Source organism: Delphinapterus leucas, chromosome 2 (assembly GCF_059928025.1).
Source record: "Delphinapterus leucas isolate spDelLeu-1000000601 "Yukka" chromosome 2, BTC_Dleu_Yukka2, whole genome shotgun sequence".
Taxonomy (NCBI): domain Eukaryota; kingdom Metazoa; phylum Chordata; class Mammalia; order Artiodactyla; family Monodontidae; genus Delphinapterus; species Delphinapterus leucas.
Window position 1 is genome coordinate 72,174,782 of NC_143130.1, and position 518,621 is coordinate 72,693,402.

A 518,621-nucleotide genomic window follows, 5' to 3' on the forward strand; every position below is an offset into this window, starting at 1 on the left:
GATGTTTATTTCCCCAATGATGAAATAAATATGACTAGCTCTGATGGGCAATCCAAACTCAAGAAGTCTAACTTTCCTGCAGAACCCTCTGGCAGAAGACACCAACTAGCACCCCTTCTTAGAATTACAATTTAGCATACTCAGTGCAATGGCTAAAGAAACTTACCCTTACAGAGTAACAACTACTATTAGAGAGAAATCATAAACAGCATTTTAGAACAATGACATACAAGTTAAAATCAAGATGGCTAAGTGACTTTTCAGGACAATACAATAGGTTTTTTAAAAATTCAAAGTTAAAATAACTGAAAAGCAAGGTCAAAAAGCAAAATACTTCTAAACTACCTTGAGCCCTAAATTGTCATAATATTTAAAAACTTAGTGTTTCTTACTTGAGACAGTCTGTCTCCTGAGATAGTCTGTCTCCTGAGATACTATTCAGAATGAAGACACTTGTTGAAATGCAATCAGATTCATTTTCTACTACTACTTAAGGTTTCTTGGAATTCTCCCAAGATCCAACCATGCCCAAGGCAACATTAAGTCTACATTTGGTAAAATTTCAAAGTTACTTTATTCATTTTCAATTCACTACCTAGTTTCTCCTTCTCTTAAATGATTTTGTAAAAAATTTACTACCAATTTTGAGTAAAATAGTGATGGAGCCTCTTCTTGGGTCTGGTGACACTGTTACGTACCAAAGTACAGAGATTACTTTCCTAATGTTTTTGGTAATATTCAATACTTTTTCCAAGGACAGCATAATTGAACTATATGTCTAAAATTAAAGCTGAATTCACACAATGATGCCTCCAATTCAATTGCTTACTCTGTAATCCAAGGACCTATGCTCTTACTCATCAGAAGCAAATATTCCATGGCTACATCCAAAGCACTCAAAGGAAAAATATAATCTGACAACATAAAGAATAGTCCCCCTATAACAGTTTATTAGAATGTGAATATATTCCAAATCAATAACTAAAAAAAAAAAAAATCAAGTTACAAAGCATGCATAAAATACAAAGTAGCAATTTACAAATAGATAGTAGTATCTTCATAACCAATACACCAAAATAATAAAACGGCTACAGAGAAAAACTAAATTGACTAATCACAGCAATGCCTTCCGTGCGCCCCACACGTCATGAGCACCGCAAAAGACAGAAGATTAACTATGAAACATAGTAATCTATGCAAGCCCACACACGTATATTTTGGGGATATTCCACCATCCTGAATAGTATCACTTTAGTTGACACAACTTGTAGAACACTTCAGAGTTAAGTGCTCAATACTATCCACAAGAAAACAAAACTAAATATTAGTGTGCACATTTCTGAATGAGAAATGAGTTGCTCCATTGATTTCAATAATGTAGTGGAAGAAAACTTTCAGGTTTGTACAATGCCTAAATGCATTCTATTTAACTCAAGATACTATTTCATCTTGCGTACTAAAAGAATACATGCCTTTAAGTGGTACCACTTGAGCAGAAATTAACCTCTCACTGTATTCTTTAGACATACTGAAACCAGATATTTAACTGGACTATATTCCATAATATACTGCAAAACTCAAAAATCAGCATTGTTAAAATAATTTTCCATGCCTGCTGGTGGATATGGTGATAAAACTAGGTTGCATTTCATTTACTGGAAGGTTTTAAGACAAAATTAACACTTCACCACTGGATACTAAGAGCATTAAACCAGTTATTGCCTGAGCAATAAAATGCCACACAATCTACTGCTGGGAAATCGGAGAACTTAAATGACTTGGGCTGCCTGATTACTGTAACAGAGGCAACCCATATGGAATTCCACCAGTCTCTCCAGTACCCAGCCTGCCAGGCAGCACTGTTTAACATATGGCCCCATAACCATACTGCTACTGAAATCATCACTGTCTTTTGTGTTTATTAAGATAATTCTTATCCAGAAAAAAGTGCCCCCCTCTCTAATCAATTTTGATGTTTACAAAAATTAAAAAACAAAATTTACTAAACTATATAACCCTATTAAGGCATGTTAGAAATTGACTTCCAGAATAATGGAAAATTTTCAAGCTCTCAAAATTCTGCTATGTTTATAGGGCAATTCTTAGATTTATGGAAATATACACTGCACTGAGAGAAGAGTGTATTAATTATAAGCTGCTCTGTGGCAAAATGATAGCTTATTTCTACAGTCTTCTTAATTTGATTTAATCAAGACCAACAGATGAGCTTCAAGGGATCAAGTTAGATTATGTCCTACAGTGACAGCTTCCATGATGAAAAGTAAACAATAATTGAGGAATCCAAACATTCAGTTTATTAAACTAAGGCTAGTGAAGCCATAGCATGAAAAAAAAGCTGCAGTCATTCGGGACAAGTGGGTGATTTTATAAAGCTAAAATCAAAAGACTTAAGACATGGAAAAATTCGTAAGTATGAGGAAGTAATAAAACACAAAAATGACCACAAGAATTACAAATATATTTAAATCTCAGACCTGGGAATTGGACTATACACAGCCTTCTAGGGGAGAAGAGAAACGCCTTATATGTTCTGACAGCACTGCACCTTTGGCTTGTTTTCAGTGGTTGGTGGAACATGAATAGGAACCACATTGTTGCTTGGAGACATGTCATTTTCACGTCTGTCTGACATTTGCTTCTGGGAAACAATGCGGTATATCTCTGAGTAAAAAAAAAAGAAACAGCAACACCCAGTGTGAACAGACCCATAAATCGTTGATAAAAAAGATACACAGAGGCATAAGTTATATTCATAAGAGAAAAAAATGCAAATAAACTGAACAGAGACTGCATATACTCAAAGTTTTATTTTCAAACAGCCACTGATTCGAGTCAACCCATTATTTCACAACAATTTCCCTTAGGGTAAGAAGAGAAATAAAGGTTTTCCATTTCAGAGGGAAAGGTTTACCAATCAGTTAAATAAATCTTGGTCTAAAGAGATTACACAGTTTATGGGCTTAGATCTAAATTTCTACCCTTACCAAAAAAACCTACATACATTGACACTGTACCACAGAAAAATATTTAAATCTGCATTATCAGACACAGTAGGTATTTCTGTTGGCTACACGGGGAAGCATACAACTTCATAAACAAGTCAAAATCCCAAAGGACTCTTGGAAAAGAAGAACGGAAAGATAATGTTTATCAGTGCCTCCTGAACTAAAGTTAAACTGTAATGAAATAATTATTCAAATCAAGCAACTTAAGATTTTCTATGACACTTATCAAAACTAATTGTTTAGCATCTACCTCTTCCACTAAACAAACTAGTGGATGAGGAACGTTGCCTGCCATATCAGTAAACAAAGGATGATGGGCCATCAAGCCATCAGCCACTGCACCCACCCCCCTCTCCCACGGTGCACCCCGAGGGAATTCAGGATGGAGAAAAGTAGAATACTGGCACTAGATAGTTAAGGTGCATATCAAAGGAGTAATTTCAATGAGCCCAGACTCTTGCAGCTTCCCATACAAAGAAAAGCCCTAAATTCATTAACTTGAGATGTCTGGTTTTCTTTAATTAACAGTAATCTTTTGATGTTCCAGACTACCTAGTTTTTGTTCAAGAAACTCCTATATATCCTGGCTCCTCCCTTAACTCTTCGGAACAGTCTCTCAGAGCCATCTGAGAGGCTGCCTCCTGGGCTTAAGTCCTCAGCAAGTCCGCCAAATAAGACATAATTCTCAATTTTTAGGTTGTGCATTTTTTTCAGTCAACAAACTATAAGGACCAAAACTGTATCTACTTTATTCACTGCTGTATCTCCAGCATATAGTAGGGGTTTGATAACTAAGTACACGAATAAATGTTATTAAATTCCTCTACAGCAAGTATCCTTATTTAATACATTGTATTTGGTCTCACAGTGCACTGCCTAAACGTAGCTCCCTCTGACTATATAAACTCCTTACAAACAAAGAATGTATCTTACCTTTGTTCTCAAAGTGCTCCCTCCAAAAAAAAAAAAAAACCCTCAAAAGATAAGGGAACTCTAAAAATGGGACAAACTGACATGATATGCCTATTATGATGGACTATGAAGTATAATATATTCCTATGAATGACACCTATGTATTCCTACCAAAAATGTTGAAAATGAATTTATCATGAGGAAACAATTAGATAAATCCAGACTGAGGGACATTCTATAAGACAACTGGCCAAGACTCTTCAAAAAGTTACTGCCACAAAATACATTTAAAAGATGAGAATAAATGCTTTAGATGTGGGCTACAGCCCACCTATTTATATTAAATATATGTTAACCACCTATTTAAATTAAATAAATACAATTCAAAATCCAATTCCTCAGTCCAATAGCCATATTTCAAGTGCTCAATAACAACCCGTAGCAAGTGGCTACTCTATTCAGTACCCAGATATATAACAATTCCATCAATGCAATGTGTTTTCCTTGACTGGATCCTAGGTTTAAACTGTAAAACCCAAATCTATAAAAGACATTATTAGTACACCTGGAGAAATCTGAATATGAACTTGCACATTAGATAATACTACGTAAACAAAGTTCTTGGATATGATATATGGTATTGTGATTATGTAGGAGAATGCCTTTTTCTGAGGAGATAAAATGCTCAAGTGTTTAGTAGTAAAGTGCCATAATGTCTACAGTTTGCTTTCCAAAGATTGAGCAAAGGGGAAGAAAAGTATATTTACACATATAGAAATAAGCCAAATGTGGCAAAATGTTAATAACTGAGGATTTTAGATGAAGGATATATGGGTGTTCACTGTATTACTTCTGTAATATTTGGAAATTTTTAAAATATAAAGTTATGGGGAAAAAAGAAAGTGGAATCATTATTTTCAAATGTACGAACATCATTTGGATTCTAGGTTGAACTGTTAAAATTTGAGACAGGAAATTTTAATATTGCTTGGATAATAGAGGACAATAAAGAATTACTGCCAGTTTTTAAATGGTTTTGTTGTTACGGGTTTAAGTCCTACCTTTTAAATATACATCATGAAATGTTTACAAATGAAATGATGTAATATCTCGGATTTGTTTCAAAATAATGGGGGAGGGAGTAGGTGGAGGAAAGATTGGCTCTGAACTGACGGTTGTTGATGGCTACATTGGCTCATGATAATATCTTACTTTTGGTATGCTGAAAATTTTCCATAACAAAAAGTTAAAGAAAAGGAAATGTACTAACTAAATTAATACATTTTTTCCAAGTTAAAAACTAATTTCCCTAAAGTTGAATAACAGCAAACTGTAATCAACTGAATATGTAAACTAACAAAAACACTGACAGCTCGTGTGCCTTCTCGTATGCTTTTTTGGGGGAAGCAGGTGGCTAAAATTTGTTTCAGAAGGGTGACAGTGGTTCAAAGGTGAAGAAGCACCAAGGGAAAAGATTAGATTCCAATAAAGAAAGGCAGACTAGAGTTTAAAAAAAAAAAAAAAAAAAAGGATATGCAGGACGTGGAGTCTTCATTTGGATTCTTTTCATTAAAAAGGGATGGGACCGGGGCTTCCCTGGTGGCGCAGTGGTTAAGAATCTGCCTGCCGGGCTTCCCTGGTGGCGCAGTGCTTGAGAGTCTGCCTGCCGATGCCGGGGACACGGGTTCGCGCCCCGGTCCAGAAAGATTCCACATGCCGTGGAGCGGCTGGGCCCGTGAGCCATGGCCACTGAGCCTGCGCGTCCGAAGCCTGTGCTCCGCAACAGGAGAGGCCACAACAGTGAGAGGTCCGCGTACCGCAAAAAATAAAAAAATTTTAAAAAATTAAAAAAAAAAAGAATCTGCCTGCCAATGCAGGGGACACGGGTTCGAGCCCTGTTCTGGGAAGATCCCCATGCCGCGGAGCAACTAAGCCCGTGCACCACAACTACTGAGCCTGCGTTCTAGAGCCCGCGAGCCACAACTACTGAGCCTGCGTGCTCCAACTACTGAAGCCTGCACGCCTAGAGCCCGTACTCCACAAGGGAAGCCACCGCAATGAGAGGCCTGTGCACCGCCACGAAAAGTAGACTAAGAAAGCCCGTGTGCAGCAACGAAGACCCAATGTAGCCAAGAATAAATTAATTAATTTAAAAAGAAATTTTAAAAAGGGATGGGACCAGAGTGTCTAGGGTAAAGAGAAAGACAGTCATTCAATCAGGCTAGTGACTAAGAAGTAAAGATAATCATCAACTTACTGAAAAACTATACCATTCATTCTTTATTCTTTATGTTTTCTCCCTAATCCCCAACTGGAAGGCTCTTCTTTCTCAAGTGCAAATGATTAAATGTGACCCTCTACAAATTTAACTTCTTTACAAGTGGTTTTAAATATTACGTTAGGGGAACCAAAACAAAAATTATTTTGCAGGTTCTTAAATAAAAAGCAAATACTGGAAGAAAGGAAAAAGCAGAGTTCTCAGAGAACACAGAAAGGTAAATAATTAAAGAGATCTCATTACAAGGAAAGAAATTTGAGCAGTGTTATAAAACTGCCTGCAAGTACTGCATACTGTTTTGTAGAAGTAGATTATTACTACATTGCTACAGTCACCAAAAAGATGTCTGCTAATAAAAATGCCACCCAAGGCAACAAAGAAAAAGGAAAGTGCTGATCAGAAAATTAGGAGAAATTTTTTCTTTCAGTTAGAATGGGCACTAAGAAGCTACACAAGTAATTTAACATCTCTGTGGCTGGGTGTGTCACTTAAAAAAAACTTTGATAAGAAAATATAAATCAGGTACCTTCTAGCCGGTATCTGATTAGAGAAGGTTATTTAAGTGGGGGGAGGGGAACAGGACTAATAACTTGCTAAACCAGATGCAAATATTTTCCTCTTTCAAGGGCATGTTCTCCTTTAGAACCAAATGTATGTGATATACCAATTCCTGTGCAGATCCTTTTCAAGAAGTCCAAAGGACAGGTAAGGTTAGAAAGAAAAGGAATTCTGCTTTATCATTCTTATATCAGGATCTCCTGTATGAGATCTAAATATAAAGTAAAATATTAATATAAAATAGCTTTAAATATAACCGAGTAAAGTTAAATAAAAGACATATGCCTATTTCTACTCTAACGGAAATATGGATCAAGTTTCAAAGTAAATTCTAAGGAAGTTAAATGCAATAGCTCCAAATTGGGGAACAAAAAAACCTAAAATTCCTCAGTCCCTCCAAAAATTGTGAAAATAGCAGAGACCTGAGTTATCCTACTACAGCCTACATCAGAATTTGTTAGACCTTCTTCAAACCTACTGCTCAGGATGTAAGTTTCTTGAAGGTCAAAAAATGCTCTGATTTGACTGACACAAGGTTGCCACATGCAAAGAATCAAAGCTACTATGTCTGATTAAAAGATCCTCACTACTCCAATAAAATTAATGCCTGAAAAACCCTAGCCTCACTTTTAAGAGACAATATGCTAAGTGAACTAAAATTCTTTCAACCAGGAATTCCCTGGCGGTCCAGTGGTTAGGACTCCATGCTTCCACTGCAGGGGGCACAGGTTCAATCCCTGGTCGGGGAAATAAGATCCCACAAGCCACACAGCACGGCCAAAAAAAAATTCTTTCAACCATAGAATTAAGAATTTAGTCTCCATACTACAAAGATGGCTTGGACTTATTAATTACATGGAGAAACCTGGAGGACATCATCATAACCAACATCACCAGTAATTAATAAGACAAACCAATATCATGAGCCTTCTGATATGATGCACTGAGAACACTTTTGTGGTATTCCTGCTGAAAATACATAACCAGAACTGAATCACAAGGAAACATAAGACAAACCCAAATTGAGGGACACTACAAAATAACTGACCCATACCCTTCAAGAAATGTCAATAAACAAAAGACAAAATGAGGAACTATTCCAGATTAGAGAAAACTAAAAAGAATTATGACAACTGAATGCAATGTATGATCTGATTACAGACTGTCTTTTGCTAATAAGGACATAATTGGAACAGTTGGCAAAATCTGAATAAGATCTGTAGCTTAACACTGATGTGGTACTATTACCTAACTCTCTAATTTTGATCAATGTACTATGGCTATGAAAAGACTATATCCTTGATTTTAGGAAATACACGCTGAAAAGCACTTAGGGATAATGGGCAACATGTCTGTCACTCTCAAATGGTACAGGAAAAAAACAGTATTATTTATATATTTAGAGAGGAAGAAAAAGAAGCAAGCAAGTGTGGTAAAATATCAACATCTGGGGAATATGGGTTAAAGATATTTGCAAATACTTTGTACTATTATTGCAACCGTTAAGTCTGAATTTGTCAAAATTCAAAGTTAAAAGAAAAAAATAATACAGTATGGAAAATATGGATTAATAACATCCCTCAGTGAACTTGAGGATGAAAGAAAACAAAGCTGCACTGAAATTTAGAGGCTAAGCAATGTATCAGGCTCACTCATGCACTAACCAACCACCTCCTAAAAATACCATCAGCAAAATTATGTCATGAAATTACTGTCAAAGTCATGGATGTCAAGAATGGCATGGGTCGATTCCAAAAAAAGCAACACAGTTAACTTTGAAGTAACAATGGAGATACATTTTCTAATACATAATTTTGCATCTTAAAAAGTAAAAAGCTATTTTTTTCTTCCAGCAACATCAAAATACAACATAAATGCTCCCTTAATACTGTTAACACGTAAGGCAAAATTAAGCCTAATGAGAATACTGTTCTATTTCCTGTTTCTCCTATGCATTAATACTCCCACTATTATATAGAAAAGTTTAGAACAAACATCCTAACACTTGCAAAACACAGATGTCTGCTGCCATATGCAGTGATCTCTGATCCCACAGATCAACACTGAGACATTACAGGAAGCTGAGGAAATAGTGGCTATATAGAGAGAAAAAGTGGTAGTAGTAAGTGAAGCTCAAGCCTTATTTGCTTTCAAGCAATATTAATTAAGCAGTAACAAAAGCTTAATCAAGAGTGAATTTTAAGAGAAACAGCCAGATGTTCATCATTCAGGACAAAACAGATCAATTTTAAGTATATATCACTGCTTATTGATTACTTCATGTTTGAACAGATCATACGTTCAACGTTACAAAATGATACATAAAATAGTTAACTGCAGATGGAAGAAAACACTTGGCCTCATTTTCACTCAATATGAGAATAAACGGGCTATAAACTGAAATCAGAATGGGCTAGAATTATAGCAGAGATTTGATAGGACATAAAAAATAACCCAACAAGGACTAACTAAAGTTTTTTCAAATGAGGTTTTTCAGAGGCCTTAAAGAGACTCACAGACTTTGAAGATGATTTAATTCACTCATGTTAAGACACTGAATCTTAGGACTAGAGAGGTTCACTGGCTTTAGTTACACAGGGAATGAGAGCAAAGTGATAAAAAGTAAAACCTACAGCTCCTGGGTCTCAATTGAGTATTCAACACATTGATCCAAGAGAAACCACACAAGTGCTTAAAAAGGAAAAAAAGGATTTGCAGACATAGTGCATATTCAATCAGATCTTGCTTGCTTGAAACAATCTGCAATGAAAGGTGACACAAAGATTCTAAAACAAAGCTACTGTGTTCCAAAGACTGTTTGTCCAACTCTAGCACCGGTCCTTTATTTACTATTTTTCTGATAACAGAAAAGAATTCTAATAAACCAGGTATGTAAATCATCAATATAGTTTATTTTTAATGAGTTTTTTTTTCATACCTTCACTGCTATTTAGCTACCAATATCAAATATTTACAATGTACCAGGGACAGCTAAGTATTTTACATGTACAAACTCATGTACTCATTTTTGGAGTCTAGCGTAGATGTCCCAATGACAGACAATTCTTTTCTGTGAGTTAGGTTATAGGGACAAAAACCTTTAAGTCACAACATTAACAGTCAAGTCAAATCATATCACAAGGTATTTATAAATACAAGCCCTTACTTGAAAGAAAATAACAGAACTCCCAAAACATATTTCAACTTCACATACGAAGAAATTAAGGGCTAGAAAGGTTAAGTAACTTGCCGAAGATTACAGGAGCTAATTAATAAGTGGAGCAGCCAGGACTAGAAACTAAGTCAGGCTTCTAAACCCATGTTCCTAAACCCTAAGTTTTATTCCCTACATTTTTACAGTAAGATAACATTTAAAAGCTAAAATCTGTTGGTCTCCAATACAAGTGCTGCATACGAAGAATAAAAATCTTCTTACATTATAATTGGAAGCTCATTTACTTAACCATTTCTCCATATATATTTTTTAGACCACATAAGATCACTATATATTAAGACTATACTCTAAATTATGAGTTCTTAAAAGTAATATACAGGGACCTCCCTGGTGGTCCAGCGGTTAAGACTCCACGCTCCCAATGCAGGGGGTCTGGGTTCGATCCCTGGTCAGGGAACTAGATCCCTCATGCCGCAACTAAGACCCAGCGTAGCCAAATAAATAAATAATTTTTTTTAAGTAATATACATTTTTAAAGTACTTAAAAACAACTCACTGAAGTGCCTATTAGAGGATTAAGATTAAACTTTCAGATGAATTGTTCATTCTATTAAAGTCAGGGTAAATATGAGTCAACATAAATAAAATGTCCTCTTATTCCTGAGGTTGACCTGGTCTACACATCCACATTCCAAAACAGCATGAATTTTGTTTCTTTCCCACGACTTATTTAAACTTTTCAGTATGTAATCACTGGCTGATTTTCTCCACAGGTGACACGTTGCTTCTTATCCAATAATAGATCATGGCAGAATTTTACTTTTTGTTTTCTCATTTAAGTTTTTAAGAATATATTTTTCCCTGGGTGCTTCTATAACAAATCAGAACCAAGAATGCCTTTTCTTTACTGAATTTCAAGAAGACATTCATATCTTTCCATAAATGGGATTTCAATATTTATTTTCTAAAAAGTACCATTAAGCATTGCTTTGTGCTTATGACCATGAAATATGGAATTCATGGACCAAAGTAATAAGAGAAGTGAACAAATTATTTTCAAAGTATTTTTCCCACTATAAACCAGATGAATTAGGATGATTAACGCTCAGCAAGAAGGGTTGTTAACTAATTTTGTACTCTAAACAGGTCTTGCGATAGTAGCTCTCAAATGATAGTCATTCTCAGTGTGATTTTATAGTTTAGTTTCCTGATTAATTTGCTTAAATTTCCTTCCTAATACTTCAAATTCCCACTGGTATAATCTAAAAATGCAAGTCTTACCTGTCAAGATTGTCTGAAAAGCAGCTTCTACATTCGTAGAGTCTAGAGCAGATGTCTCAATGAATGACAAACCATTCTTTTCTGTGAGGAGACACAAAAACTTCAGTCTTGTCAAATTTTAATACAAGGGATGTATTAAAGCTTTCAAAAGGAAAGTAAAAGAACTTTTTTAAAGCCGAAGACCTCCCCAACTTCTTGAGGAATAAGAGCACATGTTACTTCCACTTTAGTAGATTAAAAATGGCAGCGAGAAATTTTCACTGACTTCTTAATTAAAATAAATACTCGTTGCATCTAAATACTACCACTAGCAATGAACAACACTAGGCATAATGTAGTAAACTTATCAAATACTCAGCTAATTTCATCCCTTACTGGGCTTCTCCCCATCAACAACATAGCTATGGTATAAACGTGGGTGGGTATATGTGATTCACTCAGAATTCTGTGACTGTATTATCTGAAATAAAGCTTCTCTCCCAGAACTGAAAAACTGTGATAGAAAATTTTATTCACAGCATAATCAATAGTGGAAGGTCACAATTTTCACTTGTCAAGAATGTACAATGTTGCCTTCTAGTAGGCTGCCCCTACCAATACGGAGTCAATAGATAGGCAGATCCTCTATAAAGCCAAAAAAGTTACAACTCCTAAGCAGCTACACCCCTGTTGGTCCTTGACCACTCCCTGGGCCACTACTTTTCGGACACACATAGAACAAGCCTTAGTAAAACACAGACATAATGGAAAAACGCAGGAAGCACAGAATAAACATAGATTTCATCTACCCGTTCCAGGGAGAGAAAAGAAGACAGTATTCATATTCAAGTTTTGGCAGCAAAAACTCAAAATACTACAGTTTTAATAACTCAAAGTTAAGCAAAAGAGTCGTACAGTCATCACACACTTTCAAAACAACAATACTTGTTAAGCATTCATGTTTACCTTTCCAAAACTACTGTAACCGATTACCCTCATGGGAGGGTTATCAAAACTGCAAGAAATACAGAATCACTGTAATATCACAGAATTCATACCACTAACCTGCAAAAGCTCTTGCTTCATCTGTAGGAACCGCCCTGAGATGGCGCAAATCACTCTTATTGCCCACAAGCATGATAACAATGTTACTATCAGCATGATCTCTCAGTTCTTTCAGCCATCGCTCTACATTTTCATATGTGAGATGTTTAGCAATGTCATAAACCAATAAGGCACCTACAGCTCCACGATAGTATCTGAAAACAGAAACATGTATTTAACTATTAGAAAACAACCACAAGATGGAAGAGAACACCAGAAAAGACTAAGTATATGGTATATATATGTGTGTGTGTATATATATATATATATATATATATATATATATATACATACACACATATATATAGTTTTAAACACACTTATAAATTTTAGAATCCTAATACCGGAATTCTTTAAAGGAAACAAAACAGTACCTTTTTCCAATACCAAAAGTCAGCTAATTCACTTTGGTAGCCTATTTCACAGAACTTAAAAAACTATGAGACTTACGCTGATGTTATAGCTCGGTATCGCTCTTGCCCTGCCGTGTCCCATATCTGTGCTTTTATTGTTTTCCCATCAACCTGGATGCTTCTTGTTGCAAACTCTACTCCAATGGTGCTCTTGCTTTCAAGATTAAACTCATTTCGAGTAAATCGAGACAGGAGATTACTCTTTCCAACACCAGAATCTCCGATAAGGACAACTAAAAAGACAAAGAACTTAATGTCAGATGAATGAGGCACACACATTCACAATGCCATCATGTTTTAAAGCAAAAAAAGACAGGGCATCTGATTTTTAAAAAGGGATGAGGGTGGGGGTGGAGCTGAGTGCCCATGTTATCAATCGATAAAACCAATTTATTCTTTTTCACGTGTTTCTACCTGCATAGTGACTTCCACACATCATCTGCTTAGCACAGATCAAGTATCCTGTCTCACACATGCAAATTTTCATCATAGGTCTACTAGGCACTGATGACAGGCTAATGCATTAATTTAACAATCAACGTTATACCAACCTTACTACCTTAGAAGGTAATAACTTGAAAGATAAATCCTAAACCAAATGAACAATTTGTGATATGAAAATGTGTTAGACATGAAAGCAACAAAGGATGTTAGTGCCCTAAGTATGTTCTACTTAGTCTCATCAAAGCCTGGAAGACCTCAGGACTCATACCTAGGCAAAATGAAACACACGTAACACAGAAGGCATCATGTTTATAAACGCTGCCACCCAGATCACAGAAACTACAATGGCCCTTTCATAGTTCCATTTACCAGACTGGCAGGAGACTAGAGACCCCTCCAAAAAGAAACACCCCACTAAGTTTAACAGGGGCCCTAGAAAGCTAATAACTCTGACTTACTCTGAGTCAAAGTCAAAGCAAGGAGGGCCTACACTTTTACTTACGACTTAATGACTTAAAAAAAAAAAGGTTTGATTAGATGAATTTATTTCCTATGATTACTAAAGGAGGTAGCTTATTTACTAGCGAAATACAGTGGATTCTTTTTCACCTAAGGTGATATTACACTTCAAAAACAATGGGGAAATAGGCAGTCAACTTGTTTTAAAGCATTTCTATCTGAATTTAAAGAACAAATGAGTTCACAGGTTTACAGAATCTGAGCTTGATAACATTTTTTTCCTTGGTAAAAAATTTTATCAAGATTTCAGAAAATATTATACTTATTCCTACCGTTGACTACTAATGCTGCTTCTTAGTTCTTATTAGCTAATTGACTTAGATACCAGGACTAGATAATCAAACATGCAAGAATAACACCAGGAATAAGACTATGCCTTACTAAAGAGACTGGTATCTGGTAGACGGTGGCAAGGGCAGTGAAAACTGTGAGAGCTCACTGCACTCAGGTCAGAGGGCAGAGTCCATTACGCATTCCTTCCTTGCCACAAGAGCGGATATAAGCTGGCCTCTGGACAGTCTTGGAGAGAGTACAATTATTAGCAAGTGCATATCTTTCTGGCCTCCTCTATCAGCTGATTCAGCAAGAAATCATCCCAGCAGCAGTGACCCCATGCAGCAAAATGCATAGTTATTTCTAGTTATATAGTCAATTAGAGGTGTCAGAGGTACTGCAGCAAACACAGATAATACAGTAAATGCTTTAATTTGGATACCAGGGAAGAAGATGCTAAGGTCATGAAAGTAACGTACAAAAACAATGCACTTCCAATTTTACAGGATAGTTGGTTGATCTGTTAGTTCTCAAGGTCCCCCATTCTAGATGTGAAATGAAATCCCAGCTTCAGTAATCAAGTCCACCCTATTAGCAGGGTGTACTCACTGCTGCCTCTTAGCATAAGAGGCTGGATGTTCTGCTGAGGAAAACTCCTTTGAATCTTTTCTGGCCCCATGCTAGCACTGAGGTATAAAAGCCTCACTTGAAGTGGGAATAGCAAAGAAGGGAAAAACCAAAAAGCTGAACTTTTCTACTGCATAGGCACTCAGATACATCAGATGTATCGATTTAGAAGCCAGTCATTTAGTTTAAAGCCAAAGAGCAAGACATCTAGAATGATAATGCCTTTGGAAAATAAATAAATAACTCAAAGAACACTTTCCCCATCCCACAAAAACTCTAGTACTTTCAAATTTTGGTCTCTTGCCTTTCAACCTCCACTTTAATGATTATGTTCATTATCTCCCCATCCTCAAATCTTTGCGCCATCATAAAAATATTTAGTGAGGGCATGTTTTCCCCTTGATATAATCAATTAATTTTAACATAAAATTAGTACCCTTATCTGAAAATAATTCAAGATTCATGAATACTTTATATAGTATAAAATAGTTATCTCAACTAGACATGGAAAAGGCTGACAGAATTATGACTAGCAACTTCTTAAAGGACTGTATTTTAAATGACAACAGAAAGTATTGGTTTTTTAAGAATAGCGCTGCCAAGATGATGCTGAGAAATGACACACTAAGGAAAGCTGCTTCTATTCAGTTGCCAAAAGAGAAACCACACCAAGAAAGGTTATATTCAGGCTCACTAAAAAATAAACAAACTAGAATGGATTAAATTACCTAAACAACAGAAGAGAATTTACTGGTTATAATTTTAAAAAAAACAAACCAAAAACCCGAAAGTTCATGGACTCAGACTTAATTTCTAATCAAAACAGTTTCTCTCATTAAGATGACAATACTTAATTGATTTTTTTTAATGAGACAAACTATATGATCACATCCTATAGTTCAAGAAAGGAATTTGAAGTTTTTCCTATACTTTCCATAACTAGTAATCTTAGGTTAAAAGTACTTCCACTTTAAACATTTTATAACTATAGCCATCTACATAACATATATATACGTGTGTGTAAGCATAAATTAAATAACAGCAACTGTATATGAAACATGTATCACATTTCTAAAATAACCTGATAATATTCATTACTACTTGGTTAACCTCATCTGCTGAATTTTACATATCATCTCTAATCTCTGATGCTAAATTTGGTTCATTATATATCAAATACTAGGCTGCTAAATGCCATAAAAACAGAATATACATATTAACTGACCATTATTTAACAAAAATTTCCAACTCTTCAACCACATTTAGTTTTACACACTCTCTTGCAAACTAACATACTGGGCTAAAATTTAATTCAACAAATCAACCATAGTATCTCAGACCTAAAAGTTATCACCTGAAGGAGTAACTGATAATTTTCATACTGGCTTTTATAAATAAACTTGGAGATCTTTCTACTCTTTCAACTATTCATAGTCCAACCTCACCAAGAGTCTTTAAAATTCAATAAGGCTGAACTAGACAAGTTTTTCTAGATTCAGCAGAACCCAAATTGCTCAACCAAAAGTTGTGAAAGAAAACCTATCAAGATGCAAGACAGCAAAGTTCCTATGATCGGTCCCACTGGCAATCAGCTGATGGTTAACTACTACTGACCTTCAATGAGACTGAAAAGAAAATGGTGTAGACTATGTATCCAGGTATTTTCAGAAAATGTGACTCTGACTGAATTGGTGTCTACCACAATATTTGTAAATAGGAACTATGATTGATTCATACTTCATTTATGTGTCCCAAAGGGCCTTAACCACATTGTGTGTAAATATTTGTGGAATTAAAGTTTTTAAAATAAAAAGTCAAGTTTTAAAAAATAAAATTAATTCCCCACCTCCACCAAAAGTCTCACTGTTGAACTTAACTAAAGATTAATGTTCAAGAACAAATACATAGTTTAGAATAATGTTCCTGCTCTCCCCACATTACATTCCCACTTGGACCACTCCATCCTACACCAACCAAAATATTCCTTCATTTTCAACTGGTTAGAGTTACAAACTAATTTACAATTCCCTCAACTCTTAAGTTTGCTAGGTAAGCATTCTTCCAGCTGGACAGCTGCAGCTCATCTCAGGGAATAAATCTATGTAAGAATGAAACCATTTAAAATGAAATTATTGTTGCTTCACTTTAAATTATAATTGTATAAACAAGAAATTGGCTATATAATCATCACAGAAGTTAAAAAGTGACTCATATCCTGTAAGAGCTTTAAAAAAAAGTGGAAATCTTTCTCAGCAGAATTTTTAAGACACCTTATCAAACAGCAAAATGTACAACACATGAAACCATAACCCATGGAAATATAAAACACTTTAGGAGGTCCTAGTTTTAAGTTTCTTTACTAATACTTAAATGCTCTTACAGTTACAGATTCAGGTTTAAAAAAAAACCCAGTGAGAACCATAGTAACTTCTTTCACATTATTACTATTTATTGAGTCCTCACAGAAGCTAAAATTTTACAATCAGTCTCATTTAATTCTCACAACAGCCCTGAGAGGTGTTTTTTTTTTAATAGATGAGGGAACTGAGGCTCAAAAAAGTCATCTTTCCAAAGGTCACAAAGCAAATGTAAAACCTGAGTCACTATTTGAACCCAGGCCTGTGTGATTCCAAAGCCCTGTGCTCTCTCAATCATTGTTAGTAGGATGGTCTAAACCCAAGGCTAAGTTAAAATTTCTTAAGCCAATCCAGGATACTGAGTATTCTTCGTGAGAAAATAACTGGCTTCTACAACCAACATTCAAGTTCTAATACAAACAGGAGAAATACTCTGATAGTCTATCTCATCCTAAATTACTTACTTCAGAAGTACCTAGCTGCCCACTGCCCTTGCACCTTGTTTAAAAAAACAAATCTCTCTTTAATGACTAAACCCCAGTCTCCAGGGTCTCACTTAAGTAACTGCACCAGACCTCAGATGCCTTCAGTCAAGAGTGTGCAAACTAATCCATGTTTCTTTTTTCTATTTGTAAAATGCATTAAGTACCCTCTTCTCCATAAATGCCTTTCCACTATCAGGGTAGTGGGAGTGGATACTGAAGGTACTCACCCTATATAAAAATTTCTGACCCAGAAGAATAAGTGGTGATAAGGGCATATCATCTGCTAGTGTGCCAAGATTTGCAAAGTATTGGTAAAGCAATGTTTCCTGCTTGTTTAGTCAACCATTCTTAGCACCCAGTGGCAAAGTCAGAAACAGTCGCCAAGCTTAACATTCTTTTTAAACTCCACCCTCCACTGTAAAGCTTTAATAGCAATGGCTTCTTCCTCCTTGGTAATGATCTTTGTTCAGCATACTACTGATGGCTGCCCTCCTAATTCAGGAGCAGAGAAAGACCATCAGAGAGAGTGCATTCATCCAACAAAAAAAGCATTTAGTGTACTCTTCTCTCAATGAAAGCTGTATCCGTTATTTTTGTTGATTAAAAAAAAACTATTTGGATTCTTTCTGGACTAACCAATAATTTTTTTTCACTCCCCACCCTCCAATATGTTTTGTCCAAGTGCACTACATGTTTCCCTACCTTATGAAAAATACTTAATTTGACCAAAGAGCACGCAACTTCCCCATGCCGCTCCCCCCTCCACCTCTGGGAAAAGGTATGCGGCCAACTAGGACTCTTCCCTTCCTGTTCTAAAAACACCAAAAGGTTGGATCCTCCCAGTGTTGCAGCAGGAAGCAACCAGTCCACAGCGATAAAGAAATCTAGTATTTGTGCAGCGCACAACCTTTCCTGCTCAGGAACTGGGCCTTCAGGTCTGGCAAGGATAACAGCCACCACCCATCCGCAACCCCTTCTCTCGAGCAGAGTCAAGAGCTATCCCAGGCTGTCTGCCGCTGGGAAGGGAGGATAGAAGAAAAAAGGCTAGGTGGCAAGTCACATCGGTCTGCCGGGTCACTGCGACAAGTGCGCGCGTGGGTGCTGGGACGATCCCTCCTGCCCTACCCCCCCCCCCAGCGTCGGGGTCGCACACGAGACATGGGAGAGCTCTTCAACTATCTGGGGACGGAAGGCAGAGAAAGAGCTACCAATGCTGGGGGCAGTGCGAGAAGGTTACTGACCGAGAGAACTGTGGGGCGGGTGGGGGTGGGGCCGCCGGCCCGTGCGGCTTTTAACTAGGGCCTGGCCCCGGTGATGGAAGAAGAATGCTAGGAGAGGCGTCTGTCCGAGGGGAGGGGAAGGGGCCCTCCCGAGAGGAAAGGGCGGCGGATAAGAAAAAGACCTGTACTGGGAGCGTGCGTCGAGGGAAAGGTGAAGAGCGGAGGGAAGGGCCTGTCAGAGGGGCTCAGGGAGGGTGTATACTGAGGGGGAGGGGGCGCTCAACCCGAAAAGATGGACGGTGGGAGGGGCGCCCCTTTGAAGGGGCCCTGGAACCCGGGGAGGAAGGAAGGCGATTTGGGAGACAGCAGCCGGCCGCGAGAAGGGCGCAGGGTAGGGGCTCTGAGGCGTCCTCAAGCCTCTGGGGAGGTCGCTAAGAGACCGCTGTGTGGTGAGGACCCCCTCTGTGACGGGAGGGAAAGGAGCTGAGCTGGGAGACCGGAGGACGAACCGCACACAGAGGAAGGGCTGAGGAAGGCCAATCTCAGGGCAGGGGCAGCCCGGGGGCGGGTCCCCCGGGAATGTCCCGGGCCCCCGAACCGGGACTCGGCGGAGAGTTCGAGAGCCCGTGGCCTCACCTTTGAAGAGGTAGTCGTACTCGTCGTCGCGGGTGCCCATTGCGCGGCCGAGAAGCGAAGGGGCGGGAGCAACAGTGGTACCGGTGGGACCAGGGGGCGTCGCTGCAGGGATAAACCGAACGCCGAGCTTCAGCGGCCGGACCCGGTAAAGAACCCCTCCCTGCCGCTACGCCACTTCCGGCAGGCCCCCGCCCCTAAGGGGAAGTACTTCCGGGGAGGCGGTTCCCCGCCCCTGAGCCTAAGAAGGGCGGCGCTCTCGGGTTTCGCTTACGTTTTCAAATTCTCGTCCCCCCCCCCCCACTCCCCCGCACCTCGGGAGGCTCTGAGCTGATACTGAGCCCTGGACTCCCGGCTGACCTTCCTAGCGGCTGCTCTCCGCACTTAATGGTCTCTCCCTCATTCCACGCGCCGCCATGCCGCGAAGCGGGGCGCTGGGGAGCGCTTCAGCACTGCCTCTGGTGGTTGGTTTGTGGATGGGGGCAGGATTCTTTAAGGATTAGAGAACCGAAGGCGACGTTGGAAGCGTCGTGGTTCCATGGTGTAATGGTTAGCACTCTGGACTCTGAATCCAGCGATCCGAGTTCAAATCTCGGTGGAACCTACACCGATGGGTTTTTATGTTCTTTTTATCCTGGCCACGCTTTTATAATTCATTTACTTATTCACTAGGTGACTGTACACCTACGGTATATGTGTCCTTGAACTAAGTAGGGAGAGAATGTCACAAAATATTATCTTTGCCCAGGAAAACCACATACCTTTCCCTCTTGGATTCTGTACTCTCTGTCACCTAGGTATCTCCTAAGTAGCCTCTGCTCTTCGCCTTTTTTTTTTTTTTTTAACCTGGGCCCTCTTCAAAAGCTTCCATGAAAATTGATTCCTTTTGCTAGAATTTTCAACCTCCAACTTCATTCAAGGGCAGGCACTTCTCACTCCTTTTCTCCCGAAATCTCTCAAACCTTCTCCAGACGTCATTCAGAGAACCTCGCCCACCCTCCTCATCAAGATTCATCAAGAACTTCTTGAACCCTATTTGTCATCCTCTAAGCTAAACCTGGTTACATAATTATTTCATTTAACATGCAGAGCAAAGGATGGCAATTTCCATTTTAGCAGAGATGTGGATGGGGAGACTCAAGTGATTTGCCAAAGATCATGCAGCAGGGCCTCCCTGTATTTGAAGAGAGTTTTTGTAATGCCAAAAAGCTTTTCCCATTTATTGTCAAACCCCACTACCACCTATATGCAATTTAGACTTTTGGGCAGGAGTGCCCGTAGTAAGCAGAGTAATGGCTCCCCAAAGATGTCCACTTCCCAATCCTTGGGCACTGTGAATATGCTACGTTACATGGCAAAGGGGAATTAGGTTGCAGGTGGAATTAAGGTTGCAAATCAACTGACTTTAAAATAGGATGATTATCCTGGATTTTCCAGGTGGGCCTAATGTCCTCTCAAGTGTCCTTAAAAGTGGCAAAGGGAGACAGGAGGTCAGAGTGATGTTGTGTGAGAAGGCCTCAACCAGCCCTTGTGGCTTTGAACATGGAGAAAGGGGGCCAGAAGCCTAGGAATGCAAAGGCTTGTAGAAGGTGGAAAAGGCACAAAAAAAAAAAAAAAAAAGAAGAAGAAGATGGAAAAAGCAAGGAAATGGAGTCTTCCCTAAGGCTCCCGGAAAGAACACAGCCCTGCTGACACCCTGATTTTAGTCCAGTGAGACCCATGTCAGACTTCTGACCTATAGAGCTATAAAATAATAAATTTCTGTTGTTTTAAGTCACCAAGTTTGTGGTAATTTGCTACAGCAGCAATAGAAAACTAATACAGTGCCATTTTCAGTGCTTTCCATGACAGTATAAACCAACAGAAGGTTTACCTAAGGCCTAGATACTGCCTTGTGCAGGAGTGGTCATTATCCACACTGGGGGAGATGCACAATATTAGTCAAGCAGCTAAATATTATGTTTACTACAGAGTATTTATAAGACACAGTCCCAGCACTATTCAGGTGGGTAGACAAGGTAGACCCAAGAAAGGTGGAATATCAATAACAGTTCTGAAGGAGTAACTAACGAGAGTTCTGGCAACAAATGCCAGAGTTCAGAGGGACTGAGATGACTAGGAAGAACTCCCCAGAAGAGGAGGAGCCAGCATTGACTCAGGAAGGAAGAAGCAAATAAGGAAACTCATTTTGGGAAGTGGAGGAAATTAGATGATAAGAGCATGTTAAGCAAGGCCATTAATGCCAGAGGAATAATTATGAACTTTTTCCCTTAAGTCGTTGTTTCTCAAAGTGTGTCCTTAGAAGGTCAATAAATAGCATTCCTCAAAAGAAAGATTGCATGCTCAAATAAATTGAGAAGCACTATACACTGTCTCCCCGCCTTTGAAGTTCCCCTAGCACTGGTGTTTTAAAGTCTAAATATTCCACTCTGAAGAAAAAAGTTTTAACTGTATTGAACACAGCATTTCCCAGATTCACCTGTGAACAAAAAAAGAACAGAGTATCATTCATTGTCCAGTTATACAAGGGTTAAGTCACAACCCATTGCAGCCACCCACAGTGCAACAGTGCACCCTGAGGAGAATTCAGGATGAAAAAAACTGGATGAGGCATTCTGTGCTTTGGCTAAACAGCCCCTAGATAATTAAGATGCTTATCTCAGGAAGAATTTTAATGACCTCAGATTCTTGCATCTTCACATGCATAGAAAAACACTAAAATCACTAACTTGAGATCTGTTCTTTGTGATTAGCAGTAATCCTTAGCCAAGATCTGTGCTTTGCTATATGTATTTCCTAGCCAAAAAATTCATATGTATACTGGCTCCTCCCCTACCTCTTTTTTGTGTGGTAGGCGGGCCTCTCACTGTTGTGACCTCTTTCGTTGCGAAGCACAGGCTCCGGACGCGCAGGCTCAGTGGCCATGGTTCACGGGCCTAGCCGCTCCGTGGCATGGGGGATCTTCCCAGAGCGGGGCATGAACGCCTGAACCCATGTCTCCTGCATCAGCCGGACAGACTCTCAACCACTAGCGCCACCAGGGAAGCTCTCTCTTACCTCTTAAGTGCAGTTTCTCAAAGCTACTGAGAGTCTGTCTCCCTGGCTATAGTCCTCAATAAGACCCTGAATAAAACTTAACCTCACAACTCTCACGTTGTGCATTTTTCTTTAAGTTGACACACCAAACCACAGAACTCTTTTCCCATGGAACACCTGTTAGCATCCCTCTGAACACTTTGGGAGAGCCATAAAAGATTTGTGGACAGAGGGGTGATTGAAGTAAACTTAGTCTTAGAAAAAGTAAGCTGTCTGTGGACTGCAGGACTGGGGTGAAGAAAGACTGGAGGTGTGAGTATCAGTTAGAAGGCTATTGAGGTTAACCGGACACAAACTGGTGTAGAAATAGAAATGAGGTGTAGCTATAGGAATAGAGAAGAAAGAAAAATCAAAGGCTGTTGTGGAAAAATTGGTGAATGGATTCCATGGACATAGAAGAGAATTAGGACTTTACTTGCTTGTTTTGGGGAAGAGGGCTAGTAATTGCTTGATGTATCTTTTTTTAATCTCTCAAAAAATATAGGAACCTAAAGTAAATGACTTAACCTATACAGAAATGTAGATTAAATCCTTAAAGTCCTCCTCTACTTCAATTCCTCCTTCAAACCCAGAGGTAACTGCTACATTTTCTTTTAATATATATAAAATCAGGCTATGTGATAAATTCCTCATCTTAAAAAATCTTTCCACACTAGTCCATATAGATTTAACTCATTTGGTGCATAGATTTCCTTAGCAAGGATATACCATAGTTTGTACAACCATTCCCATTCCCTAACCCATGGATATGGCAGATACTGAGGATTCACTAAATTAAAAAACCTATTCCTAAACTGTTTCTTCCTTGCCCACTTCCTCCTTAGAGGCTAGAAAAGCAAATATTCATTTTCCCAGCTACCCTACAATATTTTATATACTAGTATAAAAATATACTAGCAATATCTTGTATTTCCCTGGTGGAGGAGTGGTTAGGATATGCAATGCAGGGCACACAGGAAGATCCCACATGCCACGGAGCAACTAAGTCCATGCCCTGCAACTACTGAGCCTGCGCTCTAGAGCCCACAAGCCACAACTACTGAGCCAGCATACTGCAACTACTGAAGAGCCCACGCAGCAACAAAGACCCAACACAGCCAAAACATATATATATATATATATATATATATATATATATACTAGCAATATTTTAAATTTTTGCCCATCTGGTTTGCCCAATAATTTCCACTTCTCCGATAACCAGTGAGTTGTAAACATTTTCTCCTATGTTTAATAGCCATTTATATTTCTTCTGTGAATTGCCTGTCAATATCCTTGGCCATTTTCTTTTTGGGTTGTTTATCTTTTCTTATTGATGTGAAGGATCTCTTTATATAGTCTACCTTTTAATCCTTTGCCTGTTATATATATATGGCACAAATACTTTCTCCAAATCTATCACCTGATTTTTAATTTTATTAATGATGCTTTTTTCCCATACAGAAGTTTTAAATTTTTATTTAATCAAATCTCTCTCAGTCATTTCTCTTATGGTTTCTGAGTATTGCATTTTACGTAGGAAGGCTTCCTCTCCCTTTGAAAAACAGCAAGGTTTTTCAAAAAATTTTTTTCTTCAAATATTATTTATAAATTTTTTCTCCATCTGAATTTTATGTATATTGAGGATCTAAATTAGTAGATCTAAATTAATTACTAGTAGGGATCTAAATTAATTCTTTCCAAATGGATAGCCAATTGTTTCAACATCATTTATTTTAAAAGTCTATCTTTTTTCCCCACTGTTTGAAATGTCTAACTTCTTATAAATAAGTTTCATACAAATAAATGTCTATTCTTCAATCTTCACACAATACCTCTGACAGCCAGAGAGGAACACCGCTCAGATGTCCCTTCAAGAAAGAGTCTGGGGCTTCCCTGTTGGCGCAGTGGTTGAGAGTCTGCCTGCCGATGCAGGAGACACGGGTTTGTGCCCCGGTCTGGGAAGATCCCACATGCCGCGGAGCGGCTAGGCCCGTGAGCCATGGCCGCTGAGCCTGCGTGTCCGGAGCCTGTGCTCTGCAACAGGAGTAGGCCACAACAGTGAGAGGCCCCAGTACCAAAAACAAAAAAAAAAAAAGAAAGAAAGAGTCTGTTGTGAGAAGTGTAGTTGGCTGACAGTCTCCAGTTGCCACACCTCCAAGACCCACTACAACATTCACCCTGAAGCCACACTCCCTCTGGACTTTTCTCAAACAAGAATTGAGCACAGTGGGGATCCTACAGCTGGACCAGTTCTGTCCAAAATGGGGCTCTTCTAATGAGCAATCTTTCTCTGGAGCTCTCCATTGGCCTGGCTGAGATTTTTCTCAGAATTGCATTATAGTCCGAGGATCTTCCTATCCAATCCTCCTTCCTTCCATCTCTCCTTGCATAGGTATTGGACCTAAATTGTGGTCTGAAGGCCCTACTTCTCCCTTTTGTCCTTCACATGTATTTTCCCCTAGTGAATCCCTTACGCTTCTAATTCATCTGGTATCAGCTTCCAGAGGACCTGACCCCGATACAGTCCCATTGGTCAAGTTTTCTATTCCTATGCCAATATCATACTGCTTTAGTATGGCTTTGTAGTCTATTTTGATGTCTCAATGTGGTATTAAACGAGTAAATATTTGTATAGGGCTTAGAATAGTGCCTGATGCATAGAAGGAACCATACGTATTTGATAAACAAAAATAAATATGGCAACTTCCTCTCACTGTTTTTTCTTTCTAAACTTTGACTGTTTTTAGAGACTTTCTTTTTCAGATGAAACTCAGAGTAAACTTCTTAAGTTCCAAAAAGATTCATATTGGGGTTTTGATTAGGATTTCACTACTCATCATTAAAAATACCTTTTTCAGGGACATCCCCGGTGGCGCAGTGGTTAAGAATCTGCCTGACAATGCAGGGCACACAGGTTCAAGCCCTGGTCTGGGAAGATCCCACATGTTCCGCAGCAACTAAGCCCACGTGCCACAGCTACTGAGCCTGCGTGCCACAACTACTGAAGCCTGCGTGCCTAGAGCCCAAGCTCCGCAACAAGAGAAGCCACCGCAATGAGAAGCCCACGCACTGCAGCAAAGAGTAGCCCCTGCTCTCCACAACTAGAGAAAGCCCGTGCGCAGCAACGAAGACTCAACACGGCCAAAAATAAATAAATTAATTTAAAAAATAAAAAAATACCTTTTTCAGAAATGAAAGATAGAATTTGGACAGGAGGTACAAAAATATGAGATTCTGCCTATGAAGATACAAAAAGAGAGAGATCTGAGGTTTAATAGCTATTTGGAGGAATGATCAATAGAAAAGGGGAAGGATAAAACACAGAAAAAGAGCAAAAATGTTGACATTAGTTTCAGGCATGTCTAATTTTAACAGTTGGTAGGAAAACCAAGAGGAAGTACCCAGTTAGAAGCCTGGAAGTACAGATTTAGAAATGTCTTAGGCCTAGAATATGTGGAAGAAGCAAGATCTGGAATATATCTCATCTTCTACAGCCTGGGAGGCAACTCTAAATGGTTGTTGAAAACAAAGTGGGGACTGATAGGTCTATGTTTAAACTCCAGCTCAGCCATTCACGGGGTGCTGTATCACTTTTAATAATTTACCTAATCCTGCTAAAGCTTGGTTCCTTAGCAACAAAATGTGGACAAATGTGACTGAAATAATATATGTATAGCTCGCACCATGCCTGGCACATAGCAAATGTTCATTAATGCACTGGGTCTCAACAGGGGTCAGTTTTGACCCCAGGAAATTAGATAATATCTGGAGACCTTTTTAGTGTACCACTGGGAGGCACCACTGGCATCTCGTGGGCAGAAACATCCTACAATACACAGGACAGCTCCCACACAACAAAGAATTATCTGAGCCAGAATATCAATAGTGCCAAGGTTGAGAACCATGAGTTAATTGTAAGGATTATCTGGAGGCCAGGCCAAGACCTATGATGGGATAAGGGCAGGATGCAGTGAACATCACCTCTCCATTCTAGCTCATTTTCCAAAGGTTGAACTTATTACCCAGACCTCAGGAAGGATGTCCAGGAGAGACATACCTCTCTTCAGAATCCCATAAACAGAGCCCAGGGACCCTCCAGCCTGACACAAAATACTTCCATATGTGGTTCTTATTTGTTAAGTAAACAGACCTCAGTTTTCTATTTCTTGACCCAGAAGGATTTTTATAGTGTCATTCACTTTATAACTATTTGTTAAACTCTACATATCAGTTTCATGCACTTTTTTGTAGTAACATTAGGTTTATTTCACAATAAAAAGAATTCTTTTGAGAGAGAGAAGTAAATAGACCTAATGAAGTGGTGATATTTGTCTTCTGTGCTTTTTATCTTTTCTATGCGTATACTATAAGGTAATAAATTGTGCACAAGATCAGGAAATTCTCAATTTTGATTACCTGATTATAGTCGCTAGAGCACCAACTAGTCTTAAAGAAAGAAATGGTTAAAAAATATTTATAGGGCTTCCCTGGTGGCGCAGTGGTTGAGAGTCCGCCTGCCGATGCAGGGGACATGGGTTCGTGCCCCGGTCCGGGAGGATCCCACATGCCGCGGAGCAGCTGGGCCCATGAGCCATGGCCGCTTAACCTGCGCGTCCGGAGCCTGTGCTCCGCAGTGGGAGAGGCTGCAACAGTGAGAGGCCCGCGTACCGCAAAAAAAAAAAAAAAATTTATATATAAATATATTTAAGTTATATATTCATATATAAATGTACAAAAATACATGTATATTACAAACAGCTTATTATTTCTAACCAAATGCTATGTAGCTCAATCATAGATTTTTTTTTCCACATCATGAAATCTGAATCAGAATAACATCTAACTTTTATTTTAACAGTTTACTTTCCACATGTTCTTGCGTTTTAGGTTTGGTACTCATAGATCATAAGTCACATGGCACAGTCATCTTTCAAAAATTAAAAGAAGGACATCAAGAGAGTGAAAAGATAGAAAACAAACTTGTGGTTACCAAGGGGGAAAGGGGGGAGGTATAAATTGGGAAATTGGGATTGACATATACCCACTACTGTATATATAATAGATAACTAATAAGAACCTACTGTATAGCACAGGGAGCTCTACTCAATACTCTGTAATGACCTATACGAGAATAGAATCTAAAAAAGAGTAGATATATGTATATGTACAACTGATTCACTTTGCTGTACAGCAGAAACTAACACAACATTGTAAATCAACTACACTCCAATAAAAATTATTACTCCAATAAAAAAAAAGAGTGAGAAGATAACCCACAGAATGGAGACAATACTTACAAATCACATATATGATAAATGATTAATATCCAGAATTTATAAAGAACTCTTACAACTCAACAATAACAAAGAAACAACCAAATTCAAAAATGGGCAAAGGACTTGGATAGACATTTTTCCAAAGAACATTTGCAAATGGCCAATAGCACATGAGAAGATGCTGAACATCATTAGTCATTAGGGAAATGCAAATCAAAACCACATGAGATACCACTTCACACTCATTAGGACGGCTTTTACTAAAAAAACAAAACAAAACAAAACAGAAAATAAGAAGTGTTGGAGAGGATGTGAAGCAGTTTGAAACCTGTACATTGCTGGTGAGAATGTAAAATGGTATAGTTGCTGTGTTAAACAGTTTAGTGGTTCTTTTAAAAGTTACATTTACAATTACTATATGATACAGCAATTCTACTCTAAAGAAGAAAAGCAGAGACTTAGATAAATGTACACCAACCTTCATAGCAGCACTATTCACAACACAAGGCAGAAGGTAGAAACAACACAAGTTCTATCACAGATGAATGAATAAACAGAATGTGTTATATACTAACAATTGAATATTATTCAGCCTTAATAAGGAATGAAATTCTGATACATGCTACAACAGGAATGAATCTTGAAAACATTACGCTAAGTGAAATAAGGCAGGAACAAAAGGACAAATACTGTATGATTCCACTTACATGAGATACCTAAAATGTGTAAATTCTTACAGAGAGTAGAGTAGAAAGGGAATAGGAAGCTATTGTTTACTAGGTACAGAGTTTCCATTTGGGATGATGAAAAAGTCCTGGAAATGGATAGTGGTGAGGGCTGCACAACATCATAAATGTATTTAATGCCACTGAACCACTTTAAATTGTTAAAATGGTAAGTTCTATGTTATGTATATTTTAACACACACATAAAATTAAAAGGAGCCAGATCTCAGTTTTTAAAAAATGGACAGAAACAGGAAACAGAAGGTCAGGATAAAAGCACAGATAGTTGCGGAAGACTGGGGTGGGCTACTATGAGTTCCTCAGTGTTCCCAGGATTCCTGTCATTCTGGGGCTGTTTGCCTTTTTCCTGACAGCCTCCCAGAATTCCTGTGAGCTAGCTGGCTTTCTAGACCAAAGTTAGCTTGTTCATCCTCATCTACACCCAGCCCAGAAATGACAGCCCCTATGGCCTCTGAAATTCCACCATTACAGAGTAAGTTCTTTGGATGAGTACCAATTACCAGCCCCCTTCCATCCCCACACTCCTACCCTGTGCTTGTTGTGTCTACTACTGCCTCCCAGAAGAGTGAACTGGCTTTGGCATTGTGGGACTCCACCAAGCCCAGGCAATCTCCCATGTGAATAAGAGCTATGCTCACTCAAAAGAAAAGAAAAACCTAGCTGACCACCAGAGTCTCATTTTTGTTTCTCAATCATTTACCTGGGGGAAAAAAAAACTAGACCTTTTAGTAATTTAAAAATAAAAATACTACAACACTAAATTGGGTCAGGGTGAGCAAAAAAGAAGATAAAGGTGACCCTAGAACAGAGGAATAATTACCATATGACCTAGTCAATCCACTCCTAGGTTTTTATCTAAAAGATGTGAAAACATGTACACATATAAAAAGCTGTACATGAATGTCTATAGCAGACTTATTTGTAATAGCAAAAACTGGAAAGAGCCCAAATTTCCATCAACAGCTGAATGGATAAGCAAATTTTGGTATATCCACATAATGGAATATTACTCAGCAATAGAAAAGGAACAAACTACTGATACACACAACAAAGTGGATGAATCTCAAAATGATCGTGCTGAGCGAAAGGAGCCAGAGAAAAGGAGAGTACATAATATATGATTCCATTTATATAAAATTCTATAAATTGCAAACCAACCAAAGAGTAGAGAAGGGAGAGAGAGATTAAAAGGTAAGAGGACATTTGAGGGGATGCTGAATAAGTTTGTCATCTTGATTGTGGTGATGGTTTCACAGGTGTACACATATATCAAAATTCATCAGATTTCACACTTTAAACATGCAGTTTATTGTATTGTAAAAAGAAATAGCAGGAGAGAAAACACAAAAGCAGACAAAAGGTTCTCCCTCATCTCCAATATTCTTGAATGCAAGGTTGGAATACACAGATGCCACACACACACACACACACACACACACACACACACACACACAATCATTGCTGCTCTCACAAACACACTAATCACTAGTCACCAGCATGTTTCCCTTTCAATATCTCGGAGGTGTGTCCATTTCTATTCTTAGCCACTGGCCCAGTCTGAGCCCTCCATCCCATTGTTAGGTTACAACCTAGCCTTACCCTCCATCCAACATGCAGGTGGCTGCCAGAATAATCTTGACAAAGGACACCTCCAGCCACGTGACTCCTATTATTCAGAGCCATCATAGAAAAGCTATAGACGTACACCCATGCCTGAAAACAAGAGTATAAAATAAAATGTTAGCAGTATTTATCCCTGGGAAGAAGGTGATTTTTATTCTTCTGCTCTTTTTCTATATTTTACAGTAGTTTTTAAAGTAAAAATATCCTTATTGGTTTTGCCTGTTACAAAAAGAATGAATACTCACTGTAAAATATTCAAATAACACGAACAATATGAGAGTATAGCAAAATTGGAAAATGAAATTTGTTTCCTCCTGATCATCAACACTGCGGTTGCCTCTCCAATATCCACTCCGCCCCTCCCATCCAGGAAGCAGCCACGCAGTTTGGGTGGGATTATCTCTACCCGCAGCTCCAGGAGTAGCTTCTGGAATGGTCTAAACCAGCAGTTCCCAACCCTAACATCCAAACTCTGATATTGTAGCAAACACTTCATAACACTGCCGTACCATCCTGACTTGTAAAATCAATAGATCATATATTATGATATACCTTGTATTATGACATAATGCCATGACTATAATATAAAGCAGAAATAGGAAAATAACTCACTATGAAATGATATGTATTTCAATATGGAAATACTTGGGTACAACTATAATAGAAGAGACAATGAAGTTAGACGCTTGCACCTAATGGCAGAATCACCATTCATTCAACAGTTTTTTGAGTACTATGTGCCAGGCACTGTCCTAAGTTTACTGGGCATACAGATAGAAATCGCTTTTCGTGGAACTTACATTCTAAAAGGGTAATGGGATACAGACAACAAATAATCAGCATAATACAACAGAATACATAAGTAAATTATATATTACATCGGAAGGTGGTAAGTATTATTGGGGTAAAAAGTAGAACAGGATAAGGAAAAACCAGCATTCAGAGCAGTAGGGAAGTAGGTAGTGAGTTGCAGTTTAAACTATTGGTCAAGGCAGGCCTCATCAGATGCAGGCCTCACCAGACGGTAACATTCAATTTGAAGGAGTTAAGGGAATGAATCATGCAGCTTATCTAGGGGGAAGTATCTGGGCAGAGGGAATAGCCATGTAAATGACCTAAGGCGGAAGCCTGCATGGTGAGTATATGGGCTGTAAGTGGCCAGTGAGATGGTCTGGAGTGAGGAGTATGAGAAAAAGCAGAACTAGGAGATGGGTCAGAGAGGAAACAGAACCAGATCTCACAGGGCCTCAAAGGACATTGTAAGGCTTGTACTCTGAGTAAAAAGGTGCAATATTAGAAGGTTTTGAGGCGAGGAGTGACATGATCTGACCCACATTTTAAAAGGAAAAATCTGGCTACTCTGTTGAGAATAGATTGGGAGACCAGCTTGGGAGGTTGTCATAAGAATCCAGGTGAGAAGTGAATGCAACAGCTACAAACGCAGACTAATATTCAGTACCATATTTCATCTAAGATGTCATTGACTGTAGGATTCATCCTGGTTTCAGATATAAAATATGCAATGTGAATTGCATTATGCAGTGTGAATTGCAATATTCAGAAGCAGTGTTGGTTGTTGAAAACATGATTTTCTGAAGTAGTGAACAACTCTTGGTAAAGTTCCAAGTGAAACAAAGTACTATTTTCTCTCAATTTACCCATAATTCTCGCATTTTTTAAAATTAATTAATTTATTTTTGGCTGCATTGGGTTTTCCTTGCTGTGCCTGGGCTTTCTCCAGTTGCCGCGAGCGGGGTCTACTCTTTTCGTTGCGGTGCGCCTACTTCTCATTGCGGTGGCTTCTCTTGTGGCAGAGCACGGGCTGTAGGCACGCTGCCTTCAGTAGTTGTGGTTGGCAGGCTGCAGAGTGCAGGCTCAGTAGTTGTGGTGCACGGGCTTAGTTGCTCCGCGGCATGTGGGATCTTCCCGGACCAGGGCTCGAACCTGTGTTCCCTGCATTGGCAGGCAGATTCTCAACCACTGTGCCACCAGGGAAGTCCAATTCTTACATCTTGAGGTTCAGTTTATATTAAGACCATGCAAAAACAGTTCATGTTTATGTATAGAATGGAGTTAGGGTCTAGGTTCAGGTTATTATAAACAGGTTTTTAAAATCTACATTAATGTCAAATGGGACATTAAAAGTCATGCAAGATGTGGGGACAAGCTGTAATGTATCGGGCTATCCTGTACATTATGAGAAATCTATCTCTGGCCCATACTCTAAAGGCTCGATCACTGTGACAACCAAAATTACTTACAAAGAGGTCCTTAGAATGTGATGCTAGCATAGTGCATGATTCAGTAACAGACACATGACCACACTATCATGGTCCAGTCAGAGGGAAGCCCAGGGCTGCTGTCTGACAAAGTAGAGAGCTACCGGGTAGCGCCGGCTGGGCCTGAACTAAGAAGCCACAGGCCTGAATGTGCCATCAACCCTTCCACCACCAGGGGGAGCCAGGCTTGCGATGAGGCTTTTATTTTTTTTAAGTAATTTTTTTAAATTGTGGTAAAATATACATAAAATGTAACATATTAACCATTTTAAAGTCTACATTCACATTATTGTGCAACAAATCTCCAGGACTCTTTTCATCTCGCAAAAAAACCCAAAAACAAACTATACTCATTAAACCACAACTCCCATTTCCCCTCCTCCCCCCAGTCCCTGCCAACCACCATTCTACTCTCTGTCTTCAAAAGAGTTTGACAGTTCTAGGTACCTTTTATAAGTGGAATCATACAGTATTTGTCCTTTTCTGCCTGGCTTATTTCACTTAGCATAATGTCCTCAAGAAGCTTTTACCTTTGAAGGCAAAGCGCAAGACAGAGAAAAGCTGGCAGCTGAATGACACTGTTGAACTTCTGCATCAACCCTTCACCAAAGCCCACTTCACCTCTGAGCATTTTGGTTACTTGGTCAATATATTCCATTTATTATTTAAGCATATTTGTGTCTATATTTTCTATTATTTGCAAGTGAAAACACAGTAACTGATACCCTCCCTTTTTTTCCTCAAATAGAATTAACAGTTTGGTATAGATTCTTTCAGACCCTCTAATATACAAATAAAGATGTGCATTTTATTTTTATATACGTGAAATCCTATAATACGATTAAGCAACCCGATATTTTCGCTGACTTCTTTCAACATTAATAAATATAGATCTAGTTTAAATTCTTTTTTAGGTCCATTGTGTGAATGAACCATAGTTTATTTAACCAACTGGTAAACATTTAGGATCTTCCTAGTGTTTTGATACTATAAACATGTTGTAGTGAACATCCTTCTGCAGATTTATTTCCTTTGAATACATTTCTAGAAGAAATGCCTTCCCAATGCTCATACCAATTTCTATTCCTAATATTTCATGAGACTTCCTGACTATCTATATTCTTTAACATATGGACTATTGCCCATCATTTTCATCTTTCCTAATATAATACATAAAAATAATATCTAACTTTTAGTGCAATTAGGAGTTCTCTTTTGCAAGTGAAGTTAAGAATTTTTTTAATGTTTACTGGCCATTTCAATTTCCTTTATTGTGAATTGCTAGTTCAAATCCTTTGTACATTTGTCTACTAGGGTATTTATCATTTGCCTAATAATTCATAAAAGCTCTTTACAGAATTAATGATATTAAATCCTTGTCAATCAAATGTGCTGCATATATTTCCTCCAGTTTATTACTTGTATTTTAACTTTTTTTTTAATGGAAACTTTTCCAAATAGAAGTTTTACTTTTTAGCATTTTTCCTTATATAAATATGCAGTTGTCGCAACATCATTTATTGAATAATCCATCTTTCCCCACTGCTTTGAAATGCCATCTTTATATTTTAAATCCCCACACTAAAACTCCATAGCTCACTAATCTGCTTTGGGGCTTTCTATTTTGTTCTATTGATTTTTTTTCTGCCCATGTGCCAGCTGCTTCTTGTATTTCTTTTCTTTCTTTCAAAATTGTCTCAGCTTATCTCAAAATTATGTTTTCCAGATGAACTTTAGAAACAATTTGAAAAATTCCAAAGAATCTATTGTGATCCTGTTTGGAATTGCATTGTAATTATAGATTAATTTGTAGTCTCCAAAGTGCCTAGCACAGCTTTTTGCCCATAATAGGACCTCATTAAATATGTGTAGAATAAATTAATAAGTACCTACCCATTAATTTCAGGATCTTTAGATAAGTCTGGGCAGGAAAGTATACAACATAGTCCTTACCGGTTGTGTGCTAGTAAATTTTTAACAACTGGTTCTTGGGAGTACTGATTTCTAGTGATTGCTGATTTCCAAGGTATAAATATTCCCACCATGGTTGATTTCCCACCATGGTTGATTTCAATGGTTGGTTTCGATGTTAACCAGAATGCAAAATTCTTAAAAATTTAGCAACCAGCCCTCTCAATCTTTTTTTTTTTTTTGATGTGGACCATTTTTAAAGTCGTTATTGAATTTGTTACAATATTGCTTCTGTTTCATGTTTTATCTTTCTGGCTGTGAGGCATGTGGGATCTTAGCTCCCCGACCAGGGATTGAACCCGCACTGCCTGCATTGGAAGGTGAAATCTTAACCACTGGATCGTGAGGGAAGTCCCAGCCTTCTCAATCTCACACAAGCCATTTCCAGTACACCACCGTTTTTACCTTCAGAGAGGTTTTTTGTATGTGTGTTTATTCTTTCTGTTGGACATTTACTTATTGAAAGATAAAATTGGAAAAATATTAAATGAAAATTTAAAAAATAATTCTCCCATAATTAACTACCCTAACATAACAGCTAACATAACTCTTCATTTTTTTGTGTTCTCTCCCAGTCTTTTCTTTATGCATACATACTTTAACTAATAGTTGTAATCATTCAATTTTTAAAAATTTTTTTAGTGTAGCAAATTTTAAACATATACAAAGTAGGCAGAATAAAATAGTGAACCCAAGCACCATAACCAAGCCCCCCAAAACATTAACCTGAGGCCAACCCTGTTCCATCTACTTCGCCACCTATTTGCCCTCATCCACATTTTTTTGAACAAATCCCAGACATCATATCCTTACATCGGTAAATATTTCAGTAGTAACCATTCAATTTTTCATTCAACTTTTTTCACTTGTAGTCTAAGGAAGACAAAGGCATAAATAATTCAACTAAAAGAAATTTAAGTATTCTGATGTTGGCAGTAACAATTGATTTGAGGTACAAGGGAGCAGTGTCTAAAAGCTACTGCATCTGAAGAACTTTATTAATGAATCTTTTCATTTTTTCCCCATCCTTCTCTTTGTGGTAAAGTACAATACAACCCAATTTAAATTCCACATGTTGTCATCTACACAACAAATCACATACAACATGGGCCAAATTACAGTATCTCTACACATGAAAAATACCCATCAAAACAGAGTTTATTTAATACAACTAAATCCCAAAGCAGTTATTAGTTATCTTCTCCAATATTAGCAATTTTTAAGGATTTCACTATAAACCCAGAGTAATTCACAGTGTAAACTTGGGGGGAGGAGGGTTGAGACTGTCTTTATTAGTTTTATAACCCTTTTAGACTACTAGTTACAATTTTGAGTCAAGACACTATCCCTTACCCTGGCTCTACCCTGCAGGGTAGATTCTATTGTACTCAAACTGCAGATGAGAAAACCAAGACTCAAGAGACATCCTCAAGATCAAACACTGGTATGTGGTGAAGTCAGGATCTGAACCCTAGCACATCAGTTGGGATTATTTGGTTGCAAGCAAAAGAAATTGGCTAAGTTCAACCCAAAAGGGGGGCATTAATTAGAGGGATATTGAATGAATGAATGGGAATTGAAAGAATGAATGGGAAGCTGAAGGAGACAGGCTGGAACCAGGGCAACAGGGATGACCCCATACTCTAGTCTGGAAAGTGTGAACGTCAACCTTTTTTTCATCCTCTGTCATTTTGTACAAGATTCAAAGTTCATGAAAAGAGACGTCAATTGATTTTTAACTTCAGAAGGAGGGCAGGACATAAAATTTACTATCCCATGAAGAAGCCCATGCTGTAGAAGAAGTAATTCTTCTAAAGGAATTCAGGGTGCACTTTTGAAGGGGTGAAATAGATGCTGGGTAGCAAAAAATAAATAAATAAATAATTCTGTGGTGACATCTTGAGTGTATTGTACAGATCTCCCTTCAAGGAAGGACTTGTTGCCCTTGTTTGTAGACCGCCTTTCAGGAATTGCCTTTGCCATAGAGAGCCACCTCATCCATGGTTACACCCTTCCAGGGACAGCTCACTTTACTGAAGTTGGGGTAGAAAGGCCTGGCCATTTCACCTTAGTGCTGGGACAACTCTGTAGGGCCATTTTTGCTCCAGAGCTCCCCAAAGGGCTGATTGAGGCTGGTGTAGAGCCTGCAGAACAGCCCTGCTTTTCCCTGTACCCACTGCTGCTTCCTTCCTCTCCCTTCCATAGGTATTGATTCCAAGAGAATTTTAAAAAATAAATATCCTGTATGCTAAAGTCAGTCTCAGAGTTTGCTGTTGAAGAACCCAACCTGTGACATTTCTATTCACCAGTTCTATCTGACTCCAAAAGTCCCACATTTTTACCCCACCAAATGTTTCATTATGACTTTTTTGAGATTGTTGTAAAATACATATAACATAAAATTTACCATCTTAATTGTACTGTTCAGTGGCATTAAATATATTTACAGTATTGTGCAACCTCATCATAGCTTTCTATGAACGTTTAGAGTCACAGATCCACAGAATATTAGAACTGGAGAGATCTTTATGTACTAAAGTATGCAAATTCACCTATCAAAACTCGGCAAACATAAAGAGAAAGAAGCTGAGAAAGATTGATGGGAGATGAGAGAGAGAAATAAAGCAGGTATTTATCGCATGCAAGCAAGAATTGTAAATCTGCTGCTCCCACATGGACCCCAGTTCCCTCCGACTTCTCCTAGGCAGGCATCTCTCCATGCTGAGGGTGAGTGTGGATTTAAGATTCATATTTCACTATAAATGGCACCAAACACAAACCAACTACTTCATCTGGTTTCAGTAAAAAAAACAGTGATCTGCCCTCATACTAGACAAAAAAATTATCTAGCTGGGACTTAATAAAAGATAGTGTGTCAGGGACAGCTTGAGGCCTTCCTAAGGGATTTTCAAGGGTAAGTTTGACTATATCCAATTTTTACCTTATATGCTGACCTTATAACCTCACCTAGGTGAGATGCAACCCCCTTTACGTTAACCTGCATTGTGGTAGTAGAGCATTAACTCATACCCAAAATCATGATATTGCAAAACAAAAAAAATTTTTTCAAGGTGAATGGAAGTACAAGGTGAAAATAAACTGAAATAAGTTCTTATTAGATTATTTATGGGTTATGGGTTTCCCTATTTGTAAGACTCTACAGCAGCTAGCAGTGCTGTCTGATAGAAATACAGTGCTAGCCACCTAAGTCACCTAAGTAATTAAATTTTCAACTTAACCAAATATTTTTCTTCTTTTTTTTTTTTTGCCACACTGTGCGGCTTAGTTCCCTGACCAGGGATCGAACCCATGCCCCCTGCAGTGGAAGCGTGGAGTCCTAACCACTGGCCCACCAGGGAATTCCCAGCCACATATTTTAAAAAGTAAAAGAACAGGTAAAATGAATGACATAATTCATTTAACCCAATACTCATCCAAAATACTGTCATTTCAACAGGTAATCAATATAACAATTATTAATGACATATTTCACTTTCTCATACTGTGTATTTTGCACTTACAATGCATCTCAACTTGAACTGACCACATTTCAAGTGTTCAGGGGTTACATGTGGCTAGTAATTTCCTTATAGGACAATGCAGGTCTCAAACATATTCTCTGATAACAGAGAAATCTCTTATTTCTCTGTTTGGTCTAACTGGGTAACATTTGAGGGAAAGATGTGGAAATATATGTGGCTCTGTATCAAAACATTACCTGCGTGCATCGTAGATTTAAAAGTGGGCAACAGTCTGACTGTTGGCAGAGTGAAAACCCAAACCCAACTCTATAATACACACTTAACAGAAAGAAGAAACATCTCCCGGGGCAGAACATGAATCAATAGTTTCCAATTCCCCAACTAGCAGTGAATCATTAAAGTTTCACAAGGATAATTCACGGTGCATTCCAATCAATTCTGTAAATTATAGACAAGAAGTCTGTTCTTCAAGCCTCACTGCCTTCCATCCCAGAGGAGAAAACAGCAATAGCTAATAGAGAAGGCATGAAAAAACCACCCAAGTATTGAACTATGATTTAGTTTAAAACAACAAACTTTCTCTTTACAACAACATAAACGAATGAAAGTAAAAGCTCAATTTTTACTGCCTTGAAACAAAATTGAAATATGGAACTGAAAATAGCTTTAAGAAAAATGAGATGGATTTTATAACCTTTTACTCCATTCTGCTAATTCTGTGCCTACAGAATACTAAACTAAAAAAAGGACTAATTTATTCATATACCCTTAGGCAGGCAACACACATATACACACACACACATACAATTTGGCATCTGATGCAGAAATCTTGAACTAAAAATTCAACATAAAAACTCTTCTATAATTAGTGAAACCTGCAGGGTCTTGGCAGCAGCAAACTGTGAAGCTGACCTGTTAGAAACACCTTCAAATCCATGGCACAGAGAACCCCATGGGAAACCCTGCTGCAGATAAACTCAAAGTCAAAAAATTACAAATCACATAAATCACTAAGAGGAAGATTAAAAGAGAGAGAGGCAGAAACAGCAAACAAGAAAAAGTGTACCCCCAAAACTCAAGATAATCGAGCAATCTAAAGAGATTTTTAAATGTTTCTTTAAAAAAGTTTGTTTACAGAAGTTATTTTTTGTTAATGAAGTATAGTTGATTTACAATGTTGTGCCATCTTTAAACATTTTAAGGAATAGATACCTCATAGATACCTCAGGGCACTATACAAAAATAACAATATGATAAAAGAACCAATTAGAAATTTCAGAGACAAAATATATAATCATTGGGACGCCCCTGCCGGTCCAGCAGTTAAGACTCTGCACTTCCACAGCAGGGGGCGCAGGTTTGATCTCTGGTGGGGGAACTAAGAACCTGCAGGTCATGTGGTACAGCCAAAAAAAAAATAGAAAAAAAAATATAATCATTGTGAAAAACACTTAATGGACAGATTACACAGACTATTAGACATAGCTGAAAATAAATTAATAAATTGGAAGCTAGATATAAAGAAATCATGCAAAATGTAGCACAAACAGATATTTTTTTAAAAACACTTAAAAGTAAATCAGAGACATGGAGGATAAAATGAGAAGATCTTACATAAATTCAATCGGAGTAACAAATAAAGAAAATTGGAGGAGGGATAGTATTTGGAGAAATACGGGTGTTTTCAGGATTTTTTTTTAACATCTTTATTGGAGTATAATTGCTTCACAATGGTGTTAGTTTCTGCTTTATAACAAAGTGAATCAGGTATATATATACATATATCCCCATATCTCCTCCCTCTTGCGTCTCCCTCCCACCCTCCCTATCCCACCCCTCTAGGTGGTCAAAAAGCACCGAGCTGATCTCCCTGTGCTATGCGGCTGCTTTCCACTAGCTATCTATTTTACAATTGGTAGTATATATAAGTCCATGCTACTCTCTCACTTCATCCCAGCTTACCCTTCCCCCTCCCCATGTCCTCAAGTCCATTCTCTATGTCTGCATCTTTATTCCTGTCCTGCCCCTAGGTTCTTCAGAACGATTTTTTTTTAATATCATATATATGTGTGAGCATACAGTATTTGTTTTTCTCTTTCTGACTTACTACACTCAGTATGACAGTCTCTAGGTCCATCCACCTCACCACAAATAACTCAATTTCGTTTCTTTTTATGGCTGGGTAATATTCCATTGTATATATGTGCCACATCTTCTTTATCCATTCATCTGTCAATGGACACTTAGGTTGCTTCCATGTCCTGGCTATTGCACATAGAGCTGCAATGAACATTATGGTACATGACTCTTTTTGAATTATGGTTTTCTCAGGGTATATGCCCAGTAGTGGGATTGCTGGGTCGTATGGGAGCTCTATTTTTAGTTTTTTAAGGAACCTCCATACTGTTCTCCATAGTGGCTGTATCAATTTACATTCCCACCAACAGTATGAGAGGGTTCCCTTTTCTCCACACCCTCTCCAGCATTTATTGTTTGTAGATTTTTTGATGATGGCCATTCTGACAGGTGTGAGGTGATACCTCATTGTAGTTTTGATTTGCATTCCTCTAATGATTAGTGATGTTGAGCATTTTTTCATGTGTTTGCTGGCAATCTGTATATCTTCTTTGGAGAAATGTCTATTTAGGTCTTCTGCCGTTTTTGGATTGGGTTGTTCGTTTCTTTGATATTGAGCTGCATGCGCTGCTTGTAAATTTGGGGGATTAATCCTTTGTCAGCTGCTGCATTTGCAAATATTTTCTCCCATTCTGAAGGTTATCTTTTCATTTTGTTTATGGTTTCCTTTGCTGTGCAAAAGATGTAAGTTTCATTAGGTCCCATTTGTTTATTTTTGTTTTTATTTCCATTTCTCTAGGAGGTGGGTTAAAAAGGAACTTGCTGTGATTTATGTCATAGAGTGTTCTGCCTATGTTTTCCATTAAGAGTTTTATAGTGTTTGGCCTTACATTTAGGTCTTTAATCCATTTTGAGTTTATTTTTGTGTATGGTGTTAGGGAGTGTTCTAATTTCATTCTTTTACATGTAGCTGTCTAGTTTCCCCAGCACCACTTATTGAAGAGGCTGTCTTTTCTCCATTGTATATTCTTGCCTCCTTTATCAAAAATAAGATGACCATATTGCGTGGGTTTATCTCTGGGCTTTCTATCCTGTTCCATTGATCTATCTTTCTGTTTTTGTGCCAGTACCATACCATCTTGATTACTGTAGCTTTGTAGTATAGTCTGAAGTCACGGAGCCTGATTCTTCCAGCTTCGTTTTTCTTTCTCAAGAGTGCTTTGGTTATTTGGGATCTTTTGTGTTTCCATACAAATTGTGAAATTTTTTGTTCTAGTTCTGTGGAAAATGCCATTGGTAGTTTGATAGGGATTGCATTGAACATGTAGGTTGCTTTGGGTAGTATAGTCATTTTCACAATATTGATTCTTCCAATCCAAGAACATGGTATATCTCTCCATCTGTTTGTATCATCTTTAATTTCTTTCATCAGTGTCTTATAGCTTTCTGCATACAGGTCTCTTGTCTCCTAGGTAGGTTTATTCCTAGGTATTTTACTCTTTTTGTTGCAGTGGTAAATGGGAGTGTTTCCTTGATTTCTCTTTCAGATTATTCATGATTAGTGTATAGGAATACAAGAGATTTCTGTGCATTAATTTTGTATACTGCTACTTTACCAGATTCATTGATTAACACTAGTAGTTTTCTGGTAGAGTCTTTAGGATTCTCTATGTATAGTATCATGGCATCTGCAAACAGTGACAGCTTTACTTCTTCTTTTCCGATTTGGATTCCTTTTATTTCCTTTTCTTCTCTGATTGCTGTGGCTAAAACTTCCAAAACTATGTTGAATAACAGTGGTGAGAGTGGGCAACCTTGTCTTGTTCCTGATCTTAGTGAAAATGGTTTCACTTTTTCCCCATTGAGAACAAGGTTGGGTGTGGGTTTGTCATATATGGACTTTATTATGTTGAGGTAAGTTCCCTCTAGGCCTACTTTCTGCAGGGTTTTTATCATAAATGGGTGTTGAATTTTGTTGCAAGCTTTTTCTGCATCTATTGAGATGACCATATGGTTTTTCTCCTTCAATTTGTTAATATGTTGTATCACATTGATTGATTTGCATATATTAAAGTATCCTTGCATTCCTGGGATAAACCCCACTTGATCATGGTGTATGATCCTTTTAATGTGGTGTTGGATTCTGTTTGCTAGCATTTTGTTGAGGATTTTTGCAGCTATGTTCATCAGTGATGTTGGCCTGTAGTTTTCTTTCTTTGTGACATCTTTGTCTGGTTTTGGTATCAGGGTGATGGTGGCCTAGTAGAGTTTGGGAGTGTTCCTCCCTCTGCTATATTTTGGAAGAGTTTGAGAAGGATAGCTGTTAGCTATTCTCTAAATGTTTCATAGAATTCACCTGTAAAGCCATCTGGTCCTGGGCTTTTGTTTGTTGGAAGATTTTTAATCACAGTCTCAATTTCAGTGCTTGTGATTGGTTGTTTATATTTTCTATTTCTTCCTGGTTCAGTCTTGGAAGGTTGTGCATTTCTAAGAATTTGTCCATTTCATCATGGTTGTCTATTTTATTGGCATATAGTCGCTTGTAGTAATCTCTCATGATCCTTTGTATTTCTGCAGTGTCAGTTGTTACTTCTCCTTTTTCATTGCTAATTCTGTAGATCTGAGTCTTCTCCCTTTTTTTCTTGATGAGTCTGGCTAATGGTTTATCAATTTTGTTTATCTTCTCAAAGAACCAGCTTTTAGTTTTATTGATCTTTGCTACTGTTTCCTTCATTTCTTTTTCATTTATTTCTGACCTGATCTTTATGATTTCTTTCCTTCTGCTAACTTTGGGGTTCTTTTGCTCTTCCTTCTCTAATTGCTTTAGGTGTAAGGTTAGGTTGTTTATTTGAGATGCTTCTTGTTTCCTGAGGTAGGATTGTATTGCCATAAACTTCCCTCTTAGAACTGCTTTTGCTGCATCCCATAGGTATTGGGTCATCGTGTTTTCATTGTCATTTGTTTCTAGGTATTTTTTGATTTCCTCTTTGATTTATTCAGTGACCTCTTGGTTATTAAGTAGTGTATTGTTTAGCCTCCATGTGTTTGTATTTTTTACAGATTTTTTCCTGTAATTGATATCTAGTCTCATAGTGTTGTGGTCAGAAAAGATGCTTGATACAATTTCAATTTTCTTAAATTTACCAAGGCTTGATTTGTGACCCAAGATATGATCTATCCTGGAGAGTGTTCCATGAGCACTTGAGAAGAAAGTGTATTCTGTTGTTTTTGGATGGAATGTCCTATAAATATCAATTAAGTCCATCTTGTTTAATGTATCACTTAAAGCTTGTGTTTCCTTATGGATGATCTGTCCATTGGTAAAAGTGGGGTGTTAAAGTTCCCTACTATGATTGTGTTACTGTCGATTTCCCCTTTTATGGCTGTTAGCATTTGCCTTATATATTGAGGTGCTCCTATGTTGGGTGCATAAATATTTACAATTGTTATATCTACTTCTTGGATTGATCCCTTGATCATTATGTAGTGTCCTTCTTTGTCTCTTGTAATAGTCTTTGTTTTAAAGTTTATTTTGTCTGATATGAGAATTGCTACACCAGCTCTCTTTTGATTTCCTTTTGCATGGAATATCTTTTTCCATCCCCTCACTTTCAGTCTGTATGTGTCCCTAGGTCTGAAGTGAGTCTCTTGTAGACAGCATATATACGGGTCTTGCTTTTGTATCCATTCAGCCAGTCTATGTCTTTTGGTTGGAGTATTTAATCCATTTACATTTAAAGTAATTATCGATATGTATGTTCCTATTACCACTTTCTTAATTGTTCTGGGTTTGTGCTTGTATGTCTTTTCCTTCTCTTGTGCTTCCTGCCTAGCGAAGTTCCTTTAGCATTTGTTGTAAAGATGGTTTGGTGGTGCTCAATTCTCTTAGCTTTTGCTTGTCTGTAAAGGTTTTAATTTGTCCGTCGAATCTGCATGAGATCCTTGCAGGGTAGAGTAATCTTGGTTGTAGGTTTTTCCCTTTCATCACTTTAAATATGTCCTGCCAGTCCCTTCTGGCTTGCAGAGTTTCTGCTGAAAGGTCAGCTGTTAACCCTATGGGGATTCCCTTGTATGTTATTTGTTGTTTTTCCCTTGCTGCTTTTAATATTTGTTCTTTGTATTTAATTTTTGATAGTTTGATTAATACATGTCTTGGAGTGTTTCTCCTTGGATTTATCCTGTATGGGACTCTCTGCACTTCCTGGACTTGATTAATTATTTCCTTTCCCATATTAGGGAAGTTTTCAACGATAAACTCTTCAAATATTTTCTCAGTCCCTTTCTTTTTCTCTTCTTCTTCTGGGACCCCTATAATTCGAATGTTGGTGCGTTTAATGCTGTCGCAGAGGTCTCTGAGACTTTCCTCAATCTTTTCATTCTTTTTTCTTTATTCTGCTCTGCAGTAGTTATTTCCACTATTCTATCTTCCAGATCACTTATCCGTTCTTCTGCCTCAGTTGTTCTGCTATTGATCCCTTCTAGAGAATTTTTAATTTCATTTATTGTGTTGTTCATCACTGTTTGTTTGCTCTTTAGTTCTTCTAGGTCCTTGCTAAACGTTTCTTGTGTTTTCTTCATTCTATTTCCAAGATTTTGGATCATCTTTACTATCATTACTCTGAATTCTTTTTCAGAAAGACTGCCTATTTCCTCTTCATTTGTTTGGTCTGGTGGGTTTTTACCTTGCTCTTTCATCTGCTGTGTGTTTCTCTGTCTTCTCATTTTGCTTAACTCACTGTGTTTGGGGTTTCCTTTTCCCAGGCTGCAGGTTTGTAGCTCCCATTGTTTTTGGTGTCTGCCCCCAGTGGCTAAGGTTTGTTCAGTGGGTTGTGTAGGCTTCCTGGTGCAGGGGACTCTTGCCTGTGTTCTGGTGGATGAGGCTGGATCTTGTCTTTCTGGTGGGCAGGACCGCATCCGGTTGTGTGTTTTGGGGTGTCTGTGACCTTATTATGATCTTAGGCAGCCTCTCTGCTAATGGATGGGGTTGTGTTCCTGTCTTGCTAGTTGTTTGGCATAGGGTGTCCAGCACTGTAGCTTGCTGGTCATTGAGTGGAGCTGGGTCTTAGCGTTGAGATGGAGATCTCTGGGAGAGCTTTCACCGTTTGATATTACGTGGAGCCAGGAGGTCTCTGGTGGACCAATGACCTGAACTTGGCTCTCCCGCCTCAGAGGCACAGGCCTGACACCCGGCCGGAGCACCAAGACCCTGTCAGCCGCACAGCTCAGAAGAAAAGGGAGAAAAAAAGAAAGAAAGAAAAATAAAATAAAATAAAGTTTTTAAAATAAAAAATAATTAATTTTTTTTAATTTAAGTAATTAAAAAAGAAAAAAAAAAGAAAGACAGAAAGGGCTTCCCTGGTGGCGCAGTGGTTGAGAGTCCGCCTGCCCATGCTGGGGACGCGGGTTTGTGCCCCGGTCTGGGAAGATCCCACATGCTGCGGAGCGGCTGGGCCCATGAGCCATGGCCGCTGAGCCTGCGCGTCCGGAGCCTGTGCTTCGCAACGGGAGAGGCCACAACAGTGAGAGGCCCGCGTACTGCAAAAAAAAAAAAAGAAAGAAAGAAAGAAAGAAGAGAGCAACCAAACCAAAAAACAAATCCACCAGTGATAACACGCACTAAAAACTATACTAAAAAAAAAAAAAAAAAACAATGGACAGATAGAACCCTAGGGCAAATGGTAAAAGCAAAGCTATACAGACAAAATCACACACAGAAGCATACACATACACACTCACAAAAAGAGAAAAAGAAAAACAATATATATATATATCATTGCTCCTAAAGTCCACCGCCTCAATTTGGGATGATTTGTTGTCTATTCAGGTATTCCACAGATGCAGGGTACATCAAGTTGATTGTGGAGATTTAATCCGCTGCTCCTGAGGCTGCTGGGAAAGATTTCCCTTTCTCTTCTTTGTTCGCACAGTTCCTGCGGTTCAGCTTTGGATTTGGCCCCGCCTCTGCATGTAGGTCGCCTACGGGCGTCCGTTCCCCGCCCAGACAGGACGGGGTTAAAAGAGCAGCTGATTAGGGGGCTCTGGCTCACTCAGGCCGGGGAGAGGGAGGGGTACAGAGTGCGGGGCGAGCCTGCGGCGGCAGAGGATGACATGACGTTGCAACAGCCTGAGGCACACTGTGTGTTCTCCCGGGGAAGTTGTCCCTGGATCACGGGACCCTGGCAGTGGCGGGCTGCACAGCCTCCCGGGAGGGGAGGTGTGGACAGTGACCTGTGCTTGCACACAGGTTTCTTGGTGGCTGCAGTAGCAGCCTTAGCATTTCATGCCTGTCTCTGGTGTCCGCGCTGGTAGCCGCGGCTCGCACCCGTCTCTGGAGCTCGTTTAGGCGGTGTTCTAAATCCTCTCTCCTCGCGCACCACAAAACAATGGTCTCTTGCCTCTTCCGCAGCTCCAGGCTTTTTCCCGTACTCCCTCCAGGCTAGCTGTGGTGCACTAGCCCCTTCAGGCTGTGTTCACGCAGCCAACTCCAGTCCTCTCCCTGGGATCTGACCTCTGAAGCCCGAGCCTCAGCTCCCATCCCCACCCGCCCCGGTGGGTGAGCAGACAAGCTTCTCGGGCTGGTGAATGCTGGTCAGCACCAATCCTCTGTGCGGGAATCTCTCCACTTTGCCCTCTGCACCCCTGTTGCTGCGCTCTCCTCCTTAGCTCCAAAGCTCCCCCTCTGCCACCCCCGTCTCTGCCAGTGAAGGGGCTTCCTAGTGTGTGGAAACTTTTCCTCCTTCACAGCTCCCTCCCAGAGGTGCAGGTCCTGTCCCTATTCTTTTATCTCTGTTTTTACTTTTTTCTTTTGCCCTACCCAGGTACATGGGGAATTTCTTGCCTTTTGGGAAGTCTGAGGTCTTCTTCCAGCATTCAGTAGGTGTTCTGTAGGAGTTGTTCTACATGTAGATGTATTTCTGATGTATTTGTGGGGAGGAAGGAGATCACCACGTCTTACTCTTCCACCATCTTGAAAGTCTCCCTAAGGATTTTTTTTTAATTGAAGAAGCCCACTAGCCAAGCAGGAAAAATAACACACCCTTACCTAGACACATTGCAGTGAAACTATAGAACATCAAAGTCAAAGAGAAAAATCTTAAAACTACCACAGAGACGATAAAGCTTATCTTCAAAGTCATGACTATTTATTAGACTTACAGCAGACTTCTCATGAGCAAAAATAGGTGTCCAAATATTGGAATATCATTTCCAAAGTGCTGAGGGGCAATATCAGACTTCTATATCCTCACTCAAGACATTTCCAGACATACAAATACTGGGAGTTTACTTTTTCATAGGTTCTTGCTGAAAAAGCTATTAAAGGATATACTCAGGAAGAAAGAAACTGAACTATGAGGGAAGGAATGGGTGCCAGAAGCAATTGTGAGCAAAGAAACTGGTAAACATATTGGTAAAACTGCAAAGAGCTTAAAGAAATTAAAAATAACTAGCTGATCACATAGGATGAATTAAAATGAAAAGAAGCAAATATTCTGACAGATGCACACAGTTATAAAAATCACCCCATGGTACAAAGAGTTACAAAGACATAAACAAATGAGAAGATATAATTTTCATTAATTCCTCATTTTAACAAAATTATTTCCTACCAAATTGGCTTTTAGCATGTCTTTAGCCAAACCACTAGGTATTCCCTATCTCCATCCCTATCTCCAAAGATCTTTAGTTATAAAGGAACAAAAGAAATCAACAGTCTCATTTCAAAAGCCTAAATTTTAAACATCATGCTAGGTATTGCATAAAGCACATTATCTAGCTACAATCCCAACATTTTAGGAAAGGGAAGAAGAATTCCTTTCCATTCTCATGCCAGATTTGGCTCTTATCTTAATTCCATCTAACAGACAGCACAAATATCAGACCAGATATCCTGACTAAAAAGCTTAATAATAGCATCTGTTTTGAAAGTTTTTATTAGCGATATTCTAAGGGCCCTCAAGACAGGAATGATTTTCTGGGACCATTTTCTCCTACGACATGTGGCATTCTCTATTTTCCAAGGACAGTAGAGATTTTTCTAACCAAAATTCATGAAGATATGATTTCAAAAACATCTGTACTTCCCAACTTGACATAGAAATAAAAATATTTTAACTGATGATTTTAGTTATGTTTATCTTTGGGATTACTAACTCAAAGGTCTGCATTTTTTGTTCATTGCAGCTCTATTTACAATAGCCAGGACATGGAAGCAACCTAAGTATCCATCAACAGATGAATGGATAAAGAAGATGTGGCACATATATACAATGGAATATTACTCAGCCATAAAAAGGAACAAAACTGAGTTATTTGTAGTGAGGTGGATGGACCTAGAGTCTGTCATACAGAGTGAAGTAAGTCAGAAGGAGGAAAACAAATACTATATGCTAACACATATATATGGAATCTAAAAAAAAAAGAAAGAAAATGGTCAGAAGAACCTTGGGACAAGACGGGAATAAAGATGCAGACCTACTAGAGAATGGACTTGAGGATACGGGGAGGGGGAAGGGTAAGCTGGGACAAAGTGAGAGAGTGGCGTGGACATATATACACTACCAAACGTAAAATAGATAGCTAGTGGGAAGCAGCCGCATAGCACAGGGAGATCAGCTCCGTGCTTTGTGACCACCTAGAGGGGTGGGATAGGGAGGGTGGGAGGGAGGGAGATGCAAGAGGGAAGAGATATGGGGACATATGTATATGTATAACTGATTCACTTTGTTATAAAGCAGAAACTGACACACCATTGTAAAGCAATTATACTCTAATAAAGATGTTTTTTAAAAAAAAGGTCTGCATTTTAAAATGAGGGATATGTTTGTGCAAACATCAGTCAGCTTCTGTGTATCTGTCTCTGTGTGCAAAACTCTAGGAATTGTGTTTGACTTTTTAAAAAATACATATCTATCTCTATGCCTTTCTTTCTTTGTACAGCTCCGTGTCACTATCTTAAAACAAACCAACCCAGGCTTTCTCTCTTGGTTCTTCTGTTTGCCTTTCCCTTTCTTGCTCTATTTCTGTCTCTTTCTTCTCTCATTTTCTTTCCTTATCTTATTTTCCCTCTATTTCTTTCCCTTAGCTTTCCAATATGGAAAAACATTTTAAAATAATTTGAGAAGTAATATAGAGGATAGAGCACAGGCTTCAGATCAGATAGACAGGGATTCAAATCCTAGTTCCTCAATTCCAAGGACTGTGGATCTTAAGCAAATTATTATCCCCTCTAAACTTTACTTTCCTTAACTGTGAAGTGGGGAAATGATGTCTACCCCAGAGTTGTTGTCAGGATTACTGGAGATAAAGTATGTGAAAGAGCCAACACAGAGCAAATATCCAAGAAATACTGGTTCACCTTCTCACTCAAATTGAGTTTTATGATCTTTGTCCTTAATTCTGAAAGCAAATAAATGAAATGTTTTATATTTCTCTCCAAAAATTGCTTTATGCTTAGCAGACCTGGTCTTACTTACTTCCATTAATAGTTAGTGGGTGATTTGATGGGAAACTATTGCCCACCCAGCAGCGTTTCTCAAATTGTGTTCCACAGAACACTAGTATCCTATTAGACATTAATAGAGGTCAAATCAGTTTGCATATGATATCTTCATCTTGTAGATTCCTTGTTCACACTAGCCTATTAAAAGCAACTCTCCAAGCAGTTTCCATGAACAACTGTAACTCAGTGTTTCCCATCATTAGTTGACCATATTCATTTTTTTGTGTAACACCGAAGTAACATCCTCCACAACATCCAATCAACCCCTTCTAGAAAATGCTTATTTAGAGAGACGGATGGACTTTTTACACACTTCAAGCAATTTTTCACAAATATAACTTCTTTCAACAGAGAGATAAGAGCTAAATAGCATCCAATTAAAATTATATTCTTTGGCAAGGACCTAAAATAATTTTAATTTGGTGTTCTGGATTATCTTGGTTTTGATTGTTTTATTCTTTTATTTTTTTAATGTGGCTATCAAGGCACATTACCTGAGCGCATCCACAGAGTACCAATCACAAAGACAAATCACACATGCTTTCTTTAAACCTCAGTTTTCTTGTCACTAATGTGGGAGATTAGAGGCTTTTCTACAGGCTTGCTGTGAGGACCCAATGAGATTACCCACGTGAAAATACAGTCTATACCAGCACAGCTTGGATTGGTTAAAAAATAATGCTTTGGGGATACTATCGACTGTCAGGGTGGGAGGAGGGAGGGACACTTAATGGTTCTAAACAGAAATAATCATCGCTGCCCAACTAGGCAGGAGGAGCTATTTGAGCTCAGGCCCAACCAGCGTGTGATTTTTCTTTCCAAGGGAATTTTAAGAGTATACAAACCTCGCAGATTAGATGACCCAGGCCTGGAGATATAGGCAAGTTGGAGGAAGGAAAGAACACACACCATCACCTACCTCATAGGTTTGTTATGTGGGCACAGTAAACACACAATAAATGTTAGCTATTTTTAGAGAGCAGTAAATACCGTACTGTTTGAGAAATGTGTATCTAGGTATATAATGAAAGGCACAAATGTCCATTTACAGAATTAAAAGCAAGCAAAATTACCCTCAAAATTACCAGAAAGGGCTTCCCTGGTGGCGTAGTGGTTAACAATCCGCCTGCCAGTGCAGGGGACATGGGTTCGAGCCCTGGTCCGGGAAGATCCCACATGCCGTGGAGCAACTAAGCCCATGTGCCACAACTACTGAAGCCCGCACTCCTAGAGCCAGTGGTCTGCAACAAGAGAAGCCACCACAATGAGAAGCCCAAGCACCGCAACAAAGAGTAACCCCCGCTCGCCACAACTAGAGAAAGCCAGTGTGCAGCAATGAAGACCCAACGTAGCCAAAAATAAATAAATAAATAAAATAAATTAAAAAGAAAAAACTTACCAGAAAGACAACAGAGAATCTACTGAAAAGTAGAAAAATAAAGATATGCCAAAGAAGCATAAAAACAGAAAACAAAATAAGATTACAGAACTAAAACGATATATAATAATTACAATAATAAATGTGAATGAGATTAACTTATTGAAAGAAAATACTCAAATCGATCAAACAAACGGAATCAGTCTACAAAAGCCACATTTAACACCAGAAATGGATAAAACCCAATGTTGGTGACAGTGGGGCAAAGATGTTTTAAATTCAGTATCTGTGGGAAAATAAATTGGTATAACATTTCTGGTAGAAAGTTAGCCTAATTGTATCAAAATGTAAAATGTACACGCCTTTGTATTAAGCTAGTCCACTTCTAGAAATTAGCCTGAGGGGAAAATTGAACAAAAACCAAAAGCTGAACACAAGATGATGATCACTGTGTATGTAATATATGGTATCAGAAAATGCAAACAACCTAACGGCCCAACAATAGGACACTGGGTGAGTAAATCATGGTTTATAAATATCCTGAATGGTTGGCGAGCGTTAACAATCACGGTATTAGTCTATAGTTATTGATTTGGAAATCTACCCATTGCATATTCTGACTGAAAATAGCAACAACAAAATAACATGTAAATTATGATCCCATGTATGTGAAACTGTATATACACTTCTTTGTGTATATACAGTATAGAGATGTGTAAAGGATACTCACCAAAATTGCTATGGCTATTGCTCTGGGTGGTGAGATTTGGGGGGTGATTTTTATTTCCTGCTTTGTACTTTGTCTTGGGTAAAAACACTGGTCATGAAAACCCCATCTTTTTTATGTGTCTCCAAACCTATAGGCCTTAATAGCTGCTAAATCAGCTTCACAAGATTCCAGATGCCTATATTCTTCATTCCTAACATTTTCCTAATGATAAGCTTTAGAAAGAGGAAAACAACAGGTGGTTATTAGGAAAGCCAGGCACAGAAGGGCTTCTTACCTGGAGAGACCAACGGGGACTAGTCATGCAGACCCAGTCACCATGTCACCTCTAAGGCAGTATTGAAAGCAACTCTTAAGACCAAAGTTCAAGAGTCACTAAATGCACTCCCTTCTCTTTTTGTTTATTTGTTTGTGTGCTTGTTTATAAACATTTCTTAGCTTCTCTGGTGTCTATAATAGAGCAAGTAAGGGACTTTCCCCAAGTTAGAAGTCTACAGTGGCTAATTTCTGGGACTTCCTGAGGCTACTCTGTGCACTGAGCAGCTGAACAGGGATTCTTGCAGCTCTGGCTGCGGCAGTGAGACAGGGCAAGCCTAGGAGGAGCCTCCTAATGCTTTTATTCATTGTTTGACTGTTTTTTAAAAAGGAGCATCAGTTACTTTTTAAAAGCAACCAAACAAAGGACAGAGTGGTCAGTGGTGTCAGAGTATGACAAGGACTGAGACGGGTTCACAGGATGTAGCAACAGGGAGGTTAGTGAGTGACCTGGCCAAGAACAGTGTCTGTGTGGTCATGGGGAGGGGTGGCTTTGAGAGAGAGGAGGGAGTGAGGAAGTGGAGGGAGTGAATTTGGACAACTACTTCTGGAAGTCTGGCCACGAACAAGAAAGCAGGAGAGAGAGCAATGAGTGACTGAAAGAAGGAATGGGGAGGAGTTAGGAAGAGGTGTTTAATTTTTTGTTTTTGTTTGTTTTTAAGATTGAAAAGGAGCCTATTGATAAGAAGTGGATGATTCAGCAGAGAAAGGGGCCTTAAACAGCATGAGGAATGTTGTAACTGTGGGGAAGGAGGAAAAGCCACAGAGAGGTCAGATGGAGAGCTGCCTCTCCAATGATAACAGAGAGTGAAATGAAGATGGCCCTTCAGGGCCAGCGCCACTATTTTGAAGAGGAAGGTCTTGCTTTTACCAGTTAGTTCTGAGCTGGGAGCACTCACCCTGTTTGACCCTAAAATGGAAAAGCTAGGATGTAACTGTTCATTATCTTGACTGTGGTGGTTTCACAGGCATGTACACATGTTAAAACTCATTGAAGTGTGCAGTTTAAATAGTGCAATTTATGGTATATCAATTTTCCCTCAATCAAGCTGCAGAGAAATTTTTTTGTAGTTTTAAAGTGGCATGCCTCGGTCAACAGGGGGCGTGGTTGTGCACAACAAGATGGGAAGAGGTTTTCTGAGTTTTAGTTCTATGGTTCTGTTTTTCCTGATCTTTTCTTAGATGACAGAGCTCCTATTTATAGGCATTAAAAGAAAACAATTAAATAATTATAGGCATGAAGATATAGGCAAATGTTTGTGCAAAGGTTAGATTAAAACCTGGAGTTGCTCTTGAGTGCCTGAGTAGCAGGTATTTACAGACTCAGCCAGAGAAAGGATGAGATAACAGGACAAAACATTTCTTCTCAGTCATGTGGAAGCCGTGTATGGGATTCTCAGGTGGCAGAGATTACAGTTGTTGCCTTCCAGAGAACAGAATTTTGTTACCTGTTTTTGTGAATAGGTCAACGCCAGCACAAATATCACACTATTGGCTCACTGGAGAGGTGATGGGAACAGAACTCAGAATAAAAGTGTAAGACTCCAGTGAAAACACTGAAAAAGTAAAAGGAGCTGTGAATGTGAGATCTTAATGCAACTGCAACAATTTGGCAACACAGGTGTTAATCCACACCCTGGTTTGTGAAAAGGGTACACATCCCCTGGGCCTCCTCTGCCTCTCCCAGATAACTTGTGGCCAGTTTTGTTGATTGAGTACACTGGTAAATGACTCTTTCCTCCCACCCAAGGCCCCATCCATCTTACCTATCACAACACCATAAAGTGGACATTATTAGCCCCACCTTACAGCTGTGTAAAAAGAGGTACAGAGAGGATAAATAACAAGGTCGTACTGTATAGCACAGGGAACTATATTCAATATCTTGTGATAAACCATAATGGAAAAGAATACAAAAAAGATGTATATATACACAGCAGAAATTAACACAACATGGTAAATCAACTATACCTTAACTGAAAAAAATAAAAAATAAAAGAGGTACAGAGAGGTTAAGTGTCTTTCCTTGGGTTACAAAGCTAATGACATAGGAGAGCTGGGTTTTGAACCCAGGACTCAAACACCAATGTCTGGCCTCCTACTTTTTCTCTGCTATCTTTTTTTTTTTTTTTTTTCGGTACGCGGGTCTCTCACTGTTGTGGCCTCTCCCGTCGTGGAGCACAGGCTCCGGACGCGCAGGCTCAGCGGCCATGGCTCACTGGCCCAGCCGCTCCACGGCATATGGGATCTTCCCGGACCCGGGGCACGAACCCATATCCCCTGCATCGGCAGGCGGACTCTCAAACACTGCGCCACCAAGGAAGCCCTCTCTGCTATCTTTTAAAACACAGTATCTCTAGGTCAATAGTCATTAGTTATATATGACTATTTAAATTAATTAAAATTAAACTCAATAAAAACTTCAATTCCTCACTAGCCATACGTCAAGTGCTCAATAGCCATGTGTCGTTGCCATATTGGACAGCACAGATGTAGAAGGTTTCCATTATCACAGAAAGTTCTAATGGACAGTGCTGTTAGCACATTACTGTCATGCATCAGGAAGATACGGTTAGACACATGAAATGCTTACCTTTACCTGATTCCGCCCCTCTTTTATCTTTATTGTCTAATTCTGAATAGTCTCTCTAGGCCCCCTTCAGTCTTCTGCCTAAGCACACAGAGGGCATACCTGGGGCTGGCCTGCTGGCTCTGCAAGGCACTTAGCAGACAGGGCAGACGCCAGGATTGTGAAGACAAAGAAGGATGCCCGACACTTTGTCCAAGCACAGGAGACAGCAGTTCTGAAGCAATCTGCAGTGACAGCACCAGGGTGGGAAGTGAACAGCCTGTTTCTGCAAATCTTCTGTATTTTTGCCAGATCTGTCAGAAGTAGACAGAAGCAGAAAGGATAAAGGGAGAAAGTCAGAAGTGAAGTGAGGGGAAAGACAATAGTGGGGCTGAAGATACCAAAAACTTGGTAATCAAATGGTCTTCTTCTAGTTCTTCCAGGCACAGAAGTTGATCCTCCAAAACCATGAAGGAGAGAGACTTCATGTGCCATTCCTATAGTGGGAGGAATTTAATAGTCACTCTCTTAAAACACCCACCAAACATGAATTTATACAATTATACAATCCTGGATCGACTTATGTGTTAAAACTATATCCTCCTGATGATTAAGACTCTAGAATAAGTCTTGAAATAAGGTGTTACTTTAAAAAAAAAAGAAAAGAAAAAAAAGAAACAGATAAAGGCCATGAGTGACCTTTCTCCACACCTGTTCCTATCAACCCCTACTCTTTGGTCCTCAGGCTGTACTAGATCTTCAGAAGCCCCCACTTTGGTACTCACCCTTCCCCAGCAGTTCTATATACCCATGGGAGAGTTATTTGAGGACCAGTAAAGCTTTTGGCACTTTCTGACATCATACCATCTAAGCTATAAATTGTCCACCCCATCTAAATGTAACAAGTTTTACCCTCATTGCTTTTCTGGCTATGTTTCTCCAGCTCTTTGTGTAATTTAGGAAGTAGCATCTTCAGAACATTATAAAACACCCCTTAAGTAATCTGGAGGTACTCTTTTGCAAGACCCTGCCTCACTCGTGTGACTATTATTTTAAAATACTGCCTCTGGATTCTTGGTCTTTAATTTGAAACTTTTATAGCTGCTTCAGCACTTCCTTCCCAGAGAGAGCCTGTGGCCTTGCTCCAAACAATACTACATGTCTTCCTCTAAGTATCTGGGTTTGTTTTGGTTTCCTGCAACCGAGCTGTCACTCTGAACAGCTAGAGTCAAAGCCCGTTGTGGAGGAAAACAGGAATAGGCCTATGCAGCAGCATACACAGAGCCAAGGAGCTTGGAAACCACCTGGAGGAGCAGCTGGGTGAAAAGAGGCAGGCTTCCCTGGGATTCCAGGTCCCACCCTACTGGGACACAAATGACACTGGAGGCCTGTGCTTAAAGTTTCTCAAGGGCCTGGCACTTAGCTCTGCTGTCCCAGTGACTCACATGATAATTTTCCAGGCCTTCAAACTGGGCCAACAAGCTTTGTTTGTCCAAAAAGCTCCCCTGGGAGGACACTAGAAGAAAAGCAGGCTGAATGGGGATGTTTGGCCAGGTGATTCTTTTTGCTGGCTTTTAGCCTGAGGAAATATTACCAGTATTCAGGCCAAGAGTTTGGAGAATTAAAAGCTGCCAAGCATCTGGGCTGGATCAACATACACCAGAGTTATTGGTTAAGGGTTAACCATACTGCTAGTGGTGGCTCTTGCCATTCAAGAACAAAACAGATAACTTGGGAAGGCCCTAAATCAAGATGTCCACTTCTCATAGATAAGAAAGACAGCAAGGTTGTGCTATGAATCATAGAAGCTTCCATTAACTCTGTGTGACCTGATCAATTTCTTTATTTATTAAGCAATGGAGTCATCCTGCAGCAGTATTTCTCAAATTTGAGAAATCACAGACCCCAAGAACATATCTGAAGATGTACAGACCCAAATTTTTATAACTTAGAATTAAAAGTTTCTCATAGTGAAACAGGAGGGAAGGGGGCAGGGCACAAACTTTAAAAGAATGACATAGACATGGGGCATGACAAAAACTGGTTAGAACAAACTAGATCCAAGATGGCAGAAGATTTGACTTCCAGTGGACCTTGAGCCTCATTACACCCTCATTGTAATATATTAGCATAAGCTAAGTGACACACCCACCAGTGCCATGACAGTTCTGAGGCCAACCATCAAAGATCAAAAAGTGGGTGGTGGCCCAATTCCTGGAAATCTCCACCCCTTTCCCAAAATACTTAGAATAATCCTCCCCCTCATTAGCCTATGAAATTACCCACCCCTATAAAAACTGACAACTTCATACCCTGGTACTGTTTGGCCTTCTGAGATGGCCCAAACTCTGTCTAGGGAATGTGTTGTCTCTAAATAAATCCACTACTTACTTATCACTGTCTCTCACTGAATTCTTTCTGCGATGAGACATCAAGAACCTGAGCTTCATTAAGCCCTAAGACCAGGTGTGTGATCTCAGTTAAAAGACTGTGGGTTCAAGTCCCAATCTGGGTTTTGGCTGGGTTCGAGTCCCAGCGCATGGGTTCAAGTCCCAATCAGAGTTACATAGTTTCAGCAGCAGCATTACTCACAGTGGCCAGAAAGTGGAAACAAACAGAAAGCGAGCAGGACCCTGTGGGGCCATCCCATGTACAAATCCTTTCCATATCCCCTGTTTTTTGTTTGTAGGAAATAGGCTTCTTTCAGCCTCCTAGACCTTGCATGAGTTCCAAAGGGCAGATTCAAACAGTTGTTAATCAGGAAAGGGAGGGAATGCAGAAACAGGGGAGGAGCAGTCAATAAACAATAGTGCAGGGACCAGGCCCTGGTTCCTTCTGAAGGAATATACCTAACAAAATCTTTGAGTTCTTCTGCAGGAACCCAAGCAGAGGATGGTAACTTAAGGTTGAGCACAAGATTCCTGAAACACCACCCTGTTAACTCACCACCAATCAACGGGAAGAAAGCCACACACCCTGTAGCCCTCATCCCAAATTTTGCCCATGGAGGAGTTCAGGTTTTTTTGAGCACAAGCCATGCATTCTCTCGCTTGGCCCTGCAATAAATCTTTCCGTGCTCTAAACTCCGAAGTTTTGGTTTGTTTGGCCTCACTGTGTGTCAGGCACATGACCTTGCATTCCGTAACAAAATGGGATACGATGGGAAAATATTCAGCCGTTAAAAAAGAAATAAAGTGCTGATACATGCTACAACATGGATGAACCTTGGAAACATCCTAAATGAAAGAAGCCAGACTCAAAAGCCACATATTGTATGATTTCATTTATATAAAATGTCCAGAATAGGCAAATCCAAAGAGAGAGAAAGTAGATTAGTGGTTGTCAGGGGTTGGGGAGGAGAGGGAGCAGGGATGGAGAAATTTTCCTCTACCCTTCCAGGTTCTTCTGGCTGGTCTAAGAATTAAATTGACATGAGACAGATTAACAGGAGAAAATCAAACAAAGTTTAATTACATGCATATGTGGGAGAGACCCAGGAAAACTGAGTAACTCACCAAAATGGCCTCACCTTAAATACCATCGTCAGCTAAAGACAAAAGGTGTTTAGAGTGGGGAGAGTCAGTTTGGGGAGGTTACCTGGAAAAGTACAGTAAACAAAGGGGATGGTGATGCAGATTTAAGTTGCCTTCCCACTGATGTTTATAGAGATTTATTTGGTCATCTTCTTCCAGGTAGAAGGGGGAGATTTCCCTTACAAATGTAAACGTTTCTTATGAAAAGGCAACTCCTACTTGGTTTTCAGAGCCCTTCCCTGTCTGCTGTTTACCAGAAAATAACCAGCTTAAAACAATCAATATGCCAAAGAGACATAGCTCAGGGTGGCAAATTCTGCTCCCCTAAAAGAAGAATAGGTAATGACTGCCAATGGGCATAGGGATTTTTTTAGGAGTAATGAAAACGGTCTGGAATTATATAGTAGTAATAGTTGTGAATCATTAACCTTGTGAACATACTAAAAACCACTGAATTGTACACTTTAAAAGGATGGATTTTATGGTATGTGAATTATATCTACACTTTTTTAAAGTTACGTGATATTATTTTAGTTGATAACTGGGTGCCAAGATAAGTACTTTGTGTGGAACAGTAAATCCTTGTTTCCAGACTCACTTATAAGGTGGCTAGCCAGGTGATCTGGAAGGCATTTATGTTAACTTTGGAATGTGATAGAAGGATATCTAAAATTTTAAATATTCATAGATAACTTCTAGACTCCAAGAACTCATCAGTGGAACTCCCAAGGGTCCATGAACCCAGGTTTGAGAAACATTGGCCCAGATAACCTTCCAGGACTTTTTACCCTTTTACATGCTATGTGATCAGAATTTTCAGTAAGTTGCTTTCCAAAGACAAAGTCTGGTCAGGGACACTTTAGAATTTACAAGTCCCTTGGCTAAGTCTTGGTAACATAAGCAAATTACTCTAGCTACACTCCAGGTAATTGATTAAACATGTGATCTACGAAGTTGGAAATGCATAAACCCCATAAGATGAAGAAGGAATTTGATACTGAAACCAAGCAGGACCCTGTAGGGCTCCTGGGCACAGAAGCCTTTCTGTGTCCCCCATTTCTTGTTTGTAGGGAATAGATTCCAGCCTCCTTGATCTTCCCTAAGTTGCAAAGGGCAGATTCAAACAGCTGCTAATCAGGGAAGAAAGAGGATGCAGAGACAAGGGAGGAGCAGTCAAGAAACAATAGTACAGACTTGGGGCAGGGTCCTGGTTCCACCTCAAGGGATACACATAACAATATCTTTGAGCTCTTCTACAGAACTAAAACCCTCAACAAATGGAAGATGTTAACTACCTGATGAAGCATTTTTTTTTGGCTGTGCTGCACAGCATGTGGGCTCTTAGTTCCCCAACCAGGGATTGAACCTGTGCCCCCTGCAGTGGAAGCATGGAGTCTTAACCACTGGACCACCAGGGAAGTCCTGATGGAGCACTCTTAATTCCAGAGAAGGTCACAGTTTGATAACCTTGAGAACCAGAGAAGCTCATCAGGAGACCACCTGAGGCCAGATTAAGTGAACCAAAGGGGAGTTCCCTGGTGGTCTAGTGGTTAGGATTCTGAGCTTTCACTAGCATGGTCCAGGTTCAATCCCTGGTTGGGGAACTGAGATCTCGCAAGCTGTGTGGTGAGGGAGGGTGGGGGGAGAAGGAACCAGAGAAGCTCATCAGGAGACTACCTGAGGTCACATTAAAGGAGTGCAGGCCCTGCACATACTCTGATCCTTAACAACCCCGCCCTTGAACCATTGCTATAAAACTCCTCACCAAATCCCCACAGGTTGGGACACACAGTTTTTGAGGCACGAGCCCACTGTGTCCCCCTTTGTCTGGCAAAGGAATAAAGCTATTCTTCTCTACTTCACCCAAAACTTTGTCTCCAAGATTCAATTTGCCACTGGTGCACAGAGGCTGAGTTTTCGGCATAAGAGTTTTCGGCATAAATACCAGTTAATCTAACATGGAAAATCCTCTGAGAAGGTATCCCACTGAGGCCTCACTTGGGTCATGGATTGTTTAAACCCGATTTAAACACTATGACCTTCCAAAAGTGTCCGCAGCAATGGAATAAAATGGATGTTGTTAACTCAAGTCAGAGGGGAAGGGCAACGGGAGTTTATGTAAGCAAGGGGGCTTTCCCACATGCTCAGTTTGGGCAGGGGCAAAAGTCGAGGAGTACAGGATGTGGTTCACAGATGGCTCTTCTATTTACTTAACTGGAGGGCAACTGTCTTTACTCTCTGATCTTTTGTTTTCCTCACCTAGCAAAATAATCAGAAACTATCCCACCTCTTGGGGTGGTTGTTCAGATGAGTTCAGTTTGTCAAACTTTTACTGAGCATCTGATTTTTATTTATTAGACACTGAGCTAGTGCTTGGAGGAAACCAGAGTGGCCCCTACCTTCAGGGAGCCCACAGCCTGGTGGGGGAGACTACTGTCCTGAGTGTTATGGAAAGAAACTTTATGTTTAAAGGACTCAAACTACTAAAGTGCTATAAAATATATGGTAATAATATATTTTTATTATCCAATATGAGTCAATAGTTTGTCTGATTCCTGGCTCTGGTTAGTTCTCTAATAAAAATACTTTTGTAGGAACTTCCCCAGTGGTCCAGTGGTTAAGAATCCTCGCTTCCACTGCAGGGGGCATGGGTTTGATTCCTGGTTGGCAAACTAAGATCCCACTCGTTGCTCAGTGCAGCCAAAAAAAAACAAGAATACTTTTGTAGAATTAAGTTTTGAGGCACTTATTGAATATTATTTACCTGGGTATTGACTGAACTCACCATTTTCCATAAAGACATTTTCATGTTGTGCCCACTGGGTGTCTCAATATTTTGCAAGAAAATAGAAAAGCACAATGTTTCTTTTTTTTTAATATTCATTTTATTTATTTATTTGGTTGCGCTGGGTCTTGGTTGTGGCAGGTGTGCTCCTTAGTTGTGGCACATGTGCTCCTTAGTTGCGGCACGTGTGCTTCTTAGTTGCAGCTAACCAGCTCCTTAGTTGTGGCAGGTGGGCTCCTTAGCTGCAGCACGCAAACTCTTAGAAGTCCTGAAAAGCACAATGTTTCCACCTGTGCCTTGAGTCAGCTGTAATATAAACATCACTTGGGGGAACTTCCCTGGTTGTCCAGTGGCTAAGACGCCATGCTCCCAATACAGGGGGCCCGGGTTCAATCCCTGGTCAAGGAACTAGATCCCATGTGTTGCAAGTAAAGATCCCCCATGCCACAACAAAGATCCCAAGTGCCACAACTAAGAGCCGGTGCAGCCAAACAAACAAACACCACTTGACTAAAATCTCAACTACTTTCTAGCAACCATTGTGTAAAATGCCAATAAGTGTAGTTGCCTCTGTTTAAGAAGGGAAGAAGATTTCTTTGTGGATTCTTTCTTCTTCTCATAATCCATGTACCTGCAAACTGCTCTTCTAAGAAAGCCAGGACTAGGAAGACCAGAAGAAATTCTTCCACCAAGTGAATACTAAGACCCTACAGGCAAGAACAAGATAACGAAAATAAATTTTTTAACAAGACCCTATAGGCAGCAGCACTGCATCCCCACTGGTTTCCTGGGCTAATGTTTAGTTGTCATCTGCATATGAGCCGACATCCCAAACTACACCGTAGTATCCGTGTGCCCAGGCAGAATGTGTTCTTCCCTATTTACAGGTGTCAGTCAAAAGAGTCATTTTCACAATACAATCCAGGGTCCCTTGCATTGTGAATTTCAGGGTTGTAAATGACACACAACTGCTTATCCCAATATTTTTACCTTTGTCGTGCATGACTTTTCTTTAGATAGCCTTTGGCAGAACTCTTTGCCTATGAGTGACATCAGTGAGGAAGATACCAGATAACAAACAGGAGACTGAATGCCTTGAAAAATCTCCTGCAACTTTAAAAGCTCATCTCATCAGGCTTTCACATGCTACTAATGGAAGTATAAATGGATATAAACTTTCTGCAATGCAATTTGGCAATATCTAGTCAAGAATATATTTTAAAAGTGTTTGTCTGTCAGGATCCTAGAAGGAAAGGGATTTCATCCAGGATGGTTCAAATGAAGACTTTAATAAAAGGACTACTTACAGATGGGTAGACCACGTTAAGGGAGTAAACAAGGGATGTTGGGGTCCCCAAAGAAGAGCAACATCCCTAGAGATAAAGGGACAAAGAGAGGAAATAATCTTATGGAACTCAGTAAGAACAGGAACGGTGGAGGAGGAACCACAAAGAAAGAGGGGCAGGGCTGGAGGTGGGAAGAGGCATGCAGCCACTGCCTCACAGCAGGAAGGAGTGAGAAACCTCGACTTCCTTCTCTTCTTGCTTCTTGACCTCCTCCTGGAGCCACCCACTGAATGAATCTCAAGGAAGCCAAAGGGCAAGAGATCCTGGACATGAGATCTGTAAAGACACAGAGCAGAATGAAGAAAGGCAGAAAAGAGGTGGGAGTAGGAATGGAAAATAACCAGCACAAACCTATAATTCCATTTCCAAGAATACATCCTAGGGACGTAATCAAAGATGGAAGCAAGGAAGAATCATATGATAGTATGTTCTTCCATAGTTAAGTATAATAGTGAAAAAATTGAAAACAAGGTAAATCTCCTATAATGGGAGAATAGATAGATATATGACAGTATATCCACACTTCAGAATAGATGGTGCCATTATAAATATTTTTGAAGAATCTGTGATGATATGCAGAAATGCTTACAATAAAATGTTTATTTAAAAAAAGGGGACAGAACTGTATGCACAGTATTAACCCAGTCCCATGAACACCTATATGCAAAGGGAAAAACTCTTAACAATGTTTTTGTTTTTTGGGGATTTTAAACATATAAATTTTAATACAAAAAATAAATGCTATTTTTTAAAAATTTTTATTTAATTATTTATTTGGCTGCACCAGGTCTTAGTTGTGGCACTTGGGATCTTCATTGCTGTATGAGGGCTCTTTTTAGTTGCGGCATGCGGCCTCTTAGTTGCAGAATGCAGGATCTTAGTTACAGCATGCAGGATCTAGTTCCCTGACCAGGGATCAAACCCAGGCCCCCTGCATTGGGAGTTCGGAGTCTTAGCCACTGGACCACCAGGGAAGTCCCAATAAATGCTATTTTTAAAATATAAAATTAAATTTTAAATATGATTTTAATAAATTAACTGCTACAATAAAATTTAAAATTATACTTGAAGATGTGTAAAAAAATATATTACTCCCCTCTTCTCCTCCCTGCCCAGAACTCCTGACAATGTTAATAATTTTCTTTTTGATAATGGGAATTTTAATTCTTTCTTCACAACTTCCAATATTTTTCCTTTTTCCTTTTCACAATAAGCATATGATACTTTTGTGATCAGAGAAAAAAAGTCAATGCCAGAAAAAGAGAGTCGATCTCACTGAAATGTACTCTACTCAGTTTAAAATATTGATAAGGGACACAGCAAGTTTAAGTAAATTAAAACCAGTGACATGAAGGGTGAATCTCAATCTGTGACTACTTGATATCTGGACAAAAGTGAAAGAAAAATAATCAATTTCTACATGATATCAAATATCCAGATATATTAGATGATTTTGATTTTTGACTACATTTTTAACTCTTCACTTGAATGACAGGCATCATATTAATTCAGCTTTAGTTGGACTCATTCTTATCTTGCAACTCTGGAAAATCCAAGAAATTTCTATAACCTGAAAGTTGTTCCTCATATTGAAATAATAATGTTCTGTCTTTTAATTTTTTCTCTTTTTGGCCATGGCATGCAGGGATTGAACCTGTGCCCCCTGCATTGAGAACGTGGAGTCTTAACCACTGGACTGCCAGTGAAGTCCCTCTCTTTTAAATTTTATCATTTACTCTTCAGTATCATTTTTAACTATATTTTATTTTTTATCAATTATTAAGTAACACAAAAATACATTCTTGTTTTAAAGTTCCAAACAATACAAAGAATACAAGTGTGCTTTGGCCACCTGCCCACACTTGGTCTCCTTCCCCCACGCAACCTGTTTTCAGTTTGTCATGTAACTCTAAAGACACTTGCTTATTATTTACATTCATATATATGCATATAGAATATATAGTTTTATTTTCATTTTCTAAGTAAATGATGTTTTATTGTACACATTATTCTGCAACTCACTTTTTTCTCCTGTTGAAGCTCCACTTCATTTTTTTACACTGGTTACACAGTTTCCCACGGTTTGATTATTCCAATTTATCTGACTACTACTGGTTGATGGCTATTTGGGTTGTTTTTAGTTATCTGCTATTTCAGACAATGCTGTAGTGAAAAACCTTGTGCGTGTCTCTATGTGTCTATATGCGTGCACTATTTCTCTAAGGGAGCTAATGAAAAATGGAATTTCTGGTTTGAAAGGTACGTGCCCTTAAATTTTTACTTGGTACTATCGAGCAGCCTTCCATACAGGTTTACCGATTTACACTTCCAATAAGAAGATGAAAAGATGCCAAGCCTCACTAATAACCAGGAAAATGCAAATTCAAATAAAATAAGATACCATTTTTACCATTTGGGGTTCACAAATTTAAAAGGATTGATAATGCCAAGTGTGGAGGAGGAAAGAGTCATGTATCCCCACATAAAGTTGTTTTTACAGCCAGCATCCACATATCAGGGAAGGTTCCGTGGAGACTTACTATTAAAAGTGATTATGCTAAACTGTTGTGATAAGTAAACAAAGGACATTTCTGTTACAGGATCATTGGTTTTTATATGCGCTAATAGCAGCCCTGCTGTTAACATATATTCACTCAGAGCATTTTTATTAGGTATTCTTGTTTTTTTTTTTTTTTTGGCTGCACCATGGAGCTTGCAGTATCTTAATTCCTCGACCAGGGACTGAACCTCCCACTGGATGGCCAGGGAATTCCCTGAAATACAAATTCCTTAATTTACCAAGTAGATAAAAATTTCTCCACTTTAATAACCACATTTGGTTTTAAATTTATAAAGTACTTTCACATTCTCATAGGTTCCTTAAATTGATTTCTGCCTCAGTGACAGTGTGAGGTGCTATTTCAGATGAGAAAACTGAGGCTCAGCGAAGTTAAATGATTTTCCAAGGTCACAGTTATAAGTGGAAGGGCTCAGGTCTTCTGACTCCCAGTTCCATTAGCTTCTCACTTTCTTAACTGCTTCTAAAACAAAGGACAGTTGAAGTCCCTTCTGCCTCTTCCGTGGAGCTCAAGGCATCCAAAAGGAACCACAGGGGGCAGCCTGGTGCAGCAGAAGATAGAATAGGCTGAAAGCCTGCGAACTGGCTTTTTGTTTCTATTCTGTGCTTCCCCCAGCTGTGTGACCTTAAATAAGTCATTTAGCCTCACTGGGCCTCAGCTGCCCCTTTCAAAAAATAGACATGATGCTCACTTAGTAGTATTGAAAGAAGAGGTGATGCCATGCAGTTCCTTCTAGTTGTGAGATTTTATTTAAGCCAGACGTAAACTAGCGTTCTTTCTTTGCTCATACATTTTATGAAATACCATTTTCTGCAATGGATTTATTTGAAAATATGAACCCACAATGGAAAAATTTACCATACAATGCTTTCTTTGATTGAAGTCTAAAAATATTCCCTTATCTTTTTTCTTTCTTTCTTTATAAAAAAATCATTATTTGGTAAACCCCTTGCCAAGGCTAGGGAAATCCCCAAGGAACAGCAGCAAACGGTTTCAGGTAGCTGGCTGTGTCTGAAAAGATGTTTTCTGCCTGTATCTCTTACTAGTTGGCGTGATTCTAGTTCCACTTACATTTTTTGTTACCTATTATTACAGATTTTTAAAGTGATTTATTTTCCCATCCTACTTCCAATAGCGTGAAAGCTTTAACCCGAGTTGTTCTTTATAGTTCCAACTTCCATAAGCCAAAGATTTTAAGAGCTGGAAGGAGTCTTAAGAGATCACTTGATCCTGTCCCTTATCTTTGAACAGAAAACATATTTTTTTCCGTTTAACAGAGGAAGCATCCAATGTCCAGAAAACCTGTGACTTACTCAAGGTTTCACAGGTAGCAAGTCTCCTCGTGCGGTACTTATTCCATTCTTAGTGTGTGACAATTTATTGGTGATCCTGGCTCTTCCAGAAAAACCACAATGAAAGTCAAAATGAGTAAACCATATAATCATTGATTTCTTTCATTTTATCACACATCACAAATTCTTCTATTTCTAACCATATTTTGATGCATTATTTATGAGGACCATCTGGTCACAGGTTTGCCAAGAAAACTCTAGAATTTTAAAAGTGTGCTTCATTTTTCCAGGAAACACACTGCATAGCTTGGATTTATCCTTAACCTGATCATTGGTGACTAATGGGGCAAACAGATTTGTTAACTGCAATCTGTTTTTTTAAAAAATTGACCTATAACTAACATATAATAAAGTGCACAAATCTTACATATAAACTAAAAACATTCTTACATGTGCATACACTGTATAGAGAATTATCAGCACCTCTGAACACCCCCTGTGCCCCGTACTAGTCACCACCCTCCAAGGGCAACCACTATTTTAACTTCTATCATCAGAAATTAGTTTTGAAGTTTGGAAAATTCTGGATTTGAACTTCATGGAATCATACAGTATGGACTGTTTTTGTGTTTGCTTTCTCTCATTCAACATTATGTCTGTGAGATTGTTAACTACATTCTAAAAATGCAATCTACTTTCTGGCTCAGTTCCTCAGTGAATCTCTCAAAATTAGGTACATAATATACCAGCTGTACACAGGTGTACATATAAAAAATTCAGTTGAGAAAAGAACTTTTAAAATGACTAGACTAGAATAATCTATACTGCTCATGTCACTTTCTACTCTTGCATCATCAATTTCCCTCTTCTTTTAAATGGGCTCTCTCTGCTTTTAAATGGGCTCTGATCTATCCAAGTATTCTCTTTTCTTCTCCCATTAATGGATAAATAACATACACAATTTTCTTTTTCTTTTTTTTTTTTTTTTTTTGCGGTACGCGGGCCTCTCACTGTTGTGGCCTCTCCCGTTGCGGAGCACAGGCTCTGGACACACAGGCTCAGTGGCCATGGCTCACGGGCCCAGCCGCTCCGCGGCATGTGGGATCTTCCCAGACCGGAGCACGAACCCGTGTCTCCTGCACCGGCAGGCGGACTCTCAACCACCGTGCCCCCAGGGAAGCCCCACAATTTTCTTTACTTATTCATATCCAGCATTCCCCATCAGTGCTCCACAATCATTGGTCTAAAAGTTGTAAATGGCCTCAAGCTATCATCTGACACAGACGTCCCTCATTAGCAAGAAAAGCATTATCATTCTCTAGTTTCAGATTTAGCAGACAGTAACTGAGTACATATAAACTTCAACGTAGTTTTCTAGGTTTTATGGGGGGGACTACAAAAAAATAGCAGGAATGAGCCCTACCCTCATGAACTTCCAGCCTACCAGAAGCAGTATAGTATAGATATCTACATAAAAGATCACAATATAAGCTATAAAGTGTTAAATGACACCATTGAGTTAAAAGAGAAAAAAATGTTGTGTGAGATCAGAGAGAAAGGTAACTTCCACCTGGGGTGGTGTCAGGGAAGCTTGGTAGGGGAGTATTTGTAGTAAGAAGTAGGATGACATAGCTAGGTAGGTTTAGTCATGCAGTGATGGAGGAAGGTATTTGAGATGGATGACTGTAAGGACAAGGACACTGAACTGGGAAATCATGCAGCATATGTACAGGGAGCTGCAATGCAGTTTGACCCAAGAGTATGGCAAGTGATGAAGAAATAGAATTACCCAAGGCTATAGCGCTATGGGGCCCTAGAATGAGGACTGAATCCCAGGAATCTTCCTTCTTAGTGTTCTTCCCATATGTTGATCAAATCAACATTTTAGCCACTGCATGCTTTCTTTACAATTGCCCATTATATACTGTCCATTAATTAATTGATTCAACAAACATTTATTGAATAGCCACTACAAGCCAGACACAAATGGACTCTGTGGTCTCCAAGGCTGACTTGGTATGTTATAAAATAATTTTTTCCAAATGGGGAGTCAGGCTAATATAATATTTGGCTAAGATAGATTTCCTTTCCCTTTAATTGCTAGAATTTTATTGAGTTATGCTTCAGAGCAAATACTATAAATAACAGAGAGAATTAAATAAACCACAAAAAAGGATCTCTGCATCACGTTTTTCTACATGACGTCAATACACTGAGTCTTAGCATTGACTACACACGTGTTTTTTTTCCATAACTACTTTTACTTAGGTTTGAGCAAGGGGTAACACAGGAGGACCTGAAACCTTCTATTCTTGAGCAAAAGCTTAAAAACATTCCATATAATCTAGGACAAGACTCACTTCCTTTTAGCTTATCAACACCAGAAGACATTTCCCCTTTGTACTCGTTGTGTTTAATGTAACTATGGAGACACCACACTTTCTATGCAACTGACACACATGATTCCAGTTTAATGTGCTCAATTTCTGAGAAACATTAAAAAAAAAATTGTGGTCACTCTTAAACCTTGGAACTACTTTTGTATTTCAATGTAAATCCAATACATTTATTAGTAATATTCATGAGGGAATAGTTAAGTACCAGGGACTACAGATTCTTTATAATTCCAATGAACTGTTCCTAATTAAAGCTTTGGTGCCAGAAAAAAAAGGGGGGGGAGTAATTATTGTTTGAACAAATTAGGCTACCAGATATTTCTATAAATTGTAGAGTATATAAAGTTGAGTTTTGAGAGTCATATTTCCAGGCATATGGCAGACTAGACATTCAGACTGCCCTTCATAGTGGAAACAATTTTTTTTGGCCATGCCACACAGCTTGCAGGATCTTAGTTCCCAGACCAGGGATTGAACCCGGGCCCCAGCAGTGAAAGAGTCAAGTCCTAACCATTGGACCACCAGTGAATTCCCTGGAAACAACTTAAAAAGCTGAATTAAAAAAAAAAAAATCCTAAACCTCTTTACCTGCTTTTTTTTTTTTTTTTGCGGTACACGGGCCCCTAACTGTTGTGGCCTCTCCCATTGCGGAGCACAGGCTCCGGACGCGCAGGCTCAGCAGCCATGGCTCATGGGCCTAGCCGCTCCACGGCATGTGGGATCTTCCCAGACCAGGGCACGAACCCGAGTCCCCTGCATCAGCAGGCAGGCTCTCACCCACTGCGCCACCAAGGAAGCCCCCTAAACCTCTTAAAAGCACTGAAACATGGACTAGAAAGCTAGGAATTATAAACTCAAAGAGAAGTGAAGTAGGAAACCAGACAGGTATATGGACAACACTGTCCAGGTGTAGAACACCAGAAGGCACCATTTGCATCCTGTTCACCAAAATGATACCCCTGGAGCTGCTCAATCCTGTCCTGAGATCACTTTTGCCCTAAAGGCATTTGCTCAAGCTGGTGAACTTCAGCTTTGGCTTTAGTGGGGTGTGGAGTGGGGGGTGGGACAGAAGGTAAAGCCTAGGCCTTGGAGAATCCTATAGGATACCTCTCTCCCAATAAATCTTGGATCCTTTAGGTAGGGATGAGAAAAAAACCTACATACCCAATCATCCTCAGAGGACTGCAAGGAAAATTCCTGTGGTGCTAAGCAAAGCCAAAGACCAAAAAATTCTGTCCCTGAAAGATTGTAACCTCATGATATAGCCAAAATAGGTCCAAGAAAACCCATCACTATAATTTGAGTAGGCCCCGGTGTATGAAAAAAACAAATGCAAATCTTCTCTGGAGGAAAGTACTTCAATAATACACAAATGATTTTCTAAGGAAAATGAGCAGCTTACAGTAACAAACACTAAGCACCCCAAGACTTAAGTTACTATTTTTCTTTTTTTTTTTTTTTTTTTGCGGTACACGGGCCTCTCACTGTTGTGGCCTCTCCCGTTGCGGAGCACAGGCTCTGGACGCGCAGGCTCAGCGGCCATGGCTCACTGGCTTAGCCGTTCTGCGGCACGTGGGATCTTCCCGGATCGGGGCACGAACCCGTGTCCCCTGCATCGGCAGGCAGACTCTCAACCACTGCGCCACCAGGGAAGCCCTTAAGTTACTATTGAGTGAGGGCCAGCAGAAACAATATCCAAGAGCAACAAAAGAAAACTCTCACAAAGAATTCAGATATTTAAATTATGAAACAGAGAAGGTAAAATAACTGTTTTATTTTTTGAAGAAATAAAAAAGTGGAAAACACCAATTCAAAATAAGAAACTATAGAATATAGCCTAGTAGATTTTTCAAAAATAGAATTTCTAGAAATGAAAAACACAGTAACAGAAATCAATAACACAATGGACAGGTTTAACAGCAAATTAGACACAAGTGAAGAGAAAATTAATAAACCAAAGGATATGACTATGATGATAGAAATTGTCCAGCATACGCCAAAGAGAAACAGAAGAAAGGAAACTTGAGAGAGTAGTTAATAGATATGGAGGATAAATAAGACATTCTGACATACATCCGTTTAATTGTGGAGTTCTGGAAAGAAAGGAAAGAGAAAATGGTGCAAGAGGCAATATTTGAAGTGACAATAGCTAAGAATTTTCTAGGACCAATCTGTTTCCAAACACAGATTTAAGAAGCCAACTAAATTCCAAGCAGAATTAAAAACAAAACAAAAAATAATTTTCACTTTAACACAACATAGTGAAACAGCAGAATACCAAAGACAAAGAGACCATCTTAGAAGCAGACTTCTAAATCCCTTCAGGAGAAAAAATTAACTGCTAACTTAGAAATCTTCCCCCCAAAAGAATATCTTTCAAAAAAGAAGGTGAAAAAAAAAAGACATTTTTAGACAAGCTAAGAGAGTTTGCTTCCATGATGTTCATAAAAGGAAATTCTAAAGAATGTACTTAATTAAGAGAGAAAATGATCTCAGGTGAAAGGTTTAAAAAATAAGAATGAATGAACAGCAAAGAAAGTGGTAAAAATGGGTAAGGCTAAACAAATCTTGATTGTATAGAACAAGAATAATGTTTTCTGGGGTTAAAATGATTTAAAATATAACAGTAACATAAAACTTGGAGGGGAGTATATGGAATTAAAGTATGTAAAAGTGCTTGCTGCCTGGGAGAAGGGTAAACCTTGGTAAGTATGTATGTTTTAGTTTCAGTGCACCTGAAATTTTAGCATGCATCAGAATAATCTGAAGGGCTTGTTAAAACACAAGTCTGATTCAGGTTGAGGTGGGCCCAAGAATTTACATTTCTAACAAGCCCCCAGCTTGATACTGATGGTCACACTTTAAATAGCACTGTTGACTAGTCATGAAAAACAAACAAACAAGCAAAACAAACTGAACATAAAATCCAAACTAGCAGAGGGGGAAAATTTGAAATGAGAAAAAATAATTCAAAAAGGTGAAAAACCAAATAAAAATAGAAGCAGAAGAACAAGTGGAAAGCACAAAACAAGGTACCAATTCAAATATATTAGTAATTACATTAAATATAAAAGGATTAAATGCTCCAATTAAAAGATAAAGATTGATACAAAAAATGAACTCAAAATGGATCATAGACCTAAATAAAACTTTAAGAAGAAAATAATAGGAAAAAATATTTGTGACCTTGGGTTAGGCAAAGAGTAATTAGATACAACGTCAAAAACATGATCCATAGAAGAAAAATTGATCATTTGGACTTCATCAAAATGAAAATTTTTTGTTAAGAGAATGAAAAGACACAATTGAGAGAATGAAAAGATGAGTCATATACAGGAAGAAAATATTTGCAAATCACATATCTGACAAATGGCGTGTGTCTAGAATATATAAAGAACTATCAACATTCAATAATAAGAAAAAATAAACAAGCCCAATAAAAATATTTACTTCACCAAAGAAGAGGCATGGATGGCAAATAAGCAATGAAAAGCTGTTCAAAATCATTTGTCACTAGGGAAATATAAATTAAAACCCTAATGAGATACTTCCAAACACCTGTTAGAATAATTAAAATGAAACAATCTGATAATACCAAGAGCTGGTGAGAACAGGGAGCAACTGAATTCTTTCATGCATTCTCAGACATTGTTGCAGGCCAATGCACAATGGCACAGCCACTCTAGAAAACAATTTGGCAGTTTTTTATAAAGCTAAATATAGAATTACCACAAAGGCAGCAATATCACTCCCTGGTATTTACCAGAGTGAAATTGAAGCTTATGTTCATTCAAAAACCTAAACACAGATGTTTACAGTAGCTTCACATGTAGTAACCAAAAATTAGAAACAGTCCAGATATCCATCAACTGGGGAATGGATAAACTGAAGTACTTCCATAAAATGGAACACTCTTCAGCAATAAAAAAGGAATAAACTCTTGACACACACAAGAACATGGATGAATCTCAAAAGCATTTTGCTTAGCGAAAGAAGTCAGACTCAAAAGAGTACATATTATATGATTCCATTTATATGACATTCTTGAAAAGGTAAAACTATAGGGACAGAGAACAGATTAGTGGTTGCCTAGGGTTAAGGGTGGGGTGAGGCTCTGATCACATCAGGGTAGCACAAGGGAATTTTGGGGGGTTACATTCCATATCTTGATTGTAGTGGTAGTTCTAACACTATGCATTTGCCAAAACTTATTTTTACTGTATGTTAAATAACTTTTTTTTTTTTAAGACAAAGATTGTCAAATTGAGTAAAACTTTAACAGGGTCTCTGACAGCCTCTGTTGGCCAAGGGCAAACTTTGCTCATGAAAAAGCAAGTTTAGTTCTCATTCCGAAAACCCTTGTAAGATTATGTACAAAACCTTATTAAAAAGTGAACAGTATTTCTATTTTTAGATTGCTAACATATAGCAGGAAATAAACACCAATACACACCAGACTTAAATAAATATAATGTACCATAGTTTTGTGTATTTTATACAACTGCAAAACATATGGAAGTTAAGATCAAACCGGTGGTTGAAATTGTATGTCTGAAACTGCAAGATGAGTCCTTGAATTTTTCACTTTGCATCCAGCTGTTTTGCCATCATCAGAGGGCTAATTTTAGAACGAGTAATCTTCTTATAAAATACAGTATAATTAAGAAGGTAGGAATTTTTTTTTGAGATTTCTAATTCAGAGTTGTACAGGGTGCTTGGTTTTCTGAACCAAGCCAGCAGCCCAAGAATAATCTGAACCACAAATCTAAGGCCAAGCCAAGAAACTTTTAGCTAAAGAATCATAGTTAACTTCTAAAAGAGTTGAATTCCAGCTCCTTTATATCAATGGACTTTGAAATGAAGATAAAGTTACAAATAAAATTTTCCCTCAATCCATGAGAAGCAATATGGAAATCATAGTGATGGTTTATTCTTCCGTGCAAATTAAATGACTACATTTGCTTTGTAATGCATGTAAGAGAAATATGCTTGCTTACTCTTGCTGAAGACTATAATAGCTGCTTCCCTTGCTTTCTTTTTCTGACAGGAATCATCAGCAACATGGAACATGTTGCCACATGCTTTGAGCAATGATATATATATATATATTTTTTTTTAATGTAAGGAGTCAAACCCAAAGAGTCTAACCCAAACTAAATAATTTATACCATGCTGTCCCAACTAGTTTTCCCCATTTCTCAAAATAACTGGAACTGAGTGCATACCAAATCTCCACTTTTTGTTGTGCCATGTAGACACTGCCACAAATCTAAGAAATTCTTCATTTTTCAGGTCAAAATTAAGCCATCGTTTTCGTTCTGCTACACAGGTGAACAATGACTTTTCACTAATTAATTACGAAACAGATTAAGAGAAGACAATTTCATGCAACATCTCACAGGTTCAAGTGCTACATAAGGAGGGATTTAAGTGTGCTGATAACAGCTTATATAGTGTATGAGTTTCTATTAAACTACTTAATAAAAATCCTGATTCCTAGAGCAATTCAACCAACCCCAAGGTCAACTAAAGTAAGTTATTCGAACCAGTTATTAACCCAAGAAACTTCTACAGGAAAATAAATAAATAAAAGGACCAAAGGAAACTGGCATCTTAATATTGCCCTGGAATCATGCTTTTTCTGAGACTTTGCTATCACCTAATTATCATAACATAGTGCTCCCAGTCATACAATTAAAGCTGTTAGGTAGATCATGATACCATTAACTGGCTGAACATACTTTTGTGTGGTTAGGAAAACCATATTACTGAACTGTTTGCCACTGGCTTGTGACATTTATAAGAACCCTGGCAATTTACCCACAGCTACTGAAAAAAAGTTTTTTTTAACTTTCTTCAAGTTTCCACATGAAAAATGATCTTATATGTTAGAAGTGGAGAAAAATGTGGAAGAATTACTCTCATTAGGCTGGCTTTGAATGGATACCCCATGTTTACAAAACGTTTTGAGAGAGTCAGATCAGCAGTTCTAATGACAGCATGACAGCATATTATACGGTTATCATGAGCCACGTGCAGCCTAAGGAGAATTTTCAGTCTATCAGAGTGGCCCATATGTTGCTTATTTATCATTTCAATTTCATATCAGAATCAAAATTGAAAAAAACAAAACTCTGAAACTCAAGCAAGTCATCTGTGGCCAGAGTAATGAGGTCTCTTGCAAAAAAACCCCAAAACAAAACAAAACAAAAAAACAAAAAGAGATTAACACATTTTTGAGAAACAAGCTTTGGTTTCAGAGTACTACTGCAGCTGTTTAATTCACTTGCTGATGCAGCTCAAGTATGTAGACATTTACAGTAAATTTTTTAAAGGGTTTATGTGCCCTCAGTAATTTTTACCATTTTAAAGACAAATGAGAAACACTATGGTAGTGATCAAGTAGTAGCACTTACTTATTTTCAGAAGCTGTATTTTACTGACTAAAGCAGCACTTGTAGATAATAGGGTTATTTCTTGGTTACAGCACTATGACTGTATGTTACAGCAACTGAGAACTCTTTGATACAGACAAGGCACAAGGTCAGTTAAAGAATAACATTCTCCCAGAAAGGTGATAGCTTTCCTTATAAGAAGAAACACATGAAGCCTAGCACTCACCGATTTGTTTCGTTTATTCCATTACGATTGCCTAAGTTTTCAACTGGGCAGCATTCTATTTAAAGGCCATTCTGTTGCAAAACTTTGCCCGTGTGGTTGTAACATAGCTGTGTCTGTTGTAAACCAAAGAGGACAGGAAAAAAAAAAGAGAGATCATGGGAAAGAATACTCCATGTAACTTTTCATGTGAAGGTCTTAAAGTAGGTAACTGATTTCACCCCCCCCATTCCCCCACCGCCACACCGCGCAGCAATGTGGGGATCTTAGCTCCCTGACCAGGGATCGAACCTGTGCCCCCTGCCGTGGAAGTGCAGAGTCTTAACCACTGGACCACCAGGGAAGCCCCTGTTAACTGATTTTTAAAGCAAAAAATTCTAAATTCTCTGAGCTTCTACCCTGAATGAGCCCTGTTTTCACTAAAGATTAAGGCGGCTTCTGCAGAGACTCTAAAGTTTAGCACAAAACTGGATTAAGGACAAATGATGGTCTAAATAAATGACTGTCATCTTTATGAGAATTACGAAGACCAATGCAATAACAACAGTTGATCATCATTTATTAAGTACCCATAAGGTATGTAGTCTTATGTGATTCCTTTTGAGGTTTCAGGGTGTGAGATGGGGTTTAGCAATAAAAGTGGAAGACCAAAAATTTATCATATAAAATAACTGTCTGGGACTTCCTGGGCGGTCCAGTAGTTAAGACTCTGCGCTTCCACTGCAGGGGGCGTGGGTTGCATCTCTGGTCGGGGAACTAAGATCCTGCATGCCGTGCCGCTCGGCTGAAAAAATAAAAAATAAAAATAAATAAATAAAATAATTGTGTTGAGGTTATTTTTGGTTGATGGAAGAAAGAAAATATGTCTGTGGAATTTCTTTTGTAAATCCCTACCTGTGTAGATATGTAGAGACGTCTGAATGTTTTTAATAATGATGATAAATAACAATTATTCTGCCCAAATACATAGGTTGTTATAAGCCATGTAATGAAGAACTGGGACAACATATATTCACAACATGAATGATGAAAGATCTGAGAAGTCCTTCAAATAATTATAGCCTTGCTCATAACATGCTCAGAAGGAGAGAATGACTAAGCTGTAGTTTGGGTTGTACTTGGAATGGAAGGGAGATGGTTAATTGAAAATAAAAGGTCAGGGGTTTCCCGCTCTGTCCCCAAATCTGGACTAGGATTTGCTAATATTTTATTAAATTTATTTATTTATTTATTTTTGGCTAATATTTTAATAGCTTCTCAGTTGTGAATAAGACCAAACAAATAGACAGTCCTTCCAGGTCTTCTACTCTAGTCTTCATCCTGCACAAGAATTCCTTTCCCTGTTCCCTTAAAATTGACAAATTTTTTTAATTAAAAAAGTTTTGTATTGAGATATAGTTGATTTACAGTACTATATTAGTTTCAGGTATCAATATGGTGTTTCAAAATTTTTATAGATTATACTAAAGTTACAGTTTTTGAAGGACTTTACAAAAGTTTCTCGGAGGCATCTGCACAGTTCTGAAAAAATTAGCATCATAACTTCCTATTCCAAGAAATTTAACTAGGTCAAAAAGAAAAACATTGAGTGAGGTTTCTAAGGCCCTGAATATGAAGCTTCCCTGGAGCTATAAGCTAATAACCATGGTCCAAAGGCACAGTTTTTTCACAAAGAAAACATACATTGCAAGTTTCTTTCCTATTCTAGTTCCAGATCTAGTAGACAGATCTCACTCTACACTTGTTTAACATCTGGAACAAACCTTGTTTCATAAACAGTGCACTTACTCAAGCTATAAATCTTTTTCTCACAATTCAAAGCAGTAATAGTGACAAGAACAAATTATTTTGGAAGATATTTTCTGACCCACTTTAGTTAGCAGCATAGATGTGTCCAGTCTAGGTGATATTCTTATGTATCCAAATTGGCTTCAGGTCCAGTTACTCAAATTCTTTGGAATTCTCAGTTCTGAGGACTGAGGTGGGCATTAGTAATTTTTCCCCAAACTTTCAACAGCAACTATTTCTAATAGACTCTAACCCCCAGATGTGCTTGTTTCAACTTCCTTGTTGCTTTGGAAACCCCTACGTATCATCACTTAGAGTTATTTTGCATTACTGTAGTTCCTTATCAATAGACTCACTGTGTTCTCATATCAAGGTATGAAGATTGCTTTAAACTGATTGCTTTTATACATAGGACTTACTAATACTCTAAAATTTTGCTTTTCCTTAAATATGTGCATTAGTTGAGTACTAATAAAGCTTCTGCATTAGATTTTGTAAATCATATTAAATCTCCATAGGCAAAGTGTTGAATTTTGCACATGTTCTATGGAAAAAGAAAAACAAACCTAAGTAAGTAAAATGAAGGGTCAAGTAAACAATCCAGCAGAGACTCTCCCAAAGCCACAACCCCTTGTTACCCTAATTTATAGTTTCACTACTGACCACAATTTTATTCTGCTTACTTTTTTTTGTTTCTTCCTTAGATCTGTTATATATGCTTTTGGATAGTAACACTAACCTTTACTGAATTCCTCCTTCTAATGCAACTTGGCCAGTTTCATTTGCCCTCTAGGTGCCCTATATGATACAAAAGGTGATGCTGTGAAGACACAGGAATGTAATGGTAATAATATTACTATTGTCCTTTCTCATCCTCTCTCCTTTAAACATATCACCACTAATGTGAAGCTACTGTTAAACCAGAATGATCTTATTTATATAGTCAACTAAATATCCCTGCTTATTTTTTTTAATACCCTCTTTTGGCTTCACAGAGTACAACACATATATTGATGAACTGCTAAAAGATTCCAGTATTGTTTTATTACATGGAACTTAGTAGTCATGAAAATAGGGGAAAAACATAAATGATGTACAATAAACCAGCCAAACAGTTATAACTGGAATATCTGGACTCCATGAGCCATTAAATTTTGACCAAATTTCTTGTGTAAGAGGAAGTGACCTTGTTAGCTGTCCTTTTGTTACTTCCTGATAATAAAAGTTAAAATGTTTTTTTATAAATGTAGATTTTCTGCAGTATTAATTCATTGAACAAAATTCAATTTTAAAATATTTTAAACATTCAGAAAACTGAAAAAAACCCAAGTACTCACATAAATTTAATAAATACTATCATTTTACATATTTGTTTAGACGCTTCTTTAAAAAACAATACAATGCCCCAGTTGAAGTCCCAATTTCATCTCATTTCCCACACTCCTTCTCCAGAGGTAGGCACTATCATAAAGTTGGTAAGTATCCCTTTATTTTAGAGATTTGTCCTTGTTGATAGATGTCAGTAGATTTCACTAATTTTTTTTCTTAGATTGACTATTTTAAAAAAAATTTTTATTGTAGTATAGTTGATTTACAACATTGTGTTAGTTTCTGCCGTACAGCAAAATGAATCAGTTATACTCTTTTTTTAGACTCTTTTTCCATATACGTCATTACAGAGTATTGAGTAGAGCTTCCTGTGCTATACAGTGGGTCTTTATTAGTTATCTATTTTATATATAGTAGTGTGTATATGTCAATCCCAATCTCCCAATTTATCCCTTCCTCCCTGGTAACCATAGGTTTGTTTTCCACATCTGAGATTTCACTAATTTTAATTATTGTACAATATTCCATTGCATGACTATGGACATTTAGTTTTTGTCATCATTAATATGAATAATACCCCAACGAACATCCTCATAGTGTCTCCTGGTGCATATGTACAAGAATTTCCCTAGGTGCAGGAGTTTTTAAGCTTTTACGGCCAATATGCATGGTGAGAAATAATTTTACATTAAGATCCTGTACATGCATATATGCATATATCATCACAAGCTGAGTTACTTGGGAAGTAGATCTGAGACAGAAATTTGTGTACAAGACGTTTATGAGGGAGTGTCCCGGTATCAGCACCTGTTGGGGGAGTAAAGAAGCAGGAATGTGGGCAGAGGTAGTTTTGTGCTCTAATGAAGTGACAACAAAGGCCTCAGCTGATCCTGCACTGGCTACAGTGATTATTCAGAGTAATTTTGAATTAGGGCAAGGGGATCAGGCCTTTATACACCTGCATAGATCAGTTAGTGAATACAGCTGCACCCAGGAAGAAGGTGTGACCTTGGGCAAGTAGTTCTCCTCCTGGAGAGAGTCCTGGAGAGGGACTCAGCTACAAGCTGTTGGCTGCCAACACTCCTAGCAGCTGAAATTAATGTTTCAGTCCTGGAGAGGGAGAATCTAGGTGGTGCACAAAAATTCACAAAACAATCCTTACCCTGATATTTCTGTTCTATTTCATCTGTAAAAAAAATGTTCATTGTAACCCTTAAATTGATTTCACAATCCACTAATGGATCATGAATCACAGTTTGAAAAAAACTGCTTTAGAGTATATACCCAGAAAAGGAAGCTGGATTGTAGGGTATGTGCATTTTAAATTTTACTAAATATTGTCAAACTGCTTTCCAAAGGGGTTAGGCCATTTGACATTCCCACCAGCAGAGCATGAGAGCTGCACTTTTCCTACAGCCTTGATAACCCTTGGTATTGTCAGATTTTTTTTTTTTTTTAATATATTTATTTATTTATTTTTGGCTGCACCGGGTCTTCGTTGCTGCGCGCGGGCTTTATCTAGTTTCAGCGAGCGGGGGCTACTCTTCGTTGTGGTGCGCGGGCTTCTCACTGTGGTGGTTTCTCTTTGTTTTGGAGCACGGGCTCCAGGCGTGCGGCCTTCAGTAGTTGTGGCACGTGGGCTCAGTAGTTGTGGCTCGCAGGCTCTAGAGCACAGGCTCAGTAGTTGTGGCACACGGGCTTAGTTGCTCCGCGGCATGTGGGATCTTCCCGGACCAGGGCTCTAACCGTGTCCCCTGCACTGGCAGGCGGATTCTTAACCACTGTGCCACCAGGGAAGTCCTTGTCAGATTTTTTAATACAAAAATACAGTACAGAGTAACACAGTAGAGACTTTGAAACCAATCCTTTGGTGAAAGTGAAAACATTTCTAATGCTGTAGAATATTAAGACTTACTTCCTGCTAGCTTATCAACCACCAAAAAGCATGTGCACTTCCCTGATAATTAGGTAACGTTCAATTTTTAGTCTTGCAAAATAGAAATCTAGTCTTGCAAAATAAATCTTTTAGTCTTGTAATCTTTTTTATGGCACCTAGCAGGGTGCCTAGCAGGTAACAGCACAAAGTAAAATACCTGTAGGTTGAAAGAGTGAATTCTATGCCTAGGTCCATGGCATTCAAGATTTCACTTTTTTTAAACTCTGAAGCAATATGGTTTAGTAGAAGCCTATTGGCCCAGGGATTGTGAGGCCTGGGCTTTGGTCTAGTCCAGCCATGGGATTTGGTAAATTTACTCCACCTTTCTGAGCCTCAGTTTCTTTATCGCCAATAATTTTCCTAAGCATACTGCTTACTTTATGGGGAGTTTGGAACACTGAGCTCTTAGAACTGATTTAATATTTATGTAATAGAAAAAGCAAAGTACTTGGAATCTGGGGATATGGATTCTAGTCCTCGCTCTCCTCCCACTATTGGATGTATATGACCTTGGACAAATCACAAGTAGGCAAATGTTCACTTTTTGGAAAATGAAATGGTCACTAGATGACCTCTAAGGTTCCTGCTCAAAAATCCTATGTTCTGGGGCTTCCCTGGTGGTGCAGTGGTTGAGAGTCCGCCTGCCGATGCAGGGGACACGGGTTCGTGCCCCGGTCCGGGAAGATCCCACATGCCGCGGAGCGGCTGGGCCCGTAAGCCATGGCCGCTGAGCCTGCGCGTCCGGAGCCTGTGCTCCGCAACGGGAGAGGCCACAACAGTGAGAGGCCCTCGTACCGCAAAAAACAAAAACAAAAACAAAACAAACAAACAAAAATCCTATGTTCTGGGTTATAGAAACATGAAGTTAATTTATGAAAACATCATTCTCATAAAGCCATCACGACATGGGTCAGATGATATATTTTAAATCCACTTCTAATTGCCTGAGCCACCTCAATCACTCTATAATCCAACCCATTTAGTCCTACCCTTATCCAGCTGCCCTACACTGTTACCTGAACTCCACCCTTGAGATTCTCCTTTGCAACTGACAACCATCTTTATTACCTCTAGTATTACAATACTTGTGGCAAACAGAGCCTCGTGCTGTGTGATCACCAGGAAAATCTGAAATGGAAGAATATGTCTTAACTTTTTTTATAACTCCATTAATTCCCCATTCCCTTTTAGAACAGAATTGGTTAAAGATGAGCGGTACTGTTACATATTCTCCTCAGCCTGACATCGAGGATTCTATGGCTCTGCTTTCTCCACTACGATTCACTACCTTCCAGACAGCATTGCACATGCTGGCAGGAGTTTGCCAGTACTATTGTGCCTTCTCTAAAAGCCTTTCTTCCACTTCAGTTCTAATGCATTCAAATAAAAGAGAGCCTCATCTCAATTTCTTTCTGCTTCCCTTTCAGCATAATTTAAAACACTGCAAGTTACTATTACAACATCTAAATTCTATTAAATCAATAAGCTGATGTTTATTAAATTTCAAATGTGGTTAAGATAGTTACAATCAAATACGAAAACTTGCAGGCTTATTAGCCAAGAATGTAGAGGAAGGATATCTGTTTCTAGGAGATAGTTAAGTGATATTGACATTAAAGGGCCTAGGAGTGGTTCTGGAGATCTTAGGAGTGGTTCTGGAGATCTTTGTTTCTAATTTAAATCTTTATTACTAAAAGTCTATTATTCTCCAAATCCTGAATAAACTAGTTGCGAGAGTTTTTCCCTTCTGGATTAACTTTGCCCTTAATACAACTATCTTGATATAACTAACCAATCCATCTCTTTGTCTGTATGCACACGTGTGCTTATGGACAGTAGAGGCTTAAATGCTTTCTCTCCATTAAGAGCCTCCTGTCATGAGTCTGAAAGTGTTCCATATGAGAGGCTGTCTTCAACATACTGGAGAGGGGACAGGGAGAACCAGGAATGGGCCCTAATGCCCTGTTTCTCTTAGGTAACATCAAGACTGGACACTGATGAACTTTTCCACCAAGAATAGAAAGAAAGGAAAAGAGGAAGCTAGCAACCTCAAACTACCTCTGGAACAAATGATATTTCTTCTTTAGAAAAATCAGCCTGGCAACAAAGGGAGGGATGGATAAAGAAGAAAAGACAGGAGATTGGGAATCCAATCTCCTAGATGTGGGTTTGAACTGGGTCAGTAGGAATGGAGATAGAGAGGTGAGGAGGGATATGCTTGATGTTAAGGAGGTGGTTATCAACTGGTTTTGATGATTAAGGAATAAGCAGAAAAAAGATGAGTTGATTACTCACAGGTTTTGACTTCTGTGACTACTGCATAGTGAATACTATTCAAGAAATTAGAGAATATAGGAGAAACAGGTTTGGGGTCAAATAGTGAGTTTACCTTTGAAAATGTTGAGTTTCAGGCGCACTTGGGAGTGAGATGTCTGGAGGCAATTGAATATACAATCCTGAAGCGTAGAAGAGACGTGCAGACTAAAGATGTGTTTGTCTCCTAGTCCGAGGGATTATAAAGAAAACAGAAATACAATTGCAGGGTCTCCCCTTGCTGGCAGGGTTCCTTAAGCCTTGACAATAAGAAGGGCATGGGGATATGTGTATATGTATAGCTGATTCACTTTGTTATAAAGCAGAAACTAACACACCATTGTAAAGCAATTATACTCCAATAAAAACGTTAGAAAAAAAAAAAAAGGGCATCCCTGTTGTCTACCCTTGCAGGATACATGCCTGGGCCAATCAATAAAAAGAAAAGACTTACAGTGTCTGATTTGTTCAGCTTCGTGTTTCCCAAATATCCTAGCTGTAACAACAGTGCTGAGTACGTGAGAAGAGCTGACTCATATTTCCTGTAAGTCAGCACAGATATCCAACCATCCTTCCAAATTATTTGAACCTTTGGCCACTCCCAAAGAGAGTCAAAGTGCTGGAACAATTTTTGAGCATTTCCTTCATTTGTTGAGAACAATTCTAATACATCTGTTATAAAGATTCAGAGAAAAAACAAAAGCTTTTCCTATTTTGTATCACTCCCACCCTCACATCCCAAACAATGATGCCCTCACATAGGCATCAAAGTCTAAGGCATAGAAAGTCTAAGTTCTCTCTGGATTGGTTCAAATGTCATCTATTCATCACCTTCAATCCCCATACTCAGAATTAATCACTCAACTTCCCTAAGCTCCAAGAGCAATGAGTTTAAACATTTAGTGCAGAACTTCTCACAGTTTGATTTTTATTAAAGTTACATGGCCTGGGAACATACTTTGTGCCTCTAATATGCGCTTATCTACCTTCGTTTCCTTCTGTGTCCTGCATAGTGCTTTGTGTATAAATGCTGACAGAAGTGAATTTGTTAAACGTTCTGAAAATACTTGACTGTGGACAATGATAGCTAAGATACTCTATAGAAAAATAACTTTCTTTTGAAGATCATTTAAAAACTAAAAGTTGAATTTAGAAGGAATTGTTGAGAGAGGTAAAAGCATTAACTTGAGGAAGATGGTGAGAAGTGATAATTTTCCAATTTGTGAAAAAGTGCTGACTCAAAGATATGACTCCTCAGCCACCAAGAGGGTAGAGAGAACAGTGGCTCAGACTGCTGCAGCCCTCCTGTCCCTGGACACTCCTCTCAAGTGTCAGGTTTTGAATTTGTTATTTGCAACATGACATTTCTCACTATTATTTTTGCAAGTTGTTCAGATAATTTCTCTTCGAAAAGTATGTCATCAGGTTTGTGTTTATAAGAAATAAAATGATAATCTGACAACATTGCCAATAAATTTTAGTTTGTAGATTAAATATACTGGAATGTCATTCTAACACTTTCTCACAATGAATAGAATTTGGTACTGTGTGTTCTGCTTTGGGACACATCCAAAGATTTTCTAAAAGACCATAAATTCCTAGTGGAAGGCTTTCTTACCCATAAGGAAGCCACAAGGGATAGATATCAAGAACAGCTTTATAGAATACTCTTCCCAAGACATGGGTAACTTTAAAGACATAAAAAACTTCTGGTCTAGCAATTAAGCTGAACAGATTTAACAGGTGGAGAGGATTAGGTGGTACAACAGCTTGAGCTCCCAGTGCTTTAAACTGTTACTGGTTTCATAGTTTTCCTCCATGCATTGTTCAAACCACAGCATTTAAAACTAATTTCTAAGAAATAGCCAGATAGAGTTCCAGGTGTAAGAGATGACATAATTTCAGAAATGGCATGGGGCCCAAATTTCTAAGCCACACTTTTCCATCTGGCCATGACTGCATTGTTAGACTCCCTTGACCAAATCACATTTAGCGTTCAAGTTTGTTTAACTGTGACTATTGTGACATATGCTGAAAGGACTCCTTATATGACTGTTAAGGGCGGTGAGGTACTTAGAAGCATTTCCTGAATATGCAGTCAAATACTGCTTATTGTTTTTCTACTGCTTTTTAGTATGTTCTTTCAGAAAGTATTATCTTTGATTAAGAAAAAAAACACTTCAAAACTTTTCAACTTTTGAAACTTTTTAGAATTCCATTCTGTAAACTATGCTTGCAATTATATGTCTATAGTATTTTAATTGGTATTCTGTCATGTACATGAAAATATGTGAGTTCATTTGCCAGTTAAAAAAGTGCTTTTTGTTGCTAGTCAAATGTTTGATACACCAAGCTACTCCTCGAAGAGGAACTGACCCGATAGATCTCACAACAATTAAAACCAATAAAAGGCTAAATCTGTGTCCAATGGGGAAAGAATGGGAGGTTCCCAATTGGACTTCTAATTTTTTTTTACAGCTTTATTGCGAAATAATTGACATACACTGGACTACACGTTTAAAGTGTGCAACTTGATAAGTTTGATGTATGTACACATCTGTGAAACCATCACTACAATCTGGATAGTAATCTTGATATCCATCATCCCCAAAAGTTCCCTCTTGAGCATTTATGCTATAACCTCTCGCTTGTAATCACTGATTGGCCTACAGCCATATCCTCACTTTGGGGATAAGAACACTGTGAATGACAATGGGCAGCAGGGAGGAAGGGTCTGGCCTGGAAAAGAGATTTAACTTTTTGTTTAGTGGAGTTAAAATGCTGCATGTAGGATGTGCTTAAAAATACAAAAGAAGTGGTCGACTCAGTATTTTCAGGCCAAGATCTTGATCTTTTGAACTTTATAACTTTATGGAATGCTGGGTTATCTGAAATGTGGCAAAAATAGGCTTCCTTCTCTCTTGCTCTTTTCTAATCCATTCTTCACAGAAGAGTACTTCTTAAAATTAAATTTACCCAGAGCTGGAATCACTTATTTTTTAATGAAAATTAACAGCATTAAAAATATACGCATTTAGAGTAGTTATACATAGAGGGGCAGGTTGTTTGGGTCATCTTGGAGCACACATTTACAAGACTACAGAGCACATTTTACGGTCACGGAACAGTTTTTCAGTGCTAAAAATTAACTGATCCTATATTAGTATTCCTCATTAGTAGTATGACGTGTTAGCCATCTGAGCTAAAAACTTACACTTATTTCTTCCTCTTGTTTATTGGGTGGTGGTTTCTAAACTTACATGGGGGAATTCCCCCGTGGTCCAGTGTTTAAGACTTGGCACTTTCACTGCCATGGGCCAGGGTTCAATCCCTGGTTGGGAAACTAAGATCCCACAAGTCGTGGGGCGAGGCCAAAGAAAAATAATCATCATAATAAACTTATATGGTCCATTAAACCCTTCAATGGGAGCAAACAATCCTACTGATCACCAAGGCCACTGCCATTTTGTGGTTTTTTTGGGTGTTGGGGGGAACTCACCAGATACCTTTCAAAGATACATGTCTTAGATATGGGGATATATGTATACGTATAGCTGATTCACTTTGTTATACGGCAGAAACTAACACACCATTGTAAAGCAAGTATACTCCAATAAAGATGTTAAGAAAAAAAAGATCCATGTCTTAGAAAGTAGAATAGGAGCTATAATTTACTGGGTCCAGAGTTTCAGTTTGGGATGATGAAAAAGTTCTGGAAATGGGCAGTAGTGATGGTTACACAACAATGTACTTAATGCCACTGAACTGTACACTTGAAAATAGTTAAAATGGTAAATATTATGTTTTGTATATTTTACCACAATGAAAATGTTTTTTAAAAATTCATGGCTTGATATCAAACTTCATGAGAAAGTGCAGAGCTAAGCAGTTAACACATTTGGAACTACAGCATCAGTAAACTACACATTTATAACAGTTCATATTCTTTTCTTTAGTAGCACTCTGTGCAAAAATGAGTAAGAATCACCGATTTGGATTACTACTTGTAATCAGTTAAATAAACCAGTAAATGTACTTATCAAATAGCACTGATTAGGCAACTGTACATGACATACAAAACATTTAGTGAGAAATTACATTATTTAATAATTTTCAGTGAAAGTAGCATTTTTCTGTATACAGTCTTATGTGATGCTCACTTTTTTTATCAATAAGGAAATTGAAGATCAGAACATATAATTTGAACAATTTAGTGTTGAAGAGGCTCAACCCCAGGTTTTTTTGTTTTGTTTTGTTTTACCGTTAATCCAGTTCTTTGGCCCATATATTGCCTGAAATAAAGATATGATGTCATAACCCAAACATCACTGTTCCCAATTCCCTGCTCTAACAGGCATCCCTTACTCTTCAATAGCTTTCAGCAGCAATTACAATAAAACCCAATCTTGTTTTTATGTCTTCTTAGGGCCTGGGGGAATGGGCCCTCACTTGCTTACACACTCACCTCTCCATTCTCAGGGTAGGCTCCTCCTTGCACCATGGATTCTCCAGCACTTAGTTCCAACAGCCAAGTTCCCTCTTACCACAGGTCCTTTGCACAGCTGTTTCCTCTGCCTTAAACAATTCCCCAGGGCATTTCTCTACTGGCTGGTTCCTTTCTCTACTGGCTCCTTCTCATCCCTCAGATGGGCCTTTCTTGACCACTCTGGTTTTTTTTAAGCTATCCTGGTATTTGCTCTCCCAGATTTCTGTTCATAACATTTACAGCATGTTTCCTTCAAAATGTGATGAAGTACTTTTGTCCCTCTTTTTCCCACTAGACTGTCAGCTCCATGAAGGCAGACCTTTTCTGTTTCCCTCACCAGTGTGTCCCCTCAGTGTCTGTTTGAGTTTTGGTGAATGTTTGTTGACTGACTGACTGAATACAATGAAAGAAGTGGAGATAGGAAATAGAGCTGTAAACCTGGTTAGTACAAGGGATTAAAGCCTATTCTGCACAATTTAGGAGAGTTGACTTGAAACCTTTTAGGGTCCTATTTCTTCCTTCATTTGTCCATGTAATAATATCTAACATTCACTGAGTACTTTCAGGTACTATGCTAAGCACTTCACATATATTACAGCATTTAACCTTCAAAGCAACCCTGTAGCAGTAATCAGCCTTTATTATCCTCATTTTTCAGAGGCAACTTGCCAACAGCCACTGATGGTGGAACCACAGCCAGGTGTAAGTAGGCCATATCCCATTAATCCAATGTAATCTACACCCCTTCAGTCAACAATAGGTGTTTTATCAACGTACTTTTCAGAGAACCCTCCTGAATTCCCCATTTTACCTGACCTTCAGTATCTTGGGACCGAAACCTACTAGAGGTGGTTGCTAACCCCTCAGGGGGTTTCTTGGGGAATCTGAGCGCTCTTGGTAGAGGAGCGGCCTTTCAGGCAGACGCGACGAGCTCTGGCTAGCCAATGTCAGGACTCCTGGGACGGCTGGGGAGGAACGAGGAAACAAGTCAGTTGGCCCATGACGGATCCCTGACCCTCGGGATGGTGAAAGGGGAAGGGAAGGTGTATGCCGCCCACTTTCGCCTAGGGGTCCGGATCTCCCAACGCGAAGGGGAACCACGGCGCACTTCCCCAACTCTACCGCGCGACAAGAGAGAACGCCCCTCAGCTCCGCCCACCTTCTACGCCCATAGCAGTATCGGGCGCTAGGACCCTGCGACCCTCAACCTGTCCCTGTCCTGCCCCCTCGGGCAAGGGACTGGCCCTCTATTGGCGCTCACAGGCCGCGATCCCCGCCTCCGCCCACTCCGTCACTGTCAAGATGGCGCCGGTCGCAGCGGCGGAGGCCGCGGCGGCTGGAACCAGAGAAGGAGGCGGAGGCAGCGGCGGCCGCGAGGGGAGGGGGAGTCCCGTCTGACTGAGACGGCAGGCCTGGGCGGGCGGGGGTGCCGCGCAGGGCGGAGCGCCGGGCTGGGAATGAGCTAAGCGGGTTCTGAGCCCCGCGGCATTCAGCCTCTCGTGTCCCGACGCCGCTGGTGAGTGGACGCGGCACCGCTCTCCAAGCTCGACCAGCTGCTCGCGAGGGAGCCAGCGGTGAGGTGAGTGTGGGGGCGGCAGCGCGGACAGCGGTGGCATGTGGAGCTGTCACTGCCCGGAGCGGTGTCAGCCGCGGGCACGGGAGTGGGGCCGGCTGGACTCGGAGATGTGGCGTGGATGGCCGCGACCTCCGCCCGGGGATTTCTCGGAGCCTGGCCGTCCTCCGAGAGCTGGGTCTGCTCCGGATGGCGCGGCGGTGCTGAGTGTAGCACCCGCGCCTCTGCGTCGGATGCTGGGGGGACTCCTGTGTTTTCATTCCGGATTTTCTATTCCGGGCTGGCCTGGGGCTCTTGTTGGGAGCTGGGGGTGGGGGCGGGGGCGGTGAAAGGGGAGGTCCTGGAGCTGGGATTTTGACAAGCCCGTTACGTAAGACGGAGGTGGCCTCCCGGAATCCCACCTGCTCGCTGTTTTAAACAGGCGGCAGCTGGATCCTGGCTGGCCCCCAGAGGCCCGATTTTCCTCCCAGAGGTCTGCCTAGCCTACTCCGACCAGCGTGAACCTGCTAAACGTCCAACTTGTCCAGTTTGGGTTTTTTTCCCAGTCTTTTTTGGGGGGCGGGGGCGGGAGAGGGTAAACAATTACTGGTAGCCACTGTTCCCTTTGAAGTTTACCGCTTTCTTGGAAGGGGGGGAAGCTTGTGACCTAAAGCTGGGTCGCAGCGACAGCGTTTCGTTATCGTACTTTTAATTGACAGATGTGCTGGAAGATTTTTGTTATTGTTCCAGTGTGCTTTTAATTCAAACGTATGGTTACGCCTGGAGCCTTAGAGAAGGGTTTTTGTCTTATAGGACAGTTATTTTTTGTTTGCAACAGCAGGATAGGCATCAGTCAACAGGCATGTATTTATCTGAGGAGAAAACGCGTGTCAGCTAGCTAGAGACCCGTGAGGGCAGAAATTGTATTACTACGTGAATATGTTATTCTTTAAAATATTATCCGTTAATGAAAATAATAGTCCAAGTTTAAAAGAAGCAATTTTACAAGATTACAAGCTGTTGTTTGGTGTATATGGTCTCTTTCTATTTTCTGCTTGCCCTAGTCTACCTCTTCTCTCCTCTTGGGGGAAGGAGGCGGAGACACCTGTAAACAGCGTAACCCAGGTTACACTAATCTATTGTAGTACATTTGAGATTATTGTAAAAAGTAGTCTCCGGGGGACCTAAGATTGGGTAATAAGTAAGGACTCTTGGGGCAAGTTATACAATTTTATGTCTAGAGTAGATACTGGGATTTCAGCCTTTGAAAACCTAAGTATACATAATTTCTGAGCTATTTGAACCCCGTTTGAATTTATAATGAAACAAAAGATTGTATTTGGCCGCTTTTACGGGAACTTTGTTTTGTTTTGGCCAAAATTAAACATTTTTGGTAACTTCTACCTCATTTTCACATTCTCCCTTTGAACTGCAGCTCTCGGTAGGAGTCCAGAATAGTATATATTATCATCATCGTCATTATTGTACATACTATATGTTACATAATTTTCTTTTTCTGAATGATTAAACATAGACTTAACTTCATTGTGGGTTTTATAAGAATGTAATTGATCTTGACAGCAGCCCAGTACTGGGAATAAATGTAAGTAAAATTTGGCCTGAGTTTTAAATTTATGTACACAAATTTACACTTTTGAAAATTGGTGAAGCGATATAAATTTTCTGATTGTGCAAGAGAGCCAGGAAGCTGATGCTGATTTGTTCTGAACTTTTCCACATGAATTACCACTGGCTTAAATAGTTATTGATTCTTAAGCTCCTGGAGCTGTTGACCTATTTGTGGCAGCTTGAATAAAATTTGGAATAATTGGGAGGCTATAAGAAGGAAGAAATAGAGTACATGACATTTTCTAATTCATTCAAAAAATAATAAAAATCATGGAGGAATTGTAAAAGAAAACTGTGTTCTCACTGAGTGATATATTAATTACATTATCTTTTCTGTTTGCAGAATTTTTCTAAGCAGTCTACTTACTATGAAAACCTAGATTTAAGCACCAATACAAACAGAGATGTTTGATATATTATAAATCTTGTTTATTCCTATTTAAATTGATGGCTCCTTATTCTAAGTGGAAAACAGAAGTGGCTGTAGCAGGAAGATTGGCTTGCTGTTCTTGTCCTCTCTGATATCAGAGACTTACCTTTCAGGACTTTTTCCTCCTTCCTACAAGGTGTAGAAGAAGAGAATGAAGAAAACTTGATAAAATTTCTTCCTTTCTTGTTTGTTTGTTCAGTGTCCTACTGATTATTGCTCAGTAGAATTTGTGGGTTGGGGGAAGTCAAGCACTCCATGCTTTATTACTTATTATTACTTATTACTTTATTACTTATTACTGTGTATCATAATTACCACTTTGAATTCTACAATAGCAGTGTAGAACTTTATACATAAGAAAGGATTAATTTATATAGTTGTTACTATAATAGTGAAAAATTTGTAATAGTTAAAATGCCATATGATAGAGGATTAGTGAAATTAATGATGGTTAATCTATGTGGTAAATGCAGTTATTAAAAGTCATTTAAAAAAATATTTACTAACATGAGAAAGCACAATATAATCTTGAGATAAAAATCAGAATATAAGGAATTACTATGTTATTACTTATAATATATCACATATATGGCAAAATGATTGGCAGGAAGTACATAAAATATTAAAAGACATTATCTCTGGATGATAGGATTATAGGTAACTTCTATTTTAGTGTTTGTACTTTGTTCTGTCTTCTGAATAGTATTACTCTAATAATCACTAAAATGACATTAAAATATTTTCAAGAGTCAGAGGAGAAAATCCTGAAAATCCCACATAACCACCGCCCCAACAGAGAAACTACCTTATGATTCATTATTAGCCAAACTAACTGAAAATACGGTGATTATGCAATATACACAATAATGGAAACAGCCAATAATACAGGTGAAGGCATTCTCCTAGCTACCAGCACCAGCCTGGTAATAGTTTTCCATATGTGGATGCTCCGATTAATGCACATCGTTACTCTCCAACTTCTTTTCTGTTTGTGTCTTACACCCTAACTGTTCTGTGTTGCCAGTGCCACCTATTGATGGACTGCTTGACTTAAGTCTTTTCCTCATTACCTCATCAGTCAGCAGTTTGTGAATGTTTATGAGGTGCCAGGTACTTTGCTAGTCACTGAGTATACAAAGGTGAATGAATGAAATGTAGTTTCTAACCTCAAACTCTGGTAGAGAACCTTTCTTTTCTTCTTGGTTCATCAGTGCATATTGTATACTCTGTTTTTTCTGTCCCACTGCTCATGCCCTGGCACCTCAGGCAGTATCTTTTTCCTGGTGCTCACATCCTCTTTTAACTTTCTTTATGGGAAAGTATGTTCTGAGTTCCAGACAACCAATTTACAAATAAATTTTTGGAACATTACTTGATTGTATGTGGGGGAATCTTAAGTTCAGAAGGGCTGCATATATGTTCATCTATGGCTGTTGTTATTTTTTAAAGTATGTGAAAATTTCTTGGTACTTTCTTCTTGCTTCCTTCTTTTAAAAACCACCAACAAGTAGAAAGCAGCAGAAAAAAGAGGTAGAAAGGTATCAAGGGAGTTTTCTTGCTAGTGCTATATATACTTCATTTTCCCTGAGAAGAGTGAGTCATCAAAATGTAAAGTAAGAGATACTGTTTCTGATATACTTCTAGTATATCTCTTTTGAGGCCTGTAAAAATGCATTTTCCATATGTATGTTAAAGTATATATACATATATAAACTCACAGTTTAGCTGTTTGCATTTCCAAATAAAACCAGAAATATGGAGATTGGAAATTTCTTAAATTTCTTTTTATTTTTTAAAAAATTATTTATTTATTTATTTTTGGCTGTGTTGGGTCTTCATTGCTTTGTGTGGGCTTTCTCTAGTTGGCGGCAAGCGGGGGCTACTCTTCGTTGTGGTGCGCGGGCTTCTCATTGCAGTGGCACACGGGCTTCAGTAGTTGTGGCACATGGGCTCAGTAGTTGTGGCTTGCGGGCTCTAGAGCGCAGGAGCAGTAGTTGTGGCGCAGGGGCTTAACTGCTCCGCAGCATGTGGGATCTTCCCAGACCAGGGCTCAAACTAGTGTCGCCTGCATTGGCAGGCAGATTCTTAACCACTGCGCCATCAGGGATGTCACTCTTTTTATTTTTGTTATAATATTGTTTTATAGAGGAGGCATTTTGTTTTTGAAAAGTTTAAAAAATACAGAAAATTACAAAAAGTAGTGAACAATGCACATACCATACAAAACGTTGACATTTTTTTCATTTTTGCTTGAGATGTGCATTTAATATAAAAGAACCACATATGTCATCGGTATCACACTGAATTCTAAAAGAGCAGCGTAGAACTTTATATTTTACTTGAACATTGCTGATAAAGTTAAAGCCCCTTTTGTTCTCCCCAATTTCATCCTCTTTCCTTCTCTCCTTACATCCCCTCCCTGGCAATTGTTGTGATAAATTTGATGTGTATCCTTCCAGTTTACCTTTTAATAAATTGTATGTATTTGAGTAGCACATGACATTGCTTTGGATGCTTTTGAAGAGTGTGGACTTTGGAGACATAACTCCCTAGATTTGAATCTTGACTCTGTTACTTAATAGTTTTGTGACCTCAGGCATGTTTTAAAATTTTTCTGTGCCTCATTGTCCTCATCTATCAAATCTGGATAATAGAAATGTCTGCCACATAAGGTTGTTGTAAAAAGTAAATGAGTTTATTTATATAAGCTGCTTAAAACTGTGCCTGGCACTTTTTTTTTTTTAAGTGTGCTGGTAAATTTAACCAGCTATTAATATGATTATGTCATGGTATACACATTTTGAAACTTGTTTTCTTTATTTTACTTTTTTTCCCCTCAATTCTTGTTGGCACTATAGGTCTAGTTCATTCATTTTTTACTGATTTGTAGTGTTCCATTGAATAAATATATTGCAATTTGTCATTTCTTCTATTGATAAGCATTTAGATTGCTTTCATTTTTTATCTGTTATAAATAGTGCCTCATGAAATCCTTGCATCTCCTCAAGCAACATGCCAGAGTTTCTCCAGGTCATATACCTGATTGTCAAATTGTTGGGTCTTAGGGTATATGCTTTTTCCCCTTTACAGGGTGTTTATAGGATACTGACAAACAATTTCTATTTCTCCGTATCTTTACCAGCAGTTGGTGTTGTCAGACTCTTGGATTTTTCCAATCTCATTGCCATCTGAAATGGCATTTCATTTGTGTTCTATTTTGATTTCCCTTCATATTTTCTTATGTATGGGCTTTTTTTTTTTTGGCTGCTTTTGGGTCTTTGTTGCTGCACGCGGGCTTTCTCTAGTTGCAGTGAGCGGGGGCTACTCTTCGTTGCGGTGCGTGGTCTTCTTATCGAGGTGGCCTCTCTTGTTGCGGAGCACGGTCTCTAGGCCCGCGGGCTTAGTATTTGTGGCTTGGGGACTCTTGAGCACAGGCTCAGTAGTTGGGGCGCACGGGCTTAGTTGCTCCACGGCATTATATGGGCATTTTTGGTTAACTCTTCAGTGATTTGCCTATATCCTTTACACATTTTCTGTTAGACTTTTTTGTAATAGGTTTTTTGGTTTTTAAATATGTTCAAGATAGTTACAAACGTTAGTGAAGTGTTCTTTTTATTTTTGGAGTTTAGAAATCTCTTTAACAGTGACCATTATGGACCCAAGTTATTGTGAATTTTACATTATAGTATATTGTTATTAGTGAACTTCCCAATGTATTTTCTTAAAATATGTATAGTTATATTTCTCTCCCTCTGAAACTATGAGAAAATGTTTCAGTAATGTACTGTGGATATATTTTAACTAAAACTATTTCAATTTTGTGGACTTCAAAAACCAGGTGGAATTTTTATTAATAATAATTAGTACCACAGTTTTGTTTTAGTCTAAAATTTGAGTGGCTTCCTGCTTAGAGGAGAGTTTTCTGCTCCTAAAGTTCTTATCAACTAAGGAATAAAAATATGCACATATGAAATGACTTTAGGCACTTACATATACAGTATTATAAATTGTTCATCAGTGTTGAGATTGTTTTGCATAGTACTAACTGTTTCTGTTTTTGTCCAACCCTCTATACATGACTTAAAGGACTAAAGTCAGTCTGGTTAAGGCAATAACTTCCCTGCTATTGTTATTATTATTATTAATTTATTTAAATGAACTTTTAATTTTAGGATAGTTTTACATTTACAGAAAAGTTTCAGGGAGTTACCACATCCCCTGCACCCAGTTTCCCCTATTGCTAATATCCGACACTTCTGTTTTACATTTGTCACAACTAAGGAACCAACACTGGAACATTACTATTAACTAAAGTCCATACTTTATTCAGATTTCATTAGTTTTCACCTAATGTCCTTTTTCAGTTCCAGGATTCCATCCAGAATACCACACTACATTTAGTCATTATGCTTCCTTTGGCTCCTCTGGTCTGTGACAGCTTTTCAGATTTTCCTTGCTTTTGATGACCTTGACAGTTTTGAGGAGTATGGGTCAGAGATTTTGTAGCATGTCCTTCAATTTGGGTTTGTCTGATGTTCTTCTCATAGTTAGACTAGGGTTATGGGTTTTGGGGAGGATGCAGAGATAAAATGCTGTTCTCATTATATCGTATCAAGGGTACATACCATCAATATGACTTATCACTGATATTTTTAACCTTGATCACCTGGCTGAGGTAGTGTTTGCCAGGTTTCTCTACTGTAAAGTTTTCCTATATGCTGCGTTTTGGAAATAAGTTACTAAGTGCAGACCATATTCAGTGGGTAGGAAGTTAAGCTCTAACTCCTCGACGGGTGAGTATCTACAAAATTACTTGGGATTCTTCTTTAAGGGAGATTTTCCTTTTCTCCCCCATTTATTTATTTAATCATTTATATCAATATGGACTTACATATATTTATTTCTAAATTTGGGTTATACTCCTATACTACCTTATTTTGTTGCTCAAGTTGTTCCACCTCTTTCAGGTTGGTTCCTGTGACCAACAGGACATAAACCATTGTTCTGTTTTTTTGAGCACTTCCATACTTTCTGGCACTACAAGATGCTCCAGGCTAATCTTTTATATTCCCTGCCCCAGCCCTATAATCAACCATTTCTTCAAGGATCCCTGGTTACTTTTATTAGAGAAGGATATTAGAAACCAAGATTTGGGCACTGAGTATGCTCATTGCTGTTGGGATATCATTGCTTTTAGACCTCAGTGTACAGACCTAGGAAATATATGTATGTATACTAACACATGTATACAGATATATAACTTTTTTTTTACCTATATGTCCATCTGAATCTAAATGAAGCTAAACATGAGTTCATACTGATATCTTTGACTCTGCTTCAGTACCACATGGTTCATTCTATCCTTGCCCCCATGCTTATCTGTAACCTTACTCTCCAGAAATGAGAAACCCGGTTCTCATCATCCACAGTCCACTTACTTGTTTGTTCAGTCTCATTATACATGCACAGTTTCATAATTGTTAACCATATCCTGGTGAGAAATGACTTTAACAACTAGAGAAGTTTTATCTTTTTTTAAAATCCTTTTGTCCTTTAGAGTTCCCAGTCAAAACACTATTTTCCAAAGTTACTTAGGTCAGGACCTTTCAGAACCTTTTTTTCTCTGTCCTCCATATTTTAATTTTACTTCTTATAGGCTGGTCTAAATTACAAGTAATTATATACATAAAACTTATCAAAAAAATTTCCCTTACTAATTACAGAGCCTTAGCTCTGTATGGTTTTCTTTCTCTCTGACTTCCGTGGCCAAAAAAAAAAAATCCCTTTTCTGAAAGTAAAACTTCCTGAGGTTTAGTCAGAATAGTACTCTGTCATTTGGTTATTGGTTGATATATTTATGATTTGGACTTAGAGTTATTCCAGCTTCAGATATTTTTCATAGTACATTTTGAGAAATGCTGTTCAGTGGAGCATTAAGATCCTTGCAAGTAAACAAATATATAATAATATTTGAGTGCTCAGAATTAACCTGTATTCTTATAGTAATTTTATATGGATTAACTCATTTAATTCCCTCAAGAAGTCTGTGAGGTAAGTACTTTATTATTTTGCCCCTTTTAAAGATGAGGAAATTAAGACACTGAGAGATTTAGCAACTTGACCACAGTCACGTAGCTAGTAAATGGCAGAGCTGGAATTCGTATGTAGCCAGTCTGATTGTGGAGCCTACACTCTCAATCACTTTGCTATATTACCTCTAAATAAGAAATGTTCAAAGTGTTGTAAGAGTTACAGAGGAAGTAAAACACAATGATGTGAGAGAATGACTGAGAGGGTCCTTAGGGTACTTCTTAGGGAAGTCCTCTCTTAGGAGATGATATTTGACAGATGAGAAAGAGCCAGTTATGTGAAGAGTTGAGGAAAGAGTGATTCTTATGGGAGAATATCAAATGCAAAGCCTTCCCATGAAAAGGAGTTTGAGATAAGAACAGAAAGACACCCAGTGTGGCTACGTGCAGTGAGCATGAGGGCCTGTAGCGTTACTTACAGGTGAGGTTACATGTAGTAAGTCATTTAGTGCTCAAAATAACCCATTACCTCAATTTTATAGACGAGAAAATTGATATGGTAATCTGCATTGGCTGAAATTACGTCTTTTCTGTCCCATTTACTCTTTATCCCACTGCAGTCTAATTTCTACTTCTTTTTTGTTTGTTTGTTTGTTTGCGTTACGCGGGCCTCTCACTGTTGTGGCCTCTCCCATTGCGGAGCACAGGCTCCGGACGCGCAGGGTCAGCAGCCATGGCTCACGGGCCTAGTCGCTCCGCGGCATGTGGGATCTTACCAGACTGGGGCACGAACCCGTGTCCCCTGCATTGGCAGGCGGACTCTCAACCACTGTGCCACCAGGGAAGCCCTAATTTCTACTTCTTATGTCACTAAACTTGCTCTTGCTAAAGTAACCAATGACAATAATACCATTGGCCATTTTCTCAAGAAACTCAACCCCTTGACTTCCACCCTGCTGCCCTCTTCTGTTTATCCTGGAGCTTCTCATTGTGTTGATCATTCCCTTTGAGGGCTTGCCTTCCTCTGCCTGTCCCAAAAGAAGTGGTGGTCCCAGGGTTAGCCAGTTGCCCCTCTCAGCCTTTACAGTAAGCAAGTCGTAGTTATCCCTGTGGTTTCAGTTACTGTGTATCTACCAATCACCCACCAGGCTGTTTTTCCAGCATTAGTATTCAAAGCATCAGAGATTGTCTTATCTAACTGCTTATGTATCTTCACTTTAAACTCCGTTTGTCCAAGTTGAACTTATTTACCTATCTAAAGGTTTTCTTTGATTTACTGTTTTTCAAAGACATCTGGACTATTGACTTCATCATTCAAGGAACTTTGGAGTCTTTCATGTTTCCTCCCTCTTTCTCTCTCCTCACATACATTCATTTGCTATTCATTCTGCTGATTTTGCCACCTGAATATTTTTTGAATCGATCATTTCCCTAGTATCCCTGTTTCAGCCACTGCCTTATTAGGAACTACTTCCTTACCTTCTCACTGGTTTTCCTGTCTTCATTTTTATCTCTGTAATATTCACATCAGAATTGCTGGACTGGTAAGTCTAAAACACAGTTAGAAAATTCTTCTTTAACACCCCATTGTCAACTGAATAAAGTCTGAACTCTTTACCAGGTCATTAAGCCTCATCATGATTTGGGACTGGTTCTCTATCTTAACTCATAATTTCTGCTTTCCATTTTCCACTTTAGCCATAAAAAACTACTTTTTGAAGATTCCTTGAATGTACATGCTAGTTCTGAACTGTTGACCATTGCTTATGTAGTCCATCTTCTTGGAATGACTTCATTTTCTTCTTCCCTTTTCTTTTTGCCTAACTCCTTTGCATCTTTTAAGACTCAGCATAGGCTTTATCTCCTCCAGAAAGCCTTTTCAGACCCATACTTTTTTTTTTTAATTTTTATTGGAGTATAGTTGATTTACAATGTTGTATTCGTTTCTGCTGTACAGCAAAGTGAATCAGTTATACATATACATATATCCACTCTTCTTTAGATTCTTTTCCCACATAGATCATCGCAGAATATCGAGTGTAGAGTTCCCTGTGCTATACAGTAGTCCTTATTAGTTATCTATTTTATTTTTATTAAAAATATATTTTTTAATTTATTTTTGGCTGCGTTGGGTCTTCATTGCTGTGCGTGGCATTCTCTAGTTGTGGCAAGTGAGGGCTACTCTTCATTGCGGTGCATGGGCTTCTCATTGCGGTGGCTTCTCTTGTTGCGGAGCTCGGGCTCTAGGCACACGGGCTTCAGTAGTTGCGGCATGCGGGCCCTAGAGCGCAGGCTCAGTAGTCATGGCTCATGGGCTTAGCTGCTCCGCAGCATGTGGGATCTTCTTGGACCAGGGATGGAACCTGTGTCCCCTGCATTGGCAGGTGGATTCTTAACCACTGTGCCACCAGGGAAGTCCAAGTTATGTATTTTATATATAGTAGTGTGTATATGTCAATCCCAATCTCCCAATTTATCCCTTCCCCCCCCCTTTCCCCCTGGTAACCATAAGTTTATTTTCTATATCTGTGACTCTGTTTCTCTTTTGTAAATAAGTTCATTTGTATCATTTGTTTTAGATTCTACATATAAGTGATATCATATGATATTTGTCTTTCTCTGTCTGACTTCACTTAGTATGATAATCTCTAGGTCCATCCACGTTGCTGCAAATGGCATTATTTCAATTCTTTTTATATGGCTGAGTAGTATTCCATTGTATATAAGTAGTACATATTCTTTATCCTATTCATCTGTCAATGGACATTTAGGTTGCTTCCATATCTTAGCTATTGTAAATAGTGCTGCTATGAACATTGGGGTGCATGTATCTTTTTGAATTAGAGGTTTCTCCAGATATATGCCCAGGAATGGGATTGCTGGATCATATGGTAGTTCTATTTTTGGTTTTTTAAGGAATCTCCATACTGTTCTCCATAATGGTCGTACCAATTTACATTCCCACCAACAGTGTGGGAGGGATCCCTTTTCTGTACACCCTCTCCAGCATTTATTGCTTGTAGACTTTTTGATGATGGCTACTCTGACCGGTGTGAGGTGATACCTCATTGTAGTTTTGATTTGCATTTCTCTGATAATTAGCAATGTGAGCATCTTTTCACGTGCTTTTTGGCCATCTGTGTGTTGTCTTTGGAGAAATGTCTATTTAGATCTTCTGCCCATTTTTTGATTGGGTTGTTTGGTTTTTTGACATAGAGCTGCATGAGCTGTTTGTATATTTTGCAGATTAATCCCTTGTCGGTTGCTTCGTTTGCAAATTTTTTCTCCCATTTTGTGGGTTGTCAGACCCATACTCTTGTCTGGATTGTCAAGTTCCTTCTGAAATAATCTGTTAGTAACTATGTTATGTCTCAAGCAACTAGAACAGTGTCTGGCACAAGAGAAGATACTCAGTTAAGAATTTGTTGAATGAATTATTTTAGTATTGGAGAGGCAGTATAAAGTAGTTGCTCTGGACCCAAACTGTCTGGGATTAGCAAACCTGACTTTGCTCTTTGACTATCTGTGCTCTCTCCCTGTACCTCAGTTTCTTCCCTTGTAAAATGAAGATAATGATGTCTTCATAAGATTGTTGTGAAGCTTAAATTTACTTAGTGTTCAGTAAATAATGTGTTATAGCCATTGCTGCCCTTAGAATGTTTTAATTTATGTATTCGAGTCCCCCCACTGTCCTAGAATTAGGGAATGAATAAACAAACCAACTAATCCTGGGTTTTAAAATGAAAGACAAATTCCTAGCTTTTGAGAATGTCTTGGCGAGCTAACCATTAGTCTTTCTTGCAGCTCCAGCATTTGGTGTTCTGTCACAAATTTGAAATTGGCATTAGTGATGATTAGCATTTCTTAATTGTTTTACTTAATTAGTTTTTTAAATTCCTGCACACTTTTCTTATTAATAACACTGTTTAAACTCTAGGAATGCCCTTTATTTATGCTTAGTCTTCATATAGCCTATCCTGTAGCATTAACCAGCCTTTCCTATTATGGATTAAGGTGTGAGCGTGATAGCTCTGCTGATATTGTGCTTTTTATTAATTTGGGAGATAAACTGAAGTATGTTGCAGAGAAAGATTGAACAATGGGGTAGAATGGGGAAACTGGAAATATTCCCACTTCAGAGTCAGACCTGCACATTATCCCTTCACTCCTTGGCTTAAAATAAATTCTGAGAATATTGGACACTCATAATCAAATGTAATTTCAGTAAACACAGTCTGGAGGCAATATAAGTCATTAAAAATGATCGATGCCTCTGCCTTCTTCCATTATTGTAAACAATTGGGACTTGTTTACTTAAAATCTTTTTTATGGCAATCACTGTTCAATTTTTCATAAGCCTTTCCTTTTACTTTAACGTCTCATTGTTTTCTGAACACCAGAACTGTCTATATAATCTTGGCAAATTTGATAGAAATACTGTTTGTTTTAGTTTGTTTGTTTTTATCTCTGAACTTGCTGTTACATTTGTAGATTTTCCCAGTCTTGCTAAATATTGATTATGTGAAACTAGTCAGTTTTTCTTATAAATGTTTATTTTGAACAGAAGCTATCAATATTCATTCTTCTTCACTATCCCTTTGAAAATACTAAAGAAACTAGTTTTTTTTTTAAAGTCTGAGTTGCCAAAGGAAACTTCTTACTAATAAACTAATTTCAAAGAAAAATGGAAAACCTAATATATCAGTCTTTTTTTAGAAACTAATGCCATAGAATGACTGTGCTGTTGGAAAACGCTTCCTTTTTTTTAAAGGTCACTGTCTTCTGCCACTGAGCATTTTAGTTGAGGACTCTGAAGTGCCATGTTTGTATGAGAAAAGCGTATAGATGGATGCGGAAAACGGTATAATGATACTTAGGCTTGTTAGATAGGACTGGCTGTTATCACGAGAAAAGACATATTCCCACCCCCTTTTTGGTCAAAATTGTAGTAAGTGGTATTATTTCTCTTTATAAAATAATTTGTTCTAATAAGCTCTGAGATACTCCCTATTCTTTAATCTCTCTTTTTTCCCCTGAACTTTGAAATATAATTTTATTCATACTGACTCACAACTATGCTGAAGTTGGATTTATAGGTTGTTGTTTGAACCTGTTATGGTTGGTGAATATTTTTCATTTTCTTACGCTGAGAAATGCCTGAAGATACCAATGTAACAAGGGTTTTTTTCCTCCTCTGGTTAACTGACATTTTTATATTCCTACTTGACATTTTCTTTTTTGAGGTTTTTAAAATCAAATTTCTTTTGTTTGTGAGTATTAGAAACGAAATTCAAACTAATTTACTCAAAAAAGGGAATTAGTGTTGATGGCAAGGGTACTGGGGATTTCACAGTACTGTACTTTGAAGGTAGAAGTACAACCAGGCTTCATGAGGGGGAGGGGAACCAGGAACTGGAAACTCATCAGTAACTCAGGCAACTTTTTCTCCCCACCCTGGGGCAGCATTATCTCTTCTGCCTCTCCCTACTTGTCTGCATCGTTTTTCTCTCTCTGCATGTTGTCTTTTACCACTGCGCATGGCCAAACAAGTCCTCTAACTCTTAAATTCTTAAAGTCACTCATGGTTCTGTGATCCCATGCTAAACCCTGGGAAAAAATCCAGTTTGAAGCGAATGTCTATGTCTGGTCCAATCAGCTATGGCAGATGAAACCAAGGTTTTAGAGAACTTTTCAGGCCCCATTTCTATGATAGGGGAGTGCATACAGGGCATACAACTCTCAGGGGAGAGGTATGTCGGTAGGCTACATAGATACCATAAAAGGTGGTGATTGCAAAGGAATACTAAATAACATGAAATAAAATTAAGGTTTTTTTGAAATAAAAAGGAGACCACTCATTAGCTTTATGTAGTAGTAAAGAACTTAATTTCATCCCCAGTCCATAGGTGGTTATTCTGAAAGCTATAAAAATATCTCCCTTTTTCAGATAAGAGCTGATTTTTTAGCTTCTGCATATAGAATTTGAAGTTTGAATCATGCTATTTCATAAACACAAATAATCTTATATTAATATTATTATTAATACATCATGTCATTTTCTATTTAACAAGCGTTTACTGACTGCCTTCCTTTTTTAGGGACTGTGCTAAAACATATTTACAGAGCTAGAGATGTAACATTGCCTACTCTCAAAGAATTCCTAATCTAGTTGAGAAGAGTAGATGTTCAAAGAAATGATTACAGTGTTAATGTGATAATTGTAATAGAGATACGTACAGGATGGTCTTAAAGTGTAAGGAAAGAGAATGACAATCTCTTCTAGGGAAGGGGATCAGGAAGGGCTTCAAAGAGCATGTCTCAAATATTACACAGGAGCTGGCCATTTGAACGGGCATTCTGGCAGAAAGAACTGAATTTACAAAGGTGGTGTGGAGTTTGGTATGACTGAAGTGAATTTTACATCATTCAATTTACTGAAGCTAAAATGAAAACTTACTTTTTCATATCTGTCCTTCACATGATAGTGCATACTTCTTTTTTCAAAGGAGGATTATAGATTTTAGAATACTCATCATTTTGTTTGTAACTGTGATGTCACTTTTGAAAATGAGTCTTCACTGATCATTTGCTTTCAGGCTCCTTTATCAAATTTTTCTAATAGTGGTTGGTTGGTTAGTTTATTTTTATGGTTATTTTTTTCCTGTTCAAGCATAGAACTCCATACAGTGGATGACTGAAAATGCAAGGGCTTATAAAACTTATGACTATCACAGTTTTTATAAAAGTAAACAGTGAAAACAATACATAGCATAAGCCTAGTATAATTTTAAAAGATAAGTCTCTAAAAATGATCTATGTCAGTACTGAAATTACACACACAATTATTTTGTAAAATACTTTATGTCAGTTTTTTTCTCCTGTAGAGTCATACCTACCTTTAAGCAAAAGGAGTGTGAGCAGTTGGCAGAATGCTTTTTGCTTCACTACTCTGATCAGTTGATTAATGTCTTTACTTCTCTTTTCAATTGCTTTATCCACCCATTCATGACTCCTGTTCCACAGCTGTCGCAGATAACCAACCACCCAAAAAACAAAAAACCCCAAAAACCCCAAATCCAGAGGTCCATAGTTGACTGTTCTGAGAAGTGACTGAGATAGGTGAGAAGGAGAGAAAAGATAGTTGTGGCCAGCTTTGCGGTGGTGGGAGTGGTGATGGTGAGTGTGTGTGTTTCGAGTATGAGGTTGTTTTCCTGTAGCAAGCTCAAAAATGCCACTATTGTCACGCAGGTCACAAATTGTAACTGTTTCTCATCCCTTTCCACAAATCTATCAGTCTGCTTTTGTCACTTTTATCCTTCAACTATGCTTTTGATACTGTGTAGGAAGGAAGTGATGAGCAAAGAAAAGGCCATATGCCTCTTATTTGTTGCTCCTTTTGTTTGGAATGCCCTTTCATCTCTCCTCTATTACCCTACTCATATTTCAAGATTTAGATGATAACTCTTTCTTTTCTGACTCCTGAAGCCCAAACTGTGTGTCCTTCTTGTGCTTTCTGTAATTACTTCTGTTATAGTCTTATCACTTACAGTGATTGTTTGTTTACTTGTCTGCCTTCTCTATTAAACTCTGGTAAGGCAAGGCCATACATAAATTATTTCTCTTTGTGTTCCCAGTGCCTGGTACAGAGCCTGGCATATGGTAAGGTTGCCATTTTGGGATTCTTGTTTGCAAACTACAGAGATCAACTTTGGTTTAAAAGAATTTATTGGAGAGATAGTAGTTAGCTTACAGAAATGACTGAAAGACTGGAGAACCAGACTCTGAGAACAAATAGGAAACCAACTAATCAACCTCAGGGCTAGTCCATAGCCAAAGTAATGCCACAGAAAAGTCCTTTATGTTTAAGATACCTTTGACTCCACAGGATGCTGGATGCCATTGCTGGAACACTGCCTCTGGGTACTGTATGTCACTGCCGTAAGAATGAATTTTAAACTGTCTCTGCAGCTTTAGCTCTAGAGTCAAATTCTTCATGAAAGCATCTAATTGACCAATCTATGTGCCTGGTTCCTAAATAGCAAAGCAAGTATCTGGTCTTTTTGGCTTCCATGGTTGACTCTAGGGCTTACCTTCCTTCCAAGACACACACAGTGGCAGATTTTTTAAATATAGTAAAGGAGTTCAGATGCTGGACGGTCAAAAATAAAACGCTGACGCATGTCCTTTTCAATAAACATTTGGTAAATGTTTATTAGATGAATGATTGAGAGAATCAGAGTCATAATTTCCTGTCTCTAAACCTTTACATCATCAAGTCTCGAAGTGATTATGATGCTACTTCTATAATTCAGAACAAAATCATTTCCAAACCATCAAATAAAGATAAGCAAAATCAGCAAAGTTCTGATTTCTTAAAATGATGATCCCTCATTGTTAAATTATTTAAATAAAATTATTTGAATTAAACTTTTCTTGGTGCACTTTTTTACCATAACCTAAGCACATGTTTATTTGCTTGTATGATAATCTTAACACTAACTGGAGCTAGGATTTGAGCTTGGCCTAACTGATTGCCGAGCACTTAACTTATCTTTTTATAGTGTTCATATAGTTGTATTCAGCAATGACTTAATTGAAACAAAACAACAACAGACTGATATTTTAGAGAGGTCCGTCAGAGAAATGTTTCTGCTTGCAAAATGCAAGTTTTTATTTCCTAAGCCACCTTACCCATCCAATATAAGGTCTTTTTTTTTTTTTTTTTTTTTTTTTTTTGCGATACGCAGGCCTCTCACTGTTGTGGCCTCTCCCGTTGCGGAGCACAGGCTCCGGACGCGCAGGCTCAGCGGCCATGGCTCACGGGCCCAGCCGATCTGCGGCATGTGGGATCTTCCCAGACTGGGGCACGAACCCGTGTCCCCTGCATCAGCAGGCGGGCTCTCAACCACTGCGCCACCAGGGAAGCCCCAATATAAGGTCTTATTACAACTACTTTGGAACACTGTTTAGCATTATGTACCAAAGTTGGGTATACATTGACCCTGTATCCTAGCACTTATATTTGTAGGTATTTTTGGCAAATGCATGCATTTGTGCATCAAAAAACATGTACAATAATTTACACATGACTTTGTAATTATTTATAATACCCTAACATTGGAAACAAGCCAAATGCCTATTAACAATGGAATGGATACATAAGATTATGATATTCTCAAAATGAAAAACTATACAGAAATGAAAATGAACAAACTGCTACACATACAAGTATGACTGAATCTCAAAAACATATTGTAGAGTGAAAAAAACTGGACCATACACATACTGTAAGAATCCTTCCACGTTCCATTTCTATATATAAAGTTCAGAAACAGACAAAACTAGTTCAAGATAGTGGTTCTTTTGGGGAAGGTTGAAGGGGGATTGGGGACTTCCAGTTACTGATACTGTTCTATTTCTTGACCTGAGAGGTATTTGTAATGGTGGTATTGTGTTTACTTTCCTAGAGTTGTACTTATCTATATGTATATGTTAATTAAAAAGTAAAAACAAACAAAAAACCCCCAAACAGACTTGTGTATGGATTAGCTTGGGGAGCATGGCTCAGTGACCCCCCTAAAGTTGTATGTAAAGTTCTATCTGAATATCTGTATGTGTATTTTAAGGGAGAGAAGACCCATAGCATTAATCAGATTCTCAATGAGGTTCATTACCCCAGAAAAGTTAGAACCCACATCACCAAAGCCTGCATATTCAGAAAAATCATTGTTAAACATATTATTATGGAAAGGTTAATAAGAGATAAATCCTTGTGTCTGTCATCTGGTCCTCTATGTTTTGGATCCCATCCTCTCATACTTTCTCAAGGCTTTTACAGTTATCTTTCTTTTCTTCATCCTCATTTTCCATCTCTGCTGGATGATTGCCCTTGGCATACCCCCCCTTTAATTTTGTTTATTTATTTTAAAAAGTCCTCTGTTGATTCCATGTCTTCTCAAGTTACCACTCCATCTCCCTGCTCCCCTCTACATCGAAACTTCTGCAAAGGGTTATGTATACTTCCTCACCCCCCATTCTCTCCTCAGCTCATTCCAGTTGGGCTTTATTCTTACTAACACTTCACTGAAATGGGTCTTCTCTAGGTCACAGTGATTTGAGTTTTGCTGAAACCAGTGGCTAAATAGCTCTTTTTGGGAGCAAGTGGGATGAGGGCTCCTCAAGTATAGAGAATTGATTTAATCATATTTCTGATTTCATGGTTTACTTTCATCATTGGCCTGTGTGGGGGCCTGCTTTAATTTTATTTTATCTTCTTTTACCCTCCATCTTCACTCCCATTCCCTTTCCCCCATAGATATCTACTTTAATATGTTTACTTAGCATGTCATCCTGGATATATTTTTCAAAACTATAGTGCTGTTTTAGGTATGTATTTTTAATTTATATAAATGATATTTTGCTTTAGATTCCTTTTTGTTTTATACTATTTTAATTCAACACTACATTTAAAAAAATTATCTATGTTGCTATGTTTACATCTATTATCGTTGCTTCTGACTGTTACATGATATTCAAATCACGGCATCTGCCACATTTTAAAATGATTCCTTTACTTATGGACACCTTGATTTGTCTATTCATTCATTCAACAAATTGACCACATACTATTCTTCAGGCACTGTTCTAGGTGCTGGTTATATAGCAGTGACTAAAATGGAAAAATTCCTACCCTTTTTGAACTTCCTAATCTTGAGGAAAGAGAGAGAGATAATAAATGAAATGAATATGTATACTATGTAGCATGTTGGATAGTGAAAAGTAATAAGGTGGGAAAATTAAAACAAGGAAAGAGCAAATATGAAGTATTGGGTGTGAGAAATTGTTGAAATTTTAAAATAGGGTGGTCATGGAAAGCCTCACGGAGAAGGTGACTTTTTAGAAGGAAGGACCTGAAGATGCAGCTGCCTCAGCTGGCATCCGAGAAGGCTATTCCAGGCAGAGAGAGCAGCAAGGATAAAAAGGCCCTGAGGCTGGAACATGCCTGGTTCGTTCAAGGATCAGTAAGAAGACTGGCATGTTACCTCCAAGAGTGCTTTCTAAGAGTTTTTTAAGTATGTCTCTTACTATTATATTAAGACTTATTCCTGCCATCTTATTCTGTGTTTTCTATTTACACTAATTTTTTTTTCCTTTCTTTCTCTTTTCCAATTTCTGAGGATAAATAATTTTTTGTGCCAGTTTGAAAATTATGTATTCTGTTTTTATTCTTCTACTGGTTACCCTTTACTTAGATTCTTATTTATATTTATAAATTTTTAAGCTTATTGATTATATATATCTTCCTCCTGAATAAAGCATGTATCTTAGTAGGCTCTCCCTCCTCTCTGCCCTTACAATGTTAGCATTCTCTAGTCTTTTAATACTCAGGATTATTATAGGTATACTATAGTTTTTTTTTCCTCTTCTTTTTCCTTCTTCATTCCCTCCCCCCACTTCCATTGTTTAATTAGCAATAGTGAACCTTTAAGTTATTTACGTACCCTTTCTTGCCATATCTTATCGAGTCCCCTAGATTTATAACCTTTAGACCAATAGTTTGAGTTTTTATTTGTTTGTTTAGCTGCTTTCTTGGCAAGCCATCTGAGTACTTATATTCCTAAGAATATCTTTATTTCATCCTTGTATTTAAATAATAGTTTAACCATGTATTAAACTTCATTTTTTACAACATTTGAAAATATTACTCCATTATCTTACTAATTGGAAGTCTGGAGTCAGATTTTTTTTTTGGTAGGTGAACTACTTTTTCTTTCTGGGAATTTTTAGAATTTTTTCTTTGAGATGTTCTAAGACTTCCTTATAAGGTGTCTAGGTATTTTTTTCTTATCTGTTATACCAAACTGACATCTTATATCTTTAATTCTTGGAAATTATTGGTCATTATTTCTCAAGTATTTCCTCATCTCTGTTTTTTTTGTCACATTCTGAAAGCCCTATTATTTAGATATTGGCTCTGTTTTTCCTAGCCTCCATATGTGTTCAGAACTAATTCTTTTAGTTTTTTTCCTTTTAAATACACTTTATTTTTTAGAGCAGTTTTAGATTCACAGCAAAATTGAGCAGAAACTACAGAGAGTTTCCATATACTGCTGCCACCACACAAACGCAGTTTCCTCCACTGTCAACATCCCACACCAGAGTGGTACATTTGTTATAATCCATGAACCTACACTGACACATCATTATCACCAAAGTCCATAGTTTATATTAGGGTTCCTTCTTTGTGTTGTACATTCTGTGGTTTTTGACAAATGTATAACATATTGTAGTATAACATATTGTAGTATTGTAGCCATTGTAGTATCAGAATAGTTTCACTGCCTTAAAAATCCTCTGTGCTTATTAGGCTATTTATCCCTTCTTCCTAACTTGCTGGCAGCTGCTGATCTTTTTACTGTTTTCATAGTTTTGTCTTTTCCAGGATGTCATATAGTTGAAATTATATAGTATAAAGCCTTTTTAGATTGGCTTTTTTCACTTGGTAATATGCATGTAAAGTTCTTCCATGTCTTTTCATGGCTTGATAGCTCATTTCATCATAGAACTGAATAATATTCCATTGTCTGGATGTACCACAGTTAATTTATCCATTCACCTACTGAAGAACATTTTAGTTCCTTTCAAGTGTGGCAGTTATGAATAAAGCTGTTGTAAACATCGTGTGCAGGTTTTTGTGTGGACGTGTTTCCAACTCATTTGGGTAAATACTGGGAAGCGTGATTGATGGGTCATATGGTAAGAGTATGCTTAGTTTTGCAAGAAACTGCCAAACTGTCTCCCACAGTGACTATATGATTCATCTTGCATTCCCACCAGCAATGAGTGAGAGTTCCTGCCACCCCAGATTCTTGCCATTATTTGGTGTTGTCAGTGTCCTGGATTTGGGCCATTCTAATAGGAGTGTGATGATTTCTCATTGTTATTTTACTTTGCATTTCCCTAATGATATATGATGTGGAGCATCTTTTCATATGTTTACTTGCCATCTTCTTTAGTGAGGTATCTGTTCAGGTCTTTTGCCCATTTTTTAATTGGGTGGTTAATTTTCTTATTGTCAATTTTCAAGTGTTCTTTATATATTTTGGATAACAGTCCTATATCGGATACATCTTTTGCAAATATTTCCTTTGTCTGTGGGTTGTCTTATTCTTTTAAGCCTCCATATTTTTTTTTTTTTTTTTTTTTTTTTGCGGTACGCGGGCCTCTCTCACCGTTGTGGCCTCTCCCGTTGCGGAGCACAGGCTCCGGACGCGCAGGCTCAGCGGCCATGGCTCACGGGTCCAGCTGCTCCGCGGCATATGGGATCCTCCCGGACCAGGGCACGAACCCGTGTCCCCTGCATCGGCAGGCGGACTCTCAACCACTGCGCCACCAGGGAAGCCCAAGCCTCCATATTTTTAAACTTTTATAATATATATTTTCAATTGCTTTATACCTTCTTAATATCTCATTCTGATCATCTACGCATTGATTTTATTTTCAACTATACTCATTTTTTCCCTCATATCAAATATAATATTCAACTGTATTTATATTCATTTTGTTATTTAACCTATCTGATTTAGAATTTCAATTATTTTATTTTTAATACCCAGTATCTGTAGTTGGTTCTTCATTGTTCCTTATTATTTTCCTAATATCCTACTTTAGTTTCCTGAAGATGTTTGTCCTGCTTATTTAAGAAATATGTTTGGTCTGGACCAAAAATTCTGTTTCCTCTGCGATAGGTTGTTCTGTTCTTGGCCTTTTTTTTTCTTTAACCCCTCTTTTGTATTCATGCAGTGTTTATTTTTTTCTTTTCTGGAGCCCATATTCACTTGAGACTGTCAACTACCTTGACTGATAATATGTACAGGCAAAGTCCCAGGTTCAAATTTATGCCTTTCCTGCTGAATTTATAATAGAGTATAAGTATGTGTGTGGGCAGAGAAGTAGGTTTAGGTCTAAAGGTGGAGATATGCCAGAGAAGTAGTTCTGGTTTGACTATTAGATGTGCAGGTAGAGATATCATGCAGGCATTTTTTTTTTTTTTTTTGCGGTACGCGGGCCTCTTACTGTTGTGGCCTCTCCCGTTGCGGAGCACAGGCTCCGGATGCGCAGGCTCGGCGGCCATGGCTCACGGGCCCAGCCGCTCCGCGGCATGTGGGATCTTCCCAGACTGGGGCACGAACCCATGTCCCCTGCATCGGCAGGCGGACTCTCAACCACTGCGCCACCAGGGAAGCCCTATGCAGGCATTTTGGATCTCAGTAGAGAGTCATGGTTGGTGATATAAATTTGAAAGTGAGCAGCAGTTAGTGGAACTAAAAATTTTCCTGGGAATAAGAAGAAAGAGAAGGTCCTGAAGTTTGGTTTGATTGCTGAAAGAAGGTTAAGGGAGTTTAAAGAATAGAAGTGTATCTAGGGCTGGTCCTGGCCATCAGAATGTTTAGAAGGAGCAATGTGTCATCTAGCCTCACCAACCTGATCTGCTTTATCTTTGTCAAATCTGGGTCATTGATTCAGCCTTCTGTGGAATAGTCTACATGGTATGTAGTAGCAAGAGACCTGGAATAAGGAGTTTTAGGCCCTGCTCTGCTAGTGATGAACTGTGCTATTTTGGGCAAGTCCTATTTACCTTTCTACCTTTTTTACTCTAAAACTTCTATGAATCTTTAAGGAGGTATGGTTATAAATAATCTAGACCAACAGTTTGACTAAAAAATATATGTATGTTCTTGAGATGTTTCACCAAAATAGAATTAGTTAATAAGAGTACAATTAGGGCTTCCCTGGTGGCGCAGTGGTTGAGAGTCCACCTGCCGATGCAGGGGACACGGGTTCGTGCCCCGGTCCGGGAAGATCCCACATGCCGCGGAGCGGCTAGGCCTGTGAGCCATGGCCGCTGAGCCTGCGCGTCCGGAGCCTGTGCTCTGCAACGGGAGAGGCCACAACAGTGAGAGGCCCGCGTACCGAAGAAAAAAAAAAGAGTACAATTAGTTTTAAGTACTGATGGATTACTTTTCAGAAAAATTGTTCTAATTCATGGTGCCATTAGCAATTTTTTTGTCAAGTATTTATTTATTTATTTGGGCTGCACCAGGTCTTAGTTGCGGCATGTGGGATCTTCATTGCGGCATGCGGAATTCTTAGTTGCAGCATGCAGACTCTCAGTTGTGGCATGCATGTGGGCTCTAGTTCCCTGACCAGGGGTCAAATTCGGGCCCCCTGCACTGGAAGCATAGAGTCTTACCCACTGCACCACCAGGGAGGTCCCAACAATTTTTTAAAATGTTTTATTTATTTATTTGGCTGTGCCAGGTCTTAGTTGCAGCACGTGAGATCTTTAGTTGGGGCACACGGGATCTTTTAGTTACAGCATGCGGGATCTTTTAGTTGCAGCATGAAGGCTCTTAGTTGCAGCATGCGGGATCTAGTTCCCTGACTACCCGGGCCCCCTGCTTTGGGAGCAAGGAGTCTTAATCACTGGACCACCAGGAAAGTCCCCCACTGACAGTTTTTAAGTGTGCTTATTTCTTGACAGCACTACAGCATTGGGTTTAATGTTTTTTTTCATATTCGTTAATTTACTGGACATGATGTAAAACCTTGAAGTTTAATTTCTGTAATTATTTGCAAGCCTATCAATTTTTCCAAGTATTTGGGTTTTCTTGTGTATGAACTATTTGTTTGTAGTCTTTGATCATCTAGTAAATCCTACAGATTAAAAAATTGTATCAGTCATTATTAAGTGGGAGAATAACAGATGTCTCAAAGTTGTTTTCAAGTATTAATTCTCAAAGTTCTTTTCAGGTGCTTATTAACAAATAAATATGTTACTTGTTACAGTTTGTGGGGAAAAGTGGATTTTAAGCCTTTAAAAGGCTTAAAGTACTATATTTAAATAGGTGGTGAAATGAAATAGTTAAGAAAGTGATGTTCAACATTAACCAAATGAGAGAACTATAAATCTTGATATCTACTTTTCAAGAAAGGTGATATTTTTAATCAATGAATCTCATTTGTATTATATGTTAATATAACTGAATTTTAGATTACTTGTCTTCTGAAAATGTATTTTTAATCACCCCAGTGAGTATTATTTCAAGTAACCATGAAATGGAGAAGAAAAAACAGATATTTTATGTTTAAGAGAAGCTTTTGGGAACATCCCATTGGTGGCAGCAATTCATTTTAGATACCAGCTAACAAATGTTTATGATGATTCAGGGGACTTCCCTGGTGGTCCATTGGTTAAGAATCCACCTTCCAATGAAGGGGACGTGGGTTCAATCCCTGGTCAGGGAACTAGGATCCCACATGCCATGGGGCAACTGAGCCCACACACTCTGGAGCCTGAGTGCCACAACTAGAGGGCCTGCGCACCGCAACTGCTGAGCCTGTGCACTCTGGAGCCCGTGCGCCACAACTAGAGAGAAACCTGCATGCTGCAACAAAGGTCCTACATGCCACAACTAAGACCCAACGCAGCCAAATAAATAAATAAATAAAAATAAATACTAAAAGAAAAGTTAACTCCTATCAACACATTAAAAAATGTTTATGATAATTCAAAGAGGAGGCAAGAACTTTGCGATGTGGGAGTGGTATTCATATGAGAAATTAAGTTAAAAAAAAAAAAAGATGGTGCAAGAGACAAAATTTAAAACCAGACTTCCCTCTCATTCTAGACTGGTAAGCATCATATATTTGCATTTCATATATAGTATTGAATATGAACAGATTTTCAGTATGAGACTGGTAGTTGTTTATAGGGAATTGTTTATAGGAATGATAAATCTAATAGTTTCTTTATTTAAAAAGAACATAAATAGCATTAAAAATTCTCCAGGGCTTCCCTGGTGACACAGTGGTTAAGAATCTGCCTGCCAATGCAGGGGACACAGGTTCGAGCCCTGGTTTGGGAAGATCCCACATGCCGTGGAGCAACTAAGCCAGTGTGCCACAACTACTAAGCCTGCGTTCTAGAGCCTGTGAGCCACAACTGCTGAGCCCGCAAGCCACAACTGCTGAAGCCTGCATGCCTAGAGCCCATGCTCCACAACAAGAGAAGCCACCGCAAAGAGAAGCCCACACACCGCAACGAAGAGTAGCCCCCATCCGCCACAGCTAGAGAAAACCCTCGTGCAGCAATGAAGACCTAACGCAGCCTAAAATAAATAAATTAATTAATTAAAAAAAATTCTCTGGATACAATTTCCCCATACCTCTCTAACCATTTCTCACTTTTCTCCATCCCATTTCTGCACTATTTTTTTACTCATCTTTTTTTATTACTTTTCTTGCCATATCTCTTTGTTCAACTTCTTTCATTTTCTGTTTTACTCTTTTCTCTGATTTTTAGTCATTCATTCTTTTTCTTACCTGCCAATTGCCCCACTCTCTTCAGCCAGTTTAACTTCTCCCACTTACCTGTTAACTTTTTTTGTCCATCAAAGCCCACATTCACGAATTAACACACAGGGCTCCCTAAGGACTTACTTTCTTCTCTTTCATTCTTGAATTGAAGTATGGTATAGAAGAACTCCAAATTAAAAGCTATGAGAGTTGAGTCATAAATTGATGTATTTGGTCTTAGGCAAGCTGTTTAATGTTTATGCCTCAATTTCTTCATTTATAAAAAGGATTGAAACTAAATCTCCAAGGAGCCTCCTAGCTCTACAATCCTATGATTCTGTGGTGTCTTAACTTTCACATGTTTTTCCTACTGTGCTGACCTCATTTATTTAATAAATATTTATACACCTACCATGTATTTATAACGCCTATAATTTATGTGAGGAATCAAAAGAAATAAAAGACAGGGTTCCTGCCTTTGAATTGTTTATAGTCTGTCTGGAGAGACAAGAGGTATCTGCATATTAACCTTCAGTTATTTCTAGTCTGTTCCTGTTCTTTCTACACCAGATCCATTTCTCAAGGGAATACCAGCTATTTTATTTTCTTTATTTTTTAAAATATCAGTTTTACAGGTTTTGTTTTGTTTTGTTTTGTTTTTCCGGTGGCCACGCCTCACAGCATGTGGGCTCTTAGTTCCCTGACCAGGGATCAAACCTGCTCCCTCTGCATTGGAAGCTCAGAGTCTTAACCACTGGACCACTGGGGAAGTCCCTGCTACCTTAGTTCAAACCTAATTTCTGGAGGAGGGGCAGGTTTACCTCTGAACACAGTTAAAGACTCATTTTTATTTTCTTATACATGTAGGAATCCCCACTGTAGTTGTTCTGTAGCATTATTTTATGTTGTCCTCTTGATTCCAGTCTGGAATTTATTCATGATAGGAAAATTTATCTCAGAACCAGGGGGATTGATTTTTATTGTGATTTAGTAGACGATCACTCTCTGTCCCTATCTTTGCGTGCATACGTATGTCTGTGCATTTATGTTTGTATAATCATATTCAAATGTAGTGTTCCAGATGGCTGAGTGAATGTGACCAACAAGTCTTTCCAAACGTATATGCTTTTTTCTCTGGTTTGTTTCTGCACCTGTGTTGTAAGGGGGTATTGCTTTTAGAGAGTTGTCTTTTCCTTTCATTGGCCCTATGTGCTCTCTGGTAAAAATATACCACTCCACAGAGATTAGGGACAGTGGGGGGTGGACAGGAGGGAAGTGGGCGTACTTATAAAAGGTCTACACTGGGACTTCCCTGGTGGTCCAGTGGTTAAGACTCTGCACTCCCAATACAGGGGGCCCCGGCTCGATTCCTGGTCAGGGAACTAGATCCTGCGTGCCACAACTAAAAAAGATCCCGCATGCCGCAGTGAAGATCCTGCATGCGGCAGCAAAGATCCCGCATGCCACAACTAAGACCCGGCACAGCCAAATAAATAAATATTTTAAATAAATAATTAAATAAAAAATAAAAGGTCAGCACTAAGGATCCTTGTGATGGAACTGTTCTGTATCCTGACTTTGGTGATAAGTACATGTAGCAACATGTAATAAAATTGTATAGAACTAAGTACACACACACACAAACACATATACACAAATGAATACAAGTAAAATTGGGGAAAACAGAATAAGATAGGGGAATTGCATCAATGTCAATATCCCTACTGTGATTGTACTATAATTTTGCAAGATGTTACAATTGGGAGAAACTGGGTAAAAAGTATACCAGATCTCTTATTTTTTTTAACTGAATATGAATCTACAATTATTTCAAAATAAAAAGTTCAATTAAAAATAATAGCAATTTAAAGGGGTCTGTGCTGAAAGATAATTTAACATATATAGCTGCAGGAAGCACATTGACATATCACTTTGAGGAGCATGACTTTCCATTTACATCAAAGGATGCTCTCTGCTAAATAGATTTTATGCATTTTTTATTGCAAGTTTTCTTATGCATGTATGGAAAGTGAAGCAGTAGCTGTGATGTGTTGTCTCCATTAACAGAAGAACTTTGTAAACACTTAAGTGATGCCAGTTTTATATCAGTCTCATCTTCTGTGTACTGGGAAATCAGTTAATTCTAATAATGGGTCAATTTTTTCATACAATTCATGGAATCAAAGTAGAGGTTTTGGAAGTTCATACTGTCAAAGAGGAAACATTGCATATTGTGAATGCTGCTGTAAATCTAAAACTTTCAACATTGAACAAAATACTTTTTTTTAAAATAAATTTATTTTATTTATTTATTTTTGGCTGTGTTGAGTCTTTGTTGCTGCACACGGGCTTTCTCTAGTTGCGGTGGGCAGGAGCTACTCTTCATTGCAGTGCTCGGGCTTCTCACTGCGGTGGCTTTTCTTGTTGCGGAGCACGGGCTGTAGGCGCGCGGGCTTCAGTAGTTGTGGCTCGCGGGCTCAGTAGTTGTGGCTCGCAGGCTCTAGAGTGTAGGCTCAGCAGTTGTGGTGCATGGGCTTAGTTGCTCTGTGGCATGTGGGATCTTCCTGGACCGGGGCTCGAACCTGTGTCTCCTGCATTGGCAGGCAGATTCTTAACCACTGTGCCACCAGGGAAGCCCCATTGCTTTGTTTATTGAGTAACAAACAAATATTAAGTTTAGTGGAGCACAGAGTCATGGTCAAAAACAAAATGTTTGTACTATATTAAGAAACTCAATGTAGCAGAAAATTTATTTGGAATTGGTTATATACTACATTCACAATTCATGATTGCATCAAAACAAGCCTGATACTCTATCAATAAAATAGGAGCTGTAGTTTTCAAATTTTGCAAGTGTTTTTACATACATAGAGTATTTCAGCTAGAACATTTTTGTGATAATCTAATGGTGAATTTAAAAAATGTTTCAGCAGGTCAATATTTACATAGTTTCTTTGCTGCCTGTCAGCAATAAGATTTTAGAAATATTTGAAAAATATATGTACCACTCCATATTTACTGACTGAAAATAGTGAATCTGAGGTGGAGTGGTATCCTAGTTTTTTGAACATATATATCTATTTTAACCATTTTTAGCAATCTAAAATGTAATAAGATTGTACTTACGTTACTTCTCATTCATTCTTTTCACCCTCCATTCCATTCTAAGACACTTTAATCAAATCTTGACTCAAATGATTTTGGCCTTTTCCCCACTCCTCTCCTACTTCCCAGACACACACTAAGCACCAACCAAGTTAGGTAAATCTGGTGTCTGCTGTTGTTGCTATTTCCCCATTATTAGTGGATATTCAGTATTGGATAAAGCTATGGTTTCTTCCTCTTGTGCTCGTGCTTATATTTTTCTTCTAGGAATGAGATACTATACATAATGCCTAAGAAATAGGCACGTTTTTCTTTCTCCTTGTTCTTGTACACATTTAGTCTTTTGTGCCCTTACTTATTTTTTTGTTTTCTCTCTTTGTCCCCCTTATTTGCTTTTTTTTTTTTTAAAGTATGTATCTATTCTGGACTGAAATGTGTTTTCTGGAGGAGCTGGTATATGAAAATTACTTGTTGACTCTTTAACCATATGAAAACAATATATGCAACCATTTTGTTTGAAAATTATCATTGTTAACAGGACTTTTAAGTATCCACAGGCATCTTAGGGGGAAATATTTGATTGGAATTAATTTAAGCTTAATTCTTATTCTTTTTAATACAGTATTTCTCAAACTCCAAGGCTTGCAGAATTCACAAATTGAGATCTGGCATCATTTTCAAAGAGAGACTTTCAGTAATGTGTAAGTAGTTTTTTTTTTTTTCATTTCGATTTGTTTTTATTAGCTGTTTTCTGTATAAACATAGTGAAATGTTAATTTACTAGATCTCTTAATAAGAATTTGGCATATATTCACCAAGTAACGATTATGAGTAACAAGTGACACAAAATAACTTACTGAAAGGAGATGCTTTAAGTGTGCCCTGGATCAGTATTAACTGAACACCATTTATTAGAAACAGCATCTCCAAATATAAAGAATACTGGTTTAAGGGACTTGAGTTCTTGTCCAGGCTCTACCACTAACTAGCTGGGTCTCCTTAAGTAAGCCATCTTCTGTGCTTTAGTTTCTTTGGCTATAAAATAAAGGATAAGACTATCACTAAGGAAAAGATCCTTCCCCTTTAAAGGTCTATTATTCCTATCTTAATTTTTTTTAATATAAATTGTCAATCTTTCAAAAAGGAACCTTCAAATTACACAGCTGTGTTTTGATTTTTTTGTTGTTGGCTTTTGCTCGGGAATACATATTGAGAGAGGAAGTGGTTCCAGAGTAGACTAGAAGACAAATAAGTGCCCCCTTGCTTAAGAAATTTGCCCCACATAGTCCATCAATTTGGGTTACTAAAAACTTACTTTTAAAAAGTCAAGTTGGGAGATTTCCCTGGTGGTCCAGTAGTAAAGAATCCACCTTCCAATGCTGGGGATGCGGGTTCGATCCCTGGTCAGCGAACTAAGATCCCACATGCTGCGGGGCAATTAAGTCCATGTGCCACAACTACTGAGCTCACGTGTCTCAGCTAGAGAGCCCGCATGCCACAAACTACAGAACCCACACACTCTGAAACCCACGCACCACAACTACAGAGCCCACGCACCCTGGAGCCTGCGTGCCACAACTAGAGAAGAGAAAACCCACGCGCCACAACTAGAGAGAAGCCCGTACACTGCAACGAAGAGCCTGCACACCACAACGAAAGATCCTGCACGCCTCAGTGAAGATCCCGCGTGTTGCAACTAAGACCCGATGCAGCCAAATAAATAAATAAGTAAATAAACCTTAAAAAAAAAAAAACAGTTCACAATTCAAGTGAAAAAAAAAGCAAGGAGCATATTGTAGTAGATACAATATACAAAAAGAAAAAAAAAGTCAAGTTGGCTTGGGTGGGTTAAACCTTTTTTAAAAGAAAGCAAGCCTACTGTTAAATATGATATACAAATAAGATTTCTTTCCTTTCAAAATCTGCATAGAATACTGATGCTGAAGTAGTGCCAATTTTCAAGGAGATGGGGAAAGGAACAACAAAGTAGGAGTCACTTCTCTGCATGGGGCTTTCAGGAGAAAGTGGTAGAAAAACTTTGGGGGCTTCCCTGGTGGCACAGTGGTTAAGAATCTGCCTGTCAATGCAGGGGACATGGGTTCGAGCCCTGGCCTGGGAAGATCCCACATGCTGCGGAGCAACTAAGTCCGTGCGCCACAGCTACTGAGCCTTCTCTCTAGAGCCCATGAGCCACAACTATTGAGCCCACATGCCACAACTGCTGAAGCCTGTGCGCCTAGAGCCCGTGCTCTGCAACAAGAGAAACCACCTCAATAAGAAGCCACACACCGCAACGAAGAGTAGCCCCCGCTCTCTGCAACTAGAGAAAGCCTGCATGCAGCAACGAAGACCCAATGCAGCCAAAAATAAATAAATAAAATATGAATAAATTTATTTTTTTAAAAAAGAAAAACTTTGTGCAGGGTGAAGGCAGGCACTTGGGATCTGGAAGGGTGGTAGGAGAAAAGATGGCTAGAGGTGGAATAAAGGAATAGAAAGAGATGTGGAAAAATAAAACTAAACAAGAAACTCTGAAGGCAGAGGCTAGCTTTCATCAGTATCGTCACTGGCTCTTAGAATAGTGTCACATCTTAAAAAGTATTTATGAAAAATTCATGGAATGAATGAATCAATTACTTATTCAGTAAATTTCTAATTTCGCCCAAGGCCCTGATGGTTAGTTAGACTCAAATCATCTAGTTTTATCTGTGTTTACCCTACATTCAAAAACTATAGTATTTAAGGTAGTTGGGGTTCAGAAAATGGACTGAATTATAGAAAAAAGACATTACATTTAGTATAATATACTTGAGGAAGGTTATAAAGTGAACTATTTATTCACTTAAATTTTTTTTAAGCACCTACCTACCATACTTTGGGTACTAGCTGGGAAAGGAAAAATGGGGTACTGATTATAGTGTATATTTCTATTTGATGGAATATTATGCAGTCATTTAGTATAATTATGAAGATTATAACAGTTTAGACTAATGCTTTTTAAATAAAATAAAAATATTTATATTCTATATTGTAACTGCATATAGAAGAAGAAGACTAGGAAACTTTGTTAAATATAAACCAGATTTATTATTGTGAATGGGATTATAGAATTCCTTTTTCTTTCTACTGTTCTGTACAATTCATAAAGTTTAAATGAAAATCCACATACATTTAAATTGTTTTGAAAAATAAGATGAACATATATTGACTAGAAAAAGGTAATAGTGTATCATCAAATGGAAGGAGCAAAACTGTATTTGAAGGACAGTGGATAGATTACCTTGGTTGGAAGAAAAATGAGAGGTGAAGTTTAGAAAAAGATGGGAATGAAGGTCTCTAGCTTAGTTTTGATAATGTAAGAAAAGATGAGCTAGGTTAGGTTTTTAACTGTGGAATTACATTGTTTTTAAAAAAGAAAGAAAATTTCTTCTAGCTTATTTATTGAAGTGAACTGGAGTGAGGGGGAGTTGAACTGGTCCATTGTGTTATCAACCGTTTTCATGTATAATCTTGAGTTTATGACTATACTTTGCTCCTTTTACCATTTCAGTAATAGTATATAATTTTGCAAAATTTATGTTCAGATTCGTTTTTCATATATCTTTAAAATGTTATCCCTGATTTCCACTCTTGCCTTTTCTTGTCCTTAGAGTTAGCCTAGGTAGCAAATGCTTTACTACTTGACCTAATGGAGTGATAGAAGAAATAAAAAAGAATCTGAATTGATGGGGCAGAGATAGAAAGGGAGAAAAACAGGTCAGTCTCCCTTAGTTGCTGATTAGGTAAGAGCTTTCTTGTAATGATTTCTCAATTTCGCTCCCATGAACCTTTTAAGAATAGAGAGCACATCCTTTTTGTTTTCTAATCTCAAAGAAAACAGATGTAATTTGAAATGAAATACTAGCCAAGTAGGTATCTGAAATTTTAAGAAGATGTCTGTAAACATCTTATGAGCTAACTCCTTAAGTTATCTGTATCATGTTGAACAAAGAGGAATTAAAAAAACAATAACTGCTTAATGATGCAGTATTATTACTTGAACTTTAGTAAAGTTGTTTCAGGGTTTTATACTATTGTGATTATTTCGAGAACTGTTGGCTCAAATATTTGTTTTGTGTGGCCCCCCCATTTCCAAAACGAATTTAAGGAAATTTACCTTCTAAAAGAAAGAAAAGAAAAGAAATTTACCTCCTAATTGTTAAGGGTTTTTGCTGTGATGTACTACGCTAAAAGTCCAAGTTTTGTACATGACTATGAATGCTTTCCTCAGATGCTCTTTCCAAGTAATTTTTGTTGGCTCTTACCAACATAAGGCATTTTGTCTTAATATATGTTTAGTATTTTCCATGAGGATTGTAAATTTTACACTCCAATGGAAGTCTCTTGGTTTCTTGAAATTGTTAGGAAATACTATTCATTATTTATTTCTGTGTTAAAGATTTTCAGTATTATCTCTGCCTTGTAATTTGTAACAATGTCTTCCCCCTAGTTTCTAAACCTCAAACTTACTTTAAAAACAGTTGATTTAAAATAAAAAGTAGAGGTGCATTTTCAGTATTATAGACTCTTTCTGAGAGAATTAAAGAGCATTTAGATCTAGAAGTCACCTGGGATGTTGCCAGCTGTGCTCTTGACATTATATGCTTTGTCACCAGTGAGTGCCTTCAGATATTTTTGCCTACCTTCTTTACCACTCTCCACACCCGAATGAATAAATGGAAAACAACAATAACAACAACAAGTTAAGGGAACTGGAGTAATACATAATTTACTATTCTGTCAATAAAAGTAAGAATATTTTATCACCACTTTAGAATTGATTGCTCTTATATGTATTGATGAAGAACTTTAACTTGTTCCCTTTTAGTAGTTATTTACTGTATTCAACTGCAAATCAGATCAAATGATAAAAATTTGTAAACCAGGAAGATGTAATAAAAACAATTTTCATACAGTTTTTTCCCAAATATCTGCTTATTCATATAATAGCTGTTTATTTCCAAAGGCTAAGGTAGTAGCTTTCAAAAGAACCTATTAAACATATATATGTTTTCATCATAGTACTATTTCCATTCTCTTTCCCTTCTTTCTGCATAGCAAGACATAAAACTTTATTGTATGTAATAGTAACTATACGCTTTAGTTTAAATAACACGAAGTTAGAGTCTAAGAAAAAGGAGAATATTTAAATCTCTTCATTATGATGAAAGGAAAGTGCTCTACTAAGGTAATTTTTAAGACTCGTGTCTATCAAGAGCTTATAATTTAAAATTTATGCACACATAAAAGCAAATAAACACTTATAGAAGCTGTAAGTGTATGTGTTGCTTTGACCCAATAATTCTACTTCAGTAAATTTATCCTGAAAAAAATAGGAGTTGTAACCAGAGGTTTATGTTCAAGGTTATTCATCTTAGCATTTAAAAACTATTAGCAAAATAAGTAGGTGTAATAAATGACCAACAATAAGGAAGTAGGTGAATAATGTTATGTCCGTTAAAATACTGTGCAGCCATTGAAGAGTTATTTTCAAACACTATTTAATGAAGAAAATAAGTTAAATACAGAAGTGCTTTGTTTTCCTACTTTAAAAGAATGGACAGATGGTCAGCTGTTTTTTTGTGAAACACCTGTAATAGACCGTCAGCTGAGAGTGACTATCAGTGTTTAACAGTTTTGCAGGAGAACAGGTTATTACTTTCCTTTACTGTCAGTCTGGGACAGTAGGGATTTCTGAAAAGTTTAAGCCGTTCGTTTTGTGCAGAAATCTTATGTGTAAGGGAATTGCTACATAGGAGCCATATATACCTAAATAAAACAAGGAGGAACATTCGATCCTTTTTTAGGTGTGTTTTCTAAGCAAAGAGTGAGAATGTAGAGTATATTTAAGCAATGGATACAAATTCCAAAAAATGTGGCATGAATTCTGAAAACTCATGACATTAGCCATATAGAAAATTAAATGAATTTTGGGATTATGATGAAAGCGGTGATAATTATATTATAAACAAGTATATTACGTAAGAATTTCTTTGCCTCTAGGTATTTTATAGTCTACAAAAGAAGGCTGTTTACTTTAAATAGCATTTTATAAAGCATGTTCTGAGGGCTTTTTCTAGTTTTTAAGTGGGAAAATAGGGTTTGTTGTTCAAATAGACTGGGGAAATCCTGGATTAAGGGAAGTTAATCAGGTACCTTTATCAAAAGATTTCCAAGGCTTTAATTTTTTTAATATATATTATAAATATACAGTACAATATTTGTCCATAAAATCCTTTCTTTGAATTTTTTGGAACTAAGTCTAACATGAGACACATGTTTGGAAATTTCTGTTTTAGGTTAAACTTTTTTTCCTATAATTCTTATATAAGTAATGACAGTACTGTGGCAGGGGCTGGGGGTGGGAATGTCTTCTCCTAGTTCAAGAAACAAATAAGGTTTAAGTGATACTAGACAACTGAAGGAGATTTTGCTATTAAAGTGTTTGCAAATACACGATGAATTCCACTTTGTGTATTTTTTCTTTGTATTTGTTATAAGCATGCATTACCATTATAATCGTTGCCCTACTTTTATTATTTGTTTTGAAATAAAAGTTTTGTAAGATACAAAACTTCTGTTTTTTGTATCTTTTGAAACTCATTCAGGGTGGATTTTTCTTTGTGTGTTTTATAATTTTAGAATAGGAGGTCATCTTCAACAGGGCTTTATCTGTGGAAAACCTGTGTTGAGGGTACCCTCTAGAACTTTTGCATTTGCTTCCCCAGGGCTATCACTAGCCTGGGAACACAGTTATCATTAATGTCTCAGTTTGGAGCATCCTGGGACCATGCAGATGGCTTAAGATCAAACCTCAGATCCAAGTGTGAGTAGGCCTATTGTTATACATTCTCAGAAGAGACTTTTTACTCCCCCCAAAGTAGGACTCAGATTGAGGCAAACTTTATTATCTCCCCGTACCAGTGGATGGATTTTTGAAATCCACTCCTTAACTGGGGATGTAGTTCTTTGAGGCTCTTGGTTTTATACAGATGTCTCAGTTCTAATCCCCTATCTTATGTTGTCCCAAAGCATTGTCTCCTTTCCCTGTAATACCTTTTAAAAATACACGCCCCTTGATTACTGAGGAGATCAGCCAAATTCTCCCACCCAGTATGAGCTTATACACTGCATTCTGGCATTTTGGTTTCCTCAGTGTTTTGGGGCCCTGGGAATTTCCCCTTACATTTTTACAAGTTAGTCTATGCATTTAAAAGAATGTGTGTTTTTTTGTTGTCTACTTAGGTAATCTAGGCTTCCATATTGCCAAAAATGGAAATTTATGCATTAATTTTATAATTAAAAAAAATGCTAAATATAGTCCTGTTTTTTAAAAAAAGCATACTTTTAACATATGAAAGTGAAATGTGTAATACTAGCGTGTTTAATCAGGGAGGTAGTGCACTTTTTTTAGTTTTTTGTTCTTATTTGTACACAAACCACTTATATTTATTTGACTTATTATTGGAGAATATTTATTTGACTTATTACAGGAGAATACTATCTTTTACTTTTCTTTCAGATGTAACCTTCTGTAATGGAAGATGATTGAAGATAAGGGGCCTCGTGTTGCTGACTACTTTGTTGTAGCGGGATTAACTGATGTTTCAAAGCCTCTTGAAGAAGAAATTCACTTCAATGATGCTTGTCATAAAGTAGCTAAACCAAAAGAACCTATCACAGATGTTTCAGTTATTATTAAATCTCTTGGGGAGGAAGTGCCATGGGATTACACGTGTATTGATGTTACCCCAACTGGACTGTCAGCTGATCTCAATAATGGAAGTCTTGTGGGGCCGCAGATTTTCCTTTGCTATAGAAGAGGAAGAGATAAGCCTCCACTTACAGATCTGGGGTAAGTAATTTTTAAAAAGAATTATTGATCCAAATAATACACCTTATAGATTTTGAAGTTAACTGTTCAATTTGTTTATTAATAGATACATGGCTGCTTTAGAAAAATAGACACAAGAATCCTGTATTCTTTTCCTGTGTTCCTTATATCTTTTCAGTGTCTCTTCATTCTACAGGTTCTAGCATTTTTGTCTGAGTTTCTTTCTATTAAAGATAGGAGATGGACTTCCCTGGCGGTCCAGTGGTTAAGACTTCGCCTTCTAATGCAGGGGGTGCGGGTTCGATCCCTGGTCAGGGAGCCAAGATCCCACATGCTTCGCGGCCAAAAAAACAAAATATAAAACAGAAGCAATATTGTAACAAATTCAATAAAGACTTTAAAAATGGTCCACATCAAAAAAATCTTTAAAAAAAAAAGGGCTTCCCTGGTGGTGCAGTGGTTGAGAGTCCGCCTGCTGATGCAGGGGGCACGGGTTCGTGCCCCGGTCCGGGAAGATCCCACATGCCGCGGAGCGGCTGGGCCCGGGAGCCATGGCCGCTGAGCCTGTGCGTCCGGAGCCTGTGCTCTGCAACAGGAGAGGTCACAACGGTGAGAGGCCCGCGTACCGCAAAAAAAAAAAAAGGGGGGGGGGATAATTTGAAAAACATTTATAGGAAAGTATCAGAAATTAATGTATTATCCTGCTCATAACATTTTTTATTATTTTTAAAGTATGAGGAAAAGGTGGCTTTTAAGGATCGGTTATAATGATCATTATAGTTGGGTGCTTAAGTCTGTATGCATCAAACAAGGATCTTGGGTAAATTAGTGCCTTATTTAGGATATTGTGTGGAACTTGGGGCTCCCTTTTTTATATAATAGCTTTACTGAGTTATAATTCATACCATCCAACTCACCCATTTAAATTATACAATTCAGTTGTTTTTAGTATATTTATAGAGTTGTGAAACCATCACCACAATAAATTTTATAACATTTTATCATGCCCCCAAAATAAACAACCCTGTATTCATTATAGTTTCTGTCTAATTCTCCCTAACCCCCTCAGCTGTAGACAATCACCAGTCTACTTTCTGTCTCTGTGGATGTGCCTAATTCTGGACATTTTATATCAGTAGAATCATACTGTATATGGTTACCTTGTGGCTGGCTTCTTTCACTTAGCATAATGTTTTCAACGTTTATCCATGTTGTAGTATGTGTCTGTACTTTATTCCTTTATATGGGTGAATGATACTCCATCTTATGGGTCTACCACAATTTATTTATCCATTCATCAGATGATGGACATGTGAGTTGTTTCTACTTTTTGGCTCTTGTGAGTAATGCTACTGGAAATGTTAATGTACAAGTTTTCATACAGACATGTTTTCATTTCTCTTGTATATGTACTTAGGAGTGGAATTGCTGGGTCATATGGTAATTCTGTGTTTAACCTTTTGAGGAACTGCCAGTCTGTCTTCCAAAGTAGCTGTACCACTCTGCATTCCCATCAGCAGTGTATGAAGGTTCTGATTTCTGCCAGTCCTAGCCAACATTTTATATTATTATTTTGATTATAGCTCTCCTAGTGGGTATGAGATGGTATCTAACTGTAGTCTTGATTTGCATTCACCTGATGGCTAATGATGTTGAGCATCTTTTCATGTGCTTATTAGCCATCTATATATCTTTGGAGAAATGTCTATTCAGAATCCTTTACCCATTTTTAAATTGGGTTGTCTTTTTATTGTTCAGCTGTGGGAGTTCTTTATATATTCTACATGTAAGTTCCTTATCATATAAATGGTTTACAAATATTTTTTCTTATTCTGTGGGTTGTCTTTTCACTTTCTTTATGGTATCCTTTGGAGCAGAAAAGTTTTTATTTTGATGAAATCTGATTTATGTATTTTTTTCTTTTGTTGCTTGTGTTTTGGTGTTGTATCTAAGAAGGCTTTAACTAATCCAGAGTTATGAAGATTTACATTTAAGTTTTTGTCTAAGAGTTTTATAGTTTCAGCCTTTACATTTAGATCTTTGATCCATTTTGAGTTAATTTTTGTATATGTTGAGGAAAGAGTCCAGCCTTACTCTTTGGCATATGGATATCCACTTCCAGCACCATCTGTTGATGAGAATATTCTTTTCCCATTTTCAAAAATTGGTGATAAATGTATGGCTTTATTTCTGGACTCTCAATTCTATTCCATTTGTCTGTATGTCTCTCCTATCCAGTACTACACAGTTTTAGTTACTGTGGCTTTGTAGTAAGTTTTTACATTAGGAAGTGTGAGTCTTCCAAGTTTGTTCTTTTTCAAAATTGTTTTGGTTATTCTGGGTCCCTTGAATTTTCCTATGAATTTTAGGATCACCTTGTCAATTTCTGCAACGATTGGGTTTTTTAAAAAAAAGAGGAATATATATGTAAAAGAGGAATATATAAATGTAAATATATATATACATATGTATTTATTTATGTAGAAGATTCTCCCTGAAAAACTGAAAGAAAAAGGCCAAAGGTAGGCTAAGAGTAGCTCTAATAATGTCTTCACGATAGATGAAGGGTTTATAGGGAATGAAGATTAACTTCCTTGTTTCCATGGCTCTGTTGCAAAAGGGGATATGCTTAACTTAAAATATTCTGGTTAAAAATAAGGACGATAGCAATGTCCCTACTAACATCAGTAGAAGGGCTATAAAAGTTCCATCTCCCAATATATTAAGTCTGAAAGTGAATAGCCATGTTTACTCATACCTAAGGGGAGATAGGATGAATTGGAAGAGCTCCTGAACATTCTTCTACTTTTAAAATTCTATTACTTAATGTTTGATAAAAGTTATATTAAACTCAGTCTTTATTGTGTTAATTCATGAATTAATTACAGTAACTTCAAGTGGGTTTCAGAACAGGTATAATATTGCTTCATATGAAGTTTACATATTTGGGAAAATAAGCCAGCTATTAGATCTTATATTTAAAAGATTACGTTAAGTTGCTCCTATGATCACTGATCACTGTCAGAATTCTAGTTTGCAAATAAAATGAAGGGAATGTTGCAGATTCTTGTTAGACAAGGTGTTGGAGCTGCCTAAATTAGAGGTGAGGAATTTTCCAGGCATAGGAAGGATTCTCCAACAGGAAAGGACTTGGACTGGAATGAATAAATTAACCACTCTTATGGCTATTTTCATATATTTGTCATTGTGGAGGATATAACATCATTATTGCCTTTAAACTAAGCTTATAGTTTAAATAGATAAGAAAAGTTACCCAACAATATAAAAATCAAAAATAGTGATACAAGTAATATATGCAACAGCACAATACCTGATTAAAGAAAATAGGTAGCTTATATATAAAATGTACTTATATTCCATATCTTTTAAGAATTTGAGGTAGTAAATAGTGGTTTGTTGTTCTGTGTGTTGTATTTTTCTTTTCTTGTTTTCAGTTGAACATCTGTATGCCAGACATTATTTGGGAGACCCTACTTGTATTCTCATCTGATTCTGCCAAGATCCTATGAGTTAGATTTTTAAATTTTATAATTGAATAGTATAAGGATCAGAGAAGTTAAGTAACTGCCTAAGATAATACAGCTGGTACCAGGTGGTAGGGGTTCGAATTCAGATATGTCTAACTTCTCTGTTATAATGCCTTTAAAATTTTTTTTACTTATTTTTTAAATTGAAGTATAGTTGATTTACAATGTTGTGTTAATTTCTGCTTTACAGCAAGGTGATTAGTTATACATATATATATATTTTTTTAATATTCTTTTCCATTATAGTTTACCTCAATATTGAATATAGTTTCCTGTGCTATACAGTAGGACCTTGTTGTTTATCCATTCTATATGTAATAGTTTGACAATGCCATTTTTTAGGATTAAGAAAAAACAAGACAGAAAAGCAAGATCAAGAGGAGGAGGAGTAAGCAATTAGGCTAACATTGGGATATACATAGCTGCTATGATTAAGCATCAAATTTCACTCTAAATTTTCAAAATAGAATGTTTAAAGAAAAAAATTTTTAAGTTTGCTGACAGCTGAGACAAAAGGGAAATTAAAAATTATATTAGAAAGAAATAATTTGACCAATTTTTTACACTAAATTTTATTTGTATAATGGGATTTTATAAAAGGGAATACTGATTGATGTTGGGGACATTACCTTCTATAATAATTTTTATAACAAATGAAGAAACATTTAATATAATAGGGCTTTAATTTTTTTTTGCTAATGCCAAACACTTAGCATTAAAGTACAAATTAGTGAATTCTGTGAGGGAATAAACTAATATTATTCAAGCATGATGTTTTCTTTGTTTTCCAGAGTACTTTAAATAATAGTATTTAGAAAACTTAAGGAATGGGTGCCTGGCCTGTCCTTTATTTAAAACGTATGATTTTACCATAAAGGAGAAGGGGGAAACTTTCACTTGTACTTTTGATGAAAGATAGACTTAAGGTCATTTACTCTTTTGAAAGCCTTAAAACTCTCTCTTAAAGCTGAAGGAAGTATTGGAGGTAAAAGTGTGCAAGCAAGTTCTCTACTGTATGGCAAGGAGCCTTTTGTAAAATTTTAACTTTGGTCAAAATACAAGGTTGCTTTTTCTAAAGATGATGCTTGGTTTTAGAGACATACGTACATACATACACCCATCTGTCCATCTGTCTATCTAGCTATCTATCTCTTAAATGGAATGCTAAAATAAGTGCCTTTGCACAAAATTGCTATTCTGTGGTTTATGTCAATAAACATAGGTTAATATAAATTTTCCTTACATTATTAATTTTTGGTAGGGAAAACAGTTACTCTTTAATTTTTAATTTAATTTATTTTTATTTTTAAAAATATTTATTTATTTATTTGGTTGCGCTGGGTCTTAGTTGTGGCAGGCAGGCTCCTTAGTTGCGGCACTTGGGCTCCTTAGTTGCAGCTTGAGGACTCCTTTAGTTGCGGCTCGCTGGCTCTGTAGTTGTGGCATGCAAACTCTTAGTTGAGGCATGCATGTGGGATCTAGTTCCCAGACCAGGGATTGAACCCGGGGTCCCCTGAATTGGGGGCACGGAGTCTTAACCTCTGTGCCACAAGAGAAGTTCCCAGTTATTCTTTAATTTTATATGGGACGGTGCATTCAAACTTGCAGTACAATTGGAATATCTGCTACATTTAAGGATCAGTTTATGATTCCTGACAATATTACCTTTCATATTTGCAGGTGCTTTGTAATTGTGTACTAATTTATTTTATTTATTTTTTAGGGTTTTATATGACTGGAAAGAAAGATTGAAACAGGGGTGTGAAGTTATCCAGAGTACTCCTTACGGACGCCCTGCAAATATTAGTGGCAGTACCTCATCACAAAGAATTTATATCACTTACCGAAGAGCCTCTGAAAACATGACTCAGAATACGTTGGCTGTTACAGACATATGTATTATTATACCCAGTAAAGGAGAAAGTCCACCACACACATTCTGCAAAGTTGACAAGAATCTCAATAACAGTATGGTAAGTGACTCTTTTGCACTGATAAAATTAGCCACGGATGAAAAGAGCATAATTTAAAATAAATCTTTGGAAAACAGCCTAGCACAATTACTGAATTAAAAAATAGATTTTTTAAAGATGTCAGATATCTTATTTTTAGGAAAGTAATTTAGTTGTACTTTCAAAAAGAGCTGTGCAAAAAGCTTTCTTTTTTTTTGTAATTAAATAATTTTTCCCCCTTACTGCAAAAGTGATGCACTCACCAAGGGTAACCCCTCCACTTGTGCACTAGATCCTGTATACTCACCTATTTGAGACATAGATTCAGCAATCCTCCCTACTTTTTTTTGAATCATCAGTTTTTCATTCTCTAGTGGGTTATTTCCTCCAGCATGCAAAAGCATGTTACAATACCTCCCATCTTTACAAAGCTTCTTGATCTTTATATCCCACTCCATCTGTTCCCCCATTTGATTGTTCTTTATAATAAAACATCTCAAGAGTTGACTGTATTCTGTCTCCTTCCTCACTTTGACTCTTTCCAGTTAGGCTTTTGTCTCCATCATTCCACCAAGATTGCACTTGTTGAATCCAGTGATCAACTCTTCATCTTAATTTTTTAGTACATTTAGACATAGATGATCACTTCTCCCTTCTTGAAACAGTGGCAGGAAGAGAAGATTCAGTCTCTATCCTCTGTGCTCTCTGGCTTTTTTCCTCCTACCTCACCAGTTATTCCCCTTCTGCCTTTGCTAATTTCTTCCCAATTCCCTAACTGCAACACAACAGAGTGCCCCAGGGTTCAGTCCTCAGACCATTTATCTTTAAATCTAAACTCACTTCGTTGATGATCTAATCATTTAAATACAGGCTATGTGTGGATGACTTCTAAATTTCTGTGTCCCCCCTGGATCTTTCTAATTCATTATCTCTTCTTGGATATCTTATCAAATAGGTTATCTCAAATTTAACATGTCCAAAACTGAACTCCTAGTGTCCCTCTCCAAATCTACTTATCCCCATAATTTTCCTCCTCTAGTAAAAGGAAATTCCACTCTTCTAGTTACTCAGACTAAAAATCCTTGGAGTAATCCTTAACCTTTATCTTCTACCTCTCATTCACTTCTTCTGTAAATTCTGTTGACTTTCATTTCAAAACATATTTTGAACTTGAACACTTCTCAGCTTCTCCACGTGCTGCAGCCCTGATCCAAGCCATAATCATCTCTTAACTGGATTATTGCAGTGGTCTCCTAATTCAGGAGTTAGGCAAACTTTTGAATAAAGGGCTAAATGATAAGTTAGCTTTTGCAGGTCATATACAGGCTCTGTCGCAAATTCATCGTTTGTTTTAAAAACAACCTTTTTACCAGTCTTAGCTCAGTTGTACAAAAACAGGCCTTGGGTCAAACACAAGCCGTAGTTTGCCAGACCCCTGGTTTAGCTGATCACTGCTTCTACTTCTTCCTACAACCTATTCTTCACATAGCAAAACAAATTAGATCATATCTCTCTTTGGTTTACAACCCTTAATGGCTTCCCATCTCACTCTTAGTAAAAGCCAGAGTCCTTCCAGTAGCCTTAAGGCCATGCATGATCTGTAATTGTAATTATCTTTTTTTTTTAATTGCTGTTTTAAATTTTAAAAAGAAATATATACTCAAAAGAAAAATTGAGAGGGAGAGGGGAGCAAATCATACATCTAGGAAGTAAAGAGCGAAAGTTCTTGTTCCTGCTTCCATCTTTTGTGATCCTTTGCCAGGATTAACAATTAACAATTTGGCTTGTATCCTTCCAGACCCTTTTGTGTGCACATATGTGGAGTATATGTAATATGGATAAATTCATCCTTTATTTTTCAAAAATTGGAAATTTCAATATATTCTGATATAAGCTTTTTTAAAACTATCCATCTTTATCAGTTAATATAACTCTCTACTTAATTCTTTCAATGATTGTGTAGTATTCCAGAAAATACAAATGAATGATGAATACAAGTTATTTCCAGTTTTTCCCATTACTCATAATGCTGCTTTGATCAGTTTTGTGCCTTTTTCTTTGTATATTTATTGGAGTGTTTCTGGAAGAGTAAATAATTGTAACTAGAATTGATGGGTATGGTGTACATTTTGAGAAGTGTTAACAGATTGCTCTGAAAAAGTTGTGACAGTTTATATTCCCAGCAACTGTACTGTATAAGAATGCCCTTTCCCAGGTCCTGTACCTCACCAACACTGGTTGTTATCAATCCCTTTTTAATTATTGACTATCTAATAAGAAGAAATCATTCTAATTTTAATTTGCATTTCTTTGATTATTGTGGAGGTTTAACATCTTTTCATATATAACAGCTTTGAATGGCTAAATATTACTACATTAAGTGGATGTGCCACAATTTATTCCATCTTCTATTGTAAGACATTTAGATTCTAAGTTTTTTATATTACAAGCAAAGCTGTTATGACCATAGTTAGAACTACATACTTCCTAAAATAATTTACATTTATTGAGCTCTTATGTGCTCTCTTCTTTTAAGCTAGCAAGAAGAGAAATACTGAAGCTTTAAGTAAAGCTACAAGAAAAAGAAATGGAGTGTATTGATATGTGACTGATTACAACACAAATTTTAGGAGTCTGAAAATGTTTTTAACCCCCTCAATAAGATAGTAAAATAGATCTGTATTGTGTAGTGGTTAAGATCAGTATAGCCAAGTGGTTCAAAGCACAGACTCTGGAGCCGGAGTGTCTGGATATGAATCCTATCTCTGACACTTATTGGCTTTGTGACCTTGAGAAAGTAACATAACTTCTCTGTGCCTCAGTTTCACAATTGTAAAATGAGAGTGATAGTAGCATCTACCTTATAAGTAATTGTGATGGTTAAATGAATTTAGAATCATGTTCCAGTACATATAAGAAAACACTACATATGTGTTAGTTTATTATCTATAAATATCTTTCAATTCCAAATTTTCTTTTAAAAAAATCTGCAGTTTTAAGGTAGTAGCAGTATTTGTTTAAAATGTTTAAATAGGTAATTTGAAAACTGGATGCTGACGGTATCTCAGTTGTATCCTAAAAGAGTTATTTGCAGCTATGTGACCCCTACTTGTCAACAGCCATTCATATACAAAATACCCTATTCTTTCATGCTATCCTTGCATTTTGATTTGATGATTACATGTGACAGTGGAGAGATTATGATGGAGGAAGAAGATCATGGTAGCAAGTAAGTTTTACAGGCCTCATGTGGTATTGATAGTGATGGCAAGAAGGGTTTTTGAACTCTTCCATAATCTGATGTCCAGCTTAACCTTGTTTCAAGATTTGGTTTGGTGTTTTAGCAAGACTGTTCAGGCTCACAGATACTTGCCCTTTGCCCATTGGTGAATTTTCCTTTATTTTATAGATTTGTTAGTTTTGTGTTCAAAGGAAATCGACAATGTCATTAGAACCATTTCTAGGTCTTATTAATTAATCAAAGTGTTCAAGGTAGACTTGTTGCACTGAAACCAAAACCAGACACGAGTTCCTATTTTTCCTTACTCTGAAGTATTGGTCCCAGTGTTGTCAGAGAGCATTAATTCTCTGCTGAAAGAATAAAGAGGCAGTGTAACATAGCGTGAACAGAATGGACTCCAGCTAACCTGCTGGATTTGCATTCCAGATGCATGTCTTGGACAAGTTCTTTGACTCTTTGTGCCTCAGTTTCCTCATGCATGAAACAAGGATAAAGTAGTATTTTATTTCACAGGCTTTTTGTGAAGATTAAATGTTTCATATCTGTAAAGAACTTAGGATAGTACCTAGTAAGTGCTATGTAAACGTTAGCTGTTATTAATTATTCCTTAGTTAACTCTGCTTATTCAGTCCCTTTTATGTGCATTTAACAACTGAGGATGAGATTTTCTTTTTTTTCAGTTTTATTGAGATATAATTGACATACAGCAAGGAAGAGTTGTTTTATTTTATTTTTGCCCAGTGTTTAAGGTCCTCTCAGCTCTCTTAAGAAACATTATAGGAATAAAAACCTCTTAAATGTTTATTTTCTTAACTCTTTTTTTTCTTAATTTTTGAATTTTATTTTATTTTTTTATACAGCAAGCTCCTATTAGTTGTCAATTTTATACACATCGGTGTATACATGTCAATCCCAATCGCCCAATTCAGCACATCACCATCCCCACCCCCCTGCGTCTTTCCCCCCTTGGTGTCCATGTTTGTTCTCTACATCTGTGTCTCAACTTCTGGCCTGCAAACCGGTTCATCTGTACCAATTTTCTAGGTTCCACATACATGCGTTAATATACGATATTTGTTTTTCTCTTTCTGACTTACTTCACTCTGTATGACAGTCTCTAGATCCATCCACGTCTTAACAAATGACCCAATTTCTTTCCTTTTTATGGCCGAGTAATATTCCATTGTATATATATACCACATCTTCTTTATCCATTTGTCTGTTGATGGGGATTTAGGTTGCTTCCATGACCTGACTATTGTAAATAGTACCGCAATGAACATTGCAGTGCATGTGTCTTTTTGAATTATGGTTTTCTCTGGGTATATGCCCAGTAGGGGGATTGCTGGATCATATGGTAATTCTATTTTTAGTTTTTTAGGGAACCTCCATACTGTTCTCCATAGTGGCTGTATCATTTTACATTCCCACCAACAGTGCAAGGGTTCCCTTTTCTCTACACCCTCTCCAGCATTTGTTGTTTGTAGATTTTCTGATGATGCCCATTCTAACTGGTGTGAGGTGATACCTCACTGTAGTTTTGATTTGCATTTCTCTAATAATTAGTGATGTTGAGCAGCTTTTGATGTGCTTCTTGGCCATCTGTATGTCTTCTTTGGAGAAATGTCTGTTTAGTCTTCTGCCCATTTTTGGATTGGGTTGTTTGTTTCTTTGTTATTGAGCTGCATGAGCTGTTTATATATTTTGGAGATTAATCCTTTGTCAGTTGCTTCATTTGCAAATATTTTCTCCCATTCTGAGGGTTGTCTTTTGGTCTTGTTTATGCTTTCCTTTGCTGTGCAAAAGCTTTTAAGTTTCATTAGGTCCCATTTGTTTATTTTTGTTTTTATTTCCATTACTCTAGGAGGTGGATCAAAAAAGATCTTGCTGTGATTTATGTCAAAGAGTGTTCTTCCTATGTTTTCCTCTAAGAGTTTTATAGTGTCCTGTCTTACATTTAGGTCTCTAATCCATTTTGAGTTTATTTTTGTGTATGGTATTAGGGAGTGTTCTAATTTCATTCTTTTAAATGTACCTGTCCAGTTTTCCCAACACCACTTACTGAAGAGACTGTCTTTTCTCCATTGTATATTCTTGCCTCCTTTGTCATAGATTAGTTGACCATAGGTGCGTGGGGTTTATCTCTGGGCTTTCTATCTTGTTCCATTGATCTATGTTTCTGTTTTTGTGCCAGTACCATATTGTCTTGATTACTGTAGCTTTGTAGTATAATCTGAAGTCAGGGAGTCTGATTCCTCCAGCTCTGTTTTTCTTTCTCCCGACTGCCTTGGCTATTTGGGGTCTTTTGTGTCTCCATACAAATTTTAAGATTTTTTGTTCTAGTTCTGTAAAAAATGCCATTGGTAATTTGATAGGGATTGCATTGAATCTGTAGATTGCTTTGGGTAGTAGAGTCATTTTCACAGTATTGATTCTTCCAATCCAAGAACATGGTATATCTCTCCATCTGTTGGTATCATCTTTAATTCCTTTCATCAGTGTCTTATAATTTTATGCATACAGGTCTTTTGTCTCCTTAGGTAGGTTTATTCCTAGGTATTTTATTCTTTTTGTTGCAATGGTAAATGGGAGTGTTTCCTTAATTTCTCTTTCAGATTTTTCAACATTAGTGAATAGGAATGCCAGAGATTTCTGTGCATTAATTTTGTATCCTGCAACTTTACCAAATTCATTGATTAGCTCTAGTAGTTTTCTGGTGGCATTTTTAGGCTTCTCTATGTATAGTATCATGTCATCTGCAAACAGTGACAGTTTTACTTCTTCTTTTCCAATTTGTGTTCCTTTTATTTCTTTTTCTTCTCTGACTAGGACTTCCAAAACTATGTTGAATAATAGTGGTGAGAGTGGACCTCCTTGTCTTGTTACTGATCTTAGTGGAAATGCTTTCAGTTTTTCACCATTGAGAATGATGTTTGCTGTGGGTTTGTCGTATATGGCCTTTATTATGTTGAGGTAGGTTTCCTCTGTGCCCACTTTCTGGAGAGTTCTTTTCATAAATGGGTGTTGAATTTTGTCAAAAGCTTTTCCTGCATCTATTGAGATGATCATGTGGTTTTTATTCAATCTGTTAATATGGTGTATCACATTGATTTCCGTATATTGAAGAATACTTGCATCCCTGGGATAAATCCCACTTGATCATGGTGTATGATCCTTTTAATGTGTTGTTGGATTCTGTTTGCTACTATTTTGTTGAGGATTTTTACATCTATATTCATCAGTGATATTGTTCTGTAATTTTCTGTTTTTGTAGTATCTTTGTCTGGTTTTGGTATCAGGGTGATGGTGGCCTCATAGAGTGAGTTTGGGAGTGTTCCTTCCTCTGTAATTTTTTGGAAGAGTTTGAGAAGGATGGGTGTTAGCTCTTCTGTTAATGTTTCATAGAGTTCACCTTTGAAGCCATCTGGTCCTGGACTTTTGTTTGTTGGAAGATTTTTAATACAGTTTCAATTTCATTACTTGTGATTGGTCTGTTCATATTCTCTATTTCTTCCTGGTTCAGTCGTGGAAGGTTATACCTTTCTAAGAATTTGTCCATTTCTTCCAGGTTGTGCATATTATTGGCATAGAGTTGCTTGAAGTAGTCTCTTAGGATGCTTTGTATTTCTGCAGTGTCCATTGTAACTTCTCCTTTTTCATTTCTAATTTTATTGATTTGAGTCCTCTCCCTCTTTTTCTTGATGAGTCTGGCTAATGGTTTATCAATTTTGTTTATCTTCTCAAAGAACCAGCTTTTAGTTTTATTGATCTTTGTTATTGTTTTCTTTGTTTCTATTTCATTTATTTCTGCTCTGATCTTTATGATTTCTTTCCTTCTGCTAACTTTGAGTTTTCTTTGTTCTTCTTTCTCTGGTTCCTTTAGGTGTAAGGTTAGATTGTTTATTTGAGATTTTTCTCGCTTCTTGAGGTAAGCTTGTATAGCTATAAACTTCCCTCTTAGAACTGCTTTTGCTGCATCCCGTAGGTTTTGGATCATCATGTTTTCATTGTCATTTGTCTTAGGTATTTTTTGATTTCCTCTTTGATTTCTTCAATGATCTCTTGGTTATTTAGTAACATATTGTTTAGCCTGCATGTGTTTGTGTTTTTTAAGGTTTTTTCCCTGTAATTCATTTCTAATCTCATAGCGTTGTAGTCAGAAAAGATGCTTGATATGATTTCAATTTTCTTAAATTTACTGAGACTTGATTTGTGACCCAAGATGTGATCTATCCTGGAGAATGTTCCGTGTGCACTTGAGAAGCAAGTGTAGTCTGGTGTTTTGTGATGGAATGTCCTATAAATATCAATTAAATCTGTCTGGTCTATTGTGCCATTTAAAGCTTATGTTTCCTTGTTTATTTTCCTTTTGGATAATCTGTCCATTGGTGTAAGTGAGGTGTTAAAGCCCCCACTATTATTGTGTTACTGTTGATTTCCTCTTTATACCTGTTAGCAGTTGCCTTATGTATTGAGGTGCTCCTATGTTGTGTGCATATATATTTATAATTGTTACATCTACTTCTTGGATTGATCCCTTGATCATTATGTAGTGTCCTTCCTTGTCTCTTGTAACATTCTTTATTTTAAAGTCTATTTTATCTGATATGAGTATAGCTACTCCAACTTTCTTTTGATTTCCATTTACATGGAATATCTTTTTTCATCCCCTCACTTTCAGTTTATGTGTCCCTAGGGCTGAAGTGGGTCTCTTGTAGACAGCATATATATGGGTCTTATTTTTGTATCCATTCAGCAAGCCTGTGTCTTTTGGTTGGAGCATTTAATCCATTCACGTTTAAGGTAATTATCGATATGTATGTTCCTATGACCATTTTCTTAATTGTTTTGGGTTTGTTTTTGTAGGTCCTTTTCTTCTCTTGTGTTTCCCACTTAGAGAAGTTCCTTTAGCATTTGTTGTAGAGCTGGTTTGGTGGTGCTGAATTCTCTTAGCTTTTGCTTGTCTGTAAAGCTTTTGATTAGGGTTTCTCCATGGAATCTGAATGAGATCCTTGCTGGGTAGAGTAATCTTGGTTGTAGGTTCTTCCCTTTCATCACTTTAAGTATATCATGCCACTCCCTTCTGGCTTGTAGAGTTTCTGCTGAGAAACCAGCTGTTTACCTTATGGGAGTTCCTTTGTATGTTATTTGTCATTTTTCCCTTGCTGCTTTCAATAATTTTTCTTTGTCTTTAATTTTTGCCAATTTGAGTACTATGTGTCTCAGTGTGTTTCTCCTTGGGTTTATCCTGTATGGGACTCTCTGAGCTTCCTGGACTTGGGTGGCTATTTCCTTTCCCATGTTAGGGAAGTTTTCGACTATAATGTCTTCAAATATTTTCTTGGGTCCTTTCTCTCTCTCTTCTCCTTCTGGGACCCCTATAATGAATGTTGTTGTGAATGTGAATGTTGTTGCGTTTAATGTTGTCCCAGAGTTCTCTTAGGCTGTCTTCATTTCTTTTCATTCTTTTTTCTTTATTCTGTTCCACAGCAGTGAATTCCACCATTCTGTCTTCCAGGTCACTTATCCGTTCTTCTGCCTCAGTTTTTCTGCTGTTGGTTCCTTCCAGTGTAGGTTTCGTTTCAGTTATTGTATTGTTAATCTCTGTTTGTTATTTAATTCTTCTAAGTCTTTGTTAAACATTTCTCACATCTTCTCGATCTTTGCCTCCATTCTTTTTCCAAGGTCCTGTATCATTTTCACTATCATTATTCTGAATTCTTTTTCTGGAAGGTTGCCTATCTCCAGTTCATTTAGTTGTTTTTATGAGGTTTTATCTTGTTCCTTCATCTGGTACATAGCCCTCTGCCTTTTCATCTTGTCTATCTTTCTGCAAATGTGGTTTTTGTTCCACAGGCTGCAGGATTGTAGTTCTTCTTGCTTCTGCTGTCTGCCCTCTGGTGGATGAGGCTATCTAAGAGGCTTGTGTAAGTTTCCTGATGGGAGGGACTGGTGGTGGGTAGAGCTGACTGTTGCTCTGGTGGGCAGAGCTCAGTAAAACTTTAATCTGCTTGACTGTTGATGGGCGAGGCTGGGTTCTCTCCCTGTTGGTTGTTTTGCCTGAGGCAACCGAACAGTGGAGCCTACCTGGGGTCTTTGGTGGGGCTAATGACAGACTCTGGGAGGGCTCACACCAAGGAGTACTTCCCAGAACTTCTGCTGCCAGTGTCCTTGTCCCCATGGTGAGCCACAGCCACCTCCCGCCTCTGCAGGAGAGGCTCCAACACTAGCAGGTAGGTCTGGTTCAGTCTCCTATAGGGCCACTGCTCCTTCCCCTGTGTCCCATTGTGCACACTACTTTGTGTGTGCCCTCCAAGAGTGGAGTCTCTGTTTCCCCCAGTCCTGTCGAAGTCCTGCAGTCAATTCCCACTAGACTTCAAAGTCTGATTCTGTAGGAATTCCTCCTTCCGTTGCCAGACCCCCAGGTTAGGAAGCCTGACGTGGGGCTCAGAACCTTCACTCCAGTGGGTTGACTTCTGTGGTATAAGTGTTCTGCAGTCTGTAAGTCACCCACCCAGCAGTTATGGGATTTGATTTTACTGTGATTGCGCCCCTCCTGCCGTCTCATTGTGGCTTCTCCTTTGTCTTTGGATGTGGGGTATCTTTTTTGGTGAGTTCCAGTGTCTTCCTTTCGATGATTGTCCAGCAGCTAGTTATGATTCTGTTGTTCTTGCAAGAGGGAGTGAGAGCCCGTCCTTCTACTCCGCCATCCTATTTTCTTACTCTTAAATCTAGTATCAGTCCTGAATATAGAGAAAGTTCCCTAATCTTAGTGGTAGGGTCTTATTTTAAGCAATGGGTTGTGGTTTATATCTTTTAACAATCTTTGTTTCCATTGACTGTAAGGTAGTAAAAGCAAATTTAGATCTCTGTAGTAGAAGTACAATGACTTCTAACTCGTTCAGAAAAACTAAAATAAACATGCAATGCAGGAAACTTGTTTTCATATCTGCCAAATGTGTATATAGAGAATCAGACAAAGGTTAGATTTAAATTATTGATGTGTTGATAATACTCAAGAGTATAGTTATTATAGCTTATTTTTGATTTGGGGAGATTAGGTGGCTTGATTGAAAGCATCTACTAGTTTTCAAAACCAGGAGGAAAAAAACCCAAAAAACCAAAACCCCAAAAACAGTCTAATGGACATGAGGAAATGCATGTTGAGTCTTTCCTCAAGTTCATACATGATTTTTGTACCAGGTTTACAGCTTTGGCCTCAAAAAATGTTTCCCCCACTTCTCCACCTCCCATTCAAAGCTTATGGCGGGCTTCCCTCTTGGTGCAGTGGTTGAGAGTCCGCCTGCCGATGCAGGGTACATGGGTTCGTGCCCTGGTCTGGGAAGATCCCACATGCCACAGAGCGCCTAGGCCCGTGAGCCATGGCCGCTGAGCCTGCGCGTTCGGAGCCTGTGCTCCGCAACAGGTGAGGCCACAACAGTGAGAAGGCCACGTACTGCAAAAAATAAATAAATAAATAAATAAAAGCTTATAGCATGGAATATCTTTTTCCATCCCCTCACTTTCAGTCTGTATGTGTCCCTAGGTCTGAAGTGGGTCTCTTGTAGACAGCATATATACGGGTCTTGTTTTTGTATCCATTCAGCCAGTCTATGTCCTTTGGTTGGAGCATTTAAACCATTTACATTTAAGGTAAGTATTGATATGTATGTTCCTATTACCATTTTCTTAATTGTTTTGGGTTTGTTTTTGTAGGTATTTTCCTTCTCTTGTGTTTGCTGCCTAGAGAATTTCCTTCAGCATTTGTTGTAAAGCTGGTTTGGTAGTGCTGAATTCTCTTAGTTTTTGCTTGTCTGTAAAGGTTTTAGTTTCTCCGTCAAATCTGAATGAGATCCTTGCTGGGTAGAGTAATCTTGGTTGTAGGTTTTCCCCCTTCATCACTTTAAATATGTCCTGCCACTCTCTTCTGGCTTGCAGAGTTTCTCCTGAAAGATCAGCTGTTAACCCTATGGGGATTCCCTTGTATATTATTTGTTGTTTTTCCCTTGCTGCCTTTAATATTTTTTCTTTGTGTTTAATTTTTGATAGTTTGATTAATATATGTCTTGGTGTGTCTCTCCTTGGATTTATCCTGTATGGGACTCTCTGTGCTTCCTGGACTTGATTAGCAATTCTCATATCAGACAAAATAGACTTTAAAACAAAGACTATCACAAGAGACAAAGAAGGATACTACAGGGCTTCCCTGGTGGCGCAGTGGTTGAGAGTCTGCCTGCCGATGCAGGGGATACAGGTTCGTCTGGGAAGATCCCACATGCCACAGAGTGGCTGGGCCTGTGAGCCATGGCCGCTGAGCCTGCGTGTCTGGAGCCTGTGCTCTGCAACAGGAGAGGCCACAACAGTGAGAGGCCCACATACTGCAAATAAAAACAAAAACAAAAGAAAAAAAAAAAAAGGACACTACATAATGATCAACATATCATTCCAAGAAGAAGATATAACAATTGTAAATATTTATGCACCCAACATAGGAGCACCTCAATACATAAGGCAAATACTAACAGCCATAAAAGGGGAAATCGACAGTAACACATTCATAGTAGGGGACTTTAACACCCCACTTTCACCAGTGGACAGATCATCCAAAATGAAAATAAATAAGGAAACACAAGCTTTAAATGATACATTAAACAAGATGGACTTAATTGATATTTATAGGACATTCCATCCAGAAACAACAGAATACACTTTCTTCTCAAGTGCTCATGGAACATTCTCCAGGATAGATCATATCTTGGGTCACAAATCAAGCCTTGGTAAATTTAAGAAAATTGAAATCGTATCAAGTATCTTTTCCGACCACATCACTATGAGACTAGATATCAATTACAGGAAAAAAATCTGTAAAAAATACAAATGCATGGAGGCTGAACAATACACTAGTTAATAACCAAGAGATCACTGAAGAAATCAAAGAGGAAATCAAAAAATACCTAGAAACAAATGACAATGGAAACATGATGACCCAAAACCTATAGGATGCAGCAAAAGCAGTTCTAAGAGGGAAGTTTATAGCAATGCAATCCTACCTTAAGAGACAAGAAACATCTCAAATAAACAACCTAACCTTACACCTAAAACACTTAGAGAAAGAAGAACAAAAAACCCCCAAACTTAGCAGAAGGAAAGAACTCATAAAGGTCAGATCAGAAATAAATGAAAAAGAAATGAAGGTAACGATAGCGAAGATCAGTAAAACTAAAAGCTGGTTCTTTGAGAAGATAAACAAAGTTGATAAACCATTAGCCAGACTCATCAAGAAAAAAAGGGAGAAGACTCAAATCAATAGAACTAGAAATGAAAAAGGAGAAGTAACAACTGACACTGCAGAAATACAAAGGATAATGAGAGATTACTAAAAGCAACTATATGCCAATAAAATGGACAACCTGGGGACCTCCCTGGTGGCGCAGTGATTAAGGATCTGCCTGCCAATGCAGTGGACACAGGTTCGATCCCTGGTCTGGGAAGAGCCCACATGCCACGGAGTAACTAAGCCCGTGCGCCACAACTACTGAGCCTGCACTCTAGAGCCCGCAAGCCACAACTACTGAGCCCATGTGCCACAACTACTGAGCCTGTACTCTAGAGCCCGCAAGCCACAACTACTGAGCCTGTGTGCCACAACTACTGAAGCCCGCACACCTAGAGCCCATGCTCCCCAACAAGAGAAGCCACCGCAATGAGAAGCCCATGCACTGCAATGAAGAGTAGCCCCCACTTGCCGCAACTACAGAAAGCCCACGTGGGGCAATGAAGACCCAATGCAGCCAAAGATAAATAAAATAAAATAAATAAATTTATTTAAAAAAATGGACAACCTGGAAAAAATGGACAAATTCTTAGAAATGCATAACCTTCCAAGACTGAACCAGGAAGAAATAGAAAATATGAACAGAGCAATCACAAGCACTGAAATTGAAACTGTGATTAAAAATCTTCCAACAAACAAAAGCCCAGGACCAGATGGCTTCACAGGCGAATTCTATCAAACATTTAGAGAAGAGCTAACACCTATCCTTCTCAAACTCTTCCAAAATGTAGCAGAGGGAGGAACACTCCCAAACTCTACTAGGCCACCATCACCCTGATACCAAAACCAGACAAGGATGTCAGAAAGAAAGACATCTACAGGCCAATATCACTGATGAATATAGATGCAAAAATCCTCAAAATACTAGCAAACAGAATCCAACAGCACATTAAAAGGATCATACACCATGATCAAGTGGGTTTATCCCAGGAATGCAAGGATTCTTCAATATACGCAAATCAGTGTGATACACCATATTAACAAATCAAAGGAGAAAAACCGTGTGATCATCTCAATAGGTGCAGAGAAAGGTTTTGACAAAATTCAACACCCATTTATGATAAAAACCCTCCAGAAAGTAGGCATAGAGGGAACTTACCTCAACATAATAAAGGCCATATATGACAAATCCACAGCCAACATCGTCCTCAGTGGTGAAAAACTGACACCATTTCCACTACGATCAGGAACAAGACAAGGTTGCCCACTCTCACCACTGTTATTCAGCATAGTTTTGGAAGTTTTAGCCACCGCAATCAGAGAAGAAAAAGAAATAAAAGGAATCCAAATCGGAAAAGAAGAAGTAAAGCTGTCACTTTGCAGATGACATGTTACTATACATAGAGAATCCTAAAGATGCCACCAGACAACTACTAGAGCTAATCAATGAATTTGGTGAAGTAGCTGAGTCAAAATTAATGCACAGAAATTTCTGGCATTCCTATACACTAATGCTAAAAATCTGAAAGAGAAATTAAGGAAACACTCCCATTTACCATTGCAGCAAAAAGAATAAAATATCTAGGAATAAAGCTTCCTAAGGAGACAAAAGACCTGTATGCAGAAAATTATAAGACACTGATGAAAGAAATTAAAGATGATACCAACAGATGGAGAGATATACCATGTTCTTGGATTGGAAGAATCAACATAGTGAAAACGACTCTACTGCCCAAAGGAATCTACAGTTACAATGCAATCCCTATCAAACTACCACTGACATTTTTCACAGAACTAGAACAAAAAATTTCACAATTTGTTTGAGACACAAAAGACCCCGAATAGCCAAAGCAATCTTGAGAACGAAAAACGGAGCTGGAGGAATCAGGCTCCCTTACTTCAGACTATACTACAAAGCTACAGTAATCAAGACAGTATGTTACTGGCACAAAAACAAATATAGATCGGTGGAACAGGTTAGAAATCCCAGAGATAAACCCACACACATATGGTCACCTTATCTTTGATAAAGGAGGCAAGAATATACAGTGGAGAAAAGACAGCCTCTTCAGTAAGTGGTGCTGGGATAACTAGACAGCTACATGTAAAAGAATGAAATTAGAACACTCCCTTACACCATACACAAAAATAAACTCAAAATGGATTAAAGACCTAAATGTAAGGGCAGACACTATCAAACTCTTAGAGGAAAACATAGGAACAACACTCCGTGACATAAATCACAGCAAGATCTTTTTTGATGCACCTCCTAGAGTAATGGAAATAAAAACAAAAATAAACAAATGGGACCTAATGAAACTTAAAAACTTTTGTACAGCAAAGGAAAGCATAAACAAGACGAAAGGACAACCCTCAGAATGGGAGAAAATATTTGCAATTGAAGCACCTGACAAAGGATTAATCTCCAAAACTTATAAGCAGCCCATGCAGCTCGATATCAAGAAAACAAACAACCCAATCCAAAAATGGGCAGAAGACCTAAATAGACATTTCGCCAAAGAAGATAAACAGACTGCCAAGAAACACATGAAAGAATGCTCAAAATCATTAATCATTAGAGAAATGCAAATCAGAACTACAATGTGATATCATCTCACACCAGTCAGAATGGCCATCATCAAAAAATCTACAAACAATAAATGCTGCAGTGGGTGTGGAGAAAGGGAACCCTCTTGCACTGTTGGTGGGAATGTAAATTGATACAGCCACTATGGAGAACAGTATGGAGGTTCCTTAAAAAACTAAAAATAGAACTACCATACGACCCAGCAATCCCACTACTGGGTGTATACCCTGAGAAAACCATAATTCAAAAAGAGTCATGTACCACAATGTTCATTGCAGCTCTATTTACAATAGCCAGGACATGGAAGCAACCTAAGTGTCCATCAACAGATGAATGGATAAAGAAGATGTGGCACATATATACAATGGAATATTACTCAGCCATAAAAAGAAATTAAATTGAGTTATCTTTAGTAAGGTGGGTGGTCCTAGAGTCTGTCATACAGAATGAAGTAAGTCAGAAAGATAAAAACAAATACCATATGCCAGCACATATATATGGAATCTTAAAAAAAAAAAATCATCATGAAGAACCTTGGGGCAAGACAGGATTAAAGACACAGACCTACTAGGGAATGGATTTGAGGATACGGGGAGTGGGGAAGGTTAAGCTGGGGCAAAGTGAGAGAGTGGCATGGACCTACATACACTACCAAAAGTAAAATAGATAGCTAGTGGGAAGCAGCCGCATAGCACAGGGAGATCAGCTCCTCCATGCTTTGTGACCACCTAGAGGGGTGAGAGGGAGGGAGACGCAAGAGGGAAGAGATATGGGGATATATGTATATGTATAACTGATTCACTTTGTTATAAAGCAGAAACTAACACACCATTGTAAAGCAATTATACTCCAATAAAGATGTTAAAAAAAAAAAAGGCAAGGGGCCTTCCCTGGTGGTGCAGTGGTCAAGAATCCACCTGCCAACTCATGGGACGTGGGTTCGAGCCCTGGTCTGGAAGATCCCACAGGCTGCAGAGCAACTAAGCCCGTGGGCCACAACTACTGCGCCTGCGCTGTAGAGCACGCAAGCCACAGCTGCTGAGCCCATGCACCTAGAACTTGTGCTCCGCAACAAGATTAGCCAACACAATGAGAAGCCCGAGCACCACAACAAAGAGTAGCCCCTGCTCGCAGCAACTAGAGAAAGCCCGCGCGCAGCAACCAAGACCCGATACAGACAAAATTAAAAAATAATAAATATATTTTTAAAAATAAAAGCTTGTGGCAAAAGTTTTCAAGAATTACTAGTGTTTTAACCTTTGAACCATAAGCCTTAAGTGATTTGGACTTTGATTTATTTAGAATAGAATAGGAATATTTTAGAGCTGGAAGAGAACTTAAGAGTGTCATATGGTCCAAAACTGCAAAAATGTGTAGTTAAGGATATTTAGTCCAGGTGCTTTGATTCGCACAGCAAATTTTTGGCTAATTTGGGACTTTCTCCTCAGTTTTTAACTCATTGAGAGTATTTTTTTAAATATTCTCTACAAATGGCTCTTGTTTTACAACTTTTCAGGAATGTCAGTGTTTGATTTAGCAAGTTGATTTAGGAAAGTGGAGTTATTAACAAACCAAGTAGTTAAATCATGCACGTAATTCCAGAAGAAAGGTTTTTGCCATGGCAAACCACAGGGCGGATATTTTATGGGTTAAATGTTTAAAGTATTTTAAGAACAATGGCTCTTCCTACTTTCTTTTTTGCTGAACCTTTGTATAAGAAGAAATTTCGAAGAAGCTTCTTGTATCCTTGGCTCTTTTCTTCAAGAGCCCTTCTAACTTTTACTTTAAGTCTTTGTTTTTTATTTTAGGATATTCCTTTCGGTTTCTACCGTATCCACATGGTCATATATAGTTCCTTTTTTATAATCACAAAAGTTATTGAAAGTTATTTTGTTATCTTTACAAATTTGGCTTATTGGGAACTGGAGTTGAGATTGCAATACAGGATCCTTTATAAATTTTTTACCCACCAGATAAACTAAAAGTCCAGTTTGCCTACATTCATAATATCCACTTGAATTTTATACATCCATTCTTTTGATGCAAAAATATTGAAATGTTTATTAAAAAATAAAATCCCAACAGAGCAATGAGCATAACTTAATGTCCTAAATAAGTAGGATTTAACATACTAATCTGCTGGGAACATATTAAAAATGTTTAAGAAAGTGGAAAATTTCTAGATGATGAGCCAACTTATTGTATCATTGTTCATAATAGTTCCCCCAAAAGGAAACAACCTAAATGTCCCTCAGTAGGGGAATGGATAAAAGAAACTGTTTCTTTCATTAATGGAATACTATCCAGCGGTTCACATGAAGCAAGTAGATCTGTATCAACGTAACTAATTCTCAAAATCATTTTGATGAGCGAGAAAGCAAGCCATAAAGGAGTATATTCAGGGCATCACCATTTATTAAAGTCATAAAGCATACAAAACATCTTTACGTACTTAAAGATGTGTATATTTACGTAGTAGAAATTTTTAAAATGCATGTGAATGAAATGCGCTAGCTTCAGGCTAGTAGTTAGAGGACAGAAAGGGATGGAAGGTGATGCCTCAATCTCTAGAGGACAGAAAGGGATGGAAGATGAGGTTTTAGTTAAATCTGTAATTTTTTTGTTTCTTTATAAATTAAAATATCAGAAGCAAATAAGGTCATTGTTAACATTTGTTAAAACTAGGGGGTGAGTAAATGGGTGTTTGTTATGGTAATCTCTTAATATTTAAAAAATGTATTTCTTAAAATAAGTGTATTTTCTTTATATATTTGTTCTGAGTGCTAAGTATGTGTCCTCATTACTGGTCCATGCAGGCGCTCTCCATCATGTATGCACAAACACATCCCCTCACATTCATTCCTTTAACAAGTATTTATTAAGTATTTCTACATAATAGGCACTGTTTTGGGTGCTAGATACAGCAGTGGACAAAACAAAGCCCTTACCATCATGGAGCTTATGTTCTAGTGGTGGGAGGCAGATAATAAATTAGAGAATATACAATATGCCCAGTGGTGGTAAGTGCTATCTATGCATGGAAAAAAGAAAAAAAAAAAAAAACAGATAGGGGCAGTAGGGAGGACTGGGGAGGGTAGAGGGAGACTTGTTATTGTATGTAAGGTGATGAAAGGAAGGCTGTCTAATAAAGTGACATTTGAGTTGAGGCCTGAAGGAGGTGAGGAAATGTGCTCTGTGAATGTATCTGTCACCACCTCATGTCAAGTGGTGACATCTCCTAAGTTACATATCCGTTTCAGACTTCTCACCTTACCTCCATTTGACTCTATGCTTGGATGTCTAATAGATGTTTCAAACTTAAGATGTCTAAAACTCCTTTCCTTTGCCCCCAGATCTGCTTTACCCATAGTCTTCTTCATCTCATTTGTAGCTGGGACTAGGAATTTGAGACTCTTTGAAGAGTAGCTGTTATTTAAAGGTGTGGTACTAAATAGATGAGATCATTTAGAGAAAGTAAAGAAAAGATCACATTTAATGATCAGGAAAAGAGAGGGGATGCTACAGGGGAGATTGAGGACTGGCCAGAGATTTGGTGGCGAGGGACCCAGGAGAGTGTGATGCCTCAAAAGCCAAGAAAGGAAAATGTTTCAGGAAGGGAGTCGTTAGTGGTATCAAAATCTGCTGAGAGGTTGAAAAAGATGAAGACTAGGAATCAACTGTTACATTTGGCATCATTAAAGTCGTTAAAGTGTTCTTTTAAAAAAATGATGGGATTAAAACCTGGTTTGGAATGGATTCATGAAAGAATAGGAAATAAGGAAATGGATATGGCAAATTACAACTCTTGAGTTTTGTTATAAAGAACTGGAGAAAAATCTGGCAATATCTGAAAGGTGTTGTGGAATCAAAAGAAAGGTCTACATACACGAGTAGGTATTTCTTTTTATCATTTCTGCCCAGAGTTTGGACTTAGAATAAAATCTAAATTTTTGTGGTTTAGTTTTGTTTTAAAGGGTCGTTATCCTCATGTTATTGCTATCGCAAGGGGAAAATATGTTACATTTTACTTCTGAAAGGAAATTAGGCAATAACTCCAATAAAATGCTGACAAAATAACCAAGTGAAAATAGAAAGAAATCTGTCACTACATCTTAGGAAATACATACCGGAGAGATCAAAGAGATTCCATTTTATTAAGTTACTACCTTTTACAATTTAATGATATTTCCTTTTTTTTTTTATTTCAGTGGGGATCAGCAGTGTACTTATGTTATAAAAAATCGGTGGCAAAGACTAACACTGTATCTTACAAAGCTGGTAAGTATAATTTTTCATGGAATACTTTATAAATGTATTATGGGGCCAATAAGATTAAAGAAAAAAAACAAAATCTGTCTTACGATGTGTTAGTGTCAGGACTGGGACTATAACCCATGTCTTTTGATTGTTTTGTCTTCATCCATACTTTATTGGATGCTTAATGGAATATTAATTTTAAAAGAAGGCAAGGTTTTTAAAATATTAGGTTTAAGTAAATAACTAATAAGTAGATATCGTTCTCCTTAAGTTTTTAAATCAGTAGAAAATGTGGAAAAGTATTTATTGTCCTTTTAAATTAATGTTTCCTTAATATTTATATTAAATTTAATCAAGTCTATAGTTCATATGTAATTATATTTCAAAATAATCTGAAATATTGTAAACTAACTTGTAATTTTATAATGCATAGTTGAATTGCCAGAAACCTCAAAATATCAAATTATGTACAAGAGTGCAGATTCAACCTTTTAAAAAATAAATTTTTAAAGTTAGTGTCCTAGACTCCTAACTTCTTCTACCTGTGATTTTCTGGGGTCCATAGTTCATTGCTATTTCTATAGTTACTTAAAGGCTATACTGTTACTTCATGACTTGAGAAGGTAATGGAGAGTTAACTGTAAATCCTCATGGGATTAACTGGCTGGCTAGCATATAATTAGAGAATTTTAGAACTGCCTTGGACCTCTATATCTAGTTCATCTCACTTTATAGACGAGAAAACCAGAGACCTATAGGTACATGATTTGTCCAAAGTCAAACAGATATCAGTGTAGCAGACAAACCACTCATATTCTTAGTTTATCATTTTGTATTTAACATCATGTCTGGTGATGGTTTCCACTTGACTTTAAGGGTTCAAGGTCAGGGAACCTATTTTCTGTTTCTAGTCCCACAAAATCCAGGGCAAGAGTCTTCTCCGAGGGTTTGTTAGGTAGAAGATACCTGGACTACTCTCTAGACTAGTCTATTTAACATGAAATAATATGGCACTTGAAACTCTATTTTCATATAATCTGGGATTATTCAGAAGCTGGGGTTAAGCTGATACTATTTTAAAGACATTGAAAATATGTGACTTCTATTTTTTTGTGTATTTTTCTTGTATTTGTCCTAGAAGTTATATATATAGTCCTATAGAATATCTATTTTAATGTGTCCAAAAAACCTTAAGGGAAAGTTACTGAAAACTAGTGAAGTGGATATATGCATTTGAACATTTCAAAAAAAAAATAGTATGTTCATATGCTTTAAGGCAGTGTGACCACAAAATGAATTTTTAGGAGTGTGTTTATATTTGTGTATGTTGCTTTAGAATAATCTTTTCTTGTTTACCTTACTAGCCTTTGTGGATGAAACTTGATAAATATTACGTAGTTAATATGAATAGTTTGAGGATTAAAATCTATATGAATCCTACTAAAGTATTCAGAGTTACTTGGTGAACATATCTGTAATGTTTTGGTCTTCAAAAAGTGTTAAATAATAAAGCATTTTAGCATCATTCAAATTATGAGCGCCTAAATTCAAGACATGATGAGCTAATATTTATTATTGTTTTTATAGGTCTAATTTGTAGATACCCTCAAGAAGATTATGAGTCATTCTCACTCCCAGAATCTGTTCCCCTATTTTGTTTACCAATGGGTGCAACTATTGAATGTTGGCCATCAAATAGCAAATACCCTCTCCCTGTATTTTCTACATTTGTGTTAACTGGAGCCTCAGCTGAAAAGGTACTATATGTTTAACAAATGATATCTGCAAATTTCTTGTACATTTTCAAGTCTTAAGTTTTATATGCAGGAACAATAGAAAAAAAACTGGTTAAATTGAATCTATTACACGCACCTTTTCCACTTTGTTAAAATAACTATATCCAGAGACATAGGAAAAGAGAATTTCATTCTGTCCCATATACCCAAGTGCTTTTTTTGTGAATATAGTGAAAGATTTTTTTCATCATCAAATGATGATCCTTCATTGCTCTGTTTTCTGTGTTATAAAAACTTTAAAGTAATACTAAAAACATTATTAAATATGCAGTGTTATTTAGAATCATAAACTGTTATATTGTTGGAATGGACTTTGGAAATCATCTAGTCTAACATCTTCATTTTATATATTGGGAAATTGAGGTCTAGAGAAATTCAGTGAATTGTCTGAAGTTGGAATTTGTATTTCCTTATCTAAAATTCTGTCCCATTCTCTATTAAATAATTATTTTCAATAACTTCCTTATAGAGAATATTGATACAGTTGCTTTTACTCTTTATAAAACAAATGCAATTTAATTAAAACACCTTTTTTTCCCCAATAATGAGACATGAGAGTTGTGCTGTGTAGTTTTGTTGTTGTTGTTGTCAATGTAGTACTTCAAGAAAGCAAGAGTGTTATCTCTTCACCACTGGGTTTCTGGTACCTGGCACCTTGCTTGGCTCATAGGCACATAATGGCTCCTAATAGCTCATCCATTAAATATTTAACTAATGATGTGATTGGAATAAATTATATAAGGCATATTTATCAAATATATTACTTGTTTTCCAGGTCTATGGTGCTGCTATTCAGTTTTATGAACCATACTCCGAAGAGAATCTCACAGAAAAACAGAGATTTCTTTTGGGTTTAGCATCATCAGCAGATGAGAAGTCTGATAGTTCCAAGACAATTCACACTAGTAAATGCATCTGTCTTCTCTCTCACTGGCCTTTTTTTGATGCATTCAGGAAGTTTCTGACTTTTCTATATCGTTATTCCATCTCTGGGCCTCATGTCCTTCCAATTGAGAAGTAAGTTAGAAGCCTTTTTGGTTCAAAATTTGGCAGCTCTTTCCATTATGTGTGGTGTATTTGTACTGGTAATTGAGTAAATTTTATTTGGAAGCTAGATTTTTCAAGAGAAAAAAAGTTTGGTTGATTCAGTTCTCTATTATACCTACAGTTTTGTTATTTTAGATAATTTTATCTCTAACAAAATGAAATAAATGTTTCATCTTTTTGATACTCTTGTGAAGTTTGGAGATCCTAATTAGCGGTTTTTTTTTAACAGGTTTTGTTAATTCTTATTTTACATGTAATTTGGGTTTATATGAACCTTTAAAATATTCCTTACTATTTTTAGATATGAATTTAAAGGAAACATTAGATAAACGTATTTTTTATTCTTTTGAAAATTTTTGTGATTTACTTTAAGATCACTAAAACTGAATAATCTTTAATGTAGTAAGGTTTGACACAAATGAGATCTAAACCTCACCACTGTCTATTTGACTATTGTTTATTTTATATCATCTATCACTTAAGCTCTTTTGTGTTCTTAGGCAGAATTCTGTGATTCTAATGACAGTTGAAAGTGATAGAATTATTATAAGAACATTCAATGTAAAATATTACTTTATAATTTTTCCTTGCAGTTTTCTGCCTGCATCTCAGTATTCTAATCCACCAGTTCTCAAATTTTTTGGTCTCAGGACCACTTTATACTCTTAAAAATGAAGACTCTCCCCCAAAGAGCTTTTTTTAATGTGTTATATCTATTAATATTTACTACATTAGAAATTAAAACAGAGAACTTCAAAAATATTTATTAATTTATTTAAAAAAATGATAAACCCATTACATGTTATCATAAATATCTTTTTTTTAATAACCATTTCCTAAAACAAAAAAATTAGGAAGAAGAGACATTGTTTTACATTTTTTGCAAATCTCTAATGTCTGGCTTAATTGAACATAACTAGGTTCTCATTTTATCTTATTTTAATTTTTTTTTGGCCATGCGGCATGCGGGATCTTAGTTCCCCAACCAGGCATGGAACCCATGCCCCCTGTATTGGGAGCACGGAGTCTTAACCACTGGACTGCCAGGGAAGTCCCATAGCTAGGTTCTCATACATGCTTGTGCTTTCAGTCTGTTGCAATATGTTGTTTTGGTTGACGTAATGAAAAAAACATGGCCTCACACAAATATGTATGTGGAAAAGGGAGGGCATTTGAATAGTCTTTTCAGAAAATTGTGGATTTTCTTTTTTGACAGTGCACCAAAACTTGACAAGTATAGTTTGTTATAGGCTACTGTCAATGTGGAATCTGAAACTTTAGTGATGAACTTTCTCTGTTACAGTAAAATCTATTGGTTTATCTCTTTGAGTGGAACTTTTATACATGTGTGATTTTGTAGCATCATACATTCGTCATTTGGAAAATGACGAATGTATGATGCTACAAAATGGTTCACTGAGTTAACATAGATACATCTCGCTATCAAAATTTAAAAATCAGATTTGTGAATATAACCACCTACATCAGAAAACTTTTTGAGTGTTGAGAAATTGTCAAGTTTATGGTAGCAAGATTCTGATTTTCACTTGAAAGCTTGAATTTATTTACTTATTTGTTTGTTTGTTCCTCCTTTGGGGTTAATTGAGAAAAAGGTTTTAGTATTCCATTTTGATTTCTCCCTTGGCTTTTTAAAAACAGTTTTATTGAAATATAATTCACATATCACACAGTTCACCCATTTAAATTAGTATACAATTCAATGTTTTTTTAAAACATGCATTCACAGGGTGTACAACCATTACCAAAATCTAATTTTAGAACATTTTCATCCCCTAAAAGAAACCCCATACCCATTAGGTGTCCTGCCCCATTCCCCGCTCATCCACTCAGCTCTAAGCAACTTACGTGGTCTTCTTTGACTGGATCCTTTCATCTTTTCGTAATGTTTCCAAGGTTCATCCATATTGTAGAATGTGACAGTACTACATTTCTTTTTATTGGAAAGCTTGAATTTAATTATTGGCAACAAGTACTGTAAGTTATTTTTCTTGAAGCAGTAGCCTCACTTTGTTCATTTTAATGTAGAAAATATCTACTGAATACCCACATTGGATAACGTTAATATGTCTTTTGTTCTTTCAAGGAAAAATGGCATTCTGTGGAAACACAGCAAAACAAAAACAGCTAATTCACTCACAACTCAGTCACACAAGTGCTCTTCCTCAAGACAAACATCATATTCCTGTATGCAGCAGAAGTGCTTTATGCATTCTTCCCCTTTCATCACACAGATTATTTATAAGTATACACTGCAGAGTCAAAATTTAATAAAATTAATAGTATTTACTGCTTCATCCGAGACATTCTTAAGTGAAACTGAATACAACAGCTACAGTTCAGTGCCACTCCCTTGATTCATAGTAAGGGGCAGCAGTTTTATCCACAATGCTTTTGCACCATCAGTGCAAATATCAACACAGTGGAAATGGCAAATGGTGTCTTTAAAAAGTAGCTTTGACCTTGCAGATTCTCCCTGAATGGGTCTTGGGGATCTTTAGGTATTCATGGATCACACTTTGTTTTCTGCTATTCTAACTACTTCACATAATGCAAGCAGATATGTGTCCTCTGGAACTCATTCCCCTTATCTTTTTGTTCTTAGATTGTGAGTATCTTAATAGTAGAAAGTATATGGCTTTTTAAAAAATAATTCCCAACATGTCTGGCAGTATCTTATATATAGCAGGCAGTCAAAACATGTTTGTAAAAAATTAATAATTTTCTCTTCTGATGTTTTGTATCCAGTTGAAATTATCTCAGTTCTGAAACCAAGATGATTTCGAAATAGTTTAAAAGTAATAGAGAAATAAAATAACTCATTCCTTAAAAAAGGATTGGTCACTATTGTTGCCTTTTTTCTTTTCCATGATGTTCAAAACAAAACCCATCAATCTAGCTTTTTATCTGTTCTCTTCTGGGGAAAAAACCCCATAAAATCAGTAATAGAATTTTTAACCTATTTTTAATAGAAAGTATATTGTTAATGTTTTAGAAACAGTTAAACTCTTTCATTTTTCTGTAGTACTCAGTGGTTGCTTCATTTTTAAAATATGAGCAATTGACTAAAAAGTATATGCAAGAATTAGCTTGTTTGGTAATGTCCACAGCTCTGATACGTTGTTTGTTATCTTCTTAGGGAGAGGGAGAAGTTACAGTGGCTTTTCAGACATTAATAGCACAAACGTTATTGAATGTGAGAAAGTATTAATATGAAAAGTTTGTGGGTGGGTTTAGATAGAAGCAACTTTCCTGGGACAAATGATTTTTGGTTGTTGTTTGTTCACTTGCTTTTGTAGTAGCAGGGATTTTGAAATTATAGGTACACAGAGCTTTTGACTCAACCTGGACTTGTGGTGACATGTTGACCTTTATTAGCATATGGTATTCACTTTGGAATCAATCAGGTGTTTGTTTGTTTGTTTTTAAGGCATATTTCTCATTTTATGCATAAAGTTCCTTTTCCATCTCCTCAGAGACCACGGATTTTAGTTCAGGTAAGATTTTCATGATGTAAGAGCTTAGTTAAATAATTATTGACTCTGTCAAAATGTACCATAAGAATAACAATTTTATATGGGTAAAAAAATCAAATGAAATCAAAAGAGAACCAGATACTGTTTTACGTTGGAGTTTGGACCCTTATGGTTTCATTAACTGCCTCCCAGACAGACATCTAATGTTTCCTCTTAGATAAAGCGTTGCAGAGTTAAAGAAGTAGACAGCAGTAAATGTTTTGAACACGTAAAAAGGCACTGCTTTCCCTAAATTTATTCTTGGTATTTGAACATTTGTGCCTTTGGCACTTATTCCCTAAGTTAAATGTATTAGAAGAGATAAAAGAAAAAGCTGTGTGCTTTCATATACTGCAGGAAGAATTGCTCATATCTTTGTGAGAGGAGGAAGTTTAAAGTGAACATCAATTATTTTCCCCATCTCTTTTCCCTGTTGACTTTATCTTTAGTCTTCTGTTTACATTTCTTTTTTGTCTATGCTCTTTATATGTAAGTTGTCTTTTGAATCTATTTAATCAGGATTTTTGAAGTGATTTTGAGAAACTATTTCATGTATTATCACTATATGTGCCTTGTATTTATCACAGCCCTTAATGGAGTATCATTCAAAATTAGAAATCATTTATAAATAGATATTTGCAAATTTGTATAAATCTGCATAAAATTTTAAATGTAGATTAAATTAATTGCATTAGTATATTGATACAGATTAAATGTCTAGAAAAATATCATTTTGATAAGCTTTATAAGTAGTCTGCATATCTACATATCATCCCAAGTTACTTCTTGTTATTTGGTGCCAGAATACATATAGCACACTCAGTTTGAATACACATAAAAGATATGTTTTATAGCAGAAGTTGGCAAGTTTTTTATGTTGAGGCCGAAACAGTGTTTCAGTCTTTACAGTAAAAGCCATACTGTCTCTCTGGAAACAACGCAGCTCTGCTTTCATTGCACAAAAGCACCTATAGGTAACACGTAAACAAATGTGCATGGCTTAGTTTTAATAAGACTTTATTTATAAAAACAGGTGGCCTGTGGATTTGCCTTGAGGCCATAGGTTTGCTAACTCTGGTTTTACTGTATTAAATGAATAATTTAGTCTTTCGATACAGATTTGTTAAATGGCATCAGGGCAATGTTGAGAAACAGAAGAAAAGAGATAGGATTCAGAGTAAGAAGAGTTAGTAGTTAGAAGAGGTCAGTCATCAGGACATATTTTTCAGGATCTTAGTGATATAGATGGTTCCTATACTGGTGAATGATGATATTGAAACTTTATGGGCATCGTCTATATATATATGGTTTTTTCTGGAAGGTGGTGTTTTAAAGTTCATCTTTATATTTCAAATACTTTATTTTAAATCTATTTTCAGTTATCACCACATGATAATCTGATTCTCAGTCAGCCTGTTTCTTCACCTCTTCCGCTAAGGCAAGTAAAATTTCATTTGTGTTTCTCTAAATGTAGTGTGAGCTAAAGTAACATTCAAGTATTTTCTCTCTTTCCTGGGGAAAATTGCAAGTGTCGATGGAAATACTTCTCATTTGTTTCTTACCTAAATTTCTTTTACTTAACAGTGAGATTAAATGTCTTAAAGAGCACAGAAAAACTTTTACAATAGTGTTTGGTATTTTGTGTATCCATTTATTATGATTAAGTACATGCAACTACATAAATATGTATCTATGTCTGTAGATTATGAAAACAATTTTTTTTAGCTTTAAATATCCTCTGAAGAACATTCAAATGCAATTAATTTTAAATTTAACCCCCAAATAAAAAGTTATTTATAAATACTAGCCCATGGAATAGAATAATGTATTTCATCACCTTAAAAGTTCAGAGACGGCTTCCCTGGTGGCACAGTGGTTGAGAATCTGCCTGCTAATGCAGGGGACACGGGTTCGAGCCCTGGCCTGGGAGGATCCCACATGCCACGGAGCAACTAGGCCCATGAGCCATAACTACTGAGCCTGTGCGTCTGGAGCCTGTGCTCTGCAACAGGAGAGGCTGTGATAGTGAGAGGCCTGCGCACCGCGATGAAGAGCGGCCCCTGCTCACCGCAACTAGAGAAAGCCCTCGCACAGAAACAAAGACCCAACACAGCAAAAATAAATAAATTAACAAACTCCTACCCCCAACATCTTCTTAAAAAAAAAAAGTTCAGAGAGATTATGAAATATGTTTTTTCTTAAGTATCATTTCTTGAAATTTAATTAGCTGTGTAATTTTTCTAGCAGGGAAATAGTTACAATATAATTAAGTTATTTTGTAGCACATACCTAAGGGAGACCAGCTGCCATCTTTGACATTAATTTTGTAAGAATTGCAGATTATTTCATCACCAGGTCTTGGCCCAGAGTGACCAGTGTTTTCTTAACCTTTGTTTGAGCTGAGAATAAATTAGAAATACTGACTGAGACTACTTTAAAACAATTCTACATTACCCAAGAGCCTTTTTTTATTTTTTGGTAATGGCTTTATTGATATATAATTCACATACCATACAATTCACCCAGTTAAATTGTACAATTCAATGATTACATTCACAGAATTCTGCAAATATCACTATAATCAATTTTAGAACATTTTCATAGCTCCAAAAAAACCCTGTACCCTTTAGCAGTTACCCTCCCTTACCCCTCCCATCCCTATATACACAAACACACACACGCCCCCTTCCCAGCCCCCATCCCTATATACACACACACACACACACACACACACACACACACACACTCCCCCTTCCCAGCCCTAGGCAACTGCTGATCTGCTTCTTTCGCTTCAGATTTGCCTGTCCTGGACATTTCATATAAATGGAATCATATAAAATGTGGCTTTCTGTGTTTGGCTTCTTTCACTTAGCATGTTTCCAATGTTTATCCACGTTATAGCATGCATCAGTTCTTCATTCCTTTTTATTTCCAACAGATATTTCAGTGTATGGATATACCACATTTTATTTATCCATTTATCAGTTGACAGACATTTGGGTTGTTTCTACTTTTGGGCTACTATAAATAATGCTGCTATGAACATGCACAAGTTTTTTGTGGGCATATGTGTTTATTTCTCCAAGGGACTTTATTAGTTTTGGTTTACTTTTAAAAAGTTAATTTAGTGAAGCCAATTATTTAACATTATAAAGATGAAATACTGGTTAGCTTACTGAATCATTTACTTTTTTAAAAAATTTTTTTAAAAATTTATTTTTTTATTTTTGGCTGCGTTCGGTCTTTGTTGCTGTGCGCGGGCTTTTCTCTAGTTGCGGCGGGCGGGAGCTACTCTTCATTGCGGTGCGCGGGCTTCTCATTGGGTGGCTTCTCTTGTTGCAGAGCACGGGCTCTAGGCGAGCAGGCTTCAGTAGTTGTGGCACTCAGGCTCAGTAGTTGTGGCTCGTGGGGCTCTAGCATGCAGGCTCAGTAGTTGTGGCACACGGGCTTAGTTGCTCCGCAGCATGTGGGATCTTCCTGGAGCAGGGCCTGAACCCGTGTCCCCTGCATTGGCAGGCAGATTCTTAACCACTGCGCCACCAGGGAAGCCCAGAATCATTTACTTTGTTAATGCAGTATTTTGTTACCATGTACAATGTCTAAGTTTTGATTATTAATTTGCCTTGTATGTGTGTATCATCCCTTAGTAGCTCTTAATTAATATTATCATTACAGTAGTAAAGATAATCTAGCTATTTGTAAATCCAAATTTTGAGATGTGTATTTACCTTAAGGAAATTGGGCCTGTAAGTCACGTATGTTTTCTGATAATTACAGAGGAAGATGAGCCATGTTAAAAAAAAAAAAAAAACTTGCATTAAACGATTTGCTTTCAACCAAAGCACCCTCTTATACATTGAATTCTTTATTTGAACATTATCTACATGGCAGATCTTTTTATATAAAGTGAAGCAGATGACTTTTCATTTTCCATATTTAATACAACGCAGAAGAATCGAATGATTTCAGAACCTCATAAAACTTCATTATTTTCATAGTGTGTTTCTGATGCAGTGTTTTCCCTACATAAGAGCAACAGTCATGTTTAAAATTAAATATGTAATGTGAACTATAATCCTACCCTAATCATGAACTTTTAAAAATTATTTTGGATAATGAGGTGTTTGATCTCTGTTTTCTTTAATTATATATTTTTGTTTGGATTTATAGTGGTGGCAAGTTTTCAACACTACTTCAGAATTTAGGCCCTGAAAATGCTGTGACACTACTGGTGTTTGCAGTAACAGAACATAAGATTCTTATTCATTCCTTACGGCCTTCAGTGCTTACTAGTGTGACAGAAGCATTAGTGTCTGTGAGTATTTCTTATTGGCAATCAGTTTCATTTTAAACCTAATTATTCATATAATTTAAAGCTGTTTTAATGCTTAACTAAAATTCAGAGTGTAATGCATTTCAATTTTCTGGCCATTAACACTAGTTGTAATTATTTAACAAGCATTATACTACTTTTGGTATAAATATTTAAAAGACAGTTTTTTGTGTGTGCTGGTGAATTATGCTTCAATGTCAAACAGCTAAATATTCTCTTATCTTTTATTTATCCAAGATGATTTTCCCTTTCCACTGGCCATGCCCCTATGTTCCTCTCTGCCCACTGGCTTTAGCAGATGTCTTAAGTGCACCGTGTCCGTTCATAGTAGGAATTGATTCAAGATACTTTGATCTTTATGACCCTCCACCAGATGTCAGTTGTGTTGACCTAGATACCAACACAATTTCTCAGTAAGTTCGTTTTAATGATTCTACTTCCAGTAATTTACAACTTTGTAGTGTATGTATGTAAATGTATATTTTGTGAATGATAACTAGAATTCTTTTGAGCTATGTTGTTTTTATATTTGGGGTTTTTACCATCTTTGAATCAGTTCTTACTGTACTTTGATGGGATAAGTTTAGTGTATTAGAGAAGGTTTTAATCCTCAGCTCTTTCAATATTTGAGAAATATTATAATCTTATGCTTACTTAGAAATTTAAGTAAGAAATGTAAGGATTTTATAATTTTCTCTCTCTCTATTGGAATAATATTTAAGTTGTAGCTAAGCTACTGGAACTGTATATTTACAGCTTTTTTATAATTCAGTGTTTTCTCTTGTATTGTTTATTTTCAGTTTAATCATACTTAAGCTCTTCAGGGAAGAGGAAATTGATGCAATACCACGTTGCATCCACAGGATATACTTAAAATAACTGCAAGTTACCCTATTAGTAAAGCCCAAAAGCTAGTATACCTTTTACAATTTAAGTACGTATTTGTGAGATAGGTTTTTCTCCATTTTTAAATAAGCATGTTTCATATTAAAGCCTTTTGATTTAATTCTGAAATCTTACATTAATTCTAGTATTGTTATATGTCAAAACCTCAACTGCCTAAACCATTAGAAAAGTTTAGCAAAAAATAATTTTCTTTTATAAGGCATGTATGCTTTCAAAAGCCTAACCAAGAAAATATGGGATGTACTTTGTGCATTAAAGCCATTTTATATATGGGATAAATAGCGTCAAAGATTCTTTACCATGAACATTTCATACTTTACCAGAAATATTTAATTCTTCAAATATTAAATTAGTATCTTTTTTTTTGGCCAGTTGTTACATGACATAATGTTTTTAAAAATTGAAATTCAGGGTGGTAAATAAGTATATATATTTTCTCTCTTTTTATACTTTTATACTTTTCCTCAATTTGTTAAAAGAATTTTTTTCTTATTATTTTAACTTTGTTTTGATCACTAATGAGTTAAAGAATCAAAGAAACATGACTTGTTTGCACTCATCAGTGGTCTTCCTTCTTGGTTTTATTGCCTTTCCAAACCTATGGGAAGACTAAACTAGTGAATTAATAGCTTTCTACTTTCCTTCATCCTGAATTTCTGGAGCCTCAACCTGAAATTTGAAAGAAAATTCTGAGTATGAAATTTGTGGTTTCCTTTTCCCTTCTCTGACTCATAAATACATATAATAAGGAATATATTATGAATGTCAAGAAATTTCTGAAGAAAGGGAAATTAATATCTGATATGTACTAGGCATAAAGCTGTATGCATAGCCTAAGGTATCTCATATTATTCTCTGTATTTTGTGAGGTAGTTTTTACTAACCAGTCTGACAGACAGATAAGAAAACCAAAGCTTAGATTTTTAAGTAATTTATAAAAAGGCACATAACTTAATACTGCCAGAACTGATTTTGAAACTATCATTGTCTGACTCTATAACTATTACTTCTGCCACTAATTACTGGCTTACTACTTATGCAATAGTAATCCTATAAATGGAACTCACTATGAATAAAAATGCAGAAGTCTGTCATAAATCCAAACTCAGGTACTAGATAAAATTCCTTTTTTTTTTTTAATATATTTATCTTTGGCTGCGTTGGGTCTTCGTTTCTGCGCGCAGGCATTCTCTAGTTGCAGCAAGCAGGGGCCACTCTTTGTTGTGGTGCACGGGCTTCTCATTGTGGTGCTTCTCTTGTTGCAGAGCACAGGCTCTAGGTGCTTGGGCTCAGTAGTTGTGGCACGTGGGCTCAGTAGTTGTGGCTCATGGGCTCTAGAGCGCAGGCTCAGTAGTCGTGGCACATGGGTTTAGTTGCTCCGCGGCATGTAGGATCTTCCCGGACCAGGGTTCGAACCCTTGTCCCCTGCATTGGCAGGTGAATTCTTAACCACTGCGTCACCAGGGAAGTCCCTCGATAAAACTCTTCTCCCGAGCCAAGTTTTACAGTGATGATATCAAGGACAAGAGGAGGAAATTATGTGAGTAAATAATAGCAATTTGATGAAATGATACCAAAATACTGTTCATTCACTTATGCTACAGACATCTCTTTAGTGCCTTTTTGGTTTTTTTGGTTTTTTTCTAGGCACTGGGAATAGAAAGACAAACCAGATACACTCCTTTCTCTTAAGTTGCTAATCTAGTTAGCAAGGCAGGCACACACACAGTGAATGCTAAGGCACAGTAGGAGTGCTGTGTTTTAAAGTTTTAGCAAGAAAATAATGTCAAAAGTGTTTTTACATTGTGTTCTCACTTTAATACAGGGTTCCATAGTCCTGGTCACATTATAGATGAACTAAAATCTCACAGCAGGACTTCTGCAGTTTGACCCTGCCCTATCTGTATTTTGTTATCATTGTGGAAAGATAGGGTAGATTCCAAGACAGTTCTTCTTTGTCAGCTTAAGCTTTCCCATCCACTCTTTTTTCTTTCAAAGTAATATTTGCCCTTTTTGTTCTGTGGGAAGTTTAGGGAACATTAAAAAAAAAAGTTCAGCAATTCCATTTCACACTGGTGCTATGATGTTGTCTTTGGTGGTTAGAACATAAGTGATTTACTTTTCTTCTCCTTTTTCTCTGCATTTTTCAAGTTTCCTAAAATGAGTGTTTATTGCTTTTGAAATAGAAAAAATTTAATAAATAGAGAGTGGAATCAACAAAGCTATAGTTAAGTCCAAAAGCTTTATCATGTTTTATCACCATGCTCTTTTCTTCTCCTACTCCATATATAGTTTAAAGATTATGGGCTTCCCTGGTGGTGCAGTGGTTAAGAATCTGCCTGCCAATGCAGGGGACATGGGTTCAAGCCCTGGTCCGGGAAGATCCTACATGCCGTGGAGCAACTAAACCCATGTGCCACGACTACTGAGCCAGCACTCTAGAGCCCGTGAGCCACAACTACTGAGCCCACGTGCCTCAACTTCTGAAGCCCGTGTGCCTAGAGCCTGTGCTCCACAACAAGAGAAGCCATCATGGTGAGAGGCCCGCGCACAGCCACAAAGAATGGCCCCCACTCGCCGCAACTAGAGAAGGCCCACACACAGCAACAAAGACCCAACACAGCCAAAAATAAAAATAAATAAAATAAATTTTTTTTTAAAAAAGGATTAACTGTGTTGTAAAGGTTGTATAAAGGAGATTATAGGAGTTCATCTAGAAACAAAGATATCACTGTCAAGCTGATGTCCTCTTTTATAGTTATGAAAGTATTTTGGAGTGTTATACTTTATTCAAATAATCTAATTTTTTTTACATTTATTTATTTATTATTTTTGGCTGTGTTGGGTCTTCGTTGCTGCACATGGGCCTTCTCTAGTTGCAGCGAGCGGGGGCTACTCTTCGTCGCAGTGCGTGGGCTTCTCGTTGCAGTGGCTTCTCTTGTTGTGGAGCACGGGTTCTAGGCACACGGGCTTCAGTAGTTGTAACTTGCGGGCTTCAGTAGTTGTGACATGCGGGCTTCAGTAGTTGTGGCACATAGGCTTAGTTGCTCCGCGGCATGTGGGATCTTACAGGACCAGGGCTCAAACCCGTGTCCCCTGCATTGGCAGGCGGATTCTTAACCACTGTGCCACCAGGGAAGCCCAAATAATCTAATTTTATAGATTATTTCTTTTCTGAAAGAAACAAAGCTAAATTTTACTTATATTTTTAGGAAACTAAATATTTGGATATACCGAAGTATTTTGATAAGCTTTATGGATAAGTTCATTGAAAGTTTTCTACAGTGCTTTGTCTTAGAGTATATAAGAAAAAATCCCCTAATAGTAGGATTTTCCCAATATTTAGGTGTCTAAAGACTCTTAGATGAGATTAAGAGTAATAACCACCACATTAAGTTTTGTAGTGATTTGCATGATTCCAAAGCAAGTGGAATTGACTCAATATAAACATAAATGTAAAGTTTTGAGCTATATTTAATACAGGGTTCTACTCTCATATAAATTAATTTTTAAGTATTAAACACTCCAATTTACCCCTGTAGTATTTTTCTTCTGTTAAGTAGAATATTTTGTACATTTTATTTTTGTTCAATGTGTTTTCTCTTTTCCCCTCTTTATAAATAACAGATATATACCCACCCCTGCCCCACCCCAAGTTAATCTGACAAATATATTATTGTTGTCATTTAATCTCAGAACTGGTGATAAGAAAAATGTAGCCTGGAAGGTACTTCCAAAGAAACCATGTAAAAATCTGATGAACACACTGAATAATTTGCACCAGCAGTTGGCAAAATGTAAGTGTATAATTTATTTAAAGGAAGTAATTTAATCTGAAGAAAGGACTCCAGCAACTTTGCCTTACTTGTAAAAGGATGATGTTTACCTAAAGGAAAGTGGTTTTACAATATTAAAGGCAAATGAGCATTAAAGCAAAATTTTTTAGAAGCTGAATGGGAGATTTACAAAGCTTATATTTTACATCATAATAAAATTCAAAAAGAGATTAAGGTGATTATTTTCAAATACTATGGAAAAATACTGGTTTCTACTTGTATATTTTCTTTATACATAGAATAGAAAGTTAGTTTTGAAAATCTAAGACAGATGGTTTAAATTACATTAGAAAATGCTGATGATTCTTGTGGGTTGAGAGCAAGGTCATGTGCTTTTCACCTTCAGTAGATCTTAATGCTGTGCTTACCTCAAGTAATTTGAAAATAGAGCTTGCCAAAAGCATTCGGAAATTAATTAAAGTGAAAATTGATTAGGATATGGAGAATTTCAGTTCAAAGCTTATAATAAGAGTATCTTGATAGTGATCCAGAATCGCCAATAAGATGAATTAAGCCTTCATTTAACTAATCCTCTTGGTATTTTATACCAACAGTCCATTCAGGGTTCATAATTTAATACTTATTGTATAAAAAATGGTCAGTAATGGTACAGCAATATTTGAGGTTCTCATTTATGTATTAGGTGAAATATAAACATGGGAGGTTGCCTACATCCTCGAGGGTTCAAGGATGCCTATAGAATAGTTGGAAAGAGACATGGAAAAAGACAGTGTTTTCAAAGTAAACCTTATAACAAGTAGATAATTTGGAAGTGGCTCATAAGTATTGGGATATGAAAAAATGACATCAAATGGAACAAATTTTATACTATGGAACAAATAAATTATGTATGGAATTTTTTAAGCTACTTAGTTAATTGCTTTCTAAAAATTCATGTGCTTCTTTTGAATAACTGAGAAGTCCAGCAGCTTTTGTAGCAATATTTAAGTATTATTAAAATAAGTGAAATAACCCATCTAGCTGTACTGAAGGGCAGAATCTTAGAGCTTAAAATTACAGGTTTAAACAATACTGATATTGTTATTCAGGATTATATATCACTTTACAGCTTCAGAGCACTTTCACATACATTCTTTTGTCTTTACAACTGTGAAGATACTAAGTTTGAGGAAGGTAGCTTGTCAGAGATCATACAGTTAATAAGGATGAAGCTAGGATTAAAACCTAGGCCTTCCATTCCAGTGCCCACGTACTTTTACTTTTTTAAACAATAAGAACTCCAAAAACACCTCCCTAAGATGATTTATTGTTCCTCATATTTTAAGAAGTTTTAAAATTTTGAGGCAATCACAAACTTTGTTTCTGTGACCTTTTGAGAATAGATGTCCCCATCATCTCCAAATGGAGTGTATTTCCTACCAATAAGTACATTCTATATCACTACAGTATGCTATAACCATGAAAATCAGGAAGTTAACATTGAGCATTACTACCATCCTTATCCTCAGACCAAATTCAAGTTTTGCTAGGGTTATATATTAAGGAGTTATGTAAACAAAGGGTTGAAGTAGCTTGAGCCCTTTTGAAAACATAACACATTTATTATTTTTCTCTCAATTTTATTGAGATATAATTGACATACAGGACTGTACAAGTTTAAGGTATGCAGCATAATGACTTGAATTACATATGCAATGGATTTATAATTGATACCATTATGAACATTAATTTTGACAGTTCTGGGGAAAACATTAACACTGTATTTCTTCACAGTGCAGCAGAGACCAAGAGACGATGGGCTAATGGACTTAGCAATGAATGATTATGATTTTAATTCTGGAAAGAGGTTGCACATGATAGATTTGGAAATCCAGGAGGCATTTTTGTGTTTCATGGCCTCTATTTTAAAAGGTTATAGATCATACTTAAGACCAATAACACAAGCCCCATCTGAGACAGCCACAGATGCAGCCTCTCTTTTTGCCCTACAAGGTGAGTGACTGCGTAGTACTGCAGCGTTCATATTATTGAGCTTAACCTTGTGATGATTGCTTTCGGGGTTAGTAGCTCATATTTATCAAAATATACTTACCTATTTCAGGAGTATGTGAGTATCAACTCAGTTGGTAATCCATTTCCATCAGACTGGTTATTTCTCAGGCACATTAGATATAATCCCATTAGCAAAATATGCAGAAGAGACTATTTGAAAAGTACAGAGCTTCCTAACCATGTACCACTGCACTCTGTTGTGTCACAGATGTGTTAAGATATTGATGTGTTTAGCTTTCAGGGCAGCCCGGTGGTGTTGGGCAAGCAGAGGAGCCCCTGGGTTGGGGGATTTGAAAGATCTGGTTTCAAGTTCCTTTCCTGTTGCTATCTTTGTCAGGTTACTTCCCCTTCAGGGGTCTTAGTTTCTTTTTCTGCAAAATAGTAGGGTGTGGAGGGTATAGATGACATGGTTGATCTAGTTCCTTCTAGCTCAAAAATTCTCTGAATCTGTAAATGGTGTTATATATGCTAACATTACAAATTTATGTTGAACAGCTTTCTTAAGAAGCCGCGACCGGTCACATCAGAAATTCTATAACATGATGACCAAAACACAAATGTTTATTCGCTTCATTGAGGAATGTTCTTTTGTCAGTGATAAAGATGCAAGCCTGGCATTTTTTGATGATTGTGTAGATAAAGTAAGTAATAGTATGTCTACAGTGCCGTAACTTATTTTGTGTGACTATTGTAAATGTTATGAGTTACAGTTTCTATTTATAAATTAACCAGTTTTTAACAAAATTTACATTAATTCCATTTCATCACTGACCCTTTATTATGAAAGTTTTGGTGGTCTACTAGATGTTATAGACCACAACCTCTTAAGAGTACTTTGCAGGATTTTACCAAATTATGAGTTTTATTTTAGCAACCAGGTCTGTAACACTTCCTGTCCACTTACAGACTATGGGAGTTTTGTCCAAGCCTATGGACCTCTAACTTGATCATCCTTAATTTTCACCTCTCCTTTTGGTCTAAGGTGGATTGTCACATGCTTGAGAGTAGGTGTAGAACATAACATTTCACCTGAATATTTCTACAATTTGGGAGTGCAATTGTAGCATAAATTAAGTGAATTAATTCTACTATATTAAATTCATGTGTGAAACTTTGCCTGCCCCTGTAGTCCACTATCATTAGTGGGATAGAGCAAAGTGGGTATCCATGGTGGATAGAGAGGAGCTTGGGAAACAGTGGCTCAAAGAGGGGTGTCAAAACCTGAATGGAATAAACAAATGGGACCTAATGAAACTTCAAAGCTTTTGCACAGCAAAGGAAACCATAAACAAGACCAAAAGACAACCCTCAGAATGGGAGAAAATATTTGCAAATGAAGCAACTGACAAAGGATTAATCTCCAAAATTTATAAGCAGCTCATGCAGCTCAATAACAAAAAAACAACCCAATCCAAAAATGGGCAAAAGACCTAAATAGACATTTCTCCAAAGAAGATAAACAGACTGCCAACAAACACATGAAAGAATGCTCAACATCATTAATCGTTAGAGAAATGCAAATCAAAACTACAATGAGATATCATCTCACACCAGTCAGAATGGCCATCATCAAAAAATCTAGAAACAATAAATGCTGAAGAGGGTGTGGAGAAAAGGGAACACTCTTGTACTGCTGGTGGGAATGTGAATTGGTACAGCCACTATGGAGAACAATATGGAGGTTCCTTAAAAAACTACAAATAGAACTACCATATAACCCAGCAATCCCACTACTGGGCATATACCCTGAGAAAACCATAATTCAAAGAGAGTCATGTACCAAAATGTTCATTGCAGCTCTATTTACAATAGCCCAGAGAAGGAAACAACCTAAGTGTCCATCATCGGATGAATGGATAAAGATGTGGCACATATATACAATGGAATGTTACTCAGCCATAAAAAGAAACGAAATTGAGCTATTTGTAATGAGGTGGATGGACCTAGAGTGTGTCATACAGAGTGAAGTAAGTCAGAAAGAGGAAGACAAATACCATATGCTAACACATATATATGGAATTTAAGAAAAAAAAATGTCATGAAGAACCTAGGGGCAAGACAGGAATAAAGACACAGACCTACTAGAGAATGGACTTGAGGATATGGGGAGGGGGAAGGGTAAGCTGTGACAAAGCGAGAGAGTGGCATGGACATATATACACTACCAAATGTAAAACAGATAGCTAGTGGGAAGCAGCTGCATAGCACAGGGAGATCAGCTCCGTGCTTTGTGACCACCTAGAGGGGTGGGATAGGGAGGGTGGGAGGGAGACGCAAGAGGGAAGAGATGTGGGAACATATGTATATGTATAATTGATTCACTTTGTTATAAAGCAGAAACTAACACACCATTGTAAAGCAATTATACTCCAATAAAGATGTAAAAAAAAAAATACAGCAATTATGGCAAAAAAAAAAAAAAAAAAAAAACCTGAATGGGTGAAGGAGGAGCAGCCTAGCATGGGTTTTGGAGCCCATGCCTGGTGAGGAGAGCATCTGTCCATGCAGGGGGTGGCCTAGCATGGGGGATCAGAGGACGAGCAGGATAAAGAACGTGTCCATGCTGGAGGACAGACTGTTTCCAGGGGTCAGAACCTAAACAGGATGTGTCCATGCAGACATGAGGACAGCACGGAGTGTCAGAGTCTAAGCAAGGCAAGGACAGTGTCCCCACTGGGTAGGCCCAGCAAATGGGGTATCATAGTTTAATCTGGATGAGGGAGATGTCAGCCTGGTGGGGCAGAGGGTTGGTCTGGAAGGAGTTGTCAAAGCCAAATTAGGGTGAAGGAGTCATATGCATGGAGGAGGAGTGGTGTTGGAGATGGGAGATTGTTACATATGGAGGGATTGATCAAATAAATAAGTACCAAATGTGTCTTATAAAAATGATTTTATAAAAAATCCCACATGCCGCGGAGCGGCTAGGCCCGTGAGCCATGGCCGCTGAGCCTGCGCGTCCAGAGCCTGTGCTGCGCAACGGGAGAGGCCACAACAGTGAGAGGCCCGCATACCGCAAAAAAACAAAAAAACAAACAAACAAAAACACTCATTAATATTGTAAGACATGCATGACATAATTTTGCAAGGTACTTAGGGTATCATGTTCTAAGGAGGATATTTTATTACTGATAATTACTATATTGTCTAGGATTTTCTGAAAACAGGTCACCTGTTATTTAGTTGATAAGAGTCAAAATGCGAGGCGTGACTGGAGTGATTGCTTAAAGAATATAAATTCTGAGAAGTCTCAAAAAAGAAACCAATTAAATGTGTAATTATTATTTCTAGGCAGATCGTTTTCCTAAAATGCTATTTACCCATTCAAAGTCTAGATTCAACAAAATATCACTTATATATAATGGATTAATGTTATACTTAAAGATTTTGATGATTCCTAAGAAAATCAAAACTGAAAATAAACTCACTAAAACATAGTTACTTGTATTTGCTTTATTACAATTCAAGGAACTGTTTTATTAGAGAAAATAACAAAATGTAACAAAATCCAAAATTTATCTTTTTTTAGTTAAAATTGATCTTATTTTATTTGTGATGTCATAAAATATATCTTAATAACCTTCATATAGTGAGAGTAGAGGTTAATTGTATTCCTAGTATTATTAAGCAGAACTCTCTGAAATAATAAATAATTACACAGTGCTGTTACTACTTTTCATATTTTAATACCACAGTTTAAGTGCATTCAGCACAGCAAGTCAGTGCTTACTTTTAATCTGTAAACGGTTTTTGAATATCAGTAATACTTTTAAAATAGACATTCATGTGGGGTTTTTCCTTAGTTGAGTGACCTTAAGCTTAATTTTTTAAGTGAACAGATCCCCTTACCTCTGGCAGTTTAGCTATGAAAATTAAATAATACTAGATGTGCATTAAGTGCTTAAGATTGAGCAGAATCCATGACTAAGATTGAACAGAAATTAGATACATTCCTCTTTTGATCTTAGCCTATCCAAACAGAAAACATTTGACCAGCTTTTAAAAAGCTGGAGTGAGTAATCCTGAATAGGAGTAAGAAAAACAATGTATGAAAATTATTTGAGTTTCATTTATGACTAATTTAAGAACCATGTGTTCTTGTTCTTCATATGATTGTATTTTAAATCCTTACAATCTGTTCCTATAGGATGCAGCTTAACTAAAAGCAGTTTTGTGCAACAAATAGCCTGGTAAGGTTTTTATTGGTTTCCCAAGCATTCCTCTGCAGTGTTTTCTGAGCATTTTAATGTCTTGTGAAAAAATATGAAGAGAATATGAAAATTATTTTAATTTTATCCTGCCATGGGTGTTGGATTTCTTTTTTCTCCCAGTAGAGACAGATGTCACTGTGCTTTCCAAAAGACAGAAATGCCCAACTGATAAATGGAGGATTTATTACATGGCTGTTTTTGTAATGTTGAAATGAGATTTTATTGGTAGACAAGGTAGGGGAAATATCTTTTACCAAGGTACTGAATTTACAGAGCACAATTTTAATATTTTAGTAGACTTTACAATACTTAGAATTAGAGTAGTTGTCCATGTCCACAGATTTTTTTCTATGCAAGCAAAGACACAGGTCTGACAGGGAGAAGCTGATAAATAAATAAAAATTTAAAAGCACCTGGTGCTCACAGACAAGTAGTTCTCCTATAATGTTACATTATGGAGACCGGAGTAGTTTCCAGCTTCCTTTCCAATGACCTTGGGTATTTGTTGGACCAGAATAACCTTTTTATTCTAGTCCATCTCTTCTACTTCATTATCATTGCTGCCCTTATAATTTCATTTACCCCATTTCATCAGCATAAAAATGTTTGTATAGAGAGCTTCTCATTTGCTTTTGGGTTGTCCATGGATACCATATCCTACTAGGGATATGAGTGATTTTGAGTTATCATTGACATGTTCCTAATGTTGTTTTGTAAAGTAACAGGAAGTGTGGAAAATAAAAGGGAGGAAAAACTCCATAAGCCCAGTACCCTAATATCCACTTTACATTTACTTTCAATGTTTTTACATAATTATAGTATACTTCCTAATTTTTTACATAACCAGATCTTATAAACATTTTTATATGCTGCCAAATCTCTAAAAAGTAAAACATAGCCTAGTTTAAAAAGTCAAATGATTTTACATTTTTTCCCACCCCTAGTTTCTTTTTTTTTCTTTTTAATTTTTATTGGTGTATAGTTGATTTACAATGTTGTGTTAGTTTCAGATGTGCAGTAAAGTGAATCAGTTATACATATATCCACTCTTTTTTTTGTTTTTTTAAGATTCTTTCCCATATAGGCCATTACAGAGTATTGAGTGGAGTTCCCTGTGCTATACAGCAGGTTCCTGTTAGTTATCTATTTTATATATAGTAGCGTGTATATGTCAGTTGCAATCTCCCAATTTATCCCTCCCCCCCCTTATCCCATGGTAACCATACGTTTTTTTCTATATCCGTGCCTCTACTTATGTTTTGTAAATAAATTCATTTGTACCCTTTTTTATGATTCCACATATAAGCGATATCATAGGATATTTGTCTTCCTCAGTCTGACTTACTTCACTCAGAATGACAATCTCTAGGTCCATCCGTGTTGCTGCAAATGGAATTATTTTGTTCTTTTTTTATGGCTGAGTGATACTCCATTGTATCTATGTACCACATCTTTATCCATTCCTCTGTTGATGGACATTTAGGTTGCTTCCATGACCTGGCTATTGTAAATAGTGCTGCAGTGAACATTGGAGTGTATGTATCTTTTTGAATTATGGTTTTCTCCAGGTATATGCCCAGCAGTGGGATTGCTGGGTCATATGGTAGTTCTGTTTCCCACCCCTAGTTTCTGTTCCCAAAGGTAAGCACCTTCTCTTTCAGCCATTTCATCAGTCATTTTCGTTAAGATTTCCAAATAATGTGTTGTCATTGCTGCTTATTGTTTTATATATTATCTATTAATGTCATATTTACCACCATCACCAAAATTCTCCCAATGTAGCTGTTCAGATGGTTGTTCAATGTTAATATTTTTATCACTGTATATAATCACAGGTAGACCATATATATATTGTAGTTAAATTTCCTTTTATGTATGGACTTTTGTTTTCCCTGAAGTTAATAATTGCTATATTTCTTGTTTTGTGTGTATTATTAATTCATCTCCAAACTCTTCTATGAAGGTAAAAAAGCCAAAATCTCTCAATTTTTCTAATATTAAGTAATCTATCCGTTTGTTTTTTGTTTGTTTGTTTGTTTTTAAGTTCTTGCTGGAGCTTTCCATCTTTGTGTTCCAGTCTGAACTGACTGCTTTCTATCTAGTCTGTCATTCTGGGATTTTCCTTCACCATCATCTTGGAATTATACTGACCTCTCTCCGGATTTGCATCCCCTGCTTTATGGCTTCAATAACTTCTTTCTTGGTTTATTTCCTCGTTATGGTGAATCATAGCTTTCAGTAGTTTAGTGAGAAAGAGTACATGGGAGATACATTTTTTGATGCCCTGCCTGTTTGCAAATTTCATTATTCTGCCTTAATACTTGAATGCTAATTTGGTCGGATGTAAAATCAGGTCATCACTGCATTGTCTTCTGGCTTGTCGTTGTTGTGAATAACATCTAGTCTAACAGTATCTTGATTTCTAATCTTCTGTGCCTAATCTCTTTTTCTGTCTGGAAGCATTTAAGATCCCTGATATTCTGAAATCACAAGGATATGCCTGGTGTCAGCCTTCTTTTCTTCCCTGAGTTGGACACTTGTAGGCCCTTTTAATCTATGGTCTCATGGCCTTCAAATTGTGGGGAATTTTCTTGCATTTTTTTCTTTCTATTTCTTTCCTCCACTTTCTCTGTTCTCTTGTTCTGAAATACACATTTGTATATTGGCCCTCCTGGCCTGATCTGCTTAATTTTCTTTTTTTCTTTTTTTTTTCCCCATCCCATTTTCTGCCTCTCTGTCATTCATCTCCACTTTCTGGGAGATTTCTTCAATTTTATCTTTCAACAATTATAGTATACTTTTTACCTCTGCTGTCATTTTTGTAATTTCCATAGCTCCTTTTCATTCTCTGAATGTTCCTTTCTTCTTTTTTTTTCTTTGTAAATATTTATTTTTATTTAATTTATTTATTTGGTTGCACCAGGTCTTAGTTGTGGCAGGTGGGCTCCTTAGTTGTGGCAGGCGGGCTCCTTAGTTGTGGCAGTCAGGCTCCTTAGTTGTGGCATGCATGTGGGATCTAGTTCCCTGACAAGGGATTGAACCCAGGCCCCCTGCATTGGGAGCGCAGAGTCTTAACCACTTAACCAGGGGAAGTCCCTGAATGCTCCTTTCTTATAGCATCTTCTTGTTTCATGGGTGTAGGCTTATTCATTTCAGTTATTTTGAAGGTTTTTTTCCCCCTGCATTGTCTCTGCTTCTTCTGAATACCTTTTAATATTTGTTTACTTTATTCTTTTTCAAGTTATTGGTTTTTTGTGTGATCTTTGGTTGGTATTCGTTGTCAAGTGTGAGGCACAGAGAACTCATTAGAGCTCTTTCTGGGAGGGTGGGGCTTGGAGCTTCCTTAGGTATGAGACTGATGATCATAAAGGAACTCAACTATTTCATTAGAGTCCCTATTTGATCAGTGTCTGTAGTTCTTTTCTTTTAGGCTACGTAGTTTCCCCAGGAGGTATCTCCAGTCTCAAGCCTGGAGTGCATAAGCCTGAGTGCAAGTATTCTCAGAGCTGAGTGGGGAAGGTAACTAAGATTTTCCACTTGTTGTAACATGTAGGCTTTTACTCACTTCACCTGTTTTTATTAACCTTCTTCATCTTCCTCAGCTCTGCCCGGTGTCCTCAAGTCTAAAGTCCCTCTGGTTCTTCACTCAGAAAGACCCAACCTAGTCTTATGCCATGTTGGGGAGAGGTAGTGGCCTAACTATACTAGGTTGGGCAAGGGATCTAGGAGTTCTTAAATGCAGGATTTAACTAATTCTCCCAATTCAACCCCACTTGCCGTCCCATCTTCAGGGGCATCATGGTTTTCATTCCTGACCTTTCTGGTGCTCCGTAGAGCAAAATGGCTGACTATTTGGGTGCTCTCCTCTATCCCCTCACCAGTGCCAGATATGTGGCTTTCAGCTTTGACAGGTCTCATCAATCTACTTTGCAGCTTCTGAAATGTTTTGAACTCAGCTCTGCTGTTGTCTTCTCTCCAGTTCATTTTGTCGTTGTTGTTGTTTTTTAATCTCCTTACTCTCATTTTGGTGAGATTTTAGGAAGGATTGAAGGTAAATTGTTGTGTTTAATTTGTCTTGTTCAACCAGGAGTCTGCATAACCTTCACTCTTTTCATTTTGAATGATTGTATATTTCATCTGTGTATCATCCTTTATTCATTTACCTATTTTTTGACATGCAGATGACTTCCAATGTATTGCTATTGCAGTCCTGCAAAAAAAACATCTTTCATACTGATAGCTTTTTTTCATGTTAGGTTATTTTCTTAGAACTTATTCTAAGAAAGAATAAGGTTTAAACACATCTTGCTTTCTAAAAAAGACTGTACCAGTTTGGAGTACCAGCAGGGTTTGTGATTATCCAACTTACTATATTTGTTGTATCATTGCTAGTTTTACCATATGAAAGTCTTTTTGACAGGCTAAAAAGAAAGGCACCTTCTTTTATACTGATTAACTTTCAGATATCCTTCAACAGAATTGAAATAAGTGCTTATTCTAAAAGCAATATAGTCTGCCTTGTTTAAATTTTTATTCTGAGCATTTATTACTTTTGTAATTTTTAAAAAGCAAATAAAAATAATATTCATTATTTTTAATTGGAAAGCAAATAACAATATAAAGAAAATTAATTGCCAGTAATACCATCACCCATAGGTAACATTTTGATAACACATGTGTATGCGCATCTGTGTGTATGAGAGACTGTGCACACTCAGAAATATATCTATATAACAGATATAGGCACACTCTTAAAAAAATTAGAATCACACTCTGTGTGTGTGTGTACACACACACATTTATATTATTTAGTAGTCTGATTTTTTCATTTATCATTATTTTGTGAACATTTTCTCCTGTCATTAATTATAATTCTGAAACACGCCTTAATTGTTGTCTAAAATGTCTGGATACACCATTAAAAACATTCTTTAATACTAGAGATTACAGCATGTAATGTTGTGAAATTATAAATAACAATTTATATAAGAAGATTCTGAATGTATCAACTCTTCTTAAAAGTTAGAAAAACTTTAAAGCTATCCCTGTCCTTTTTTGGTATACTCTGCCCTAAATCCTTATCTTAAGATTTAACTTGTTAATAATTCTTGTTTTCCCATTTATTCCTGGCTGGTATGTGACATTAATTCTGTCTAACCTGGAGAAGTTCTGTGGGTTATATTTTGTCATCTGTCATTTTGTGTTTGACATCTGGTTTAAATTAATGTCAGTGTCGTGCTCTTTAGTTTATGAGTGCCTTTTGGGAAGTTTAGATTCTATGAAGTTTTTATTTTTTATGACTATTACCTTACCATAGAGTATCTAGGGGAAACAGTACTACTAAAATGCTTTAAATATTCATGTGACTAGAATTTAATTCAAATGTGCTTCTACATATGCTGGAAGAACTTAGGGAAATTCGTTATATTTAATAGAAATCAAAGACAGAACCCAGTATTCTCAACACACACACACATACGTTTTAATATTATTATATGTTAATATAATATTTTTAAATAGTATTTCTTGAATAAATTTTCATTATTCAAAATGCAAAAATAACATTAAAAGGTATATATTGGGAAATCTGGTCCTGTCCCATTCTTGTCCACTCCCTTCATCTCCTCTTAGCCAAATAGATACTTACTTTTTTTTTTTTTTTTTCCTATTTTTGGCTGCGCTGCTGCGTGGCATGCAGGATTTTAGTTCCCGACCAGGGATCGAACCTGCACCTCCTGCAGTGGAAGCGCAGCGTCGTAACCACTGGACCGCCAGGGAAGTCCCTCTTTTTTTTTTTTTTTTTTTAAGTATTCTTTATGTGACTACAAGCAAAAAATGAATATGTGTTCTTATTTTTCCCTCTTTTTTTTTAATTAAAAAAATGTTTCCCTCTTTCTTACTTAAAAGATAGTATACAATCTCCTGAATCTTATTATTTTCACTTAATTATCCTGGAGAGCTTTATATAGTGCTACGTAGAGGACTTGCTCATTCTTTTTTTTTTTAAAAATAGTTCCTTAGTATCCAGTTATGTAAATGTTTTATTTAACCATTCCCCTATAGACAAACACTTGTCTGGCGAATGTATTTTTTTAATGTATGTTTTTTAAACTCCTTCAGGTGGATATGGACAAGAGTGGTGAAGTGCGACTTATAGAACTGGATGAATCTTTCAAAAGTGAACATACTGTTTTTGTAACACCACCTGAGATTCCCCATCTACCCAATGGTGAAGAACCCCCTTTACAGTACAGGTATTCAAGAGGCAGAATGTTTGAGATTGAAAGAGAGAAGCAATCCATCATCTGTGACGTAGCTTTCTAAGGACTGTGGTATTTTCAAAAATCCAAACTTTACAGATCCCTAATTTTTAGGTGGTAAGCAAGCTTATCCCACATCCATTACTAAGTTTTGAGGTATAAAAAGAAAAAATATATAATTTTGCATTCTATAGACTTAAGAAGCTCTCTAGATCTGCATAAGTATATGTTCTCATAAATGTTGATTAAGAAGTTAGGACCCACCCCACCAAAATGCAGCACTTTTATTACAGAATTTTTATTTTTGTTTCTCCCTAAGGCTGGTTTCCTCACTTTCATCCCCTCCCCCAACACAGGCTGGTTAATGTAACCTTGGTTTACAAAAGGATTATCAACTATACTTCAATTTTTTAAAAAAGGATTAAATCTAATTTAGAGTCGATATCTGTGGCCTTGATTTGGATGATGTGATTTTTTTAGGCTTTTAATTTTTCCATGAGTTTTATAAAGTCAAGGAAATTCAGGACTATTGGGATTGGTCATTGTTAATTTAGGAAATTGGCTCAGGCACTGTGCTAAGTGCTTGGTATAGACTTGAATGATCCACTGGTCTTGTTTTCAAGTCTAGTGGGAAAGAGAAAAACTCTGAGCACAGTGATAGGGTTATGATAGAGGTAGATTTATTATACGTCTATATATCTAGATATGTATTTATATACATACACATAGATATATATTATATATAACATTTGTTATAACTAGAGGTAGTTTCTAGTATACTATTAAAATGGCATTTCCTTTTAGATTTTTTAAATTCTCCAATAATAATTTCTTATTTAAAGATTCTAAAACCATTTCACATCTATTATTCATTAAGTCACAGTTTGTTATTTTCATTGAAAAGGGATTTTTCAGGACATCCTCATTTATAACTTGGATTGAATTCTTCTTTTTACAGATGAAAAAGTAGTGTAACACATGTTTGTGAATGTTGCTTACTTCATAAGCCACCTGATTCCTACCCTTAATTTTTATATATTGCTCATGTCAATTTTTAGAAGTCTGCCTTTTCTCAGAGACATCTAAAATATTTCTCATAATTTCTCTTTCTTCTTTCTCTTCCTAAACAAGATCTCATTTCTTTTATCTCTTTCGTACATTATACACTTCTAAGACTTCTTTTGGTATATTTCACTAATATAGTTTGTTTTTCTTTTTGTGGTTTGGTTTTAACTTTTTAATTTAAAATTTACCTTTAGATTTAGTCCTTTAATAAGAAAATTACTTAGCTTAAAAAGTTCCCATTTTTTAAAGAATCTAAGTCATTTTTTTTTCCTTGAGACTACTAATATAATTTTGGTGTAATCATACCCATCATTGGAAAATCCTTAAGTGTCTTTAATGGGCACAGTGGATCCTGTTAGTAGGAGGTAACTCATATACTTGCATTGTCTGTATAAAATGATAGGACAGTAAGTTTCCATAAGATACACAGAATGGTCTTATTATCACACCATGTACATACAGTGAATTTTCTTAGGGGACATAGTTTTCCTGAACTTCATTGCTATTTTATTCCTACTTAACATTCAGTCATGACTAATATTTTCTTATTCTACTGGATTTTCCTATAATAATGTATAATAGATATAGTTTATCTTTTATTATAGTTAGTTTTCTTCTTAGTTAATTAAAACTATTTATATGCCTTTAAGAATATTCTAAAGTAGGATAAGCTTTCTCCTCAGGGACTTCTTCTGTCGTTTTAGCATGTCTTTTTCCCAGCTGCTGCTACCTTTTAAATGCCCCAAACACTCTGCTCTAGCACCCAAATTAGGCCCACCTCCTCATAGAGTTGCCTATTCTAATCTTTGTTCCTCTTCTCCAACCTCTTCAATTTTCTTTCTCATAAATGAGGCCCTGAATCAGCTTACCTAACCAGTTAAATCCATTCATGATAATGTAATAGGTTGTCCTGGTTGACTTATGTTATTTGCATTTTTTTAAGAGGAAGGTTCTACAGTAATATGTTAATCCAAACAATGATATTAATAACTGTCCTGTGTGAAAGAGTATTGATTTGGTGGGCCTTTTACCCGTATTATCTGATATGTTTGCTATTTATTTACACGAATACTAACAAAGTTTTTTTGAGTTACTTTGGAGTTTGGTGTCAAGTTCAGCAAAATTTAAATGTATTTCACTTTTTTCCCTCTAAAATACATACTTGAATCTGTATTTGGCTATTACATTTTTATTATTATAGTAAGAAAAGCAACATTAGCGTGAATATTTGTTGATTATCATAGTCTGATGGAGAAAGATAGTTAAAATAAGTTAATAAGTTAAAATAAGTTATTGGTCATAATTTTTTTTTAGCTTGTAACCAGTATGATCATCTATGTGTGCTTGAGATTTTTTTTTTTTCTTTTCAAAAACAGCTATAATGGATTTCCAGTTCTTAGGAACAATTTATTTGAGAGACCTGAAGGATTTCTACAAACCCGAAAGAGCAAATTGCCTTCAAAATCAAGTAGTCCTAGTAGCCCTTCTCCCATGTTCAGAAGAACAAAACAGGTGCTTTGATGATTTTGTATTCTTCATGTAATCAAGTATTAGAACAAAAATAAATTTGACACTCTTCCTCCCTTAATATACTTTAGTACCCCATATATAACTATTAGTAGATCATTTATGCTCCCTGAAGCATTCTGAAGAAAATTTAGAGTAATCTGACTTCAAAAAATTAACCAGTTCTCTTGTCCTAGAACATTATTTTACATATTGTATAATACAGATTAAAGCAGAGACTTGAATATATGTTAATTATAGACAGATTTTGTTAGGGAAACATTATAAAAGCATGTGAGTTGTACTTGCTCAGCCTTCAGTTAAGGATAAGGATGCTTAAGTGTGCAAATTTATTAATAAGATCCTTGCATTTTTTCTAGGAAATTAAATCAGCCCATAAAATTGCCAAGAGGTACTCTTCCATTCCTCAGATGTGGTCTAGGTGTTTACTGCGTCACTGTTATGGTCTGTGGTTTATTTGTCTCCCAGCTTATGTGAAAGTATGTCATTCAAAAGTCAGGGCTCTGAAAACAGCCTATGATGTGCTTAAAAAAATGCAGTCAAAGAAGATGGATCCACCTGATGAGGTAACAATTATCCTTTAAAATGCATTATTTTATTCCAGATTTATGTACATAGATATTTTGATTCTGTACACTTTCGAAATTACTGTGTTCCAGGTGTGCTACCGCATTCTTATGCAGCTCTGTGGACAGTATGATCAGCCAGTGCTTGCAGTTCGAGTGCTGTTTGAAATGCAGAAAGCTGGTATTGACCCCAATGCCATAACTTATGGTTATTATAATAAGGTAATTATTTTGACTTAATGGAGAAAGAGTATAACTTTTGTGATTTCACAACCTTAGTTTAATGGCAGAAATAAATGATGCAGGGGTTATTTGGTATTTATTTTAGAGTATCTAAAATATATTTTGTAAATTGGAAGTAAGATTTTTTTTTGTTCTATTGATATTTTGGATTATACAATCTACTTATTCTTTAGATTAACTCTAAAGCCAGTGGGTATTCATTTATAAAAATTATTTTACTAATTATTTTATTTTGTCAAATGAATAGGCTGTTTTGGAAAGTACCTGGCCTTCAAGGAGTCGTAGTGGCTATTTTCTTTGGACAAAAGTGAGGAACGTTGTTTTAGGAGTAGCACAGTTCAAAAGAGCTTTAAAGAAACACACACATTTATCACAAACAACTCTCTCAGGTAATTAGAAGTTTTTAAGGGATGTATATGTTGTACTTTTTCTTTAAAATTAATTGACTAGTTACAATTTCCACTTTTTAGAAATTTTAATTAGTTTCAAAATATTGAATGTTTTCTAGTTTTTATTGCCATTAAGCAAATTCTAATATTAGAGTGTTCTTCCCATTTAAAAAAACACCAAATTTTACTTATTTTGTTGTAACTTAAATTTTCAACCTTTGGTGGTCTTGTTTTAGTATTCGTTAATAATTCACAATAGGTTTCTTTGTTATAGTTGTATTTTGCTAATTATGTGACGCTTGTCATGTTCAGTATTAGTAGATTATTAACTTGAGCAGCAAGCTAATATGTATTTTTGGTATCTCCGTGAGTAGTAAAATGCTGTCAAATTGTGTTCTTAAGCAGATGGCAGTGACCTGGATGCTGTTAGTCATGGCAGCATGGATAGTGGTCATGGGACACACACTGTGGAGCAGGCACCTTTTAATACGGGTTTAATCAAAGTGTATGCTTCTGATGATAGATCTAGTACAGGTTTGTGTGTGCTTATGTATACATTTATTACAATACATTTTAAAAACTAGGTTTGCTAGCCTGTCTTTTTTAGATTTTAATTTTCAGTGATATATGTAACTGTCACTTTTTAATTTTATATGGTAGGCATATGACATTGTATTTTATAACTATGCAATTTTATTCATTCTCTATTTGAATAGAAATGAAAGTTTAAGAAAGTATTCGAGTGTTTAGTCCATGATAATCCAATTAACTCTGGATAGTACACAGGTCTCTTTATCATATCATTTTCTTAGGGTAAGTTCTTCTTTGTATTATGAACATGTTATTATAGTTCTTTTAATGTTGTTAGGATTTTAAAAAAAGAAACTTAGATCCCTGATCTGAGTTAATAGTACCATATCAACATCAATTTCCAAGATTTAACAGTGTCCCATGTTTCATGTAAGATATTATCATTCAGGGAAGCTGGATAAAGAGTACACAGGAACTTTCTGTACTGTATTATTTTTGCAACTTCTTGCGAGTCTTCATAAAAATTAGACATGACTTGTGAATACAGTATAAGAACTACCTATTAATGGACAGAAACTTTAAAAATCTAAGCATTAATAATAAAATATGGAGGCTTCTATCTCTTCAAATTTTAACATTGTTGGTCTGTCTCCTTTTATGCATACTTTTAAGAGTAATAAATATAAGCTATGTGCTTTGATATGTTGTTCTTCCTTGACAGGTTTTGTTTCTTTTTTTTTTTTTTTTTTCACGGTACGCGGGCCTCTCACTGTTGTGGCCTCTCCCGTTGTGGAGCACAGGCTCTGGACGCGCAGGCTCCGGACGCGCAGGCTCAGTGGCCATGGCTCACGGGCCCAGCCGCTCCGCGGCATGTGGGATCTTCCCAGACCGGGGCACGAACCCTGTCCCCTGCATCGGCAGGCGGACTCTCAACCACTGCGCCACCAGGGAAGCCCTGGTTTTGTTTCTTGTTCATGCAATTGTGAATTTAATCACAGAGTTGTAGTAGTCATCCTTAGGCATTATCTCTTAAAAATGAAGAAATCCATCTTTTGTTTTTAACTGTGGCCTTTAAAAAGGCCATCTTAGGGGGCTTCCCTGGTGGCACTAGTGGTTAAGAGTCCGCCTGCCGATGCAGGGGACACGGGTTCGTGCCCCGGTCTGGGAAGATCCCACATGCCGCGGAGCGGCTGGGCCCGTGAGCCATGGCCGCTGAGCCTGCGCATCTGGAGCCTGTGCTCCACAACGGGAGAGGCCACAACAGTGAGAGGCCCGCGTACCGCAAAAAAAAAAAAAAAAAAAAAAAAAAAAGGCCATCTTAAAGCAGTGCAGACCTTATAATAAAAGCATGAATTTTATCAAGATTATCTTCATATTTTATAATTTATAGTTTTTTTGGAAATAGAGATGAAACTGATTAGAAAAAATACCAAACTCAAAATTATAACAAAGATATTAAAGTAAATACCTACTGATACTTAATACAATTTCTTTAGATAGTTCTTTACAAGTTTATAAAACCATTTTTAATGCAGTCATATACTCATATAATCATAACAACCTTTTATATTATAAATCTGGGAACTTGAGATTCAAACAAAAAGGTTAAGTGGTTTACTTAAAATCATGTCTCCTAAGGTAGAGTACTAGAATTCAAAACCTTATGTTTTGATGCTAATCTAGTGAAAACAATTTGCTGAAAATTACAGAGAGCCTCTTTAACAGAACAGTGTATTAGAAGTTTTCTTATATTGATGCAGAGTTTGCTTTTCTTAATAGCTTTAACACTAGGTTTTTTTCTCATTCCCATGTATTTGTACTCATGTGCAATTCAGTAATTATTCAGTTGAATTTTCAGAATAACTACCTATCAATAAGTTTAAATAAACCCATTTTTTTGGTCAGATGATTTAGACATTTGGCTCCAGTGATCTGTGTGTGAGTGTTTTGTTAGGAGTTCCCTGCAGATTTTCCTTCTCCGTTGCTTAGCTGGATCTCAGACCTTCACCTGGAAAGGTCATGGACTTGTATAAAGAATGTGTGGTTTGTCTGTGTCTTTTGGAGCCCAGATAGTAGTGTGAACATACGTAATTACTGTTGACTACATTGTGAAAGTAAAAATAAATTATTTTGTGATCATCCCTTTCTTATGTTAATAGAGATGGGGAGGAACTAACAAAATAATGCTTTCAACTGGAAGTTATCCAGAAAAATTTCTATGAGTAAATCTAAACACCAATGTGTTGCTTCTAATTCCAGTTCTTCTTACTAAAGAAGTTGATGATAAACAGCATAGGGTTTTTTGTCTTTTTCTTTTTCCAGGTGGCCAGTCTGACCTTGGATATAATTCACTATCTAAGGATGAAGTTAGAAGAGGGGATACATCTACTGAGGACATTCAAGAAGAAGAAGATAAGAAAGGGAGTGATTCTAGTTCCTGTAGGTACTAAGTTGATATTGTATAAAACTGTGAGCTTACATTAACAGAAAAGTCGAGTGACTTTAAGTATAAAAGTACTAATTTTATGTTTCATTTTCCCATTGTTACTCCTATTTCCTCCCATTATAAAAGCCCTCTACACCACCTAATATTCCAATGTACGAGTACTTCATGTGTGAAGTTTGTAGTCTCAGTGGCAAAACACCCTCCAATCAAATACTATTCTTGTAGTAGAAATATATCTTTCTTCAAACAGTGGCTCTTTTCTGGGGCTTAACAGTATTTTTATTTAATGCTTTTATTAATGGTCTGTGACTTATATTTTTCCTGCTTACCTCCCCCCGTCAAAAGCAGTGTTTCACAACCAAAGAAGAAATATAAAATGTATGCATGGACCTCATGTGTAACCAGTACTTAGTTGTTTGATACACACCTTGAGGACTTGAATGAATGGTATCAGTTATTCGTGATTGACAAATATAGAGGTGTTCAGTATTTTCTCATCACGTATTTTCCGGTAGAAGTATTTAGAACTAAAAGCTACTTCTCTTTATGGCTCCTCTGATGTATATAGATTTCATCTTAACAGTTGCATTTTAATCTTTACAGTGTCAGAGAGCGAGAGTGCAAAGGGAAGTGCTGATTGTCTTCCTAAGCTCAATTATCAAAGTTCTTCCAGTATAGTTCGCCTCAGTGCTGCAAATAACAGTGCTGATAAAACATCAGGAGAAAGCACAGGTAAGTTGAATGGTATTCGTCTGTTATGTGCAGAATAACTTGTATCTGTATTTCTAGTGAATATATTTTTTTTAAGTCTTAATTCTCAAGGGATTTTTCGTTTTTTTGTTTTGGTTTTGGTTTTTTGGTATACTTGTGCAGCCTCTCATGGTATAGTTTAGAAGCTTAAATTCTGTATTTTATAATATAGTTTGTTCAAGCTTTTATTGTAACAAAGTAAAGGGACATACCTACAAGCTGCCTTTTGAGTTTGGACTGTGGGGAGTTTTGGGAAGGGGGAAGTGGGGAGCAAGTGAGATGATCAATCTGAGGGTACCAGACACCTCGCCAATTTTTAAATGAAGCATAGAATTCCTTAGTCTTCGTGTTGTTCCTGTTTTTTTCAGAGGCGAAAGGATAGTCCTTCAGGTAGTTTAAATAACAATACCTAATATTTTTTCTTTTCAAAGCAATTTTTATATATTATTTTTCATTTATTATTACAGCAGTGCTTATATTAGTGAGAAGGGGGTATTAGCACTCTTTCAAAGATGAGAAAACTCAGGCATAGTCGGACTATTGGCAGGTCCCATAAGTTCTCAGCTACTTAATGGAAAAGTCATTTTAGGATCTGGGATAATACCTGGTCTCACAAGTTTTTCATCAGACTGTTTTGGGGGCCACTAAACAGACATAAGATTCAGAGTTTCTAGTGTTAATAGTCTGATTTCATAATTACATTATTTTATTTTTTGTATTAGCTCAGTTCTGCATCATTATAATCTAAACAAACATTGAAGGACTTGTGCTGTCAAAGCTGAAATATGTCTATAAAGGGCCCTGCTGCTGCAATGATGTTTGTTTTTCTGCAGCATAGTTAGATATGCCTCTAACTCAGGGGTAGGCAAACTGTGGCCCATGGGCCAAACCAGGCCTACAGCCTGGTTTTTGTACAGGCGCACAAGCTAAGGATGTTTTTTTACATTTTTAAATGGTAAAAAATCAAAAGAAGAAAAATATTTTGTGACACCTGAAAATTATATGAAAGTTCAGTACTCATTAACAAAGGTTGATTGTCACACACCCAGCTCATTCACTTACATATTGTCTATGGCTGCTTTGGCACTGCGTTGGCAGAGCTGGGGAGTTGCCACAGAGACCTTATGGCCTGCAGAGCCTAAAATATTTACTTTCTGGCCCATGACGACCCCTGCTCTAGACTTTTGACTTGAAAACTTTCCCATCTGTTAAGTACTCTGGGTTTATCACTACTACGAAAGACTATATGTGGGATTTATAGGAATACTTACTTTTCTGTAACTTTTTTCTTACATACTAGTACTTGCTAGAATTCAAAACACCTTTCAAGTTTCTTCATGTGTTGCAGTACAGTATATGTATATTTTATTTATATCATTATATAAATAAATGACAGCTTCTAAAAGATGTGGGAGTGGAATAACCAAAGAACTGTTTTAATGTTTGGTTGGTAATTGAAATAAAATCATCATCCTGTGGTTACTTCATGGTTATCTTGGGAATTTTAACATTTTGATAAATTTATATTGAATTACTGAGAATTCAATCACAAGACAATTTACTCTGAAATGAAACATGCTCTGAAGTATGAAAACATACTCTGAAATGTTTTTTTAAGCCTAATTCTGCTTTTAGTGTGCTTTAACTTTTTACCTTTAGCTACCACATTTAGCTGTAACATGGCATATTATAATATATTATACTATGTTATATGCTGGGTTGGCTGCAGTTGTTTCCCAGCAGACAATATTCATTCAGCGATTATTTTTTGAGCTCCTACTATACCTGCTACCATATGCCAGGTGCTACTGAGGATATGGTAAAGAACAAAAATAAACATGGTCCCTGCCTCCATAGAGAAGTACATGGGAGGGCTGGGAAAACATTAATCAAATAATCAAGTAAATGTAAAAACACCCTGATATTAAATACTGGCAAGAAGGGCTGTAAGGGCTTCCCTGGTGGCGCAGTGGTTAAGAACCCGCCTGCCAATGCAGGGGACACGGGTTCGAGCCCTGGTCCGGGAAGATCCCACATGCCGCAGACCAACTAAGCCCGTGTGCCACAACTACTGAGCCTGCTCTCTAGAGCCCGGAAACCACAACTACTGAGCCCACGTGCCCTGGTGGCTCTATGACATAATTCTGGCAAGTGATAGTAAAGTGGTAGTTTTTGAGGGTTTCTGGGAAAACGTCTACTTTCCTGGTAAAGGAGTCAAAAATCTTAAGGATAAACTAACAACTCTAGTTCATACCTAGGAAACCTATTATATGCCTTAGAAAATTGGCTTCTTTTCCCAGAAACCCTCAAAAACTACCACTTTACTATCGCTTGCCAGAATTATGTCATAGAGCCACCAGGCCCAAGGAAGTTAAATAGTTTGCAGCCTCTCTGTTAGAGATGCACAGCATCCAGCCTAGTCTGGTGGAATTTAGCAGGTATATAAACTTAGAGTCAGACAAACTATTCTGTAAATGGCCAGGTAGTAAACATTTTAGGCCTTACAGGCCACATACAGTCTCTATTGCTTGTTCTTTGTGTGTGTGATATTTACTGAAGCCCGTGCACCTAGAGCCCGTGCTCCGCAACAAGAGAAGCCACCGCAATAAGAAGCCCGCACACCGCAGCGAAGAGTAGCCCCCGCTTGCCACAGCTAGAGAAAGCCCACGCACAGCAACGAAGACGCAATGCAGCCAAAAATAAATAAATTAGGGGGGAAAAAAAAGGAAGGGCTGTAAGTTGCCATGAGAATATGTAACCTGTCCTGGGTTTCGAGGGACATTGGTCAGGAAAGCCTTCCTTGATAATATGGTTTCTGAGCTTAGATCTGAAGGGTGAGTAGAAAACAAATGAGGATAGGGGTTCCAAAGGAAAAATTGAAAGGGAGCATTCCAAGCAGCGGGAAGCAATATGTAAAGGCTGTATAGTAGGAAGGGATTATAGCATGTTCAAAGGTCTAAAAAAAGGGCTAGTAAATAAGCTCAGAATTCTTTCAGTTTTAAGGCTCAGAAAATATGACTTAACACTGGCTTAAACAAGTTGAGGGCTTCTTTTCTCACGAAATTCAAGGGTAAACAATTGCCCAAGATGTTGGTTCAGGGGCTTTACCTCAGATCTCTGAACCTAACCATGATTATAATACAGCTGCTGGCAACTTCAGGCACCACCTATCTGTGTAAGGCAGAAAGAATGGGCAAGGGGAGTGCCAGCCACATCTATCTCCTTTACCAGGAAAGCAGATGTTTTCCCAGAAACCCTCAAAAACTACCACTTTACTATCACTTGCCAGAATTACGTCATAGAGCCACCAGGCCCAAGGAAGTTAAATAGTTTGCAGCCTCTCTGTTAGAGGTGCGCAGCATCCAGCCTAGTCTGGTGGAATTTAGTAGGTATATAAACTTAGAGTCAGACAAACTATTCTGTAAATGGCCAGGTAGTAAACATTTTAGGCCTTACAGGCCACATAAAGTCTCTATTGCTTGTTCTTTGTGTGTGTGATTTTTACAGCTCTTTTAAAATGTTAAAACCATTTGAGACTGTATATAAACAGTCCACAGGCTGGATTTGGCTCAGCAGTGTAGTTTGCCAACCCCTGGTATAATTTGATAACCAGCTTTATTTGTCTTTAGGCCATTGCATAGTTCTTACTTTGCAAAGGAACACATCTATTTAAATGCAGGCCTAGAGTTACATCTTTGGATTATAAGATTGCTCCAGGTCTTTGATAATACATAACCTGTTAAGCAGGTTTCCCAGAATATCAGAAGAAAGTATGTTCTTGGTTTCCTATATACTTAATCATAAGCTGATACAGAAAAAAAGAAGACACTTTACCTCTCTGCTCTACTGTTTTCCTTGTTAATGCTGTATGCTTATTAAACAGTATTAGTTTGTAGGCTTTTATGGTCTCTAGTAGTCCCTTTTATCTCCTATCCTGTTACCCAAATACATCATATGATAGGAAAAAAGGCACATATTTAGGAATTGGCTCATTATAGAGAGCTAATTCTGTTGGATAAAGCATGTAAAAAGAGTAGTTGAAGGACTTTCCTGATGGTGCAGTGGTTAAGAATCCACCTGCGAATGCAGGGGACATCGGTTCGAGCCCTAGTCGGGGAAGATCCCACATCCCGCAGATCAACTAAGCCTGTGCGCCACAACTACTGAAGCCCACATGCCTAGAGCCCGTGCTCCACAACAAGAGAAGCCACCGCAGTGAGAAGCCCGCGCACCACAACGAAGAGTAGCCCCCGCTCACCGCAACTAGAGAAAGCCCGCGCGCAGCAACAAAGACCCAACGCAAACAAAAATAAATAAATAAATAAATTTATTTTTTTTAAAAAAAAAGACTAATGCTTTAGAAGACTCCCACATAAGGACAATTAAAGTGATCAAAAAATCTAGATTTCTGCTTTCAGCGTAGGTACCTAAGTAATTTGGTAAAAAGCAGTGAACAGTGTTTCTGAATAGAAAGTGGCCATTCACATTTGACTGTTATAAACTTGAATCAATATGTAAAGCAAAGGTAAAATTATTTAGCCACATCTATAGTCATAAGGATTTGGAGTTTTAAAAATAATTTTTATTTATGAATAAAGCTCACATAGCTGCCTTTTATTTGGTTTGGTTTAGTGTTTTTGGTTTTGTTTTTATAGGCAGAAGACTCAGAATCTTAAGGTCGTCTAGCACAACCACAATTGTGTAACCATTGTTATTTAATCCGTTTAGTGAAATGGACATAAATTCATTATTATTGTTGTTAAATATACCAAGGGTAAATATTAATCTTACAAGTTTTAAAAAGCAGTGCATCCTTATATCTCAGATCATACCCTTCATATTTGATTTGAATCCCAGTTCTCTCGCTTAAGGACTGGGTAACTTTGGTCTAGGTAATCTATCAGTTTTTTCTCCACCCATAAGGATGTTGGAATGATAATGGTAGATAATGTGAGTAAAGTGCCTAGTATAGCATCTGTGAAATAGCAGGCACTTGATGAGTGCTTGCTGTTATCATTTTATTACTAGCATCTTAAATATTTAAGACAACTTATATTTGCATGTTACATTTTTCGTGGCTAAAAACACTTTTCTTGTTTTTTAGAAAGTTCGTCTGAGCCGCTCTTAATATCATCTTTTGAGGACACAAATGAAACAGGAAACATTCACAGTAGATGCTTCAGGAAAAGACATAAAAGTGACAATGAGCCTAATTTGCAGCAGCAAATGTCCTGGGGAAATAGAAACCGAAATCTTAGTGGAGGAGTACTAATGGGACTTATGCTCAATAGAATTAACCAGGAAGCAAACCCTGGAGATATGGTTGAAAAATTAGGAGCTGATGCAAGAATTCTTTCAAATGTAATCTCAAAAAGCACAAGACCAAATAGTCTTGATATTGGAAAGCCATCTTTAAGATCAAAGAGAGACAGTATAGAGAAGGAATCTAGTGATGATGATACACCTTTTGATGGTTCTAATTGTTTGGCAGATAAAGTGGATTCTCCTGTTATTTTTGACTTAGAAGACTTAGACAATGAAACAGATGGATCAAAAGTGGGGTACATTGCTCCACACAATCCTAAGAGGAGTCAACGCTTGAATAGCAGCTTTTCAGTAAAACCTTTCGAAAAAACTGATGTTGCAACAGGATTTGATCCCCTCTCTCTTTTGGTTGCTGAGACTGAACAGCAGCAGAAAGAGGAGGAGGAAGAGGAGGAAGATGATAGCAAAAGCGTTTCGACACCATCTGCTAGGCGGGATTTAGCTGAAGAAATTGTGATGTATATGAATAACATGAGCAGTCCTTTGACAAGTCGAACACCAAGCATTGATTTACAACGGGCCTGTGATGATAAAGTAACCACTAAGAAAAGTCCAACGTTGGTCAAGGCATGCAGAAGATCTAGCCTGCCTCCTAATTCTCCTGGGCCAGTGAGACTTACCAAATCTAAAAGTTACTCAAAAAGCGAAGACAGACCAAGGGATAGACTCTGGTCTTCTCCAGCCTTCTCACCTACTTGCCCATTTAGAGAAGAATCTCAAGATGCATTAACCCATTCATCACCTTCATTTAATTTAGATACACTACTAGTACCTAAACTAGATGTTCTAAGAAACAGTATGTTCACTGCTGGAAAAGGAGTTGCAGAGAAAGCAAGCAAATGGTATTCAAGATTCACCATGTACACCACATCATCCAAGGTAGGTTTATTAGTGTTTCCTACTTTTCCTTTTACCCTCCTCCACCACCAAAAGTATCTTACTTGCAAAGATGTCTGTTTTTACCATTCTCCTAAAATACAGCTTTACAGAAAGGACTCTTGGGATGCATAAGGTTTGTAAGTATCAGAATTTGGACTTGAACAATAACTTCAAAAGGAAAGAATCCACTAACTAAGGTTATATTTTTAGTTCAGTTTTGAAAGAAAGTGATCTGTAGCTGGAGTAAAAATTAGAGTCATATGAAAATGCTTACTGAGCTTCATTATTTATTGCCTTCAAAAATTACCAGCCAGGCATAGGATTTCTCTTTTCTGGTTAGGATGGAGTACCTTGTGATACACCTGCATACCTCCCAAAGCAAAAAGCTAGATGAAATATGGAAGTATTTGTTTAAAGTCATCAGAGAACTGCTGAAACAACTAGAAAGTAGAGGGGCAAGATTCTAGAGAGAGGAGAATTGCAGAGATGAGCTGAAGTTTTATAGCTACTTTTTCCTTGAGGGCATTTGCTTATTCTGAGCACAGAGCAAGAGGTTGCAAATCCAGGCTTTGCCTTATCAGAGGACTGTGGAGAGGTGAGGGGGCAGCAGGACTTTTGGGATCTTGTAGAGCTGGAGAGACAAAAATAGAGACTGGAGGGTCTTCAGATACACAAGTTTTTTCCTTCAGGACATTTTCCAAATAGTGATACTGCAAGAAACAGGAGTCTGAAAACATAAGCAGAAAGTCTCTGATAAATGAGTTCTCAGCAGTTTCATGGTGCTGGGAATACAACAGCTTAGTTCATAAGCTGCTGGGAGCTGGGGAAAGTGAGGGCAGGGAAGCTTTGGTGTACACACCAGGCCCTTAGTTCAAATTCCTGCAGAGCTATGCCTTAGGAGCATTGGCAAAACAGAGGTAGACTGAACCTGACCAAAACTGCAACCTAGGCTGGACTCAGTCTGTGATTAGATTAAACTAATCAGCCTTTACTCTAACAAGGAAAAAGTGTGTCCTTTCCAGAGGACCAGAACATCAACTGGACTCTTTACGGTTTATATATAATTTTTTATATTCTATTATTGAATTAAAAATAGCTATACTGAGGGACTTCCTTGGTGATCCAGTGGTTAAGACTCCGCACTCCCAGTGCAGGCGGCCCGGGTTCCATCCCTGGTCAGGGAACTAGATCCTGCGTGCCTCAACTAAGAGCCTGCATGCTGCAACTAAAGATCCCGCACACCACAACTAAAGATCCCACACACTGCAGCGAAGATCCCACGTGCTGCAACTAAGACCAGTGCAGCCAAATAAATAAATATTAAAAAAAAAAAAAGCTGTACTGAGAGACAAGGACCATAACTAAAAAGAAAAACAGATGGAGGAAAGAAACAGACCTTCAGGTGATCTAAATATTTGAATTAGCGAGATACTTTGAAGTAATTAAAATATGCCCAAGAAAATAGAGAAAAGGGTGAGAAAAAAAAAAGCTAGAAACATGCAAAATTTCACCAGGTAATTATCTTTTGAAGAGAACCAGTGTAAATTCTAGAACTGAAAAAGATGCGAAATTAAGAAAGCAGTAGTTAGATTTAACAGCAGACAAAAAAACAGGAGAAGAAAGATTAGTAAACTAGTTGGGAAGTTAGTAGAAAATATCCACAGTGAAGTACAGACAGGGAAAAAACATTGGAAAATACAGGAAAAAATGTGGGGTTTAGTGAAAATGCCTAACATTGATGTAATTTAGTTCCAGAAGAAGAAGAAAAAAAGGGGTAGAAGGAACATTTAAAAAGCTAATTGCCAAGAATTTTCCAAAAGTGATTAAAGATGTCACTCACATATTTAGAAGATCTACAAATGTCAAGCAGAATAAATGCAAAACAAAAAAACACCCTATACTTAGGCATCTTATGTTAAAATAGATGAAAATGAAATACAAAGAGAAAATCCGAAAAGGAGCCAAAGAAGAGAGAGATATTACCTTCAAAAGAGCAGCAGTAAGAAAGCTGACAGTTGTCTTTTGAATAGAAAATTTGATGTCAAAAGACACTGGAAAGACATCTTTAGAGTACTGAAAGAAAATGACTGCCAACCTGTTTTTCTGTACCCAGCAAAAATACTCTTTAAAAATTTGGGTGAGAGCTTTAGTTCCACTGTGGTAACATAAGGCTACTAAAGCCTGTCCCTCCCACTGATTTACAACTAAAAACTCCAAACAAAATACAAAAAAAAACTATCTAAAGATTCTGAAAAATAAAAGCAGCAGATTGTGGGGAAATTTTCCCGTTTTCTTTCTCATACATTTTTGCTCCAAGAGCAGGTCCCAGTCATAGGGTGGCATGGCATCCCTGGCAGCTAAAACTTCAAGTGAATCCCCATATTTCCTGGACAGAGGAACCAGAGAAGGGAGTCTCTGTGGGCTGGAGAGTATGAGGGGAATCTGTGAAAGAAGGATTCCTAATTCTGTGCATGGCCCACACAAGTCTGAGCCTCACCCTTGAGCTACACATACATGGGATAGATGCAGACCAGCATGGACAAGGCTTAGAGAATTAAACTGGGGATTAAATCACCACCTACAAAAATCAAAACACAAATTACAATCTGAACATAACTTAGTTGACTGCCTGCTAATACAATAGCTCAACATTCTCCAAGAGATTATAAAAGTACCCAGACTACACAGCATAACATTCATGGTGTCCAAAATAAAATCCAAAATTACTTGAACCAGGAAAATGTGACTAATTCTCAAGGGAAAGACAACCCTGAGATAACCCCGATGTTGGAATTATCAGACGGAAACTTTAAAGCAGCTATTATAACTAGATTCCCTGAAGTAAAGAAAAAACACATTTCAAATAAGAAAAGAAAGGAACTCTTAACCAGAAAAATTAATTATTTGTCAAAAAATTTTATCATAAAAAATACACTCTGAAATAAACTCATTGGATGGGTTCAATATCAGAATGGAGATGACAAAGGAGAGTCATTGAACTTAAAGATTGAGTAACAGAAATTATGCTGTTGGAAGAACAGAGAGAGACTTTATAAAAATGAACAGAGCCTCAGAGACTTGTGGGACAATATCAAAATGTATAACATAAAATTGGGATTCCAAAAGAATTGGAGAAAGAGATTATGGTAGGAAAAATATTTGAAGAAATAATGGATAAAATTTCCCAAATTTAGTAAAAGATTTAGATTTGCAGATACTCAGTAAACTATAGACAGGATAACTCAAAGAAAACAACAATAAAAGTAAACTGTTAATAACCAAAGATATCCATTTCTAATAAGAAAATAACTGCTAGAAAAAAAAAAAACAAGAATAGTATCTTGAATGCTACTAAACAAAAATGACATATTACCTACAGAGGAATAAGGATTTGAATGGCAACTTGTTTTCATCATAATCTGTGGAGGGAAGAATACAGTGGAACAACACTTTTAACCTGTTGAAGAAAAGGCCTGTCAACCCAGAATTCCATATCCAGTGAAAATATTCTTTAGGGGGTGAAGGTGAAAATAAACATTTTCAGATAAAGGAAAAGAATTCATGACTAGCAGACCTGCTGTATAAAATACGCTAAAGGAAGTTCTTCAGGCTGAAGAAAAATTAGACCACAAAGAAACCTGGGTCTTTGGAAATGAAGAAAGAGTAAAATAGATGGTAAATATCTGGTTAATATGAAAGGACCCCCCCCCTTTTTTTAATACTGCAGGTTCTTATTAGTCATCCATTTTATACACATCAGTATATACATGGCAATCCCAATCTCCCAATTCATCCCACTCCCAGCCGCTTTCCTGCCTTGGTGTCCATACGTTTGTTCTCTACATCTGTCTCTCAATTTCTCCCCTGCAAACCAGTTCATCTGTACCATTTTTCTAGGTTCCACATATATACGTTAATGTACGATATTTGTTTTTCTCTTTCTGACTTACTTCACTTTGTATGACAGTCTCTAGATCCATCCACGTCTCTACAAATGACCCAATTTCGTTCCTTTTTATGCTGAGTAATATTCCATTGTATATATATACCAAATCTTCTTTATCCAGTCATCTGTCGATGGGCATTTAGGTTGCTTCCATGACCCGGCTGTTGTAAATAGTGCTGCAATGAACATTGGGGTACATGTGTCTTTTTGAATTATGGTGTTCTCTGGGTATATGCCCAGTAGTGGGATTGCTGGGTCATATGGTAATTCTATTTTTAGTTTTTTAAGGACCCTCCATACTGTTCTCCATAGTGGCTGTATCAATTTACATTCCCACCAACAGTGCAAGAGGGTTCCCTTTTCTCCACACCCTCTCCAGCATCTGTTGTTTGTAGATTTTCTGATGATGCCCATTCTGACTGGTGTGAGGTGATACCTCATTGTAGTTTTGATTTGCATTTCTCTAATAATTAGTGATGTTGAGCAGCTTTTGATGTGCTTCTTGGCCATCTGTATGTCTTCTTTGGAGAAATGTCTATTTAGGTCTTCTGCCCATTTTTGGATTGGTTTGTTTGTTTTTTTAATATTGAGCTGCATGAGCTGTTTATATATTTTAGAGATCAATCCTTTGTCCCTTGATTCGTTTGCAGATATTTTCTCCCATTCTGAGGGTTGTCTTTTCATTTTGTTTATGGTTTCCTTTGCTGTGCAAAAGCTTTTAAGTTTCATTAGGTCCCATTTGTTTATTTTTGTTTTTATTTCCATTACTCTAGGAGGTGGATCAAAAAAGATCTTGCTGTGATTTATGTCAAAGAGTGTTCTTCCTATGTTTTCCTCTAAGAGTTTTATAGTGTCCGATCTTACATTTAGGTCTCTAATCTATTTTGAGTTTATATTTGTGTATGGGGTTAGGGAGTGTTCTAATTTCATTTTTTTTTTTTTTTTTTTTTGCGGTACGTGGGCTTCTCACTGTTGTGGCCTCTCCCGTTGCGGAGCACAGGCTCCGGACGCGCAGGCTTAGTGGCCATGGCTCACGGGCCTAGTCGCTCCGCAGCATGTGGGATCTTCCTGGACCGGGGCACAAACCCGTGTCCGCTGCATCGGCAGGCAGACTCTAAACCACTGCACCATCAGGGAAGCCCTAATTTCATTCTTTTAAATATAGCTGTCCAGTTTTCCCAACACCACTTATTGAAGACACTGTCTTTTCTCCATTTTATATCCTTGCCTCCTTTGTCATAGATTAGTTGACCATAGGTGTGTGGGTTGATCTATATTTCTGTTTTTGTGCCAGTACCATATTGTCTTGATGACTGTAGCTTTGTATTATAGTCTGAAGTCAGGCAGTCTGATTCCTCCATCTTCCCTTTTTGCCCTCAGGACTGCTTTGGCTATTCGGGGTCTTTTGTGTCTCCATACAAATTTTAAGATTTTTTGTTCTAGTTCTGTAAAAAATGCCATTGGTAATTTGATAGGGATTGCACTGAATCTGTAGATTGCTTTAGGTAGTATAGTCATTTTCACAATATTGATTCTTCCAATCCAAGAACATGGTATATCTCTCCATCTGTTGGTATCATCTTTAATTTCTTCCATCAGTATCTTACAGTTTTCTGCATACAGGTCTTTGGTCTCCCTAGGTAGGTTTATTCCTAGATATTTTATTCTTTTTGTTGCAGTGGTAAATGGGAGTGTCTCCTTAATTTCTCTTTCAGATTTTTCATCATTAATATATAGGAATGCAAGAGATTTCTGTGCATTAATTTTGTATCCTGAAACTTTACCAAATTCATTGATTAGCTCTAGTAGTTTCCTGGTGGCATCTTTAGGATTCTCTATGTAAGTATCATGTCATCTGCAAACAGTGACAGTTTTACTTCTTCTTTTCCAATTTGTATTCCTTTTATTTCTTTTTCTTCTCTGATTGCCGTGGCTAGGACTTCCAAAACTATGTTGAATAATAATGGTGAGAGTGGACATCCTTGTCTTGTTCCTGATCTTAGAGGAAATGCTTTCAGTTTTTCACCATTGAGAATGATGCTTGCTGTGGGTTTGTCGTATATGGCCTTTATTATGCTGAGGTAGGTTCCCTCTATGCCCACTTTCTGGAGGGTTTTTTCATCAAGCGGTGTTGAGTTTTGTCAAAAGCTTTTTCTGCATCTATTGAGATGATCATATGGTTTTTATTCTTCAATCTGTTAATGGTGTATCACATTGATTGATCTCCGTATATTGAAGAATACTTGCATCCCTGGGATAAATCCCACTTGATCATGGTGTATGATCCTTTTAATGTGTTGTTGGATTCTGTTTGCTAGTATTTTGTTGAGGATTTTTGCATCTATATTCATCAGTGATATTGTTCTGTAATTTTCTGTTTTTGTAGTATCTTTGTCTGGTTTTGGTATGGGTGATGGTGGCCTCATAGAATGAGTTTGGGAGTGTTCCTTCCTCTGCAATTTTTGGGAAGAGTTTGAGAAGGATGGGTGTTATCTCTTCTCTTAATGTTTGATAGAATTCACCTATGAAGCCATCTGGTCCTGGACTTTTGTTTGTTGGAAGATTTTTAATCATAGTTTCAATTTCATTACTTGTGATTGGTCTGTTCATATTTTCTGTTTCTTCCTGGTTCAGTCTTGGAAGGTTATACCTTTCTAAGAATTTGTCCATTTCTTCCAGGTTGTGCATATTATTGGCATAGAGTTGCTTGTAGTAGTTTCTTAGGATGCTTTGTATTTCTGTGGTGTCCGTTGTAACTTCTCCTTTTTCATTTCTAATTTTATTGATTTGAGTCCTCTCCCTCTTTTTCTTGATGAGTCTGGCTAATGGTTTGTCAATTTTGTTTATTTTCTCAGAGAACCAGCTTTTAGTTTTATTGATCTTTGTTATTGTTTTCTTTGTTTCTATTTCATTTATTTCTGCTCTGATCTTTATGATTTCTTTCCTTCTGCTAACTTTGAGTTTTCTTTGTTCTTCTTTCTCTAGTTCCTTTAGGTGTAAGGTTAGATTGTTTATTTGAGATTTTTCTTGAGGTACGCTTGTATAGGTATAAACTTCCCTCTTAGAACTGCTTTTGCTGCATCGCATAGGTTTTTGGATCATCATGTTTTCATTGGCATTTGTCTCTCGGTATTTTTTGATTTCCTCTTTGATTTCTTCAGTGATCTCTTGGTTATTTAGTAACGTATTGTTTAGCCTCCATGTGTTTGTGTTTTTTACGTTTTTTTCCCTGTAATTGATTTCTAATCTCATAGCGTCATGGTCAGAAAAGATGCTTGATATGATTTCAGTTTTCTTAAATTTACTGAGGCTTCATTTGTGACCCAAGTTATGATTCATCCTAGAGAATGTTCTGTTTGCCCTTGAGAAGAAAGTGTAATCTGCTGTTTTTGGATGGAATGTCCTATAAATATCAATTAAATCTGTCTGGTCTATTGTGTCATTTAAAGCTTCTGTTTCCTTATTAATTTTCTGTTTGGATGATCTGTCGATTGGTGTAAGTGAGGCGTTAAAGTCCCCCACTGTTATTGTGTTACTGTCGATTTCCTCTTTTATAGCTGTTAGCAGTTGCCTTATGTATTGAGGTGCTCCTATGTTAGGTGCATATATATTTATAATTGTTACATCTACTTCTTGGATTGATCCCTTGATCATTACGTAGTGTCCTTCCTTGTCTCTTGTAACATTCTTTATTTTAAAGTCTATTTTATCTGATATGAGTATAGCTACTCCAGCTTTCTTTTGATTTCCATTTGCATGGAATATCTTTTTCATCCCTTCACTTTCAGTCTGTATGTGTCCCTAGGTCTGAAGTGGGTCTCTTGTAGACACCATATATATGGGTCTTGTTTTTGTATCCATTCAGCGAGCCTGTGTCTTTTGGTTGGAGCATTTAATCCATTCACGTTTAAGGTAATTATCGATAATGTATGTTCCTATGACCATTTTCTTAATTGTTTTGGGTTTGTTTTTGTAGGTCCTTTTCTTCTCTTGTGTTTCCCACTTAGAGAAGTTCCTTTAGCATTTGTTGTAGAGCTGGTTTGGTGGTGCTGAATTCTCTTAGCTTTTGCTTGTTTGTAAAGCTTTTCTCTGTTGAATCTGAATGAGATCCTTGCCGGGTAGAGTAATCTTGGTTGTAGGTTCTTCCTTTTCATCACTTTAAGTATATCATGCCGCTCCCTTCTGGCTTGTAGAGTTTCTGCTGAGAAATCAGCTGTTAACCTTATGGGAGTTCCCTTGTATGTTATTTGTCATTTTTCCCTTGCTGCTTTCAATAATTTTTCTTTGTCTTTAATTTTTGCCAATTTGATTACTATGTGTCTTGGCGTGTTTCTCCTTGGGTTTATCCTGTATGGGACTCTCTGCGCTTCCTGGACTTGGGTGGCTATTTCCTTTCCCATGTTAGGGAAGTTTTCGACTATAATCTCTTCAGATATTTTCTTGGGTCCTTTCTCTCTCTCTTCTCTTTCTGGGACCCCTATAATGTGAATGTTGTTGCGTTTAATGTTGTCCCAGAGGTCTCTTAGGCTGTCTTCATTTCTTTTCATTCTTTTTTTCTTTATTCTGTTCTGCAGCAGTGAATTTCACCATCTTGTCTTCCAGGTCACTTATCCATTCTTCTGCCTTAGTTATTCTGCTATTGATTCCTTCTAGTGTAGTTTTCGTTTCAGTTATTGTATGGTTCATCTCTGTTTGTTCTTTAATTCTTCTAGGTCTTTGTTAAACATTTCTTGCATCTTCTCGATCTTTGCCTCCATTCTTTTTCCTCGATCTTTGCCTCCATTCTTTTTCCGATATCCTGGATCATCCTATCATTATTCTGAATTCTTTTTCTGGAAGGTTGCCTATCTCCACCTCATTTAGTTGTTTTTCTGGGGTTTTATCTTGTTCCTTCATCTGGTACATAGCCCTCTGCCTTTTCATCTTGTCTATCTTTCTGTGAATGTGGTTTTTGTTCCACAGGCTGCAGGATTGTAGTTTTTCTTGGCTTCAGCTGTCTGCCCTCTGGTGGATGAGGCTATCTAAGAGGCTTGTGCAAGTTTCCTGATGGGAGGGACTGGTGGTGGGTAGAGCTGACTGTTGCTCTGGTGGGCAGAGCTCAGTAAAACTTTAATCCACTTGACTGTTGATGGGTGGGGCTGGGTTCCCTCCCTGTTGGTTCTTTGGCCTGAGGCAACCCAACACTGGAGCCTATCCAGTCTCTTTGGTGGTGCTAATCGCTGACTCTGGGAGGGCTCACGCCAAGGAGTACTTCCCAGGACTTCTGCTGCCAGTGTCCTTGTCCTCATGGTGAGACAGAGCCACTCCCCACCTCTGCAGGAGCCCCTCCAACACTAGCAGGTAGGTCTGGTTCAGTCTTATTTGGGGTCACTGCTCCTTCCCCTGGGTCCCGATGCACACACTACTTTGTGTGTGCCCTCCAAGAGTGGAGTCTCTTTCCCCAAGTCCTGTCGAAGTCCTGCAGTCAAATCCCACTAGCCTTCAAAGTCTGATTCTCTAGGAATTCCTCCTCCCGTTGCTGGACCCCCAGGTTGGGAAGCCTGACGTGGGGCTCAGAACCTTCACTCTAGCGTGTGAACTTCTGTGGTATAAGTGTTCTCCAGTTTTTTGAGTCACCCACCCAGCAGTTATGGGATTTGACTTTATTGTGATTGTGCCTCTCCTACCATCTCATTGTGCCTTCTTCTTTGTCTTTGGATGTGGGGTATCTTTTTTTGGTGATTTCCAGTGTGTTTCTGTCAGTGATTGTTCAGCCGTTAGTTGTGATTCCGGTGTTCTCGCAGGAGGGAGTGAGAGCCTGTCCTACTCCGTCATCTTGAACCAATCTCTATAAGACCCCTTTTTTAAAACCTTTTTTTAAAAAATTTTTATTGAAGTATGGTTGATTTACAGTGTCGTGTTAGTTTCAGGTGTACAGCACAGTGACTCAGCTATATATACATATATATTCTTTTTTTAAAAATTTATTTATTTTTGGCTGCATTGGGTCTTCATTGCTGCGCACGGGCTTTCTCTAGTTGCAGCGAGTGGGGGCTACTCTTCGTTATGGTGCGTGGCCTTCTCATTGCGGTGGCTTCTCTTGTTGCAGAGCATGGGCTCTAGGCACACAGGCTTCAGTAGTTGTGGCTCTCGGGCTCTAGAGCACAGGCTCAGTAGTTGTGGCGCATGGGCTTAGTTGCTTCACAGCATGTGGGATCATCCTGGACCAGGGCTTGAACCCACGTCCCCTGCATTGGCAGGCAGATTCTTAACCACTGCACCACCAGGGAAGTCCCTTGAAACCTTTTTAAATTCCTTAAAATACTTGCAGTTGGACAAAAGAAAACTTTGAACGTTATCTGATGGGATTTTCAGTATGTGTAGAGGTTTCATAGTGATTAAGAGACTCACCCTACTGACATTTGTTATCGGTATATTATTATATATGAAGTGGTACAATACTAATTTTTAGTCCACTGTAAATGATTAGGTATATGTATTGCAATCCCTAGAGCACCCACTAAATAAAAAACACAATGAGATATAGCCAAAAAGCCAATAAAAATTTTCAAGTAATATTAAAAGTAACTCAGTAACACATACACACACACACACCTATGTATTATCTGGGCAGTGGAATTACAGTTATTAAAAAAATTTTTTTTCTTCATACAAAAGTTTATCAAATTTTCTTACATATTACTGGTGTAACCAGGAAAAAATACTTATACTTTGGTGTTCTCAAAATTGAAAACTAGAAATACATGTCTTTGAAACCTGGATTGTTATGGAAAAGAATAAAATGTAAACATAAATGAAATTAAAAGAGATTAAAATGTAATTTTCTAATGGTATCATCCTGGGCTGGGATTTGCAGGGAAGAAAATTAACAATAAACAAAGACTTAAAGTTAGCAGTTATCTAACTAACAGGTATCTGCTTTGATCTTACTAAGAAATGCTGTCTTTAAAATTGATCTCCAGCTCATGTTTGTCCAGTATGCCCTTGTAAAATTGGTTGGGGTGTTTTTTCTGCTAGAAGTTGTAATGTTAATTAACTGATCATCTGAGTAATTAGGCGTTTCCTCTGCCTTTGAAGTGAACTTTTAAATAACTAACTTTAAATATGAAGGAAATTAAGCTTATAATTATGTCCTTAGGATCAAAGTTCTGATCGTACCAGTCTTTCTTCAGTGGGAGCCCAGGATTCTGAATCTACCTCTTTAACAGATGAAGAGGTCTGCCACGAGTTGGAAGGAGCCACTTCTTGTCAGGAAAGCAGTGCCACTGCAGGGACTAAGGGAATTGATTTCAGCAGAACAAGCCTGGAAGGTTCTTCCTCCTTAGAAGGTTTGTCCAAACAGCTCGGTCATACTGCATTTGATTTGTGGTACCTTTACTTTTTCTCCTTTATGTTTAATTTTGTAAAAGATTTGCATGGCTCAAAACAATACAGAACCAAGGCACTTTCAGAGAAGTCTAGCTTCTTCCATCCTCATCCCTTCATCTTGGTTTGTTACTGTCCCTAGAGGTAGCCATTTTTATTCATTTTGATTTATCCTTTCATTGTTGCTTTTTTTAATGTGCTTTTTTTTTTAATGTGTTTTAAAAAGCATGTGTGTGTTTGTGTGTTCTTAATACCTCCTTGTCTTCTTACTCAAAAGGTAACATGCTATAAACACTTAACTGTTCCTTGCTTTTTTCACTTAACACTATATTCTGAAGAGCATTCCATATCATCACATAGTGTTGTCCCTCATTCATTTTTTACAGTTGCATTGTTCATCATGTGTGGATGTATTGGTTTATTTTAACCACTTCCCTGTTGATGGACTTTAAGTTCTCAGTGTTTAACTGTTATAAATAATACTGTGATGCATATATGTCATATTATATTTTTGCCAGGGTATTTTTGGAAGATACTTCCAAGTTTTTCCTTGAAGCGATATTGCCAGGTTCCTTCCTCAGGGGTATACTATTTTGTATTCCCACAGGTAGTATATAAGAATACCTATTTTGGGCTTCCCTGGTGGCGCAGTGGTTGAGAGTCCACCTGCTGATGTAGGGAACACGGGTTCGTGCCCTGGTCCGGGAAGATCCCACATGCCACGGAGCGGCTGGGTCCGTGAGCCATGGCCGCTGAGTCTGCGCGTACGGAGCCTGTGCTCCGCAATGGGAGGGGCCACGGCAGTGAGAGGCCCGCGTACCTCAAAAAAAAAAAGAATACCTATTTCCCCACAGCCTTGTGAAGAAAATATGTTAGCACACTTTTCAGATTTTTGCCATCTGATAGGTGAAGAATGTATTTCAATTTAGTTTTCATTTTTCTTTATCTTATAAATTAAGTTGCATATCCATCTATGTGTTTAAGGACTACTTGTGTTTCTTTTTCTGTGAACTGTCCTTTGCCTACATTTCACTTTCACTTTTTGGTCCTCCCCACATTTTTTAAGTTTTAATAGCTCTTTTTTATGTTAGGGAATTAATCCTTTGTCTCTTATATAAGTGGCAGATGCTTTTCCAAGTTTGTCAAGTTCAGGGATTTTTATTTTCCCCACATAAAACTTTTTAATTTTATGTCATCAAATTTATCAGTTTTTGCCCTATTGCTTCTGGATTTTGAGTTATTAGGAAAGATTTCCCCTTCCCTAGGCTCACCACTGTTTTCTTCTCATACTTCTGATTTCCTTTTTAACATTTTCTGGGGTCAGCAGACTTTTTCTATAAAGGGCTATATTGTAAATAGTTTAGGTTTTGTGGGCCACATACATCTCGGTCACATATTCTTTTTTGTCTTTTTCTTATTTTTAACAGTGCTTTAAAATGTTAAAATTATTCTGAGTTTGTGGTCATACAAAAATAGATTTGACCCCTGATTTAAATATTTAATCCATTTGAAAGTTATCCTGTTATATGATGTGAGGAATGAATGCATTATAATGTTTTTCAAATTTGCATCTTTGCTACTTTAAAAAGCTTTTATTGTGGAAATAGTCAATCACAAAAGTAGAAGGAATAGCACAATGAGCTCCCACGTACCCTTCACACAACTTCAGCAACTATCAACAAATGGCCAATCTTGTTTTATCTTTTCCGCCTCTCTTCTGCTGCCAACATTTTTTCCTTCCCCACTGGATTATTTTAAAGTAAATCCCAAACAATATATAATTTTATTCATAAATACTTCAACATGTATTGATATATCTAAAACATGAGGACTGTAATGTTATATCTTTGTAACTTTTTATTAAAGTTTATTTATTTAATACATTTATTATTTACTCTATGTTATACATGTAGTGTGTACATTTTTATGTATGTAAATACTGTACATTTCACAAATTGAGGACAACTGATTAACCGGTATCAGATTAAGAGCCAGAACCTTGGGACTTCCCTGGTGGTCCAGTGGTTAAGACTCTTTGCTCCCAATGCAGGGGGCCTGGGTTCGATCCCTGGTCAGGAAGCTAGATCCCACATGCCACAACTAAAGAGCCTCTATGCCGCAACGAAGCTCCTGCATAATGCAGCTAAGACCTGGTGCAGCCAAATAAATAAATAAATGTTTCCGGGGTGGGGAGGAGAAAAAAGAAAGAAACACAACATAAACAGCATCCAGAACCCCCTCTCATAACCACATCTACTCACCACTCCCTTCACAGATGAACATCATCTTCTAACACTGTATGTCAGCATGGCCATTTTTGAACATGTTATGGACTCATACAGTATCTTTTGTGAAGCATTCATTTGTTTTCAAAACAAAATTGTCATATTATTATCATATTTTTTAATGTGACAATATCATATATCTTATATAAAATATATACTTAAATTTTCACAACTATCTCACGAAACTCTTTTTATAGCTGGTTTGTTCAAATTGAGACCCAAACAAGGTCCACTTGTTGCATTTGTTTGATATGTCTACTAACTCCCTCTCATCTTTGTTCCCTGTTTTTTCCCCCTTTTGTATATTCATGAAGAAATCAGGTGATTAGTTCCCAGCCTCTTATTTTTTTTCTAACATGCAAGAACTGTTTATTGAGCTAAGTAAATAAGACTTACCTCACAACCTGATTCGTATTTGCTAAAAAGAATATTTATTCTTTGCTGTAGATTGATGAGATATAAGAGGTAGGCTGCCCACATAAATGACTGAATTAGTCAAGGCTGATAGATAGCAATTTTGAACTAGCTTTAGCAGAGGGGGATTACAGAAGGTTATTGGGGGACCATCAGGAAAGAACTCTAGTTGCCACCATTTCTAATCATCTTCAAGGATGATGTGAAGCTTCAGCTCTCCACCTCTCTGCTTGTCTGTGTGGCAGAGCCTAGGGCTAGAGGAAGCTCTAGAGCTATGTTTTTTTTCTCCCTTGTCATTTATTTGCTGAAGCAATCAGATCATTAGTCTGGATTATGCATCCCCATGGTGGTGTTTAACATGTTTTCCTATCCTCTCTATTTCTTGGAACTGATAGTTTATACTGTTACTTTTTTTTAACCTTTATATTTATAAAAATACCATTGTTCATTCATAAAATGTAGTAACTACTGGGGAAAAAAAAAGTATAGAAAATGTATTGATTACTTCCAGTTTTCCTAACTAGATATAGCCACTGTCAGCAATTGACTTGACCACAGAACTGCCCTTATTTTGTTGTCATTTTAATACCTGCTAATATCCCTTTGCTCTTAAGAATGTACTTGGAAACTCTTCCCTAGTGTTTAAAAGCAAGATTACTGTTCCAGATTTTAAAGATCCTTATAAGGCAGAGAGTTGCCAGTAATTCTTTTCATGATCTGAAATAAGATCAGCTATTTTATACTTTTTAGACCTTAGAACTAAACACTTTCTTTTATCTAAAGCATGTAAGAATAGAAACAGCAAAACAGTAATTACAAACAACTGGAATGCCTTCTAGTCTGTACAAAGTGCTTAATAAGTGAGTAATGAATTAAAGCACATTTCCTTAGGTGTACACAAAGGCATATGTTGAAAAACATTTTTCATTATTTGCTTTTTCTTAAATTACCTTTATCATCTTAAATAGTTTTAAATAAAACTGTTTGACATTTTACCAGAGAATTTATGAAAGTGAAAGATTCTCATATCCTTTCTGTTAATTTTAATGGTTTTGCTCTTTGTTTTTTAATAATGAACAGGATCCTTGTCCAAGTTTGCCTTACCTGGGAAATCAGAAGTGGCATCTTCCTGCAACACGAGTAATACAAATATCTTCCAGAACTATGCAATGGAGGTACAATTTAATCAAAAGAACATCTTCATGTACTACTTAATAAAATTTACATTTCTTAAGTGCTGATAGTCTCTGGTAGAATGATAAAAAGTTAAATATATGGCATCTGAAAATTTCAGAATGTATATTGCTCCTGAATAAACGTAAAGTATCTAGTATTTCAGATTATTGAAGTCATATGACTTCTTCTGTTTAGAAAAGTTCCATACTTCCTTTCATGTTTATCAACATACAAAAGCATTTTTATTTCCAGTATTTATATTTACCCCTTGTTTTATGTATGTCCTCTTTGAATTCTTATTACACTTTTTTCTTTTTTGTTTTGGCCGTACCACATAGCATGCGGGATCTTAGTTCCCCAAGCAGGGATTGAACCCGCACCCACTGCGGTGGAAGCACGGAGTTCTAACCACTGGACTGCAAGGGAAGTCCCTATTTCACAACTTAAACACTTGTAACTAATTTTGCTGTGCAGGCACACTTTTTGGATGAGGATATAGGGAGCAGTTTTGGCATTTGTGTCAACTTTTTCCATCATGTTTTTCATTCTTTGTGTCAGTTTGATGTAGATATCTGCTGGGTATGCTGCTATATCCCATTTTCTTGCAATAAAAAGGTTATAGTTTTACACTTTAAAAACTTTCCCTAATTTTTGTGTAAAAATTGCTTCCAAATACATTTGTGTTTCTGTTTCACACTAATTCGCATAAATTTGGAAAATAAATTTGCATGCAGCTGGAAAATAAATGATGAGCACTGATGTTGCAGTTTACAAAGTTTCTGATGGCTTCAGGAATTTCTATATTTTAATGTAATGACAGCATTTACATTTATCTATAGCAATGCTTCTTAAACTGTCTGTAGTTACAGACCAGGGTTTTTTTGGTTGCTGATTTTAAGTTCCAATCTGTCATGGCTGTTACTCTTCTAAAATCTACTGATCACCGACTTAGCTGTTACAGCAATTAGTTTACAGGTCTCCAAATCCTCTTCTCAGTTTCTTTACTTAGCTCATCACAAACCAGTAAGAGTTTGTGGACCAGCTCCCTACTGGTGACCACACTTTGAGTAGCACAGATCTATAACATGTAATTACCAATACCTATTTTGTGTATTAACAAAGTAATACTTGGGTTTAGTTTTCCATTAATAAAATCATGGCAGATTTTATAGTACGTAATTATAATGGTAAAAATCCTCACTTAAATGCAAGTTTCCCTTTCAGGCAAAAGTTTTGGAATAGACTTAGGTGAAATAGTTAAAGATGAGTATATTATATAATGTACTGAATGTAATCCATTCTTCATTTGTAACTTCTGAATCCTTCTGAGTTTTACTTTTCCAGTAGATATATGAATTGAAATGGTTTTTAAATTGTAATTGCACTAACCGGCTTACTTTATAAAATGCTGTTTTCTCCCATAGGTTCTTATCTCGAGCTGCTCTCGTTGTAGAACCTGTGATTGTCTTGTCCATGATGAGGAAATCATGGCTGGCTGGACAGCAGATGATTCAAATCTCAATACAACCTGCCCATTTTGTGGCAATCTTTTCTTGCCCTTTCTGAACATCGAAATAAGAGATTTAAGACGACCTGGAAGGTAATGATTTATGCTTTTTTTCCCCTTCATGTTTAAGGATCATGTTTCCTAGAATATCTCTTTTCTCAAAAAGCTCCTTTGATTCACATTACAGATACTTTTTGAAGTCAAGCCCGTCTACAGAAAATATGCATTTTCCATCCTCCTTTTCAAGGCAGACAAGGCAGTCTTGTATCTCAACATCAGCCTCTGGTCTTGACACATCTGTTCTCTCTGTTCAAGGGACTTTTGATCTAAATAGGTAATTATGATTATGTGGAACTATATTTTAACAACATATACTATACATTTCAAGTAATGACAGAAGAATTAGCTGACCATTTTAAGGTTTAGATTCCTATGTATAATAGATTCTTAATCTCAAGTTCTTATTCCTAATTAATTATCTCTCTCTCGAGGAATTAAGTCAGTACTGAGGTACTTCTACTTTGCAATATTTAATTTTCTACTTAGGAATATTTAATAATCTAAGACAACATTTGGAGCTGATAGATGAACTATAAAATCAAACTAAGACTTACACAGTAAGCCTAATACAAGTAAGTCTGTGCTTAAAACAAATGCCAAAACTGACTCCATTTTGGAGAAGTGCCAAATACACCAAATATAGCTGGGCCAGTGAAGCTATATTGGTAAATGCATGTGCAAAAGAAAATGCCTACATAGTACTAGCAGGCTAGCATGACCTGTTTGATCCTGAATGCTTAGACTGCAAAACTGCAAATCTGTGTGTGTCCCTTCTTTCATCATAGGTCTATTATAGCCCTTTCTTTGTCTCCCACTAGCTCTGACTCCTGAAGGAATAGGTGCCTATTTTTTCTGCTTTGTATCCTCGGGCCTACTGTGGTTCCTGCAGTATAAAAGTTGTCCACTAAATGTTTTGAACAAATGAATGACTCTTTGTATATTTAAAGTTTACTGGATAAAAAGAAAATTAACATGACTAGGCTACTTTAAACTGTATCCTTTTTCCCAGCCAAAGCCTGATTAACATCTTTCCTTCCTTTTACTTTGCTATGTGCAGCAGTGAAATGTAAATTTCACTGATTCAGTGAAATAAAGTAAATCTAGACAGTGATACGCTTTTTTCTTTTTTCAATGCCCAAGCAAATCAAAGTTGCTCGAAAATACATGTGCCCGAAGTATTCAGATCCCTGCTGATAGATCAAGAGCAGCTTTGTCAAAATGTCCAGTATTTCCAATGGCCAGGAGTGTTAGTACTTATGGCACCTTGGATAAGGAAGACAATGGAGGACAGAAGCTCATTCCTACAGGCAGCCTGCCAACTACTTTACAAGGAGCTACAGTATGTATTTTGGTGTTTTTTACAATTTGGACATTGATAATTTACATATGAGTTTGTTCCCCTTGTGCTAAACAGCCTTATAAGCTTCAATTTTATTATTGTTAAGAAGAGTGTCTTGTTACATGATACAGTTTCATTTCTAATTATATGGAAATCATCGACAGGAATTTTTTTTAATGATTTAGTATCATCAATCTTGTAATTGCTATTTATGGTTTTTATTTATTCAACAGGATTCTTTAGGATTAGAATGGCACCTCCCAAGTCCAGATCCTATCACTGTTCCATATCTTAGTCCTTTAGTGGTATGGAAGGAACTTGAAAGCTTATTGGAAAATGAAGGTGATCATGCAATAACAGTGGCAGACTTTGTGGACCATCATCCAATTGTATTTTGGAACCTGGTGTGGTATTTTAGACGTCTTGACTTACCCAGTAATTTACCTGGATTGATTCTTTCTTCTGAGCATTGTAACAAGTATTCAAAGGTATGAGAGTAAAAATTAACTAAAAGCCAGTGCTACTGTCACCATTGTAATGTTTGCATATTCCTAATGACAAAAAAGTAATTTTATGCTGAATATTTTTAATAACCATCTGAATCAATAAAATTGTTGCAAATAATTTTTCTCCTTACAGTCTAGCGGTAAGACAGTCATGTTTTTTAGACTTCTTATAAAGTTTACACAAAATGGACTTGACTTTTTGTTATAGCCTCAAGAATAAACTGTAAATGACTCTTATGAGAAGACTTTGTGAGTTTGCCCCACTCATGCCTCATACCTCCTTCAAAAATAAGCCTAACACTTTAGTTGGACACCTGTAATTCATATCGCAGTCATGTGCTACCATTCTCATTACTTTACTGTGAATTTTTGTTTAACATTTAAGTAGTTTATGTTCACTCGTATTTTTGATATGTTGCTCTATTAAAGCATTTTTTTTCTTTTTCATATGCTGTCACTGGCACTAAATGGCAAAGTGTCTAAGTTCAGGAACTTTGTCTTCTCCCTTCTTGTACTTCATGTCTGTGATTGTGCATGTGTTTGGATTTTCAGTACATGGTGAATGAGAGGTTAACTCAGTCAGAGCATCTGCGCTAGGGTCTTGAACTGATAGAGAATGTGGCTCCTGGATTCATCTTTCTGTGGAGCCTCAGTCATAAGCTGGTCAAGATTAGCCCTTCATGGTACCCTTTCTCACTGATCTTAGTACTTTGTTAAATCTGCTACTTTAGGGATCGCTGGCTTCTCAACTCAGGTCATCTCCCTTCGGTAGGTTATAAAATGCAGACAAATCAGTGATTTTTCTGTTCTCTTTTCTCTCTTGCACACATGCATCCTAAAAATATTTTTAAGGCTCCTCATAAAATATTTACAAAACATTGTCATATAAGGATCATTAATGAATGTTTTTTTATTCTTCAACACAGATTCCTCGCCACTGTATGTCTGAAGACAGTAAATATGTTTTAATACAAATGTTGTGGGACAATATGAAATTACATCAGGATCCAGGACAGCCGTTGTACATCCTCTGGAATGCCCACAGTAAGTGCTGTCATAGAATGTTGATGTCCTTCATATGAGAGTACTCTCTACTTGCTTTAAATAGCCTAAACTAATGTGTAACTGACTTTTATTTTACACTACTTTTTGTCTTACAGGTCAAAATCGTACTCTTTTGTTTGAGAGTGAGTGTTAAGTTTGATGTTTTTAGTATTATTGTCTATGGAGGTCAAGGGGTTGTTTTTGTTTTTGTTTTTTGAGTGGTGCTGTGTATGTGCTGGAGGGGTTTTGTTTTTGGCACATTGCTTGTCCCTATTTCTTCTTTGTACTTATTTTTTGTTTGTCTCCATCCCAGGCTGCTGATTTAAAATTCCTTCCAGGGGCTGTATTGAGGAAAACAGTATTTTTAGTTATTGTGTATTTGAGCCTTCAAGCTTATTTTTATCATTATTTGTCTTATTTCTTCCTTTTTTCTTACTTCATTCTTAGATTTCAGTTCTTTTATCAATTGCCCTTAATTTATTTTTATTGCTTTGTAACTTTTTAAATAGCTGTCAGTTGCTGCTTAATTACATTCTGCTTTCTACACAGAACATTTTTCTTCATCTGCTCTTTTGTTCTTTTACAGCCCAGAAGTATCCAATGGTCCATTTATTGCAAAAAGGTGATAATTCATTTAACCAGGAACTATTGAAAAATATGGTAAAAAGCATTAAAATGAATGATGTCTATGGACCAATGAGTCAGATTTTAGAGACACTGAATAAATGTCCTCATTTTAAAAGACAAAGGTAAGTCATTCTTTTAAATGAATATATTGTTCCTCTAAGCAGATTCATATTGTTTGCTGAGTGATTTGTTAGAATATCTCATGCTTATATTAACATAAAAATTTTTGTAGGTATGTATAGACTGTTTGAATAGTAATATCTTCTCCACTTCTTTTTCTCCTTAGGAGTTTATATAGAGAAATACTGTTTCTCTCACTTGTGGCACTGGGAAGAGAAAACATTGATATAGGTAATTCAGCATAACATGTAATATTTATATATCATGGTATAGTTTTCAAAGTGTTTTTATATTGGTAGTCTTAATTAGTTTAATATAAAATTATATTAATATAATACAACTGTGTCTGATTTTTTTAATATAAGATAAAAGATACTTTGATATTTAGGTCATGTTGGTAATAATAATGATAAATAATGAAAGCTAACATTTTTTGAGGGCTTATTATGTGCCTTACATTGTAGCAAGTAGTTTCCATATTTTATCTCATATAATCCTCAAAATCCCTATGAGATGGGTACTGTTATCATTTCCATTTTATTACTGACGCAACTGAGGATCCAAGAGGTTAAATGACTTAAACTTGGGTTTCACAGCAATAACGGAGCCATATCTGAACCAAGCAGTCTTAATTTCCAATCCCATGCTTTTAACTATTGTGTCATATCACTAATGACATTAAGCTTCTTTCAGAAAAAATGTAATGTAGCTAAATGTATATTTTAGGAGGTCTCAAATATTTTTGGTTGATCATCTTCTACTCTCAGTTATTGTGCTTGGCCTCCTTTAGAGTAACAAATAGAAAGTAAAAGGATTGAAAAAGATACTCCATGCAAATAGTACTAAAAAGGGAGCTAGAGTGACTATATTAATATCAGAAAAGATAGACTTTAGAGACAAAGAAGGACACTGTATAATGATGAAACAGTCAATCCACCAATAATTATTAATTGTTTATAATAATTATAACATATATACAACAACAGAGCCCCAAAATACATGAAGTAAAAACTAACAGAACTGGAGGGGGAAATAGACATTCAACCATAATAGAACAACTAGGCAGCAGATCAGCAAGGAAATAGAAGACTTGAACAGCACTGTAAACCAACTAGGCCTAAGAAACATCTACAGAACACACCATCCAACAACAACAAAATACACATTCTTCTCCACTGCACATGGAATATTGTCCAGGATAAACCAAATGTTAGGCCATAAAACAAGTCTCTCAGTAAATTTAAAAGGTTTGAAATCATACAAAGTATGTTCTCTAACCACAGTACAATGAAAAGAGAAATCAATAATAGAAGGAAAATAAAAAATTCACAAGTATATAGAAATTAAACAACACACTCCTAAATAGCAAATTGGTCAAAAAAATCATAATAGAAATTAGACAATACTTTGAGGTAAATGAAAATTAAAAACACAACATACCAAAACTTTGAGATTCAGTGAAAGCAGTTTCTACCTTAAGAAACTAGAAAAAGAAGAGCAAACTAAACTCAAAGCAAGCAGGAGGAAGGAAATAAATATTAGTGCAGAAATAAATAAAATAGAGAAACAGGGAAAAGATTTTTAAAAATCGAGAAACTCATTGAAATCAAAAGTTTGTTTTTGAAAAGATCAACAAAATTGACAGACCTTTAAGCTAGACTAAGAGAAAAAGAGAGAAGACTCAAATTACTGAAATTAGGATAAAAGGGGTGATATTCCGGGACTTCCCTGGTGACACAGTGGTTCAGAATCCACCTGCCAATGCAGGGTACACGGGTTCGATGGTCCAGGAAGATCCCACATGCCACAGAGCAGCTAAGTCCGTGCACCACAACTACTGAGCCTGCGCTCTAGGGCCCACGAACCACAACTACTGAGCCCACATGCCACAACTACTGAAGCCTGTGCACCTAGAGCCCATGCTCCGCAATGAGAAGCCACCGCGGTGAGAGGCCCGTGCACTGCAACGAAGAGTAGCCCCCGCTCACCGCAACTAGAGAAAGCCTGCATGCAGTCATGAAGACCCAGCGCAGCCAAAAATTAAATAAATAAATAGGTGGGATATTCCTACTGACCTTACAGAAATAAAAATAATTATTATAAATAATTATATGCCAACAAATTAGATAACCTAGAAGAGACAGGCAAATTCCTAGAAAGACATAAACTATAAAACTGATTCAAGAATAGAAAATCTTAATAGACCTATAACAAGTAAAGAGATTTGAGTTAGTAATCAAAAATCGTCCCACAAAGAAAAGCCCAGGACCAGATGGTGAATTCTACCAGATGTTTAAAGAAGGATAATACCATTTGTTATGAACTGCAATGTTTGTGTCCCCTACCCCCAAATTCATATATATTGAAGCCCTAATATGATAGTATTTGGAAGTAGAGCCTTTGGAAAGTAATTACATCATGAGGTTGGAGCCCCTAAGATGGTATTAGTATCCTTATAAGAAAAAGAGGAGGGAATTCCCTGGCGGTCCAGTGGTTAGGACTTAGCACTTTCACTGCTGTGGCCCAGGTTCAATTCCTGGTCATGGAACTAAGATCCCGCAAGCTGCATGGTGCAGCCAAAAAAAAAACGAAAAGTAAAAGAAAAAGAAGAGAGCTGTCCCTCTCTTTCTCAGCCACGTGAGGATACAAGGAGAAGACAGCTATCTGCAAACCAGGAAGAGTGCTCTTACCAGTCACCACATCTGCTGGCACCTTGATCTTGGACTTCCCAGCCTCCAGACTGTGAGAAATAAATGTTCATCATTTAAGCCACCCAGTCTATGGTATTCTGTTACAGCAGCCCAAACTAAGACACTAACCCTTCACGAACTCTGACAAAAAAAGTAGAAGAAAAAGGAGTGCTACCTAGCTCATTCTATGCGTTAGGCCAATATTATTACGCTGACCAAGCCCAGACAAAGACATCACAAGAAAAGAAAATGAAAGAGCAATATCCCTTATTAATATAGATGCAGAAATCCTCAACAAAATACTAGTAAACCAAATCCAGCAACATAGAGAAAGGATTATTTGCCATGACAAAGTGGGATTTATCCCAGGGATGCAATGTTGGTTCAACATAAAAAACTCCATCAATGTAATACACCATATTAACAGAATGAAAGACAAAACCACATGATGGGGCTTCCCTGGTGGCGCAGTGGTTGAGAGTCCGCCTGCCGATGCAGGGGACACGGGTTCATGCCCCGGTCCAGGAAGATCCCACATGCTGCAGAGCAGCTGGGCCCGTGAGCCATGGCCTGTGCTCCGCAGCGGGAGATGCCACAACAGTGAGAGGCCCGCATACCGCAAAAAAAACAAAAAAACAAAAAAAACCACATGATGTCTCAATAGACACAGAAAAAGCATTTGACAAAATTCAACAAACTAGGAATAGAAGGGAACATCCTCAACCTGATAAAGGGCATTTGTGAAAAACCCACAGTTTAAAACCATACTCAATGGTGCAAAACAGGAAGTCTTCCCTTTAAGATCCAGAACAAGAAGAGGATGCCTTCTTCCACCACTTCTATTCAACATTGTACTGGAAGTTCTAGCTGGAGCTGCTAGGCAAGAAAAAGAAATAAAAGGCATCCAGATTGGAAAGGAAGAAGTTAAACTATCTTTATTTATAAACAACACGATCTTATGTATAGAAAACCCTAGAGATTCCACACCAAATCAAAACAGAACAAAAATCCCAAAATATTAGAGTTAATAAATGAATTCGGCAAGGTTGTAGGATATAAGATCAAGATACAAAAATCAGCTGAATTTCTGTAACTAGCAATGAATAATCCAAAATGAAATTAAGAAAGCAATTCCATTTACAGTAGCATCAAAAAGAATAAAATACTTAGGAGCTTGTTTAACCAAGGAGGTGAAAGACTTGTACAATGAAAATTACAAACATTGCTCAAAGAAATTAAAGATCATGTGAATGAATGGAAACATACCCCACGTTCATAAATTAGAAGACTAATATGCTTAAGATATCAGTACTACTCAATCTACAGATTTAGTGCAATTGCTGTCAGAACCCCAATGATGTTTTTTACAGAAACAGAAAAACCCATCCTAAAATTTATGGAATCTCAAGGGACCCCAATCTCAAAAAGAACAAATCTGGAGGACTCACACTAACTGATTTCAAAACTTACAGCAAAGCTACAGTAATCAAAACAGTGTGGTACTAGCATAAAGACAGACATATAGACCAGTGGAATAGAATAGACAGCCCAGAAATAAACCCTCACATTTATGGTAAAAATGATTTTTGATAAGAATGCCAAGACCATTCTGTGGGGTAAAGACAGTCTTTTCAATAAATTGTTCTGGGAAAATGGGATATCCACTTAACAAAAGAATGAAGTTGGACCCTTATACAAAAATTAACTCAAAATGGGTTGAATACCTAAATATGAGTCCTAAAACTATAAAACTATTAGAAGAAAACATAGGACAAAAGCTTCATGACATGGATTTGTCAGTGATTTCTTGGATATGACACCCAAGGTACAGGCAACAAAAGAAAAAATAGGCAAATGGGGCATCATGAAAATTAAAGATTTCTGTGCATCAAAAGGTGGTATCAGGGCTTCCCTGGTGGCGCAGTGGTTGACAGTCCGCCTGCCGATGCAGGGGACACGGGTTCGTGCCCCAGTCCGGGAAGATCCCACATGCCACGGAGCGGCTAGGCCCGTGAGCCATGGCCGCTAAGCCTGTGCGTCCAGAGCCTGTGCTCTGCAACGGGAGAGGCCACAACAGTGAGAGGCCCGCGTACCGCAAAAAAAAAAAAAAAAACTACAATGGGATACCATCTCATACCATTAGATAGAATGGCTACTATCAAAAACCCAGAAAATAATGTGTTGGTTATTTTCTGGAAAATAAGGATATGAAAAAATTGGAACCCTTGTGCATTGTTAGTAGTAATATAAAATGGTATAGCTGCTGTCGAAAACAATATGGCATTTCCCTTAAAAAATTAAATACAGAATTTCCACATTATCCAACAATTTCACTTCTGGGTATACCCTGAAGAATTGAAAGCAGGGTCTCAAAGAGATATTAGTATACTCATGTTTATAGCAGTCTTATTCATAATAGCTGAGATGTGGAAGCAACCCAAGTGTCCATTGAAGGATGAGTGTATAAGCAAAATGGGATATATACATACAGTGAACTATTATTCAGCCTTAAAAAAGAAAAGAAATTCTGACATATGCTACAACATGAATGAACCTTGAAGACATTATATTAAGTGAAATATGCCAGTCACAAAAAGACAAATACTGTATGATTCCACTTAAGAAGTACTTAAAGAAGCCAAAATCATAGAGACAGAAGTAGAATTAGAGTTGACAGGAGCTGGGGGGAGGGGAGAGGAGTATTATTATTTAATGGGTATAGAGTTTCAGTTTCACAAGGTGAAAAGAGTTATGGAGATGGACGGTGGTGATGATTACACAACATTATGAATGTATGTATACATTCAGAACTGTGAATGTATACCACAGAACTGTGCACTTAAAAATGGTTATGATGGTAAATTTTATATGTGTTTTACCAAAATTTTTTAATTTGGGAAAGAAGAATTTTAAACAGTTGACATCTTAGTACTTCACATTTCAGTGGTCTGTGTAACCTAGCTCTAAATGCTACGGACTCTAAGGTCCCCATTCCAGCTCTGAAATTCTGTGTTGGCAGAAATGACCTAGAGATTCCTTCTTGGCTTCTAATTTTGTGGTTCTGTAGTATTACAAAAACTTGATTGCTGATAATATCAAATATAAATTTCTTTATGCCTTTATTTCTTTATGAATTTTTGCAGATGCATTTGATAAAGAATACAAGGTGGCATATGATCGTCTCACACCTAGTCAAGTCAAGAGTACTCACAACTGTGATAGACCACCAAGTACAGGAGTGATGGAATGTCGAAAAACCTTTGGAGAACCTTATCTTTAAGATATGTGTGTGTATTTTTTCAATACGTATTGTGTAGTCAGTGTATAAAATAACACTTTTAGACTCTAACCTTTTTTCTTCAGTTTTTGAAAATGCATTTGTAAATGGTTCAGGAAGTTCAGATAGTTTATGTACAGAGTGTCTTAAGAAAATACTAACAAGTGGGAGAGAGCTACTTTGTTTCCCGTTTCTTTGTTTTTTCTTCTCCCGTACAAGTAATTATTTTTGTGATGAAAAAATCCATAAACAAAATTGGTTCCCATAGAATAAGACAACTGTTTTATGGATTCTTTTGGAAGAGACAGATTGAAAAATCATGTATGGAACTTAAACAAATGTAAGAACAAAGTATCTCCTGTTTTCATAGACTACTCAAATGTTTTGACCGTGAAGTTGTATTATACATATTTTAACTTGTTTATAATAAGTTGATATTTTTTTAATTTTTAAACTTAATATAGCAAACAAAATGAACTTAATCTTATGAAGCAAGGTAATTAAGTGCTTATTTTCCTTGTCTGCTGCTATTTGAAGTAATTAGTACAGCTGCAGATCTCTATATGTATATCTATACTTTTTTTTACTACTTGGAAGAGTGATTCAGAAATGTCAGCGCTAGTGTCAGTGTTGTCCTAGGATCGCATATTAGTACTCCTGAGCCTGACTGCAGTGGGTGAGTCATGGCAAGGGTGTGCATTGCCCAGACTGACTCACTGAGCCTTGTGGAAGGACAGCCAGAGAGGTTCCAAATCTGCTTCTGTAAAATCAGGTTCAACATACCATGATTCCAAAATTTTCTCTATTGCTAATAGATGCATACAATACACAGGGAAAATAGCTTATAGAGCCAAATATCAATTTAAATTTTAATATTCTACATGAACACTTATGTTAGGAAATATGTCAGACAGTTTACCCCAAATTCTACCTTTATTTTAATATCTAAAATATTGGATATGATGCAAATTGTAGTATGTTTATCTGGAATATGACCTATTGGAGTATTCTGTTAATATTATATATATATATATATTATATATAAATATTCAAAATATTTTTTCAAAAGTAGAAAAATAATAACTCTCTAAAAGTACAGCCAGATAGAATTTCCCATATTGAGGAACCTGGCTTTTTCAATAAGCCTTCAGAATCTGGTTTATGGAATCTAAAATCCAGCAATATCCAGAAATAGACAGTAAACTGAATGTTTAAGTACCATGGGTATTAAATAGAATCTTAAAAAATATTTGTAGTCGCATTATTTCTAATATCACTTTCTTTGGGTAATTCTGATAAAGTATCCTTTGGCCGTTAGAATTATTTATAGATTTTCAGTGTGTTCATGTGTGTGTTTGCACACATTGTCATAATGAAGGAATTCTCTAGCCAATTTCAAAGAAGGAAAAAATGAAAGGTCCTAAATTAGATGTGTAGAAGCCGGCAGAGTTCAGGACACTTTGGACTGGAGATACCTTAAAGTCCTGAGACTAAGAACCAGTTCAGCTGTAGAAAAAACACTTTTGAGTTCATCCCACTAGTGAATAGCACCAAGCTAAAACATTTCACAGCTTTCTACTCTGGGAAATAATGGGGAAAGTTTAAAAATGTAAAATTTTAGTTCAGTTAGTTTGGCGCTGAACTTGCTTACTTGAAAAGTCTGGTGCTGTGCACATGTATCTGCCTCTCTTTTGTAAATACCACTCTTGTCTTATCCTTCCTTCCTATTCAGGTCCACGCTTCACATTTTAATTCAGTCTTACGTTCTCTAAGTCACAGTCATTTCAAAGTTGTCAAAGGAGAGAAACATTTGATAGATGAGGCTTTTGGCATTAGTGACAAACATCCCTCCAAACAGAATTCTGGGGTTCTATTCTGGTTTTTTGTTATTGTTTGTATAAGAACAGCTTTCACTATTGATTATCTTTTCTTTAACACAAGCAGTATATATGAATAACAGTTTATTGATTTCAAATATCTGACCAAAAAAAGTAAGGTAAAGCCCATTCTTTATGGTTCAGACTCATTTGGAAAAGTGAATGTAATTTTTATCTCCTTCCCCTGACACCAAGTTTTGTTTCTACTTTTGACTGGGTTTTATTTCCCCTATTTTCAATCCCCAGGGAATATTATTTGCACAAATTTACTCTTTAAAAATAAAACCTAAAACATGAATAGAGAGTGGTAAACCTTGATCAAAAGAAAATTAAAATGTAGATCATCCTTTGAAATAACTCCATACAAACTTTTCTTCAATTTTATCTCTGTTGACCATACATTTTAGAGAATCATGGCCAATCATGTTAGAGAGAAATACCCTTTTGCTACATTATCTGTCTTTTATTTTCTTACTCTTAGTTTTATCTGTTTACTAGTTGAAAATAAATCATGCCATGTCCTGGTACAACTTGTTTACTACTTCCTCCCATTGTGTTTTGAATGTCATACATTTGTATTTTATATCATATTTCAATATTCAGTTTTTTCCTCCTGTTAGGGAGTTATGCAGTCTGGTCATATTCTGATTTTTGTCTTCTTTTTTTTTTTTCTAATTTTGCGGGGAGGTTTTTTGCTTTAAAACCCTAAAGCCATTAGCTTATTTTATTTTAACGTTTTCTTAAAATGGCTTTCCATTTTTCTTTGTAGAGAAAATAGCCCCTGAAAATGTTGGTTTAACATTTTAGGTGATATGCTTATTTTTTTTTATTTCATGCTGGTAATTACTATGATACTTTAGTGCAGCTAGCAAGTGTTAGCCTGCTACATATAAAAGTTATGTTGTACTTCTACATATTTTGTAAGTATATGGTAAGAAAATAACCATTTGTATGGTAATGTGCGATTGCCCAGCTTTATTTTTGTTTCTCCCACTAGAACTTGAAAGCTGCTATTAGGCACTTTATCTCAGAGCAGGAAGGGAAAGAGTACGCTGCCTCTTTGAGAGGGTCCTTGGTCTGCCTTTGTGCTAGTCTTAGCATGCTCTGCCCTTCCTGTTTGGATACAAGACAAAGTTTTATTTCAGAACTGAATTCTCTGGTAGCTGCATACCAGTTTACCTTAATACTCTCAGTACTTGGTATCTTCTTATTATCCCTTCATACTGCCCTCTTTCTCTGACCCCAAAGTAAGTACATTTGCTGGCTTAATTATTTTTGTTTACAAAATTAGTATTGGACAAATTAATATAGGAATTTCTGTCTCTGATTCAAAAAGTCTGTGTAAGATAACAGACTCTTCTGATAAAGTTACTGCAGCCTTTCCACAGTTGCTGTTCATTTGGATGGCTCCTTCCTTTTGTATTTAAAGATTTTCTTTTCAAACACAGTACTGTGATAAAACCATTGGAGCAACTGACGGAATTTTCTGTAAATGAAATTCTCCAGATTTGCCAGCTCATCACAGTTAAGGGCCTGAGGACCAGAAGTATGCTTTGGTTGTATGGGCAGCCTTAGACCAGGGTGTCCTTCCTGTCTAGTGACCCCACAGGGATGGACAACCCTGATCATTGGCCCTCTCTTTGTACCTTTCATAGTAACCAGGCCCAAAATACACTGCAAGCAAGCTGCACCCGCAGGAGGACCCTCTCACAAAGAAGGGGGCCAGAACCAAGGATATTCTGTGGCCCATTAGGCCAACCAGTTCTTCAAATGTATCTACCAGGCTGTGTCTTAAATATTAAATTCCAATTCTTGCCCCTTTTGGTACTTATCTTTAAATGATTATTAGGATATAGAATTTTTAGGATACTTTCAGAGTATCACAAAAGGCCAAGCCTATAATTTGATAGAAGCATTTTCAGATCTGTTGATGAGTACAATATAATGTTCATAATGTACAGTAACCATTTAAACATATATACTAATTTTTTTAAATTTGGAATACATCCTTTTTTTTCTGGTACTACACAGAATCTTAACCCATTAAATTAGGAAGAGTTTTACGTTTTTATAAATTTGGCCCAAACCTATCACCAGGGCCTTCAAAGAAATGCAGCCTCAAGGGGAATGAAGGAGAAATCATCTGTGCAGCCACTTCCTTCCCATTTAGACACTCACGTAGGACAGTTCTGACTTTCTTGCTGAATGAAAGACCTAGAATTTGTCCCATGTAACTAGCTACACAGAACATCTTGCCCATCAAATGAGAGGACCAGCTAACCATTATCTTGACATTTTAAGATGGTACTTTACCTCTAAAACAGCACAATTTTGGGCTTCCCTGGTGGCACAGTGGTTGAGAGTCCGCCTGCCGATGCAGGGGACACGGGTTCGTGCCCCGGTCCGGGAAGATCCCACATGCCAAGGAGCAGCTGGGCCCGTGAGCCATGGCCGCTGAGCCTGCGCGTCCGGAGCCTGTGCTCCGCAACGGGAGAGGCCACAACAGTGAGAGGCCCGCGTACAGAGAAAAAAAAAAAAGCACAATTTTAATAAATTGTAATTTATAATGGATTGCAAAATTTTTTATTTCAAGCATAACAAATTGATCTTTTAGAAGTTACGTAAGTTTTCCATCTCCCTGAACTCTCCTTTCTCCCCACCAGCTGCTCATCCATCAAGACCCAGCCTTCTTTTTTGTTTTTGACTCTTTTCTACATAGTGTGAAGTCAGAACTTCCTTTCTAGGCAAAGAGGAATGCCAGAAATTTAGCAAACGGATCAGAAAAATGATATTCAACCATTAGAGTCGATTTTAATCATCAAATGGCAGCCTAGCACTTTACCTTTACAGGATGTTTCACCGTCCATCACTCCTCATAAGTCATTCTGGGGAAGAGCACCAGCTCCCAGGCTGTCAGTGAGGTGACGTCCTCGAGACCAGCTGAGGTTGGTGGCAGATACCAGATTGGTGCCCAGAGTGTTGGTATTGGGATCTCCCTTCCATAGGCACTGCTCTCTCCTCCTGTTCTTAGGCCATGGCATATGGAGACCAGGCAGTGCGGCAGCATCAGGAATGAGGATAACTAATTTAAGAATATGGAATATGAACATGATCCCATATTCTTCATCAGTCTTCTCTCGAGCATTCTGACTAAATGACCTAAAGATATGGATGAACACGTCCATTTTTGTAAAATATCATTGGGACTCACAATTCATTGAAATTTAGTGAAAGTCATTTCCAAAGAATGTGAGTCCTGGAGTGAGGCCATGAATTAAATTAACCAGCCCATCTTAAAAGATGGATTATGGACTGAAGTACTTTGAACACAGCCTTTCCACACCAAAATGTTTGGTTTTTTTCCCACATCACACTTGTCCTGCTATCTTCTAGTCTTCAGTGAATCCTCTCTCATGTTTCTAATTAAAGCGATATTTACCATCCTAAACTACATTCACCTCAGCTCCTTTTGCTTTGTAACCACCACACTGTTTCATTTTTAATGTGCCCCTTAACCTGATGCCAGTAAAAGCAGCAAGCAGTGGTATTTAATATACAAGCATTTCAACTTTCACCTGAAATGTTTAACCACACAATTTTTAAAAACACAGGTGTCGGGTTTCCCTAGTGGCGCAGTGGTTAAGAATCCACCTGCCAATACTGGGCACATGGGTTCGAGCCCTGGTCTGGGAAGATCCAACATGCCGCGGAGCAACTAAGCCTGTACATGCCGCGGAGCAACTAAGCCTGTGGGCCACAACTACTGAACCTGCGCTCTAGAGCCCACATTCCACAACTACTGAAGCCCGCGCGCCTAGAGCCCGTGCTCCTAAACAGGAGAAGCCACCGCAATGAGAAGCCCGCGCACCGCAACAAAGAGTAGCTCCCACTCACCACAACTAGAGCAAGCCCGCATGCAGCAACGAAGACCTAACGCAGCCAAAAATAAATTAATTAAATAATTATTTAAAAAACACACAGGTGTCCTTTACATCAGCTACCGTGGAAGTAGTAATACTCTTTTCCTTACCATCTTGTCATTGTTTAAGCATTTTTGGAATTTCTCCTTTGTAATCGCCTTAATATCCACTTGTAAGCCACACAAGAAATCAATCTTCTTGTTTTATAATCCTATCTAGGATGACATACAAAAATAGCATTGCCCCACTGGATCTCTTACTTTGTAAACCAGATTTGGCTCTACTGACTTTAGACTCTTTTTAAAAATTACTTTGTTTCTCACTCACTAGTGCAGCTGTCACTGTTGGGTAAGAATATGAGAGGGGAGGGGCACAGAGCCAGGACAGCTTTGTTAGAATGTCTGATCCCTCAAGGTGACCCACCTGATGGAGACAACACTAACTTGGATTTCCTAATAAATACATGTTTTTAAATAGCCCTCAGAGTAGTTCTCCTTCCCTAATACCCACATCTTCCAATTGAAGGGCAAATTATAAATTTTAATTTCTTGAGCTGCTTATTTTAATTTGACTTTTCAGAAATGCAACGAGAGCAAATGTAGTCCTCCTTTTTAAGCTATAAAATATTGGTACACATTTTACTGGACTACAGTGTGTAATGATAATTGATTCTTGTTATACTTTTTTTCCTATAGACTTTGCTCCTTTAAACTCACCAGTAACTGAACCTGTAATGAATACAAATCTGATAGAACCACATGTTTTGAACAGAAAAAGAGGAGACAGTAAACTGCAGCATGTGCTGGGGGCAGGGGCCAGGAGGGTGAGATGGAGACCACACCTGCATCTTTTGCATCAGCAGCCCTTCAGGAATAATCAGGGAACTGTGAACATGGGAGCTTATCTGATTGCTAAGGTACCTGTCCCAACCCTCACTCCCAAATATCTCATTTTAGAAACTTCTCTGACTTGGGTCCTTCTGCTGGCCTCCATGTGTTAGCTGTCTGCATCAGGGGTGGTAGGAGCTCCACCCCTCCAAAGAGTCCTAATCCACAGTGAGCTGCAGGTGTTTTCCAAGGATAAACTTCAGTCCCGATCACATCCACATCAGAGGCTCCTGCCCACTCAGTTCACTCTCCTGGATCATGTTCATTCTTTAATGTAACAAGTGGTACAGTAACTTCTGGCATGGTTTTCTGATCCGTGTCCATTTTGAGCAACAGTGACTGACTTAGACAGACACAGGACAGGATATGATTCGATCTTCTAACATCACACTGATTATCAGGAATACAAAGTACAGGAGGAACATGGTAAAGCCCAGAATCTTGTTCATTCTCCATTTGCATAATGCAATTGAAGAGATCACAAACAGGAGCATGAGAAAAAGCAAAACAATGGCACAAAACAAGCCATTGCTACTGACAGGAACAGGCTGTAATCCATTGATAAAAGAGAAAAGCATCCAAGGAAGGGGCAGGCTGCAAGATGGAAGAAACAGTGTGAATATTCTTAATGTTTATAGTCATGCCATATACTTAACAGTATTTTACAATTTACAAAGCACTCATTTTTACACAAACCTGTGAAACAGAGCAGATAACATTCATTTCACAGGTGAGAAAACTAAGGTTCAGGGAATTATGTGCCCAAGTACTCACAGCTGATAACTGGGAGAGCCTAAGATTAAAACAGGTTTTCTGGGTCTGAGTTTGTTTTCGTCATACTTCATGACTTCTGTATGACTAACCTAAATTGGTAGATGTGTGACTCTCTAAATCAGGATAAGGCCTAGCTCAGGATAACATTTCCTTACATTCGTTAGTGATCAGGGCTCTCCTATGCCCTCTTACCTGCCCCACCCTGCAAACACACACATATACAAATTAAGGAAACCAAAGCCACCACCCAAATCCAGAACATGATTGGGGAAATGAAAATAGCGCAGACACTCTGCTCTGACAAAGTTGGGAGGAGCGGGGTAAGCAAACCCATACAGGAGTAAGCAGCATTTCTTTGTTTATACAAAATGCTTTTAGAACCTCTGAGCCAGCAGGAGTCCAAATGCAAAGAAGCAAGAATGTCAGGAGGTAAGACTGAGTCACTGCTTCTTCCAACCCCACCTCCTCCACCTTGGGGGTCAGTGAGCAGAGCGTTTGTATTTGGTAATGGAATTTAATGGACTTCATTTTTCAATTCATCTATAAATTCTAGTCAGTTACATTTCAGGCAGCATTTTAGTTCTGTTATCCTATCTGGCTGTGATGAATGAAGGGAGGATACTTTGTTGCCTTGCAGAAGCTAAAAACATAAATGCCCTTTTATCCCATGTATAATGAATGGAGCAAAAAACCAGCAGACAGAGCCAACACAGTGTTTGCCAGTCATACATATCATGCCCTAGAAAGCAACTTTGCCACTCACCCCACGGTGATATCAAATATGTTACTGCCCACAGAGCTTGACACGGCCATGTCTCCCAGGCCTTTCCGCGCGACAATCACACTGGTGATGAGGTCAGGAATTGATGTGCCTGCTGCTAGGATTGTCAAGCCCATAATCTCTTCAGAAATCCCTATTGTTTCACCAACCTGGTAAATAGTAACAGTAATGAGAAACCAAGTGAAAAATCTGAGGCTCTTCAAAGCACCAACCACATACTACTTTGTGCAAAACCAACACCTTCCACAGAGTTCACATTCCCTTGGCCTGAGTGAGGTAGGGTCACAGCAGAACTAACAGCTGGGGAGATGGGCCATGGAGAGAAGGAACAGGACCCCTGCTCAAAGCTTCAGGGAATGATGCCGCTCTTTTCTAAACTGGAGTAAAAGTCCACCTATGATACCACTTACTGTCATTCCAACTACAACACCTCTACCTTCCCAAAAGAACTGCTCCTCCAAAGGCCTCTTGGTGTCAAGTTTCCATTTCCAGAACCACGGACACCTGCTATGTGCCAGGAACTTTTTAGAGGCTGGAGGTAGAAGTATGAGCAGTATAACACTGACCCTACTCTCAGCTTGAAAGAGAAAAGCATGTAAATAATAATACAGGGACTTCCCTGCTGGTCCAGTGGTTAAGGATCCGCCTTCCAATGCAGGGGAGGTGGGTTCAATCCCTGGTCGGGGACCTAAGATCCCACTTGCCACAGGGCAACTAAGCCCCTGCACCACAACTAGAGAGCCTGCGTGCCGCAACAAAAGATCCCGCGTGCTGCAACTAAGGCCCATGCAGCCAAATAAATATTTAAAATAATAATAATAATAATACAGCTCTGTGCTTAAGTGCAATATTCTAGGTAGAACAGCAAAGCCATTAAGCACTCAGAAGACTGATTAAACGCCAGAACGGAGGCAAAACTGAGCTTGCTCTCACGAGTGTGTATGATGTCACCAGGTGGAGAGAAGTGTGGGATACAAAACAGAGGAAGCAGGGGATAATGCTAAGAAGGAATGGTCAACTAGATCAGGTTGTGAAGGGCCTTCTGTCACGCTACAAGACAGAAGAGCCACACATGAAAAGCACTACATTCCCTGGAATATAAAGTCTACTTTTTAGCCTTTACAATGTATAAACTACAAATTCACTTGGTCCTCGCTATTCCCTGGGTACCAGAAATTCACCCTGAAGGGAAAAAGTCCTTTTGACCTGCTAATGCAGGATTTAGTTCCTGCCGCACACTCACCTGGTGAGCCCACCACACCATGAGGTATGAGAACATGGCTATCCACATGATGGATCCCAGGAAGGTGATAACAAAAAATTTCCTAGCCTCCTGTTTGAAAAGGAAGAGAAATAAGTTGCAGAGGCTAAAGGTCTCTGGCCCTTCTGAGGGAGCCCCAGTATCAGTGAAGAGATCTGCTGGAGGAGTCATGGAGAGGATGTGGAGAAGTTTGAGCTTCCATCTCTGTCTCCAGTGAGGACCTTGAGAAGGATGGGGTTGGTGGCCCATAGGGGAGTCCACACAGGAGGGGGTTCAGCAGTTGCCAAACTGAAGAGAGCTACCTGCTTGCCCTGGAACCAGACCAATCTAAGTACCTGGTTTGGCTTCAGCAACCTCTCCCCACCCCACCCCTCTCTGGACCCAGAGACAGAATATGGTTCCCCTTTGGGTGGAGTATGTTAGTCGGACCTTTCCTTATAAACAGGAATACTGGGTAGAAACAGCACTTATCACCCTGGGGTTTCACAATATCCCTGTGCAATGTGGAGGGTGTGCAGTGGCACCATTCCCATATTAAAATCAAGAAACTGAGAATTCGAGGAGGGGTTAGTTCACGTTGCTTATAGCGATGGAAACAAGCACATTCTGAGGCCTCCCAAGCCCATCAGTGTGTCCCCTTAGGTGCATGGTCCCCACTAGAGCTGCAGATTCCATCCCAGATCCTCTCTGTAGTTGAGCCCTGTCAAGCTGGTTTGTCCTGTCCCTTCCGTCCTCTTGAGGGGGGAGTGCCGAGAGACCCCACAGCCTCCCTGGGGGCAGATAGCTTGGGGACAGCTGGGCAAACTCACCAGCCTCCGGACGTCGGGCACCGTCAGCCACAGTGGGAACACAATGGGCAGAAGAAAGAGGTAAATGGCTTGCTTCTGCCTGGTCTCAGGCCATTCCAGGGACAAAGGCTCCTGCTCCTCCTCCTCCTCCTCCTCCTCCTCCTCCTGCTCCTCCTCCTCCTCCTCCTCCTCTCCCTCCTCCTCCTCCTCCTCTTCGTCTTCACTCTCACCTCCATCACCTTCCTCTTCACCATCTATACCTTTCTCATCTTCTTTGGCTTCATCTTGATTTTCAGCGTTCAATTCCTGCTCTCCAGTTTCACCTTCATCACCTTTCATTTCACCATCTTCTCCTGCTTGGATTTCACCTTCACCTTCATCATCTCCTTTCCTTTCTGCCTGGAGGTCACCTTCATCACCTTTCATTTCACCATCTTCTCCTGCTTGGATTTCACCTTCACCTTCATCATCTCCTTTTCTTTCTGCCTGGATGTCACCTTCACTTTCATTCTCTCCTTTCCTTTCTGCCTGGATGTCACCTTCACTTTCATTCTCTCCTTTTTCTTCACCTTCACCTTCTGGTCGAGCTTCACCTCCACTTTGCTCTCCATTTTCACCTTCACCAGGAGTTTTAACCTCATTATCCGTCCTTTCACCTGTGCTCTCAGCTTCAGCCACATCTCCCTGCAATCCAAAGCCAACAGATTAATGGGAAATAACTGCCCTGCTTGTTTCTCCCCACAGTTTTTCCCCGCATTTGTTGTTGTTGTTCTCAGAATGTATCTAAAAGCTTGAGTATGAGGAAGAAACTAGTGCAATCATTCAGCAAAATTCCCTTCACAACACTCCTACCCAGTGGTGGTCTGGTCTTTATTTGATCATTTCTAGGGATGGAGAACTCACCACTTAAAGCAGCTTCTGTCATCTTGACAACTCTGATTGGTTTGAAGTCATATTTATACCAAAGTTCTACCTCCTGTGTATAGGTTTACTCTTGGGAGCCATACATAACACTCTTCCATGAGACAGCTCTCTTCCCTGGGTTAAAGATTCCCAGATCCTTCTATGGTTCCCCCATACTATGGCCTAAAGCCTCCTCTCCTTCTTGGTGAACTCATTCTAGTTAGCTTATATCCCATGAGGAGGCTTCTAAAACAACACAGAACACTTCACAGAGTCAAACAGGGTTATCACCCCCCTTATTTTAGATACTGTGCTTCCATTAATGTTGCCTAAAATGACATGGTGTCTTCTGGTGGTTACATCCCATTGCTGAGTCCACTAAAACTCCTCAACTGCTCTATTACCTTATATGTGTAAAATGATGATGACGAGGAGGATACCTATTTTCTGAGGGTATTTATGTGCCAGGCATCATGCTAAGTGGTATAATAATAATCATAACAACTAGCACTTAGTATGTTTCATGAGTCAATTAATTTATGATATAGGCAGAACTAAATCCATCTGACAGATGAAGAAACTAGGGTACAGAGTAGTTAAATAACTTGCTTATGGTCCACACAGTTTGTAAGTGATGAAGCTGGGATTGGAATATGGATAGTCCAACTCTTGGCCTCTTAACCACCAAGCTACCCTGCTCTGCAAATGCCAGGGCCGAATGAGATCTTTGGTTCCCAAACCTGGTAGCCTGAGAGCTTATTAGAAATACAGATTTCCTTGCCCCCCCGAACCAACTGAAGTATAATCTCTAGGACTGGAAGCCAGGAATCTATTTTAATATGCTCACAAGTGCTTCTAATAAATGCATCTGTAGACCGGTGTGTGGGAACCATGGACTGACTCCACTCACTCTGAAAGCCATTGATTCTGAGGGTCCTCAGATTAGGCTCCTAAATGACCTACAACAATGTGCTGGTCCAATCCCTTGAGCAAATGACCTGGGCTGTGTGCTCATGGAGTACGTCATCCATAACAAATTTCATGACACTGCCAACCCCCAACACTGCCCCATGATTCTCAACTCTGCTGCATATTAAAATCACCTAGAGGATTTTAAAACATTCATGCCCAAGGACCCAACCCAGATATCCTGACTTAATTGGTTGAAAGTGCGCCCTGGGCAGTTTTTAAAGCTTCCCCAAATTATTCTAATATGTAACCAGGGTTCAGAGCACCCAATGAAGAAGTCAAATATTAATATCCATGAGGCCTGTGCTTTCAGTTGGAAATGAAGAGTGAGAAGACTTGAGTCTGAAATAATTTCTGCCCTCCCTTTCCCACCCTCATCAGGAGAGAAGGCTTCTTGGAGGAAATGACAAGTCATTTAAATTGATAGGTACAGGAGTGTCTGCCCAGCCTGCACCCTCTTCTCTGAAAACTGTCACTGCTAATAGCCCCTGACGGGTAGCTCCCTTCTCCCACACTGGAGTCAAAGCACGCCACCTCTCCCTGCCACAGCTGATTGGACATAGGTTGGCAACACATTCTCATACATATTATCTTACTCATACTAAGGTATTAGTGAATTAACTGGCCCCATGAGGTATTTGATCTTCAAAGAAAAGGCAATGCTTACACCAGAGGAATGAACCTCAAATAGCATTTCCAATCTTCAGGAAGGACTGATTTTTGATTGGCAAATCCTTCCCTGGGCCTCTCAAATTCCACCACCTGGGAAGAGGCTTGTGCCTACCTGACTGCCAGGATCTTCCTCCTGATCTCCCTTGACGTCTGGAGCAGGGGCTGGTGTGACCGTGACCTCAGGGAGCTTGGCTGGCTCCTCCTCTTTAAAGGATAAACATGGGATAGGTCAGAAGAGTGTGCCAGGTTCTGAGGGCAGCTGGCAGAGACTGGTGTGAGTGGTTACAGGGCTACTGGACTTGTCCACTTCAGGGTCACAGAAGGTTTGTTTGGGGAATTTCTTGTTAACAGGAAAAGGAAAATGATGTGATGTGAATTGTTACTGTCCTGTCCACAGAGATGAGAGGACAGCTGGGAAGTGGCTCTCCTTGCTCTCCCTGTATTCAGACATGTCCATCCTGGCAATGTAGCCAAGGATACTGGGAACAGCTTAAAAGAGAGGGCAAATCCCCAGCTCTCAGCGCCTGACCCTCCCCCCACCAACTGCATGAGAGGAGCCTGATGATTTCAAAGGCAGCAGCTAGGGAGTCTTGGAATAGGACTGCAGGAGAGGGAGAACTGGGAAGTCTGGAGGTCTAGGTTTAGGTACAGGCTTTCTCACTTCTTGGCTATATATCTTTGGGCAAGTCACTTGACCTCTCTGAGCCTCAGTTTCCTTGTCTATAGAATGGGAACAATGACTGCTGCTCTACCTCCCTCCCTCCGAAGCTGCTGGGTGGATCAGGCAGGCCTGGTGTGCTGTGCAGAGCCCACTGGGCAGTAGCTGTCTCACTACCGTGTCCCAGCTGCCACACGGATGCTGGATGTTTTCATCACCAGACCCCCGATGGCCCTCCCTCACTGGGGTTACTGGTCTCAGACCAATTCCCTAGCAGCACTGTGTAGAAGTGACAGGAAGAAGAAATAGAGTCCAATAGAATCTCATTTGGGACAAGATTTAGCAAAAAAGAAATAGAAGTTCAATAACCCCTGCCAGGCCTTGCCTACCCCATGTGAGGAGAGTGCGGATCCCACCCCCGGGCCTGCAGCCACGCCAGGAGGGGAGCACCCTGGAAGGAGGAGGCCTGAGTGCAGCAGGGAGGAGGGGAGCACCAGCTCATCACTCCAGCTGACTGGCTCAGAGAGACCAGGAGGCCGCCCAGTCCCTGGCTGACAGGAGGGAGGAAGGTGGCAGGAGAAAACCCACTGGCCTCACCATCCTCTCACCTTCTGGTTTGCTCTCGGCTTTGGCCTGAGGCTCGGCTTTGGCCTCCTGATTCAAGCTCTCCTCCTCCTTGTCCTTGGAGGGCCGGGCTGTGAATGAGAAAGGAAACACATCTTATCCAAGACCACAGTATCCCTGCTACACCATTCAGTTAGGTTGGTCAGCTGACAGTCAGAGCAGCTGAAGTAGGTGGAAAGAGGCTGGCCTGGAAGTTGCAACATCTGGACTCTGGTCCTCCTAGGCTTGTTCATGGTGCCCAATTCCCAAACTTCTGCCTTAAATTCCCTACATTGTCACTAACTGGCTATGACCTTAGGTTGGCCACTTAGGCTAGTCACTTCCCCTCTCTAGGCCTACTTCCGATAAAATGACATGGTTTACTTTATTTGGGGGCAACAAATAGGATTTATTTCCTTTATGAACTCAAGTGACGGCTGCTTGAGTGCTGAATTGAGAATTCTGGTCCAAGCTTGGTAGGAGAGTACCATGATTCATCGGTGATATCTGCAATGGGCAGGGAATGAAGAAATAATGGCAGGGAGATATTTTTGCCATCCTTGGACTAGATTGTCTGTAAGGTCCTTTGCAGCTTAATTTCTATGGATTTACTAGAAGCTTTGCTATGGCTCCAGGGGAACTACTGGTGGCCATGTTCATGAGCCTCCCCTCTCCAGTGGGAAAGGGGAAATAGCTGCTCACCAAGTTCCCTGCCACTCTCCTTTGGACTCCAGACACCTGCAGCCCAAGCAGAGTCTCCTTCCAGATCCCCGTATACACTCTGTGCCTTGCCGGCAGTCCACAGAGCATCGCGCACAGAATAGTGCTGCCCTGATTTCCAGAAAAGAGAAATGGGGAAGTCAACTCTCTTTCAATATGACTATGTTCCAGGCAACATGCAAAGTGCTGTACATGTGTAATTTCAAGCTGAGAGGCACAGAGATTGAAGTGCAGGAGCTCACGAGCATCCTCCTCACAGCTGTGCAGGCCGTAAGGGTAAGAGCAAAGTGGAGCCATGGGGTCTATTCTGGGTTCCAGGCTGGCTCTGCCCTGTGAGTGCTGGGTGACCTTGGGAAGCCTGTGTACCCTCTCTACGCCTCAGTGTCCCCTCTCTAAAAAGGCAGTAATATGATAGAGCACTGACGTGGGAGTCCGTGAGACAAAATAAATAAATACTTTAACTGCTGCAATTAAATATTGCTAAGTTAGCATGGATTCTGGAGTTAGATGCCTCGGTTTGAATCCTAGTTCTGCCACTTGCTAGCTTTGGATCCAGCTGGGTGACCCTCTGTACCTCAGATTCTTCACCTACAAAATCTTACGGAGTGACTTCCCTGGTGGCACAGTGGTTAAGAATCTGCCTGCCAATGCAGGGGACACGGGTTCGAGCCCTGGTCCGGGAAGATCCCACATGCCGCGGAGCAACTAAGCCCATGTGCCGCAACTACTGAGGCTGCGCTCTAGAACCCGTGAGCCACAACTACCGAGCCCGTGTGCTGCAACTACTGAAGCCCACATGCCTAGAGCCCGTGCTCCGCAACAAGAGAAGCCACCGCAATGAGAAGCCCGCGCACCACAATGAAGAGTAGCCCCCGCTCACCGCAACTAAAGAAAGCCCACGCGTAGCAAGGAAGACCCAATGCAGCCCAAAAAAAAAAAAAAAAAATCTTACAGAGTTGTTGAAGGAATAAATGAATTTATATATGAATGTGCTTAAGCCAGTGCCTGGCACCTAGAAAATACTACATAAGTTTTAGCTATGACGACAATGATGAGTTGACGATAGTAGTTGAGAGCGCTGTTCCACCCAGGAAGCAACTCTGCACTGCTGAGGCCCAGCATTCCAGAGGGTTTGAGTTAGAAGGGACCCTGAAGATCCTCTAGTCCATAATACAGGCAAGCTGTGAATGTTTGGGAATCAAACTCTGCCTGGGTCCAGGATGGGCAGGACACAAAAGCAGGTCTGGAGTTTCCTTCTCTCAACCTGTCTCCTAAGCAATCAGGCTGGTTGAGCTGCAGCTGCCTCTGGCAACAGGCTCCATCCTGCAGAGCCATCACTCTGGCAAGTGTGGTCCCTCGAAGTGTCCTGGTGGGCCTGCTCAGCGGGTCCCGTCAGAACTGAGATGTCAGGTGGTGGGCACTCCACTGCCTACCTCATGCAGACTGCTCCAGTGCCCCCTTGGCACTGATCAAGCACTGCAGTCTTCTGTTGAACAACGCATAGCTTTTTGAAGGGCTCCCCTGGTTCCAGTCCTGGTGCTGAGAATACCTGCTGACTGTTGGCTAGAGGAGCTGGCAAGAAAACCAAGTTCCCCTCTTTCCTTCTCCTTCCTCATCACACGCCCTAACCTCTCATTTCCCATGCCACCGAGGAAAGCAGGTCCGCTGAAGGGCCTCTCTCTGTTTCTTTCTATCTCTGTCTCTTTCTTTGTCTCTCTCATATACACACGCACATGTGTGAGTGAAATCACCAGAAGAAGCATGGGATTCTGGAGAGGTAAAGCCCCTACCCAGGGTAAGAGTTCAGACCATGGATCAGCTCTGTGGAGAGAGTTCATTGCTTGGAAAGGGTGGAAACATCTGGATAGCCATCTGGAAAGAGCATACGGAAACACAAACATGTATCCGCTAAGTGTTGGGAACAAAGGCCTTCATCCCAGCCCTGCCTGATCCCAGCCCTTCCTGGATGGAATCTCAGGGTGCAGGATCAGGGCCAGCTTCTCTGAGCGGGACTGCATCCCAGGCACATAAGCAATCATTCCCTGGGAGGGCCATTCCATACCCATCGCACACCCACACAGGGTACCAAGCGTGCTTGTCTTCCTGGGGATAATTGCCACTGGCTCCCCCAGCGCTTATTTCCTCACATGGCCTCTCAACTCTCAGTGCGGCCAGATCATCTCCTTAGTATCAATCTCCTCTGACCTCAGCCTGGCCTGGACATGGCCTGGACATCACATAATCCTGTTAGGACAAGCCAGCAGATGGCTGCTGCTCATGGAAGTGGCCCAGGCAGGGGGCCCTGCAGTCCCATCCAGGAGAAGGTCTTTATCTTTAAGACTTTGCTGAGTCAGTGATTCCACGAGGAGGGCCAGGCCTAACCCAGGGATACAGCTTCCTTCACTGTGCCCAGGCCAGATACGCCCCCAGCACTGATCACCCACAGGCTGTCCAGTGCTGCAGACTCCACTCTTGAAACCCCAGGGGTACTGTTTTTCTGGAGCTGACAGGGGGGTGGCCTCTCCCAATGTCTGCGGAAGCTCCTCGTGAGAATTTTCTAGGGAAGGTTTGATCACCTCGTCTTTGACCATATGCTTGTTTTAAACAACCAACAACCCAGTATCATATGTGAAGAAGATGCTTCAGGGCCTGAGAAATACTGAGGTCCCTAAAATTTGTCCCTGGGGCTCATGGATCAGTCTCTGGTGTCATATTCGGCTCAGTCCTCAGCCTCCTGCCCAGCTGCACTCCAACTCCCTGGCTTCCGCCCAAAGGCCAACCTTTCCTTGATGGGCCTCATGGTGGCGCTCCAGTTCTGCAGCAGTGTCCCAGAGACAGAGGTGCCCAAGGAGAAGAGAAGCGTACCTGAGGATGCCCTTTAGGGGTCTGCGAAGCCTGTTGCGAGGTAGCTCTCTGGGGAAGCGGGGCAGAAGGCAGGTCTCCGTAAAGTGGGTGGTGAGGATCTCAGCTGCCTCCATCATTTGTCAACTTGGGCATCAGCTCCCACTACACTTTGGACCTCACCACTCCCAGAAGTGGTCCTGGTGGCCCCCAGGGTGTCCTTTGGGATACCTGGCTTGGGGAGGGGTCAGCAGGCTTCCTAGGACTCTGGAGCTGAATACAGAGCAAAGGGAGGCACCATCCAGAGCTTCCAGCTGTGGGGCCCCGCAGGTGATGCCCCCAGAAGCAGCCCTGGCCACACTATCTTGCTGGAGACTCTGTGGGACACTGGGGCTGACTCATGGGGGTGGGCTCTGCAGGAAAGTCACGGAGGGCAGCCCCAACATAGACCAGTGCACGGCACATGACACTCATGGCCTCACTCACTGCAGATGAACCCTTTCATTTTACAGGAGGGACACGGAGACAGGGAGGTAGGGGATGTGGATACCTAAGGACCTTAGCTCCTCGGGGCCCTCTCCTGGTGGGTCTTCCCAGACTGCCTGCCTCTACCACCCTCTCTCTTCTGCTAACTCTCTTCCCACTCCCACCCTCACTCCACCTGCTGCCTCTCAGTTTTGCAAGTCGCAGTTCTTGTTCAGCTGCAGGAGGGAAGGAGTGGACAGGGAGACCACGCAGGTCTGGGCAGACCTTGCTTACCTTCCCCCAGAGTGTCCAGGCTGCGGAGAATGAGCTGGTAGATGGTGCTGCGGATGGTGCTGTTGTGCAGAGAGGCCAAGCTGCTCCCTTGGGTCAGCACGGACGCGAGCTAAGCAGGAGAGAGCGGCGCAGGCCTCAGCGGGCCTCTGCCCGAGCCGGGGGAGGAGCCGCACGGGGGCCTCACTAACCCTCCTCCCTCCTATAAAGATCAGGCCAGAAGCACAGGAGCCTTATCCTGGCACCCCGTCTTCCTTCACCTCAACAGGACAGTTACAGTGCTTTCTTTCTCAGCCTCCCCTCAACTCTTCCATGACTGGCTAATTCTACATACCAAGTCATTCCCCAAGCTCTTTGACAGGGAGGAGACAACGTGTATTAAGGATACCACATTACCGAGGGTTTGTCCATCCCTGCAAGTACATCCTCAAAGAAACACTCTCACCCATACACCTCACAGACAGCCCCACGGTGCATGGGCACAGCCCCTTACAGTCCACAAAGAGCATCATGGTGCTTTATCACTGCCCCACCCCCAGACATAAGCAAGGCTTTGATCCCCACCTACAGAAAAAGAAATGAAAACTCAACAAGGCTGGGTGGCTTATCCAAGGTCGTAAACGAAGGAGTCAAGACTAGCACCCAGGTCTTCTGATTCCAGCCCTTTCTTTTCTACCCACATGCTCAAGAGACCTTCACGGGCACACACATACACACATCTGTATGTGCAGACACACGGATGTGGCACACATTCATTCACAGTGCTAAAAAAGAGACAACAGGTCCAAAATGGAGTCACTTGTACTCTGCCCACATCACCAAACCGAAACATAAAATACCTAACTGCAGTTTCAGCCCCTCCTGGGAATGGACTCTTAACCAGTCAGTCTGGAATTAACTGGTTAGCACACTAGTGAGGTAATCTACCCGACAGACCCCTGCTGTCCCCCAAAGGAAGGTGACCTTGCCTGAAACAACCTGGAACTCCTTTCTATTTGCTGGATGGGATGCTGGCCAATTCATGAATTGTTGAATAAAGCTGATTTGATTTTTAAACTTAGTTGAATTTTTTTTTTTTTAATTACGATAGCGACACACATAGAAACATCATCTGACTTAACAAGGGAACATTCAAAGTCAGACAAACTGCTTGCTTGGTCCCTCCCTCCCTACCAACCAACCCTCTGGATCTGAACTCTTCTGCCATCTAGTGGCTATAGTAACACAATACTTCACAACAGGCCTACGGATTTTCGTAGGATGGGGGAGGTTTCATGCAGACCCTGGCCTCTTCTCTCTAAGGTCCCCACTTCTTCCCAAATGCCCACAGGCCAAAGACAGCTAAGACGCAGTTTTTCAGAAACCTCATATCCCCCCGCCCCACCCCTCGTATGTTTCTCTTAGTTCTGGGGCATTCCAAAGCCACAGGTAATTAGGCTTTTAGACCAATCATAGAGTGTTGGGTCTACAAAATGGGACTTGAGTTCATCTAGTCCAGTCATTCTACTGATGCAGAATCTGAGGACCAAGCTCACACAGACAGTGAGCAGTGACATTCTGGACTTAGCTCCCAAGCTAGCACCTCCTCCAAGGCCACCTGGAGGTGACAGTCCCTCTGGCTCCTTCCCTGGCTCACCCTGGCAGCGTTCCCAGGAGCTTCCCAGGTCTGAGCCCAGCCCAGTATCCCCAGCATCAGGGCCACATCGCCCTGGGTCTGTGGTTGTCCTCTGAAACCCTGCAGTATCCCCACTGGGCACACTCCACACGGCACCCACCTTCAGCTTCTTGTTATCCTGCTGCTCATCCACCACAACTGTCCCATCGCCCAGCTGCAAATAGGGACAGGAATCACAAGATGTTCAGAGAGACCCTCACCCTTCCTCCCTACTTCCCTCTCTCTCCAGGCAGCCCTCATGTGGGAACACAGAAACACACCCAGAGATAATCTGGCCTCAGAAAATGTTTTAACATGCCCACCACCCCCAGCCTGGCCTTCCACAGTCTGGCTTCAGCCTGCATGCAGTATTCCCAGTCAAATGTGTCCACTCACTGAGGTCCAGTAACACCAGCTACAGCTGTCTTTCAGTCTCTCAAATGCACCATCCTCTTTACCCACCTCGAAACCCTCAGCACACGGTCTCTCCTCCTCTGTTTGGAACCCTCTTTCCTCCACTCCCCACGTTTCAGGTCTCCACTTACATGTCACCTTCCTCTGGGAAGCTAAGGTGCCCAGCTAATTCTCTTTTATTGACTCCTTTTCCTTCATAGCACTTTCCCCAATCTATTTGTATGTTATTTGTATGTTGGCAAACCCAAGTAAATTGACTGTCCCACTAGCATCTTGAAGGCAGACTGTTTCATTCATGACACATGCTTGTATGTCAAGCATGAGAACACTGCCTGGCACTTAGCAAGGGTTCAGAAAACAGTGGTTGAATGAATGAATGAATGAACAGTCTCATGCATATACCTAACCAATTCCAATTCCTAGTCCCTTGTTCATGCCTTTCCCCTCTGCCTAAAATGCCTTCTCCATTCCTCTATGCCTAACAATTTTTCAGAAAAATCAGGGTGAATTCTTACATAAAGCTTTCCCAAATGGCCCCTTTCACCGCCACCCCAGCCCTCACTCCAGCTCTCGACAATACCTCTCTCCTCAAAAGCTGTATAACAACAGTGGACACACTTTGTGATACCAAAAATCTGGCTCTATAATCGAATAAGTGCTTGCTAGTGTCCTGGGGAAGCTATAGGGCAGCCAGCTGGGGAAGGGGACAGACCTAGAAGACCCGAGATGAAGAATCATTACGCCCACAGTATTTACTCTCTGAACCACTAGCTTGCCACTTTGCATTTACTATCTCGTAACACCATCCGAACTTCTAAAGAAGTCATCATTGTTCACACATATTAGTTGTCTACCCAGCTAGACTTCATGTCTTTTTGAACTACGATATAGTTATCTCTGTTCCCCTAACCTGTGGCATAGTGTCTTGTACACAGCAGATGCTCGGTTAAGGAGAGCTCAACCAGTAGATACGCCAAGTGACCTCTAGCGCCATCTTCAGGCAGCAGGGTCACCAATGGCTGCCCCCAGTAATTGTCTTCACCTTCCACTGCCTCCCCCACCTCACCAACCTCCACGGCCAGAAGTAGAACTGGACTTGCTACACTCCCATCTCTGCCTGATCGGAAAATACAGAGAATACTGCCTGATTCAGGGCCACCCACCCATCCATCCGCCCAATTTGTTCACTCATTCAGTTCTTAATTTCTGAGTACCTGCTGTTTACCGGGCAGTGTGCTAGTGCTGTAGGGATACAAAGATGTTTAGGGCATGGATTCTACTTACAGAAAGGAACTGAGACCAATGATAACATGAACACATGACAAAGCAGAATGTGCCTGAAGAAATGAGAGGCACAGATTAAGGTGCTGTGCTGGGATGGACACGGAAGCCTTCTGAAAGTAGGTGAAGTTTGGATAATCTTCGAAGGATGGGAGAGGTTTGAATGCTTGGATACACATTGTTGAATGAATGAACAAATGGACGAACATACAAATGAATGAACCAAAGCAGAAATAACCAGTCTGAATATGAAGGGGGCACTGTGGATTTTCTGAACGAATCCCCTCTTTCACAATTCTGGGATATTGGAGGCTACAGCACGAAACCCCACTGGCCCAGCCGCCTCACTATTTATCACATCCAACTCTCACCCAATGAGTTCTTAGAAATACGAAAGGCCAGGCTACCCTTTGGGATGGCTGGTTCTGTCCACAAAAGAGCAGGAGAGACTGACTTTTGCCCCACGAAGCACATGCCTAATGATTTCTCTTCCATTCAGATTTATTTAAGTCAAAATACTTCTCTACGGGTTCACTGTTCATTGCACGTATCAACATCTTCTACCCTCAGTATGCGCTAACTTTCTGAAGCCCTTCACATGCATTTTCTCATTCCATATTATTAATTCTATGAAACAGACAAGGCTAGTATTATTATTGCTATTTTGGCAGATGACAAAACTGAGATGCAGAAAAGATTCTGTGACTTGCCCACACTCACAACAATAGTGACAGAACCCCCGACCTCCTAATCTCTATTCAGAGGATTGTTTTTGTTGTTGTTTTTACTAAATCACATTTTTTTCCCAAGCATCAATAAGGAAATGAAGTCAAATTTATATTTCCTAGTGGCTCTGTTTCATATTATTGACATTTCAGGTAAATGGATATAAATGTTTGTCTACATTTGAGTGTGACTGATGGGTCCATATATGGGTAGCGGTACCAGCAAGTAGGTGCTTTCAGAGTATATGCCCTTATTACAAACACATTCCCACATCCACCTCTCACACTACACCAATCATCCTCCTTTCTTCAGCCCCATTATCCGCACCTTCTCCCTCTCCTCATGAAAGTTAACCAGAGGGCTGAGGAAACCAAAGAAGATGTCTTCATGCCAGCCAAACCCCCAACACCTGTGATGCATCTTGATGAGGATGAGCAACAGGATCCCTTGCAGCCAGCCGTTCACGGGAATCTGTGCTGGTGAACAGGGCGACCCTGCGGGCGCTTGTCCTCCTGACCTCCAATTCCTATCTCCCACTGATGTAGCAGTTAATCATTGACCTCTCCCTTTCTAGACCACCCATGACACAGTTCCTGAACTGCACATTCTGGTCTGTGTGGTTTTTTAAACATTCATTCAACAAAGATTTACTGAATGCCTGGTTGAGTCTTACCTTCATTGAATACAGTCTAGCACCCTGATCCACTCACCTGTCTAGGCTGGAAACCCAAAAGTCTGCCCAAATTCCTCCTCGCTTCCTCACAGCTCATCTACAACCAACTGTCAGATCTAGTTCCTGAAAGTCCTCAAATTTGGCCTCATTTCTCTATTCTCCTGCCTACAATGCTGCAACAGCCTCCTGACTCCTCCTCTTCTGGTTCCTCATTCACTCTTCAGCCAGAGTGATTTTCTGAGCAAAGCACATCATGTCCCTCCCCTGCACCCTGGGGGCTCAGTGTCCTCAGGAGGGAGTCCACACTCCTTAGCTGAGCATATTCCACCCTCCTGCTTACCTCCAGTTCAGTGCTGTCCAATAGCAATAGAACGCAAGCCACACATGTAATTTTAATTTTTTTAGTAGCCACATTTTTAAACAGTAAAAGAAACAGGTGAAATTAATTTTAATAATGTACTTTATTTAACCCAATATATCAGAATTATAATTCAACATGTAATTAATATAAAAATATCAATGAGCTATTTTACCTTTTTTCTCATACTAATATACCCAATGTATATTTCATACTTACAGCACATCTCAATTCAGACTAGCCCCATGTCAAGAGCTCAGTAGCTACATGTAGCTAGTGGCTCCCATACTGGACAGTGCAGCTATAGTCTCATCACCCTCTCTCATTCCCCTGGCCTTTATACATGCCTAGGAGACTCCTATCCCTTCTTCAGTCAGCCAACCCCTGCTTGTCCTTCAAGATTCAGCTAAGAATCACCTCCCTTAGGAAGCCTTCCCTGACTTTTGTTGAGATGTCCACTCTCGGCAGTGCTAAATCCCTCAGCACTTACCTGTATCATTACACATGATATGGTAAATATTACTTTTATTTTTCTGTCTTCCCCACTAAGGGGGCTTTACCACAGAGCTGATGAAGCTTAAACTTCAGGGCCCATCTCTCCCCCCACAAACACTTTCTGAGGCCTCATATTTAATTTTGTAGCAATAGTTTTATATTCCTTTTCTTAAAGAGTGTCAGACCCCACAAAACCTGGATCAACTCCTGCTCCTCTGCTAGGTTGAGCCCCTTGAGTGCTGCCTTATTTCTCACTGTATCCCCAGACCCTACACAGGTTTCATACAAAGAGATTCCATAAATGTTTGCCAAATGAATGAACATCAGAGTTCTTTGGGGCTTAATCCTAATCTCTCTCTCTCTTTCAGAGTAGCATCAGCTGGTCCTTGATTTTAATAACCATACATTTGTTGGCGATTCACAAATCTCTATTTCCAGCCCTGACCTTGTTCATAAGCTTTAAGCCCATTTGTGCAACTGCCTCATAGACATATCCACTTGGAGGTGACATAAACGCTCAAACTCACCATTCCAGAGCGGGAACTTTTGAGTCTTCCTAAACCTGTTCTTCCTGTAGTCTTCCTTTTCTCACTAGATGGCGCCACCATCCACCCTGCTGCTCAAGCGAAAAACCTTGACTTCCACTCACCCTCCACATCCACACCATCACCAAATCCAGACGATTCTGTCTTCAAAATATCTCTCAAAGATACATACACACACACACACACACACACACACACACACACGCTGGATGCCCACAACAGCCTCCTAACTGGACTCCCTACTTCCACCCTTGCACACCTACCATTCATTTTGTACATAGCAGTTAGGGAGTGACCTTTTAACTATGACTCCTCATTACACCATTTCCCATTGAACTTCAAATAAAATCCAAACTCCGTATCTAATCCACAAGGCCCTGATGAAGCAGCTCTCATCCCTGTCTCTAGTGTTATCCTGTACCACTCTCCCCTTACTCACTATACTGGCCTCCAGTTCTTTCCTCTAGTGCACCAAGGTCTTTCCCTGCTCTGAGCCTTTGCAAATGCTGTTTCCTCTTCTTCCCCTATGGAGCATGGGGAAGAATTCCAGAAGAATTCTCATGGAACTCTACTTGGACTGTCTACTTGAACTTCTCCTCCTCCAGGAGGACTCCCCTGCTCTCCCTCGCTAAAGGGGGCCCACTACCTACAGTCACTCTCCATCACATACATTATTTCCTTCACAGCACTTTTCATACTCAGAAATCTGTTATTTTACTTGTTTATCATCCATATGCCCACTCCCCCACACTAAAACATTTTCTGTTAGTTTTATATTTCCAATTTATTCAGGTAGCAGAGCATCTAGAAATCATGCTGTTATTTGTAGAACACCATGAATATTTAATTTCATATTTAATCTCATCACATACACTAGGAAAAAAGATTACTCTGTTGTATGAGTAACAGAATACGTAAAATCTCTTAAAAGCATACACACATCCATGGAAACAACACGCTATTCTACCAGACATGACCAGATGTTTGAGTTTTTCTGTTAATATTTGTTTGCTTCTTATGCATTCATTTTGTCATCTGCTAGCACCCACCAGCAGATGAATGCTGAAAGCTTAAGAAAATTTTATGAAGAAAAGAAGCCTTTACACTGAGAATTTGATTCTTACCATATTTTCCTGACAACTGGAGGGAAGCTGACTATTATTTAAGAAGTTAGGTAATTCCCTGGACTCCACACTCTCACTGCTGAGGGCCCGGGTTGATCTCTGGTCAGGGAACTAAGATCCCACAAGCTGCGTGGTACGGCAAAAAAAAATTAAAGGAGGGAACCCCTCAGCCTAGCTAGGATGAGTTCTTTGGGAGCAAAGTGGATTCCCTGCAGGCTAGTAAGGTCAGGCCCACAGAGGCAGGAAGGGCCCTGGTGGCTGCTTCCTGTCCAGCATCCCTGGCTCCACAGCAGACAGCTGGTTGTCTAGCAGTACAGGTCACTGGAGTAAATGTTAACCCTGACAGGAAAGGGATGACTGGTTCCTAAGGAGGCACCAGGTTTGTCTGCTTGGGGTTTCTGCTGGTTGGTTTAAGAAAAAACCCTGCCAAGAAGAAAATAGCCTGCAATGCACTTAAGAAAGAGTGGCAGACTTCCTCCTGGAGTTTCACATTCTGAAGTATTCCTGGGGGCTGAATGTGGATATGGGGTTTCCAAAGGAGCCCGGACCAGTCTCATTCCCCACCTTGCATCCCTTTTCACCACTGGTGCCCCACAGGGCTGTCTTGCCAATCAGCATCTCATGCAGATGGCCAGTTATTTCTAGCTAAGCTTGTAGCTCTCTCTATAAAGAAGGTCCCATCATCCTTCAAATACAAATAAGGCTTTTCAGCCAGGCTAGAGCCTCAACTTTGGCTTTCTGCAACTATGCATGGTCAAGGAAGGTCAAATATTTATCATTTGGGGTCAGAACAAATAACACCGAGAGCTTTAAAACCAGGTAAAAAAGTTTCAGAGCAAGCTAAGTTAGACTGTGTCGATAACTATGCAAACACTTACCATTTCTGGGCTTCCCTGGTGGCACAGTGGTTAAGATCCGCCTGCCAATGCAGGGGACACAGGTTCAAGCCCTGGTCTGGGAAGATCCCACATGTTGCAGAGCAACTAAGCCCGTGCACCACAACTACTGAGCCTGCGCTCTAGAGCCCATGAGCCACAACTACTGAAGCCCACGTGCCTAGAGCCTGTGCCTAGAGAAGCCACCACAATGAGAAGCCCGCGCACGGCAACAAAGAGTAGCTCCCGCTAGCCACAACTAGAGAAAGCCCGCGCGCGGCAACGAAGACCCAATGCAGCCAAAAATAAATAAATTAAATAAGTAAATTAAAAATAAATTAATATATCTCAAAAAAAAAATTTACCATTTCTTCATTGGGTTCATAAAAGGCATCCTCAAACCAATACATGTCAGTTTGACAATGTTGTCTGAAATATTTTTAGCTTTGAATTTTTTTTTTCCAGCCAGTGTCAAAAGAAAGACTCTAAAATAGTTACTATGTGTCTATGTTCAATGATACATTTATTTTTTCTGAAAATACTCTTAAGTAAATTCTGATTAGAATCATTCACCAAAAAAACTTTATCCTGGTTCTAGATTACCCGAGCAGAATAAAAAGTAAAGTGAAAGGTCCTCCAGCTGAGAAACTCCACAGATAATCAGTTGGGTGAATATCTGATAAGAAAATGAATCGTTCTCTGCTGATCTGACATCTGCAAATTGTTCAGGTAGGAGAACACCAGCGATCATGCTGCTTAGTAAAACACCACAGGGGTATTCCTATTCGTTTACTTATTGTCTGTGGCTGCTGTCATGCTAACAACAACAGAGCTGAGTAGTTGGATAGAGACTATATGGCCTACAGAGCCTAAAATATTTACTGTCTGGCCCTTTAAAGTCTGCCAACCCCTACACTAGTCCATCCCATTCGCTTTACAGATGAGCAGCGTGAGACCTCGAAGAAAAGCAACTTTGCACAGTGTTCCTTTTATCAGTTACTTTTGTCTATGTCTGTCCCTTCTACTGGAAGGGACATGATCTTTTTACTTCCCACACTGCTTTTCATTTAAGTGCTTAATAATATAGGTTTGTGGAGTAGCACTGACTTGCCCAGGATAACAGAGATAGTTAGCCATGGATACTGGGTTAAAACCCAGATAAATGGATTCATAAACTGGTGATAAGGACCACCAACTAGCTGCGTAGCTTTGGCAGAGTTAATTATCCTCTCCGAGCCTCAGAGTCTCCTCACCTGCAAAATGGCAATAACAATTTATTCTTGCAGGTTTTTTTTTTTTGGCCACGCTGCAGGGCTTGGGGGATCTCAGTTCCTCAATGAGGGCTTGAACCTGGGCCACAGCAGTGAAAGTCCAGAATCCTAACCACTAGGCAACCAGGGAACTCCCCTCCTGCAGGGGTTTTATGAGAAATTGTCGAGATAATGTACGTATGTCATAGGTCCTCCACAAGTATGGATTCCCTCCCCTACTCCTTTTTCTCTATAAACTGGAGACCCTGACCTGTTAGAGTTCCCTGAGGAAACCACTAAATACTTGTGGAGCTTCTGCTTTAGGGATGAGATGTTGGGCTCAGCCTTTTGGGAGATATAAAGATTATTTCCCCCATTTAGTGGCAATGATGACCCTAACACTGTGGCCACACCTCACCCCAGGCTGCCAACAGAGGAAGGGGGAGGCCCAAGTGTCTTTCCCGTTCCTGTTTCCCTCCAAGAAGGAGCTGGCTCCCACTGCCCTCTAATTGTCTTCCCCCTGCTTAAACTTCCTGAGCACTTGTGGCTTTGATTTCTCCCCAACCCTCCTCCTTGACTCCCTACCACTCGGTCTGGCCTTTCCCCACTTCTCTCTTACTTCCTTACCTTTGGGTGTGTGGCTGACTGAATAAGCCCAGTTTCTCTGACCCCCTGCCTTCTCAAGGAGAAGCTCAAAGAAGGAACCCATTAGTCAGAGAAGAGGTGTGAACTGATAGGTCAGCGTGAGTGAGTGAGTAAGCAAGGCATGTTCATTTTCATAAAGTTTCATAGTTAAAGTAAGATAATTTGCAGAGGTGAGTACACATTCTTGCATAAATCACAAAAATGAATACCAACACAGTTTACTAGATCAAAGACTGGATTTTCAGAGAACTGCTTCAAGAATTCAAACAGAATGGCTTGCCTCAGTCTGTCACTGAAGTACAGGATAATTTACCTCCCTCTAACAAGATCACAGGTCTTCGGGCAGCCAAACACAGACAGAATGATATAAGCAAAGGCAGTTACCGCTCTCTCTGGCTTTAAGAAACCTGGGGTGAAACTCCAAATCCAGATGTTTTTAAAAATCACTTCAAAATAGCTACACTTTAATTATCTGGACTAATTTTTAGAAGGTAGTTGTTAGTGCTGCAAAGTCCTAACTATAGGTTTTCAATTTTAAATAAATATAAATTTACTTTCAAGGACAGCCAGTATTTCAACCTGTTTTTATTTTTTTAATAATGCTGTTATAAAATTCATACTGGGGCTCCCCTGGTGGCGCAGTGGTTGAGAGTCTGCCTGCCGATGCAGGGGACACAGGTTCATGCCCCGGTCCAGGAAGATCCCACATGCCATGGAGCAGCTGGGCCCATGAGCCATGGTCGCTGAGTCTGCACATACGGAGCCTGTGCTCTGCCATGGGAGAGGCCACAGCAGTGAGAGGCCCGCATACCGCAAAAAAAAAAAAAAAATTCATACTGGATCTGTTTCAATAAATAGATAAGAACAGTTGTAATCAGCACTGCTCTCACTGGTTGGCAAAGAACTGCTACTAAAGGCCTTGAAGAATGTTTTAAGTAAGTTACAAATTCTCTTTTGAAATCATGATTATGCTTTACTTGCTTGGCAAGCTTTGCTTTGATGGTCTAGTTCTGACAAAATTGAAAATTGAGAATTTGCAGAGTTTAAATAAAAACAGAATTACTATGAAGGACTGGAAGGCAAGTCAAGAGGCATGTTGATGTGGACCATTTTTAAAGTCTTTATTGAATTTGTTACAATATTGCCTCTGTTTTACATTTTGGCCTTTTGGCCATGAGGCATGTGGGATCTTAGCTCCCCGACCAGGAATCAAACCCGCACCCCCTACATCGGAAGGTGAAGTTTTAACCACTGGCCCACCAGGTAAGTGCCAATTTTGAAAACTGCTGGCCTAATGTATACCAAGGCATTAGATACTTTCTCAGAGAATAGTACCAGACTTCATGGCCACCCTCAGCAAAGCCTGCCCTGAGAACTTCATGAGGAGGGAGGACCCTGTTTCCTCATATTAAATGAGGTAATGCTCTGAGCCTCCCTTTCTTTTTTAAGCCTCTGGCTTCTTAAGAGCAGTCATCTGGAGCAAAATAGTACTGAATGGGGACTTAGGATACTGGGTTCCCATTCCAGTGAGGATACCTTCTGGCTGTCCAACCCTGGGCAGGATATTTCTCCTTTTTGGGCCATCTGCAAAAATGTACTAATTGGAGGTCGGCTGACCAGATCAGAGAAACAACAGCTGTGCTGGGCCTGACAGAACGGAACTCATTCAGACACAAGACATTATCAATGAATGTTACCGCTACACAGAACATCTGCATGATTAGTTGGACTCTGTCATTTCCGCCAGAGATGGGAAAGGACCTGTCCAAGGTCACATAGTTAGAGGCAGAACTGGATTAGAACCCAGGTTTCCTGACTCTCAATTCTATGCTCTGAACACCACACATACCTCAGAAGTCCTAAAGGAAGTACATTTCATCTCCTTGTATCACACGCCTCTGAGACACGTTGCTGAGTTTGGTCTCCATCCTGCCCACTCATCAAAACTGCACTGGATTAAGCAGCTAAATCCTTCCACTCTTTGCATGCAAAATTCTGCTCACACTAGTGGCCTGAGATCCGAAACAGGCAGGCTATGAGCCAACTTTTGCCCAAACTCACCCTTTAGGAGCATGAGAGAAATGGGGGTCTGTGTTCCCTAGGGTACCCTCACTTTGGAGTCTCAAGGAACAAAATACTTGGGGATCAATTTTTAGAGATCACTTTCCCAATTAAATTTCACTATCCAGATTATTGAATCATGCAATGAATTTAGCAGGAAGGTCCCTCACAGGGGCAGAAAAAGTCTTGAAAAGGAACTGTGGGGTCAGAAGAATGCCCCAGAGTTGGAGCTCTCAGTCTCCAGTCAGCACAGAGAAAGGGCTCTGCACTCACGGCTGGCTTGTCAGTGGATGAGTGGAGCTCCCATCTTCAATATTTTAAAAACAAAACAAAACTCAAAAAGCCTCCTCCTTCTCAGATCCTAACCAAACTACCAGCCCCTCCAGGTCTGGAATGTGAATAAACAGGATTAAATGAAAGTGAGGGTGCTAGATAAACCCTACACACCATGCCCATTTTATCATTTTTCCCTGCCTGATATCTCCTTGGACATTCTCCAAAGCCCAGCTCAAATGTCATTTCTGAAGACCCAATCAGAACAACCCGGGTTCATCCTGGCCCCACCATCTATTTGCTGTGTGACCTTGAACAAGTGGTTTAACTTCATTAGGCCTCAGTTTCTTCCCTTGCCAACGGGGGATCCTAATAATAACCATTTTATAGGACGATTAAGGGCTGACCCAAGGTCACTCCTGCAAAAGCCCCAGCATAGTGCCTGGCAGAGAACAGGACTCTATAAATATTGAATGCATTTCAAGGGAACCAGAACACTCACTCATCTCTTGAGGTCTGACCTAGCACTTTCCATTCTTCAGTCCCTGGCTTTCCCCCACCCCTTTTGCCCAAAAGGGGGCAGAGAAGCCTGAGCCAACCCGTTCTTACCTTGCTAAGGTCCCCTAGGGCCATGACCTTGGCCACTGGCCTCTTGCTGAGTTGCTTCTTCACCCAGAGCTCAAGCTGTTTGTTCCACTTCATGGTGAACACATAGAGGGCATAGGCCAGCAGAAGCAGCAGGCTCTCCCACCAGACAATGAGGCTATCCAGGAAGAAGAGGATGAGCATCATTAGGTCAAGGATGTAGAAGGTGATGTCACGGAACAAGGGCCACCAGGTGAGGTTGAGGATCTCCCGGGAGAAGAGGGCACAAGTGCCAATGACAAAGAGGATGTTGAATACCGCAGAGCCCACTATGGTGCCGATGCCCACATTGCTATGGGAGATGAAGATGCCGATGAGGGAGGTGAAGAGCTCGGGGGCAGAGCCTCCAGCAGCCATGAAGGTAGCACCTGCCACATCCTCAGAGATCTGCAGCTTGTCTGTGATGACACCCAGGGCTGGGACAAAGTACTCGTCACAAACGATGGCCAAGGCTACAAACACATACAGCATGCCAAAGATGTGCAGGACCACCCAGCCCTGCCTCCGCTCCTTCACACTGAACAGGTCTCGGGGGTACTCTGCCTTGGGGTGGAGGTCTGGCTGCCCAGAAGGCAGTACTGAGGGACTGGGAGCCTCTGGCATCCCAGCTGTTGTCAGACTGGGGGAGGGGACAGTGGACGAGACTGGGGCTGGCTCCACAACCACACAGTGATGGACCTGAGTGGTCGGACTTGCCCTGACCCTGGGAGTTGCTGGAGTGGTGGGTGCTGGTGAAGGGTTCTTCACCAGCCCCCAGAAGGTGGCTGAGGATATTCCAACGGTCGGTGCACTGGTTCTGGACGAGGGATTCCTAGCCTTCCACGCAGCAGTAGAGGCTTTGGTTTCTGTCGTGATGCTTACTGCCACCTGCCCCTCAGAGGTGGCTGCAGTGTGCTCCAGGACTGTTCCTTGGGGTGTTGTCAGGCTGTTTTTTCCCACTAATCCCCGGTGGTTGGTTGAGCTATTATTGTCCACTCTTCTGGTGGTAGTTAGGGTCTTCTCTTCTGCCACATTCCTTGGAGAAGTCAAGATGTCTGTTTCTAAGTCATTTATCAGGAAGGGTAGGGCGTTATCAGTTACTCCCTTGAGAGGAGTTGGGGTGGTTTCCCCCAATACTCTCTTGGAAGGGTTGGTCTCCAGTATTTTGTTGGTTGTCATAATTTCACTGTCTTTCACTGTTGCTCTGGGGGTGATCCCATGGCTCCTGGTCATTGTCATGAATGTGGATGGGGCGTAACTGTTCACCATCCTACCAAGTGGGGATGGGGTGTATTTCCTCACCTTTCCCCTGGCTTGAGTTGGGCGGTAGCTCTTCACTTCTCCCCTGCGTGTTGCTGGGGTATAATTATTTACCACTGGTCTGCCTGAAGTTGGAGGGTAGTGATTCAGTGCTCCACTGGGTGTGGCTGGGGTGTCTCCCTTCACTTTTTCTGTGCGGGCTGCTGCTGGGCTGTCGCTGCTCTTGGGTGTTGCTGGAATGACGTTGGCTATCTTTCTAGGTATACTGGGGGTGTTCTCCATTGTTACACCAGGTGTTGTTCCATCTCTGCCTACTGTGGCTTGGGGTGTCCATGTCTCAACCTCCATCTCAGAGCTAGATTTTGGAGGGTCACTGCTCACCATCATCATCTCATTGTTGGAAAGGTCCCGGCTGGCTAGTTTTACAGGGTGTTGGGAAGAGACTGCTGCCCACAGTGAGGGGAGCCCCCGGGGGCTCCTCAGGCACTGGTAGGTGGAACCCATGATCAGTATTCCCAATAGGAAGAGGAGGCGCCTCCAATGAAGCCGCTTTGGCCAGAGTAACCGCCTCTCCTGCGCTCCCATCCTGATCAATTTCCCCATGATGGCCAGTTATGCCTGGTTACACATGGCCTCTCATTCTGTCCACTGAAAGACAGGGGCTGCTCTGGGATCCAGATTAGAAATCAGAGAAGATTTCTCCATGAAGCCCAGCCAGGGGGTAACCACAAACCTAGAAAGAAGAAAAAAGAAGAGGTTATTTGCTCCTAAAAAGAGAGCTGGGATCCACCAAACCATCATCTGGAAGAGTGACTATTCACACAGGGGCCTTTGTAGTGAAAGGCAGTTGTTTCTGCTGGAACAAAACAACCCCTGCCCCCTGCTCCAGGGGGCAATGTCTCCTCATGGGAAAAAGAGCATCTTGGGGTCCTCTTTGCTGTGTAGGCATGCCAGCAACCCAGGTTCCTGAGCTGGGTCTACCCAGCCCTCCTAGGGATCCTTGCAAGAGGTCTGCCCACACTCTGCAGGTCCAGCCAGAGTTGCTAGGAGCTCAGTCATCTGTAGCTGGTGTCCCAGGCCACAAATCTCACCTTATCCAAGGCAAAAGGGAAGTAAGGAGATATGATTTTAAGCTTTAGACAGAAAGTGGCAGTAGTGGAAAGCAGTACAAGGCTCTATGTGTTTTTACTGGACTGATTTTAAAATGATTCCACCATCATTCAGAGAGGACAAAGCTTAAAATTTAACGTCATGAAGCTTCCCAGACAGTGTGTGGTGTCATGGGAGGAACATGGGGAATAGAGTCAAAGGCTAGGTTCCCAGATCTGCTGCTTGCTAGCTGTGTCACCCCGGACAGGCTGAACCTCAGTGCTTCATCTGTAAAATGGGCATGATAACATATGCACTGATTATGCAAAGATTATCTCTGAAAGGACATCTGGAAAAGGGAAACTAATGGTCAGGGATCAAAGGGAGACTTACTTTTCAGTATATCCTATTGTTCAGTCTAACTGTTTAACCTTTTTATCCTGTGCATTGTATAATATTTTAAATTTAATTTCATAGAAATAATAATAGTAAGAACAATACCCATCTATGTAAATAGTAATAACAATAGCTATGTCACAGGAACGTTGGAAGAGTAAAAACACATCCGGTCTGGGAAAAGCATTGTACAGAATCAATGCCCCGTAGGGGTTAGTTTTACATAAGGACTCAGGAGGGAAAAACATTTAAGGCCCTCAAAGAATTCTCAATTTATAAAGAAGGGCAGAGAAGCCCAGCCCAACTAAATATGAAATCTCTAATCAATGTCCACAGGTTATTACAAAACAATAACTAGAAATGATCAGTTTTGCATATGAAGTAATATATTACAAGTTAGATGAATAATCCATAGAATCTTAGGTCATTAAAGGTGGAAAGAATTACTGACACTGTTTAATGCAACTCCCCATTTGAGACATGAAGAAACTGAGGTCCAGAGACATGTGACTTGCTCAACATCACACAGCTAGTGAGCAGCAGTGCAGGTGACCTTTCTAAAGTCCCAGTCTTTCCAGCATACCACACTAATTAGCAATGCAAATACAATTGTCTTAAAAAGCAAAATAAGTATGGAATAAGTGAATTTCCTTCTTTGTCCTTGATTCCTATCATTGTCTTTCCACCATCTCCCTGTCTATCTAACCCTCGCCATATACTCAACACTCTGAATCTCCAAAAGAAACTCTGGAGAGTATCTCTTTCTGGTGTGCCACTGTTATGTAACAGAGCTGAGCTGGCACCCCAGCTGATCCCTCCTACCTAATCACATCATTTACCTTCAAACCTGGACATCTGGGTATCTTCTCAGTTCTGGAAACTTGTCAGAATCCAGGGTCTCAAAGAGTGAGTCTGAAGCTGTACAGCAGGGAACACCCCATCTCCTGCTCCCAGCTCCCCTATGGAATCCTAATTCAAGGCAGGGTCAGGTATGAAGGGCATCTCAGGGGAAGGATATCCAATCCCTGCTAATCCCCGCCTCTAAGAAGCTTATCAGGGCATTGTACAAGTTCTGGGTCCCACTGTCTCTGCCAGAGCCTGAGAGAGTAGACCTTCCCCCAAAGACAGATGGATTCTCTGTGGGCCCCTCCACTCAAGGGGGAAACTGGGGGAACTTCTCAAACTAATTTCTAAGCTCTGAGAATGAGAGATGATCCACAGTTTCCGGAAAGATTTGGAAAGATTCTGAAGGCACTCTGTGGGAACAAAGAGAAAGTGCCTGAGGCTTAAAAGATCAGAAGACCTCAGTTAGCACCAGGCTCTGTTTGCTACTGTGTGATTCTAAATGTAATTTAAATGTAAATGGAGAGATAATAACACCTGTCCTACCTATTTGAAGGGTGGATGTGACAATCAAAGTTAAAAATAAGGGAATATCTACTCAATTTTGCTGTAGAACCTAAAACTGCTCTAAGAAATAAAATCTATTTTTAAAAATGAGGAAATGTGAGAGAAATACTTTACAAACTTTAAAGCATTTCACACATGAAAAATATTTATTTTAGGCCTAAGGGAAATTCTTGAGGGAGAGGGCACTGACAGATCTCCCCAGTGCAGGCTGGGACATACTGTCAACTGAAATAAAATGCACAACCTCAAAGTAAATAAAACCAAATGTTTTATTTGGGGCATTACTGAGGACTTAGGCCTGGAATACAACCTCTCAGATAGCTCTGAGGGACTGTCCCAAAGAGGTAAGGGAGGAGCCAGGATATATAGGAGCTTTTGCCAAAAAACCCCAGGTAGTCAAACACCAAAATATTACTGCTAGTTAAAGAAAAACCAGACATCTCAAGTTGAGTTAACTGATTTTCTATATATGGGACGATGCAAGAGTCTGGGCTTAATGAAATTATTCCTTTGATATGCACCTTACCTATGGGGGTGGGGGCAGCTTAAGTGCCTGATGGCTTGATGGCCACAACATCCTTTGCTTACTGATATGGCAGGTGACATTATTTGTCCACAGCATCTCCTCTTGGTCATAAATTCGACCAACATTTGGGAGGCATTTTATGACCAATCTTGTCCCATGGCTCTAGGAAGTGGTTCCTGGATCAGGCAAAGATTCTGTAGATAGGCCACTCAATGTGCTACTTTTTGGATCAGTCCCTATTGATAATCTAAAATTCTCTGGAATATGCTGGTGGTCCAGTGGTTAGGATTTGGCGCTTTCACTGCCGGGGCCCGGGTTCGATCCCTGGTCGGGGAACTACGATCCCACAAGCCGCATGGCACAGCCTAAAAAAAAAAAAAAATTTCTCTGGATCTCCTGTCTTACTAGTCTATTATGATCCAGGAAATATTTTCTGCTTCTTCCCATACCTAGAGTTGCACTATTACGATTATTCTACATAAAGTTTTACAATTTAAAAGATCCACTGTCTGGCCACTGATGAGTAGTATTTTAATAGTGACTCAAACCAGTAAGACGCAAAGGGCATCCCCATAAGAGAGTGCAAAAGATGTAGCCTCCACAAAATCTAGAAAGTTTACTCCCAAAAACAGTCTAAGAAAGTAAAGGGCCTTCATTGTACAGGTGGATGCAATGAAGGTTAAATGACAAAGGCCCCTTCTTGGCTGGGACCCCTTATGACAAATTTCCCTGAGAGCTGGCATAGCCAGACCAAAAACAACAATAAAAAACTGCTCAGACTCCCAGTCTATTCGACTGGCTGTCAAATGTACACCATATGTGTACCGCCCAGATGACAGAGACCAAGCTCTCAAAACACACACACACACACACACACACACACACACACACACACACCTCTAAGAATATCAGGTAGAACCTTCACATCTCAAAGACACAAGGAGAGAACTGCAAGTTCTCCCTAGAAGGGCTTTTATTTCTTTAAGGTCAGAATTCTGAAAAAACGTTTTATCAAGCTGGCTTTCTCTAACTTAACTGCTTACACAATAAAAATCCCCAGGCCCGTGAGCCATGGCCGCTGAGCCTGCGCGTCCTGAGCCTGTGCTCCGCAACGGCCACAACAGTGAGAGGCCCGCGTGCCGCAAAAAAAAAAAAAATCCCCATATTGGCCATTTTCAGGGAGAGATTTCCTTTAATTCCCAATTAAGTAAGTACTTGTAGCTAAGTTTGTATATACATAAACCTGGCTGGGGTATTAGTTGGAGGCTGGCTTTCTGATGCCCCTCATTTAGGAAAGATGTTAGGCCAGTCTCTTACCTAATCACCCAGTTTAGACAGCTCAGTGTCACTCAACTGAGCAACCTAGTGTCTTTCAACCAGGCTCCCCTAGTATCTTTCAGCTGGGAGGTACTTTTTCCCAATGTCTTTCAACCAGGTCCCCCCCCCACCCCGTATCTTTCAACTGGGTAGCCAGGTACCTATTGTACACTGCCAATTAAAACTCAGGAACATCAACCAATAATCGGGAGATCTGAGAACCAGGAGAGACTCACCCAAATTCATCCGGACTCTCCAAGGAGGCGAATGGGCACAAGAGGCCTCTGCTGGTACCAAGGCTCTGGTTCCTCCTAGAGTTCAGGTGACGGAGGGAAGTCTGCTCTGGGTCCCTTTAAGGCCACCCAAACTGTCAACTGAAAAAAAAAAAGCACAACCTAAAACTTGAGAATTATGTTTTATTTGGGGAATTACTAAGGACTTAAGCCCAGGATACAGCCTCTCAGATAGTTCTGAGGGACTACTCTGAAGAGGTAAGGGAGGAGCCAGGATACACAGGAGTTTTTGCAGAAAACCCAGGTAGTTGAACATCAAAAGATTACTGCTAGGGCTTCCCTGGTGGCGCAGTGGTTGAGAGTCCACCTGCCGATGCAGGGGACACGGGCTCGTGCCCCGGTCCGGGAAGATCCCACATGCCGCGGAGCGGCTGGGCCCGTGAGCCATGGCCGCTGAGCTGAGTCTGCATGTCCGGAGCCTGTGCTCCGCAACGGGAGAGGCCACAACAGTGAGAGGCCTGGGTACGGCAAAAAAAAAAAAAAAAAAAGATTACTGCTAGTTAAAGGAAAACTAGACATCTCAAGTTAATGAGTTTAGTGTTTTTCTATGTATGGGAAGATGCAAGCATCTGGACTTAATTAAATTATTCCTTTGATATGTACCTTAAGTATCTAGGGCCAGGAGCCTGTTTATCTCCATCCTGAGTTCCCCTCCGGCTGCACCACTGGGAGGGAGTGTGGGGCAGCTGTAGTGGCTGATGGCTTGATGGTCACGTCATCCTTTGTGTACTGATATGGCCGGCAACATCCTTTGTCCACAATCCCAAGATACCTGAGGAATTGTGCGTCTAGCTCATGTCCAGAGCCAACTGACGTGGGAGTGGAGCAAGGCAGTGGGGGCGGGGTGTGTCTCGTGATCCTACCCACTCACCTGGAAACCATTTCAATCATTCAGCTAACTCTGCCTGATACTTACTGATTGCTCCTCTTTCCCTTCTCTGTTTCCCCCAAGGTACAGGGATAGCATGCTGCTTTGATTACTTCCATCTGAAATATCAGGTAATCCCTCACAGCTTCATCCCTGCCCTATTTCACCCTGAGTGAAGGTACCCAGACCCCTCTGCTGAAGCACACAGCGGCGCTCACTCTCTGTGGAAGAGCTGTCTTCATCTCTGTGTGTCCAGGGGTCACTCTGGGTGTTGTAAGCCTGGGTAGAGGGGCTGACCTCTGCTAGTTACCACATCGTTGCCTCTTAAGAGTGCTGCAGGAAAAACCAGATCTAGTTACACCAACTGTCTAACACAGTCACAGTTTGGTTCAGAAAGATGGAAAAAGGAACCCAATTCATGAGGTGAAATTATGAGTGATCTTTCTTTTCTAGAATAATTCCTCTATTTTTACATTATTTGTGCAATATAGAAAATTCAGGAGAGGACTTCCCTGGCAGTCTAGTGGTTAAGACTCCACACTTCCAGTGCAAGGGGTGTGGGTTTGATCCCTGGTCGGGGAACTAAGATTCTGCAGGCCACCATGCGGCACGGCCAAATAAAAAGAAAATTCAGGAGAGGAAAAATACTCAGAAAAGGATTCCTTTCTCTCATACACTCCTAACTGTTACCAAGGAGTTCTTTCTAGCGTCTAACCTAACTCCCAACTGTTGGGGGCAAACCTGGTTCCTTATGTCTTGTTCTCATGGGGTTATGGCATACTTTGAAATTCAACAGGCTATAGAAAAGTTTGCTGCTCAACCAAGAGTGGAAGCATTGTCTGTACCAGTGGTGTGAGTTTAGGCAAGAATTTAACTTCTCAATGACTGTAAAATGAGGGTGATAATGACACTACTTGCTTGGTAGGCTTATTGTAAGAATTAAGTTATATGTTAATATGTAAAACACATTAACAGTGGTGATACTGTTGTTGTTATTCTGCTTTTGGAGATCATAGTCAGACTGTGTTGGTGGGAAGCAGATCTCCATGCATTCCATTGTGACAACGCTTTACTGTGTAATAACCTGATTAATGTTCGCATTAATCTCTTACTAGCAGGTGAGCTCCTGTCTTAATCACGGCTGAAACCTCAGAGTCCAGAACGGTGTCTGGCACTCAAAAAATTTATTTGTTGGGGCTTCCCTGGTGCTGCAGTGGTTAAGAATCCGCCTGCCAATGCAGGGGACACGGGTTCGAGCCCTGGTCCAGGAATATCCCACATGCTGCAGAGCAACTGAACCCATACACCACAACTACTGAGCCTGTGCTCTAGAGCCCGCAAGCCACAACTACTGAGCCCGTGTGCTGCAACTACTGAAGCCCACGTGCCTAGAGCCCGTGCTCTGCAACGAGAAGCCACCACAATGAGAAGCCCGTGCACTGCAACGAAGAGTAGCCCCCTCTCGCCACAACTAGAGAAAGCCCCACGTGCAGCAACGAAGACCCAATGCAGCCATAAATAAATAAATAAATAAATAACTCTGTGCCTCTGTTTAAAAATAAATTAATTAATTAATATATTTGTTGATGGACTGAAGATGTACATCCCAGTGAGGAGATGCTCAGAGATGGAGCACCTGAGCTACACATGTGTGGGGTGGGGAGATGCCCACTCATAAAGGCTCACGGCCTTTCAGAGATCAGACTGCTGGAGAAAGACCAGCACCATCAAGGAGGGGAAGCTGATCTGCTTTTTCTACAAAGTTGTCTTATTTTATCCTCTCCCTGGAACAGGGTGGCAGGACAGGTGAGGTAAATCTAGCTGTGACTCTCACAATAATATCGGGGGCTGAGGAAGGCAGGGCTTTGGGGCTGGGCAGGATGGCAGGTAGGCCTTTCCTCTCCCACCCTCTGCAGCTCAAGGCCTTTCCCATGGTTCTATTAGAACAGGAGGGAGAAGGAATTAGGCTTTGCACCTGACACTGAGGGTTTGTGGTTGAGGCTGGTTTATTTCTGGGCCTACCTCAAGAGTTGATATCGACCCTACAGTTGCATGGTGGAATTAGACAAGATTTGGCAGGGGGTGCAAAATCCAATGCCTTCAGGGCCTGGGTGGATAAAATTAAGCTAAATCAGCTCTATTCAAAGTCAGCGGAGAGTAATAAGGGCTGTGTCTGGACAAAGAATGAATGACCCATCTATAAGCATTCCAATGTAAAACAGTTTAAAAATATTAAAGGCAAACAAAATGGGGCTAGGGGCTGAATTTGACCTTCTAGTACTTTGCAAACTCTAATAAAGTAACAAGTCTGACCAGGAGCAAGTCTCCACAGGTCTCTCATTCTCAGGTTCCTCATTTATAAAACCAAGAAAGACGAACTTCCTCATGGGGTTGCTCTAAGAGGTACAGTGAGAACTTGTGCGGAAGCACTTGGATCTGTCAGATACTGAACTGTGTCACAGTTCAAGAGCTTTTGTTTATATTGTTTTAATTGTTTATATTATATCATTTATAGGATTTCTTTTAAATGACTGTGCAGTTGTCACTAGTGGAAATGAGCAAAATAAGCCCCCAAACATCCCATGACATTTCATCTCTCCAAGCCAGTGGCTGGAGCCATACCTGAAGCAGGGAATTGCAGGGGGTGACACTTCATGTTGGTAAGCAGTTCAGAGACAGGGTTTTGGCTTCACAGTCAGGTACCCATCCCGAAGGGCCTGGGGTCTAGAGGAGAGATCAGACAGGCTCTATCAGAGGGCTTCAGTGTGGCCATGCAGGAATCCACACAGTACCGGAACAATTAACAACTCCTCTCTAAGTGAGTGTGAAACAGCCCACTGAGTAAAACTCGCCCTGTCAAATCTGATTTTACAAAGGAATGTCAATTGAAGCAATAGTGAGGGGTTTTTTTTGGCTTATCAATTAAAAAGGACTAAAAAATTTAATATCCAGTGCTGGTGAAGACACTGGGGATAGAGGGTAAATCTGATACAGCAGCACAGTGATGCTGTTAAACTGTAAGTGAGATCATGGTCTCTATACTCCAAACTTTCCAGTGGCTTCCCACCTCAGAGGAAAAGCTCCAACGATGGTCTGCCAGCATTGCTTGTAGGGCAAAAACTGAAATCTATCTAAACATTGATGGAAAACTGGTTACATAAATGATATCACATCTTTCCAATAGTCAATTACATAGCAATTAAAAGGAATGAATATACACACTCACACACACACACACACACGCACATAGGTAGAAACAACTTTGCAAAGACTATGTAAGAATAGCTGTACTTTTGTCACCAGTAGATACAGAATGAATAAAACCAAACAAACAAAAAAGACCTGGTACTTCATCTCTCAAACCCAGCAGCTGGAACCATACTTGAGGCAAGGAGATATATGTGGTTACTTCTAGGAAAAAAACACTAATTTCTCACTTCATGTACTTTGAAACTGTTTGAATTTTTCCCATATAATGAATTACTTTTATAACTTTTTTAAAACTAGTTTTGTTTTGCTTTATCTGCTTTTTCATTGAAATATACTACCAAAGTTTTAAGAGGGTGAAGAGTGAGCCTGGCAAGACAGATGCAGGCCCAGATCATGAGAGGCCTTTAAAAATTTAGAGTTTACAACATTTTTCAAAGGAGAGGGGGTCCTAAATAAAAAAGTTCAGTTCTACTTTCTTAGACAAATGTAGTACCCACCAAATTTTCTCTGTTTTCTCCCTTTGACCTTTCTTCTAATAACCTCTCTTCCTTCCCTCCTATCTTCTTTCCACAAATGCATATCGAGTGTCACGTGCCAGACCCTGAGGATCCAGTGGTGGATAAGATTCACCCCTATTTACAGAGCAGAGATGAAGTTAATTGAAACTGGAAGTGTACAAAATCGCTTCTTTGTTCAATGAGTCTTTCCATTATTTTAGACTGGGGAAGCTCTGTGGTTTTCTCAAATGCTGTGGAAAAGACTGAAGGAGGATTGAGAGAGAGGTCAGAGTTTCCTCATCAAATACGTTGCAAATGAAGAAAGACATGGAGGAATAAACCTATAGATTAAGAGATTTCAGAGATATATCAAGAGATTGCAGTGATATTTATGAGACAACTGGATATTTGAAAGCTGACTGGGTATTTGATGATATTAGGGATTTATTGTTAATTATTTTAAATGTGACAATGGTAGTGTAATTGTTGTGGGTTTAAGTCTCTCTCTGTCAAGAGAATGAGAAGACAAGTCGGACTGGGAGAAAATATTTGCAAAATACATGTCTGATAAGGGACTGTTATCCAAAATATACAAACAACACTTAAAACTCAACAAGGGGGACTTCCCTGGTGGTCCAGTGGTTAAGAATCCACCTTCCACCGCAGGGGGCGTGGGTTCTATCCCAGGTCAGGGAACTAAGATCCCACATGCAGCCAAAAAATCAATCAATTAATCAATCAATAAAAGATGTTTTAAAAAAAAAAAACTCAACAAGAAGAAAACAAACAACCTGATTAAAAAATGGGCAAAAGACCTGAACAGGTCTTTTTACCAAAGGCGATATACAGATGGCATGTAAGCATATGAAAAGATGTTCAACATCATGTAACACTAGGGAACTGCAAATTAAAACAACGAGATACCACTATACAGCTATTACAATAGTGAAAATCCAGAACACTGACAACATCAAATGCTGGTGAGCATGTAGAGCATCAGGAACTCTCATTCACTGCTGCTGGGAATATATAATGGTACAACTACTCTGAAAGACAGTTTGGCAGTTTCCTACAAAACTAAACATATGCTTACCATACAAGCCAGCAATCTCTCTCCATGGTATTTATTCAATTGAGTTGAAAAACCTATGCCCATGCAAAGCCATGCACAAGGATGTTTATAGCAGCCTTAGTGATAACTGCCAAAACTTGGAAGCAACCAAGATATTCTTCAGCAAACTGTGGTACTTCCAAACAGTGGAATATTATATAGCACTAAAAAGAAATGAGCTATCAAGCCATGAACGGACATAAAGGAAACTTAAATGCATATTACTAAGCAAAAGAAGTCAATCTGAAAAGACTGCTCACTGTATGATTCTAACTATATGACATTCTGGGAAGGGCAAACCATGAAGACAGTAGAAGATCAGTGGTTCCTGGGAGTCATGGGAGAGGGAGAGATAAAAAGAGCACAAAGGATTTTTAGAGCAGTGAAACTACTCTGTATGATACTACAATGGTAGATACATGTCATTATACATTCGTCAAAACCCACAGAATGTACACCACCAAGAGTGAACCCTATAATAAACTATCGACTTTGGGTGATATTGATGTGTCAATGTAGGTTCACAGAGTATAACAAATGTATCACTCTGGTGCTGGGATGCTGATAGTGAAGGAGGCTGTGTGTGTGCGGACAGAGTATTTGGGAACTCTCTGTACTTTCCACTCCACTTTGCTGTGAACCTAAAAGTGCTCTAAAAATAAAGTTTATTAATTTAAAAAATCCTTCTCTTTTAGAGATACATAATGAAATACTTATGGACAAGATGTTACGCTACATAATGAAATACTTACGGACAAGATGTTATGCTGTCTGTGATCTGTATCAAAACAATATGTTGGGGAGAAGTGGGTAGGGGTATAAATGGAACAAGACTGAGAATTGAGTTGATAGTAGAAATAGGGTGAAGGGTACATGGGGATTTATTATGCTATTCCCCTATCTTTGTCTATGTTTGAAAATCTTCAATAATAAAAATTTTTAAGAAGACAAAAGGGTCATATCTACAATTTCTTTGGACTTTCACTTTGGTGAAAATAGAGGAATGGGGTAGGATGATGAGGGAAAGCAGATAGCCTGGAGCTTGGAAGTATGATTTGGAAGTGGACATGGTCCAGACTAGAGGAGGCAGGAAGGAAGACATAGGGCAAAGGACAGCACCGAAAATGGAAAGGGAGGGAAGAACAGAAAAGGAATGTGGGCTCACCACCTTCCCCTAACCTCTCTCTTCCCCTTTTCCTCACTCACTCACTCCTTACCCTTCCTCTCTGTAGGTGAGGAAGGAAATCATCTTGGGAACTTAACAATGAAGATTCCAGGCACCAACCCATGAAATTCCAATTCAGTCAGCATGGCCTGGGAATCTACATTTTCAACACGTGCGTTGGAGAACTGGATGGGTATATGAACCTCCCTTGAACCCCAGTACATGGCTTCTGTGAGCAGCTTGCTATTTCTGTCACTAACCTTTACTCTGCCAGACTGGAGACCAAATCACTCTCCCTTTCAAAGCCTCTGTGACAGCTGTCTACTGTTTCAAAGCAGGAAAAAATAAAGGGAATGATAGATTATGCAAAGGAAGTTGTTTACCGATTTCCTTTAATGTATGTGTGGAAACATGCAAATGCTAAGGGTCTCTTGAGTGGGAAAAAGAAATTTATTAGCCAGCTATGGCTTGAAAGACCTCTCCTTTAAGACCTTCTAACTCTTTGTGCTAATGTTCTCTGATTTTATATTCACTCAACGACCTTTTGATTTTTAATGGGATTCTACTAAGAATTAAAAAACAAAAACAAAAGCACTTACCATTTGCCCTAAGTGATGTGGTCCTCTTGGTAGTCCTACCTTTTATCATCAGTTTTAACCGATTGCCTTTTGCTTCCCTGGTCTCCTGAAAGCCTGTATTCAGAAGAACTAGAAGATGTGATCACCCATCAGCAAACTAATAAACTTAATCTTTAGGACTGGGTAAGGTAATGAATCAGTCCACGGAGCTGAGCTGGAACTACCAGGAGAACAGTGACCGCAGGGCTAAGTCATCATCACATTAGGGGTAGCTCGAAAATTCCCTTGCCCACACGTTCTTGGCCACATCCCTCCCACTAGGGAAAGAATAAGAAACTACAACGAAGTAATCAGAATGCAGCCTTACTTACCTAGATTCCAGTGCCTGCTCAAGCATAAAAGGGTCTTGAGATGGTGAAACCAGCCAAGTTGGGGAGAGAAGTTCTGAAGCAAATAGGGCAGTCTGCCTGCCCCTGGGCCCTGATGCTGACAGGGTCATTCCCATGGAGTGATGCGCCTTCCTCTGCCACGTCTGATATAAGGAGGGGACAGGAAAGAACTACAAGCCCACACTCTCCCACAGAACAAGTCAGACAGACTCAGTTGTTCGGTTCAAAGCATCCTCCCTCCTTGACCCACCTCCTACCTCACCCCCTCCCACCAACCAGAAGAAAAGGAGGCAAAGGCCTAAAGCCCTCTAGAGGCCTTTCTGTTCCCACTTGTAACCTATGTGGTACAGCATTGTTTTTTGAACCATAACTACCCAGGGGCCTGCTGGCATCCATTCAGGCCTACCTCTAGCTGGCATTTGCTAGCTCCCTAAGAGGTCAGAAAGCAAGTCACTCCTTGTCCCCTCAAGGACCTCGCTGAGGCACAGGCTGCTATGGGGACACCAAGTGGCGAGAGGTGAGGTACGCGAGGGCCCATGATGACTCACAGGAAAGCCTAAGTGCAAATCCCTCAGCAGCGCACCTTGGCCAAGGCAGGGGAACTGACTGAACTCTCCCTCTACTTCCCTCAAAGGGGTCGGGGATAAAGTGAGCATCCGGGCTGAGGAGACCAAGAGGGAAAGCCTTGACGTGGAAACTGGCTCACGTCAGCTACGAAAAATACACAGCTCAGTATGAGCACTCCTCAGGCAGGAATTACAATTTATAGAGTAGGAAGAGGATTCTGTCAACTAGTTCAGAGGAGGGGTCTGAAGAGGGACGGGGAAGAGGGGCAAATATCAGTGAGGGTCAGGCTGGTGCACCAACGAGCCCAGGTGAGTGAGGAGACAGTGTGAATTGGTCACGGGGTTACCCAGACAGGTGAAGCCCACGGGCCAACGAGAGGCAGGTGGGCAGGAGGCCAGAAACAAATAAGGAAGAGCCCGAGAACGAGGAGGGAGAGAAGAGGCGAACACAGCCCAGGCCCGGCGCAGTTGGGGACTACGTGGGGAGTGTGGTCGTGGCGGTGGTCGCAGACAAAACGCTGCGAAGAGAAGCGCTGAGGAAGACGCACCGGGAAGCTTCTCCGCGGAGTCAACGCCCCACCCACGACGTCCTTAAAGCCCCGCCCCAAGCGCCTAGCGAACACCCGGCGCCGAGTTCCGTTTCGTCGCGCGGCCATATACTTCCGGCTGCGGCGCGCTGGCGGAAAGGATTTGGTGACGGGCCGTACCGGTGATGGGCGCGGGGTGAGTAGAGGGCGCTGGAGACCGTAGGCTGTCTTGGATTGCTTGTTGGAGCTGCAGGAGAAGGGGTCGGCGGCGGGGAACAACGCGGGGCCGACGCCCGGCCTTTCCGCCGCCGAGGTGGCCGCCCCGCGCCGTCTCTGCGGCGCCAGTTCCGGGCCACTGCCTTCGTTCTCCCTTCGCTCTGCCGCGCCAGAGCTCCGCACAAGCACCACGATGTCGGCCCCTTACCCAGGCCCCCTTCGCCTCCTCTTCCCATAAGAGACTTCCAGATCTTAAAGATTTTTGACTGATTTTAAGGTAAAAATACATCCCCAGGCAGACGCGATCCAAATGCAGGAGTTCTGTGTTTACAGGTTGGCACTTTAGAGGTGAAGTTGTAACGGGAACGGTGGAGGGGACTCATCCGGGCAAGAGATGTGAGGCCAACAGACAAACTTAAGAGTAGGTTAGCGGATCCCTAGAAATTCGAGTGGAATCACGCTTTAAGAGCGATACTCCTCAGAATCACTTCTTTATGAACGAGCTAATTGTCTCCTTCTGGGAAGAATTATAAATGTGTAGCTAATGGAGATGACCAAATCAAGGGGCTAAGGGCTATTCTCAGGAGTGGACTGTTCTTGAGAAAAGAAGACCACTAGTTGTCTTAAGCATTGTATGTAAACTGTACTTACGAGAAGGCTATGGGGGTGGGGTGGAGGACCTTAGGGTAAGAGTCAACCCAAGAGAGAAGTAACATGGTGTTTTCACAAAATTGCTGGACTGTGTGGGCAGGGATTTTTTTTTTTTTTTAAATCAGGCCTAGGCTACTTGAGTGAACCATCCTTCAAGAACATCCATCCATCTTTTACTTCTGTGCTGACAACCGGAGTTCTAAATTGGTTTCCCATGACTTTGCCATTGTTAGGAAGGTGTGTTTGGGGGTGGACACAAATGCATCAGTCTGAAGAAAGAGTCAGCTCCATAAGTGTCTTCCCAGAATGCAAGCCTGCCAGCTATGGTCACCCATTCCAGTGTTACAGCAGATTTCATGAGCTGGAAATGCTTTCTTATATATAATCTAAATCTGTGTATCCTGATTCTCATTCTCCTAAGAGATGAGGCCAGTACTCCGCATCCCCAGCTTTCAGTAACATAAAGACCTCTGTGCCTGAATGGGAATACCATAGGAGCTGGATAAACTCTATACGTGGGTAGAGGCATAGGAGTTCCTGATATCTCTGCTTGAACGAGGAGAGGAGGAAGTGTGTTTCTGGTGTCCAGAGTTAAAATTTGTAATGTGTTTTGCCAAAAAATTAATGTTACATCTGGTGCTGAGAGGTAGTTTACTTGTCATTATCAAGTATTTGTCAAGTGCATACTGTGTGCCCACTGCTGTGATAGGTTCTAAGGAGACATTGGTGGGCAGAATCTCACACTGTCCCTGCTCTTGAGCTTATCGTCTAATGTAGTGTAGTTGAACCAGTATTGCACAGGACCTCACTTCTTGAACAACACAGCTGAGACCCAGAAAGGGTCTGGAAAGACTGAGTAGATGAAATAGCACCAAGTTGATAACGCCTAAGCACATGCACGTGACAGCAGAAGAAATTCACAGGCTCTCAGAGCCTGTTAACTTTGACTTCGGACACAGTTTTAGCAAGCTGGATTACCTGGCTTTCCAGCTCATAGTAGCCAAAAAGCAACAAATCGGAAAGAGGGAGGATGATTACAGAGAAAAGTGGGATGCAAAATGATGGTCCAAAACTTAGTTACAAAGAGGAGGCACCAAAACAGAACACAACAGCCTGGATCCCTTGAGTACAAGGCAGTGTTTCTGGGTATGTTCTATATACCTGTTCCATGGCATCAACTAATGGTCAGAGAAGGGTTAAATGGGAAACACAGAGTTAACAAACTGGATTCTTTGCTATAGAGCTTCTCAGTGCCTTTAATAAGACCTGAACTCATTTTTCTTGGCGCATCCCTCCAGGGCAGTGTTGTGCAGCACACACTTGGGAGAATGCTGGTATAAATTAAAACATGAGGGCAGCAGCGTGCTGGGCAGTATTGGTGTTCAGAGTTGTGATGCTAAGTCAGAGTGAATTATGTTTAACATGCTGTGCTTAATGAGGCGCAGAATAAGGATGCACATTTTGGGGGGTTTTTTTGTTTTTTTCTTTTTGCGGTCCGCGGGCCTCTCACTGTTGTGGCCTCTCCCGTTGCGGAGCACGGGCTCTGGATGCGCAGACTCAGCGGCCATGGCTCACGGGCCCAGCTGCTCAGCGGCACGTGGGATCTGCCCAGACCGGGGCACGAACCTGTGTCCCCTGCATCGGCAGGCGGACTCTCAACCACTGCGCCACCAGGGAAGCCCCTTGGTTTTTTTTAAAAATAAATTTATTTTTGGCTGCGTTGGGTCTTCGTTGCTGTGCGTCGGCTTTTCTCTGGTTGTGAAGAGCGGGGCCACTGGTTGCGGTGCACAAGATTCTCATTGTGGTGGCTTCTCATTGTGGAGCACGGACTCTAGGTGTGCGGGCTTCAGTAGTTGTGGCACGTGGGCTCAGTAGCTGTGGCTCGCGAGCTCTAGAGCGCAGGCTCAGTAGTTACGGTGCGCGGGCTTAGCTACTCCGCGGCATGTGGGATCTTCCCAGACCAGGGCTCGAATCCGTGTCCCCTGCATTGGCAGGCAGATTCTTAAACCACTGCACCACCAGGGAATCCCACATTTTAGTTTTTTTCTATCAAAATGGTTAAACATTGTGGAAAGGAGTCTGGAAGAGTAATTTATATATCTCCTTTAGTCTTTATCGATGTTGGATACATGAGGCATTTGTATTTGAAAGGCCATTATGTGGTAAAAAGGCTTTTCCTACTTGACATGAGTCCCTGATCCCCATTTATAACATTGTTTCTGTGAGGCAATATGCTCAGAGTTCCCAACAGCCTACTTACAAATGGAATTTTAGAATAACACACGTTTGCAGTTGGACACTGTACTAAAACAAGCCCTCTGGCCACTGTTAAGTGTTTTGAAGTAAGTTCCAAAAAAGAAATTAGTGAACATTAAATTTCCAACTTGTTTATGTCCATCCTGAGTGTTCTCTAATTGTATATATGCAAAATTGTATATATGCAATATATGCAGTATGATTTTTATGAAGTTGTAATCGGTGTATACATACAGGCCTGTGACCTGCTTTTCTCAGTTACTAATACCTATATAAATATTTCTGATATCTGTATACGTATCAATTATTTATAGCTGTATGATATTTAATTGTGTGAGTAGACTATAGTTTGCTTAATAATAGAGTAGCAGCAGCAGCAAGAGCAGATCTGTATATCTGGGAACTTTTTTCTTTATTTTTGAGCACAGAAATGTTTTCTTCATGCTAATTCTCAATCCATAATTTTAAAAAGCTCTTTGTTTTCTCCATTTCTTCTACATTTTGACTTTTATACAGTTTCATGAGATACTGCCAGCTGTCATACATATTCTTTAATTTTGCTCTTTTCCTTCATAGATAAAGAGCTGTTGCCTCGTTTATCTGCAGTGAGTACTACTGAGGCTAGCAGTTTGTTGTTTTTGTCATGCTTAATGGTTTCCAGCTTTGTCTAATTTGGACTATGACTTTACTAGCCTTTTCTTTTTTTTAATTAATTAATTTTATTTTATTTATTTATTTTTGGTTGCGTTGGGTCTTCGTTGCTGCGTGCAGGCTTTTCTCTCGTTTCGGCCCGTGGGGGCTACTCTTTGTTGCGGTGCGCGGGCTTCTCATTGCGGTGGCTTCTCTTGTTGCGGAGCACGGGCTGTAGGCGCATGGGCTTCAGTAGTTGTGGCACCTGGGCTCAGTATCTGTGGCTCATGGGCTCTAGAGCACAGGCTCAGTAGTTGTGGTGCACAGGCTTAGTTGCTCTGCAGCATGTGGGATCTTCCCGGACCAGGGCTCGAACCTGTGTCCCCTCCATTGGCAGGCAGATTCTTAACTACTCTGCCACCAGGGAAGCCCGACTTTTTGTTTTTATATTTTGCGTTCATTTTAATTTTTTAAAAAAGGACATTAGGCAACAAGATAATTCAGCAAACACTTGCCCAAATACTGCTGTATTGAGTAAGATAGTGAAGGTGCCCAAAAAGAATGGTTGATTGTCAAAAAGTACCACCATAAGACAACTAGAAATGTTCTTTAGTAAATTAAGTGTCAGAGAGGTGATGTAGGAGTGTTTGTTATATTAAGTTGTGTAAGATTTGAAAGTATTCAACTCAAGAGCTCCCTGAATTTAATATTTTGTTTTATTTTGTTTTTACTAGAAACATTTAAGATGGTCCTTGATTTATGGCCATTTAGTGGGTGATTCTAGGAGTGGTCCTCACAGTGAACTAAGCTGCTTGCTTCCCTCCCACTGAATTCCCTGCAGATTTGTCCTCACCTCAACTTAGATGGGGTTTGCCTTCACTTATTTCTGGAAAGTTAGGTTAAAATTATGATTAAAAAAATACTTTTTTCTCTCCATGACATGCAAGACCTAATCATATTTATTTTCTACAGCATTTCTCTATCTATAGCTATCTGTTTACATTCTGACTGGGAACACTGGGATCACTTTCATCATGCCTACAGTGGTGGTAATGGACGTATCCCTTTCCATGACCCGACCTGTGTCTATCGAGGGGTCCGAGGAGTATCAGCGCAAGCACCTGGCAGCCCATGGTTTGACAATGCTGTTTGAACACATGGCCACAAATTACAAGCTTGAGTTTACAGCTCTGGTGGTTTTTTCATCACTCTGGGAATTGATGGTTCCCTTCACAAGAGATTATAACACCCTACAGGTACAAAAAGGAATGAGTTATTGTATGTACCGGGCCCAATTTATAGGAAGGAAAACAGTATTATCATATTGCACTGAATATTTAGAACTGGAATTATTTAAAGATAAGTCTATGGGTATAATACCTGAGTATAACTGTAAAACAAGGATTCATAACCAGTAGGCCTTCTGCCTTTGGTAGAGCTATGAGTTAGAGCTGTGAGTTGTTGCTGTAGCCTCCTCTTTTGGTTTTCTGGAATTCCCTGTGGGAGGGGAGCATCTCAGGATGTAGTGCCCTGTCCCCTAAAGTTCAGGATCTTTAGGTTCAACACTTTTCTACTTTTCTATAAAACTTGAGATGAAAAACAGTCCTTCCAGGGACTTCCCTGGTGGCTCAGTGATTAAGAATCCGCCTACCAATGCAAGGGACACGGGTTTGAGCCCTGGTCCGAGAAGATCCCACATACCGTGGAGCAACTAAGCCCATGCGGCACAACTACTGAGCCTGCAAGCCACAGCTACTGAGCCCATGTACCTAGAGCCCGTGCTACGCAATGAGAAAAGCCACCGCAAGGAGAAACCCATGCACCACAACAAAGAGTAGCCACCGCTTGCTGCAACTAGAGAAACCCCACGTGCAGCAATGAAGACCCAACACAGCCAAAATAAATAAATTTTAAAAAAAGAAAAATAGTGCTTCCTTATAAAATCCTTATTCTAGAGTAATTCAGGAGTATATTTCCTCCTCAACAAATAGCCTTTGATTTACAGATGCCAAGAAATCATTTTAAAACCTTGATTGATAGGTGTTACCTTCCAAAGGTGTTGTCTGTGATACGCCAAAGAATTACTTTCTGACAACATCTCTAAATTATTACTATTTCCAACAATACCTAGCACAGTTCCTTGCCCATAGTGAGCAGTCAGTAAGTGTTTGTGGAATTAAAATGAACAGTTTAATAGTTGCTAGGCAGTTTAGGAATCCAGGATCAGTATAGTTTGCTTTTTAAAACATAATAAAATTTTGTTAAATCATTTATTATCTCACATTTTTAAAAAAAATCTATTTATTTATTTATTTTGGCTGCACCGGGTCTTAGTTGCAGCATGTGAACTTTCAGTTGCAGCATGCAGACCCTTAGTTGTGGAATGCAGAGTCTCAGTTGCAGCATGTGGGCTTCTTAGTTTTGGCGTGTGGACTCTTCGTTGCGGCACGTGAACTCTTAGTTACAGCATGAATGTGGGATCTAGTTCGCTGACCAGAGGTCGAACCCAGGCCCCCTGCATTGGGAGCATGGAGTCTTACCCACTGGACCACCAGGGAAGTCCCTATCTCACGTTTTTTTGAGTGACTCAAAAGCTTTTTTTTTTTTCATTTTTTAATTGCACTGGATTTCTTATAGATGAGTAAACTAAGGATCTTGGATGTTCAGCAGTTCTGAAATTTAAAGAATTGCTATATAGGTAGTGAAGAGTAATGGTTGAGTCCTGGAGTCTGACTGACTGGGTTCAAATCTAGATTCTGCCACTTCTAGGTGTAAGACCTGGGAAAGTGACCTAATTGTTTTGTACCTCAGTTTCCTTATTTTAAAAATAGGTTAATTGGGCTTCCCTGGTGACGCAGTGGTTAAGAATCCGCCTGCCAATGCAGGGGACACGGGTTCAAGCCCTGGTCCGGGAAGATCCCACATGCCGCAGAGCAACTAAGCCTGTGCACCACAACTACTGAGCCTGCGCTCTAGAGCCCGTGAGCCACAACTACTGAAGCCTGCGTGCCACAACCACTGAAGCCTGCTTGCCACAACTACTGAAGCCCACACACCTAGAGCCCGTGCTCCGCAACAAGAGAAACCACCGCAATGAGAAGCCTGCACACCGCAACAAAGAGTAGCCCCCGCTCACCGCAACTAGAGAAAGCCCGTGCACAGCAACGAAGACCCAACGCAGCCAAAAATAAATAAATAAAATTTTCTTAAAATAAAATAAAAATAGATTCATTATCTATACCTTATAGCAGGGGTCCCCAACCCCCACCCCCAGCCACACAGCGGGAGGTGAGGAGTGGGCAGCCAGCAAAGCTTCATCTGCCGTTCCCCATCGCTCACATTACCGCCTTAACCACCCCCTGTCTGGAAAAACTGTCTTCCACGAAACTGGTGCCTGGTACCAAAACGGTTGGGGACCGCTGCGTTATAGGATGTTGTCATGATTAAATGCATGTAAAATGCCTAGAATGATGATAGTATTCAGTAAGTTTTGTCATTATTTTTGTGATGTCTTTAAACGTTTTTCATTTTAATTATTTCTTTCAAGGTCCACTTAATAAAGATATGAACTTGATGGACAATTCACTCTCACCTGATGAGAGAACAGAATAAAGGGAAGCTCTTTTTTTTTTTTTTTTTTTGTGGTGGTACGCGGGCCTCTCACTGTTGTGGCCTCTCCCGTTGCAGAGCACAGGCTCCGGACGTGCAGGCTCAGGGGCCATGGCTCACGGGCCCAGCCGCTCCGCAGCATGTGGGATCTTCCCGGACCAGGGCACGAACCCGTGTCCCCTGCATCGGCAGGCAGACTCTCAACCACTGAGCCACCAGGGAAGCCCAGGGAAGCTCTTTTAATCATCCTTTACAGTTGAGGAAATCTGTTTTACCATTTTTCTTTAAGAATGTATGCTTTGGGCTCTCAGAAACACAATGTCCCCTGTGTAACATTCATGCTTTGAACAGTTTATGTTTTTTTCTGGTAACAAATTAAAACAGTAAATAATAATGAGCAATTTTATCTTTCATTCAATCAGGAAGCACTAAGTAATATGGATGATTATGATAAAACCTGCTTGGAGTCTGCATTAGTTGGTGTTTGCAATATCGTTCAGCAAGAATGGGGTGGTACAATTCCTTGTCAGGTAATGATCAATTCTTTTTCTTTGCCCTAAGTTAAAAACATTAACCACTGAGGCGCTTCATTTTTGTTCAGGCTCTGACACAGCATACATTGTAATTTCCACAAACTATATTATACACTTTTGGTATCTTTTTAAAAGAAGGCACTAAATCAACACTAATATATTCAGAAAGCAGCACAAATATGCCTTAAGGAAAGCATCCTCCTAGTAAATTGACTTAACCTCAAACTAGCATTGTTTGTATAAAACACAAAGGGCTCACAGTGGAATTTTAGAACACCCCCTGGAAGGGGCGATTATAATTTTGAGTGATATAATTGTAAACATCAGTACAATATAGTCTGTCTTCATTATTCCAGTGTAGCATTTATTCAGCAGACTTTTAACCTTCTCAACTACCTGGGTTGTCTAAAAAGTGAGGTGTATGTCATAAAATCTGTTGCCCTTAAGAGTCCACAATAGGTCCACATATAGCATCAAATCAGAGCAGAGTTGTAGCAATTGGAAGTTTGCTATAAACGGGTGCTTTGAGAAGTGGTAGCATATTTTAAAGGAGAAAACAGAAAAGTTGCTAAAAGGAAAATCATAATAGTCTACAACAGGAATCAGCAAACTTTTTCCGTATTTTAGGCTTTGCGGGTGTCAGTGGCAATTCCTCAACTCTGTTGTCATAGCATGAAAGCAGTCACGGGTAATAAGTAAATAAATGGGCATGGCTCTGTTCCAGTAAAACTTTATTTACAGAAACAGGCAGTGGGCCATAGTATATGATTTTTTATTATAGGGTCAAATACGGGATTCCTCAGTAGTGTCAGTAGCATCACCGATATTTGTTTTTTAAATAAGTATAAGATTGTGGCTACCTTGGGGTGAGGAAAGGTTAGGGGCTGACCCAAATAAAACATGAGGGAATATGAGAAGTGATGGAACTGGTCTGTATCTTGATAGTAGAAGTGGTTACATCACTGAATGCATTTGTCGGAACTCATAGAACTATATACTAAAAAGGGTGAATTTTGTTGCTTATGAATTATATCTCAATAAACCCAGCTTTTTTTTTTTTAAGCTTTTTTGTTTTTTCTTACTGTTTTTTCTTACTCAGGTAGTTGAGTTATTTTATACAGTTTGAACTCATGGGTTAGTGAAGACCCTGAGCTACTACTAAAAGGTTAAAAATCAGATCACTTTAGTGGACACTTGCTAAAAAAGCCAGTAAATACCTTTTGATCAGTTTCCTTTCAGAAATAAAAACCTTTGGCACCTTGCTTCATAAACATTATTTCGTAAAGCCATGCATACAGACTGTCTAATTTCCTAGCAATATAAAGAATAAGTGAAGTTTTGTTGTCAATATCTTCTGAACTGGAAGCTAGCAGGTAGCACAGTTTCATTTGCTACTTCTTCAGTGGTTTTAGAGAAGAAACTCAGAAAACACATAAGAGCCAGACCTTGTGCACCATGCAGACTTCTGCCTTTTAATATTTTTTTCTTCCTTTGCAAAAAGGAGGAATCTGAATTTGAGATACACTGTACCCTGAGGGGAAGGAGCTGGGCCTGGATCCACTTAGACTTGCTTGGTGAGTTTTGGGGTGAACCAGGTCCAAAACACGGTGGACGTTATTAGTGATTGTTTTTATAATCAGTTACTATCAAACAGACTTGTTTTAATGTGGAATGTTTTTAACCAAGTTTTTAAAGAGCTGGACTATGTTTTCATTATCTGAGTAAAGTCTGTCTCATTTTGACATTACAAGAAATATTTCATTATCACACAGCATCTGAAAAAGCTAGTGGCAGAAGTAAATCATTATGTAGCAATTGTTGGTACCTAGAAGAGGGATTTGCCTTGACTGTCTTCCTAAGAGATGACATCTCTCCAGGGGACCTCTATTAAGCATTCTTGGGCTTTAGAAGTAAGTGTCAGTCTTGGCACTTCACATGGTGCAACCACCTGATACTGCCTTACTGGTCTGTTATTGTTAAGTTACTAGGCTAGGCTAGGGAGAGCAAAAACAATCCTCCCCTGGATTTCTTGGGAAGTCCACCCAGGACTTCCCAAGGATTGCTTTAAACAGTGAGGAAAAGGAAAATGATTTGTAACTAATGTCTATTGTTGGTATGTTTTGAAGGCTTTTAAAAATTATCGGTTGATTAAGAATGCATTTTAAAGGTCTTGTCCATGTCTGGTTAAATGGCTTTTATACATATTTAATGCAGTTGTCATTTTAGTTGAGCAGGGGTAGGTAAAGTTTGTCATCTTTGAAAATAAAGTGTCAAGGTTCAGTCTTCAGACTTCTGTGCTGGTATTTCCTAGGGACACACGTAAAATAGGTCCTTATGCCATTTTTTTTCTTTTTCTGCTGCTTCAGGTCTTAGTTGCAGCATGCAGGATCTTTTTGTTGCGGTGCGCGGGCCTCTCTCTCTTTGTGGTGTGCAGGCTCCAGGGCACGTGAGCTTAGTTGCCCCAGGGCATGTGGGATCTTAGTTCCCCAACCAGGGATCGAACCCGTGTCCCCTGCATTGGAAGGCAGATTCTTTACCGCTAGACCACCAGGGAAGTACCCTTTATGCCATTTTTGACACCAGTGTCTTAGGTGCCAACTCCTTCTCTAAGAGATAGGGTTCTAGTTTTAATACAATTAAGTAAGAATTGGTTATGAATGGTTTTGTCTTTTTTTTAAGTGTTCATAGGTAGGTGCTTTTTTTAAAGGTTTAATAAGATAAAATACAGTAAAATGCATAGATCTGAAGTATACAGTTTACTGAGTTTTCACAAATGTATATACCTATGTAACCACTCCTCCAGTTAAGATATAGAACATTTCCATTACCCTACAGAGTTTTCTCATGCCCCTTTCTACTCAGTATCACCCTACAACCCCTATTTGATTTATCTTAGTTTTGTTTTACGTGGTCTGAACTTAATATATATGTGTAGAATCGTATCAATACAATGTGTCTGTCATCTTTCACTTGACAAATGTTGTTGAGATTTATTCACATCTTTGTTTGTATTCCTGCAGAGGTACATTTTTCAGTGTAAATGCAATTAGGGAGAAATGAAAACATTGCCAAATGAGACTGCTTTAAATAAATATGTTATTTCATGTACAAAACTCCTCTCCCTTTTTGCAAACAGGTTGTTCTGGTGACAGATGGCTGTCTTGGCATTGGTAGAGGGTCACTGCGGCACTCCCTAGCTACTCACAGCCAACGCAGTGAGAGCAACAGGTTCCCACTACCTTTTCCTTTCCCATCTAAGTTATACATCATGTGCATGGCAAATCTGGAGGAGGTAATGCTTTCTACTAAGTTCTTTTTAGTTTGATTAGATACATTTTAGGACTCAGAAATGGAATATATTTTTTAGTATATTCCATTAATATTATATTACATATACAGGCATGTCTCGGAGATATTGCAGGTTCCATTCCAGACCACCACTATAAAGCGGGGATCACAATAAAGCAAGTCGCATTAATTTCTTTTTTTCCCAGTGCATATAAAAGCTTTGTTTGTACTATACTGTTGTCTATTAAGAGTGCAATAAATAGCACTGTCTAAAAAAAACCAATGTACATACCTTATTTTTAAAATATTTTATTGCCAAAGAGTGCTAACCATCATCTGAGCCTTCAACAAGTTGTAATCTTTTTGCTGGTGGAGGGTTTGAAATATTGCGAGAATTACCAAAATGTGACACAGAGACAAAGTGAGGAAATCCTGTGGAAAAATTGTGCCAATAAAATTGCTCGACACAGGTTTGCCACAGACCTTTGTTTAAAAAAAAAGGCAATATCTGCGAAACTCAATAAATGAGGCATGCCTATAGTATAACATTGAACTCCATTGTTTCAACTGACACTAATTACTGATTATATTTGAAAAGACTCTATGTCTCAAATGCTTTCTGAAAGCAGAGTGTTGCCACATCTCAGGAAACATAGCTGGAGTTGTTATCCGTCCTACTTCCCACAAAGATTCTTCAGATGCTACAGAGACAGAATGTTCTTTTTCGTGTTAGGTGTTTCCCTCACTTAGGAATTCTTACGTCCATCACACCAGAAATGTTGACAGAAGTGTGCTTTAATTTTTTGTTGTTGTTAAGTAACATTACTCTGATGTATGTTTTATTAAACTCTTATCTCCTGGTTTTCCCATTTATTTTGGAAAGTTATTTAACTTTTCTTCACCTCAGTTTTTCTATCTTTAAAATATAAATAATGATGGTTCTTACCAAAATATGTTAGAAACACTTGGAAGGGAAGGTGCTATGTGAATACCAACTGTGGTCACCTCTGAATCTTTGCAAAACTACTTGGAATGAAATAGCTCTACTGGTATAATTTTATATAACATTCCTCTTTGGTAACCTTGAGTCAAAATTGTTAGTTATTTTCCTTCTCACATTATTAAAAAAAATCATCTTTGTTTTGTGACCTTAGTGTACTGATAACAATCTGGCATTTTATGCCACTTTAGAAGAGTCATCTATTTTGCTTTGTAGCTTCAGAGCACTGATTCCTTGGATTGCCTTGAACGTCTTATAGATTTAAACAATGGTGAAGGGCAGATTTTTACTATTGATGGCCCCCTGTGCTTGAAAAATGTACAGTCTATGTTTGGGTGAGTATATACTTTTTTGCCTTCTTACAATCCAGCATTATAATTTGATGTCAGACAATAATATCTATTTTACTGTTTCTAGTTGTGTCATTTCATTTTCCCCAAGTTGCACATTTTTCAGATAAAATGATTGGTAGTAGTGATTTTTGAGTGTTGACTCCCTTTTAAATTAAGCATGACTAAATCTATAATGTCTATAGGTATTGACTTCCTTACAATGACAGCAATTTCAAAGATTTAACTGCTTTTGGGCTTTTCAGAATTGAAATTTCCTCACCAAAAATATCAGATTTTGTTCTGTTTCACAAATGGTCAGACCATAGCTTTGGAATCAACTTGAAGGGAAAACAAACTTGACATCTTAAAAAGATTACTTGAAAAAAATTATGCATATCATATTACTCTTTCGTAACAAATAATCATCATATTCTAGAAAACTGATAGATCTGGCATATACACCTTTCCATGCTGTTCTCAAGTGTGGCCACCTAACCGCTGATGTGCAAGTCTTCCCCAGGCCAGAACCTTTTGTTGTAGACGAGGAAATCGATCCTATCCCTAAAGTCATTAACACAGGTAACTTTTTTTACACTTCATTCTTAGTTCTTCTCTTATCCCTACTTTCTTCTAACTTCTGACTTTTACTCTCCTCTCTCCAGGAGGGTTGAAAAGAAATGTCAGTATACTTTGGATGGGAGGTTGCATTGCCTAAGGGGTGGCAGATTAGTGGTCTTCCGTGGTGAGGTCATGAGTTAATCTCTAATCCTAGATGATTATAACCACAAATTACTAAGAGTTGGAAACCAGGGCCAGATTCACTAGCATTGAAATCCTTGAGGTAGTTCTTAATAGAGATAGTAAGACGGATTAGCATCATTATTAAGGTCATATATGAAGAGCTAGCTTTTAGACTTGGCTGTGTGACTTTTCCTCTGTGACCCTGGACAAGTCACTTCCTCTAGTTCTTATTGGCTAGGTGAGTGGAATCTCTAGGAGAAATGATGGTCTCTCAGGTCTCAGCTCTGATATATTGTACCCCTCTAATCCTGCAGCTTGTATTATGACTAAAAGAAAGCAATGTGTTATGGCTTCTAACATTTTGCCAGTGCTATGCTTAGGTTAAATTGGCAAAGCCAATAATCAAAAGTAACAAGGGGTAGTAGAGAAGAGAGTTGTCTCATATTGGCAGGTGGACTCCTTGAGTGGTGGGTATATGTTTAACCATCACTGTTTTGAGTCACCATTGCACACCCTCAGTGCCTGGCTTAGTGTCTGATGCTTAGTAGATGTTCACTAGGTAATTGTTCAATCAACAAATGATTAAAATTGGACTTCCCTGGTGGCGCAGTGGTTAAGAACCCGCCTGCCAGTGCAAGGAACACGGGTTTGAGCGCTGGTCTGGGAAGATCCCACATGCTGCGGAGCAACCAAGCCCATGCGCCGCAACTACTGAGCCTGCGCTCTAGAGCCCATGAGCCACAACTACTGAAGCCTGCGCGCCTAGAGCCCGTGCTCCGCAACAAGAGAAGCCACCGCAGTGAGAAGCCCGCACACCACAACAAAGAGCAGCCCCTGCTCACTGCGACTAGAGAAAGCCCGCACACAACAGCGAAGACCCAAAGCAGCCAAAAATAAATAAATAAATTAATTAATAATAAAAGATATAATGAAAAATTTTTTAAATGATTAAAATTAAGTACAGCTGGAAATTCATTTCATTCTTGGGTGTGTAGACTTTAAGGAGTTTTCGAGTGAAGGGCTGTGCACAGGCTGTTTTGTTTTCTGTGCCTTTATTTTCTGCTCCTGCTGGAAGTAGGTCATCCATCTCTTTCATTGTGACTAGACAGCAGTGTGCCAAATGTTTTGTTGCCTTCAAACCAGTTATATTCCACTTCCCTCCCACCCTTTTAGGATGAGTAACTTCAAATAGATCTTTTCTTCCCAGAAGTACATTACTTTCTATGTACTAGATTTCACAAATGCAGTGTTTAGGTGGGGAATTCAAATATGATAACTAGGAAGGTTATTGGAAGTTCTCTGAATGACTCTAATACTTTTCATTTTAAGTAACTAAGAAAATAAGGATAATTGTCCTTTATTTAATGGACTAACTTATAAAAGCTTCTAGTCCAAGATTTTTGTTATAGCTTATATTTAAATCACTAAAACATAGGCCTTTTTCTACTCAGATGAAAAATATATAACTGCTTATGCTGATTCATTCGTTACTCAGCTAAAGAAGGTAATGATAGCAAAACTCCAGAGAAGCAGATTTCCTGATGTATAAGAATTATGGTATACTCACCATGATCCTGATTTTTTAAAACATTGTTTTGAGAATATGAATGTGTATATGCCTAGAAGAAAGACTAAAAAGCAGTTCAGTAAAATATTAACAGAGGTTTCCTTTGATGAGGAATGATGAGTGACTTTATTTTTCTTCTTTACAGTTTTTAGTGTTATCTAAGTTTTTTTTTTTTTTTTTTTTTGTTATCTAAGTTTTTATACTACTTATATAATCAGAAAAAACTTCCAGGGCTTCCCTGGTGGCGCAGTGGTTGAGAGTCCGCCTGCCGATGCAGGGGAGATGGGTTCGTGCCCCGGTCCGGGAAGATCCCACATGCTGTGGAGCGGCTGGGCCCGTGAGCCATGGCCGCTGAGCCTGCACGTCCGGAGCCTGTGCTCTGCAACGGGAGAGGCCACAACAGTGAGAGGCCTGCGAACAGCAAAAAAAAAAAAAAAAGAAAAAACTTCCAGAAAGTACTCTTTGGGTTACAACTTTTTTTTTTTTTTTAACTTATTTTAGATTTTCAACAAATACTTTTGGTCTTTAATACAGCTTCTATAAAGGAAAGAAACCATTGTCATATGTAGACTGCTACCTTGATTTTGTAGAGAATGTATTTCTTTCTCAGGGAAACAGTTTTAATGCAAAAGCCTTACCCTCCAGGCATAGCTGCTTGCAGTTGTTGTGGAAGTATTTGACTATGACGCCCCCTGGTGACCTGAACATCCTGACTATTCAGAGAGACTTAACCATTAAGCTTTTGCCTTGGCTGGGCACCTAGCCTCATAAAAATAGTCTAGCTAATTTGTCGTATAACTTAAGTCCATTAAATAAAAGACAGTTGTCCTTAATTTCTTAGTTACTTAAAATGCAAAGTATTCGAGTCATTCAGAGAAACCTTCTAATAACCTTCCTAGTCATCATATTTGAATTCCCGATCTAAACCTTGTGTTTATGAAATCTAGTACATAGAAAATAATGTACTTTCCCATAACAAATTCATTCTTTGTTTTTAATTAATTTTTTTGGAGTATAGTTGCTTTACAATGTTGTGTTAGTTTCTGCTGTACAGCAAAGTGAATCAGTTATACATACACATATATCCACTCTTTTTTAGATTTCCTTCCCATTTAGGTCACCACAGAGCATTGAGTAGAGTTCGCTGTGCTATACAGTAGGTTCTCATTAGTTATCTTTTTTTTTTTTTTTTTTGCGGTACGCGGGCCTCTCACTGTTGTGGCCTCTCTCGTTGCAGAGCACAGGCTCCAGATGCGCAGGCTCAGCGGCCATGGCTTACGGGCCCAGCCGCTCTGCGGCATGTGGGATCCTCCCAGACCGGGACACGAACCCGTGTCCCCTGCATCGGCAGGCAGACTCTCAACCACTGCGCCACCAGAGAAGCCCAGTTATCTATTTTATATACAGTAGTGTATATGTGTGAATCCCAATCTCCCAATTCATCCCATTCCCCCTTCCCCCCTTGATAACCATAAGTTTGTTTTCTACATCTGTGTCTCTCTTTCTGCTTTGCAAGTAAGTTCATCTGTACCATTTTTCTTTTCTTTTTTGTTTTTTTTTTTGGATGCATTGGGTCTTCGTTGCTGGGCGTGTGCTTTCTCTACTTGCAGCGAACGGGAGCTACTCTTCGTTGCGGTGTGCGGGTTTCTTATTGCGGTGGCTTCTCTTATTTCAGAGCACAGGCTCTAGGCGCGCGTGCTTCAGTAGTTGCGATGCGTGGGCTTAGTTGCTCCGGGGCCTGTGGGATCTTCCCAGACCAGGGATCGAACCCATGTCCCCTGTATTGGCAGGTGGATTCTTAACCCCTGTACCACCAGGGAAGTCCTGTACCATTTTTCTAGATTCCACATACGAGTGATATTTTACGATATTTTTCTTTCTCTTTCTGACTTACTTTACTCTGTATGACAATCTTTAGGTCCATCCATGTCACTGCAAATGGCATTATTTCGTTCCTTTTATGGCTGAGTAATATTCCATTGTATATATGTGCCACATCTTCTTTATCCATTCCTCTGTCGATGGACATTTAGGTAGCTTCCATGTCCTGGCTATTGTAAATAGTGCTGCAGTGAACATCGGGGTGCATGCATCCTTACAGATTTCTCCAGATATATGCCCAGGAGTGGGATTGCTGGGTCACATGGTAGCTCAGTTTTTAGTTTTTTAAGGAACCTCCATACTGTTCTCTATAGTGGCTGTACCAGTTTATTGATACATTCCCACCAACAGTGTAGGATGGTTCCCTTTTCTCCACACCGTCTCCAGCATTTATTGTTTGTTACGAGTTAATTCTATGTTGATTCCTTCTTTTCAGATTTGGAAATAGTGGGATTTATTGATATAGCTGATATTTCAAGTCCCCCTGTTCTGTCCAGACATCTGGTCCTACCTATAGCACTTAACAAAGGTGAGTTCTCTTCCTATTCCAGTGATACATATGAAGTATCTTATTAACTAAAGTTATTCTTAAATGTAAGATAGTAGAATAGCCCATTTTGCAGAATTTGGGGGAAAAGAGTAGTTATTAGATTGGTTTTTTTGTTTTTTGGTGTTTTTTTGCCGTACGCGGGCCTCTCACTGTTGTGGCCTCTCCCGTTGCGGAGCACAGGCTCTGGACGCGCAGGCTCAGCGGCCATGGCTCACGGGCCTAACCGCTCCGCGGCATGTGGGATCTTCCCGGACCGGGGCACGAACCCGCGTCCCCTGCATCGGCAGGCAGACTCTCAACCACTGCGCCACCAGGGAAACCCTGGAAAACATTTTGACACATATTTATTGTGTGCTGCTTCGTTAATTTACAGTGGAAATCCTCTTTAGAGATGACAGTGCTTAGTCCCTCATCCTGGGCTCTGCCTTCCCCTGTGGTAGCATGCTGGGGAAACCAAAGTAGTTCTCAGAAGGTTGCCTGATAAATGTGGAATACAGCTTTATAAGGGGAGAAACCACACCTGTTCTCTACTGGTGCCTAGCACATAGTAGATACTCAGTAAATACTGTTGAATGAGTGAATGAATCCAGGTCCTTGTGAGGCCTCATTACTGCAGAATGTATTTCTCCAGCAACTATAAAGTCATATCTCCTACGTTCAGCATCTCCCTGGAGAATGTTAGTCTCTAGCACTTTAAACTTCTCTTTTCTATGTTTTAGGCTGACCGTCTCCTTTATATTCACCAGCTTTCTCCAAGAAGTATATACAATCAGGTTTCCACTCACTGAGTTATGACCACATTCCATTTACTCATGGTTATCTCAGTTGGAGTGTTAGGTATTCCATAACCCTCCATCACATATTCATAGACAGAATCTTTGATATGTTCTCACAGATGACCGATTATGATCCTTTTGTTTATACTTTACTTTACTGTTATTGATATTGATAACAACTGAGTTTACCTTATTCCTAAGGTCCTGGGAATTCTGCGTGCCCATATAAATTGCCAAGAAAGAAAGTGGGCAAAACGAAGAGTTTGTATAGGAAAACAGTGGGAAGAAAAGTATGGGAAGGCAAAATGGAGCTGTGTTGTAAGGGCTGTTGAATGTCAGACTAAACCAGGAAGATCTTTCTATTGAATTAGAAAGTCTTTGAATCAGCTTGAGTACACAGATAGTTCCAGAAGGAAGTTAATTGGAGGAAGATTCATTCATCAGCAGAGTGTATGAGAGAACCTGGAGTTGGAGAAGTGAGTCAAGAAGCTTATGGAGTAGTCACTGTTCTTTGGGGTATCCCATCCACGTGCTGCCTGAAGGCTGTCAGTTGAGAACACTCTTGACATCTCTGAATCTGTTTCTGTTTCGATGGTGCCTGAAACCCCCAGAGAGCCTCTAGCTTAGTGTTCCAGTAGAAACTATGGAAAGCTGATTTTTTGTGTAGCAGCTTCACTGAAATACAATTCATATACCGTACATTTCACCCATTTAAAGTGTACAACTCAGTAGTTTTTAGTGTATTTACAAAGTTATGCAACCATAACCACAATTTTTGAATCAGAATTTTAGAATTTTCACTACCTCAGAAAGAAACCTTTTAGCTATCAACCCATAACCTTCCATCTCTCTCAGCCTCAGGTAACTACTGATATCCTATCTGTATAGATTTGCCTCTTCTGGACGTTTCATATAAGTGAAATTCATATAACATGTGAAAACTGATTTTTATTTGGACATAGGAAAACCAGAATATGAGTTTTTCTTATTTGTTATAATAGTCCTTTATAATTTTGTATACTTTCCTTCCAAGGCTAGAAAGAGCCAAGAGTACAACTGGAGTTTGGAGTTTTTGTAGCTAATCTCAGTCTGACTGGTTTTCTCTTCTTTTCATAGAAGGTGATGAGGTGGGTACTGGTATAACGGATGACAACGAAGATGAAAATTCAGCCAATCAGATTGCAGGCAAAATACCCAACTTTTGTGTCCTGCTCCATGGCAGCCTAAAAGTGGAAGGAATGGTGGCGATAGTTCAATTAGGGTAAGAAACTTTTTTACCTTTGGTTGAGTGAAAGGGAGAATCAATTTATAGTGAAGTATTCCCCAGACTTTTCTGAAAGAAAGAATAGAAAGGATCTCGTCACTTTTTTTCTCTTTCTGCCATATCCTTCCCACGTACTATCACCTTCTACACTACTCTTTAAAGCATCCCCTAGAATAAGTACAGAGTGAGTCTTTTAATTATATTGCCTTTATATGATATCTTTTCTCAGTTTTCCTCTTCTCCATCCTATCTAGGAAACCTGGGGTCAGTTTAAGTAATGCTACTAACTTGTTATAGGATCTTATGCAGTATGCACAGACTCCTCAGCTATAAAATGAGGAGGTAAAACTAAATGAAAAAACATACTGTTAACATTGAACATTTTACCATGTGCCAGGTACTTCTCTAGGCACTTTGTATACCTCACTATACAGGAGGTATCAGTATTATCCCCATTCCTTAGATGAAGAAACTGAGGCTTCGAGAGCAAGTCATGGTACTTGCTCAAGGTCACACAGCTAGTAAGTGAAAGAGCCAGGATCTTATCCACGTATTGTGACTCCATAGCCCATGCCCGTAACCACTCTGCTGTATTCCTTCCCTATGAGGAAAGCCCTTCTAGCTTTCACTTTTCGCGGTAGTCTCAAAATCTGCAAAACTCTCTGCTTCCCTTTCTATAATACCTGTTGTCAGAGAAGAAGAGGTCATCTTCTGGCCATCACCTGGGATTGACTGGTAGAGAAAATCAAGAGGTTAGGAATGCTCAGAGGAAGCATGGCTCCTTTTCTGCTTGAGTTAAAATTAGCTGATCTGGAAAGAAAAATGCAATTCTTATTAGGTATCAGTTTGCTATATTTCTTGGTACTCAGGCTACTTGTACTGCCTCTGAGTAGGAGAATCACCTGGGGCCCTTTGAGCAGTGGGAGCAGAGCTGGGTGATGGCTTTGTGCCCTTTGTTAGAAGGGCTTCTCTCTGTGGTACTGCTGTGAATGATTCGGAGGCGGCTGAAAAAACCTATAGGTCTCAGCCCTTACTTGTCACCACCCCTGCAGCTACTTGCTGCCCTTGTGATTTTTTTTTTCCTCTTTTAAGACTGCTTTTGATTTCCATATCTACATAATTGAATAATAATACCTGTCCCCAAGGAATGGTAATATTAGGGGACATCAGTATGCATTTTTAGGTTTAGGATTTGACTTTAGTAAAAGTAATGCACCTAATTTCAAAGCTGAAAACCATGTCTCTCAAGAGAAAAACACAGGCTAGAGTTATTTAACTTGACAGTCCCAGGCTTGATGTTCTTCTGATCTTCCATCTTCTCTCCATCTAGTCCTGAATGGCACGGAATGCTCTACTCCCAAGCTGACAGCAAGAAGAAATCAAACCTCATGATGTCTCTCTTTGAGCCTGGCCCAGAACCTCTCCCATGGCTAGGGAAAATGGCACAGTTGGGTCCTATTTCAGGTATAACCCAGATTAGATTTTATTTATCCTGACTTTGTTTTCTCTCTGCTGTTCAGAATGGCTCTGTCTGTGCAGTCAGAGAGCTGCGTGATTTCCCTTATGAGTGCCCTGTGGTTTCTGACGCTGGATATGTACATGGAGAACCCCAAGAGAGTTTGATGTTTGCACTTTTAATTTTACAGCTCAGGGGAAACAAATATTTAGGTTGCTTCAAGTAAAAATAAGTGCTCTAAATGCTTGGAGTGAAAAGCTATTCTCCATAAACTTTTTTCTTTAGTGTACTATTTTCAACCCAGGTACCCCTAGTCATTCATAGATAATTTAATCCCATTCCTTCTTGAAACTATTTTCCCTTAGTTTTCCTAACATTGCATTCACCTAGTACTTATCTTTTTCCTTGGCAACTTTTCTTTCTTGTCATCTTGTCTTTTCTTCCTCTTGCCTCATGATTCCCAAGGTGTTGTTCTTTGCCTTCTTCTCTTGGGTTATTATTCTCTCTTGGTTATTTCATCAGCTGTTATAGCTTCAGAGTCCCAAAAATCTCTGACTCTGGTGCTGCTTGATCTCTCCCTGAAACTTGCATATTATATTTCCAGTTCCCCCTTGGACCTCTCCACCTGGATATTCTGTCACAGTCCTAAGCTTAGCATGTTTATTGCAGAAACTATTGTCTCTCCCCGCTTCCCCCATGAACTGTTTCTTCTGATTTTCCTACTCCCTCTGATTGAGGCCTTTGTACTCCTGGGTACTCAGGCTCCAGCTGTAGTGTCACCCTTGACTTATTTGGGCCCATTTAAATTTTAGGAACATCTACCATGCAACCTATTCTGTGCCAGGTGTGGGGGCTAAAAGAGTTAGCAGGAGTGACTCAAAGTCTAGCGGAGAGTGACGTAATAAACATGAGCTGGCACAAGATCAGAGTTGGCCTGAAGGAGGGGATGGTCAGCTCTGCCTAGAGGACTCAGGAAAATCTGCACAGAGAAGAGACACCCTAGCTGAGTTTTGAAGAAAAAGAGGAATTTGCTGAGCTAGTGAAGGCAGAAAGGGCATCCTGCCCAAATGGAGCACAAAGTGTAAGGGAGGGGTGGGGAGGCCAGATGGTAGGTTAGAGACTGGCAGTGGTACAGCAGGGCAGGCCTCATCTGAAACGTGAAGAGCTCAGACTTTATTCTGCAGATGCTGGGAAGCCACTGAAGGGAGTAATATGATCAGATCCTTCTGGCTGTAATGAGAACAGTGGAGATACCAGTTAGATGACTTTGTATTCTAGGTACTGGTACCCCCTGGAGTTGTGCAGTATGGCTGAAATCCAAGTGAAAGATCATAAATTTTGCATTTAGAAAAAGAACTCTGTGGAGTGTGGATTTGAAAAGGTAAGGGCATCTTGTAGTTAGAAGTCTACTGTGACAGTCCTGGAGTTGTGAAGATGAAAGGCAGAACAGGGGCAGTGGCTGGCGATAGAGACGATGGGATCCATGCAAAAGGTATTTAGGAGGTGGAAACAACAGTATTTAGATATGAGAATAGAGGAAAGAGAAGAGTTGAGAATGATCCCAGGTTTCTGACCGGAGCTATAGGGTGAAAGGTGGTACTATTAATTGAAACAGAACAGAGGAAGAAGAGTGGATTTGGGAAGAACATCTTTTGTCCATGTTTTTATGCCTGTGAGATTTAGGTGGAGGTGCCTATAAACAATTCCTGTGAGAATCTGGAGTTCAGGAGAGAGGGCAGAGTTGAAAATATAATTTTTAGTTATAAGCATAATGTTTATAGTTAAAATGATGATAATGAGGGAGATTGCTTAGGGCAATAGTTCACAAATTTGAGTTTTGGTATACAAAAGTGAAACTGGAGAACTTGTTTAAAAATTCTGTTTCCTGGGACTTCCCTGGTGGTCCAGTGGTAAAGAATCTGCCTTACAATGCAGGGGACATAGATTTGATCCCTGGTCAGGGAACTAGGATCCCACATGCCACGGGGCACCTGGGACCGTGCACCACAACTGCTGAGCTCACGCACCTCAACTAGAGAGCCTGCGTGCCGCAAACTCCAGAGCCCTCACGCCCTGGAGCCTGTGCGCCATAACTAGAGAAGAGAAAACCCACACACCACAACTAGAGAGAAGCCTGCGCGCCGCAACAAGGGAGCCTGCATGCTTCAATGAAGATCCCACGTGCCGCAACTAAGACCCCATGCAACTAAAAATAAATAAAAATAAATATTTAAAAAAGAAATTCTGTTTCCTGGGCCCTACCTACAGAGATTCTGACTCATTTGGTCTGGATTCAAGCCAGGAACTTTCAGGGGTTTTTTCTCTTTTTTTATAAATTTATTTATTTATTTTTGGCTGCACTGGGTCTTCGTTGCTGTGTGCGGACTTCCTCTGGTTGTCGCGAGCGGGGGCTACTCTTCGTGGCGGTGCACGGGCTTCTCATTGCGGTGGCTTCTCTTGTTGCGGAGCACGGGCTCTAGGCACGCGGGCTTCAGTAGTTGTGGCATCCAGGCTCTAGAGCACAGGCTCAGTAGTTGTGGTGCACGGGCTTAGTTGCTCCGTGGCATGTGGGATCTTCCCTGACCAGGGCTCGAACTCATGTCCCCTGCATTGGAAGGCAGATTCTTAACCACTGCGCCACCAGCGAAGTCCCTGCAGTTTTAATATTACCCAAGTGATTACAATCCAGGTCAATAACCGCACTGTAAGAAGCCATAGCCTCAGGAAAGTATATACGTTAAGGAAAAAAGAGAGCCAAGGACCAGACTCCTAAAAAGGACCAACTACTAGCAGCAGTGGAATTGGCACCAGTAAAGGAAAATGAGAAGAGGCAGATGAAAGAGAAAAAGTAGAAGAAAGGGATGTCACAGACGCCAAGAGAATAAAGGGATTCAAGAAAGAAGTACAGTGTCTCATGAGCACATATGAGACACAGCCTACAATGTCTTATACACATGGGCATACATGTCAGTTAAGGTCTGAAGGATGTCTTTTGCCATTGAAGCCTAAAGAAGATTTTGATGGAATATAGGCCGTAGAAGCTAGGCCAAGGGTCAGCAAACTTTTTCAGTAAAGGGCCATATAATAAATATTTTACAGGCCATTATGGGTTTTGTCATAACCACTACACTGCCATTGTAGCACAATCATAAACCTTTTAAAAATATTTTTAAAATTCTTAATTCTTAAACAGGCAGCCAGCCATAGTTTGCCAACTCTTGAGCTAGGATCCAGGGGCTGGGCTTTTGAAGTTCACACAGGAACAGGAGAAAAGACAAAGAGCTGAAATCTCTGAGTAAAGCTGGGAGTATGGAAGGTCTACCCTCTCAGTGAGAGGATGATAAGAAAAATTCTACCCATTGTTTCTACCTACTTTTCTGCATATAAAGAAACATAAAAGTCTCCTATGAGAAGTTGAAGCCCAAGTCCTGCACCATGTGGATCGACATGACCCATTCCCAAACCAAAGAGTGCAAAAACTGGTCCTGAAGCAATGAAATCCATGGTGCATCCTCCAGAAGCTAATATAAATGGCTGTGTAGGAATTCCTCTGCAACCAGGGCAAAAAGAGTGCTGCAGAAAAAACAGTCCCCACTGGAAATGAGTTCATGATTTGAAAAAAAGTTTTAAAATCTTGTGAGGATTTTCTCTTCTTTTAAGAAAGACCAGTAGGAGGAATAGCACCTTGAGGACTTAATCTGAAAGAGCCTGTAGAATGAGTGTTTTAAATGATTAAAGAGTTTTAGAAAGGAATAGAAACCAAGAGGAAAGAAGACGACACTATGAATCAAGAGTCATTTGATCTTGGGACTTCCCTGGTGGTGCAGTGGTTAAGAGTCCCCCCGGCCAATTCAGGGGACATGGGTTCAAGCCCTGGTCCTGGAAGATCCCACATGCTGCGGAGCAGCTAAGCCCACACGCCTAGAGCCCGTGCTCTGCAACAGGAGAAGCCACTGCAATGAGAAGCCCACGCACCGCAATGAAGAGTAGCCCCGGCTCGCCGCAACTAGAGAAAGCCTGCGCGCAGCAACAAAGACCCAACACAGCCAAAAATAAAATAAATAAACATTTTTAAAATCACATTTAAAGGAAGAAAAACAGTCATTTGATCTTAACAGATAGGAGATGCTTGGTGGCTTTGTAAGAGTTTCAGCAGACAGTTAGCCAGGAGACAGGTTGGGGAATGAATTAGAGATGAGGAAATGGAAATGCCAAGTTTGACCACAAGAGGACAGAGTTAGGACAGGAATTGGAGGAGAACCTGGGGGGGGGGGGGTGTGTGTGTGTGTCTGTTGAAAGAGAGATTCTTCACCTCTTTTACCTGTTCTCTCTACAGCATTCCTACATTCATTCTGTCTTTTCATTCTCATGGCTCTTGCCTTGTTCTGGCTTTTTTTACCTTTCACTTAGATCAGAGGTCAGCTAACTAGGGCCTGCAGGTCAAACTAGCCCACCGCTTATTTGGTAAATATAATTTTATTGTGCAGTTTTATTACACAGTCACACTCATGTATTTATATATGATCTATGGCTGCTTTCCCGCTTCAATGGCAGAATTGAGTACTTACAACAGAGACCGTATAACCCACAAAGCCTAAAATATTGCTGTCTGATCCTTTGCAGAAAAAGCTTGCTCACCCCTAACCTAGACTATTGTGAGAGTTTTCACCACAGCTGCCTGTCCATAATCTAAGGTAGTAACATTCACATGCCTTTCTGATCTGGCTGCCAACCTAGCAATGCTTGGCTGGTTAACGTGTATTCTTTTTTTTTTTTTAATTTATTTATTTATTCATTTATTTTTGGCTGTGTTGGGTCTTCGTTGCTGCGCGGGCTCTCTCCAGTTGCGGCGAGTGGGGGCCACTCTTCGTTGCAGTGCACGGGCTTCTCATTGCGGTGGCTTCTCTTGTTGCGGAGCACAGGCTATAGGTGCATGGGCTTCAGTAGTTGTGGCACGTGGGCTCAGTAGTTGTGGCTCGCGGGCTCTAGAGTGCAGGCTCAGTAGTTGTGGCGCACGGGCTTAGTTGCTCCATGGCATGTGGGATCTTCCCAGACCAGGGATCGAACCCATGTCCCCTGCATTGGCAGGCAGATTCTTAACCACTGCGCCACCAGGGAAGTCCTAACGCATATTCTTAAGTCAGATGGAACTGCTCTTTACTCAGCCCTGTATTCATGTTGTTTTTTCCTCCCGCTATCTGTTCTTCTTTTCCCTGAGGATAATAAGAGCTAACATCTCTTGAATTTAACTTTGTACCGGGCACTGTGCTAGACAAAATGAAATGTATCATGTCATTTAATTCTCACCGCTGTCCTAGGGAATTGGGATTGTCATTATGGTAACAAGTAATAAGTGATAATAAAACCTATCTTAGAGGGTTGTTGGAGAATTTATTGAGGGAATGTGTATTGGCTACCTGACGCAGAGTAGGCACATTTTAATGGTTGTTTGTTTGTTTATTTTTGGCTGCATTGGGTCTTCGTTGCTGCACGTGGGCTTTCTCTAGTTGTGGCGAGCAGGGGCTACTCTTCATTGCAGTGTGTGGGCTTCTCATTGTGGTGGCTTCTCTTGTTGCGGAGCACGGGCTCTAGGCACGCAGGCTTCAGTAGTTGTGGCATGCAGACTCAGTAGTTGTGGCTCGTGGGCTCTAGAATGCAGGCTTAGTAGTTGTGGTGCACAGGCTTAGTTGGTCCACCACATATGGGATCTTCCCAGACCAGGGCTCCAAACCATGTCCCCTGCATTGGCAGGTGGACTCCCAACCACTGCGCTACCAGGGAAACCCTGCTGTTTTAATTATGTTTTTTAATCAAAGGAAAGCTTGCAAAACAGTACTGTTTATACTTATCCCTTCTCCTAATTCTGTTCCTAGAGACAACCATTTTCAAATTTTAATTGTTTCTTTTGATGTTTACTTACATTTCTAAATAATATAAGTATACAGCTATTTCTTGACCTTTTTTTCTTTTAAAGGTCATTTTTTTGACTTTTTAAGGAAAACTAGTTAGCTCTCTTACCGCTACCATCCCTCCCCACTCATCCACCCAAGAAGCACATTTTTCCCTTCCTCAATCCTTGCAGTGTGGTTATAGCGTTCTTTTTGGGTAAATCAGTATTCCGTCCTTGCTAAGTGAAGTCAGTATTATTTACTACTAAGCTGTGTGGTGTACCACATCACATTTCCTTTGTTTTGCGGCTCTTCGTGGCCTACTCCAGATACTACTTTTTTTTTTAATTAGACATTTCTTTTTTCTAGCAGGTAAGATAAATGTATTATAACTTCAATTAAAAGGAAAGCTCTCTTGGAAAGGCACTGATGTTCCTCAGAGGATGCAGGAAAGAGCTGGGCAGCCTGGCTGTAGGGGAGCCAGCAGCAGATGAGCGCAGCCCTCACTCTAGGCTCTCTCGCAGCCTTCCTCTGCTTCTCTCTTCTTTTTTCTTGTTTTCCTTTCCTGTTTTCTGTGTACCTATCACTAATGCCTCCGTAAGTAAAATACATCCTTTACGTATTTTTTTGTCAGTTTCTTTCTTTTTTTTGCTTGGAGTCATCTCCCTCCCTCTTGTTTCATGAATGGACTGGTGGTTCTCTAGGCTGGTTGCATAGTTGTCATCCCGCGTCTTCCCTTCATAGCTCTTCCGTGGCTCTCCTGTTTCATGCATCCTCCTGAGAAAAGGGTACATGGGAAGTGAACATTTGAAATCTTGCATATGTGGAAGTGTCTGTATTTCATCCCTTACACTTGATTGATAGTGTGGTTGGATATTGAGTTCTAGGTTGGGAATCATTTTCCTTTAGAGTTTCGAAGCATCACTCTATTGTCTCTTCTGGCTTCCAGTGTCACTACTGAGAGTCTAGTGCCATGCTGACTGCCAGGGCTTTGACACTGATCTCTGTTTCCTCTGCACACCTTGAGGCTCTTTTAGTGTCCCTAGCGTTCGAGATTTTCAGAATCATGTACCTAGTTTTTGGTCTCTTCACTCATTGTGCTGGGGACTCAGTGGGCCCTTTCATCTAGGAATTCATGTTCTTCATTCCTGGGAGCACAAATATGTCTTTGATTTCTCCCCTGTTTGTATTCTCTGTTCTCCCTCTCTAGAACATATGTTTATGATTTTTGTGTGTGTGTGTGTAATTTTCTTATCATCCCCTACCCATTTTTTTCATTTTTTAAATTTTTTGTTGTACGTTCTATAAAATAATCTTCAACTTTATCTTGCAACTGATTTTTAAAAAATTTCTGCTATCATATTTATTATTTCTAAGATCTCTTGTTCTTTTTTCATAAATGTCTGCTAAGCCGGTTACCACATATAATGGCTCCAAACAATTAGAGACAGTACAAGATAGGCTACGATTAGACGTTGAAATGTTTGGTACTGACACTGAGTGCTGTAGGATAAAAGGGACTAGAGAAATCACTGTCTACCAGAAAAATATGGGACAACTCCATGGAGAAAGTAGGATAGGATCTGGACCTAGAATTTAAGTAACTTTGGAAAGGTGAGGAACAGCAGTGTTGAGTAGGGGAAGTGTTATCTTCGAAACCAGGCCCAGCTGAGTCCCTGTGAAATCTGAGCCTCAGTTTCCTCATCTGTAATGAGACTAATAATATCTACCCTCTAGGGTTGCTGTAAGGAGAGAAGTTGTATGTGTAAAGTATTTTGCACATAGTTGTAATTTAATAAATTACATTTAATAAATTCTGTAAGTTCCTTGAGGCCCGAACAATACCTTCTCTAGCCACACTTCCTAGCACAGTGCTTGCTGCATAATGAGGTCTTACTATAGATGATGAATGAGTACGTGAGGGAGGGAATAAATAAATGAGGAAAGGAGAGCATTCCAGACAGGGGGATAACAGGAACAGTGGCAGGGAAGTTGGAAATAAGCATGTGGCATGGGAAACAACTGTTGGGATCTTGGCCTGACTAGAAAGGTTTATGTATTGACAAGTATTTGTGGAAATGTCTGGAAAGCTGAGCCACTACTTTTTGGAGTGGGTAGGAGGAGAGGGGACTGACAGAGATAGTATGGGGCCAGTATAAGGCATCTAAATTAATGACAAGATTGGGGTTAGAGGGCTTATGGGTCAGTTAGAGAAACTGGGCTAATTCCAGTTTTCAACATGAACATTTGAGCAAGGGATTTAAGCTCCCCAGACTTGTTGGGAAAATGATTCCTTCTTTGTCTACCCCAAATGATAATAAAGATAAAATAAACCAGTAGATACAAGTATGCTTTGTAAGTTTGTGACAGAGTTTCAGTGACTTAGGAAATAGGTAGAAAAACAAAAACCCTTGTTTATCCACATGACTATAAAACCAACATGGCTTTAAATCCTTGGAAGCAATAAACTAGTAACCCGTAGATGAGGTATGTTTCACCAAAAAGGTATTTCTTCCCTTGCTCTTTTTTTTTTTTTTTGGCTGTGCAGGGTCTAAGACATTGCTGCGCGCGGGCTTTCGTTGCTGTGCAGGCCCCCAAGCAGAAGGGCGACTGAGCACCTTGGCCGCCCCAGCTTGCACCCGCCCGCAGACTCAGGGCGGCACCAGAGGCCAACCCTGGGCCTTAAGCCCATCTCTGTCCTGCTTGCTTTTTGTTAATGTTGTTGGTTTTTTTAAGTTGGTTTTCATTTTTCGTTTGTTTGGTCTTATTTTGTAAGAAACTATTTTATATATAGTAGACCCCGTGCGCAAGCAGGGGCCACTCTTTGTTGCGGTGTGGGCTTCTCCTTGCCGTGGCTTCTCTTGTTGCGGAGGACAGGCTCTAGGTGCATGGGCTTCAGTAGTTGTGGCACACAGGCTCAGTAGTTGTGGCTCGTGGGCTCTAGAGTGCAGGCTCAGTAGTTGTGGCGCACAGGCTTAGTTGCCCCGCAGCATGTGGGATCTTCCCGGACCAGAGCTCGAACCCGTGTCCCCTGCATTGGCAGGCGGATTCTTAACCATTGGACCACTAGGGAAGTCCTTTCCCTTGCTCTTTTCCATAATTTGGCTATACGTAATTTTACTTTTAGATTTTCTCAGTGCCTAGACCTATGTTGTCTAATCCAGTAGCCACTCACCACAGAGGCTCTTTAAATTTAATTAAATAAAATTCAGTTCCTCTGTTACACTAGCCATGTGTCAAGGGTTCAGTGGTCACATGGGCTATGGCTACCATTCCTCATCACAGAAAGTTCTGTTGGAGAGTGCTGGGCTAGGCTATATAGAATTGCAGTATGTATATATACATATATTTTTATATATACTTTAGTATTATTGTATGTACAACAATTTTATCCTCTCTGACCTTAATTTATAAAGCAGATGAGTGAAGCTTGTTTCTTTAAAAACATTAAGCTGTTTTTCACTTGTATGGGTCTCAGTTGATTGTTTAGTGTCCGACATCAGTATTGAGAACAGGTTCCCCAACCTGACTGAAGTTAATGGATTTTCTTAATTAGGGAAGTAACAGGATATAGGAGATTGAATGATTCAAAGAGCTTCTAGCCTAATTGGAAATGTAATTGATTGTGTTTTGCCAGATGTCATTTCAAGAATGTCTTTTTCTTTTAAGATGCTAAAGAAAACCCTTATGGTGAGGATGATAATAAGAGCCCATTCCCCCTGCAGCCCAAAAACAAGCGGAGTTATGCCCAGAATGTGACCGTGTGGATCAAACCCAGTGGCCTGCAGGTAACATTACCATTCACGTTGCTCTCCACTGGGGACAGGAGGAGGGATTCTGGCGGGCAGGCGGACATTTGATTTGATTTTCTTTTCCTTCGATACTTAGTAATTAATTTACTTCTAATGTTTGTCATTATTTCCAAAAAGGATTTGAAGTGGCCTACAGTAAAACACGTACATAGCAGGATCATTTTTTACAAAATTTAGAGCAATATGAAACGTAGAGGAAGAGGAGAGACAATTGTTTCAGGAAGCCAAGGCAAAATGATAATTGTATTTGAGCAATTTGGCTCTGAGCTTCCTGCTACCAAGGTCAAAAAAGAAACATGTTGTTTATATGGTTCTTCTTGTCTGATAAAAGGAAGCATGTCAGTTCTTCTAGAGAGACACATTATTCTGGCATTAAATTTTAATGTAAAAGTTTTGACATGGTGAGTCATTGAATAACATTATGGGTGTTATCTTTAATAATAATTTTGAGAAAGATGTAAAAATCTTCATGTGGTTATTTCTTCCATCCCCACGGGGTAAGCCAAAGCATTACCCTATAATGCCACAGAGACACTTTCATGGGAGGCTAAGATTATCTTGTTATCAAGGTGTGCTGCTTTTAGTCAACATACTCAGTGACTGCCTTGTCCCATTAGTCATTTATACCTATTTTTTTTAACTCTTTATTTTATGTTGGAGTATAGCTGATTAACAATGTTGTGCTAGTTTCAGGTGCACAGCAAAGGGACTCAGCCGTACATATACATGTATCTGTTCTCCCCCAAACTCCCCTCCCATCCAGGCTGCCACATAACATTGAGGAGAGTTCCCTGTGCTATACAGTAGGTCCTCGTTCGTTGGCCATTTTAAATATAGCAGTGTTATACCTATTTTTAAAAATCACTTTTTTATCATTTGAGTGCCTTTTTTTTTTTTTCCTTTGTTCTTCCACGAGTCCAACCTAAGCCAAATGAGAAGAGGCAGTCAGGCCACCTGACCACAGAAGTAGCTTCTGTTGACGGCATAGTCTCTTCCAGCCCCCTTTTCAGGGAGACTGGACACATCCTGCCGTGGCTAAGGGTCCTCTTCCCTTTGTTGGAAATTCAAGTTCTCCCTCTTTCTTGCCATCACTGACCCCAACACTTCCCTGTCAGAAAGAGAGCTGAATTTTTCTAAAATTATTTTTTAAATTTTGTTTTGATCTGGGTGTATTGTTTCATTATGGTGAGGTGCACATAACAAAATATACCATTTCAGATATTTTAAAGTTACAATTCAGTGGCATTTAGTACAATCACAGCCATCACCACTATCTAGTTCCAAAACATTTTCATCACCCCAAAAGGAAATCCTATGCCCACTAAACAAGTCACTCTTCCCCCAGCTCTTGTCAGCCACTAGTCTGCTTTCTGTCTATAAGGATTTGCCTGTTCTGGATATTTCATATAAACTGCATCATATTATACGTGGCCTTTTGTGTTTGACTTCTTTCAGTTAGCATAATGTTTTCAACGTTCATTCATGTTGTAGCATGTATCAGTACTTCTTTCCTTTTGATGGCTGAGTAATAGTCCATTGTATAAATAAACCACGTTTTGTTTATCCATTCATTCGGTTGGTGAACTTTTGAATTATTTCCACCTTTTGGCTATTATGAATAATGCTGCTATGAACATTTGCCAAATTTATTTTTTCTTTTGTTGCTCTGCTGTTGTCATGAAAAGAGTTTTATAGTTTTAGCTCTTACATTTAGGCCTTTGATCCATTTTGAGTCCATTTTTTGTATATGGTATGAAGTAAGAGTCCAACTTCATTTTTTTGCTGGTGGCTATCCAGTTATCCAAGCACCATTTGTTAAAGAGACTGTTCTTTCCCCCATTGGATGGTCTTGGTACCCTTGTCAAAAAGCAGCGGCCATAGATGTATGGGTTTACTGGGGGTGTTTTTGTGACAAGTTCATTATTATCACCAAGGGATTTATTATCATCAAGCCTTTTGAAGGAGGGAGATGCTTTACTAATGTTGAACAATGACATTAACTCAGAAGGGATCCTCATCTTGACATTGTAACTCTTTTCTCATTTTCATTTTTTTAATTTAAAGCCGTCCTTTTGTATTCTTTCCCTTTTTACCACAGAATTCTAATGTTGAATTCTTTTTACCCTCGATAGACAGATGTACAGAAGATTTTAAGAAATGCAAGGAAACTACCTGAAAAAACACAGACATTCTATAAGGTAAGACTATCAGAATTATAGGGAATGAGGGCGGGCCCTGGGATGTGTGCCAGAAATAAACAGTTCACAGTAGTGTAGGGTAACGTTGAACATGGACAGGGATTAGAAATGTATGGTTTGTTTGTGCCTTAGTTTTTTCATCAGTAAAGTCAGTAGAAGTGATAAGTCTGTTGCTGCCCTAAAATCCAGGAATCAGAAGTGTTTAAATGGCCTGGTTCTGTGCAGCGGGTCTTCTCTGCGTTGGTGCTGTTGTGAATGGCTGAGGGAAGGAACTGCAAGGATCTGTGGGTCACAGCCCTTAAACCTCCTCACTGCTCCCATATGGGTATCCAGTCTGACTCCAGGCAACCATTGTATGTGACTTCCAGGGATGGTGATTGCTCAGAACATTCTTACTGTACCAGAGGATCTGCTTCCAGGAATGACTTCTAAAATTGCACATTTACGAATTGCAAAAGGATGGCCCTCCAGAATCATACCTAGCTAATGCAGAACCATTGGTGGAATGAAGTTACAAGGGATGGGGTGGAGTTGAGGGGCATTTAAGGTCACTCCTTGCTTCTCCCCTGTCCTTCTGGTGTTTGGCTGAGATTAAATTAAGTGGCAGTGTGAGGTATGCTGTATTGGCAATTGTGTCCTAGCTTGCGAATCTTAAAATACGGTACACACACCAGCTCCAGGGTAGCATCTCTTCCAGAGAACATATGTGCTTTGTCTGGGTGTTATCTTATTACCTTTATGTCTTCTAATAATGTAGCGAGCTGGTGAAATCAAGCAGAGTTCAACCAGAGAGCTGCCCAGCCCACCATGTCCCCCACTAACTGAAGCCCTAGGCCCTTGATGACTACTCCTTGGCTGCAGTCCCTGTCTCCCTGCAGAGCTGTCTATTCAGGGTGGCACACTTGTACTTCGGCCTCTGAACTTTTCAGTTGTAAACAGATGATAGTAGAGAGGTGGTCAGAAAGCCCATTTCTCTTTTCTGGTTTTATATAACCTACAGGAAAGGGCCTCTACCAGATGGCTGTGTCAGCTCTTCCAGTGGGCATGGAAGAGGTTATCCTCATTTTGTGCCACTGACACCCAGAGAGGCTACACAGCTTGCCCAGATCACACTGCTAAGTGATAGATGGGGCATTTCATATTTCTGTGCTTCCATCCACTACTCAACCTTTTGTGGTAATCTTTGGGGTCAGACCTACTGACTCCGCCGGTGCCTCCTCCAGACATGCTCATCGTCATTCAGTCTGAGGCTCCAGCCAGAGAGGCACCGGAGGGTAAGAGCCCTCTGAGGTTTGGGGCAAGCCTTTTCTGTACCTGAGTAACGGAGGAAAAGTATCCTCCATAGAGTTATGAGTACATGAAATGATGTATGCAAAGCATCTCACCATGTTTGGCCTAAGTGGTCATGCAGGAACGTGGAGAGACCTAGAGGGTATAATGCTAAATGAGATACCTCAGATCAGGAGGATGTCATTTCTATGCAGAATCTACAAAGTACCTCACCATGTTTGGCCTAAGTGCTCATGAACTGTGGTGAGGATGACCTGAGTTTCAGTCACCTGTGTCTTCCTTAGCTTTCTGATCACCCGCAGAGGAACCACTTCCCAGTCATGTCATCACACTCTCTTGTTATTGGCATCTCTGTACAAGCACTTGTTCTCATATAAAAACGCTCATTTAAGATTGGGAATCAAGGAGAACTTATACTAAGCTGAGCACTTACAAAGTATGTGATGAGGAGAACACATTTCAGGAACATCGGTGTCTTTTGTTTTAGGAGCTGAACCGTTTACGAAAGGCTGCCTTGGCCTTTGGTTTCCTGGACCTGCTCAAAGGGGTGGCTGACATGCTAGAAAGGGAGTGCACGCTGCTGCCTGACACAGCTCACCCTGATGCTGCATTCCAGCTGACTCACGCCGCCCAGCAACTCAAGCTGGCCAGTACTGGCACCTCTGAGTATGCCGGGTATGACCACAACATCACACCTTTGCAGACAGACTTCTCTGGGAGCAGCGCTGAAAGAATGTGAAGCTGACTTCATTCTTTTTTCAAGTGAGAATAATTTAGGATAAAAACTTTTCTGGTCTGTTCACCTCTGCAGCAGCTACCCAAAGACCTTCCCAAGGCTGCCTCAGAAGCACCACTTGCAGGTTTGACTCTGCTACTCTGAGAAGGGTTCTGCAGGGTGGGCAGCTGCTCGGGCTTTGACCTTAGCTTTCTGGAGCTCAGTCTTTAAAACCAAAAGACAACTGTTGCTCCCACAACGGGCACCTCTCCTGAGAAGCCTGAAGGACTGACAAGCGTAGAGCCCTCTCCACCTTCCTCGGGCACCCTAACAACCTGGGTTCTCTGTTCCTGAAATGCCCTTTACTCTTCTCCTCTCCCAACCACAGGGACATTTTCAGGTACCTATGATTGGGAGAGGAGACTTGCTAAGTACAAGCCCAACATCACTAAGTTTCAGAATTCCCTTAGAACTTGGGCAAAAGGTCGGTGGTAACCCTTAGGTGCTTTTGGCATATCTTGAGATACAAACTTTTAGATAGCAACCATAAATGTATAAAATTCTTGTTTCTTCAGATTTTTTTTAATGAAAATAAAATATTTGATTTTCTATAAAATGGTTGCACTGGGAAATTTTTAATGGGTCTTTTTGCCTTTTGCTCTGTCCTATAACCTAAGTATAATTTTAACTTCCTAAGTAGCATAGATTCATCAATCTTGAAGGTTCCTTGGGTTCCATACTGACTTCCTTGTTTCTGACACTGGTTAGGCCTCACTGCTTCACTGCCTAAGCCAGGTTCCATCCAGGTAGCTTCTGATATCACTGTAGTCAGTTATGGTTCCAGTTCATGAGCTAGCTTCATGACCTTAGGCAAGTCATCTAACTTCTCCAGGCTTTATTTACATCATCAGTGCTTTTCAGATTGTTCTGTAAAACTCCTAAGGAATGGCTGCTTCAACCCAAGCAAACATGTTTTCTTTAACATGCTGAATTGCTATATAGGTATACCTCGGAGGTTTTGCAGGTTTGCCTCCAGGCCACCGCAGTGAAGCAAATATTTCACTAAAGTGAGTCACACGAATTTCTTGGTTTCCCAGTATATAAAAATGTTATGTTTACACTATACTGTAGTCTATTAAGTGTGCAATAGCATTCTAAAATAAAATGTATATACCTTGATTTTAAAATATTTACTGCTAAAAAATGCTGTCCATCATCTGACAACACAGTGTTGCCACAGATCTTCAATTTCTAAAAAATGCAAGTATCTGTGAAGTGCAATAAAGCGAGGTATGCCTATAAAATATTTTGTCTAAACAAAGGAATTTATCACTAACAATTTGGAAACCATTAGACTAAATGATACTTAAACACAAGTTACTAAGATTTTAATTGTAAATGTTTAATAGAAATACACAATCTTTAGCTTTCTCAGACAGCAATAAAGGGGTTTATAACCATCAGTCACTAAGAATACAAGATTCTACCACAAAGATACAGCATAATCTGCTGTAAAGCTGATCTGCCCAATTACACACAGTCAGTCAGTTGAAAGAACACCAGAAATTAATACAAACAAATGTTGACAGAAGTTGCAGACATGCAAAATACCCTTCGGTGCAATGAACTTGTAAAAATATCAACCAGCCTATGCTAATCAGATGTTTTTACTTAGGTCAAACCAAGTTTCCATCTTGGGCCCAGAGAAATAGCATAACCCACTGAGTCCCCTTTCCCCCAGGAACAATGGGAATGGCAGAACAGAAAGAGTCATCATACCTCAAATTCTTATATACAAACAAGTATTACTTGGTTTACTTGGAATGTATTAGGGAAAACTGATGTTTTCGACAATGGCCAAATCATAGTGTCTAGATTTTTTTCAGTTCCTCTGTTGGTGGATTTCCTGCCGGGAATTGTTAAAGGCTCAGCTGGTGGTTCTCCAGCCAAAGTTCTCACTTTGTTTTCACTGTCCTACTGCAGACAGGTGAAACAACAGCAAAATAAAAAGCAGGTGTTTTTGAGGCCTCTTCAAAAACAGTTCCACCAACTCACTCTGACACAAGTAAATGGACTCAGTCAATGCAGGGGAAGGAACACTGAGTTTTTTATGTCTGTGCACAGCCTAAGACAGTTTCATAGGTATTTTTACTTGGCCTACTCTGATGTTTCCAGTTGGCCACAGGCTGCATGGCCAGTTTGACCCTTTTGATCCCTGTAACACCATTTGCATTTGGAACTCTTATAATCTCATTGTTTTCTAACTAATGTTTCATCTTTCGTGTTGAAAATAGTTCTGATTTAGCTAGGAATGAAGTAAATGATCATGGTGTTCCAAGGTTCTGACTGGTTTCTCTCAAATCACCCTGGGACTCTCCAGTGCCCACGCAGGTTAAGATGTTGTTAGAGAGATTCAGAGGTAATATGTGTCCTCCAGCCCTACTTGGACTCAGAAATGTTTTATCAATGACTGAGTAAAACTCGATTTCCAGAAAAATCAATGCCAACCCACTTAACAAGTAGCCCCTTGGGTACAGAATATATTAGGTCCTTGTCTGAGTCACTTTCACAGCCTCCTACACAGCAACGTAGTCTTGCTTTTTTTTTTCCACAAGCAATAGCTGAAAAGAACAATTCCCAGCTATAAGAATGGCCAGTAGCTGGTAGCATCAGGGCACTGAAGAAGTATCTCTGGCCTGTGTGAAACAGACTGACTGGACATGGAGTGGGTGGGGGTAGGGCTGAGTCTTTTGCTGTCATTAACAGAATACACAGGAATGAACCTGTCATCAGGTATCAGTAATCCATGTCATGCAAGTACTACACTAAGATAATACAGTAAATTCAGGAATGTTACTGGGGAAAAAGGAAGATAGCCTCACTGAGAATATAATCATTTAACTTTAAAAAAACTTTTACATCAGTACAAGAAGGTAAAACTAAGAATTATAGATTAGGCTCAAACTGGCAAGAAGTCATCTAAATCTCTCTTTTCAGTGGATCTTTTTCTTTTTTTGTCCAAAGCGCCGCCTGCGCTGTTTATAAAGATGACGGAAATTTATGTACAATCCTGAAAAAGAAAAGAGGCCAGTTAGAAATGAGAATCTTTGTCTCTGTTTATAAGCAGAAGCTCTTGGGGCAGGACAGTCCCTAGTTATCTGTTTTTCATATCCCACAGCCCTGTGCTTACTGCAGTTGCTCAGGAAGTACAACTTAGAACAAATATTAATAATGCACTAGAGACAATTCAATTTTCCCCCAGTGGGTTCTACAATTTAATTTTCTCCCATATTTTACTATGAAAAATTTCAAATATACAGAGGATTAAACCATTGTACAGTGAATACCACCTAGATTTAAACTTTAACTTTTTTACATTTATCACATACCCATTCCCATCTCATTCTTTATGTATTTCAATGTAAGCTGCAGACATCAGTACACTTCACCCCCAAACATTTCATTAATTAGAGTTCAGTATTCCTTTTTTTCCTTTCTTTTAAGGTAGGATTTATATAAAATGAAATACACAAATCTGAAACAGAGAGAACCTAATTTTTAATTCAAGGCTATGCAATAATATGTATTAAGCAATAGCCTAAAAGTTATGAGACACTTTTCTAGGAAGCACACAATTCAGTGAACTAGAAAAACACAGGATTTAAGAGCCAGAAGAAAATTTCAATCCTACGTGATCACTGAGTAGTTCTGCAGCTTAGTCTCACCTCAGTTTTCTCACTGTACAACAGGGTTAAAAACACTTATTTTACAGCCATTGTGAGAGAACATACGTTATAACGGTTGTTATACTGCTTCTAAATTACGTAGATTTAGGATTTATTTCATTCTGAAGAATAAGAACAACTACATATTCATTGTAGGCAAACTATGAATACAGAACCTTGTAAGTTACAATATGCAATAGCTTAAACAACACAAGGAAAAGCCACTAGGGTTAGTGCACATTAAAATACATCTACCTGGGACTTCTCTGGTGGTCCAGTGGTTACAACTCTGCGCTCCCGATGCAGGGGGCCCAGGTTCGATCCCTGGTCAGGGAACTAGATCCTGCATGCCACAACTAAGAGCCTGCATGCCACAACTAAAATCATGCCGCAACTAAAGATCCCGCATGCGGCAACAAAGATCCTGCGTGCCACAACTAAGACCTGGTGCAAATATTTTTTAAAATACGTCTACCCTTCTAGCTTTTTTAGTAAAATATTTTAAGGGTCTTTCCAACACTTATTCCTTTTTAACACTTTCAGTAGGCCCACCTCATGGAGCCTAATTACAGTAGTACTAGATTTATCCAGTAATAGAGGTAAAGAGCTCTTTTAATGAGTGCATTTTCCAAATTGAAGCTTACTCCCTTAAAGCGCCAAACGTTTTAACATTTTTGGTGTGAAATCTTTCTGAAATGGAAAAGAAGAACAAATGGAATAAAATTTAACCTTTGGCAGATGACCTGCCCCCATAATGTATATTATTTAACTGCACTTCTGCCATGTGCGGATTCCGAGGGGCTCCTAAAGGGTGTAGGTCTCTTCTCCCCCACTTCTAAATGACCAAGATCGGGAATTCCCTGGTGGTCCAGTGGTTAGGACTCCACGCTTTCACTGCCAAGGGCCCGGGTTCAATCCCTGGTTGGGGAACTAAGATCCCACAAGCCGCGTGGTGCGGATAAATAAATAAATAACCAAGATCACTGGGCTTTCCAACTTCTTGGGTTTACTTTTTGTGGTCTCCCTCTCAGTCTGGGGAAGCCAGCCTCCAAGCTGGTCCCCAATAATCCCTACCTCCTTGTGTAGTCTCCTCCCACATTATACAAGGTTGATCTGTGTAAGAAAGAGAATACAGCAAAAGTGATAGTATGTCAGGGCTTCCCTGGTGGCGCAGTGGTTAAGAATCCACCTGCCAATGCAGGGGACATGGGTTTGAGCCCTGGTCCAGGAAGATCCCACATGCTGCGGAGCAACAAAGCCCCCGTGCGCCACAACTGCTGAGCCTGCGCTCTAGAGCCCGGAAGCCACAACTACTGAAGCCCACGCGCCTAGAGCCCACGCTCCGCAACAAGAGAAGCCACCGCAATAAGAAGCCCGCGCACCGCAACAAAGAGTAGCCCCTGCTCGCCACAACTAGAGAAAGCCCATGTGCAGCAACAAAGACCCAACACAGCCAACAAATAAATAAATCTTTTTTTTAAAAAGTGATAGTATGTTACTTGTGAGTTTAGGTTATAAAAAGCAGTGTGGACATGATAGAAGTGCTAATTATCACTATAATGGCAATCTTATTACAATTGATAAATGTATCAAATCAACATGTTATACCTTAAAGTTATACAATGTTTTATGTCAAATATATTTCAATAATAAATAAATTTTTTAAAGGCAAAAAAAAAAAAAAAGGCAGTGTGGCTTCTGCTTTCTTCCAGATCACTTGCTTTGGGGAGAAGCCATGTCATGAGCATCCACGTGGAAAAGTACTATGGCAGGAAACTGAAGCCTCCTGTCCACAACTACATAAGCGAGCTTGCAGCAGATCCTCCAGCCCCAGTCAAGTGTGCAGAAACTGTAGCCCCAGCTGAGCTGACAGCTTGACGAAACCTCATGAGCGTCCCTGAGCCAGGGCCACCCAGCTAGCCTACTTCCTGACTCTCAGAATACATGCGAGATAATAAATGTTTTCTGTCTTAAGCTGCTAAGTTTGGGGGTAATTTGTTACACAGAAAAAGATAACCAGTATACTATCTGCTGTCACATCCTTCTGTTGCCAGGAGACCACAGAGCCATACTTCAAGGCCACCTCAAGACTTTTGTGAAATACAACAGGGAGAAATATATGTAAGTATATTAAAATGTGTTAGAACTTTATCTAAAGTAAACAATCCTCATAATTAGGAAGGCTTTTAAATCTCTCATATTTGCAATAATATAGGTTTACTTCTCTTTCCCTTCTTTTAGTGCTTAGTTTTTATGAGTTAAGGCAAAACTTTATGGTTTTATATTAAAATTAATAAATAAGCAACGCTTTACATGAGGAGTGGGGGGCTTTCCTATTGTTAGGTAGAAGCCTTCTGACGTCTCCTGGCTGCTCAGAGGCCTTTACTGCCTTCCCTCCTTGCTGCCAACTGTATCACCACCTCTGTAATAATTCCTCTGGATAAGGGATCTGCTACTGAAATTAGCAGAAGTAAAATGAGCTTTTTATTCATTTTTTACTCAGTTTTAAAAGAGCTGCTTACATTGTTTTAAACATGAAGTATGGTGAAGTCCCAATGACCTAGAGCATTTCAAGAAGATAACTCACTCATTGGAGATATGGGAAGAAATACTTCCACACATAGCATATTCTCCTACTGGGTCTATTTGGCAAAGTAATCGTTCTCTAACTTATTTCTACTCTTTTGAAAGTAAGAATACTAATAAGGATTTTTAAAACTCTGAATCATTTAACTCTACCTTCTAAGAAGTAACAGAAAAAAGGTCTATTATAGAGCCAATACTTACCTAAAAATAATATTATAAGATAAATCTGAAGAAAAAAGGAAAATCTAACTTTGATTTTCACTGGATATGGCAATGTGAAGCTGAATCTTCCTGTTTCATTGAATATTGGAATGGACTGGATCACTGAGACGGCTGAAAAGCAGAAACAAGAACATTTTAGAAGCAAATGAAATACAGTCACATCTACTGATAGAACCTTCTAACCCCTCAAAGTTTCTGGGTTTGTTGAAAATGCTTCTTCCTCCTCTCTTTGTACAATGGGCTCATGTCTCTTTTTTTTTCCCCCTAGCTTTCCTAGGAAATAAGCCTCCAAGCTGACAACAAGGATAAATGAGGAACAGTCATCTGATAGCACTGGGCTTCCTATTCCATAAAATGAAGAGAAAAATCCCTGACTCACTCACTAGGTGTTTGTCGTAATAACATGAAGTCATCAATAAGAACTTGCTTTGGAAAATTTAAAGTACCATATAAATAGGAAGCATGCAGTGCATGACCACCCAGCTTCCAAACCTTAACAAAATGAGCTACTTCCTTGGAACAGTCTAGATACCAGGAGTCATGTGGAAGGAAGCCACTAGAAAGAAATTCTTGAAAAGTTCAACACCCATATTTCAGACTAAGGCTGGCAGAGGGAGGAAGAAAGATCTGGCCACCCCTTGGAATTAAGGTATAAAACCTAGAGTTCCTGAAAGCACCTTCTGCCAAACATCCCAGAGGATATAGGGGAATCCACATAGTGTAACGAAGCCATGTGAGCACCTTCCAATCCATGTCAATGCAGGAAAGCATGTAGAAGGGGTACCTATTGAAAATAAGGAATTAACATGTTAAAAGCCACTGAATGCAACCCTAGAACATCATTCAACAATAATTTCACAATTAGCCACACATGGCTTCTTCTTAGCAGAATTATAAACTCCCATCATGCTCCTCCTCCAATCTTCAAAGGATATGAATTCTCAATAACGGCAGACTAAGTTTAGGTCTCAAAGGAACCCTCTATGAAAAGGTTCAGTATATAGAACAGATGCTCAGAAGCATTTTGGCTTTATTCCTAGTTGATCTACATTCCAAGTAGGTAAAGATGACAGATACTTTGACAGACACTTTATCGCTGCATAAATGAACATTACCAAAATTAAAGTATACAAAAGACCTCTAATCTATAATCAGGAATACTCTATTTAAAAAGAGGTAACATAAAAAAAAGTTGCTTCCTCCCAAACAGTAAAAGTTAATATTAAGTACCTATAATCTCTTTCACCTTTGTGTTAAGTAAATTAGAGGGTATACTGGGTGCCATGGGATACAGACTCCATTTAAACACAATCTAGGACTGCTGACGTCTTTTCTCCCTCTTAACTGTCAACTTTACCAAAATACCACCAAACCTAGAGCTGAGGAGTCAATTTGCAAAACCAACCCTCCACTTGACTGAAAAGGGAAGAAGTATGGAGTATGTATGGTCTGGTAAAGAAGAACACATCTACTTTAATTGGATCTTTTTTTCTTTTTAAAGATATTTCTTCTATTGACAACTGAGAATGGAAGAATCAGATAAGAGGTCAATTCAAACTTCAGTAATCTTGTAGTAAAAGATTCATTTCTATCAACCCTTCTCGAAGGCTAGTCTTTACTACTTCCATCCAACCTGGGATGCTCCTTCAGCCCCCTGTTTCTTCAGCCCTTTCAAGAATTTTTCCATGTGAATGAGTGCTCTCTTTCCAACAAGACAGCAAGATCCTGAAGGGTAAGATCCTTTCATTTCTCTGGATCTCTCCCTCTGCTCTCCAGTGCCCAGGCTGGTATTATGATCCATTGACTGTTTAAAAAAAAAAAAACTGCCTCACCTTTACAGAGCACACAGATGCAGGTAGAACTCTCCACACATAGAACCTTAACCTCAAATCAAATGAGACTCTGGATAAGACAGCAACTCCCTCAAGAAGAGAGGTGCTCCAGAGTGGGAGAAGCACTCAAACACCATCCTGGCATTTCTACCCACCTCAAAATTTCAGCTGTGCTCCATATATAAAACACAAAGAAAACCACAGCTTTGTTTTGCATTTCTTCCATGGTGCCAAAGACGATAAACAAAATGAAGTTTCTTCCAAGAAGCTATTAAAAGGACCCAAAAGAGAGAAAGAAGTTTTAAAATATATTTTCAAAAAACAACATATAAATGTATTATCTGAAACGTAACCCCACTAAATTCAAGGTAAATAGAAAACGACTGAGAAAACTTAGACCAAGTTAAAGTACCCAAGCCAGTATTTGTGGACGTGTGTGTGTGTGTATTACACACGTTCAAACACAGTTTAAAGAATACTGCCAAGTGAACATCTGCGTCTGCATAACACAAGTTAAGAAACAGAACGTTACCAGTGTGGCACACCCCCTCCCTCCCCGTAGTAAGTAACTACTATCTTTTGTGGGGTTTTTTTAAATATTTATTTATTTTTGGCTGCTTTGGGTCTTAGTTGCAGCATGCGGGATCTTTCGTTGAGGCATGCAGGCTTCTCTCTAGTTGTGGCGCGCGGGCTTAGTTGCCCCACGGCATGTGGGATCTTAGTTCCCTGACCAGGGATCGAAACTGCGTCCCCTGTATTGGAAGGCAGATTCTTAACCACTGGACCACCAGGGAAGTCCCAGAAACTACTATCTTGTGTTAACCATTCCACTGCTTGTCTTTATAGTTTTACTACTTATGTATGTATTCCTCAACAGTATATTGTTTCATTTTGCTTGATTTTAAACTTTCTGAAAGCATACTCTATGTATTATACTCTGACTTGCTTCTTACTCAATGTGACATTCCCAAGATTCAACCATGTTGGCGCATGTGGTATTGCCCAACTCCAAAAGGCTTCACTCACATTGTATTCTACATGAATGGCATGCACTGGAGGCATGTGATGTGATGACACCGAACCTATTTTGCCCTAGAAATTCTACCCTGATGCTTATTTGTATCAGTCTTTGATATAAAAAAATATTATTCCATATTAGTGGGTCACTCACTATCCACTTTTATTTTTTTGAACTAAACAAAACAACCTCTTTCCAAGGACAGAAAACCAAGAAATAACAAGGCTATTGTATTAACACCCTTTACCATGCAAGTGATACTGTCAGAACGCCAGAGCTGATATGCCAGAAAAGGGCTGAACTATAAAAACAGCATCCAGACGAGACTAGCCAACAGTCACCTGATTCCCCGAGTCTGGGTTGGTGGTATCTAAGAATATATATAGTTAGGGAACAAGGCAAGGAAGCTGAAAGACTTTGATGTCCCATTCCTGAGAGCAATCTTCCAAATATTAGGAAACAACCTAGATGTCCTGGGAGTGGGGGGGAACTCCCCACATGAGTCAGAAGAGCCACCTTCATACATGGAAGAAAGTCCAAAGTGAAGAGAGTTCCCAGGTATTACACCACCTTCATTGACCTGAGGTGGTAGGAGACCAGGCACACCCCTATCTAAGAAGAGGTTAGGGTTTTCCACTCCTGCCTGAGAATCAAGCTTCCCTAGTTTTAAAGCTCTTTTTATAACTTTGTGGTATCACGAAGATATTATAAACAATAAAATAGACCTGAAATGGCAAAAGTCTATTTTAAAAAATATCCCTCAGGTTTCACATTTTCCAACCTGTTCAGATAAAACAATGCTATTCCTGTGCAAATAGGTATTTTTACTAACTGAGACTTCCCAGCAAAGTGTGGATACCTACTAAATAAACATTGAAACCTTTCATTCCCCACCCTCGAGCTCAACTGTTCAATACCTGGAAAAGAGAAGGTATCACTGGTGACTTAGTGACTCCAATTGCTGCATTGATAGCTTCCACAACTGCCAGCATCTGGCAGAAATACATCATGTCAGCCACGGTGTGGAACGTGTCATAAAAGGACTCTATGGGACAAATACACATTAAGGGTAAATCAACTGGCAAACTCCAACAGAAGTATTTTGCACACTAGATAACTCTTTACACGAAAGGAATTTTAGGAAAAGTATAATAAACATCCAGTCAGAGTCAAGTTCACTATTCACCCCTCCATGGGCCTGAATAGTAAATTCTACTGTTTACCAGAAAGTTAACACATAAACCCTGTATGCCCTTCTCAGTTTTAAAAGGCAAGAAAAGACACATACCTAGACTTCACTCAGTTATTATATGCTGAAAAATCTATATATCAAAGCACAATGATAATTCTTTTCAGATCCATTATCTCATTTATACATATATCAACTGCAACCTAGCCTTTTAAAGTCTCAAAAACTGTACAAATAAATGGGGTCTTCCCTGGTGGCACAGTGGTTGAGAGTCCACCTACCAATGCAGGGGACATGGGTTCGTGTCCCGGTCCGGGAAGATCCCACATGCCGGGGAGCAGCTGGGCCCATGAGCCATGGCCGCTGAGCCTGCGCGTCCAGAGCCTGTGCTCCACAATGGGAGAGGCCACAACAGTGAGAGGCCCACGTACCACAAAAAAAAAAAAAAAAAAAAAAAAGAAAAGAAATGGTATAAACCTAAGAGTATGGAAAGTTTGAGTAAACCATAGTATATCTATTTCATGGAATATTATATAACAATTTAAATGATAGTTATTCCTTATATGAGGACAACAAATGTGGTATCAATTTGGAGTGCTCCATAATTTAATATCCTTCACTTTTCATACTGATCCTCACTTGACATCCTGGATTCGTACATTCCTCTTTGCAGTGTTTCTCAGCCAGGGCACCACTGACATTTTGGGCAAGACAATTCTTTGTCCTGCACATTGTAGAAGGTTTAGGATTCTTGCCTCTCTGCCTATTAAAGTAGTGCCTCTAAGAAATGGCAGAGTTAGGCACCTTACCAACAAAGATGACACTGCAGGCACCTCAAAAGAATACAGTTTAAATATCAAATGAATAAAACAAGCCTCTTGCAAAAACTAAAAAACTCTCTAACATTCTCATGAAAATGATCCACTTTACAATCCTGCTACAAAGTCAAACGCAAAAAAATGAAGAATGGTATATAGTGTTATTGCATAATTTTGCTGGAAAAATTCCACCAATAAGTAAGTTCAAAATTTGACCAATTCTTTTCTTTGAGGAAGTAATGCAAAATTACAATTTAAATTTTTCTATATATAAGATAAAAAATTTATTCATAATTTTAAATGTCCCTTGTCAAGACAAAATCCCAATCAAATCTTTTTGTTGCCATTTACAATGAAATTCTGGTATCCTTTTTCAGGGGATTCACTTATTAATTTCTTGGACAAATTATCTTTGAAAAATGAGGTTCTCCATTACTTTGAACTAGAAAGTTGTGACTTAAGATTCGGCATATGGTAAATAAAAATAAGATCTTGTTGCTTTGCCTCTGATTTTACGGGAAATTCATCCTGTTTCAATTCAGGAATAGAAATCTGATTTCTAAAATGACTGTTATAAAGAATATTAATAACATTAAAATGCTTATAATACTGTTTTAAAAACAAGATGCAAAATTGTACACACAGTATGACTATAATTTTTAACTGCAGGAGAAAAAAAAGACTAAAAGGAAACATATGGAAATATTAACAGTGATGGACAATGGCTTATTCACCTCCCCTTCCATCCCACCGCACCTCCTCTCTGGTTTTCTCCCATTTTCCAAACGTTCTTAAATCAGCCCAATTCCTTTTATGATTTGAAAAAACTTTTTAAAAGTTCTAAAAGGCACTCATATGTTAATGGATATAGATTTAAATAGTGGTACTATAAAATAGTATACTCTTTCTGGGCAGTATAAATCAAAATCCTTAAAAGCAATCTGCCCCTAACACATTGTAAAGCAACTATACTCCAATAAAAATTCATTTTAAATAAATAAACAAGATAAAATAAAAATAATCTGCCCTTTAATCTTGTAATTCCACTTTAGGAACTGTTCCTATGAAAGTTATATGGGTTTAGAAAGATATACAACAAGGTGCCAAGAATCTGTTGCTCTGATAGATGGGATTATGGTAGAGCTTTTGTTTTGTTTTATTTAAGTCTTTAATTATTAACACATTTTTATAATTAGAAAAATTTTTTAATTTATTTAATAAAAAAGTATTAATAGAGAGAGAGAGGCAACAGTTTCTACATAAGCCTAAGAGTTTGCTATTTCCTTAGCATGAGAAGTTTAGCACATACATGTTTACGTGAAAAAAACAAGTACATGTGTAGAATCTGCCATTCACCAACATCCTTTATTCAAAAAGAGATAATTGCAAAGGACAAACTATGACCCTGGGTACCAGGCCCAGGTCCTTATTACACCTTTGAGGACTGATAAGAGAAGAATTACACCAGCAGCTCCATTCCAGTAGGTGGTTTAGGAAGGGGCTCAGAGCCAAAATAGAAATTACAAATCCAGGCAGCTTAAACACATGACCCAGATAACTTAGCAGCTTTTGGAGTGGATCCCCTAACAGCTAGCAGGCTTGAACATTCAGAATCGATCCAACTATGTTAGGTTAAATAAATTATTTATGAATTTGAATGTACCTAGTCATTCCATGGGACTTGTGATAAATCCATACTAGTAAGAGCTACAGATCTGAGAACAACTGTCTGAGACTTCCTTTGTTTCTTTAAATAACTCATCTGTAGACCTCTGGTTACACATGACTATAAGATACTAGGCATTTGGGAAGTTTTTCACTAGCCTGCTACTGTGCTTTGCAGAATTCCAAGGTATTAAGAAGGCTGGAAAAACAACATGCACTTCTTTCACAAGATTCTGGAGCTAATTGCAATTCACCTTTACAAAACTCAGATGGGAAAAATTTAGGACTGAAGAGTAAAAGAGTCTACAGGATTTTTTTCTCTTTTTAAATAGTTTATATTTTCCATTATGCTCATATTTTTCCTCATATTTACTTTATAAAATAAGGAAAAAATTTTAAATGATCCTTTCAAACCATTTGAAAACGGTGCCCTTTCTTCCAATCATTTCACATTTATTGGTTCAGTTTTTTTTCTCCTTTTTATATTGGTGTGATCAAACTGGAAAAACAAATTTATGTTACCTTTTTAGCCCATCATAAGTATTCTTCCGTATTATTACAACCTCTTTAAATACTTTATATTTGCTTTACAACATTCCACTGAGTGAACAATCTAAACCAATCCTTCATTGCTGGACATTTAGGTAGTTTGTAATTTGTCACTAATATAAATAATGTCATAATGTATATCTTTTTGAAAAAGCTTTTCTTGTGGTTTCAATTATTTCTTTAGAACGTATTTCCAGAAATGAAATAACCAAGTTCAAGGATATGAACAGTTAAGGTTCTCAATGCACCTTGCAAAATGATTTTCCCAAAGAGCTGTTGTACTTATGGACCCTCCCAGTAGCCACTGTTGTGTTTATTTTAGCATATGTTGTCTTGAATTAGGTGTCTTTTACAACTTTGCAAAATTGATACATAAAAAATAATATTTTTCATTTCCTTCACCATTACTGAGTTAAACATTTTGCTGTGTGCTGAATTAGTTTTATTTCCTCTTATGAACTGCCTGTACATGACCTTTATTTATCTATTGGGTGGAGTTTTCACATTCTAAAATCAATTTGTACAAGTTCTTTATATGTAGAACAAGCAACAGCCCTTGCCGATATTTGTTGCAATTTTCCACCAACCCTGCCCATCCCCATTTTGCTCAACTCAATATGCTTTTAATCTTTAATGTTGTTTTGGCTGGATGTTTTTACATATATGGAAATTTAGGCATTTTATGTAGTCAAATACATTGACCTTTTTCTTCATGATTTCTTCTATCATTTTTAAGGTTAGAACGTCCTAACCCTCCACATGTGATTTTATAAAAATTTACTTTATCTTCTATTATTACTTAACTTTTTGATATATGGCGCCTAAATCCTTTGGGGGGATTTATTTTTGTATACAGTGTGAGAAGAGTCAAACAGATTATCTGCCTCCCAAACCTAACCACTTTTTAGAAACATTTCCCATCTAATAAAAAAAAATGATTGGAAAATACTTTCCTTTCCGCTGATTCATGATTCCTTTTTTTTATCATATCCATAATCTGGAGATATATATATATATATATATATATATATATATATATATATAATGTAAGACCTATTTCTGAGCCACCTAATCTGCTCTATTAATTACTCTATTCTTATGCTAGTGCTATACTATTTTAATTACATTCTTTCATGCCAGGTAGAGAAAGTCCTCTCCCATTACTCTTTCTTCCCTCAAATTTTATTATCTATTTATTGTTCACAATAAAATTTCAGAATACTTTAGATCACATTCTCAAAAATGTTCTGTTGTCATTTACTTTGGCCAGAATTCTGTTAAACATATAAATTAATTTAGCAAGAACTAGTAACTATTTTTTTAATATAAATTTTTATTTATTTATTTTTGGCTGAGTTGAGTCTGTGTTGCTGTGCGTGTGCTTTCTCTAGTTGCGGCAAGCGGGGGCTACTCTTCGTTGCAGTGCATGGGCTTCTCATTGCAATGGCTTCTCTTGTTGCAGAGCACGGGCTCTAGGCACGCAGGCTTCAGTAGTTGTGGCACGGGGGCTCAGTAGTTGCAGCTCACGGGCTCTAGAGAGCAGGCTCACTAGTTGTGGTGCACGGGCTTAGTTGCTCTGCCGCATGTGGGATCTTCCCGGACCAGGGCTCGAACCCATGTCCCCTGCCTCGGCAGGCGGATTCTTAACCACTGCGCCACCAGGGAAGCCCCAAGAACTAATATCTTTATGATAGTCTTTTCATTCAGTTTTACAATAGTCCATTTAGTCTATTTAGGCTCCAAAGGGGTGAGATCCCTTAAGGACTTGTATAACTTTGACATTGTGAGTATCACCTCAATTTATTTAGTTATAAATGAACTATCAAGCAGTGAATAAGAAAGGGATGTCAGCCCAAGATGTACCCCTGGCTAGCTGTGTGGATGTGGACCATTTCTTTGACAATCTCCAAGCCTGTTTTCTCATCTATTAAATGGACAGAACATCCAGTCTGCCTGTTTCACAAGGCCAAGGGAAGTGAAAGATGTGAGCATACAATGAAAGGCATGAAGTGCTACACAAATATGGTGGGGGGTTAGGGGGTGGGAGTGGTGGTATTGTTAATACCAAAGGCAGAGACTGTTACTTTTGGTGAATAGGGGGCCAAACTACTGAAAAAAGAAAACTAGCCTTGAAATTTTGCACTTGCCTTTTCCCAAGATAAGGAACCGCACAGTCATGTTGACAAATATCCAGGAGAATCCCAAGAACTGCACTAGATTATACATGAACAGGTATCCTTTCTTCAAGCTTGCAAGAGCTGAAAAGCAAAGCAAGGTGGTAAGCTGTTAAAAGCAGTAGTCACAGCAGGAGATGGGTATGTGGGGCATACTTGAATGACTTCATCCCTCTTTACTACTTGGGTGCCCTAAGCTCCCCCAAAAATACCTGGCCCAGGTCTGCACCAACCTGGGCTCCTGGTCCCATAGAAAAACAGATAAGGAAAAATTATAAGGAACATCGTAGTCCAAGGTATGTGTTCAGCAGTCTTTCCCCTCACAGCATTGAAGAGTAAGTATACAGACTTAACAAATCCAAGAGGGAAAAAGAAAAATTACTTCTGGCAAAGAATGACTGACTAGTTAAGGAGGCATTAAAAGGAAATAAAGCTATACTCAGCTCTTGCTCTTGTCATCTTAATATAATCTACAGTTTCTTCTTTTCTAGAATTTTTTTAGGTCATGCAGGTCAAACTAGCTCAAAGAGATAGAAACTGTAATAAAAATTTCTGATATTTGCTCATATATCCATCTAAACAAGCATTAACTGAACACCTACAATATACAAGATACTGTGAGTAGCACTACTGAGATTCAAGGATGGTTAAGACATGATGCTGCCCTCAAAGAGTTTACAATCTAAAAACCATATTACAAGATTGAGAGTGACAGGTAATGTCTTGTGAAAATTTCAAGGTGAGAAAAATGACTTTAGGCTGGAGAAGCATGTATCAGGCAAGTCTGCATGGATGAGATGGTATCTGATCTGGGCTTTGAAAGATGGTAAAATGAGGATATAACCAAAGGAGGAAAATTACAAACCAAGAGGCAGGAAGGAGAATAAGGGACATTAATTTTGTCTGCAGCCTAAGGGTTTGTGAAGACAGAGCCAACTATGGAATTAAGGAAGGAGTAAGGAGCTTAGACAGAGTCATGGTTGAGTCAAAGGAGTAGGGCAAAGGAAAGGATAATTCTTGAGAAGAACTACAGAGTTCAGGTGTTGCTGCTACATATGTATTCCTACCCACATATTTTTGTAGCTACATATCAGTGTTGCTACAGAGATATTCTGCATAGACACTTGGTTGATGCTCAAATAATCACAATTAGTGTGGTCAATCAAAAATAGCCTTATCCTAGGGGGCTTCCCAGGTGGCGCAGTGGTTGAGAGTCCGCCTGCCGATGCAGGGGACACGGGTTCACGCCCCGGTCCAGGAGGATCCCACGTGCCGCAGAGCGGCTGGGCCCGTGAGCCATGGCTGTTGAGCCTGCGCATCCAGAGCCTGTGCTCCGCAACGGGAGAAGCCACAACAGTGAGAGGCCTGCATACCGCCAAAAAAATAGCCTTATCCTAAGGAGCCAAAAAAGTCAGACTTGTAGAAACATTTAACTAATTAAATTTTTTTTCTTCAAAACTACAAAAATGTATTACACTTCCCCATATAAAGAACTTCTTTCATCAGGAAACTTTACGAATTTAGATAAAACTGTTAAAGCTTTTTCTAAGATCCTAAAAAATCCATATATAAGAATTTTTACATATTTCAGAAGTTTATCCCTCTAAAACACCAAAAAATTAACTCAGGGCTTCCCTGGTGGCGCAGTGGTTGAGAGTCCGCCTGCCAATGCAGGGGATGCGGGTTCGTGCCCCAGTCCGGGAAGATCCCACATGCCGCGGAGCGGCTGGGCCCGTGAGCCATGGCCGCTGAGCCTGCGCGTCCGGAGCCTGTGCCCCGCAACGGGAGAGGCCACAGCAGTGAGAGGCCCGCGTACCGCAAAAAAAAAAAAAAAAAACTAACTCAGATCTCAAGGTGGCCTTTTTATGTTGTTATTCTTCACCTCCACTAATCCTCTCCCCTCCTCTGCTTTTCTAAAGCAGAAAATTCCTCTAAATTAGTGGTTATTCAGTTTTTTTAAAAAGCAATAAAATGTCTTTTTAAAAAGAAACTTTATTCAGAACCCTAATACATAAAACACAAAAGCCAAGCTGCTCTGATTGAAGTAGACCTGCTTGCTTGGTCTATCCCTCCAAAGCATCTCTGGAAACCCCCGGGGTACCATGGAACATAGTTTGAAAACCACTGCTCTAAAACTTTCCCCTTTCCTACTTATGGCATGTCAAATAAGTGCCACTAAAACTGAAAAAGTTCAATTTAGGACATACTTCGAACCCTTATTTTATTCTACTTTTCAGCATTAGTTTTGTATAGACCTGCATGGTCCTCCTACTAGAACAGAAGCTGTTTGAGCACAGGTGCTCTGATGGAGTCACTGTCTCCACAACTCAAGGGCCTAGTGCAATGCTTTCCATACGCCACAAATGTAAGATAGCTGCTGAATTTAATCTACGATACCCAGACGATAATACACTTACAGAGCTGCTTGCTTGGGCAGAAACAGAAATAGAACTGGATTTTTAAAAGGTTAATGAACAGCAGGACTATACAGAATACTTTCCATCTTTAAGGTTGACAACCACAGCCATTACGATCTCAGTTGGGACAAAAACACCAGGCTGGAAGAAGTGCAATCATGGACTTATGCAATAATCTCCACACCTCTACAGGAATTGCTGCCACCTAGCACCCACCTATTAGGCCAGTCCAGGAGACTGAGTTTCTTCCATTCTGCTTTACTAACCCTGGTGTACTCAGATGGTGTTAGGCCCCCAACAGAAGGAAAACCTTAAAAGTAAGACTTCTGATGTGGGTGCGCACAGCTTAAGCACTGGACATTAAGGATTTCTCATAAACTCCCCTACACAATGCGAGCACTCCTGTCACATCACACTCATCTATACCCCCATCTCTGTCACAAGTTAACTGGCAACTACCACAACAGCAGGGGCAACTTACTTTCAGGGGAGCCTTGGCTTTCAATTCTGAGTTTATTTAGGCGTTCTTCTTCCTAGAATTCAGACAGAAGTTTTCCAAGAACACAAGTTAGACTACAGTATAGCACAGGGAACTACATTCAATATCCTGTGATAAACCATAATGGAAAAGAATATGAAAAAGAATGTGTATATATGTATAGCTGAGTCACTTTACTATATAGCAGTAATTAACACAACATTGTATTTCAACTATACTTCAATAAAAAATAAATTAAAAAAAAAAGAACACAAGTTAGAATTCCCAGATGCTTGCAGAAGTCCACATGCTGGATAAGTGATCTGGCTCCCTCAAAGCCACCTCCTTGCTTCCTTGGGGAAAATGTCCTAGCTCATGGTGCCAAAAAGCCTGACTCCTGACTGGGTAGCACTAGTATCACAGAATGCCCATCCAATGCTCACAGAATTAAACCAATCAGCTGGCTTCCAAACTACAAAGTGGGCAGCCTTAAAATCCTGGAGCTGGAAAAGACATCCAGAAAATTTGTTATGGCTGGGGAAACAAAATAGAAATTTAAGGTGGGAAATAGATTGCTATTTTATTTTTAAGACCTCTATAATATAATTTTCCAGAAGCTAAAATCACGTCTCCAACATCAGTGTGAACTTACACTAGGTTAATATAGATATAGATAGATATATATGGAAATATTTATAGATAAGTGTATATGCATGGGCTAGTATACACACATAGATTTCCTTGTTCTATCAGCTGAGAGGGCCTAAAAGCAATGACACCCCAGAGACAATGAGCGCACCTAGCACCCAGATCTTGGTTTCCACTACCATTCTCCAATAAAAAAGAACAGAGCAGGGAATATACGAGATAAACCTGGCGTAGCTTATAGTGCCAGAAATTAAGGATTCATTTCTTTAGGAAAAAAAAAAAAAAAAAAGGCCCATGATGATGGAGCTGTGTCAAAGGGACACAAGAGCCAACTGCAAGAGCTTCCAGCGGCCAAAGCTAGAACAATTTGAGCAACAAAATAAATAACATAGTATTGGATTATAACCCAAACCATAAAACAAATATTCATGAGTCCATACTGATATAAATGACTGAAGAAATAAATGAGAGAGAACAGAAAAATCTCCCATGCAGAAGAATTCCAAATAAAGTATACAGACACTCCACCCTAAGAATGGGAAGTATAACTCCTGACTCCTTAAGCGTGGACTATGCATAGTGACTTCCCTCCAAGGAGAACAGTAAAGGAAGGAGAGGAGTAACATTACAGTGGAGAAACCCTACAGTGGAGAAACCTGCCAAAAATTACCTCAGCCAGATGATCAAGATTAATATCAACAATGATAGGTCATATTGATAGTACATATTCTTGATATGACATGATAAGAATGGCACTTTACCTCTGTGCGCTTCCTCCCCAAAACCCATCGCCCTACGCTGATCATGAGAAAAACGTCAAACAAATCCCAACTGAGGGACAGTCTACAAAATACATGACCAGTACTTCTATAAAACCACATCTCCAGATCTTTCAGGGAATTTATAACTTTGTCCTTAGTCTATCAGATTCTGATAGATATCTGAGGTGGCCCAAATAACTTGGGTTCCTCATGACTTCTGTCTAGATCCTACGGTCCTTACTGACCTTGGCTCTGAGCTCCATTTCAGCATCAGACTCGTCCAGCCAACGATCAAAGTCAGGGGCCAAAAACAGTGGGCGCTTCTCCTGCTTGGTGAGTCTCTCCCACCACTGGCTCACCTTCTTCTGTACCGTGATGTTCACCTGCCTCTGGGTCAGTTTGTAAACCAGCTAGGAGAGAAAGCAAGAACGTGAGAATGCCCTCCCACATCCCCCGCTCCTTCCCCTGTAACTGTACAAACCACTGTGGCCATACAGAGAAGCTGCACTGTATACTTACTCCCCTTCCTTCTTTGTTCCTAAAAGTCCTGAAGCAAAAAAAACAACTAGACCAAGGCTGGTACAAGGAAGAACTGGTAAAAACAGCCAAGTCTTTCCCTGGTTCCCCCCATGAAGGACACAGGAGGAAAGCAAGATAAGAAAGGCAGATAGTTCTTGGTTATCCGAGCAGAAACTGGCATGAACGTCCTCCCAGATCTACATCACGCAAGGCACTACATCCAATCACCTTCTCAAGTGCACCATTACCTTCCAAATTTTCCTCCCATGAAGATGACTCAATTCAAATGGTCAATGGTTTCTGGCACTGTTTTAGAAAGGCCTGCCTCAAGGCCAGAACTGTACTGTATCAGTTACAACTTTTTCACAGGGAGTCTTTCACTACAGAGTCTTCTCAACTAAACTCAAATTCTTAGGGGCTGTTCCAGCTCATTATTCTTCTATGTGGCCTCTCCCTTTGCCTCCAAAGCAAGCCCCAGACAGATTCTCTACCCCTTAAACCACTGCTGACTATTAAGAATCTCAGAGCTGGAAAGAACCATAGAGATCACTTAACCCAATCCTTCACGTAACACATGAGGAAACTGAAACTCAAAGAAGTGAGGAGAATTATTCACGCCACTAATAAATGGCAGAGCCCAGATCCGACTCAGGTTCTCCAACTTTCCTCTTCCTCTGAAGCTAAAACCTGGGCTCTATTCCAAACAAAAGTATATTCTACTTTGGTTTATCTTCTTCTTCCCCACAATCTTTGCTCCCCATTTCACAAAACTACGAGTATTTATTTCTTAAAATGGACAGGGAAGTGAGGAAGGAAAGAACATACCTCTGGCTTCACAAGGTCTAAGAACTCCAGGTGAAATTCATAAACATTGTCTCCTTTGGCACCATGCCCCTGAGCTATAAAGAAAGAAATGTGGGTTACTGTGGACTTGTGCAGAGCAAGGCCATTCAAATGTTAGCTTAGTGCAGTTCTTTCAGGGGTATGCAAATATTAATGGGTCCTGCAAATGAGTGGGGGCTTGTGAGCAGAGCTACTCAACAGCTAGATAAGCTAAATCCTGGACAAAAGTTTATCTCCTTATGTCTTTCTGGTGAGCAGTTCCAGAGTATTTACTTAATCTTCGAATGCGGCCTCAGTGATGCCCAGTACAAATAACAGGCAGGAAAAAGAACACAGAAAGCAAAGCCAAAGGTAACACATAGATATAAATTTAACTTTCACATTTACTTTGGCTCTGAATCCACAGCAGAGAAAAATCAAGTAGGTGTATTATCTTGACTGTGGTTAAGGAAAGCCACAGGATACATAGAAATGCTGGACTGTCTCAAAGAAAGCTGTAAATTTAACACCTTCCAACCAGGGGCAGATGATGGAGCAGCTGACTGTTCCTTTAGCACATCCCAAATGGAACAAAAAAGAAAAATAACATTTTCTCAGCTCATTCCTGAGAGGACAAACGGAAGTCGGAGGAAAGTCCTCAGGGTGACCATCATGCCATCCCTGTGCCTTGACATGGCTCCTTTCCCCAAAGCAAGCAGGTGCTGTGCCTAGGAGCCAGTGACGGTGGGACATCCCTGTCCTCTAACTCTCTCACTTGGTTCCCTCCTGCGATTATCTTTCTTCATCTGGCCATATGTGGTATGACTTGCCTAATACGTGCTACAGGTGGCTATCGTTCTCTAAGACCGTGAATTCCTTAAGGTAGGACAGTCTATAAGCTTCACGTGTGGCAAGATACACTTTTATCCTTTTATTCCTTTTATCCTTTTATTCCCCCTCAAAATCTGAGCTGCTACCACCATTGCTCTCACCTGGAAAAGGAGATTCAAAAGCCAGGTTATGCTTTCAGGCAAGTATATTAAGGTAGATGGAGTCTCATGTAAAGCAGAAACTCTTCAATCTCCCATAATCGCAGTCACGTACTAATGACATTCCAAGGAACCAGAACAGAGAGAGAGCAGGGAGAATCCCACCCTATTATCACTGTTACCCTACTGGGTAACAATGAATCCAGACCTACCCTCTTAGGCACAGCAGAAAATTTGCTGGTGAACTGAGGAGGAAGGAGACGGAGGCAGATTCACAGAATCAAAGACTGTCAAGAGCTGGAAAGCTTTTAGATGTCATCGAGAGTGCAGTGCTTATTAAACTGGTCTGTACATATATCAGGGAGCCACAAAGTCTCATTAAGAAATTTTCTATTTGGGGGGTTTTGTTATAATATTTTTAAAAAGAGGCATATTCTGGGTCATCTAGATGGCTACCTTATAATCAAGTACTACCACAGGAGTTCAGTGTTTGCAACTGTGTTCACAGCTGCAATGGAGCTACATATCACTTAGAGTGACCATATTTAATCCATAACACGTATCTTAATCTAGGGTCTATGGCCCTGGAGGATCCTGTGGACGTGTGTTCAGGTGTCCATGGATCCTCAAGTTTGAGAAACACTGATTATAACCCAATACCCTCATTTTATAGGTCCAGAGAAGTGAATAAGTTGTCCGAGGTGGTCGCAGATTTAGAGCTAGAAGATATAAATCTATTTTCTAGCCCATGATACCTTTTCTCTATAGCTACTGCCTCTCCCAGGGGAAAACAGGATATTAAACAAATTATTGACTTTTCTAATCATACATCTCAAAACATTCTAGCTTATCCCACAAGTATCAGAGTGGTGAGCATCAACAGAAAGTGAATAAAATAAACAGATAAAAATAAAAAGCAACCACCACTATGTCTCTTTAACTGTGTAGAGGACTGAGAACATTTGCCCGGATACTGACCTTTGAAATGCAGCACATTTTCAGTGATGCTGATGGCAGGATTCTGTAGAAAGAGACCAAGGATGCAAGAAGGGCATTTTAATGAGAAAAATGGAATTAAAACCAGGGGCTTACTTCCCTCCATCCATCTGCCTCCTTGGGCACTCGACCTCCTGCCCTGTGCTCCCCCCAGAGAATATATTTGGTCATTTATCCACATCTCTGTGCAGGGTTTCTCTATGTCTATCTGTACCCATCTGAGATTGCAGGCTCCTGCAAGAAGGACCCTAAACTGCTCTGCTGTACAGAACAATCAGATACTGAGTCAGTCCATTCTGCTCATGGTAAATGGTACATGGTGCCGTGTGAGGTGCTACGGAGGGATACACAGATCTCTAAGACTCAGTCCCTCAGCTGCAGAGGCAGAGAATCTAGTAGAACAGATGAGTCATTTACTGTGAGAAGAAACGATATAGTATCAAGTAACATATGCTCAAGACCAAAAGAGTAGTAAAAAGCAGTTAAGTGTTACAGTCATTAAGAAGAGAGCACAATGGGAATAGAAGGGCTGGGGAGAGCCTCACCAAGGAGTGAGACCCATGCTGCAACATGAAAAATAAATTAATTCCTACAGGTTAAGGCAAGGGCTGCGGATTACAGGCGGTTGGATGAAAATGAAACATGCAGTGCCTCAGCCTCAGGCTCCACACTCTTAACCCCTATCCAAACCAAGACCAGAAGAGATGGAAATTCTCCAAATTGTTCATTTATTCCCAGAAGTCGCGACATGCCTTTTAGCAGCATAATTTAAAGTGAAACAACTGAACTCTTTTTTCAGTGGATGAGAAACAGTTTATCTCCTAACTCCCAGCTCAAAATTATAAGCAAGAAGCAGCCTGTTTCCAGTGCCATAGCTAGTTCATTTATTTTTCTCTGGTAGGCTCCACTGGCTGTGTTCCATCATGCATCAAAGGAAACCAACAAGACAGACAGAAGGTGAAGGCGGGGGTTTATACTAAAAGGCAGTGGGAGCCTAGATGCTCTATTCATAGTCAAGAGCATTAGGAAAAGGGGGAGCATGAAGGCTGGGTTGGGGGAGCATTTGAGCCAAGCTTTAGGTTAAGAACTTCCCAGGTGACAGTACAGACTTCAGGCTGAGAAGCTTACCCAAAGGGGCTAACAATCTAGATGATATTCTCTGTGCCAGGAAGATGGAATTACGGAACCTCATCAGAACAGGCTACACTTTCAGGGGCATGGTTCCTCTATAAGGGAAACAGGGTTTTGGTATGAATATTATCATGAAAGCTAGAGTTCTGGCAAGTCTTGGTGGTACACTTCCTACCTAGGTCACTTCTTGCCCCACTCTGTGTTCCCCATATCTTAAATCACTTGGAAGGAAAAAAGGAGTTTGGGGCGCCCAGTTTATTCTCCTCAGACACAGATGTGTGAAACCAAGGTTTAAGCATCGAGCCATAGCACAGGGCCTGGATTTCACTAAGCATTCTATGAGCCAGATTTCAGATGCTAACTCCTACCCAGCAGCACACTGGGCATGTCAGGTCCAGCTTCTCCAAAGGTGGTAATAGTTAAGTAATACATTTCACTGAAAAAAAAGAAAGAAAGAAAGAAATAATACCAGGAGATTCCTTTTCCTCTTTGCCCACTTTCCCGCAATGGTAACATTTTACAAAACTATAGTATAATATCACAATCAGGATATTGACATTGATACAGTCAACCTATCTTGTTCGAATTTTCCCAGTTTGACTTGTATTCATTTGTGTCTGTGTGTGTAAATTCTATACAATTTTATTACATGTATACATTCGTCTACTCAACATCACAGTCAAGATACTGAACAGTTCCAGATCCCTTATGGTGCCCTTTTATAACCACACCCACCTCCTGCCCCCCTCTCTCAGCCCCCAAACTGGTCTTCTTTATTTCTTTTTGACTATCATTATGGACTTGTGGATTTCCTTTTTAATCCGCTCTGCCAAAATCCAATATTATTCTTATTCTTTTTGGTGTTCAAATTTTTACAAATTTGGTCACAAGTTGTCAAAAATTTGAAATTCCTTCAAACCAGCTCCTGTATTATTCTGATATGACCTTGTAGCCTTTGAGGATGTTGTACTTTCTCTGGCACAGACCTGGAATAATTGGCCGTTTCTTCAAGGGGCCTCATAGTTCCTCTACTATGGAATGGTAATTTAGAAGCCATGATCTAGGGACATTGAGGTATACTCAGTGCTCATCTTCAGTGTCTAGCTAGGACTTTAAAAAATCATGTTGTCATAACAAAATGCCCAATTCAAAATTATGGGACTTCCCTGGCGGTCCAGCGGTTAAGACTCCGTGCTTCCAACGCCAGGGACACAGGTTCGATCCCTGGTCGGAGAACTAAGATCCCACATGCCGCATGGTGTAGCCAAAAAAAAAAAAAAAGTTTACATTATAGGGCTTCTCCTTATCTTCTGTTATTTAATATTTGTATTTCCTTATGGTGAATATCTTGGTTCCTAATAACATTAACACACTTACTTCTTTGATCCTAAAGGTTTCAGAATTACATCAATATTTTTACTAACAAAAAACCTATAAAGTACAATATTTATTTGCAGTTCTTTTTGTCCTTAGAGTATATCTACTAAAGAACCAGAGTACTGTGTTCAAATGTTACTTGTACTAAGTTATTTATCTGTATGGTTATGTTATCAATTTGATATATAGTTAGGTCCTTTTGATTGTATTTAATTTCAAGATTTTTCATTTTATCCTTTTTTATTGAATTTTAGTTTTAATATGTAAAACATTTACATCATTCAAAAGTCAAACTTTACAGACAGGTATCTTCAGAAGTCCTATTTCCAAACCCATCCCCCTCCACCACATTCCCACTCACCACCCGTACATAACCACTTCAGGGGCACCTGGTTTATCTTTCCTCTGTGTGTGTATATGTTTGGGAAAATAAGTAAATATATTCAGACATTCTTATTTCCCCTTCTTTCTACACAAAAGATAGCACAGAATATACATTCTTAGGCACCTTGCTTTTTTCACCTAAATCAATCCTTACCAGTTCATAGAGATCTCACTCCTCCTCCCTTTTTTTTTTTTCACTCATTCTTTTTGGGTGTATATGACAGTACACATTCTCTTTAATCCCCTTTTTGGATCCAAATTCTACTTATACTTAAAAACACAGCTCAAGGTCCACATCCTTGGCCACAGTGATCTATTCTCTGAACTCCAAGACCACTGATTTCTTTGCTCATCCCTTCCCTCCACCAAGAAAAACTTCTTTAAAAGTTATCTATAATTGGGTGGTGGCACAGTGGTTGAAGAGTCCACCTGCCGATGCAGGGGACACGGGTGCGTGCCCCAGTCCAGGAAGATCCCACATGCTGCGGAGCAGCTGGGCCCATGAGCCATGACCGCTGAGCCTGAGCGTCCGGAGCCTGTGCTCCGCAACGGGAGAGGCCACAACAGTGAGAGGCCCGGGTACCGCAAAAAAAAAAAATTTATCTACAATCATCTGTTCTTCCCTACCACAAATACTCTGAAATCTACTCTGATCTAGCCTCCATCCACACCACTCCACTGAAACTATTATTACCAAGATCATCAATAACCTCCACATTGCCAAATCCAATAGACACACAATCTCGTCTTATTCAACCTCTAAGCAGCACTGGACAGAGCGGACCACACCCCACTGAAATATCCCTCTTTCCTGGCTTCGAGGACACTACAGGACACTGCATTGGATTTAATGCCTCATAGGCTACTCCTTCTCAATCTCCTCTGCTGGTGCTTTCTGCTCGGCTCAACTTCTAAATGTTTAAGTGTCTCAGGACGCAGTCCTGGGCTGCTTCTCATCTCTATCAGTTTTGGGGGGTTTTTTTGTTTTTATTTAGGCTGCACTGGGTCTTAGTTGCAGCATGCAGGATCTTCATTGTGGCATGTGGACTCTTTGTTGCAGCATGCAGACTTCTTAGCTGCGGCATGCATGCGGTATCTAGTTCCCTGACCAGGGATCGAACCCAGGCCCCCTGCATTTGGAGCACAGAGTCTAACCCACTGGACCACCAGGGAAGTCCCTCTCTATCAGTTTTTAATATCTATAAGTTTTCTGATATAAACTGGCATCTTGGGCCAAACTGAACCCACAATATTTTATATGGCCTACAGAGAATATTTTTTATTAATTTTAATTCACCACAAAGTACTTTGCACCTTGGAATTTTGCAGTAGCTGTTCCCTCTCCCTATAATATTCAGTCCCCATAATTTTGCACGGCTTCTTAACATTTAGATCTCTGCTCAAATGTCACCTCCTCCAAGAGACCTTCCCTGACTACCCAATCTGAAATAGTTCTCGTGATTCCTTCTCATATTTTTTTTCTTGCTTTACTTTCTTCATAACATTCATGGTTATCTGAAACTATGTGATGAATTTATCTGCTTCTATTGCCAGTCTTCCTCCACTGCCACCGCCACTCAGTATATAAACTTCATGAGAGCAGGGACCTTGTCTGCCGTGCTCATGCCCAAGTCCCAGAGTCTAGAAGACTACCAAGCACACAGTAAGCATTTATATATTTGTTGAATAAGTATAAAACTATGAGGTTTTTTCATTTTAAAAAAATCTGGATTTTCAGCTTCTTCTTCAAAAATTAGAAGAATTAGATGCCAACCTCAGATCTGCATTCTTGAATGACAATAGCTACCCCCTTAATATGAGCCCTATCCTCTCCAGTTAGCCACTTTCCTCACCCAGCTCATTTCACTAACATTCACTGAACACTCACTATATGCCAATTATTTTTCAAAGTATTCCACATTACTATCACACACACATACAAAAACCCTATAAAATAGGTACTATTTACACAACAATTTTACATACAAAGAAACGAAGGTTTACAGAGATTATGCACCTAGTTTAGATTACAAAATCAGCAAGGGGCAAAACCAAGATTCAAACCAAGGCAAACAGCCCCAGGCTCCTAACCATGACATGTTTTGGGCATTGATTTGGTAATCTCCGATCCATACTCTCTTCCTGGTGATCTCATCCTGCCTCAGGGGTTTTAAATACTAAAACTTACTAACTGACAACTCCAAAATGAAATTAGTATCTCATTAATTCTAAAATGTACATTTTTCTCACATTTAATATCTCTAAAATCAGGATACTTATTAAAATTGACAGCAGCACCTTACACTTGCTTTGGCAAAGTAGCAACCATGACATGGTTGTCACTGTCTAGCATATGGGAGCTTGGCTGTTATTCCAGATGGCATGACTACACAGCTGCAACTCAATATTTCAGTCAAACCACTTAAAAGCCATTTAAGGAAGTAGTATGACTCCTGGTTTGTGTCTCAAGAATGTGCCAGCATCAAAACTTATAAATAGGTATGGATGGCTTGAACAAAAAATGAGATAACAGTAGAGAATTCTTTCAGAAATGCTGCATTTAGTGCGCTTAATGACACAGAGGATGATACTATATGGAAAAACATGGACAGTGACATCTCTGAGTAGAAATGTGATTCAGAAGACTGGATTCTGGGACTTGACCGGTGGTCCAGTGGGTAAGACTCTGAGCTCCCAACGCAGGGGGCCCAGGTTTGATCCCTGGCTGGGGAACTAGATACCGCATGCATGCCACAACTAAGAAGTCCGCATGCCACAACTAAAGATCCCACATGCCGCAACGAAGATCCTGCATGCCACAACTAAGACCTGGCACAACCAAAATAAACATTAAAAAAAAAGAGTGGATTCTGAAGTATGAAGATGGTTTAGAACACCTCCACCAATTTTTCTGCTTATATTTTCATATTTCTGTGTACAAGAGTGAGATTATACAGATAAAATGATAGATTTTATTATTTTTTCTAATTTATTTATTTATTTTTGGCTGCGTTGGGTCTTTGTTGCTGCGCACAGGCTTTCTCTAATTGCAGCAAGCAGGGGCTACTCTTCATTGCGGTGCACGGGCTTCTCATTGAGGTGGCTTCTCTTGTTGCGGAGCACGGGCTCTAGGTGCGCGGGCTTCAGTAGTTATGGTGCACGGGCTTAGCTACTCCACGGCATGTGAGATCTTCCTGGCCCAGGACTTAAGCCCATGTCCCCTGCATTGGCAGGCGGATTCTTAACCACTGCACCACCAGGGAAGCCCAACCACTATTCTAGAATTGGAGTTTATCATTCCCACTGTATTTCTTTACTCATGTACAATATGTTGGGTATTCATTACAATATAAACTTTTATTTTACATGTTACATAAATGGTTTCATATATATAATATGAATATATATAATTCTTCAACTTGCTTTTTTTTTTTTTTCCGTTTGCGGTATGCGGGCCTCTCACTGTTGTGGCCTCTCCCTTTGCGGAGCACAGGCTCCGGACGCGCAGGCTCAGCGGCCATGGCTCACGGCCCCAGCCGCTCCGTGGCATGTGGGATCTTCCCGGACCGGGGCACGAACCCGTGTCCCCTGCATCGGCAGGCGGACTCTCAACCACTGCGCCACCAGGGAAGCCCCTTGCTTTTTATTTGATATATTTCTAAACTTTATCCATAGATACAGCTGGTTCTGTTTCATTTATTTTAGCTGTTGTACAGTGTGCTGTTGTATAAATATACCACAGTTTATCCATTCTCCTGTTGATAAGTACTGAGGTTGTTTTCAATTTTTTTTTTTGCCGTAATGAACATACTGTCTCCTTGGGCACATAAGGAAGAGCTCAGTAATATGTGCCACAAATATCTGCCTCAAGCTTGTCTTAAATCTGTCATCTTTTTTTTTAGGGTTTATGTTTTTGTGTCTTGTTTAACACATTCTTCCCTGTTCCAGTATCATAAAGACAGTCTCCTATATTTTCTTTTAGTAGTTTTGCTTTATGCATTTAGTTCATTAGCCCACCTGAAATTGACTTTTGTGTACGGCATAAGGCAAGATCTTACTTTATCTTTTTGCCATTTAGATTACCAATTGTCCCACTACAATCTCCTGAATGGTTCATCCTTTCCCCTATTAATTTGCAAAGCCACCACTGTTGTTCAATAAGTTTTCATATATGGATAAATCTGCTAACAGCCTCTATTCTGTTCTATTGCTCTTTGTGCTTCTCTCTCATCTAAGGTTTAGTATCACAATAATAATCCCTTACACTTGAATAGCACACTAGAATTCACAAAGCACTTTCAAATCCATTATCCAATTTAAGCCTCAAAACAATCCTGTGAATTAGGTGTTATTATTCACATATATTTGCATGAAAAGACACAGGCTCATAAAGGTTAGGTGAATAATCCACGGACACCAGATATTAAGTGGAAGAGCAAGGACCCAATCTCATGCCTTCAGTTACCACTCTTTCCACCAGACTCTCTATTAGGTAAGGTCAAGAACAGTATCTTTCAAACAGCTCCCAAACAGAGCTATGCACACTGCCCTCATATAACTGAAACAAACAAAAACCTTGATAAATGAACAAATGCTTTAACAACTATGGTTGTTGACACAAATCTGTCCTTCATGCTTATCCTGAAAACAAACTCTAATTCTGAAAGTAACCCTGCCCTAGCCCCACTGTCTGCAGCTCCAAAGACAGAGTAGAGATGTGAAAACCTGATGGTTCTCTGTGTCTCAGAAAGGGAAAGGAGCAGGGCTGATGCCCCCAAACCGGAATTCAGCATCAAAACTCATTTACACATATGCTTCAAAGAGCAGGGGAGGATAGAGAGCTGTCCAACAACCCAGTACCTAGCTTAAGGTGAGACAAAAGTAGGTGCTCCACAAACGGTTTTCATTAAACAAGTAAACGAATTGCTTCATCCCAAGCCAGAATCACCAGTTTCATAGGCCCTGCAGAGAACAATTAATTGGGAAATTTTTTAAAAGGAGCAGCTCCTGACATTCAAAACCTGGCCTGGCACTCCCAGCTAGAACACTTTATTCTGTTATTTATTGGACATAAACAATCTCACAGAATACCTTGATAAAATGAGACAAAGGCCATTTCATAATTTTGTGTAAGCACAGATAAAAACATGGCCACAATGCCACCCACAAAATACGAGACACCCTTCCTCTCTTGGCCAAAGTAAGTGACTGCCACTTCTCTACCAATTAGTTTTATTCTTGTTCTGGTCTCTCTTTCCTATATATAAGATTTATTCAGATACCCAACCATAGAATTGCCCGCTTTCTGACAGCATCTAATCTAAAGTGAATCCTTGCTTCCTTAGTCTGTCCCCCAATCACCAAAGTCCAAATTCTATAATCAATTTTGAGCAAACCCATGGAGTATGCTCTCCCTTACTGATATGAGCAATAAACACAACTTGTTTAACTAGAGGTGTGTTCCTGGAACTCTTTGGCTGTAGGGCATTGACACGTACAACAAGTTGGACAATCTGAAAGTCTATGCCGTCCTCTTTCTGGCAAGTTCTCCCAGTCTCAGTTTGACAAGAATACTTCACCTTATTTCTGGAAGTCACCTCTAACTAACGAAAAGAGAGGTACCAAATTCCTTTAACACCAGGGACCTGGTCCAGTATTCAACTCCAACTCTACAAATAAACGTACTCATGCACAAAACTTTTTGTTAGTATATAATATGCTTCCTCCTAGATAGAATGCCATTGGAAAGCTGAGTCTGTCTGACTCATTTTTATAAATCTGTAGTATTTCACACATGGTAGGGGGTTTCTTTTATGAATGGTATTAACATGTTACCTTAAAACTAATGGTAGTTGAAATGGATGCCTCAGAATTACAGATGGGAAATCCGAGAAAAACCAAAAACTCAATTGGGGAAAAAGATTTATTTTTTCCCAAAGAATAAAAAAAGGATTTCTCTCTCCAAAAGAAAATTCCATTTTTCCCTCCACTGTTACATTTCTTTAACTATAATATATTCCAATCACATACTTTTATGTTTTAAAATATACCAAATATGATTAACTACTTTTATGTTTTAAAATATACCAAATATGATTAACATATGTGTTCATGTTTCTTAACTAAAAGGTTTAGATCTTTCAGGAAAAATTTAAGTATGATGCATTCTTTCATTTGCCCAACTAATTTCCATTTTTTTCCACCAACACCACCCCACTTCCCCTAAAAACATCTTTTCTGTTTGTAGCTTCAAAAGTATCCCAGAATATTACATCCTTATTACAACTAGAGAGGGCCTGAGTTTATTTAATTGGTCTACACAATGTTTAACTGAATACTTAAGAGAGATTGCCATGACACAAGTTCTGTACTTTTCTTATTGACTGATGTTAGAATCCTCTCTAGAAGGACACTTTGATCCCCATCTACAAAGATTTTGTTTGTTTTTTCCTTTTTTATTAAAACACCATGGAGCAGAGTAGAGGGACACAGCAAAGAACATTTATACATCCTCTGACGCAAAAGTGTAATGCAGCCTGGTTTAACACATTAAATGACACAGGCTATTTAAAGGCATTCTGGTCAGTATTGTCTTAAGTTTCAATAGGAAAACAAGTTTATATTCCAGAAGAAAAGATTAAATTCAACAAATTCAAGTCCACACTCAAAGAGCACCTACACCTTTCAAGACGGTATACCAGATGGGCTGACAGATCCCAACATAAACGCCTGACTCCGAGGCAGAGAGAGTTAAGGGGCGTGAAGGAGGTTACAAAGTGCCATAAATGTCAAGGAGAGTAGGGAGTAAGAATGTAGAAAGAACATTCCAGACTGAAAACTCCAGTTCCTCAAAAACGGGAATCCTGGATGGTTTGGACCAAGACAAAGGGGTACACAGGTCCTGAGAGCTCCACCATTTAGGAGGCCTCAGCTTGTTCTCATGAGGGCCAATGAGATCAAGCATAAATACTCAACATAACTTAATTTTGTAGTTATCTATGCAACTCAGCAAACCTGAGCTCACAGTCTTCAGAACAGGGTGGGGGGGAAATCACTTCTTCGGGGTCTTATGGACTTTAGAACTAAAATTAACAAGAATTACTTCCATCACTTAATGGTTGGGAGGTGGGTGTGACCCCTCCAATGCAGCGGCGGGCCTCGTGAAGGTCCGAGGGGACCCGCTAGACCTCTCAGGCCAGCGATAGACGTCCAGCCACGGCCCGGCAAGCCACTGTCACACTGCACCCCGGACCCAAAGACATCCCACGCCTCGAAGAGCTTCGGCAAACACGAACTCCGACGGCCAGGCCTTCAGGGCCAGGCTCGGGCTCCATCAGGCCGCAGACTGCGAACAAAGAGGAGGCCCGGAGTAGCCTCCGAGGCCCGCGCGGGGCTCACGCAGCACCCGAGGTACCTGAAGCCTTCAGGGGGTCGCGCCCAGGGTCTGCCTCCATGTGGGCCAGCTTTTGCTCGGGCCTGGACGCCGAGAGCGCACCGAGTCCTGGATCCCGTTGGCGCGCTACTGGCTCGCCGGTACGCACCCGGACAAAGGGGACTGGGGTCCCAGCGGTTCCCAGGAGCCGAGACCCGCGCACGTCCCGCCGCCCTGCCTTTACCTGCACGTCACTCAGCTCCACGCGCAGATACAGCTCGCGGTGCCGCTGAGCCCAGTAGACGTGCGGCGTCAGCACCTGATTCTCCATGACCACACTGCCCAGGGCGCGGGGAGACTAGGCTCGCTGCCTCAGGCAGGTCGTGCGCGGCTGGAGCTGGCCGAACACAGGCCGCAAGACCACCTCCCTCCGGAGTGCCTGCAGCCCGCAGCCTCTATACGACCCACGCTCGCGGGACGCGCCTGCGCAGTGGCGAGCAGGGGAGGCAGCGGCGCGGGCTCCGGGCTTCAGGAAGAGCCGGGTGGGGGCGGGGCGGGGCGGGGCGGAGCGGGAGGGGGCGGGCCCAGGAGCGTGTGACGCCCCGGCTTGCTGCTGCCGCCTCCGGAGTCGACAGGTGCTGTGCAGTTACCTCTCTTCTGGAGGACGGTTAAAAATAAACGTAAAAATTAAAAAACGCTGGAGACTGATGAGGAACCGATCAGCATGGAGAACGGGCTTGGATTGGTGTATCTGGAAGGTTCCTCCCATTTGTCATTCATTAATTCAACATTTACTGAGCGCCTGCTGTGTGCCCGGGCTTCAAAGCTAAGCACCGGAGCTTCAGGAGTAAGACACAGCACCTGCCGTCCTGGAACCCGTAGTCTATTAAAAGACGCAAACAATTACAGACATAATAAGGATGATGATGGTTATAGGGGAAGCGGTGTGGGAGAGAGTGGAAGAGTGTTCTAAGAGGGGAGAGTAAGCGTAAAGGCCAGAGATTTCCAGCGCTATTCCATAGAACTTCATACGATGATGGAAATACTCCATTCTGCGCTGTCCATGACGGTAGCCACTAGCCATGTGGGGCTTCTGAGTACGTGAAATGTGGCTAAAGAAACTGAGAAGCTGAATTTTTTGTTTCATTTACTTCTAATTAATTTAAATAGTCACAAATTAATAGCTATTCTATGGGACAGCACAAGAGACTTGTCTCCTTTGAAAAGGAAACCCAAACTATAGACAACACTAATTTATGTCTAATTTAAACTATCCCGTCTGTATCCACTTTCATCCCCAAGTCTGCTTTCAGTGAAGAATTTAATAGGAAGCAACATTACTATGAAAACCAGAAGTCTGGGACAAAAATGAACCTTATTATTCAGTTCTGTTAGCACCCATTTATTTAGCAAAGTTCTGAGCCCAGGGATCCAGAGATGAAATGATGCCAGATCTCAGAAAACATTTAGCTCAGGGGGTAGGTCATATAAAATATAGAGGGTTTTAATATGGGGAATATACTGAGCTCAGAAAGAGGCAGGAAGGTAGGAGCTAAGGGTTGTAGGAACCAGTGCCAGACATTTGAGAGCAAATCCTTGAGAGCTGGACAGTGAAATGGAGGAGGAATTTGATAGAGGAAGAAGCAGAGGTAGGGCAGTGGATGCACAGGGCAGGAGACCAAAGATGAAGAGATATGAAATGTTCTGCATATTGGGGGTTAAGGGCATGGAGGGGAGAGGTTGCCCTGAGTCTGGTAAGACAGATAGGGAGTGGATTAAGAAAGTCTTTGTTTCAATGAGGTGTTTGTACTATATTCCACAGACACATGAGAGTCAAGGAAGTTTGTTACAGGAGATCAGGAAAATCAAATATGTGCTGGGCAAAACAACCTGTCAGTGAGGAGAAACTGGTAGTAGGCAAACCAGTTGGAGGTGATGCAATCTGCCTGTTATGAGATAATGAAAACGGTAACCCTGATAGCCTTGAATTTTAAAAATAATTTTTTGAAATGATAAAATTATTTTTATTACATTGCTTTTACTACAATATAGATGCTATATAGGGCACTTTAAAAAAATTGAAGTATAACTTATGTATAGGAACCAGGCAAATTTCAAATATTCCACTTAAGCTGAATTTTTGCATGTTTATACCTGTGTAATTAATTACCATCTAGATCAAGATCCGGAACATTTCCAGCATCCTACGGGTTCTCTCATGTCAGTGTACCTTTGCCTCCCATCCCCTACACCCCAATAATTACTATCCTGACTTCAATCACCATAGAGTAGTTTTTGTCTATTCTTGAATTTCGTGTAAATGGAATCTACCAGTATGTACACTTTGTGTCTGGTTTCTTTCATTCAACATAATGTATTTGAGATTTATCTATATTGTGTGAATCACCAGTTCATTCTTTTTTGGGTTTTGTTTGTTTTATTTCACAGTATGAATGTATCACAAATTATCCATTCTCCTGATGATGGACATTGCATTGTTTTCAGTTTTTAGCTAGGAATATTTATGTACTTGTCTTTTGGTGGATATATGTGCTTAAATTTTCTTGGGTAAATACCTAGGAATGGAATTGCTAGGTCATAGAATATGTATGTTGAGCTTCTGTAGATACCGTTAGGCAGTCTTACAAAGTGTTTTGATCAATTTACACTCCCACAAGCAATGTTTAAAAGTTCTAGTTGCTCCATTTCCTTGGTATTTTCAGTCTTTTAAATTTTAGTCATCCTGGTGGCTGTGTAATAAAGAAAAATAATTTCAGTTTAGCATATTTGAGCCCTAAAATTTATCAGCTGACCTCTATCCAAGGCGAATTGAGTCCAAGTCTATTGGTAAACAAGGAGACTGAATGACATTTTGCCTCAGATGCTCCATAAGAAAAGTCCAATGGAAAGGGGTTTATCCAGCCTGGTTCAACCACCACTAACCTACTGGATGACTTCTCTGGGGCTGAGTTTCCATATCCATCAAATGAGAGAGTTGGACTCACTCCCCTCCAATGTTCTTATCAGCTATTCCTAAATTTTCCTGTGAGAAGGACAGCTATTGTGGAACTCTCTCTCTATGAGAAATCCAGTAAAAAAAAAAAAAAAAGATATTGAAATGGAGAAGGGAAAGAGTAACATCCAGGTAAACTATAAAACTAAAAGATGGCAGAGGGGCTAAAAAGGCAGAGCACAAGTAGCCCTGCCAAGCTGAAACAGGTAGGGCTGATGGTTTTATGATAATGCTAGTCAAATTAAAATGCAAATGAAGCACTGTCTTTGTGTTCTCCCTTCCAGATGCAGCCTTCCCAGCCTCGTGTGGCCCAGGGTCACCTCTCCTTTCTCTGGCCATCAGAAGCATTTGCTGAGTGTTTCCTCTGGATGAAGCACATGCTCAGTGCATAAGTCTGTACTCCTGCCTTTGGCAAGTGATCATACACATTCTCCTTGTTCACCTTTTTACAGAATCTTTTATTCCTGGAAGAAGTTTTGGAAAATGAGCTGTAGAATTTGGCTGTTTTGTGCCTCACCCAGGATCACCCAGCCAGATATCCTTAACCAAAATCAGGTTACTATCTAGATGGCACAAAACTGAGAGTGGAGAGAGACTAACAGATCAGCCCAGGCATCTACTGGGGAATTCAGGCAGCCAGCTCATATCCCTGTAACCTCCTAACTATGCCAGGAGAGTGGTGAGCATTGCAGCCAGTCATTGCCAGAAAAATCTTCCCCTCAGCCTGTCAATACACAGTTCAGAATAATATGCAGAGATGGCCCCTTCCTTGAGTGCAGGGAGTAGCCTTTCCACCCTATCCAGTTTGACCTACCTGATAATTCTTGGCTTTCAAATACATGGTTGCCAGGTACAGACAGTTGGCATGCTACCACTTATGTAAAAATAGTGGAGTAGTGGGAGGAATAATACATTTGTACATAAGCATTTGTTTATGTATCATAAAATATTACTGGACAGTATATGCAAGAAACCAATAACATCAGTTTCTTGTGGGGAAGGAAACTGGGTGACTGGAAGACCAGCATAGCAGAATATTTTTTACTATATACTCTTTTATTCAAAAACTTAAATACGCAAAAGAAAATTAGCTGAAAAGCTCTTTTTTGTTATGGCAGCTTGGCTTATACTATGCCTCCAAAAGGTATAAAATATGGAGGAAGTGGAAAAACAAACTCTAGCCCATCGTACCCTGTAAGCTCAACTGCTATTAGTGTGTACATTACATGCTTGTGATCTGTTTCCTCAACTAGATTATAAATCTCCCTGGAACACAGATTGCTTCCTTTTGGTATCCTGTAGCATCGAGTACAATGTTTCAGAAAGTAGATGCTTAAAATATGCATGTTGATGCTAATGCCCAGTGCTAGAAAAGTTTTAGTGAAATTGGCACATTCATGCTGAATGTAAGTAAGGGCAATGTGAATTTGTGGAATCATTTTGGAATGCAGTTTTGCAATATGTAACAAGATAAATGTAGATGTTTACGCTGATTGGCCTTGTAATTCCCCTTTGGGGATTTTATTCTAAGAAAATAATTTCATAGAAGGAAGATGTATATATGAAGATGTTCATGATGTTACATGTTGAAACATTGGGACTTACTCAGGAATGACCAAATGTACTGTGGTATAACAACGCAATGGAAAACTGTACAGCTGTGCAAAATGATGAATAGGAAACTAGCAATATTGAAAATGTTTATGATAAGAAATACAAAAATTTTGATTACAACTTTATATAGTGCTAAGATACTGGGGAGTAACTTGTCTTTTTGTTTTCTTCCTTTATAACCCTTGATCCTTCCCTACATAGGGAGCTAGCATGAGGCAACCATACTTTCTGGGAGTTATAACTCTGGGATTAGAAAACAGACATCAGATTCCTCTCTTTTAAGCTCAGTTGCACATTCAAGACAGAAAATATTTGGAATAATATGCAGACTAAATAAAAATTATCCAAGCATAGGAGGGAAGAAAAAGTCATTTTACAGATGAGAGAAATAAAACTTAGAGAGGCCCAATATTAATCTGTTAGTAAGGAGAGGAGCCAGGATGTGAACCCAGGTCTGCCTGACTCCAGGAATCCGTGCTCTGATCCATGAGTACCTGAGCAAAATTACCACTGCCTGAAGATCATGGAATGGTAGATGCAGAAGGACTGGGAGACGGGTTGGTCTCTGATGAGGCCCCATGTGAAAAGATGTCAGGTTCTCTAAAACATGAGGTCAGAACTGGATGAGGACCTGATTACCTCAAATAGGCACTGATTTCAAGATGCAGCCCAGGGTACCCTGGGAAGAGTTCTCACTTGTCCATCCTAGCTTTCACTCACACTTACCTGCCTGCTGTCCTTTATGTCAAAATATGATTGTTTCATGATGCTTTGCGATTTTTTTCAGTCTACAGCAGGGACGGATTCGTATCAACCCCACCATGCTATTTATTCAGACCACGTGTGCTAGATAACTTGCCTTTTCCTGAGGAGTTCCTAGAGTGTAGGGCAGCATAATACAGCTAAGTAGGCTTTGTCAAGCACACAGTTTGCTTGTGTTTGGCAAGGCCCAGGCCTGACTGATTCAGCCAGTAAAGATACAAGGAGCCAGTTTAGGGACTTCCATGGTGGTCCAGTGGTTAAGATTCCGCCCTTCCAATGCAGAGGTGAGGGTTCAATCCCTGGTTGGGGAATTAAGATCCCACATGCCACAAAAAACCAAAAACCAAGGAGCCAGTTTAGCCTCAGACAGTTTATTACTTACATGTATAACAAAGGGAAGAATGCATCAAGGTGCCAGTGGTCCTTGTCCCATGTATGAAAAAGGACACTACTGAAGCAAAAGAAGGGGCCAGGTGACTGCAATGTACGTTCTGGGTTAACTGGCTTTTGAGAAGCCAGTTCTAGGCTGCAGCCAGTTCTAGGTTTTTATATTCTCAGCTCTATTCTGACGGGGGTGAGGTAGAAAGCCCACACCTCATCAGAACCTAGGAGGGTTCTGAGAGAACACTCCTGGCTGTCCCAGGGAAGAACCCCAGGGGAGATTGCCTCAAGGTCTTCATAAGACTGTTCCTTTCCAGTTCTGGAAAGATCACAAAGCCTTCTGCTACAACTCAGATAACCGTTGGTTCCAGCCTTTGCCTAGGAGGCCTATGTGGATACATGCAAGGTGGCCAGGGTGCGTGATGGAGATGTTCCCCCCACAGATTTCTCAGGGTTAGAGGCTTTTTAACCCTGCCATAGGAAGAGAAAATAACACTGAAAACAAAGAAATCTGTCAAATCTAGTTCAGTCTGTCATTAGACATATGATTTCAGCACATCCTTTACCTCTCTGGAGCTTGTTTTTTTCTTTTTGGTGTTTTGTTTTGTTTTCCCCTGAGGTTTGCTGTTAACCTCTCTCTCTTTTTTTAATTTTTATTTTTTATTGCAGTATAGTTGATTAACAATGTTGTGTTCGTTTCAGGTGTACAGCAAAGTGATTCAGTTATACATATACATGTTTTGATTCTTTTTCAAATTCTTTTCCCATTTAGGTTATTACAGAGTATTGAGCAGAGTTCCCTGTGCTATACAGTAGGTCCTTGTCGATTATCTATTGGAGCTTGTTTTTTGAAATCCATAAAATTATATTTTTTCTTTGCTTTTGGGGAGGTCTTTTTCCTCTTATTCAAATATAAACTGCACAAAGTCAGGGATTTTGCCTACTTTATTCACTGTTGTAGCACCAGTGCTTGGAACAGTGACAGGCACATGGCAGAGATTCAGTAAACATTTGGATGAATGAAATGAAGTGCAAGATGTTTCATTGTATTTTGTTAGCATGTGCATCTGCATTCAAAGCCTTAAAACCTACTTTCGGGTGTTTTTTTGGGGGGGTTTGTTTGGTTTTTTTGCACAAAAGTCATAAAGGAATCCCAGTGAAAACATGACTGTACTTTTAGAGGAACTCAACTCAAAAAAAAAAAGCCTGAGCAAAGACTCATTTAACCTCAGAGTGAATAATTGCATACTGAGGAGTAGAACATGGCACCCAGATGGATCTTCTATTACAATAAAGCCTAATTACACACACCTCTGATAAATGGGTCCTTGTAATAATATAAAATAGGGAAGGCCCAGCTTGTCCACTGTTTTGTTCTACACCTTCCACTTTCCCAGTCATCTCCCAAGGCTCCCCTTTTCTCTTTCTCTCAGCCAATGTATGGTGTAGAATAGGAAATAAATTGCGGGTCAAGAGACCTGCCTCTGGTCCTGATAATAGCACACCACTCACTTTCCTACCCTGGGCCCCAGTTCCTTCATCTTTAGGTGTTTGTATGACACACGTGGTTTTCCTTAAGTGCAATTAAGTGACGTTATTACATCTCTTTCACAGATAAAGAAACCATGGCTCAAAGAGACTGACCTGCTGAAGGTCATTAATTAGTACTAGAGCCAAGCTTTCTGACTCCAAGTTCAGGTTTCTTTCCACCATAACAATGAGACACCCAGAAAATCCCCAAGGTCCTGGTCCTTCCCTCTCCATGCCATCTCCATGAAGGGGCAGGGATTTTTGCCTGGCTTGCTCCGTGTTCTAATCTCAGTGTCTACAGCTCTGCCTGGCACATAGGAGGCACTCAATATATATTTGTCGAAGGAAAAAAATAGATGACTACGGACGTGCCACAGTTCGTTCTGTGATTTCCAGCAAGTTACTGCCCCTTTCTGGATTTCTTCTCTGTCCCCCACCCCCGCCCAGTTTCCTTCCCGCGCCTCGTTCGCTCCTCCGGCCACTAGACGGCACTGTCGTAAGGGAACCCCGCCGAGCAGAGAGCTGCGCTCCTCTTGGCGCCGTTGCGCCTCCCCCGTTGAAGGGCAGCGCGCAAGAAACCGGAAGTGCTGGAGCCGCCGCCGCCGCCTTTAAGTGCCGCGTTCACCGCTTCGGTTACCGCCGGCGCCGTAGCCAAGGAGGCCGCTGCCCCCTGGTCGGGAGTGGAGGCCGCGCGGCATGAAGCGGCGCAGGCCCGGTCCTTAGCGCGCGTCAGGACGGTCCGGGCGGGGCCGGGGGGGGAAGGTGCAGTATCCGCCCCCTCTCCTTCCCCTTCGCCCGCGAGGCCTGCGCCTCAGCCCACTCGGGCCTCTCCGCCTCACGGAGGAACCGCCCGGCGCATTCTCCCGGTTAGCCCGCTCTGCGGTTTACCCGGCGCGCCGCCCTGCGCGGGCCACAGCCGGTGGCGGGACCCAACTTGCCGGAAGAGGAAGCCCAGGCTCTCAGATTCCGAGTCAGCCAACGTTCACTGGGCGCCCCCTGAGCGCTGGGTGCTGGCCTCCGGACTTCCACGTCCGTTATCTTAATTGAGCCTTGCTGGGGTTGGGAGCCGGGTATTGTCCGGGCTTACAGATGAGAAACGGAAGCCCACAGAGGCGAAGGGATTTGCCTAAAGTCCGACTGTGGCAGATCGGATTCGGACTGAGATTTTCTGGTTTCCCAGCTTGTGTTTTCTACTGCCCCACTTTAGGTCGATGCCCTCCTTGTTTACTGGCCCCTTCTCATTCTATTTCACCTACCTGGCACAGGATAGATGCTTTTCTTTACCTTTTTTTTTTTTTTTTTCAAACCTTTCCCCTCACACACTTTTCTTCTAAGACTTGGCATCCCCCCAGTCCCCCTTCTTAATATTCTCTGCTACACCTCTCCTCTTCTTCCGCATTCTAGCTTTCAAGATCGTTGCCCACTTTGTGATAATGAACCTCTCAACTAGCTGACGACTGAAATAGCTAGGTTTCAACGAGGCTTGGGGTGTTTAAGTGGACAAACTGGCGCCTGGATTAAAAATTAAGGAATGACATTTGAGTGGGTCCAAATTCAAGAGTCCTGAGGCTGTTTTCTAACCCCACATGCTCTTCTCTGAATGAGGGGCTTAGTGAATGGGGAGGTGTCTTGACATCGTAGTCCGTTGTTGCTGTGTTAGTACAACTTTTTTCCCTCCATTTGCCACTGAGCCACATCTCTCTCCATCACCTATCTGGGCTCCGAGAGCCCAGAATTAAAACCGATAACAAAGTGACAGGTATAATCACAGACCCTGCTTTTCTTCTTTTACTAAGCCAGAATTCCAACGAACTTAACACTTCCGTTTCTAGAGAAGTTACCTAGTTCAGTTATTTTCAGAGTATATGTGGAAAGGAAATAAGCAAAAATGGAAGGCACTGAAAATGGGTAGTACATTCTTTATCTTGTGAAAATCTTGATGTTAACTGGAAGTTAGTTCTCTCCGCAAAAATGACTCTGTAGTTCTTACTGGTTATTCTGTTGAGTCTATTCTGTCTCCAGTCAGCTGAATATGTATTCTGTAAAATAATACAAATTGGTTATTATGTAAAAGGCAGAAGAACAGGACCAGGCACATAGAAATAAATTTTATTTTCAAGTACTATTTGAGACTTTAGGCTTAATCTTTTTGGGCACATATGATCCATTTTAATAATGATCAACAGCTTTATATCTTATTTCATTATCCTGGTGAGCAGGATTGGATGGTGAGAAAAGGAAAGACTCCTGTGAGAAGAGAGCAGGATGAGCAGAGGGATCTATGCTTGAAGTTGAGTCACTTCAAAAAGATCTCTTTGAATGTGGAAGAGATCTGAACAGATGAAAATACAATCAGGTAGGCACCAGGGAAGGGCCTTAAGTGAAGAGGTAGGTGGGGCAGTGAAATATATGCACTGTGCTAAGAACATGTACTGACCTATTTTCTAATTTTTGCAATTAGAAAACTCGGGTTACATATTTTGAGAATGTATTTGTATGTAAGGTGTTACGGAAATCTGGAAATTAAATCAGTTACACGTTTGTGTAAATTACTAAAATTATGTAATATCAGGTCTAGCCTAGGAAATGCAAGACATACATTGACCATAAAATACAGAATAGTGTCATTTGAACTGTAAAGTGTGTGTGTGTGTAGAGAGTCAGAGAAATAGTGAGTCCAGGGACCTAGTACAATTTAGGAATACCAGATAGTTTTGCTTAAGTGCAAGGTAATGGCAACTTTTATGTAAGAGACATGTCAAAATAATGACTCAAGAAGCTGGGCAGTAAGCTTGGGAAGTCTGTCTGAGCTTCCCCGTTCCATCCCCAAGCTCTATTGTTTCAAGCAGTGGTTTGGAGATGAAGTTCCAAGTTTAACGCAAGGGAGTTGAGAAGAATGAGCCCAGTTGGTATATCTCCTTGTCTCACCTGTCCCTTACTCTGTTAGGAATCAAACTAGATCCATTGACACATTTGATAGAAAACAGACCTCCACCAGCTTTTAGATGGGCAAACAACCATTACTGTCATGTACTGCTACTTAATATCAATATGCTGAATACCATTTGAGCTAAATGACTTTTCCTCTGTTGAGCTGTTTGGATTTTAATCATTGGAGGTAAATGCCCACTTGTAATAATATTACAAGTTGTATACTATAGAACTCTCCAGTAGATTTTCTGGCTGCTCTTGCTACTGTTATATTGAAAACGGTAGTGTAGTTCACTGTAGCCTGAAAAAAAACACAATATCGTGGCCGTGGCCTCACAGTTCTGTTCCTTTCGAATGCCATACAGCACACCAGCACACCTGATGGACTAATTCACAACCCATACCTGCTAATGACTTTTTCTCTGTGGTTGGTAGTTTTTACCACGAACTCCTGTTAACCTGTGAAATTAAGGTTTAAAAAAGACATCATGTTAAATATACAGCCATGTATTGATTTTTGTTGTAGAAGTAGTTAATAATTATGTGAATTGGTTACACAAATGCAATCTAGTTTATCTCCTAAGTCCACATGTTTTGGACATTTATTAGTTCAAAAAGAGCATGTTGCCCCAGAATTTTTGTTTATGTTGCTCCTTTTTGGTAGCATTATGAATAATGCATGTCAGAATATCATACAGTGGCTTATAATAACACTTCTTGTTATTTTCTCTGATACTTTGCACCTGTTACATTTAAATATTGAAATAGATAAAGGAAAAAATTATCCTCTTCTGGATTTGTAAAATGAAAGAAACATCATTAGTAGCTAAAATCTTAATACTGTTTTTGGGTTGAAGTGATAAATTGGGTTTGGACTTTTATCAAAATATTGATATTACGAACATTAAATGTTTTGTGCATAAACTACAACTAAAGCCACTTTTTTCTCATTTAATCATAGAAGTTTTATAATCTGTAGTAATAGTCACATAAATTCCTTATAGTATAGAGTTACACAGGGGATCATCAGATAGTGATGTCTAGGCAAGAGCAAAAGACAAAGAAAAAATGTACCAGCCAGTTAGGTCTTTTGTTGTTTGGAGTCTCATTTAAAAGGAAACAGTATTTATATTATCTTGGGTAAGCTCCCTAGAAAGGTTATTAGAAGTACATTGTTTGCCACAATTTTATAACTGTTCTGATTGGTCGTGATTATTTCTGTTCTCTGAAGAAGTCCACATTTATGAAATGAGTTACTTTTTTTAAGTGCAAAAACACTTAACTCCCTTGGCACATTTAGCTTCACTATTGACATGCTCTTTGAAGGAACATAGCAGCCAACTGGCATATGGCCCGTTTCCTTCCAATGTGGGAAAGAAAAAGGAATTTTGGCAAGAGATACTTAAGGAGAGCCTTTTATAAAAGTTCCCCAAGAGATTTATAGTCAACTGTGAAATAGACATGACCTCAATTTGTTTTTAATCTCATTTTTAAAGAAAAGGGGGAGCTATTGCTTTTCTTACGAAGTTTAATTGCAACTGTACTGAAAAGCATTTTTTCCCGTTTTTGGGGGTGTTGGGGGGCCCTATCAGACTGTCATTCTGATTAATATAAGAGAAGGCAGACCTGTGAACTTCATGTGCCTTATTTTTCTAGGAAAATGCAACATGGCAGCAGCGATGGAAACAGAACAGCTTGGTGTTGAGATCTTTGAAACTGCAGAGTGTGAGGAGAATATTGAATCACAGGATCGGCCTAAATTGGAGCCGTTTTATGTTGAACGATATTCCTGGAGTCAGCTTAAAAAGCTGCTTGCTGATACCAGAAAATATCATGGCTACATGATGGCTAAGGCACCACATGATTTTATGTTTGTGAAGAGGAATGATCCAGATGGGCCTCATTCGGACAGGATCTATTACCTTGGTGAGTGTGAAGTCATAGTTTCTGAAAGGAAATGCTTTCTTAATTCAAACAGGCTAGATGCAATTGGCACTCAAATTTTGGTGAATAAATAAGTGAATGAATCAGTGATGGTTCCACCAAAGGAAAAAAAAATAATTAAAAGAACTTCAGATTTGGTGCTGTTTTCATTTTGTTTTGTCCCATTAACTTGATTTTTATTTGTACATAACAGATCATGAATTGATCATGATCTTACTTTCAAAGTAAAGATGCTAGATATTACTTCTTCCTAAAGCTAGTTCAAAATGCCTTTCCTTAGGAATGGTCAGATTAGGAACACAAATAATAAAAACAGTAGTTTGTTCCCACTCTCAACAGCTACTGCTTTCATTTTTTTAAACCAAGGCTGGTTTTGGTCTCTTCTTCCTGAGCCCATTCACTCCAGGTTTAAGGTCTGTCTTCATTAAATGCACGATACCACTGATGGACATTTTTGTTTCTTTGTTTGTTTATGCACCTTAAATGCTTTACTAAGATGTTGTAGTAAAAGGAATAGGTAGTAAATTCTGAGCAACTATCATGCTTAGGCACAGCTTAGTATTGACTAACCTAGCACATATATAGACACAGGGCAGTGGATAAAGAGCTAGTCTTGGAATCAGAAGCCTAAGCTCTGGTATCCGCTCTTTGCTGACTTGTTTACCCTGTGGGTCTCAATTTCCTCTCTATCAAATGAGGGTTAATGTCTATCTCATGGGATTGTCTTAAGTATTAAACATTTTACATGAAAACATTTCCAACTTAAACCAATATTAAGAAACACAATACTGTTCTTGTACAGCCAAACCAAGTTTTATTGTACTATGGCTAGTTTGAGGAAGGAAACTAAAAAGGGAAAGAAAAAAATTTGTAGACCCCATTCCCATCCCCCAAGCAGCTGTCTTCATTACAGTATTATTATTTTTTTTTACAGTATTATTTTTTAGGATTGGAAATAATAGTTGTAAATTATAGTATGCTGCTTAGCATTCACCAACTGGTAATTATTATTTGTATTAGCTTAAGTCCCAAAGGCCTATTCATTAATTGTCGCTCATTGAACACATTTATTGAGAGATGATGCTAAAATATTTAGGTAAGTCATCTAAGTAGGAAATATATATATATATCTTTCTCAAGAAACTTATGCTATGGTTTTTTTTCGGAGGCAGAAAGTCAGACTTTCCTCAGATTGGAGAAGCAATATAAGAAAAGCCCATCCATACTTGCTAAATCAGGCAGCTTGGTTGGAAGAGAGTTTGGGCACAATTAGGGGAGGAACCCTTATATTTAGTATAATAGTTAAAAATTATAGCCATACCATCCATAATTCTTAACTATAAACAAATGTCTCACAAAAATGTTTATGAATTAACCATTAAAACTGCTTAAAGAAAGGGATTTCACTCCCAGTACAATAGTTGAAATGGAATCACAAGCCTATAAATTTTGGAGTTTCCTTCCTGTAGTCACGCTATTTTATTTTCCTAACCCAGAGCCTGAAGGCAATGAATGGTTGTTAGAATAAGGAAGAAAGGATGTGAGAGATGGGAACACTGGAGGAACTGAGGCCTGAGTTGAGTCCCACAGCTAGGGGTTGGGTGGGAAAGGAAGGGCTGAATAGCCAGAGATGTGTTTGAGGGCCGACCTGCTAATGTGCCTTTGTTTATTAATTTTTTAAAAATAGGTTTTCTCCCCTCCTCCAAAGCTGTTTGACAATTTTTTTTTAAAGAGATATTCTCTGCATGAGTCCACATTAGTAATTGTAGATTCATTTTTTTTTAAGCAACTCCAGAGTATTCCATTATATAATTGTGCCATCTTTTACTTAACCAGGCCTCTAATAATGGGCATTTAGGTTTTTCTATTTTGGTATTAACAAAAAATGAGGGAGCAGATATCACTGTATTAGATCATTTTTGTACATGTGTGAATTTACTTAATAGGACTAATTCCAAAGAGTGGAATTATTGGGACAAAAGGTGTACAGATTCTGAATTTGTATTGATAATTGCCAAATTGCCCCTCCATTGAGGCTATAGAGTTTACATCCCTGCCAGCATTGTCTCAGAGTATTTCTCTACACCTGTACCAATAGTGAGTAATAAAACTTCTTTTTATCTTTCCCAGTCTGATTGGTGAACAGCAGTTGCTCACTGTAATTTTTTTTAATTATTATTGTTTTTTAATTGACATATAACATTATATTAGTTTCATGTGTACAACATAATGATCCGATATTTATATACATAGTGAAATTATCACTACAGTAAGTCTAATTAACATCTGTCACCATACATAGTTATAGTTAATAAAAAATTTTCTTTTCTTGTGATGAGAACGTTTAAGATTTATTCTCTTAGCAACTTTCAAATATGCAGTATAGTATTGCTGTACATTATATCCCCATATTTCATTGTAGTTTTAATTTTCTTATGAGTGAGGTTGAGCATCCTTTCCCATATTTACAAGGCGTTTGTATTTCTTTTTCTGTGACTGATCTGTTTGTAATCATTGTCTATTTTTTATTGGGTTGTGGGTGCTTTTCTTATTGACATAAAGCACTTTTTTGTACAAGAAGGGAATTAACCCATTGTAGTATTTTCCCCTGAGATTTAATGTCTTTTGCCTTTAGTGCCTTTTGCCCTTCTGTAGAAATCTGTGATTTTGTTTTTTGGTAGTTAAATTTTTACTTTTTATGTAGTTTTGCATCACATCTAGAAAGGCTTTCTCAGCTCCAAACTATATTTTTTGAAATCTTTATTTACTTTGGACTTCGTATTGTTCCATTGATCTGTCTGTCAAATCAAGTGCCAATGTTATGCTGCTGTTACTATTATTATTTTTATCATAACTTTAGATGTTTTATTATTTTATAGTACTAGTCACCCTTCATCACTCTTTTTCATACTTTTCTTGATTATTTTTGTTTGCTTGTTTTTCTTTGAGAACTTAAAATAAGATTAGAGCTCCTTTCTCCCAATCCTATTTATACTGTTTTAGGATTACATTATATTTATAGATGAAGTTAGGAAAATTGACAATCTTTATAAAATATTGAGCTTTTCAAGAAAGTTGTATGCCATTTCATTTGCTCAAGTCTTTTATATCCATCTGACTATTAATATTTTTCCATGTAAATCTGTTGTTTCAGAAGTTTTAATATACTTCGGACACCAATAAATAGCAGTGTGTCAACAGGAAAGAAACAATGGGAAAAGGTCATTTTGTGTTTAACCAGAACTGGTGTGTGTGTGTACATAGAATGTGTTGGAAATTTTTATTGGTCAGGGTTGAAGCCAAGGAAAGCATTATGGAACAAGGAGCAGTTTTAAGAGGAGCATTTGAAGTGATTGTGGATGGCTCTCATTTGAGGGTAGATGAGAACCAGCTTTTTCATATTTGCAGGTTGAAAGCTCTTAGAAGGAAAAGGCTTAAGGAGGATATGATCATATTTTGTAAGATTATGAATGGTATGGATAAGTGACTACAGTCTTAAGAATTATGTAACAAAGTAACTCTGGAATGTACAAAATAGATCTAAGGCAAAACTAAGTGCTGAAGTAAATATCAGCTGATACCTGACTTTTTACTCCAAAAGGCAACAAACTAAGAAAGGTTTAAGAAAAGTTTAGGATAATAAAAGGATAAAGGAATCTGTGGGTATTTGGAGAGTCGTCCCCCACCTTTGCAAGGGTAGCATGGAAGTTACCATGCCCTTCCACAGACTGCCTTCTCTACCATTATCAGAAACACAAGGCTGAGGATTTGTTCCACTAGAGAGAGTTTTTGTTCTTCCTGTGTGATTTATTTTCTCTTTCCTTCACTCTCCCCTAGCTTTTTCGGAAGTGATACCTTTCTAGCACCTTTTAGAGTAGAAGGGCTTTGTTTTACTTTGAGTTTTCTTTGGTTCACCTCTTCATAACCATGTTGTATTTCTATTACTTCTCTTTGGTATGTAGTTTATTCTACACTGCTGTGATCTTCCCATTCAGTTATTGTATGATTTCACAAAATAGACCTATCTTCTACTTAGTGTAGACCTCTTTCTTTCACAATTCTCGAATAAAGAGACTTTTAACAAATCAGATATCAGATTCTGTGTTGTCTTAATATGAATGTACTTTCATTTGAAGCTTATTAGTGATTATAGTGGTAGAACATTTATAGTGAAGAAAAACTCAAATTGTTAGACCTATGTATATTTCTAAGTAAATACTTTAAATGATTCATAAAAAGAAGAAGCTTGGTAGTCTGAAGTTGTCACAAAGTACCCCCATTTGGAATCTAATGAGTCTATTGCCAACTTGTAAGACACTAACAATTAAAAAAAAAAACAAAACTAAAAGTGACACTTATCCTTACATCATCTTATACACTTTTATGTTTATTTTGAGAGGGACTAAAATTTGAATATCAAAAGGAAACCTGAGGATTTTTCTGGGAGCCTGGGTTTTACTGAAGAAAATTACCGTGGCATATGGCATGTGCATCTCCTACTTGTTAACATTCATTATAGGTCCCATAGAGTACAAAATTTTGCAGTATATAGGAGGCATTATATACTTACTACTATAATTGTGGTAGATTGCTATTTTTTAAAATAACAAAAAATGATTGTTTCCTTTTATAGCTATGTCTGGTGAGAACAGAGAAAATACACTGTTTTATTCTGAAATTCCCAAAACCATCAACAGAGCAGCAGTCTTAATGCTCTCTTGGAAGCCTCTTTTGGATCTTTTTCAGGTAGGGTTAAACATTGTTATTCCTATGATTTTGTGTATGTTTTTAGATATTACATTTGTTTAGGGACAGAAATTCAATTGGGCTTTTATATTTGAAGTAGATATGAATCAAAAGGAATTAAAACATTTTTATGTTTTTGCATGTATGACCATGAAATTTCATTAAATTCTCAATATCTGAAACTAGGGATAGTAGATATTACAATTCAGATTTTTTTTTGATTTTTTTTTTTTTTTGACCGCCCAGTACGGTGCGGCATGTGGGATCTTAGTTCCCCGACCAGGAATCAACCTGTGTCCCCTGCAGTGGAAGGGTGGAGTCTTAACCAATGGTCCCTGGACCGCCAGGGAAGTCCCCAGATTGTTTTTTGGCTACCTTTCTCCCTGTTTAACTATCTTTCCCTTCTTACAAACTTGCTAGTTATGTAATTCTCACATTTTGGTGGAAGAGTTATTCACATAAAAGAAGTAATGTATATTTCCAGAAAGCTTTTTATTCAAATCTTTAAATTGAATTTTTAGTTCTAATATTTAGTAACAGTACTAATGTAAGAGTTAAATAAAGGTACTAAGTTCAGTTTTTTTTTTCTAAATAGCATAATTCAATTTATGTAAAATCAAAGGTTAGGTTTTTTTTTTTCTTCAATATTTTGTCTTTAGACAATATGTAAATGTTTCAAAACATCCCAAGAACAAGATGATAGTTTGGGTGTGATTGTTTGCCTTTTTAGTTCTCATTTATTATTTTTACATTGAGTATTGAATAGAATATTTGGACTAGGCTAAAATGTGATATTTCTCTTAGGAAGTAAAAAAAACAAAAAAAGCCTTCCATGACAACTAATCATTTTGACTGCAACTATTTATCAGGGATGTTGTTTCTTACATTGGTTTGTGACTTTCCTTTAAAACAAAAAAATTCCTTATTCTAAGAACAGTGTGTTGAACTGAAATAATGGTAGTTTTCTCATGGAAAAGGTTGCAAATTAGTGAGTCAGAGTTGTTTTGTTTTTTTTTTAAGCTTTATTATGGAAAATTTCAAACCATACAAAAGTAGAATCCTATGCAAACTAGTTTTAACAATTTTCAAGTCTTTGCCATCAGTGTTTCACTGTAGCCTTACCAGTCCTCCCTCACAATCCCTATCCCCACTTCTCAGATTATTATTTTTTTTTTTTTTAGAGAGTTGGCATTCTTATTTATTTATTTATTTGGTTGCACCAGGTCTTAGTTGCAGCTCGCCAGCTCCTTAGTTGCAGCACATGGACTCCTTAGTTGCAGCAGGTGGGCTCCTTAGTTGTGGCTCCAGGACTCCTCAGTTGCAGCTTGCCGGCTCCTTAGTTGTGGCATGCGAACTCTTAGTTGCGGCATGCATGTGAGATCTAGTTCCCTGACCAGGGATTGAACCCGGGCCCCCTGCATTAGGAGTGCAGAGTCTTATCCACTGCACCACCGGGGAAGTCCCACATCTCGGATTATTTTTAAAGAGTTCCCAAATAGGTCATTTCACTCCTAAATAAGTCAGCATGTATCTCTAAAGAATATAGATTCTTTTTAGATATCATCACATCTTAAAAAATCATTGATCATTTCTTCATATAAAATATTCAAATTTCCCTGATTTTTAAATTTCTCTTTCTTTACACTTGATTTGTTAAATCAGAATCTAAGTAAGGTTCATATATTACAATTGATTGATAGGTTTCTTAAGTTTCTCTTACTTTTAATATATTGCTTTCCTTTCCATCCTTTTTTTCCCCACTGCCGTTTATCTATTGAAGAAAGAGGGTCTGTTTTGCTGATTGTATTCCTGTGGTGTTACTTGATAATGTTCTTCAGTCACCTGTATTCTCTGTAAATATAAATAGGTAGTCAGATCTCGAAGCTTCATCAGACCCAGGTTTCCTTTTTTTCTCCCCCAATAATACTTTACAGATCAAAAGAATTGAAAGCAGGGTCTTGAACAAATAATTCTGTACCCATATCCATAGCAGCACTATTCACAATAGGCAAAAGGCGGAAGTAACCCAAGTGTCCATGGACAGATGAATAAATAAACAAAATGTGTCATATGTTGGGTTGGCCAAAAAGTTCGTTCAGGTTTTTCCAGAACATCTTTTTTTAATATATTTATTTATTTATTATTAATTTATTTTTGGCTGTGTTGGGTCTTCGTTGCTGCATGCAGGCTTTCTCTAGTTGCAGTGAGTGGGGGCTACTCTTCGTTGCAGTGCATGGGCTTCTTATTGCGGTGGCTTCTCTTGTTGCAGAGCATGGGCTCTAGTTGTGTGGGCTTCAGGAGTTGTGGCACGTGGGCTCAGTAGTTGTGGCTTGTGGGCTCTAGAGCGCAGGCTTGGTAGTTGTGGCTCATGGGCTTAGTTGCTCCGCGGCATATGGGATCTTCCTGGACCAGGGTTCAAACCCATGTCCCCTGCAGTGGCAGGCGGATGCTTAACCACTGTGCCACCAGGGAATTCCCTCCATAACATCTTATGGAAAAATCTGAACTAACTTTTTGGCCAACCCAATACATGTGATGGAATATTATACGGCCTTAAAAAAGAAGGAAATTGTGACACGTGCTGCAACATTGATGAACTATGAAGATATCATGATAAGTAAAATAAGCCAGTCACAAAAGGACAAATACTGTCTGATTCCGCTTACATGGGGTGCCTAAAGTAGTCAAATAGACTACTAGAATGGTAGTTGCCAGAGGCTAGAGGAAGGAAAAATGGGGAGTTGCTGTTTAATGAGTTTAATGGGTATAGGGTTTCAGTTTTGCAAAATGGCAGAGTTCTGGAGATGGGTTGCACAGCAATGTGAGTATAGTTAACAGTAGTGAATGGTACACTTAAAAATTGTTAAGATAGTAAGTTTTATGTTATATATTTTACCGCAATTAACAAAATAATATTTCATAGACAACGTTGGATGCCTCCATCAAAAGTCGTATAGAGCCTTATTTATCTTCTTGCGATGATAGCACCCTTTGATCATTACCTAGATCCATTATAAAACAGTGAAATTTTATCATTCCTTCTTCATTTATTAACTGAAAAACTTCTATAAAGAGAAAACTGCTATTCAACAACTATTCAGTTATTCTGAGTTCTAGTTCACAATAGAAAGGCAGGATGTTTCTTGTCCTTTATTTCCCATTTTTCAAATAATCTGTGTTCTACAGTCTTATATATGTGATCAGTTAGGGGTTTTTGTATCTTTATAAACTTACAGTGTAAGCCTGTTTGGTATCTTTTGATCCATTGACAGTTATTATTCTTATTGTACAAATGTCTTATTTTTGGCTGTTGGAATCCCTTTCAACTTGACATGTCATATCCTTTTGACGTGACCCTGGTAATAGATGATAGCGCTGTTGCTTTCTGTTGTGAAGATGTGTTATGATCATCTTTCACATTGCTTATCCCATGCTTAGAATCAGCCATTTCTTTCTAGTTCCTTTAGGGGAAAGTGGTGTTAAGAGACCATGATCTGGGTACTAGAGATGCTTATTGTTATTGGGTTGTTAATTGTTTCTAGGTCTTTTTATTGGGCAAACTAGGGAATACATACATTGTGGGTGTGGGTGTGGGTGGGTGTGTGTGTTTGAAATGTACAGATCACCATGAAGTCATATCAATTCAGATAAGATATAAGGTCAGACTGATATATCCAGTTAAGATATTGCACTACAGGATTTTTCTTTAACCTCGTTTATCCTACATATGAATTTTCTTTCTCTGGTACCAAAGGTCCTGTTTTAAACAACAGTATGATTACTCATTTGCTTTACTCCATACTACACACAAAACAGTTTTAAAATAACAAATGAATCAGTGCTGATTACTTAACAGTAACTTGGAATTGGTCTTCTCTGTGTGGTCATGCTATCAGTTCTATACAATTAGATTCATTTGCTTCATTTTGTTTTCAAGTGTTAGGAATTCCTTTGTTTTTAATTTAATTTTTGTAGAAAATAGTTATATGGTTCCAAAGTCAGATCTACAAAACCAGAAGTATTCAGAGAAGCTCCTCATCTCCTCTACCCTATTTCTCCCCTTCTCCTTCTAGATAATCTTTGTGTTTTTAAATGGCTTATCCTTCTTTTACAAAAAATATAAGCGACTACATAGATATTCCTATCCCCCATTAGATAAATAGTAACATACAGTATACATTTTCTCCACCTTGCAATTTTCAAATAACAATGTATCCTTCAAATCACTCCGTAAGAATATATAGTGAGTCCTCCATATCCACAGGTTCAGCATCCTTGGATGCAGAACTAAGCTGCATCCTTGGATGCAGCTGTACTAAGCCATTTTATAGTCTGAGGGACTTGAGCATCCACAGATTTTGGTATCCATGGGGGTGGGGGGTGTCCTAGAACCAATCCCCCACAGATTCTGAGGGACAACTGTATATATAATCTTTATTTCTTTTTACATCTGTGTTGTGTTGTACAGACAAATCATGTTCAACCAGTTCCCTCTTGATGGACATTTTAGTTAATCTTTGTATTACAGATAGTAGTGCAGTAAAATGGCTTGGGCTTTTTACATTTTTGCCAGTGTATCTTTAAGCTAGATTCTTAGAACTGAAGTCACTGGACCAAAATGTATATGGTTTTATAATTTTGCTAGATATTATCAAATTTTCTTCCATAGGAGCTGTGCCATTTTGAATTTCCATCAGTAAGGTATAAGTGTGCCTGTTTTCCCAGAGACTCTCCAACACAGTATGTGGTCAGACATTTGGATTTTTTGCCAATCTGATAGATAGAAATGGTATCCCAGTGTAGTTTAATTTGCTTTTCTTTTATAGGCAAAGTTAATCATCTTTTATCTCTAACCCATTTTTCTGTGGAGTGATTGGTCTTTTTCTTCATTTTTAGGAGCCTTTTATATACTGGAGATATTAATAACCCTTTGTCTGTGATATAGTTTCAGATATTTTCCTGAAGTTGTAATTTGTATTTTTACTTTATGGTGTGTGCGTGTGTGTAAGCACGCCATGTGGAAGATTTTTGTGTAATAAAATTTATCCATCTTTTTGGTATTGTTTCAAGAATTTGTGTCTTCTGTCATAGGACAGTTTTTCTACACCCAAGTTATAAAAGAATTTATCCATGTTTTCATCCAGTGCTTTATATGGTTTCTTATATGGTTTCATTTTTTAAAGCTTTGTTGAGGTATAATTGGCATATAAAAAGCTGCAGATATTAAGGTGTACAATTTGATAGATTTGGATGTACATATGATGTACCTGTGAAACCCTTACCTCAGTCATTACCCTCAAAAGTTTCCTTGTAAAAAAAAAAAAAAAAAAAGTTTCCTTGTACTGGTTTGTATTCTCCCATTCAGGGGTACAGGCAACCAATGTACCAGTCTTGCACAGTCCTTCATAAGATTTATCTCTAAGTATTTCATATTTCTTTATTCTATTGTAAATGGTTTTGTTTTCTAATTTCAGTTTCTGGTTGATCATTGCTAGTATTTTTTTTTAACTTTCTAAGTGCTTTCTCACTTTTTTTTTTTTAAATTGTAGTTGATTTACAATGTTGTGTTAGTTTCTGGTGTACAGCAGTGAGATAGATAGATAGATTCTTTTCCTTTAGAGTTTATTACAAGTTTATTACAAGATACTGAATATAGTTCCCTGTGCTGTACAGCAGGACCTTGTTGTTTATCTGTTTTATATATAGTAGCTTATATCTGCTAATCCCAAACTCCTAATTTATCCCTCCCCCACCTTTCCCATTTGGTAACCATAAGTTTATTTTCTACGCCTGTGAGTCTGTTTCTGTTTTGTAAATAAGCTCATTTGTATCATTTTTTTTTATATTCCATGTATAAGTGATATCATATGATATTTGTCTTTCTCTGTACTTCACTAGTGTGATCATCTCTCAGTCCATTCATGTTGCTGCAAGTGGCATTATTTCATTCTTTTTTTTATGGCTGAGTGGTATTCCATTCTGTGATGTATGTATATCACATCTTCTTTATCCATTCATCTGTTAATGGACATTGAGGTTGCTTCTATGTCTTGGCTTCTATGTCTTGGTAAATAGTGCTGCTGTGAACAGGGTTTTTCTTTTTTAATTTGTTAATACGGTAAAACAAAACATCACTTGATTGTTGAGTGTTAGACCAATCTTGCATTCCTGGGATAAAGCCCACTTGGTTCTAACTTATTATCCTTTTAAATATTGTTGGATTCAATTTGCTAATATTTTGTTTAGATTTTTTTATATCTATGTTCATGAGGAATATTGGTCTGTAGTGTTCTTTTCTTGAAATTTGTCTGATTTTGGTAAGTGTTATGCTAGCCACAGAATAAGTTGGGAGTTATTTCCTCCTTTTTAATTTTCTAGAATTTGTTTGGTAGAATTCACCAGTGATGCCATCTGGACCTGTAATTTTCTTTGTGGAAAGGTTTTTAACTACAAATTCAATTTCTTCCTTAGATGTAGTGCTATTCATATTATGTATTTCTTTTTGAGAAAACTTTGGTTGTTTGTGTCTATTAAGAAATGTTTCCATTTCATGTAAGTAATCAAATTTATTGGCATAAGTTTCATAATATTCCCTAATCTTTTCAATGTCTGTAAGAATTTTTGGTGTTGTCCCTCTCTTATTCCTGATATTTTGTGTAATTTGTGTCTTCTCCACTCCCAGCCTTTTTTTTTTCTTGATCAGTCTGGCTAAGGGTTTATCAGTTTGGTTTCATTTATTTTTCTCTGTCGTTTTGTTTTTTTCTATTTCATCATTTTATGCTCTAAACTTTATTAATTCTTTTCTTCTGCTTACTTTGGATTTTGTTTGTTCTCCTTTTTCTAGTTTCATAAGGTGGTAGCTGAGGTCACTAGTCTGAGACCTTTCTTTTCTTATATAGGCACTTAATGTTATAAATTTCCCTTTAAGCACCACATTAGCTGTAGCACATACGTTTTGATATGTTGTGTTTCCATTTTCATTTAGTGCAAAATACTTCCTATTTCCCTTTAACCGATAAGTTATTTAGAAGTGTACTATATAGTTTCCAAATATTAGCATATTTTTCATAAATTTGATTTCTAATTTAATTCCACTGTGATCCAAGAACATACTTTGTATGACTTAAATCTTTTCAATTTTTTTAAGTCTTGTTTTATGGCCCTGAATGTAGTCCATCCTTGTATGTATTCTGTGTTCACTTGAAAAGAATATATGTTCTGTTTTTGTTGGGTCTATAAATGACCATTAGGTCAAATTGGTTTATTGTATTGTTAAAGTCTTCTATGTCTTTACTGATTTTCTATTTGTTCTATCAGTTATTGAGAGAGAATGTTGAAATCTCCAACCATAATTGTAGATTTGACTGTTTCTCATTGCAGTTCTATTAGTTTTTCCTTTAGTGTATATTTTGAAGCTATGTTATTAGGGGTATAAGTGGATAGGATTGTTATATCCTATTCGTAAATCTACTGCTTTCTTAGTTTGAAATGACCTTCTTTATTTCAAGTAATATTCTTTACTCTGAAGTTTACTTTGATGTTAATATAGTCCCTCTAGCTTCCTTTTGATTACTGTTAGCATAGAATAAGCTTTTCCGTTAAAAAAATTTTTTTACTGGCTTTGTTGAGATATAATTCAAATACCATACAATTCACTCAAAGTATACAATTCAGTAGTTTTTAAGTGTATTCAAAGGGTTGTGTCACCATCATCACCATCTAATTTTAGAACTTTCTGTCATCTGCAAAAGAAACCCATTAGCAGTCATTCCCCATCCTTTCACCCTCTGTACCCTCAGGCCAAGGCAACCACTAATCTACTTTGAGTCTCTATAGATTTGCCTATTCTGAACATTTCATATAAATGGAATTGTATAATATGTGGGCCTTAATGACTGGTTTCTTTCTCTTAGCACAGTATTTTCTGGATTCATTCACACTATAGCAGGTAATAATGCTTCGTTTATTTTTATGACTGAATAATATTCCATTGTATGGCTAGACTACATCTTATTTATCCATCAATTCATGGATAAAGTTGGGTTGTTTCAGCTTTGGAGCTTATATGAATAATGCTGCTTTTAACATTCAAATGCAAGATTTTGTATAGATTTGTTTTCAGTTCTCTTGGGTATATATCTAGGAGTGGAATTACTGGGTTATGTGGTAACTCTGTGTTTACATTTTTAAGGAACTACTAAATTGCTTTCCGCAGCAGCTGCATCATTTTACATTCCCACCAGCTATGTATAAGGGTTCTAATTTCCTACATCCTCACCAACACTTGTTGTTGTCCGTCATTTTGATTATAGCCATCCTAACGGATGTGAAGTGATACCTCATTGTTATTTAATTTGCATTTCCCTAATGACCAGTAATGCTGACCATTTTTTCATGTGTTTATGGGCCATTTGTATACCTTCTTTAAAGAAATGTCTGGGGAGGGCTTCCCTGGTGGCGTAGTGGTTAAGAATCCACCTGCCAGTGCAGGGGACACAGGTTCAAGCCCTGTTCCAGGAAGATCCCACATGCCGTGGAGCAGCTAAGCCCATGTGCCGCAACTACTGAGCCTGCGCTGTAGAACCCGCAAGCCACAACTACTGAGCCCACGTGCCACAACTACTGAAGCCCGCACACTTAGAGCCCACGCTCCACAACAATGAGAAGCCCAAGCACTGCAACGAAGGGTAGCCCCAGCTTGCTGCAACTAGAAGGAAGCCCACATGCAGCAACAAAGACCCAAAGCAGCCAAAAATAAATAAAATTAATTAATTTTTAAAAAAGAAAAGAAATGTCTGGGGAATTCCCTGGTGATCCAGTGGTTAGGACAATGCACTTCCACTGCAGGGAGCCCAGGTTCGATCCCTGCTCGGGGAACTAAGGTCCGGCAAGCTGCATGATGAGGCCTAAAAAAAAAAAAAAGGTCTGTGCAAGTCCTTTGCCATTTCAAATTGGGTCTTTTTAATGTTGAATTGTAAGAGTTCTTTATGTATTCTAGATACTGGACTTTATTTTCTCCCATTCTGTGGGTTGTCTTTTTATCTTTTTCTTTAATTGCAGTAATCATTAATTTATTAGTAGAAAATCAGCCATAATTACCTTTGGCAAGTATTTAGTACTATAATCATTAATTTAAACCTATACATTTAAACACATTTTGATCTCTCCTTTATCGAGATAAGACATTTTTGTTACTTCCCCTTTTTTCTATTCTTCATTTACCTTACTCTGAAGTTCTTATACCTTCATTTTAAAAAATTGTGGACATAATACACATAATATAAAATGTATCATCTTAACCATTTTTGAGTGTACATTAGTACATCAGTGGCATTAAGTACATTCACATTGTTGCAAGCATCACCACCATCCATCCACAGAACTCTTTTTGTCTTGCAAAACTGGAATACTGTACTCATTAAAAAATAACTTCCCATTACCTCTCTGCCAAGCCCCTGGCAACCACCATTCTACTTTCTGTTCCTATGAGTATGACTACTCCAGGTGCCTCATAGAAGTAGAATCATACAGTATTTGTCCTTTTGTGACTGGCTTATTTCACTTAGCATAATGTCCTTAAGGTTTATCCATGTTGTAGCATATGTCAGAATGCTAAATATTATTCTGTTGTATGTATATACCGCATCTTGTTTGTGTATTCATCCATTAATAGACACTTGAATTGCTTCTACCTTTTGGCTATTATAAATAATGCTCCTATGAAGATGGGTATACAAATATCTTTTCATGTCCCTGCTTTCGATTCTTTTAGGTATATACTCAGAGGTGGAATTGCTGGATCATACGATAGTTCCATTTTTATATTTTTGAGGAACTGCCATACTGTTTTCCATGCACCATTTTACATTCACACTAGCAGTGCACAGGAGTTCCAGTTTCTCCACATCCTTGCCAACACTTACTATTTTCTGGCTTTTTGATAGGAGCTATCCTAATGAGTATGAGGTAGTGTCTCATTGTGGTTTGATTTGCTTTTCCCTAATGATTAGTGATATTGAACATCTTTTTATGTACTTATTGGCCATTTGTATATCTTCTTTGGAGGAATGTCTAATCAAGTCTTTTGCCCACTTTGTTAACCAGGTTGTTTGCAGTTTTTGTTGTTTACTTTCTTGATAATGTCCTGTTGTTTGAATAGGGACCACCAAAAGGATATGTCCAAGTCCTAAAAGTGTCTGTGAATGTGATCTTGTTTAGAAATAGGGTCTTTGCAGATGTAATTAAGTATCTCAAGATGAAATAATTCTGGATTTAGGGTGGGCCCTAAATGCAATCATTGATTGCAAACTCTACTGAGTAGAGTTTCCTGTGCTATACAGTAGGTCCTTATTAGTTATCTGTTTTATATATAGTAGTGTGTATATTTCAATCCCAATCTCCCAGTTTATCCCTCCCCACCCCCCTTACCCCCTGGTCACCATAAGTTTGTTTTCTACATCTGTAACTCTGTTTCTGTTTTGTAGATAAGTTCATTGGTACCCCCTTTTTTTTTAAGATTCCACATATAAGCGATACCATATGATCTTTGACTTACTTCACTCAGTATAACAATCTCTAGGTCCATCCATGTTGCTGCAAATGGCATTATTTTGTTCTTTTTTATGGCTGAGCAATATTCCATTGTATATATGTACCACATCTTCTTTATCCATTCCTCTGTTGATGGACATTTAGGTTGCTTCCATGTCCTGGCTATTGTAAATAGTGCTGCAGTGAGCACTGGGGTGCATGTATCTTTTCGAATTATGGTTTTTTCCGGATATATAAACTTGGCTACTTTTATTTTTTTTATTTTTTAAATATTTATTTATTTTTTACTTTGGCTGCACTGGGTCTTTGTTGCGACGTACGGATGCGGGCTTAGTTGCCCCACGGCATGTGTGGATCTTAGCTCCCTGACCAGGGATCTAACCTGCGTCCCCTGCATTGGAAGGTGGATTCTTAACCACTGGACCACCAGGGAAGTCCCTGAACTTGGCTACTTTTAAAGTATTAGTCCTTTGGGAGTTCCCTGGCAGTCTGGTGGTTGGGACTCTGCACTTCCACTGTGGGGGGCCGGTGTTTGATCCCTGGTCAGGGAACTAAGATCCCGCAAGCCATGGCACGGCCAAATAAAATAAAATAACATAACATAACATAAAATAGTGTTAGTCCTTGGTAGCAGAAACCACGTCTGTTTCCCTTATTTACCATTCCTTTATTTATCCCCTTATTTATCATAAAGAACTCTTAGTGAGGGAAGATGTGGATGTAAATTTTTAAAACTAGCACTTATTAGATTTTTTTATATATATATTTTTAAATTTTACATATGTGTCAAATAATATTTTTAGTTTGGGAAGGTCCTTCATCATCAATCATTGATTACAAATATTCTTTGAGGGAGATTTTAACAGATGCTTTAGGTAGGAAAGCAAAAATCAGATTCTGCTCTCAAGTTGTTTTTTTTTTAATCTATTTCTAGTCAGAAATACTGAAAAAAAGTGAAAAACAAAACCATAGCCAAATGAGTAAAAGAGATAGTAACTCATATAAATTTCAAAGAAGAGATCACTGTACACCATAGTGCATCAGGAAACTTTCCTGGCCAATGTTGAATTAGGGCTAAGGTTTTGGGATATCAGTAAAACTTGGATGGATAGAAAGAAAAATGGCCTCGGGTGGGCGGGGGGGGGGGCGGTGATGGAACAAAGGCCAGGAGCAGAACACCGCATATTGGGTTTTACCTCAGTGGTGTGACAAGCCTGACCTAAGGTTTTATTAAAGCAGAAATTAGTGGATTAGTGGAAAGGTACTAATGACAGCTGACATTTGAGAACTTTACTCTGTGCCAATCATTGTGCTAAACATTTTACATATTTTTAATCTAAGTTAAATTTCACAAAGCTGAAGTAGATGATTTATTACTACTTTGAAAGTGAAGAAAATTACTTTGGAAGAAATTAAACTACTTGCCCAAAGTCAGACTTCTAATGAGAGTCAAAGCCTAGATTCAAACTGCTTGACTTCAGAGTCTGCTCTTAAGTGCATGCAGAACTGCTATATTACATTTAAGTTGTAGAAGATCTTGAATGCCAAGCCAAGGTGATGAGACTTAATTCTTGCTCTCTAATGTATACAGTAATCGTCTAGGGACCCTTTACCAAGAAATTTTTCAGCAGACTTCCTGAAATTAATCTGTTTAAAGTTGCTGGCAAATTTTGGGATCACTCAAAATGTAAACCCAATAATATTGGAGATGCCAGAATTTCAGTGCTAAAAGCAAAAAGCCACCTTTCAGAAGACTGGAATGTGAGACTTTCTTTCTGTATTAGGCAACACTGGACTATGGAATGTATTCTCGAGAAGAAGAACTATTGAGAGAAAGAAAACGAATCGGAACAGTTGGAATTGCTTCTTATGATTATCACCAAGGAAGTGGAACATTTCTATTTCAAGCTGGTAGTGGAATTTATCACGTAAAAGATGGAGGGCCACAAGGATTTACTGTAAGTTGATGTTACTACTTGATAAATCTGTTTTTGGGTCCTGAAGTTATTTGTGTCCAAATCAGAAAGGTAATTAAACAAACTAAAAAATTCTTTTCACTAATTGTTTACTACTAATTTAGTAGTAAAGAAAACAAGAAATATGGGTATTAATTTCCAATTTTAAGAATTAATAATTTTTTCAGTGACATTAGTATACAATTTTTAAAATGCTAAAAACACTTGCTGTGTAGGAAGAATTAGTAAAGGGCATCAGTGCCACTTTTTGAGTAAGTGCTGAGGTGGATTTTCGAAGATAATGATATCACAGGGCAATCCCTCTTTGGTTCCCCTAAAAGCTTGATTCATCTCAGTAAATGGTTTTAAATGTTTGATTTTATTCTAGGCAATTTTAATGTGATATCAGAACTATTCTTCTAATAGAATTGTGATGATTCTAGCTTTCATTACATTTTTATGAGCAAATTATTTTATACTGGTAAAATTAATTAGAAATATTTAATAAGTGAAATAGTCAAATAAGTGTTTAATAAAAGCATGTAACAAACGATAATTACTCTGTTTAAACAGGTTTGGACAACAGAATTTATGAAGTGCTCTTATTTTGTCTTTATTTCTGCTCCTGTTATGCTTATTAATTCATAGAAAAAAAATGAGTCCTTTCTTATAAGTTAAGGCATATGAAGGTACATTTTTCTGGAGAGCAGTTATTATAGTTGATATTATACTTGGGATTAGTATTCGTTTTATAGGAAGGGCGCTGGTAAACAAATATGTATCAGCCTGATACTTGCCTTTAAATGTTGTTTACTTTTCTAGCAACAACCCTTACGGCCCAATTTAGTGGAGACCAGTTGTCCCAACATTCGGATGGATCCAAAATTATGCCCAGCGGATCCAGACTGGATTGCTTTTATACATAGCAATGATATATGGATATCCAACATTGTAACGAGAGAAGAAAGGAGGCTTACGTATGTGCACAACGGTAATTCAAGTTCTTCAAATCTACTTTCCTGAAAAGTATTTTTAAATTTTAATTTGCTTTTGCTTACATTTTCCAATTGAAACTTGCTGGGTGATCTTTATATTTTAAACTTAAATCTTTAAAATGAAAAAAGACAAAAGTACAGTGGATAACTGGTATGTACCACCTATATAATGCTCCCTTGTTTTAAGGGTCATTTTCAGACAGCACAACAGTAGCACCTCTGACCTGGTTGTTCTTTTAGCCTAATAAGACTAGCAGAATTTTCCCCAAAACTGTTCTTTTTTTTTTTTTTTTTTAATTTGTATTTTTGGTTGTGTAGAGTCTTAGTTGTGGCACACGGGATCTTCGTTGCAGCATGCGGGATCTTTCGTTGCGGTGCTCGGGCTCTTTGTTGCGGTGCACAGGCTTCTCTCTAGTTGTGGCGTGCGGGTTCCCTCTCTAGTTATGGTGAGCAGGCTCCAAAGCGCATGGGGTCTGTAGTTTGCGGCTCACGGGCTCAGTTGCCCTGTGGCATGTGGGATCTTAGTTCCCCGACCACGGATCGAACCTGCGTCTCCTGCACTGAAAGGCAGATTCTTTACCACTGGACCACCAGGGAAGTCCCAAAACTGTTCTGATTAAAATAAAATTTAATTTTAAAAATTAACCTTGTTTTTAGGGAAACAAACAGAAAAATCTAGTACACACTATAAGAACTACTTAAAAATTTGTCTCCCCTTTTTGCAGAGCCTGCTTAGTTATTTTGTCCTAATAGGAAAAATAAAACTTTCTGTATTGTGGAAATTTTTAATTTTTATTGAAGTGACTATAATAATGCTAAGCAGTACTGAAAACACAGAAAAGATGTGTATGTTTTTCTCCAAAGCTTTTATACAAATGAAAGATGGGAAATAGTGTACTGCTTTTTTTTTTTGAACATGTGAAATAGACCATTTTTTAAAATTTTTAATTAATTTTTGGAGGGCTGCATTGGATCTTTGTTCCTGTGCACGGGCTTTCTCTAGTTTTAGTGAGCGGGGTCTACTCTTCGCTGCGATACGCAGGCTTCTCATTGCGGTGGCTTCTCTTGTTGCAGAGCACGGGCTCTAGGTGTGCAGGTTTCAGTAGTCTTGGCTCATGGGCTCTAGAGCGCAGGCTCAGTAGTAGTGGCGCACGGGCTTAGTTGCTCCGCAGCATGTGGGATCTTCCTGGATCAGGGATCGAACCCGTGTCCCCTGCATTGGCAGGTGGATTCTTAACCACTGCGCCACCAGGGAAGCCCTAGATAGAAAGGTAGGTAGAGAGTAAGCAACATCACTCTTACCCCTCTTATTCACAGTAGGTTTCCACGTGAAAGTCCCCTTTGGGGTGGGTGTAGTCGGTTGGCATGTGCATTTGTTTATTCTCTGCCTCCTGTAATAGAGGAATTTAAAGGTAACTTAATACCAACCTCTCCTCTCAAAGGACATATCTTATTGGGAGAACAAGATGATACCATTTATTCATCTAATTAATCTTAGTAATCGAGGTCTGTAGTAAGTGATAGGGAGATATAAATGAGCGATACATAGTCTCACATCTAAAGGAGAACAAAATACAAAGCAGTATGGAAGGTATAACTTTGGAGTAGTTGAAAGATCCAAGAAAACTGAGTGCTGGTTTTGGCTATATCATTAATTCCAAAATTCAGAAACTCTGAAAACTGAGGTTAGTTTTCATTAGGTTGGTGCTAAAACTCATTTGGTGGCAAAACCTGACCTGAACTGACCTGAGGATATTTATAATCTTAATCCTACTTAGTGTGCCTATTCCTAAATTTGCTGCAGGAATATTAGTATATTTGATTACAGGGTATTTGATTACCCTGCTGGAGAGTGACATAATTATGCATAGATGTATGAATATGAAAAAATCCCCCTAATTCTGAGTTCGAAACACTTCTGGACTCAAAATTTTTGGATAAGGGGTCATTGGTTCATATTGCACATTTGTTTCAGACAACATACAGAAAATACAGATAAGAGAACATAATACAGTGACACCTGCCTATAAAATTAAAATCACTGCGAGATATTACTGCACACCCGTTAGAACACCAAATGTTGGAGAGGAATTTTCATACATTGCTAGTAAGAGTATAGAATAATACAGATACTTTGGAAAACTGTGTGGCAGTTTGTTATAAATTTAAAGATAAATTTTTTACAGTACCCAGCCATTCCAGTCCTAGGTCTTTATTCAAGAGAAAGGAAAACACATGTCCACATAGCTTCTTACACAAGAATAATCATAGCATCTTTATTCATAATAGCAACTAGAAGCTGCTCAGATGTCCATTAACAGATGAATGGATAAAAGAACTGTGGTATACAGTGAAATACCACTCAGCAACAAACATACTGTGTTTGTTGCTGAGTGTATACTGTATGATTTCACTTACATGAAATTCTGGAATATTCAAAACTAACCTATGGTGATAGAAGTCAGATCAGTGGTTGCTTCTGAGGCAGGAATGGACATTGACTGGGAAGGGGCATGAGAAAACATTCTGGGGTGTTGGAAATATTCTGTGTCTTGATAGCGTGTGGTTATGCAAGCATATGCATTTTTCAGAGTAAACAGTACACTTAAGATTTTGTAAATTATAAAGCAATTCTTTTTAAAAAGGTTGTTCATAGTCTCACTATTTGGAGAGGACCACATTTTGATTTATATCCTGACACTTTAAAAAATATGTATTTGTATTACACTTTTATAAATGGAATCAGTATACATGTTATTTAGTAATATGCTTTTTTAAATTCAAGTATATTGTAAACATTTTCCCATGTCATGAAATCTTACATAATTATGGCTTTGTAGTTTTTCAGATTGATTGACTGATTGATTTCGGCTGCGCCAGGTCTTAGTTGCGGCGTGCAGGCTTCTTAGTTGCAGCATGCCTGTGGGATCTAGTTACCTGACCAGGGCTTAAACCCAGGCTCCCTGCATTAGGAGTGTGGAGCCCTACCCACTGGACCACCAGGGAAATCCCTAGATTTTGTTTTTAAAGCAAGAGTTCCCTTCAGACTATTTGCTGGAAACCTAGGTGTAAAACAGATAAAAGCTCATCTGCTTTGGTTAAATAAGAGGAAGGGGAGGGAGGAAAAATGGTGAATTACATGATCTGTTAGACCCCATTCTCGGTCTAAAGATGTGCTTCTCTGTGTAGGAGAGTAAAAAGTCACCATGACCCTTTACATGTATTCTTTTTCCCATGGTCCTAGCTAAATGGGAAAATAATAACTAACATTTATGGAACACATACTATGGCTCAGGCTTTTTTCTAAGTACTTTATGTAAAATAACTCATTTAATCCTCATAACAACCATATAAGGTAGGTTCTTATTCCCATTTATAAATGGGTACTGCAGTGGAACGTGATCAGGTGCTTTGCCCAGGGTCAGTCATTTAGTAAATGATGGAACTCAGATTTGAATTCAGTCCATTTAGCTCCACAGTTCACCACTATACTATAGCTGCCTTTCAGAATAAATGGAATCATTCTGCTTTGTAGCTATGAAAAGATAGAGAACTTCTGTGATAATTTTGCTTTTATGTTTGTCTAGAGCTAGCCAACATGGAAGAGGATCCAAGATCAGCTGGAGTTGCTACCTTTGTTCTTCAAGAAGAATTTGATAGATATTCTGGTTATTGGTGGTGTCCAGAAGCTGAAACAAGTAAGAGGCTTCAAAATAATATATTACAGGTCAATTAAAGTATTATGAGATTCAACTACCAATTAGTTAACTGCACAGATTCTTAAAATAGATTCTGAAGTGATGAAGATTGGATCCTACCAGTAGTTATTTAGAATATTCAGGCTATATCTCACCGTAATGAGTTCTCATAAAAAACAGGTGTATTGTGGTTCAGTACCCCAAGTCCTTCAACTCTCCTTGCCAGGTTTTCATCTAGAAGCTGGTTGGTGGCAACATTGGTGGCAAAATAAAAAATACCACCCCTTAATGGGAGTTGCTATAAAAAACAGGATTGACTAGAGTCTGCATGAACAGATGGCCAAATTAGTGTATGAATGGATCAGAAAAAAAGAGCACAAATTCCTCCTTTTTCTTGGTGTATTCACAAGGATTTTACTAGCTGAGAAACAGCTCTCTAAAGCAGTAGCTTTCAAACTTTTTGACTGTGATCTGGTTAGAAATTTGTTTTACATTCTAGCTTAATACATTGTACATATACTCTATACATAAAAGGCAGCATGTTTTATGTATAAACTGTTTTTCACTATAGGAGATATAATACTAGAGGGAATGGTCAATTATGATTACTTTCTGGCATAATTCTCCTAAATTTTCAATATTTAATTTCCTTTTAAGCTCGCAGTGGCAGTAAAATTCTTAGAATTCTGTATGAAGAAAATGATGAATCCGAAGTGGAAATTATTCATGTTACGTCCCCTATGTTGGAAACAAGGAGGGCAGATTCATTCCGTTATCCTAAAACAGGTACTGTATTCCATTGGCATTTATATTCACTCATTCCTGCTTTTCAAACAAGATTCTTTCTGCATTCATCCAAAGGTATGGTCAACATGGATATTTTACAGATTTAGTAAGGATGGATTGTTTAAGTGTCTCTGAAGTAGGTTTTTTAATTACAGGCTGATCCTTTTTAATTATTTCAAAGGTGAGGAAGTGCACAAAACTGATTATTTCAAGAAATGAATAAAGAAGTACTTTTGCTAGGAAATAAAGATTTTTAAGGGATTATGTTCTTAATAAATTAGTAATTTTTTCCCATATTGCTATTTACAGTGTTTCAATTGTGAAATGATACGAATTCCCCTTCATTACGAACTAACTCTTGATGTTTCTCAGCTTTTTTTTTATAGCCATATTAAAAATTATGAATTGAAAAGGAGTTTTGAGATACTTATGCAATAAAGTCCTGACTATATGCAACATTCCTCATTTGACTAAAGAATAAAAAGGATTGATCTGGCAAAATTTGTTTGAGTAATTTTGGATATGCATTACTATTCATTTATGTCTCTTTCTAAAGGCACAGCAAATCCAAAAGTCACTTTTAAGATGTCGGAAATACTGATTGATGCTGAAGGAAGGGTAAGTATAAAATGTTAACTTTTTGTATCATTTGACTAGTCTGTCAGTAGAGATTTTAGATATGCTTTTTTATTTTTTGGACTTGTTGAACTTGCTGAGACATCTACAGATCATGATTTCAGGTTGACCTAATTTTCTACTTTGAAAACTTTCTGCTGGTTCCCAAGATAGGAATATAGGGATATGCATATTTACCACTCCTTTCCAGTATTTTTCCTCTTTGCCTGTGTTAATTCTCCAGATCAGTATTTCTTAAATAGTGGTTACTGACTGGTGAGTCACCTTCTGTGTTGAATAGATGTCTACAGTAGATTAAATATCCCTCATTTCTTTAATACTGCTACTTTCCATTTGGACAGATGCTTATAAGCTAAATGCACACAAAATTAATTTAAAAACAGTCTTCTCTGCTAGACTTTTTTAACAACTTTATTGAAGTATAATTTTATATATATACACACACACACACACACACACACACACACAGTTTAAATATTTATTTATTTATTTGGCTGCACTAAATTTATTTAGTTGTGGCACGTGGGGTCTTCGTTGCTGCGTGCGGGATCTTTTTTAGTCGTGGCATGTGGGATCTAGTTCCCTGACCAGGGATCGAACCTGGGCCCCCTACACTGTGAGTGCAGAGTCTTAACCACTGGACCGCCAGGGAAGTCCCTGAAATATAATTCACATACAATACAATTCACTCATTTAAAGTTTAAAATGGCCTTTAGTATATTCACAGAATTGTGCAACCATCACCACAGTCAATTTTAGAACATTTTCATTACCCCTGAAAGAAACTCACATCCCTTTCACCCCCAAACCTTTCCATGCCCCACAACTCTGGGCAACCACTAATCTACTTTGTATCTATGGATTTGCCTATTCTGGACATTTCTTATAAATGAAATCATACAGTATCTAGTTTGAGTTATTTCACTTAGCATCATGTTTTCAAGCACTAATCATGTTGGCACCACGTAACAGCATTTCACTGCTTTTTATCGCCCAAAAATATTCCATTGTATGGATATACCACATTTTATTTATCCTAGCCATCCTAGTGGATTTGAAGTTGCACCTTACTGTGGTTTTTTTTTTGTTTTTTAATTAATTTATTTATTTATTGGCTGTGTTGATTCTTCCTTGCTGCGTGTGGGCTTTTCTCTAGTTGCAGCGAGCAGGGGCCACTCCCCGTTGCGGTGCGTGGGCTTCTCACCGGAGTGGCTTCTCTTGTTGCAGAGCATGGACTCTAGGCGCACAGGCTTCAGTAGTTGCGGCAGTGGGCTCAGTAGTTGTGGCTCATGGGCTTTGTTGCTCTGTGGCATGTGGGATCTTCCCGGACCAGGGCTCGAACCCGTGTCCCCTGCATTGGCAGGCGGACTCTTAACCACTGTGCCACCAAGGAAGCCCCCTTACTGTGGTTTTGATTTACATTTTTCTGATGGCTAATGATGTTGAGCATCTTTTCATGTGCTTATTGGCCATTTGTATATCTTCTTTGGAGAACTGTCTATTCAGATCCTTTGTCCATTTTTTAGAAAGTATATTTAAAATTGTGTTAGACTATTAAGGGAAAAAAGTTTGCTTACTCAGGACCATTTCACTAATATATTACAAAAATAGTATTTTAAGCTAAAATAAAAGGAACTAGAGACTATTAGTTTTCTTAGATACTAGAGTCTATAAAGTGATTAAAATCTGATTTTACCAGTTATTATCAAGAGTTCTGTTAGTATAAACTCACGGGAAAAGACATTTAGACTATGCTGATTCTTGTAGTTAGAACTTTTCAGGTGTAGAGCACCAGTATAGGTAACCCATGACTTACTGCTGGTTTTGTTAATCCTGTGTACCTAAGACTGAAAAAGTATGCTGTTAAAGATAGTGATTTAAGTAGACCAATAAGCTAGTTACTTATCTCAGTTTTCTATAACTAGATTCCTTTTTTCTTTTTTAATAGCTTATAGATGTCATAGATAAGGAACTAATTCAGCCTTTTGAGATTCTGTTTGAAGGAGTTGAATATATTGCCAGAGCTGGATGGACTCCAGAGGGAAAATAGTGCGTATGTTAAATTGCCACTTCTTTACAAATAATTTAGGACCCAGAACTGTCTGTGCTGATAGGTTTTCCTTTCCGTTGGAACTGCCTTCACATGTAAATTTGAAGTGTAGCTAGTTCTGCACAAAGAATTTTTCCTGAACTAAGTGGACTTGTAATCCTATAAGCATAGGTGCATTGCATTTTAATTCTGTCTCTTAGCCAGTCACAGTTTCACAGTGTTATTTGTGGTTAAATTGTATGACTTTTAGGCTCACATATAAGTATGTATTTTTTTAATTGAATAATTAAGCAGAAACATTTGTAGAGCCTTATGTGAAGATGATTACATGTAGTTCCCGTGTCTAATGTGGACAGCAGGAGTTTCACGAGGCATTTATCGACATTAAAGGGAGAAAACAATTTCAAAGGCCATCTGTGATTTTGGAAATTTAAAGAAAACTACTTTTAAAAACTCTACTCAAGCTTAACTTTTAAAAATACGTATAGAATAAGCTAATACTTTTAATTAGCCGTTTGTAAGTGATAATTTAACATATACTAAAGCAATACTTTCATTGTGATTATAGAAATAACTGATGGGTGCTAGGGGAAAGATTAGTGGAATATTCATTTTCCGAAGAGTGTGCTTTATTTTGTGCTTTTCTTTTGTTTATTTAAATAGTGCGTGGACTATCCTACTAGATCGCTCCCAAACTCGCCTACAGATAGTGTTGATCTCACCTGAATTATTTATCCCAGTAGAAGATGATGCCATGGAAAGACAGAGACTCATCGAGTCAGTACCTGACTCTGTGACGCCACTGATTATCTATGAAGAAACAACAGACATCTGGATAAATGTATGCATGTTTTCTTGTACTTGGTTTGAATATTTTCTCAGAATGCTAAAGCAAATGAAGCTCGATAGCAAAACTATCAAAATGAATTTTTTGAGTTCAAAGTAACCTTGAATGTTATTTGCTTAGTTTGAACATTTTCAGATTGGAATGTTGGTTCCAGAATGGGTAATGGTTTGTACATAAAAGGTAGATGCCACTGAAATGACATCTCCCTGGCTGCAGAATTGCCCTTGTTTCTGGACACATCAGATAATGAAAACACAGCCTCATTAGTGCCTCTGAGAGGACCACAAGAATCCTGTCTAGGAAAGACTTTCTCTTTTAACTCTTCTAAGTTGGCAAACTATACCAAAATATAACAGTTTGGGATTGAATTTTTCATTTTCCAGTTTAGTGGAAAAAACTTAAACAAGATACAAAATAAATAAAGCCAGCTCACTCCCTGGCTGAATATAGGCTTCATATGATTCACCTAAAACAGATGAACATCTGTTTTCCCTTGAACTGTTAGAATATTTCTCTCTGGAAAAGAAAAGTAAAAGACATTTTTCCTCATCACTTCTGTAATAAGATTTATATCATTAAACAAACTTCGTGCCGTGTTTCAAAGAATTTCAGAGATGGTGAGTAAGAAACAGCTTTTGGTCATATTTTTCTTTTTTCTCCATTTGGAAACATTTATTTCTCAATAGATGAAGTCTTTGACTAAAGTAAGAGAAACGTGAAAGGCCTAGGCAAAATCTCTAATTGTACATATACCATACACCCTAGCCTGACAGTTATTTATATTTCAGAGTATGTTTATCAAGTAATTCTTCTTTCTCTGGCTTAATTGAATTGTTTATGTAGTATTTTCATTAATGTGTATAGTAAATTAAGCTATTCATTTTACAGATCCATGACATCTTTCATGTTTTTCCCCAAAGTCATGAAGATGAAATTGAATTTATTTTTGCCTCTGAATGCAAAACAGGTTTTCGTCATTTATATAAAATCACATCCATTTTAAAGGAGAGCAAATACAAACGATCCAGTGGTGGGCTGCCTGCCCCAAGTAAGAAATCCTTTTTTATTTAAAAAGGGGAAAACGTTGGGGGCAGAAGGTGGGAGGGGCAGGGTAATGTAATGTCTTTTTTGTGTACTTTATAAGCATAGGACAAAGTTCTTGATGGATACATAATAAACTATTAATAGTGGGTAATCTCTGGGTATTGGGATTATTTACTTTTACTTTCTGTTTTTGCCTTAACTATACATTTTGTTTAAAGTGAGCTCATATAATTTTTAGATTAAAAAAGCTAGTTTTAAAATGTTACGAAGTAATTAGATATTTGTGCATACTAGATTTTTTTATACTGTCTGCATGTACACTGAAGTTGATTTATAGGCATAGCTCTTCAGATTGATATAATTATGTTTCCCAAAGTGAAATTAAATATTATGTCAACTGAAGTTAGTTTCTTTTTAAAAAGTGATGGTTTTCTTTCTGGGAAATGTAATACAGAATGTGTAAGCCTAGGAAAAATGAAATGGTACATTGAATACTCCTGTGTTTTTAAAAAATTGAGTTATGGTTTTCTACTTTAATAATATAGAGTTTGTTTTGGAATAGTAGGCATTTAATGATGTTATGTTACATGCTTTACTGCCATTTGTAACTTAACAGACTCAACATAGCCATTTTTTAAAAACTGTAGTAAAATATACAAACCAAAATTTATCATTTTAACTTTTAAGTATGCGTTTTCATGGCATTAAGTGTATTCATATTGTTCTGCAACCATCACCACCATCCATCTCCAGAACTTTTTTCATTTTCCAAAACTGAAACTATCCAATAAATAATACCCGATTTAGTGGAAAATAAGTAACTTCTCATTCCTTCCTCCCCTCAGCCCCTGGCAACCACTTTTTGTCTCTATGAATTTGACTACTCTAGATACCTCATATAAGTGGAATCATACAGGTCTGTCCTTTTATGACTGGCTTATTTCATTTAGCATAGTGTCTTCAAGGTTCAGCCAGGTTGTAGCATGTGTCAAAATGTCCTTCCTTTTTAAGGTTGAATAATATTCCATTATATACAGAAACACATTTTGTGTATCCATTCACCTATCCATGAACAGATGGGTTGCTTCTACCTTTTGACTGTTGTGAGTAATGCTGCAACGAGCATGGGTGGACAGACATCTGTTTCAGACCCTGCTTTCGATTCTTTTGGGTATATACCCAGAAGCGAAATTGCTGGATATGGTAACTCTTTTTGTAATTTTTTAAGGAACCACCATACTCTTTTCCATAGCAGCTGCACCTTAGTACTTTCCCATTAGAAGTGCACAGAAGTTCAAATTTCTCCACATCTTCGCTAACACTTGTTATTTTCTGGGTGTAGTTTTTTTTGTTTGTTTTGGTTTCGTTTTTGTTTTGTGGGGGTTTTTTGCTAAGAGCCATCCTAGTGGGTGTGAAACGGTATGTCATTGTGCTTTTGATTTGCATTTTCCTAATGATTAGTAACATTATCATGTTGCTTAGCCATTTGTATATCTTCTTTAGAGAAATGTCTATTTGAATCCTCTGCCGACTTTTTAGTGGGTTGTTTGTTTTTTCAACATGGCCTTTTTTTAATATATATATAAATTTATTTATTTATTTTTGGCTGCGTTGGGTCTTCATTGCTGCGTGCAGGCTTTCTCTAGTTGCGGTGAGCAAGGGCTACTCTTCGTTGCAGTGCGCGGGCTTCTTACTGCAGTGGCTTCTCTTGTTGCAGAGCACAGGCTCTAGGCATGTGGGCTAAAGTAGTTGGGGCATGTGGGCTCAGTAGTTGTGGCTCATGGGCTCTAGTAGTTGTGGCGCACAGGCTTAGTTGCTCCGTGGCACGTGGGATCTTCCCGGACCAGGGCTCGAACCCATGTCCCCTGCATTGGCAGGTGGATTCTTAACCACTGCACCATCAGGGAAGCCCTCAACATGGTCTTTTAAATATCATTCTTACTTGGGAAACAGTGAGCTACATCTTAGGACAGCAAAGTAAATACTGCGTATGACTTTGCTTCTTCTCTTAGCCTAATTGTTTTTTAATCAGACAGGAGCTTATATATCCAAGATTGAGATTTCTTCCCTAAGAGCCTTAGTTTAACTTGGCCCTTAGCATGAAATTGCCCTTACCAGTTCCTCTGTTGTTCAGAAATTAAATCTACTTATGGAATTCTGGAAAGTTTAGTGATGAAGACTGGTCAAAGAGCTTGAATAGTAGTTAATTAACTAAAGCAGCATTCTCGGGACAGTGATAAAAAGATAACTTAAAATTTTATGCTCCTGTTGAAGAATAAGAACTGTCACCTTAGCTAACATTCTTCTCAGAACACCTAGCTTCTTTTCCCTCTCAGTGTCTGTTTCTGGGCCCCTCAGTTTGTCTACCTCTTATTTCCGTTTCCCTCCTTTATACTTAGTCTTTCTTGCTCCAGATCTTCCTCCTTTTCTTGATGTCCATTTTATTTTCTTCTTCCCTCCTTTCTTCCATGAGTGTCTATAATGTGTAACAATTAGTATTTTTTTTAAATATTTATTTGGTTGCACTGGGTCTTAATTGCGGCAGGTGGGCTCCTTAGTTGTGGCATGTATGTGGGATCTGGTTCCCTGAGCAGGGATCAAACCCGGACCCCCTACATTGGGAGCACGGAGTCTTAACCACTGCGCCGCTAAGGAAGTCCCAATTAGTATTTATTATATGTTAAATAATATTTATTTTCTGGTGATAAAATTTAAAGTACTAAGTTGAATTTTTGTATCTAAGAAAAAGAAAAGGAGTCTATTTTTTTTTAACTTGAGTAGGACCCTACTTAAGATCCTGTATCATTTCACCATCTGAGCTTGTCCTCAGCTGTCACTCCCCAGAGCCAGAGCTGGTAGCAGCTAGGCATAGAGCAGTGGTTCCATTTTTTTAACTTTCTCCTTATGCCACTGAGAAAGCCTCATCTACCAAGACAGAATCTTATTAAGATAAATGAGACATGTTGGTATGGACTATGGTAATACCCAATTTGTTTTTGGCAAATGAAAAACAGTTGTATTAAAATTTTCCTTTCTGGCTTCTTAGGTAGTTTGTTGCATTTCTGGAAGAAATGCCTTATTGACCCATTAGATTTTTTTATCTTTCTAACCAAGGGTCTAAGAATGCAAGTGCTTTTGAGTTCTTTTCTGTCTTTGCCGTAACAATCTATTTTGCTGTTTTCACTTTATTTACATGGATTATTCCATTATTATTATGAAGACTCATAACTTGGAATTTTTTTTAACTTTAGACTTTATTATAAGGTGAAATTCACATAACATTAACCATTTTAAAGTGAACATTTAAAATGAACTGTGGCATTTAGTACATTTACAGAGTTGTGCAAATACCTACCACCTCTATCTAGTTCCAAAACATTTTCATTACTCCAGACATAACTTTGAATTTTTCAGTGTTAACTTTTTGGAAAAAAGAGTTTAGAATACTAGTTTTCATTGTTTCATTTGCTTGTAGTCTGGTGTAGAGTGCTGAATTATGATTATGTTTATCTTCAGGTGATTTCAAGTGCCCTGTCAAAGAGGAAATAGCAATTACCAGCGGTGAATGGGAAGTTCTTGGCCGGCATGGATCTAATGTATGTTCTTTTATTCTACTGATATATTTAGTCAACATCAGCTGTGTGTATGCAGTACTAAAAATCAGTAGTGCAACTTCCTATGACCCCAGTATTTTGAAAATATTTTTAGGGCCTAAAAGAACCCAGTTTGTTGGAAAAGAAGAGTCTTAGTTTAAATTATAAATCTTACCCATTTTATAACCCTAGTATTAGATGTAACTAAAGGTCACCATTTTCAAATACAGTGTTGCTACTTAATAAGGAAAGGGCTGGTCCATGCTTTTCGAGTCTAGCAAAAGTGAGTTATGATATAGTTTGAAAATTATTTCTAAATCTCTTATAGACTACTTGTGTCATTTCTACATTAGAAAATGCATTTACTACTTCTGAAGTAGTGATGCTGTTTCATTCACCTGTTTATCTTATCTCACAAATTTGAAGTTTCATCTACCACCTGCAGAATTTGATGAACATTTATACAGAGCGTAGATTGATAAGGAAGAGGAGGGAAATCCACCCTCTGTTTCCCTCTTGGCATATGGCTTTCTGTAGTAATTCAATGAATTCTAATTTTATTTCTTTTGCCTTTTATAGTACCTTGTGTTTGTTTCAACTTTCAGTTAGGTGGTCAGTTTCATGAGATCTCTAAGAAAGCCATCCTTTATGTGTGATACGTACAGTTAAGTTGATGTATGCTACCAGGATTTAGTGAAGGCCTGTGATTTCCTCAAATTGATTCGGAGATTTACTGAAGGATTATATATACTGGCTACTATAGAAGTCACTCGTAGTCCCCAAGGTGATTAAGGAGAAAGAATGAAGATCCAGGTCCCAGGTTTGTTTTTGTTGGTAAAAACTTTAGAAAATAATAGGCGACCTTTAAAGTCTTGTTTCCACTGAGAGTGTCACATGACCTTTTGGTTATATATTCAATATATTTTTTTCTCTTTGGGGACGTTGGATGTTATTGTCACCTGAGAAAAATCTTACAGTGTAATTCTAAGTTCTGATAATAAAAATTTACACTAATGTAAACTTCATGCTGTGTAATGGTTGGACAATACTGAGGGAATCCCCAAACTTGTATTTATGCAGATCTGAACCTTATTTGGGCAACCTAAGTGTCTTTCTACTACTTGCCATAATGTACATCAATTTTCTTCTTTATGTCATGCTTATTTATGTGATGTGGTTGTGTCTCTCTTTCTTACTCTTCTATTTTCTGTCTATTCTTGCTTTACTTTTTTTAAGTTACCTTTCCCTTCTTTACTTTTGCCAGTGACCTGTTCACACCCAAAGATTTCTAATGACCGTAATTGAGTAAATCTTTGAGGCTTTTAAACCCATGTGCCCCTTAGGGTTCTCAAAGTGTGTTTTCTGGACCACAGAGGATCAGCATCACCTGGGAACTTTTTAGAACTACAAATTCTTGGCCCCCCTCGCCCCCCAGACCTCCTGAATCAAAAAGTCTGGGGGTGGGACCCAGCAATTTGTTTCACAAGCCCCTCAGGTGATTCTGATATTCATGTGACGCTGAAACCCTCAGGTGTTTCATGTAAAGTTGCTACATGAAACAAAGAAAAGGGGAGTGAGGAATTAACCAGTTATTTATGCAGTTTTGAGAGGCCTGACTTCCAACTGCTAGGTCAAGAGCAGAACCAGTCCTGACGTTTTGCACAGATTAACACATACCTGTGAAGCTTCATGAATGTTTGTTCTGCCACCTCCTATCCTTTGTATTCTTTCTGTCTGTGTCATATAGGTCTACTTAATGTCAACTGTGTTTATTTCTCTATCCATGTATGCTAAGAAAATGTTTATAATGACTAAGAGGAAGCTTCTTGGAGAAAATGTGGCATTTAAAAATACTTGCTTTTAGAAATGTACTTGTGTTTTCTTTGCTGTATAAAGCAGTTTGAATTTTTTTTAATAAATTTATGTATTTTATTTATTTATTTTTGGCTGTGTTGGGTTTTCGTTGCTGCACGCGGGCTTCCTCTAGTTGCGGTGAGCGGGGGCTACTGTTTGTTGGGGTGCACAGGCTTCTCACTGCAGTGCCTTCTCTTGTTGCGGAGCACGGGCTCTAGGCTCGCGGGCTCAGTAGTTGTGGCTCGCGGGCTCTAGAACGCAGGCTCAGTAGTTGTGGCGCACAGGCTTAGTTGCTACACGGCATATGGGATCTTCCTGGACCAGGGATCGAACCCGTGTCCCCTGAATTAGCAAGCAGATTCTTTTTTTTTTTGACTGTTTATTTTTTTTAACATCTTTATTGGAGTATAATTGCTTTACAATGGTGTGTTAGTTTCTGCTTTATAACAAAGTGAATCAGCTATACACATACCTATATCCCCATATGTCTTCCCTCTTGCGTCTCCCTCCCACCCTCCCTATCCCACCCCTCTAGGTGGTCACAAAGCACCGAGCTGACCTCCCTGTGCTATGTGGCTGCTTCCCACTAGCTATCTATTTTGCATTTGGTAGTGTATATATGTCAGTGCCACTCTCTCACTTCATCCCAGCTTACCCTTCCCCCTCCCTGTGTCCTCAAGTCTATTCTCTACGTCTGCGTCTCTATTCCTGTCCTGGCAGGTGATTCTTAACCACTGCGCCACCATGGAAGCCCACACAGTTTGAATTTTATTAAACATCATTTGAGTAGGCTGCTAGAAGATTTTGAAAAGGAACAATAAAAGCCATTTATTTAGAATCTTACTGTAATTTAGGAAGAATATTAAGTGAATTCAGCTATGAGTATACTTGCAGTTATTTTGAGTTCTGAATGAAGGCTTAAAAGATCCTTCATACTTATTTATAAACTATACCAGTATTGAAACTGATTGAGTGATTGAGTTCAGTTATTCCCCAACCCAATAGATAAGAAATTTTTACAAATTTGTACAAAAAACTAAAGCACTGCCTAAGATAATGCTGCACTGAGAAATAGGATGCTAAAATTAAACTCCTTTAAGTGTGCATGAATGGTTGACCTGAGCTGTAATATAGGTATTTTTTTCTCTGTAAAGGATTGTCATTTTAATGAAATAATTTTTGTATTTTAAGAAAAGTACACATTCTAACCATATAGGAAACTACCAGTAGCATGCAACTTGGGCATCCTTTTACCTTCTGGACAGGATCTATTCTTAGCTATAAGACATGAGCAAAACCAACTCAAGCTTATTAACATTGGAGACAGATTTTTAAAAGAGGCACAAGGCAAAGGGTGGCTCAAATGATTTGAATAAAATTGGATATTGTTTGTTAACTTACTGGTCTTGCCAAGGTCATACTAGCACTGATTTTTTTGTTGTTATTTTGACAGATCCAGGTTGATGAAGTCAGAAAGCTGGTATATTTTGAAGGCACCAAAGACTCTCCTTTAGAACATCACCTGTACGTGGTCAGTTATGTAAATCCTGGAGAGGTGACAAGGCTGACCGACCGTGGCTATTCCCACTCTTGCTGCATCAGCCGGGTATTAAGTCCCTGTTTGAAAAGGGTTTCCTGTCATATAAAAAACCCTCTATTCGGGCTTCCCTGGTGGCGCAGTGGTTGAGAGTCCGCCTGCCGATGCAGGGGACACGGGTTCGTGCCCTGGTCCGGGAAGATCCCACATGCCGCGGAGCGGCTGGGCCCATGAGCCATGGCCCCTGAGCCTGCGCGTCCGGAGCCTGCACATCCGGAGCCTGTGCTCCGCAACGGGAGAGGCCACAACAATGAGAGGCCCACATACCGCAAAAAAAAGAAAAAAACAAAAACCCTCTATTCATGTAATACTCCTTTTCAGTAATGTGAAAATTGGTGAAGTTGGCCTGCAAAAACCTTATACTTAACTTTAGAATTGTATATGTGTATAAATGGTCAGACTCTTACCATACTCCAGCTGTAGCATCAGTGCACATGTAGCAACAGATAACCTTTTTTACTTTTCCCTGGGGAAAAGTAATTGTTTTTCCTTTCTCTAGCATTGTGACTTCTTTATAAGTAAGTATAGTAACCAGAAGAATCCACACTGTGTGTCCCTTTACAAGCTCTCAAGTCCTGAAGATGACCCAACCTGCAAAACAAAGGAATTTTGGGCCACCATTTTGGATTCAGCAGGTACTCATTTCCCTGAGCCTGATCTTAAGTAGGATTAGTACATTAGGGCACTAAACCTGTGTCATATGTCCACATTTCCTGAACAGAGTCTTCCCATCTCTTATCACCACCTGTCCCTGAGCTGCTGGGTTCCTGATTGATCCCACCCCTCCTAGTCTATCAATTATCAAATAAGACTGGTTACCTCCTACTCCAGGCAGGAGCAAGCCTGGAAAGCCTTTTTGAATATAAGATTAAAATAGTCAAGATACCAGCTAGGAAGTGATTTATTCACATGTTTGGATGAGTTCCCAGATAAACAACTGAATTTGAAGATAATATATACTGAACTAGTAAGACTCTTGGGAAGGGAAGCTGCAGCTTTAAGGAATACCCAGCTGGTCACTTTCTTAAACTTCTACAGCACTTGTAATGGCCATCTTAATAAAAGATAGAACACTCATTCTGTATGGGAGTGAAGAGCACTGTGAATTACCTATTTTTAAAATGCTTGATTTCTTAAACATGAAGAATGGACTAATTTTTTGTATCTTTTAATTCATTTTGTCCCCAAATCCTTTTTTCCTGTTAGGTATTTTCACTCATAAATACCTCCTAAGGGATTAAGAAATTAGTGCAAATCCACAAGGTATAAGTATGTTCTGATGTCCACAATCAGGATTTGTAATATGGTGATGATCTCTGCTTAAACTGTAACATCATCCAGTATACACAGATTTAGTATAGGTCTGTATCGCTTTGGAAAACCAATTGATTAAGTTAATTTGTGGTTTCAGTTTCCCATCAGGTATATGGCTTAACCATCAATAAGTTACACAAACCGAGCACAAAGTATTTGTGTTCTGCATGTAAATACCTCCTGGGCTTCAAGGATTATTCATAATACTTTGTGTCTGCTTCTCAAGTGGATAGTTTGATATGTTCATTAGATTTCCTTTTTTAAAGATAACTTTGTGCTTGATTTCTTGCTTATCATCTGAAGGGGGGGATGGTTAGTTATTTGTGTATAGGGTGGTGGGTTTATGGTATCTTTTCCTTGCTCTCAGATTGCTGAGCTCCCATAAGAACTCCTTTTACAGACTATGTTACCTCCTCTCAGGTCCTCTTCCTGACTATACCCCTCCAGAAATTTTTTCTTTTGAAAGCACTACTGGATTTACATTGTATGGGATGCTATACAAACCTCACGATCTACAACCTGGAAAGAAATACCCAACTGTGCTGTTTATATATGGTGGTCCTCAGGTGGGCATATTTATATACATATATGTGTGTGTGTGTGTTTTTTCATTTTCTTTTTCTTTTTTTTAGGTGATTTGTTTTTTAAATGTCTGGTCAGTTGTTTAAGTTAAGATTTGAACATTGCTCAGCCTCTGCTATTATTGACTCTGGCTTATGCTCTAATTATCCAATTTAGGAGTTCAGGAAGCTGGGTTTTGTTAGATAGCTAACTCGAAAATCAGTGTCAATTTCTTCTTTTTTCTTTTGGCCACACCATGCGGTTTGTGGGATCTTAGTTCCCCGACTAGGGATCAAACCCAGGCCCTCGCCAGTGAAAGCACAGTCTTAACCACTGGACCGCCAAGGGAATTCCCTCAATGTCAGTTTCTTAATTTACAGTGAGGACTATAACTGTCATGGAGAATGTAGTATGTCAGTAGGTAAATATGTTGTTTTGTAGGTAGAGAACTTGTTTTGGAAATGATTTTAAATAATTAAATGTCTTGGTAAATAAAGAGTCTTAACAGATACTTTTGAAAGCCTTGGTAGCCTAATGAATTCCATCTCTTCATTCTAAGGCCACATCTCTCAAGAAAGCTATAATACTTTTATCAGCTAGTTAAGGCAACTGCTATACTACTATTCAGCACTGTAAGAAGTTTACACCTTGATTTTCTTGTTTCCACCTTAAGTATTAGCATGTGAATATTAAGCAAATTTTACTGTCAGAGTAAAGTATTTTGGATAGGTGAATTGGTAAATTGGTAATTTTTTTAATGTTTAATCTTGGTTATATATCTTACATTGAGACCCTGTAGAAATTAGAATATAATTACAATGTTTTTCTAATAGAACTCTCTTGGACTCAGTAAATATCCTTTATAATTATACCCAGTTATTCAGATCTGGAAATGTATCTAAATGTAAAGTTATCCAAAAAATAAAAGTAACTACATAAGTCATAACATCTCAGCAATAACTGTCATATATCAAGTTAAATCACTTTGCCATTGTTTAGTGTGTTTTACAAACAAAACGTGATTCACATTTGTATAATTGTCATCTACACATAAATTATGAAAGAATTAAATTAGACTTCTCTTAAAAACTTTGAACTAAATCTTTGTAAATTTAAAAAAAGGTGTAATACAGGGCTTCCCTGGTGGCACAGTGGTTGAGGGTCTGCCTGCCGATGCAGGGGACACGGGTTTGTGCCCCCGTCCGGGAGGATCCCACATGCCGCGGAGCGGCTAGGCCCATGAGCCATGGCTGCTGAGCCTGTGCGTCCAGAGCCTGTGCTCCGCAACGGGAGAGGCAACAACAGTGAGAGGCCCATGTACTGCAAAATAAATAAAAATAAATAAAAGGTGTAATACAAAGAAATTCAGGAGAGAAATTACAGGACACGCTCAGAAACTTTATGTGTTTTGTTATATTATTTTGATATTATGACTAAGTAAGAAGGGTGTTTCTCCTTCCTAATGAAGAAATGATATATAAGATATGTGGAAAACACACTATAAAAACTAGCTGGTTATTTATATTTTTAATACTAAAGGACTCCTTATATTAGTAATTAAGTTTCAAAAGTCTAAGCCATATGAAAAGGTAGTATCACTAAGCATTAGGGAAATGCAAATCAAAACCACAATGAGATACCACCTCACACCCCTTAGGATAGTTATTGTCAAAAAAAAAGGAAAATAATAAATGTTGGTGAGGGTGTAGAAAAATTGGAACTCTAATATGTTGCTGATGGGAATGTAAAATGAAAACAATATGGAAAGTATTGTTTCTGCTATGGAAAACAATATGGCAGTACTTCAAAAAGTTAAACATAGAATTTTAATCTGATCCAGCAATTCCATCTCAGGATGTATACCCAAAAGAATTCAAAGCAAAAACTCAAACAGATACTTGTACACCAGTGTTGATTGCAACATTATTCACAATAGCCAAAAGGTGGAAGCAACCCCAGTGTCCGTTGATAGATGAATGGGTAAACAAAATGTGGTATGTAGAGGAATATTATGCAGCCTTTTAAAAGAAAAAGGAAATTCTGACTCATACTACAGCATGGATGAACATTGAGCTCACTATGCTAAGTAAAATAAGCCAGGCACAGAAGGATAAATATTATATTTTTCCACTTGTATGAGGTACCTAGAAGAAGTAAATTCATAGAGACAGAAAGTAGAATAGAGGTTGTCAGGGACTGGGGAGGGATAGGGAATTATTGTTTAATAGGTTTGAAGTTTCTGTTTGGGATGATGAAAAAGTTCTGGAAATGGATAGTGATGATGGTTGCACAGCAGTGTGAATGTACTTAATACCACTGAATTATATACACTTAAAATGGTTAAAATGCATGTTTTACCATAATAAAGTCCTCACCATGCAGTAAAAACAAAATTCTTTAATTGTTTGGAGTACTTTATGAATACAACTGCATTTTTTTGCACTTATAGAACAGTTTCTTTCTCAAAGTGTTCTTTGGAAGCATTCAAATTTGGTGAGGCCACAGGAGAATCTGCTATTCAGTTTGCAGGGAGATTTCCCCATAAGACTTTGCATGATAGAATGCATTTGGCACTTCAACCCACTGGGAGGTCATTCATCCTTGTGTTTGATGACCATGTGGATTAGTTACGGAGAGGCTCCTTAATGTAAGATCAGATCTTTCTAATAGCACACAATAACCTTGCAAAATTTGATTAAATCACATAAGTGGTCCAAACCTTTTTTTTCTTGGTGTATATTCAGGTCAAAGTGGGAATTTTTTTTTTTTTTTTTGCGGTACGCGGGCCTCTCACCATTGTGGCCTCTCCCGTCGCAGAGCACAGACTCCGGACGCGCAGGCCCAGCGGCCATGGCTACGGGCCCAGCCGCTCCGCGACATGCGGGATCCTCCTGGACCAGGGCACAAACCCGTGTCCCCTGCATAGGCAGGCAGACTCCCAACTACTGCGCCACCAGGGAATCCTCCAAAGTGGGAATCTTTTGAATAACAACAATGCCACAATTCATAACATGAGGTGAATTACTTCATCGCTAAATGCAGCAACATCTGTAGTCGGACAAAAGTGAAACCAAGGAAAGCAACAAATATTTCCCATTAAAGCCATCAAGGCTTAGTTCTTTAAACTTTTCATTGATAACAGTAGTGTGTTTAAAAATGTTTATTTAGCAAATATTTATGCTACTTCCTATGTGCCAGACACTGTTCTGCAAACATAAATGCACAAGAGAGCAAGTTAAAATAGCAGAACACAGGTTTTGAAGAATTGATACTGAAGAAAACTTCTGAATTCTTAGTGCTAAAGGGCATTATGTTTAAGTACCTCCTTCTAAGAAGAAGCAGGCCTGGAGGCTGCAAAGGCAGAAACACTGGCTCTGGGGGAGAATGTTGTATCAGGCAATTGAGGCCATCTTCTGTGATTGACAGCAAGCAAAGAAGTGAGTTATTTTTCTTATATGTTCATATATGTGTTCCTTGCCTAATACTTCTTTTTTCAGCTCCCTCCCTTTAAAAACAAGCACTTTTGCCCACCAAACCCCTCCTCCCAAGGTAGACAGGGAAAACATCACTCTCTTGTCTCTGTTTTTCATTCATTCAGCTCAGCAAATAGTTATTGAGTTCCTATTATGTACCAGGCACTATTCTAGGCAGTGAGGATACCACAGTGAACAAGTCAGACTAATGTCCCACCCTCATGGAGATTAATGAGGAAAATAATAAACAAGCAGACATATAAATTATATAACTTCATATAATGGAAGTGTTATGAATAATTGTTGGGAAAGAGGATGGCAAAGTGACTAAAATGAGGGTTCTGACTGGAAGGTCAGGGAAGCTCTCTGAGGTTGTAGAGGATGAGAAGGGATGAGCCATGTTAAAGATCTGAGGGCAGAGCATTGTAGACAGAGGGAACAGTAAATGTTAATGTGTCCTGGGGTTAGAACCAACTTGATATAGTTAGTGGTAAGGTTAGAGTACAGTGCTCAAGGGGGGAAATGGTATGAGATGAGGTCACAGAAATAGCCAAGAGCTAGATAATGTAGTGTCTCAAAGGCAGTGGTAAGGAGTTTAGATCTTACTCTGATCTAAACCCCCTGCCATTAGGAGGACCAAAGCTATAAAGTCATACCTGATTTACATTTTTAAACACCGTCCTGTTGCTGTGAGAACAGACTATACGGAGGACAAGTATAGAAACAGAAAGACCAGTTTGACAGTTGTTGCAGTGGCACTAAACATCTGAAAGTTCAAAAGGAGAAGGTTCTTTATACCGCCACTGCCCGTCTAGCCCACTCAATGCTCAGTAGGTATTTATTGAGTGAAGACAGCATCGATGTTTATTTTAACTCCTGGCTGGCTTGGTTTTCCCATTGGTTTCAGCCAGAGAACACTTCCTCAATTTTGCCAGAACCTTTTTTTGTTTGTTTATTATCTACCTTAGTATCCACCAAACCTTGAACTTCTCTAACTTTCTGCCCATTAATTAAAGTCTTCTTTTCACCAGAGAGTATATTTCTGGTGAAGCCCAAACTACATTTAATTTCTCAGTCGTTTTGAAGTATAGTTTCTAGGGCAATAAAGATATTTAAGAATTATTCTACCTTTTGCACTGATATGTGTAGCAGGAAAAAAGAAGCTGACTGGTCATAGTAATTCATTAAAATACTTCAGTTTTCCCTCTACTGGTCAGAGACAATCCCAGAAGAGACAGGTAGGGAGAAAAAATGATCTTATTCTGTCATTTGAATGATACAATTCTTCCTCAGGGTAGAAGTAATCATTTTAGTAATTTTTTCTATGGGGTAGGTTAAATCACTTATCTTGTATGTAGTTAATATCTAGGTTATAATTTTAAAGTCTGTAGTTACTCAGTAATTCCTCAGAACTTAGAGTGTGAAGTTAAGAAAGAAAAGAAGTAACATGAACATGAAAAGATTTAATTTAAAAGTAAATAAGGGGACTTCCCTGGTGGTGCAGTGGTTAAGAATCCGCCTGCCAATGCAGGGGACATGGGTTCAAGTCCTGGTCCGGGAAGATCCCACGTGCTGTGGAGCACCTAAGCCCACGTGCCACAACTACTGAGCCTGCGCGTTAGAGCCCACGAGCCACAACTACTGAGCCCACGTGCCACAACTAGTGAAGCCCACATGCCTAGAGCCCGTGCTCTGCAACAAGAGAAGCCACTGCAGTGAGAAGCCCGCACACCACAACTAAGAGTAGCCTCCGCCCGCTGCAACTAGAGAAAGCCCAGGCACAGCAACGAAGACCCAACACAGCCAAAAATAAATAAAATAAGTTAATTTTAAAAATAAAAATAAATCAGGGAGGGCTTCCCTGGTGGCGCAGTGGTTGAGAGTCCGCCTGCCGATGCAGGGGACACGGGTTCGTGCCCCGGTCCGGGAAGATCCCACATGCCGCGAAGAGGCTGGGCCCGTGAGCCATGGCCACTGAGCCTGCACGTCTGGAGCCTGTGCTCCGCAACGGGGAAGGCCACAACAGTGAGAGGCCCGCGTACCGCAAAATAAATAAATAAATAAATAAATCAGGGAGAGGGGGAGAAGGGGAATTGCTAATCAATGGGCATAAAAAATTCTTAATTATGCAAGATGAATAAATTCTAGAGATCTGCTGTTCAACATTGTCCTATGATTAACAATACTGTATTGTACACTTAAAATTTTAAGAGGGTCCATTTCATGTGTTCTTGCCACAAGAAAATAATTTCATTTTATAGGCAAAATAATGTTAAAAATTTAAGCCTTCTATTTTTTGCAGCATCCTGCCTCTCTTATGCTTTTGTATGCTGCCATATAATAAATTTCACTGAAGCTGTATTTCTTCCTCAGGTGCAGTTGGTGAATAATCGGTTTAAAGGAATCAAGTATTTCCGATTGAATACCCTAGCCTCTCTGGGTTACGTGGTTGTAGTGATAGACAACAGGGGATCCTGTCACCGAGGGCTTAAATTTGAAGGCGCCTTTAAATATAAAATGGTGTGTGAACATACAAACATTTTTCTTTTAAAGACATTTACAATTTTTGGTGCATTGTTTAGTGTGAAATCCCAGAGAAGGAGTTGGGGGAAGGCACTGTGAGTGTGTGTGCACGTGTGTGCATGTGAGCATGTGTTATGGTTTGGGGGTGGGAGGAAAGGTACAACTTGATATTCACTAGGCTATTCATGCCTACCTCTATGTAAATTTGGGGAGCTGAGATAGAACCACTTTTATATAGAAACCCCCTGTCTTTCTATTTTTTATGTCCAGTTTAGCCAGAAGCCAGTCCATTTAGTTTTCAGCATCCTGTACACTATTAGGAATAATTGAGATTTGTTCTGTCCTCTGTGAAGAGAGAAACCAACTGGTTAGTGCCTTCCTTGTGACAAGCCTCTTTCTCTCTACAGGAAGCTTTAAATGCTACCTTTTAGAGATGCCCCATGTCCTTTCTGCTGCTTTGGGAAATGATGAGAATCCGATGTTCCTTTTGCACAGTAAGGCAGTTACTGTGTTTGCCAGTGTATTGGACATGCTGAGTAAGACATGGGGATTTTCTCCCACAGCCAGTTCTTTGACCTTATGTTGTATTCTCATGTAAGTTTTTGTTTTTATTTTTGTTTTTGGCTCAGTGAAGTGAGATTGTGTGCACTGGCAGGCCTAGTAATACAGACAGGGTGGTGGCGATAGGAATTAGGACTATACAGGACTTTAAAGAAATTGTATGTTCAGTTCCTAGAGGTAGGTGATAGGGAAATAGGATAATGCGTCAAGAGTGATTCCTTCTGCTTTATTACATTAAGCTTTAAAAAGGAGAGGTAATATTAGTCAACCACTTAAGGGGGCTAATTTTTTATCTTTGGGTATAGGAAGGCTTGTTACAAGGAAGATGCTGACCTCTTAGCAGACAACAGAACAAATGGAAATGGGAAATACCCATATGGCAAGGGACATTTTGGGTCACAGTAGGAAAGAACTTTATGACTAAGGGGTAACTAAACTCTAGGACAGGCTAGCAACAGAAGCTATATATAGGCTCCTATCTCTAGAGTTAAAAAATTTTTTTTCAAGCAACAGAATTTCCATTGATAATGAGTTCTTATCTAAAAAAACTACAGGTATTTTTAGTAAGAACATCTATCAGCTTTAAAAGCACTCTTATAATAAGATTTTTATTTATCAGAATCAGTGAAATGCTCTCCATTTTTTACAGGGTCAAATAGAAATTGACGATCAGGTGGAAGGACTCCAATATCTAGCCTCTCAATATGATTTCATTGACTTAGATCGTGTGGGCATCCATGGCTGGTCCTATGGAGGATACCTCTCCCTGATGGCATTAATGCAGAGGTCAGATATATTCAGGGTATGTGATTTCCTATGGTACTTCTTTTTGCAATAAGCGTAGAATTTTCTATAAATTGAGATATGAGGAAATGCAAATTTTCTGAAGGTTTACAAAGTTGACAGTACTGTGAAATGTTAGGGTTTGTGTGTTTAATAGCCGTGTGAAATAATAGATATATCTTGTCAACTCGTGAGATATGTTTACGTATCTTTATCTACATTTATCTATATAAAATAATTGTCAACTTGATCAGTTACTGGCTATTTATAGACATATGCCAAAGATTATGGGAGATAGTCATGATTAGTAAAACACACATTCATATTGGGTTGTTCTTATTTGTGTAATTGTTGGACTATAACCTCTGAGGGCAGGGATCTGTCTGCCCTATGCTGTATCCTCAGCTGCCAAGCACAATGCTTGGCACATAGTCGGTCCTAAGTAAATCTGTACTGAATGAATAAACTATGAAATATGTAAACAATGATTCCAATTCTATAAACAACTTCTTAGAAAAATATTTTACAAGAAAATATAAAATGATGCTAACAGTTGTTAAGGGAATGGGAATTATGAGTGGCATTTTTCTTTTTAATATTTCAATAACATTTTATTTTACAGTGAAAATTTTTTATTTTTTAAGAATAAAAACTGTAGGGTTTTTGTTCTTACATGTATATTCAGATAATCTTTATTTATAATAACCACAAAATGAACTCTGAATACTGCCATAATTTTCCCAGGCTTGCAGCTGTCAAGAAAGTAATTACAGTATTTAAATCAATATTTAAATATAAAACTGTGTGGGAGACTTAAAATGAGGCAAGTATTTAGTGCTTAAATATATTTCATTCATTGTTTTAAATTCTGTACTGCCAACAGAAGCTAAAAAAAGACTGCTTTTTCCTATATAAAGCTGACACTTGTCCCATATTTTTTTCCCCAGGAGCAGGAATGAATTTACACTGAGGCATTCATATATTCTAGTTCAGCCTCCCCTTTTAACAGAGGCCCATGTTTATATTTCATCTAGCCCAGGTTAAGGATTTGGTGTGTGGCACATCTGTGGAACATGAAGCTAACTGACTCACAAAGTATCAAATTCTTGACCTTCGCACTCCCCTTTGATTTTCTGAGTTGCCTGAGACCATGTATGCTCCAGTGATGGGGCTAAAGCCTAAGGATAATTTTAGCCTGTAAATTTGCAGTTACAGACTCTCAGTGCTAGCCATTCTTTTCTGGACCACACTTGACTGTCAGTGTTATCTTATGCAGGTTGCTATTGCTGGGGCCCCAGTCACTCTGTGGATCTTCTATGATACAGGCTACACGGAACGTTATATGGGTCACCCTGACCAGAATGAACAGGGCTATTACTTAGGATCTGTGGCCATGCAAGCAGAAAAATTCCCCTCTGAGTAAGCTTAAGCTTTAAAATTAAAATTATAAATTTAAAATTGTATCTTTGAAAATTGTCTTTAATAATAAGGAAAACTATAAGCATGACAAAACCAAAGCTAATATTTTATAGAGTACTAGAAGACATAGCTGTTTGTCAAAGCTTAATTATAGGCCAGTTCATATAATTTGGGTTTTTTTACAAGTTATATTTGAAGCAGTTGCTTAAGTGATAAAAGAAGCTTAATTAAGTACACAACTGTTTCAAGGTGGAAAAAATTCCATTTCTGCTTACGTATATTTTGCAAGTAACATATGATTTTTCTTTTTCTAGGGACATGCTATAATTATTGATGTGTGCTAATATCTTAATAGGAAATAGAACATGATTTAATTAAAATTTTTTTTTCTTTACATGTAGCATCTGGTTAATATATTACTATTTAATATTGAAATGCTGAATCCTTTTTTTAAATAAATTTATTTATTTATTTATTTTGGCTGCCTTGGGTCTTCGTTGATGCGCGCGGGCTTTCTCTAGTTGTGCAGAGCGGGGGCTACTCTTCGTTGCGGTGTGCGGGCTTCTCATTGCGGTGGCTTCTCTTGTTGCGGAGCACGGGCTCTAGGCATGTGGGCTTCAGTAGTTGTGGCACGTGGGCTCAGTAGTTGTGGTTTGCGGGCTCTAGAGCGCAGGCTCAGTAGTTGTGGCACACGGGCTTAGTTGCTGCATGGCATGTGGGATCTTCCCGTACCAGGGCTCAAACCCGTGTCCCCTGCATTGGCAGGCGGATTCCTAACCACTGCACCACCAGGAAAGTCCCAAAATGTTGAATTCTTATTCTAATATTACAGTATAAGGAAGTTAACGTAGTTAGTTGTGATTAGTTTTAAGGAGTTAAGTGGTTTTCCCAAATACTCTTATTTTGCCTAATCCTCTGATATTTCCATTTTTCCAGACCAAATCGTTTACTACTCTTACATGGGTTCTTGGATGAGAATGTCCATTTTGCACACACCAGTATATTACTGAGTTTTTTAGTGAGGGCTGGAAAGCCATATGATTTACAGGTGAGTTCTTTTACATTTCCTGATTAAAATAGCCATGATTAATGATTGGTTACTTTGAAATATAATAAAGTATGGAATAAGATTGAATTTTCAGCTGTGGCCACTCTCTGCTTAAGAGAACTAAAATAATAGGCATAGTTAGTAGTGCCTCTGGTTAGATAAAAATTAAGATCCTGTGGAAGTCAGGATGAAAATTGTCCTATCAGATTACATGACTTGTGTATCTGTATCTGCTTTCAGTTTGTAATCATGGACAAGATGACAGGAGTCCATTCACTATCCTCCTTTGCTTTTCTTCTTCCTCTTGGAAGGGTAAAGAAATGCTAGTTGATTTCATTGTTATAAAGGATTTTTAGGACCTGATTACAAGGTCTTTTAATTTTCTTCTGTTTTATATTGACATTGGAGCAGAAACCAACAAGTTACTTACCACCATTGCTCCATTACTCAAAAAAAAGCTTTTAAGAGAAATTTTTCCTCCTTTCTTCCTCGTTTCTACTCCTTACACAGATTGTTCTCATAAGAAATGAAAAATATTACTTTTCCCTTTTTTGTGTTTCAGTTGACATTTATGTAGGTAAACTATGAGATATTTGTCTATAGCAGCAGTTTTCAAGCGTTTTGGTCTCAGGACCCTTTTATATACCAAAAAGCTTTTGTTTATGTGAGTTATGTCTATCAGTATTTCTCATATAAGATATTAAGACTAAGAAAATTTTAAAATATTCATTTATTTATTTAAAATTAACAATAATAAACTATTACATGTTAACACAGATCACATTTTTAATGCAGGAGAAAATTTTTCAAAACAAAACAATTTACTGAGAAAGTTAGCACTGTTTTACATTTTTCTAAATCCCTTTAATCTCCGGCTTGATAAGAAATACATCTAGATTCTCGTATCTACTTCCACATACAATCTGTTGTGAAATGTTGTTTTGGCTAAAGTAAATGAAGAAATTTTGGCCTCACAAAATATGTAATTAAGAAATGGGAGTAATATTTTAGCTTTTTCAGATAATCATGGGTATTCTTCTTTGTTGCTACACCAAAACTGAACAAATGGTAGTTTCTTAAAGGTTAGTCTTAGTGTGGAATCTGAAACCATATCTGTAAACTTTTCATACTCTGCTACATTACAATCTGTTGGATCTCGTACTTCAAATGGATCTTTCACCCATGCATTGGTCATCTGGAAAATATTGGTTCACTTCTAAGTGTTGATCCACTTAATCATACAATATTTTTTAAATCATATACATTGATATTACCACTGATCTCAACAGAAAATTCTCCAAGTATTGAGAAGCTCATGAGCTAGGAGTGGTAGATGCAAGTTTTCCAAAATTCTAATTTTCATTTAAAAGCACAAAATTTATCATTGGCAACAAATACTGTCAGTGTTGTCCTTGAAGTGACTGGCTCACATCATTTTTAGAAAATGTTTGCCAGATAGCCAAGTCTGAATCACCATAGTTGTCATTCTTTCAAGTGAAAAATGGAGTTCCATTTAAAAACTCAGTTGTAGGGACTTCCCTGGCTATCTAGTGGTTAAGACTCCGTTCTTCCACTGCAGGGGGCGTGGGTTCGATACCTGGTCAGGGAACTAAGATCCCGCATGCTGTGCGGCGGGGCCAAAAGAAAAAACAAAACAAAACTCAGTTGTACAAGTCCTTTTCCTTGAGACATCGTGTAGCAGAAGTGCTTTATGCCTTCTTCCCATCTTATCACCACAGAATATAAAAAGACCTCTGCTTAAGGGTTGCAACTTAATAAAATTCTAATTTTTACTACTACTTAAGGAAAACTGGCATTTTTTCTTGTTTACAAGTGTATGTCACTGCCTTGATTCATGCTAAGGCACCAGCACTTTTACCCACCATTGCCTTTCATTATCAGTGCAAATGCCAACACAGTGAATAAAGGCAAATAATATCTTAGTTTTGATCTGAAAGTAAATATGACCTTGTGTATCCCTGGAAAGAGTTCTGAGGACCCCAGAAGTCTGCAAACCACACTTGGAGAACCACTGATCCTTCTGTAAGCTTAGTGGTACATAGGGAATTATAAAAAGAGAAGGCCCTTTAGATAGGATATATGTGTATAACATCTTGGAGAAGCTCTGCTCCATGTTATTAATTCTGTTGAAAATCTCTGGAAAGCTTTGGAAGGAGATGTATTCCTAAATTCTTATTTTGTGTATTTTGATTTTGTTGTTGTTGTTTTTAAGATCTATCCTCAGGAGAGACACAGCATAAGAGTTCCTGAATCTGGAGAACATTATGAACTGCATCTTTTGCACTACCTTCAAGAAAACCTTGGATCACGTATTGCTGCTTTGAAAGTGATATAACTTTGACCTGTGTAGAACTCTGGTATACACTGGCTGTTTAACCAGATGAGGAGGTTTAATCAGTAGAGAATTGATCATCACATTTTGGTACCTGCCACATAACATCTACTTCTGAAAGTATATTTGGTGCCATGCAGGTGTTTACAGCTTGTAGATAGTAATCTAATACCTTAACCATACACAAAATTAAATGATACATATTTCTAAGGGACCCAGCAATACCATGAGAATTACTGAAAGACATTAGTACCATGTATCCATACTACCTTATTTTCATTTTTAATAGCATTATGAAACCTCATGGACTTAATTAGTGTATTTTTACAGTATACTTCTGAGTTTGTTAAAATATGATATTAGTGATTGGGTTGGTTCAATTCCAGAATCTCTGACTAGTTACAGATTTGATAGCACTTAAATGTAATTGAATAGCTTATACTACATTGCTTGGGGTGTATCCAGCATGTTATGAACTAATCACTATTAAACCTATGGCTTAACCGGTCATTAATGATTTTTCAAGGATAACTTAGTAGCCTCCTAAAGACACTTAATTTTGTTTCATTCAGACTCTGACCAGTTTTTAACCAATTTAAACTGTATCTAGTATAAATAGTTCTCTTTGATGATATGACCGAGTGGGTTTTTCCTTTCACATAAAGGCAAGTAACTGTATATGTAGCATGGATTTAATTAGTCTTATAATATTGATAATTACAGACAGGAAAATTTTAATCAAATGATTAGAGCTTAAATATTTGCAGGCAATTTCTTTCACTTTAGGAAAAGAAAAAAGTACACATTCACTTGTATTTTTCAGAAAATTTAGTGGTGCCAGTTTCCATTGGGTATTTCCTCATTGAAATACTCCAGAGTTTTAGGGCAGTGGAGGGGAATTTTGGTGGGGTGGGGGAGACCAGAGTGTGGAGAACGGCAGGGAGAGGAGAAGGCAAGGGTCTGCTTAAGATCTAAGCAGAAGTATAATTTGACAAAAAATACTCATGAAAAAGTTTAGGAATTGAAATTTAAACTCCTAGAATATTAGTTAAGGAAACCAGATTAAGAAATCACACTCTTGCCAACACAGGTACAGACTAACATTATTCAGGGGAGGAAAAGTTCCTTAGAGTTACTTTTACAATTCTAGTTCTAATTTTTTAAATTTTCTTCTTAATTTTGGAAACCTTACAAATTGAAACTTTCTTTAACCTTTTTAAATTATTTGAGTATTATTTAGATATTGTGAGCTTAAAGAGTTTCCAGACAACCTCTTTACCATAAACTGATCCCCAGCAAGGCATGGCTCTCTTTTGCAATGTTCAAAGCGTATAAGTGAGTTCTTGAATGACCATGACATTTTTCTGGTCTAGCCCTAGCAGTTGACTATTAAGGGAGCTCGTAGTGCCGATTGGGATCTGCCATCTTAGAATCTTAGGTTGTTAGATGGGTCACATTGGAGCCAGTGGCAGAGAAGGCACCTATGAGTTTGACAAGCCTCAGTGTTTGGAAAGTACTTCTAAACAACACTCCAAAAAAAAAATTACTCTCTTCTTTCTCACCACTACAGAGAGAGTAGATTTCTGCCCTAGAGAGCACAGCCTCCATTAGTAAGGATGGTGACTGTGTGTGAGATGTGGACTTCATCACTAAGGGCCGCATGGGAGGTGGGGGAGGTCCAGAGATGGCAGGGTGACCTGGTGGTGCTGTCTGTGGAGGGGGATTGGGTTTTGCTGTTTTTGTATTTATACTGTATAATAGGTACCACACTTTTCCCTGTGTCTGTATATGTATTGATTTTCTTGTTATGATATTTTCCCATGCCAATATTTGTTTATATTTTTTTCAATGTTAAATTAAATTGATTTGGGTAACTTTTCTTCCCCAAGAAAGTATTTTCCCCCATGACTTAAGTATGTATCTGATTACTGAAGATGGTTTTTGTCTAGGGACTAGTGGCATCTGACCATCTAACCTTATATAATATGCAATGTAGAAATGCTATACAGTGGCTTTTATACAGCTACTCATTTGAAACCTCTTACCCAATAAGGCTGTTTCTTCAAAATGGCATCTCATATTTTATCAAAACAAACCTTAAAGAACCTCATGGACTCTTGAATTCACAGGTGTTTTCCTTTTGCATCTTGCCTTCTGCTTTCCTCCCATCACAAGGAATGCTTCTGTTATAATTCCCAGTCAGTTAAATGCCATTCTCCTTCCATAGGGGGAAAAATACCTGACTGAATTCGCTTGCATAAAGACAGCTCAACTGAATTTGATTTTAAAATCAATGTGGAAAACATCATAGTCAATTCAAGCAATCAGTAGAAATCTCACTAAAACTATTTGTACCCTGTGTTTGGGTAACAAACTAAAAGGCAAGAGTATAGCAACATTTTTAGTGAGAACCAAAAAGCACTAGCTTAAACATCAAAGGGGGGTTTTGCAGGTTTGATAATTGGGTGCACTTGAACAACCATCAGTAGTTATGGTTGCTTCTGCGTTGTTGAGCAGTGGGACTCAAAATCTAAGATTCATCTGGGATGCTTATGAAAAGAAATGCAATCTTGAACCTCACTCTTAGAAATTTGGATTTTATTGATTTAAGTGGAGACCAGGAATCTGCATGTCTAAGAAGCTTCCCAGGTGACTCTAAAGCAAGTCATTTGTGGGCTACTTTAAGACACTCTTCTGCAGAGAATGAGTTGGATTAAGAAAATAATAGGTGATTTCTACACTGGACTGATTGACAAGAACCTAAAACAACAGTCAAGATAGCTGCTCATCTGTGATGACTGTTGGCCCTTTTTTCACTCTGAAAAAAGCAGAAGGTATCATTAACTATATATCCCCTTGGTCTGGAGATTAATTTTGGAATGAAGGTTTTTCTGTCTATGCCATTCCTGGCTTGTTTCCAAAGCCTCATACAAGAGGATGAAGTCACAATGCATGCATTATTTTTCAGAAGAATGAGATATAGATACTGATGCTCACTTTACTTGTTTTACTTCTTACAGAAGGTGTATACCACCTCTCTGTGACAGTGTTCTCTCTTTAGGTGGAATGATTCCTATGAGATCTCTCATTATTACAGAATTGTAAAATTTTCAAGCTGTTTTATCTTTGGTATAATCTGGTGTTCTCATTATTTAGAGAAGGAAACCTCCATATAGAGAGAGGAGAAAATATACCCATGGTCACACAGCCAGTTAGTGTTTGGTTGGTGCTAGACTCCATCCAGATATCCTAACTCATGGTAGTTAAATGATATGTAGAAAAGGCAAATTTGTAAAGAAGTATTTATTAATATATTCCTATGAAACATTTTAAAGATAACGTAAAATGGTTAATTTTTCCATTCTAAAGTAAATGCTAAGCATGCTTATTAATGAAGCAGTACTTCTAATTAGTATATGACATTCTGAAGTTAATTAAAATTGTTAACACTAAATGTGTCTTCCTTGGTGTAGTGGGGAGTTTGGGGATTGGGGTATAGAGTGCTTGCTTAAGCCTGGGAGCCCAAATTATAGCTGTTTAAAGTAAGCAACGAGACATGGCCATATCTAAACTAAGATATGTAAGGTGAGTGTCCATTCCCAGCAGACATAAAGGAATAAGGAAACTTTCCTGACTCCCACCTTCCCAACCCCAACCAGCCTCACCTAATCCATCTTGCAGCCTGAAATATGGAGACATGTTAGTGCAAGGTGCTGGCTCTTGCTTTTCTTATTTCGTCAAGAGACAGTTCTAGGTAATCATTTGAGAAGTCCCTCAGAGAGAGAAAAAGTATGTTTGTTTTTACATGACCCAAATACAAATTTATGTTGTATTCAGCACAGTTGGAGTTCAGGTCTTTAATTTTAGAACATAAAGTGCCTGCTGTTTTAAGCATTGACTTATATAAAAAGAACTGCATGTCTCACTCCAGTAAGTTTATGGGTTTTCTCATTTTCAGCTACATGGCTTTTAATCATGTAAAGTGAAACATTAGTTTTGTTGCATTTTATTACAGGTTCTTTGTTGCAATAAAGATGCTGCTAAAATAATTGATGTAAATGTCCCTTTTTCCCCATTCCCCCATTTGTACAATCTTTGCCTTGATTAGTGGCAATTGTGAGTGGTTAATACACACGAACAAGGTCATGTGCTTGCAGTGGCCAGCGGAGACCTCAAGGTGGTTACATGGGGTTTCTAGTATAAACACTAACTAAAAATGCATCCAAAGCCAGAGGGAGGTGTGCAGAGACCTGCTTTGTACCTGTAAGTGGTTCCCGACAGCCAGAGACCTGCTTTGTACCTGTAAGTGGTTCCCGACAGCCAGCGTTGGTACTGCAAGGGTGGGTGGTGCTTGGAGCCAATGATTAACATAACCTCCCTGAGCAGCTAGGAGTTTGTCTGGAATGCCTCTTGGAGTTGACAGTGGTTTCTGCATGCTCCCCAGGAAATTTCAAGGGAGTTCAGTGTAATACTTTCTTCAGAGATTTCTTTGACAATTCTCTGGTCTTTTGAAGCTGTACTAGAGAAAGGGTAGGGGAAAGAAGCAGATGAACCCCTCTAAAACTAGTAAATTTGGGTTTGTCTAATAATCCAGAACAGACCCTCAATCTGGATTCTGTAATCCTCTAAAGTGGTATGCAAAATATTGCATGAATGAGTAGAGGTGCATTCTGGGGAGAAGGGCTTTGGCATTATCAGATTCTCAAAGGGATAATGATTTTTTAAAAAAACACTGCTATGTTATGTATTAGGGTCTTAAACTTTTAATTTGTATACAAAAATTCTTAGAAATAAAGATTATCTTTAAACAGGTTACTGCTATAGACCTATCCTTTTTACCTCATAACACATTAAAAAAAAAAAATCTCTGTGACTCTGGGATAAACTGAGGTACACTGGGTTAACCTGTTGAGGTTGCTTGTCGCCAGAAGTGACCAGCCAGACTCGCCCAAACTCTAAAGAGATTAATACCTCAGCACACATATAATTCATTTATGGCACTCCAGGTGGGAACATTTTATAGACTACTTTGGTCTCTTTAATTTAGCCAGGATTTATTGCTAATCAAAAATCAGCTTTCAGCTTTCAACCTGGCCATAAGCAACCTGCAAAGACTGTGCTGGCGGTACACACTTCCCAGCGGCTCTCGGGCTCCAGAGTCCTGTCAGAGCAAGTGTATGGTCTCGAGGCCTCTGGACGTCCCTCTAGCGTGACCTTACCCACGCAGTGGTGATGAGAAACAGGGATTGATCCCTTGGTGCTTTGGAGGGGAGCAGAGTCGAAACAACTGTAGTATGAGGATCCCATAACCACAACTTTATTTTGGGCTTGGAGTGGTTTGGGGAATCACCAGGATTTAAATAAGTTAATCAGCCTAGTTCCACGAATCTGGTACCCTGGCCCTGCCACCCTGGAAGAGGTTGAACTCCCATTGAAATGGATTAGATGGGATTCAGCTCTGATGTAGGCAATGAGATTTTTGAGTTTATGAGCTCCTTACTGAAAGATAACACGTTCTAAATTGGCTCCCAAACTTAAGTTCTTGAAATAGAAGTTCGGGAACAATTAAGATAGTTGTCCTTAGCCAGTTTCAGGAATCCACCCCCAACCCCACCCCCATCTTCACTAGAAAGGCACTCTGCAGAAGGGCAGAGTTTAACATTCTACTCACAGGTGACAATTATTTGCAGGAAGGTCCTCTGGCTGGGTAGATTCTGGAAAACACAGTGCTCTTCTGTGAAATGGACTCTCCGTGTTGGCTTGGTTTCTGGGCATATGTATGGTCGTAGTTATATCCCTCAGCATGTGTGTGAGTGCCACTGTCTGTAGTTCCTTGGGTACTTAATGATGTGTTGCCTAGCCAGTTAATTGTTTTTCGTTGTCTCAACCGTCTATTCCTCCTCATTCCTGTCGCTGCTCCTACCTCAGTCTAGGACCTGTAATGTCATGCTGGGCTGCAGTAGAAGGTGAAGATTAAGAATTCCAAGTGACTTCAAAGAAGCAGTTCACAACTGTCATTCAGCAAATATTTAGTAACAATCATGTGCTAGGCCTGTGTAGGCCATGAGGAAACAAAGATGAAGAGGACACAGCCCTTGCCCTCAAGAGGTTCTCAGGACCAACTTCACCTCCCACCTCACTAGCACACCCGGTAGGACACCGACTTTTTTTTTTTTTCTTTAATGCTTTCATTTTATTTATTTTTTTATACAGCAGGTTCTTATTAGTCATCAACTTTATACACATCAGTGTATACATGTCAATCCCAATCACCCAATTCATCCCACCCCCAGCACCCCGCGGCTTTCCCCCCTTGATGTCCATACGTTTGTTCTGTACATCTGTGTCTCAACTTCTGCCCTGCAAACCGGTTCATCTGTACCATTTTTCTAGGTTCCCCATATATGCATTAATATACGATATTTGTTTTTCTCTTTCTGACTTGCTTCACTCTGTATGATAGTCTCTAGATCCATCCACGTTTCAACAAATGACCCAATTTCGTGCCTTTTTATGGCTGAGTAATAATCCATTGTATATATGTACCACATCTTCTTTATCTATTTGTCTGTCGATGGGCATTTAGGTTGCTTCCATGACCTGGCTATTGTAAATAGTGCTACAATGAACATTGGGGTGCAATGTGTCTTTTTGAATTATGGTTTTCTCTGGGTATATGCCCAGTAATGGGAATGCTGGATCATATAGTAGTTCTATTTTCAGTTTTTTAAGGAACCTCCATACTGTTCTCCATAGTGGCTGTATCAGTTTACATTCCCACCAACAGTGCAAGAGGGTTCCCTTTTCTCCACACCCTCTCCAGCATTTGTTCTTTGTAGATTTTCTGTTGATGCCCATTCTAACCCACCCACTTTCTTAAAGGCATGATAAATTAGCACTTTCCTACGCCAGTCCCTAATCAAATTCAAGTTGTACCGGACATTCAAGGCCCTGTGTCACCTGACCCAGCCTCACTTTCCCTCTGGGCTCTTCATTCACCCACAAGCATCCTGAAGTTTTCCTCTTTCAATTAGCAGAACGCATGCTTTGAGGCCAGACAAGAGGTTCCTCTTGGCACCCTACAGAGCTTATATGGGAATCTACCCCACCTGATGTAGGTGATATTGCAAAATGGTACCAGCATCAGCTTTGGAGCCTGGCTTCAACCCTTATGTCTGCTACTTGCTAGCTTTATGGGCTTGTGCATGTTTGTTTACATAACACTCTGATCCTCTGTTTCCTTAGGTGAGAAGTGGGAATAATAACAGAACCCTCCTCAGTGGGTTATTGTGAGGATGAAATTTGTTTAATATACTATAAAGCACTTGGTGCCTGGCATGCAATAAAAGTGCTCAATAAAGATTATCTTAGATTTAGCACTTTATTTCATACCATACTGTTTGCCACTGATTTTGTTTCTGCCATTAGATTACAGACTGAGAGTAGGCACTGTATTATACTTGGTTAATTCTCCCCATCATACCTACTATAGTCAGATATGTAGGAATCACTTATTAGGTACTTGAATACCAAAAACACTTTTAAATGAAAAAAATATTTTGACCTCCCCGACTTAGGATTATCTGATTGATAGGTTTAGGTTCCTGAGCACCCATCTACCGATTCACTTGTAAGACTGAAAGAAACAAAATTCTCCCCAGATTTAAGCTTTTAGGATTCCTTCTCTGAAATGTCATTGGAATTTTTATTCTTCGTTCCCCACTGAGGCTTTAGGTGTGGAGGAGTGGTGCTTCTCAGCCCTGGTTGCTGTCACAGTTGCTGGGAGAGCTTATTAAAACACTAATGGGGACTTCCTGGTGGTCCGGTGGGTAAGACTCCACACTCCCAATGCAGGAGGGCTGGGTTGAATCCCTGGTTGGGGAACTAGATCCCACATGCATGCTGCAACTAAGAGTCCACACGCCACAACTAAAGATCCCACATGCCACACGAAGACCCGGTGCAACCAAAATAAATAAGTAAATATTTTTTAAAAATACAAATAAAAACGCTGATGTCTGAGTCCTTCCTGGGATCAATTACATCAGCTTGGTGCGTGGGGAGGAGGTGGGCCATATTTTACTAATTTTTGATAAGCTCCTTAGGTGATTCTAATGTACAACCAGAGTAATGTACAACCTTTGAGGTAGAGCAATGAAAGACTGCATTCATGGAATGTAAGGGCCAGAATGGATTCTTAGAAATCATCTCATCTACTGCTTTACTTCACAGATGGAAAGCTGAGGCCCAGAGCTGGTAAGTGATTATACTGGAGCCATCCCAGCTGCTTAAAGAGAATCCACACTTGAGCCCAGGTCTTCTAGCTCTGTATTCACCTCCCAGAGCAATGTTCTCCCGAACCAGAGCTTAACAGAGAAATTTGCCAAAGTGAGGAAGCCGAGGCTGTGCTGCCTGGATGGCCCTGGCAGAGGTGGAGGGAGTAGAAGAGGCTATAGGGTCCCAGGCACCCCCACCCTTCTTTCATCCAGAGCAGCAACTTAGCTTTTCACTTATATGTGATTGGGGAAACTTGTTCTGCAGTTTAAAAGAAGAGGTCAAAAATCAGTGACCCCTTCCATCATTTTAGAGATGAGGAGACTGAATCCCAGAGAGGACCGCAAAGCCACATAGCTGTCAAGTGGCAGAGTTGGTACCAAAAATCAGACCAGTTCTTGGAGGTACAGGCAGGTAAAGTGGCTTCCACAAAGGCACAGAACCAGTTGGTAGCTGAGCAGAGACACTTGAATGCAGTCTCTAGGACTCCTACTAAATTTCCTAAAATCTCTGGGACTTCCCTGGTGGTCCAGTGGTTAAGACTTCACCTTCCAATGCAGGGGATGTGGGTTTGATCCCTGGTTGAGGAGCTAAGATCCCACATGGCTCGCAGCTAAAAAGCAAAACATAAAACAGAAGCAATATTGTAACAGATTCAATAAAGACTTTAAAAATGGTCCACTTCAAAAAAAATCTTTAAAAAATAAATTTCCTAAAATCTCAGATATTACCGTTGTTAAGATCTTCATATCAGAAATATAAAACTGAATAAGAATACATCTTAAAATCAAGGAAATATGGTATTTGCCTGAAATCTGAGTTCCTTCAGGGACCAAGCTCATGCTGAGCTCAGAAAGCCTGTACTGGGTGGGTCTTGGATATGAATCTCCCTGAATTTGCCCAGAGAAAGAAGGGGGAGCATGAGAAAGACTAGAGTATTTGAAATCTGATAGACTTGGGTTCAATTCCAGCAGTTGTGCTCTTGAGCAAGCCCTTTGCTTCTCTGACCTTGGACTCTAAAGTGGGGTTCTAATAGTTTCTTCATAGAGTTGCGGTGAGGCCAGTGTGTTGGAAGTGATTTATGAAGTCCTGATATTGATCTGACCTCATCTCCTCCAAGGAGTGCAGGGCTGCCAGTGGGAGCAGTCTGCTCTCCAAGACCTGAGCTGCTAGGCCCAAGCCCTGGGGAGAAGATGGATGCTGGGCGGGGAGAGGAACATGACTCAACCTCAGGGATCTTGGAAGAATAGCAGGTTCCGGGACATGAGTAAGGAGGGTGGGTACAGAAGCCTCCCATCGGGGTGACCAGACTCTGCCTTGACCTCAGATACTTCCCATCTGCCTGACCCAAGGCAGATCTTCCAGAATTACACATTACTTTGGATGAAGGTATAATTAACTGTAAGGCCCTTGTTAGGATAACATGTTTTACCTGTGAACAGGTGACACATTTCCCTCTGAATACCAGCTGCTAACATCTGTGTGGTGAGTGCCCCACTGCTTATACTATATTTCCTCATGACAGCATCATGTTCAATTTGATTTTCACAGTAAGCTATGAGACATCAGTTAGGCAGTGTTATTATTCCCCTATGGGTTTTTATTTTCTCCAGAGAAAGAAATGAGGGTTCAGAGAGGTTGTGTGCCCTGCCCAAGGTCACAGTGCAGAAGCAGAATGCTAATCCTGGCTTCACTCATCCTTGAGCAAAAGCAACATGAGTTGAGCAGCTGCCATGGCCTGGCTCATGCTGAAGGATTCAGGGATCTGGGGATGCTCAGAGAAGTCAGACACATTCTCTACTCTCAGAGGGTTCTCAATCCAGAAGTGGAGATAGATGTGTAAACCAAAGAGGGTCAGTACAAAGAGAGAGATGTTGAGTGCTGAGTCCTGTGTGAGTCCCCGGGAGGCAGGGCAGGACAGCAGTTAGGACTGTGGGCTTTGACCCAGAGAGTCTGTCCTCTTGACTCTCACTGAACCACTTCCTACTGTGTGGCCTTGGGCAAGTTACTTACCTCTCTGTGCTTCAGTTTCCTCTTCTGGAACATAGAATTAATAATGGTACTACTTCAAAGAGTTGCTGTGAGCTTCAGTATGAAAAACACATGCAAAACTCCTAATATCTGGCATACAGCACTCAACAAACGAGCGATTGTTTTCTCTGGGTAGTGGAAAAGTGATGGTCAGGGAAGGCAGCACAAAGGAGACAGCTTTTGGATTAGGTGTTAAGAAATGAGTTTCTCCAGGTGGGGGAAAGTCATTCAAGGCAAGGAATACACACAGACATGAGGGGATAAAGGTGCGGAGCTGGCACACTGGGTGGCAGGAAACTGAGTGTGGGCTGGGCAGGGATATGAGAGGAAAATGTGGGAGTGCTGGGATAGAGTGTGAGGGCCTTGTACGGTGAGAGTCGAGGCGTACTCAACATCTGCCCCCCGCTCTTCTGGTTTCACCTCGACAGGCTTAGTTTGAGAGACCAGAGGAGAGGGCGGGTCATGGAATAGATACACTTTCATGTGGAAAGTGAGGAGGAAAAAGGCTGTAGGGTAGGACAGGCCCAGGGGGAGGACTCTGGCACCCAGTGCTGGGGGAGGACACAGTCTCCAGTAGGGAGGGTGCAGCTGCCAAAGATGGGTGGACAATGTGACCAGCATCACTTACCTTCAGTTCTCCTGAAGGCAGTGCTCCCATCCTGCCGTGGTCAGTGTGTCCAGCTGCAGGCAGAGCATCCAGAGACCTCGGGAGAGAGCAGGTCTCAGCCCACTGCGCCGGGTGTGCAGGGGCCCTCATAAAAGGGGACCAGAAAGAGCCATCCGAATCTCAGGCTTGCTGGGGCAAGGTGGCCTTGAGCAGAAGTGGGTGTCGAACAGCAGTGGTTCCGGCAGGAATTAGCTGTTCGGCTCAGCAAGGTGGTGTAGAGAGCTGTGGAGGAACGATGGTTCAGGGCTGGAGGGCATCCATCTAAACAATATAGAGACCTGCATCACCTTTTTTTTTTTTTAAGTTTTAATTTTATCATGGTTACAGAGCCACATAGCTTAAGGAGTCAAGTTCTAAAACAAGTCTCTAAATAACATGTTTGTAATATTACTCTATGATTTTTTTTTCAGTTTTTATTCATTATCTAGTGGTACCCTACTGTGAAAGACTAGAATTTAGCTGTTTCCCCTCCCATTTCCACCAAACACACACACTCCCCACCCCCCCTCATCTTTTCAAGAGTAGTTCTATTGTAACTTTACTTAGATTAATATTCAGTGTTTACATCATTATAACTACGTAAATGTATTCAGAGATGAGTCATGTAATAAGTTTTGAATCATTTTCATTCATGCAGAACTTTGTTTTATCTAGTTAATTATCTTTTTAAAAAATATATGTATTTACCTCAGTCCCAAACTCAACCTTCCCACTGATTTTTCTGTTTTGTCTAATTATTAGTATCTCCAATGCTTTTTTTTTTTTTTGCGGTACGCAGGCCTCTCACTGCTGTGGCCTCTCCCGTTGCAGAGCACAGGCTCCAGATGCGCAGGCCCAGCGGCCATGGCTCACGGGCCCAGCCGCTCCGTGGCACGTGGGATCCTCCCGGACCGGGGCACGAACCCGCGTCCCCTGCATCGGCAGGTGCACTCTCAACCACTGTGCCACCAGGGAAGCCCTTCCAGTGCTTTTATTAAGTACATTTTCATTGTCAATATACATTCCAGATATTTAATGAGTTTAATAGTTCCCCAACCAGGGGTCGAACACGCACCCCACCCTGCAGTGGAAGTGTGGAGTCTTAACCACTGGACCACGAGGAAAGTCCCCGTAGTGTTGATTCTTTAGGGAAATATGTTCTGATTTCCAGGCAATTGGTTTATAAAGGTACTGTAGGCATGACTCTCTGTGTAATTCCAGTTTCTGCCCTCAAGGAGCTTCCAGTGTCATTTGAGACACACGACTGAGACAAATGAATCATGTAAATGAAGAAACCACTGTACAAGGCAGAAATAATCCAGTGCCTATTGAGTGGTACAACCGGATTGGTGAGGACTGGAAGGCAACCTTGAAGGAGCTGAGACTCAAGTAGAGTTTTAACGATTGTATATATTTTTCTATTGTGGTAAAATATACATAACATAAAATTTACCATTTCAGCCATTTTTAGGTGTACAGTTCAGTGCATTCACATTGTTATGCAACCATCACCACTGTTTATTTCCAGAACTTTTTCATCATCCTTAACTGAAGTTTTTATGTATTTTTTTCCTAAGTTACATTTACTATTTCTGTTTACAAAAATAATATGTGTTCGGGCTTCCCTGGTGGCACAGTGGTTGAGAGTCCGCCTGCCGATGCAGGGGACACGGGTTCGTGCCCCGGTCCGGGAAGATCCTACGTGCCGCGGAGCGGCTGGGCCCGTGAGCCATGGCCGCTGAGCCTGCGCTCTGCAATGGGAGAGGCCACAACAGTGAGAGGCCCGCGTACCGAAAATAATAATAATAATATGTGTTCGATGTAGACAATTTTTTTTTGTACTTTATATTCTTTCCTTTATATACCCTTCCAGAGTCTCTCTTCCATTACCATTCTGTTTTGGTATGAGGAAGGGTTTTGGGTTTTTTTGTTGTTGTTGTTGTTTTGTTTTGTCTTATTTTTTTTTTTTTTTTTGGCCATGCTACATGGCTTGTGGGATCTTAGTTCCCTCACCAGGGATTGAACCTGCACCCTCGGCAGTGAAAGCACGGAGTCCTAACCACTGGACCGCCAGGGAATTCCCTCAATGTAGACAATTCGGGAAAAAAAAAAGCACAAAGAAGAAAATTTAAATATCCCATAATTCCACAAAACCATTAGCATTTGTTGTTAAGAAAGGGGTGAAAAGTCATCTCAGGGTGAGAAAAGACCCATCCCCCTGGCTCAGAGGATTTGAGCAGCTGTATAGTGTGGGAGATGGTTTTGAATATGAAGGGTGAAAATATTCTAAACATATCTACCTTCTGTATCTTCCTCAAAGGGGGATGAATGACCAGGAAAAGGCAATAAATAAAAGCTAGAGAAACATAACAAATACATTCATTAAAAAAAAAAAGGTGGGAGGTGAATGAAAGAGGCAGCAAGTGGTTCCAATAGTGAACCCAACCCAGTAAAGACTCTAGCCGCTGTTCTGGTTATCTAGTAATAAAAAACAAACACCCCCAAACTTAGTGGTGTAAAACAACAACAAAGCCATGCGTTATTACTGTTGCTCACAGTGCTGGGGGTTAACTGGTGTCAGGGTCTCCTACGTGGTTGCAGTCAGACAGGGGCTGGGGCTGTGCACTGGGAAGGTTTCCTCACACATTTGGCTCCTGGGCTGGAACAGCTGGGGCTCCTCCACCACCTCTATCTCCACGGGGTCTCCCCACATGGTCCCTTCTCTCCAGCATGGCAGCGTTAAAGTGGCCGGACTTCTTACGTGGTGGCTCAGGGATCCAGAGGCATGTGTCTCCCAGAGAAAGCCAGGTGGGAGGTGCGGCTTCTTTTACGACATACCTCAGAAGCCATGCAGTCCCACCTCCATGACATTCAATCCTTTAGAAATGAGTCTGTCCAAAGGGAGGGGAAGTAGACTCTACTTGAACGGAGGAATGTCAAAGAACCTGTGCACCCTCCGTATCTGTGGGCTCCGTATCTGCAGATTCAACCAACCACGGATGAAAATTTTAAAAAAATCCAGAAAGTTCCAAAAAGCAAAACTTCAATTTGGCATGCATTAGCAACTATTTACATAGCATTTACATTTTACTTAAAACTATTTTTAGGGTAATCCCTGGTGGTCCAGTGGTTAGGACTCTTGCGCTTTCACTACCAAGGGTGCAGGTTCAATTCCTGGTCAGGGAACTAAGATCCTGCAAGCTGCGCGGCCAAACAAAACAAAACAAAACAATTTATATAGCATTTACATTGTATTAGGTATTATAAGTAATCTAGAAATATTTTAAAGTGTATGGGGAGGTTGTATGTACTTTATATGCAAATACTATGCCATTTTATATGAGACTTGAGCATCCACAGATTTTGGTATCTGGGGGGGTCCTGGAACTGATACCCCACAGATACCGAGGGATGAGGGGCGGCTGTACTTTAAAATCACTACAGTGGTAGATTCTGATATCTATTCAAGAATGATGTGAATTCCACAGATCCCCACAGCTCATCCTACAGAGCGAGTGGTTCATAAATTCTTGATTTAGGGTCATAGAGTCTACTGAGGTCTTAGAGATTACTCAGACAAACGCTTGCCAACACTATTTGATGCTCAAACCCCTTTCACAGTAATATGCTATTTGAGAACTCCCTTAGTGATTTAAAACACTCACCATTTTTGCATGGTATATGATAAAAGAGTAACTTTAAAAAAAAAAATTCATTTAAAAAACATTCACCGGGCTCTTACTATATGCTGTGCGCTGTGCTGGATCCCAGGAAAACAAGAGTAAGCAAGATACACATGGTTCCTGCCACAAGGAACTTACTGTGGGACAGTAGAGCCAGACAATTTAATGAAGTATATTATAATAAAGTGTGTTAGATGCTCTGATAGAAGTACCAACTCACTAAATAATTTCTCTGGTTCTGATCTCTCTGTTCAGATCAAAATGGCATTTCTAGGGTTTTAACATTTTTCACTTGGTTGCCAGGCCAGGCAGACACGTCACACTCAAGATGTTAAAAGAGCAAATTGTCTCCCCTCTCCTCTGTCTGGCTCTTCCCTCTGTTCTCTTTATTTGATAACGTCCCATCCACCTGGTCAAACTAATAAAAACAGCAGTCTTCTAGGCTTTTCCCAGTTTCTAGACCCCTATGTTGACCTGTTCCCAAGATGTTACCTCTCTATTAGACTATCTCAAAGAAGTTATTTTAAGAAAAAAAATTATAGCAGTGTATTGTTAATTGAGGACAATTTTACCATTTAATTAAACTGAGTTAAAAAACACTCTACCCTATTTAAGAAGTGATGGGTGCTGATTTTAGTCAGCAAACAAAACTAAATGGGGACCAAATGCAAGTTGAAATTTCATCCTATGTTATAGGATAAAAAATAGACAAAAATTGCTTTCATTTTGTGATTGTATTTTGTGCTAAAGTGAAAAAAAAACCTAAAAATTTTGAGTTTTATTTCTGAAATGTGAAATATAAGATTTTAGGATCTATTGCAGGGGTCCCAAACCCCCGGGCCGTGGACTGTTAGGAACCGGGCTGCACAGCGGGAGGTGAGCAGCTGGCAAGCCAGCGAAGCTTCAATTGCTGCTCCCCATCGCTCCCCATCGCTCAAATTCGTCCATGGACAAATTTTCTTCTGTGAAACTGGTCCGTGGTGCCAAAAAGGTTGGGGACCACTGATCTATTGGGAGGTACTTGTCAACAAATAACATATTACAGATACAATCGGTCTGACTTTCTGGTAAATAAAAAGCCAGATTAGATTGAATTATCATTAGACTTTATTTTTTTAAACACTGACTTTTGACATATAAGTCACTAATGACTTTGTTGTTGTTGTTGTTTTTAATATTTATTTATTTGGATGCACCAGGTCTTAGTTGCGGCAGGCGGGCTCTTTAGTTGCGGCATGTGAACTCTTAGCTGCAGCAGGCATGTGGGATCTAGTTCCCTGACCAGGGATCGAAACCCGGGCCCCCTGCATGGGGAGCGTGGAACCCTATCCACTGTTCCACCAGGGAGGTCCCTCACTAATGGCTTTTGATTAGAAGACTATGACATTCTTTTCTGATGATGATCAACCACAGGTAAATTTGCAAAATTATCACTCTTTCCTCAGCATTAGAGTTTTGTAGTTTAGCCATCAGTACTCCTCATGCTTCCTGTCATAGATCTCGTGGTCCAACGTGGCTATTAATTAAACAACCTATAAATAACTAAGACTGAAAAAAATTTAAGCTGTTTAATGGTAGAAACCGTGACAGTGTCCATCGGCCCTCCACCCATGAACCCCCCCGCACCACACATGCACCTGGAGGTGTTCCGTGGTACCATTTGAAAGGGGAAAATAATAGAACACTTTATTTATTTTTAATAAATTTGTTTATTTTATTTGTTTTTGGCTGCGTTGGGTCTTCGTTGCTGCGCGTGGGCTTTCTCTAGTTGTGGAGAGCAGGGGCTACTCTTCGTTGCAGTGCTTGGGCTTCTCATTGTGGTGGCTTCTCTTGTTGCGGAGCGTGGGCTCTAGGTGCGTGGGCTTCAGTAGTTGCGGCACACGGGCTTAGCTGCTTCACAGCATGTGGGATCTTCCCGGACCAGGGTTCGAACCCATGTCCCCTGCATTGGCAGATGGATTCTTAACCATTGTGCCACCAGGGAAGCCCTAGTGATTGATTTAGAAAGAAAGAAATTAAGACCAGTGCCATATCCACTTTTAATGGTGTGAACTCTTTGGAACTCCTGGTTAGAAATATGCATCATCCCCCAGCCCTCTTATTTTTCTCAGTGATGCAGCTGAGGCTCAGGGAGAGGAAGGAAGTTGTCCAAGGTCCCAGAGCAAGTGTGTAACAGAGGAAGGACAAGAACCATGGCTCTTATTCCTTACACTGGGTTTGGCTGGCCTGAGCCTGTCATACCTGACAGCTGCTCCCCGCCCATAGCCTGTGTGCTAAGATATGAATGCAGAGAAATTAATTGGATTTGTGTGTGTGGCTTATGGAATTAGTGACACTCTTTATGTGGTGACAGATTGTTCATTTATCCATTCGATTGATCAACTGCTTTCTAGGCAACATACAAGGACTGCTCACCCAGCCCCGGTCTCCCTGTTTGGCTTCATCTCCCACCCCTGCCGTCCTGCCCAGTTCACACCTCCTACATTCTGCTTATACTGGTTCAGGTATTTGTTTCCTCCAGAAGCTTTCTCTGCCTTCCCCAAGTTTGGCCTGGGTGCCCTTCCTCCCTGCACCCCATCCCACCCTGTATCACACAGTATTATAGTTGCCTGTCTACTTATCCACAGGCTAAATAGGCTCACTTCTCAGACTAAGCACCATGCAGGCAAGAACCATCTTGTTTACCGACCTGCTCCCAGTGCCCAGGGCCTGACCCATAACAGGTGACCTGTGAGTATCAATGCAGTTAATTATTGGCTCTGCCATTTCCTGTGCCCTCATGCCACACACAGGGCCTCTGCAGAGGGTGTTTCTTCCCCCACCATCAGTCCTTCCCTCCTTAAATTGTCAAGACCTAGGTCAAACATCTAAAACAATCAACAATTCTGTGAAGACTTTTCCCTCAACAGTCCCCTACCACACACGGTTAGTCCTTCCTTTTCTTGCTCCCATTCTCCCTGCCATCGCATGCCACTTAGGACACAACTGTCCCTGTGAGCAGTGACTTGTATCTTTTATCCTGGCCCCCTGGCACCTACACAGTGTCAGATACTGGTCAAGATGCTTAGAATTCAGCAGTGAACCCAGCACACAAAAATCCCTGTCCTTGGGCTTCCCTGGTGGCGCAGTGGTTGAGAGTCCACCTGCTGATGCAGGGGACACGGGTTTGTGCCCCAGTCTGGGAAGATCCCACATGCCGCGGAGCGGCTGGGCCCATGAGCCATGGCCGCTGAGCCTGCGCGTCCGAAGCCTGTGCTCCACAACGGGAGAGGCCACAGATGTGAGAGGCCCGCAAAAAAAAAAAAAAATCCCTGTCCTTACAAAGCCCACTTTCTGGTTGGGAGGACAGGCTACAAATAAAATAAGTAAAACATAGAGCATGTTAGGAAGACGGGACTAAAGACTGTTAGAGACTTCCCTGGTGGCGCAGTGGTTAAGAACCCAGGGGACCTGGGTTCGAGCCCTGGTCCGGGAAGATCCCACATGCTGCAGAGCAACTAAGCCCGTGTGTCACAACTACTGAGCCCGCAAGCCACAACTACTGAAGCCCGCATGCCTAGAGCCCGTGCTCTGCAATGAGAAGCCCTTGCACCGCAATGAAGAGTAGCCACCACTCACCGCAACTAGTGAAAGCCCCTGCGCAGCAATGAACACCCAAAAATAACCACAAAAAAAAAGTCGAGATATGGCAATGGGGGGTGGGGGGAGTTGTGAGGATATGAGTGGTGGAGGACAGAGCTCCAGACCTGCACTAGCTGGGCAAAGGTCTAGAGGCTGGAGGGAGGGGACTGACTGCTATCAAGTTACAGCAAGGAGGCTGGTGTGGCTGGAGAGGCAGTGAGCAAAGGGGATGGCGTAGAAGGTGAGGTCAGAGAGGTAAAACAGCCCTCCAGATCACATAGGCTTTCCGGTCATAAGAAGGACTCTAGCTTTTGCTCAGAGCTAAGAGGCACTGGTGGGTTTTTAGCAGAGAAGTGGCATGATCTCATTCCCATTTTAATAGGATCACTCGATGCTATATTGAGAAAAGACTGAAGTGGGAGAATGATATAAACAAGTGAGGGGCCTATTATGACAATCCAGGTGAGAGGTGATGGTGCTTGGATCAAGGTGGTAACAGGAAGGTGAAGTGTGAAGGATGTGAAAGTGAAGAGTTAAGAATGGCTCCAATGATTCTGACCTGAGCATCAGGGAGGATGGAGCTGCTACGATCTGAGATGGGGGAGACTGTAGAGAAGCAGGTTTAATAGGGAGGATCAGAGCTCAGTTTGGGACCTGTTAAATTTGTTTTTGTTTTTTTAAACTTTTTGGCCAAGCTGAGCGGCTTGCAGGGATCTTAGCTCCCCGGCAGTGAAAGCACGGAGTCCTAACCTCTGGACCACCAGGGAATTCCCTGGACAGGTTAAATTTGAGATGCCTATTAGCCAATGGAAATGTTGAGCAGGTAGATGGATACACAAGTCTGGAGTTCAGGGGAGATGGTCCAGGCTGAGATATAAATGTAGGCATCTTCAGCATAAAGATGTAATTTAAAACCTTGATGACCAGATGAGACCACTAAGAGAAACAAGTAGGAGTGATGGGCTAAGTCAAATGCTGCTGATGGGCCTGGCAATGAATGAAGAAATACCAGATCCCGTTAGACCCGCAAAGTGCTGGTCATTATTGAGGGTTAGCTAGCAACAGATGGGTAAAGTACCTTCTGGGTACAGAGACAAAATGGCTCTAAGCCATGGGAACACTGGAGATAGAGGGGATGAAGAACCATGGCGTCTTGGTCTTGGAAAGGACATTAAATAGGTCATTCAATCTGTACTTGTCTCCCTGCACTTTGCCTGATCATTGAATCCCTGGCTTTAGAAAAAGAACTGTTTGTGGGATACTGAGACAACCAGTCTGGTTAGGACAGAGAAAGCACAGTTGAAAAATGAGTGGGAAATGACCTTCTGGAGTCAGAAAATCAGGGTTCAGGTCCTGCATCTGCTGCTCCCTAGCCTCGGGTCCTTAAGCAAGTCACTTCACCTCCTCCAGCCTCAGTTTCTGTGCATGTAAAGATGGGAGTAATCAAACCTTCCTTGTCTCTCCCAGGGTTGCAGAGAGGTCTGAGTGTGGCAGTGCTTGGGGTAGAGTAAATGCCCTGCTAGGGTTGGTTATTCCAAGAGCAAAAGAAGCAGGTCCAGAGAAGCCATCAGCTTGGAACGGTGAGGTAAATGGGGATGAGGAGGGAACCGCCATGTCCTCCGCGGGTCTGCAAGTGGAGAAGCTAATGAGGATTCAGGCCAGGACCTGGGCTAGAATGGGCTGGCTCAAGTGGCAAGATGGGGTCATCGGACAGAAACCCAGGCCTTGAATCTGCCTCCAGTGAGCCTGGAACCGAGATGTTGGAGACCCTGAGGCAGCGGCAGAGAAAAGAAAGAGAGACACCGAGGCAGAAAGAGGCCCCGAGACAGAGAGACGAAGAGACAGACCCAGAAACAAGCTGCCCAAGTGGGGGGGCCCATGGCGATCCGGAGAGGGCGAGGCAGAGGGGCGCAGACCCCAGCAGAGCTGAGACCCTGCGCGGCGCAGGTCACAGCGCGCGGGCCAGAGTCCCCTGCGGGGCCCGACCGGCCGCGCCCGCTGGGCGCCCCCGTCCGGGCTGCTCGCCCAAGATGGCGATGGAGGGGCGGGCGAGCCGGCGGCAGCCCGGGCCCCCGCGCCGGCCCCCGCTCGGGCCGGGGCCCCCGAGGCCGCGCCCCCGCCCGCGGCGCCGCGCCTCCCCGGGCCACTGAAGCCCGGCGCGCCCTCCCCCGGCAGCGGCGGCCAAGGCGCGGGGAAGAGGAGGCGGCGGCGGCGGCAGCCCGGGCCCGGCCCCATGGCGCGGGGGGACGCTGGCCGCGGCGGCAGGCTCCTCGCGCTGACCTTCTGCCTGCTGGCCGCGCGCGGTAAGGGCGGGCGCTGAGGCAGTGGCGGGAGCGGCTCCGGGGTGACTGTGCGTTGGCACCCGGGGCTGCGCCGGCTGTGGGGCCGGCGCGTCCCGAGTCCCGAGCGAGCGCTGGGGCCGGGGGAGGCGGTGGGGGGGGGTGCGGGCTGCGCGTCCTTGTGTCCGCGATGCGTGCGCTCTGGGGTCTGCGAGCCGCGGCCGGGGACGTTTGCGGCGCGTACTTGTCCGCAGGGGGTGTGTGTCCTTGGTCTGCGGAGTCCGGAGTGAGTGTGTGAGTGTGTGTGTGCGTGTGCGCGCGCGCGCGACCGCGTGCAGAGAGTGGGGAGGGGGCTTCTGCGGGGCGTACGTGTCCGCAGCGCGTGGCCGGTCACGGCGTGGCATCGCGGGCCGTAGCTGAGGTGCCGGTGGTTTGTGCGGGGCGGGCTCTGCCTTTACCGCGCGTGTCTCCGGGTTGGGAGTGTAAAGGGGGTTGTGTGTGTGGGGGTGTCTGCACCTCCATTTGTGTGTCGAGAGCGCGTGTAATTGTGTTTATGGGGCTGAGGTAATATTTGGCCTTGGCTTTCGGAGAGTGTCCATGCCCTTGGTGGGGGGACAGAAGCATGAGATTGCGGATTGACTGGGAATAGTGGTGATAAAATACTCAACTTTGTCCGGTGGGTGTGGTCCCTGAAGCTGGGTGGGGCTGGGCGGAGGGGGTGGGGAGCGCGGGAGTGTTGCCCCCTCCGAACCCGAGGCCGGGAGTGGGCTGGGGGAGGGCGCAGGAAACCAGTTGCTTTCGTGGACATGTCCGACACCCGCTCTCAGGATGGGACGCGTGTCACTCCTGCCCCACCCCCAGAGGCAGATCTGAGAAGCGTGGACGGGGTCAGCAAGGCCTCCTCCAACCCCCCACCTCAGTGCGAGGTGAGGGTGGGTAAGAGTCAGAGTTGCCCTCGCTGGAGAGAGGGCTGGGGATGGGGTGACGGAGTCCCAAGCGTCTCTGCCTAGGGAGCCTTCTTCCACCCCCAGCCCTCTCCCTTTCGGTCCTGTGTGCGTTTCGGGGCGGCCCGTGGGCTAGGTGGTTGGTAGGGCTGGGGAGGGGGATGGGCTGCCCGCTTTGTTCGCCTAGTTCTCGCCTTCCCAGCCGAGGGGGGAGCTGAGGATGTGTCCGGAGCCAGTCGGGGAGGGACTTGATGGTGGGGGTGGGGAGGGGGATTTCTCTCCAGCTGCTGTGGCTTTCTAGAGAGACTCAGCCAGGCCACGTGGGAAGGAGGCAGGGACGGCGGAGGGGGGAAGGAGCCTCCGCCTGGCCCGCCCCGGCCCATCTCCAGGAAGCCCAAACAGCGGGTGGGAAAGTCTCGGGAACTACTCGGACCCCCTCTCAGCCTACAAAGACACGCCCCTTTTCAGACCTGACTGCGGACCCGGCAGGAGGCCGTCCGGGGGCGGGGTCCCGGGGGCGGGGTCCCGGCGGCTAGGCTAGGGAAGTGGGGGGCCCGGGGTTGTCAGGTGGAGGGGGAGGGGAAGTGCCAGAGAGGCGTCTGTCCTTCTGGAGGCCAGGGGATTAACGAATAGTTGGGCCCACCCTCTTCTGCTTTTCTGAGAGCTCCGGACCGGGCTCGGGGTCATCTAGCAAAGCGGAATCATGGCTGGGAACTGCACTCACTCGGGCATTATGGAGTATCGGTGGGGCCTCCCTACGAGGGGCTCAGTTTCCTCTCTGGGGTTCCCGAGTGCACAAGGCAGGGGCAGGGCCCGAGCTGGGGCTCCCTTGGCAGCAGTGTGCATGGCTGAAGCAACTACTCTGCTCGCCCTCAGTCCTAAATCCTTTGAGTGTGCAAAGCTCGTCAGGCTTGGGGACACTCCTATAGAGTTCTGACTAGCCTCCCCGATCTGGACGGAGGCCATTTATTCATTCATTCAACAAATATTTACTGAGTACCCTTTTCGGCTAGCACGTGACTGGTGCCTGAAATATAGTAAATAGGGAGGAGACTGACAGGTAGTCTAGAAAGGTCAGGAAAGGCTTCCTCCAGGAAGCGGTAAATAATAGAGCTCAGTGCAGAGGGTCAGTTGGCCCTGCAGGAGAGTGATGACGGGGTGAGTTTTTCAGAGAGAACAGCATGTGCAAACGCTCAGGGGTGACTTCGTTTAGACCACCGAATGAAGCTAAATCTGGCTGGAGTTTAGAGCACAAGGCAGGAGGGTGGGGCAGGTTAGAGAGGAATGGGACAGGGGCCACAGAGTGTCAAAAGAGAAGGCTGAAGATGGAGGCTGGACCCAACTCATGAAGGGGCTTGTAAGCCCCACCAAGGTTTCTGGCCTGAGAGCCTGCATGAGCCCTTGGAGGGTTTTAAAATCAGCTTTGCATCAGCTCACTCCAGCCGATGTGGAGAATGATTGGACAGGATGGAGGCAGGAAGCTGCAGCTTCTTGGGAGGCTGTGGTAGTAGTCCAGAAGAGAGGATGTTGCTGGCAACTAGAGTAGTGGCAATTGGGATGGCTACAGTGGATTCTAGAATATTTAGGAAGTAGAATCGGCAGGATGTGAGGATAGATTGAGTTTGTAGGGAGTGAGGGAGAGAGAAGTAAAACATAATAGACACTTCAGCAGCCTCGACATGGCAAAATGAAGGGCTGGTGTTGGAGTTAAGATAGTGACTGCCCGTCTCCCCGAACACTGCTCTTGGGTCAGGGCTTGGGAACTGGGGAGATGTATGCGAATGGGACTCCTGTCTGGGGGTGGTGGTGGGATGCCAAATGCTCTGTTTTCACCACATGCAAGAAGTGGGGTTCTCCCTTCCACCCAGTCAGAATTTGGGGGGTGGTGATGCCAGAGGTCAGTAGCAGGAGGGCTCTAATGCTTTCTCCTCACCGGGGAAACTCCCCCCTCCATGCCTTTCTCAGCCCAGAAGCTCAGAGACCAACTTCAGTTAGTTGGGGTGTTGGGGCCCTCTCTGACCTCATCTTGGAGGTTAGGAACCAGGTCAAATATATTGTCTTGGTCAAAAAGTTCGTTCAGGTTTTTCCATAAGAAAAATGTTACGGAAAACCTGAACAAATTTTTTGGCCAACCCAATAGTTTCTCTTAATAGTGAATCTAAATAATCCAGAAGTTATCTAAACCTTCATTGATCCTGTATGTATTTTCATGGCCCAAGTAATCATACATTATGTGTAAATCAGCATTTCCTTTCTTTTCTCCTAAAGGTACGTTGTTTCAAGTTGAGTAATCCCACAATTAGCGTCATTGAATGTCAGCACTGAGGGGAACTTAGAAATAATTTTAGCATGAACCCATTTTACAGATGAGAAAACTGAGTGACTTCCCAGAGTTACATGGATGGGGACTGAACTGGGACTGGAACCAGTCTCCTGGCTCTTGGAGCAGCCGTGCAGCCGTACTTTCCCGGGATTTGGTACACATGAACGCAAGTTCAGTCTCTCTTCACCCCCTCCCCCTCACCTGAGAAGTTATCAACAACTTTGGGCTTGGCCCCCCTCAGGTGGTGTGTTTGGGTCTGGGCTCTGGAATCCACTCTGCTCCACCCATCCCCACCCACCGCATCCTGTTCTGCCTCCGCTGTTTCTGAGGTACAGAAACCAGACTTGACACAGAATTCCAGATGCAGAACAGATGTCATTGCCAAGCAGGCCTGGGGGCTCCCAGCTCCCCGGGTTGGGGGGAAGGAAGAGGAAGAGTGGTTCTGATGGAGGAGGACCCCAGCCCCAGCCTGGTCAGAGGCGGGTGACGGCACCTGAGGGGAGAGAAGAAAACCAGAGAGAGGATGACCTGGGCCTGACGTCCTTGTCCTTGGGGCTGGCTGTGCTGCCAGCTAAAAGTGCCTCACTGCTGAGGCTGAGGCATTCCTCTGGAATTGAGGGGCTGTGGGGTCACTGTGGTCCGGGAAGCCGAGGCTCAGTAAATTCTCTCTCAGGTGCAGACCTGAGCATGGAAGCTGGTGCAGAGCCAAGACTTCCAGATGGTTCCATAGGGGCTCATTACCTTGTCACTTAGTTTGGAGCTCTGGCAAATGAATGGAGCATAGAGAGACAAGGCTGGGCACACAAGGAAGGTTTTTTTTTTTTATACATCTTTATTGGAGTATAATTGCTTTACAATGGTGTGTTAGTTTCTGCTTTATAACAAAGTGAATCAGCTATACATATACATATATCCCCATATCTCCTCCCTCTTGCGTCTAAGGAAGGTACTTTTAATCAGACCATCCATATAGCAGAAGAGGTGAGGTCGTGAGCTCCCCAGTCCTGGTAATGTTTAAGCAGAAGAGTTTCTTTCAATGTGAGTTTGCTGTTCTGTCTCGGTGCTGCTTCTTTTTTTTTTTTTAATTTATTTTTGGCCACGCCAGGCGGCTTGCGGGATCTTAGTCCTTAGTTCCCTGACCAGGGATGGAACTTGGGCCCAAGGCAGTGAAAACGTGGAGTCCTAACCACCAGACCACCAGGGAATTCCCTGTCTTGGTGCTTTTTAATCATTTTGTTACGTGTCTCATACGTGCCACATAGTGTGCTAGGCAGTTTCCACGTATATTATCCACATCATCCCCAGCCCTGAAGGGAGTTCCTATAATTTTTCCAGATAAGGAAATTGAGGCTTGGCAAAGCATGAGGGGCTCTGTGTCTTATCTTTTTGAGTGTGTCTCCGCATGTCCACTCATCTGTTCAAGAACTGTTTATTGAGCGCCTACTATGTGCCAGACAGTGTTTTAGGTCCTAGGGAATTAGAGTGCTGACTAGGACAATAATCCTGGGCTTGTTGCCTCGCTGGCAGAAAGGCAAGTCAAAAGTCTAGAGTGCTAATTGCAATGACCCAGGTGCCCAGGGTCCTATGGGGCAGAAAAAAGGAGAGGCGTCGAAATCAGACCCCAGGATGGCACAGCTACTGAAGGAAGAGGGAGCAGCATAGGCAACGCATGGAACAGCAGTGTGCTTTCAGAGAACGGGAAGTGGTTTAGTCTGGTGGGGACCCAGGGTGACAGGGAACAGGAGGTAGGCAGGTCAAGCTGAGTGGCTTTGCTCTCAAGTCTGCTGAGGCTGAGCCTGTCTCCTGAGGATCACAGACGAAGGGAACGCTGCCTTCCCTGTGTCCCAGGCAACCGTCCCAAGTTCTCCTTCCAGCTGTTGCGGGAGGGGCTTAGTGTGTGGTATGGGAGGTGGCCAAGGTGGGGGGCGGGGAAGGAGGTTTTTGGAAGAAACTGACTTGTGTCTCCTAGGAGAGGAGAGTGGTGATGGCGTCGTGGAGAATTGCCCGTGTGGACCGAAAACAAGTTGTAAATCTGGTGGGCCCTGAGATTAAAAAATGACAAGGCATTGATGTTTGTGGCAAGTTCTTGGCTTAATGAAGGAGGCATCTCGGCTTTGTTCCCCACCCCATCCCCCAGTCCCAGGAACTCTCAGTTCCTGAGAGTTCACTGAAGAATGGAACCCTGGCTTATGCCAGGCCCGCACTAGTCCCACAAAAGAGCACTGAGCTGGCCCTGGGGCTCAGCAGCGAACCTCCTTTCTGTCTGGGTTCTAATTGGCCTCATAAAATCTAATTTATCCTGTAAATGGGTAAAATAATGTCAGAAGGAGGAGATTGAGAGATGGCCCTGGGGCTCCTAAGCATAGATACTCCACGTCTCTGGCAGGGTCCCACCGAGGAGACTGAGGAGAAGGGATTGTGGGAGAGGGAGTTCCCCTCGAGGCAGAACGCTAGCCAACAGCAAGTGTCCGCTATGTCCACCCAGTCCTTAGAGGGAGCACTGAGAAGTGCTCCTGGGAGGGGCTTGGTGGTCTGCCATGACAGGGGATGGGGGGGTGTGGTGGCAGGAAAGGGACAGCCACGAAACCACTGGACAAACAAGGGCCACTCCCCAGAGCATCACTTTTCCAAAAAGATTTGGTGGTGTAGGAACCACATTTACATTAAAACAAACACTGCTGTGTAATGGAATAGGATGAAAAATGTGCCAGAGGTTTCAAAATAAAAACATTTCAGGTAGTCAGCAAGCCTCCTGAGTACGTTCTCCTCTGCCGCTGGGAGAATTTTGGTGAAAATGAGAAATGTGGCAACTCTTCATTTTAAGACTGGGGAAACCGAGGCTGAAAGGAGGAAAGCGGACCCAATGTCATACAACCCATGATGGACCCAGAACTCTGACCCCAGGCCAAGGCTTGTCCCTCCACATCCCATGGTCCGCCTTAGGCAAGAAGGCAAGAGGAAGAATGGCTAAGGGACCTCCAAGTGGCTACATGATGTGAGACCCAGGAAAACCCTTCCCTGGGGAAGGCAGGGGCAGCTTCACGGAGGGATGTGGCACGTGAGGTGAGCCCCTAAGGATGCACGTCCTGGGCACAGAAGTTGGGTTGGGTGCTGGGGCAGAGAGAACCCTCTTACTTGGGAGCAACTGTCTCCTCAGTGCTGGGTTCACGCCCAGGATGTCCCCAGACTGTCTCCCAGAGAGGTGAGAACCTCCCCTTTGGGACCTCGGTTTCCCCATCTATAAAATGAGCAATCTCAGGCTCTGCATACGTTTCCATCAACGTGGGCCGGCTTGGGCTCCTGGCACGGCCCTGTACCCCCCCAGGGATCCCGGGTTCTCCCCACATCTACATCCCTGTTGGTTTCCCATTCCGCATTGCCTTGTTGGGTGCTGGGCTCCTCCGAGGTGGGGCAGCCAGACATCTGCTGATCCATGAATATTCACGAAGGGAATCGGAGCCTCCTCTGGGCTCCCCAGCAAGCCCCGGCCCCTCTGGCCGCCGTCCTGCCCTCAGGAGCCCAGGCTGCTGACAGACCCAGCAGCTGCTCGGGCCCCAACTGTTCACATTGTTTGTTCAGCGCAGCAGGGGATTTTCCAAGCCCCGGACGTGCTTTGGGGGGTAGGGAGGCTGCCGGAGGGCTCAGGGATTCGTATCATGTGGGGCTTTTCTCCCCTGAAACTCAAACCGACTGCTCAGCGGCTGGAATGGGGCAATTGGAAGCCACTGGGCTGAGAGCCCGGGCTGGCCTTCCCCCCACTGTGTTTGCATCAGAATCTAGGGCCTCAGAGAAGGGACTGGATGTTAAGAATAGCGATTTGCATTTGTACATCCCTTTCCAGTTTACGAAATGCCTTTAAAGAATGAGCTCCCATTCTTTGACTGATGCCCGTTAGGCTCTGGGCTGGAGACCTGACCCACATCTTGTTTAATCCTCACAGGCTCCATAGTATCGCCTTCATTTTTACAGATGTGGAAACTGGGCCCCAGAGAGGTAAAGTGGCTGGTAGGTGGAGCAGCAAGACTGGAACCTTGACCTTCTGCCCCAAGGTCAGATGCTCTTGCCACCCCAGCACATGGCCCTCAGTGATGCAAATGCCAGTTTGGTTTCCCCAGTTAGACTGGAAACTGAGTGAGGGCAAGGGCTGCCTTCTCCTTGCTGCACCCACTAGTAATGCTGAGCCCAGCTGTGTAGCTGGAGGTGCCAGCGGAGCCTTTAAGAAAGGCAGAGGCCTGTTCAGACCCTGTCTGTCTGTCCTTCCCACTGTGGTGTCAGAGGCCTGGCTTCTGCCCTGGCCTCCTTATCTCAGCCAGTTAGGACCTCTCTTCTCCCCTCAGTCTTGATCCTCTTCAGGGGTTTAAGTGTTGGCATATATGTGTGTCCAGGCGTTGATGAGTGTGGCAGAGAAGGGGGGAGCACGTGTTTAGGTATGGCAGGTCGTGTCTACAGTTTTGTGTGTGTGTCTAGATGATGTTCTGTATCTGTTCAGGAGTAGGTGAGTCCAGCTCACTGAATAATCCTACCATCATAGAATCTTCGACATCACCCACTACATTGGAGAAAACTAGAGCCCAGAGGTGGAAGTGACTGGCCCAAGGCCACACAGCTAGACTGTGACAGAGCCGGGGCTAGAACTGAGGGTCGCCGGAGTCCTTAGCCGTTGTGCTTTCTGCATGCCCCTGACAGGGCTCTGTCAGCCCTGGCCTGCCTTGTGATGAGTGTCCTCACCTCTGTCCCTGGCTCACTCTCAGACACACCACTGTGCCTTTAAGCAAGGTGTCAGGCCAGAGGATAAGAGGGCACCTCGGGCCATTAAGCTTTTATGGGACAGGAAGGCAGCAGGTCAACCGTCTGGAAGATACAACTGGAAGAGAACCAACTATTTCTCTATGAATAACGGTTACTGGGCCTTGCTGAGATGTTGGTTAAAGTGATAAACTTGGCATTTGTGTGTTTTTGCCTTGACCCTGGGATGGCATTCCCTTCCTCCATTGTTCTCCTGCTCTTCCCTTTGCGGCCAGGGCAGTGTTGGAGCTGCAGGCTCTTCTGGGGCATCTGGAGAAGGTCAGGGACTGGGTTCTGCACTGGCTTACTGCGTGGCTTTGGGGGAATCAGCTGCAGGAAGGAGAGCTTACCTCTCCCAGTCACTGCGGCAGAAGTGGTTTGGCTAATAGTGGTCAGGACGATCTGTGGGATTCCAGGAGAGGGAATGACATTACTGAGCCCCAGTTCTGTGCCAGGCCAGCCACTGTGCTGTACTCCTTTACCACACAGCATCTCATTGAGCGCTCACAACAGCCCTCTGAGGAAGGAATGACTATGTCTTTTTAAATTGAGACGCAATTCACATACCACAAAATTCACCGTTTAAAGTGTACAAATCAGTGGTTTTAAGTATATTCACACGGTTGTGCAACCATCACCACTATCTAATTCTAGAACGTTTTCATCACCTAAAAAAGAAACCATCTCTCCTCATTCTTCCCTCTCCCCAGTCCCTGACAACCATTAATCTACGTTCTGTCTCTATGGATTTGCCTATTCTGGACATTTCACAGAAATGAGATCATACAATATCTGGCATTTTGTAACTGACTTCTTTCACTTTGAGGAAAGTTTTCAAGGTTTATTCATGTTGTAGCAAGTATCAGTACTTCATTTCTTTTGATGGCTGAGTAATATATTTATCTGTTCATCAGGTGATCGGGCATTTGGGTTGCTTCTACTTTTTTGCTAAGAACTGTGTTATTTTGTGGATGAGGAAGCTGAGCAGCGGGGGAAGGATTGGGAACGAAGTGCAGCCGTTGGCCCAAGATCACAGTTAGTCAGAGGCAGAGCCAGGATCCAGACACAGGTCTCTCCGTGAGACCTCTTTCTCTGAGGTTTGCCTTCCTCGACCCGGGGTGGGTGACTCGGGCTCCGGAGGCTGTGGGATGTAGGAGGACACACACTGATGACCCTGGTGACCCCTCCTCTACGCAGGGGAGCAGCCGTTGCCCCGGAAGACGACCGTGTCGCTGAGCTGTGGAGCAGGGCCGCTGCAAGTGATCCTGGGCCCGGAGCAAGCCACGGTGCTGGACTGCGGTCTGGGGGCGGCTACTGCAGGACACCCCCCCAGCGTCACGTGGAGCAAGGATGGAGGCATCCTGCCCGAGCACAGCCACCTTCGCCTGCTACCCAATGGCTCCCTGTGGCTGTCCCAGCTGCCAGCTCCCGACGGCACTGACCCTGGGGCTTCAGAGGTCATTGAGGGCAGCTATTCCTGCCTGGCCCGCAGCCCCGTTGGAGTGGTGGCCAGCCAGGCTGCGGTGGTCAAGCTTGCCAGTAAGTGCTACATCTTGGACTGAGCTGAGGCCCATAAGACGTGGGGTGTGGGAAGTGGGGTCTGCAGTTAGATACTTGCACAAAGGTTTGACTCTGAGCCACGCCCCCTTTCCCTGCCTCCTTTGCTGCTCAGTGGGTCCCTTCCTGGTATTGTCTGCCTCACTATTCAATAGTCTCACTTCTTCCCTGCTCTTCTGTTCCTCCTCCTTTTCCTTCCCTGTGAGTTTGAGAGTCTAGACTTGTGCTCTCCTCCAGGAAGCCTGCCGGAGAGGTTTATAAGCACGTCAGGGGCACAAAGGTGCTCCCCACCCCCACAGCAGGTGGAGTGTGTAGAGCCGAGCTGTGTTGTCCAGCTCACTCACTCTTCGGGGGTTCTCAGGAGGCACAGATCACCATGAAACAATTTGGGGGCCGGAAGAAATGCACATCTTACTGTAGTCCAACCATATGGTGATGTAAGGCAGGGGGACTTTGGAATTCATTCTGCCTGCAGCATCTGACCAGTCATCACCACTTCTTATTCTCCGACTGCCTCTTTCCAACTGTGTCTCCGTCGGTCTGAATTCTTTTTGCATGTGTTTCTGTCAACCTGTGTCTCTCTGTGTCCGTGTGTGTGTGTGTTTCCTGTCTGCTCGCTGTGGCCTCCTTTCTTGTGTTCCTCTCCTGTCCCTGCGTTTTCTCACTGCCCTCATCCCCAGCACTTGCAGGCTTCTCCCTGCACCCACAGTCTCAGACGGTGGAGGAGAACGGGACCGCTCGATTTCAGTGCCACATCGAAGGGCTGCCAGCACCTGTCATTACTTGGGAGAAGGACCAGGTGACGGTGCCTGAGGAGCCTCGGTGAGTGTCCTGTGGGCAAGAGGAGAGTGGGTCTCAGGGGGCAGCCAAGGAGGGCTCTGGGATGTGCTCAGGAACTGGGCTTCTTAGAGTCAGGGTGGCTCCGTTTGTCCAAACTGACTTAGGAGCCAACCACCACCTGACACTCAGCCCATTTCTGGTCCCAAAGAGAAGTTGTGTCAGAAGTTTTTGCTCCCTGGGAGGAAAGCCACCCACCAAGCTATGGGGCTTGGGTAGAGAGCAGTTATCGAGTCCTTCAGAGCATATGTAGTCCAACCACTTGCCTTATTGAGAAGGAGACCAAGGGCCAGAGAAGAGCTGTGCTTTAACCAAGGCCACACGGTGAGCCATTGGCAGAACGTTTGTTGTTTGTTCCGGGCCCAGAGGGTTTCCCTTTGCAGGTTCCCCTGGAGTTTCTACCTTGGATGCATAACTTCTCTTCTTCTCTCAGTTCCACTCAGTGGGGTGCAGCATCTGATAACCAGGTTGTGGAGGTCCTTCCTGTTTCACCCTCCTCTCTCCCCATAAAGGCAATGGAGCAATCCTAGGGAAGGGTTTCTAGGGCAGAAGAGAAGCATAGGCTAGACCCAGGACCTGATCCCTACTGCGGCCTCCTGGGAAGGCCCAGATGTACACACAGCATGTCCAGAAAGCACGAGGCTCATTTGCATCTGTGGTCTTGGAACTGGACTCATGGCTCGGCTGCCACCACATGGAGTCTTACACCTTTGGAAATGTGGCTCCAAAGGCCTTTCCTAGCCACGCTGCTGTCCTCTCCCTGCATCTCTCTAGCTGTAGTTACCAGCTCACGCTCTCCTCTCCCAGCAGAGGTGGGATTCCTTAGGCTCAGAAACACTGGTTTCCAGATCTCCCTGCCCTGGAACTAACCTGTCTTCAGTGTATTGAGTTGTCCCAACTCCTCTGACTTTTGCCCGTGTCTAGGTAGGGGTGAGAGTGTAAGAGAAACTTCTAGATAGAAAAGCCCCAGGCCACATCTCTGCAACAGTTGTAAGTGAGGAAGAAGGGTGAGAGAGGTCAAGATATAAGTGATCCTGTTGACTTTGGTGATCAGTCAGCCCCAATGGTCCAGTGGGTTGAATTAGATCACGGTTTCCAAAGTGTGTTCTTTTTTAGAACGTTAGTCCCTAAAGATGATTCTTGAAAAAAAAAAGTACTCCGCAGTCAAATAAGATGAGGAAACTGCCTATAAATCTCCCTCTTGGAGTTGACAAGGCCCTGAGAAGCCCTGTACTGAGAAACCTGTTTAACTTGTTTAACCAAATGCTTCCTAGACTCATTTGCCCAGAGCCCCTCTTGCAGGAACACTGTTAACATCCTAGGAATGAGCATTCCAGGGAGGAGACCTTGGGAATGCTAACCCAGCCTTCCTAGCGCTGACATTTTAAGGTCTCTGCCTCTTTTTTTTTTTTTTTTCTGGCCCTGCCTCATGGCTTGTGGGACCTTAGTTCCCTGACTTAAGGGATCGAACCCGTGCCCCCTGCATTGGGAGCACAGAGTCTTAATCACTGGACCACCAGGGAAGTCCCAAGTTCTATGCCTTTTAAATGTGGAGCCTCTCACCCCTGTGAGCGAGTTGTTGGATGAGAACCAAGTGAGAGTCTACTCCTGGGACAGCCCCCAGAGAGGGTGGGAGAGAGCAGAAAACTCTCCCTGCGTTAAAAGTCGCAAGAGGCTTTGCTTCATTAGAGCTGTGTTTTCTCACTTAATCCTTCCCATGATCCTTCAAGGTAAGTGTTCCTTATTTTTCATATTTTCCTCTATTTACTTTTAGTTTATATTCCTATTAGATACATTTTTCAAATTCATATAAACAAAAAAGAAGAAACAAAAATGGCTCGTCCTCTTATCACCCATAGAAAGCCTCTGTTAGTTTTGATGTCTATCCTCTGGACCTTTCCCCTGTATGTTTTTTTTTTGCGGTACGCGGGCCTCTCACTGTTGTGGCCTCTCCCGTTGCGGAGCACAGGCTCCGGACGCGCAGGCTCAGCGGCCATAGCTGCTCCGCGGCATGCGGTATCTTCCCGGACCAGGGCACAAACCCATGTCCCCTGCATCGGCAGGCAGACTCTCAACCACTGCGCCACCGGGGAAGCCCCCTCCCCTGTATGTTTATAAATATTCTCTTTCAAATTTTGGATCATATTGTACATACTGGGTTTTTTGTTCAATCACCTTTTTTTAGAAAACAAAAATGGGATTATATTGCAACTTTTTTTTTCACTTAACACGTAAGGAACCCCCTTCCAGGTCTATCTGTATGGCTGTGGCAGATACTGTTATCTGAATTCTTAAATGAGGGAACTGAGGATCAGAGACAGAAGTCACTTGCCCCAGGTCACACAGCTGGTGCTGAGAGTATCTGACAGCGGAGCCCTGGGGTGGATGCTTTGGTGGTTGGAGTGGGGAAGCCACAGGGTCTGAAGAAACTCCTGTTGCAGGCTGGCTTAGAGTTGGAGTGGTCCAGCTGTGCTCAGAGCAGAGAAGTTACTTCCCCAAAGTTTCTCAGCAAACAGAGGAGTTCCCTCATCTCCCAACATATAGTTCAGGCCTCTCCCAGGAGGCTGGAGCTGCCAGTTCCTGGCCTCTGGGAGTGTTTGCCCCCAAGTCCTCTGAAAAGTGATCCTCATCTATAAATAAGGCAAGCTCACATGTCCCAGCACATTGTGTGTGTGGGGGGGGGAATAAAGAAATATCTAAAACAGCAACTTGATTATGCCCAAGGTATGTATTTTTACACATACCCAGATAGAGTTCACATAGAAATATGCTATTCATAAACTCAACCCAGTGATTTGAAGGAGACCATATGCCTTGGTGTAGGCTGTGCACATGTGCAGTTAATAAGCACACTCTGTCAGGGTCTATGTTCATATTTTGGGAACTGATGGTAAACACTAGACCCTGAGGCAATTCCCTGACACTTATACTAACTTCTAATGATAGGGGATAATTTTTCTTCCATGGGAACCAGTAATCAATGAGAGCAAAGTTTCCCAGATCGCAGGCATTCACAAACCCCTGTCATATTTTTGGCCATCCCTCAACCATTTATACAACACTTACTTAATACGTTTCTTCAAATCAACTCTCTCTTTTGTAACTTTAACACATACTAAAAAGGAACGTTATCTCACTGCAGTAAAATGGAAAACCAGCAGCACTGACCTTAAATAGAAGGTAGCCATAAAAATGAATATATAACCACTGGAATAAAAACCTGTGTCTAGATCCACTTGAAATCATTTTGTTATCACCATTCACTCACACTTTAAAACCATGGCACTAATGGATTTAATTACTGCAGGCTCCCTAGACCAGTCCTCTGCCCTACCCATCTCCTAGGGTCCATCGTGTCTGTCAGCCTCATGTGACCCTTGGCTAGTGTCCCTTTTCCCTGGGTGGATCTCTGAACGGCTCAGGGTGGAGGCTCCTTGGCCCTCAGGAAATTCAGAGCAGCTGTCATTTCTCCTCTGTTCTTGAATCTCTGGGTCCAAGTGGCCTTTTGCGGGTACGGGCAGCAGGCTGAGGCTCAGGCTTGGAAAGAGAATGGTCCCTTTTAGCTAGAGGTTGCTTTTCATTCTATAAGTAGCTATTTTGTTTTATTTGAATTCATTTTAAAATGATAAAACATACTAACTTAAAGGGAAAAAAGTCACCTACAAACTGAGCACAGATAGCTGTTACCATTATCTAATGAGAGCTTATGACACATTAACAGGGTCGGGGTTGTGAAGTAGGCAGGAATTATGAAACCCATTTTTCAGATGAGAAACCTGAGGCCTGGACATGTGATGCCACTTGCTAAAAATCACATATGTTGGAATCAGTTCTCTCCTCTATGCCACAGCTGCTTTTATATTAGAGCCAGGAGTTACAAAACAAAGTGTACAAGGGCACATGCTTTTTTCCATTTAAGTTCTTTTAAGTTTTGTATTTCCAAACTAATAAATGTTCACTGTAACCAAGAAATTTAAAAACGCAACAAAAAAGAGCCCTACTCCCAGAGAAAACCTCCACGAGTGACGTGAGTTTTACCACCCTTGACTTTTTCCGCGCACATTCTAGCATATCATTTATCTATTTTCCAAAAATAGAATTGCTTCATAAACACTGATTTGTGAATTCTTTCCCCCCACTAACCAATGTGTCTTGGACATTCTTCCAAGGACAGAGCTTTTTAAAACACATTTTAACAAAGCAGCAGAAATTTTAAATGAACACTAAAAGTGGTTCCATTTCACTTGTGTTGGCTCTAGCAACAGCACCACACCCGCATTCATTCATTCAACACACGTAATTAAGGCAATGTTACTTGTCAAAGGAGGTATTAGCTCTTGGATACCTGGAGCACAATTTCCCTGGAAAGAGTGAGAAACTTTGGGGTTAGGAAGTGTGGGCAGCTCCTGGCGTGAATCCTGCTGACAACAGCTATGGAGACTGAGGAAGGAGGAAGGGTCTTAAGAGGCAGAGAATATTAGGTGGAGGAGCCGTGGATGGGGATGGGGGCCTTGTTTCTGAGATGGGTCCTGCTTGTCCTTCCTCACTTGTCATTTCCCATCAAATTTTCCATGGCAGCAGGCTGGGTCCTGGCCCAGGATTTTCTCTCCAACCACCCTGCCCCTTCTGGTCCCCTCTCCCAGCACTGATGTGGGCAGCTCTTGGAACTGAGGTTAAGACTCTGGGGCAGAGATGGGTTTGCCTGTGGGCTGAGGGAAGGAGTGATGCAGGTTTATGTTTTTTCTCTAAGTCTTTGGGCCACAGCAGATTTCTAGGCTCATGGTCAGAATTCTCTCCCAACACCCTTGAGCTAGTTCTTTTCTCCTGTGTTTAGATTTTTCTCATACCCTGCTTTCCCCACGAGCCAAGGGGTCTTCACCAAGTGCACAGCTGCCCCATTCCCTCCCTGACCTTGGCCCAGCCTACATCCACAGGACACTTGCTCTAGTGAGAAATTAGAACTCTCACCCTCGAGCTGACCCTGCAGGGATCACAGCTAGAGGATTCAGGAAGACCCACTCCCTCCCTGCTTGGGCCAGAGCCCATTCTGCTTCCCACCACCCTGGCTCCCATGGGTACTTCCCTGCCTGGGATTGCACTGTCTCTCAAGCAAGGTCTCTGGGCCCTTCTAGCCCAAACTGCTTTCCAACCCTCACCAAAAGGGTAGAGAACACCACTCTCATCCATCCTGCCCCTCCTCAGTAGTGTACGTGTTGCCTGGGACTTGGTGGAGACCACGTCCCTTCTAGTGGCCGCTGAGACAAGCAAGTGAGAAGAACGTGGGATTTGGCACCAGAAGCCCTAGGTTCCAGTTTTAACTCTGCTCGAGCTGTGAGACCCTGGGAAAATACCCTACTCCCTCCAAGACTTAGTTTTGTCACCATTAAAATGAAGGCTGTGATCCCCTCTACCCCTTGGGCTTGTTTCGAGGTTCAGATGAGATAGTGTGAATAGAAGGGATTTTATCAGGGAGACAGGAGGTAATACAGGCAGGGGGTAAACAAATTCAAACTATACAGAAGGTTATTTAATGAAAATTAAATCTCCCATTGACAGGTCCCAGGATCCCAGGTCCCCTCCCCAGAGATAGCCACTATTACCAGGGACATTCAGTGCAAAAGCATATAAGTGTACGCGTCACACACACACTGTTCTGTACCATACATATTTTGGAGATGGTCTTATAGCAGTACGCATTGAACTGTCTCCTTTTAACAGCTGCCTAGCATTCCATTGTGTGAATGTACCCAGACCGATTTAGCTAGTTCCCACCCTACAGATGGACATTTGGACTGTTGCCATTCTTTTGCTATTACAGACAGGGCTGGAGTGAATATCGTTAGACATACGTTTTTGTGTACATGTACGAGAATATCTGTGGGACAAAGTCCTTGAAGTGATGTTGCTGGTTCAAAAGGCACATGCAGGTTTGATCGTAAGATATCACCAGCTTGCCCTTGAAAGAGGGTGTATTGATTTGGCATGACCACCAACAAGACAGGACTGCCTTCCCCCATTCCCTCATCCGCAAAGGGTGTTATTAAACCTTTTGACTGGACAAGCTATGTGGCCCCCAAAAAAAGAAGAAACAAAAAGAAAATTAAAAAACCAAAAACAAAACCTTTTGACCTTCGGGACTTCCCTGGTGGCGCAGTGTTTAAGAATCCGCCTGCCAATGCAGAGGATACGGGTTCGAGCCCTGGTCCGGGAAGATCCCACATGCTGCGGAGCAACTGAACCCGTGCGCCAAAACTACTAAACCTGTGCTCTAGAGCCCGCAAACCACAACTACTGAGCCCGCGTGCTACAACTACTGAAGCCCACATGCCTAGAGCCTCTGCTCCGCAGCAAGAGAAGCCACTGCAATGAGAAGCCTGTGCACCACAATGAAGAGTAGCCCCCGCTCACCGCAACTAGAGAAAGCCTAGGCACAGCAACGAAGACCCATCGCAGCCAATAAATAAATTAATTTAAAAAAACACTTTTGACCTTTGCTAATCTGATAGGTGAAAATGGTATCTTGTAGTTTTAATTTGCATTTCTTTTATTATGAGTGAACCTTGAAAGTGAACTGCTCTAGGTATTTCAGGCCAGAGGGGAAGGTGGGTCCAGGACTGTTTGGGCGTGCTACCCTCCCTGAGGAGCTCCTGCGCACCTCACAGGTGCCCTCTCTCTCTTCCCAAGGCTCATCACCCTTCCCAATGGGGTCCTCCAGATCCTGGACGTTCAGAAAGGTGATGCAGGCTCCTACCGTTGCGTGGCCACCAACTCAGCAAACCAGCGCTTCAGCCAGGAGGCCCTCCTCCGCGTGGCCCACAGAGGTAAGGGGGCTGCCTGGGTGCGGAAACCTGGGGGTTTCTGGAGTCGGCCATTTTGGAGCTGGGCGGGGCCTCAAGTAGTCCAAGGCCTGCCTTCAAATAAGTGACTAGCAAGGCGATAAAGCCCAGAGAAGGCAGTGCCCCCCAACAAGTCAGAGATAGAACTGGGGCAGGAACCCAAGACTCCCAGTTTAGGGCTCTCTTCCTGCGAGGCTCTGTGTTCTCTTGAGTTGGGTGGAGCGTCCAGGGGTGGGGAGGTGAGGCGTCCGTGGAGGAGTGTCGGTCCCCTGAAGCCCTGGTCCCCTGCCTTCTGGGTGTCCTGAAGGGGATTCACCCTGCTGCTGCTTGCTGTGCATCTGGCTCCTGATGGTCTGGGGCTCGTGTTCTCTCCATTTCTCTGAAAATCTCCCGTCCCAGGGTGATGCAGTAGGAAGGACACAGGCTTTGGGGTCAGAACGACCTGGTTTGAATCCTGCCTTCTCTACTCACCATCTGCGTGACCCTGGGTTCCTTATCAAATGTCCAGTTCAGGGAGGTGGTGAGAATCGCTGAGATAAGATTGGGAAGTGCCTGCTGCCTAGCAGGTGCTCAGTAGATCTCACTCCGGGCCTCCCACAAGGGCCTCTCCCTTGCCTCCTTTGCCATGGCATCTCCCCTCGACCCCCGCCCCTCCGTTCTTCTCTTCCCATCCCCCTCCTCATCCCCTACACCTCCACTCCTACCCTGCTTCCTAGGGCTTAGCTGACGCGCTGAGTCTGGTTCGCGCTCCCTCCTGTGCCCGGGGTCTCTGCCTCCACCTGCTGGACAAACCGGGTATTCACCATGTTGACCCAGGGACCCAGGGTCACACTGAGAACTTGGCCGAGAATTAGTGCTCAGGGGGCTGCCAGGCTGGCAGAAACTCGAACCCATCCCCTGCCTTTCCCACGTGGGAATCGAGGCCCTCTGGAGAAAGGACTTGCCAGAACTAGAAACTATAACTGTTGACTCCAAGTCCAGACTCCAAGTCTACTCTTTTTTTTTCTTTTGTTTTAAACTGGGGTATAGTTGTTTCCAAGTTCACTCTTGACCCTGCTGGTTCTCTGCCTGGAGGGTGGCTTCAATCTGACAGGGGAGAATGGGGGTGGTGTGTCGGAGGTCAGGTTATTCCTCTCCTGGCTCCCAGAGAAAGAGCTCTGAGTTCCAGTCCCAGCTCTGCTGAACTACGCAGCTGCTTTCCCATCTGTCAGATGGAACCCTGGCTGCTCCCTGCCCCACCTGCCTCACCAGGTGACTGTAAGCACCAGGTGAGGTGCTGCATGTGAAGACGCCTGATGGTAAAGCTGCCTGCTGGCCTGCCCTCTCTCCAGGGTCCCTGGCATCCATCGGGGGGCAGGACGTGGTCATTGTGGCAGCCCCGGAGAACACCACTGTGGTGTCTGGCCAGAGTGTGGTGATGGAGTGTGTGGCCTCTGCTGACCCCACCCCTTTCGTGTCCTGGGTCCGACAGGGTAAGTGGAGGGAGGGGACCCGAGGGCATGGGAGAGGAAGGGTGTGGCATCTCACGCATCCCCAAGTCAAGGAGCTATAAGGGTGACCATGCAATGGTCACCGACCTTTGGTATGGTAGGAACTAACTCCTGTCCCAGGGCTGAGTGTGGGTAGGGAGCCTGGACAAAATTAATCATCAATCCGTGTAGCAAGTTTCCTTTACGAAGCGCGCTAAGTCTGCCACTCACAAAATCACTCTTGAGACCTTACTTGGCGGGTGGGGCACTGGGCTCGGTTTTCCACGCTATGTTTCCAGTCCTCACAACAGTGAATGTGTGAGAGCTGGAAAGGGGCCAGCGAGTCAGGTGGAACTTGGACCCTCTGCTGGTCTGTTTAACTACACGGCACCTCCTGGTCCACCCTTTGTGTGCCTGGCTTCATGCTGGGCACAGTGAATAAAAAAGGGGGGGGCCTGCCCTCTGAACTCACAGTCTGTTTAAGGGAGATAAGCACACATCCGTGACGAGACGCTTGACAGTATCAGGCAGCAAGTGATGAGTGCCAGGTGGGAATGCATTACAGGAGATGCTATCGATGCTATCAGGGTAATGAGGGTGCCGGCCAAACGTCACCTTGCAGTCTACTGAGCATGCAACCTACTCTCCTGCTGGAGCCCTTGGAGGAGGGTAGGGGCCAGGGCTATTATTCCCAGTGGGCAGATGAGGAACCTGAGGCTCAGAGAGGAAGGTGGAAAGCCAGGACCCAAACTTTAGAGCCTGTTCTCTTTCTGGTACACCACCCCTTACAGCCCTGTATGGAAGAAAAGCAAGGATTATTTTTGTTTCCATTTGAGATAAGTGACTTGTGCCAAGTTGATGGCAGAAGTAAGTCTTAAACCCAGCTCTTTTTTTAATTATTATTTATTTATTTATTTGGCTGCGCCCGGTCTTAGTTGCGGCACACGGCATCTTTGTTGAGGCATACGGAATCTTTTAGTTGTGGCATGTGGGATCTAGTTCCCCGATCAGGGATCGAACCCAGGCCCTCTGCATTGGGAGCTCAGAATCTTACCCACTGGACCACCAGAAAGTCCCAAACCCAGCTCTTTTTACCCTTTTTCCCCTGGTTCAGTATATGACTCCACACTGCCTTCTTTTTGTAAGTTTGTTTCTCACATTCAAGACTATGTCATGATGAATACATAGAGTTTAAAGAAAAATAATAACCCAAATGACTACATACCCCCACCGAGCTGATGAGAAAGAACAGTGCTGGTATCTGTGCCTCCCTGACCTGCCCGGCCTCCTTGGACTTGTGACACTTGCCTAGTTAGGGGGATCCTGGGGCCAGCAGGACCCTCGTACTATTATTGCAGTAAGCCTGTTGTGTCACCCAGAAGTTCTATTATCAGTGTTTCTCAAATCCTGACCAGGCATCAAGATGACCCAGGGAGCTTCTTTTTTTTTTTTAGTTTTTAATTTTTAAAAAAATTTTTATTGGAGTATAGTTGATTTGCAATGTTGTGTTAGTTTCAAGTGTACAGCAAAGTAAATCAGTTATACATATACATATAGCCACTCTTTTTTAGGTTCTTTTCCCATATAAGTCATTACAGAGTATTAGGTAGAGTTCCCTGTGCTATACAATAGGTCCTTATTAGTTGTCTATTTTATATATAGTAGTGTGTACTATATGTCAGTCCCAATCCCAGGGAGCGTCTTAAAACTGCAGACTCCCTCCATTTATGCCTGGAGAGTCATGACCCAGGATTTTTAATGCTTAACAAGTGTCTGAGGTCCTTCTACAGAAAGTGTGGTCTTTGGACCTACCTCCTGGCCATAGTTAGAAATGCAGAATCTGGGGTGCCCTAGGCCTCTGCATCTTAACAAGGTCTCCTGAGATTCTGTGATTTGTGTACACAGTAAGGATTTGAGAATTGCTGTCCCAGAGGGTCCTGACACCTGTGGCTCTGGGATCTCACTTGGAGAAACTCTGCTAATAGCACTCCTGGACAGAGACTGGGAAGAGAGAAGCTGGAAATGAACTTCATTCCTGCCCCTGGGCACTGTTCCTTTTCTAGGAACTTACTCAACTAAGTCTAGGAACTTACTCAACTAAGTCAGAGGGGCATTGCTTTTTTGTTTTGTTTTGTTTTCTTCTGATGGCAAAAGTTGTACGTATTCATTGTAGAAAACTAGGGAAAAGGAGAAACAGAAAACATCCCACCACTCGGAGATTAAAATTGTTAACATATGAGCATATTTTCTTCCAGATTTTTTCTATGCACATGTACATTTTTCCCCAAAATTGAAAGCATGCTATACTTACAATTTCAAGTCATATTTTCATTCAACAGTATATCATAAACATCTCCCCATCTTTAAAACTTTTTTGAAAATAATTTTAATAACTATGATAGTCCATCATTTGAATGTCGCCATAATTTAAGTTGCTAGTTCCTGCTATTGAATTTTTAAGTCCTTCCCAGTTGTCCACTATTACAGTTAACACTGCAGTGATCAGCCCCATTCACAGCTCCCCACCACAGAGTGCCCACAAGTGGAATCCTGGCTTCAAGGTCAAGGTGGAGCCCCTGTTAGCCCTATCAGCATTTACCCTTTCTCATACTATTTTTAAAAACTTTCCCAATTTGATGGGTGAAAATGAACATCTGTGTTTTGATGTGCATTTCTTTGATTTTGTGAAGTTGAACACTTTTTTGTTTATTGGCCATTTGCATTTCTTCCCTGGATTTTCTGTTCAGGTCCATAAGGGAAGGGCTTTTAAAATGGTTTTCACTTCACATCAAGATAAAAGTCTGCACAGATTCAGATCTTTGGTTCTGGTCCAGACCTTTCCAGCCGTATGTTCATCATAGCACTGGGCTAAGACCATATGGGAGGAGAGTCCTTCTTGAGAGAAATGAATTTAATAATAATGGTAATGGTAATAACTGACTGGTGTACCGAGCACTTCTTATGTGCCTGCATTGTGCCAGCCAGTCCCACAGACTTTATTCGTTACGCTCTCAGAGCAGCCCTTCCAGCGAGGGACCGTCTCCCCATTTTACAGACAGAGACACTAAGGGCTCAGAGGAAGTCATCGGTCTAGCAAGCGGAGGAACTGAGATCCCAGCCAGCGACTGTTGTGTTCTCTTAACCCGGGTGTAGAGGGTCTCCCGAGGTCCGGAGAGTGGATGGAGGGGCAGCCCTCAGCTCCCCGCTCCAGCGCTCTCCCTCCTCCCGCAGATGGGAAGCCCATCTCCACCGATGTCATCGTCCTGGGCCGCACCAACTTACTAATCACCAGCGCGCAGCCCCGGCACTCCGGCGTCTACGTCTGCCGAGCTAACAAGCCCCGCACGCGCGACTTCGCAACCGCAGCCGCAGAGCTCCGCGTGCTGGGTGAGGAGGGGAGGAGGATGAGGGAGGGCGAAGGACCGCGGAGTAGGTGTGGAGGAGACCGGACTGGGGCGGGTTAGCTAGGGCGGGGCCGGGAGGAAAGGGGAGGGGGGTAAAAGGGCGAGTGGGTGTGTCAGAGGGACTGAGGGGCGGTGCTGGAGGATGAAAAAGGGATAGGGCGGGGGGTGGGGCATTGGAGCGGACAGACTAGGTAATTAGAGGAGAGGAAGTGGTGGAAAGAGATTGGAGGATGGAGTGGGGGCAGAGGGGAGGGGTGGTCTGGGTGGGACCCAGGTAATGTGGGGAGGGGTGGGACTGAGGTTATTGGGGGGGAGATGGAGTGGTCTGGGAGGAGAAAACTAGGGGCAGGGTTGCTCAGGGCTGGCTGAAGGGTAAATCTGATAGGTAAGGGATACTGGGAGGTAGGGGAGAAGGAAATGGTAAGTGCGGGAGCAGGGTTAGATCCAGGAGAAACCAGGGTATTTAGGGGAGGCCGAGGAGGTCTGGGGACAACTCGGAGAGAGAAAGAGAATGGTCAGTGTGGGGCTGGGGTAAAAGGCGGAAGAGAGCTAGAGCTGCACTGCCGAGGGTATTTTGGGGGGACGGGTGAGTCAGGAAGAGGTTAGAATGAGTGGAGGGGATGCGGGAGTCCGTCGGGGAGTCCGTCGGGTATTGGCGGGCGGGAGCCAGTGCCCCTGGGGGCCGGAGCGCGCGGTCAGCGTCCCCCTCCCTCCCCCAGCCGCCCCTGTCATCTCGCAGGCTCCGGAGGCGCTGTCACGGACGCGGGCGAGCACCGCGCGTTTCGTGTGCCGCGCGTCCGGGGAGCCGCGGCCCACGCTGCGCTGGCTGCACGACGGAGAGCCGCTGCGGCCCAACGGGCGCGTCAAGGTGCAGGGCGGCGGCGGCAGCCTGGTCATCACGCAGATCGGCCTGCAGGACGCCGGCTACTACCAGTGCGTGGCCGAGAATGGCGCGGGCACGGCGTGCGCCGCCGCGCCTCTGGCAGTAGTGGTGCGCGAGGGGCTGCCCAGCGCCCCCACGCGGGTCACCGCCACGCCGCTGAGCAGCTCCGCCGTTCTGGTGGCCTGGGAGCGGCCCGAGCTGCACAGCGAGCAGATCATCGGCTTCTCCCTCCACTACCAGAAGGCACGGGGTAAGTCTCCCCGGGGCTAAGAGGCCCCAGCAAAGACCTACGCGGGGGCTCTGGTGGGCGGGGAGGGGCGCGGCACAGGCTGGATGATTGAAGGGTTGCCTTTGGGGATAGGATAGAACGGGATGGGGTGGGAGCCCACAGGAGAGACCTGTGTAGAAATGGGTTAGTACATTTCTCCCTCAGCCACAGTTTGTTATAAGAGAGGAGGGAGAGGATGCTTCTCCTCCCAGGGAAATTGGCTTGGCATTCCTGGAGCCAGCTTGTTAATTGCAGCAGGAGTCACTTCAGTTAGAGGCTAGAAGAGACTTCCTAACCAGTGGAGGAATTAATACAGTGGGACTAGAAGTCAGGGGAGTTTATACTCTCCCACCGAGATTATCTGGAATGATTTAGCTATAAAGAAGCTATTCTAGGGACTGGGACAATATGAAGGATCCCTAGACAGCTCCCAGGTGGCAAGCCCTCGGGGGTTGCCCTGTGACAGACCGTTTGTCCTCTAACCCTAACCCACTCAGGCATGGACAATGTGGAATACCAGTTTGCAGTGAACAACGACACCACTGAGCTACAGGTTCGGGACCTGGAACCCAACACAGACTACGAGTTCTACGTGGTGGCCTACTCGCAGCTGGGGGCCAGCCGCACCTCCACCCCAGCACTGGTCCACACACTGGATGATGGTAGGGCCTCTGCACCTGCAGTGGGCACCTTGGGGCCCAGAGAATTCCCTGGGGATGGTAGCTCAGCTTCACTTTACTAGTGTTCGCCAAGGCACTTTTACCTGCCTTATGCCTTATTTTGTGCCCTGTAAGGGAGTGGGCGAGGGTTCTTCTCCTTAATTTACAGTTGGGAAAACTGAGGCCCAGTAAATTAGTGACTTGCCCAAGGTCAGTAGTACAGCTGGGACTTGAGCCCAGGTCTCATGATTGCCTGTATCAGATGGCCCTTCTCCCCGACACCCACGTACCATCCAGTCAGACAGGAGCCAGTGACGATCCATCGGATGTAGACGATTGTGCCCCCAACCTTATTCTGGCTTCAGGGTGGGAAGGATGTCCCCTCATCTCCAGCTTGGGGCTCCCCTGAGAGGCTCCCTTTCCTCCCTCAGATCCTGGTCCTGGGCCTACTTCTGACTTGCTGTGTGACCTGGGCAAGTCTCTGACCTCTCCTGGGCCTCACCTTCCACGTCGGTGGAGCAGAGCTCACGTAGATGTTCTTCTGTCTCAGTCCCCAGTGCAGCGCCCCAGCTCTCCCTGTCCAGCCCCAACCCCTCGGACGTCAGGGTGGTGTGGCTGCCCCTGCCCCCCAGCCTGAGCAATGGGCAGGTGGTGAAGTACAAGATAGAGTACGGTTTGGGAAAGGAAGGTGAGTGGGGGCAGGACACGGGCTCCACCTGGCTGGGAATCATTGGTGTGAAGGGTTGATCAGAGTGGCTGGGGGCCTGAGCAGAGCTGTGGAGTAGGGCAAGGTGAACCTGGAAAAGGGGAAGGTGGGCTGGGGGTTGGGAGGGCAGGAGAGAAAGGGAAGGCGAAGAGGGCTAGCTCAAGACAGGGGGAGGCCTGGGGTCTAGCCCCACCTCCTCTACGGCTGCGGTGTGTAATTCTGTTGAGTCCCTGCCTCAGTCTCTTTGTGAAATGAGGCAGGTAACCTAGGTAATCCCTGGGGCCCCTTCCAGCTCAAAAAGCAGGTGAGGGATAGGGAGGTGGAGGGTGTGCTTGTGGGATTGAGAGAAATGAGGCATGGGGGCGTGTGTGGGTTAGGACAGATGTCAGAAATCTAGGGGAGGAGGTATGAAAGGGATGGAGAGATTGGAGAAGGCGAGTGGCTGGGGGCCAGGATGAGGGTGGGGAGGGAGGGAAGGGTGAGGAAGGGGGCTTGGGTGCTTGGCAGGGCTCCAGAAGGTAGGTGGTGCTTGATGGCCTTCACAGCCAGTGCCTCATGCCAGCACCCTGGTGTGTGGGGTGGGGTGGTTACTGACAGCTCCTGGGGCGGCGGGGAGTGTGTGCCATGATTCTTCCCGCTCTGAGCCGAGGCTGATGGCTGTGTCAGCCAGAGTTGGAGGCCCAGGAGTCAGCCCTGGAGCATGGAGTCCGTCCGGGCACTGAGGGTTTTAGGCTCCGATGGGCCCTGAGGAACCAGGACCTGAGGTGGAAAAGTCGGTGTAGGGGAGTTTAGGAGTCCTGGTCCTTAGGTGGCCACCCAGAGCCAGTCTCTTCTGTCCCAGCAGATCAGATTTTCTCCACCGAGGTGCCGGGGAATGAGACACAGTTTACACTGAACTCGCTTCAGCCCAACAAGGTGTATCGAGTGCGGATTTCGGCCGGCACAGGGACCGGCTACGGGGCCCCCTCCCAGTGGATGCAGCACAGGACGCCCAGCGTGCACAACCAGAGCCACGGTACGGGGTCAGAGGGGACAGTTGGGGTGATGCGTGTGCCTATGTATGTATGTGTATGTTTGCCCTTGGAACCCAGACCCAGCCACCTCCTCCATCAGAGACGTTCCATGGCTCCCTCTGCTCGATGGGCAAGGGAGGATGGGTGAAGAGGCGAAGGGCTAGCTTTTGCAGACACCCCTGAGCTCCTGTTTCCTTTCCATCTGCTGTGTGACTTTGGACAGACCATTCACAGCTCTAAGACTTCATTTACTGCCAGGTGTGGCATGAGGATTAATTAATGTAAACAAAATGTTTAGCACATAATTAAAACTTGTTAAACAGTAGCTGCTTCCATGATTATGATCGTTGTGGGTTTGGCTGAGAGGCCCAATGGTAGAGTGGTTAAATGCAGTCAAAACCTGGCGCACATACTATCTGTGTGACCTTGGGCAAGTTACTTTTACGAGCCTCAGTTTTCTTATCTGTAAAACAGGGATAATAGTGCTTTTGTTATTTTATAGGGTTGTGAGAACAGCATCAGACACACAGTGAGCTGCCCCACTCTTAGGCTTCCAAGTAGGGCTCCCCACTTCCAATGGCTCCATCCCTCCTTCCTGGCTTTAGCGATCCCTGGGATCCCCTACCTGCCGGTACTCATGCATTCATTCCTTCAGAAGAATTCTAGAGCCCTGCCCCAGAGGTGCTCCTTGCTGACCTCTTTGCAAATGCCCAGGAGACATCCCTGCATTCCCAGCACTGGTGGAGGAGTGAGGTGTGCTCTAGACCGAGCCTGGGCCTGGCCCTTAGGCCGGTGGCTGAATGTTGATGCACTGGGAGAAGGCTGGCAAGGCTCTCACTCAATGCTGTCTTCCTGCTTTTTGCTTCCTCGTGTCTCTTCCCTCCTCCCTTCCTGCGCCTCTGCCCGCAGTCCCTTTTGCCCCTGCAGAGCTGAAGGTACGGGCAAGGATGGAGTCCCTGGTCGTATCATGGCAGCCACCCCCTCACCCCGCTCAGATCTCTGGCTACAAACTGTACTGGCGAGAGGTGGGGACAGAGGAGGAGGAGGCAGATGGCGAGGGCCCTCCAGGGGGCCATGGAGACCAGGCTTGGGATGTGGGTCCTGTCCGGCTCAAGAAGAAAGTGAAGCAGTATGAGCTGACCCAGCTAGGTGAGGAGGGCCAGGTGGGAAGGGGTGAGATGGACATAGCTCCAGTGGGAGACTGGACAAGCGGGGTCAGTGGCTGGAGATGACCCCAGAGGTTCCTCTAGCCAGTGAGTGACCCCCATGACCTTCCCCAGTCCCTGGCCAGCTGTACGAGGTGAAGCTCGTGGCATTCAACAAACACGAGGATGGCTATGCGGCAGTGTGGAAGGGCAAGACGGAAAAGGCTCCCACCCCAGGTGAGGGGGCTGGGGAAGCGGGGGAGGAGGTCTCAGTCAACAGGGTGGCCTCCTTTCCCTTTCCTCTGGGCCAGCTCTGGTGGTCAGGTTGTCTGGAAGCTTCAGCTACCCGCAAACCCATTCTACTAGGCTCTTCTAGGTTACAGAGAGAAGCTCCAGCTTGTGCACTGTCTTGTAGGTCTGCTTACCGTGTTTTCATTATCCATGAACAGTGCTAATATGGAAGGTTTGGACAGAGAAAAACCCCATGGTTCATCAGTGACTTCTGACTCCAAGTTTGACCTTTAAACAATTTTTAAAATACATCCACCTACATTGCACCGTCTATCAGATTATTCCTATGCTCTAGGGAGGGAGGGTATCCCTTTGTGGCCCACCAGGAAACTGAGGCTCAGGATCTTAGTTGGGGCTGCTGCAACAAAACATTATAGACTGGGTGGCTTGAACAACCAGTTCTGGAGGCCGGGAAGTCCAAGATCGAGACCCCAGCAGAGCCAGTGTCTGGTGAAGACCTGCTTCCTGGTTCGTAGACCATAGGCCATCTTCTCGCTGTGTCCTCACATGGCAGAAAGAGGGTTGGAGAGTTCCCTGGGGTCTCTTTTATAAGGGCACTGTTATAGACTGAAAATGTGTGTCACCCCAGAATTCATATGCCGACACCCTCCACTCCAATGTGATGTAATAGGAGGTAATTAGGATTAGATGATGTCATGAGGGTGGAGCCTTCATGAATGGGATTAGCACCCTTATAAGAGTCACAAGAGAGCTTGCTTCCCTTTTCTGCTCTGAAGATACAGTGAGAAGTCAATTGTCTATAACCCAGAAGAGGGCCTTCACCAGAACTTGACCATGCTGGCACCCTGATCTCAGACTCCAGAACTGTGAGAAATAAATTTCTGTTGTTTATAAGTCACCCAGTCTACGGTTGTTTGTTATAGTAGCCTGAACAGACAAAGACAGGCACTAATCCCTAAGACAGGACCCACCATATGTTCAAATTTCAACATATGAACTTTGGGGGGACACAAACATTCATTCCATGAAACTTTTCTACGTCCTTTACAAACATTAACTAATTTAATCCTCATAACAACCCTATTATCTGCCCCACTGACAGAATGGGGAATGGAGACACAGAGAGGTTAATTAACTTCTCCATAGTCACACAGCTACTAAGTGGCAGAGTTGGAATTTGAATCAGGGCAGCCTGGCTTCAGAATCTGTGCTCTTAATTGCCATGATTTGCTGTCTCTATTACATTCCTACATACTAGTGTTCCACAGTCTGCTATCTGTATGCTCTTGGCAAAAATCACTTGAATTCTTGGGAGCCTCAGTTTCCTCATCTGTGAAGTGAGAATGGTGCCACCCAACTCACAGGATCAAAAGAGACTGGGTAAAAGAAAGTGCCCTGGGAACTGCAAACCACTATACATATTGAGGGATGAGTATCCTCCCTCCATTCCAACACTCTAATTTTCACCCTCCAGACCTGCCCATCCAGAGAGGGCCACCCCTGCCCCCCGCCCATGTCCATGCGGAATCAAACAGCTCCACATCCATTTGGCTTCGGTGGAAAAAACCAGACTTCACCACAGTCAAGATTGTCAACTACACGGTGCGCTTCAGCCCCTGGGGGCTCAGGAATGCCTCCCTGGTCACCTATTACACCAGGTGGGAAGAGGGGGCTGATGCTGCGAAGGGGGAGGAAGAGCAGACGGTGGGGAAGAAGGCAGCAGGTGGTGATGAGGAGAGGGGACCTGGGGGTTCAGGGACATTTCATGACTCATGTGTTAAACTGGGGGCACATTGAGGGTCTGATGACCAGATGGTGCCAGATGGAAAAGGGGCCTCCATCCAGTCCCATCCCCTCACAGGAGAGCCTTGTACTCAACCCTAGGAAATGTCACGCAGGACAGACCTATTTCTTCAACTTCACGTGACGGGGAAGAGACAGCCCAGCTGCTGTCCTGAGAGGTCCCCAGTTAAATGGGGAGACAGAGACCCTGACCTGGGGAGTTGTTTGTTTGGCAGAAGAAACAAAGCATAAAAAGAAATAGATATATACAGTAGCAGCTGAAGTAAAATTAAGTCAAGGAAAAGAAGCATCAGAGATGGTCCCTTGGGTAGAGAATGATGTGGATTAATCCAGGAATGTTTCCTGGAAGAGGGGCCTGGCTTGGGGATTGGACATGGAGCCTGATACAGCCAGACCTCTCTGCAGGTCCTCTGCATGGTGTTAGTGGCCCCCATGGGGCTGGGGTAGGGGAGTAGATTTGGAGGGCCCTGCCCTGCTAGGAGGGTGTGCCTGAGAGCCCTGGTCACGTTTCTTGCCTTGGCAGCTCTGGAGAAGACATCCTCATTGGCGGGCTGAAGCCATTCACCAAATACGAGTTTGCGGTACAGTCCCACGGCGTGGACATGGACGGGCCTTTCGGCTCCGTAGTGGAGCGCTCCACCCTGCCTGACCGTGAGTGGCCACCAGTCCATCTTTCAGGGAACTCCTTCTTGCCCCAGCATCCCTCTTGTGAAGCACCCCTCAGAACCCCATGAGTGTCCGTCATTTGCTCTGCATCTCTGTAGGCAGTCCTGTGCTGGTCTTAACCGTTTACTCACAGACATCATAACGTAAGATTTAGAGGAGTGGTTTCTTTTAAGAGGCTGTGGGAAGACCTCAGCGAGCTGTGAGGGGGGCCAGGTCTGGAGGCAGGCATCCTGGGTTCTGCCTTTGGGTCCCCGTCATCCCCCTGACACACACTGAGACTTAGGCAGTCCCCTTCCCCACGAAGGGCCTGTGGGTCCTCATCTGTCAAAAGAGAGGATGGGACCATTCGCTTTGCAGGTCTGTGACTCTGGAACCCTCTGGAAATGCATCTGAAGACAAGTGGACTTTTTTTTTTTTTTTTTTCGGTACGCGGGCCTCTCACTGTTGTGGCCTCTCCCGTTGCGGAGCACAGGCTCCGGACGCGCAGGCTCAGCGACCATGGCTCACGGGCCTAGCCGCTCCGCGGCATGTGGGATCTTCCCGGACCGGGGCACGAACCCGTGTCCCCTAGCATTGGCAGGTAGACTCTCAACCACTGTGCCACCAGGGGAGCTCGACAAGTGGATTTTTGTTCTCACAGCAGAGGCTCTTTGGTGCTTCCAGTCCTAAGACTGCTCACCTTTCTATTGACAGACCTCTGTCCCTGACCTGAAATAGGAAGACACATGTAGGGTAGGGTGGGGAGGCCCTCTACCCTCATGGATTCACTTTTTAAAAAACTGCTTGCAAGTTGTTTCTCACCCATGCATGACTTCAGTTCTTATGGTCTTAAACTGCGTGCGGAGTTTAGGGAGACCCTGGTGTTTTCTCCAAGGAGACTGTATGATACTGGATCCCCAGCACAACTGACCAGGCTATAGAGGGGGGAATGTTTTCTCCTTTCGCAGGTGGGGAGACTGGAGCCTGAGAAGCAGAAAGTCACCTAGGATCAAGGAGGGTTCTGGCAGCCCGTGGTGCTGTGGCTCTGTTATGCCTTAGAGCCCTGGGTCCCCATCCCACCCTCTGTTGGGCCTCGAAAACCTGAGCCCCCAAATCTCTGTCCCTTCCCAACACACCAGCCACCTTGTGTCCCTCCTTCTCGCCCTTCCTCATTCACTCCCGCCCCCCAGGATCAATTTCTTCTCTGGAAAAAAACACAAAGCCTTCCAAGGTGCTGCTTCTCCCACTGCGGTTCCCCTGACCCTGAGGACTTGTGCCAGGGGCAGGCGTAGACAGAGGCTACCCAGGGCATCAAGCAACTTTACTTGAAGATTTCGGGTGGCAAGGGGAGTTAGGAACTTTAAATGATAAAGTATTTCAAACACTATTTTTATATTAAATGTTACCACGGAATAGATGAATTTAAAAGAAAAGGTAAGCCTTCTGAAAACTTCTGAGCTCTGCCCCCAGGTCCCTAGAATACCAGGAGTTGAAGACAGTGTCTTCAACCCTTGGAAGTATTTGGGTGTGGAAGTTTGAGGAGCTCTGCTCCAAGGAGTAGAAAAGAGTTTCTGAGAGGGGAGGAATGGTGGTGAAGCCCCCTCCTCAACTGTATTCCAGAAAGTCCCCAGTGAGAGACCAGACCTCATTCTGCTTTGTGGTTTGTGGTTTGTTCCAGTGGAGGAAGCAGGAAGGCTATGTCCTTGTGCCCTGGCTCCCAGCTGCCCCCAGAGCTGGGGCTGTCAGTGACCCTGCCTCTCCCCGTCTCCCCTCCTGACCCCCAGGGCCCTCCACGCCCCCATCTGACCTGCGCCTGAGGCCCCTGACGCCATCCACCGTTCGGCTGCACTGGTGCCCCCCCTCGGAGCCCAACGGCGAGATCGTGGAGTATCTGATTCTCTACAGCAGCAACCGTACCCAGCCTGAGCACCAGTGGACCCTGCTCACCACCGAGGGTGAGGGCTCGCGCCCCACGGCATCTGAGCAAGAGTTTCCCCACCCTCTCCCCACTTTCCAGCCTCCCCAGTGGCTGATTAGTAGTGAGCTTGCCGCTGAGGTTTGTTCTAGGAGGAGCAGCCAGAAGCTGCCGCCTGAGCGGGAGAAGCAGATTCTCTCAGGGCCACTTCCCAGCCCATCCCTGCAGCCCACCCCGACCCAATTCACCAACCCTGCTCTCCCTGCCTTCCCCATGCCCCCCCACCAGGAAACATCTTCAGTGCTGAGGTCCACGGCCTCGAGAGCGACACTAGGTACTTCTTCAAGATGGGGGCGCGCACGGAGGTGGGGCCTGGGCCCTTCTCTGGCCTGCAGGATGTGATTACTCTCCAGGAAAAGCTCTCAGGTAAGAGGCAGGAAGGCAGGAAGGGGTGGGGTCCATCCTGGGGCAGCCCAAGCTCTCCAGAGCCCCCCCCACACACACACACAGTTGACTTCTAGCCCTCAAGCCATCTCTTCCAAGGTCCTGCCTCTGGGCATGACTACACTTTCATTGTTTTGGACAAGTGCCCTCTTCACCTGGTGTGGAGAGGACAAATTTGGAGGGAAGATGGGTGTGGTTCAGTGGTGATTCAGTTGAGAGGTCAGATTTGCGGGAGACTGGCTTGGTTTCTTTGGGAGATTGCTTTGGACAACTGGCTTAGAAAGGTGATGAGATTTATGGGGTGGAGGTCTTGGGCAATGGGACTGGCTATGTAATCAGCAGGGCCCGGTGTGAAAGGAAAATGTGGGGTCCCTTATTTAAAAAGGGGGAAGAACTTCCAGATGGTGACAGCAGAGCATTAAACCAAGCCCAGAGCCCTTCTAAGCATGGGCCATGTGCCCCTGCAGGTGTTGCACACCTGCAAAACCAGCCCTGTTAGGAAGGCAAGAGGTGTGTTTCACTGAAAGGCCAGGCTGATGGGGAGGAGCCACAACTTCCGTATGTCCAGTGAGAGAGAGGTAGTGGTGGTCTCTGTGAGTCCATGGGGCCCTCCTGTCCTTGCATGAGAAGATTTCACATGTCCAAAGGGTGAGGCTCAGGCCAGGGGTCTCTGGAGGAAGCCGCAAGTCCTGGTCTACGAACCCTGGGTTCTCTCCCGTCCTCCATCTGTTCTGTTCCCTCCCTCTCCCCCGCCAGACTCTTTGGACGTGCACTCCGTCACGGGCATCATCGTGGGCGTCTGCCTGGGCCTCCTCTGCCTCCTGGCCTGCATGTGTGCTGGCCTGCGCCGTGGCCCCCACCGGTGGGTGAAGGAACCAGTCTGACCGCACAGAGGAGAGGTTTCTAGAAGGGCTGCAGAGATGAGGGAGCAGGGAAAGTGGCCATGACTTGCTCTGGGCACTCCCAGGAGCCCCATTAAAGTTGACTCTGGGATGAAGGGGTTGGGGGTGATGACCTCATGAGAGTAGGGGGTGGGTTTAGGGAAGCCCCCCAGCATATCCCCTCAGCAAGGGCAGGCGTAGGTAGAGCTGCCTCTCTGCCGCTTCCTTGGTAGCTGCCAGCATCTTGCAGAGAGGGACCCCAAATCTCCAGATGCCTGGAGCCAAGGGAGGAAGGACCCCAGTGTAGTGTCCCAGCTGTTTTGAACAATCCCAGAATTTCTTATTCATTGCACAGACCGGGAAATTAAGTCTCAGAGATGGGTAGGAACCTGCCCAGGGATACAGGCTGGACTAGATACCAGTCTCGCCCCCACCCCTCTCTTTGACCACTGTGCTGTCCCCCATCTTCCCTTCCAGGGAAGCCCTCCCGGGCCTGTCCTCCACGGCCACTGCTGGGAACCCCACGCTGTACTCCCGAGCCCGCCTTGCCCCCCCCAGCCCCCCGGCTGCCCATGAACTGGAGTCCCTTGTGCACCCCCGTCCCCAGGATTGGTCCCCACCGCCCTCAGACATCGAGGACAGGGCTGAAGTGCACAGCCTTATGGGTGGTGGCGGTCCTGACTGCCGGGGTCACTCCAAGAGAAAGGTGAGCCTGGGTAGGTCCGAGCCCCACACTGTGGCTCATGCCCGAATAGGACACCAGGGGGCGCGAGAGCGCAATGTGTGACCCCGTGAGAGAGCCCGCCCCTTCCCTCCTCCCCCCTCCCCTTCCTGGGCCAGCTGCAGAAGAAAAAGCATACTCTCCCTCCTCCTTGAAAGGGTTGGGAGGGCAGGGAAGCAGATGGGCCTCCATCCCCGGCAGAATAGGTCAGCCTGGTTCTCAGGAAGGAGGGAAGGGCCCCCGATGGGCTGTCTGCGGTTGACTCGGGATGGCCAGAACACCCAGATCCCTCCTCATCCTGGGAGCTGGGGAGACCTCTAAGACCCGGCTCTCCCCAGTATGGGAAAAAGAGGCTGGTCAGTTTGGAGGTGGTCAAGTGGGACCGGGATCCGGATAAGGTGGGCCCACACAGGGCAGGTCCCCTCCATCCTAGCAGTGGTGGCTCATCCTGCATTCCCTGACCAGCCAGCTCAAACCCCTGAGTCTTTCCCCATCCTTTCCCTGTCTCTGTGGTGAAGGAAACCCTGCCTGGCTCAGAAACCTCTGGGCTTTTCTGCAGGAGGATCTTTCTATCCTCAAATTCACCCCCAGACTCTCAGCCCATTCTGTGCTCCTCCCTACAGCCTTGGGGAGGGAGGTAGCAAGGGGGCCAAGAGAGTCTGTGAAGGGAGCTCCATACACTTCCCTCTCATACTTCACAGTCAAGCTCTCAATGCTCCCACTTTTCTTCCTGTGCAGATCTCCTGGGCTCAGCACGGTGGGCTGAGCTGGGCAGGTTCCTGGGCAGGCTGTGAGCTGCCCCAGGCAGGCCCCATGCCCTCTCTGACCCGGGCCCTGCTGCCCCCTGCTGGAACCGGGCAGACGCTGTTGCTGCAGGCTCTGGTGTATGACGCCATAAAGGTCAGCGTCCCGGGAGGAGGGGGGAGGGAAGGAGAGAAGGGTCCCCGCGTTTGTGCAGAGCAAGTAGTGAATCCTCTGGAGAGCCCTGGTGGTAACTTCCCTGGGGCTAAAAGTATAGCCAGCAGATCCCTGGAGCCTCTAAAGGTGAGTGGATGGAGAGCAGGCCAGTTTGGGAGAACCTGTATTTCTCTGGGTTGGGGACAAGCCTTCCTCTACCTAGACGTAAGTGGGCCACAGCAGAATTACATGGATCTGACGGTGCACCCGGCCTGAGTGCACTCAGCCCTTCCCCCTGTTCACTGAGGCCCTGACTGAATCTAGTACTTCTGGAACTCCTCAGCAAGGGCAAATGCGTAGTATTTCCCTGCCTTCCCAGGGATCTGATCATCATCTCTTTTAGGACAGTCACCGTTCTTCCTTTACCAGCTCCCATGTAATGTATAACGGGCTCTGGGCTGGGGGTCAGTCTCTCTGCATCCCAAGAATGATGGCCGTCCTTCTGATGGTCACTCTCAGTGATGGTTTTGTGTTCTCTTCTCTGACCAGGGCAATGGGAGGAAGAAGCCGCCCCCAGCCTGCAGGAACCAGGTGGAGGCCGAGGTCATTGTCCACTCTGACTTTAGTGCATCCAAAGGGAACCCTGACCTCCACCTGCAAGACCTGGAACCCGAGGATCCGCTGCCTTCAGAGGCTGCTGACCTCACTTTGGGTGTTATGAATCTCAGGCAAGGGGCAGACTGGCTGGACAGGGAGCTGGGAGGGTGTGAGCAGGCAAGCCCTGGGCCAGACAGACTTACCTGCCTGCCAGAGGCAGCCAGTGCTTCTTGCCCCTACCCGGATCTCCAGCCCAGTGAGGCTCTGCAGGAGGCCCCAGGGAACAGCTGCCAGCCAAAGGCCCCCTGCCCTCCAGCAGCCAGCCCAGGCCTGCCCAGAGCCCCAGTCTCCTCTGCTTAGCTCCCTCGAGGGCACAGTTTGGGGCAGGCTGGTATGGATCATGGGACATGACACGTGTGGCCACACATGTACACGTGTCTCCCTGCAGGTACTGACCATCATCAAGCCATTTGGAGCCTCCTAGGGTGCTTTGGCTCAGGGGAGAGGAAGAAGTGGGTTGTTCACTCTTCCCCACCCATGCTCTGTGACACGTGTGGTAGGCGAGAGACACGTGAAGCACAGCTATACGTGCTGTACACGTGTGAAGCGCGTGTGCGTGTGCTGGTTGGTGAGCTGGGAAACCTTGGCCCGGGCAGTGGTCACTACGGCCTACTCCGTCCTCCAGGTCAGGACAGTGCCCAGCCCTGTGGGCCCCCACCTCCGTCACCCAGCCTTTTATTACACACTCTGAGAGTGTCTCCAGTGCCCTGTCTGACAGAGACAGCCCCGGCCCACTTCCTGTCTGGCTGGGCTGAGTGCAAGCAGGCTCTGAATGCCTAACGCTTTAGCTGCATCACCTCTGCCATGTCCCCGGTGCCCAAATTGAGAGGGTGACTCTGGCTCCCCTCAGAGCAGCTCTGCATCTAGTGTTGTAATTGGGGAAGTGCCTGGTTTTGAAAATCTGCTTTCTCTTGCTCTCCCCTCCTTCCTCCCCGCTCACTCCTCTAGTGTCTGTCTCACAGTCGCCCTGCTCTCCCAATCCTAGCGCCCTTCTCTTCCTCCCTGATACCCTTTCCTTTCCTCTCTGCGTTTTCTCTGTCTCCTCTTTCCGTCTGTCTCTGCTGTCTCTCCCACCTCTCCCACACTGTGTCATGTGGTTCTCCTGCCTGGGTTCAATCTCTGCATCCTCCCCTAACAACATGACTACCTCATGTCTGTTCAAGGCCAGAGCGTGACTCCTCTGTCTGCCATCCACTTCAGCCATCATCCTCCCACCCCCTTCCCATCTGTGCCCCCATAGGCCCCCTCCCCAGGCAAACTGCCTACCCCCAGTGCAGTTTGGAAAAGACCTTTCAGCTTGCCTTGCATCTTTCTGCCTGTGATTGAGATCGAAGGATTCTCCTTGGAGGGGATAAATGCAAGTCATACAAGGGGGTTTTTGAGACAAGGAAAGGGGAACACAACCCAGAAGCTTGGGGTAAAATTACTCCCTCCCTTCTAGGCAGGCAGGCAGATTTGCTGGACAGAGGGGTTTGGGGACCTTCCTTCCCAGTTGAAACTAGAAGGGTAGAAGGGGATGGAAATTAGGGGTTCCGTGGCCCCACCGCTTCCCACTCTGTGCACCTTGAACATGAGCTGACGGCATGGAGGTGGAAGGAATCTCATCCTCTTGCAGTGCTGGAAGGGAGGGCTTCACACAGGACAAGGGTGATGGGCTCTTTTCATTTTGTCTTTTCTTTAAATTCAATCCTGAAGTCATTTTCTGTTGACCTACCACACAGGGACAAGCTTGACTTCTGTTTCCTGTGGAGAGAAAACAAGGTCATTTATTTGATTTTGCACCTCAGCCTCTCATAGGAGCATCGAGTATGTGGTCTTTTCTCCCTGCATTCATCTTTTCTAACTGAGCAGCACATCAAGGGTTAACTCTGGCTTCTGGGCCAAATTAGAAATAACCAGTCTATCTTTCCTTTTTTTTTTTTAAATGGTGAAATGTCTCTCAGCGGAGTTGCAGCTTTCTCAGACCCTTTCAGCCTCTGTGTTTATTACACTCGGGTGTCACTCACGTTTGACATCCGCACCTACATTTCCTCCTCCTCCCCCTCCTTCAGGCAGCCTATGATAACACTAAAGATTATTAATGTTGGTTTTGTATCTCATTAGGACAGAATTGTCACTTGTACTATTTCTGTAGCACTCAGCGTTGCTGTGGCTAACACTACTGTATATGTTTCATCACCGCTCTGAAGGTCAAAAGCCTCATTTTATTTTGCTGGTTTGATTTTTTTATTTTCTAAAGGAAAAAACAAAACCAACTGCCCTGAACTAAACGGCTGTTCTAACAGTAGGCTCCTAGCATTACACCATGCAGTCATTTTTCACGTTCTTGTTTAACGGGCAGTGAGGTTCTGGTTTAAATTAAATAGCTGCAAATGAGACAATTTATAGCCCGTTAGGTTGGGTGGAAAATTGTTTCTCAAAAGCAAATAAGTAATAAATCTGGTGTCTGCCTGTAACTCACAGTTGATAAGAAAGTGGCCATTACTCACTAGCATTGTATATGATTTGGGCTCTGGGTCCTTTGGAAGTGTTAGGTTTGTGTCTTTGCAACAGTATTTTTATTAGAAAAGAGTCCATTGGCCTTTTACAGGGTATTAATCCCTTTGTCATCTACCACCGATGCCTTACGGTTTTTGAGTCTCATTTAAAAACCTTTTCTCGATGCGTGACACGTGTAATCGGTACCTGCTCATTTATTTGTCTGTAGTTTTGCTGTATTATTTAATTATTTTTCCAGTGTTTTCTTTCTCCTTACAAGTATGATATTCTTTAGTGTTAAGCCAAGGCATTGATCATGTATCTGTCCCTATAATGAGTTAATAAACTATTTTCCAAAAAATGTTCTCTTTTGGAACCAAATGACTAGAATTTCCTCAGCCTTTCTGCACGAGAGAATGTATTTCCTACCAGGATGGGGAATGTTGGTTTTTGAGGGAAAGAGCAGGTGGTTATAAGAAAGAACGGATCTTATCTCTGAAAAAAAGGTAACCCTTGTACATTGCCGATGGGAATGTAAATTGGTACGGCCACTGTGGAAATCAGTATGGAGGTCTCTCACAAAACTAAAAATAGAACTACCATATGACCCAGCAATCCCACTCCTGGGTATATATCAAAACAAAAACAAAAACGCTAAGTTGAAAAGATACATGCACCCTACTGATTATTTACAATTGCCAAGATACGGAAGCAACGTGTTTCATCAACAGAGGAATGGATAAAGAAGATGCGGTAAATATATACAATGGAATACTGCTCAACCATAAAAGAGAATGAAATTCTGCCATTTGCAGCAACATGGATGGACTTGGAGGATATCATGCTAAGTGAAATAAGTCAGGGAAAGACAAATACTGTATGATATCACATATGTGGAATCTAAAAAGTAAACAAATGAATATAACAAAACAGAAACAGACCCATTAGACATAGAGAGTAAACTAGAAGTTACCAGTGGGGAGAGGAAGCGGAAGGGGCAAGATAGGGGTAGGGGGTTAACAGGTACAAACTGCTAGGTATAAAATAAACAAGCTACAAGGATATATTGTGGAACACAGGGAATATAGTTATAACTATAAATGGAGTATAACCTTTAAAAATTATGAATCCCTGTATTGTACACCTGTAACATATAATATTGTACATCAAGTATACTTCAATAAAATAAAATTTTAAAAGAGAACGGGTTACTCAGAATCCTAGGATAGGAACCCTCCCCACCAAAAAAACAAAAACAAACTGAACCATCTCCCTACCTCAACAGGCACTTCAGAAAAGCACCTAAACTTAGGAAAGATGCTTTCTTTGATGACACTCTTTTAGGCTCTTCGGGGATCTCTTTCCATCTGGACACACATTTTTTAACTTTCTTGGGTGCAAGGGAGGAGTGAACCACCAACTCCGGAGATTTGGGCTCAACAACTCTTCTTTGTTAACTCTGGTCTCCAAAATTGCCCATGGCTGCATGTTCACACATGTGGGCACTGTGCCTACAAGCTCAGAGACCCATCCTACATGCACTGTCACCTTCACAAACACCCTTGTGTCCATTAACTCAAACCTAAGCACAATAGTCACACACCGAACTCCACACTTACACCCCACACACATCTCAGGATCACAGCTGGCAGCTGCTCTGTTAAGATCTTTACAGTGCCTGGAGTGTGGTTGCTTTTCTACTGCAGGGAACCAAGAGCCAGAGGCTGCCCTGCCCAGGACCACCCCCAAAGTGGCTAGTGAGCCAGCCCCAAGTTAATTGACAGATCATAGGGAGAGATACTGCACATTTTGCATGCAGGAGAATAGCCATTATTTGCATATCACTCTCAGAGCAAGCGTTGTGATAAAGAAGAATTAAACACTTGTCAAAATGAATTTAAAATGACAGCATCCCAGGACACCAATTTGACCTCTCCTGAGTCTAGGACAAGCCAAGAAGGGGTTGTTGAGAATTCAAGCCCTGCAGGAGGGAGTTCCAGGACTTTGGGCCCACGGGAGGGCCCCCCCTCCCCTCCCCTCCCTTTCCTATGGCCAATAGAAGCTCATCATTCCTGCCCTTCCTCATAATGAGATTGGTTTGGAGCTTCGGTGTGTGCCCGACCCTGAATTTCTCCATTGCCTCCTACTGCTTGCTCGTGTGTCTCAAGTCCTGCCTCTCAAGCTCACCTTCCAGTTGCTACTACAGAGTAAGGAGTCCCTGGGCTGCACAAACCCCATCACGAGTAAACTTATCTGATTTCTGGAGGCCTTTTCTTTACTCATCTGTACCAAAGTTAGTTTTATATATGGTTAACATTCCTGCTCCAAGATTCCGGAGTTGGTATCGAAAGAGAGATGTAATTACTCCTCTCCCAGACCAGTCCACTGCCAGTAGCTGAGTGAGGCAGAGCTACTCTCTTTAAGCCTCCTGCTCCTTGAACTTAGTAGATGCCCAGTAATTTTGATGGACTAGCACATCATGCTGGACTCAACAGAAGATCATTTAATAGTGAGTGGCCGAGACTGAAGATCTCTGAGGGCCAGCATGGGGATGTATGTCCTAAGAGGCATGCCTATCTTCCATAACACTTCTTACCTGAGACTGACGCTGTCTCCTTTTTTTGTTCTCTGACATGAAACCTTGAGTCTTCTTTGTGGCATAGAAATGTTACTGGGAATTTTAACTTTCAATATGCTTTCCCAGTTACCAGGCTATTTGTCATGACCTGTGTCCTTTAAATTTCCCTATGAGTGAGCAGGGGAGATATGATTATCTCTCAGATGAGTTCCAAGAGTGACTGCCTGGGTTTGCGGGTCTAAACAGCGGGCAGAACATCGGAACCGGGTCACTTAAGTGTTCTCATTGTCCTGTTGGTTCCGCTCTCCCAGGGCCCGGGATGAAGCTGCCTTCCCACTTCTCCTACCTCTGTCCACCCATGCGCCAGAACTCTTCAGTCTGAAGAGGCCAGTCTTGCAGCTAAACGTCCTAGCCTTTGGCTGGAAGGACCGGAAACCAAAGGAAAACCGAATCTTTGACAACTTTGTGCAGCTTTTAGGGAATTATCTCGACAATATAGACTTGGACACGGTGCAGGAGGGCGCAGCAGAAAGAGTTGGTCAGAGGGAATCCCGCAGCTTTGCGGGTTTCTCCGCAGCCCAGACCCATTCGGCGGTCCGCTGGGTCTCCACTTCCCCAGTCGCCCCCAAGTCCGGGCTGGTCCGCGGGGGAGGGGTACGGGGCTGCAGCTCAGGACGGCGCCCGCCGCTCCGGCCCCAGTTCAAAGCGCAGGGGGCGCGTCCGCCGCGCAGCCGGGAATGTCCGGCCGCTTAAAGCGCTCGCCGGCTCTTTTGTTCCCCAGACCGGGCCTCCGGGGAGAGGGGGCTGGGGGAGGGGACCGGGAGGGGAGGGAAGGGGGGGGCGGCGGGCGGCGGGAAGAGGGAGGGGCGGGCGCGGGCGGTGCGAGTGCGGAGCGCGCACCCCGGGCGAGGCTGACAGATCGCCGGGGTGGGTGCAAGATGGCGCAAGCGGCCGTGCTCCCCCTGCGCCCCCGGCGCTCCTAGGCAGGCATGTGGCCCCAGCCCCCAGCCGCCCGGGCTCGGCCCCGGCCGGAGCCCCGGCCTCGGCCCCGGCGCCGGCCCCGCGGGACGCTGTGAGCCGCGAGAGGCCCCAGAGCCGCGCGTCGCCGAGCCGAGCGGACCGCGAGCCCCATGGCTGCTCCGCGCGCCGCGCCCCCGTGCTGCCGGCCCCGGCTCCTGCTGCCTCTGCTGCTGTTGCTGCTGCTGCCCGCGCCGAGCGACGGTGAGCTAGGGCGCCCGCGAGCCGGCGGCTGAGGACCGAGCCCCGGGAAGGGCGAGAAGGGAGTAAGCGGGCGCGAGGGGCGGACCCGGGGAGAGCGGCGCGGACCTGCGGGTCGGAGGGACTTGCCCGAGAAGGGGAGGCGAACGGGACGGGGCGCTGAGGCCGGGTTGCCGGGGGCGGCAGGGGAATGCTGAGGATGGAGCCCCCCGAAGAGAGACCGGTATTCCGTCCGCTGCGTCTCCAGGACTCAGGGCAGTGCCTGAGCCCGGACTGAGGAGCAAGGAGCGCGGCAAAGCAGGAGCTCGGCGGGCAGGCTGGAGTTGGGGAGAGGGGGAAACGAGCCATGGGAGACCACAGGGCTGAGGCCCGTCCGAGGGGGCGCGCTGGGGTGCTTGGAGCCCAGGGGTGGGCACAGAGTGGCGCGGGGCGGCCGAGGCAGCAGGCGGCAGACCCCGGGGGCGGAGGCCGGGACCCAGCGGGCTGCGGTGGGCGGAGAGCACGTCGTGGATTTGGAGCCGGGACTGGGACGCGGAGTGCGAGGGAGAGACCGAGGACGAGGAGGAGGAGGAAGATTCCCGGCGGGCCGCGTGTGGGGAGGGAGAAACCCGAGAGACACCCCGCGAGCTGAGGAAGCAGGGAGAGAAGCCGACCGAGGGCTAGCGAACGGCGGGGATGCTCACGTGCCCGCCCTGCCCCGGAGGGTGCACACGCAGAGCTCGGGGTTTGCCGGCTTTGCCGCCCGGAGCTCCGTCACCACCATCCTGTTCCCTCAGTGGCTGTAACGGGCCCATCTCACGGGAGAGGGGCGCAAATCTAGTCCCTTCCCCTCCCACCCCAAGTTCTCAACAGACACTCCTCTGGGCAGTATTCTCTCCCCTCTTAGCTCGGAGAAGCGGAGTATCGCGGCCGCCTCTAGGAGAAACTTTATACCCCAGTTGCTGTACTGGGCTTGGGGTGGGGAACTGAGGCTGCTGAAACGCAGTTCCTGGTAAAGATGGGTAGAGATTTGAAGGGGCGTGACCCTCAAATGTCTTAAAATACGAATTACCTATCCCTGAGAGTGGGGGAAACGCCCCTAACCCCAGCCTTCCACCTTCTTTCTCCCCACCCGCCGCCCCATCTCCCCCCAGCCAGGGAGGGCGCTGGTCTGTTAGGGACGGGCCAGCTTCCGGATCTCTAGTTCCCTGGAAATGTGAGGAGGGGTCTGTGGATGCCTTTTCAGCCCAGGTGGGTTCATTCCTCCTGGAGTGAAGTTGTAACTGGTCTGGTAAGTTGCTCGCTTGAGAAGTCGGAGACTCGGCATCATGCCTGGGATTGGAGCTCTTGTCCTTCCTCTCCGGCTTCTTCTGATTCCCTGACCACCCTCTTCTCCCTTCTCTTCTTTCCCCTCCTCTTCCAGTTCTTTCCTCTTCTGCAGGAGTGAAGAGGTTGCTGGGAGTAGAGGTTGTAGGAACCTCCCTCTTTCTAAATTTTGGGAAATCTGAGTAGATGTTTGGTATCCTTCATTCTCCTATGACAAAGGCAAAACAAGCAAAGCAACCAAAACCCAGAGCATCCTAGGGGTGGGGCAGTGGAGCTGGACCATCGCCTAGCCTGTACCCGGTACTGGGCCCACACACCTTTCTCCCTGCCAGGCATTGGACCAGGCCTCAGATGGTTTTGCCAGCAAAATGAAGCAGTGATTTATTACTATCTCAACTTTATATTTGTTTAGAAATTTTAATTTTTCATAGTGCAGTGCCTTTGAGTCTGTTAGTCATATTTAACAACCCTACAACGCAAGCCATATTGTTGTTCCTGATTTAAACAGACGAGGGCCGAGAAGCCCGGAGAGGTTGAATACTTTACCTGAGGTCACACCCTGAAAGTCTGTGAGGCTTCAGTGCTTAACCAGGGTGACCACAGAAGTGGCAGCGGCTGTATTGGAATCAGTGTTGCTTTTAGATCCCAGATTTGCAGCTGTTAACTCTGAGGCCTCCAACAAGTTGCTTAACATCTCTGGGTTTCAGTTTCCTTTTCTGTAAAAGATACACATTAAAAAAAAGATGGTAGAAACAATATCCATCTCTCTGAGATGGTCTGTTGATTAAGTAACTATACTGCATGAGATGCACAAAGGTCTATATATTAATAGAGATTCCTATTAACATCACAGAATGATGGGGATGGGGTACACAGATCCAGAGAACTTGGAACACCTGTGTCTGCTCATTCCACACTGACCTCTCCTTTTCCTCTCATCTCCCCCGCCTGATTGCAGGTCTCGGCCACTCCGCCGAACTGGCATTTGCTGTGGAGCCAAGCGATGATGTTGCAGTCCCTGGGCAGCCTGTAGTGCTGGGCTGCAAGGTGGAGGGGACCCCTCCAGTGCGAATCACCTGGAGGAAGAATGGGGTGGAGCTGCCCGAGAGTACCCACTCCACTGTGCTGGCCAATGGGTCGTTGATGATCCGCCACTTCCTGCTGGATGGAGGAGGCAGCCCTTCAGACGAGGGGGACTATGAGTGTGTGGCTCAGAACCGCTTTGGGCTGGTGGTCAGCCGGAAGGCTCGAATCCAGGCTGCAAGTAAGTGGGTGCCCTTACTTTTTTTTTTTCCAGGCCATGGGGGGATAGAGGGAGCAGTTCCATCTTATGCAGCTTCTGGAGCCCTAATTTCTCAGCATGGGTCAGTTGAGAGGGGCATAGCAGTAATTTGCGGTGGTGGAATTATATCTTATACTCATTTAACTGATTGGAATGCAATTTGACAAGAATGTAGCCAGACACTGTTGTGGGAAGAGGGAGAGAGAGACAGCAAGCTTCATCCAGTTCTTGGGTCAGTGTGTCTTAGTTTCCATATGCCTGTATATTGTGAGCATCCTAGTCTATTGAGTATGATTTTTGTGTTTAAATATAAACAGTTGTCATACTTTGGGGGTAATTTAAGAGATGGTTTTTTTTTTCCCCTTGCAGCACGTGGGCCTCTCACTGCTGTGGCCTCTCCCCGTTGCGGAGCACAGGCTCCGGACGCGCAGGCTCAGCGGACATGGCTCACGGGCCCAGCCGCTCCGCGGCATGTGGGATCTTCCCAGACCGGGGCACGAACCCGCGTCCCCTGCACCGGCAGGCGGACTCTCAACCACTGTGCCACCAGGGAAGCCCTTTAAGAGATTTTTGAAGGGTAATTTTGGTTACATGCAATTTTTCATTACGTGCTGACTTTCAAACCTTTTGGGTAGAATAAAACCTCACTGTACCAGTGATGACATTCTGAAGCTTGTCAACAATTTGCTTTACAAAAAATATGATAGAATAATTTCAGGGTTAACACAATGATGACATTACTCCCACTCACCTTCCTGCTGGTGTACTTTTTTAAAAATTTCAGCTTTATTGAGGTGTAATTGGCAATAAAATTATAAGATTTTTAAAGTGTACATGTGGTGACTTGATATTTGGTGTGCTTTTTAGATTGGGAGAGAAGAGGTGTTTCCGCTCTAGACTTGTGCTTTGCTTGTGCTATTGGGCCACCAGTAATTGTGGTGATGAAATGATGGCCGTGCTTTACTGCCCTTTCCTGCAAAAAGTCTGTTGTTGTTGTTTAATCTGTATACACTCATTGTTACAAAACAATGAATCTTTACATAAACCAAAATTGTTTATGTATCTTGGGAAGGTGGCAGGCTGTGAGGGTGGGCGGTCATGGTTGAGAACCACTGCTCTTGAGGAAGGGCAAAAGTTTTGCCAAGTGGAAAATGTTCTCCATCCCATATCTCTATGCTTCTGTGTGTGTGGGGGGGTGTCCCTTAAAGGGGTTGCTTTAACTTTGGTTGGTAATCATTTTAGCTAATACTTAGAAAGCAGTTGCTGCATACTGGGCTCCCTGCCTAAGTGCTTTACATGAATTATCTCATTTAGTCATCGTGATGACACTGGAAGATAGGCAGTTATCATCCCTCTTTTACAGATGGAAAAACTGAGATTTAGGGGGATCTGTGACATTCTGGTGAGCAGAGGAGCCAGGACTGCAGTCTAGGTATTCTGAACCCTGCACAGTCCCACTTAACTCTTGTGGCACGCTGCCTCTTCCCCATCTGATCACTGACAAGTTTCTTCCTGGCTCTGAGGGCATTTGCACAGTTGCTCTGAACGGCTGGTGAGTGATGAATCATTCTGAGGCAGGAGCCGTCTAGTTGGGTTTAAGATGCCCCTTTGTTCTAAGGAAGGCTCATCCAAGCCCCCATATGGAGCTCTCTGGGAGGCAGCCCTGGACCTTGAGACTGAATCACTTCTGGCTCAGCGACCCCTCATCCCCCGGTCCTCCTGGCAGTGTAGGGGAAGGCTGGTGCAGCTTCTGAGCAGATGGCTGGGTGTGAGGAAGAGAAGCGTGGACGGAGTGTAGGGACCCGAGGAAGATTTTCGGGCGGGAGAGAAGAGACTTCTCAGGGAGCTGCTCCCTGGCTTGGGTCCACACTGAAAGTTAGATGGCCCCTGCATCACCAGCCTAGAATTCTGGGAGATGAATCCCCAGGTGTTTATATATAGCTAATTGTAAATGTGCTTTTCTGTAAATGGTAATACCTTCAAGATGTTTGGCTTCCTTAAACTCCTAACAGTATAAGAAAAGTGAGCTGTGGGCTCTGACTGGGGGAAGGGCCAGTGGGCGAGGTCAGCTTGGTTAATCCTTTGGGGTCCTGGGGACAGCTGGGGGTTTGCCTCCAAACACGGGCAGTCTGATGCGGTCTCTCTCCCCCACAAGGCTCGTGGCCCCATGGGGAATGCTTGGATACCAAGCAACCGGGTGGCTGGATCCCCTTTTCTCACTTCATAGGCTGATGTCCCTAGGAACCTCCAAAGCTGATTAGCTGCCTGGGTTTTCTCCTTTGGTAATAACTCCCTGCCCGCATGCCCGCAGTCAGGGCAGATGTTGTGTGACATGGGAGGGTGCCTTCTGAAAAGGTGTGAGGTGCCCTCCAGAGCCCCTGATTCTCCTGCCTGCTCTACAGGGGCTGATAGGGTGGGGGTATGCTAAGCACCCCTCACAGACACACAGTCCACCCAGTGGACTACCCCAGCGAGGCAGCTAGGGGTCCAGGTGAGTTTGGGCAGGTCTGCTGGGGCATCCAAGCTCTGGGCCAGAGGCCGATGGCTGGGAATGCCCCCTCTCCCATCCCAGTGGGCTCGGATGCTGTCATGGAAAGATGGCCTGCCCAGGATGGGCTAGACTACAGGCTGATTCCTTGGGGGCTTTAGTTCAAAGTATCTCCTTTTTAGGACAGAGTGGCTCAGGGTCCTAGGAACACTGGTGCTTCCAGCACGTCTGGTTTCTCTGCCTTGCCGTTCCATGTGTTTATAGTTTGGGGGCTGAAAATCGAGACACTTGTTAAGGATGAGACCCTGGACAAGTTAATCTCTCCGTGGCCCAGTTTCCTCACCATTATGTGAAATGTGCATATAATCCTACTTTGTAGGATGGTTGTAAGGACTAACACACCCCATGCTTTGCCTGGCACAGAGGAGGCGCTCGGTAATGGAGTCAATACCTTTTTCTTCATTTAAAGGTGATTCCACTCATGTTGCCAGCAATAGCAGACTGCCTGAATCCGCTCCCAGCCCCCCGGCTTTCTCCCGCGCTGAGATTCAGTTAGGGAGTACTCTAGGGAAATCTCTCAAGGAGTAGAATTATTGGAGCCAGAGTACGACCTGTTCTGTTTTAACCCCTTCGTGGGAGGGCCTGGGGATTCTCCCAAGCCTCTGAGCATCGTCTGAAGCTTGGCTGGCCTGTGAGACCCTCTGCCATCCCTCTGGAGGGGCTCCAGGAAGGGCATGTGGGTCACCCAATCCAGTGGGAACATGCATTGACTCACACCTGTTGAGGTCTGTGTGCCTGGATGACTCCAAAGAGGGATGGGCTAGCTACGAGGAGGGGGGATGATTGGGAGGGAGACCCACCCCCAACTCTCCTCAGGCAGATGCCCTCATTTCCTGCCTCTCACTTCCTGGCCTCAGTTCTTGGTCTCAGGCCCCTTGGGAAACTGGAGCTAGATGATCTAGATCAGGACTTCTCAGACTTTAGTATGCCTGTGAGTTACCTGGGGATCTTGATAAAATTCAGATTGTGAATCAGTAGGTCTAGGCCAAGGCCTGGGGTTCGGCAGGTCTAACGAGATCCCAGGCAATGCCAATGATGCTGGCCCACAGGTGCGGAGGAGAGCCCCCTCCCATGTCAGAATCACTGGTGGGGGTGGGTGGGTCTGTGGGCAGCACAGTGAAGTCCGTAGAATATGGGCTTCAGGGCCGCACCTAGGTGGGTCTGAACCCCAGCTCTGCCACTCACTGACGATGTGTCCTTAGCAAGAGTTACTTTTAATTCTCTTGAGTCTTTGTGCTCTCATCTGAAAAGAATGAGCATAATCCCATCAGCCTATCAGGGCCGTCAGAGGATTAAATGAGGTGATGGATGGAAAGCACCTGGCACAGGACTTGGCCTCTAGGAAATGCTCATTAAGTATTACTGTTAGTGCTAGGTATTGAGTGCTAATTTAGGATGAGGACCAGCCTGTTCCAGTGCAGGCAGGGCTCTCAAAGAGCCAGGAATGCCTTCCCAGCAGCCTGGGGCCATCCTGGTTGGGGTACCCAACAATGGTTATGAGGGTGGGCTGTGGAGGCAAACACACCCCCAGCTGGAGGGACTTGGGAAACTGGACTCTCTGAGTCTCAGTTTCCTCATCCTTAAATTGGAGGAAACAATACTTACCAAGGAGGAATGCTATGAGGATGACCTATGAGAATAGGCCTAAAGAACTTAGCATAGAGCAGGGTATGTAGAAAGTGTTCCTTAGATACTATCATTATTCTGGGGAGGTAACAGAGGTGAGAAATGTGAAGTTCTGAGCTCCTTTAGATGTGATGGTTCCAGGAAGGCACTGGTGAGCCCGACTCCTAGAAAGAGGGAGTGGAGTATGGTGAGAAGAGTGGAAGTCCAATTCTAGTCCCCTGCTGTCTCCAGCCCAGTAAGTCACCTACATCTCAGGCCCTCAGTCACCCCCTCCTAAAGGCTGAATCATTCTTAGCCTGTCTGAGGGAGGCAAGTTTAACCAACGACTCTGGAATCTCTTTCAGCAGCAAGACCCATGCTTGTGCGGATCTGGGGGCGGGGTCTGGGCATAGGTCTGTGGAACCAGGTCTGGGTGGGGGGTTGGGAAAACTTTGGGCTGGAGTTGCTGGGTGGTACAGCTTGTGTGAGGAGACCCCGGAGGGCCTCAGTGTAGACAGTGGGATGTGTAGGGAAGCGGTTCCTGGCACAATGGCTGGTAACCCTGGAAGCCTTTGTCACCTGGAGGCCTTTGTCACCCAAGCTTTTCTTTCCCCCTTGAGGGGCAGCTCAGCCAAAGTAACCCTGAGGAAGTCTCCTCTCTGCCCCTTGCACGCGTCTGCCTACCCATTAGAGCAGGAAGCAGGCGCTGTAGCTGAGGTGCTGCCGGTGTGATGAGTGAGTGGCCATGACAAGGCCTTCTCTCACGCCAGGCGGGTCACCCATAAGTATGCTGTGGCGCAGAGGTAGGTGCAAATGGGTGAGGGTCGGGGCCTTCTCCCTGCCAGTCAGTACTCCACAGACCAACCCCATTTGGTGTTCCTGAGAAGCTGTGAGGTGTGATGGAAAGGGCCTTGCCTGGACACAAGGAGTCCTCTGTGGCTCTGGGCAAGTCACTCACCCTCTCTGGACTTTGCTTTTCTCATCGTAATATTGAGCAGTTGGACCAAGGTTCATCTCTGCTCTACCGTATTAAGGCTTCCTTTCCATCCAGTCAGTCCTTGGGACATGCCTGCCTTCCCTGAGCCTTTTCCCAGTCTATTCTGTCCCTTACCCAATCCCTCCCCAAAGACCACTTAGTTTAGAGTAATTTCTTCTTCCCGCTCCTAAGGCGGGGAGTACTTGTGGTCTGCGGCATTCAGGCTCAGCCCACCTCTCAGTGAGGGCTGCTTGCATTGTTAAGTAACTGTTTTGTGGCTAGATAGTCCATCTGTCTCCTCAACTAGATTTTAAGCTCCTAAGGGGCTTCTCTTCCTTTTGTATTTCTCACATCCCCTGCCTGTGGAGCTTGGTAAAAACTAAATGAACATGTGGCCTTCTGGGTGCAAAGCTCTGTCTCTCTCAGCTTCTCTTTTGCTTTCTCTCTGTTTCTCCCTACCTCGTAATTGATAGCATAGCTCATGGGAACAGAAGCTTGTGAACGGGGAGGATCGGCAGGGGAATGTAACACACTCGGAGCAAAATCATGGGGTGGTGGCTGCTGTGTGTTTATCTCTAGAGGAGCTGAGACTCTCTCTTCCTCACCAGATGGGGTGCGAATCAGAGACCAAATTGCTTGGTAGCCCTCATGCCTGGGCCTCGGGATCTCCTGCCTTGGACTTTATTCCCTGGCTGGATGAAGGCTGTGTCCCCAGGCCCACTGGCCCCAACTGTGGGGGGAGGACCGCCCCTCACCCCACCAGCAGGACTTGAGTGTGGAAGTCGAAATCTTCTGGTTCCCACACCTTGGCTCCACTGTCGCAGGCAGCCAGCTGGCCCCTTGAACACAATGTGCAAATCTTCTCTGTTCCTGTTCCGGCATTGTCCGTGGCCGGGCGCCTTGGCTGGGAATGTGGGCCGGTGAATAGGAGAGGCATTTGCAGCCTGCAAATGAAACAGGCCCCCAGCCCCCCTTAGACCCCTATTCCCTCCCCACCCCCAGGGAGAAAGGACTTTTTCACTTCTGGCCTTCTTGTATTGCCTTTCCCTCTCCTCTCCAAAGTCCCTGCAGCCGTGTGTGTGTGTGTGTGTGTGTGTGTGTGTGTGTGTGTGTGTGTGTGTGTGTGTGTGTGTGTGTGTGTGAGAGACTTTTCACAGCAGCTTGAAGGTTGTTCAACACAGCCTTCAATAAAAGTAGAACAGAAGGGCACCCAGGATGGAAAACCAAACAGCTCACTGCTGTCTTTGTTTAAACTGGACCAAGTGATTCCAAAAATGTCTGCCTGTGTTACTAACCCATGCCTCCCTAAGATCTCTGGCCGTAGCCTTGTTGCAACAAGAAATGTAGAGACCAGTAGTGCGTGTGTATATTGCCACGTGGGCCTCTGTGGGCACCTGAGCATACAGGTGTGTGCTGAAGGAGGTGCACGGGGCTTACGATTGGGGTCCAGCTCTCCTCAAAGGAGTCTCCTGCGGGAATCCCTCCTCCCTTGAGCAGTGTGACCAGGCTAGAGATCTAGAGTGGACAGAACTGGTGCAGGGCAAGAGGGAGTGGTAGATAATTCTATTAAGTCCTGCAGCTGAAGTGAGGGAGGAGGGAGGAAAAGCCTTAGGTCACTGGTGGAGCGTGGGGCTTACGTGACGGGCATGTGGGCCCGGCCATAGTACCTCTGGGGAGTCTAGGCCATAGTTTTCTTACTCATTAGACGAATGCCAGCAATCTGGCTGCAATCCGAGCCTGCTGGCCAGGGCTGCTCCATCCTCCATCCTCCCTCCCCTGCCCCAAACCCCCCACCTCCCCACCAAAGGACCGTTCTTTGATTTCTGAGCTCGCTTCCCCTGCCCCCAACTTTGTTCACCCTGTTCCAAGAAAGGCTAACCCTTTGTGACTGCCTTCAAATGCAAGGGAGGAGCAGAAAAGAGAGTGACCTCTATGGATGGGAGCAGTCCCGGGGGCTTCCTAAAGAGGGGTGACTGGACAGATGACATTGTGACCCAGGGAAAGTGGAAAGGCAGGTGCCCAGCAAGGGCCTGAAGGGGGGCGAGCAAGGAGGAGCTGCAGGCCAGACCCCAGACCACAGGGAGATGGAGGGGGTGGGAGTATGGGCTTAATCCAGGCCAGCGCCACCTGATTCAGGCAGAGGGCTCCAGCTCACACTCTCCATCTCTTCTCTGGATCTTAGCCTCGGGGCTCCTCAGTCTTTGACACTCCCACACTCTGCCCCACCTCTGCCTTCCTGTGAGGCCATGTTTAGGGTCTCTGTCTTTATCACTCCTCAGTCCTCATTTCTCCGGCCCTACCGTCTTCCTCTCTCCGGCTCTCTTTATTGTTCTGTCCTTCCTCCTGCCTCTTTCTCCAGTTGTAGCAATTCCAATTCCTGTGTCCACCATCCTCTTCTGCGCTTGGAGGGAGATACCTGTGTTTCAGGAGCAAAAGTAGGTGAGCTCAGGCTTCAGCATAGAGCAAAGAGATAGGAAGAGGAGAGTCTGAGAGGGTGAGGTTCAAAGAAGACCCCGAAGGAAGGGGTCTGGGGCCTCCCCAGCAAGTCGGAGTCTCCCTGGGGGCACACCTTCCCGGAGAGGAATCTGAGAACACTGGCCCCTGCTCGGGGCCTGTCTCTGAGCCTGGACACTGACCACAGTGGGTGGGTAGGGGCAGCCCCCAGGCTGCTCTCTGGAATGCTGGTGTTGGGTTGCAGTGCAGATGCGAGCAGTGATAATGGGCAGGAACTGGACTTTCTGGTCTGGCTGCTGCCCCCAAGGCCATTGGAATGTGAGGGGGGGACTAGCAAGAGGCCCCAGGGACTTGGGGTGGGCAGATGGAGACCAGACCACCTAAATGGAGGGGAGGAGGAGAGAGAACCAAGTTCTAGCCCTTTCACTGAGTTGCAGGCTACAGCAAAAGAATCCTAAAATTCCTGGTTCGTCTAGGACCTTGGAGGTCCTCCCAGCCTCTAAGTAGAATCACAGGCATCCAGACTACAGGGGACACTTTGGAGCTCAGCTGGTCCCACCTTCTCATTTTACAGACTTGAAAACTGAGGCCCCAAGGGGGTAACCTGCCCAAGGATGTGATTGGTCCTCCAGCCTGGGCAGGTTAGAGAATCCCTTGTGCCTCTTGCCTTGCCCAGTGCCTTACTGCTCTCTGGTTGGGGAAGGGGGAAATCTTTTTATATCCCCTCCAGGGCAGACTGGCACATATATTTCCATTTTTTGTGTGTGTCCTGCCCTACCCCAGGCTCTGTCTGTGGTTGTAGTTCTGTATGTGAGCGTTAGCCAGCAGATCTCGGGTATGGGCTTCTGACATCCGTGGCATATTTCAGAGAGCGCCTGAGTTTCCAAAGCACCCCGTATGCTGAGCTGAGTGGTTTGAGGGCTACCTAAGTGCTGGTGCTGGTGATGAACTAACCAGTAGTAGTGGGAGTGGTCCTAGTTATATGCGGCTGCACCGTCCTAAGCCCTCTCTGTGTGTTAATTTACTTAATTCCCACGGCATTTCCATTGGTAGTGTTACTAGTCCTACTTTACTAGTCCTATTACTAGTCATTTTACAAATGAGTAAACAGAAGCCCAGAATGGTGAATTAACTTGCCCAAGGGTACACAGTAAGTAGAGAAGCTGCATTTGAAACCCGGTCCACCTGACCCCAAATTCAATGGCCTGAGTGTCCTTAGTGGGGGTGAGTCCCTTGAGAACATAATCAGTATTTTTGCCTCAGAAATAGAGTCAGGTACCTGGGCACATGCAGGGTGGGTGTGCCAGAGCGTTGGGAACAGAGAACAGCTTAGAACCCTGGCCAAAGTGGGAGCCACTTCCGGGTGTGCCAGACGGGGCTACATGCCCCCAGCCCCAGCTGCTGCGGGAGGCCTGCAGAGAGTCTGGAGGGCAGTTAGGCTGCAATGCTCTGCAGAGAGAAGTCTTGTCCTACCTGTGAGGCTGGGCAGAGTGGCTGGGTACGGGTTCCCAGCAGGAGAGGAAGCTGGGAGGGTACTGGGGAGCTTGAGATAGAGGTGGGAGTTACATCTTTCCAGGAGGAAAGACACAGGAAAGACACGTTCCCCGCCACCCCCCCGAGGCCCCCCTCAGCTCCCTTTCCCTTTCTTGTTTCCCACATAATGACGCTGATTGCTCCACATCTGTCATAATTACTCTTTGTTTGAAAATTCAGAACAAATCACAGGAGAGGAACTGGTGTGGCTCGGGGAAGGATCCTTCTCCCCGGGGGTTCTGGAGGTGGGGGCCGGGTAGTAGGGAAGAGACTAAACAGCCTGGAGGATGCAGGAGCCAGGCTGCTGACTGTCCTTGTGCTGTCCCCTTGCCTGGGCAAGCTGGCCTAAGACCTTGTGGAGTTCTGTGGTCCCCACCCCGACCACAGTCCCTGCCTGCTGTGGTGCCTGGGAGATTCTGCCACAACCCCGACCTGGGTGAGGGGTCTGTGTGAGGCCCTTGCTCCCCTGGCCCCACTGAACAATGTATTGGATGGCGGGCTTCATGGTAAACCCAGCAGCACCGCGGGGAGGGCAGGCTGTGCCTGCTGGGAGGGCACAGGGCCTTACTGGCAAGGGGAATGGGCAGTTTCGGCTGGGGTCCCTAGAACAGGGCAGACTTTGGGTCTCTGGGTGAGAACCAGGAATGGGGGTGGGGGAGGGAGCAGCAGACCAGACCCTCCTGGGATCCAGCAGCAGCCCTGGGTGCTCAGCGTTTTTTCCCCCTACTCTCGGCAGCCTGACTTCTGGGCTAGGTCCTGGTTCCTGCCCCCATCCCTACCTGAAGGCTCTTGGTTTGGGTGCTGCTAATTCCATGGGGCATATGCCCTGGCCTGTGGCCCTGCCTACCATGGACCTGCCTCTGTGTCATCCTCCCCACCTAGCCCTTTCCCACCTGGAATGGTGTCTGCAAAGACGGCACTTGTGTGGGGAGAAATCAAGGACAACCTAGAATTCATCCCCAAACCCTACCTGTAATAAAACCCCGCTTGCTCTTGCTGTGGGACTGTGGTGGGACTACAGACACCCTCAGGGAGCTGGAGCCAGTGTGAGATGCAGATAGACTTGCACTGACGACCGGCTCTGGGTTCAAGTTTCCTCCTTCCCTTAAAGCTGTTGGGCCTCAGTTTGTCTTGGTGGGAAATGGGAGGGAGCACTGCCCTGCCCGTCTTTCAAAGGCGAGAGGATGAGGAGGGTCCGGGCATTTGTAGAATGTAGGGTTATGCCCCCCATCCACCAGTGGAGGCACCCTTTATTCAGGCTTCAGAGGGCATTGGTGTCAGCAGGGCAGAGAAGCTAGGGGGAGGGCTGAGTCTTGGAGACCAGACTTTATGGGAGGTTCCTGACTTAGACTGGTTTGGAGAGGACATCTCTTCTGGCCTCACCATTATTGACTGAGGGTCATGGGAGGAGCCTGGACTTGACATGGACACCATCATTACTTCCGTGCCCTCCTTGGCTCCCACTTCAACAAGAAGCTGCTTTTAATATGTAAATATTCAACTCATCCCTGTGTGACTTGGGACCCACAAAATCCAAAGTTCGCCTTCCTGGACCTCAGTTTCCCCATAGGTGGAAGGTAGTGTGGAGAGGACCAGATTGCAAGGTTCCTAAAGTCCCTTCCCACGTCTAAAATGCTGAGACACTGACTTGTTTTGTCTTAAACCCAGCTCCCTCCTCGCTGGCTCTCCTCTCTACCTGTCCCCAGGCTGGCTCTAGCTCTCTCCTCCATCTCCCTCTCCCACTCCCCTCTCTTCTGCGCTGGGCTTGGCCTCCTCCTTTTTGAAATATCGGGATCAAAGTTCTGCAGCAAAGCTCTCTTGTCATCCGCACCCTGTGTTGCTCCCCCAGCCCGGTCGCCGCCCGCCTGGCTCCCCGCAGCGCACGTATCCGAAGTGGCCGGCAGGGTCCTCACAGCCCAGGCGGGGTGTGGCGGCGTGCTCGCCCATCCTTCGCAGGGACTGGCTCTCCGCCCTGGGGAGAGCACGGTGGGAAGAGAGTGGACCGGGGGTGGGGGGGGGGTGGTAGCCGCGCTCCGAAAAACGACCCCTCTCTCTTGCGTCGTGGAAGAGGGATGCCCCCCACCTCCAGCACCAAGCGAGGCTGCTTCTCCAGGAGGCCCGGCTGGCTCGGCTGGCCAACACGCGGCAGAATCGATGCGCATTCTATTAACCTTACCGCGCTGCGCTGTCAGGTCACCAAGCCTCGTGTGTCTGTGGCTGTGAGAACGTGTATGCGTGTGCAAGTGCGTATGAGTATCTGTGGCCTGCGAATGCGCGTGTGTCCTCGCTGGAGCTCCAGCATGGTGCCTCGGGGTCACTATTTCCCTAGGCTTCACCTGGTAACTCGGGAACTGGCTCCCACTAACTGGTGGCCTCCAGCTGGTCTTGGGGAGCAAAATGGAACCGGAGAGTGGAGGTCTCGGGTTCCCAGACCCCTTCCTCCCAATTGGCTTGGGGTATAGGCCAGGGATTTCTGACATGGGGCGGGAGATGGACAAAAGTTTGTGGGCAAACCTTTGAACAGGCAAGCTCTACTAGGGAAAGGAAGCAGAGCAGGTCCCAGAGCCTTCATAGAATGGCAGACTGAACAGAGATGGGTGCTTGTCGCCCTCACAGTGCTTGGGAGTGCACTCGCCCAGGGGCAGGCAGGAATGGGGAGAGGGGAGCTTTCCAGGTTTTGCTGATTCACCCTGACCCTACACCCCCTCTCCCCCAGCCTCTTGCCCATGTTTCTTACATCACTGCTATGGAAGCTGAGATCCAGAGAGAGGGCCTTGACCCAAGTCCTGGGTGTACAGAACTGGGACTGAAAGCTGTCAGATGCTCTTTCCAATGTGCTGATTGGCCAAATGGGATTTGGGCTCTAACTTCAGAGCCAGGATCTTAGAAAACTGAAACCCAGTATTTGGCTTGTGATAAACAATTCTTGGATCTTCTTCTGCCATCTTCACATCTGGCTTGTTTTTTCCTCACCTCGCCCCCCACCCCCTCGTGGGTTATCTTTGTTTTGCCTTTTATATCCCAGCTTATATGGAATGTCACCTTCTTTCTGCAGTAATTCCCCTCACCCTAATTGTTTTTTTTTTTAAAGAGAGGCATCTTTTTATTTATTTATTTATTTTATTTTTGGCTGTGTTGGGTCTTCGTTTCTGTGCGAGGGCTTTCTCTAGTTGCGGCAAGTGGGGGCCACTTTTCATCGCGGTGCGCGGGCCTCTCACTGTCGCGGCCTCTTTTGTTGCGGAGCACAAGCTCCAGACGCGCAGGCTCAGTAGTTGTGGCTCACGGGCCTAGTTGCTCCGTGGCATGTGGGATCTTCCCAGACCAGGGCTCGAACCCGTGTCCCCTGCATTGGCAGGCAGACTCTCAACCACTGCGCCACCAGGGAAGCCCACCCTAATTGTTTTGAGGTCTCTTAAAATTGTATTCCAGACCTCTGGTACCTTAGAGAAAACCCTGTCTATATTAGTCCCACTTGAAGATTGGGTTAGAATATTCTTGATTCCACTATATCAGAAGACCAATAATGATATTACATAGAATGAGCCTCAGGATTGAGCCTGTTTGTTATTCCTGCTCTCCTGTGTTTCTGATTTTGCTTCTCAAATCATTTTCCCATCTGTGACAAAATCAAGATTATTACAAGCAAGGCTGGTAAGCGTAAGGTTGATGGGATCAAGGCTTTCCTGAAATAAAGCTATATAGCTTTTATTACATCAATTCAAGAAGGATTCATTGAGCTGTATGCCCAGCTTTGCTTTTTCGGGGTGGGGAGAACCAGAAGACACTGGTCTGTTCTGGGACAGTGAGTACATAGCTTGTTCCACTGGTTTGCACAGTCCTTGGCAGGAGGGGCTATAGCTCCTCTGTGCATCCTCAGCGCTAAACACATGGCTTGGCCTGGAGTTGGTGCCTGGGGAGGGTGAGAATGGGGAGCTGTGGGCATATGAAAAGGAGGGTAGGAACACCCATCCTCTGGAGCTCAACAGCCTGGACTTGGGGGAGGGCAGGTAAAACTGAGTCAGATATTACTCAAGGGCCTACTGGGTGGTTTCACCTAAACCAGTCTCCGAAGGTTTCCGAGTCCCTACTGTCAGGAGCTGAGAGCAGCCATGTCTGCATCTAACTGTATCCTGAGTCTCCTAATCCAGCTTCTTCTAGTCTTAAAAGGCACCCCTGGGCTCCCCTGGTGGCGCAGTGGTTGAGAGTCCGCCTGCCGATGCAGGGGACGCGGGTTCATGCCCCGGTCCGGGAGGATCCCACATGCCGCGGAGCAGCTGGGCCCATGAGCCATGGCCGCTGAGCCTGCGCGTCCGGAGCCTGTGCTCCGCAACGGGAGAGGCCACAACAGTGAGAGGCCCACGTACCGCAAAAAAAAAAAAAAGGCACCCCTATCTCCCTATTCTGTTCCCTTCCAGGGTCGCACTCCTGACCACTTGGGGGAGGATTGGGACTGGACTGACCTGCAGGTGCTGTGACTGAGTGCTGAATGGGAAGGGGTTGGCCTGGTGAGTTCAGATCCCGGTGTGCCACCCCAGGAGAGGTGGCTGCTGGTACTCAGTCACCTCAGGGTGGAACACCCTTCCAGGCAAGCTATAGAAAGTCCCAGGATGCCAGACCATTGGCCTCACCCCTGGAATAGCTAACAGGCCAGTTCCATGCTGGGAAGTGTCCCTCTTCCCTCGAGCTTCATGTGCATCCTCTTTGGAAGGACTACACCTGCATATACATGCCTACCTTCCTGTTATCTTGAAAAGTCATAACCATGATAAATCAGAGCATCCTGTGAATGCATGTTGCTGTGGGAATGGATAAGAGGAGAAAAAACACACTCTCATTATTATACTCATTATCTTCTTATCAAAATAGTCACCCATGGAGCATTATTTTTAAAGTTACTTATGGTCTTGGGTTTTGGGAAAGAAGAGATGTGAGGAGAAACAGGTTTCCTTTAAAAAAAGCACTTTTTTAGTTAAAAGTATTGAATCTCTAATTTGGGCCTGGAGGCTCCTCATGTTTTATGAATAGAGGATCATTTCCAAAGTATAATTTTCTGGGGGTTAGACATTCAGGCACTCTTGTTGAAATCTGGACAAACCATAAAGACACACGTATAGTAATACATAATAACAATTATACTTGTAGTTTCTGTTTGAATGGTCATTTTAGTTTTGTAAAATGCAGCTAGTTGCCTGTATAGCATTAGAATGATCTCTGATTACTACCAACTACCTGTTGCTTCCTTGGATAAGCCCTTTCTTTTCTCTAGATGAGGGGACTTTAAGCATCATTCCTAAGGGTCCTTGGGTCTGTGGAGGGGGCTCAAGGGCTGGAGATGGGGGAAAGAGAAAAGTCAGATTGGTGGGGCTCCAGGCTTCCTACATCTACCACATCCTCCGCTTTATCTTTTTGTTTTGTTTTGGAGTTCTTTAAACCAACTAACTAGGCAGATCAACTATGTAGGCAGAAGGGCCTAAGCAGGGGAGTAGTTCAGCAGCAGCAGGTGCTGGGACGCCAAGTGGGCTTAAGATTCTAGAGCCTGAGGCAGAAGAAATATGGCTCTAAGATGCAGATTTAGGAGAATTATAAAGAAAAACATTATGATCATATTGGAGGTTATGACCAGGGTTAAATTCAACCCTGATTCAGAGTTGGGTTAGAAAAACAATGACCTATACTTAGATTTTTCTCTCCTTTTAAAAAGCATGCTTTTCATGTATCACTGTTACAACCAGTGCTAGGTAATGTTAAATGTGGTTGATCAGTCAAAACAAGGAACCATTTTGGCTGATGTTTAGTCCCTGAACAAGTGTTATGTGTTATCCATTCTTTAATTTTATTCTCTGATAAATGGATGGATGGATGGATGGTCCTGTTTCAGACTCTAGTTATGGGCTGCCCACAAAGGGCTTATCATCTAGTCGTGGTAACATGGACATTAGAACGTTAGAAAAGATTGCTGCCTCAGAAAGAGCTCTACTGTAATATGCATCGTAAGCGGTGCTAGCTAAGGGCTACTGGGTCAGCCCAACAGCCTACTGTTGATCTGAGCAACAGACCTTTTTATCACTTGAGAAGCCTGACAGAACATTGGATCTTATGTATGACATTCCTCCTTTAGGCAGAAATAGTCTAAGAGCCCATCAGAAGGGATTAGGAAGTATGTGCTTCCAGGAAAAGGATACTGGAACTGAAGGATAGTAAAGCAGGTCAGTTCTCAAATCAGCACATCTCCAAGAGCATCTGTCCTATACCTACCTGCCTCTGAGCTGAGTACTCTGAGGGACAGAAAGATAGGACACCTCCTGATCTTGAAGGATGTAATCTCCTCTTCCCGCCCCACCAAAAAGCAACCTTACTTGGTGGTGACCGTGAAGAGAAGGCAGCCTGATAAGGCACAGAAACTGTTGAATGCATAAAGTGTGGTCATCAGCTTGTCCATGTGCATCGTGATGTCCTTTAGTGCTGATTTCTAAGCTGAGCCCCTCACATCCTTATACAGGAAAAAGAGGAAATGCCTGAGGCTAGTCCGGTTCCTGATAATGAGTCGGCTTCCATAGGCAAGTGGTTGGAACTCCAATCTTACCTTTCCATCCACCATTCTCATCGGGACCTTTCTTGGATCAAAACAGTGGCCTCCGTGCTTCCGGCATTACCTCCGAATCCTGAAACCTGGCTCTGCAGACCTTGGATAATTTGGACCTCCCCTTTCCAACCATTTCCCTCTTCCTCCCAGAAGAGGGAAATGGTTGGAAAGGGGAGGTCCAAATTATCCAAGGTGCCAGTCCCTTCCCCAGTCCAGGCTCCGCACAGCTCCCCATCTTCCTGCCCCTTCTTTTCAGGGTCTTGTTCCTCTCCTCACATCTCTCCCGGCCATTCTCTGAACTTCTCCAGCCCTTTCAGCTGGTGGCACACAGTTGAGCACTGAGGGATACAAATCCCCGACTCCTCCGATTGTTCCATGTGTTCCCAACGAAATCTAATTAGGCTGTCGAAGGCAGGGCCGTGCCTGTTTTTTTGCTGTTTTTTTTTTTTTCTAAGTCGGGCACAGAACCGGGCGACCGCAGTAGGTGCCGCTAAGAATCTGCTGGTGGAGAGGGGAGCCCCGGGCTGTCATGTGTCCGCCCGCCGGGCTTCCACGGGAGGCGGAGGGATTCTTTCCCGGGGAGACCGGACCTGCTTCCTCAGTTTCCCCGGGCCAGCCCGGTCCTCCCGGACCCGGGCCCAGCCGGGGAATTTGCCCCCGCCGGGGGGAGGGGGTGGCGGGAAATGGTGCCTCGCTCGCCCCAGCGACATCAAACCCTCGTTTGGCTTGCGAGGACAATGGCTGTCTTATTTTCTCCATTCGCCGCGCACAATGCCGGATTCTCTCATTCACCCGCGGCGGTGCGAGCGAGGTAATTAGCCAGCGCCATTCAGCGCGGACACTATTGCTATGCGGGGGGGCGAGGACGCCCGCGTCGGCGGGGATTAGCCGCGGGTCGGGGTGTGCAGCTGCGGCCACTTCAAAGGGGCCCGGCGGCCCGGCCGGCTGTGGGAACCGGCGCCGCCTCCCTCGGGAGCCGCGCCGCCGGCTCGGGCCCGGGCCCCGCGGACGGGACGCGGCCGGTCCTCCTCGTCCCGCAGCCGCCCGCCGCGCTCTCCTTCGGAGCAGGCCCGGCCCTGCGCGGGCCCCGAGCTCCGGCGGCCGTCGTCGCTCCCCATCACACTCGCACTTTCATCAGGACCTCAAGTGCTTTTTTCTTTGGAGTCCCGGGAGTCAAAGGGCAAAGAGGGGAAGGTGGGGGAGGAGCGAGGGGGGGATGGGAGCTTGACACAAAGCGATGACCTCTGCGGAGTGGAGCAGATGGTCCCACTTACTCCTGCCGCCGAGCGAGCGGCTCTCAGGGCCCTGACCCCGCCCGGCAGCCGAATGCCTGCACTGGGGCCCCGCGGGGGCCGGGCTCCCACATGCTCCTCCACCCGCCCCGCCGCCCGCTCTGCGCCTGCTGGCATCGGAGTCACACTGCCTGGACTAGCCGGCCCCGTTGCTCGCGGGGGGTGTGGGGGGTGTGCAGGCGGGTGCTGGGCTGAGAATCTGCCCTCGTCGGATGCTGGAGCCCGAGGCGAGATCAGGGTTCTCGAGAACCTGCCAGGCCAGGAGTTCCCGATTCTGGCCGTGCATTATGAGGCAGCCTCCTGCGCTTTCACAGAAATATAGGTTCCAGGGCACCACACCAGACCAAGGGAGTGGAGTCCGGAAATCTGCATTGTTACCCAGCACCCTAGGTTATTCTGATACACAGTCAAGTTTGAGAAGTGGGTAGCGGGTGCTTGGTCCAAGTCCTTCATTTCATTGAAGAAGTTGAGACTCAAGGAGAGGAAGTAACTTGCCCACCATAGGCAATGAATTGCAGTAGGGTGGGGACTTGGGTGGAAGAGAAGATAACGGGGAATGATCCCCAAGACCATATGATCCTTAAAGCCAGCATTCAGGACACAGTTAATGAGGACTTATTATTTACCTAGTATTTGTTCTAGGTGCTGGAGGTAGAAAGGTAAATTAGACTGTTCCGTGCTGGTAAGGGACTCATCGTAGGCTACTAGTAGGCGATTGGTGTGTGAGCAACTGATTCTAATAAAGTCTGATAAGAGCTAGGAGAGAGGCACAAGGCAACACATTCGAGGCAGGAATTAATTCTGCCTCCTTTGGGGGATGTGGAAGGTGGGGTGCTAGTAGAGAAACTGGCAAAAGAGTTCCAGGCAAAGGGCACAGCAGAAGTAAAGGAATATAAGCATGACCATCTATGATGTGTCTAGGGAAGGCAAACTTGTCTCACACAGTCAAAGTACAAATCACATGAAGAGAGAATTAGCTGCATTTGGAGCTGGAAATATGAATCAGGACCTAATAACGGAGACCTTGAATGCCATCCCAAGGAGAGTACCTTGATTCAAGGCAATGGAGAACCACCAAACATGTTTAATGATCATATTGGATATTCAGGAAGATAATTATGGCTTCAGGATGGAGGAAGAAGAGGAGGGAGAGAGCACTGGAAGTGGGAAGACTGGAGAGGGGAAGCTATTACAGAAACAGTTGAGAGTGATAAGAGCCTAAGCCAAGTCAATGGGAGGGAAAAGGGAGGTTAGACCAGGATTTGGTGACCAGTTAGCTGTGGGGGAGAGGGAGACGGATGAGGCAGTGACACCTTGGTTTGTTTTAGCTTGGGTAGTTGGTGCATGATGAGGTTGTTAATAAGAGGCACAAGAAAAGGGAGAGGTTAGGGGTGGGTGTGGCGATTCCTTTGAATTTAAGGGAAAGCTCTTTTTTTAATTGGAGTATAATGGCTTTACAACGTTGTGTGAGTTTCTGCTGTACAATGAGGTGAATCAGCTATATGCATACCTATATCCCCTCCCTCTTGGACCTCCCTGCCCCCCACAACTCCATCCCACCCATCTAGGTCATCACAGAGCACCGAGCTGAGCTCCCTGAGCTCTACAGCAGGTTCCCACTAGCTGTCTATTATACACATGGTAGTGTATTTATGTCAAACCTAATCTCCCAATTCATCCCACCCTCTCCTTCTCCCACTGTGTGTGTCCACAAGTCTGTTCTCTACATCTGTATCTCTATTCCTGCCCTGGAAATAAGTTCATCTGTACTATTTTTCTAGATTCCACATACATGTGTTAATATGCAATATTTGTTTTTCTCTTTCTGACTTCACTCTGTATGACAGAATCTAGGTCCATCCACATCTCTACAAGTGAACCAATTTTGTTCCTTTTTATGGCTAAGTCATAAATCACAGCAAGATCTTTTATGACCCACCACCTAGAGTAATGAAAATAAAAACAAAAGCAAATGGGACATATTTAAACTTAAAAGCTTTTGCACAGCGAAGGAAACCATAAACAAGACAAAAAGACAACCCTCAGAATGGGAGAAAATATTTGCAAACGAAGCAACGGACAAAAGATTAATCTCCAAAACACACAAACAGCTCAATATCAAAAAAAACAAACAACCCAATCAAAAAATGGGTAGAAGACCCAAATAGACATTTCACCAAAGAAGACATACGGATGGCCAAGAGGCCCATGAAAAGATGTTCAGCATCACTAATTATCAGAGAAATGCAAATCAAAACTACAGTGAGGGGCTTCCCTGGTGGCTCAGTGGTTGAGAGTCCGCCTGCCGATGCAGGGGACACGGGTTCGTGCCCCAGTCCGGGAAGATCCCACATGCCGTGGAGCGGCTGGGCCCGTGAGCCATGGCCACTGAGCCTGTGCGTCCGGAGCCTGTGCTCCGCAACGGGAGAGGCCACGACAGTGAGAGGCCCACGTACCGCAAAAAAAAACACAAAAAACAAAAACTACAGTGAAGTATCACTTCACACCGGTCAGAAGGGCCATCATCAAAAAATCTCAGGGAAGGCTTTTGAAACCCCCTACAGACGATTCCTAGGGCTTTAGGAGACCTCCGACACCTAGAAGGCAGCAGTGGAGTTTCCCAAATAAGTCTACTTCCAAGAGTTGGTAGCCCTAACCAACCAAGAAGGTTCATGATCCTCCCATGGAATGTAGGCCTCCCTCTTTCCCCAAACTGATAAGGTTTCTTCTGGAGTGCTGTTGGGGTGGAAGATCTGCAGGCCTTAAACTGTCAGGGTTCAGTGCTGAGCTGCCAGAGGTCCTGTAGAGCCATGAGAGGTAAATACAGCATCAGATCAAGGTTTGAGAATAGGAGAGGGTCCTTTCATGGGTGGAGAGAGACCATTTTACCTAGTGTTATCCTAGACTCTTAATGGTATGGACCTTCGAGATTCTCTTGTCTGTCCTCCTCCACTCCTCTATTTTACAGATGAGAAATCCAAGGTTGGAATTGAAAGGTCACATAGAGAATCTGTGACAGAGCCAGGCATGATCCCAGGTCACCTCTCCATTACCTAATGCCTGCTGTATTAGTCCCTACAAATCCTAATATATGGCTCTGGAAATTTGGGGGAAGTATCTGTTTTTGTTGAGTGGTCCTCATGGTCATGTGAAAGCAATTTACTTAATAGCTCCAGCCTGGGCCCCCTAACCAGACGCCCTTCCGGGAGGTGAGGGAGATCCGGTATCCTGACCAGAATGACGGAAGTTAAGGATGTTGTGGGCCCGGGCAGGTTTACATAAGGAAGATTGGTGACCTTGACACGGGCGGAGACATGCAGTCTATGGAGAGGGGCTCTGCTGGGCCTGGACATTTTCAAGTCTAAGGCAGAGAGAGATTCCCAAGTCGACTCCCTGACCCTGCACCCTTGGCTGGTGCCTGGAAGCACATGTGTCTCAAAGGCTACAACCGGATGAGACTTTATAACTTGTCCAACTCAACTCCCCCATTTTACAGAGGAGGAAACAGAGGCCCAGAGAGGGGCTTTGGCTTTATCAAGATCCAGTTATTAAAAGGACTGAGTCAGTCACAGCTACCCTTCCCTTTAGCACATCCACCTTCCGTCTCCCCGCCCCCTACCCCCACTCACCCCATGGAAGCTGCTAGCATCTCACAATGCTTTGTCCTCCCCCTGCAAAACCAGGAAAATAAACTATTTTATAAGGGCCCAACAGGTGACAGGAGTAACCCTGCAGGCCCCATCCTTGCAGCTTGGTTTCCTGGTTTGCTGATCTGGAAATGCTCATGGAAGAGCTACCTGGAGACTAGCATCTGGGTTGTTTATTTACCTGTGTTAATAGAATTTAGGAAACATGTGTGGGCTCAGTGACCACTAGTGGGCTGATAACACCATCTTATCATGGTGCTTATCTGCATTAGTCACACGCTATGAAACCTACCTCAGACCCTGGGGAAGTTCAGTTAAAGTGAAGCCTGCTGTGTCACGGGTGTCTCTGAATGTGCGTAGGCATGGTACTTTTAAGGGTCTGGGATGTCGTGCGCCTCTGTGATTTTCTGTGCCAGTGTTTGCAGGTATGGTTGGTCGTGTTTGAGCAGCATTTGTGTGTGTGTGTCTCACAGCTGTGATGCAGGGAAAGAGCACTGGATTTAGAGTTAGACCCACTCTAAGTTCAGATGCCTGCTTTAGCATCATTAAATGTTAACGTGTGATCATCATTAGATGGCTGTGTGATCTTGGGCAAGTTACTTAACCTCTCTGCACCTCAGAAAAGCTATTAATCCCTACCTCTCAGAGTTATACTGATATAATATCTTACCTTTGCCCATCATGGCTTCTGCAGGTTTCTGTTTTTCAGGACCACATTACTATGATATACCTAAGACCCTGGCTCTGGTGCTTTCACCTGTCTGATAGTTCTAGGAGCTTGGGTGGAAAACCTAAGGACAGGGCCTGTGGGATGAAGGGAATTTACTTCAGGAGTGCCAGAACATTCTCTGGAAACATTAGCAGTCAGTAAGTATCTGCTGAATGAATGCTTAGAGTTAATTCGGTGGGTGTGCTGTGTAAATAGGACAGAGGACTGTATTTCCCAAACCAGGACACATCCTCTGACTCATTGCCTGATACGTGGGATGAAAATTAGGGAGAAATATTTGAAGTTGGGACTGCTTTTGAAAACCTAGCAGTGGGGGAGGTAGGGTGGTCACATGGGGTGGGTGATACTCCTCCCCCTTTCCCCTCCCCTGAATGTGTAGGGTCCACACTGAAAGCAGCGGGGCACACCCACCCAGTGGCACATGCAGTATGCCGCATCGGGCAGGCACACCACCTGTGTCCCACGGCACACTCTCCCCCAGGCACACTTCACTCCCTCCACGGTGGGCTGGAGGCAGGGGAGGGAAGGGGAGCACAAGACTTGATCAGAGGAAGAACCGGAGCCTCTGAATTGTGGGCTGAATAATTAAAAGTAGGGCTTTGAGAGGTTTTATTCTCCTTGGGTTGTAAAAGCCCAGCCCAGAGGCTGCGGAGAGCCCCAGATTGCCCCTCCTGCAGCTGTGCCTTGGGTCTTACCATCCGTTGGAATCGAAGATCAGACCATAAAGGTTCGATGCTCACCAGCCTACAGTGGGCCAACAGCTGGATGCAAGGACTTTCCCAAGCTGAGTCTGGCCCCTCACTGTCCCCCACCTCCCCCCACCCCATTTGTCAGAGGTGGCTGCCAGGAGGGAGGGGAGAGACGTGGATTTATGGCTGCTGACTTGAAAGACAAAGTTGCCTTTTGTGTTAGAATTGGGGTTGGGCGGGGAGTGGTGAGCTGGTGGTGGTGTGGGAGGGTGGGAGGGAGGGGCTGGGGTTCAGAGGCCCAAGACAGGGGGTAAGGGGCTTGAAGAGGGAGACAAAAGGTTCCAGAGGCTTCTCAGAGCAGGGTCACCAGGCAAACGCCCAGATGAATCAATCACCCCTGGCAAAACTGAACAGGGCCTCTGAGCCATCGCAGTCTTCTGGGGATGTTTGTAAGCTCCAGACACTGTCCACCCACACCCATCCAACACCCAAACCCCACACAGTGCCTCCCTCCCGCTCCCCGCAAAAAACACTTACTCTTTGGATTCAGAACCATAATTCAACTCTCAGACTTCCCTTTGGAGAGCCAGGGAAGTAAATACAGGTCTTCTAAGTTCATACTTTCCTCAACTCCAAATGTCATCAGCCAATCAATGTAGGGGATCTTCCCTAACGGAGCCAAAGTCATGGGCACGGTGGGGACCCAGATATTGGAGAGACTGGGACAGAGTGTTGGAGAGGCTAAGCCTGGCCCAGAGAACCCTGATGACAAAACCAATATCCCACCGGGACTGTGGCAAGTTGCCAGCCTCCCCAGGACTCAGGGTTCTCTGTTGTTACCTCTCTCCTTCCCATGCGCATTTAGAGAGGACATTTACAAGTGCTTTGCGGGAGTTTAAAGAGCATGTGGACTTGGCTGGCCTCCTCGCCCTCCAGGAGTCACTCTGCCTGGTGGGTCTGGGTGGAGGCCAGAGTAGCCATCGGGTGCCTGAGTTCAGCAGGTGCTTTAACTACACCTTGGAGAGCCACATCCATCCCCCGGAATGAGCCTGGCCAATAAAGGCATGAGTTTATGGGCTTCATAAACATTTTACTAGAGAAATCAAGGCCTCAATTACCCAATGGCTTCTTCCAAGTGACAGCTCACCTAGTGGGGCCTCTGTGAAGCCCCCAGGCATAAGTGAAATAGAAGCCAAGCTCTGGTTTATACCAGGCTGCCCCCTTCCCCCTGCACTGACCCTCTCACCATTCAGGCCTTGCAAATTCTGTCTTTGCTCAGTTCTCCAGAGGGCTCTGCCACTAGCTCTCTGAGCTTTTGCCTCTCCATGGGAATATGGCTACCCCCTTGGAGTAGATGGCCACCCAACCCCAATCCTACCGTGCTCTTCCATAACCTCTCAGCACCTTTTAACTCAAGATTCTACTATTTTCCCTCAACAATCACTGGCAAGTATTTGCTATTTTTCAAGGACTGTGCCAAGCACTTTACAAATAAATCTCATTGATTCCCACCAGTGCAGCAGCTCTAGCAACATGAGCTATTGTCATCCCAATTTTATAAGTGAGAAAATAGAGGTTCTGAGAGACTAACTTGCCCAAGGTCACAGAGCTAAGAGTGGCAGAGGTGAGTCTTATGCCCAGTTCTGTCTGATTCCAGAGCCTGTACCATTAACCTCTTCACTGCATTGCTCCCTCAAAATGCTCTCAGCAAGTATTTCCCCACCAGAAGTAGAAATCGTGCTGTGTGAGGCCTTCTCTGCCATGCAGTGTGACAGCCTTAGGATGCGATCAAATGCGGGCCTTGTCAGCAGTTTCTGAGTCCATGTGGCCAGGAGAGGAGGGATCTGGTAGGGGCAAAGCTGGGCTAGTGATGAAGATGGAGAAGAAAGGGGGCTTTCTGGCGGGGCAGCAAGAGAGAGGGAGCAAGACAGAAAGCAGCTGTGGGTCTGAGGCCTTGCCTTGGGTGTGGACCAGTGCTGTCCACAAGGATTTTCTGTGATGATGGAAGTATTTTATTGGTGCTGTCCCATAAGGTAGCCTATAGCCACTTGTGGCTATTGAACACTTGAAAGGTAGCTAGGGAGCCAGAGGAACTGAATTTTTAATTTAAGTGGCCACATGTAGCTAGTGGCTGTCATATTGGACAACACAAGGATGCTCACTACAGATGATGGCTGAAATCTGCTCCAGGTCCCCTGCTGGTGTAAGGCCCTCTGGGTTCATACCATCCCCAGGGTCTTCAGGCTTAAGGCATCTGAACATCATTTCACATCACAAGTGGCTGAAGGGATTAAGGGTGTTTCCCCTCAGAAGATGTTTCTCAGGGAACAACCCAGACCTCAAGTATTTGAAGATCTGTTGTGTGAAGAACAAAATTGGTTGTGTCTTCTAGAGCAGGACTGTCCAACGGGAGTATAACGCAAACCACGTAGGTAACTTTAAGTTTTCTAATAGTCACATTTACAAAAAAAGTAAAAAAAAGAAACAAGTGAAGTTAATTTTAATAATAAACTTTATTTTACTTAATATATACAAAATATTATCCCAACATATAATCATTATTTTAAAATTATTAATACTTTTTAAATTTTTTGAACTGTCTTTAAAATCCAAAATATTATCATTTCAGCTTGTTAGCAATATTTTAAATTATTAACTATTATCAAAATTATTATTTTTCCAACTTTTAAAAAATATTTATTCATTCATTCATTCATTTATTTTTGGCTGCATTGGGTCTTAGTTGCGGCACCAGGATCTTTCATTGCGGCTCACAGGCTCTTCCTTGCAGTGCGCAGACTTCTCTCTAGTTGTGGCACGTGGGCTCCAGAGTGCGTGGGCTCTGTAGTTTGCGGCCTGCGGGCTCTCTAGTTGTGCTGCATGGGCTCAGTAGTTGCAGTGCACCGGCTCAGTTGCCCCACAGCATGTGGGATCTTTGTTCCCTGACCAGGGATTGAACCTGCGTCCCCTGCATTGGAAGGTGGATTCTTAACCGCTGGACCACCCGGGAAGTCCCTCCAACTTTTTAATTGTGGTAAAATACACATAACATAGTTTACTGTCTTAACCATTTTTTTTGTCTTAACCATTTTTAAGTGTGCAGTTCAGTGGCATTAAGTACCTTCATATTATTGTGTAAACCGTCACCACCATGCATGTCCAGAATTCTTTTCATCTCCCAAAAGTGAAACTCTATTCCTGTTAAACGGTAACTCCCTATTCCTCTCTCCCCACCAGCCTGTGGCAACCACCATTCTATTTTCTGTCTCTATGAATCTGCCTACTCTAGGTACCTCATATAAGTGGAATCATACAGTATTTGTCTTTCTGTGACTGGCTTATTTCACTTAGCATAATGTCCATAAAGTTCATCCACATTGTAGCATGTGTCAGAATTTCCTTCCTTTTTTAAGGCTGAGTAATATTCCATTGTATGTATAAACACATTTTATTTATCCATTCAACAGTTGATGGACACTTGGACTGCTTTCACCTTTTAGCTATTGTGACTAAGGCTGCTATGAATGTGGCTGTACAAATATCTCTTCGAGACCCTTAATTCTTGTGGGTATATACCCAGAAGTGGAATTGCTGGATTGTATGGTTGTTTTATTTTTAAGTTTTTGAGGAACCTCCATACTGTTCTCCATAGTGGCTGCACCAATTTACATTCCCACCAACAGTGCACAAGGGTTCCAATTTCTCCACATGCTTGTCAACACTTGCTATTTTCTGTTGTTTTTTGTTATTGCTCTGGTAGTAGCCATCCCAATGGGTGTGAGGTGGCCTCTCATTATGGTTTTGATTTGCATTTCCCCAATGCTTAGTGTCTTTTTATTTTGTACTAAATCTTCGAAATCCAGTGTGTATTTTACACTTACAGCCCAACTCAATCTGGACTGGTCCCATTTCAAGTGCTTAATAGCTGGCTACTTACTTTATTAAAAAATGAGATTCTCAAGGGGGAAGTTGGGGCATTGGGTGGAAGCATATGGGATTCAGCTGTGCCTCTGGTATAAGGAAAAACATTACAATCATCTGAGCTGCGTGAGGAGGAACCGGGCGTTCGGGGTGTCCCTGGTCCTTGGCAGGGATGGATACAAGGAAGGGGACTTTGGATGGCCTTTGGAAGCGTCTGCAGGTCGTGGTTATTCCTCTTGAATGGTGGTATGAGTGGGGGCAGTCGGTGCCTCAGACCTCCAGTGCCGCTGGCTTCTGCAAAGGCTGTGTTTTGAACTCTCCATCCCAGCAAGCCCACTGATCTCTTTGTCATCAAACACCAGATAGGAGTCTGGCTGTAGCCAAAGGGTTGGAGGCTGGGCTTGGGGTATGCTGCCGGCTTCCTTCCCAGCACTCTGCCCCGACCCTTCCTGCCCCCCCAGCGTCCCCTTGGAGCCTGTCTAATCAGATCCAGGCCTGACCTCGCCAGAGGTCATGGACCAGGAGGAAAGTTCCCCTCCCCTCCCTGAGCCGCTCTAGATCTGGCTCTCAGGAGACTCCCCTCCCCTCAGGTGATTTATAGGGGTGTCCAGGAGCCATTTCCTGCTGGTTTCTGCTCCCTTCCAGCCCGGTGGGTTGCTGGGCTGTCTCTGTGAACCCTCTTTCCCCACGGCCTAGCTGTACCCCTGGCAGGGACAGGGAGCGGCTGGGAGATTCCTTCTCAGACTGAGGACAAAGGTGCTTTCTTCTTCCTTTCTCCATAATGACCCCCAAGCAGGCCTCTGTCCTCCCTGTCACTCTCTCTGGTCCTCACACAGGAGGGGCCTCCCAACACGACCCCCTCCCATAACCTAGCTTGAAGTGAGGAACCCGAAACGGCTCCTACCCGACCAACAGGTGTGAGCAGGAAGGTAAAGCATCGTTAGCTGCAAGCCGCAGCATCACCTTCATGTCCACCAGCCCCATACACAGTGCTACCCACACTGGCCACAAATAGTGCCTCCACAGTGGCTAAGAACCTGCCTGCCAATGCAGGGGACACAGGTTCGAACCCTGGTCCGGGAAGATCCCACATGCTGCGGAGCACCTAAGCCCGTGCACCACAACTACTGAGCCTGCGCTCTAGAGCCCGTGAGCCACAACTACTGAGCCCGCGTGCTACAACCGCTGAAGCCCGCGCACCTAGAGCCCGTGCTCTGCAGCAAGAGAAGCCACCACAACGAGAAGCCCGCACACTGCAACAAAGAGTAGCCCCCGCTCGCCACAACTAGAGAAAGCCTGTGTGCAGCAACGAAGACCCAACGCAGCCAAAAATAAATAAATAAAATAAAAATTTAAAATAATAATAAAAAACTATTAACAAATAGTGCCTCCAGCCACTGTGCCCACCACTGTCAACCACACAGTGGCCTCCAGAATGACTTGCTCAGAGGTCAGCGTTTTCTGAGGTCCAGTCCTCAGCCCCACATCCTCATGGTTGCCCAGGGACCCTCTCCCAGAGAGACACAATGAGGGACAGCTGGCTCCATGGCCTGCTCGTACAAGCCAGTGCAAAACAGACACGTAAACCAAACGTGTTTCCCCTCTGAGAGATCGAAGATCTAAGTGGCCCTGAGAAATTTTCTCCCCTGATTTCCTAAAGAAGTCAGCAGTGAACTCTCGGAGTGAGTGGACGAACTCGGAGTGAGCTCAGCCGAGTGTGGACAAAGGCCTGTACAGGAAGGCGGCAGGAGTCTAACGTGGGAGGCCCTGCAGAGTACCTGTTCACCCCTTCATCTGTGGAGGAAAGGACCAGCGCTCCTATTATGGGAGGCAGGGTTCCCAGAGATGGGCCATCATGTATACTTTAAGCTCTAGGCAACATCCCTTTAGCAACTAACTTGTAGCAAAAGCAATAGAATACAAAGGTTAAAGAAAAAGAAACAGATCCAACGTGGAGTCAGGTTTGTTCTTCCCTTTTATACCCTGACACTGCCTGCCCACAGTCTCACTGCAATCCCCCAGGACACCGAAGGGACATACAGGGCTGACCCAAGGGTTGAGTAGGGGTGGGAAGAAGGGGAGGGAAGAAGGAGCCTCAGATAAAGAGGACCACACCCTCCTATTGCACCCCCTCCCCCGGACCACACTGCCTAACCAGCTGGGCTCCGAGGGATGGGACAGAAAAACCTTCTCGGGGGCTCACTGTCGTCCCTGCAACTTGTAACACAGTGCCAACTCACGGCCAGTGAGAAGAGGCTGGCCCAGCCTGCAGTCTGCCCTGGGGTCACCTGTCCTTGGAGAGTGAAAAATGTGCTGGGGACACCCCAGCAGAGGGCTTGGGGCATGGAACTTCTGATTTGGGGCCAGTAGAGCCACCAACTGGGCCTGGGTCTCAGTTTCCCTTTCATAAAATGAATGTGTTGGCTTTACATGCGTGGTTTTCAAGCACTTTTAAAAGCAAAGCTACCCTTCAAATGAAATGTTTGGCAGAACTGCAGTTAAGTAAAGCTGATAGAGAGGTTTAGCAAGGTGCTGCTCTGATGGAGGGGAGATGTGAAGCCCTGGGTGGGGAGGGGCCCCAGCTGCATCCCAGGGGCCCCTGGGGACCCCTCGGACTCTGTTGTACAGTGTAAAGATGATCAGACTGGCTCCTTAACTACCACCCCTTCCTGCTCGAGCATTCCTCTGCAGCATCACATTCAACCCATGCTTTTTCATTGATTAGTTTTAGGGGGAGAAAGAAGCTAGAGGCCAAACTTTCTCCATCCAGTGCGCCCTGATGAGAAGCAGCCCTTTCCCTTGCATCTCTCCTCAGGCCAGCTCCTAGCTCTAGGCGCCTCCAGGGAGCCCAGAATGGGGGCTAGAAACACAAAAGGATTCGGGTTCCTTAATGAGGAGGCATCTGTAGTCAGCAGAGCCATTAGTCCCCGCCCCAAGTCCCTGGGGGGCTGCAGGCTCCTCTCCAGCTGGAGTGAGGAGGGGCAGGCAGCTCCCCAGCTCCTGAAGGGCAGGGCTGGGTGGGTGGGGCATAGACAGCTGACCCAGGAGCCGGGGTGCCCTCTCCGCTCGCTCGCTAGGCCTGCCTCCAGCCCCGCGCTCCTAGAGGTTGAGGCCTGGAAGCAGTAGAGGGGCCCTACCAGTGCCTCAGCCCCCTGCCCCAAACCTCTGGGCTGACCTGCAGGCCCTTGGCCAAACACAGCCTTTGGCCTGAGCCTGGGCAGGCTGACCTCACAGTGCTCCCTGGGGATCATCTCACTGAGCCTGATGGGGACACCAGCTGGGGCACTTGCCCCCATCTCCCGCTCCTAGGGCCCCAAGGTGCCGTTTGTAAGGACTATACCTACACAGGGACATGTGTGATTGATTACCTACACAGAACCAGAATCACACACCAGCCACAGGAGCTGAGGGATACAACCACCCCCCGCCCATTCACATCCAGCTTGGACACTCACACCACATACACAGAGGCAACCATGTCCTCTCAGCGAGCACAGCTCTGCACACATGTGCAAGGACGCGCTCACACCCATCAGCCATACTCCCAGGAGGCCCTGAAAGAGGAGGAGGCTGGGCTGGGGATTTTTATGCATGTTTATATTTAATGAACCACATGCAAATGAGATGGAGAATGTGCCACAAAAGAGTCAGCCCCCAGAGACTCTGGGAAGAAGGGCACAAAGGCTCGGCCTTTCTGAGCTGCCCTGGAGTCCTGAACAGACCGGTGGATTGAGGGGGCCTGAGACGGGGTGTGCCCACCCGCACCAGGGAGTCAGGAGCAGGGACCAGGACAAGCTCCAGCGTCCCTGCTGCTGTGGGGAGAGGGAGGGCTTCTTCTGGGAGGGGACAACTGTCCCAGTTGATGGAGTGTTGGAGGGGAGGGGCTGCCTGCCTGGACAGATGGTGAGCCTCCTTCCCGCACTTGAAGCAAAGTGGATTTTAATGAAATCACAGCCCTGGTGCTGAAGCTGGGAACCCATGTGGGAGGGGCCCCTTCCCTGGGCTTTACAGGTTGGGGAGGAAGGATGGATGGGAGTGAGGGTGGGCAGGAACACTTCACCGGCCTAAAAGGGGGTGGGGGGCGTGCACCACGGCCCCTCCCATGATCAGAGCTCAAGCAGTTCAGATCCCCAAAAGGTGGGAAGGCAGCCCCTGAATATTTATGACACATTGAAATGTAGATTGGTAGGTCTGACTGTCTTCTAAGAAGCTTGTCACCTTGGATGGTACACCACCTTCTTGGGGTACATTGAGAAGCTGCAGAAGAACTGGGGATAAGGGGGTGATGATGAAGGGCAAAGAAAGCCACTGGGTGCTGGTAACCAGGCTCTAATGACCAGTGTCCCTGCTGGGTGACACTGGACTAATCGCTTCCCCTCTCTGTTTCCTATTCTGTAAAATGTACAGCATAATACTTAGCACTTGCATACCTTACAGGGAGTTTATAAAAATAAATCCGAAAGCTGTAAAAGTGGGGAGCAGGCCTTGGGAGCAAGGCTTTTCTCTGACTAGCTTTCGTGGGTCCACAGCCCAAGATTTCCATGTTAGAGGTTTATCCAAGAATTTGTCCAGACCTTTCTCAAAGTGTCCCAGCCCAGCCTATACCATCCCTTAGGGGGAGATGTTTCCCACAGGTAGGAGGCAGGGTAAGTGCCGATGTGCCCCCAGCAAGCTGTTGCCCTGCACCTGCCAGCTCAGCTTGGGGGAAGACACCCTGCGCCCTGAGCTTGGTGAGCTCCAGGGCTCCAGGACACAGGCCCGAGGCCCCCCATGCCCTCTCCCATCCCCTCTGCACCTCAGCAGTGTGCCTTCCCCATACACATTTCCTTTTCTTTCTCCAGCCATGTCCGACTTCCACGTGCACCCTCAGGCCACCGTGGGTGAGGAGGGCGGTGTGGCCCGCTTCCAGTGCCAAATCCATGGGCTTCCCAAACCCCTGATCACCTGGGAGAAGAACAGAGTCCCCATTGATACAGACAATGAGAGGTGAGCCCCGGGTGGGGAAGGTGGAGGGATGACCAAGAGGCAGGCCAGTCCAGTGTCTGGGCCTTGAAGGAGGCCTGCCTGTGGCCTCCAGGGTGGTGTTTCTGCAACTTTGTTGAGACTGAGTATCTGTATGGTTTGTGGGCCCAGATTCAACACTTGAATGCACGCGAAGATCTGTGTGTGATTGTTGTCAAGGCTGGAATCGCAGGTGCATCCACCTGTGAGAGTCCCGTAGTGTGTCTGTGATGACAAAAGCGACATTGGGGTAGTGGCTGGGTCCTGGGCTGTGTCCGTGATGCTGAGTGACCCTGTGGCCAGTGGTGCTTGTGCTTGCTTATGGTTGACCGTGCCCTCCCGCCACAGGTACACACTGCTGCCCAAGGGGGTCCTGCAGATCACAGGCCTTCAGGCTGAGGACAGCGGCGTCTTCCACTGTGTGGCCTCCAATGTCGCCAGTGTCCGGGTCAGCCATGGGGCCAGCCTCACTGTGTCAGGTGAGGGTCCTTGGCTCTGCCTCGTTCTTCTCCCCACCCTCCAATCAGTCCCTCTTCAACTGAGCCCCAGAGCCTGGACAGCCAAGTGCATACAGAGCACCTTGTGAGCACGAAGTTCTGTGCTCTTCAGGGTGAGGGTTCAGGAGGCGTTCGAGGCCCCTCCCTGGCTCAGTTCTCCTTGAGGAAGCCCACTCTCTGCTTATGGGTGGTTGGGTGAGGGTGGCTCTCCCACCGCTGGAGGCCCTGCGGGGCCTGACCGCAGAGATGAGTGTGAGCAACGTCCTGGGGCCGCTGGCTTCTCCTCTCTACGCATGGGACCCAGCTTCTGGGCTGGAGCTTGTCTCCCACCCCCCACGTCCTAGGCCGTGTATTGGGGGTGGGTGGGGGTGGTGAGGAGGTGGGAAGGGTCCCAGCTAAAGTGAAGAAATATGGCATCTTCCTCCCAGGCTCGGGCTCTGGGGCCTACAAGGAGCCTACGATCCTCGTGGGGCCTGAGAACCTCACCCTGACTGTGCACCAGACCGCCGTGCTCGAGTGTGTCGCCACGGGCAACCCGCGCCCCATTGTGTCCTGGAGCCGCCTGGGTGAGCCCCATCCTGCAGCCCCTGCCTCTCCCACCCCTGGGAGGGCCAGTCTCTTCACCCAGCTCCAGGGGGAACTTGGAATCCTGTTTGTTCTCCGTGGGGGTCCGTTCTCTTCGAGGCCTGGGGAGGGGGTGGGTTCCCCTCTCCTTGGCAGGACCAGGGAGGTCCGCCTGCCCACTGCATTCTCCCTCCCTCTGTGCAGATGGCTTAGCTCCCCAGGTTACCTCGTCCAGTCCTGGCAGTCCTGCGCCAGCTCCCCTCCCCCATGCTCCCCTCACTCTGGGCATCTCCAGAACCCCTCTGCAGCTCTCAGCACCCCTAGTCTCTTTCCGGTCGGGCTCATCTCTGCCATCTACACCCTGGCCATCCTCCCCAGTGATGCAATCCCAAACCCCTCAAAATCTCAGCCAGTTGTCACATCCTCTCTCTGGACCCCCCAGTCTCTAACCTGGCCCCCTAAATCCCCAGCCTAAATCCCTAGGCAGCTGAAGGAGAGAAATGAAAGGGTGCAGATGGGCCCACATTGTCTGAGTGGAAAGGTCGCTGGGGGAAGGAGAGTCTGGAGGGGATGGGGTGGGGTCGCATTCACAAGGAGACTGTGCCACATTGTAGCAGCTGAGTGATCCGGGAAGGAGGGGGCAGCAGGCAGGATAATGGAGTAGATTTCACCACTTCAGGGACTGAATGGGGAGCTGTCTCCTCGCATTCTGACTGTGCTAATCTGATCCTGGGTGGGGGGAGGGCCCGGGGACTGGGAGAGGCTGGAAAGAGTGGCCTCACCATTAGGAGGAGCCCATAGGCCCTGCAAGGACCATCTGGTGCAACATTTCCCAAAGTGAAATCTGCAAGGGGAAAGAATGGCTTGGTAGTCTAACAAGTTTGGGAACAGAGTAAACCAGATCCCTTTGCTACAGGACTTCTCAGAGCCTTTATATTAACGCGCATTGTGACAGTCAAGGAGAGGAATGGATATCTGACCAAGGAACTATTTTCAGGAGAGACAAATCAAGCTGGGAAATGTCCATGTAACCCAAACCCCTTACTTTCCTGTTTGAGAAACTGAGGGGAGGGGACTTGAAGGTCACCAGTGAGGCAGTGACAGTGTTAGGATCAGGAGCCAGTTCTCTCCTGCTGGGTGAGAGTTTTCTGTGCTGCTCTGGCCGCCTCTACAATGCCATGTTGCTCAGAGGGAAGAGTCAAAGACAGGGGCTTCCTGGTAGATTGATGGTGGCCGATTCCAAGTCTGGACATTCCTGCACACCTACCTCCCTGACCCTCCCCTTCCCCTTCAGATGGTCGCCCCATTGGGGTGGAGGGCATCCAGGTGCTGGGCACGGGGAACCTCATCATCTCAGACGTGACCGTGCAGCACTCGGGCGTCTACGTCTGTGCAGCCAACAGGCCCGGCACCCGGGTGAGGAGGACGGCACAGGGCCGGCTGGTGGTGCAAGGTACGGACCTCCCCACCCCACATTCCCTGCCTCATCGACATCCCTGGCCCAAGCCCAGCGCTGTGTACTCACCCACTTTCCTATCCTTGCCCTAACCTTGCCCCTGCCCCCTCTCCAGGGCCCCAGCCCAGGCCAAAGGCAGCAGCTCTCTGTCTCTTCCCTCCCCCAGGAATGTGTATGTTGGGAATGCGAGGACATTCTTGGTCATCTGCCCCTCCAGGTGCCATTGCCACCCCCCCAGTCATTTCCACTTTGTCATCTCAGCTGGTCTCCCCAACCTGTGTCACCCCCATGTGTCCCTCCCTCCATGTGCTGTTCTCATTCACACGTGTGGCACTTCCACGCTCACACCTGCCTGCACACTCTCAGTGTGTTTGTCATTTCACACTCTCACACCCCAGCTCCTGACACACACACACACACAGACACACACACACACAGAGCTGGCCTCCACTCCCATGGTATGTGGGGCCTCTGCAGCTGACCAGCTCATTCTGTCCATCCTCCTGCCCTGGGGCTAAACTGTCTCGTGAACCGGCTTGGAGTCCCATTCTCAGGGGTTTTCTGTGGTTGTTCCCTCCCAGAGAGGTGGGAGAGAGGGGAGTTAGGAACTTAAATGCCCATTTGTTTAGCATTCCATGTGCTGTTAATCTGTCCAAATGAAAGTGATGGAGCATTTCATTTCTCTGGTGTTAATGGAAGTTTGAGGCTTGGGATTGGAGGAGAGTGGAATTGAATGTAGGGGTGAGGGGGGCTGGTACTGAGGGCTCATCCATCTCCCCGTCATTACCGGCCTTCAGCCTTAGAGGTGCAGCCAAACCTATTAGCACATTTATTTATTTAACAATTTCCTGAACAGGGAGCTCAGCTTGATTGCTTTCGGATACAAATGTCAGTCTTTTAAATGGTCATTAAAATGGAGTCCTCTCTTGGGTCTGCCTCTCTGGGGTGGAGGGACGTGAGGGCTGCCACTATCTCCCAGAGGCTAGGCTGGGGGTGGAGGGTGGGCCCCACCTGGAGGATTCTCCCCGGGGCGGGGTGGGTGTGTATGTCCCCTACCCACTTGTTCCCTGCAGACCTCTGGCCCTACCCTCTTCCCCTTCCTCAGTCCTTCACTCACAGCTGTCCCCTCCCTGTACACCTGACCCCTCGTGACCCTTATGCTTCTTTGTGCCCGCCCCCGCCCCAACCCCAGCCCCAGCAGAGTTTGTCCAGCACCCCCAGTCCATCTCCAGGCCAGCTGGGACCACAGCCATGTTCACCTGCCAAGCCCAGGGTGAGCCGCCCCCTCATGTGACGTGGTTGAAGAATGGACAGGTGCTGGGGCCAGGAGGCCACGTCAGGCTCAAGAATAACAACAGGCACGTGTGTGGTGGGTGTGCCGGAGTGAGGCCCAGACGGTAGGAGGCTGTGCACCTCCTACCAGGGAAGAACACTAAACTGGGGGTCTGGAGACTTGGGTTTGAGTCGTCCCAGGTCTGCCCCTAACTTGCTGAGAGATCTCAGACAAGCCTGTTGTCTTCTGGAGGGGCTCAGTTTCTCCATCTTTCAAATGGGGAGATTTGGCCAACCTCCAAGGGATACTCCAGAAGGAGCAGGGGATCTGAGGCTCTCCCTCCCCCTGCAGCACCCTGACCATTTCTGGAATCGGCCCTGAAGATGAGGCCATCTACCAGTGTATGGCCGAGAACAGCGCTGGCTCCTCTCAGGCCAGCGCCAGGCTGACTGTGCTGTGGGCCGAGGGCCTGCCTGGGCCCCCCGTCAACGTGCAGGCGGTCTCTGTGTCGTCCACTGAGGTCCGCGTGTCCTGGACCGAGCCCCTGGTCAACACCAAGGAGATCATCGGCTATGTCCTGCATATCAGGAAGGCTGCTGGTGGGTGGGGCCCAGGAGGGCAAGTCTGCCTCTGCATCCCCTTCCTCTTACTGTTTCTCATCCCCCTCGATCCCACACGTGCTGACCCAACACCTTCCCTCTTTCTCCCGGCTGCACCCTGGCTGCCCTCATTTCACCAGTGTGGGTAGGATTCCCTCATGCCCCTTTAATCCCCTGCCCTACCCTTGGCCCCCCCAGACCCACCAGAGCTGGAGTATCAGGAAGCAGTCAGCAAGAGCACCTTTCAGCACCTGGTGAGCGACCTGGAGCCCTCCACTGCCTACAGCTTCTACATCAAAGCTTACACGCCCCGGGGGGCCAGCTCAGCCTCTGCCCCCACCCTGGCCAGCACTCTAGGTGAAGGTGAGGTCTGGGTGTGGAGCACAAAACCACAGACACTCAGAGTATTAGGGCAGAACCCCTGTGCACCGTTGTTCAGGTTGTGCACTGCACAGAGTGCTTCGCCCTGAGGCTGAGTCGGGGCTGGGTCTACTTGGAGGAAGGGGTGTCCTTTTCTTTTTTCTTTTTTTAAAAAACCTGACAACACTTTATTTCTTATTTTTTCTTTTTGGTTGCACTGTGTTTTCATTGCTGTGCACGGGCTTCAGTAGTTGTGGCATGCAGTCTCAGTAGTTGTGGCACATGGGCTTAGTTGCTCTGCAGCATGTGGGATCTTCCCGGACCAGGGATCGAACCCGTGTCCCCTGCATTGGCAGGCGGATTCTTAGCCACTGGACCACCAGGGAAGTCCCAGGGGTGTTGTTTTCTAATTCACGTAAAGGTGCTATTTGAGCAAGCAGAGGCCCTGGGTTAGAGGTCAGAGAGCGGTCAGGCTCTGGGTTGGGGGGCGGTGTCTGGGTCATTGGTAGCAGGTGGAAGGGTAGAGCTTCAACCACCAAGTCCTCACATCTCGGCCTCCTTTTCCGCCCACAGCCCCCGCCCCACCCCCACTGTCAGTGCGAGTCCTGGGCAGCTCCACCCTGCAGCTGCTGTGGGAGCCCTGGCCCCGGCTGGCCCAGCACGAGGGCGGCTTCAAGCTGTTTTACCGCCCAGCAAGCAAGGCCTCCTTCACCGGCCCCATCCTGCTGCCTGGAACTGTCTCCTCTTACAACCTCAGCCAGCTCGGTGAGGCGGACACGGCTGGGGCTTGGGGAGCTGGGCGGGGGTGTGGTGCCTGGTGCCAGGAGGTGGTTCACAGAGGTTTTCTCCAGTTCACCCTGGGGACAGCCGCCTGGTGGGGCCGGGGGAGGTCCCTCAGCATCCTGGCTTTCCCCCCAGACCCCACTGCAGTGTATGAGGTGAAGCTGCTCGCTTACAACCAGCATGGGGATGGCAATGCCACAGTCCGCTTCGTGTCTTTGAGGGGAGCATCTGAGAGGACAGGTGAGGGCTGGGGATGGGGTCTGGCTAAAGACTGGCCCTCAGGAAGAGAGGCTGAGGGAGGAGGGGAGCAGGCATCCAGGGAAAGCAGGAGGGTAGAACAGTACATGCAGCCCTGGAGAACATAGGCTTAGACCTGAGTTTGATGTTTGGCTGTGTGACCTTGGGCAAGTTACTTAACCTCTCTGAGCCCCAGTTTTCTCCTTCGTAAAACAGGGATAGTAATACCCGCTTTATAGAACTGTATGGAGGGTGAAATGGTCCATGTAAAGTGTTATTCCTAGTATTTGGCACAAAGTTAGTGCTCAGTAACTGGTAAAAAAAACCTAAAGGTTGGGCTGGGGTCCCATTAACAAGGGCAAATCATATGTCGAGCAGCCGAGGGAGAAGTAACCCTCAAGGGCTGGGTGTCTGGGAGCCACAGCCCCCAACCTGCCGCTGCTTCCACCCCCAGCCCTGAGCCCACCATGTGACTGCCGGAAGGAGGAGGCCACCAACCAGACGTCTACCACAGGCATCGTCATTGGCATCCACATCGGGGTCACCTGCATCATCTTCTGTGTCCTCTTCCTCTTATTCGGCCAAAGGGGCAGGTGGGTCCTGGGCCAGGGAGAGGGGGCTGGGCCAGCATGGGGTGGGCAGGCCTGGAGCCGGAAAACCGCAGGGGAGGCAGGGTTTGGGGCCCATTGTCTCCATCCTTTTGTTCTTGCTCCTCCCACATCCCTCCCCCTAACTCTTGGCTCACCCCCTAGGGTCCTCTTGTGTAAGGATGTAGAAAACCAGCTCTCCCCTCCTCAGGGCCCCCGGAGCCAGAGGGACCCTGGCATCCTGGCACTGAATGGGGCGGGACGGGGAGAGCGGGGCCAGCTGGGCCGAGATGGGAAACATGTGGACATGAAGGAACTGGAGCAGCTATTCCCCCGAGCGGGGGCCGTGGGGCAGCCCGACCCCAGACCTAACCCCAGACCCACGGTGAGTGCCCCGCCCTCCCCCGAGCCAACCCCCTCCTTCAGGCTCCACCCTCCTCACCTTGGTCACAAGCCTTGGTCACCGGCCTCCGCCAAGCTGCAGGGCTTCTCCAGGCACAAGACTGGCGGCTGGTGCTTCTCTCTGTGCCCCCGGGTCAGGCAGGGAAGCCTGGAGACTGAACCCCCGAGTGGGATTGGCTCCAGAGCCTGACCCCCTGGCTGGGGGCTCACAAGGCTGTGGCCCTCCTGTTGACGCCTGTGTGACTGGCCCTTTCCCCAGCAGGACCCTGAGGCCCCTGCCCTGTGTGAGGAGACCCAGTTCTCCATGCTGCCGCTTCAGGGGTTCGGGCTCCTGGAGGAGATGACGTCGGAGGCCAAGGCCCCCTGTGTAGGCCCCCTCGCTGCCCTGCCACCCCAGGACACGGGCCCCGGCCTCCTGAGTGAAGGACCAGCCACCCTGCCAGCTCGCTCGGGACAGTAGCCAGTGTCCGGGAGGCTCTGGAGGGAGCAACCCCCCATTCTCAGGTCAAAGGCAAGATTTCTCCTGTCATGTGGGATTCGGATGGGGGCTTCCCAGCATTTCTGTCCTGACTGCTCCTCTGATTGTCAAGACTTACAGTAGCCTTGGCAAGGGACACCCTGCAAGGACCCGGAGGGGTTCCTGCAGGAGCCCCTCCCTTGGGCCAAGGCCCCCCCAACCTCTGCCTGGTACCCACATGACTTGGAACTGAACTAATGTTTTTCTTTAAAAAAAGAACAAACTTAAAATTAAAAAAAAAAAAAAAAAAAGGGAAAAAGAAGAGAGAGAAAGGTGAATTAGACTCCAAACATGTGCCCCTGCTGTGGCTGGGCCCCTGACACTGTCACCCTCCACGACTTGTTTTCTCAGGATGGATTTTTGCTGTTTTGGCTCTCAGCACCTACCTCAGCCGGAATGAATGTCCTCAGGGGAGTGGGGCCGTGGCCTCGGCCCCCCCCACCCCACAGAGCCCCGAATGTACTCCTACCTCGAGCCCCTTTAGGGGCACCCCCTCTCCCTCCCCACATTGTTGTCCAGAGTTTAGAAAAAAAAAAAAAAAAAAAAGGAAAAAAAAAAGCACTTCCCCATTTCCAGGTATGAAAGAAAATGTCTACCTCGAGGCTTGCTGGCTCCCGGGCCTGTGCTGTATCATTGGACCCTCCCTCCTGGCTCCTCACCAAGTGTGGGCTTCTCGGGGCCTGCAGAAAGAAAGATGGAATTGGTCAAAGAAAATGTGAAAAAAAAAAAAAAAAGCCAAAAATAAGAGGAGAATTTGTTCCTGGGAACAAAAACTAGCCACTTCCCAGCACGCTCCCAGTGCTCTGTCTTGTCTGCCTGTCCACTCCCGTTTTGACCCTCTCCACCAACTCATCCTTGACTGGGACCCCCAGGACCCTCTCTGCACGTGGGCCTTGGGAGGGTGGGCTGTCACCCCACAGCCTGCCTCCTGTCCTGTCCACAGAGCCGCTGGAGCAGACGGGCCTCCGGAATGTACTGTGTGTGTGTGCAAGGGGGGGTCCCCAGCCCACTGTCCCATGGGACACTGCCAGCTGGACCCAGCCCCTGGACAGTAGAACAACCAATGTCAGCAGATGTGGCCGGAAGCTATGCTTCTATAAGGTGTGTTTAAGGATTTATGTTCTTGTGACTTCTTGTTTCTCTTTTCTGTTGTGTTGTTCTTTGAAAGACTTAAAGGTGAAGAAAAAAAAAGGAAACAAATACCTATTTTTGGTTACACTCAGAAACATTTTTTTAAATAGCAGAAACAAAACTTTTTTTAAAAGGAAAAAAATGTGCATTCCTTAAGTATGAGATTAGACCATAAAGTCCCTGACCCCCCAACCCTCTAGGGACCCCCACCCCCAACTTTAGTGAATTAGCTGAAGAAGGTACACTTGGTGGTGTTTTCCTGGAAGACTGCAGTTTCATCTGTGTGGACTTGGGGAAGGTTATCGTCCCTTCTCCCCAGTACTGGGCCTGAGCCCAGGGCACCTCAGACCTCCCAGGCAGTGCCCCTTGGTCCCTGCAGCGACTTCTCTGCACCTCCTTTCATCCTGGAACCCCCTCTCCCAAGGGAAGTGTGGGTCTGGGGGAGGGGGGCCACCTGGCCTGTCTTGGGTTTTATCACACTCATTTTGACTGAATAAAAGTCCTGTTGCCAAAGTGGATCTCGGGTGTTTTGGTGGCTGTGTCAGGCCCTGGGGGAGGGATGGGAGTGCTGGGATTAGGGGAGCCAGGGTGGTGAGCCAGGTGGACCCTGACAGGGTCAGAGCCCGTGGTGATAACAGCAGACCCCGGGGTACTACTTACAGGCACCGTGCATGCTGGGTCTTCTCCACAGGTGGGGAGGCTGCCTACGTCCTCACAACCCCCTGGGAGGTCGATGTTCTAGTTATCGTCATCTCCTCTTACAGGTGATGAAGCCGAGAAGGGATAAGAGAAAGGAAGGAAACGTCCTAAATCTCACACTGCCAGTCTCAGCAGGATCAGAGTTTGTGTCCGGGCCAGGTCGCCAGGTTCCAGAGTCTGCAATTCTGACCACTGCTTGTGCCTCCTTAGCTGGCAGTGAGGGATCCGAGACCAGTCCTTCGGCCCTATAGTGACAGACCACCAGTATTGAGCCAGCTGCTGGCCGAGGCTATATGCTTTTCATGCACTGTCTATGAGAAAGGACTGTTTTCCTCCCCATCCTGAAGTTGAGGAAACTGGGGCTCTGACTGGGTGACTGTCTTCAGAGCACACAGCCAGACCCCTGGCCAGCCCTCTTTATTCCTCCCTGTCCTCTCTTCAGTCCAGGCTCCTGAAGCCAGGTATCTGAGGCTGCCAAGGCTGAGGATAGACCACGAGAGACTTGGCTTAAAGGTGTTGTGCTGACAAAGATCAGGGGGTCTCAGTGGGCCTCAAGCTTAGTAAGAGGCAATGGTGTAATGCAACTGCTTAGACTGTCAGTGTCCCCTCTGCTGCTGAAATGGAAAGCCAGGGCTCACCCCTCGGAGGCCCTGCAAGTCTGGAGGGTGGGGTTCTATACCCAGAGGCATCTTTTGAGAGGATAGTGGTTTGCAAGCTGGGTTCTCCAGCTCTGGCTAGGGACCTGGGGGGGCCTCCCTGCGCACCTTCACCTAGAGCAGCTCTGTTTTTACCTGTCTTAACATGTTAGACTCCACATGAGATTTCATTTGAAAACAGGATACTGCTCCTAAAAGAAACATTTGAAAGCCCCTGGCCTGGCACTTCTGGAAGAGGCCAGAAGGGGTGGTTGGGGCCGATGTCAGACCAAAAACAGTGATGGTGCTGTGGATGCTGAGCTGAGAAAGAGAAGCCTGAGACTGCCATGGTACCTGTCCTGAGTGTTGGGGGAAGTGGTTGATTGTCCACATGTAGACATAATACCTCACCTTTCTTTACACAGAGCTCCACAAACACAGAAATTGTTCATCAACCTAAGCCATCCAAGGACCACCTGGGGAGGTGATGGGTTGTCATGTGGTGGAGCAGACAGTGAGTGGATGGGAGAGCAGACCAGGTAACTTCCAGTGCCCCTGTCCCTCCAGAGTCCAAGATGCTAGTACCTCCCCCAGGGAGGGAGGCAGAAACCTTTAAAAACCACCTAATATGACTCATGTAGATGTATGCAAATTGCACACAAATCACATGCAAATACAGGAAGGGCCTATTCTAACAAGGCCCTGAACTAGGCTACGGTAAAGGGAGAAGCAGGGTTCCAATTAGGAAGTTTAGCAGAAATTGGTATCAGCTGAGTGTCCCAGCTGGAACCTGGGTCCTGAGGTCTCAAACGATCCAGCAGCCTCAGGCTGAATACCGTGCTCCCGCCTCAACACGTGAGCGCGCACGCGCGCGCACACACACACACACACACACACACACACACTCACACACACTCGTCTTTGGGCAGAAAGCAGCAGCAGCCAGGGCTTGCAACCTGCTCCAATTACCTACTCCGTAACAAAGCACCCAAGTCAGTGCTTTAACCTAACATCTCTTCTGCTCAGAAATCTGCAGTTTGGGCGGGGCCCCGCAGGAATAGCTGTCTCTGCTCCACTGAGGCAGTTTGAAGCCTGGGGGCTGGAATCATCTGAAGGCTCAATGATCTCACGTCTGGTGGCCGACGCTGGCCCTCGGCCCTGTCACCTACCTGTGGCCTCTCCATGGGCCTGGGCTGCCTCACAGCCTGGTGGTGGCTGGGAGCCAGGGATCAGCGTCCTGAGAGAGAGAGAGCCAGGCGGAAACTGCCTCATCATTTAGAACCTTGCCCTGGACGACCCACAGTGCCACTGCCATGTTCTGTTCTTGAGGAGCAAATCCCTAAGGCCAGCAGATTCCAGGGAGGAGAGTTAGAGTCCACCTTTTGATAGGAGTAGAGTCAAAGATGTGGACATGTTTGACCACGGGACCACTTTGGGGGGACGGGTGGAGAACAAATGTGAACTGGGAGGCTGGGCAGTGGGAAGGCTCCCCACCATGGCCCTGGGGTGTGATGGGAGGGGCGCAGGATGACAGGGAGTGGTCCCAACTCCTAGCCAAGCCCTGTTTGTGGGTCTCATCCCTATGATTAGTGAAGATTGGTCTGGGGGGCGGGGGCAGTCCTGAGGTCACAGGGAGGGAGGAACACGCCCCTGTGCACACCTAGCAGGGGCCCCTCTCCACTGCCGGCTCCGTCTCCTAGTGCAGTGAGGGGTGAGGGACCCAGGAGAGCTGGTGCTAACCTGAGATCCCCACCCACCAGGGACGGTAGACCCAGAATGACCCCAGAATGACAGAGGCCGAAGGGACCACTGGCCCCCTTGTGAGACAGACAAGGCAACTGAGAGCTATGAGGTGCAGGAGTTGCTCAGGATCCCAGAGAAGTTAGAGGCAGAGGCAGGGCTGGAAGACAGGACAGCCACGCCCCACCTGGAGCCCTGTGCATCCAGCCCAGTCAGGCCACAGTAGGATGCTCGGTACTAGACTGAGCCCCAGAACCCCGAGGGAGGGGAGAGGGAAAAGAATGGGGCTAGTGGGTATGTGAACATGGAGACTAGGGGTGGGGCAGTGAGGAGAGTAGTCACCCTGCTCAGGACAGGGTTGGGGGAAGCTGGGCTGGCAGCAGGAAGGGGGCAGTGGGAGCAACCAAGGATGGAGGGGCCTGTCCTGACCTGAGTTCAGGCTGGAGTCAGGGAGTGGGACATCTAGACCCATGCCCCTCCCACAAAGAGGGACTGCTCCCCTGGGCCCTCATGGAGCCACCTGGGTCAGGGAGGTGAGGGCAGGAGAGGCTGAGAGGAGGGCCCAGGGAGGAGCCAGGCTGACCAGGAAGGATAGGGCCTTGCTCCTTGAGCTCAAGAGGGGTGTAGTTGAAACTGGAGCTCCCAAGTTCACAGGTAGCCTGTTGGTCACCCATTGTCAAGATGCAGGGACTGGCCCTGCCACCCCTCCAAAATGCCCACAGCCTGGCCCGACTCTGGATTAGGCAATAGTTTCTTTGATATGATGCCAAAAGAACAATCAACAAAAGAAAAAAAATAAATTGAACACGATCAAAATGTAAAACTTTTGTGTTTCAAATGACACCATCAAGAAGACAAAAGACCACAGAATGGAGAAAATATTTGCCAATCACATCTCTGATAAGGGGCTTGTATCTAGAACGTATAAAGATGGGAATTCCCTGGCGGTCCAGTGGTTAGGTCTCGGTGCTCCCACTGCCAGGGACCCAGGTTCCATCCCTGGTTGGGGAACTAAGGTCCCACAAGCCGCACGACACAGTCAAAAAAAAAAAAAAAAAAAAGAATGTGTAAAGAACTCTTATAACTCAATAATAAAGACAAGTATCCCAATGGACAAAGGATCTGAATAGACATTTCTCCAAAGATACTCAAATGGCCAATAAGCACATGAAAGAAATAAAAAGTAAAACCACAATGAGACACCATGGTGATGTCTCAATGAAACATCATTATACAATGACACCCTCACACACTGCTGGTGGGAATGGAAAATAGTACAGCTGCTGTGAAAAACAATCTGTCAGCTCCTCAAGAGGGGGAACATACAGTTACTATATGACCCAGAGATTCCATTTCTAGGTATATAAACAAGAAAAATGAAAACATATGTATACAAAAACTCGTACAGCAATGTTCATAGCTGCATTATCCATAATAGATAAAAAGTGGAAACAACCTAAATGTCCATCAGCTGTTGAGTGGATAAACAAAATGTTGTATAACCATACAATAGGATTTTATTTAGCAGTAAAATGGATAAACCTTGAAAACATGCTAAGTGAAAGAAGTCAGTTACAAAAGACCATGTATTATATGAGTCTATTTACATGAAATGTCCAGAATAGGCAAATCGATAGAGACAGAAAGATGATTAGTTGTTGCCTAGGGCTGGGGGCTAGGAGTGGGGGGATGGGTAGTAACTGCCAATGGGTAACAGGGCTTCTTTTGGGGGTGATGAAAATGTTCTAAAATTGTGGTGATGATCGCATAACTCTGTGGGTATATTAAAAACCATTGAATTGCACATTTTAATGAGTGCATTGTATGGTATGTGAATTACAACTTGAAAAAGCTGTTGTTAAAAAAAAAAAAAAAAAAGGAGTGCCTGACAGGACTCAGTTCATGTAAGTGAAGAGTTCAGTTTGTGTTCAAATGATCTCATTGTTACAGGCAGAGAAACTGGGGTGGGCAGAGCAAAGTGACCCAAAGCGGAAGGGGTTGGTGAAGGAGATAAAGAAGAAAGTGAGCTTGAAGGGATCTCTACTCCTAGCCTGGCCTCCCTGGAGCTGGGGGGAGCCTCTGGATGCAGCTTCCCAGCCTGCAATCTCTGCGCTCCTGGGACAAGGGCTGTGATTGGAGGATTTTGCTGCCACCATGTGGGGTTAGCGAGAATTACAGCTACAGGGATGAAAGCCTGATCTCAACCCACGTCTGACTGAAGCTTGCAGTTAAGATGCGCTCAGCCCCACACAGGAGAGACAGACTCAGCCTTCGGTGAGCTGACAATATGGGTTTGAATTTAAAAAACTGCAGTTTATCCAAGTACTTGCTTGGATGGGTACCGGCAAGCTGTGGAAGCAGAAGAAAACGTGATTCATTGAAGGCCAGGATTAAGGAAGACTTCGAAGAGTGGAGAAGGGGGAAAGGACACCCAAGGCTGAAGGCAGAGGGTAAGCAAAGCGCAGGTAAGATCACAGAGCAGCCAGGAGGCTATCATTTGCTGCATGGAGGCTGGCACTTAGTAGATACTCAATAAATGTATGAATGAACGATTACTAGATTTCCAGAGCATATGCTTTTTGCATTTCTGATGTATCTGAGTAAAGCCTTATGTGGCTTTCCAGGTGGAAAGGGAAGTTGCAAGAAGGCCAAATAGCCTGCAGTTTCCTCAGGGAAGGGAAAGAGCCTCTGTGGAGTCCTTGTGCCACAGTGATAATGATGATTCCTCTGTTATTACTTCTTGTGACGTCTAACAGAACACCTCCACATTACCTCCTGTGCGTCTTCTCACAGCCTTGTAGTGAGCAGGGCTGCACTTCTTGTCATCCTCCCATTTAACAGATGAGGAAACGGAGGCCCAGAGAGGTGAGGTGGTGGAACTGGGGCTTGAACCTGGGCCTCCTTTTTCTAAGCCCATGCTGGCTGCTGACTGAGGACAAGGCAGGGTGGGGGAACATGGGGGGAGGAATGGTCTAAACTGGCTGATACGGAGATTTTCTTCTCAAACACTGAGGAGAGATCCAGTAATGTCAGACCCTGAAGAGGAGGGTTGAGGAGTTGGGGCATGTCCGAAAATGCATGTTGGGTCAGGAACCTGCCATAGTTCCCCAGTGCCCCTGGAGCGGTCCAATGTCTTTTTTTTTTTTTTTTTTGCGGTACGCGGGCCTCTCACTGTTGTGGCCTCTCCCGTCGCGGAGCACAGGCTCTGGACGCGCAGGCTCAGCGGCCATGGCTCACGGGCCCAGCCGCTCCGCGGCATGTGGGATCTTCTCGGACCGGGGCACGAACCCACGTCCCCTGCATCGGCAGGCGGACTCTCAACCACTGCGCCACCAGGGAAGCCCGGTCCAATGTCTAGCTTAGCATTCAAGGCCCTCTCACAAGAGGTGATGTAACCCAGTGGTTAACAGCATGGGTTAACTGGTTTATGATCCCCACTCAGCCACTGACTGGCTGTGTGACCCAGAGGATGTCCCTTAACCTCTGGTGCCATTGTTTCCTTTTCCATAAACTATGGACAAGCGTAGCACATACTTCATAGGTTGTTGAGAGCAGTAAAGAAGTCAGTTGTGAAAAGCAGTCAGGACTGTGCTTGCTATTATTATTATTATTAATCAGAGCAGAGCCTAATTTTCTGTCCGTCATCCACACCAGTCCTCCAAGCTGGGCTCCTGGCTTCTCCAGAACACGCCAGGCAGTGGTGCCTCCAGGCCTTTCTACAAGCTGTTCCTTCAGCCTAGAATGAGACTGTTTGATCATCTCTTCTTTCCAGATCCTTCCAAACATCACCTCCTCCCAATCCTCCCTGATCCTCTCTGAGTAGAACCACCTCTCCTTCCTCTGCCTCCTCTCATACAGAACTATTTCTTTCTGTAGCATAAAATGCACATGATGTGTGTCAGTCATGCCTGCTTGGAGAACTTAGGATGTGAGCTTCCTAAGGACAGGTGTCGGTTTCTTATCTCTTTATGACCCTCCTGTGCTGCCATGGAGCAGCACTAAATACTCAATAAATGCTTGAATATTTAGAAAGCAGGAAAGCAAAGAGGGAGGGACGGAGAAAGAAAAGATGGAGAGAGAGATGAAAGGTGGAGTAGAGAGGAAACCTGAAGAGAAACCAGCTCCATTCAGCTTCCAACCACTTCAGGGAAAAGAATGCTGTGACTGGAGACTTTGGGTCCTTTGCAACTCTTCCTTGGGTCTTCTTTTCATCCCTTGAGCCATGGCATTGGAACAGACTTCGAAAACCTCAGGGACTTCCCTGGTGGCGCAGTTAAGGGTTAAGACTCCGCGTTCCTAATGCAGGGGACCTGGGTCCCATCCCTGATCAGGGAACTAGATCCCGCATGCCACAACTAAGGAGCCTGCCTGCTGCAACTGAGACCCAGCACAACCAAATAAATAAATAAATATTAAAAACAAAAAAACCGAAAACCTCAAAGTGGCTCTGGACTTGCTCTTTAGCCCCTCTGAAGCTCAATTTCCTCATCTGTAATAGAGATAATAATGGTACTTATCTAATTGGGTTGTTACGAGGATCAAATGAAAAAATAACTGGAAAATCCCTGGCGCCTGGTCCATGGTTAGCACTCAATAAATGCTGTGTATTATGATGGTGATGGTTCGGTGATTCTAAGAATTCCAGACCTGTCAGAATAAAGGGCCGAGCCCTGCTGGGGAGGGGCCATGCTTCCTAAGCTTGGAGAGATGCCTATTGTCCTAGAGCCGGGCCCAGTGGTCACATAGAGGTCACACCGTGTCGTGTTTTCTCCCAGGCCTTCCCACGGGCGCCCCCCCCCCCACTGCCCCCAACAAGACACACAATAAAGACTCCTGATTGCTTGATGAAAGGAAGCGGATACACAATTCATTTCAACTTTAGACCTAACCACCCCCCAACCTTTCAAAAAGAATTGCACACCCTATTCCAATTTACACACTGAACCCACATGGAATTTTCCAGCGGGTTCCGAAGCCTTTGAAGTGACCAGACCAGACTATTGATTTATTTCCAACTAACCTCTCTCTTTGAACCCAGAAGGGTCAAGGTTAATTATATAATAAAACACACTGTGCCCAGCTGCCCCCTCTGCGGGTGCAGGGAACCCCCAGACCTTTCCGAGGCTGTGAGAGGAGGATCGTGTTTCTGATCCCTTCCTCGCATTCATTTCCTTTATCAGGGCCCATTAAGAGGAAGAAAAAAAACCTACCCCCTCATTTCCTCCCTGAGAGATAAATTTTAATTTGCTGGAAACCAACAAAAGGGATCTAAGCTACGTCTCCAGGCTGCACCCTGCGGTTGATAAATCTTGCTGGGAGCACCTATTCTGGAGCCGGTTGGGAAAGGGGGCGGGGTGGGGGAGGGAAGCAAAGGGGTGCAGACCCCCGAGTCTGCCTCTCCTACACAGAGGGAAGGGAGCCCCAGAGGGCCTGACTCAGCGGATGCTTCTAGCGTGGCCGCGTCCCCATTAAGCCTTCTTTGGCTGTTGAAGTGAGTTAACCCACCAGCCACAGCTTCTCCTGTGTGAGCTCAGTTCCCACTTTCCCAGATGATGGAACAGGCTCCGAGTGGTCTCAGAACAGGTCCCACTTATCACAGGTAGGAAGTGGCAGGGCCAGGACTGCAATCCAAGATTTTGTTCTGCTTGTAAAACAATGGATTCTTCCCACCCACCCCCATCCTCCCACCCCAGGGAAACAATGTAAATGTTCTTCTCATTTCCATCGTTTAAAGAAAAAAGGTTCAAAACTGTTACCTAATATACAGTCCATTATCAAATGTCCCCAGTTGTGCCAACAATGTCCCCCTCACCCGTGTTTTCCCCATCCAGGATCCAGAGACTCGCCCACTCCCTTGGTTATCCTGACTCTTTCCTCTCCCTTCTTCTAGAACAGCACCAGCCTTTCCTGTTTTTCCTGACACTGATGTTTCTGAAGAAACAAGGTCAGCTGTCTTGCAGAGTGAGCCACATTTGGATTTATGTTTCCTCCTGACTATTTAGAGTGTCCTGTTGTTCTCAAACTCAGGTCCGGCTGCTCGTTGCTCAAGAATCCAATACTGAGAGACAAGTGTCAGGTAAAAAGGAAAGACGGCTTTACTGAGGAAGCTGGCAACCCTGGGGAGAAGGTGGACTCATGTCCCAGAGAACCAATTCCCCAGGTTTTGCTTGGAAATCATATAGGGAAAAGAGGAAGGGGCTACATGCTGGGGAGAGGGTTGTGGGGTGTGTGATCAGCTCGTGGACCTTCTTCTGATTGCTTGGTGGTGAAGTAACTGAAAATCAACATCGTCAACCTTCAGGTTCCAACCAGTCTGGGGTCTATGTGCTTGTGAACAGTAGACAGTTAACTTCTCCCACCTGGTGGGAGTTTCAGTCTCTGCAAAACAGCTCAAAGGATGTGGCTCAGGATATTATCTCTAGCCCTTGAGGAGGAACTAAAGGTCCTTGACTTTGTTTAATGGCTAAACTATTATTGTTTTGTCTTGTTTGACTGTTTTCCTTTGCTTCTGCATTTTCCTCACTTCTCTGATTAAATGTATTCTTTGGAACTGGGGGAAGGCCTGGAGGCTAAAGTTTTTCTACAGACCAGCGGCAGGCAGAGGACAGGGTGGGAGGGGAGGCCACATAGGCTCCAGCTCAGTTACAGTATGTAGGGCATCACATCTGGAGGCCCACAGGGCCAGCTGTTTTTGGCAAGGGACCCGGGATTTCCAGCTCCAAGGCCGATGCTTATTCTCAGCCTCCTGGGGGCTTCCTGGCATGCAGGGAAGGAGTGTGAATGCTTCCACCTGGGGGCGCTGTCAGCACTGGCCACCAGAGAAGCTCGTTCTCTGGGATTCTTCCAACCCCACAGGTTGCAACCTTGAACCTTGGGAAGAAGCCTACCCATCGCGTCCTGAGATGCATTTGCCCAATTCTTCTCTCTGGAATGTTCCTTAAGGTTGTGTCAAGGCTTCATACCTCCCTCTTTTCTGCTTCCGCAGCCCTGTGTTTCTGCCTCATTGCATGACTTGTCTCAATGTAGCAGAGGTCACCATTGATGGGGCTTGCTGAACAGCCTGGAAGAGGTGCTGGAGGATCAATTATATTACATGTCATATTCTAAAGAGTCCTGGCTATTCTCTTTGACCATCTTCTTCCCTATTATCTCATGGCTTCACCTTCACCTCCAAACCTCTCTCTCTCCCCAACTCCAGTCTATACTGGATTTTCTCTTATTCTTGCCCATATCCCTCCTCCCTCTGGATCAACTTGGTTCTTCTTCAAGTAGCTCTATGCCTTTCAATTTTTTTTAATTAATTTAAGGGACTTCCCTGGTGGTCCAGTAGATAAGAATCCACCTTCCAGTGCAGGGGATGCGGGTTCGATCCCTGCTCGGGGAACTGAGATCCCATACGCTGCAGGACAACTAAGCCTGTGTGCTCTAGAGCCCAAGTGCCACAACTAGAGAGCCCGCGTGCCGCAATGAAGATCCCGCAACTAAGACCCGATGCAGCCAAATAAATAAATAAATATTTAAAACATAAAATAAAAAAATAAAACTCAGGTCTCCCAACTTTCAGTCCCAAACATGTAGAAAACTATTGGCATAGAGATAATACCTGTAAGAATGTGAACTCCCTGGAACACCCATCAATATTTTTAATATAGAGTAGTTAACTTCTTAAAAATAAATAAATAAATAAAAATAATTTAAGTTAAATAAGCAATACACAAAAACATTCTCACTGTTAAAAAAAAAAAGTAAAATATTACAGAGGTCCCCTCTCCATTGCCCCAAGCCCGGTCCCTCTCCCAGGGGTAATCATTGCTGTTGCATGGTATGGTATCCTCCCAGGCCTTATATGGAGTTATAGATTTCCATATGCACTCAAGAAAAATGTATGGTATACTAAATAATGCCATTTATATTTTCTGTTTCCAATTTTTGGTGCTGTAGTGGACACCCTTGCACCGTCTCCCTGTATTCACCAGTGTGTGTTTCTCTAGAGTAGGAATGAGAGGATTTGCTGTGTCTGTGGAATGACCACCCTGCACGACTGTGTGTCCTTACTGTCTGCCTGCAGACCGTGAGAGCACTGGGCCTGTTTCTGTCTTGCACAGGCAACTTCCTTCCCTCCCAAGGCAGCTTTGCAGATCAGAGAGCATCCTGAGAACTTTGCCCATCAGTAAATGCCCAGTTCAGTCCCAACAAGCCCCATCTATCAATCTTAGCTGACTTAGAAAGGATTTACTCTCTAAGTATTGCAGTTGTTTTCAGGTTGGAATGATCTGTTTTCTGACCTGGCCTTCTTCTCCAGTTTCTTGGTGTCCTACCTTCTCTCTGTTCCCTGGTCCCTCTCTACTTTCCTGACCCCTCTTCCCCACATACTTGCCTCTCTGACCCTCCAATCCTCCTCAGCCAGGCTGGACAGTAGCCCCGGAGCCGGGGCTGGGAATGAATGTGCAACCCCCAGGCCAAGGACCCGCTCGAGTCCCCACCCTTTGCTCCTGCCCAAAGTGGGCACAAGAGTCCCGCCCGCCTCTGCCATCATGCCTCACAGCAACCCTGCAAATGTTGTGGCCTGTGTATGTATTATTTATTCAAGAACATTATATGTTTTAAAAAATCTAAATCACAAAGCAAAAAGTAATGGCACCATAATGAAATTGTCATGTAATACAAAGAAAACATCTGCATAAAAATACTTAGCATAGAAAAATTTCAATTAAAAATAAAACATGTCTCTTTTCACATTCCTACTGTTCTCTTAACTGAGATCCTATTTTTTTTTCCTTTTGTTTTGATTCAGATCAACGGAGAGGGCCAGTGCCTGATTTTAGTAATGTACAATAGCCTCCCTTATATGGCACAGACTAGATGCCACACACCCATGTTGACACACTTAAAACTAAACTTATGAGGTAGATACTACTATCATTATGCCTGCTCATGGATGAAATATTTCAGGCACAGAGAAGTTAAGTGACTTGCTTGAGGTCACACAGCTAGGAAGTAGAAAAGCTGGGATCAGAACCCAGACAGGTTGGCTCCAGTGCTAGGATGGTAACCACTGTACCACACTGCCTCTCAGCCTTAATGTGGGCAACTCCCACCCCCCCAATTAGGCACATAGGTTTGTTTTCCAAAGCACTGTTCATATTCTGATATTGCACTTGAATCTCTCAATGACTCTATGAGGGAAGGGAAGACCCAGCTTATGGGCCAGCACAATGCCCCGCACCCAGCCTCACAGACAGACCTCAAGAAATGGTAGCTTGTGACCAAGGGCAGAGAAATGGGTTGGTCCCCAGACTTGGCAGTGCTGTGTAGCATGCAGCACTTGGCGGTGTGTGTGCATGAAGTTGTGCATGAATGCGTGAATGTGTGAGCATGCGCACATGCATGTTTGTGCATGTGTGTGTTTGCATGCACGTGCATGGTGTGTGTGTGGGGGGCATGCACTGGTGTGTCCAGCCTGGCCATCTCGGCATGACCATGTAGCCCTGCGTTGGCCCCGCTGTGTCTTTCATCCCTGCAGGGAGCAGCGCCTCAGTCAGGCGTAGTGGGATCAGCTGTGTCACCGAAAGCAAGGGCTGTTCAGATCATAGGCAGTACTGTTTGTTTCTGTCACACTCTTATCTTTACTCCCCTGAGCCCAGACCTTAGCATCATAAAATGTCAGAGCCTGGATGAAAATGTGGAGATTATCTAACTCAGGCTGTCCCTTGACAAATGGGGAGACCAAGCCCCAGAGAGGATATTGTTAACATTAAACACAAAATGGAGACCGGACTTGAGAATTCCCTGAGCAGATAAAACCGTGTAGGTCCTGAAAGCAAAATGAAATCCAGCTTATTTCATGAAGGTAAGTGAAAGTTAACTTAGGTTATTTCTTGTTAATGCCCCTGACAATCATAAGAGAAACTTTATAGTCTTTTTCCTAAAAATGGTATGAGATGATCACTTTAAACCTGCCAGCTGAAACCCCATTGTAATCACCAGTCATTGTAAACGCTAATAACTTACTCGTTTTCACTTTATAAGCCATCCTATAACTTCATGCCCCTGAGCTTCGTATCAATCTTTGAATTTGGAAGCTCCCAGTTTGCGAACTGTTTTTATAGGCATGATAAACTCTTACTATTTACTGATTTGGTGGTTTTAGTTTAGCTATTTCTGGATTTTTGACAGTACTCACAACTGGAGGAGGTCACCCAGCTAGTTAGGGGCGGGGCTGGGATGAGAACCCGCATCTCCCCACCCAGTTTCACGCTCTTGCCACAGTCCTGGACTTTTGTCTGCAAATAATAGACCAAAGGTTCCCAGGCTGCGGCTGAGGCTGCCTCAAGGCTGGAGAAAGTGGTCGGGAGTCAGAGCTGCTTTGATGTGTCCACCGCTGTGCCTTCTCCACCTTCTCCTCCCAGGGCTAGCATACCACCCTCTCTGGGAGAGCGCTCTGTTCTCATGCTGATCAGAACTCCAGTGGGTGAGCGAATATGCTTTTGATTAATTACAAATGGAAAATGAATAAATTCTTAGTTGATAAATGCAATGAGCAGAAATAGTAAATTGTGTCTTTGATGAAGGTCTTGGGAATGTTTGTGGAATGAATGAATGAAGCATGACAGGATAACAGGTGCCCTGGGAGAGACTGAACTTGAGAGGGTTTTGGTCTCTTCATCAAAAGAAAGGGTCAGAAAGTCCCTTGTGTCACCTCAGGAGGTAAATTACCTTTGAGGAAATGAAGAGGCTTCTCTATGGTGGGGAAGGGGTTCCCCTAGACAATAACTCAATTGTTCTGGAAAGGGGGTGTAATTAGAATTCCTGTGTTCTAGTGACCATCCTGGGGCTGTCCTTAGAAAGCCAGGATGGGAAAGGGGTCTTGAGGGGCGGGCTCTGAAGGGAGGGGCAGTTGGCACTTGCCGATTCGGGCTCTGAGGAAACAGAGAGGTGTGTGCTTGGGGCTGCCCTCTCAGCTATGTGGCAGGCTGAAAACAAGGAGGGGGTCCCTTCATGCCCTGAAGACACCCAAAGCAAGGCGCCATCACTGAGTGGAGGTCCCCATCTGTATGATCAGGCCACTCAAGATGGCTGTTCTCTTGCTCTCTGGACATCCCCTGCTCGACCAGTCCCTGCCTCACCTACACCCAACTCACCTGACTGACCTTCCCTCTTAATCATAGAGCCTAATCAGTTAAATGCCTACATACTTGCCCCCAGCCTCAGCTGGTGATTGTTCTAATCTTTAGATCAGGACATCTCCACCAAGATAGCTTATGAAAGGGGCATGTGCCTCTGCTGGTTTCCCTGGCAACCAATGAGCCAACCTGATGTCAATTCCCTCTGTAACTAACCCCCCTCTTTACCCAGGAGTAAAGACTGCTGGTGAGGTGTCCCTCCAGGATCTTACTTCAGCCAGGTAAGCTCCCCCATCCATTAAACCACTGATGTCTCTGTCGCTGACTCCGGGCTCTTGGTTCAGTCTTGAGGCTGGGCAAGTACAGGGCTTGCAGGCCTGCGGGGTGAGCCCACCGCTGTCCTTAGCGTCCATGAGGTGCTGTTTGCACAGTGATGTGGTGTGGCTAGAGCAGTTCTGGCTGCAGGGACTGGCTGGACAGTGGGGCTTCCGTGTGGAAGGCACCAAAGGCTCTCAAGCCTCCAGAGTTTCCGTGTGTGTGTGTGTGTGTGTGTGTGTGTGTGTGTGTGTGTGTGTGTGTGTGTGTGTGTGTGTGTGTGTGTGTGTGTGTGTGTGTGTGTGTGTGTGTGTGTGTGTGTGTGTCTGACTGGTTTTATTTGCCTCTTTCTGGATCAGGTAGGTCATGCCTGTTACTGAACACATAGGGAGGAGCTCCGCAGGAAGCCTCTGAGTTACTGCCTAGTTTTGGAAGATGAGAGCAATGTTTTATTTTGCATATCACTTTTAAGCATCTCTCTTTTGTATCCATCTTCTCATTTGCTTCTCACCACACCCTGTGAGGCAGGCAGGGAGGTACTTACCTCCATTTTCTTACAGAGAGGACTGCCTCCTGTGGAGATCATTTAATGAGAGACTGTCTTTCTCCTGCTGCTTCCTTTTACATTTCCTGGGACCTACTGTTTCCATGGTCCTGACCAGGGACTACAGGAAGGATGAGAGTGAGGCTGTTGGGTGAAGCTTCTAGGCTGGGAGGAAAGCCAAGCCACAGGGTGACATCCAGCAGAACGCCTGAAACCAGGTGTGGTGACTTATAATATCACTGCGATAAGGATTCAGAAAGGGAGTGTCTAGGTCTTTTCCTTTTCCGAGAGTATTAAAATCAGTTTGTTGAGTGCCATGAACATTCCTCTTGAAGCAATAGAAAAATATCAGAGAAAGTAAACAGAAAAGTATACTGAAAATATAAACAGAAATTAGTGAGCAAGAAAAAGATACACTGGAAAGAGATGTCAAACTCCAAATTTAGTTATTTGAAAAAGAAAACTAATAAAATTGACAATTGTTTTTCTAAATTTTTAATTTAATTTAATTTTTGGCTGAGTTGGGTCTTCGTTGCTGCGCACAGGCTTTCTGTATTTGCAGCAAGCAGGGGCTACTCTTCCTTGCAGTGCACGGGCTTCTCATTGTGGTGGCTTCTCTTGTTGCAGAGCATGGGTTCTAGGCGTGCAGGCTCAGTAGTTGTGGCGCACTGGCTTAGTTGCTCCGCGGCATGTGGGATCTTCCCAGACCAGGGCTTGAACCCGTGTCCCTTGCATTGGCAGGCGGATTCTTAACCACTGTGCCACCAGGGAAGCCCCAAAATTGACAACTTCTGACAAGATTTATCAGATCAAGAAAAAGAGAAGGCATAAATAAATAAATAATATGGGAATGAGAAAAAGGGACATAACTGAAGAGACGGCAGAAATCTAAATAATAGATTATGAACAACTGTGTGCAAATAAATCTTAAAACTGCAGAAAAGGTATTATCTATGTACCTCTCTTAGAAAAACTGACTCAAGAAGAAATAGAAAAGTTAAATATCTATAACTAATAAAGACAGGAATCACTAGCAAAGTGTCAGGTCTAGAATGACATTTTACCATTTGCAACAACATGGATGGACCTGGAGGGTATTATGCTAAGTGAAATGAGTCAGTCAGACAGAGAGAGACAAATACTGTATGCTATCACTTATATGTGGAATCTAAAAAATAAACAAATGAGCATAACAAAACAGACCCACAGACATAGAGAACAAACTAGTGGTAACCAGTAGGGAGAAGGAAGGGGTGGGGCAAGATAGGGGTAGGGGATTAAGAGGTACAAACTACTATGTATAAAATAAATAAGCAACAAGGATGTATTGTACAGCATAGGGAATATAGCCAATATTTTATAATAACTTTAAATAGAGTATAATCTATAAAAATGTTGAATAGCTATGTATACCTGAAACTAATATAATATTGTAAGTCAACTATATCTTAATTTAAAAAAAAAAGTAATAATATGACCAAGTTGGGCTTTCCAATGGTCTGAATATTTGTGTCCCCTCTCACAAGATTCATATGTTGAAACCCTAATACCAGTGTGATGATCTAGGAGATGGGGCCTCTGGGAGTAATTAGGCCATGAGGGTGGAGCCCTCATGGATGGAATTAGTGCCCTTATAAGAGGAAGCCACAGTGCTAGCTAGTTCTCTTTTCTGCCCTGTGAGGATACAAGAAGTCAGCTGTCTGCAACCCGGAGGAGGGCCTTTACCAGAACTGGAACCATGCTGGCACCCTGATCTCAGACTTACAGCCTTCAGAACTGTGAGAAATAAATTTCTGTTGTTTGTCACCCACTTTACAGTATTTTGTCATAGCGGCCTGAGCTAAGACAAGTTTATCCTAGAAATGCAAGATTGGCTCAACATTTGGAAATAAATGGCATTCACCACATTAACAATTTAAAAGAGAAAAAGCATATGATCATCCTAATAGATACAGCAAAAACTTTAAACAGAGAGTATAAGAAAACATCTGATAAAACGTGTCTAATACTTACAAGAAACAACCTACTCAATGGAACAGCATTTCTTTTAAAATCAGGCATAAGATAAAGAGGATCTCTACGATTTCCACTTCACATTATACAAGATCAACATCGTATATGCTAACTGCTCAATAATATTAAAAAAATATCAGAAAAGACGTTTTTAAAAAAATGTGTAGGGGCAGAGTCAAGATGGCTTATTAGGAGGACACAGAATTCATGTCTCCTTACAACTAGGGCACCTCCAGGCACCAGTGGGGGACCACGGATACGTAAGGGGATGGGAGGAACCCCCAGTGACTGGATAGGATGTGGGGCATGGTGGGGGAGTGAAGAGGGAGAAGTGGAGGTGGGACGGGACTGGCACCTCTGAGGGGTGGCTGGGGGAGGGGAAGGGATTGAGAGGGCAGAGGATCAAAAGGGAGTGTGGCCATGTTTCCCCTGTCCACTTGGGCCCCCAGGAGCCTGCTGATATCCAGGGCCTGATCCTCTGCCCACCGAGGCCTGTCCAGCCGCGCGGGTCCTGAGGGATTAGGAGGGAGGGAAGGGGGAACAAAAGTAAAGGCCGGACCTTCGGGACCGGCACCCCTGAGGGCAGCTGGGGGAGGGAAGGAATTCCTACACCCAGCGGGACCCACCTACGGTTAGGGGTCCAGCTGCGAAGGTGGAGACCCTGGGGGAGACGATGGGGGAGGGGTGCAAAGGACCGGAAGGGAATGCAGCCAGGGCTTTCCCTGTCCACTTAGGCACCACGCGCTCCCGGGCCTAATCCTCTGCCCTAGGAGCCTCCCTCCTCCTGCACAGAGCCCAAGCCCCGCCCCTACACCCCCTCCCAGGGCCCCACCTCTACACTCGGAGACCTCCTCCCTCCAACTGCGCTGGGCCTGAACCCCACCCACACACCCTCACTCAGGGCCCTACCGCCAAACTCCGGAACCCCACACTCCAGAGGCCCTCTTTTCCACGTGCTGCCTCTCCCCTTCTGCGCAGGTCCTAAGCAGAGGCCCTGCCCCACATTCAAACGTCACCCCGCCACCTGCCTAGGTCCCGCCACACCCTAAACCCCGCCCCTGCCTAAGTTCCACCTCCGCTCCTGTAGCCACGGCATTTTTTTTTTTCTTTTTTCCTCTTTTAGATTGGGGTTCTGTTTTACCTTGTTGATTCACTGTTGTTGATTCTTTTATATTTTTATGTTTCCTAATAAATGTTTTATTTTTCTAATTTTATTTTATTCTTTATACTTTGTGAGTGATCTCTCCTTTTGGCTTGTTGCCCCTGCCCTGCACCCCCCCCCCCTTTTTTCTTCTTTCTGCTGTGGTTTTATTTTACCTTGTTGCAGTTGTTTCAATTATAGTTTTATTTTTCCTAATATATTTTTTATCGTCGAATTTTATTTTGTTTTTTATTCTTTGATATTGTACTGCTCCTTTTTTTGTTTCTTCCTTTTTTTTTTTTTTTTTTTTACCACACCATGAAGCTTGTGGGATCTTGGTTCCCAGGCTGGAGGTCAGGCCCGAGCTTCTGTGGTGGGAGCTCTGAGTCCAAACCACTGGACTAACAGAGAACCTCAGACCCCAGGGAATATCAGTTGGAGTGAGGCCTCCCAGAGGTACTCATCTCAGCACCAAGACCCAGCTCTATATAACTGCCTGCAAACTCCAGTGCTGGACGTCTCAGGGCAAACAACCAGTAAGACAGGCATACGGCACCACCCATGAAAAAAAAAAAAAACGAAACGACAAAATAATATGTTACAGACGAAGGAGCAAGGTAAAAACCTACAAGACCAAATAAATGAAGATGAAATAGGCAAGCTACCTGAAAAAGAATTTAGAGTAATGATAGTAAAGATGATCCAAAATCTCAGAAACAGAATGGAGAAATACAAGAAACATTTAACAAGGATCTAGAAGAACTAAAGAGCAAACAAACAATGATGAACAACACAATAACTGAAGTTAAAAATACACTAGAAGGAATCAATAGCAGAATAACTGAGGCAGAAGAATGGATAAGTGAGCTGGAAGATAGAATGGTGGAAATAACTGCCGGGGAGCAGAATAAAGAAAAAAGAATGAGAAGAACTGAGGACAGTCTCAGAGACCTGGGACAACATTAAACGCACCAACATTCAAATTATAGGGGTCCCAGAAGAAGAAGAGAAAAAGAAAGGGTCTGAGAAAACATTTGAAGAGATTATAGTCGAAAACTTCCCTAACATGGGAAAGGAAATAGTCGATCAAGTCCAGGAAGCACAGAGAATCCCATACAGGATAAACTCAAGGAGAAACACACTGAGATACATATTAATCAAACTATCAAAAATTAAATACAAAGAAGAAATATTAAAAGCAGTAAGGGAAAAGCAACACATAACATACAAGGGAATCCCCATAAGGTTAACAGCTGATCTTTCAGCAGAAACTCTGCAAGCCAGAAGGGAGGGGCAGGACGTATTTAAAGTGATGAAAGGGAAAAACCTACAACCAAGATTACTCTACCCGGCAAGGATCTCATTCAGATTTGATGGAGAAATTAAAACCTTTTTTTTTTTTTGCTGTACGCGGGCCTCTCACTGTTGTAGCCTCTCCCGTTGCGGAGCACAGGCTCCAGACGCACAGGCTCAGCGGCCGTGGCTCACAGGCCTAGCCACTCCGCGGCATGTGGGATCTTCCCGGACTGGGGCACGAACCCGTGTCCCCTGCACCGGCAGGCGGACTCTCAACCACTGCGCCACCAGGGAAGACCCTAAAACCTTTACAGATAAGCAAAAGTTAAGAGAATTCAGCACCACCAAGCCAGCTTTACAACAAATGCTAAAGGAACTTCTCTAGGCAGGAAACACAAGAGAAGGAAAAGACCTACAAAAACAAACCCAAAACAATTAATAAAATGGTAATAGGAACATACATATCAATAATTACCTTAAATGAAAATGCATTAAATGCTCCAACCAAAAGAGACAGACTGGCTGAATGGATATAAAAACAAGACCCATATATATGCTGTCTACAAGAGACCCACTTCAGACCTAGGGACACACACAGACTGAAAGTGAGGGGATGGAAAAAGATATTCCATGCAAATGGAAATCAAAAGAAAGCTGGAGTAGCAATTCTCATATCAGACAAAATAGACTTTAAAATAAAGACTATTACAAGAGACAAAAAAGGACATTACATAATGGCCAAGGGATTAATCAAAGAAGATGATATAACAATTGTAAATATTTATGCACCCAACATAGGAGCACCTCAATACATAAGGCAAATGCTAACAGCGATAAAAGAGGAAATCGACAGTAACACAATCATAGTAGGGGATTTTAACACCCCACTTTCACCAATGGACAGATCATCCAAAATGAAAATAAATAAGGAAACACAAGCTTTAACTGACACATTAAACAAGATGGACTTAATTGATATTTATAGGACATTCCATCCAAAAACAACAGAACACACTTTCTTCTCAAGTGCTCATAGAATATTCTCCAGGATAGACCATACCTTGGCTCACAAATCAAGCCTTGGTAAATTTAAGAAAATTGAAATCATATCAAGTATCTTTGCTGACCACAGTGCTATGAGACTAGATATCAGTTACAGGAAAAAAAACTGTAAAAAATACAAACACATGGAGGCTAAACAATATGCTACTAAATAACCAAAAGATCACTGAAGAAATCAAAGAGGAAATAAAAAAAATACCTAGAAACAAATGACAATGAAAACACGACAACCCAAAACCTATGGGATGCAGCAAAAGCAGTTCTAAGAGGGAAGTTTATAGCAACACAATCCTACCTCAAGAAACAAGAAACATCTCAAATAAACAACCTAACCTTACACCTAAAGCAATTATAGAAAGAAGAACAAAAAACCCCCAGAGTTAGCAGAAGGAAAGAAATCACAAAGATCAGATCAGAAATAAAGGAAAAAGAAATGAAGGAAACAATAGCAAAGATGAATAAAACTAAAAGCTGATTCTTTGAGAAGATAAACAAAATAGATAAACCACTAGCCAGACTCATCAAGAAAAAAAGGGAGAAGACTCAGATCAACAGAATTAGCAATGAAAAAGGAGAAGTAACAACTGACACTGCAGAAATACAAAGGATCATGAGAGACTACTACAAGCAACTCTATGCCAATAAACTGGACAACCTGGAAGAAATGGACAAATTATCAGAAAAGCACAACCTTCCAATACTGAATCAGGAAGAAATAGAAAATATAAACAGACAAATTACAAACACTGAAATTGAAACTGTGATTAAAAATCTTCCAACAAAGAAAAGCCCAGGAACAGACAGCTTCACAGGCAAATCTATCAAACATTTAGAGAAGAGCTAACACCTATCCTTCTCAAACTCTTCCAAAATATAGCAGAGGGAAGAACACTCCCAAACTCATTCTACGAGTCCACCATCACCCTGATACCAAAACCGGACAAAGATGTCACAAAGAAAGAAAACTACAGGCCAATATCACTGATGAACATAGATGCAAAAGCCCTCAAGAAAATAGTAGCAAACAGAATCCAACAGCACAATAAAGGATCATACACCATGATCAAGTGGGATTTATCCCAGGAATGCAAGGATTCTTCAATATACACAAGTCAATCAATGTGATACACCATATTAACAAATTGAAGGAGAAAAACCATATGATCATCTCAATAGGTGCAGAA

At 41.7% G+C, this 518,621-nt stretch overlaps 8 protein-coding genes, 2 non-coding genes and 1 pseudogene across 31 annotated transcripts; 6 read left to right on the top strand and 5 right to left on the bottom strand.

Annotated features, from left to right (window-relative positions):
* Nucleotides 1–928: 928 nt before the first annotated feature.
* Nucleotides 929–19,456, bottom strand: RAB11A (RAB11A, member RAS oncogene family). Its single transcript, XM_022579831.3, has 5 exons — nucleotides 19,288–19,456; nucleotides 12,764–12,959; nucleotides 12,275–12,468; nucleotides 11,231–11,311; nucleotides 929–2,682 (listed from the first exon to the last, which is right to left on the bottom strand). The coding sequence occupies exons 1-5, from the start codon at nucleotides 19,325–19,327 to the stop codon at nucleotides 2,543–2,545; spliced, it is 651 nt and encodes a 216-aa protein (XP_022435539.1). The 5' UTR covers nucleotides 19,328–19,456; the 3' UTR covers nucleotides 929–2,542.
* Nucleotides 19,457–19,816: 360 nt separating this feature from the next.
* Nucleotides 19,817–19,888, top strand: TRNAQ-CUG (transfer RNA glutamine (anticodon CUG)). The gene has a single exon. It is a non-coding gene; the product is annotated as a tRNA-Gln (tRNA).
* Nucleotides 19,889–64,671: 44,783 nt separating this feature from the next.
* On the bottom strand, nucleotides 64,672–88,964 carry LOC149750174 (uncharacterized; annotated as a pseudogene). The gene is made up of 2 exons (XR_016392075.1): nucleotides 87,966–88,964; nucleotides 64,672–87,669 (listed from the first exon to the last, which is right to left on the bottom strand). The product of XR_016392075.1 is annotated as an uncharacterized LOC149750174 (transcript).
* Nucleotides 88,086–220,387, top strand: DENND4A (DENN domain containing 4A). Of its 4 annotated transcripts, XM_089907088.1 has the most exons (35): nucleotides 88,086–88,283; nucleotides 117,430–117,508; nucleotides 120,458–120,589; nucleotides 121,463–121,595; nucleotides 124,369–124,701; nucleotides 129,952–130,201; nucleotides 149,491–149,560; nucleotides 151,127–151,296; nucleotides 152,111–152,352; nucleotides 155,831–155,897; nucleotides 157,295–157,353; nucleotides 160,086–160,230; nucleotides 160,486–160,661; nucleotides 164,851–164,951; nucleotides 166,725–166,943; nucleotides 167,499–167,644; nucleotides 177,332–177,465; nucleotides 179,913–180,048; nucleotides 180,423–180,629; nucleotides 180,723–180,851; nucleotides 181,120–181,261; nucleotides 181,664–181,795; nucleotides 184,115–184,231; nucleotides 184,842–184,970; nucleotides 190,093–191,192; nucleotides 202,277–202,466; nucleotides 206,283–206,377; nucleotides 207,803–207,978; nucleotides 208,073–208,219; nucleotides 209,086–209,284; nucleotides 209,518–209,772; nucleotides 210,717–210,834; nucleotides 211,421–211,583; nucleotides 211,748–211,812; nucleotides 217,415–220,387. In XM_089907088.1, exons 5-35 carry the CDS (start codon nucleotides 124,391–124,393, stop codon nucleotides 217,549–217,551), a joined length of 5,727 nt encoding a protein of 1,908 aa, XP_089763214.1. In that variant the 5' UTR covers nucleotides 88,086–88,283; nucleotides 117,430–117,508; nucleotides 120,458–120,589; nucleotides 121,463–121,595; nucleotides 124,369–124,390; the 3' UTR covers nucleotides 217,552–220,387. The 4 variants fall into 4 exon arrangements, with proteins under 4 accessions (XP_089763214.1, XP_022435518.1, XP_030617562.1 ...); XM_022579810.3 differs by lacking the exons at nucleotides 120,458–120,589; nucleotides 121,463–121,595 and having other exon boundaries at nucleotides 88,087–88,283; XM_030761702.2 differs by lacking the exons at nucleotides 120,458–120,589; nucleotides 121,463–121,595 and having other exon boundaries at nucleotides 88,087–88,283; nucleotides 181,667–181,795.
* SLC24A1 (solute carrier family 24 member 1) lies at nucleotides 220,242–264,253 on the bottom strand. The gene is made up of 12 exons (XM_089907090.1): nucleotides 263,048–264,253; nucleotides 255,851–262,790; nucleotides 255,191–255,705; nucleotides 248,942–250,949; nucleotides 237,734–237,787; nucleotides 235,962–236,070; nucleotides 231,647–231,733; nucleotides 230,493–230,584; nucleotides 227,858–228,520; nucleotides 227,031–227,120; nucleotides 225,770–225,936; nucleotides 220,242–224,826 (listed from the first exon to the last, which is right to left on the bottom strand). Exons 4-12 carry the CDS (start codon nucleotides 250,817–250,819, stop codon nucleotides 224,577–224,579), a joined length of 3,390 nt encoding a protein of 1,129 aa, XP_089763216.1. The 5' UTR covers nucleotides 250,820–250,949; nucleotides 255,191–255,705; nucleotides 255,851–262,790; nucleotides 263,048–264,253; the 3' UTR covers nucleotides 220,242–224,576.
* Nucleotides 264,252–316,437, top strand: INTS14 (integrator complex subunit 14). 9 transcript variants are annotated; one of them, XR_016392074.1, is made up of 14 exons: nucleotides 264,362–264,651; nucleotides 268,884–269,167; nucleotides 271,943–272,050; nucleotides 275,190–275,345; nucleotides 276,558–276,676; nucleotides 277,110–277,252; nucleotides 281,299–281,391; nucleotides 283,305–283,449; nucleotides 284,783–284,916; nucleotides 294,466–294,584; nucleotides 296,741–296,806; nucleotides 298,584–298,858; nucleotides 304,591–304,657; nucleotides 305,613–316,437. XR_016392074.1 is itself a non-coding variant. In XM_089907096.1 (13 exons), the coding sequence occupies exons 2-12, from the start codon at nucleotides 268,946–268,948 to the stop codon at nucleotides 298,833–298,835; spliced, it is 1,557 nt and encodes a 518-aa protein (XP_089763222.1). In that variant the 5' UTR covers nucleotides 264,362–264,651; nucleotides 268,884–268,945; the 3' UTR covers nucleotides 298,836–298,858; nucleotides 304,249–304,510. The 9 variants fall into 9 exon arrangements, 8 of the variants coding, with proteins under 8 accessions (XP_022435515.1, XP_089763222.1, XP_022435514.1 ...); XM_089907096.1 differs by lacking the exons at nucleotides 304,591–304,657; nucleotides 305,613–316,437 and adding an exon at nucleotides 304,249–304,510; XM_022579807.3 differs by lacking the exons at nucleotides 264,362–264,651; nucleotides 304,591–304,657; nucleotides 305,613–316,437 and adding an exon at nucleotides 264,252–264,354 and having other exon boundaries at nucleotides 298,584–304,221.
* HACD3 (3-hydroxyacyl-CoA dehydratase 3) lies at nucleotides 300,193–333,010 on the bottom strand. 3 transcript variants are annotated; one of them, XM_089907100.1, is made up of 12 exons: nucleotides 332,728–333,010; nucleotides 322,202–322,244; nucleotides 320,238–320,311; nucleotides 319,139–319,303; nucleotides 317,488–317,539; nucleotides 314,563–314,673; nucleotides 309,112–309,239; nucleotides 307,332–307,444; nucleotides 306,022–306,128; nucleotides 305,324–305,455; nucleotides 302,503–302,549; nucleotides 301,806–301,881 (listed from the first exon to the last, which is right to left on the bottom strand). In XM_089907100.1, exons 1-11 carry the CDS (start codon nucleotides 332,812–332,814, stop codon nucleotides 302,533–302,535), a joined length of 1,029 nt encoding a protein of 342 aa, XP_089763226.1. In that variant the 5' UTR covers nucleotides 332,815–333,010; the 3' UTR covers nucleotides 301,806–301,881; nucleotides 302,503–302,532. The 3 variants fall into 3 exon arrangements, with proteins under 3 accessions (XP_022435517.1, XP_089763227.1, XP_089763226.1); XM_022579809.3 differs by lacking the exon at nucleotides 302,503–302,549 and having other exon boundaries at nucleotides 300,193–301,881; nucleotides 332,728–333,009; XM_089907101.1 differs by lacking the exons at nucleotides 302,503–302,549; nucleotides 314,563–314,673 and having other exon boundaries at nucleotides 300,193–301,881.
* Nucleotides 333,011–340,362: 7,352 nt separating this feature from the next.
* Nucleotides 340,363–394,924, top strand: DPP8 (dipeptidyl peptidase 8). 8 transcript variants are annotated; one of them, XM_022579801.3, is made up of 21 exons: nucleotides 340,363–340,545; nucleotides 342,003–342,139; nucleotides 344,371–344,640; nucleotides 349,292–349,404; nucleotides 361,740–361,913; nucleotides 362,733–362,901; nucleotides 366,493–366,603; nucleotides 367,261–367,389; nucleotides 367,946–368,007; nucleotides 369,974–370,074; nucleotides 370,739–370,916; nucleotides 371,811–371,970; nucleotides 375,483–375,562; nucleotides 378,867–379,019; nucleotides 379,510–379,645; nucleotides 380,745–380,890; nucleotides 386,732–386,878; nucleotides 388,092–388,244; nucleotides 389,502–389,644; nucleotides 390,581–390,692; nucleotides 392,926–394,924. In XM_022579801.3, exons 2-21 carry the CDS (start codon nucleotides 342,103–342,105, stop codon nucleotides 393,046–393,048), a joined length of 2,697 nt encoding a protein of 898 aa, XP_022435509.1. In that variant the 5' UTR covers nucleotides 340,363–340,545; nucleotides 342,003–342,102; the 3' UTR covers nucleotides 393,049–394,924. The 8 variants fall into 8 exon arrangements, 7 of the variants coding, with proteins under 7 accessions (XP_022435509.1, XP_089763220.1, XP_022435511.1 ...); XM_089907091.1 differs by lacking the exon at nucleotides 340,363–340,545 and having other exon boundaries at nucleotides 340,554–342,139; XR_016392073.1 differs by lacking the exons at nucleotides 340,363–340,545; nucleotides 389,502–389,644 and having other exon boundaries at nucleotides 340,553–342,139; nucleotides 392,926–393,034.
* TRNAV-CAC (transfer RNA valine (anticodon CAC)) lies at nucleotides 368,605–368,677 on the bottom strand. The gene has a single exon. It is a non-coding gene; the product is annotated as a tRNA-Val (tRNA).
* Nucleotides 394,925–413,518: 18,594 nt separating the features above from the next.
* On the top strand, nucleotides 413,519–452,768 carry IGDCC4 (immunoglobulin superfamily DCC subclass member 4). The gene is made up of 20 exons (XM_022579795.2): nucleotides 413,519–413,603; nucleotides 422,829–423,170; nucleotides 423,869–424,010; nucleotides 430,710–430,846; nucleotides 432,193–432,333; nucleotides 435,562–435,717; nucleotides 436,454–436,867; nucleotides 437,383–437,547; nucleotides 438,095–438,232; nucleotides 439,095–439,265; nucleotides 440,173–440,412; nucleotides 440,544–440,645; nucleotides 442,135–442,318; nucleotides 442,987–443,114; nucleotides 444,893–445,063; nucleotides 445,312–445,449; nucleotides 446,224–446,329; nucleotides 446,826–447,054; nucleotides 447,808–447,969; nucleotides 448,516–452,768. Exons 1-20 carry the CDS (start codon nucleotides 413,534–413,536, stop codon nucleotides 448,921–448,923), a joined length of 3,744 nt encoding a protein of 1,247 aa, XP_022435503.1. The 5' UTR covers nucleotides 413,519–413,533; the 3' UTR covers nucleotides 448,924–452,768.
* Nucleotides 452,769–454,809: 2,041 nt separating this feature from the next.
* IGDCC3 (immunoglobulin superfamily DCC subclass member 3) lies at nucleotides 454,810–495,922 on the top strand. Its single transcript, XM_089907102.1, has 14 exons — nucleotides 454,810–454,900; nucleotides 457,161–457,466; nucleotides 488,304–488,448; nucleotides 488,812–488,942; nucleotides 489,389–489,526; nucleotides 490,819–490,977; nucleotides 492,173–492,338; nucleotides 492,605–492,852; nucleotides 493,051–493,215; nucleotides 493,786–493,977; nucleotides 494,131–494,235; nucleotides 494,687–494,825; nucleotides 494,985–495,204; nucleotides 495,481–495,922. Exons 1-14 carry the CDS (start codon nucleotides 454,810–454,812, stop codon nucleotides 495,679–495,681), a joined length of 2,406 nt encoding a protein of 801 aa, XP_089763228.1. The 3' UTR covers nucleotides 495,682–495,922.
* Nucleotides 495,923–518,621: the final 22,699 nt, after the last annotated feature.

Bases quoted from the DNA above. Each gene is read 5' to 3' on its own strand.
- RAB11A (XM_022579831.3), bottom strand. From the start codon at position 19,327: ATGGGCACCCGCGACGACGAGTACGACTACCTCTTCAAAG. The intron at 12,469-12,763 runs GTAAGTCTCATA...TTCTGTTTTCAG, and splicing joins TACCGAGCTATAACATCAGC to ATACTATCGTGGAGCTGTAG. The intron at 11,312-12,274 runs GTTAGTGGTATG...GTCTCCTCACAG, and splicing joins TGAAGCAAGAGCTTTTGCAG to AAAAGAATGGTTTGTCATTC.
- DENND4A (XM_089907088.1), top strand. From the start codon at position 124,391: ATGATTGAAGATAAGGGGCCTCGTGTTGCTGACTACTTTGTTGTAGCG. The intron at 177,466-179,912 runs GTATTCAAGAGG...TTTCAAAAACAG, and splicing joins GAACCCCCTTTACAGTACAG to CTATAATGGATTTCCAGTTC. The intron at 209,773-210,716 runs GTATGAGAGTAA...TCTTCAACACAG, and splicing joins ATTGTAACAAGTATTCAAAG to ATTCCTCGCCACTGTATGTC.
- SLC24A1 (XM_089907090.1), bottom strand. From the start codon at position 250,819: ATGGGGAAATTGATCAGGATGGGAGCGCAGGAGAGGCGGTTACTCTGG. The intron at 230,585-231,646 runs GTGAGAGGATGG...TATCCTTTAAAG, and splicing joins AGCCGAGAGCAAACCAGAAG to AGGAGGAGCCAGCCAAGCTC. The intron at 227,121-227,857 runs GTGAGTTTGCCC...CTTTTCAAACAG, and splicing joins TGCCCGACGTCCGGAGGCTG to GAGGCTAGGAAATTTTTTGT.
- INTS14 (XM_022579807.3), top strand. From the start codon at position 268,946: ATGCCTACAGTGGTGGTAATGGACGTATCCCTTTCCATGACCCGACCT. The intron at 275,346-276,557 runs GTAATGCTTTCT...TTTGCTTTGTAG, and splicing joins GCATGGCAAATCTGGAGGAG to CTTCAGAGCACTGATTCCTT. The intron at 283,450-284,782 runs GTAAGAAACTTT...CTCTCCATCTAG, and splicing joins GTGGCGATAGTTCAATTAGG to TCCTGAATGGCACGGAATGC.
- HACD3 (XM_022579809.3), bottom strand. From the start codon at position 332,814: ATGGAGAATCAGGTGCTGACGCCGCACGTCTACTGGGCTCAGCGGCAC. The intron at 320,312-322,201 runs GTCAGTATCCGG...CTTTCTTTATAG, and splicing joins AAATGTGCTGCATTTCAAAG to CTCAGGGGCATGGTGCCAAA. The intron at 314,674-317,487 runs GTAAGTTGCCCC...TTTGCTTTTCAG, and splicing joins AAGCCAAGGCTCCCCTGAAA to CTCTTGCAAGCTTGAAGAAA.
- DPP8 (XM_022579801.3), top strand. From the start codon at position 342,103: ATGTGGAAGAGATCTGAACAGATGAAAATACAATCAG. The intron at 349,405-361,739 runs GTAGGGTTAAAC...TTTCTGTATTAG, and splicing joins CTCTTTTGGATCTTTTTCAG to GCAACACTGGACTATGGAAT. The intron at 366,604-367,260 runs GTAAGAGGCTTC...TTTCCTTTTAAG, and splicing joins GTGTCCAGAAGCTGAAACAA to CTCGCAGTGGCAGTAAAATT.
- IGDCC4 (XM_022579795.2), top strand. From the start codon at position 413,534: ATGGCGCGGGGGGACGCTGGCCGCGGCGGCAGGCTCCTCGCGCTGACC. The intron at 423,171-423,868 runs GTAAGTGCTACA...CCTCATCCCCAG, and splicing joins TGCGGTGGTCAAGCTTGCCA to CACTTGCAGGCTTCTCCCTG. The intron at 435,718-436,453 runs GTGAGGAGGGGA...TCCCTCCCCCAG, and splicing joins CGCAGAGCTCCGCGTGCTGG to CCGCCCCTGTCATCTCGCAG.
- IGDCC3 (XM_089907102.1), top strand. From the start codon at position 454,810: ATGGCTGCTCCGCGCGCCGCGCCCCCGTGCTGCCGGCCCCGGCTCCTG. The intron at 492,339-492,604 runs GCACGTGTGTGG...CTCCCCCTGCAG, and splicing joins AGGCTCAAGAATAACAACAG to CACCCTGACCATTTCTGGAA. The intron at 494,236-494,686 runs GTGAGGGCTGGG...TTCCACCCCCAG, and splicing joins GGGAGCATCTGAGAGGACAG to CCCTGAGCCCACCATGTGAC.